The sequence below is a fragment of the Bos grunniens genome, chromosome 6 (assembly GCF_055505025.1).
Source record: "Bos grunniens cultivar Pamir isolate PY7600 chromosome 6, Bosgru_T2T1.0, whole genome shotgun sequence".
Lineage (NCBI taxonomy): Eukaryota > Metazoa > Chordata > Mammalia > Artiodactyla > Bovidae > Bos > Bos grunniens.
In genome coordinates this window covers 54,587,950-55,133,078 of record NC_141170.1, presented here as the reverse complement: position 1 = coordinate 55,133,078, position 545,129 = coordinate 54,587,950, and the positions used below count along the sequence as shown (strand labels likewise).

The 545,129-nt window shown below is 37.7% G+C and overlaps 2 long non-coding RNA genes and 1 other non-coding gene across 10 annotated transcripts; 2 read left to right on the top strand and 1 right to left on the bottom strand.

Moving 5' to 3' along the window:
* Window positions 1-123,785: 123,785 nt before the first annotated feature.
* On the bottom strand, window positions 123,786-127,267 carry LOC147370741 (uncharacterized). The gene is made up of 3 exons (XR_015166160.1): window positions 126,923-127,267; window positions 125,734-125,771; window positions 123,786-124,330 (listed from the first exon to the last, which is right to left on the bottom strand). It is a non-coding gene; the product is annotated as an uncharacterized LOC147370741 (long non-coding RNA).
* Window positions 127,268-156,979: 29,712 nt separating this feature from the next.
* On the top strand, window positions 156,980-510,035 carry LOC147370739 (uncharacterized). Of its 8 annotated transcripts, none has more exons than XR_015166168.1 (4): window positions 157,003-157,585; window positions 160,645-160,721; window positions 245,542-245,609; window positions 246,722-247,122. It is a non-coding gene; the product is annotated as an uncharacterized LOC147370739 (long non-coding RNA). The 8 variants fall into 8 exon arrangements; XR_015166163.1 differs by having other exon boundaries at window positions 157,016-157,585; window positions 245,542-245,625; XR_015166164.1 differs by lacking the exons at window positions 160,645-160,721; window positions 245,542-245,609; window positions 246,722-247,122 and adding exons at window positions 462,333-462,398; window positions 505,632-505,751; window positions 509,868-510,035 and having other exon boundaries at window positions 157,017-157,585.
* TRNAY-GUA (transfer RNA tyrosine (anticodon GUA)) lies at window positions 274,944-275,015 on the top strand. Its single transcript has one exon. It is a non-coding gene; the product is annotated as a tRNA-Tyr (tRNA).
* Window positions 510,036-545,129: the final 35,094 nt, after the last annotated feature.

The following is a 545,129-nucleotide window of genomic DNA, read 5'->3' as shown; positions in this document are numbered from 1 at the left end:
GGTCTACTCACTCAGGATTGAATCTGCTCCCCACCCCACCCCCCCGGCTTTTTGCCCCTAGTTTCTTTAAGTGGAAGCTGAGATCACTGTTTTGCAACCTTTGTTACTTTCTTATATAAACTTGTAGTTCTATGTATTTCCTTTCTTCAAACTGCTTTAATGTCATCCCACAATTTTTTATATCTTTTTTTTTTCATTTTAATTCAGCAGAAAATTCTTTCTAATTTTTTTTGGTTTCTTTTTGGCCTATAGGTTATTTATAAGTATATTCTTATTTGCATATTTTCCAGAAGCTTTCTGTTTTTTTATTTCCATTTTGCTTCCTTTTTGATCAAAGAACATCCCTTGTATGACTTGATTCTTTTTAAATATGTTAAGACTTGTTTGTGGCCCAAAATATGGTATGTATTTATGTGCACTTGAAAAAATATTTTGGCCTAGATTATCTAATTGATAAAGTTAGTTGATGGTATTCAAGTCTCATGTCTTTACTGATTTTATGTTAATTATTTTATAAATTAATGAGATAGTGTTGAAATTAGACAATTATTGTGGTTTTGTGTATTTTTGTTGCCATTTTATCAATATTTGGTTGATGTCTTCTGGTGCTCTCTTATTAGATACATAAACATTTAGGTTTGTTTCCTACTCATGATGAATTAATTATTTTATCATTATGAAAGGATCTTCTTTATCCTTAGTAATATTCTTTGTTCTGCAGTCTTCTTTGATATTGATATCACCATTAGAACATTTTTTATTTGCATTTAAATGGAATAATTTTCTATTACTTTCCTCTTAGTTTATTCATGTTTTTTATGCTTAAAGTTGTTTTTTTTTTGAAAGCAGATTTATTGAGGTATGATTGATATACAAAAATTGCATATGTTTAATGTTGTATAAGTTGATGAATTAGGGCATATGCATACACCTATGAAACCATCATCATAATCCCGGAAATAAACATACCTATCACCTCCAAAAGTTTCCATATGTTCCCCATCCCTGCCTTTAGTTAACATGAGATCGATCCTCTTAACAAAAACTTTGAGTGCACAGTACAGTATTGTTAATGTAATAGGCACCATGTTACATAGAAAATCTCTGGAACTTAACTTCATATACATTGATAGCAAATCCCCATTTTTCCCTGCCTCTTGCCTCTGGCAACCAGCAGTCTATTATCTGCTTCTATGAGTTTGACTATTTTAGATATGTTGGGCTTCCGTGGTGGCTCAGGGGAATCTGCCTGCCAGTGCAGGAGATGTGGGTTCAATCCCTGGGTTGGGAAGATCTCCTGGAGAAGAAATGGCAACCCACTCCAGCATTCTTGCCTGGGAAATCTCATGGACAGAGGAGCCTGGTGGGCTACAGCCTTGGGGGTCACAAAGAGTTAGACAAAACTTAGCGACTAAGCAGCAATTTTAGATGCGTCGTATATGTAGAATCATGCATTATTTGTCCTTCTATGACTGACTTAATCCAAGTTAGCATAATGTGCTCCTGGTTCATCCATGTTGTTTCATATGGCAGCATTTCCTTTATTTTAAGGTTCAGTGTTATTTTGCTGTATGTGTATAGCACGCTTTTTTAATCCATTCATCTGTTGATAAACATTTGGATTGTTTCCATATGTTGGATATTGTGAATAGTGGTTCATTGAACATGGGAGTGCAGGTTTCTCTTGGACATCTCCTTTCAGTTCTTTTGGATATATACCCAGATGAGAGATTCCTGGATCATATAGTAGTTATATTTTAATTTTTTGAGGACTTTTGATACTGTTTTACATAGTGGTTACACCATTTTATATTCATACCAGCAATGTCCGAGGTTTCCAGTTTCTCCACATTCTTACCAATATTTGTTCTCTTTTTTGGGGAATTGAAGGGGATAATAGCCATCCTAACTGGTGCAACCAAATATCCATTGTGGTTTTGTATGCATTTCCCTCTTGATTAGTGGAGAAGGAAATGGCAACCAACTCCAGTATTCTTGCCTGGAGAATTCCACGGACAGAGGAGCCTGGTGGGCTAGTTAGAGTCGATGGAGTCACAAAGAGTCTGACACAATTGAGCAACTGAGCATGCACGCTTGATTAGTGATGATGAGCACCTTTTCATTTTGGTCATTTTTATTTCTTCTTTGGATAAATATCTATTCAAGTCCTTTACCAGTTATTTAATTACATTATTTGTTACTTTGCTATTGAGTTGTAGGTATTCTTAATATATTTTGGATATCAGTCCCTTAACAGGTATATGGTCTGCAGATATTTTCCCCCATTCTGTAGCTTGCTTTTAATGTCAAATTGCTTATTTTTATTTTTTTTGTTGTTGTTGTTTTGCCTTTGCCTGTGCTTGCCTTTGGTGTTACCTTCAAGAAATCATGGCTAAAGCAATGTCAAGAATCTTCTCCTATATGTTTCTTCTAGTAGTTTTGCAGTTTCAGGTCCTTTGTTCAAGTCTTCCATCTATTTTGAATTGATTTTTGGGTCAAATTTCATCATTTTACATGTGGAAATTGGCTTTCTTAGCAACACTTGTTGAAAAGACAGTTCTTTCTCCATTGTGTACTCTTGACTCCCTTGTCAAAGATCAGTTGACTACTTGTGCTTGGGTTTATTTCTGGGCTGTCTATTCTGTTCCATTGGCCTGTATGTCTTTGCCAGTTCCATACTGTTTTAATTATTATGTTTTCACATTATATTTTGAAATTGAGAAGTATGATGCCTCAAGCTTTGTTGTTTTTCCTCCAGATTGCTTTTGCTATTTGGGGTCTTTCTGGCTTAATATGAACTTTAGGATTGTTTTTTCTATATATTATTAAAAATACCATTGAGATTTTGATGGGGATAGCATTAACTCTGTAGATTGTTTTGGGCAGTATAGATGTTTTAACAGGTTTTCAATCCATTAACATGGGGTGTCTTTCCATTTATTTGTGTGTTCTTTAATTTCTTTCATCTGTGTTTGTAGTTTTCAATGTTTATATCTTTCATCTGCTTGGTTAAGTTTATTCTTCAGTATTTTATTCTTTTTTGTACTTTTGTGAATGGGATTGTTTTCTTAATTTCCCTATAAGGATAGGTCTTTGTTAGTGTAGTGAAATGCAACTGATTTTTGTATGTTGATTTTATATCTTGCAACTGCAATTAATTCATTTATTAGTTCCAACAGTTTGTGGAGTCTTTAGACTGCATATAGGATTATCATCAGCAAATAGGGATAATTTACTTTTTGTTGATATTCTCAGTGCATCTTTATTTCTTTTTCTTACCTAATTACTCTCACTGGAACTTCTAATATTATGTTTAGAAGTGGCGAGAGTAGACATCCTTGCTTTGTTTATGATTTTAGAAAAGAAGCTGTCAGTTTTTCACCATTTAATATGATATTAGCTTTGGGTTTTGTTATATATGGTCTTTATTATATTGAGGTAGATTATTTCTGGCTTTCTTGATGACTCAGCAGGTAAATTCTTTCTATACCTTTTTCGTTCAGAATTTTTTATCATGAAAAGGTGTTGAATTTTGTTAAATGTATTTTCTATATCTGTGATGATAATCATATGATTATTGTCCTTTATTCTGTTACTGTAGTGTATTATGCTAATTAATTGGTATATGCTGCACCATCCTTGAATCCCAAGGATAAATCCACTTGGTCATGACATTCTTTTTAATATGCTGTTGAATTCAGTTTACTAGTATTTTGTTGAGGTTTTTCTTGTATGTAGTTCATCAGGAATATTGACCTGGACTTTTTTGTTTTCTCTTATGTTTATTTGCTCTCTAATATTTATTATTTCTTTCTTCTGCTGACTTTGGGCTTGGTTTATTCTTCTTTGTCTAGTTCTTTGAGATGTAAAGTTAGGTTGTTTATTTGAGCTCTTATCTTTTTATGAGAGCATTTATCATTATAAACTTCCTTCTTAAAACTGATTTTTTTTCAACCTTTAAATTTTGTTATGTTGTATTTTCATTCACATTTGCTTCAATATATTTCATAATTTCCCTTTTTATTTCTTGTTTGACCTGATTTTGATCTAGGAGTGTTGTTTAATTTTTACGTATTTGTGAATTTCCTTCTGCTATAACTTCTAGTTTCATTCCATGCAGTCAGAAATGATATTTGATATGATTTTAGTGTTCTTAAATTTGTTAAAATATATTTTGTGACCTAATAAAAATACAGGATATATTGCATCTCAAACACTATAGTTTTCGCCTCCAAAAATTTGATTGGAGTTTTTTGGTTCTATGTTTTTACTTAACACCTTCATTCTTTCCTTTAACATCTTGAACATATAGAATACAGATAACTTTTTAATGTTCTTGTCCACTAAGTCTCTTATTTGTGTTATTTCTGGTTCTCTTTCAATTGATTGATTTTTCTCCTTATTATGGTTCATGTTTTTCTGCTCATTTGCATTTCTGATAATTTTTAATTTATTTTCACATCATGTATTTTACCTTTTCATGTGCTGGATATTATTATTTTCTAAAAATATTTGGGTTTTGTTCTGAGACATGGCTAAGCTACTGAGAGACAGTATGCCCTCTTGGGTCTTGCTTTTAATAAACTTTTTAAAATATTTTTTATTGGAGTAGATTTACAATTTTGTGTTGTTTTTAGGTATATAGCAAAGTGAATCTGTTACACATATACATATATCCACCCTTTTTTAGATTTTTTCCCCATATAGGTCATTACAGATTACTGAGTAGAGTTCCTGTGCTATACAATAGGTTCTTGTTTTTTAGTCATGATATTTAGACAAAATCATGTCCAACTCTTTGTGACCCCATAGATTGCAGTATGCCAGGCTTCCCTGGAGTTCGCTAAAACTCAGGTCCATTGAGTCAGTGATGCCATCCAGCCATCTCATCCTCTGTTGTCTGCTTCTCCTCCTGCCCTCAAAGGTTTAGTAGTTATCTATTTTATATATAGTATTGTGTATATGTCAGTCTCAGTCTCCCAATTTGTCCCACCCCACCCCAGCCCCTGGTGACCATACATTTGTTTTCTGCATCTGAGACTTTACTGCTGGTTTTTAAAATATTCTTTTCCCATGTGGGCCATTATAGTGCATAAGTAGAGTTCCCTGAGGTTTATGGCAAGTTATTGTTAATTGTCTATTTTATGGATAGTAGTGTGTGTATGTCAGTCCCAGCCTCACAGTTATCCCTCCCTCACCGATCCCCTAGATAACCTAAGTTTGTTTTCTGCATCTGTGACTTTATTTCTGTTTTGTAAATAAGTTGATTTTGTACCATTTTTTAGATTCTAGATATGTGATATCATATGATATTTGCCTTTCTTTCTCTGACTTACTTTAATCAATAAGACAATCTCTAGATCCATCCATGTTGCTGCAAATAGCATTATCTCAGTCTATTTATGGCTAAGTAATATTCCACCATGTTTGTGTATATATGTATGCATGTGTATATATATACACACACACATATACCACATTTTCTTTATCTACTCCTCTGTTCCTGTTGATGGACATTTAGGTTTCTTCCATGTCTTGTCTATTGTAAATAGTGCTGCAGTGAACAAAGGAGTGCATGTATTTTTTTGAAATAGGATTTTCTTCAAATACATGCCCAGGAGTGGGATTGCTGGATCATACAGTAGTTCTATATTTAGTTTTTTTTAAGGTACCTCCATACTGTTCTCCGTAATGCTTGCACCACTTCACCTTCCCACCAATAGTGTAGGAGAATTTCCTTTTCTCCATACCCTCTCCAGCATTGTTTGTAGATTTTTTAATGATGGAAATTCTGATGCATGTGAGGTGATACCTCACTGTGGTTTTAATTTACATTTCTCTTATAATTAGTGATGTTGAATATATTTTCATGTGTTTTTTGGCTATCTGTATTCTTCTTTGGAGAAATATCTATTTAGATCTTCTGCACATGTTTTTATTTTTTATATTGAGTTGCATTCAGTTCAGTACAGTCACTCAGTCATGTCCAACTCTTTGTGACCCCATGGACTGCAGCACACCAGGCTTCCCTGTCCAACACCAACTCCTGGATCTTACTCAAACTCATGTCCATAGAATCAGTGATGCCATCCAACCATCTCATCCTCTGTCATCCGCTTCTCCTCTTGCCTTCAATCTTTCCCAGCATCAGGGTCTTTTCCAATGAGTCCGTTTCTTGCATCAGGTGGCCAAAGTATTGGAGTTTCAGTTTCAGCATCAGTCCTTCCAATGAATATTCAGGACTGATTTCCTTTAGGATGGACTGGTTGGATCTCCTTTCAGTCCAAGGGACTCTCAAGAGTCTTGTACAACACCACAGTTCAAAAGCATCAATTCTTCAGCACTCAGCTTTCTTTATAGTCCAACTCTCATATCCATACATGACTACTGGAAAAAACCATAGCTTTGACTAGAAGGACATTTATTGACAAGGTAATGTCTCTGCTTTTTAATATACTATCTAGATTGGTCATAGCTTTTCTTCCAAGGAACAAGTGTCTTTTAATTTCATGGCTGCAGTCACCATCTGCAGTGATTTTGGAGCTCAAACAAAGTCTCTTACTGTTTCCATTGTTTTCCCATCTGTTTGCCATAAAGTGATGGGACCAGATGCCATGATCTCAGTTTTCTGAATGTTGAGCTTTAAGCCAACTTTTTCACTCTCCTCTTTTACTTTCATCAAGAGGCTCTTTAGTTCTTCTTCACTTTCTGCCATAAGGGTGGCATCATCTGCATATCTGAAGTTACTGATATTTCTCCCTGTAATCTTAATTCCAGCTTGTGCTTCATTCTGACATTTTACATGATGCACCCTACATATAAGTTAAAGAAGCAGGGTGACAATATGCAGCCTTGACATACTCCTTTCCTGATTTGGAACCAGTCTGTTGTTGCATGTCAAGTTCTACCTGTTGCTTCCTGACCTTCATACTGATTTCTCAGGAGGCAAGTCAGGTGGTCTGGTATTCCCAACTCTTTAAGAATTTTCCACAGTTTGTTGTGATCCACAAAGTCAAAGGCTTTGGCATAGTCAATAAAGCAGAAGTAGATATTTTTCTGGAATGCTCTTGCTTTTCGATGATCCATCGGATGTTGGCAATTTGATCTCTGGTTCCTCTGCCTTTTCTAAGTCCAGCTTAAACATCTGAAAGTTCATGGTTCGCATACTGTTGAAGCCTTGCTTAGAGAATTTTGAGCATTACTTTGCTAGCGTGTGAGTGAGTGCAACTGTACAGTAGTTTGAGCATTCTTTGCATTGCCTTTCTTTGGGATTGGAATGAAAACTGACCTTTTCCAGTCCTGTGGCTACTGCTGAGGTTTCTAAATTTGCTGGCATATTGAGTGCAGCACTTTCACAGCATCATCTTTTAGGATTTGAAATAGCTCAACTGGAATTCCATCACCTCTACTAGCTTTGCATTAGCCGTTTATATATTTTGGAGATCAATCCCTTGTTGGTTGCTTCATTTGCAAATATTTTCTCAAATTCTGTGGGTTGGGCATGGGTCTTTTCATTTTATTTATGGTGTCCTTTGGTGTGCACAAGTTTTTAAGTTTAGCTAGGTCCCATTTGCTTATTTTTGTTTTTATCCTCATTACACTAAGAGGTGGATCAAAAAAGATCTTGCTGTGATTTATGTCAGAGTGTTCTGCTTTATGCTTTCCTCTATGAGTTTTATGCTCTTTGGCCTTATGTTTAGGTGTTTAATCCATTTTTATTTTTTATAATGTTAGGGAGAATTCTAATTTCATTTTTTTATATAGTCTGAGAAGATAATTGGGGGGTTTAACTTTTTAATTTAGGTGAGGTTTTCAGTCAGTCGTTTGGCTTAAAGAAAGACTAGGAAACTTGAAGATACCTTTGCATAGCAGGCTTTTTGTTTTAAATCAAATTTTAGGTTTGTTTATGATTGCTTGGAATTTGATATACTTGGAGGAGGGGTTAAAGTCACCATGCATAAGACTAACTTTAATTGGAGGTTCCCAGCTGCCAAACACTGAGCAAGAATAAGAGAATACTCTTAGAATAAAAATTAAAGGGCTTGGGCAATTGGTTGAATGAGAAATGCACAATGGTAATCACACTTAAACAGCCTCCTGATACAGAGATATGGTGATTTAATGGTTAAGGGTGAAACAGTGGTCTCTGTGTAAAAGATTAAAATGCTAGTATGGGTGATCATTGATTTAAATGTTTCATTGAAATCAAATTCTCCAACATCTGCCTACTATGGTTTATATAGTATCTTATTTACTTTTATTATAGAAGGTTTCATTCTGCGCCATAAGATTTATCATCTGTCTGCAGCAATCACAGTCAAGTTGCTGTTTCTTGAAATTAAAACAACTTTTGTTTTGAAAACCACAAAAACTAAACTGTATGATTTGAGAAACTTATGTAAGTTCTGAGATTTTCAGATTTCTTTAGATAAGAATCATAAAATTGCAGATGTAAGAATATATAATAAGATTTAGGGAATGTCAATTTTATAACATAGACTAAAGCACTCTTGTCTATAATTTAATAGGGAAAATTGTCCTGGGATCATGAACTATGAAATTATAGCTTCGGAGGCTTCTCAATGACAACTAATACCAAGATTAAATAAGAGCTTTAGAATTAAACATCACAGCGTCATTGTATTGAAGGTTATATCTTTGTAAATAATAGCTATATAACTAAATCAGTATATTATGAATTTTACCACTAGAAGTTAAGGAGAAAAATTTAGGTGTAAGATGAATCAGTGATTTAAGATTGTAGACTAAAGAAATTAGTGGCAATATATTTTTTTTAAGCTGATAAAACTATGTACTATGTAATGAAATGCTTAATCTTCATACAGATTTTCAAATGGAATGTAAAATTTTATCATAATTAAAGTTCTAAATAATCTTCGTGAGGATAGGGACCTTATAAGTCTTGTCCACACGTGAACTCAGGACCCACCCAGCCTGGCACCTGGCACATAGCAAGTGTATAGAGTTCCTTTTATTTCGATTTAAAGTTGGAGCTGCTATTCCTCGCTTAGACACAAGAGGGCATGATTGAACCTGATATAGGAGAGGATGTGCTGATACTCTCGAGAATTGGTTTTGTTTTTTTCCAATTGTTCTCCATGGCATAGCAGGTCACTCTGGTTTTCATGGTGGCTCAGATGGTAAAGAATCTGCCTACAATACAGGAAACCTGGGTTCAATCCCTGGGTCAAGAAGATACTCTCGAGAAGGGATTGGCAACCCACTCCAGTATTCTTACCTGAGAATTTCGTGGAGAGAGGAGCCAGGTGGGGCTACAATCCATGGGGTCACAAAGAATCAGAAATGACTGAGTGACTAACGCACACACACACACACACGCACACACTGGCTGATCTTCAATAGCATAGCAAGTTTTCATGATCGCTCAGCAGGTAATAATCCACCTGCAATGCAGGAGACACAGAAGACGTGGGTTCAATCCCTGGGATACCCAGGAGGAGGAAATGACAACTGGATCCAAAATTCTTGACTGAAAAATCCCATGGACAGAGAAGCCCGGCAGGCTGCAGTCCGTGGAGTTGCAAAGAGTCCAACACAACTGAGTGACTAAGTATGAGCATGAGCGACATAGAGAAAGGACTATTAAAAAGCTGAACTTCACTGAAATTTAAATTTACTACAATATAAAGCTTAATAGCCACTTTCATTCATGATGTTTGAGATATACCGGAGAACTGAAAAAGCAAAAAGCAAAATAGAATGATGTAAAATTTTAGGAATTTTAAAATACAGCAACATTTCCTCACAAACTTGGCCTATGTCTCAGATCACTGCCATAGAAATCAGGCTTTTATTTGGATAGCATATTCCTTACATTTCATTTTTGCACACTTTTGGAAGTAGTGAACAGAAGCAGATTAGTGTAAGAAAATTAACCTTGATAAAGAAAATGTATTCTTCAGCCAAAAAAGTTATTGCAAAATTCAGACTTAAATTGAAGAAAGTATGGAAAACCATTAGAAAATTCAGGTATGACCTAAATCAAATCCCTTATGATTATACAGTGGAAGTGAAAAATAGATTCAAGGGATTAGATCTGATAGAGTGCCTGAAGAACTATGGACAGAGGTTCTTGACATTGTACAGGAGGCAGGGATCAAGACTATCCCCAAGAAAAAGAAAGGCAAAAAGGCAAAATGGCTGTCTGGGGAGGCCTTACAAATAGCTGAGAAAACAAGAGAAGCAAAAGGCAAAGGAGAAAAGGAAAGATATACCTATTTGAATACAGAGTTCCAAAGAATAGCAAGGAGAGATAAGAAAGCCTTTTTCAGTGATCAGTGCAAAGAAATAGAGGAAAACAATAGAATTGGAAAGACTAGAGATCTCTTTAACAAAATTAGATGTACAAAAGGGAAAGTTTCATGAAAAATGGGCACAATAAAGGGCATAAATGGTATGGACATAACAGAAGCAGAAGATATTAAGAAGAGGTGAAAAGAATACACAGAAGAACTATACAAAAAAGATCTTATGACCCAGATAATCACGATGGTGTGATCACTCACCTAGAGCCAGACATCCTGTAATGAGAAGTCAAGTGGGCCTTAGGAAGCATCACTACGAACAAAGCTAGTGGAAGTGATGGAATTCCAGTTGAGCTATTTCAAATCCTGAAAGATGATGCTGTGAAAGTGCTGCACTCAATATGCCAGCAAATCTGGAAAACTCAGCAGTGGCCACAGGACTGGAAAGGGTCAGTTTTCATTCCAGTCCCAAAGAAAGGCAATGCAAAGAATGCTCAAACTACCACACAGTTGCACTCCTCTCACACGCTGGCAAAGTAATGCTCAAAATTCTCCAAGCCAGTCTTCAGCAATACATGAACCATGAACTTCCAGATGTTCAAGATGGATTTAGAAAAGGCAGAGGAACCAGAGATCAAATTGCCAACATCCATTGGATCATCAAAAAGCAAGAGAGTTCCAGAAAAACATCTATTTCTGCTTTATTGATTACGCTAAAGCCTTTGATTGTGTGGATCACAACAAACTGTGGAAAATTCTTAAAGAGTTGGGAATACCAGACCACCTGACCTGCATCCTGAGAAATCTGTATGCAGGTCAAGAAGCAACAGTTAGAACTGGACATGGAACAACAAACTGGTTCCAAATCAGGAAAGGAGTACGTCAAGGCTGCATATTGTCACTCTGCTTCTTTAACTTATATGCAGGGTGCATCATGCAAAATGCCAGAATGAAGCACAAGCTGGAATCAAGATTGCAGGGAAAAATATCAATAACTTCAGATATGCAGATGACACCAGCCTTATGGCAGAAAGCAAACAAGAACTAAAGAGCCTCTTGAAGAAAGTGAAAGAGGAGAGTGAAAAAGTTGGCTTAAAGCTCAACATTCAGAAAAGAGATCATGGCATCTGGTCCCATCACTTCATGGCAAACAGATGGGAAAACAATGGAAACAGTAAGAGACTTTGTTTGAGCTCCAAAATCACTGCAGATGGTGACTGCAGCCATGAAATTAAAAGACACTTGTTCCTTGAAAGAAAAGCAATGACCAATCTAGATAGCATATTAAAAAGCAGAGACATTACCTTGCCAACAAATTGTCCTTCTAGTCAAAGCTATGGTGTTTCCAGTAGTCATGTATGGATGTGAGAGTTGGGACTGTAAAGAAAGCTGAGCTCTGAAGAATTGATACTTTTGAACTGTGGTGTTGGAGAAGACTCTTGAGAGTCCCTTAGACTGCCAGGAGATCCAACCAGTCCATCCTAAAGGATATCAGTCCTGAATATTCATTGGAAGGACTGATGTTCAAGCTGAAACTCCAATACTTTGGCCACCTGATGGGAAGGACTGACTCATTGGAAAAGACCCTGTTGCTGGGAAAGATTGAAGGTGGGATGAGAAGGGGCTGACAGAGGATGAGATGGTTGGATGGCATCACTGACTTGACGTACATGACTTTGAGTAAGATCCAGGAGTTGGTGTTGGACAGGGAAGCCTGGTGTGCTGCAGTCCATGGGGTTGCAAAGAGTTGGACATGAGTGAGCAACTGAATGGAACTGAATGACAAATAAGGTGTGGAATTTGAATAATAGTCCCCAATATTTTATATGTTGGAAAGACGGAGGGTGTTTTATTGACCAGCCTAGACTTAATAGGTGACTTTGCTGGTTCTATGAAGATCAAGGCGTAGATACTTCTTGAAAGTTGTATATTATAATTGTGTAGCCATTATCTATAATATGGGCTTCCCTTGTGGCTCAGATGGTAAAGTGTCTGCCTACAATGCAGGAGACCTGGGTTCGATCCCTGGGTCGGGAAGTTCCTCTGGAGAAGGAAATGGCAACCCACTCCAGTATTCTTGCCTGGAAAATCCCATGGATGGAGGAGTCTGGTAGGCTACAGTCCATGAGGTTGCAAAGAGTCGGACACAACTGAGCGACTTCACTTTATCAATAATAATTCATCTGTCTTACAGAGGAGGGCTTGCATGCCCTAATTAAAAAATAAAGAGTCTAACAGATAACTTAATGACCCAGAATCACTTGTCTATAACTAATTCCCTATATATTTATCTTCCTTGGCAGAGGTCACTGTTCCACATTTGTGGCTGAAATTGATAGACGTTCCTCAGCTTCTTATTTGATCTCCGGGAAGCATTTAGTGGCATTTGCTTCTCTTCTGTCTTAAAATATTACTGTCTCCTGTTTTCTTGATTACTTTCATGAACTTTCCTTTTCAGCCTGTCAAATGGGCTTCTCTTTCAGAGCTTCCCTTTTTGGCCCTCTTCTCTAATCTCACTCTATCTAGACACTTTTGCTCTATGACTTCGGTTATATTGTCCCAAAAGTATATAATTCTAGCTTAGCTCTCAAACTTGAGTTCTGTGCTTTCCAATGAGAAATTCAAGTGTGTTCAAAGAGATCTAATCATTCCCTACCCTGAACCTATTCTTCTTTCACTGCTTTGTCCATGAATGACAATACCATCTGTGCCGTGATCCAAGCCAGGTGTCTAAGCAGTCATTTTGTGTTCTTTCTTTCTGCTTCCATATCTAATCAGACACTCTGAGAGATACTATTGGTTGTCTGTCCAGCAGCCAATTCCAACCCTCTCTTCACTATCATTATAACCGACCTCCCACTATAGAGGCTGAAAGGGCCAGATTTTCTTCTCTCAGCTTTCCTTGCACTCAAGTCATGGGCATTTTTCCCTATATGATTAATGGGATTATTTGTTAAAAAGCAAAGACATCAGTTTGCCGACAAAGGTCTGTATAGTCAAGGCTATAGTCTTCCCAGTAGTCACGTATGATTGTGAGAGCTGGACTATAAAGAAGGCAGAGTGCTGAAGAATTGATGCTTTTGAACTCTGGTGCTGGAGAAGACTCTTGAGAGTCCCTCGGATTGCAAGGAGATCAAACCAGTCAATCTTAAAGGAACTCAAGCCTGAAAACTCATTGGAAGGACTGATGCTGAAGATGAAGCTCTAATACTTCGGCCACCTATTGTGAAGAGCTGACTCATTGGAAAAGTCCCTGATGCTGGGAAAGATTGAAGGCAGAAGGAGAAAAGGGTGACAGAGAATGAGATGGTTGGATGGTGTCACTGATGCAATGGACCAAACCTCGGCAAACTCCAGAAGATGATTAGAGGCAGGGAAGCCTGGCGTACTGCAGTCTATGGGATCATGAAGAGTCCGACGTGACTTGGTGGGTGACTGAACAACAACAACAAAGGAAAGATCTTCCTCTCTTATTAAAAAGCAAAGAAATGCCTGTACAATGGATTTCTCCCTTTCTTTCCTGTTATAGGCATTGCTGTTTGAGAATCTGATGCACAAGTCTGCAGCTTGAGGCCATGAAAAATAGAAATACTACATGGAGAAGTCAACACAGAGTTCTGACAGGCATGTGGCAACTGTGCCTAACTTTGTTCCTCTTATATAAGAAAGTGACCCCCAATTACTCTCCTACTTACAGTTGAAATTTTCTGACTTAATGTTATAAAGATCTACCTTAAAGGCCAATTGATTTTAACTCCTAAACATCTTTTAAATCTTCCTCCATCTTTCAGTCCCCTTGTTTAACACCTCTGTTGGGTCTTTTCATTTCTTGCATGAATTGCTGCCACAGCAGCCTGGCTGGTTTCTCTTCTTCTATTCTTTGTTTTTCTCCAGTTTAGCTTTCCCTCAAATATCAGAAGGATTTTAATTTCAAACTTGAGATCATATCACACCTCTTCCCTTGTTACAAAATGTCCAGTGGTTCCTCTTAACTACTAGTTCAGGGGTCAGTTTCTAAGCATCAGCTACTATTTCAGCTGCTAGATCAGTTTGTCACATTTCCATAAATGTGGTTGGTAAAGACATCATGAGTTTGAATGGATCTAGACAATTTACTACTCATGGGACATCAGGTAGCATGAGCTTCCCCTTGCTCTCCCCTCTGCTCAGGGGGGTGATATGAAGTGGATCCTGGTGGACGTTGCACACATAATGGGTTTAGGTCACAGCTGAGCTTAGGAAACTGCTTTTATTAGAGAATTGCAAACTGCAAGCCAATCTGACTATTGTTTACTACCAAGGGAGACATTGCCTTAAGTATCTTGATCAGGAAACAAATCTATCCTTCAACCTAGAGAGAGACACTCTCTCTAGCCTCCAGGGATGTTTGTTGTATAAACATACTTGAAAAGATAACCTGAAACAAGGTAGAAATGCAGTGGAGAATTGCTCCGGACAAATAGGAACTAGGTTTGAGAATTAAACAGATCTGGAATTAAATTTATATGTAAATTTATATTAAATTAAATGGTTTCCAGATTTATTTCTCTAGTCCCAGAGTCTTCCCAAAACTCTAGTCTGATAAATTCAACTTCCTACTTAATAATTTCTAATTGACTCTAATGTCTGATAAGAATATCAAATATATGATATCCAAGTCTAAGCTCCTGGTGAAATGAAGTGAAGTCGCTCAGTCGTGTCCGACTCTTTGCGACCCCATGGACTGTAGCCCACCAGGCTCCTCCATCTGTGGGATTCACTGCTTCCTCCCAAAGATTAATGGCAATTTGTCTTTCTGGTTGCTCCAGCCTCAAATCTTTCTCTCATTTTTGACTCCTCTCTTTGTCTTACACCCTGTTCAATCTATCTGCAATCCTGATGACTTTGCTTTCAAACATGTTGAGAATCTGACAACTTACCACTTTTATACTGTTATCACACTCATATGAAGATATGTTCTAACCAGTCTCCCTGCTTCCTTTTCTCAGATTGTTCTCAGTATAGTAGCCGAAGGAATCCTGTTAAAAACATGTCCTTCTAGGATCAAAATTCTTATCTGGAGCAAATGCCGAAGGCCTGACTGTGAACTACAAAGTCCTGTATTATCTGCCCCCTCTAACAGTGTATCCAGATCTCATCTTCTGTCGCTCTTCCCTTTTCCACTCAACTTCAGGCACATCAGCTCCCATCTCAGGACCTTTATACTTGCCATTGATTCTCCTTTAAGTGCCTTCCCCTTAGATATCTGCTTGTCCAACTCCCTCACTGCTGCTGCTGCTGCTAAGTCGCTTCAGTCATGTCCGACTCTGTGCGACCCCATAGACGGCAGCCCACCAGGCTCCCCCATCCCTGGGATTCTCCAGGCAAGAATACTGGAGTGGGTTGCCATTTCCTCCTCCAATGCATGAAAGTGAAAAGTGAAAGTGAAGTCGCTCAGTCATGTCCGACTCTAAGCGACCCCATGGACTGCAGCCTACCAGGCTCCTCCGTCCATGGGATTTTCCAGGCAAGAGTACTGGAGTGGGGTGCCATTGCCTTCTCTAAGCAATGACTCAAACGTTGCCTTCTCTCATGTATTCTCTGCCTACTTGACAAATACACTTGGATGGCTAACAAGCATGTCAAATGTACTACATTGAACATGAGGGCCTCCTTGAACATCTTACTTCAGTCTTCACTCCTATTTCACTTATACATTTCATTTATCACTACCTACCAAACTGTGTGTATGTGTATATGTAAAATACATTTAATTTTTATTTTGTATATTTTCTGTTGCTCTCTCTAGAATTTTATTTTTTTGAAGGTAGATATTTTTATCTCTTATCTTCATTACTGTAGTCTCAGTATCTGAAACATGCCTCACACACAGTAGGTTCTCAAATAATTATTTGTTCAGTGAATGAGCTTTGGCTTTATCCCTTATTTTCCTCAGGCTTTGGAAAAGGTAATCTAAGCTTTATCTTTCTTATCAGTAAAAAGGGAAAAACAATAGCACTCCCTTGTGGAATTATTGTGAAGGTTATATAAAACACTTAGCATGCATAGTGCCTGGCACCCAGGAAGTCAGTTCAGTTCAGTTCAGTCACTCAGTCCTGTCTGACTCTTTGCAACCCCATGAATCACAGAACGCCAGGCCTCCCCGTCCATCACCAACTCCCAGAGTTCACTCAGACTCACATCCATCGAGTCAGTGATGCCATCCAGCCTTTTCATCCTCTGTCGTCTGCTTCTCCTCCTGCCCCCAATCCCTCCCAGCATCAGAGTCTTGTCCAATGAGTCAACTCTTTGCATGAGGTGGCCAAAGTACTGGACTTTCAGCTTTAGCATCATTCCTTCCAAAGAAATCCCAGGGCTGATATCCTTCAGAATGGACTGGTTGGATCTCCTTACAGTCCAAGGGACTCTCAAGACTCTTCTCCAACACCACAGTTCAAAAGCATCAATTCTTCGGCACTCAGCCTTCTTCACAGTCCAACTCTCACATCCATACATGACCACAGGAAAAACCATAGCCTTGACTAGCCGGACCTTTGTTGGCAAAGTAATGTCTTTGCTTTTCAATATGCTATCTAGGTTGGTCATAACTTTCCTTCCAAGGAATGTCTTTTAATTTCATGGCTACAGTCACCATCTGCAGTGATTTTGGAGCCCCCAAAATCCACTGTTTCCCCATCTATTTCCCATGAAGGGATGGGACCAGATGCCATGATCTTCGTTTTCTGAATGTTGAGCTCTAAGCCAACTTTTTCACTCTCCACTTTCACTTTCATGAAGAGGCTTTTGAGTTCCTCTTCACTTTCTGCCAGAAGGGTGGTGTCATCTGCATGTCTGAGGTTATTGATATTTCTCCCGGAAATCTTGATTCCAGCTTGTGTTTCTTCCAGTCCAGCGTTTCTCATGATGTACTCTACATAGAAGTTAAATAAGCAGGGTGACAATATACAGCCTTGACGTACTCCTTTTCCTAATTGGAACCAGTCTGTTGTTCCATGTCCAGTTCTAACTGTTGCTTCTGACCAGCATACAGATTTCTCAAAGGCAGGTCTGGTGCTCTGGTATTCCCATCTCTTTCAGAATTTTCCACAGTTTATTGTGATCCACACAGTCAAAGGCTTTGGCATAGTCAATAAAGCAGAAATAGATGTTTTTCTGGAACTCTCTTGCTTTTTCGATGATCCAGTGGATGTTGGCAATTTGATCTCTGGTTCCTCTGCCTTTTCTAAAACCAGCTTGAACATCTGGAAGTTCATAGTTCACGTATTGATGAAGCCTGGCTTGGAGAATTTTGAGCATTACTTTACTAGCATGTGAGATGAGTGCAATTGTGTGGTAGTTTGAGCATTCTTTGGCATTGCCTTTCTTTGGGATTGGAATGAAAACTGACCTTTTCCAGTCCTGTGGCCACTGCTGAGTTTTCCAAATTTGCTGGCATATTGAGTGCAGCACTTTCACAGCATCATCTTTCAGGATTTTAAATAGCTCAACTGGAATTCCATCACCTCTGCTAGCTTTGTTCGTAGTGATGCTTTCTAAGGCCCACTTGACTTCACACTCCAGGATGTCTGGCTCTAGGTCAGTGATCACACCATCATGATTATCTGGGTTGTGAAGATCTTTTTTGTACAGTTCTTCTGTGTATTCTTGTCACCTCTTCTTAATATCTTCTGCTTCTGTTAGGTCCATACCATTTCTGTCCTTTATCGAGCCCATCTTTGCATGAAATGTTCCCTTGGTATCTCTAATTTTCTTGAAGAGATCTCTTGTCTTTCCCATCCTGTTGTTTTCCTCTATTTCTTTGCATTGATCACTGAGGAACGCTTTCTTATCTCTTCTTGCTATTCTTTGGAACTCTGCATTCAGATGCTTATATCTTTCCTTTTCTCCTTTGCTTTTCGCTTCTCTTCTTTTCACAGCTATTTGTAAGGCCTCCCCAGACAACCATTTTGCTTTTTTGCATTTCTTTTCCATGGGGATGGTCTTGATCCCTGTCTCCTGTACAATGTCACGAACCTCATTCCATAGTTCATCAGGCACTCTATGTATCAGATCTAGGCCCTTAAATCTATTTCTCACTTCCACTGTATAATCATAAGGGATTTGATTTAGGTCATACCTGAATGGTCTAGTGGTTTTCACCCAGTAGGCATTCTGATTCCCTAGGGATGGAGGTACTGTGCCATCCTCATTCCAGTTTGTATTAGCCATGAAACTTCTTAGCATTCTGTCTTACATTCTACATTAATTGTTGAAGTTATTGTCTAATTCTTGTTTCTCTGCCTACCTTGGCATTTGACTTATAGGAGGAACTAAGGGAATAAAGGGTTTCCCAGGTGGTACAATGGTAAAGAATCTACCTGCTAATGCAGGAGACATAGGTTCAATCCCTGGGTTGGGAATATCCCTGGGAGTAGGAAATGACACCTCACTGCAGTATTCTTGCCTGGAGAAAGTTCCATAGACAGAGGAGCCTGGTGGGCTGCAGAACCTGTGTCTCCTGCATCTCTTACATTCCATTCTCAAAGAATAGGACACTACTGAGCACATTCCATGCACACGTAGGTGAAAAAAGTAATTTGGTAGGTTACAGTTTGCTGAACCTCAGAACTAACGTAGAGTGCTGAGGAGGCTGGTAAAATCATAAAGAAAAAACTGAGGTTTAGTGGGATTCATGGCATTGCTAGATCTTAGCTTCTAATGATTTTTTTGTTGTTTAGATAAAAATGAGTCTCACATTTTCTAAATGATACTGAAATGAAAGTGTTTTGAAACAGAAGAAATCCATGTACACACGAACAATATGTGAGTTCTTCAATTCCAATTGTTGTGGACCTTGGCAAGCATTTAAACACATTTTTACCATTTTGATGAAATTGTGCTAGAAGTGTGATATCACCTTTACTCTTCTCATTCTCTTGTGCTTCATGTATATACATAGTATTGGTAGATCAAGCAAACAATGCCTAGTTTTGTTAAGCTGTTTGTTTTTAAAGAAGAGATCAATTCACAATACAGTATTTGTCTTCTCAAAAATAAAATAGCTCATTATTATGTGCTATTTGAGGATTTAAAAATACATTTTGCCTCTAAATTAGTGTCTGAATGACATTAATTAAAATAGCTGTAGAGTCATGGTTTAATATTCAGTAAGTCTTTGGTAATGTCTTACTTAGTAATTATTTTGACAAAGCAATTTATAGAAAGCATCACTATCTCATCAATTTAAAATTATCATCTTACAAATCAAAATAGTTTGGGAGTACTGATAGGTGATTGAAATAAGAAAGATATTTGACAAAGAGAGCAGTTTCTGGGCATCTGGGGAAAGTTGGAACAATTTTTGTTGGTGTATTTATTTTCTATTGCTGTAAACGTTACTACAAATGATAGATTAAAGGAGCACAAATTTATTATCTTACAGTTGTGGGAGTCAGAAGTCTGAAGTGTGTTTCATTGGGTTAAAATTAATGTGTCAGCAGAGCTGCCTTCCTTCCTGGAGGAAGGAGAGTTCATTTTCTTGCCTTTCCAACTTGTAGAGGTTTCCTGGATTCCTTGGCTCACAGCCCCTTTAATCTGCAAAGCCAGCAAGGCCTTTCTCCATATGCCATCTCTCTTGTTCTGATGGTTCTGCTTCCCTCTCCCACATTTAAGGAGCCATAAGGATTAATTACATTGAGCCCAGCTGGATAATCCAGGATAATTTCCTTACTCTAACATCAGCTGATTAGCAACCTTAATTCCATCTGTAACTGTAAGTCCCTCATGCCGCGTAATGTAAGATATTTACAGGTCCTGGGGATCAGGATATGGACATCTGTGAAAGTAAAAGTTGCTCAGTCATGTCTGACTCTTTGCAACCCCATGGAATGTAGTCCACCAGGCTCCTCTGTCCATGGAGTGGATTAATTGGAGAAAATTGTATAAGATAGTACCATAGTTATGGTTGTTTCTTTAGATAAAGAGTTAAGGAGTGAATGCACACTACATATTTTATATGTGCTCACATCTCAGTTTGCCTTTTAAGAAGTTTTGATCATTTTAGAAAGTTCTGATCATGCTTTGTTCCAAATTGAACCCATCACTGGAAATTACCTTCTCTAACAGTACTTATTTTCCTGCTGATTTGCCACTTTTATTTTCTAGTGAATGATTTTGCACTTTTCAATAATATATGCCAATTGATTGGATATGAACTTTCTAGTACTCAATATCTCTTTATTGTTATCTTCTGGCAGGCAGAGAATGATTTTTTTTACTCATTATACTAAGTTTAGTTTGCAACAGATTTCTACCCACCACCGGGGAAAAGGGGCTGCATTTGAAACAGCAAGAGATGCAAAAATGAGCAAACAGTAGTTTTCACACATTTAAAACATTTACAGAACTTTATCTTCAAATAACATATCTTCAGATAACAAATCTGTAGACCATTATTTGAAGCAGATGAAAACTGTTTTGTTGGCAGAGAGAGAGCTCTAACCTCACTCCTCACTTGCTACTCTTAGCAAATCCATCTTTAAAAAGAGTAAATTCATGTGTCTTCAGGGAAGGTACCAGGAAGTTGAGGATGAAACAAATAAAAACTTTTATTTTGTATTTATTTTTTATTAAAAATGTTTTTCCCAGCTTTATTGAGATATAGTTGACATATAACATTTATAAGTTTAAGGCGTACAGTGTAATGATTAGCTACATGTATATATTGCAAAATGATGCCACAACAAGGTTAGTTAACACATCTATCACCACACATAGTTAAAATTTGTGTGTGTGGTGAGAACTTTTAAAACCTACTGTCAGTAATTTTCAAATACACAGTACAGTATTGTTAACTATAGTCCCCATGCTGTACATTACAGGATTTATTCAACTGGAATTTTATACCCTTTGACCACTTTCACATTTCCCCCCACCCCTCACCCCTGTCCTTGGCAACAAACAAAAATTTTAGTAGAAGACAGAGTGTCCAGGGTAGACAAAGAATGAGGTACAATGTGGAATGGAAGTTCTGGAAATAGAAAAGTCATAATAAGCTGCTGGAATCTGTGGTGCTGGGGTCATGACTTAAAGTTCCAGTAAGGTTTTGGAAGAGCCAAGATAATAAGAACGCTTGTTCCTTGGGAGAAAAACTATGACAAACTTAGCTTATGAAAAAACAAATACATCACTTTACCAACAAAGGTCCATATAGTCAAAGCTATGATTTTTCCAGTAGTCATGTATGGATGTGAGAATTGGACCGTGAAGAAGGCTGAGTGCCCAAGAGTTGATGCCTTCAAACTTTTTTGCTGAAGACTCTTGAGAGTCCCTTGGACAGCAAGGAGATCAATCCAGTCAATCCTAAAGGAATATTCACTGGAAGGACTGATGCTGAAGCTGATGTTCCAAGCCTGATACAAAGAAAAAGACTCTGATGCTGGGAAAGATTGAGGGCAGGAGGACAAGGGGGTGACAGTGGATGAGATGATTGGATGGCATCACTAACTCAATGGACATTAATTTGAGCAAACTCAAGGAAGCCTGGTGTGCTACAGTCCATGAGGTCACAAAAAGACATGACTGAGTCACTGAGCAGCAATAACAAAAATAATAAAGAAGCAGCACAGGCAGAATACAGAGCTGAGTGAGGGCAAAGAAACCAAGGAAGACAGGGTATGATTGTAGATAGCACATTCACCAAGAGAGTAGCACTGGCTGAATTTATGAGAAATTGAGAAATTTGAGTCAAGACATGAAATGAGGAAGGCTGGAGGAAAGCCTTAAATAGCAGAGTGAAGAAATTGAGTTTATTTTACTTGTTCATGGGAAACTTGCACTAAACATTGTAGTCAGGAATTAGCAGCAGGTTGGGTTACAAAAGTGAGCCTCATTTATGAAACCTGTTGATAGTTTCCTTTGAGTTAAGCAAAGAATGCACATTGGTGAGACGTGACGACTACTTTGACTTTCTGTTGAGCAGTACAATGTGTCCTAGCTTGTGACAAAGAAAGCTCTCAGTCATAGCCACTGACTCCAGAGACTTTCTTTCTTGCAACCCACTGTGTTCTTTTCTGTAACAGCACACATGAACTTTTCCTATTCCTAGAAGGGCCTTTAACTTGGTTTAAACACAGAGCTCAAGTGACTATACAACTTACTTATGTTACATCCTTGACAGTGGTTTCATTGTGGTGAATTCCCACAATACGACTGATTTGGCAGGTGTGAGTGGGACTTTGCATGTCTTTAGACCTCAAAGGAAATCGTGGCTTATTTTTCACATGTTCTGTCAGTGTTTGTTATAAATAAGTTCAGTCAATTCCACTGTCATATCATAGAATGTATAGTTTTTGGTAACAACTTTTTATTTTCATTGAGTCTTAAGCTGAGTATTCTGTCACATTCTTTCAGTTGTTATTACTGTGTTATTTGTGTAGATTTCTGGTTCACACCACTGAAAAAAACACTCATGACAACTTTTATTCACTTTCTGTGGAACACCACTGAAGGGCCCTGTTGGCCCCGTTTCTGTATATGGCACCATCATTCCTTCTGTTTCTTAGGCAGCAAAGCAGGGAGTCATCACTGATGTTTTCTTTTCCTCTCTCCAATTCATTGAATTTTTAAAAATACGACAATTATCCACACTGTCTGTCTGAACACCATTTACAGTGTGACTGTAAATGGGAGGGATCTACTTCTCTTCTCCTTGAGTCTGAGCAGGCCTTGTAAAATCTTTGGAGAAATGCCTTGTTACCTACTTTGATTCATAGATGATGTGCTATTTCCAAGCCTAGGCATCAAGCAGCCCAGCAAACTTCTGTTGCCCTCACATATCCTGCCTGTACCTCTGTTCTGCCGCCAGGAGAACAGACCTGGGCTAGCCTGCTGGATGACAGAAGACCTTGTACCAGGAATCAGTGGATTCATCCTGACTGAAGCCCCAGACATGTGGGAGAATCCAGCCAATGTTAGTAGAGCTATCTTACAACTCATTCACCAGTTGGCTGAGGCACATGAGCAAGGTCCTTCCAAGCCTTCCTGGTTCTCGCTAATCCATCAACCTACTCTTGAAATAAAGTCTTGTTATTTGAAGCCACTAAATTTTGGGTGGTTAGTTATGCAGCAAAAGCTAACTGATTCAGGCTCCTGCACTTAACTGTTCTCTGAGTATTATAGCTTCTACCTCCTTAATATAATTCCTTTGAATGTTGGAGTTCCCTGGAGGTCCAGTGGTTCAGACTTGGTGCTTTCAGTACCAAGGGCACAGGTTCCATCCCTGATCAGAGTGCCGAGATCCCAGAAGCCATGCTGCTGCTGCTAAGTCGCTTCAGTCGTGTCCGACTCTGTGCGACCCCAGAGATGGCAGCCCACCAGGCTCCCTCGTCCCTGGGATTCTCCACTGGAGTGGGTTGCCATTTCCTTCTCCAATGCATGAAAGTGAAAAGTGAAAGTGAAGTCGCTCAGTCGTGTCCGACTCTTAGCGACCCCATGGACTGCAGCCAACCAGGCTCCCCCGTCCATGGGATTTTCCAGGCAAGAGTGCTGGAGTGGATTGCCATTGCCTTCTCCAAGAAGCCATGCAGTGCAGCCAAAAGAAAAAAAGAAATCTTCCTGATTTCTTTGCATTTCATTTTTGCCTTCTTTGTTGCCTTCTATCTAAGTTTTAATCCTGCCTCATTTCTACTACCAGAATACTCATTTTATTCTTCTACTTAAAACTCTCTAATGGCCCATCAAAAGTAATAAGGTGCACACTGCTGAAAGCAGTCACCCTGATAGCTAAGAGCCCAATTTATTGTCTCAGACACCCTGGTGATGGTGGTGGTTTAGTTGCTAAGTCGTGTCCAACTCTTGCGACCTCAGGGTCTGTAGCCCACCAGTCTCCTCTGTCCATGGGATTTCCCAGGCAAGAATACTGGAGTGTATTGCCACTTCCTTCTCCAGGGGATCTTCCCGACCCAGGGATCAAACCTACGTCTCCTGTATTGCAAACAGTCTCTGGCATTGCAGGTGGATTATTTACTGCTGAGCCACCAGGGAAGTCTCAAACTCCCTGGCTCCTTTACTTTATTGCTGTGTGACCTGGGGCAAGTTACCAAACCATTCTGTGTTTCAGTTTCCTCATGCTTAAAATGGAATAAAAATGAGACTTTTAAAGTAGAGTCTAGAATAGAACCTGTCACATCATAATTGCACAAATTATATGCACTATGATTTTTACTCTTTAATATGAAAGTGAAAGTCACTCAGTCTTGTCTGACTCTTTGTGACCCCCATGGACTATACAGCCCATGGAATTCTCCAGGCCAGAATACTGGAGTGGGTAGCCTTTCCCTTCTCCAGGGAATCTTCCCAATCCAGGGATTGAACCCAGGTCTCCCAAATTGCAGACAGATTCTTTACCAGCTAAGCCACAAGGGAAGCCCATGAAATAAGACCATTCATGAACTGGCTCTTTTATTCTCCCTCTAAAGTCATGTGTCATTCATTATGACTTCTTCAGAACTCAATCAAAACCCTTGGTTCTTCCAATATGTACCATGTTGTTTAAAGCCTCCATGTTTTTATTCATGTTGCTTCAATGTTTCCAATACCTGGTCCCTGCCTCTCTTTTCTCTGGCCTCTAGTCCCCCTCTCTGACTATATCAACTTCTCTTTCTATGCTTACCTCAAGCAGTGCCCTCATATTGAAGTCTTTTCTAGACTCTGCTGCTGTAATCAATTAGCCATGCCTTGATTCACACTCCATAGTATCCTGCGCATTCCCCTTGCATGGTATGTCTCGGCTTATTTACTTCATACTGTTGGTTCCTTTAAACAGTGCCCTATTTGTGCTTGTTTCTCCATCACCTAGAACAATGCTTGACACATGGTATGAACTTCATAAATGATGATTATACATTTAGGACATTATAAAGTCACAGAGGAAGTAATTGAGAAGAAATGAATCAAGCTCTAATTTTCTGTTTCCAAAATGCTAAAGCCACTGGTGCTCTTGGAGTAACTGCAGATTACTGTAGCCAAGGAGGCTATTGGGGAGGGGTTGAATGTAGGCAAGAGAGTTGCAGTAGGGCACCGGTGGGTTATGCTTGTGGATCTTAAAAAACTTGGAAGGTGGTACTATAACTAGAACCCTGAGAAAAAGTTGAAATCTGGGAATGTGGCATTACTAATAGAGGCATGTGGACATTGCCTACTTTGGTCAGAACAGAAGGATTCCTACCACTTTAGTCTCTATGGAATACAGTTTAAAAATGTAATCTTCAAGTTACATATGCTATGTGCTGACTTCATGTTTCTTATATATTTTTTGTTAATATTTTCTCTTCTTGTAATCTTAATGTTCTTAATGCTAGAAGGAAGGATGGAAAGCTTCTGATCATATATGCTATAGGATATACTGTCAGGAATGTTTGGATGGGATATATTTCATGAAGTTGATGTTTCATGAATTTAGTGACCCAAGTTTATTTCCAGTGATTAAAAAAGCACTCCAGTAGAGTCTGTTTGTAAACCAAACATCATGTAACACAGTGGAGAAAGTTGGAACTGCGTATTACACAGTAACTGCCCACAGCTCTCCCCTCAACAAAGGGAAACCATCATTCTATTTTCCATCTCTGGGTTTCCCAGGTGGCTCTAGTGGTAAATAATCCACTTGCCAGTGCAGGAGATGTAAGAGATGTAGGTTCAATCCCTGGGTGGGGAAGATCTCTTAGAGAAGGTGATGGCAACCCACTCCAGTAGTCTTGCCGGGAGAATGCCATGGACAGAGGAGGCTGGCAGGCTATAGTCCATGGGGTGCAAAGACAGACATCACTGAAGTGACTTTGCACACACACACACGTGCACACTTTCCATCTCTACTGTAAGAACTTCTTGTCAGTGGAATCATATGGTATTTGTGATGCGCTTATTTGGCTTGGCTTAATGTCCTCAGGGTTCATCCATGTTATAGCATAATTACCTTCCTTTTTAAGGCTGAATCATAAATCAGCCTTAAATACATACATGTAAATGTATATAACATGTTCTGCTTCTCCAGTCATCCATCAACAGATGCTTGGGTTGCTTCTAAGATTCAGCTATTGTGAATAATGTTGCTATGAATGTTGGTTTGTAGTCATCTCTTTGAAACTGTGCTTTCAATTCTTGTGGCTAGATACCTGGAAGTGGAATTGCTGGATCATATGGTAATTCTTCTAAAATTTTGGGAAACTGCTGTACTGTTTTATACAGCTGCTGCTGCTGCTGCTAAGTCACTTCAGTTGTGTCCAACTCTGTGTGACCTCATAGACGGCAACCCACCAGGCTGCCCTGTCCCTGGGATTCTCCAGGCAAGAACACTGGAGTGGGTTGACATTTCCTTCTCCAATGCATGAAAGTGAAAAGTGAAAGGGAAGTCGCTCAGTCGTGTCCGACTCTTCAGTGACCCCATGGGCTGCAGCCTACCAGGCTCCTCCATCCATGGGATTTTCCAGGTGAGAGTACTGGAGTGGGGTGCCATCGCCTTCTCTGGTTTTATACAGCAGCTGCAGCTGTACCATTTTACATTTCCCTCAACAGCACAAAATGATTCTCTATATCGTCATGAACACTGTTGAATTTATGTAGTAGTCATCTTAATGGGTATGAAGTGATGTCTCATTGTGATATGTATGGGGTGAAATTTCGTTGTAATTTTGATTTGTATTTACCTAATGTTTAGTGCGGTAGTTTGAGCATTCTTTGGCATTGTCTTTCTTTGGGATTGGAATGAAAACTGACCTTTTCCAGTCCTGTGGCCACTGCTGAGTTTTCCAAATTTGCTGGCATATTGAGTGCAGCACTTTCACAGCATCATCTTTCAGGATTTGAAATAGCTCAACTGGAATTCCATCACCTCCACTAGCTTTGTTCATAGTGATGCTTTCTAGGGCCCACTTGAGTTCACATTCCAGGATGTCTGGCTCTAGGTCAGTGATCACACCATCATGATTATCTGGGTCATGAAGATCTTTTTTGTACAGTTCTTAGAATGCTCAAACTACTGCACAATTGCACTCATCTCACACGCTAGTAAAGTAATGCTCAAAATTCTCCAAGCCAGGCTTCAGTAATATGTGAACCATGAACTTCCTGATGTTCAAGCTGGTTTTAGAAAAGGCAGAGGAACCAGAGATCAAATTGCCAACATCTGCTGGATCATCGAAAAAGCAAGAGAGTTCCAGAAAAACATCTATTTCTGCTTTATTAACTATGCCAAAGCCTTTGACTGTGTGGATCACAATAAACTGTGGAAAATTCTGAAAGAGATGGGAATACTAGACCACCTGATCTGCCTTTTGAGAAATCTGTATGCTGGTCAGGAAGCAACAGTTAGAACTGGACATGGAACAACAGACTAGTTCCAATTAGGAAAAGGAGTACGTCAAGGCTGTATATTGTCACCCTGCTTATTTAACTTCTATGCAGAGTACATCATGAGAAACGCTGGACTGGAAGAAGCACAAGCTGGAATCAAGATTTCCGGGAGAAATATCAATAACCTCAGATATGCAGATGACACCACCCTTCTGGCAGAAAGTAAAGAGGAACTCAAAAGCCTCTTGATGAAAGTGAAAGTGGAGAGTGAAAAAGTTGGCTTAAAGCTCAACATTCAGAAAACAAAGATCATAGCATCCGGTCCCATCCCTTCATGGGAAATAGATGGGGAAACAGTGGAAACCGTGTCAGACTTTATTTTTGGGGGCTCCAAAATCACTGCAGATGGTGACTGCAGCCATGATATTAAAAGATGCTTACTCCTTGAATGGAAAGTTATGACCAACCTAGGTAGCATATTGAAAAGCAGAGACATTACTTTGCCAACAAAGGTCCGTCTAGTCAAGGCTATGGTTTTTCTTGTGGTCATGTATGGATGTGAGAGTTGGACCGTGAAGAAAGCTGAGTGCCAAAGAATTGATGCTTTTGAACTGTGGTGTTGGAGAAGACTCTTGAGAATCCCTTGGACTGCAAGGAGATCCAACCAGTCCATTCTGAAGGAGATCAGCCCTGGGATTTCTTTGGAAGGAATGATGCTAAAGCTGAAACTCCAGTACTTTGGCCACCTGATGTGAAGAGTTGACACAATGCAAAAGACTCTGATGCTGGGAGGGATTGGGGGCAGGAGGAGAAGGGGACAACAGAGGATGAGATGGCTGGATGGCATCACTGACTCGATGGACGTGAGTCTCAGTGAACTCCAGGAATTGGTGATGGACAGGGAGGCCTGGCGTGCTGTAATTCATGGGGTCGCAAAGAGTCGGACACGACTGAGTGACTGAACTTAACTCTACTGAATGGTTAGTGAAGCTGAACATATTTTCATGTGCTTATTAGTCATATATGTATCTTTGGAGAAATATCTACTGGAGTTCTTTGCTTATTTTTGAATTGGGTTGTTTGTTTTTTATTGTGGAGTTTAGGAGTTCTCTGTTTATCCTGGACTTGACCTTTATCAGATATATGATGTAAAAATATCTTCTCTGATTTTCTGAGCTGCCTCTTTACTTTGTTGATGATGTCTTGTGATACACACAGTTAAAAAATTTTCATCGAGTTCAGTTTGTCTCTTTTTTTCTTTGTTTGCCTGTGCCTTTGGTGTCATATCCAGGAAAGTGAAAGTGAAAGTGAAGTCTCTCGGTCATGTCTGACTCTTTGCAACACTGAGGGCTGTAGGCCACCAGGCTCCTCCGTCCATGGGATTTCCCAGGCAAGAATACTGGAGTGGGTTTCCATTTCCTTCTCCAGGGGATCTTCCATGGGATCACCCAGGCAAGAATACTGGAGTGGGTTTCCATTAACATCTTCAGGGGATCTTCCCGACCCAGGGATCGAACCTGGATCTCCCACATTGCAGGCAGATGCTTTAACCTCTGAGCCACCGGGGAAGCCCACCAAATCCAGGAAATCACTGCCAAATCCAATGCTATGAATTTTTTGCCCTGGATTTACTTCTAAGAATTCTGTAGTTTGAAGTCTTAAGTTTAAGTAAGTATTCTGAGTTTTGTTTTGATTTGTGGTTTTAGGTGAAGGTTTTACTTCATTCTCTTGCTTGTGAATATCTAGTTCCTCTTCTACTTGTTGAAGATATCTACTGTCTTTTTCCCCTTGAATAGTCTTGGCTACTCTGGTTGAAAATCATTTGACTGTAGAGGCAAGGGTTTATTTCTGGGATTTCTGTTTTTCACTGGTCTATGCATCTGTCTTTATGCCAGTACCACACTCTTTTGATTATGATAGACTTTTCATAAGTTCTGAAATCAGGAAATGTGAATCCTCCAGCTTTATGTGTCTTACACATTTTTGTGACACCCTTTCCCATGGAAGCACTTAATAGATACTTCAAACACATGTACATTAAAGATGGAACTGCGACTATTATGTAATGTGGGACATGCTGAGAGACTTGCTCTCACCTTGCAAACCTAGAATACTTTTCACAGAACTATTTTCAACAGGAAGATATCAAACATATTTTTCATAATATAAAATTGCCAAATACTGCTTACTGGAAGTTACTATTCTGGTGAAGAATAAATTGATTTATTCTCACAATGTTTTGCCCTCTTTTATATTCATTAAAATTCAGGTGATTGTTATTACAAAAAGAAAATCTTTTTCAGTTTAGTCATGGATTCTGAGCATAAAGTTTTTCCAGTGCTGAAAAATTGATCTGACACAATTTTTTATCCATAGCAAAATAGCATGATCTCTTATTACAGTTTTGACCCAACATTATGGTATGGATTAAAAGTCTAAGGAAGTATTATAGAGGATGTTAACATTGTATTTGGCAATGCCATGATATAAAGATATGAAGACAAAATGATTAGAATCCAGGGAAGTTAATATCATAAGTGATTGTACATTATAAATCATCTTAGTAAAAGAAGTCTAGGCATTGTAGTTTTATTAAACAAAAAATTATGTTTGTTTTAAAATTTATGAGCATATCATTCATCATCTTTTCAATTTTTCTTAAAGTAAGAGTTTCAAAATTTAAGGCATCTGAAAATTCATTGTGTTAGTTAAGGTAAGGCTTATGTGCTGTTATTAATAGAACTAACAAAATAATTCAGTGGCTTAGAAAACAAGTTGCCTTTTTTCTTTGTACTATATAGTCTGTGGTGAGCATTCTAGGTTAGCCTATAGCTATGCTCTGGGCAATCTTTCAGAGTACCAGCTTCCTTCTCTTTTGTTTTTGATGATTCCCTGAGGTATTGTCTTCTCCAGCTTGAGTGAAGCTGGTTTCAGGCACTTCCTTATTCTAGTTTGTGAGAAGAGAACCGGAACACAGGAGCTTAGTGCCAGGTTTTATAGGTCAGGCTGGGAAGGGGTAAGTGTCATTTCTGCTGGTGTTCCTTCGGTGACAGCTCAGTCACTAATTTACATGTGGCTACAAGTTGTTGTTGTTCAGTCACTCAGTTGTTTTCAGTTCTTTGCAACCCCATGGACTGCGGCACTCCAGGCCTCCCTGTCCTTCACCATCTCCCAGAGGTTGCTCGAACTCATGTCCACTGACTTGGTGATACTATCCAACCATCTCATCCTATTATCCCCTTCTCCTCCTTCCTTCAATCTTTCCCATTGGAAATGGTCATTTCCAGTGAGTCGGCTCTTTGCATCAGGAGCCAAAGTATTGGACCTGTAGGACCTTCAGCTCAGTCCTTCCAATAAATATTTAGGGTTGATTTACTTTAAGATAGACTGGTTTGATCTTCTTGCTGTCCAAGGGACTCTGAAGAGATTTTTTCAGCACCACAGTTCAAAGGCATCAATTCTTCGGCACTCAGACTTTTTTTTTCTTGTCCAGCTCTCACATATGTATATGACTAATGGAAAAACCATAGCTTTGACTAGACGGACTTTTGTTGGCAAAGTAATGTCTCTGGTTTTTAATACAGTATCGTGGTTTGTCATTGGTTTCTTCCAAGGAGCAAGCATCTTTTAATTTCATGGCTACAGTTACAATCTGCAGTGATTTTGGAGCCCCCCAAAATAAAGTCTGTCACTGTTTCCACTGTTTCCCCATCTATTTGCCATGAAGTGATGGGACCAGATGCTATGATCTTCATTTTTGAATGTTGAGTTTTAAGCCAGTTTGTTCACTCTCCTCTATCATCTTCATCAAGGGACTCTTTAATTCCTCTTCATTTTCTGCCATACGGGTGGTGTCATCTGCAGATCCAAGATTTTTGATATTTCTCCCCACAATCTTGATTCCAGCTCATACTTCATCCAGTCTGGCATTTCTTATGATGTACTCTGCATATAAGTTAAATAAATGGGTGAAAATATACATCCTTGACATACTCCTTTCCTAATTTTGAACCAGTCCGTTGTTCCATGTCTGGTTCTAACTGTTGCTTCATGACCTGCATACAGGTTTCTCAGGAGGCAGATAAGGTGGTCTAGTATTCCCATCTCTTTAAGAATTTTCCACAGTTTATTGTGATCTACATAGTCAAAGGCTTTAGCATAGTCTTTGAAGCAGAAGTAGATGTTTTTCTGGAATTCTCTAGCTTTTTCTATGATCCAACAGATGTCGGCAATTTCATTTCTGGTTCTTCTGCCTTTTCTAAATCCAGCTTACACATCTGGAAGTTCTTGGTTTATGTACTGTTGAAATCTAGCTTGAAATATTTTAAGCATTACTTTGCTAGCATGTGAAATGAGTGCAATTGTGTGGTAGTTGGATATATTCAGATGGATATATCTTTCCTTTTCTCCTTTGTCTTTTGCTTCTCTTCTTTTCTCAGCTATTTGTAAGGCTTCCTCAAATAGCTGGGAACTGGGAAATAAGGTCCTAGGTAGGCAGTCATGTCAGCTCTAGCTCTCTTACTATGTACAAAAGGGAAAATCAACTTTGGATAACAGGCAGTGTCCTCCTCAGTCACTGAGACCAAAGCTTTCAGTTTCCTAATGGGAGAAAGGAGACTGGAAAGCCATTGTCACTTACCGCCTATGTGATCTTGGCCTTAAAGCCTTTACCACTCATTTGACCTTGAATACTTCACCTTTACCACTTACCATTATGCGAACTTGAGCACATAATTTCTGCTACTCATCACCCAACTGACCTTTAACAATTAAGCTCTGTCATTTATGTCCTATGGACTTTGGACACATAGTCTCTACCACTTACCATTTATGTGACTTGGACTTGTGACCTCTATGATCTAACACCTTTGTGACCATCTTCTTGTAATTTCTACCACTTTAGCACCTATGTGACCATGGCCTATAACCTTGATAAGCATCTTTTTCTCATCTTTACTTCATAGGATTGTGTTAGACAAGGTAATTAATATAAAGACATTAGAAAAATGATGAATACGTAGTGTTCGATAAATATATGCTACTGTTTGCTGCCATTACCACCACTGCTAACTCGTTACTACTATTTTGTATTATCTAGTTAACAGAAAGCTAATAAACATGATAATTCATTTTATACTGATCACATGGAAGAATGTTTTGGGACCTCTAGGTTATTAATGTGGATTTTGGTTATTGCGAAGCATAGAAATGCTTCTGAGTTAAAACGTTATAGTCAGTATAATGATACCTTTACAAGCATTTAATGTATACTCTTATGGTATATAGTATAGTCTCAGATGAAATGGGAGAGTAACACATTTGCATATTATGGTTTTATTTGGTAGTCATAAGATCCAGTGACTCATTTATTGGATATGGGCCTTGTAGGGGAAATTAAAACATCAAAAGTGGGATAATTTATTCAAATATAATAGAGTTAAATCAACTGTCAGTGTATTTTATTCATCCTTTCATTATGCTAACCTCCCAGGGAAACTAAGTGATCCTGATGATTATTAGCTCAAGGCATAAACCATTTAGTTGGAAACAGAAGTCCAAGAACTAAAAACTCAAATAGCAGTTTACCAGATTTTCCAAAATGAAATTCAGTTAATTTGTAAATAGGTCCTTAAATGCAAATGATTTATCCCTTTCCAAATGGAGTCAAATAACTTGGACAGTTGAAAAGTCCTTATGAACTAAAGAGAGAAAACAAATTAATGTCAAAGTCACAGTGCATTTTCCTGTATTTTACAGACGTCACAGAAAAAATGTCAAACATTCAGCTTCAAATGACACCATAGCTTTCTTTGTCCTTTCTTTATATTACCTATAGTTTCCTTAGAGAGTGTGCTGATACCTCAGTTACCCATACTTGTTGGTTGCATGTACGATGTGATTTTCAGAGAGACTGCTTGTAAATGTGCAAGTTTTGATGTATATTTTAAATCCGAGCAATAATTCAAAGAAATTATCATAGAATGCAGAAGATTTTTGATATTTGTAAATTATGCACACACACACAAATTTAATGAATTTATACTCTGTTGAAAATGGACCTGAGAACAAATGAAGTGTTATTGCTGGGGATGGAAATAATCAGAAAACACAAGGTGACTTCTTAGAAAATAGGAGCTTGGACTATATTAAGACTAAGCAGCCAGATCAATGGTGGCTTGGCAGATGTCAAGAACAAACCCACCACATGTTTTATATAGAAATGTGAAAATAAGAATGCTGAAGTCATTTCAGTAAGTACTCCTGGAAGATTTAAGCTTTATAGCTTTATTAGTGGAGACATTTAGAGCTGTTTTGCAAAATCAATAGAGGTGTGAAAAGAGACTGAATTTTTACATTTAGTTATGATATATTATGAAGTAAATTAAGTAATATGAAGTAATATTAAGCATTATAATATTTAAGAATTTGAGGAATCTTCATGGCCTCAGCTTATGTTCTCTGAGATGGCAATATTTATTTTGTCAAATAATAATTATTTCACTCACAACTGACCTCTTATTCACTAAACACATACTATCAATCTGTAAGCCTAGACATTGGATTCTGTTCTATGTGGATTTTGCTGAAGTAGTACTAGCATGAAAATGTAGTTTAAGGTCAGTTATTTAAAAAAAAATTCTACCTTATGTTTATGTTTATGGCTTTAAATCAGTTTTCAAGTTAATTTTCAGAATATAGTGAAACTGAAAAAAGTCATTATAATTGAATTGAACAACAGTACTTAATAGTCCACAGTAACTTTCCACTTTTCATGAGGGATAGTTCGTGGAAATGCAGGAGAGAATCATGCAGTTTCTTTAATTTTATTTTAGTAAAGGTATGTTTCCTTGACACTAATATTGTACTGTTAGTCAAAACGTTGTCCTGAGCAGCATCTTATTTTATTTCTTCAGTTTGCAGATAATAAAAAGTTTTGCCACTGGGGGGCACTATTTATCAATATTTTGAAAAACCAATTTCCTTGATGATAAAGTGATGTCACTGGATAACTAGTGTGCAGCTTACAGTTTAAAGAAACATTGCTGCAGGAAAAGTCTAAATTTAGATGGAGTTTCCTAGGGACTAAAATAGCATCTTTCATAAATTAAGTGATTCCACAGAGCCAATGATTTCTCTAGAGATTTTATTCAGAGATAACTAAATAGTAATTACGTTCAAAATAGCTATGTATGTATTTTAGGAGACTTAAAAATGCTTTATCAATTTGAGGCAGTTATGGGCTGTATGCTTTCACAGTCCCCAGGGAATGATAGAGGAAACACAGAGCAGGGAAATGGATGGAGTGTGCCCAAGGAATCAGGCAGGAGAGCTAGGTTCTTCTCTGGCTCCATTATTGTCTGGCCAAGGCCCTCATTCAGACTTTATGCCCAGCCTTTTCCCCCTTTGTAAAATGAAGATGGAAGGTGCTCCGTGATTTCAATACTCTCTCCTAGTCCTGTCTTTCTAAGAGTCCTTGTCAATATCTGTCAGGTTTTAAAGTTTTCAGATAAAAAGGAATGAACCTATTTTTACTCTTTCATCTCCATGGTAGAGAAATATCAAGACAACAAAACAAAAGTGCTATTTTTTTGTATATTGTGACAGCAGAATGAAGTGACTATCACTAGAAGATTTCCTTTTTCAGTGATATAAAGGGGAAACTGACACCCTGGAAAGTCTATAACATTTTAGCTCAGGTTAATGTGCTTTTCATCAGTTTTGCTTAAAGAATTATTATTTTTATGAATGCCTTTTTTTTTCAATTATTTATTTGCTGCTGACTGATCCAAAAGAGTAAAGATTCCTGTCCCAAGAGTGGCGGAATTCTTTTTCTTTCCCAACTTGCAGCTGAGAAAGCTGTACTCTCACTGAACGCTGTATCCTCCATTTTTAGGCTTGCAGCTGTTTCAATCTCCAGGACTAGCTCAGTGTCAGATGTCCCCTGATCCTGTGCCTCTCATCTATCAATGATAAAAAGTAACTAGTCTTACAGCACATTCTTAAAAAGAATTCTACACATTAAATTTTCTTTATTATAACAATCCTGCAAAATAAAGAAAGTTCTGTTACCTACCCCATTTTGGATTTCTGGAAATTAAGATCCAGAAGGAGTAAGTGATTTATCCAAGTGATTTGTACAGTTGAATCCAGATTTTCAATCTCCAAATGTTTTCTTTCTGAAGACCCGGGTTCTCTTTTATACTGAGGTCAGTTCACAGAATTCTGCTCTGGCATATTTTCCTGTGTTTGAAGCTCTGGACTAGTAGATTGTCTTACTATGCCATCTACTGTGGACTGAATTGTGCCTCCACAAAATTCTTACGTTGAAATGTTACCCCCCAGTAACTCATAATGAAACTGTATTTAGACAGGGGCTTTAATGAGATGGGCTTCCTGGGTGGCGCTAGTGGTAAAGAACGCACCAGCCAATGCAGGAGACATAAGCAATGTGGGTTCATTCCCTGGGTCAGAAAAATCCCCTGGAGAAGTAAATGGCAGACTTCTCCAGTATCCCAGCCTGGAAAATCCCATGGACAGAGGAACCTAGTGGGTTACAGTCCATGGGGTCCAAAAGAGACAGTCATGACTGAAGTGGCTTAGCACACATGCACTCCTCTCCTTTAAAGGGATGATTAAGTTAAATGAGGCCATTAGTTTGGACTCTAACCCAATTTGACTGGTGTGTTTATAGGAAGAGAAATTTGGACACATGTAGAGATACCAGGGAAGTTCGTGCACGGAGGAAATACTGTGTTAAGACAAAGCAAAGAAGTTGACCATTTACAAACCAAGAAGAGAGGCCTAGGAAGAAAACAAACCTACTGACACCTTGATCTTTGACTTCTAGCCTCCATAACCATAAGAAGGTTAAGTTCTGTTGTTAAAGGTACCCAGTCTTCTGTGCTGTTATGTTTTTGGAGCCTTATCTGAATAAGACACTGTCCATTCATTCACTCATCCTTTTGAATATTATGACCTAGTAGCTTACATGCCAAGCACTGTGTTGCTCTCTGGGATACAGAGATAAAAGATATAGTCCATGTCTTCAAAGCCCTCATAATCTAGTGTAATGTGTACTTATAGGAGTGATCTGGAAGGAGGCGGAAGCAAACAGTTAATACTATAAAGTATTGCTGACAGAGACATCAAAGAGAATCATGGAAATTCAGAGGATACTTTGTCTCAGCCTGAGTTAAAGTGGGATAGACACAGAAGCAGGGAGCCCAGAGAAGGTATCTTGAAGAACAGTGAAAGTTAAATATCCCTTCCCCCTACAAGCCATTTCATAGGATCTAGTCATGGTCCTGAACTCCACGGGGCTGAGGGCCAGTTATCTGCTAAGATATTCTTGATTTCAAATATATGCATAGGTTTTCAGGATTGTTTGGCTCTGGATTTTCTTTTCTGCTACTCTGTCAACAAACCCAGTATAGGTCGGATACCTACCATTTGCTTGAAGTACCTACACCTTCCTTTCTGTCAAAATCTCTTTGGAAGCCATGTCTCAGCACATGTAACTGGTTCTTACTGTATCTTGTGAAAACTTGTAGTTCTGTGTTCTAGATATGTGACAGTTTCTCCTGTCCAGCAGAAGTTAACCAGGTCATTGTAGACTTTGTTCTAAGATCTAACAGTATCTGTATAGAATAATGCAGAAATTTTATATGTATATACATGCATTGTGGTTGAAGCCAGACTATAGGCTTCCTACCAAATAGCTATTTATGGAGTCATCATCTTTCTGTCTTTATAAAATTAGAGATAAATGTGACATCATTAGTGTGACTACCACTGGTGAATAATGAGAAAATATTGTCTATTGTGATATAAGTTTACAGTGTTTATAGTAATGTAAGGCTTGAGAGAGGATTTTATCATGGAACTTGTGGCTATTCATATGGAAAAAATTTTGATATTCATATGGAAAAAATTGAATATAACCCCTTCTTTACACCATATGCAAAATTAATTCTAGGTATCTTTTAGATTTAAGTTTGCATGGTAAAATAACAAAACTTTTAGCTCACTTGGAAGAATTCTGAGCATCTTTGAGACTAGACTTCACAATGTTATCCTATTTGTCTGCTTTCGTGACCATGCATTGAGTAATGGTGACAAGGTGTCCTGCAGAGATGCCTGAACACGTTAAGAGGAACGGAGGTTCTTTTCAGAAAGAGAAGAAAAGAGCTAGAGTTTCAGACTTCATCACAAGCTTCTGCTTAGTTACATCCACTGAATTTATTGACATGGCTGCCAAGTTCCAACAAAAGGCTAGTGACAGTATCTTAGGCATAGCTAGTATGACTATGGGCATTGAGAGTGATGGCATTTCTCTGGTCAGGCAGGAGGCCGAGGAAATGAGCCATATCACCACACATGATGCCCACCAGCAACACCTGCTTCGTGCTCAGGGAGTTCAGGGGAGTCACTTCCTTACAGACTTGGGTATTTTATCCTGCAGGGAGGTTGGCTCAATGAGGGCCTGGGAATCTATAGAGGAGGGACAGCAAATTCTTAGGGAGGTAGGAAGGAGACAGGTCATCCACACCGTCTTTGAAGGCCCTGATCGGAGCACATTCACTGTAGTCCTCCACAGCACCTGGTATGGGACCTGATAGCCATGCTGGCCAAGATATGGGACAAGACATTTATGATGTTGGACAGTCCATTGTTGATCTGGGGGAACAAATAAATCCTAGAAACAAGAATATACCCTGGGAAAGACTGAAGACAGGGAGCTTGAGAAAGCAAAAGCCTATCTCAGCTGGCTGTAAAGTGTCTGGTAAAGGTAACTGGAAGGAAATGTGGTTTGACCTCATTGCTGCAGGACCCCCGCCTGAAAAGACAGACCAGCAACACAATGCTGTGTTGTTGGCCTGTTGAATGCCTTAAAATGTGAACAGTAGTTCAGATCTGCCCCATTTACCCCTACTTCTCCACATGCTCCTTCAGAGGTGTCAGGGCACTGTTTTATTTGGGATGAATGACTGCCATGTACTGGTTATAGGATGCAGGCTGTAATTGCCTCCAGTGAGAGCTATTAGGAATGACTGGTCCCCATGTTGAGCTCACTCTTCAGTGTCCCCCAGAAACAAACAAAAGGCTCTAGTTGATAATGGAGCCAAATGTACTCTAATCCATATAATCCTCGGAACTTTCCAGGCCCGCCTCAGTGGTTCAGTTCAGTTCAGTTCAGCCTGTCAGTCGTGTCTGACTCTTTGTGACCCCATGGACTGCAGCACGCCAGGCCTCCTTGTCCATCATCAATTCTCGGAGTTTACTCAAACTCGTGTCCATTGAGTTGGTGATGCCATCCAACCATCTCATCCTCTGTCATCCCCATCTCATTCCCTGCCTTCAATCTTTCCCAACATCAGGGTCTTCTCAAATGAGTCAGCTCTTCGCATCAAGTGGCCAAAGATTTGGGAGTTTCAGCTTCAACGTCAATCCTTCCAATGAACACTCAGGACTGCTTTCCGTTAGGATGGACTGGTTGGATCTTGCAGTCCAGGGGACTCTCAAGAGTCTTCTCCATCACCACAGTTCAAAAGCATCAATTCTTTGGTGCTCAGCTTTCTTTATAGTCCAACTTTCACCTCCATACATAACTACTGGAAAAACCATAGCCTTGACTAGATGGACCTTTGTTGGCAAAGTAGTATCTCTGCTTTTTAATATGCTGTCTAGATTGGTCATAACTTTCCTGCCAAGGAGTAGGCATCTTTTAAGTTCATAGCAGCAGTCACCACCTGCAGTGATTTTGGAGCCCCCCACCCCCACCCCAAATAAAGTCTGCCACTGTTTTGACTGTTCCTCCATCTATTTGCCATGAAGTGATGGAACCAGATGCAATGATCCTATTTTTTTGAATGTTGAGCTTTAAGCCAACTTTTTCACTCTCCTCTTTCACTTTCATCAAGAGGTTCTTTACTTCTTCCTCACTTTTTGCCATAAGGGTGGTATCACCTGCATATCTGAGGTTATTGATATTTCTCCCGGGCAATCTTGATTCTAGTTGTGCTCCTTCCAGCCCAGCGTTTCTCATGATGTACTCTGCATATAGGTTAAATAAGCAGGGTGACAATATACAGCCTTGACGTACTCCTTTTCATATTTGGAAATAGTCTGTTGTTCCATGTCCAGTTCTAACTGTTGCTTCCTGACCTGAATACAGATTTCTCAAGAGGCAGCTCAGGTGGTCTGGTATTCCCATCTCTTTCAGAATTTTCCACAGTTTATTTTGATCCACACAGTCAAAGACTTTGGCATAGTCAATAAAACATAAATAGATGTTTTTTTGGAACTCTTGCTTTTTCAATGATCCAGAGGATGTTGGCAATTTGATCTCTGGTTCCTCTGCCTTTTCTAAAATCAGCTTGAACATCTGGAGGTTCATGGTTCACATACTGTTGAAGCCTGGTTTGGAGAATTTTGAGCATTACTTTGCTAGCATGTGAGATGAGTGCAATTGTGTGGTAGTCTGAGCATTCTTTGGCATTGCCTTTCTCAGGGATTGGAATGAAAACTGACCTTTTCCAGTCCTGTGGCCACTGCTGAGTTTTCCAGATTTTTGGCATATTGAGCACAGCACTTTCACAATATCATCTTTCAGAATTTGAAATAGCTCAACTGGAATTCCATCACCTCCACTAGCTTTGTTCATAGTGATGCTTTCTAAGGCCTACTTGACTTCACATTCCAGGATGTCTGGCTCTAGGTGAGTGATCACACCATCATGATTATCTGGGTCATGAAGATCTTTTTTGTACAGTTCTTCTGTGTATTCTTGCCACCTCTTCTTAGTATCTTCTGCTTCTGTTACTTCCATACCATTTCTGTCCTTTATTGTGCCTATCTTTGCATGACGTATTCCCTTGGTATCTCTAATTTTCTTGAAGAGATCTCTAGTCTTTTCCATTCTATTGTTTTCCTCTATTTCTTTGCATTGATCACTGAGGAAGGCTTTCTTATCTCTCCTTGCTAGTCTTTGGAACTCTTCATTCAAATGGGTAGATCTTCGTTTTCTCCTTTGCTTTTCACTTCCCTTCTTTTCACCGCTATTTGTAAGGCCTCCTCAGACAGCCATTTTGCTTTTTTGTATTTCTTTTTCTTGGGGATGGTCTAGATCCCTGTCTCCTGTACTATGTCACGAACCTCATTCCATAGTTCATCAGGCACTCTATCAGATCTAGTCTCTTAAATCTATTTCGCACTTCCACTGTATAATCATAATGATTTGATTTAGGTCATACCTGAATGGTCTAGTGGTTTTCCCTACTTCAATTTAAGTCTGAATTTGGCAATAAGACGTTCATGATCTGAGCCACAGTCATTTCCCAGCTATTTAGATAGATAGATAGTGAAGTCGCACAGTCATGTCTGACTCTTTTCAACCCCAAGGACTGTAGCCCAGCAGGCTCCTCTGTCCATGGGATTCTCCAGGCAAGAATACCCTTGGGTTGCCATTTCCTTCTCCAGGAGATCTTCCTGACCCAGGGTTTGAACCCGGGTCTCCGGCATTGTAGGCAGACGCTTTACCGTCTGAGCCACTAGGGAAGTCCCTGCTATTTACCTGGGGCCAAAGTATGGTGGAGGTAATGAAGATAACAGTGACCTCCCTCAAAAGATCCCATGCATGTACTACTATAGTCCATGCCCCCAACCCTGCACCAGGCCACTACTGACCCACACCTACACTGGAGACTCCCAGACACCCACAGGCAAGTCTCTTGTGGGGTCACTGTTCCTTTCTCCTTGGTCGTAGTGCAGAAGGTGCTGTTGTGCCCTCTGAGAGTCTATTTCCCAGTCCTGTGTAAGTTCTGGCAGATCTATAGTGAGGTTAATGGTGACCTTCTCCAGGAGGACTTATGCCATACCGACACCCAGAGCCCCTGTCCCTGCAGCAGACCACTGCCAACACGTACCTCCACAGGAGGTGCTCAAACACAGTTCTGTCTCAGTTTCTGTGGGGCCCTAGGTTCTGGTGCGCACAAGGTTTATTTGAGCCATCTGAGCATCTCTTTGGGAATGGGGTTTGATTCTAAACATGAATTCGCCCCTTCTACCATCTGCTGGTGCTTCTCCTTTGCCCTTGGGTATGGGATATCTCCTCACAGCTGCTCCAGTTCCTACTGTGTTACTGGGGTATCTCCTCATGGCCTCAGCTCCTGACCTTGGACATGGGGTATGGAAGACAAATGGTTAGGGTCAGTAAGGTCTCTTTGATATTGCAAGCTGGGTGTTTCCCCCCATGAGAATATAAGGTTTTTATCACTCCAGTATCAGGTAACATAGTAGGCACTGACATTCCTCAATGTCAAACTCTGCCAACCTCTATTGGTAAATTCTACCTCTGGATTAAAGTAATCAAACCAGTGCTGAGGGAAACACCAACTGGGAACCAGTAGGTCTACCACACCAAGGAAGAGTGTTAACTGTCAAACAATATAAATTTCCTGGAGGGGATAAGGTAATAGAAGATATCCTGTAACTGCACTGAACAGGTATTGTACACCCTGACCATATGTATGATGAACAATTTTAAAGACAACAGCATAAAGATGAATGTGTTTGTGTGTGAAAGTCAGTCATGTCCGACTCTTTGCAACCTCATGGACTGTAGCCTGCCAGGCTCCTCTGTCCATGAAATATTCTAGGCTAGAGTACTGGAGTGGGTAGCCATTCCCTTCTCCAGGGGATCTTCCCAACCAAGGGATCAAACACAGGTCTCCCACGTTGCAGGTGGATTCTTTACCATCTGAGCCACCAGGGAAGCCCATAAAGATGAATAGGGAAAGGGAAAGACAGAGTGACTGGTGGAGATGATGGGTTAGGTGGTGTTGTTTTGTTGATGGTTGTCAAAAAGTTGATATTTGATCAATATCTGAAGGTAACTAAGGAATGAGCCATGTAGATACCAGGAAAAAGAGTATTCTAAGAAGAATGTAGCAAGTGCAAGTGGCCTGAGATGGAATTTACTTGGTGTGTTAAAGCAACAGAGTCCAGTAAACCTGGAGGAGAGTGAGAACCAATAGTGGTGGCCATAAGGCCCATGAGTTGTCATGGATTATAGGTAAGAGAGTTGGAATTTACTCTAAACTTTTAAGTCAAAGGAAGATTTTATTATATGCAGAAAAATATTTAAGATAGATTTTTGCTAAACTATCTGAAATTCCTAAAATTGATTAACGGTTTGAGTTCTAATTCTGCTGGGCTTTATAGTCAAAAGTGGAGAGAATTAAACTTTTATGTAGGAAACAAATATAGATAAACAATATTCTGGGGAGAAATGTGTTTCCCAGAAGTCAATGATAATAGCATTCTAAATTGATGAATAATAATAATATAACTCTATTCCAGTTGTTCTCAACTGTGTGTGGAAGCATTTGAGCACTTTTAATTACTTCAAGGAGTTAGGGTAAACTTGAAAATTATTTCTTAATATTGCTTCTTATAATAAGCATTGTATATTTAAGCACTACTAAACATGGTCAAAATAAATGTATTTTCCATTCTGAACTTATACGACCAGGCTTAGTTTGAATCTTTGCTCTTTCACATACTTACTCTTTCACCTTGAGCAAATGCCCATAGCATCTTTGAGTCTCTGTTTTTTTATTCCAAAAATGGGCATCAGTCAGTTCAGTTCAGTCGCTCAGTCATGTCCGACTCTTTTCGACCCCATGAATCGCAGCATGCCAGGCCTCCCTGTCCATCACCAACTCCTGGAGTTCACTCAAACCCACATCCATAGAGTCAGTGATGCCATCCAGCCATCTCATCCTCTGTCGTCCTCTTCTCTTCCTGCCCCCAATCCCTCCCAGCATCAGAGTCTTGTCCAATGAGTCAGCTCTTCACATGAGGTGGCCAAAGTACTGGAGTTTCAGCTTTAACATCATTCCTTCCAAAGAAATTTCAGGGATGATCTACTTCAGAATGGACTGGTTGGATCTACTTGCAGTCCAAGGGACTCTCAAGAGTCTTCAACACCACAGTTCAAAAGCATCAATTCTTCGGTGCTCAGCTTTCTTCACAGTCCAACTCTCACATCCATACATGACCACTGGAAAAATCATAGCCTTGACTAGACTGACCTTTGTTGGCAAAGTAATGTCTCTGCTTTTGAATATGCTATCTAGGTTGGTCTTACCTTTCCTTCCAAGGAGTAAGCATCTTTTAATTTCATGGCTGCAGTCACCATCTGCAGCGATTTTGGAGCCCCAAAAATGGGCATAATAGTCTCTAATTTGTAGTTGATTTCTGATAAGCAATTACCCCAGTTTTTATCATATAGTAAGCATTTAAATGGTGACCGCAGCCATGAAATCAAAAGACTCCTACTCCTTGGAAGGAAAGTTATGACCAACCTCGATAGCATATTCAAAAGCAGAGACATTACTTTGCCAACAAAGGTCTGTCTAGTCAAGGCTATGGTTTTTCCTGTGGTCATGTATGGATGTGAGAGTTGGACTGTGAAGAAGGCTGAGCGCCGAAGAATTGATGCTTTTGAACTGTGGTGTTGGAGAAGACTCTTGAGAATCCTTTGGACTGCAAGAAGATCCAACCAGTCCATTCTGAAGGATATCAGCCCTGGGATTTCTTTGGAAGGAATGATGCTAAAGCTGAAACTCCAGTACTTTGGCCACCTCATGCGAAGAGTTGACTCATTGGACAAGACTCTGATGCTGGGAGGGATTGGGGGCAGGAGGAGAGGGGGACGACAGAGGATGAGATGGCTGGATGGCATCACTGACTCGATGGACGTGAGTCTGAGTGAACTCTGGGAGTTGGTGATGGACAGGGAGGCCTGGCATGCTGCGATTCATGGGGTCATGAAGAGTCGGACACGACTGAGCAACTGAACTGAACTGAGCATTTAAAAATAGTTGTAGTTATAATAACTATATTGGTTTTGTCTCTCCTAGTTTTGTTACATATTATAACTAAATAGGTTACAATATTTGTATTATGTTCACTAAAGCATACTTATTAATGTTTATTGATACTCTTTTCAATTTTAATAAATCATGAAGATCTGAAAATAATATGTACAAGAAAAAAACAAAGAAATCCTATAAATGCAAATAATTTATAAAAGAATATTCTTTTATACAAATCAATTAACATGAAATTTTAATTTCAGAATAACCAGCCTTTGCTTAGTATTATGAGGACGTTTTGTTGTTGTTCAAAGAATGTTTGACAGTGCCTATTTTTTCTTGACTCACCTGGCATTTGTAAATAATGTATGTTCAGTGAATGCTTGACAAAGAGATTGCATGTGTGTGTGTGTGTGTGTGTGTGCATGTGCAAGAGAGAAAGAGATTTTTTTTAATGAAGTACCAGTGGACTGGTGTGCGTTGCAGATAGGGTGGTAAACCAGTGCAGCCACTATGGGAAACAAAATGGCTGTTCCTCAAAAGAACTGTTACATGATTCAGCGATTCCACTTCTATGTATATACCCCCAAAATTGAAAGCAGGAACCAAAACAGATATATTTAGAGCAATGTTCATAGCAAGCATTCACAATAGCCAAAAAGTGAAAACAACCCAGATATCCATCATCAAATGAATGGATAAAGCAAATGTTGTATATATATACAATACAATATGATTTGGCCTAAAAAGAAATGGAATTCTGATACATGCTACAACATGGACAAACCTGGGAAACACTATGCAATTTGAAATTAGCCAGATTTTTAAAACCATTGTATTATTCTACTTATATAAAGTGCATAGCATAGGCAAATTCAGAGCAGAAAGTCTAACAAGGCTACCAGAGGCTGGGGGAAGGTGAAAATGGGAAGTCTCTGTTTCATGGGTACAAAACAAAGTTACGAAAATGGATAGTGGTGATGGTTGTAAAACATTGTGAATATACTGAATCCCAGGGAATTGTATGCTTGAAATACTTAAAATGGTAAATTTTTTGTTTATATATTTTACCTCAGTTAAAAAGAAAAAAATAGTTTAGAATTTTAAAGCATAAAGTGTCTTCAAAATAAATTGACTTTTAAATGCCCAGGTAAACACAGTTATTGATTTTAGTAATTCATGTTGGATTATGCATTCAATTATTGAAAATGTATGACATGTTAGGGTTGTTTTCCCAGCTTGTTTCCTAGAACGTTATGTACCAGCCATGCAGTTAGGGGAGAGGGGTACCAGGTGTTCATATTTTTACACTCTCCAGAGTTGTTTTACCTTATTATGGTAATATGGTTCTTCTAGTCACAGGCATTGCTTCAGAGATGGGTAGTTGCCCAGGCATCAGTTCAGTTCAGTCGCTCAGTCGTGTCCAACTCTTTGCGACCCCATGAATTGCAGCACGCCAGGCCTCCCTGTCCATCACCAACTCCCAGAGTTCACTTAAACCCACGTCCATAGAGTGAGTGATGCCATCCAGCCATCTCATCCTCCGTCGTCCCCTTCTCCTCCTGCCCCCAATCCCTCCCAGCATCAGAGTCTTTTCCAATGAGTCAACTCTTTGCACGAGGTGGCCAAAGTACTGGAGTTTCAGCTTTAGCATCATTCCTTCCAAAGAAATCTCAGGGCTGATCTCCTTCAGAATGGACTGGTTGGATCTCCTTGCAGTCCAAGGGACTCTCAAGAGTCTTCTCCAATACCACAGATCAAAAGCATCAATTCTTCAGCACTCAGCCTTCTTCACAGTCCAACTCTCACATCCATACATGACCACAGGAAAAACCATAGCCTTGACCAGACGGACCTTGGTTGGCAAAGTAATGTCTCTGCTTTTGAATATGCTATCGAGGTTGATTTTAACTTTCCTTCCAAGGAGTAAGCATCTTTTAATTTCATGGCATAATAAGAGTTACAGTATTAATATCTACAAAAGGAGCATATCTGTAAACTAACTACTACAACTACCAAAGACTTCCTTTCTCCAAGAAGTGGAGAGTTGACTGTGTCACGGACACTTTTTTACTTTTTAAAAAATTAAAGCATAATTGGCTTAAAATATTTTAGGTCTATAGCAAAATGATTCATTTATACATATATACATAAACATATGTGTATATGTGTATTTTTCTGATTATTTTCCTTTATGGATTATTGTAAGATATCACCGGATACTGAATATAGTTCCCTGTGCTGTACAGTAAGTTCTTGTTTATTTTATTATCTATTTTATTTTAATTTTATAATCCCAAATTCCTAATTTATGCCTTGTCCCTCCCCATTTTGGTAACCATATGTTTGTTTTCTGTCTATGAGTCTATTTCTGTTTTGTAAATAAATTCACTTGTACTATTATTTTAGATTCCACATATAATGGTATTATATGATACTTGTCTTTCTCTGTTTGACGTTCTTCCCTCAGTATGATAATCTCTAGGTTCATCCATGTTGCTGCAAATAGCATTATTTCATTCTTTTATATGGCTGAATAATATTCTATTGTGTATATATGTGTGTGTATAATATTTTCTTAAAATATATCACAACTTTATAATAACTGCAGTTATATAATTTTCTCTGGCTATTAAATACTACTGTCTTAAAAATTCTTATTGGGGTGCTGTTTCAAGATGATGTTACCCCATATTTTCCAGATATGAATAAACAATTTAACATAAAATCTGTCTAATTTTATTGGTGCACTTAATAAGTTGTTCAAGTTTGTCCAACAAAGATAAAGGTCTTTTTATTAATGATTCATAAAATTGTTTGAACTTTAAATTTTCTCTTTTAATAGATGGATGTGCACTCATCTGTTAGAATTTCAGTTTTTAAATTTTAGGTACTGTATAATTACTTTTGTAGGTTATTTTTTGTGTGTGTGTTTGTTTTCTTACTGAAGTATAGTTGATTTATAATGTTGTATAAGTTTCAGGTATACAGAAAAATGTTTTACCTTATTATGGTAATATGGTTCTTCTAGTCACAGGCATTGCTTCAGAGATGGGTAGTTGCCCAGGCATCAGTTCAGTTCAGTCGCTCAGTCGTGTCCAACTCTTTGCGACCCCATGAATTGCAGCACGCCAGGCCTCCCTGTCCATCACCAACTCCCAGAGTTCACTTAAACCCACGTCCATAGAGTGAGTGATGCCATCCAGCCATCTCATCCTCCGTCGTCCCCTTCTCCTCCTGCCCCCAATCCCTCCCAGCATCAGAGTCTTTTCCAATGAGTCAACTCTTTGCACGAGGTGGCCAAAGTACTGGAGTTTCAGCTTTAGCATCATTCCTTCCAAAGAAATCTCAGGGCTGATCTCCTTCAGAATGGACTGGTTGGATCTCCTTGCAGTCCAAGGGACTCTCAAGAGTCTTCTCCAATACCACAGATCAAAAGCATCAATTCTTCAGCACTCAGCCTTCTTCACAGTCCAACTCTCACATCCATACATGACCACAGGAAAAACCATAGCCTTGACCAGACGGACCTTGGTTGGCAAAGTAATGTCTCTGCTTTTGAATATGCTATCGAGGTTGATTTTAACTTTCCTTCCAAGGAGTAAGCATCTTTTAATTTCATGGCATAATAAGAGTTACAGTATTAATATCTACAAAAGGAGCATATCTGTAAACTAACTACTACAACTACCAAAGACTTCCTTTCTCCAAGAAGTGGAGAGTTGACTGTGTCACGGACACTTTTTTACTTTTTAAAAAATTAAAGCATAATTGGCTTAAAATATTTTAGGTCTATAGCAAAATGATTCATTTATACATATATACATAAACATATGTGTATATGTGTATTTTTCTGATTATTTTCCTTTATGGATTATTGTAAGATATCACCGGATACTGAATATAGTTCCCTGTGCTGTACAGTAAGTTCTTGTTTATTTTATTATCTATTTTATTTTAATTTTATAATCCCAAATTCCTAATTTATGCCTTGTCCCTCCCCATTTTGGTAACCATATGTTTGTTTTCTGTCTATGAGTCTATTTCTGTTTTGTAAATAAATTCACTTGTACTATTATTTTAGATTCCACATATAATGGTATTATATGATACTTGTCTTTCTCTGTTTGACGTTCTTCCCTCAGTATGATAATCTCTAGGTTCATCCATGTTGCTGCAAATAGCATTATTTCATTCTTTTATATGGCTGAATAATATTCTATTGTGTATATATGTGTGTGTATAATATTTTCTTAAAATATATCACAACTTTATAATAACTGCAGTTATATAATTTTCTCTGGCTATTAAATACTACTGTCTTAAAAATTCTTATTGGGGTGCTGTTTCAAGATGATGTTACCCCATATTTTCCAGATATGAATAAACAATTTAACATAAAATCTGTCTAATTTTATTGGTGCACTTAATAAGTTGTTCAAGTTTGTCCAACAAAGATAAAGGTCTTTTTATTAATGATTCATAAAATTGTTTGAACTTTAAATTTTCTCTTTTAATAGATGGATGTGCACTCATCTGTTAGAATTTCAGTTTTTAAATTTTAGGTACTGTATAATTACTTTTGTAGGTTATTTTTTGTGTGTGTGTTTGTTTTCTTACTGAAGTATAGTTGATTTATAATGTTGTATAAGTTTCAGGTATACAGAAAAATGTTTTACCTTATTATGGTAATATGGTTCTTCTAGTCACAGGCATTGCTTCAGAGATGGGTAGTTGCCCAGGCATCAGTTCAGTTCAGTCGCTCAGTCGTGTCCAACTCTTTGCGACCCCATGAATTGCAGCACGCCAGGCCTCCCTGTCCATCACCAACTCCCAGAGTTCACTTAAACCCACGTCCATAGAGTGAGTGATGCCATCCAGCCATCTCATCCTCCGTCGTCCCCTTCTCCTCCTGCCCCCAATCCCTCCCAGCATCAGAGTCTTTTCCAATGAGTCAACTCTTTGCACGAGGTGGCCAAAGTACTGGAGTTTCAGCTTTAGCATCATTCCTTCCAAAGAAATCTCAGGGCTGATCTCCTTCAGAATGGACTGGTTGGATCTCCTTGCAGTCCAAGGGACTCTCAAGAGTCTTCTCCAATACCACAGATCAAAAGCATCAATTCTTCAGCACTCAGCCTTCTTCACAGTCCAACTCTCACATCCATACATGACCACAGGAAAAACCATAGCCTTGACCAGACGGACCTTGGTTGGCAAAGTAATGTCTCTGCTTTTGAATATGCTATCGAGGTTGATTTTAACTTTCCTTCCAAGGAGTAAGCATCTTTTAATTTCATGGCATAATAAGAGTTACAGTATTAATATCTACAAAAGGAGCATATCTGTAAACTAACTACTACAACTACCAAAGACTTCCTTTCTCCAAGAAGTGGAGAGTTGACTGTGTCACGGACACTTTTTTACTTTTTAAAAAATTAAAGCATAATTGGCTTAAAATATTTTAGGTCTATAGCAAAATGATTCATTTATACATATATACATAAACATATGTGTATATGTGTATTTTTCTGATTATTTTCCTTTATGGATTATTGTAAGATATCACCGGATACTGAATATAGTTCCCTGTGCTGTACAGTAAGTTCTTGTTTATTTTATTATCTATTTTATTTTAATTTTATAATCCCAAATTCCTAATTTATGCCTTGTCCCTCCCCATTTTGGTAACCATATGTTTGTTTTCTGTCTATGAGTCTATTTCTGTTTTGTAAATAAATTCACTTGTACTATTATTTTAGATTCCACATATAATGGTATTATATGATACTTGTCTTTCTCTGTTTGACGTTCTTCCCTCAGTATGATAATCTCTAGGTTCATCCATGTTGCTGCAAATAGCATTATTTCATTCTTTTATATGGCTGAATAATATTCTATTGTGTATATATGTGTGTGTATAATATTTTCTTAAAATATATCACAACTTTATAATAACTGCAGTTATATAATTTTCTCTGGCTATTAAATACTACTGTCTTAAAAATTCTTATTGGGGTGCTGTTTCAAGATGATGTTACCCCATATTTTCCAGATATGAATAAACAATTTAACATAAAATCTGTCTAATTTTATTGGTGCACTTAATAAGTTGTTCAAGTTTGTCCAACAAAGATAAAGGTCTTTTTATTAATGATTCATAAAATTGTTTGAACTTTAAATTTTCTCTTTTAATAGATGGATGTGCACTCATCTGTTAGAATTTCAGTTTTTAAATTTTAGGTACTGTATAATTACTTTTGTAGGTTATTTTTTGTGTGTGTGTTTGTTTTCTTACTGAAGTATAGTTGATTTATAATGTTGTATAAGTTTCAGGTATACAGAAAAATGATTTAAATATATACATTTTTTTTTCAGGTTCTTTACCCTTATAGGTTAATTCAAAATACTTAGTATAGTTTCCTGTGCTACAGAGTAGTTGGTTCTTTTTTATTATCTATTTTATATATCGTAGTGTGTATATGTTAATCCCAAACTCCTAATTTATCCCTACCCTTCCTTTTATATTTGGTAGCCATAAGTTTGTTTTCTATGTCTGTGAGTCTATTTCTGTTTTGTATATGAGTTCAGTTGTGTCACTTTTTAAGATTCCACATCTGAGTGATATCATATATTTGTCTTTCTCTGGCTTCACTTAGTATAGTATACTTCACTTAGTATAGTATACTTCACTTAGTATAGTAATCTCTAGGTCCATCAGTGTTTCTGCAAATGGCATTATTTCATTCTTTTTTATGGGTGAGTAATATTCCACTGTGTGTGTGTATGTGTGTGCTTGTATGTATCTATATATATCTATATCTTATATATATATCCAAGTCATGGCTTTTGTAAATAATGCTGCTATGAATGTTGTGGTGCATGTATCTTTTTGATTATGGTTTTCTCTATATATATTCCCAGGAGTGGGATTGCTGGATTGTATGGTAGCTCTATATTTAATTTTTTTAAAAACCTCCTTATATTCTCTGAAATGGCTGTACCAATTTACATTCCCAATGGCATCGGGTGGTTCCCTTTTCTCTATACCCTCTCCATCATTTATTATTGGTAGACTTTTTGATGATGGCTCTTCTGATCAATGTGAAGGTGATAACCTCACAGTAGTTTTAATTTGCATTTTTCTACCACATATTCTTTATTCATTCATTTGATAGGCATTTGGGTTGCTTCCCGTCATGGCAATTGTAAGTATTGCTGCTGTGAACATTGGGATGGATGCATCTTTTTAAATTAGTTTTTCCATAGATATTTTTATGACCTAGCATCACAGAACAGAACCAGCCATTACTAAACACTATGTTCCAAGTAAATTCACTGGCATGGTATGAAAAATTAGAGGCTCACCTATCTTCTCAAAAGGTGTCAGATACTTTAGTATTTTTTTGGAGTATAAAAATAACTTGAGAGCTACTAGAAAAACCACTGGCGAACAGAAGGAGAAGCATGAGAAGCTATAAAACATTACCTGTGTTTTCATTTTCTTTGTTTAATATGCTAAATGCAAAATAGTGCTGGGTGTATACCTAGGTTCATTTAACCTAAACTCTGAATTTTGCCCAAGAACAATCAGAACAATGTCCACCTTCCCCCGCAGCACTCTTTACACACAGCAAGAGAATCTTCTAAAGCAAATGGAGACAAATTGTTCTCAGCCTGGAACTAAATCACCTTTGGTGGAGGTGGAAAAGGCCTCTGACTACAAAGAATACAATAGCTGAAGTTATTTTGGTTCTGTTTCTCTGCTCAGAAAGTGAAGGTTTGTATCCTTTCTCCTCCCTTCCTGTCTTTCCCCATTATGTTTCAAAAGAGGAACAGCAAATTCAAGATAAAGATAAAATAAAATAAAGATGATGGGGACAATTGAATCAGATATAAAGAGACAGTGTTTAAATTCTAGTTTTTATGTTTTAGTTTTCCAAGTTTATATAAAGTTCAGTTTAATTTAGCTTTTGTAAAGGTACAGTATAGGCTTTCATATACAAGGAGAGGTATTAAATGGAGTTTAGGAGGTGAAATTACTTTCTATAAATACATAGAAAGGAGATTATATTGTAAGTGCAAGAATCTTAATATTCTGTATCTGAAGATTTCAATCACTTGACCACTATCAGTCTAAATGTCTAATTATGGGGAATAAATTGCCAAAATTGTTATGTATTTTTCTAAATAGTGCTTTGGTAAGTCAGGGAAGGCATTCAAGGGGACACAAATGGTTGGAGGTTTTAAAATAATAAACACATAGAAGTAACTGGAAGCAAAATCTAGCCAAAATGTTGAGCAGATGTGGAAACGACCATTTGATAAGGATTTTGTGCTTTTTGTTTTACATCATGTACATGACTTCAAATTTCCTGTAGACAAGGAAAATCCAGGATTCTATGTTTAGAAACTTAATGGCATGTCTAGAGGAATTATTTCTCTAGAATTAGAGAGAAAAGGGAGATGTGTGGGCAATGAGGAGAAAAGTTTCATTTCCTTCAGAAAATGATCTAAATTTCTTAATGAAAAAACTCCTTGAAGCACTCCAGCAAAGGTGTGGGGTGTGTGTGGGAGGGGTCATGGTAGGAGACTTAATGCTTCACTGAGGATCTTCCAGTCCAAGCGATCCGGGGTGACTAAAAGCTCTGTGTACAAGACTTAGTCTACCTTGCTTGTAACTCCTTTTCCACCATTTTTTTTTTCATTTGACTGTATTTGTTATGTAAATAAAATGATAATAAGAGCAACAATTCTGAAAGAAATGTATTCACTCAAAAATCTATCTCTTAAATCATTTTTATTTGGCTTTTATTGTTTGTTTTTTCCTGTTCCTTCACAATATTTTTTGTTCATATGCACCTATGTCATTTAAAAGTAGTTGTAATCACTTCAAAGATACTGTTTTGAATTCACCACAGCATTTCACCCTAGAATCTGTTTAAAAGAATTATTTCATCTTCTTGTTAGCTTTAAAATCATCTCATTAATGGCCATGACTGCCTCGGTGTGCTAGTGCTAAGTTGCTTCAGTTGTGTCCAACTTTGTGCCAGGCTCATCTGTCCAGGGGATTCTCCAGGCAAAAATACTGGAGTGGGTTGCCATTTCCTCCTCCAGGGGATATCTGACAACTAAGTTTTATCAGTCTTTTGTAGCCACAAATAATATTAAGAACAATTAATAAAAATTCATTTTTTAGAGAGTAAATATTTTTGTAAAAATATATCAAAAGCCAGAGGTACAGGGTGGGACATTAGAGCTAAGACCAACACTTCTGAGAAAGGGCAGAAGTATGTAAAAGAGACATAGAGGAGAAATTATCGAGGCTCCTTGTGAAACAATGGAAAATGAGTGTGCAAAGGAGCCAATAATACTGATATGGTCAGCACAATTTAGCTTTTTTGCCCATTTATTATTTCTTATTTTAAACTTTTTCTATTTTTTTCTTATTTTCTTATTCTTTCATTTTCTTATTTTTTCTTTATAAAGATTTAAAGAGGAAGCATAATCCTGATAATAATTGTTCTTGATAAATTGTGCCAAATTATTTCTCAAAGAGTTTCTCATTGATTTTGCCATTAACATAAGAGTAATCAATTCTTCCAAATGTTATTAGCAGCTTCCATATATTACACAGCATTTAAATGAACTCAACAGAGTTTTTCATGGTGAGAACAGAGTGAGAAAAAAGGATTGCCTGAATTGTTTTGGAGGTAAAGAGAGTGGATATATCCGAGTATAATTATGCTTGCTAGTTTTATTGTATCCTTCATTACCGAACTATTGTGTTATTGGTTAAAAAAATCTCTTCTCTAGGAACCTCTTCCTGTCCATTCATGGTTGTAATGAAAGTTGCCATATTATTGCTACACAATTTTATTATTTTCCATTATCATCATTGGTTGGGCCAGAGATGAGACCGTGACCCATTTGGGCTATTGAGTCTTTCCTGGAGAATATAGGTGGACATTGGAATCAACTTATCCTTGGTTCCAAGACTGTAATATGGGAGGCCCATGGGCTGTTGGTTGTTTGTTTCATCATATGGATTGTGAAGGAGGAGAAGCTTGTGTAGGGGAATATCCTATAAGAGGAATATCTAGAGAAAGAAGCAGACACTGGTTGGAGAAATAAGCTGATGGCACTGGGTCTCATTCCAATTCTTTCATGCTGTTTAAATCTTGAATTCTGCCTTCTTATTTACTCTTTAGGCCTTCTGGATAGACACACAATACTCTTGTGCACTTTTCTACCTGTGGTGACCTGCTGTGGAATCTTACCTTAGAATTTCATGCTTCTCAGAGATGAACTTTGCTCTTGGTTAAGCCTCCATTAACTATCAGTTAATTCTATTATCCCTATATTTTTGAAAAAATAATTATCTTATAAACCAGTAAGTTGCAAATATAGGTTAATAGTTTAATACATGTTCCCAAATCTGGTAAATCAGAACTTTCCAGAAAGATACTATAGTTTTTTATTTCTTTGTTATGCCAGTAATTTCAGAGAACTTAGGGAGAATCACTCAGCAAAACTTGAGACACTGGAATAGTCTGATTGGCCTCTCTCTATTTTCTGACTTTCCTCTCTGCCTGCCTCTCTCTGTCTCTGGACTGACTACTTCTCTTTTCTGTGCTGCATATTTCTGCTTTTCCTCAGCTGCTGTATGTGGTCCATTTCAGATGCGGGGAGAGGGGAATCTATACAAAAGCTGACAAGTGATTTCCATATTTGGTCAGAACTAAACAATATAACTCCAGTTGGACTTCATGATCACTTGGTAAAAAGTGAAGTCCCATGACCTCCTGCTAATACCAGTCTTCACTCGTCATCTACTTACAGCTTGCTACATCTGGACACAGTCACGTGATATGTTTATTTCACTTTTAGATCTACTGCTAACCAACAAAGTCTCTCAATATTCCCTGTTCCACTGGATGAGGGAAATGTTTCCCCGACCCCTGGCCATGAGTCACGTACAAACAGACTGGCTAACATGGCATCAGGTGCTCACTCCTGATCCAGTTCCAATGACAGAAAGTGTGGATTTGCAAAGAGTGAGCTGTGGTCACATAGGCATAACAGAAATCCTCTTAGCAGAGGGACTGGGCAGACATGATATTAAATGATTCAGTTTCTTAAGTGAAATCTCAATTGATCTTTAAAAAAATTTTTTTTTTAAATTTTTGGTTTTTTAGCTTCACTGCACAGCTTGTGGGATTTTAGTTCCCAGATCAAGGATTGAATCTAGCCCCATGGCAGTGAAAACTGAGTCCTAACCACTGGACTGCCAGGGAATTCCCTGAAATCTCAATTCTCAGTTGATCTTAACCACAGAATGAGCTAAGAAGAGATAACTTTTTTTTTAATTTAAAAGATGACTTAATTCCTTTGTTTCTTCCTTCCTTGTTTTATACAAATGTTCACACACACACACACACACATGCAAGGACACACACATATGCACAATAGTTAGCTAATGATCCTAATTTTTCAGAATTAACCATGTAGTAACTCCAGTTGTGGTCTCGGGTGTTTACTCAGCTCTTTGGCGTCATTATTAGTCTTAATTTTCTTTCTTTTTTTGTCTTCCCCTTCTCCATCAGGAAATAATATAGGATAGAAGAATAGAAAGAGCACTTAGAGATCAGCAACTTAGATTCCCTGACAATAACCAACTAGATAAATGTCTTTGAGAACCCATCTAGGCTTATATAACTCCCTATCTCTCTCTCTCTCTCTATATATATATATATGTGTGTGTGTGTGTGTATACATATATATATATACACACATATATACATATATATTTACAAATGTATATTTATAAATGCATTTTATGTATAAATATACATAAATATTTATAAATACATAATAATATAGTAGTTTATAAATATATTTAACATATGCAAAAGGAAAATGACTCTACTCAACACATGTATTTATAAAATTGTCAATTTCCCAAATATAAATTACTATGGGTCCAAAGTTTTAAGTAGCAATACCAAAATGAATAAATTATCATCTATAAAATTTACAATGTCTAGAAATTTTGGAAGGATGTCTGGACCCAAAGGAGAATAACATTTCTTTTTACTGAGATGAAGAAGCTATTTCTTCCATGAGTCCTCATCGAGAGGGCACCATATAAAAGTAATAAACAATATTTTTAATTATCTCCTGAAAACAATTACAGGAGTTTCTGTCATGATTAAGAGAATGGTCTCTGAAAATTTGGCTCAAGTTTTCATATCACCATTTTCAAACTGAGTGACCTTGAGCAAATTACTCACTCTCTCTGTGGCTCTGCTTCCTCATTGTTAAAACAGGGAAAATAATCATTAACTCAAATGTGTTGTGAGGATTAAATGAAATCTCATACGTGTGACTCTTAAAGTAGTGACTGACACATAGTCAACACTTATAATAAACTATCAGTATTTCTGAAATACAGTTCATTATATTTTTAAATCTCAAAATAGATAATAGTCTAACACCAAATTGCATTTCTGTCACAATAAGGTTTTGAACAAGCCAAAAGTTTCAGAGTTCTGTGACAATCAGACTCAATCCAGGGAGATGTTTTAAAATAGACAAATAAATGGACCACCTGTTCTTCAGACAAGCATCTGTAAATAGTTTTGTTCAACTTAGTTTTTTTTTTAACTTAGTTTTTGATAGCTATTGATCAGCAGTGATTGTGTGATTATACTCTTTGACAGGTATGTGGAGTGCAGCTTGTTTGAGTTGTTGATTAAGTGCAAAACTCATGTTTTGAAAGGGCTACAAGATTTAAAGTTGAGAAGCTCGATAAAAGCATGTCTTAATAGAAACCCTCTATCTCTCCAGGGAGATGGGCAGAGGTTACCTGTGGAAAATAGCAACATTCTAGTTAAAATATAACTTGGGATTTGACCCAGCATCTAGATGGAGGTGTGATTGAGGCTCACACATTTTAATCAGAAAGCAGAGGTACAATGATTTCACCTGAAAATGTTTTGAAAGCAGATATAAACAAATGCTCACCTCAGCTGTAAATAAAAACTCAGTGACATCCTCATTTAATGTTTAACCTTGAGCAATATCCCTTTCTTGTATGTGCATCAAATGTATGCCAAAGTAACTGAATGAATTTAACATACTGCATAAGTTTATTGATTAAGAGCCACTTAAGAGTTATAGGACATGAACTCAAAATAACCATTTTGTTTATAGAATGTGTCATGGTACAGTTTATATTTGAAATTGCTCTGGTGGCTAACTGTAGCCTCGGGTGTTGGAAGGCAGTTGTGAAATCAGGAAGGTGTATTAGGATACTAAAGCAGGAAAATAGGTGAGATGTTTATGGCTCATGATGAGTCAGTTCGGAGATATGTGAAAGCTCCTGCTAGGGAGCCCATGAGTTTCATCCCCAATCCCGATGTTCATATCCTCAGTTTCAGAAGACTCCTTCAAGGAATATGAGAAATAAAAGTTAAAATATCATAAAATGATCTTTTAAACATTTGAGGTGCTTTTTAAAGCAAGCCATACACAGCTTTGAATGGGGCAATGTACTTTTTAAAGCAAACCATACACAGCTTGCCAGGGATTTGAACTGGTATCAGAAATTAGAGTTTTCAGTAGTAGGAATTAAGTGACAGTCCCTTTGCAGAAGACATAGATAAGGATGACCAAAATACCCTTCTTTTTTTTTTTTTTTTTTGCCACTTCTTTTCTCTGAATTCTGGAGACTTTAAAGTTCACAAAACTATCAAAGTGAACATATAGTTATACGGAACCTCCAAGTCTCTTACTGAAAAGTGATATCAGAGAAAAATTCTATCAGGGTTCTTATTTTTGGCTGTTTAACTAGCCATGTTTCAGAAAACAAGATCATAACCTTTGAAGCCTGCATTCCAGGGAATCTACTACACTAAGATTAGAAAACCTGTAAAGCAATATATTTATATTGCCCACCTGGCAATATTAAGAAGTATAACCAATATAGAGCACTTTTTAAAGGAAGATAAAGTCATATTGCCAAAATATTAGTATTAAATTCAGGACTTTATTGAGAACTTGGAAGAATCTGAAACTTTATCCTGTTTGGAAGCTAACATATCAGCCTGCTACAGTTTTATGTATACTGGTTTGTTGTTCAGTCTCTAAGTCATGTCTGACTCTCTGCGACCCCATGGACCACAGCACACAAAGCTTCCCTGTCATCCACTATCTCCAAGAGTTTGCTCAAATTCATATCCATTGAGTCGGTGATGCTACCCAACCTCATCCTCCGCCACCTTCTTCTCCTTCTGCCTTCAATCTTTCCCAGCATTAGGGTCTTTTCCAATGAATCAGCTCTTTGGATCAGGTGGCCAAAGTATTTGAGCTTCAGCTTTAGCATCAGCCCTTCCTATGTATATTCAGGGTTGACCTCCCTTAGGATTGACTGCTTTGATCTCCTTGCAGTTCAAGGGACTCTTTAGTCTTCTCTAGCACCACAATATGAAAGCATAAATTCTTCAGCTCTCAGCCTTCTTTATGGTCCAACTCTCATATACTTACATGACTACTGAAAAACCCATAACTTTGACTATATGGACCTTTGTGGCAAAGTGATTTCCTTGCTTTGTAATACACTGTCTTGTCGTAGCTTTTCTTCCAGGAAGCAAGTGTATTCTAATTTCATGATTGAACTCACCACCTAGTGATTTTGGAGCGCAAGAAAAGAATATCTGTTACTGCTTTCACATTTCCCCCTTCTATTTGCTAAGAAGTGATGGGACTGGATGTCATGATCTTAGTTTTTTGAATGTTGTGCTTAAGCCAGCTTTTTCACTCTCCTGTTTTACCCTCATCAAGAGGCTCTTTAGTTCCTTTTTGCTTTCTGTCATTAGAGTGGTATCATCTGCATGTCTGAGGTTGTTGATATTTCCCCTGGCAAGCTTGATTCCAGCTTGTGAATCACCCAGCCTGGAATTTTGCATGATGTACTCTGCATGTAAGTTAAATAAACAGGGTGACAATATACAGCCTTGATGTACTCCTTTCCCAATTTTGAACCAGTTCATTGTTCCATGTAAGGTTCTAACTCTTCTTGACCCACATATAGGCTTCTTAGGAAACAGGTAAGGTGATCTGGTATTCCCATCTCTTTAAGGATTTTCCATGCCATGTTGTGATTCTCATAGCCAATGAATTAGAAGTAGATGTATTTTTGGAATTTCCTTGCTTTCTCTTTGAGTCAATGACTCTTGGCAATTTGATCTCTTGTTCCTCTGACTTTTCTAAATCCAGCTTGAACATCTGGAATTTCTCAGTACACATACTGCTGAAGCCTAGATTGAAGGATTTTAAGCATAATATTACTAGCATGGGAAATTTGTGCAGTTGTCTGACAGTTTGAACATTCTTTGGCATTGCCCTTCTTTGGGACTAGAATGAAAACTGACCTTTTCCAGTCCTGTGGCCACTGAGTTTTCCAAATTTGTTGATATATTGCATGCAGCACTTTAACAGCATCATCTTTTAGGATTTTGAATAGCTCAGCTGGAATTTCATCATCACCACTAGCTTTGTTTGCATAATGCTTCCTAAGGCCCACTTGACTTCATACATCAGGATGTCTGGCTCTAGGTGAGTGATCACACTCTCATGGTTATCCCAGTCATTAAGACCTTTTTTTGTAGTTCCTCTGGGTAGTCTTGCCACATCTTCTTAATCTCTTCTGCTTCGTTAGGGCCATACCATTTCTGTCCTTTATCATGCCCATCCGGCATGAAATGTTCCCTTCATATCTCCAATTTTCTTGAGATTTCTAGTCTTTCTGTGTACTTTTTTCCTCTATATCTTTGCACTGTTCACTTAAGAAGGCCTTCTTCTCTTCTTGCTGTTCTCTGGAACTCTGCATTCAGTTGGGTATATCTCACCCCTTTTCCCTTGCTTTTTGCTTCTTCTTTCCTCAGCTATTTGTAATGCCTCCTGAGACAGCCACTTTGCCTTCTTGCATTTCTTTTCCTTTGGGATGGTTTTGGTAACTGCCTCCTGTACAATGTTATAAATCTCCATCCATATTTCTTCAGGCACTTTATCTACCAGACCTAATAGTTTGAATTTGTTTGTCATGTCCACTGTAGAGTCACAAGTGATTTGACTTAAGTCATGCCTGAATGGCCTAGTGGTTTTACCTACTTTCTTCAATTTAAGCCTGCATTTTGCAGTAAGGAGTTCATAATCTGAGTCACACTCAGCTCCAGTTCTTTCTTTCTTTTTTTTTTCCCTGACTGTATATAGCTTTTCCATTTTCAACTACAAAGATTATAATCAATCTGATTTCAGTATTGACCATTTGATGATGTCCATGTGTAGAGTCATCTCCCATGTTATTGAAAAAGGGTATTTGCTAAGACCAGTGCATTGTCTTGGCAAAATTCTGTTAGCCTTTGCCCTGCTTCATTTTGTACTCCAATGCCAAAGTTGCCTGTTATTCCAGGTGTCTCTTGACTTCCTACTTTTACATTCCAATCTCCTATGATGAAAAGGCCATCTTTTTTTTTTTTTTTCAATGTTAGTTCTAGAAGGTCTTGTAAGTCTTTATAGATCCGTTCGACTTCAGCTTCTCTGACATTAGTTTTCTGGGCATAGACTTGAATTACTGTTATGTTGAATGATTTGCCCTGGAAACGAACTGAGATCATTCTGTAATTTTTGAGATTGCACCCAAGTATTGCATTTCAGACTCTTGTTGACTAGGAGGGCTACTCCATTCTTGCCCACAGTAGTAGATATAATGGTCATCTGAATTAAACTTACCCATTCCTATCCATTTTAGTTCACTGATTTCTAAGATGTTGATGTTCACTCTAGCCATCTCCTGCTTGACCATGTCCAATTTACCTTGATTTATGGGCCTAACATTACAGGTTCTTATGCAATATTGTTCTTAGCATCATCAGACTTTACTTTTACCACCAGACACATCCAGAACTGAGTGTCGTTTCCACTTTGGCCCAGCAGCTTCTTTCTGTCTGGAGCTATTAGTAATTGCCCTCCACTCTTCCCCAGTAGTATGTTAGATACCACCTGACTTGGGGAACTTATCTTTCAATTTCATATCTTTTGCCTTTTTGTACTGTTCCTGGGTTCTTATGGCAAGAATACTGGAGTGGTTTGCCATTCCCTTCCCCAGTGAACCACGTTTTGTTAGCTTGCTATCTGCCTGCTACATTTTCATGGATATTGGTAGGAGACATGAAAGTCTTGAGTCAGAGACAAAGGATTTTATTAACTGTAGGCAGGGCATACAGCATGAGTCTTAATTTGTAATGACCCCTTACCGCACCTTCCCCACCCCACCAAGTTCCACAGGAGCAATTTTGAAGTGAGCCCTGGTGGATGCTTTTCAGTTGGCACATTTGCACCACAGCTGAGGAAACTTGAGCTTAGTGAACCTCAATCTTTTGTAATATGGATTCAAGCAAACCTGCCCAATCCGTGCTCTGAAGGGAGATATTATCTTTATTATACTGGATATTTAATTCTGCCATCTGCTTCAGAGACCGTATATCTATCTCCTATAGCTCTTTGCTATCCAAAACATACTTCAAAAGATAGCTCAGACAGTTTTTGTATGTCTGCTCATAAGACATACACAAAAATGACAGACAGATGGAAAATTTTGTCCCAAGAATGGTTATGAAAAAAGCCACAAATAAATATTAAAATGCAGTTTTAAGTATAAATTTAGATGTATAGTTCATTTGCATGATGCATTGTAAATGATACAAGATACATTTATCTTCATTGTAAAAAAAATTATAGCTGTGTCTGTCAGACTTTTATCTCATTTAAGCACCTAGTTTGAGAAGCTATTCTGTATATGATTCAGTTCAGTTCAGTCGCTCAGTTGTGTCCGACTCTTTGCAACCCCATGAATCGCAGCACGCCAGGCCTCCCTGTCCATCACCAACTCCCAGTATTCACCCAGACTCACGTCCATCGAGTCAGTGATGCCATCCAGCCATCTCATCCTCTGTCGTCCCCTTTTCCTCCTGCCCCCAATCCCTCCCAGCATCACAGTCTTTTCCAATGAGTCAACTTTTCCCATGAGGTGGCCAAAGTCGTGGACTTTCAGCTTTAGCATCATTCCTTCCAAAGAAATCCCAGGGCTGATCTCCTTCAGAATGGACTGGTTGGATCTCCTTGCAGTCCAAGGGACTCTCAAGAGTCTTCTCCAACACCACAGTTCAGAAGCATCAATTCTTCAGTGTTCAGCCTTCTTCACAGGTCAACTCTCACATCCATACATGACCACAGGAAAAACCATAGCCTTGACTAGCCGGACCTTTGTTGGCAACATAATGTCTCTGCTTTTCAATATGCTATCTAGGTTGGTCATAACTTTCCTTCCAAAGAGTAAGCTTCTTTTAATTTCATGGCTGCAGTCACCATCTGCAGTGATTTTGGAGCCCCCCAAAATAAAGTCTGACACTGTTTCCACTGTGTCCCCATCCATTTCCCATAAAGTGATGGGACCAGATGCCATGATCTTCATTTTCTGAATGTTGAGCTTTAAGCCAACTTTTTCACTGTCCACTTTCACTTTCATCAAGAGGCCTTTGAGTTCCTCTTCACTTTCTGCCATAATGGTGGTGTCATCTGCATATCTGAGGTTATTGATATTTCTCCTGGCAATCTTGATTCCAGCTTGTGCTTCTTCCAGTCCAGCGTTTCTCATGATGTACTCTGCATAGAAGTTAAATAAGCAGGGTGACAATATACAGCCTTGACGTACTCCTTTTCCTAATTGGAACCAGTCTGTTGTTCCATGTCCAGTTCTAACTGCTGCTTCCTGACCTGCATACAGATTTCTCAAGAGGCAGATCAGATGGTCTGGTATTCCCATCTCTTTCAGAATTTTCCACAGTTTATTGTGATCCACACTGTCAAAGGCTTTGGCATGGTCAATAAAGCAGAAATAGATGTTTTTCTGGAACTCTCTTGCTTTTTCGATGATCCAGCAGATGTTGGCAATTTGATCTCTGGTTCCTCTGCCTTTTCTAAAACCAGCTTGATTATCTGGAAGTTCACAGTTCACGTATTTCTGAAGCCTGGCTTGGAGAATTTTGAGCATTACTTTACTAGCATGTGAGATGAGTGCAATTGTGCGGTAGTCTGAGCAGTCTTTGGCATTGCCTTTCTTTGGGATTGGAATGAAAACTGACCTTTTCCAGTCCTGTGGCCACTGCTGAGTTTTCCAGATTTGCTGGCATATTGAGTGCAACACTTTCACAGAATCATCTTTCAGGATTTGAAATAGCTCACCTGGAATCCATCACCTCCACTAGCTTTGTTCGCAATGATGCTTTCAAAGGCCCACTTGACTTCACATTCCAGGATGTCTGGCTCTAGGTCAGTGATCACATCATCATGATTATCTGGGTTGTGAAGATCTTTTTTGTACAGTTCTTCCGTGTATTCTTGCCATCTCTTCTTAATATCTTCTGCTTCTGTTAGGTCCATACCATTTCTGTCCTTTATCGAGCCCATCTTTGCATGAAATGTTCCCTTGGTATCTCTAATTTTCTTGAAGAGATCTCTAGTCTTTCCCATTCTGTTGTTTTCCTCTATTTCTTTGCATTGATCACTGAGGAAGGCTTTCTTATCTCTTCTTGCTATTCTTTAGAACTCTGCATTCAGATGCTTATATCTTTCCTTTTCTCCTTGCTTTTCGCTTCTCTTCTTTTCACAGCTATTTGTAAGGCCTCCCCAGACAGCCATTTTGCTTTTTTGCATTTCTTTTCCATGGGAATGGTCTTGATCCCTGTCTTCTGTACAATTCACGAACCTCAGTCCATAGTTCATCAGGCACTCTTATCTATCAGATCTAGGCCCTTAAATCTATTTCTTACTTCCACTGTATAATCATAAGGGATTTGATTTAGGTCATACCTGAATGGTCTAGTGGTTTTCCCTACTTTCTTCAATTTAAGTCTGAATTTGACAATAAGGAGTTAATGATCTGAGCCACAGTCAGCTCCCGGTCTTGTTTTTGTTGACTGTATAGAGCTTCTCCATCTTTGGCTGCAAAGAATATAATCAATCTGATTTCGGTGTTGACCATCTGGTGATGTCCATGTGTAGAGTCTTCTCTTGTGTTATTGGAAGAGGGTGTTTGCTATGACCAGTGCATTTTCTTGGCAAAACCCTATTAGCCTTTGCCCTGCTTCATTCCGTATTCCAAGGCCAAATTTGCCTGTTACTCTAGGTGTTTCTTGACTTCCTACTTTTGCATTTCAGTCCCCTATAATGAAAAGGACATCTTTTTTGGCTGTTAGTTCCAAAAGGTCTCGTCAGTCTTCATAGACCCGTTCAACTTCAGCTTCTTCAGTTTAATTGGGCTCTTCCATTTTGATACCAAGAACAGATAAGTGTTCTTTTGGGGGCCTTCAAAGCAGTAGACAAAGTTCAACCAGACTTCTTTCTGACAGTTCTATTTTGTCCCCTCCACCTGCTTCTGTTCTCCTCTACTTGGCTTTTCATTACATGGTATACAGCTAGTTTAAAGGTCCTGTAGCCTGTAGGGAACAGAAAGGGTGTGTTTTGTTTTGTTTTGTTTTTGCCATGCTGTTCTATGAGGTCTTATTGCCACATGGGGGATTTTAGTTTCTTGGCCAGGAATCGAACCTGCATCCCCCTCCATTGGAAGTGTGGATTCTTAACTACTAGACCACCAGAGAAGTCCTAGAACTTGGTGTTTTTTAAATTCCCTCTGCATATGATATTGAGAAAAATTATGACCATATTGGAAATTATATGCAGAACCCAAAACAGCATATTCTAAAAAGTAGCAATTTCCCTGAATTATATCCCTTATGTTGTCTTGCTGTTCTTTCTCCCAACTGTTTAAAACTGTATTAAATGAATTGTAATTATACTTTCCTCTTATTTCATTTTCCTATCCATTGACCTGACCATTAAGCTCAAACCACACATTTTAGATTTTTTGGTATATAATAACTCACATTAAAATTAAATTTCTTTAAATAAATGGAACATAAATAAAATGTTAATTACTATATTTTTAAAAGCTAAAAATACATGTTACATGACAATGGAAATCATTAAAAAGAAACTGCTATCAAATTAGGGTTGGATGAGGCAAATGTAAATTTTTAGAAAACAAAGGGATGGGAAACACTTAAAAAGTTGTTGTATGTAATACAACTTACAACTGACTCTAAGTTGTCTTCTAGTTTTAAAGAAACCTGTAGCTGGAAACCATAGGGCTTTTATTTTTTATGTGGTTTATTCATAAAGAAGGCATCAAATTGCAATTTGCAGGCTTCTATATAAAGATGAGGTTTTGGTCATATATCGAAAGATTGGTGAAAGCTGTCTGTCAGTCTGTTCCTCTATCTGTCTCCTCTTCTGAATTCTCCATTTTAACCAGCATATTCAACTAAGTGACAAATCATGGTGATAGAAGTTATAGGGGTTCCTTCTCCCCTGATGGCTATGGTGGCATGGGCACACTTCTGCTCCTCCAGTGGCTTTTGCATTTGAATATTCTGATCCAGTTTGTGCTAATGTAAAACATAATCTTTTGAGGGCAATTTCTTTCTACCTGTATTACTCAGGAAAGAAAGAGACTTCTTACACGAAACTAGTCAAAACTATGTATGTAGCTTTGTGTTTTGTTTTGTTTTGTTCTTTGCTTTTTTCACTTAAAATTGAACTATGAGCATTCACTCATATCAAAATGTGATTTTTGGATTGCATGGCATTGTGTCCAATACAGTGGATACTGTATATTTAAATTTACTTAACTATATTTAAATTTGCTTAAGTACTGAAATTTTGGCCATTTAGGTTGCTACAAATTTTAAATTTTAACAGTTTACAACTGTCAGATATCTTCTGTGATTACTCTTGTGCTTATGGGCCAATTATTCCTTTGGATAAATTATAGAGTTTGAATTGCCCATCAAATGGTATGAAAAATTCAAAGGTTCTTGATAAATATAGCCAAAGTCCTCTAAAGAGCTTGTTCTAATTTAAATTTCTTCTAGGCAGCTTATTGCATCCTATTGAACAATAAATATTAACATTTTATAATCTTTGTCAAATTGTTAGGCCAAAATGGTGTTATTCTATTTTATGTTACATTTGGATATAAGAGGAACATTCCCCAACATGTTTATTGATCATTTGTCATTATTCTCCTGTGAATTGCATGAATTCTACATTTTTCAAGAATATATGATTGTAATTTATCATGTTTACTGCAAATATTTTCCATACTTTATGCTTTTTAATTTTATCATGTTTGAAAATGCACAACACTCTAACAAAGCTAGAAATATAGAAATTTCAATGTTACTATTTAAGCACCAGACTTTTTTAAAAAATCAGGAAAGATTTAAATTATTAAAGGGCTTGCTTGTAATTCAGCTCAGTTCAGTTCGGTTCAGTCGCGCAGTCATGTCCAACTCTTTGCTTGTTATTAACTAAATCAAGCAATCCTTAAATTACTTGATTGAACTTTATGAGTTTTAAGGACCATCATAAAAAGTTGAAGAAAATGATGACTGATTATGACTTTGTTGTAGGAAGATACTACTTTTATAATATGGAATATGATTACTCTCTTGAAAAAGAAAATCAGAGTAGTAAGTTTATTTTTCTTTGTCATTTAGCCATCCAAGCAGAGAAGGCAGTGGCACCCCACTCCAGTACTCTTGCCTGGAGAATCCCATGGATGGAGGAGCCTGGTGGGCTGCAGTCCATGGGGTCGCTAAGAGTCAAACACGACTGAGCGACTTCACTTTCACTTTTCCCTTTCATGCATTGGAGAAGGCAATGGCAACCCACTCCAGTGTTCTTGCCTGGAGAATCCCAGGGAAGGGGGAGCCTGTTGGGCTGCCGTCTATGGGGTTGCACAGAGTCGGACACGACTGAAGCGACTTAGCAGCAGCAGCAGCAGCCATCCAAGAAAACTTCAAACATCCACAGTGCAGTTATATTATTGACATTGGGTTGTTATGTTTTTTAGTTGTCTGTGTGATTTTATGAAAGATAAGGTCTCTTTAAGTCTGGGCATACTGCAGACAATTCTCCAAATAAAAGTAAAAGAAAGCAAACAAGCAAAAAAGGCCTGTTACATTTCATAAAAGAAGCATGATACATATTTTCCAACTAGATGTACACACTGCTGTATTTAAAATGGATAACCAGCAAGGACCTAAGGTATAGCACAAGGAACTCTGCTCAATATTATATAACAACCTAAATGGCAAACAAATTTGAAAAAAGGTTAAATACATGTATATGTATAACTAAATCGCTTTGCTGTACACCTGAAACTATCAAGCATTGTTAATCAGCCATATTCCAATATAAAATACAAAGTTTTAAAAAAAAGTAAATCTCAGCAGAAATGTAATCACTTTCATCACAAGAAAAAGAAGTGAGGCATAAATAGATATATGGCCTGTGTTGCACAGAGTAAATCATACATATTACATTATGCAATCAAGGTTTGGGATGTTTTGGAAGCACCAGCCATGCAAATTTACCTGGTTAAAAAAAAAAGAGGAATCTAGGAAAGGAACTTTGAAAAATCACTGTGAGTTACTGAAATTTTAATATAGTAGAAAGATTTTGGGGGAAGATTTTTTTTTTTTATTGACATGGAGGTACAGAAACTTTTCTAACACTCTGTGGAAGGTTTGCTTTGCTTCTTATGGGGTCTGGGCCCATCCTCTGCTGCCACACTGCCCTTGTGCAGATGTTTTCTATGCAAATGCATGAGCTTTCACTTAAGGCAGGTTTACTGTCATCTCTTATCTCATGTCCTTGTGTCTTGCTCTGCCTTTACTCCTTTTCCTGTAGTTTGGAATGAAACAGCTGCCACAAACTTGTTTGAAACCTGCTTTAAGGTTTCAGAGCTTCTGAGGCCAGTACAGAACATACGAGTGAAAAAAGAGGGGCAGCTACTTGTTTCCAATGGAAGTTCACTCATTTGAATTTGAAATAGCAAAGTCAGATTCAGGCAAGGAGGAAAGAAAAAAGCTATCTGACAAGTAAAGAATTGGCATTCAGAAAATCCATCATTGGATGAACTGGATTTGTAACACTTTTAAAAAATTGAGGTAGAATTGACATAAGGTGAAATTCCCAGATCTTAAATAGACAGATTGATAAGTTTTGATAAATATTAACACACAGCAGAATCCTTAACATAAAATTGGATAAAGAAGAATTTATGGATTTGAGTGGGGATGATGAGAACTTGCCATTAGCATTGTTCCTAGAAGTATAGAAAAAGTGGTGGTCTGTGCTAAATGAAGTTGAAATGCTGAAATTGCCATGCAAATGTGGAGAAAGAGACTAAAGGCTCAGAGGAGTAAGAATAGTGGAATGGATATACCATGTGTGGCCAAAAAACCTTCCAGATGATTATGTTCCATAGGCAAGCTCAGAAGACATGCCATTCCCTAAGGCCATGAGGAATGTCCTGGTGAGTGCATTAGCTTCCCTAAAAATGTTCACTGGTAACTCCCCTGTAGCCAGGACTTGGTGTAGGTTAAGACTTTAACAACTAAGCTCCCTCAGGACCGTGGTGAGAGGATTCTGAAACAATGAAAGGTAGATGGTGGTGCTTAACCATTAGAAGTTAGAGTATCAGTTATTGTAGTCACTACAGTGACAGCCTAGAGAGCTTGACACAAAGAATTGGGAAAAGGTTACTTGAATACAGCATCACAAAGGGAAAAACATGTGGGCATCCAGTAAGAGTACTGGTAAAACATATATAAAGAAAATGAGAATGGACAAGCAGGAGGCTGAGACAGTCACCTAACACAAATTCTCTATTTTCAGACCAGGAATCCACTGAAGAAGGCATCAAGCCTCTAGGGGGAAGTATGCTGAAACACAATTCAAATACTTACTATACTTACTCTTCTAGTCCTTCAATATTACCTATGGTCATCTACTCACACAGTGACACACAAGGTAAAGGCATACGCAGGCACTTGAGAACTCTCGGATATTATAGGGTCTCAGTTGACCTTGATACTCTGTCACCATGGCCCCCTGTTAGAGACATGTAAGACCAGGTGAAAAATGAAATGCTGACCAAGGTCCAGCTTATGATGGGACCAAACTCACCTCATGGTCACTCCCTGGATATATATTGGAATTGACATATGTGGCAGTTGACATCGTCATATACTGGGTCTATGGTATGTGAGTTAATAGCCAAATGAAATGCCCCCTCCCCAGCCACAATAGTAAATCAAAAACAATAGAATATCATAGGAGATGGAGTATGGATGGAGGAGGTTAGAAGTTCTATTTAGGACTAAAAAATGAAGGGGTGGCAATACTCCTGTTAATCAGTTTGTCTGCATGCTAAGTTGCTTCAGTCATGTCTGACTCTTTTTGACACTATGGACTGTAGCCCTCCAGGCTCCTCTGTCCAAACAATAATACTGCAGTAGGTTGCCATGCTCTACTCCAGGGGATCTTCCTGACCCAGGGATCGAACCCATGTCTCTTATGTCTCCTGCATTGGCAGGTGAGTTTTAGCCACTGCAGAAACTAGATGAATACTGTGCATCACTAAAAGTTCAAGTAAATTGTGGTTTCCATATGTATGACACACTACTGCCCACTTAGTGCTGCAGAAAATTCATTCTGGATTTCTAGAAATGAGAAGTCTTATTTAATAAAAAAATTTACAAATAAAGGTATGGTCCTGATTGTGTTAATGACTTGTTTTGATGGTTGACAAATTCCTTTTGTATGCTCAAAAAGATGCCATTCACCTCGTTCCTACTTTCTAAAACACCTTACACTACTTTCTTGGCAGGTATTTAGAACACGTGCACATAAACCATATGTGAAAAATGGAATAGTGTGCTCTGTATTAATTTTCTAGGCAGCAATTAATTGAGGTTGTATTTGTTCTCATAAAACTGTTGAACTACTGCTCAGGGTTGGCTCAGTTTGATGGAACTGATTGATTTCCTGGCAATATTTTCCGTTTTTCTACCCCATGGTGATAGCACCTGAGTCAGAAATATGCTCAGCCTTGCTTTCGTTCTTGACATTTAGTAGTTGTGACCATGTTAATTACTATGCTGTCGAATTGCGCAATGGGGACACTCTAGTACTGAGAGTGATTACAGCCTTGCCTTCTTCAGGAAGACTTTATTGGAAACTATGTGCAATTTGTAATTAAAGTTCTAGTCATCCTTGATAAATGTATCTTTTTCTAAGTATAAAAGTCTATTGCACTTTCATCTTGGTTAAATATTTTGCAAGTTAGGTGTATCTGGGGATAGGATCCTAAGAATCTCATGTTCTATGGTTTGTGACAGGAATTAAAAATAACAACATTGAAACTGTTCCTTATCCTTATAAAACCTTTAAATACATGAAATAAAATGCATTCAATATAAAAATAATTTGTATCTTTGTATTTAAAATATATTTTGTTCAAGACTACACAAAACAAAGGGCTTCACCAGTGACTCAGATGGTAAAGAGTATGCCTGCAATACAGGAGACCCGGGTTCAATCCCTGGGTCAGGAAGATCCCTTGGAGAAGGAAATGGCAACCCACTCCAGTATTCTTGCCTGGAGAATTCCGTGGATGGAGGAGCCTGGCGGGCTACAGTCCATGATGTCACAAAGAGTCTGACATGACAAAACAAAATTATACAGTTAAGTGGATTATTATAAAATGCAAAATGAACCACCAGGAAATCATGTCCATCATCAGTGACTAAACCCTGCATCACCATCACTGCCCCCAAAGTAAGGCCTCTTTGACTTTCATGACATAGACTTTCTTTTCTTTGTATTTTTTTTTTCATTGAAGCACAAATCTGTAAACATTATATTATAGTTTTACCTGTTGTGGAACTTCATGTAAATCAAACCATACAATAAATCTTTAATTTTTTATGACTTTTCTTGCTCAGTGTTCTGTTTGTGAGACTCACCTCTGCTTGTTGATATATTTAGATTTAGTTAGTTCATTTTTATTGATGTACTCAATAGTACTCAAGTACTATTGCTTGAGTACTCCACAATTTGCTATCCACTCTATGTTGATAGATATTTGGGCTTTTCCCAGTGTGAGGTGTTTGTAAACAGTATGTATATTTGTTGATGTCTTTTGCTGCATATGTGTACACATTTTTTAAGTATATACTTTGCAGTGGAATTCTTATTATAGTGTGTACATGTATACAAGTTAGCACCTGACTCCAAACTGTTTTCAGAGTGGTTGTCCCATTTTATTGTCTCATCAGCAATGTATGGCAGTTCCCGTTGGTTTGCACTCTTGCTAACATGTGGCTGTAAACCTTAATTTTAGCCATTTGTGTGTTTTTAATATCTCTTTGTGATTTTAATTTGCATTTTCCTGATTCTTCTAAGAGAACATATTTTCATATATTTATTAGTGACTAATATGTCTTTGTGAGGCACCTTTTGCACTCTTATTTTCTCTTTGGATTAACTAGCTTTCCCTTTCTGATTTATTGTAAGAGTTCTTTGGTATTCAGATGTGTGTTTGTGCGTGTGTCACATCTTCTGTACATTGGTTTGCCTTTCAGTCTCTTGATGGTATCTTTTGAGGAATATGAGTTCTTAATTTTTATGTAGTTCAATTTTTAAATCTTTTTCTTTATGTTTACTACTTTTTGTGTTCTATTTAAAAAACTTTTTCTTACAGTAAGGTAAGGAAGATATTCTTTTATATTATTGGTATATTCTGAAAATTTATAATTCCTTTATGTTTGTATCTACATAGCCCTAAGTTTTCATATTTATATATGATGTGAGATAAAGGTATATTTTACTTTTTTTCTCAAATTGTATCCAGTTGTTTTAAGGTTGTTTATTGAAAAGTCTGCCTTTCCCACATTGTTCTACTTGGCTATCATTATTTTGAATTAAATGTTCATATGTGTATGAATTCCTTACTGGGCTCTTTTAAAATCATTAAAGTTATCTGTTTGTATGTGTGTGTGTGAAAGTCACTCAGTCATGTCCGACTCTTTGCAACCCCATGGACTGTAGCCTGCCAGGATCCTCTGTCCATGGAATTCTTCAGGCCAGAATACTGGAGTCGGGAGCCTTTTCATTCTCCAGGGATTTTCCTGACCCAGGGATTCGAACTGGGTCTCCTGCATTGCAGGTGGATTCTTTACCAACTGAACTATGATATCCTGACATTAATATCACACTTTTAATTAAATGTTGTTTTAAAGTAAGTGTTCACATCATGTATTAAAGCAAATCTTTCCCCATTTTGAATAGTATCTTGACCTTTCTAAATTTATTGCAGCAAATTTAAATTTTAGAATAATTTATAAAGTTACACTCACAAATACCTACTCCATTGTAATTGTATTGATTCTGTGGAAGTTTGAGGAGAGTTGAAATTCTCATAATATCAGGTCTTCCCATAAATAAGCATGCTAATCCCTACATTTATCTAGGTCTTCTTTAATTTTTCTCAATAATGTTTTATTGTTTTATATGTAGAGGTCTTACACACCTACCATTAGATTTGCTACATTTTATGATTTTGATGTTCTGTGTTGTGCTCATTAACATTTTTATTTTCTAATTAATTGTTGTAGGAATCTATGAAATTACAGTAGATCATTCCATGTTGAATTTATAATCATTAACTTTTCTAAAAATAAAAATGTTTATGTGTGGATTGTTTTATATTTTCTCTGTATACTGTCACATTATAGAATAGTATGGACTAATGGTTAAGGTGATAAATTCTAAAAGTTGACTGAGTTCCGATTCCAGCTCTGCCACTTTGTGGGCAGGTCTTTGGTAAGCTATTTAAACTTTTCCAGTTTTGTTATCTTATCTGTTAAAAATGTTATAATGATAGAATCTAGTTCATGAGGATTTTGTGAGGTTTATTTAGGTGCTGACCTGGGAGATCTTCCTGAGGAAGCTGCTGCTGCTGCTAAGTTGCATCAGTCATGTCCGACTCTGTGCGACCCCATAGACAGCAACCCACCAGGCTCCCCCGTCCCTGGGATTCTCCAGGCAAGAACACTGGAGTGGGTTGCCATTTCCTTCTTCAATGCATGAAAGTGAAAAGTGAAAGTGAGGTCGCTTAGTAGTGCCCGACTCTTAGGGACCCCATGGACTGTAGCCCACCAGGCTCCTCCATCCATGGGATTTTCCAGGCAAGAGTACTGGAGTGGGGTGCCATTGCCTTCTCCGCCTGAGGAAGCTAGTTAGTAATAATTAGGAGACTAGGAATGGAAACTAAGAATTTATCTGTAAATATTTAAATAAAAAAATTTAGAGTAGTTTTCAATTTATAAAAAAATTGCAGAAGTAATACATAAAGTTCCCATATACCACACATCTCGTTTTCTCTGTTACTTGTATCTTAATGTTAATATGTATTTCTGTGCCAGGATTCCATGTAAGATACACATAATATTTTGTTGTTATGTCTCTTTAGGCTTCTCTAGACTGTGACAGCTTCTCAGATTCTTTTTGCTTTTGATGACCTTGACAGTTTTGAAGGTACTGGTCAGGTATTTTGTAGGATGTCCCTCGATTAGAGTTAGGCTGATCTTTTCCCCATGCTTAGACTAGAATTATGCATTTTGGGGAGGAAAACCACAGAGGTAAAATATCACTCTCATCATATCATATCTAGGGTGAAAATGTTGGTTGCTAAGTCATGCCTGACACTTTGCGACCCCATGGACTGTGGCCCGCCAGGCTCCTCTGTCCATGGAATTCTCCAGACAAGAATATTTGCTATAGTTAGTGTTAACTTTGTCTAGATACTGTTTGTCAGGTTTCTTCACTACTAAGTTACTTTTCTTCCTCTTTTCATACTGTGTTTGTTGAAAGGAAGTCACAATTGCTGTCTATACTCCGGGAGTGGGGAGTTATACTCCACCCTCATGAAGACACGGGATCTACATAAATTATTTGAAATTCTTCCACATGGAAGATTTGTCTTTTCTTCCCCATTTATTTATTCAATCATTTCTTTATATATATATATGAACTCAGAAGTATTTATTTTATATTTTGGGCTATCAGATCAGATCAGATCAGTCGCTCAGTCCTGTCTGACTCCTTGCGACCCCATGAATCGCAGCATGCCAGGCCTCCCTGTCCATCACCAACTCCCAGAGTTCACTCAGACTCACGTCCATCGAGTCAGTGATGCCATCCAGCCATCTCATCCTCTGTCATCCCCTTCTCCTCCTGCCCCCAATCCCTCCCAGCATCAGGGTCTTTTCCAATGAATCAACTCTTCGCATAAGGTGGCCAAAGTACTGGAGTTTCAGCTTTAGCATCATTCCTTCCAAAGAAATCCCAGGGCTGATCTCCTTCAGAATGGACTGGTTGGATCTCCTTGCAGTCCAAGGGACTCTCTAGAGTCTTCTCCAACACCACAGTTCAAAAGCATCAATTCTTTGGCGCTCAGCCTTCTTCACAGTCCAACTCTCACATCCATACATGACCACAGGAAAAACCATAGCCTTGACTAGACGAATCCAATACTATTTTATTTATTTTGTTCAAATTGTTCTAGCTTTGGCCATTGGGAGGTCCTTTAATCCAGTCTTGTGTCTCTTTGATTGATATACCATCAGTGAAGGTTTCCTTTTTCTTTTTGAAACTTTTAATGTGAAAATTTTTAAATGCCTCTAGTAGAGAATAAGAACAACAATAAAACAATAAGCCCTGAAGGAATTCTAAAGGGGTGAGGCTTTATTTTCTGCAGAAAGGTAAAGTGAGGGAACATTTAATTGCCTTATAATAGATGATGTACTATATCTTAATTGTTAGAATTAGTGCCACTAATCACAATTCAAAGGGAAATGGACAAGAGCTTAGGAATTTTTTTTGAATATGTAGTTGTGAGAGTTTAGAATTTGCCTAGGCAATCTTCCTCTGTTACACTAAAAAAAAAAAAAAGTTTTAAGGTAACTGTAGGAGGAACTAATTTTTAGCGCATACTTACACAATGTTTCTGGCATTTCAATTGTGTTATATCATTCGCACAATAGCCATCATCCTAGATTTTTTCTGCTCAAAAGCTGGGAATAAACTCAACAGTCTGTTGTCCTCATACTACACTGAGATTCTATGAATCATCAAAAGCCAACTGAAGAATTTCAGGAAGCAAGAAACATTAGTTATTGTTATAGAAAGAAGTCAAGTCATATCCAAATTCTATAGTAATGACTTTCTTGCTACTTTGCTACTCCTGTTTGTAAATTTCTAATAATAAACAGTGAATTACAAAGAATATGGTATAGAACACAGCTTGTTCCAAGTATATCGATTGTGAAGTGTCCTTTTCTGTCTAGTTACCAGGAGCACACCTCTAACTTCTGTAGTCTAACCCACTGCTGCTGATAAACATGATTCACCAGTGAAAAGAGTGGTTCTGTGGACCTTTGACCCATGTGATGCATGATGCTCGGTGACTCTGACTGGGGTCAACCTGTTCTTTCTGCTATGCTTCTGACCTTAGATTATCACCTGTATTTGGTTCAAGTAATGAGATTCTCAGGTAGAATCATACAGTTATTTTCCCCTAGAATTTAAGATATCTCATGGACTAGTTATATTATTATCAGTCAAGGCAGGGAACCTCGGTTTCCAAGTCTCCTTTCTGTCCTGACAATAATGCCAGTCTCTCGCTTCTGACTTGGATCTCAGAATAACAGAGGTTCTGGAGCTCCTGAAATATTTTCAAACCCCCCCAAACATGCATATTTTCCCTAGGAAAGGTTTTTTTGACCCACATTTAGAGACGTGTGTACCCACCTGCATTTTAATGAGTGTTTTTAACACAATTTCTATAATGTTGGTATATTCATTTCCTATGACAGCCTTCATAAATTACCACTTGATTTGACGACTTAAAACAGCAGACATTTATCCTCTCAGTCTGGAGTCTGAAAGTCTGAAATCATGGTGTTGGTGGCGCTGTGCTTCAGGGAAGAATCCTCTCTTGCCTCTGTCTAGTGTCTGGCGGCTCCTGGGGTCTCTGGCACTCTTTGGTTTATAGCTGTGCTCCTCCTGTCTTTGCCTCTGTCTTTGCATGGCCTTCTTCTCTGTGTGTCTCTTCATGTATCTCTGTGTTTTCTCTTCTTGTAAGGTCCTCAATCCAACGTGACCTCATTTTATACCTTAACTGCGAAGAGTTTATTTCCAAATAAGCATACATTCCAAAGTTCTGGGAAGACATGAATTTTTGAGTACGCTATTCAACCTTTTGTGCTTGATTTTTTCTTTTCTTAGTGGAAAGCAAATTAGGAGAACAGTCAGGAGTTGGTTAAAGAAACTTATGAGAGTGTACATGGAAAACAATGAGAAATGCTGCTGACAACCTAACGGTGAGGGAAAGGTTGAAACTGTAAAGTACACTGAGGATATTGTGTGTGCATTACATCCGAGTCCCACGATGTATGTACATAAAGAATATGTTTATGTGGAGCATTGTCCCATTACTAGTTCTTAGAGAACACTTTATAAATACTAACTTAACTTTCCTTAATGAAACACTTTACTTTTCTGTAAAGCAAAATATTCCTAACAAAGTTTTGATTTTCTGTTAATCTCATTTACTCATCTAAAATATACCTCCTTAGGAAAAAAATATGATGCATATATTATTTCCAACATCAACTAGCATGATTTATCAATAACATCAAGTATTTATGAAACATATCCTAATTAATTAGAGGATTCTATATTGTGATAGTTAAGAGGGCAAGCTCTGGTAACAAACTGTCTGGATTTAAAGAGTGGCTTTACAGTATTAGCTGTGCTGTAGTTTCTTCATCTGTAAAATGACAAATATAATAGTACCTATTTTATAAAGTTGTTCTCAGGTGTAAAATATATAGATATATACCAGTGCCTGTATAGGTATGTGTGTGTATATATAAATACATATATATATGTGTGTGTATGTATTTTATAATAAATACATATTATACAAGTAATTATATGCTTGCTACTCAAAGTTCTAAGTGTTTTGTTGAATCGTGTCATATAATATTCACAACTAACCCTTGAGTTAGTATCATTTTTATATCTCTGTTCTGTAAATGAGAGAAAATGGTATTATCTCCCAAAGAGGTAAATAATTCACCGAAACTCTCACAGTAGAGTAGTTAAAATACTAATCTCAGCAGTCTAGTTTGAAAGCCCATGCCATTAATTATTACAGAATATTGCCTTACTATTTAATAGATAATTTTAAAAAAATTTCTAGGTAATTAAAGATCATTCATGATTTAGTAATTCTTTGCTCTGATTCCTAATAGTTTGACTTGTTCATACAACTGTCAAATTTGTGTTGTTCCTTAATATAGGTTGGGCTTCCCTTGTGGCTCAGCTGGTAAAAAATCCACCTGCAATGCAGGAGACCTGCATTTGATCCCTGGATTGGGAAGATCCCCTGGAGAAGGCAAAGGCTACCCATTCCAGTATTCTGGCCTGGAGAATTCCATGGACAGAGGATCCTGGCAGGCTACAGTCCATGGGGTCACAAAGAGTTGGACACAACTGAATGACTTTCACTTTCACTTTCACTTTGATATAGGTCACTGTATTAGTTATCTTGTTGTTTAGTCTAAGTCATGTCTGACTCTTTACTGCTGAGCCACCAGGGAAGCCTCATTCTATTGCTGCCTAACAAATTACCCCAAATCCCAGTGGCTTAAAAGAACAATAATTGTTGACTATTGCTGACCATTTACATGAATCAGGAATTTGGAACAATTTGGCTCAGCAGGTTCTGGTTTAGGCCCTCTTATTAGATAGCAGTCAGATGTGAACTGGGGTGAAGGTCGTCTGAAACCTGGACTAGACCTGGAGGGTCTGTTTCCATGGTGGTTCAGTCTGGTGGCTGGCAAGTCAGTACTCACTGTTGAAGGGAGAAGGGCTCAGTCCCTCTTCATGTTGGGCTCTGCACAGGGCTACTCGAGTGTCCTCAGCATGGAGCTGGATTATTCCAGAGTAAATAATCAAAGAGGCCAGTGAAAAAGTTCCAATGACTTTTATGGCCATGGCTTGGAAGTCAAAAGTCTTCTTTAGTTTTGCTGTATTCTTCTGATCTCAGAGATCACCTCTGATCAACATGGAGTGACTGTACAAAGGCATGAGGTTTAAGGGGGGCCCTTTTGGAGGCTGGATACCACAGTCACTTATGCGTAGCATGTTTCCTCCTCCAGCCTCTCTGTTTTAGTAAGTCTCCTCCTTTCCTCTGGGACAATGGCTGTTCTGGATTCCATAGTAACCTGCCTCCCCTTAGGTTTACCAAAGTGAGAAGGCAGCTTACCCAAGAATTACCAGCTATCACTTCCAGCTATTTTATTCTTGCATGGGAATACATGGTTTCAAAAGATCATCTGTGTAAGTCATCTAGTGAATCCATGGGAAGATTGTTTAGAAATTTCTATTGCTTCCCTGATTTCTGCTCCTTTCACAGCCTGGGTGTTCAGTTCTTTGAAAACTTTATTCTTAGGTAAATCAGGGTTGATGTTTTAGAGGGATGGTATGGAGAGGGAGGTGGGAGGGGGGTTCAGGATGGGGAACACGTGTACACCTGTGGCAGATGCATGTTGATGTATGGCAAAACCAATACAATATTGTAAAGTAAAAATAAATAAAAGAAAAAAAAAGAAATTTCTAATTGATATAGCTACTTTCAACAAGTATCCACCCCCAAGAAAAAAGTACATAGTGTGTGTTATGCAGATAACCCAATCAGGAAGCTTTTGTTGTTGTAGTTTCTTGGTCTCCCAGACAAGTAGATCTTGTTCCTCTGGAGACCTGCACTAGAAGCACCTTCTACCTCTCTTGTCAGGTCCTGCCATCACAGACTCAATACTGAAAGACTTCATTCCTTCCAAATCTGGGCTTATTGTTCATAGGAGTCCTGTTCATAGAGAATTTGTTACTTTAAATCACATTTTAAACTTGATTTAGTCCTGTCGGTATAAAAGTCGAAATATGCCTCAATCTTATATACTATTAATATTTCATTAAGTATCCCCCCAAAACCAAAGTGTTTGGTAAATGTATGACTGTTTCATATGCTGAAAGATTCCTACATACTAATATGTACAAGAATTTTCCTTTGTAAAAAAGAATTTCTTTCATGTATATAGATTTCAAATGATTCAGTCTCCTCGATTTCATTATTATAAACAATGAACACTAGCTTCTAAAATACACTTTCTTAGCTGGAAGTATACCTTATTAGTTTAGTCTTCAAAGCTAATCGAAATAGACATTGTGTTCTAATATCTTTACAACCTGAAAAAAAAAACAAGCTTAGGGTAAGAAGGGATACAATTATGTGTGGGAAGGTAAAAATAAGGATAATAGTTTCTGGCACATTGTTAACTAAAAGGTGGGTGTTCAAGAAACCATCAGCTGAGATGCAAGGATATGAATATTCACATAAGGTGAATAATATTACCATAAGGTGAATATCACATAATATTCACATAAGGTGCTTCCTAAATACTTTCCCACTACATTAATGTGTTGAGGTCTTCCCTGAAATGATTAATTGATATCTAAACCTGATATTCCATGTAAATGAGTCACATGTAACACGATGAATCAGGGACTAACAAGACAAAGGCTATTGGACCATATTTGATTTGGATATGGGATTTTAGTATATTCTAAGTAGACAAAACACTGAAGATGTCTCCTGTCATTTGCTCATGTTCTGAGTTTGGCTGTGGGTATTGAAAGTTGCCTGAAACACCCTTGCACACACAGATCCACATGTGAACATTTGAATACCAGCTTTCTTTTGCATCCAGCTAGGTTCTTGGCTGTTTCATGTGTGTGATGAGTGTGTTCAGACTGTTGTAGATTCAGTATATGTGCGGATTTGTGTAAATATCTGTGGCCATACATACATGTGCATACTTGTTGACATGTTTTATTGTCTGTATGAGCCTTACATCTATTTTTGTGTATCTTCTTACATGTCCTTCTTAACTTTGTTTTCTATTTCAGTCCATGCTCACTAGTTATTACTTCCTCATGCCTCTAGTATTTTATTTCTTTTTCCCACCTCTTCACTCTAATACAAGAGTTTATGGAACCGTTTTCAATTACATAATCCCTTCGTAGATTAACTATTTGAGATTTGAGTCCCTTTGTTCTCCTTCCTTTCTTCCTGAATCCTTCCTGTTTATTTTACAGAAATCTCTTTGCTATTGTTGGTTGATAATATCCAAGACACATTTTCCCTATTTGGGAGAGGAGGGGAGCAAAGAGAAATTACTGATAGTTCATGGAAGGCAAATATACATCAAAGAGATATATGTTTTTGTTTAGTTGCTAAGTCATACCTGACTTTTTGTGACCCAGTGGGCTATAGCACATGACACTCCTCTCTCCTCCACTGTCTCCCAGAGTTTGCTCAAATTCATGTCCATTGAGTCCATGATGCTATCTAAACATCTCATCCTCTGCTACCCCTTCTCCATGTGCCCTCCATTTTTCCTAGCATCAGAGTCTTTTCCACTGGGTTGGCATTCCTCATTAGGTGGCCAAGGTATTGGGACTTTAGGTTCAGCATCAGTCCTTCCAATGAATATTCAGGGTTGATTTCCTTTAGGATTGACTGGTTTGACCTCCTTGCCATCCAAGGGACTCTCACGTGTCTTTTCCAGCACCACAACTCAAAAGCATCAATTCTTTGGCACTCAGCCTTTTTTATGTCCAACTCTCACATCCATACATGACTACTGGAAAAACCATAGTTTGATTATATGGACCTTTGTTGGCAAAGTGACGTCTCTGCTTTTTAATATGCTGTCTAGTTTTGCCATAGCTTTCCTTCCAAGTAGCAAGCATCTTTAACTTCATGACTGCAGTCATTATTCACAGTGAATTTGAGGCCAAGAAAAGAAAATCTGTCACTGTTTCCACATTTTCACCTTGTATTTGCCAAGAAGTGAGGGGACTGGATGCTGTGATCTTTATTTTTTTAATGTTAAGTTTCAAACCAGCTTTTTCACTCTCATCTTTTACCTCATCAAGAGGCTCTTTAGTTTCTCTTCAATTTCTTCCATTAGAGCGATATCATCTACATATTTGAGGTTGTTGATATTTCTCCCAGCAGTCTTGATTGCAGCTTGCGAGTCACTCAGCCCTGCATTTCACATCATATACTCTTGTTGAACCTCTTTCCCAATTTTGAACCAGTCTGTTATTCCATGTCTGGTTCTAGACCTGCATATAGATTTCTCAGGAGGCAGGTAAGTTGGTCTGGTATTCCCATCTAAGAATTTTCCATTTTGTTTTGATCCACAAAATCAGAGGCTTTAGCGTGGTCAATGAAGCAGAAGTAGATGTTTTCCTGAAACTCCTTTGCCTTCTCCATGATCCATTGAATATTGGCAATTTGATCCCTAATTCCTCTACCTCTTCAGAACCCAGATTGTACATCTGGAAGTTCTCAGTTCACGTACTGCTGAAGCGTAGCTTGAAGGATTTTGAAAGTAACTTTGCTAACATGTGAAATGAACAAAATTGTATGGTAATTTGAACATTCTTTGACATCATCCTTCTTTGTGATTGTAATGAAAGCTGACCTTTTCCAGTCCTGTGGCCACTGCTTCAGTCAGTTCAGTTCAGTTCAGTTGCTCAGTCATGTCCTACTCTTTGTGACCCTGTGGAGACTGAAGAATGCCAGGCCTCCCTGTCCATCACCAACTCCCAGAGTCCACTCAAACTCATGTCCACTGAGTCAGTGATGCCATCCAACCTTCTCATCCTCTGTCATCCCCTTCTCCTCCTACCTTCAATCTTTTCCAGCATCAGGGTCTTTTCAAATGAGTCAGCTCTTTGCAGTGGCCAAAGTATTGAAGTTTCAGCTTCAACATCAGTCCTTCCAATGAATATTCAGGACTGATTTCCTTTAGGTTGGATTGGTTACTTTTCCAAATTTGCTGGCATACTGAGTGCAGCACTTTAACAGCAGCATCTTTTAGGAGGCCCTGCAAGGCATGGCTCATGATGTTATTGAGTTATGCAAGCCCCTTCACCACCACAAGTCTGTGGTGGGGCAAAGAGATAAATGGGGGTGCATCTTTTGGCATAGTGATTTTAAAAGTTACATAGAAGCAATATATTCCTTTTTTTTCACCCAGCATTTATTGATTTTCTTCTGTGTTCAAGGTAATATTATGGACAATATTTACCAATGATAATGGTATTCAGTTCTTCAAATTTTTCTGATAGTTGTACTAAAAGAAAAATATTCCAATAAGAGATTTATTTGTTCAGTAGGAAGATATCTCTTAAAAGATCATTCTAGTGGAAAGAGCAGTGGACTTGGAGACTGTATCTGCACAGAAACCACAGCCCTCCAGATACTGACTTCTCTACACTGTAGCCAGAATCTTTATTTTAGGATGCAAATCTGATTCTATTATATCTCCTTATTCTTTAATGGCTTCTTATTTTTCTGAGCATAATGTCAGTCTTTAGTGTGGTGTACAGATCCTGCAGAGTCTGGTTCCACCTACCTCGAAACTCATCTGCCAGTCTTTCAACACCACCCCCCACCCCACCCGTCCCGGCCCCATGCTGTTTGCTCCAGCCATTGCTGCTGTTTAGTTACTAACTCTTTGCCATCCCATGGACTGTTAGCCTGCTAGGCTCTTCTGTTGATGGGATTTCACACAAGAATATTGGAGTGGTTTGCCATTTCCTTCTCTAGGGGATCTTCCCAATCCAGGGATTGAACCTACATCTTCTGCTTGGCAGGCAGATTCTTTAATACCAGTGAGTCACCTGGGAACCTCCAACTACTGCAGCAGTAGTTTATTTAGTAGACAGCACTCATCTCTCAGAACCATTGCCCAAGCTATTTTTTCTGTTAGACACCTCTCCTTTCTTGTCCTTTTAAACTTCCACTTATCCCACTTAAAGCAGATTAAGTGGAGTAATGGAACATATTCATGAGACCATGTTGCTTTCCTTTGGATCACTTATCTGTATTCTTAATTGTATATTTATTTGTGTGATTAATGTTGGCCACTCCAGCTTGGCTATTTGTATTTGTGACAGTTGCAACCCTTGTGCCTATCAGGTTCTGACACAGGAATTTTTTTGAAAAGTTGAATAATTGGGGGAAATTATTTGAAAGATATGAAACAAAGTTTCACCAATTATAGGATAAGGATAATAGTTAAGAATAGAAAGGGCATGTTAATGGAGAGAATGCATAAAAGATTTTCAGGATATAATTAGATAAAGACTAGGATAATATAATAACAGCCAAGAGGAATTGCTATTCTAACTAATTTGGACTGTAGAGAAGTGGTGATGTGGGTGTGAAGGTAAGTTTAAGAGAAACATTGTCTTCTTGCAGAAAGAAAACAGAACTTCTATGTCTATATTCCTCCATCTCTCTATCTCTGTCTGTATCTCTATGCTGCTGCTGCTGCTAAGTCGCTTCAGTCGTGTCCGACTCTGTGCAGTCCCATAGACGGCAGCCCACCAGGCTCCCCTGTCCCTGGGATTCTCCAGGCAAGAACACTGGAGGGGATTGCCATTTCCTTCTCCAATGCATGAAAGTGAAAAGTGAAAGTGAAGTCGCTCAGTCGTGTCCGACTCTTTGCAACCCCATGGACTGCAGCGTACCAGGCTCCTCTATCCATGGGATTTTCCAGGCAAGAGTACTGGACTGGGGTGCCATTGCCTTCTCCATCTCTATATCTAAAGATAATTTAAAAGGAAGTTTTCAAAATATAAGTTTCTTTCTTCCTCTGTCCTCACTTCTAGCTGCAATCTGCAGTTGTAACCAACTTAAAGAATTTTTGTTTTCAGCTTGTCTGTGGTTATTGCTGGCTCTATAACTATATGTTATTTCTGTTTCTCCAATTACCAACTTTTGATAGTATCTATTGAATTTAGACCATCATACTAACTCCCACTTTTCCCCTTTCTGCTCCCCAGTTATTGTTTATATTACTCTAGTATTAGATTTATGACCTGAAATAATATTCCTCAACAAAATTTCCTTCATTCGTGTAATTTCTGAGCACATATTGGCCTCACTTTATAGAAGATTAAAAAATAGTACACTTACACTTTTCTTTAATTGTCCTTGCCCTTTCCATTTCTGAATTCTGTCAAGTGAAAGTGAAAGTCTCCCAGTTGTGTCTGACTCTTTGTGACCCCGTGGACTATATAACCTGCCAGGCTCCTCTGTCCATGGAATTCTCCAGGCCAGAATAGTGGAATGGGTAGCTGTTTCCTTCTCCAGGGGATCTTCCCAACCGAGGGACTGAACCCAGGTCTCCTGCATTGCAGGTGGATTCTTTACGATCTGAGCCACCAGAAAGCTGAAGAGTACTGGAGTGCCTAGCTTATCCCTTTTCCAGAGGATTTTCTTGACCCAGGAATTGAGCTGGGGTCTTCTGCACTGCAGGAAGATTCTTTACCAACTGAGCTACCAGGGAAGCCCAAATTCTGTCAACAGTTATTTGATTTTTGCCAACTTATATTCTATTTCATTTTTAAAATTTTTATGTTATTGCCTGTGTTTTGTGTGTGTTTTCACTAATGGTTCATTAAAAAATTGAATACAAATCAACCTCATAAAACAGTAACATTATGTAAATGTGATGAGTATTATGCATAAACAATATTAAAAACAAATAAATTCTATTTCAGTCAAAGTACTATAATGGGACCCATTGAAAAGCAGATGTAATCCTATATAATTGAAACTGCCACACAAAAGACAATATTCCAAGTTCTTAGCACTCAAAATCATATTATATTTTAGTGTTCAATATATAGCCTATGAGGTTCTTATTCAGCTTTTTGTTCTCTGAAGAGTTTCTAATTGTGTTTCTTATTACAGGCAGCAAAACATCCCCGTAAGTTCAATCACATTGATAAAATCTTTCAAGATCTTAATACAGATTATTGCATGGAATCTATCTTCTTAAGGAAATTTTTTACAGAATCCTCTTCCTGTTTTCATTTGAACTGATTACATAGAGATTGTGTTGTGTGTGTGTGTGTTCATTTGCTAAATTGGGTCTGACTCTTTGCGACCCCATGGACTACAGTAAGCCAGGCTTCACTATCCTTTACTATCTCTCAGAGTTTGCTCAAATTCATGTCCATTGAGTTGGTGATGTTATCTAACCATCTCATATTGTGCCACCTCTTTCTCCTTTTGCCTTCAGTCTTTCCCAGTATCAGGGTCTTTTCCAATGAGTCAGGTCTTTGCATCAGGTGGCCAAAGTATTGGAGCTTCAGCTTCAGTGCAAATCTTCATCTCTGTTTATGTTATACTTTTCCTCTGTTAAAAATTTAAATGTCAGTTATATTTCTAACATATAATATTTTTTCTTTATCTACTTGAATATATCCAATATTGCTAATCTTCCATCTCTCTATTTATCTATGTATCCATTTCTATTACAAAGGCACCATATCATTTCCAGGGTGTTATGCATGATGAAGATGGAGTTATAAGAACATGAAATTGGGTTACAGCTATAGGGTCTAGGAAAATGGAGAATATGAATTTGGACTTCTTGCCTTATTGAACCGACTTTCTCTAAGTAGGAGGTAAACCCAGAATGTTTCTCCAACATAGACATGGAAAACCAAGATTTGTTTTTGAAGAATTCTGAAGTTACTGGCCAACTTGTGAATTCTGTCCAAGATTTAAGTCAGTGATTTCCCTGCCAATGGTGCAGTGCCCTTGAGCATAGTTACTGGCAGAATTTTCCTTGCTAGGTATGTGCCACACAGGGTGGAAGAGCCATTGGTATAAATGTCATTGCAAACGTGGTTTCAGCTCTACAGACACTACAGTTGACCCCCCTCCAAGAAAAACTACAGATTTGTTTTTGTGGTTTCAGTTACCAATGGTCAACTGTGATCTGAAAATATTATATGGAAAATTCCAGAAATAACAATTTGTAAGTGTGCCATTCTTGGTAGTGTGATGAAATCTCATGCTGTCCTGCACCATCCTACCTGGGATGTGAATTATCCCTTTTTCCCATATATCCTGCCTGTTGGCATCAGTTACTTACCCATCTTGGTTATCAAATTGTCTGTCATGACATTGCAGTGCTTGTGTTCAAATAACCCTTATTTTGCTTAGTAATATCCCCAAAGCAGGAGAGTACTGATGCTGGTACTCTCCTACTCTCCATACTGAAATTCAAGTATGCCAAAAATAAGGTGTAGGGTGCTTCCTTTAAGTGAAAACGTTCTTGAATTAATGAGGAAAGAAAAAATTCCTATGCTGAGTTTGCTATGATGTACAGTAAGAATGAATCTTCTACTTGTTAAATTGTGAAGAAAGAGAAAGAAATTTTTGCTGGTTTTGCTGTTGTAACTCAAACCCTCAAACTACAAAAGTTATAGCCACAGTGCCTGTCAGAAAGAGAGAGAGAGAGAGAAAGATTCACGTAACTTTTATTAAAGTGGACTTGGTCCTTGAACAACACTGGGGTTGGGCACCAAACCCCTTGCACTTGAAAATCTGCATATAACTTTACAGTCAGCCCTCCATATCTGTGGTTCTGCATCTGAGGATTCAGCCAACCTTGGAATATTAGTACCGTGGTGCGTATCACTGAAAAAGCTCCATGTCTAAGTGGCCCCGCACAGTACAAACTGTTGTTGTTCAAGGGACCACTGCATAGTGTTATAAGTATTGTATTATTATTGTTTTTCATCTCTTACTGTGCCCAATTTATAATTTAAACTTTATCCTAAGTATGTATGCCTAGGGGAAATACAGTATATATAGGTGTACTAAGTCACTTCAGTCATGTTTGACTCTTTGGAACCCCATGGACTGTAGCCCACCAGGCTCCTCTATCCATGGGATCCTCCAGGCTAGAATGCTGTAGTGGGTTGCCATTTCCTTCTCCAAGAATATATAGGGCTTGGTATAACAAGCCTTGTTACTTGGCTCCATGATTTGTTCCAGGCAGTAGAGTGCCCAGCAGTAATTTCCTGTCTAGGCACAATAGGTTGCTATTGTGGTGGAGATGAAAATATACATGTAGCTATGGGTTAGGAGATGAAGCTAGCTGGAATAGTCACAGTGTCCTGGTTACCATACCAACCAGCTAAGGTTTGAGGTAAGTTATTCATTCAGAATATTTTTGGAAGTTTGTTTTATCCTCCAGATGATTTCTTTTAATTTAGAGTGTGTTACTGTGTTTGCTCACATTGGGATTTCTTTTTCCATATAAAGAGGTCCCTGAATCATCTCTATTGATACTTAGTTCTTTGCTTGTGTTTACTGAATGGTGATTAGATTGATCAGCATACATAGCTAGTATACGGTTTTCTTTTCACTTAATTTAAATAGGTTCAGGAAGAAAATGGGGGAGTTGTTGTTGTTGTTCAGTCGCTCAGTTGTGTCCGACTCTTTGTGCCCTCATGACCTACAGCATACCAGGCCTCCCTGTCCTTCACTATCTCCCTGAGTTTGTTCAAACTTATGCCCACTGAGTCAATGACATCATCCAAATATCTCTTCCTGTGTTGCCCCCTTCTCCTCCTGCCCTCAATCTTTCCCAGCATCAGAGTCTTTTGCAATGAACAGGCTCTTCACATCAGATAGCCAAAGTATTGGAACTTCAGCTTCAGCATTAGTTCCTCCAATGAATATCCAGGGTTGATTTCCTTTAGGATTGACTGGTTTGATCTTCTTGCTATCCATGAGTTTCTCAAGAGTCTTCTTCAGTACCACAGTTTAAAAGCATCAGTTCTTCAGCACTCAGCTTTATTATGGTCTAACCTCACATCTGTACATGACTACTGGGAAAACCATAGGTTTGACAATATGAACCTTTGTCAGCAAAGTGATGTCTCTGCTTTTTAATATGCTGTCTAGGTTTGTCATAACTTTTCTTCCAAAGAGCAAATATCTTTTAATTTCATGGCTACAGTCACTGTCCTTAGTGATTTTGGAGCCCAAGAAAATAAAGTCTGTCACTGTTTCCATGGTTTCCCCATCTATTTGCCATGAAGTGATTGAGCCAGATGACATGATCTTAGTTTTTTGAATGTTGAGTTTTAAGCCAGCTTTTTCACTCTCCTTTTCACCTTCATCAAGAGGTTCTTTGGTTTCTCTTCACATTCTGCTGTTAGGAAGGTGTCATCTGCATATCTGAGGTTATTGATATTTCTCCCAATAATCTTGATTCCAGCTTGTGCTTCATCCAGCCCAAGCTTTTGCATGATGTACTCTGCATATAAATAAGCAAGGTGACAATCTACAACCTTGATGTACTCCTTTCTCAATTTTGAAATAGTTCATTGTTCCATGTTTGGTTCTAACTGTTGCTTCTTGACCTGCACACAAATTTCTCAGGAGGCTGGTGAGGTGGATTGATAGTCCCTTCTCTTTAAGAATTGTCCACAGTTTGTTGTGATCCACACAGTCAAAGGCTTTAGCATAGTCAGTGAAGCAGAAGTTTTTCTGCAATTCCCTTGCTTTTTCCATAATCCAGTGGATGTTGGCAATTTGATCTCTGGTTCCTCTGCCTTTTCTAAATCCAGCTTATATATCTGGAAGTTCTTGGATCATGTACTGTTGAAGCCTTGCTTAAAGGATTTTGAGCATTACCTTGCTAGCATGTGAAATGAATGCAATTGTGTGGTAGTTTGAACATTCTTTGGTATTGCCCTTCTTTAGACAATACACCAAATGACATAGAATATCTTAAATATATAGCCTTAATTAGAAAAGTAGCTAAATATAAATAAAAGTGCCTACTATTTCTGAGTAACACTGTTGTCACTATCATTATGACTGACCCCAAATTCCTTCTCTATAAACATTTGAGTTCACTATATGTTGATAAACTCTAATAGAAAGAAGGATATATTGGTTTAAATATTGGTTGAGATTAGGTAGAATCTCCGTCATAGGAAGATTTACAGCATAGTGGATCTAATTGTCTTTCAGTAAGTTTAGAAAATGTATCAACTTGTCACACCTATCATCAACTTAGCACCAAGAGCAAATATTAAATAATGAAGATGGTTTATTAACAAAAATCCTAGGGCTAATCATTTTAATTTCATTTACAAAAATTTTTGGACCTACTTAGGACAGAAAAGCAGCAAAGTAAATGTGAACCATTTTATGGCAATTCTTTCCCTTTTGCCACAAGAGATATGCTGCATTTGTAGCCCTTTAAGTGCTGGCTTTAAAATAATGTGTTACCATATTTTATTTTCTCCTTCATATGCTCAGAGATAAAATTGCAGTATCAAAGCAGTAAATACTACACAAGATATTGATGGAAACAGTAGCATAATAGAAAATATAACTCACTTTTTCTATTTATATGGGAATATTGGAAAACAAATCAAACAAAAGGGGAGGTCTGTGAGAAGGGATACATTCTTAAATATTGCCAATTAAATTTTCTCTTTTAGTTCCTCTTTTAAAAGACTATATTTTCTTTGTATTTCTTCACTCATCTCTATCAAGATGACTCCTGTGGACTCTGGAACTAGTCCTTAGAGGTCACAAAAGGCGATTGTCCAGTCACTGTTCCTCATTTTGTTCAATATGCAAATAGCTCCCATGATTTTGTTCTCTCTTAACTTCTCTTCAGTGCTTTCCAGAATTCTTTTGAGGCACACATCATTATCAAAGAACAGTACAAAAAAAAAAAAAAAAAGATTTCAGTTGTTCTTGCTAGAGGATTTAATTACATATCTATTTTATACTGTAGCCTGTTAATGTCTTTTTTTCTCAGTTGTTAAATTGATATTTTATATTTTTGTCTTCCAACCTGATTTAAAGTTAAAGAATATGCTTTGTGTAATTTATCTTAAACATTTTCTTTCCATTTGATATTGATAGGTAAATATAACTGATTTTGATAAGTTATCTATTTTGTTATTGTAGAATTCTCAAAGTGAAAGTGAATATCACTCAGTCGTGTCCTACTCTTTGCAATCCCATGGACTGTACACAGTCCATTCAATTCTCCCGGCAAGAATACTGGAGTGGGTAGCTTATCCCTTCTCCAGCAGATCTTCCCAACCCGGGAATCGAACTGGGGTCTCCTGCATTGCAGGTGGATTCTTTACCAGCTGAGCAATTAGGGTAGAATTCTGGGCCTTCATTAAATTTCCAGAAGTTCAAATCATCTTTGCCTAAATACACACTGTTGTTGTTTAGTTGCTAAGTTGTGTCTGGCTCTTTTGCTACCCCATAGGCTGTAGCCCTTCAGACTCCTCTTTCTATGGGATTTCCCAGGCAAGAATACTGGAGTGGCTTGCCATTTCCTCCTACAAGGGATCTTCCTGACTCAGGGATCGAGTCTGTGTCTTCTACTTGGCAAGCTGATTCTTTGCCACTGAGCCACCAGGAAAGCTTAGATGTATAGTCATTGCTTAAATGACTCCAAATAATCAGATATTGAGAAATTATGTGACTCTTGGTGCTACTCGTGGTATATATGATAAAAATGTTTATTTTTTTTTATGTTTGTTCATGGTTATAAACTATGGAATGACTCAGTAACATTGCAAACACTGCTGTATCTTCTTACATGTACACTTCATGATAGAAAATGATTGTCAGAATTCATATGCCAAGGACACCGTAGTTCTGTCTCAGAGAACAACTTACTCACTTGTGATGTGGGCGCTGGTAGGAAGGAGACAGAGCCTCATTCTTGGAAGCTAGAACTATTGCTTTTCCAGAGTCCAGTCCAACGTCCATCAGATATTTTGATTCACGAAAGAAATCCAAAATAGACATGTGGATTTCTCTATAAGTAAGTAAGTGAGTAAGTGAAGTCACTCAGTCATGTCCGACTCTGCGGCCCCATGGACTGTAGCCTACCGGGCTCCTCCATCCATGGGATTTTCCAGGCAAGAGTACTGGAAGTTGCCAATACTTCTCCAGGATTTCTCTATAGACCTATGCCAAATACTCCAGGTGGGAGAAGAGGAGTATTTCTATTTACTAGGAGTGGAATGTTTTACTTAAAGTAATTAAAATGTATTCAAAAAGTAATTATAATGCATTCAAAGTGCATTCAAAATGTTTTTTTTTTTTATGGATGCATTAAATATCTAGTATGAGAATCCATCTGTCTGTCTCACTTTTTCTGCTTGTTCTTAAGAAGGTGAGTTGATATTTCTATAAAAGCAGTAACTTCTTTGAAGCTCTCCTTAATACTAAAAACCAATCCTCATTTCCTGAAAACTTTGGACATTTAAATGTTCAGCTCTATGTCTTGTCTCTCTGTACTCTATTGTTGTGGCTAAAATCAATATAGTCACTTCATTTTTTACTAATAACCCCAAAGTCGGCTTAGTGTTGTCTTGTTTTGTGAATTTGTGTAACTGGATTCTACTGAAATTTTTATTGCTCTCATAATTGGCTATGGTGATTGGTATATCTGCTCATTTCAGGGCCACTCTTAGTTTGTTCTATCCCTGCCAGAGTTTGCTATATGTAGCAGTAAATCAAAGATTGTATATATAAAACTTCTTGTAACAAGTTCATTGATTAAAATCTATTGAGAAAAAAATGATTCTCAGGAGCAGCAAGTGTTTCATAACACAACATATCATCAGTTTTTCACATATTAAGATCTCTGAAATTGGTTTTCATGTTATAGTCAAGGCAGATTTGATTAAAAATGGTTTCTTCTTATGTCCTTAAGCACTCTATCAAATGTGCAGAGACTGAATTGGGCTAGATATTTTAGGAAATGAATTATATGAAGAGTGTTCATTTCTGAAATGAAGCATCACATCTCTATGGGAATACCACAGATGTTGTGGAAATCCCAAGATCAGTCATACTCTAATCAGTAGGATATAAATCAGACCCTGGGTTATAACAATGTCTATTTTTTAAGATCCTACCAGGCAGAGATAATTGGAATGGAATTGACAAAATTAAAATAAAACACACAAAATCACACCTGGCACAGTATTACAATGCACTGACAGATGTTTAGAAAAGTAGAAACTCTCATTCAAATGGGAAAAATTCAAAGTAGAGTGTTCTGAACAAAAATAAATAAATAATAAAGAAAGGGAAATAATAACCAAAACAATCTAACTTTTCGACCCATATAAACCCTTAATACAGGAAGAGATCTAACCATTCTGTTAAACTGACATACAAACCCATTTTATGTTGAAACCACTCGATCAAAAATCTTAGTTTAAAAGGCCACTAAAAAGATACTATTCAAGCCCTCTGGCTCTTTTCAGTGGGTGACCTTCCAGTCTGCTGTTGGTTGCACAGTTACTGAAGCCAGTGAGCACAGATTCTTTGCATTCTGCCAGCTTTTGAAGTGGATAAGCTCCACCGAGGAACTCTCAGTACACAGTGTCCTTCAGTGTCAGCATCAACAATGACCACAGCTGATGACGTTTCCCCATAAACTGTGCTCTACACATCATTCCAGACAGAGCCATTTTTGAAAAGAGAAATACATCTTTGACTTGACAGGCCTGATAAATCAAATCTAGGTTTCAAAGCCAAGAGTAGATCCAGTGAAACCCAAGAGCTGATATTAGAGAAGCTATCTAGTAAAATTAAACTTATTTTTAAATGTCAAAGTTATGCTTGGAAGTCCCATTTGATTGGACAGTTATCTTATTTTAATTAATTTGTGTACTCAAATTATAAGGGTAATAACAGAAAATTGAAACAGTTCATAGTCATTGAGATTAGATGTCCTTTTTTATTACTTGAGATCAAACTAGATAAATGATTCTGAAGTTGAAGGTAGAAAATACTTAGAAGTGTCTCTTGCTGAATTCTCATATCTGTTGAACAACATCAGTGATTAATACATGCAAAAGACTGTGGTGACATGGAAATGCACTGGCCAGATCTCCCTCAAGGTGGGACTTGTTCTCAGTCATCAGACAGTCTCCAGCTGTTAGCCCCCTCAGTGTTTGCCTCAAATGGGGAGTGGTGCCCCCCTCAAGGATCAGACTGTTTGAGGTGGTCCACGGTGGGTTCTAAAGGCCTGGCCATCTTATTCACCAAGGGATGGGAGGTCTGTGCTTCCGAGCTCTGCAGGGGGTTAGCTGAGGCTTTTCCAGGGACTGTGTTGCTATTCAACTGCTCTCTCTGCTCCGTCCTGCATCCTTTCCCTCCACATACTGTCACAGTCATCCTGCACACCAAGTTCCTCCTCTGTATCTGCTTCTGGAAAACCAGCCTGCGACAAAGAGCATACAGAAATGATCTGCAAGTGATAATGTCAAGCCCTAGCTTTTCTCTGAATACATCACAACAAATAGTTCAGCCTGCAGAGAGCTCTGGTGGAGTAAACAATGGCAAGCATGATATCTATCTATCCCCCTGCTTGCTTCCAGGATCCACTTTCTCACTACGCTGTCGGAAAGGATTGTGTGTTTTTTCCTTCTTTACCAGTTACTTATGAAATGATGATTATTGCAGATTTTCTTTATTTTGTGTACTATTTTAAAAACCTGGATAAAAAGAAATTTACCTTTTTAGGGGAGACAACTCCAGAGGAGAGAAATGTAATGTTACAGAGTGACTCCTGGGCTGATTTGCTTTTAACAGCTATTTAACAGTTCAGTACTCTCAGATCCACGTACTTATTTCCACTGAATTAAGCAATCCTAAAATCACGCACCAGAAAAGTAAGAGAGTCCCATTTATTTAAACAAAAATGGAAGCATGAGGGTACTATTACTCCAACCCTGTATCTCCTGCTCTTGGCTTTAAGGGAGGTGATTCTCACTATGGGAAGCTTCTCCATCAGGGCACATGCTGGTGGCAATGAATGGCATGTGACTTGTTTGCATAGGGCCCTGCTTTGTTCACACTCTTTTGAGGAAGGTTAAAAGAGGGTTGGAGAAGGAAATGGCACCCCACTCCAGTACTCTTGCCTGGAGAATCCCATGGATGGAGGAGCCTGGTGGGCTACAGTCCATGGAGTTGCAAAGAGTCGGACATGACTGAGCGACTTCCCTTCCCTTTAAGAGGGTTGAAGGTGTGTCTCAAGGCATTATCCAAATGTGCATCATAGCAACCTAATCTCTGATACAGACTTTTTCAACTAAAAGCATTTTCCCTTTCCCTTGTGTTTCCATCCCCCAACACCTGTCTATGAAATACAAAACTTCTTGTAAATAGCTCCTCTTCTCCAAGGCTAATTATCAGAAATGGAAATCAAGACTCATCTCTGATAGCTTCAATTACCTGTAAGTCCCAATCAGAGGGACTGGAAATCTAATTTGTTCAGTGCCTTCAGTTTTTTAGTTATATAAAGCATCAATTACTAGGAATATAATACATTCCTCCTGCCAGATATATTTGAATGAGAAAATATATTTATTACTGAACCCTGAATACATCAATAGAATTTCTCTATTTTCCTTGGGAAAAAAAAAAAAAAAACACCACAAAGAAGTTACTATAGTTGCTCTACTATTTTCTCCTAAACCTGAAGAATATCTATATAGTCATAAAAGGAAATTTAATGGAGTAGCCAGTGAGACACACCTTCCTACCCTACATCATACACAGCTTCTCAACTATCCATCTGTGCTTTCCAAAAAGCATTAGAAAGAGACCACTGAGATGAACAGCCATGAAATTCTAAGGAGAAAGTTGACTTTGATTTTGATGAAAGCAAATAACCCATACTTGAACCAGAGCAAGAGTAGTCCTCAGTTCAGTTCAGTTCAGTTCAGTCGCTTAGTCATGTCCAACTCTTTGTGACCCCATGGACTACACCACACCAGGCCTCCCTGTCCATCACCAACTCCTGGACTTTACCCAAACTGAAGTCCATTGAGTTGGTGATGCCATCCAACCATCTCATCCTCTGGCATCTCCTTCTTTTCCCACCTTCAATCTTTCCCAGCATCAGGGTCTTTTCCAATGAGTCAGCTCTTCACATCAAGTGGCCAAAGTATTGGAGTTTCAGCTTCAGCATCAGTCCTTCCAATGAATATTCAGGACTGATTTCCTTTAGGATGGACTGTTTGGATCTCCTTGCAGTCCCAGGGACTCTCAAGAGTCTTCTCCAACACCACAGTTCAAAAGCACCAGTTCTTCGGTGCTCAGCTTTCTTTATAGTCCAACTCTCAAATCTGTACATGACTACTGAAAAAACCATAGCCTTGACTAGATGGACCTTTGTTGGCAAAGTAATGTCTGTGCTTTTTAACATGCTGCCTAGGTTGGTCATAACTTTCCTTCCAAGGAGTAAGTGTCTTTTAATTTCATGGCTGCAGTCACCATCTGCAGTGATCTCCAGTAGCATATTGGGCACCTACCAACCTGGGGAGTTCATCTTTCAGTTTCCTATCTTTTTGCCTTTTCATACTGTTCATAGGGTTCTCAAGGCAAGAATATTGAAGTGGTTTGCCATTCCCTTCTCCAATGAACCACATTTTGTCAGAACTCTCCACCATGACCATCCGTCTTGGGTGGCCCTACGTGGTATGGCTCATAGTTTCATTGAGTTAGACAGGGCTGTGGTCCATGTGATCAGATTGGTTAGTTTTCTGTGATTGTGGTTTTCAGTCTGTCTGCCCTCTGATGGAGAAGGATAAGAGGCTTATGGAAGCTTCCTGATGGGAGAGACTGACTGAGGGGGAAACTGGGTCTTGTTCTGATGGGCAAGGCCATGCTCAGTAAATCATTAATTCAATTTTCTGTTGATGGGTGGAGCTGTGTTCCCTCCCTGCTATTTACCTGGCACCAAACTATGGTGGAGGTAATGAAGATAATGGTGAACTCCTTCAAAAGATCCCATGCATGTACTGCTATAGTCCATGCCCCCAACCCTGCAGCAGGCCACCACCAACCCACACCTCCGCTGGAGACTCCTGGACACACAGGCGAGTCTGTATCAGTGCACAAGGTTCTGTTTGTGCTCTCTAAGAGTCTATTTCCCAGTCCTGTGTAAGTTCTGGAAGCTCTATGGTGGGGTTAATGGTGGCCTCTTCCAAGAGGGCTTATGCCATACCCAAGTCTGCTGCACCCGGAGCCCCTGCCCCTGTGGCAGTCCACTGCTGACCCGTACCTCCACAGAAGACACTCAAACACAGTTCTGTCTCAGTCTCTGTGGGGTCCCTGGGCCCTGGTGTGCACAAGGTTTGTTTGAGCCCTCTTAGCATCTCTGGTGGGAATGGAGTTTGATTTTAAACATGAATTCGCCCCTCCTACCATCTTGCTAAGGCTTCTCCTTTGCCCATGGGTGTGGGGTATCTCCCCACAGCTGCTCCAGCACCTGCTCTCTCTGACCATGGATGTGGGATATCTTCTTAAAGCTGGTCCAGCAAAACACAGCCACCACCCCTGACGTTGGAGTGGGGTTATCTCCTCATGGCCACTCACTGCTCCAGTGCTGCACAGCCGCCCAAAGAGTAGTTCTAGAGAACAAATTTCTCTTGGCCAGCGATTGCTTTTGTAGTCTTTTTGAGATCTCTCTGTTTCAATTTTGCCTGAGAATGAATGATTTTTGCATTCTCTTCTTCACTATTAATCTTTGATGGTCAATCTACTTGTAGGGAGTGTGTGGCAGTTAACTGCTCTTTCTTCTTTGTTCCACTTTTCCTCTGAATCAGTCCTTTTCACTCCTACCATGTTATGGGACAGAGGTATACTGTTTTAGTATATAGAACTTATACTATATACATAAATATATATAGTGTATAGTATTATATATACCTTTAGTATATGAAAATGTTAGTCGCTCAGTCATCTCCTGCTCTTTGTGACCTCATGGACTGTTGCCTGCCAGGCTCCTCTGTCTATGGGGTTCTCCAGGCAAGAATACTGGAGTGGGCTGCAATTTCCTTCTCCAGGGGATCTTCCCAACTCAGGGATGGAATCTGGGTCTCCTAAATTGCAGGCAGATTCTTTACCGTCTGAGCCACCAGGCAAAGGACCTTTAGTATATAGTATTAGTAATTATGTTTTATAGAATAAGAGTTTGACTAGCTGTGTGATGAGAGGAAAGATATCTCATCCCTCTCAAAATTTTGGTCAGAAAAATAAACTATGTATTTGGAAAAGGAGGATTTGAATACCGGGAGGAACTACTTTAAAATTATTGGAAAACTGGAGGAGTAAATGTCAGGGAGACCCATCATTCTAACATTCTCTGTAGTTTCTGTGAATACACATGTTACTCTTGTTATCTGACTCAGGAAATCCAGAAAACCAATCCATGAAGGGCACAGCAGTATTTAATACCAAGATGGGTGATTTAAGGGAGAACATCGGGCGTTTTAGGAAAACTTCCTATGGCAAAGCCCCCATGTCTGACCATGCAGAAGAAGGACATTGGCATATTTCTTTCTAACAAGTACCTCTCTTTGCTGAAATCTAAATAGGAACCACACTAAAAGGTTTCTAGTACACATAGCTTTCAGGGTTCTTTGGTTCCTAAAGCTTTTGTCTCTCAATAAATGCAGTGACTTGTGTATTCCTGCCTGGTGTTAGCTAAGAAAAATAAACTTACTTCATATTACTAATATGATGACCAGATCACAGCCAGTGGGAGTAACCTCAACTAATGACAGTGACTTGTGATGAAATCCCCAAATGCTAGGGATACAAGTGCCTTTGTTCAAAGACATCCTTGGATCAATAAAGGGGATGGTTTCCATGGAACTGCTCATGGTTTGACTACTGTAATTTGAGAGGGAATAGTTTTACTCTAGTTCCTCAAACATAATATTTTAGTAAGATTTTTATGCTCTTTTTTGGAAAAAGTTAAATTTAGTGTCTCTCACCATCTTTAACTCTTTTTTTCTTGAATCTTCTATGATTTATAAGCTATTTGAAGAATAAAAATATGATCTGGAGTTAGAAGTTGATGCCAGATTCTGAATAATCCCTCCAGGCTCTATCTGCATCTCCTTCTCTCTTCCTACTATTTTTTTTTTTTTTCCTTTTTCACTATCAAATCCCACCTAAGTGATTAGCAAGGCCTCCTGCTCTAGGAGGTTCCTGACCACAAGCAGTTGATATTTAAGCAGCTAAAGCTCGATATTTAGGAGCTTAATATTGTTTTTTCTGCTGGACTATCTATGATATTGCTCACTATTTTCATAAATGGGGTTCAGGAGGGTTCCCTGTGCCTGATTTTGTTGGTTTGAGTTTTATTCTGAGAGAGACAGGGAGAAGGGTATCCTGCCTCTTCCTTTAATCTCCTCAGGACTCCAACCCAGTGAATCCAGACAGACTTGTCTCTTTACTTTGAGTTACTAATCTGCTTGAATGTGTGACTTTGGCCCTCTGTGTTCAACCACTAGGATAACAATTAAAAATAAGAATATTATTGGCATGATGAAGTTTAGAGAAATTGCTAAATGGGCACAGCCAGGAAGACTAGGATGGTTAGATGGTGATACAGAGATTGAAGTAATGAATTCTCAAATTGGATTTGGAAGGAAGTATAGCTAATAGGATTTATAGATTTGGAAAAGATGTGTGTTGTGGTCAGATTCTAGTAAAAAATAGAAAATAATATTTCTAAAAGAGGTAAGTGTTTATATCTGAATATTTGAAGAATTACTAGAGCATGGTAAAGCTCCCAATGTCTATTAACAGCAGGGACATGTTTTGTACCCTATGTGTGAAAGGCAACAGAAGAAGGGAGTGGAGAGAGAGAGAGGATGAAACACACAAAGGTGTGGACGAGAGGGCAGAGGCAGAGAGAAAGAGAGGCTAATGAGAGAGTTTAATTACTAGAGAATGTGGCCTTTGATAGTGGAAAGAGACAGGAAAATAAATTCCTCATCTTATTCTCCTCCTACCCTCTGATATCATGTCTGAGACTCATTGATTGAATTCATCCAAAAACCAGAGTTGCAAGAGACGCTGACTGGTTGTGACAGTGCATCAGTGATTCCTGCTACAGAGTCCAGGTGGCAGAAAAGCAGACTACAGATTTGTGTGGGGTACAGAAAAGTACCTGGTAAAAGGAAGGAGTAAATAGATATGAGATTTTTTTAGAATAAAGAAGTGTGAAAGTTATGATATTTTTTAAAATGCTGGTGGAGACAAGGATTTTTAAGCATTCAGTGCTGTAGCAGTTTTGGAGAGTAATATGTTCTAGTCTGCATTCAAGTGAGTGGGTGATGAAATATGGAAGGTATGAGGATCATTAGGTTTGGTCTTGAAGGTAGAGTCAACTATACTAGTTTGCTTGCGATGAAGAGTTTTCTAGGGATTTAGGACTTTCAGTGCTAAAACCAGGAGAGTCCTGGACAAACTGGGACAGTTGCAGGCAAATTGTAACAGTTGGTCAAATTTCTTGAAGGTTAAGTGAATATTGACAGAATTTACATGCAGTGGGAAAATGTTAGCCAAGGTACAGAAATAGTAGTAGGGAATATTTGCAAGAACAATGACATGCATTTTGGTTGGAATCTAGGGTAGATTTAATAGGAAAGGTAAACAAAGTGAAAAGCAGCATCACTAATTTACGCAAGAACAAGAAACTTGAACTTTCTGCTATGTAATCAGTATTCGGGTTTTCTAGGATTGGTGTTGAATCTAGTGGACCAGTTTATGCATGACAGAAACAATATACATGACAGAGATAATCCATATAGCAGTATATAATTTTTTCCTCTCCTTTTGATTGTCTGATTTTTGTCATTCTTGTCGATCATTCAAACTACCTGAAGTCTTTAGATAAAATCTGTTAGTCTATGTTTTTATATTTCTATGGGTATAATTATCTGAGAAGCTTGAGTTTTCAAATCTAGCTTTCATTTCAATCAGATGCTCTAGTAAACAGTCAGAGAAGGCAATGGCAACCCACTCCTGTACTCTTGCCAGGAAGAGCCTATGGACAGAGGAGCCTGGTAGGCTGCAGTCCATGGGGTCCCTAAGAGTTGGACATGACTGAGCGACTTCACTTTCACTTTTCACTTTCATGCATTGGAGAAGGAAATGGCAACCCACTCCAGTGTTCTTGCCTGGAGAATCCCAGGGACGGCGGAGCCTGGTAGGCTGCCATCTATGGGGTTGCACAGAGTCGGACATGACTAAAGCAACTTAGCAGTAGCAGCAGCAGTAATCAGTAGGATTGAAAGAAATAAAATTCAATTTCTCTCCTAATACAGTATTCAAGTTTTAAAATCCCAATTAGGAAATTAGTGCCCGATAATGCCAGATGTTTTCTTAAATTTGGATAAAACATAACAATTGAAAAAATCTGTCATTTGAAACAATCAAAGCAAGTTAAAAATGGAAATGGCTGTTACAGTTAAAATAAGTTTGTTTTCCTATTTTAAATATGATTTAAAATTATAAACTGTGATTTCACATCATCTAAGATGCTTCATTATGAACCACTTATTAAAATGTCTATATCATATTAATATTGATATTGAATAATAGTTTTGTTCTTGAGATTAGTCTGTTAGCTAAAGTGTTTCTTTAAATACTTCCCAGTCACAGCAGAAATAACTAGTTTTGTGAAGGCAGTGTTGAAAGAGGAGATAATTTTGGGAAGTAGATGAGGGTGTTCTGCAGTTATGATGAGAAGTCCATATGACTTTAAAGTCCTTACACATCAGCAAGCATAACTCTGTTAAAATGGCGGCTTATGCCTAGGAATGTAACCAAAGTTGCCTTGCTGAAAGCAACTCTGAGGCTACTTTTCAGACTTAGTTGTCTTTGAAACTCAAAAAAGGAGAAGATGTCATGTCTAATTAAATAAAACATCATCGAATTCCAATGTTACTATGAAATTGATATAATTTGGTTTGTTGGAAAGGTGTACATTAAATAAATTCTATCTGGAATTTTTTTCTAAAATGTAGTCTGGAGGAGAATGCTTGTTAATCATATAATACCTTGTACATCATGAGCTCTTAATCAATGTATTTTTAAAATGCTATCTTTGTCTGTTTGCTGTCTTTATGTTCCACACTTCAGCCAATTCGTCACTGTGGCAGAATTACCTGAGCAACATAATGCAATATTGATCAGTCCTAGATTTAAATTACACAGGATCTATCCTGTTTTCAGAGGTGATTTTAAAACACTTTTTTGATTAAAATAGTATAATAGGTCATTAGGAAATCATCTATGTTTTAAAATACTTGAAAATTTAGTGATAAGTTCAAAAAATGGTGCTATAGTGTTGATTTATCAGTTGTTTCTTATGTTAATATTTTCTTCATGTGTTACTATAGGCACATTAAACTTTAGTGGCTCAGATGGTGAAGAATCTGCCTGCAACGTGGGACACCTGGGTTTGATCCCTGGGTCAGGACTGGAGAAGGAAATGACTACCCACTCCGGTATTCTTGCCTGGAAAACCCCAGGAACAGAGGAGCCTGGCAGGCTACAGTCCATGGGGCCGCATAGAGTCAGACATGACAGAGCAACTTTGACAAACATTATAGAATAGAAGAACTAGAGAATGTTTCTATATTTATTGTTGGGGGTAATTTCCTAGGTTTTTGTGACCACTGTACAATAAAGAACTCTGAGCACTAAATAAGAATCAATGAGCAAGAGCTACAGGGAGTTCTCATTCTGGTGGAATCCTTATAAAACCATTATACCATGTATATTCCTGTCGAAGTATCTAAACCACTTCCAAGTATATATTAATAATTTTTTGTAGGATTAAATGTCCTGTCGACCAAAAAGGGCATACAACTGGACAGTTGTGAGTTAAGTTTTATTTGGACAAAATGAGGACTGCAGCCCAGGAGGCAGCATCTCAGATAGCTTTGAGAGACTGCTCCAAAGCAGCAGTGGTGGAAAGTCAATATAAGGTTTTGTTGAAGGGGGAGTTCAATACCATTAAGCATTCATTTTACAAAAATTTGTTGCTAGTCAGAGGACCTGATGTCAACATGAAGAGATTTAGTGCTTTTCTAGATATGAGGAGATACAAGGATTCAGTTCAGTTCAGTTCAGTCGCTCAGTCGTGTCCGACTCTTTGCAACCCCATGAATCACAGCGTGCCAGGCCTCCCTGTCCATCACCAACTCCCGGAGTTCACTCAGACTCATGTCCATAGAGTCGGTGATGCCATTCAGCCATCTCATCCTCTGTCGTCCCCTTCTCCTCTGGCCCCCAATCCCTCCCAGCATCAGAGTCTTGTCCAATGAGTCAACTCTTTGCATGAGGTGGCCAAAGTACTGGAGTTTCAGCTTTAGCATCATTCCTTCCAAAGAAATCCCAGGGCTGATCTCCTTCAGAATGGACTGGTTGGATCTCCTTGCAGTCCAAGGGATTCTCAAGAGTCTTCTCTAACACCACAGTTCAAAAGCATCAATTCTTTGGCGCTCAGCTTTCTTCACGGTCCAACTCTCACATCCATACATGACCACTGGGAAAACAATAGCTTTGACTAGACGGACTTTGTTGGCAAAGTAATGTCTCTGCTTTTGAATATGCTATCTAGGTTGGTCATAACTTTCCTTCCAAGGAGTAAGTGTCTTTTAATTTCATGGCTGCAGTCACCATCTGCAGTGATTTTGGAGCCCAAAAAATAAAGTCTGACACTGTTTCCACTGTTTCCCCATCTATTTCCCATAAAGTTATGGGACCAGATGCCATGATCTTTGTTTTCTGAATGTTGAGCTTTAAGCCAACGTTTTCACTTTCCTCTTTCACTTTCATCAGGAGGCTTGTTAGTTCCTCTTCACTTTTTGCCATAAAGGTGGTGTCATCTGCATATCTGAGGTTATTGATATTTCTCCCAGCAGTCTTGATTCCTACTTGTGCTTCTTCCAGACCAGTGTTTCTCATAATGTACTCTGCATATAAGTTAAATAAGCAGGGTGACAATATAAAGCCTTGACGTACTCCTTTTCCTATTTGGAACCAATCTGGTGTTCCATGTCCAGTTCTAACTGTTGCTTCCTGACCTGCATACAGGTTTCTCAAGTGGCAGGTCAGGTGGTCTGGTTTTCCCATCTCTTTCAGAATTTTCCACAGTTTATTATGAGAGTTGGACTGTGAAGAAGGCTGAGCACCAAAGAATTGATGCTTTTGAACTGTGGTGTTGGAGAAGATTCTTGAGAGTCCCTTGGACTGCAAGGAGATCCAACCAGTCCATTCTGAAGGAGATCAGCCCTGGGATTTCTTTGGAGGGAATGATGCTGAAGCTGAAACTCCAGTACTTTGGCCACCTCATATGAAGAGTTGACTCATTGGACAAGACTCTGATGCTGGGAGGGATTGGGGGCCAGAGGAGAAGGGGACGACAGAGGATGAGATGGCTGGATGGCATCACTGACTCGATGGACGTGAGTCTGAGTGAACTCCGGGAGTTGGTGATGGACAGTGGGGACTGGCTGCTGCGATTCATGGGGTCGCAAAGAGTCGGACACGACTGAGCGACTGAACTGAACTGAACACAGTCAAAGGCTTTGGAATAGTCAGTAAAGCAGAAATAGATGTTTTTCTGGAACTCTCTTGCTTTTTTGATGATCCAGTGGATGTTGGCAATTTGATCTCTAGTTCATCTGCTTTTTCTAAAACCAGCTTGAACATCTGGAAGTTTACGGTTCACGTATTGCTGAAGCCTGGCTTGGAGAATTTTGAGCATTACTTTACTAGCATGTGAGATGAGTGCAATTGTGCAGTAGTTTGAGCATTCTTTGACATTGCCTTTCTTTGGGATTGGAATGAAAACTGACCTTTTCCAGTCCTGTGGCCACTGCTGAGGTTTCCAAATTTGCTGGCATATTGAGTGCAGCACTTTCACAACATCATCTTTCAGGATTTGAAATAGCTCAACTGGAATTCCATCACCTCCACTAGCTTTGTTCGTAGTGATGCTTTCTAAGGCCCACTCGAATTCACATTCCAGGATGTCTGGCTGTAGGTGAGTAATCATACCATCATTATTATCTTGGTCGTGAAGATCTTTTTTGTACAGTTCTTCTGTATTCTTGCCACCTCTTCTTAATATCTTCTGCTTCTGTTAGGTCCATACCATTTCTGTCCTTTATCGAGCCCATCTTTGCATGAAATGTTCCCTTGGTATCTCTAATTTTCTTGAAGAGATCTCTAGTCTTTCCCATTCTGTTGTTTTCCTCTATTTCTTTGCATTGGTTGCTGAGGAAGGCTTTCTTATCTCTCCTTGCTATTCTTTGGAACTCTGCATTCAGATGCTTATATCTTTCCTTTTCTCCTTAGCTTTTCACTTCTCCTCTTTTCACAGCTATTTGTAAGGCCTCCTCCGACAGCCATTTTGCTTTTTGCATTTCTTTTCCATGGGGATGGTCTTGATCCCTGTCTCCTGTACTATGTCACGAACCTCATTCCATAGTTCATCAGACACTCTATCTATTAGATTTAGTCCCTTAACTCTATTTCTCACTTCCATTGTATAATGATAAGGGATTTGATTTAGGTCATACCTGAATGGTCTAGTGGTTTTCCCTACTTTCTTCAATTTCAGTCTGAATTTGGCAGTAAGGAGTTCATGATCTGAAGCACAGTCAACTCCTGGTCTTGTTTTTGTTCACTGTCTAGAGCTTCTGTATCTTTGGCTGCAAAGAATATAATCAACCTGATTTTGGTGTTGACTTTCTGGTGATGTCCATGTGTAGAGTCTTCTCTTGTGTTGTTGGAAGAGGGTGTTTGCTGTGACCAGTGCATTTTCTTGGCAAAACTCTATTAGCCTTTGCCCTGCTGCATTCTGTATTCCTAGGCCAAATTTGCCTGTTACTCCAGGTGTTTCTTGACTTCCTCATTTAGCATTCCAGTCCCCTATAATGAAAAGGAAATCTTTTTTGGTTGTTAGTTCTAAAAGGTCTTGTAGGTCTTCATAGAACCGTTCAACTTCAGCTTCTTCAGCATTACTGGTTGGGGCATAGACTTGGATTAGTGTGATGTTGAATGGTTTGCCTTGGAAACGAACAGAGATCATTCTGTCGTTTTTGGACTTTTTTGTTGACCATGATGGCTACTCCATTTCTTCTAAGGGATTCCTGCCCGCAGTAGTAGATATAATGGTCGTCTGAGTTAAATTCACCCATTCCAGTACATTTTAGTTCCCTGATTCCTAGAATGTCGACATTCACTCTGGCCATCTCCTGCTTGACCACTTCCAATTTGCCTTGATTCATGGACCTGACATTCCAGGTTCCTATGCAATATTGCTCTTTACAGCATCGGACCTTGCCACTATCACCAGTCACATCCACAACTGGATATTGTTTTTGCTTTGGCTCCATCCCTTCATTCTTTCTGGAGTTATTTATCCACTGATCTCCAGTAGTGTATTGGGCACCTACTCACCTGGGGAGTTCCTCTTTCAGTATCCTATAATTTTGCCTTTTCATACTGTTCATGGGGTTCTCAAGGCAAGAATACTGAAGTGGTTTGCCATTCTCTTCTCCAGTGGACCACATTCTGTCAGATCTCTTCACCGTGATCTGCCCATCTTGGGTGGCCCCACAGGGCATGGCTTAGTTTCATACAAGCATTGGGATCATAAAATCTGTTCCTAAAACATCTATTTAACGATCTGTCCCACCAGATTGCCTGGAGCGCAGAGTGCCTTACTCCACCCTGAACTCCCTCAGGGGGTGTTGAAGGTCAACAGCTTCCACAGTGTAGGGTTTAGTCTCCGCAGAGGCAGATGGAGAATTCCCTTGTTGTTCAGTCGTTGGCAACCATCTTGGCACGTGCCAATTTGTAGTTGACAGTTCTTTAAGTTCTATAGTGCTTTATATTTTTCAGAAGTTTCACACACATAATTTCATATGATCCCAAAACATTCCCCCCTTCTCCCATAGTGCTTAAGAATGCACTGACAAAAGCACACCCAGGCCAACCTGGACTAAGAGAGACTGTACTGAGATCCCAGGATGGAGGAGACAGTTGGGGAAGCTGCTCAGCATGCAAGGAGAACATAATTTCCAAGGCCCGCCTCTAATGTGGCTAAGATGAATATATATATAAAAAAGAGTAACCCAGAGGGTATCTAGGAGCTTATGGCAAATAGAGTCCATCCCCTTGTTCCAGCCCATCTCTGCACTTGAAAGGACTATGCAAGGTCAACGTTTGCTGAGCTGTAGGAGGAAAGTGTTCTGTTATATACTCTGCTCTGGGCATTGATTATATTGCTCCTCCTCCTACTTTGATTATATTGACATTTTCATAACTAAGAGAGATTTACATTTTTTTTCCATAGTAACAAAAATCTGCTCAGAAAAGACTTGCCTTTTTACCTATTATTACAGAGGTACTTCAGCTGGCAACTCTCCCTGTGGCAAGGTCAAGGTGGAAATCAAATTCTTCTTTGCTCGGTTGGAAAATAAAAATCTTTTCCTTTCTTCTTTTTTTTTTGGTTAGAATTTCTCCAACACTAGCAGTTTCACATTGCATCTAATATTACACAAGACATGTCTCTTATTAATAGGTGTGAACCAGTGTTTACTTAGAATTTTCCAACTCCTTGATCCTTTTTATCTCTCACAGAATGTAGCAAATTCTTAAAGTTATAGAATTGAATGAGTTGGAGAGTTGAATCTCACTCCCTAAAATCATCTTTCTGCATTGTTTTGAACATTATACCATAGCTATCAGAAATATTCTTTACTGATTTCTTTCCCTAGGAAATTTAAAGGATTTGTCAAGATTGGCTTCAGATAAAGGAGTTTTTGTTATTTTGCTCAAAAATATTCTGAAGCTTATATATCCAAATGTATGAAAAGTGAAAGTGTTAGTTGCTCAGTCCTGTCTGACCCTTTGCGAACCCATGAACTGTAGCCCAGTTTGCTAGGCTCCTCTGTTCATGGAATTCTCCAGGCAAGAATACTGGAGTGTGTGACCATTCCCCTTCTTCATGGGTCAGGGGACCATGAAGGGGATCTTCCTGACCCATGGATCTAATCCAGGTTTCCTCTATTGCAGGCAGATTCTTCACTGTCTGAGCCACCAGAGAAGCCCATCCAAATGTATAGGGGAGTTAACTGCAAAGAGTGTAGTGGTACTGCACAATTGCACTCACCTCACACACTAGCAAAGTAATGCTCAAAGTTCTCCAAGCAAGTCATAAACAGTATGTGAACCAAGAACTTCCAGATGTTCAAGCTGGATTTAAAAAAGGCAGAGGAACCAGGGATCAAATTGCCAACATTCACTGGATCATGGAAAAAGCAAGAGAGTTCCAGAAAAACATCTACTGCTTTATTGACTACACCAAAGCCTTTGACTGTGTGGATGACAACAAATTGTGGAAAATTCTTAGAGATTGGAATACCAGACCATCTGACCTGCCTCCTGAGAAATATGTATGCAGGTCAAGAAGCAACAGTTACAACTGGACATGGAACAACAGACTGGTTCCAAATTGGGAAAGGAGTACATCAAAGCCTGTATATTGTCACCCTGCTTATTTAACATGCAAATGCTGGGCTGATTAAAGCACAAGCTGGAATCAAGATTGCCGGGAGAAATATCCATAACTCAGATATGCAGATGACACCACCCTTATGGCAGAAAGCGAAGAAGAACTAAAGAACCTCTTGATGAAAGTGATGGAGGAGAGTGAAAAAGTTGGCTTAAAACTCAACACTCAAAACATGAAGATCATGGCATCCGGTCCCATCAGTTCATGGCAAATAAATGGGGAAACAGTAACAGACTTTATTTTCTTGGGTTCCAAAATTCCTGCAATGGTGACTGAAGCCATTAAATTAAAAGACACTTGCTCCTTGGAAGGAAAGCTATGACAAGCCTAGACAGCATGTTAAAAAGCAGAGACATTACTTCGCTAACAAAGGCCATCTAGTTAAAGCTATGGTTTTTCCAGTAGTCATTTATGGATGTAAGAGTTGGACCATAAAGAAAGCTGATTGTTGAAGAATTGATGCTTTTGAACTGTGGTGTTGGAGAAGACTCTTGAGAGTCCCTTGGACTGCAAGGAGATCCAGCCAGTCCATCCTAAAGGAAATTGGTCCTGAATATTCATTGGAAGGACCGATGCTGAAGCTGAAACTTCAGTACTTTGGCCACCTGATTCGAAGATCTGACTCAATGGAAAAGACCTGGATGCTAGGAAAGATTGAGGGCTGGAGGAGAAGGGGACCATAGAGGATGAGGTGGTTGGATGGCATCACCAACTCAATGGACATGGGTTTGTGCAAGCTTTGGAAGTTGGTGATGGACAGGGAAGCCTGGCGTGCTGCAGTCCATGGGATTGAAAAGAGTTGGACACAACTGAGTGACTGAACTAACTAGTAAAAAAATTATGATTGCCTCAAATCATTTGAACTGACAATATATGGAGGAGGAATTAGGTTTATTCTTTTAGCTTCAGATGTCAGAACTAAGGAAAACTTGTGGATATCTTTGAGAAGCAAATCCAATAGAATCAACCACAGACTTAAGTAGACTCTGAATGACCATAGGTTGCAAATGTTACAGATTCTTGCACTGAATGGGAGAGTGGACAATATGTATATTCAGATATTCTCCAACTTAAGAACTCTAAATTCTTTACACATTTCATAATTTAGGGATGATAAAAGCTTTAATCCAGAAACATGGACATTAATCAGATCTTTCTGGAAAATCTCTTTTTATTGAAATAGACTTCAGAGCCCATTTCTTTCTACCATGCTAAAAATGTTGTTATAAAATTTTCTGTCTTGATTTTCATTCTTTTCTTCCTCTATGAAAAAAGTGAAAGTGTTAGTGACTCAGTCGTGTCCCACTCTTTGCGACCCCATGGACTGTAGCCCACCAAGCTCCTCTCTCCATGGATTCTCCAGAAAAGAATACTGGAGTTGGTAGCCATCACCTGCTCCAGGGGATCCTCCAGACCCAGGGATCCAACCTTTGTTTCCTGCATTGCAGGCAGGTTCTTTATTGTCTAAGCCACCAAGGAAGTCTGCTTCTTCCTCTATGCATACCTTTAAACTTCTTTTCATCTTACTTACCTCTCCATCTCTGATGCACATGAATTCATAGTACTCAGCAGGTTTTTGAGCCAACAATTTGGATGATCAGACAGTCTGTATGCTGTCTTTCTTTAGAAAGAATCTTTGGGGAGCAGAGGCTGTGATATAGACCCAGACTAGAATGGAGAGCTTTCAAGATATGCATTAGAATATATCCAAGGTTGGATGGCATCACTGACTCAAAGGCATGAGTTTGAGTAAACTTCAGGAATTGATGATGGACAGGGAAGCCTGGCATGCTGCAGTCCACAGAGTCACAAAGAGTCAAACACGACTGAGCAACTGAACTGAAACCCACCTAAAATCCTGCTCCTCTCACGCACTCCAAGGGAATCCTCTACTTCCCCTCATAGAAGGGATCATGAATGTGAAAGTGAAAGTCGCTCAGTCATGTCTGACTCTTTGTGACCCCATGGTACAGCCTGCCAGGCTTCTCTGTCCATGGAATTCTCTAGGCCAGAAATGAGTGGGTAGCCCAACCCTTCCCAACCAAGGGATCGAACCCATGTCTCCTGCATTGCAGGCGAAATCTTTACTGTCTGGGCCACCTCCTGATTCAAATGCCCTAATTTCTAGCAAAACCATGTGTCCAAAATAATAGTCTCTAGTCTTACACTTGATTCTTCTATAACTTCTAAACGTGCTTGCTTCTATGAGTGTTGTGCATGTGCTCAGGCACTCAGTTGTGGCCGATTCTTTGTGATCCCATGGACTGTAGCCCGCCAGGCTCCTATGTCCATGGAATGTTCCAGGCAAGAATACTGGAGTGGGTTGCCATTTTCTACTCCAAGGGATCTTCCCCATCCAGGGATCAAACCAGCATCTTTTTCATCTCCTGTATTTGCAGGCACATTCTTTACCACTGTGCCACCTGGGAAGCCCCTGTGAGTGTCAGAACTACAAAAAATGGCAGTGCTATTTGGGCTTCCCTGGTGGCTCAGATGGGAAAGTAGTATCCTTTTGTCTTTGTATCCATTTCAATGACTGAAAAAGTCAAACAACAACAACAACAACAAAAAACCCATCAGGAAGTCCATGTTCTACAAAGCTCTTTTCTTGTCAAGACATGTTGTCTTATGTATTGATACTAATAATATTAAATTACAAAGTGCATTTTTTCCATCTTAAACTAGAGAGCTTTCCTCTTGCATTTCTGTAAAAATTATAAGACACTCTTAAAAAGTAGATTTATGTGTGGGTTGAAAATTGCTTAGTTGTTTGGAAGTGCATGTTATTTTCAATACACGAATAGTAGTTTTCAAAAAAATTGCTGAGAATCAATCGCCTCTCCTGTGTCCTCGCTATATGTGACACTTTGAAATATCTACCTAATTAGAGAAATTCTTATCTTCAAGAGACAAACTGACCTGCCCTGTTATCTGCAGGATAATTTTCCCCATCATTGATGTTTTCATTTCCAGTGCATGTTTAAGAGCTAGGGCTCTGAATCAGGAGTGCATGGGTTTGAGTCCAACTCTGCTGTTTACTGAGTCAGTGCTCAGAGGTGACACATTAGGATGATTCTCTGTTCTGATGATAATGTCCATGTTGCCATTATATACTCCGAATATTACCTCTGACCAGCTGTATGACCTTGGGTAAATTACTTAATTCATCTGTGCTTCAGTTTCCTCAGTGGATAAAATTAATCTCTATCTCACTGAAATGTTATGAGGATTAAATACATAAATATCTGTCCCATGTTCACAAAGTTCCTGTCACAGAGTAAATACTTAATATATGCTATGCATCATCTTTTGTTTCCCTCTGGCATCTTCTGATCTGTGTCTCTCTCACTTTTTTTGTGTTCTTCCTGAACTTATGCTCTTATAGGATGTAAATGTGAAGGAAAAAAGGGAAGGGGGAGAAAAATTTAAGGTAAGGATATTTCAGGTTATTTCAACTGTCTGTTTATGAGGTACCAAAGAAGAGCTTATCAAAGGGAGTAGCTGTGGAATGGAAATCAAGAACTAATGATAATAGTTGACGTATATTGAGCATTTATAATGGATGGGGCACTGTGATTTCTTAAATTTATTCTGCCACAGATTTGGTTCTAGGTACACCAATCAACAATTTAAAGACACTAGAATTTGCCGAGGTTAAACAATTTGACGTTCAATCAGTGACAGACTCAAAATTGCAATTTAGATGTTTGAGAATTCCAAGCATATATCTTAACTACTGCATGTCACTTCATCTTGGGGAAAATATGTATCCAGGCATTGGACCTAAAGGACTCAAGGAAGTCTGGTTGATATGGCTGGAGTTATTTGAAACGCTGTCAGAAGATGATATTTTAATTTTTTGGCTTCTTGTTTCAGTAGCCAAAATGAAGACTTTCATCAGAAGCAGCTTCCTTTTTGATCTCTAAAAGCTGTAGGAGTCTTATCACCAACAAAACACCCGACATAATAAAGGTGGATTCATTAGCCTTATCTCTGTAGACAGGCTTGAACACTAGCTACCTAGAGTTGACCCATACTATTTTACCTGGGCACAAGATGATAAATGGCAAAACTGCCCTTTAAAAATAACCTTCCCTCACCCTCCCCATAATTCTTCATCTTTTCTGTTTCCTGGTCACTAGTATCTGAAAAAATTAAATAAAGCCTGCCAGCTTTTCCTCTGAAGGAGACCCAAAGACAGATCCCTTTTATAAATAATCCCCTTCTTTGCACAAAAGAAATGTCACTTCTTAATATAATTTGTACCAACTCTTACTATTTGATGGATTCACACATTAGTTAAATCAGTCATGGAATCCATACACAAGAAGCAAAACATAAACTTGAATTTTGGTTGATCTAATTTTTCTTGATTATAAATATTGAAAAGGGAAATTTTGGGAAATAAATACCTCTAAATATAGATTTTTGTTTTATATGCACCATATAACACACTATACTCAAAGATTTAAGATGAAAACCAAAGACATACTTTCATCATAGACATTATACATGTGTTAGAATACAGATGCTCATGTATATAGTTTTGTTAAATTGTATTATTGAGTTTTGGTTAAATTCAATGATCTGTAACATTACATAAGATGTCAAGATCTTATAAGGGAATTTTCTTTTTCATTATCAACTCCTGTGAACACAGTGCATGTTTTGTCTTTTTCTTATAGATTTGGTAAATTTCACCCCCCCCCCCCAAGCTAAATATAAAAGACTTACTTTTAAGAATGTCCATAGTTCAGTAATATCTGATAAAGAAATAATGTTTTATAACTTTTATTTCATAGATATGTATCAAGGGCTGATTATGTTCACTCTCCTAGTCACTGTAAAGAAAGCAATGAGAAAAACAGTGTTTTTGTCTATGAATGTTACAGTCAAGCAAAGAAAGACAGTAAACAAACAAACAAGTCGTATGTCACAGTAATAAGGGCTATGACAAACAGTGGAGTTGGGCAAGTGTGATGCTCTCAATGTGCTAGTTATATATCAGGGATCTGTGGTTAAGCCTTCCCTGAGAAAATCCTTTGCTTACACATGGATGAACAAGACTCATTATTTAAGACATTGCTCTTCTCAAAAGAAGACATTTCTGAAAGGAGGCAGCAGAAAGGAAACCAACACCTAAATACTGGAGCTTGAACACAAATCTCATGTTTACCTAGATCACTTAGAGGTGTATATATATATATATATATATATATTCATAAGTGGACTTGCTACAGTTTAAAAGAAAATATATAGACTCTGAGATGGGCCTGTGGCATGCAAAACAATACAACAAAATAAGCAAACACAGTCATAACAAAATGTTTTCAGGAAGCATTCAAATATAAGAAGATTTTATTATTAGAATATGGAAGTATTTATATAATATTTTCTGCACCAGTGCCTTATAGTTTAGAGAAACAAGAGGATCTCATGATTACAACAGGCAATTTTGAAAAGTGCATGTTGGAGTAGAATAAATGTCCTTAATTCACATGCATCTGGTTATTAGCAAACAGAAACAAATAGCTGAAGTATGAAAGAATGTATATTAGAGATGACCTAAATTGTCCTTTAGGCATTCTGCCAACACTAACAAGATAAAGAACTTGTCTAGTAGGGCAATCAGCATGGTCCATAGAGCACTTTGGTGCACAGAAAGACAGAAATGAAGCATTAGTACCATGAGGCAAGAAGATCAATTAAGACAAAGTAATTATATTGATATGTTTATGTTTCAGTTTATTCTGAATTGATACCCCTGGTTGCTTTTACAAGCCTGAATGAGTTTAGTATTGATAATTGATAATTGTAAATATCTTTTTTTCAATAATAGCTTTATTGACTTATTCACATACCATAAAATTCACTTTCGTAAATTGTGCTATTTATTGCTTTCTAGTGTACTCACAGAGTTGTGAGACATTTCCAGTTCTCTAATTTTTAAATCATCAACTAAAATCATACATCCAAATGAAAACTCATGCCCGTTAGCAGTGACTCCCCACTCCAACTCATCCTACCCCTACTCCTCCAGCCTGACAGCCAATAGTCTATTCTCTGTCTCTACAAGTTTGCCTGTGCAGTATATTTTATATAATAAGTGGTCTTTTGTAACTGGCTTCTTTCACTTAGCATAATGTTTTCAAAGTTAATCTGGGTTGCACATGTATCAGTATTCCATTACTTTTAATTGCCTAATAATATTACATTGTATAGATAAACCACATTATGTGTATCCAGTCTTCAAATGATGGACATTTGGTTTGCGTTCACATTTTGGTTAATAGGAATAATTCTGCTCTGAACATTCACATACAAATTTTGTATGGGCATATGTTTTCAATTTTCTTGGAGAGATAGATAGACAAATATAGGCACATTAGATATAAATATTGAAATTGCTATGAAGTGAAGTGAAGTGAAGTGAAGTCATTCAGTCGTGTCTGACTCTTTGCGACCCTGTGGACTGTAGCCTGCCAGGCTCCTCTGTCCATGGGATTCTCCAGGCAAGAATACTGGAGTGGGTTGCCATTTCCTTCTCCAGGGGATCTTCCCAACCCAAGTATCGAACTTGGGTCTCCTGCATTGTAGGCAGACACTTTATCCTCTAAGCCCCCAGAACTATAAATTGCTATATTACAAGATAATTGTGTGTTTGAGTAACTGACGAACTTTCCAAATAGCTGAAACAGAATGAATCTCACCAGCAGTGAATGAGGGTACCAATTTCTCCATATCCTTGCCAATACTTGTTTTCATTTGTCTTTCAATCACTCTAGAGAATGTGAAGAAAAATTTGGATTTGATGTGCATTTATCTAAGAACTAATGATATTGAGCTTCTTTTCATTTCCTTATTAGCCATCTGTATGTTTTATTTGGGTACATGACTATTCAAAACCCACTGTCCATATGTTAATTGAGTTGTCTTTTTATTGCTGAGTTTTAAAAAATATTATCTAGATACATGTCCTTATCAGTATATAGTTTGAAAGTATTTCCCCCATTCTGTGAGTTGTCTTTTCAATTTTTGATGGTGCTCTTTGAAAGACATTTTTTTTTTTTTACTTTGATGAAGCCCATTTTATCTATATTTTCTTTAAGTGCTTGTATTTTTGGTCTCATAGCTAAAAAAACAATTGCCAAACCAAAATCATAAAGATTTACTCCTATTTTTCTTCCAAGATTTTTAGTTTTGCTTTTACATTTAATTATATGATTGATTTTTAGTTAATATTTGTATATACTGTGAGATAGAGGTCACATTTATTCTTTTGCATGTGGATATCTCAATATTCTTTCAAAATTCTCGCTTTAGTTTTGACTTTCTACAGTTTGGTTACAATTTAGTGTGTTTCTCTTTGAGTCTGTTCTACTTAGAATTCAGTGAGCTTCTTGGGTATATAGATAAATATTTTTCATCACGTTTAGGAAACTTCAACCATTACGTCTTCAAATATTTCTTCTATCTCCTTTTCTCTCTCCTCTCCTTCTAGAACAACAGTAATGTATATATTGATGTGCCAGATGTTGTCTCAGAGGTCACCAAAACTCTTCTCAATTTTCTTCATTCTCCTTTTTTTCATGTTGATTCTCAGCCTAAATAATCTCAATTGACCTCATATTGGATGATTCTTTCTTATACCTAATGACTTATTTTGATTCCTCTAGAGAAATTTTTACTTCTATTGTTATACTTTTCAGGATTGCTGTTTTGTTCTTTTAAAATTTCTTTCATTATTTGATATCTCTTTTTAATGATATTATGTTCATGCTTTAATTTTTAGACATGATTCCCTTTCTCCTTTTTAAATAAATATTATTGCTGATTTAAAGTCTTTGTCTAGTAAGTCTAACATCTGGGTTACCTCTGGGAAACTTGGCATTTACTGCTTTCATTTTTCCCCCCTGTGTATTGACCATACTTTCCTTTTTTTCTGTGCACCTCTATAAATTTTGTTGAAAACTGGACCTTTTAAGTAGTACAATGTGGGATCTTAGGAAATTTGACTTCCCCTCCTGCCCAGGTTTTTTTTGTTACTGCTCTTTGTTGTTATTGTTGTAGTTGTTGCTACTGCTGTCTCTTTGTTTGTATGGTGACTTCCCTGTACTAATTTTGTCCAGTCTGTATTCTTTGTTGTATGTGGCCACTGAAGTTGCTGCTTAGTTTGCTTAATGGTCTGCTAATGATTGAGAGGGATTTCTTTAAATGCCTCAAATCAACAAGTCTCTCAGTCTTTGCTCTCGGGCTCTGTATTTTAGGTTATGCTTTTAACCTTCCAGTATTTTACAACTCCACCTTAATCTTTACTTCCTGCTTGCACAGAGTTTCAAGGTGAGCTAGAGATATGAGATTTAAGCCAAATCAAATATTTCGTAGGCCTCCACACAGCCTTGTATATGAAGACAGTGTACTGTATCTCTCAGAATTATGTCAAAGCTTTTTAAAGCCTCAAGTTAGTGTGTTAAATCATTTCAGTTGTGTCCGACTCTTTGCGACCCTATGGACTATAGCTTGCCAGGCTCCTCTGTCTGTGGGATTTTCCAGGCAAGAATACTGGAGTGGGTTGCTATTTCCTTCTCCAGGGGATCTTCCTGACCCAAGGATCAAACCCACGTGTCTTATGTCTCCTGCATTGGCAGGTGAGTTTTCACTACTAGTGCCACCTGGGAAGCCCTCTGAAATCAGAGCTGTTGTACTTAGTCACTCAGTCGTGTCTGACTCTTTGCGACCCCATGGACTGTAGTCCACCAAGCTCCTCTGTCCATAGGGATTATCCAAGCAAGAATACTGGAGTGGGTTACCAGGCCCTCTTCAGGGTGTCTTCCCAACCCAGGAATTGGACCCAGGTCTCCCACATTGCAGGTGGATTCTTTACTGTCTGAGCCACCCAGGGGTGCCCAAGAATACTGGAGGGGGCCAGTATTCTTTTAATACTGGCACCAGGGGCACTTTTAAAGCCTCATATGGACATACATGTAATTTCCCAGATTTGTCTTTTGAGATTTTTTTCTGTTTTTCAGTCAATCTCTTGTTATATCTAACTAGTCTCAGAGCTCAGGCAGTTGCCATGTTAAATATTACCACTGACTGTTTTTAACAAACCCTTTTTAGGACAGAATTTTTATAGTAAATGTTTGTTGCTGCTGCTGCTAAGTCGCTTCAGTCATGTCCGACTCTGTGCGACCCCATAGATGGCAGCCCACCAGGCTCCCTCATCCCTGGGCTTCTCCAGGCAAGAACACTGGAGTGGGTTGCTATATTGGGTCAAATAAAGGCAAGCCCTGTGAATGATGTTTTCCCAGGGTGCTGCCAGATAAACCAAATAATACATCTCTGGTAATGGGACTTTGGGAGCTCCAAAATGTCTGCCTTCTCCTGTCTGCCCCCTCCTGGAGGCTGCTAGGCTCCTAGCATTCACAGTTACTGTGGTTGTGAGATTGCTGTTTTCAAGGTCTCTGTGGATCTGGTAGAAAAGAATGTGAATAGAGCAAATTAAAATGCTACAAAGCTCACCATTAACCAAGATTTATTTAGTCATTTTTCTTAATGCTTCCTCAGATTGTTACAAGTCTTTGCTTAATTGCCAAAGAGAATTGTGAAATACTTGATATATATGGAGATTTGTTATAACAATTGGCTCACACAGTTATGAAGGCTAAGGAGTCCCACAGTCTGCCTTCTGCAAGCTGGAGAACCAGGAAACCCAGCATACAGTTCAGTCTGAGTCTGAAGGGCCACTAGTGTAAGTCTTAGAGTCCAAAAACCAGAGAACAGGAGCTCTGATATCTGAGGGCAGGAGAACATGAACATCCCAGCTCAAGAAGATAAGAAGAGAGAGGGAATTCTCCCTTTCTCTGTCTTTTTGTTCAATTCAAGCCCTCAGCAGATTGGATAATTGCCCACTTTGGTGAGAATGAATCTTCTTTACTCAGTCTACTGATTCAAATGCTAATTTCATCTAGAAATACTTTCCTGGGTGCACCCAGAAATAACAGTTTAACAGCTATCTGGATATCTGTTAGCCTAGTCAAGTTGACATGTAATAGTAACCATCATAATAGGTAATTGTTCCGTAAAATGGACAAAATACACTATATCCCTAATGTAGAACTGAAGCAGAGAATTTGCTCCTGGGAATGCCCTGGAGTCATACTCTTTGTACAAGTGGCTAGGTAGGCAAGAAGATGTATGTTCTCTACTTTGTATCTCATAGTATGTCATTATTAGAATTTTTTTCCCCTTCTTAGTTATTTTCTATTGAATTAGAGGGCATGGGCCAACATTGTAAATGACACAAGGTTTGCTCAAAGAAACATATAGATGTAGGACTGATAACACACATTTCTCTCTTGGGCAAAGTGGGGCTATATGCTCGTAGGTTTTGCTCCAGAAGAAAACCTGTTTTCCTTGCTGCTCTCATATTAGAGATTTGAATGAGGGCAGGATCATCCTAATTGGAACATTTTGAGTTAATAACCTGGGGTTCAGTCTTGCTGGCCTGAAAATTTACTTTCTCCGGTTCCTCTCTACATATTAGCATTTGGTGTAACTAGAGGTCTTATTGTTCACAAACTCCCAGGTTGGAGACCTGACTACTGGGCTACCTGAGGAATTGCTGCAATGGTTATCCAGAGAACCAACTATTTTGTTTTGTTTCTTCATTATCTTCCATACTATGTTGAAACTTATCTAAAGTCTTCTCCCCAAATTCATCAGTATTTTGTGTAAATGTAGTCTCCAAATTATTTCTCAAATATTTTATCCCATTAGTGAAGTTACTAATGAAATGAGTGTTGAAATACATGAGTTATATAAAACTGGCTCTTCCTGAATTCCAGAGCTTGAGAGTAAAGCAATTTCTATAGATTCATTTCATCACTCTCATGATGAGGAAGCAACAGAAGATGATCTCTCATCTCTTACAAATCTATGATTCTGTAATGATATACAGTATGGATAAATTTACTAAAGGAAATAACTCAATTTCTATATGTCTACACAGATTACCACTTTTTCATTGAGAATGTCTCTTTTTACTCCAGATTTCACTTTACCTTGTTATCCCTGTTTCTTAGAAACTGTACAGTAGCCAAGCAAGAGATTGGTATATCTTGCTTGGAAGATAATGTGTTAAATTTATCTTGCTATATTTTAAATTCACTGAATCCAAACAACTTTACCATAATTGCATCTCAAACGTTCACAACACTCCTGTCACATAGACTTTTCTCTCTTAATAGTTATAAAATTGGCTAAAAGAAAAGAAACTTTATAATACTTTAGAATACAAAGGTCAAGTCAGATGTCATTTGTGTAGCTATCGCTAGTAAAATAATCATGTACTGTAATTAGCACTGTATTGTGTTAATTCTGCCCATTCTTAGAAACACAGACTTCTTTTTGTTGCTAATGAACAGCTAGAAAATGAACTCATTTTAGATGACAACAGTAAAATGGTCATGTCTACTTTTTTCTTTTCCCATTCAGTTCAGTTCAGTTGCTCAGTCGTGTCTGACTCTTTGGGACCCCATGGACTGCAGCATGCCAGGCCTCCCTGTCCATCACCAACTCCCAGAGTTTACTCAAGTTCATGTCCATTGAGTCAGTGATGCCATCCAGCAATCTCATCCTCTGTTGTCCCCTTCTCCTCCCTCCTTCAGTCTTTCCCAGCATCAGGGTCTTTTCAAATGAGTCAGTAATTTGCATCAGGGGGCCAAAGTTTATTGAGCTTGAGTGAATGACTGAGTAGCATAATATGATATTTATTATTTATCAATAAACTTATAGTAAGATGAACTGGACAGTAGAAGTGTGTCCTAAATAGGAATTAGTTTATACCACGGAAACAATTCTTTTCAGAATGAGTATAAAGTACTGATTTGTTATTGTTTAGTTGCTGAGTCGTGTCCAATTCTCGTGACCCATGAACTGTATATAGCCTTTCAGGCTCCTCTGTCCACAAGATTTCCCAAGCAAGAGTACTGCAGTGGGTTGCCATTTCCTTCTCCAGGGAATCTTCCAGATCCAGGGATCAAACATGCATCTCCTTCATTGGAAGGCAGATTCTTTAGTACTGAGACACCAGGGAAGTCCAGGAAATGCTGATTTCAGTAAAAACTTCTCAAGATATTTTTTCAATCATAATATGCTTTTAAATGTACATAATGAATTGTATTTATTTCAAAGGCTTTACCATTATTTTGACTTAAGAAAAATACAAATCGTTGTAAAACAGATTTCTGAATCTGAGTTTGACTGTATGTGAAATTCTACTTAGAAAGAAGTGGTGTTTGACAGCACCCTTGTAAAGTGGCTTACAGTGGGGCCCTTAGAACTGAAGTTTTCTTTTTATCAGACAAGTAAGAGTAGAAATGTCTTTATACAGGGTTTCTGTTGGGAAATATCTATAAAGTGTTACAAATATATTACATGAAAAATTTTCAAAATAAGCTATAATTCTAAATGGATAACCATAGATTTTTCTGGGCCAAGGTCTCTCAACTTTGGCACTACTGACATTTCATCCCTGTAATTCTTTGTTGTAGGGGGCTGTCATGTGCACTGTAGAATGTTTAGGAGCATCTTTGCCCTCTGCCCATTAGATGGCTGCCCTCTTTTAGTTGTGACAATCAAAAGTGTCTCCAGACAAGATCAAACGTGTCCTAAGGGGGCAAAACCACCCTTACCTCCCCTACTTCATTTAAAGCCACTGTTCTAGACAATGCAACGATGTAACGTGTTTTCTCTGATTCGGATGCTGACGCGTGGTTCTGATAGGAGATCCATTGTGGTAGGAAATACTTGGGATGAGTTGTATGAATTCTTTATATATTTTGGATATTAACTCCTTTTCAGGTATATGATTTGCAAGTATTGTCTCCTGGGGATGACCAACAGTCTCGTGTGTATGGCAAAATGTTCAGGTTCATTGTTATTTCTGTACAGGTACCAAGGAGCTGGGATTGCTCCCTGATAGCTATATGGCATTCTGCAGGCTCTTTGTTCAGGTTTCTGAAGAACACAGTATCGTTTATAGAAAGCTGTATTGTAGTTTTCCCCAATTAAAAGTTTCTGAAAATACCATTAGATTTCTATTATCTACCTCTTGAAAGCTCTATAGACATTGCTAACACTCCCCTTAAAGTCCTTTCAACTTCTCACTTCCTATTTTTTCATTTTTATCATGGGTGGACTGTACTACAAAACACCAAAATCTGTTTTTCATTGCTACCTAGTAAGTTACTCCAAAACTTAATGGTTTGAGAAAATAATACATTTTTAATGTTGCACACAGTAATATTGGTCAGGAATTCAGGAGCTGCTTAGCTGACAGAGTCTCATTTGATATCTGTTGTGAGTTTGCAGTCAAGATAACATCTGGGTCTAAAGTCAACGAAAGCTTTAACTGGAACTAGAGGATCCATTTCCAAGGTGGCTCTCTCACATAGCAGTAAGTAGGACTCTTTAGTCTCTTGCTGGCTGTCAGCAAGAGGCTTTGTATGGCTTCCCACAGGGCCGCTTCAGAATCCTCATGACATGGCAGCGGGCTTCCCACAGAGCAAATGACCCAAGAGGTAGCAAGTTAGAAGGTAGAAAGTGTTTTGTGACTTAATCTTGGAAGTCACACTTGTTGTTTCTGTCATATTCTTTTGATTGCAAAGTCAGCCCTATTCAGTGTAGGAGGGAACCACGCAAGGGAGAAATACCAGGAGGCAGGTGTCACAGGGAACCAAGCATCTTGGTGGCTGACTGCCAAATCTCTTGAGTTCATTTCTGTTGTTTGGTTTTCTTTGGACAATCAGTCACATTTTCTGTCTCTCTGCATGTCAAGTTTCAGTTGTATGGTGGACTTTGTGCTGATGCTCCAAATGACACTATCTTTTGTTGTTGTTGTTTTTAACCTGGAGGTTTACCTTTCCTCTATTAAGCAGGTAGGAGTAAGGGGCTCATTACCTCAATTTAGCTGGGCTGGATCAGTACTGGATTGCAGGCCGGCTGAGATTCTCTCTAATTTTGATTTTCTTTCCTCTGATGTGTCCTGTCTAGGCTTTTTACCAAGAGCCTGGTGAGTCACTGTCTCATTTCTGAAAGATAATACATGTATCATGGAGAAAATTGAGTTGCATATTTAGGATTCATGGAATTTCCAAATTATTACACCAGTGCTTTGATTTTCAAAACCTTTTCCAGTAGCATACCTCTTTATGGGCTAAGCCATCCTCAGCTCGCACCCAGAATTGGCAAATATCCCCAAAGGGATAGGTTTCTGGCAACCCTGCAGAAAAGAATATGACTAGTAACAGATTGCTCACTCACAGAAGCTCTCCCTGTTTAAGTATTCTTATGTTGCAGTTCATTGTTCCTCTTTACTATAGCTCTCTCTAATGCTTTGATATATATATATATATAGTTGCTAAGTTGTGTCTGACTCTTTTGCAACCCCATGGACTGGACAGGCTCCTCCGTCCATGGGGTTTCTCAAGCAAGAATACTGGAGTGGGTTGCCATTTCCTTCACCAGGGGATCTTCCCAACCCAGGGATCGAGTCTGCATCTCCTGTATTGACAGATGGGTTCTTTACCACTGAGCCACCTGGAAAGCTCATATATAGATACATATCACTGAGAGTATGATATCTATAGCATCCAGAGTATAGTCTGCCATAGAACCTATTATTTTTATATCCTTAAATCCTCCTTGGAACTAAAAGTGTCTCCAGTTCATTGTCTGAGAAAAGAAGTGAAAGTGGGCTGTAGCCTTTATAATTCTATAGAACAGTTTCTGGTTTTCAATATGAATAGTCTGAGGAGCAGAGGTTTTGAGCATGTGTGTTGTGCTGGGGTTGTGTACGCATATTTGTTTTGTTCATCGTTTCCCACTTTGGGGAACAAAACCTTAGATTTCTATGCTGATGTTGATTACAACCCTTATCAGGAACTTTAAGGCCTGACATTCTGTAATGGAGCAGGACTCTATGGGGCCTTCCCCCATATCCTCCACTTTATCTTGGTAGCTTATGGTGAACGATGCCACTGGATTTGTGGTCTCCAAAGGAGAAGATTTAACTCCAGGACCAAAGATGGGTCCCAGTCACTCAGGGCTTTGTGTGCAAAATTTCATTTAAAGTAACAGGACAGAGAAAGCTTCTGACATAGACATCAGAAGCGGGTAGAAAGAGTACCTGCCTCACTAGTTTCAGTGGACCCTTATAAACTTCTTAACTGGTTGCTGAGAATAGATTAAAAAAAAAAAAAATACCTCAAGGTTGTAAGAGTTCCACCAGATCCTTTCCCAAGCTATAAATCCTGAGATAACTTTGGCACAAGATTAGTCAGGGAGAACATGTTCGGGGCAAGGTCTCTGGGCAAGATATACTGCTGCTGTGTAACCAGGGGTACAAGTCTGGAGAAAGGGGTCCCCAGGCAAAATTTGTTACAATTATAATCATTAAGGTAGAGCCTAAGAAAAGCATTTCTATGAGTAGACATTGTGCTGTGTGATCATTAGTTCTTGACCTAAAGAAAGGCCAGTTCTTGCACAAGATACATTGTTGCGCAAGGCTTAAGGAAAGCATGTTCACATCCTCAAGGGGCCTTGGACTGCCTGCCTCAGCTTTAACTCTTGCATTCCCTACCTTTTCTTTTAGGAGAATATGGTTGACAGGGAAAGGGGTGGAGAAATCATTCTGTAACTTCTTCCTGATGGTAAGGGGCACAGACCCTAAATTGTTGAGGTAACATATTCTCCTTATCCTCATATTGAGGGTCTCTTATCCAGGGCCTCTGGGTAATAGCTAGAGGAGGCAGTAGAAACTGTAGGAGCATGAATAATCATTTGTAACTTAAATGCCTCAAGCCACTTAGATACAAAGTTCATTATACAGTTTTAGATAAAAGAATCAAACAGCAGGAATAAGATGATTACAATTATTACAGTCAAGATAGTTTTCCACCAAGGAGGGCTTGTAAACCAGGGTTGTATCTGTGACCAGAACAGATATCTGTATCTGGAACATCAGGGGAGTCCATGTAAAGAGTGACCAGAATCTTTGCGTCACCACTACTTTGTACGGGAAGCCATTGTATCCTTTAGAAAGAACAAACTGCTGCTGCTGCTGCTGCTAAGTCGCTTCAGTCATGTCCAACTCTGTGTGACCCCATAGACAGTAGCCCACCAGGCTCCCCCGTCCCTGGGATTCTCCAGGCAAGAACACTGGAATGGGTTGCTATTTCCTTCTCCAATGCATGAAAGTGAAAAGTGAAAGGGAAGTCTCTCAGTCATGTCCGACTCTTAGTGACCCCATGGACTGTAGCCCACCAGACTTCTCCATCCATGGGATTTTCCAGGCAAGCGTACTGGAGTGTGGTGCCATTGCCTTCTTAAAAGACAGAGACCAAAAATCAGTAAATGAATTATTGTAATCAGCAGTTCTAGCAAGAGTTAGAATCAGGTTACATTTGGTAGTAACTTTGATACTGGTCTAGATAAGGTCAGTATTTGGGTTGCCCTGTTTATAGGAATGGAGCCATTCGGTGTGTTCTTAAACATTTTGAATGTAGGTATAACAAATCCAGTTAGAAGGCATTGAAAGAATGACAACTTGAAGCTTAATATATGAAATAAATATTACCATTTCTTTTTAGAAGAATGAGTCTGAACCCCAATGTAGACAGCTGTTTTAGGACTTATAGCTAGGTAGCCAGTTGTCTAAGTTTGTCCAAGTAGGCTTTAGTCTCTTATTGTGGTATTAACATGTAAGCCAAAATAGTTTTCACCATTAGCAATTTTAGTGTTTTTCTAGGTATGAGAAGAAGCAAGAATTTGGGCTTAAGAAAATCTTTACCTGAAAATATCTAACTATCCGAAGGCCTGTTTTGTCCATTTTTCAGAGCACAGAGTGAGTGCCTAATTTCAGATATCCACCCTGAATTCTATTCAGGGGATGTTGAAGGTCAGCAGCTGTAGTGTCCGTGATTTAATCTTTGTAGAGGCAGATGGCAAGTGCCGGTTTCCAGTCACAGGGCCCCTTAATGGTCATGATTTGACCTTGGTTTGGGGGCATTTCATGACCATCCTGTCCCACGGTGCTGGGAAGTCTCATTCCCACGTCTGTCGAAGATTTCACTGATAGGCCACTCAATGTGCTGTTATTGGACAGGCCTTGTGAGTAGCAAGTCTCTGGACCACACCTGTCTCACTAGTCTCTTGGTCCAGGAAAATATTCCCTGTTGTTGCTTCTTCTTATATACAGAGTCATACCATTATAACTATGAATTTCATATGAAACTGTATACCATCATCATATCAGTGGCTCAGTCACACACTTGATAATGTAAGGGACAACACTTCTTGAAACAGAAAACAATATAGTTAACAGTAGTACTAAAATCACAAGTAAGAACTTAAGTCAAGAACTTCCATTAGGTATAGCCCAGTGACATCTCCAGGTCATCTGATTTAATTTGTTAAGTGACTGTAGCCTGTTGTTCATCTCCAGGATCTTTATTCAAAGACTGGTTACTGAGATAAGCTTTAAAAACAAACTCAGAGTGTCCTTTTTAAAAACTTAATTAAACCTCTTAGCAATGTAACATAACCACAAGGAACTATCTCAGAAGTAAGTCTTAGTAAATACAAACCTTAATTAACAAAACTAGAACTTAATATTTGGTGAAACATAATAGATGCCATAGACCTGACATCAGTTGGGTGGATTTTTCTTTTAGAGACACCAGTATACTTTTGAGATTTCTGTATATGTTGGGACACAGTCTTTTTTACCTTAATGGGGCTGTTCAGATCCCAAGTATCTCCAATTTCTGTAGGGATGAGGCAGAGAGAAAAGAAAAATATTTTTAATTTACCCATAGGTGTAAATCACTAAATTGTTTTAAACCATCAGTAACTTGAGGAGAAGAGCTTCTTTATATCTGAAAACAAAGATTAGAGGCCAGTAATATGTCAGACAAAAAGTCTTGAAACTTGTAATCATATTTAGCAGTGTATTTAATCTCATGCAACCAATCCCTTTGTTCTGCCCGACAACCAAGTAATCCAATGAAAGTGATTAGTCTCCAAGAACTCACAAAGTTCTTTGCCAATGTCTGTACCACCTATCCTGCAAAATGGGTGCCCCAATCACTAGAGATTGTAGAAAACAAATTTTAACCATTTTTTCTCCATTGTGAGATATTAACCCTGCAGCCAGGAAAAGCTTTATCTTATCAAATAAAAATGAGGTTTGTCAGGGAGCTGGGGAAAGCCAAGTGGCCATCTTGGATTTCCCATAGCCCAAACTGTTTGGTTTATAGCCATTGTTTATCCATTTTAAATTCCTTGATAAGCAGTTAGTTTTCGTAGAAGCAGAATGAGCTTTGTCTATATGCGCCATAGACACATAGCCACATTCCAAGAAAATTTTGTTCTTTTAACAGGAAGAGAGAGAAAACCAAATTCCAGATTGGTACCAGCTTATATTCACTGTGAATCTATAATTATTCACTGAGTCAAAATAACAATAAAAGATTTCAAAGGCAGTTTAATGTTTTAAGAAACTTGTATCATGCACAAAACTCTCTTCCACTTGCTGCAAACCTTTTTGGACTTTCGGTGTTTATCACTTCATTTGCCCATTTAGAGAACAGCCACCTGTAAGTTTAGACTTACTTTCTTTTTCTTTAATAGAATGTAATTCCATTCCTTATACCTTTTTATTAAAAACACACATCTTACTTTCTGTTAGCAACCATGAACTGTACTTTATATCATCATTTTGTAGATTGGTAAGCATAAATCACCCAAAGCTGTGTCATTTGTAAAAGTATCTTCAAAATGTCTATGTTAATTAGATCAATAAACAAACATCAATACCAGGCATCAATTCAATAGTGAATATTTCTCAGTTCACATCAGCCTGAAATTCAGTTTTAATTTTCTTGAATTTAGAATTGTTTGATTCATAAGCACTTACTTCTCTTTGCTCCTGCTGCTGCTGCTGCTGCGTTGCTTCAGTCATGTCTGACTCTGTGTGACCCCATAGATGGCAGCCCACCAGGGTCCCCGGTCCCTGGGATTCTCCAGGCAAGAGTACTGGAGTGGGTTGCCATTTCCTTCTCCAATGCATGAAAGTGAAAAGTGAAAGTGAAGTCGTTCAGTCGTGTCTGACTCTTCGTGACCCCATGGACTGCAGCCCACCAGGCTCCTCCATCCATGGGATATTCTAGGCCAGAGTACTGGAGTGGGGTGCCATCACCTTCTCTGTACTTCTCTTTAGGCCAATTAAATAGAGTTCATTGACCAGTTAACCTTCAGCAATGTTGTCCAAGGACAGAGACACACATAAATCTGGACAGACAGAAACCTCACAGCTTTCCACTTGAAATTTAAAATATCTCTTTGCCTTTTTTTCCCTTGGCCTGAAGTTCTACCAGTTTGGTCACAGCTGGAGTTCCAGATAGAGTAGGATATGTATTTCAAGGATATGATACACTTAAATTCAGGTTTTTTTCCCAGGTCTGTTTTTGTTTCTCAGGCAGGATCAGAGCTCCAAAATAGTATTTCAACAAGCCAACTTTTTCCTAATTGCACGTGCAAAAAGAACCAGTTTTGTAATTTCAAAAAGATTTCATTTTAACAGGTTTTCTCTAGAGTCTAAAGGATATCATGGCCATTCAGTATCAAAAATGTCATCTTTCCTTTTTGTAGTCATAGTTCCATAGCTAGAATTTTTAAACCAGAGAGTGTTCAAGTTGGCTCTGATGAAAGGGGTAGACTGATTGATAAGATGTTGTCCCAGCAGTGATTGTCTCTCTGGGGAGGTGAGGTCTTCTCTTACAGCAGAGAAAGCCAGTATACAAGGGGTTTTTAGGCTCTGAGGATCAAATTTATGCCAGTTTTTCAAGATACAATTTAAAGGGGGTGGTTCTGGAACTGCTAGCTCCCATCTATAAGAGAGAAAAAAGCAGGGCCCAGTGATGTGGCTTTTTTCTACTGAAGGCATCCCTCCCTGCTCTAGATGGGGGTGGAGACAGGTCTTCCACCTAAGCTTCCTTCCCTGGCCAGAGTTAACCTGTCTGTTACTGACACAGATGTCTCACTATTGTCCCTCCTGATTCTACCACCAAGATGGGGTGGAGATGCACCAGGGGTAGACATGATGGCATCCCAGATTGATGTCCAGTTACATACCATTAAAACCTTGGCTTGAGTTCCCCTTTTTCTCTGGTGCCACCCGGGGTGGAGCAGAGTAGCCTTCTGGATTGTCTCCCAACCTAAGACCTGTAGGGGAAACATTCATATTTTGTATGCCTGTGCACATTCTTGAGCATATTACTGACCACAGTAGAAGCAATAAGTCATAAAGGGGTGATCAGAAATCCCAAGATGTCCCTTCTGAGAGTTGCCACCTGAGTCTATGTGATAACAAAGGAGGTTATGGAGGGCCAGCCTGTGAGGATAAAATCTTTCATGGAGTATCAAGTTCAACCTTTCTATTCTTGTCCAGCAGATTGTACAAAAAGAGTATCTAAGGAGTTGAAACAAGAGCTACTGGAGGGCTTTCTCTGGTCCACTAAGAGCTAGCGCTACCAAGGGAAGAAGCCTGCTGCATTTCCAGTCTGCGCAAATCTGGAATTCCATGATCTGTGTCCTCAGGAATCTCATGCTCACCAGCAATGCCTCCATCCATATAGTCTGGAGGCATAGCCGTGACAAGAACTTGCCTCTGGGTCTCTGGGGATTTCCAGTCTGAGAGATGTCCCTAAAACTAGAGCTCCAGCTAACTCCCTAACGTGTTCTTGCATGCAGTGTCCTGTAAAATTTGGAATGGGGGAGGGTCTTGCTAGAAAAATACAATACCATCATGCATTGCAAGTCCCCTGAAAGTCTACAATCTGGCACACTAGGTTAGTAGTTTTAATTCCCCAAGCAGTTGTGAAATGGTTAGAGAGACCAGGAAAAGCTGACCGGGAAAAGAAGTTTGGTCCATATACTTCAGAGTTAGTAGAGACTTTACAGTAAAAGAGCAAGAGTCCCAGCTCAGAGTATTCTTACCTTGTCTTGAAGATCCCGGATGAGCCCCCAAGATGAAAGTTTATGGTGAATGGTGCCACCAGATTCTGAAGGTGAAGGTTTAACTCCAGGACCAAAGACAGGTCCCAGTCACTCAGGGCTTTGTGTGCAAAATTTTATTTAAAGTGACAGGACAGAGAAAGCTTCTGACATAGACATCAGAAGCGGGTAGAAAGAGTACCCCCCTCACTAGTTTAGGCAGGACCTTATATACTTCTCAACTAGCTGCTGAGAATAGATAAAAAGAATACCTCAAGGTTGTAAGAGTTCCACCAGATCCTTTCCCAAGGCATACAACCCGAGATTACTTTGGCACAAAATTAGCCAGGGGGAGCTGGTTCTGGCAAAGTATCTGAGCAATATATACTGTGGCTGTGTAATCAGGGGCACAGGTCTTGAGAAACAAGTTCCCAGGCAAGATCTGTTACAATTATAATCATTATAATCATTGAGGTAGAGTCTAAGAAAAGCATTTCCATGAGTAAGACCTTGTGCTGTGTGTGATTATTAGTGCCAGACCTAAACAAAGGCCAGTTCTTGGGCTAGATACATTTTTGCACAAGACTTAAAGAAACCATGAGGGAGAATGTTCACCTCCTCCTTAAAGGGCCTTGGACTGCCTGCCTGCCTAAGTAAGCTTTAACTCTTTCATCCTCCTCTCTCAAGTACCTTGTTATTCAGTAGCTCAGTCATGTCTGACACTTTGCGACCCCATGGACTGCAGCAACCCTGTCCTTCACCATCTCCCAGAGCTTGCTCAAACTCATGATCTCTGAAGTATCTAGATAAAAGTATTGGATTTCCTCAGTAATTTTAGAAATGTATTATTGGAAGGACTAATGCTGAAGCTGAAGCTCCAATACTTTGTCCACCTGATGCAAAGAGCTGACTCATTAGAAAAGACCCTGATGCTGGGAAAGATAGAAGGCAGGAGAAGTGGATGAGATGGTTGGATAGCATCATTGACTCAATGGACCTGAGTTTGAGCAAGCTGCGGGAGATGGTGAAGGACAGGGAAGCCTGGTGTGCTGTAGTCCATGGGGTTGCAAAGAGTCAGACAGGACTGAGCAATTGAAAAACAAAATATCTCCTTCCCCCCATCACCCCAAACGGAAGGTGTTAACTACTTGATGGCCGTGAGCACATAGCCCCAGGCCCTTGGAGCCTAAAGACTGATAATGTTAACTCCTATGACACCACCCTATAACCTCACCATCAGTCAATCAGAGAATTGTGCACCGGCTGATCACATACCCTGGGGTCTCCCCCTTTTACTTGGTTTTTAAAAATTTTGCTGAAACCCTTTGGAGACCTTGGAATTTTAGGGGCATGAGCCCTGCAGTGAATGTTTCTTTGCTCCAAACTCCATTTCAGTTTGTTTGGCCTCACTGTGCTTGGGCACAGGAACTTGCATTAACATGTATGCATCTTCTTCAGTCCTTGAAGAATTTCCCTTCATGGAGCTTGTACATCATAAGGAACATATGGCCCTGTGACATGAGATTGATTTGCTCTGCTCCTAGTGTAGTTCTGATGATGGCAAGTGCAAAATTATGATGCCTGATCATAACGAGACCAACTTGACTGGGAATGCAGCAAATGTTGAACAGCTTTTCCGATATGGAGATGCTGGGAGCTATGCAGCATCACAAACAATATATTTTATTATTGTCCTGTCTACATAAGTTTTTAGGACGTATTTATAAACATTTGATTGTCTTACTAAATTTATTCTTCAAAACTAAATTTACTTGCCAGGGCTCAAATTATGATATTAGACTTGGAAATTAGTGGCATATTCTTGTCATAACTTCCAACAATTCCCAGCAGTTATGCTAATTAGAAGTTTCCTGAGGCTCTTGGTTTGACAACTGAGATCAAGCAACTGTGTTTAATTACAGAAAACAGAAACTTACGAATGCAAATGGGTCACGAAGGCCACACCTTAAGAATAGAATGTTGCTCATTAATCACACACATCGAAACACAAGGTGTCCATTCTAAGATATGCAATTGCTATTATTCTTTTGAGAGAATCTCAGAATCAAAAAGCTGGAACAGATTTCAAGTATTATCTAAGAGAATTCTATTGGGTTGTAGCCATTCATTTGTCTGCCATCTCTACACACCTTCTTCAGAATTCTTTCTACTGCTATAGCATCAGGAAAGTACAGGCTATTAGTTTTATCATTAATAAACTTTACTTGATGTGAACTTATTGACAAATCTTTGATGTGTTAGAGTTCAATACACCTTTCTTTTTCAATTTTAATTTTAATTCTGTGTCTCTCAGTTAAGATTTGGTTTCTTGTTGCAGCTCTGTCACTAATCAGTTGAGTGACTGAATAAGCCTATACCTTTCTAAGTTTAATGTAAGTGTGCAAACTAGATTAAAATAAAATTTGAATTTATTCCAGCTGAAATTCTTATTATTTTTTAAATTCTGCAGTCATAGCAACATAACATTGATTCCTTAATGGAATCATTCATTTAATGAACATTTAATGCCTATTATGTGCAAGAGATTGTAGGCCATCTCCAAAGATGGGAAGAGAGAGAAGAAAATTAACATATACTTTTGTATTATCAGGCTGCATGCTTTTCATGGAATATCCCTTGAAAAAAAAATAAAGCTGATTGGCTTTTCTGAAGCCCCATGGGCTTTAGATATTTACAACTTTATTTTTCCAAATAGATTCATCCCTTTGTACAATTCAACTATTTTCTCTGATAAGAATCATTTCAGTTTTTGTTCTATACACAGTTGTCTTAATAACATATCTCATTTGGTGAGTAATCTAGATAATTATATAGCTTTATATTTTAAAATGAGCTTCAGGTATTATAGGGAAAGGAGCCCAGTTGTAAGGAGTGGGCCCAAAGCCTGTTGTCTGCAGAGCTGGGGCATCTGGAGTGCCACAAGCTCCAGTCATTGCCCTTACAGTGCTGGCTCTTCTCTCTGTTCTGTTTCCACAGATGGGCATGCTAGGTGACTCAGCCATGTTTCAGAGCAACAACTTTATAATTTGCCGACTCTTGAAATCTAATTTCAACACATTGCATTCTTAATTTAGGTCTTACTATTACCATTGCATAGGAATATTAACTGCTGTTTATTAAATATATAACTGTATGCCAGATGGTGTTCTAAGTACTTCATAAATATTACTGCATTTATTCTGACAAATCTGTGAGGTGGATTTTATTATCATTCTGGTTTTTCTTATGAAGAATGTTAAGCAGCTTGCCTAAGTTCATACAGTTTGTAGCAGAAAAGAATTTCTATCCCAGTCTGACTAGTTTTGATCTGTTATTAGTCTTTATTTTAACTACCAAGTATCATTTTAACTTTTAAATATGTACCGCTCCCTTGTTTTCTCCATATACATCATGCTTTCTGTCACTGACTAATGTAAAGTCTCTATTTAAACCAGTTTATGAATCTCCATTCCACTTATTTTTTTAAAGTGAAGTGAAGTCGCTCAGTCGTGTCTGACTCTTTGCAACCCCATGGACTATAGCCTGCCAGGCTCCTCCTCCGTCCATGGGATTTTCCAGGCAAGAATACTGGAGTGGGTTGCCATTTCCTTCTCCAGGAGATCTTCCTGACCCAGGGATTGAACCCAGGTCTCCTGCATTGTAGGCAGACGTTTTGCCATCTGAGCCATAAAGATATGTATAATTTTGTACAAGAAATCTAAAAGTTTTAAAAGATATGAAAATACAGATTTCAAAATCAATGTTATTTCATTCCAAATTTTAACTTGGATGTCTCAGTATGTATATATTGGAAATGCTGCCATTTTGCAAAATCGTTTTGAAACTAATTTTCCTGTGGGAACACTTTTTCAGTATGCATTTTCCTGTTTAGGCATAGAAAGAGAAAATGCTCTCATTTATGCACAGATAATTACAGTATTCACATAACCTTTAAAAGTCTTTATTATTATTTTCTTTCCCTTCAAAGTTTCTGTATTTACTGAATTTTATATCAGCCTAAGCACAGGGAATTCTTCCAGCTTGCACTTGAACTAATTTTTGAGAAAAGCAGCATAATTTATACCTTATATTGCATAGTATTTATGAAACTGCATTTATTAAGGCTTTGCAGACAAATGTGTTTAGGACTTGCTGGCATTTTTTTCCCGGCTTGGTTTGATTATTCAGTGCTGATTTATGGCCATCATCCCCCTGCACATCTTTGAATGTTTCTGTACTAGTAACAGGGAAAATCCTATAACTACAACTTTTGCTGTAGAAATATGATTTCTTGGCCTCTCTTTGTTATAACAAGTTTAGGGGTCTGTTACTCTCTTTTTACATAGTGTCTTTTAGAATAATTTGTAGCTTCTTATTTATCTTCTCTCTGTGTACTGTCAATTAACATGCAAAACAGAACAATTTTTCTTCATTACCTAGTTCAGGCCATTCAAAGAGAGACAGTATGGAACAGGGCATAGATATGAGTGATGAAGTCAAAGTCAGTTCAGTTCAGTTCAGTTCAGTCGCTCAGTTGTGTCTGACTCTGCGACACCATGAATCGCAGCACGCCAGGCCTCCCTGTCCATCACCAACTCCTGAAGTTTACCCAAATTCGTGTCCATCAAGTCAGTGATGCCATCCAGCCATCTCATCCTCTGTGGTCCCCTTCTCCTCCTGCCCACAATCCCTCCCAGCATCAGGGTCTTTTCCATTGAGTCAACTCTTCGCATGAGGTGGCCAAAGTATTGGAGTTTCAGCTTCAGCGTCAGTCCTTCCAATGAACAATACTTGGGTTCAAATTCTACTATTTTCACACTGTATGACCTCAGTGTGTGTGCTGTGTGCTTGGTCACTCAGTCAGGTCCGACTCTGCAACTCCATGGACTGTAGTCTGCCAGGCTCTTCTGTCCATGGGGATTCTTCAAGCAAGAATACTGGAGTGGGTAGACTTTCCCTTCTCAGGGGTTCTTCTCAACCCAGGGATCCAACCGAGGTCTCCCACATTGCAGGTGGATTCTTCACCATCTGAGCCACCAGGAAAGCCCCTGGTGGTGTATGACCTTCGGGCATGTTAATTCATATACCTCAGTTTTCTCATCTTAAAATGGGGTTAACACAAATCAACTGATATTAATTAAACACAGTATATGTGAAGCATTACTTTTAAAACTTTTGTGTTCATGAATACATTCAATCCTCACAATAACCCCATGTGGAGGTGTAAATATCACCTCCATTTTACTGGTAAATAAGCTAAGGCACGGGCTTCCCTGGTTGCTCAGCTGGTAGTGTTTTGCATGCAGCTAGAAAAGAGCTCTTGGTTACATACTTGTGTACCTTTAATAACAAATGAAAGGAGTGGGGGCTGTTCTTTTTTCTCTACAGAAGTATTTGATTGGGTTAAAGTTTCTGGAAACTTGATAGAGATCAGTCACCTTCTTTTATATATGAAGAAATAGACACCTTGCTGGGTTATATGACTTGGCTAAGATTTGGATAGTTCAAAGATTAGAACCCAGATCTTCTATCCCAAGCAACCCTGAGTTTTTCTCTCTCCCATAAGTCCAATGTGAAAGCTCTTCACCTTGCTATCAACTTAGTGTTGGAAATTCATTTTTTAGTTAGAAAGAAATAGAGGAAACAATAGAATGGGAAAGATTAGAGATGGCTTCAAGAAAATTAAAGATACCAAGGGAACATTCATGAAAGGATGGGCATGATAAAGGACAGAATTGGTAAAGACCTAACAGAAGCAGAAGAGATTAAGAAGAAGTGGCAAGAATATTCAGAACTATACCAAAAAAAGGTCTTAATGACCCAGATAAACACAATGGTTTGGTCACTCATCTAGAGCCAGACATCCTGGAGTGTGAAGTCAAGTGGGCCTTAGGGAGCATTACTATGAACAAACCTAATGGAGGTGATGGAATTCCAGCTGAGCTATTTCAAATCCTAAAAGATGATGCTGTTAAAATGCTGCACTCAAATATGTCAGCAAATTTAGAAAACTCAGCAGTGGTCACAGGACCAGAAAATGTCAGTTTTCATTCCAATCCCAAAGAAGGACAATGGCAAAGAATGTTCAGACAACGATACGATTACACTTAAGTCATATGCTAGCAAGGATAGGCTGCAAATGTTCAAGCTAGGCTTCAGCAGTACATGAACCAAGAATTTCCATATGTCTAAGCTGGATTTCAGATAGGCAGAGGAGCCAGGGAGCAAATTGCCAACATTCACTGGATTGAGGAGAAAACAAGGGATTCCAGAAAAATACCTACTTTTGTTTCACAGACTGAACTAAACCCTTTGACTGAGTGGATTACAACAAACTGTGGAAAGTTCTTAAAGAGATGCAAGTACCAGACCACCAAACCCATCTTCTGAGAAATCTGTATGCAGGTAAAGAAGCAACAGTTAGAACTGGGCATGGAAAAAATGACTGGTTCAAAATTGAGAAAGAAGTATGATATGGCTGTATATTGTCACCCTGCTTCTTTAACATATATGCAGAGTACATCATGCGAAATGCCAGGCTGGATGAATAAGAAACTGGAATCAGAATTGCAGGGAGAAATATCAACAATATCAGATATTCAGAGGACACCACCCTAATGGCAGAAAGTGAAGAGGAACTAAAGAGCCTCTTGAGGGTGAAAAAGGAGAGTGAAAAAGCTGGCTTGAAACTCAACCTGCCTGACTTCAGGCTCTACTACAAAGCCACAGTCATCAAGACAGTATGGTACTGGCACAAAGACAGAAATATAGATCAATGGAACAAAATAGAAAGCCCAGAGATAAATCCACGCACCTATGGACACCTTATCTTTGACAAAGGAGGCAAGAATATACAATGGATTAAAGACAATCTTTTTAACAAGTGGTGCTGGGAAAACTGGTCAACCACTTGTAAAAGAATGAAACTAGAACACTTTCTAACACCATACACAAAAATAAACTCAAAATGGATTAAAGACCTAAAAGTAAGACCAGAAACTATAAAACTCCTCCTAGAGGAGAACATAGGCAAAACACTCTCCGACATAAATCACAGCAGGATCCTCTATGACCCATCTCCCAGAATATTGGAAATAAAAGCAAAAATAAACAAATGGGACCTAATTAAACTTAAAAGCTTCTGCACAACAAAGGAAACTATAAGCAAGGTGAAAAGACATCCTTCAGAATGGGATAAAATAATAGCAAGTGAAGCAGCTGACAAACAGTTAATCTCAAAAGTATACAAGCAACTTCTACAGCTCAATTCCAGAAAAATAAATGACCCAATCAAAAAATGGGCCAAAGAACTAAATAGACATTTCTCCAAAGAAGACATATAGATGGCTAACAAACACATGAAAAGATGCTCAACATCACTCATTATCAGAGAAATGCAAATCAAAACCACTATGAGGTACCATTTCACACCAGTTAGAATGGCTGCGATCCAAAAGTCTACAAGCAGTAAATGCTGGAGAGGGTGTGGATAAAAAGGAACCCTCTTACACTGTTGGTGGGGATGCAAACTAGTACAGCCACTTTGGAGAACAGTGTGGAGATTCCTTAAAAAACTGGAAATAGAACTGCCTTATGACCCAGCAATCCCACTGCTGGGCATACACACTGAGGAAACCAGAAGGGAAAGAGACACGTGTACCCCAATATTCATTGCAGCACTGTTTATAATAGCCAGGACATGGAAGCAACCTAGATGTCCATCAGCAGATGAATGGATAAGAAAGCAGTGGTACATATACACAATGGAGTATTACTCAGCCATTAAAAAGAATACATTTGAGTCAGTTCTAATGAGGTGGAAGAAACTGGAACCTATTATACAGAGTGAACTAAGCCAGAAAGAAAAACACCGGTACAGTATACTAATGCATATGTATGGAATTTAGGAAGATGGTAACAATAACCTTGTATGCGAGACAGCAAAAGAGACACTGATGTATAGAACAGTCTTTTGGACTCTGTGGGAGAGGGAGAGGGTGGGATGATTTGGGAGAATGACATTGAAACATATATAATATCATATATGAAATGAGTCGCCAGTTCAGGTTTGATGCACGATACTGGATGCTTGGGGCTGGTGCACTGGGACGACCCAGAGGGATGGTATGGGGAGGGAGGAGGGAGGAGGGTTCAGGATGGGGAACACATGTATACCTGTGGCGGATTCATTTTGATATATGGCAAAACCAATACAATATTGTAAAGTGAAAAAATAAAATAAAATATTTATATATATAAAAAGAAACTCAACATTAAAAAAACTAAGATTGTGGCATTGGTTATACCACTTCATATCAGTAGGAGGGGAAAAGGTAGAATCACTGACAGATTTTATTTTCTTGAGCTCAATGACTGCAGCCATGAAATTAAAAGACGGTTGTTCTTTGGAAGAAAAACTAAGACAAACTTAGACAGCGCATTAAAAAGCAGAGACATCACTTTGCCAACAAAAATCTATATAGTCAAAACTATGGTTTTTTCCAGTAGTCATGTATGGATGTGAGAGTTGGACTATAAAGAAGGCTGAGCACCAAAGAATTGATGCCTTCGAATTGTGGGGCTGAAGATGACTCTTGAGAGTCTCTTGGATAACAAGGAGATCAAACCAGTCAGGCCTAAAGGAAATCAACCCTGAATATTCATTGGAAGGACTGATGCTGAAGCTGCAGCTCCAACACTTTGGCTACCTGATATGAAGTGCTGACACATTGGGAAAGATCCTGATGCTGGAAAAAATTGAGGACAGATGGAGAAGGGGGCGACAGAGGATGAGATAATTGGATGGCATCACTGACTCAACGGTTATGAGTTTGAGCAAACTCTGGGAAAGAGTGGAGGTCAGAGGAGCCTGGCATGCTGCAGTCCATGGGGTTGCAAAGAGTTGAACACAATTTAGTGATTGAACAACAATAATTTTATCAAATATTAAAAACATGAATTTATTTTTCTCTGCATATCATAATTGATTAGATATCAAATATGTGGTTGTTGTTTAGTCGCTAAGTCATGTCCAACTATTTTGCAACCCCATGGACTGTAGTCCTCCAAGTTCCTCTGTCCGTAGGATTTTCTAGGCAAGAACATTGCAGTGGGTTGCCATTTACTTCTTCAGGAGATCTTCTCGAACCAGGTCCGAGTGAACCTGAGTCCCGTGCTTGTCTCCTGCACTACAGACAGATTCTCTACCACTAAACCACTGGGGAAACACTCAAATATGTGGGGAAAATAGCATAATATTGGTTGTCAAGTCTTTGTGTATTTGGTGTCTTGCTCTGGAGGAAGACTACCTAGTTTAACATGCCAGCTTTGTCTTCTATCACAAGATGTTGTGCAAATTACTTGTCTTTTCTTCATCACAGTTCCCTCATCCATAAAAAGAGAGTAGTATGCGTGCACTGCAAAAATTCATTGTGATAATTCGATGAGTCCATATGTATTAAGCACTTCGTATTAGTACCTGGCATAGGCTTCCCTGATGGCTTGGTGAGTAAATAATCCACCTGCAATGCCAGAGACACAGGTGATGTGGGTTCAATCCCTGGGTTGGGAAGATACTCTGGAGGAAGAATTGGCAACCCACTCCAGTATTTTTTCCAGAAAAAACCCATGGACAGAGGAGCCTGGTGGGCTATAGTCCACAGGGTTGCAAAGAGTTAGACAAGACTAAGCACACGATTTGACATTTTGATATACTGGGGGAGGTTTGCTATTATTATTGCTTTAAATGAATTACCATTGAGGTTTAAAATGTTTTTTTAACCATTTATATTTATTCTATAATTTTTCATTCATATCCCTTGTTTATTTTTATTGCCATGTTCACCTTTTTTCTTACTGATTTTCAAAATGTGTATCATTTTTGGCATACTGCTTTGAATATCATTAAATGTCATAAGTATGCATAATAATTAATAAGGAAGTACTAACTGGGCATGTAAATATCTGAGACACTGTGCTAGGTGCTGTTCAGAACAGAAAAAAATGAATGATAAGGTCCCTTTCCTCTATGTGACTTTTAACATAGTAGGGTGAAAAGGAAACATCCAAAATAATGCAGTGTGTCATAATAGAGCTTTCTGGATCTGTACTTTTGGTACACTGATGTGGAAGACATTAATTCAGATTTAAATCTTCTCACAAGGTTTTTGGAAGATATAACATTTAAGGTTGAGTTGAATAATGGGCAAAATTTTGAGAAGTATGGATGGCTGGACAAAGACATTCTAGTGAGTTAAAATAATGAGAGAGAAGACCGAGTGGCGAGATATACTTATTTAAAGAACTTATTTAAAATTTTTTTTACTATGAACTTTCCCCTTAGCACTGCTTTTACAGTGTCCCATAGGTTTTGGGTTGTTGTGTTTTCATTTTCATTCGTTTCTATGCATATTTTGATTTCTTCTGTGATTTGTTGGTTATTCAGCAGCGTGTTGTTCAGCCTCCATATGTTGGAATTTTTAATAGTTTTTCTCCTGTAATTGAGATCTAATCTTACTGCATTGTGGTCAGAAAAGATGCTTGGAATGATTTCAATGTTTTTGAATTTACCAAGGCTAGATTTATGGCCCAGGATGTGATCTATCCTGGAGAAGGTTCTGTGTGCGCTTGAGAAAAATGTGAAATTCATTGTTTTGGGGTGAAATGTCCTATAGATATCAATTAGGTCTAATTGGTCTATTGTATCATTTAAAGGGAGCGGGGGATGATTTGGGAGAATGGCGTTGAAACATGTATAATATCATATAAGAAACGAATCGCCAGTCCAGGTTCGATGCAGGACACAGGAAGCTTGGGGCTGGTGCACTTGGATGACCCAGAGGGATGGTATGGGGAGGGAGGTGGGAGGGGGGTTCAGGATTGGGAACACGTGTACACCCGTGGCAGATTCATGTTGATGTATGGCAAAAACAATACAATATTGCAAAGTAATTAGCCTCTAATTAAAATAAATAAATTTAAATTAAAAAAATAAAAATAAAATTTTTTTATCTTTATGTGACATGTTTTCAACAAAGCAAGGTAAATATGATCACTGATACCTTAGAGACTAGAATAATAAGTAAAGATATGAACTATAGTTAACCTAACATTAATTCAGGAACTCAAACTAGTGTGTATATGAGCCATTCAGTACTGCAATTTATATTAAAAGGCTGAACTAAATGCAAAGGACTGACAACACACACAAAAAATGACAATTTCTTTTTGACAGCATTGGATAGAAAGGACAGATTATGGCAGTTCCAAGGCTGTAAAAATATAGAAGGATAACAACCAAAAATTTGTAGCAAATTCACAAGGGCAGATTTGGAAGACACCAGTCAGGATCCTTGATATACTTAGCTGCAGGATTTTTCAGCCTGGCACTCTGACATTTTAAGTCAGATGAATTTTTGCTGTGGGAGTGTCCTATGCATTCTAGGTGTTTGGCAGCATCCCTGACTTCAGTCCACTCTGTGCCAGTGGTACCTCTTCCAGCAGCAGGGTTATGACAAATAAAAATGCCTCTAAACATTGTGAATGTCCCTCTGGGGACAAAAATGTCCCCTGGTTGAGAACCACTGTGGTACAATATAAAATAATTCCTTTACTTCTAATCTCTTTTAACTGTTCATTATATTCTGGAGCAATATGTTCAATTTTTTATAGTTACAAAACCAAAGACACCATTTATTGAACATATGCATGAAACAAGTTTTAAAAATATATGTTTCATACAAAGTGCACCTCAAATGTTAAAGCTTGGATACATACTTTGGCTTGTCCCTACCTGTTTTAAACCAAGTTGAGCTCATTTTCTGAATTTATCTGAATATTAGAAAATCCATATTTATAGCAACTTAATATTCCTGCTATGAAAAATCAAGCAGGTTACTCTAACTTGGGAAACTTATGGATTTCCCAAACCTTATGTTTTGAAATAATTTCAGAGTTAAAGCTGCAAAGATGTACAAAGTAGTTCATATACCTTCAAACCAGAGTTCTCAAATGTTAACATTTCACTGCTTTGTGCTCTCTCACACTCCCTCTCCTCTGTGTGTGTGTGTGTGTATGTATGTATATAATGTGTGCGTGTGCTAAGTCACTAGAGTTGTGTCCGATTCTTTATGACCCTGTGGACTGTAGCTCATCACGCTCCTCTGTCCATGGGATTCTCGAGGCAAGAATACTGGAGTGGGTTGCTATGCCCTCCTCCAGGGGATCTTCCTGACCCAGGGATCGAACTCATGTCTCATTATGCCTCCTGCATTGACAGGCAGGTTCTTTACCACTAGTGTCGCCTGAGAAGCCCATTTATATATATACATTATATATGTATATAATTTTTAAGAACCATTTGAGAATAAGTTAAATATATAATGCCCCTTTAAAACGAAATTCTTCCATGTTTATTTCCAAAAACAAAGGCACTCATTTTTGTAACTGCAATGCAATTATCAAAACCAGGAAATTAATATTGATTCAGTACTAATAGCTAATCTTATTAAAATAATGACAATAGCTTCAATAATATCCCATCTAAGGTCACAGTTTACATTTAGTGGTCATGTCTCTTTAGACTCTTTTAATGTCGAATAGTTCTTCTTGTTTTTTTTCTTTGGTCTGAACTGAATATTTGCTTCCCCTCCAAATCTAAATTCGAATGTTGAAGCTCCTCCTCCTAGTGCAGCTATATTTGGAGGTGGGTGCTCTAAGGAAGTAATTAAAGTTAAATGAAGTCATAAGCGTGAGGCCCTGATTCAGTATAGAATTAGCGTCCTGACAACAGAGAGTTTGACTCTTTTCCTTTTTTTCTCTCTCTCTGTTCCTCTTTTTCTTTCCTCTGTGCACATATGAGGAAAAACTGTGTAAAGATATAGAGAGATGGTGTTAATTTATAACACAGGACACCAACCTCATTAGAAACCAATGCTTCATCATAGACTTTCAGCCTTCAGAACTATGAGAAAATAAATTTCCACTGTTTGAGCCACCCATTCTGCGGTAATTTGTTTTGGCAACCTGAAGCTGACATACAATGACATTTTTGAAGTATACAGACCAGTTACATTGCTTAACACTTAGACCTAATATCCGTAAAATCTCTATCAGCTAAAGGGCTACTTCTATTGTACAGGGAATACATGATTGTAGATTGGTCCAAGATGATGACGAGGGTATGGTAAGATGGTTTGTCTTCAGGGTGTGTTTGATATTAAAGCCAACAAGCTTCTTAAAGCATTGGGTATGAGGCATGAGAAAAAAGGAAGAGACCTAGGTGTAGCAAACACAGCAGAGATTATACCTCCAAATAGGTGCAAAATCTATGACAGCTTAAATATGTTACCACAGAGAAATTTCTATTTTGAAATAATTTTTAGTTCTAGTGGCAAAATCTTTTTATATATTTCTAATGTAAGCTTATTGCACAAAAGATGGTTGGTAGGGTAAATAGCTTCATTCATAGCAAATCTTTATTTCAAGGTAAATTTGACTTTAGGAATAATCCAAAAGCCATATGCAAATAAATTAGATAATCACACTAAGCAATAACATTTTTAGCCATAACTAAGTAATAATTCTAGTGTCTTTGCACTGTTCTTAATATGATTCTGAAAGCAAATCCAAGAGAGAGTTTTCAAAAAAGCTTTTAAGCAATAATAGCATCATTAGCTGGAGAAGGCAATGGCACCTCACTCCAGTACTCTTGCCTGGAAAATCCCATGGATGGAGGAGCCTGGTGGGCTATAGTCCATGGGGTCGTGAAGAGTCAGACACGACTGAGCGACTTCACTTTCACTTTTCACTTTCATGCATTGGAGAAGGAAATGGCACCCCACTCCAGTACTCTTGCCTGGAGAATCCCAGGGATGGCGGAGCCTGGTGGGCTGCCGTCTATGGGGTCGCACAGAGTCGGACACGACTGATGCAACTTAGCAGCAGCAGTAGTATCATTAGCAAAAGTAGCTGTAACTTAAGATTACTTTTCTTTGAAAGAAACAAAATTCAATAGTATCTATAGATAATGTAATAGTTATTTACATTTATAAATATAAATATCTATAAGTTATGTCATTTTCATTATTTTCATGCCTTCTCTCTCCTTGTAGAAAGTAAATTCTTTTTCTTCATTTTCTAGGCATGACTATCTTTAAGGTACCCTGGTGCAGTACTTAGAGAAATGTCTATACCTATACCTATATCTGTATTATCTCTCTCTATATATATATTTGTATCTATCTGTCTATATATTATCTATATTTATATGCATATGCCTAGAAATGGCTTCCCTGGTGGCTCAGCAGCAGAGAATCTGCCTGCAATGCAGGAGACACAGCTTCTATTCCTGGGTCAGGAAGACTCCTTGGAGGAGGAAACAGTAACCCATTACAGTATTCTTGCCTGAAAAATCTCACGGACAGAGGTGCCTGGCAGGCTACAGTCCATGGGCTAGCAAAGAGTTGGACATGACTGAGTGATTGAACACATGCATCAGATCAGATCAGTTGCTCAGTCGTGTTCGACTCTTTGTGACCCCATGAATCGCAGCACTCCAGGCCTCCCTGTCCATCACCAACTCCCGGAGTTCACTCAGACTCACGCCCATCGAGTCAGTGATCATCCAGCCATCTCATCCTCTGTCGTCCCTTCTCCTCTTGCCCCCAGTCCCTCTCAGCATCAGAGTCTTTTCCAATGAGTCAACTCTTTGCATGAGGTGGCCAAAGTACTGGAGTTTCAGCTTTAGCATCATTCCTTCCAAAGAAATCCCAGGGCTGATCTCCTTCAGAATGGACTGGTTGGATCTCCTTGCAGTCCAAGGAACTCTCAAGAGTCTTCTCCAACATCACAGTTCAAAAGCATCAATTCTTCGGCGCTCAGCCTTCTTCACAGTCCAACTCTCACATCCATACATGACCTCAGGAAAAACCATAGCCTTGACTAGACTGACCTTTGTTGGCAAAGTAATGTCTCTGCTTTTGAATATGCTATCTAGGTTGGTCTTGAATGCAATCTCAAAAAAGACGGAATGATCTCTGTTCATTTCCAAGGCAAACCATTCAATATCACAGTAATCCAAGTCTATGCCCCAACCAGTAACGCTGAAGAAGCTGAAGTTGAACGGTTCTATGAAGACCTACAAGACCTTTTAGAACTAACACCCCAAAAAGGTGTCCTTTTCATTATAGGGGACCGGAATGCAAAAGTAGGAAGTCAAGAAACACCTGGAGTAACAGGCAAATTTGGCCTTGGAATACGCAATGAAGCAGGGCAAAGACTAATAGAGTTTTGCCAAGAAAATGCACTGCTCATAACAAACACCCTCTTCCAACAACACGAGAAGACTCTACACATGGACATCACCAGATGGTCAACACCGAAATCAGGTTGATTACATTCTTTGCAGCCAAAGATGGAGAAGCTCTATACAGCCAGCAAAAACAAGACCAGGAGCTGACTGTGGCTCAGACCATGAACTCCTTATTGCCAAATTCAGACTTAAATTGAAGAAAGTAGGGAAAACCACTAGATCATTCAGGTATGACCTAAATCAAATCCCTTATGATTATACAGTGGAAGTGAGAAATAGATTTAAGGGCCTAGATCTGATAGATAGCATGCCTGATGAACTATGGAATGAGGTTTGTGACATTGTACAGGAGACAGGGATCAAGACCATCCCCATGGAAAAGAAATGCAAAAAAGCAAAATGGCTGTCTGGGGAGGCCTTACAAATAGCTGTGAAAAGAAGAGAAGCGAAAAGCAAAGGAGAAAAGGAAAGATACAAACATCTGAATGCAGAGTTCCAAAGAATAGCAAGAAGAGATAAGAAAGCCTTCTTTAGCAATCAATGCAAAGAAATAGAGGAAAACAATAGAATGGGAAAGACTAGAGATCTCTTCAAGAAAATCAGAGATACCAAAGGAACATTTCATGCAAAGATGGGCTCGATAAAGGACAGAAATGGTATGGACTTAACAGAAGCAGAAGATATTAAGAAGAGATGGCAAGAACACACAGAAGAACTGTACAAAAAGATCTTCATGACCCAGATAATCACGATGGTGTGATCCCTGACCTAGAGCCAGACATCCTGGAATGTGAAGTCAAGTGGGCCTTGGAAAGCATCACTACGAACAAAGCTAGTGGAGGTGATAGAATTCCAGTTGAGCTATTCCAAATCCTGAAAGATGATGCTGTGAAAGTGCTGCACTCAATATGCCAGGAAATTTGGAAAACTCAGCAGTGGCCACAGGACTGGAAAAGGTCAGTTTTCCTTCCAATCTCAAAGAAAGGCAATGCCAAAGAATGCTCAAACTACCGCACAATTGCACTCATCTCAAACACTAGTAAAGTAATGCTCAAAATTCTCCAAGCCAGGTTTCAGCAATACGTGAACCGTGAACTTCCTGATGTTCAAGCTGGTTTTAGAAAAGGCAGAGGAACCAGAGATCAAATTGCCAATATCCGCTGGATCATGGAAAAAGCAAGAGAGTTCCAGCAAAACATCTATTTCTGCTTATTGACTATGCCGAAGCCTTTGACTGTGTGGATCACAATAAACTGTGGAAACACATGCATACATGCCTAAATATTTATTACATAAAGAGGCCTTTTTTTTTCATCTGATAATTGTTGTTGCATTGCTTAATAATTTCTCTTAGATTTCCAAATCTGGAAATAGCTCAGAAGTCATCTACTCAAACTCTCTAATTTCATGAAGAAACTGATTTTCTTTTCCCCAAAGACCTTTAACCAACATTAAATTTAGGATAGGAACCCAGGCTTGCTGTCTCCCAGTGGAGTGCTCTTTCTAATCTATTAGAATGAAGGTTACAATGGTAGTCAGAGAAGGAAAATTATTACTAGTATTGTAACTTAGTTTGGAGGTTTGAGATACACTAATTTCTACTGTGTCTTTGTCTGTGTGTGTGCTCAGTTGTGTCCGACTCTTTGTGCCCCCGTGGACTGTAGCCTGCCTGGGAAATCCATGCGATTTCCCAGGCAAGAATACTGGAGTAGGTTGCTGTTTCCTCCTCCATGGGTTCTTCCTGACTCAGGGATCAAACTGTCTCCTGCATCTCCTGATTGGCTGGATCAGGATCTCCTGGGGATTCTTTACCACTGTGCCATGTGGGTAGCCCCAATTTCTACCATAGATATTTTGAAACAAAACAAAACAGGTCAGTATCTCAGTTTCAGAGGTTCCAGAAAATGGTTAGAGTTACAATCCACTGCCCTTAAAACCTGCTAACTCAGAGTCAACAAGACATAGTAGATAGTATTAAAGACAGGTGCATTGCAATAAATTATGAGCTAAAAACGGGCTTTTCTTACTGAAAATAATTACAACTATAATTGGGAGGAACTGGATATTCTTAATCTGTAGATGGGTAGAGAGAATGTGTAGGAAAAAGCGTTTCTTGAATATTGTTTGGCAGTCACTTTTCATGCATTATTATTGAACACAATTTTAAATTTACTGAAATTCTGGTTCCTAGAGAATTTTTAAATAAGAATTCTGAGTTGAATATTATCATTTTAAAGTCATTAATTAATACTTTTACATCACATATTGAAGTATGTTAAATGACTGGGTAAGTTACTTAAAATATAAGCTAAACGTTAATATATTGATTTTTTATTAGAAATAAATTATGATGAGTTAAAGTATTATGTCTTTTACTTTTTGTTAACCACCTGTATTGCTTAATTTTCAACAAATATTTATTAAGTATTTGCTCTGAGCCCATCAGTGGCACATGAACTGTTTCGACCAGGATACATTTGTCTTATCTTGGGCTTCTATCAGTTCAGTTCAGTTCAGTTCGGTCGCTCAGTCGTGTCGGACTCTTTGCGACCCCATGAATCACAGCACGCCAGGCCTCCCTGTCCATCACCAACTCCTGGAGTTCACCCAGACTCACGTCCATCGAGTTGGTGATGCCATCCAGCCATCTCATCCTCTGTCGTCCCCTTCTCCTCCTGCCCCCAATCTCTCCCAGCATCAGATTCTTTTCCAATGAGTCAACTCTTCACATGAGGTGGCCAAAGTACTGGAGCTTCAGCTTTAGCATCATTCCCTCCAAAGAACACCTAGAGCTGATCTCCTTCAGAATGGACTGGTTGGATCTCTTTGCAGTCCAAGGGACTCTCAAGAGTCTTTTCCAACACCACAGTTCAAAAGCATCAATTCTTCAGCACTCAGCTTTCTTCACAGTCCAACTCTCACATCCATACATGACCACTGGAAAAACCATAGCCTTGACCAGACGGACATTTGTTGGCAAAGTATTCTATAGATATTCTTAAACAACAGACTTTTTTTTTTTTTTTCTCATTTTTTCAGTTCTGGAGGCAAGGAAGTCCAAAGCCAACTAGCTGGCCTACTTGGTTCTGGTGATAGGAACCTTTCTGACTTGCACATGGCCGTTTTCTTGCCATGTCCTCACATGGCTGAGAGAGTGAGCAAGCTCTGGCATTCTTTATCTTTTTATAAAGAGACTAATCCCATCAGTGACTCCTCTGTCATGTATTCTTGTAAATCTAATTACATTCTATAAACCCTACCTCTAGTTAAAATCACATTGAGGATTAGAACTTCAACAGATGAATTTTGGGGGGACATAAGCATTCAGGCCGTAACACATATCAATGTGTTTTCTTCCTTGATGGAGATGACAGTCTTCCAGAGAAAAGCATAAATAAAAACTTGTGACCAGTGTTATAAAAGTGGCAGAATAAGGTCTGTAAGAAGGAAGAATGGTAAATTGACTTTAGGTACATATTTTCAGGAAAGCTCATAGGGAAATGTTTGAGATATGATGGCTCCTGTAGAGCCACCTTTGCAGAGGGCAGAGTTGTTCAGGTAGCAGGAACTGAACTTCACTTGCTAAGAAGGGAGAGATTGCCATGTGTTTGCAGAATGAGAAGGAAGATTTTTCTCTAAGGCACAAAGAGATGGCAAGAAACTGGAGCCACAGCCCAGATTGTGTAGGCTGTCTCAGGCTGTGCCAAATGCAATCAGATACTATCAATTTTGAATTTCAGACTTCACTCTGCTTGCTTTGATAGACACTAGAAAGCTTAAACAACAAACATGATCAAAATGTTGGCTGAGGAAAGGCAAGAAATACAGTTTTCTAATTTATCTTGTTTTATTTAAGAACAGGCTTTTCTTGTTTTATTTGAGAAACATGGAAAATATTTTAATCATAGACAAATCTTTTTGGAACACATGTTTGTCAATAAGTCACCTAAAAGGTGACATGATCCTACATGGAGTTTAAGCCCCCAACTTCTAATCTGCTTTCCTTTTTACTACATTGTTATCTTCAGAGTCAAGAAGGGAAAATAAAGAAAAACCTCAAGTGAAAACTGGGCCCATTAAATCATGGACCCTCTGGGCACAGTTTCCTACTTTTTTTGGAAAGGATTTCAATCTAAAATGGAAATTGGAGGATATAAAATGAAAAAATCTCATGTATGTGCCCTCAGGAAAATAAAACTTAAAGACTGAGAGACTGATTTCCCATAAAAACATGATTTACAGAAAATTGATACCATTGGAATTTTCTTAAATTATAGGGAGTTGGTCAAGGGCTGCCTCATATCAGCCATGGGAAATTTTCTTAATGGTTTCCAAAGGCATGAGCAAGAAATGATCCATGTTGGGTTGATCTCACAAAATAAACCAAATTTAGCTTTTGTTTGTATAACTGGACTGGTTTTGTCTGATTGAGGAATCTTTAAGGGCTAGTCTCCAATTTTTTTTTTTTTTTTAACAGATTCTCACTGAATCCCTGTTTACCTTCTCTGCCCATAAATATGGCCCTCTGAACCCTCAGTGGACTCACCTGTAGCAGGCTATATAGTTTGTATGTCCCAAATTGCAGTTCTTGTGCTATTCCTGGATAAAGTCATCTTTTTGACAGCTCCCGAGCTTGCCTTATTTTACCTTTTTATTTAGGTCAACAGTCTGTCATAGACCCTGTTGATGGTATTCTTCTGAGCCTCAGCAAGCTACTCTAGAGTAGTAGGAGGAAGTGCTAGTTTACTTACATTGTTAAGTACTGGTTTAAATCTTTGGTAAATGGCAAGCTGGACTCTGCTCTGAGATACTATCTATTCTTTTGATTTTGGAAATGATCTAAGGAATTTGAAATATTCCATTTCATCATATGCACAAAGCCAAGTTTGTTATCAAATGCAAGCTCATGTGCCCAATGCACAATAAGACCCAACAAATCAAAACATTGGAGTTTGGAGCAGAGAAAGACTTATTGCAGGGCCATGAAAGGAGGAGTGGCTCATGCCCTCAGAAATCCCAAACACCCTAAAGGATTTCAGCAAAACATTTTAAAAGGCAAAGTGAGTTGAGGGGTGGGGTGGGGCATCACAGGTATGTGATTAGCTGGTGCATGATTCTCTGATTGGTTGATATTAAGGCAACAGGGTATTAACATAGGGCTAGGTGCTTATGGTTTTTCCTGTGGTCATGTATGGATGTGAGAGTTGGACTGTGAAGAAGGCTGAGCACGGAAGAATTGATGCTTTTGAACTGTGGTGTTTGAGAATCTCTTGAGAGTCCCTTGGACTGCAAGGAGATCCAACCAGTCCATTCTGAAGGAGATCAGCCCTGGGATTTCTTTGGAGGGAATGATGCTAAAGCTGAAACTCCAGTACTTTGGCCACCTCATGCGAAGAGTTGACTCACTGGAAAAGACTCTGATGCTGGGAGGGATTGGGGGCAGGAGGAGAAGGGGACGACAGAGGATGAGATGGCTGGATGGCATCACCGACTCTATGCACATGAGTCTAAGTGAACTCCAGGAGTTGGTGATGGACAGGGAGGCCTGGCGTGCTGCGATTCAAGGGGTTGCAAAGAGTCGGACACGACTGAGTGACTGAACTGAACTGAAGTGAGGTGCTTATGATCATTAAGTAATTAATTTCTTCCATTTGGTGGTGATTTTTAGCATCTGAAAATCTCAGGAAATAAGCATGAGATACTAATCTTTAGGTACTTTGGAGAGGAGCTACAGAAGAAGATATGGGGGAAGTGTCTGATGGCTTAGATAGTAGACAATTTGCAATGTGGGAGACCCAGGTTCCATCCCTGGGTTGGGAAGATCCCCTGGAAAAAGGAATAACTACCCACTCTTGCCTATAATAACTCAGTACTCTTGCCTAGAGAATTCCATGGACAGAGGAGCTGGGTAGGCTATATATTTCATGGGGTTGCAAAGAGTCAGACATGACTGAGTGACTAACACTTTCTTTCCTAGGAAGGCATGATGGATTCCTGCTTGGTTGCAAGTTGATTATTCTTTTTTAACTCATGACCAATATATGCTTTGAAGTTTCAGTTTAAAGAATTCTGCACAGTTTCAGTTTAAAGTCAAAACAGAGAGACAGCTCAATAAAGTTAATTCTGTCAAGCAAGAAAATTATTTATTCTCTTTCATAATAGAAACCACCAGCAAAAATGTTACCATACTTTTCCTTCTCCTTTGTTAAATATATTTGCCTAATTGAAGAAAGGGATTTTTTTTCCTGAAAAAAATTTAAATGTTTTTAAATTTTTTCCTGAAAATTTAAATGTTCATCATATCTGAATAGAAGATAGGATTGCTTCAAATGCAGTATTCTGCATTGTACAAATGTTTGTACACAAAACATTTCTTCTGAAAGGTTAATAAAGGCATGTTTTGGATCCATAAACATGATAGATGTATATGTTTTCTACAATGAAAACAGTCTATAAAGAATTATATCTTAAGTTAGCTATGTTATAAATTGGATTATGGGAAATTTGCAATGAATTTAAAAAATGCAAACCTAACCATTTAGTTTTATCTTTTCCCTAACTTATCTGGCAAACTGCAGCAATATAAAAGAAATATACTTACATTTAAAAATAACTATATCTGAATTTAATTTATATAATTTGAGATTTAAAATGTTCAAATCTTGGCTCCAATGAATTAATTCTTATTAATTTTTAATCACTTTCCTTTTTCTGCAAAATATGAAAATAATAAGCATTTTAATTCACATTGTATTCCTTAGACACAAAATTCTTTAAACCAATAATGCACAGAGAGACAGATGTTTATTTCTTCTAAGGGCCCAGAAGTGAGACAGCTTGAATATAGTGTTTATAGTCACTGTCTAGTCACTTTCAGTGCTTCCTTCCACAGCATTCTTTCTGCTGTAAATGAAATGGTAAACATATTTGGTCTATGAATATTTATTAAGCAATACTGTGTACCACATGTGGTGCTTGATACTACATATATGACTATGATATAGCACTTGCTTCATGGAGTTTTTAATAAATTCCATTTGGAATAAAAATACTTAGAATTTCAAGACAGTACAGTAACTATCCCTAATTTTTTAAAAAAACCAGGTTTCTTATAATTCTAAATTAACCTGTTGTATACTATATTTCTTCCTTTTTATAGCTTTATTGAAGTATAATGGAAACATAATAAGCTATATATAAATTACATAAATTTGATAAGTTTTGATAAGTGTATATACTTTGAAACTACCACAACAATCATGATAATGAACATATCTTCTGTCCCCAAAAGTCTCCTCTTGGCCTTTTGTGATCACTTCCTCTTGCTAATTCCTTCCCACCCCCACCTGTCCATAGGCATCTACTGATATTTCTGTCACTATATTCTAGTTTATACTTCTCAGAATGTAATTAAGTTCCAGTGTGAGTTTTTTGGGTATGGTTTCTTTTATTGAACATAGTTATTTTGAGACTTCTTCATTTTGTTTTGTAAATCAGTCATTCATTTGGCTTCATTGCTGTGTAGTGTTCCAGTGTATGGATAAGCAATGTGTTCATTCATTCACCTGTGTCTGGACATTTGTGCTGTCTCCAGTTTTGGATGATCACCAACAAAGCTGCATGAACACCAGTATACAGTGCTTATGTTTGTGAGTGCATGCTCAGTCATGTCCTACTCTTTTTCAACCCCATGGACTGTACTCCACCAGGCTCCTCTGTCCATGGGATTCTACAGGCAAGAATACTGGAGTGGGTAGCCAGTCCCTTCTCCAGGGGATCTTCCCAACCCAGGCATCAAATCTGGGTTTCTTGTATTGCAGGCAGATTCTTTACCATCTGAGCCTATGTTTATGTGCACAAATCTTTTTGTGAACATATGACCCGATTTTCTGGGAAATGCCTGCTTGATATGGCTGCTGCTGCTAAGTTGCTTCAGTCGTGTTCGACTCTGGACAACCCCAGAGACGGCAGCCCACCAGGCTCCCCCATCCCTGGGATTCTCCAGGCAAGAACACTGGAGTGGGTTTCCATTTCCTTCTCCAATGCATGAAAGTAAAAAGTGAAAGTGAAGTCGCTCAGTCGTGTCCAACTCTTCGTGACCCCATGGACTGCAGCCTACCAGGCTCCTCCTTCCATGGGATTTTCCAGGCAAGAGTACTGGAGTGGGGTGCCATTGCCTTTTCCGGCTTGATATAGCAGGCATATATAAAAATTTTTTTTAAATTTGCCACATTTTCCTAGATTTGTTGACTATCTGGAGTTTGAGTGGTATCTCACTGAAGTTTTTAAATTTACATATCCTTTATAACTGATGATGTTGGGCATTTTCCATGTGCTTTTTTCCATGTTGCTATTTGTATATCTTAAGCATCTAATTCAAATATTTTGCTTAATTAAAAAAATTTTGTTGTTTTCATGTTATTATGGGTTTTGAAAATTGTTTATATATTATGGATATAAATCCTTTATCAGATACATGATTTATAAATAATTTCTTCTAGTTATTGGCCTTTTTATTTATTCTTCTTGTGTCTTTCAAAAACCAGTATTTATTCATTCTGATGACCAATTTATTATTTTTTCACCATATGAAAAGTCTTTGCCTAACCCATTGTCAAAAACAGTTCTCCTGTGTTTTCTTCTGAGAGTTTTATAGTTCTAATTTTTATTGTTAGGCCTATGATCTGCTTGAGTTAATGTTTGCATATGGTGTAAGCTATAAATTTAAATAATTTATTTTTTTGTTTTGTTTTGTTTTGGCCATGCTGTGGTATGTGGGATATTAGTTCCCCAACCAGTGATCAAAGCTGTGCCCTCTGCATTGGAAGTGCAGAGTTTTAACCACTAGAGTGCCAAGGAATTCCCATGATTCTTCTTTTTAAATATAGACATGTGCCATTTGTTGAGAAGACTATTTTTCTCCAGAAAATTGGCTTTTCATGTCTTTCAAAAGTACGTCTATTCTGGACCCTATATTCTTTGCCTATATTGATATCAATACTGTAGATCTTTTAGTACTTGATACAACCTAGTATAATACGTCAAATTTTTAAAAGGACTTCTTTAATGTTATTTTCTTAGATACGTTTTAAGTTCACAAAAAAGTGAGGGGAAGGTACAGAGTTTCCATATATGCTCTGCACCTGCACATGCACAGCCTCCCACATTATCAACATCTCCCACTAGAGTGGTACATTGTTACAATTGATGAGCCTACATTGACACATCATAATTATGCAAAGTTATAGTTTTACATTAAGCTTCACTTTTGGTGTTATATATTCTCTGGGTTTGAATAAATGTATAATGACATGTATAATGTCATTATGGTATCACACAGGGTATCACTGCCCTACAAATTCTCTTTGTTCAACCTATTTCTCTCTCCTCCATCCTAACCAGTGGTAGCCATTGATCATTTTACTGTGTCCATGGTTTTGTCTTTTCCAGATTGTGATACAACTGGACTCATATAGTATGTATCAGATTGGCTTCTTTCACTTGCTGCTGCTGCTGCTAAGTTGCTTCAGTCGTGTCTGACTGTGTGACCCCATAGACAGCAGCCCCCCACGCTCCCCCATCCCTGGGATTCTCTAGGCAAGAATACTGGAGTGGGTTGCCATTTCCTTCTCCAATGCATGAAAGTGAAAAGTGAAATTGAAGTTGCTCAGTTGTGTCCGACTCTTAGTGACCCCATGGACTGCAGCCCACCAGGCTCCTCTGTCCGTGGGACTTTTCAGGCAAGAGTGAGTGGGGTGCCATTGCCTTCTTTCACTTAGCAATATGCATTTAAGTTTCCTACATGTCTATTTGGGCTTCCCAGGTGGCTCTAGTGGTAAAGCACCTGCCTGCCAATGTAGGAGACATAGAGATGCAGTTTCAATCCTTGGGTGGGGAAGATCCCTTGGAGGAGGGCCTGGCAATCCACTCCGGTATTCTTGCTTGGAGAAGCCCCTGGACAGGGGAGCCTGGCAGGCTACAGTCCACAGGGTCACAAAGAATCAGACACAACTGAAGCAACTTAGCACACATGCACATATCTTTTTATGGTTTAATAGCTCATTTCTTTTTAGTGCTTAAAATATTCCATATTTCTGTATCCACTACACTACTGAAAAACATTTTGGTTGCCTCCAATTGCAAATAAAGCTGCTGTGTGGACATATGGTTTCAACTCCTTTGGGTAAATACCAAGGAGTGCTATAGCTAGATTGTATGTTTAGTTTTGTAAGAAACCCTCAGACTGTTTTCCAAACTGGCTGTAGCATCAGTGTTCCCATGAGCAAGAATGACTGTTCCTGTTGTGCCACATCCCTATCAGCATTTGGTGTTGCCAGTGTTGCAAATTTTGGTGATTCTAGTAAATACGTAGCCGTGTCTTATTTTAATTTGCATTTCCCCAGATGACATATGATGTGGAGCATCTTTTCATGTGATTACTTGTCATCTGTCTTCTTTGGTGAATTGTCTGTTAAGGTCTTTGATCGATGTTTAAATAAAGTTATTTGTTTTCTTGCTGTTGAGTTTTAAGAATTCTTTGTGTATTTTTGATAACAGTCCTTTATCAAATGTGTCTTTGTAAATATTTTCTCCCAGTGTATGACTTGTCTTTCCATTTTCTTGACTTCATCTTTTGCAGAGCGTAAGTTTTTAATTTTTATAAAATTAAGTTTTCGGTGTTTTATTTTATGAATTGTGCCTTTGTTTTTATATCTAAAAAATCATCACCATACTCAAGGTCATCTAGATTTTCTCCTATGTTTTCATCTAGGAGTTTTACAGCTTTTAAGAGTTTTAAAGTATTTTACATTTAGTTCTGTGATCCATTTTGAGTGAAATTTTATGAAGGATTTATGGTCTCTATTTAGATGATGATGATTTTTCTTCTTTTTGCATGTGTATGCCTAATTATTCCAGAACCATTTGTTGAAAAGACCATCTTTGCTCCGTTATATTCCCTTTGCTTCTTTGTCAAAGATCAGTTGACTATATTGATGTGGGTCAATTTCTGGGCTCTCTATTCTGTTTCATTGAACTATTTGTCTATTCTTTTCTTTTCTTCACTGATACTACACATTGTCTTAATTACTGTAGCTTTATGGAGAATCCCAGGGACAGTGGAGCCTGATGGGCTGCCGTCTATGGGGTCGCACAGAGTCGGACATGACTGAAGTGACTTAGCAGCAGCAGCAGCATAGTGAATCTTGAAGTCAGTTAGTATCAGTCCTCCAAATTTGTTTTTAGTTTTTTCATACTACTACTACTACTAAGTCGCTTCAGTCATGTCGGACTCTGTGCGACCCCATGGACTGCAGCCCACCAGGCTTCCCCGTCCATGGGATTCTCCAGGCAAGAACACTGGAGTGGGTTGCCATTTCCTTCTCCAATGCATGAAAGTGGAAAGTGAAAGTGAAGTCGCTCAGTTATGTCCGACTCTTAGCGACCCCATAGATACTCCTTATTAGGATGAGAATCACTTTTTATTCATAGTCTTCTAAGAGGTTTTTCTTTTGGTCTGTTTTTAAGAAGGAATAAATGTTGCATTTTGTCGAGTGTTTTTCATGCATCCGTCGAGATGATCATATAGTTTTCCTTTTTCTTTCATTTTTCAATCAATTACATTGATTGGTTTTCAAATATTAAACCAATCTTACATTATTAGTCATGACGTATACTTTTTATATATTTCAGATTTGAGAAAATTTGTTAATAATTTTTGCATCAATTTTTATGAGTTATTGGACTATAGTTTTTTATTTCCTGAAATGCCTTTGTCGGACATGACTGAAGTGACTTAGTAGTAGTAGTAGTTTTCATATTGCAGTAATGTTGGCTTCATAGAATTAATTACTTTGTGTTCTCTCTTCTATTTTCTGAAAGAGATTGTATGAATTGGAATTCCCTCTTCTTTAAATATTTTCTAAAATGGTGAAGCTTTGTGAAGCTTCACAATGGGGAAGCATGAATTTTCTTTGTGGGATGGTCTGTAATTGTAAATTTAATTTTAAAAATAAATATAAGATTGTCAATATTTACCCATGCACTAACTCCCAGTGTTTTCATTCCTCTGTGTTGATCTAGATTTTTTTCTTATATGATTGTCCTTCAGAACTCCTTTAATATTTCTTGTTACTAGGCATGCTCCAGAGAAGGCAATGGCACCCCACTCCAGTACTTTGCCTGGAAAATCCCATGGATGGAGGAGCTTGGTAGGTTGCAGTCCATGGGGTCGCTAAGAGTTGGACATGACTGAGCAACTTCACATTCACTTTTCACTTTCCTGCATTGGAGAAGGAAATGGCAACCCACTCCAGTGTTCTTGCCTGGAGAATCCCAGGGACAGGGAAGCCTGGTGGCTGCCATCTATGGGGTCACACAGAGTCGGACACAACTGAAGTGACTTAGCAGCAGCAGCAGCCGTAGCAGGCATGCTGGCAATTAACTTTTATGGGCTTTAATGTCTGAAAAAGCCTTTATTTTACCTTTGTTTTAAAATATTGGGGTGGCTAAAAAGTTCCTTCAGAATTTTCATAACATTGTGGAAAAACTTGAACAAACTTTTTGGCTATCATGATAATATAGAATTCTAAGATGGTAAGTTTTTATTCATTAATTTAAAGGTGTTGCTCCTCTGTTTTCTGGCTTACTTGGATTTAAACAAGAAATCTGTTCTTAATCATGTATTATTCCTTTTTTCCCCCTCTATCTTCTTTTAAGATACTATCTTTATCACTGAGTTCAAACAACTTGATTATAATATGCCTTGGTGTAGTCTTTCTCATATCTCTTGTACTTGGGGTTGGTGAAATGTCCTGAAAAGTTGTGGTTCTGTGGTTTTTCTTCAAGTTTGGAAAAGTTTTGGCATTAGTGTCTTCAAATACTTTTTGTTCCCCCCTACCACCCAGCTTTCTTTCAATAACTCCTATAACATGTGTATTTGGTCACTTGAAGTGGTCCCACAGTTCTTTGAATTTTTAGTGAGCTTATGGTTCCAGACTATGAACTTCCTAAGGGTTTCTCAGTTTTTTCCTTCACACTTAGGACAAATGGCTACACCTGAGTATTTCTCTTCCCTCAGGTCAGTTAAGCTCTAATGATATCTAGCAGGTTAGGTTCTTTTGACTGTTTCTCCTGAGGGTGGGCCTAGTTAAGAAGAGAGCTCTCGGGTATTTCAAAATGTTTCCTTTTCTTCTCTCCCTGCCGGAAGCACAAGGGAATTTTGCCTTAGATATTTACTGTGAGAACCTGGTTGAGCTCCTGGAAGACTCAACAAAAGTGAGTAAATGTTTTACACGATTAAAATTACTGGCTATTTTTGTGTTGTGTATTCTTGAGCTTTGTTCTGGGTTAGTCAATTTACTGGAAATAATTCCTGTTGATTCTTGCTTTAAAATGTAGTTAGGTGGGATGTGTTTCATTACACTGCGCCACTTTCGCCAAACCATTAAGACAGACTTTTCTTAGTAGACTACTTGATATTGCTAAATTCTGAGATTTTCCATTTAATTAGTGACTACTGGACATTATTCCTTCTAAGGCCTTTTCTGGGCCTCAGATAGTTTCTACACATGCATGAGCTGATACTTTACCTGGCTAGTCTCTAGGAAGAACCTCCATAAATATCTGAAGCAACTATGTAACTCTCTTGGAGAAGGAAATGCAACCCACTCCAGTATTCTTGCCTGGAGAATTCCATGGACAGAGAAGCCTGGTGGGCTACAGTCCATGGGGTCACTAAGAGTCAGACATGACTGAGTGATAACACACACGCACGCACGTAACTCTCTAGCTATCATGGTCTTTTCTTCCAGCTTTATCTACTCAGTTCAGGCAGTCTGTAGGGCTCTCCATGATTTCCCATTTCCTTGCCACATAGTGTAAACTTTTTTCTTTATCACCTAGTGTATAATATTTTAGAGCTGTTAACTTAAAAATGTTTAGTAAGTTGAAACTGTTGTTTTATATATTCTCTGCCCCACCCTGTGTGGTTTTTTGGTTTTGTTTTCAGTAGTTTAAGAGGGGAAATCTTCCCCCTGTTACTCAATCTCAGTAAGAGGGAAAATACTGTTACTTTTAAATTTTGTTTTTAAGGGTTTTTGATTGGATGGTTATGATTTGTGTGTATGCAGATTTTGTAACTCACTGGCAATATGGATTATACAAATTTAAGGTAGGATAATTTAAGAATTTGAATTAACTCTCTTTGTGCTTAAATTTTACATGACACAAACAAATTCTCCCCAAAAGAACCAAGAAACGTTAGGAATTGTTTATTTTCACAACTTGACAGGCTAAATGGATTGAGTTATGTTCATGCAGTTGACACATTTTGGCAGCATCTTTTGTTGACATATGTTGGGTTTGAATTTTGCAAAAGTATTCAGTTATCTTCTTGTTTACATAAGTTAATCCCTTGAAAGGGAGGCATTATGTTTACCATATACTTGCTTGTTTTCTCTGCCTTCTGCTCGCCATTTCTCACTCTTACTCTGATCTGCTCCTTCTTCTGCAGGAAACCTGGCAGCACACTCTTTAGGACCTTTCAGGGTCTGTCAAACTCTTGTTCTCTTTCTTCTGCCTCTTCTCTGAGTTTCCTGGGTTCTTTGCATTTAATGTGTTGAGAGGGAGGTCAGGCTCCTGGTAAGACTTCGTCTGGAAATCTTAGGGAATGATTTTCACTTAAGTTCCTAGTCACATAGTCCATCCAGCTTTACCAGCAATAAAGTCTCATATTTTAACGTTTAAGTCTAATGGTGAGAGAGATATGATTGCTCATCGACCTCACAAGCACCATAGGTGTCTTCAAATCATATACTTACCTCCTAAGGGTAAGAAAGAAACTTCTTGAGGTAACCAGGGCCATCCTGACCACCCCTCCCCCCAGCCATGTAACAACTAAAAGGTGAGCAGCTGGCATAGCAGAATGCTGCCAAGACTCGATTCTGGCATCCACTGATTGTCAGACGCATGGCAAGTTGGCTGTTGAGAAATATTGACTATTACCCTTGCCTAATGCAGTAAAAAAGGGAAACTTTAAAAATAGAACATACTATAAAATGTAATAGGCAAAATAAAAACAATTTTTGTTTAATAAAATTGATATATTAAAATCTTTAAACATTTTAATATGAAAACTTCATTAAATGAATTATTTTTCTTTATTGGTTCCTATGAAAACAATATGAGATTTAATCTAAAAGATGGGGGAAAAAGCTATTTACTCATAACCTGACTTTTTGACAAAAAGTTTGAAGTGGCTTACAGAAATATAATAGAAAAATAAAATGTAAATTTGCATAGCTGCTAAGTGGAATGAAGCTCAAAGTCTGGATTTATAGACTTACTGGACCATACAGTAAGATGGGCAATAAATTTTGCTATGAGACCCAGGAGCCAAAGTTCAAGGAAATCCAACAGAAGAAATAAGAAAACGTTAAGGATTTTTATTTCTCTGGATGAATGATGCCTTTTTTTTAGCTTAAATAAAATCAGTAAATGAAGTCTACATGATTTACTACATGTAATTTAAATTTTTTATTTTATCAAAGATAATAAAATATGAACTGACATTCAAGAAATAATGTACTCAAGAAAATATTTCTAGAAAATATATTAATGTGTGATTCTTCTTTTTGATTTGCAAAAGGTGTTTAAGAACTCAGAAGGATTATTCTTGGTAGGGTTTTACATCTTTCCTTTCAAATATTTCAAATGTTTGACAGAACAGACTTACAAAGCTACTTTATTTTGCCAGTTCCAATTGCCATTCTGAAGCTTTGTCCTAGAATGTTTGAATGCTTTGTCCTACAAAGGTTCTACTTTGTACAGAAATGTGGGAATCACAGGTTATTTGTTTGACATCTCATTGCTCAGATAATCCCTGTTCCCCCTCTTGCAGTTGATTTAAGCCAATGAGCCTTTTCCAGAAGGACTTTGAAACAATCCAGGTGGTTCTGATCATTCAGACCACTCTCAAAAGGAGAAAATGTGTTGGGGGCTATTAGTGATATCACTTTCCATCAGAAATATTATTAAGCAGAAAAATGTCATTTTCGGAGTGGGAGAAGAGTAAAGCAGATCAGTAGCAGTTGCGGGAGAGTGAAGGAGATGATGGTGATTTTTTTTCTGGGGGTTTTCAACTATTGGCTCTATGCTTTTATTGGCCTCTGATGAAGTTCTGTCCTCTGCTTCCCTGAGAAACGTTTGTCTTTATAATAAGTCTCTCTCTGCTTAACTTAGCTACTAAACAGTATCCATGAAAACATGGGTCCATAGTAACTTTTGATGTGCCCCCTTATCTTATATTATGCCTGAGAGATTGCAACAACTTCCAGGTTCCCAGCCTTGACTTCTGTGTGTCCCTCAAGAGTTTGCCTGTGAGACCATGTCATCCACCCAGCACCTCACTCAGGTGTGTAAGTCTTAGTCCAAATGACCCTCCTTCCCTCATCTCCATGTTACTTTTAGATCTCCTGACTTCCATGGTTATCCATACTTCCATCTGACCGCTACACAATGAAGTGAATTAATTTTGAGAATCCTAATAGATAGCTTTAGAAACTTTTTTACAAATATTTTTATAGGACAGTATGACTTAAAATTCAGACTTCAGCATCCATTATTTTATTGCATCTGTATGCCATTTTGCTGTATTTGAATTCTGACAATACTAGATTTTATACTAGTGGCAGAGGATGAGATGGTTGGATAGCATGCCCGACTCAATGGACATGAACTTGTGCAAACTCCAGGAGATGGTGAGGGACAGGGGGACCAGGTATGCTGTAGTCCATGGGGTCACAAAGAGTTGGACACAGCTTAGCTACTGAACAACAGCTATACCAGATTGTTATAGTTCACTAATTTAAAATTAATCATAATATGAAAATACATTAGTTAAAAGTCCCTTTATATAGTAAGAATTACAATTTATTCTTATAGAGTTACAGCGTGTACTGGGCTCGTTAGAACATAAAGTGAGAAATGAGCATTTTGAAGAATGATTAATTTGTAATCCCTTAAAAAGATCATGCATAGAAATAATGCTTTGCTTTTATAATATGAATTTGTGTTTATATATAGTACTAGGGTTTATAAGGAAAAATTCAGCCATTCTGCATGATACAGTAATGTGTTATCTTGTTGGAAGTGTCCTGTGCACATTGTTTTAGAGATTTAATGATCATGAGGAATTTTCTTATTAAGGCTTACATCACTAGTGGAATGAAAATGCAATTTGTCTTTAATCTTGAGTCCTTCAAGAGTACCTTGTTCAACAATTTGATTTCTATTACTGTAGTTAAGATGATTAAGAACCTTTCAAATGCTGCATATAATTGAAAAGTTTTTGGTGTCTTAATTTTTTAGGCAAACATAAATTAATGTAACATCATTACTATTTGTTACAATCATTATAAAACCTAGTACTCAAAAAGGATCAATGAAAAAATAAGTACTTTTGTCATTAACATGCATTAACATTCTTTGTCCTTAAGATAAATCTACTGTGACTACCCCTTCCTACCTACTGCTCCTTGGAAACACTAGTGCAGTAAATTGATGAGACCACCCCTGTACTCCATAAGCATCTGTCCTGTAGGGCATTTGGGCACTTTGAAAAACCAAACAATATTCTGTCATGAAACTTAACACTTTGGACTTATTAAAAGCCAAAGGTATCTTGGCAAAATGACACCACATTAAGGAAAAAAAAAAAAAAACTTCTTGTGGAGCTGGAATAATGTCTGATTGCTTTCAGCTGTTTGTTCTCTAATCCAAAGCCAGAGAGCAGCTTACTCCCTCAGGGTAAAACAACTCCACAGCAGCTATTTACACCAAAACGATTAACTGAGCTTAATTGGGCATAACATTTAATAAAAAAAAAAAAAAAATGAGCTTCCTTTGGGAAAAACAATTTTTTATGTGTCTGCAACTGCACAGCATAAAATTGCTATGATTTGTGTATGTCTGTGTTTTAGAAACAACTTTATAAAAGACTCTAGAAACCAATATAACTTCTACATGGTGTTTGTCAATTTGTTGACTGTTAGAAAAATGGTGTCAATTTCTCCTTGTAGACTTTTATGTGAGACTTCATCTTCTCCTGACCAATGATTTCTCAAATTCCACAGAAATTGAATAAAAGTGATTTTTTATTTGAAAAGTCTTCCTCTTTGAAGTATCTCATGTAAACTTTTCTACAGAGACATTTATTTCATGATTTATTTTCTGTGATACATGAGGATCGTTCCTTTCCCAAATCTGCAAAATGATTAAAAAGTAAATTAAAATAAGATGCTGTTACAGATTGTGACACAATTTACTATTTCTGTTTCTGAATATTGTCCATTCAACTTTAAAATATAACATTCTAACCCAGGGTTATGATATTCATCTTTTTTGACATAGATGAACATGTTGTTACCTCTGTTAAACAGAAATTTCAATTTATGCATTTATATAGTATTATACTTTAATGATACAATTGAAATACTTTGGAATTTTTAAATGCCCTAAAGAAACTATAAATTCTGAGGGAAAAATGAAACTTAAAAAGATAAAATTAGTATTTTTTAGTGTCAGTGATAATGTGCATACATGGGAAGATATGAAAAATATGCTTATTTGTAATTATTTATTGGTTTTAAAACTCAGTTTAAATAGACTGGAGAGAAGAAGGCTTTATTCTGATTCCCATTTTGTGATAAATTTAATAGCTCATAAAATTTTGGAGATGCTATTTCAGACATATTGGCATAAATATTTGTAAGATTCTGCCTTAAAGAACTAAAACATTTCTCAGAAGAAATATATTTCAGTCATAGATAAGAGCATTCTAAAAAAATCTATTTTAAAATAAATATAAAATATAGAGTATTTGGTGCTCTGCTGCTTTGTATTCAAGTATAAATCTGAGTGCCCTGAAATTATTGAGACTTTCCAACTTTAGCAGTTAGAAATCTCCCACTTGGGCGAAGTATTCTTTTAACCACAGTCAACACTAAAGCATGAGCTCTGTAAGAAAGCATATATATGCATATATAAAATAAAATAGATTTCCATTACTTTATCTTTAAATATATGAGTTTCCGTGGTAGCTCAGATGGTAGAGTCTGCCTGCAGTGTGGGAGACCAGGATTCAATCCCTGGGTTGGGAAGATTCCCTGGAGAAGGAAATGGCAACCCACTCCAGTATTGCCTGGAAAATCTCATGGATGGAGGAGCCTGGCAGGCTACAGTCCATGGGGTTGCAAAGAGTTGGAAAGGACCGAGTGAACATGTCCAAATCTTTAAATATGTTTAGATTTAGTGAGGTCCAATGACATGGCCATGATCAAATTCATAAAAGCCAGGAAATATTTGTAAACAGTTAAAAAATAATTACTTTTCCATGGGTTCTTTTGCTTCTTCTGACTTTGTATTGAAATGTGATTATCATAACTATCTGTGGGGTGACTGCCTGGGTTCAAATTCCAACTTCTTACACATTATGTGACCTTGAGAAAACTAATCACTCTGTTTCAGACTTTTCACTCATGAAATAGGGATCCAACAGTATTTAATTCCGAGGATTTTTGTGAAGGTTAAATAATTAAAAACCTTTTTGAGCAAGGCCTAGAATATAAATAGTACATTCAGTTGGGTAAGCCCTGTATATACGAATAATGTTCTTTTACCTTTCCTGTGATGACAGAGCTCCGTTAAAGGCTTCATTTGTGCTTCTGTTATTTTTTTGCACAAATATTCAAAAAAGTTTTACTTTTAATAGCTAGAATATGGTATCAATCCAGATGTTCTTCAGTGGAAGAATGGAGAACAATCTATGACATATTCATATTATGGAATACTATTCAACAATAAAAAGGAACAAACTGATAAAGAAACTTGGGTGACTTAAGGAATATTCTAGGTGAAATAAAGCAACCCCAAAAGTTAAATTCTGTATTCCATTTATATAACATTTTGAGATGAAAACTGTTAGGGGTTAGGAATCAGGGCTGAAGTTAGGGAGTGTGATAGGGAGGTAGATATGGTTATAAAAAGTCAACTCAAGGGATTCTTGTAGTGATGGAACTGTTTCAGTTCTTGACTATGGGTGGGAGATACAGGAACATACAATTGTGATAGTATTGTATAGAACTACACACTGCCCCCTACCCAATGCACATACATATTAACATGTACAAGTGAGTGCAGGTAAAACTAGGGAAATCAGAATAAATTGTGTGGATTGTATCCATTCAATATTTTTATATTTTGAAAAATGTTGTTATAGTTCAGGGAAATACATGGGGAAAGTAAACATAGGATTTGTATATTTTTATAACTAAATGTGAACTGTATTACAACTGCATTTGACTATCCATAAGAATTTCAATTAGTAAAATAGTAGGGAGCCTGTTTGATGTTTGAAAATATCAATAATCCATGTGTAGGAGATAGAAAATTTTAAATTTAAAGCATACTATTATATAAAATATATTTACATTTAGAAGTGTGTGTGTGTGTGTGTGTATGTATAATAGAATTTGAATAAGATTGTATAATCCAAAAAACACCTGAGAGATCATCTCATCTAGTAACCAGTCCAGGGTAAAGGTTTTGTTACTTAGGAGAGACGAAAGAAGAAATATAAGGACAATGGTGAACAAAAGTTTTTGAAACTGTCTTGTCTTGAAACTGTTCTTCATTCTGAGATTATATCCTTCTTTTTTTGATATCATAATTTTCTTTCTTGTACAAAATATGTTATAGTATCTTTTTGTAATATCTTTCATTGACAAAATAAAAGGTTGATAAATACAAAGAAAAAAAGCCACTGAATGGGTATGAAGACTCTCCCCCACAAAAAAAGAGGATAGGAAAAGCAAGTGAAAATAACACCAGAAGAAAATCAATATGCACCATTGATCACATGCACAGAGTTTCTCTGTAGAAGGAGTTCTCCTGTTTTCAGACTGACTTGTGCTCTGGAATGTTGTATTGCATGTTTATTGATTCTCTTAACAGGAACTTTCTGATATTCATTAAGAGTTATTCCATGATTTTAAAGTTTCCTATATTCTTTATACTCAAATGTTTTCTTCCCTTGCAAATTTCCATAGTCTATTTAGGATTGAACTCTAGCTAAAAGATGAAACTGTGTTCATAAATATGTAGGATTTATCTTTTGCTCAAGTCTTTTTGAATAAGGATAATGTGCTGGGAAGTTTTGCGCATTCATTATTTTTACATCATTTCTCAACATTACTGCTTTTCAAATGTTGTTTGAACCTAAATTATTATGTACAATTTTAATACACCAGGCATGCTTATGAAGAAAGCTGACTGAAATATTCAGCACTGCTTTCCACAAACTCATTCTTCACCCAGACTCTCTCATGAGGAAGAACTTTCCCTGCGGGTGAATGCCAATGCCACTGCCACTGAAGGTTGCTCTTGGTTTCCCGGTGTTTTTTCATCTGAAACTTATAACTCTGAACCAATTCACAGTATCATGACCAGGACTCTTCCCTTGTTTCCTTCATCTTTTCAAATGATATGATGAGTCATCATTAAAATTGAACTATTTGAGGTTGATTCTTCTGAGTACATTTACAAAATCTCTACACCGCCTATCAGGCTAGAGTTCCTCATCCAATGCCTTTATTCTTCCCAGAGTAGAGCCTGAGGACTCAAGGCAGCTGGGGGATCTCAAACCAGAAAATGCTGCAGAGAAGTCAGTCTTGTGATGGCAGATACAGACACATACACACTAGTTTGTGTCCAGCCTCCATTCATGCATAACAGCTTACATTTTGCATGGAAATATTAGTAGTTCAAGTATTATCAAAATTAACAGAGCTCAGTTTTTCTCTTGGTATAGTGTCATGAATTTAGTACAAATATGCATTTAGAATACAGTAGATGTTTTAGAAGTAACTTTTACACTCAAAATAGATGCATTATCAATGATGATGGATAGCCAGGAATAAATATTTAGATGGATGTTTATAGTATCAAAATTCTCAAATTGGGTAGCTTCATTTAGGAAAAATGATTTCCAAATGAGTATATTGAGAGAATTTATACTCTGGTAATTTCATAACAAACAGATATTCTGTCTATGAACTTTTATGCCAAAGTGACTTGGTTTGTTCCCCTGTATAGTATAAACTTTCTCATGAAGTTAATCCCAAAATGATTTCATTGACATTTTGCAGGTGAAGAAGTAGTTAGTTTTATACTTAAGTAAACTTTAAATATTTTTGTAAAGGTTCTATATATTGTGAGTTACTATACTCGTCCATTAAGTTGACATCTGATTTAGTAGAATGAATATCATGGTTATTCTTCTTCATTACCAGAGGCCATATTTTTTATCCATGTATTTCTTGGTCTCTTTTTTGCTTGCATGCGTTTGTCCATGATCATGCATGTGTAGTTGAATAATTAGAGGTTATTGCTCTTGTAAGGAGAGATACTATGCCATGGGGTACTGAGTATCATCTCAGTAACAGGTTGTTAGAATTTATTGTAGAATTTGGGCTCATGGTCCATAGTTTAGGGAAGAGTTTAAAGAAGCTAGACTTTGCTTTGTATTAGATGCTATCATGAAGTATGGGTAGTTCCATGATTCAATATTTTAAGAGATCCTATCTAGAAGGAGGGAATAAAAGAGCAAGATTAAAGCTACAATTCATAAAGAAGCAGCAGTTGCTCATGAGCCAGGGTAGGGGGGTATTGGGTTATTTTTGTGGTTTAGACAATGTTCACATTTAGACATGTTTAGAGGTTGATCTTTTTATCTTGGTCCATCACAACCACAGGGGGCCTTGTCTGTTGATCTGTAAAATTATTTATGTTCATAAAAGAACACCAAGACCTAGCTGTACCAGGTAACTTTCTAGCAACATCAAGGTCCAGCTAATAGTATTGATATTAGGCCAGCATCTAGTGTTTAAGGCAGCTTTTCTTTTTCTTGAATCTATTTCCTGTATCTCTCTTCCATTTCTAAAAGATAGGATGCCTACTTTTAAGACAATATTGTTGTCATTTGCTTAGTTATTGTTTTTGCCATGCCATGAGGAGGACGTCAAAAGAAATAATGAAGCTATTTTGCACTTGCTGCTTAAATGGCAGAGTCCTCTGCTCAGTGGTTCTCTGCTGCTGCTACTGTTACTGCTGCTAAGTCGCTTCAGTAGCGTCCGACTCTGTGTGACCCCATAGATGGCAGCCCACCAGGCTCCTCTGTCCCTGGGATTCTCCAGGCAAGAACATTGGAGTGGGTTGCCATTTCCTTCTCCAATGCATGAAAGTGAAAAGTGAAAGTGAAGTCGCTCAGTCGTGTCCGACTCTTAGCGACCTCATGGACTGCAGCCTACCAGGCCCCTCCGTCCATGGGATTTTCCAGGCAAGAGTACTGGAGTGGGGTGCCATTGCCTTCTCCAATGGTTCTCTGATCAGATCAGAGATCAGTCGCTCAGTCATGTCCGACTCTTTGTTGGTACTAATTCTTTCTCATCGTGATACAAGGTTCATCACTTTTCAGGCCTTCTTTTGTCATCCTGCAGGATGAGAGGATTTGTATATGATTAAAATTCAATGAAGAGATGCAATATCAAATACTATATCTCTGAAATAGTTACTTGGAGTGTGCATTACCTTGAATTGCCATGATGGTTATGGGTAAGTTACGGTCAACTTAGCTAGGCTATGGTACTCAGTTGTTTGGTCAAACTAGACACTAGTCCAGATGTTGCTGTCAGGTTATTTGGTACAGTATATAATTAGTAAACTTTAAGGAGAATACCCTTGATAATCTGAGTGGGCCTCATCCAATCACTTGAAGGTCCTAAGAGCAAAGATAGTTTTCCCAAAAAATAAATGAATAGACTGTAAAATAAAACCCCTGCCTGAACTCTTCTAAACTGCTGGCCTCCCCTAAAGATTGCAGACTTGCAGGATTCCTACAGTTAAAATAAATCTTTTTAATATATGTTTACACATATCCTATTGGTTCTATTTCTCTGGAGAACCCTGGCTAATACAACTGCTATTTATCATTTTGTAATTATAGTTTTTATATAGTTACATACATAATAGGAATATTGAGTGCAGGGAGTTTTATATTCTTCATGCCCTATGAATACTTATTGAATGAATCAATGAAAATTTGGTGATACTGTCCCCATAACTTACAATGCTATTTATTTCCTTAGTCTTCACTGATGGTTAAAGGACCTGAGGGTCAGCTTAGTTTTTCTAAATCAACCCAAAGTCATTTATATGTTAATTTAAAATTCAAACTTTATCTGTATTTTGAGTAAGATGATATTGGAGCTAGGTTAAAAATGACTGAGTTTGCTCCGAAAACTGAAATTGAAATATTTGAAAATGCAGGCAGGCTTCTTATTGTATGCCCTAATCTGCCCTATTTATTAACACAGGCTATGGAGGAGACTACTTCTAATTTATATTCTGGCCAGGACCAGAAACTTAGAGTGGTATTTAGATGTTGCACAGTAGATATTTTGAACTGGCCACTGCCTTAAAATGGGTTCTAGTTATCACTATATTGACTAGATTCTTATTTATTTATTTTCATCTTCCCAAGTTCAATCTTTTTGACTATTTCATGCATTCAATCTTAATTTAAAAGTGATAGTTGTTTGAGGGCAAGTAATCTAAAATTTTAAGTTCAGAATATGAGATGGCAGAAATGTAGTTTGATTGTGTTTAATTTTATTAATATTGGCATATGTAATTGCTATGTGGCAATATGTATTAATATGTGGCATATGTAGACAAATCATGATATACACTTCCCTTATACCTTTTTTTTAAAAAAACTCTCAACATCTATGGTAGAGCATTCACTGTATCTTTTGCCCATATATCTTACTGTCTTAGTAAAATTTCCTTATGTCATAACAACTATTTTCTTCAGAATTTTAAAACAAAAGTAAATTGAAAGCTGAGTTTTTAGGATTCTGGTCTTTAAGGATAAATGGAATTCTTATATTTTCTATTATAATGACTCCTGGATTTTCCAGATTCTATCATTTCTGAACCACATCCACTTTACTTCCTGTATCTACTCCTTAAATTTTAACAAGGTAAAAGTTGCACCTCTCCATGGTCAAAATGGATTCTCTCCCTATGACCAGACAGCATTGTGCCTGATCTGCGCTCTCTGCCTAAGCCACCTTTTGTCTGGCTTCTGTTATCTCACCTAATCACTTCATAAAACGACACTGGTTTTACGTACATACACATCCCTAGGCTGGGTTCAGTGTCCTCACTCTGTGGTTCTATGGCGTTTGGTCCTTCCATTGTCTTAGCTGTCAGTACACTGCACAGCTGCAGTGCACACCTATCTCCTCCCCATTCTGCAAGCTCCAAGTCCCAGTATTCAGCAAGTCACCACTGGCTAGGAAAGAGCTTAAGACATTGTAGACAGTAAGGCTGAGCGCCGAAGAATTGATGCTTTTGAACTGTGGTGTTGGAGAAGACTCTTGACAGTCCCTTGGACTGCAAGGAGATCCAACCAGTCCATTCTGAAGGAGATCAGTCTTGGGATTTCTTTGGAAGGAATGATGCTAAAGCTGAAACTCCAGTACTTTGGCCACCTCATGCGAAGAGTTGACTCATTGGAAAAGACTCTGCTGCTGGGAGGGATTGGGGGCAGGAGGAGAAGGGGACGACAGAGGATGAGATGGCTGGATGGCATCACTGACTCGATGGACGTGAGTCTGAGTGAACTCCAGGAGTTGGTGATGGACAGGGAGGCCTGGCGTGCTGTGATTCATGGGGTCGAAAAGAGTCGGACACGGATGAGTGGCTGAACTGAACTAAACTGAAGTAGAGATTTGACAAACATTTTTCATTCAGGGTGAAGAAAAAGAAGACAAGAATGTTTAATGACCAAAAGGTAGTGAAATTATAGTTGCGGTTCTGCAAAGCTTAATGAGATATTTGACCAATTCTGATTCTTCCTATGCTTTGTCAAGCCTCACTTCTGGTTATAACCTCAATGGATTTCCTATTTTGACAAAAATAGAATTTTAACACTCTATACGGTACATTTTATTAAGAAAACTGTAAAAATGAAGAGTCTATGTCATTTTTATACTATGAAATGTGGCACTGAAGTTCATGTGTTTGCTTTCATTGCAAAATATCTGCTCTGGTGTTCGAGTGAAAATAAAATATTTAAAGGTATAAACCAAATATAAAATTGTATACATATATGTATATTTTGTAATTATATATGTATGTTTGTGTATTAGGTATTTATAGGTATATACAAAATGGTACATCTTTCACAGGGACATTAGGGAATTGAATATAAAGTATTGAGTAGTGCCTGGAACATAAATTGAGTAGTGCCTGGAACATAAAAACACTACATATAAATTTTGTTAATATTGTGATTATGAATGATTTATAAATATTTTTGGATAGAGAAATATTTTTTTCTTTTCATTGCTAGAGAAAATAAGAGATAAAATATTCTTTGCTCAAAGCTATTAGGGTGTTGTAAAAGTCATTTGGTCAGTGTCCATCTCTTTGGGACTCCATAGACTATATAGTCCATGGAATTCTCCAGGCCAGAATACTGGAGTGAGTAGCCTTTCCCTTCTCCAGGGGCTCTTCCCAACCCAGGAATCAAACCCAGGTCTCCTGCATTGTGAGCGGATTCTTTACCAACTGAGCTCTCAGGGAAACCTAGAATGTCGTAACAATCTGTGTTTTCTGAGTCAGTAGACTGCAAGTGGCATCTGTGTCAAGTCAAGCTGAAAAGATCATGTATCAGTGCTTCAGTCATTACCCTTCCATCCTTTCTTTGTCCAGACAGAGAAAAGCGCTCTCTGGGGTCACACTCAAACAGGCGTCTTACCTCCAGTGCCAATCTTTTCTCATTCCTTTTAAGTTTCAGAATCACTGCCCTTCATCTCCTGGAATTTGAAAGCTTTTTGAGATTTTCATCTAAAATTAGTTTTCTAGAAAACTCACTCCAGTTTCATTTCTCTTGCTTTCCCTCTCAAACTTTTGGAATTGCAAAAATTGCTTCCACAGGTGTCTCTATCCACATTCTACACCTCATTTCTATATAAAAAAATCAGCATGCTTTTTATACTATCGTTAATTTAGTAGGGTGTTTGCTCAAAAGACTAAAGAGAATGAGTGAAAGTGAAGTCACTAGTCATATCCGAATTTTTGCGACCGCATGGACTGTAGCCTACCAGGCTTCTCCGTCCATGGGATTTTCCAGGCAAGAGTACTGGAGTGGGTTGCCGTATCCTTCTCCAGGGGATCTTTGCAACCAGGGATCGAACCTGGGTCTCCCACATTGTGGGCAGATGCTTTACACTCTGAGCCACCGGGGAAGATTCCTCTTAGTTCAAGGGAAATGTGTTTGAATTCTTGATATTTTTATTTTATAAACTTAAAAGTGTATTTTGCAAGATTTGATCTTCCTTCCTCTTACTCTTCATGGGAAAAAATTTTTATTCAGGGTCTCTCCTTTCTATATTTTATTACTCTTTCTATTTCTAGTTTTTACACTTGTAAAACACAGTTGGACTTAACCTACTGTTAATTATAAAATTGTACATTGATTTGCATTTTTTAAAACACTTTTGTACATTCATCCTTACATAGACCATAAGAGATCATCAGTTTAGATCAGTTGCTCAGTCGTGTCCGAGTCTTTGTGACTCCATAGACCGCAGCACGGCAGGCCTCCCTGTTCACCACCAACTCCCTGAGTTTACCCAAACTCGTGTCCATTGAGTCAGTGATGCCATCCAACCATCTCATCCTCGGTCTTGACTTCTCCTCATGCCTTTAATCTTTCCCGGCATCAGGGTCTTTTCCAGTGAGTCAGCTCTTTGTATCAAGTGGCCAAAGTATTGGAGTTTCAGCTTCAACATCAGTCCTTCCAATGAACATTCAGGACTAATCTCCTTTAGGATGGACTGGTTGGATCTCCTTGCAGTCCAAGGGACTCTCAAGAGTCTTCTCCAACACCATAGTTCAAAAGCATCAATTCTTTGCACTCAGCTTTCTTTATAGTCCAACTCTCACATCCATACATGACCACTGGAAAAACCATAGCCTTGACTGGATGGACCTTTGTTGAGAAAGTAATGTCTGCTTTTTAGTATGCTGTCTAGGTTGGTCAAAACTTTCCTTCCAAGCAGTTAAGAGTCTTTTAATTTCATGGCAGCAATCACCATCTGCAGTGATTTTGGAGCCAAAAAAGAATAAAATCTGTCGATTTTCCACTGTTTCCCCACCTATTTGCCATGAAGTGATGGGACCAGATGCCATGATCTTAGTTTTCTGAATGTTGAGCTTTAAGCCAACTTTTTCACTCTCCTCTTTCACTTTCATCAAGAGGCTTTTTAGTTCCTCTTCACTTTCTGCCATATGGGTGGTGTCATCAGTATATCTGAGGTTATTGATATTTCTCCTGGCAATCTTGATTCCAGCTTATGCTTCATCCAGCCCAGCATTTCTCATGATATACTCTGCATAGAAGTTAAATAAGCAGGGTGACAATATACAGCCTTGATGTACTCCTTTTCCTATTGGGAACCAGTCTGTTGTTCCATTTCTAGTTCTAACTGTTACTTCCTGACCTGCATACTAGTTTTCAGGAGGCGGGTCATGTGGTCTGGTATTCCCATCTCTTTAAGAATTTTCCAGTTTATTATGATGCACACAATCAAAGGCTTTGTCATAGTCAATAAAGCAGAAATAGATGTTGTTCTGGAACCCTCTTGCTTTTTCAATGATCCAGTGGATGTTGGCAATTTTATCTCTGGTTCCCTTGCCTTTTCTAAATCCAGCTTGAACATCTGGAAGTTCAGGGTTCATGTGTTGGTGAAGTCTAGCTTGGAGAATTTTGAGCATTACTTTACTAGCATGTGAGATGAGTACAATTGTGTGCTAGTTTGAGCATTCTTTGGCATTGCCTTTCTTTGGGATTGGAAGGAAAACTGACCTTTTCCAGTCCTGTGGCCACTGCTGAGGTTTCCAAATTTGCCGGCCTATTGAATGCAGCACTTTCACAGCATCATCTTTCAGGATTTGAAATAGCTCAACTGGCATTCCATCACCTCCACTAGCTTTGTTCGTGGTGATGCTTCCTAAGGCCCACTTGACTTCACATTCCAGGATGTGTGGCTCTAGGTGAGTGATCACACCATCGTGGTTATCTGCATCATGAAGATCTTTTTTGTATAGTTCTTCTATGTATTCTTGCCACCTCTTCTTAATATCTTTTGCTTCTGTTAGGTCCATACCATTTCTGTCTTTTATTAAGCCCATCTTTGCATGAAAATATTCCCTTGGTATCTCTAATTTTCTTGTAGAGATCTCCAGTCTTTCCCATTCTCTTGTTTTCCTCTATTTCTTTGCACTGATCACTGAGGAAGGCTATTCTTTGGAATATTCAAATGGGTATATCTTTCCTTTTCTCCTTTGCTTTTGGCTTCTCTTCTTTAAACAGCTATTTGTAAGGCCTCCTCAGACAGCCATTTTGCTTTTTTGCAATTTTTTTCTTGGGGTTGGTCTTGATCCCTGTCTCCTGTACAGTGTCACGAACCTCCATTCCTAGTTCATCAGGCTTTCTGTCTATCAGATCTCATCCCTTAAATCTATTTCTCACTTCCAGTGTATAATCATAAGGGATTTGATTTAGGTCATACCTGAATGGTCTAGTGCTTTTCCCTACTTTCTTCAATTTACATCTGAATTTGGCAATAAGGAGTTCATGATCTGAGCCACAGTCAGCTCCCAGACTTGTTTTTGCTGACTGTATAGAACTTCTCCATCTTTGGCTGCAAAGAATATAATCAATCTGATTTCGGTATTTATCATCTGGTGATGTTCATGTATAGAGTCTTCTCTTGTGTTGTTGGAAGAGGGTGTTTGCTATGACCAGTGTGTTCTCTTGGCAAAACTCTATTAGCCTTTGCCCTGCTCAGTTGGTACTCCAAGGCCAAATTTGCCTGTTACTCCAGGTGTTTCTTGACTTCCTACTTTTGCATTCCAGTCCTCTATAATGAGAAGGACATCTTTTTTGGGTGTTAGTTCTAAAAGGTCTTGTAGGTCTTCATAGAACCGTTCAATTTCAGCTTCTTCAGCATTACTGGTTGGGGCATAGACTTGGATTACTGTGATACTGAATGGTTTGCTTTGGAAACAAACAGAGATCATTCTGTCATTTTTGAGATTGCATCCAAGTACTGCATTTCAGATTCTTTTGTTGACCATGATGGCTACTCCATTTCTTCTGAAGGATTCCTGCCAGCAGTAGTAGATATAATGGTCATCTGAGTTAAATTCACCCATTCCAGTCCATTTTAGTTCACTGATTCCTAGAATGTCAACATTCACTCTTGCCATCTCTTGTTTGACCACTTCCAATTTGCCTTGATTCCTGTCCATTCTGAAGGAGATCAGCCCTGGGATTTCTTTGGAAGGAATGATGCTAAAGTTGAAACTCCAGTACTTTGGCCACCTCATGCGAAGAGTTGACTCATTGGAAAAGACTCTGATGCTGGGAGGGATTGGGGGCAGGAGGAGAAGGGGACAACAGATGATGAGATGGCTGGATGGCATCACTGACTCGATGGATGTGAGTCTGAGTGAACTCCGGGAGTTGGTGATGGACAGAGAGGCCTGGCGTGCTGTGATTCATGGGGTCGCAAAGAGTCGGACATGACTGAGTGACTGGACTGAACTGGACTGATTCATCCAATTTTTTCATTCTGGAATCCAGCCAGGAAACTGTGCAGAAAAGATATTCCTTCAGGATGTGTATGGTTGGAGGTGACCATGGTCCTTTTGTCCACTGACTTGTTTGGTTGCTCTGTCCCCACCCACACCATCTTCTCCTGTGCAGAAGAATCAGTTTATCCTCGCTGGTCCCCCAGGATTAACATTCTAGATGATGATTTTTCTTATTTTCTTCCAGAATCTACTCAGAGAAACAGAATTCTATTATAAAATTGGTTGTTTTAGATTTCTTCAGAAAACAAATTTTAGGAAAAGAACTGTGTCATTTTTGAGATCAGCTACTGATGAGCAGCACAAAATTTTCTTTGAGACATTTATTCAAAGTGATATATTCAAAGTCAAAGTATTTTTAGGATAAATTGTGTTGTGTTAGTTTTAAATATATAAACAACACATTAATTGCATTGCCTTTGTTAATAATTAAAATTTTTCAGATAAATCTAAGTCTCCCTCAACATGGCTGCAATATTGGCCCTCTGCATCCTTCAGAACTAACTAGAGAACTAAGAAATTACTTCTCATGTGTCTCCCCTAGTGTCTTTTCCTCATATTTGAATTGCATTTAAATATACACATGTGTATGTGTGTGCACTCAGTCGCTCGTTCATGTCCAACTCTGCAGCCCCATGGACTGTAGCCTGCCAGGCTCCTCTGTCCATGGAACTTTCCAGACAAGAAAACTGGAGTGCACTGCCATTTCCTACACCAGGGTTATCTTCCCAGCCTAGGGATCAAACCTATGTCTCTTGCATCTCCTGTATTGGCAGGCAGATTCTTTACCACTGCGCAACATGGGAAGCCTCTGCATAATTATACATAACTGTAGGAAATGCAAAGGATTGTTTTTCTTGTTTTTTAACCTTTTATTTTATGTTGGAGTATAGCCAATTAACAATGTTGTGAATTAGTTTCCTGTGGACAGCAAAGGGACTCAGCCATATGTACACATGGATCTGTTCTCCACTAAACTCCCCTTTCATCCGGGCTGCCACGTAACATTGAACAGAGTTCCCTGTGCTGTATAGTAGGTACTTGTTGGTTATCCATTTTAAATATAATGGTGTTTACATGTCCATCCCAAACTCTCTTACTATCCCTTCTTCTCATCCTTCCCCTTCGCCCCTGACAGTCATAGTTCATTCTCTAGGTCTGTGAGTCTGTTCCTGTTTTGTAAATAAGCTTGTTTGTGTTATTTCTTTTTATATTCCCCATATAAGGGATGTCATATGATATTTCTTGTCTTTCCGACTGACTTCACTCAGCATGACAATCTCTAGGTCCATCCGTGTTGCTGCAAATGGCATTATTTCATCCTTTTTAACGTCTGAGAAATATTCCATTGTATATATGTACCACATCTTCTTTAAATGTTTTTTTAACACTTTTTAAAATTCCTTGCCTTTCATATACTTAATAATATAGCTTAAAGGTCTCTTTATGCTATAACATAAAGAATAACCTCATTCTTATCTATTATACTGTATTCTAAATAGAGTATCCTCTTCTCTACTAATTGACATTCAGGTTATTCCTAATTTTTACTGTTACAAATAAAACCACACTAAACATCCTTGACTATGCCTTCTGAAATTGAAATGCCAGTGTTTTCCCAGAATGTATATGGAAAATTAAAAATGGAAGATTATAGGGTACACATAGTCTCACTTATAACAGATATTGCTAAATTTCCCCATGAAGTTACTATCACAGATAATATTCAATTAGCAATGCTCATTTTCCACAGTCTTTGTAACATATGGTATAAAATTTAAATTTTTGTAAGTTTTAAAAGTGAAAAATGATTTCAGGTTAACTCTTACTACTTTTCCCAGAGTGAGGTAGTCATAATAAAAATCCTCTTTAAAATAATTTTATGTGATGCATTAAGTAAATTTCAAACTGATATAAAGTATTTTTTTTTTTAATTTCCATTTTAACTGTATCACACAGTCAGATGGCCTTATTCAGGGACTGTTTTAAGACATTCTCTTTAGGGCACTACTCTCTCCCCTCCCTGCAGTAGGACTGTTAATTGGTTTTTGAATCTGATTACTGATACAAATCGATCAACAGTAAAAGCACTGAGCAATTTATTTCATTTTCACAGTCCACTGCCAAGAAAAACAGCTGATAAGTTCCCATGAAACTAAAAGATTGTCCAAGCTACTAAAAAGCAAGCCAAAAAAGAGAAATACCTAAGCAGACATATTTGACACCTTGTTAAAGAAGCCATTCCTTAGAGTCAGGTTTGGGATGATGGGCAGAGTCTGAGCAGATTCAGCCTCTCACTGCCCCTTGTGTTGTATAATACAGAGCTATCTGCTTTTACTCTGGATAAAAGCTAGAGGTGAGCTTTAGGGCCTGTCAATGCCTAGGCTTGAACAATCAAATCAAGTTATTTTTAGCACCAGGGATACAAGCACAGTGCTGTGATAATGATAAGGAGACTCAGTAGCCCAGAGAGTCAGGCTTTTGAGCAGGAATAAAAAGAGAAAACCCATCTCAATAAAGAGTGTCAGGTAAAAATGTCCTGAACTCTTCATTATCCACAGCAGCCAGTGCAGAGAAGTAGTGGACTCTGAAGTGTGTTCAATGGACAGAAATTCTCATTGTGTGTTGTATGTATCCCAGATAAAAGAAAGACGCATTTTATAAAGGAAGGTGCTTTTCATTTAATGAATGAATGATGTGGCAGCATGGTTTCATGATTAAAATTGTAAAAGTGTTAGTTGCTCAGTCATTCAGATTCTCTGCAACTCCATGGACTGTAGCTCAAAAGGCTCTTCTGTCCATAAATTTCTCTAGGCAAGAATACTGGAATGGATAGCCATTCCCTTCGCCAGGGAATCTTCCTGACTCAGGGATCAAACCTGGATCTCTTCTATTGCAGGTGAATTCTTTCTGGGAACCATCCAGAAATTGACTCCAAAATAGTATATAAGCATATATATGTCATGTATCCTATCCATATGGTTTTGCATAAGAATTAGTCTCTTTAATGTTTTGATTTATTCATGTGTAAATGGAGTTACTAATATGTCACTGACAACCTCATAGGGCTATGAGAGTCAGAGAGTGATGACATGTAAATGTCATGTTGGGAAACCTCTATAGTTATGGATTCTTTCATTTATTAATCTATTCAGCAAATAGTCATTAAGTATATAGTATGTTCCAGGAATGCACACACACATATATTTTAATATAGATGATCAATTTGGATAAATGGTGGAAAGGAATGTGGGCCCTTCACTATTATGTTGGCCTGTGGCAAGGATCCTTATTCTAAAGGATAAACTCAGGCTAATGGAAGAGAATATTTAAAACAAGTGCAGACAGACGAATTTAAGTTATTTGAGCTACTGGGCCTGAGAGTTTAAGGGGACAGAGGCAGAGCAGCAATTCTGTGGCAAAAAGAGCATGTAAAATACCTTAGGCAAATAATTATTAACTGGGAAACTCCTTGAGCTTTTCTTATTTATTTTTGTGGTAAATTCCAACTCATGTAAAATAAGACATGTTTATAGTAAAATTTAGCATATCTGTTCTAAAAGTTTTCATTTTAGAAAAAAATAGCCAGGTGGCACACTGATAAAGAATCTACCTACCAAGGCAGGAGATGTCAAAGATGTGGGTTCAATCCTTAAGTTGGGAAAATTCCCTGGAGGAGGAAATGGCAACCCACTCCAGTATTCTTTCTGGAGAATTCCATGGATAGAGGAGCCTGGTGAGTTACAGTCCATGGGGTTGCAAAGAGTTGGACACGACTGAGCACACACAACCAACATAAATATCTACAATATCTACAAGTAGAAAAGCTGGCTTAAAACTCAACATTCAAAAAGCTAAGATCATGGCATCCAGTCCCATCACTTTATGGCAGATAGAAAGGGAAAAAGTCACAGTGACAAATTTATTTTCTTGAGCTTCAAAATCACTGTGGACAGTGACTGCAGCCATGAAATTAAGATGTTCCTTGGAAGAAAAGCTATGATGAACCGAACTGAGACAGCATATTAAAAAAGCAGAGATGTCACTTTGCTGACAAAGTCCATCTAGTCAAAGGTATGTTTTTTTCCAGTAGTCAAGTAGAGATGTGAAAATTTGGACCATAAAGAAGGCTGAGTACCGAAGTATTGATGCTTTCAAATTGTAGTGCTGGAGAATTCTGTGAGTCCCTTCGACAACAAGGAGATCACAGTGGTCAATCCTATAGCAAATCCACTCTGAGTATTCATTGGAAGGGCCGATGTTGAAGCCTGAATGCCTTGGCCACATGATGCAAAGAGCTGACTCATTGGAAAAGACCCTGATGTTGGAAAGATTGAAGGCAAAAGAAGAGAGTGGCAGAGGATGGTCAGATAGCATCACTGACTCAGTGGACATGAATTTGAGCAAACTCTAGGAGATAGGGAAGGACAGAGAAGCCTGGCGTGATTCAGTACGTGGGGTCACAAAGAGTTGGAGATGACTTAGCGACTGAACAACATCTGCTATATTTCTCCTGTTAACAAGTATTAAAGTTATTTTAATATCTGCAAAATGTTCAATAGAGTTTATCTAAATCCAAAGCTCACTTAAACATTTATCTAGTCCTGAATATTTAAGTAGTTTCAAGTTCTTATTGGAAAAGACCCTGATGCTGGGAAAGATTGAAGGCAGGAGGAGAAGGGTATGACAGAGGATAAGATGGTTGGATGGCATCGCCAACTAGATGGACATGAGTCTGAGCAAGCTGTGGGAGTTGGTGATGGACAGGGAAGCCTGGTGCACTGTAGTCCATGGGGTCACAAAGAGTTGGACATGACTGACTGAACTGAACTGACTGAAGTTATTAATAATGTAAATCATGCTGTCATACATCGCCATTACTGTATATTTATGTTTGTGTTTATATTCAATTTGTCATTGACAATCAATTCCAAGAAATTTAATTGCTAGATTAGAAATAACAAGAATTCTTGATAAATATCACCAAGTTGCCTCCAGAAATAATGTACAAATTTATATGTATACCAGTAATGTTTTTGTTTTCACATATTTAACAATAGGAGGTAATTGTCTATTTTAAAATTCTTTGCCATTATGATAGTCTTCCAAATATATCCTCTCCTTGAATTGCAATTTATTGGATTAAATGACTGAATTTTAATTAACTTTTTGACTTACAAAAGCTGTGCATAATGTAGAAAACTTTTAATTTGGAACTAATTCTACACTAGTGAAAGCACCACACAAATCTATGTCATGAACATATACACATGTGTAAAAATTTCTTCCCACTTTAAATTTATAAATTTTAAAAATAAGAAGTGTTAACATCAGATTTACATTCCTAGCAAATTGTTAAGTATGCAATATATTGTTAACTATAGGCAATATGCTATAAATTCTAGGATTTCATCTTCTCTAAACAAAACTTTATACTCCTTGTTTAGTATCTCCCCATCTACTCCAATTCCCAGCCCTTGTAAACCCCAATTCTACTCTCTGCTTTGATGAATTTCATTATTTTAGATTCCTTGTAAAAGTGGTATTTGTCCTCTTGTGTCTGACATATTCCATTTAGCATAATATCCTCCAGGGTCATCCACGTTGTAACAAATGACAGAATTTCGTTTTTCATGCAAGAATATTCCAATTTATTTACCCATTGATGGACATTTAGATTATTTCAACATCTTGGCCATTGTGAATAGTGCTGTAATGAACATGGAGGTCTTAATATGTTTTTGAAACTGATTTCTGTTATTTTGGGTAAGTATTAATACTTAGTGGGATTGTGGGATATGGTTACATTTTTATTGTTTTAAGGACAGCAGGCTTCCTCAGTGGCTCAGCAGTAAAGAATTTGCCTCCAATTCAGGAGATGCAAGAGATTCAGATTCCATCCCTGGGTGGAGAAGATTCCCTGGAGGAGAGTAACCCAGTCCAGTATTCTTGCCTGGAGAATCCATGGACAGAGGAGCCTGGTGGGCTACAGTCCATAGACTCAGACAGAGTCAGACATGACTTAAGTGACTTAACATGTGCACACTGTACTCTCTTCCAGTTTGCAGTCCCACCAACAGTTTCTACCCATTCTTTCCAAAATTTGTTGTTAATTTAGTAGCCATCCTAACAGGCACTCCAGGAGTTGGTGATGGACAGGGAGGCCTGGCGTGCTGCATTCATGGGGTTGCAAAGAGTCGGACATGACTGAGCGACTGAACTGAACTGAACTGAACTGAACAGGTACAAGATAATAAAATGGCTCACTGTGACTTTGATTTGCATTGCCTAATGATTTTGGACATTGAACACATTTTCACATGTTTGATATTTGTCATCTTTGGAGAAATGTCTATTCAGTTCCTTTGCTCATTTTTGAATTAATGTTTGCTATTGAATTGTAGGTGTTCTTTATGTATTTTGGGCGTTATTCCTTTGTCAGATACACAGTTTATTAATATTTTCTCCCATTCTATAGGTTATCTTTTCATTTTGTTGATTGTTTTGTTTGCTGTGCAGAAGCTTTTTAATCTGACACAATCACACTTGTATTTTTGCTTTTGTTATCTGTGTTTCGATGTTATATTCTATAAATCACTGTCAATGCCAGTGTTCAGCTTTTTCTTCTAGGAATTTTAGGCCTTAAATTTAAAGCCCAATTTCTGGTTTTACATTTAAGTCGTTAATTCGAGTTTATTATTATTAGTAGTAGTATGATGTGAGATATCCACTTTTCCCATCATCACTGATTTAAGAGAGTCTCTTTCCCCATTGTGTATGCTTGGCACCATTGTGAAAAATGAGTTTGCTGAATATGCCTAGGTTTATTTCTGGGCTCTCTGTTAAGTTCCATTTGGTCTATATGTCTGTTTTTACTCTAGCACTATACGATTTTGATTACTGTAGCTTTATGCTACATGATAAAATTAAGAAGTGTGATTCTTCTAGCTTTGTTCTTCTATCTCAAGGTTTTTATTGTACTTTGGCCATGCAGGGTTTCTTGTGATTCTATATGAAGTTTAGGATTTTTATTTCTCTTTCTGTTAAGAATACCATTGCAATTTTAATGGGAATAACAGTGACTCTTTTGATCATTTTGGTAAACAGGGACATTTTAAAAATATTAATTTTCCCAACATTCAGAAAACGAAGATCATGGCATCTGGTCCCATCACTTCATGGGAAATAGATGGGGAAACAGTGGAAACAGTGTCAGACTTTATTCTTCTGGGCTCCAAAATCACTGCAGATGGTGACTGCAGCCATGAAATTAAAAGACGCTTACTCCTTGGAAGGAAAGTTATGTCCAACCTAGATAGTATATTCAAAACCAGAGACATTACTTTGCCAATAAAGGTCCATCTAGTCAAGGCTATGGTTTTTCCTGTGGTCATGTATGGATGTGAGAGTTGGACTGTGAAGAAGGCTGAGCGCTGAAGAATTGATGCTTTTTAACTGTGGTGTTGGAGAAGATGCGAGGAGATCCAACCAGTCCATTCTAAAGGAGATCAGCCCTGGGATTTCTTTGGAAGGAATGATGCTAAAGCTGAAACTCCAGTAGTTTGGCCACCTCATGCGAAGAGTTGACTCATTGGAAAAGACTCTGATGCTGGGAGGGATTGGGGGCAGGAGGAGAAGGGACGACAGAGGATGAGATGGCTGGATGGCATCACTGACTCGATGGACTTGAGTCTGAGTGAACTCCGGGAGTTGGTGATGGACAGGGAGGGCTGGCATGCTGTGATTCATGGGGTCGCAAAGAGTCGGACATGACTGAGTGACTGGACTGAACTGAACTGAACTGACTGAATTTTTCCAATCCATGAACATTTATTTGTGAAGAGAGGCTGATTTTCCCCATATTTATTGTGCTTGTATATGTTCTTTTGTGATGTTACTTTTCTACTTTTCTTTCTGCTATTCATAATGTTACTATTTATGAGTCCTATACAGATGGAAGTTTTTAATGTTTTCTTGTGCTGCATTGGCAGAAAAAAGTATTATTTATTGATTTGTGGTATTAAAAATTGGGAAAGAAGGGGATATTTGATAAATGGTGATGATAAATTATTTTGGAAAAAGTTCAGGGAGAAGAGGTTTGGAGCGAGTGTTAAACCATTACTTGTACATTCATAAACGTTCACTTCAGGTGGATTGAAGAGGCAAATGTAAACAATATATTAAATTTAAAAGAAATCATGGAGTAATATCTCTGATTTCAAACTTGTGAAATCCCTTTTAAGCATAAAGACAATGAAATTTGTAAATAAAGTTAAGATTTGGCCATAAAAATATCAATAAATAAAACCTATAATATAGATTTAATATCCTTAAAAAAGATTACCAAGAGGGAATGACTGACTTTACATGTAAATACATGCTAATAGTGGGTGGAATTAAACAACATAAAAATACTAACTTTTTAATGGAGTCCACACTTTAATCTTATGTTTTAAACTGCAGAACCATTTTTGTAGTAAGATATAATGCAAATAAAATTGGAATTTCATATATAAGAATATATATGAATCAGTTTAAATCCTTACTGCAATCCTTTTCAAGTAAATGTGTTTGTATTTTGGTGGTATTTTATTAAAGAATGATGCTGCTTTCCTAATTGGCATGGGTTTACTTCCAGAGAGTCCTTCTATTCAGCCTCTCTTGAGCTGAAGCCCAAGCAGCAGTACCTACTATGGAGTCCACACTAATGTCGTCCATGTCGTCTGATGACTCGTGACCAGAGCACCAGTCTCTTTCTTAGGCTCAGGGCTGCTGGTCCTAACTGCACATTAGAGCACCACATCTGGATGTCAGACTGTAAAGTAATATGTGCCAAACAGAGTGATCAATCTCCCTCTCCTCCTTAGTTATCCCCTCTCTCGGTTAGTGATATCATTGATCACCTAGATACCTGTTCTTGTGTCATTCTGCACTCCTTCTTGTTTGTCATTGTGCAGATCTAATTATTTCTCAATCATTTGTGATTTCACTTTAGAAATACTGCTAATTTTCTTCTTCATTTCTTAATAGTATTTGTTTAGTTCAGGTTCTTCTTATTGATCACCTAACTCTTCCAATAACTTGCTAATTTGTCTTTTTATCTCTTTCCCTCATTCTAAAATCTAGTTAGATGCTAAAAAATTGTCTGTAAAGCAACGCTCCATGTATATTCTGGAACATTTTACAACTATGAAGGCAGTTTTAAGAAAATATACTCTTTATGCATCTCATTCAAACCTCCATATCCTATCACACACATTTTTTTTTTTTTTAATCTTGGAAATTGCAAGTGTTTCCCTAAGTGGAAGTAGCTTTTCCAAGTAACATATAGAAATGTAATAAAGGAATGACTGGGTGCTTGCCAGTGATTGTGGGTGAAGGACAAGAAGAAGGAAACATGAAAGGAGAATTAATATTCTTCACTCCTTTCTTCTACCTCCTGTTCAGCTTGCTCTCATCTCCTTTCTCTTTTTCTTGATCTTAACTCTTTAGATCAAGGAACATGACTGACTTTACTCAGTACACTGGCAAGGGATATAAACATAAACTCACTGAAATTTAACCAAATATGGATCAAGCATCAGAATGAACCACTAAAACCAAGTAAGTCTTTTACTTATAAATTGTCTTATCTTTAGATTTGCCATAATCAAGTACTACACAGATACAACTTCCCTTAAATAAGATTTTCTTTCTCTCCCCAAAGTAAGGAACCTTTGTATTTTTCATAAAACTGAGATCACAGTGATTTTTGATGTTGATTGTTGAGTAATATGGATTCATCATTGTAGTGAAATGTTGGGACAAATGCCTAATTAAAGCTAATGAAATTATTTATCCATTGAAGGGAACAAAATGTTTAGCAATTCCTCTTTGACATCGGTGTACCCATCGTGATTCTGAGTGAGGTTATCAGGAGAACAAAGACGGAGTATATATTTAAATATAATCATTCTATCAAATAATATATTTTCTTAATTATAAAGTCTTTGATTTACAAATAAAATTCTTCATAAACTAAACAACCAATTTGTCATATACTAGGTATAATTAAAATGAAATTTTCAATAATCTTTATACTGGACATTTTTCTTGATAATTTTATTACCAAAGAAATTTTTAACTATCTCACATGGAATTTTTTGAGATCCAAAATCTAGACTTTCATAAGTACATATCTATTTGATTTTAAAAAAGTGAAAATTTCCTTTAGAATAAGACTTAGAAATAATAGAGATTGATCTTATTGAAGTATTTTTGCTTAGTGTGTTTCTAAAATATTTTTTTTGGACAGCTACCCTGTGAACACTGAAGAACTTGTGGCACTAACTCTAAAGTATTTAAAGGAAGGAGGTTCCCCCTGTCTATAATAATTGACCTTTGGTGTGGTCTTAGAAGAACAAGGCTGAACTGTCCTTTACTTTTGTTCTTTGAGTCTCATGTGCTTATCATGATCATGACAGAGTTTAATTTCCTCTAAGTCTATAATAAAACAAAAAAGCAAAGAGAAGCCAAAAACCAGAAGGAAAAAGGGCAATCTTTCATGTCCTTCTTAATACATACAGAATTATGGGGGTTCATTTAGAAGCCTGATGGGAAATTCAATATAAGAAGGCATTTGAATAGAAAAAGTATTACAGTACTAAGAATAACTACTATTTATTGAGAACCAGCACCATGCTAACTGTACAGACAACATCTCAATTAATCCTCACCAAAAAAAAAGTGTTTATCTGGCACCTACTGAAACAAATGAACCAAACATTCAAATGACTTATTTAACAAGACTCAAGGCACTTATTGAGTACGGCTATGTGGGTGCCAGGCCTGGTAAAATAGTCTGCTGTGGTTCTCTGGTTCTTGAGGAATAATTTATCACAAAGAAAAACAAAGTTGTAAGTAGAATTTAGGTGAATAGGTTTCAGCATAAGCAAGAAACAAAGCAGATCTTCATGTTGATGTATGGCAAAACCAATACAGTACTGTAAAGTAATTAACCTCCAATTAAAATAAATAAATTTATATTAAAAAAAAAAACAAAGCAGATCTGGAAAAATCTGAAATGGGTACCACATCTGACTCACCCCTTCTCTCGTCCCAGTAGAATCCTCTAGGGTGACTCCATCCTCCACCTACCCTCTTCACAGTATCTTCATCAAACATGTTTGATCCATGTCCTATCCTATTACAGCACTGTTATCTACCATTTGCTGTGACAGTGAATTAATCAGATAAACTAACCCTTACTTTTGTGTGAATAAGAAACAAAAGCTTATAAGATATTCCTCCAGGTAACAGGTAACTTTCTCACTGAACTCCTTGCAAAAAGCGTCAAAGTATTTCTAGGAATTGAGAAAGGATGATAGGAGAACAATTTGGGGGCAGAGTAAAAAAGACATTTCATCTCCTTTAGGATACTCATTCATAAGTTGCTCATTTGATATATTTTCCCCTTAATTCAACAAGTGTAGCATCTTTCATATGCAAGGCTAGTTTTAGGCACTGGGGGTACAGTGGTGAATGAGGCAGCATAGGTCTGTTACATATTTCTAGGGTCTGTAAAAAGATACAGACTCAATGTTTAAGACGTTTGCAGACTTAGAAGCCATAGCTACGATAGTTTGCTAATGCTTTTGCTTTATTTATAGAATTGGTCCTATATAGGATAAACACTGAACTCTACTTGCCCTTTAAGAAAGCATGCTAAAGGCTTGAATGAGATCACCTGAATGTGCTTTAGGACACTGTCTTCTCTGATCACCCTGTTAGGAGTATGAATCTAAAGCTCAGTTTACCAACTCAAATATGTACATGGGCCCAACAGTCAAAAAAGAAAAAAGTCAGTGTCAATGATTTCAGAAAATCAGTGTCAAATTAAGACAGATGGGTTGATGGGGACTGTGTTCATTTGAAAAAATATGTATGTTTACTTGTTTGCTTACTCAGTTGTGTTCAACTCTTTGCAGCCCCATGAACTGTAGCCCACCAGGCTCATCTGTCCATGGGGATTCTCTAGGCAAGAATACTGGAGTGGGTTGCCATGCCCTCCTCCAGGGGATCTTCCCAAGCCAGAGATCAAATCCAGGTCTCCTGCATTGCAGGTGGATTCTTTACCATCTGAGCTACCAGGGAAGCCCAAGAATACTGGACTGGGTAGCTTGTCCCTTCTCCAGGGGATCTTCCCAACCTAGGAATTGAACCAGGGTCTCCTGCACTGCAGGCAGATTCTTTACCAGCTGAGATACCAGGGAAATGATGTTCAAAAACAAAGCTTAGAAACACAGTGCCAGCCATCTAAAGCACAGCCCAAGATCCCAGAATTAGATCTCTGTGTCACTACATTTTTATCTGTGATTGGTAGGATTGCCTATAATACTCAAAGGTGAAAGAACAAATCAGTGAGTTAAGGTTATATTTATGGTTCCATGGGCTAACTAAAATTAGCTTAAGAAATGTTACATTATTCCATTTAAATAGTTATTTCATGCCCATAATGTCTTGGACTCTGTTCTCCGAGCTTGGGATACATTTGTGGCAAGCTAGATGAAAATACTTGTATTTGCAGGGTTTGCATTCTAGCAAGGTATAGAAGTAAACAGCAAATGATTTAAAAATGTGCTCTGGCAAAAGAGAAAATGGAGACACATTAATGGAAAATAAAATACTTGTTGTGGTTGCAGTTTTTCATAGGAGACTGAGGAGAACATATTTAAAAGGGGGATGTGAACCAGTTCTTCAAAGTCATGATGGAGTTGCCATGTGAATGGTCAATAAATACATTTCAAGCTGAGGGAAGAGCCACCTGGGAAGATAATTTGTGATTTTTGTGAGGCCTTCAAGTGACATCTAAGGGGGCCAGTGGTAGGGGTGAAGAGAATGAGGGATACAGTACAATGCTAAGGGCTTTATAAACCACTTTAAAGACTTGCTTTTCTCTGAGTAAAAATGGAAATTGTTACATGTCTTTTTTTTTTTTCCCCAAAAGAAATTAGTAAATTATGTTTGAAGGATTACTGCAGCTATAGTGTTGATAAACTCTATGAAGACAAAGGTAGAAACATGAAGACAACTTTAGAGGCTATTTAATAACCCAAGCAAAAAATAATAGTTTATAAAATATTCTTCCTTCCTTAGTAACATGAAACCATGTTAATGGAGTAAAATAAAACTGTCTTTTTTTTTTTTTTTTAACTCTGCCATGCCCACTAAGCTTTCAGTTTCTTAGTTCCCTGGCCAGTGATTTAACCAAGATACAGCATTGAAGATGCCAAATCCTAACCCCTGGACTGCCAGGGAATTCACACTAACATATAACATTTTCGCTGACCTCCTTTGATGATACTGTGTAAGATATTTCTAGGAACAGAAATGACTCATGTGGTGGTGGTGGTGGTGGTTGTTCAGTCGCTAAGTCATGTCCAACTCTTTTGCAACCCTATGGACTGTAGCCTGCCAGGCTCCTTTGTCCATGGGATTTCCCAGGCAAGAACACTAGAGTGGGTTGCCATTTCCTTCTCCAGAGGTTCTTCCCAACCCAGGGATCAAATCCACGTCTCCATTGCAGGTGGATTCTTCTTACCACTGAGCCACCAGAGAAGCCCAATGGTAATTGCAGCTGCGGTTTGTATTAATAATTACTGAGAAATTTGACAAAACTACTTGGGTGGTAAATGACAGCAATGGCTGATGGTGAACCATGTATCTCAGAGGGTACAATGAAAGTTTTAGAAATTGACTAGGAATAGGAGAAAGATACACAATCTTTTTGATCTCCCTAAAGAAAGCTGAGCACAGAAGAATTGGTGCTTTTGAACTGTGGTGTTGGAGAAGACTCTTGAGAGTCCCTGGGACTGCAAGAAGATCCAACCAGTCCATTCTAAAGGAGATCAGTCCTGGGTGTTCATTGGAAGGACTGATGCTAAAGCTGAAATTCCAATACTTTGGCTACCTCATGTGAAGAGTTGACTCATTGGAAAAGACTCTGATGCTGGGAGGGATTGGGGGCAGGAGGAGAAGGGGACAACAGAGGATGAGATGGCTGGATGGCATCACCAGCTCGATGGACCTGAGTTTGAGTGAACTCCAGGAGATGGTGATGGACAGGGAGGCCTGGCATGCTGCGATTCATGGGCTTGCAAAGAGTCGGATACGACTGAGCGACTGAACTGAACTGAAAGAATCCAAATAGAGCATTTCTTAAAGTGTATGAGACACCACTGATTTGCAGTCCAGAATAACAGGCATACTTAGGAACCATTGCAGGCTCACTTTGACTCATGGTAATGGTGGTAACCCTAATTGTTTTATGAAGATTAGAGTATGAGAGATGAAGTATATTCTGGAACCTGGGTCTTCTTTAAGTGACTGTCATGAATAAGGTTACAGGGCCTAATGAGATATGTTGAATTCAAGGCAGATAATAGCTAAGTTGGAGTGTAGAGAAGGAAGCCACACTTTTCGACTGAAATCTGAATCGTTACAGGATGGCAAGCTGCTCATATGCCTGAGGTGTAGTGAAGCCAAACAATGCCAAAACACTGGAGTTTGGAGCAGAGAAAGTTTTATTGCAGGGCCATGCAAGGAGAAAGTGGCTTGGAGGTCAGAGGCGGTCACAGGGTATATGAAGGGTTTCAGCAAGCATTTTTAAAGGCAAGGTGAGGGAAGGGGTCATAGGGTATATGATCAGCTCCTGCACAATTCTGATGGGTTGATGTTGAGATAACAGAGCAGTTCACATTATCAACCCTTAGGCTCCAGTAGGTCCAGGGTCTACTTTGCTCATGATCATCAAGTAGTTAATTTCTTCACTACTAAATGTAGTGATTTTTAGCATCTGAAAAACTCAGGAAGTGTGCTTGAGTTACTTACTGGGTAACTTGAGTTACATATCTGGGTACTTAAAAGAGGAACTACAGCAGAGGATATAGGGGAAGGGTCTGTCTGGGAAGGCCCCATAGGATCCTGCTGGATTAGAGAAAGACAAACGGAAGGAATTTTATTTCCAAACATCAAGGCCAGTGTACCCTAGATTGTAATGAGCAAAGGAGGTTGGATGAGTAAAGTAGGCAATGGCTGGATGAAGTGTCTGTTAGGCTAAGCCTGTTTATTAATGTTACGAATTATCATCTAAGCTAAGGATGTTTTGAGAGAAAGAAACGGTGTTTCTATTATTGACTATGCTGGCAGGAATACAAACCTATCCTGTCTCAGGGCACACTGGGATGTAAGGTCATATACATTCTGAAGCAGGTAAATTACTCTAAATTGCTGTAGTCTTATTTGTATTATCCACCTGATGGCAGCATAGGACAACATAGGATAGTGTCCTGTTTATCTGACCTGAGAGTGACATTTTCAGGAAGGCTGTGTGTGTGTGTGTGTGTGTGTGTGTGTGTGTGTGTGTGTGTATGTTTCCAAAACTCACTGCAATTTGTTAATTGTATTTATGGAATCCATCCATGCATTTTTGTTTTGTAGGAACATTTATAGAGATTGTAAATATATATATATATGTATCTACCCTAATGGCTAATCAGCCTTTTCTTCAAAATAGATATAAACATTTCATACTTCCTTAAAAGGAAAGCCTTTTTGCTTTATAACAAGATAATGAACAAGGTGTATACATTTAAAAATCAATTATGTACTAGGAGTATACTCTTCCTTCGGTTGTTGCTGAGACAGCCTGACATAGCAAATTTAGGCCAGTTTGAGAGTCACGGCTTCTAAATCAAAATATGTTTAAGCCCCATCTTACAAATTAAATGCCAAAATTTCCTTAGATGATAGTGTCTAGACTCTCTTACTGATTGTGAGATGAGCTAGCTTGGGAATCAGAGCTACCCAGCGCCTTTAGATGGGAAGTGAGGTTAGGTCAATTGTTGTCACCAAGAAGTCCAGCAACAGACAGGCAGGCAGGTGGCATTCTTGGCAGGTTAGTGCAACACGGCAGGAGACACATTTGGCAGCAAGTAACATATTAAGCTCCAGGAAATTTGTTTACGTCTGGGAACCTTGATGGTAGACAAGGGTCTTAATCCCATGAACAGGGATTTAGTCCTTGGATCAGGGAAAAGAACAGCTATTTTTAATCACATCTCCCAAACTACTTTGCCGAAGGGTGAGAGTTATTGGAATACTGACCAATTCCTTCTAATTATCTCTGGGAGAGGCTCAGGATGGCCTCTGTAGGGTTGGAAATGGATTCTGAACAGATGGATGGAGGCTAGGACCAGACAAATACTGACAGACCATTACACTACAGCACTAATAACTTCTGCTTAAATAGCCGTGGGCTTTACTCTGGCACATTAACCTCCAAAACCACTAGGACTCCCCTTGGAAGTGCAACAATAATTAGGATTCATTCTCTTGTCAGGTACTATGCATTGTAAGGACCCAAACACTAGATGGAATCTTTAGGAGTTCAACTAGGGCACAAAACTGACACCAGGGAATTGACTAGGGGGCTTGGAAAATGAAATTTCTGAAGGTCTGGAGCCGAGCAGACCTGGAGTCACCAAACCTACTTTTTATTTATTTAAATTTATCTCCATATTATTCAGCTAGGAAAAAACTTAAATGTTTTTCTGTTAATACATCTGATCTTATCACATACGCAGAAATCTGCAAAAATCTGGCAAAATGTTGAATATAAAAGCGCCTTTAATTATATTTAGCCTTATTACTGGAGTTTTCTTTGGCTTGCTTTTTCTCTTGGCATTGTGTAGGTAGGCATGAAAATACTTACAGTTGTGTTAAATGTGTTATTAATAGCAAATCTTCCCTTAATTCTTAGCTAGAAACAACCCATTCCCTTTCCAGGAGTTCAGTAGTTAATTTTATCTTTCATTTGCTGCCTAAGACTTTTGTCATTATGATGATTGTAATTATTATTAGCTATAAAAATAATCAGCATGCTTAAAAATGCAAAGGAGTTTTGGGGAGGAAGAGATATAAAAATAGCATGGCTCTAAGTAACTGTAGTATGATACAAAATTCAATTTTTCTCTTGCAGACTTAGATATGTCTGTGACGTTTCCTTTATTTTTGCTCTCAGGTAAAAAGCAGTACTGGTTGTACAAATTCATCTTTAATGTGATTTTTAAAAAATATCGAGTTTTTCAGTGTTGACTTAGGCTTGACCTGTGATGAGAGACTGTTATAAATTATACAGAAGTTTTAGAAAATGTTCATTCCAGTTACATAATATGCCCATTTATTAAAATCATAGAGGGCTTTCTTCTAGGAAGATCAAAGTAGTGTTCAGAGAACTCTAGTAAAATGAATGCTGTCTCCTTTCATGCCATCAAGAGTCTGACTAAATAAGAGAAAGGATACAAGACACAGTGAGTGCTGAAAGGGAAGAGAAATGTAGAAACACACAGAATAAGAGAAGGAGTGAAAGAAGTATCTTTTAAAAGGCACTACAGAGCATCTTTTAGCTTTCTCTGTGTATTTGAAAGGCTGTAGTTCCATGTGATAGAGACAGAGGTAATTGCACATTAAGTTATTGAATCATGACTTTACAGTTAAAAGCTGTTTACTTTTTAAGCAGCAATTCTAATAGAGACAAGAGAGGTGCACAGCAATGACTTTTACTATTGAGAAAAATAGCAACCAAAAAGTCAAGAAGGAGTGGTCAATTTGCTTTAGTGCTTCACCTCAAGGCCAATGAATCTTTATGATAACAATGGTAATGATTGATCTGTCCCTCCAAAGAAAACTGAAAGCTACCTTCCTATAAAATAAGCTGAATTGAATGAATCAAAATTGGGAATTCTATGGCCTTTTTTTGTGTTGGCTTCTTCTTGGGCAGGTTTTAAAATCCACAAATTACTAGCTGTTTTCTGTGAGCTGCTTTCTCTGGAATTTTAAAACGTTGATAATGTGAGTGTTTGTGAAAATTTTATTTGCTTAACAGCTGGCACCAGAATTAACATGAGAGGACACATTTTTGTTTAGAACAGTGGTTTCCCACTGGTTACCCACAGGGCTTAAGCAGCCTACAGACATAATGACCCGAATGATAGACATCAAAATAAGCCAGTATTTTAAATTGTACATCAATTTTGGAATCCAGATTTCTTAAAAAGCTGGATCAGTGTGCTCACATATCACTTTTTTTTTGTTTTTTAACTTTACAATATTGTATTAGTTTTGCCATATATCAACCACTTTTGTAGTTTAACTATTACAGCTGCTCCCCGCCCAGACTAGACTAGACTGGGCATGCCCTTTTCAGTTTGCTATGGTCACAATCTGTTCCTGTTAGCTTCCCAACACTGAAGTAATATGTCAGTTGCCATATTTCATTGGATTTGCATTTCTTTTTTATTGACATCCAGTTTATTTTAGTCATTCATATTATCCTCTCTCCTTGGTAAGCATATGTATTTTTACCCTCTTCTATTTTAGCAAAATGCCTTTATAGAGGATAATGTCTTGGGGCCTGGAGCCAAAGAAAATACAATTCAGTTGAGAGAGAAAACAGAATTTGATTTTTGTTTCTAAGACAGAAAAGGATAGGTAGGAAAAGGAAGGGAAAAAAGAGAGGGGAGAAGAGATAATTCTAAAAGAGTTTGTAGCGCTAAGAGTACAATATTGGGTAGGGTGGCCTAGGAAACTTCCCTGGTATTAGAAATCATGGGTGATTTCAACAGGAGGGTTGTCTAATCAACAACTTCTCATTTATGTTAGTTTATATGGGATGGCTGGATAGTCCATTAACAGAGAACCTTCTGTTAAACCACAAAGCTAGAAACCAAGCAAAGTAGTGGGAAGCCTTTTGTAGAGGGTTTAGAATGGAGTTCAGGGAGATACAGATTTCAAGAAAGTAGAAGATCCCTTTCGACAAGTTTATACATTAAGATTTCCCAAAGACCTTTGTGTAATGTATAGTTTGAGAGTCCTGAGAAGAGGAAGTAGTAAAGAACTAGATTGACTAAAAAGTATCTTAATAATGAGTCATGTTATATTAACATTGCTTTAGTGCTTGAGAGTGGATTAGGGAAATATGGCAGATACAATGTATTGGGTTGGCTGAAAGTTTGTTCAAACGTTACAGAAAAACCAAAATGAACTTTTTGACCAAGCCAATATATGGGTATCAGCTTTTGACAAAGATTCATGAAATCAAATAATAGCCTGGGAGGCTCAAGAGGGAGGTGATATGTGTATAATCATGACTGATTTGTGTTGTTGTACAGCAGAAATCAACAGAACATTGTAAAGCAATTTCCTGCCAATTAAAAGATAAATAAAAAATTTAAAAATATGCTGGAAGTTATGTTTGCTGTGCTTCGTTGTACAGTCCGACTCTTTGTGACCCCAGGGACTGTAGTTTGCAAGGCACCTCTGTCTATGGGGATTCTCCAGGCAAGACTACTGGGGTGTGCTGCTATGCCCTCCTCCAGGGGATCTTCCCAACCCAGGGATTGAACCCAGGTCTCCCACATTGCAGTAGGATTCTTTACCATCTGAGCCACCAGGGAAGCAGTAACTAATTATTCAGATTGTTAGAGTTCCTTTCAGCTTATGTTTGTTCATTGAATATTGAGTCAGTTGTACCCAAAGGTTGTTAGTTATAAAATTGTGAGATTTCCCAAGCAACAAGAATCGGTTGAGTTGAAACTATTTATTTGAAAAAAATTCTTGTCAAATTTTTAGATGACTTCAGGCTGTATATCAAATGGAAATTTTTTTAGGATGACAGACTGATTCAGATGTCTCTATAGGCTTAAATACAGCTAAACATAAGAGTTTCTCTGGTAAGATAAAATTCCATAATGTCCTGAACTTGCTCGTGTGGCTTCATGGCAACATAGATGAAAACAAAAAATGCTTACATATCTTGTAGAAAGACAATCTCACCATGAATTAATAGTTTTATATGATTACCTGAATGGCTGTGTTAGTCTAAGAATATATCAAAAGAAACAGCATATATAACAGGTATGAAAAATTGATTTCATCTATCATGTCAACTCTGATTAGTGACAGGTCCTGCCTAGAATGCAGTATTGAGGGGGAATCTGAGGCTGTATCCAAGCTGATGGCAGGAGAGCATTGCCATCAACTAGTGACACCTGTCAAGGCCACCTCATGGGGAGGTGGTACTTTTATACACTTACTGTCCTAGATGAGAGTGAGGGAGATGGTGGGATAAGCCTTATTTTGTTCTTCAGTGGTTATACACCATTTGAAACCTTTATTTATTGCAACAGTTTCTACTCTTAAAACTAATTTGAATTTTTACAATGTATGTGTGTGTCAAATTGTCACATTGTACAGCCTAAATGTGCACAACTTTTATTTGTCAATTATACCTCAGTGAAAGTGAAAGTCAGTCGTGTCCTACAATTTGTGACCCCTTGGATTGTACAGCCCATGGAATTCTCCAGGCCAGAATACTGGAGTGGATAGCTGTTCCCTTCTACAGGGGATCTTCCCAACCCAGGGTTTGAACCAAGGTCTCCCACACTGCAGGCATATTCTTTACCGGCTGAGTCACTAGGAAAGCCCAATACCTCAGTAGGGAAAAAATAGTTTGAATTCTTTGTCATTCTTAGATGTGGTTGAGTAGAAGAGAGAAATGAGACATCGGAACTGGATGCAGTGCTTTTCCTTTTAAAATATCCTTTTTTGTTTTTTTTTTTTTTGGATGAGTATCAGTTACATTTGGTACTTTTTAAAATCAGTTTCCTGGTTACATACTGCCTCTCCCTTTTTGATATGTTTTTGTATTCTGTAATCTTTTGACCTCAGACCTTCTTGTATTTTTTTTCTTGTATCAAGAGAGAAATTTCTCTATCCTTGTTTTCAAAGCAGTGGGTCTCAGTCCAGGGTGATTTTGATTTGCAGAGGATGTTATTTTTAGTTATCTCAACTGAGGAGTTGCTACTGGCATCTAAGGGCCAGAGGCCAGGGATGATTTTAAATATCCTGAAATGCACAGGGGCCTCAACCACAAAGAATTGTCTAGTCCCAAATAATTGTACCAAGCTTGATGAAGCTTGCCCTAACGGACTGATCCTGCTTTCTCAGTGAAGAACAGGCTGACCAGAAAAATCACCATTTCTCTTCCCTTTGGGTTCTATCTAGTTCAAAAGCTGAGATGCTGCTAAGTTGCTTCAGTCATGTCCGACTCTGTGCGACCCCATGGACTGCAGCCCACCAGGCTCCTCCATCCATGGGATTTTCCAGGCAAGAACACTGGAGTGGGTTGCCATTTCCTTCTCCAATGGATGAAGTGAAAAGTGAAAGTGAAGTTGCTCAGTCATGTCCGACTCTTCGCGACCCCATGGACTGCAGCCCACCAGGCTCCTCCATCCATGGGATTTTCCAGGCAAGAGTACTGGAGTGGGCTGCCATGATGAACTGGCATAAATTGTTCTTACTATAATCTACTATCCTTTTAACATGACAGACTTTCAACTGTTTAAACAGCGATATTAAAGACCGTAAAATGTAAAAGATACAGTGTGAACCAGACTATCTTAGTTCAAATCCTAATCCCCCCGCTCATAGTTATAACCTTAGTTTCCATTTTTGTAAAGCAACAGCAACAATAATAAAGGAATGTGAAGTGAAAGTCTCTCAGTTGTGTCCAACTCTTTGTGACCCCATGGACTACACAGTTCATGGAATTCTCCAGGCCAGAATACTAGAGTGGGTAGCCTTTCCCTTCTCCAGGGCATTTTCCCAACCCAGGGATCAAACCCAGGTCTCTCACATTGCAGGTGGATTCTTTACCATCTGAGCCACAGGGGAAGCATAATAGTAATAACAATACTTAACACATATGAAATTTTTAATGAGTGAATTAATTTATTATTTGGCTGCGTTGGTATCATCATTACATCATGCATGAAATTTTGTGGTGGTACTCAGGCTGTCTAGTTGTGGCATATGGGCTTCAGAGTACGAAGGCTTATTTGCCCTGTGACATGTGGGATCTCAGTTCCCTGAGCAGGGATCGAGCCCGTGTCCCTTATATAGCAAGGCAGATTCCCAGCCACTGACCACCAGGGAAGTCCCAACACACAGGGTTTTAAGAATTAAATGAGTGTTTATGTAGCCAAAATGGCTATGTTAATCTTAGACTGCATCAAGAGCAGCATGGCATCTTTCAGTTCAGTTCAGTTCAGTTGCTCAGTTGTGTCTGACCCTTTATGACCCCATGAATCACAGCACACCAGACCTCCCTGTCCATCACCAACTCCTGGACTTCACTCAAACTCATGTCCATTGAGTCAGTGATGCCATCCAGCTATCTCATCCTCTGTTTTCCCCTTCTCCTCCTGCCCCCAATCCCTCCCAGATTGAAAAATTAGGGTCTTTTCCAATGAGTTAACACTTTGCCTGAGGTGGCTAAAGTATTGGAATTTCAGCTTTAGCATCAGTCCTTCCAATGAACACCCAGGACTGATCTCCTTTAGGATGGCATCTTTAACAAAGATGAAAAGTAGACTTGATTTAGAGCAGTAGGTGATATGTAAGTATTCTTCATCCTGAGGATCTTTTTTTTCTAGATTGTAAATTCTACTTATTTTAATTCTTTAAGAAAACAGTTTGTGGCCACTATCATGAGATCACTAATTTCAAGTCACCCTCTAGGTTTTCAGTGTCTTTCTGAGATAGAAAAAATCAAGATTCTGCCTTGGTTCTAAAGTTAATCTGTGAGAGCTATTTACTTGCTAAGCTTATCAAATAGACTTCTTCTTCTTCTTTTTTTTTTTTTAAATAGGGAGAAGAAACTTAAAGGCTTTTCTCTTATTTTAAGTGAATGTGCAGAGTTTCCTGTAATTAAATTAACATGTAAGTTGTTAGGTCAAAGTCAGTATGTTAATATTCACAAGGTTAGTAAATAAAATTAACTTCCTATGATAGGATTTGTAACTTGAAACTTTTCTGTAACAAATTTTAATAAATGTAGTCTCTTACTGTATAAATTAATAGTCTCAAGGATAGATCAATACTTTTTAGATGACATCACAGATTTTTGCCCTTTTTAAAAGTTAGTGTTATTAGAAGCTTAACTTTGCATTGACAATATCCATAAGGTAGACAGATTTTTTAATAAATATTATCATATGTGAGAGAGAATAAAGATAGTGAGTATTTACCTATTAACCTAAAGTAAAGCTAATGGTTAAATACATGCTCTGTGCTTTCAAAATCACTTGTGTCAATGGTTTTACTATTTTTCAGTAAAATTTTTCTCTTTAAGAATTGAGACTTGTGGCCTCTTGTTTGAATTCATTTTTAGTCAAGATTGAATAAAAGTTAAGGCTTGTAATAATTTATAAATTATTACACAAATATAGGGCCAGACCAACATATTACACTATTGAATTAAAACCAGCATATATAAGTTTTTGACATAAATATAACTTTTAAGCCACCCTTTTTGTCTTATATTTTTACAGTTAGCTATAGAAAATGCTCCTTTACTAATACTATTTGGGTATGTTTTTCATCATAACTAAAATTTTCTTTGCAATAGTTGAAGCATTGTGCAGAGTAAATGGTAAAGATGTAGACTCTGGAGCAAGACAGCCTGAATTCTGTCTTACCTTCAAGCAAGTTTCTTGACACCTCTTTGCCTCTGTTTTCTGATACATATAGTTTGTGTATGTGTGTATATATATATATATATATATATATATATAAATATATATAATATATAATGATAATAATAGCTTTTTATTTTTGAATTTTATTGGAGTATAGTTGCTTTGCAATGTTGTATTAATATCTGCTGTACAGCAAAGTGAATCAGCTATTGTTTACATATATCCCCTCATTTTGGAATTTCTTACCCATGCAGGTCATCACAGAGCACTGAGTAGAGTTCCCTGTGCTATACAGTAAGTTTCATTAGTTATCTACTTTATACAAAGTATCAGCAGTATATATATGTCAATCCCAATCTCCCAATTCATCCCATCCCACCACTTTCCCCTTTGGCATCCGTATGTTTGTTCTCTATGTCTGTGAATTGTTATTGTTATTGGTCAGTTGCTCAGTTGTGTCCGACCCTGTGACCCTCATGGACTGCAGCATACCAGCTGTCCCTTTCCTTAGCTGTCTCCTGGAGCTTGCTCAAACTCATGTCCACCGTGTTGGTGATGCCGTCCAACTATCTCATCCTCTGTTGTCCCTTTCTGCCTTCAATCTTTCCCAGCATCAGAGTCTTTTCTAATCAATCAGCTCTTTGCATCAGATAGACAAAGTATTAGTGAATTTTTACAAGGATTTTTGTAATGATTCAAAGCATTCATATGCTTAAAAGCACTCGCTAAGTCATAATACTGGATAAGTCACTGATAAGTCTTTAGTTCAGTTCAATTCAGTCTCTCAGTTGTGTTCGACTCTTTGCGACCCCATGAACCGCAGTACGCCAGGCCTCCCTGTCCATCACCAACTCTGGGAGTTTACCCAAACTCATGTCCTATAAGTCTTAATTATCCACAGTTTCAGAAAAATATATTTCCTGTAAGCTGAAAACAAAATCTATATAGCAATTTGATGAAAGATCAACGCCCTCTTTCAAATCAATGGTCACTAGCATTTTTCAAAAAGGAAAGAAAAATAAATTTTGTAAAACACTTTCCTGAATTTATGTCTCAAAACACTAAACAAAAATTCATTTATGAGTTAATGATTGGAAACTATGAACTATTGATTATTATCAAACATTCAGGATTAAGGAGAACAGTAATACTGATGTGGTAAAAAGAATAACTTTTTAAGTCTCACTACACCATTCTCCTGACCTTGAGATACATGAAATCATTGTAGTAAAATGTTTAATTTTAACTCAGAACTATGGCTGCATGGCCAGAAATTACTACTAATCTTTTAAGATCACCTGATTATGGTGAAATTGAGGTCTCTCAGGGGGGCATGACCTATAAATTTGTACTTATTCTAGCTTCGTATTTCTGTGTAAGCTGAATACTAAAATAATTATTTTTCTTATTCATCCTATATCAAAATGAGACATTTCTAGGATCAGAGTAATAATGCACATTATTAATTTACTAATAAAGATTTTACTTCTAGGCACTGTGTACTTATAGTTGTTGTTCATAAGTAATCCTTGAATTGAATTTTAACAAAGTCTTATGACTTTCAAGAACTTTCAAATGAAATGGGTATGCATTCCTGTATATGTTTCATATCTGTTTTACATGTAAGGGATATCCTTTAGGTATCCTCTGAATGAAGAGGCTTGTGTTGAGTTCCCTCAAAGCAGAACCTGAGGAGATAGAATTTTGTGCCTGAGTTTTACTGAAGCTGTGCTTTCTAGGGAATGTCTACAAGGAAAGAAGTTAAGTGTGATAGGGAAGTGGAAGAGAAGACATTTACTCATGTAAAGTGAAACCTTGGCTTTATCCAAGGGATGTTTCTGAAGTAGTAAAAAGCCCGTACAGAGTTATCTCCTCCTAAAGCAAAATAGCCACCCATTTGTAACTAACTCGTATCACTCAGACATTGACTGTAAGTCACCTTGGGAATGGCACTGAGGCATATTCCCCATGCTGAAGCTGCTCTGGGGGAAATCTCTAGAGAAGTGAGTGGTTCTATTCTATTAGCATCCAACAATCACATCAGCTAGGACATGGATACACCACCCAGTAAAGCAACTACTCTAAAGAAACTACATTATTCCTGTAGTATTTTCAAACCAGCTAGCCTTCTGAAACATTCAAGCAGCACATACTAAAATTGACCTAATTTTTTTAAAAAGGTAGCATAAGGAAATGTTTTTAACATGGTTATTTTTTTTCTAGAGCATTTTATTTTATAATTCTGTTGATGTAGAAGGAAATTAATTATGGAGGAGAAGGTACACTTTGTGGAGATACTGTTCTCAAGAAAATGCAGAAGAATGAGAAGAATATAATGATGACATTAAAACTTTGTAATAGAACTACTGAAGTGAATTGATATTTTCCTTTGAATTTTTAAGTTCTTAAAATGGCTTTAAAATCAGTCATATTTGAGGAGCTTAAAAAGATTCCCAGAAACAAAATAAATCTTATCTGTAACAGGGCATATTTTGGGTTTACTAAAGCTGAAGTCTAAAGATTTATAAACTAATTTATTTGGCAATCATTGCAGCTGAATCACAACTCTTTTTGCAAAATATTTCCTTTTTACTCTGCCAGTTTGAATCATCTATCTTGAGAATCTAAATGTATCACTACAGTGATGGAAGAGAGAAAGTGAAAAGTTTTGTTGAAGTGGGAAAATTTGTTTTCAGTTAGTACTTGTGCTATAAATCTTCTAGATCTAGGTTTTAAGTGTAGAAATATAAATGATGGTTGGGCTGTTACCACTTTTGAATACATTACAGAACAAACACTTTCCTTGGGAGCTGATGTTATTGGAAAGTCAATTTTACATAAAAAATAATATTAATAAATGCCTTTCAATCTTCTTATACTTGAAAGTCTTCAAAATGCACACACATACATAGAATGTATGTATGTATATTTCAATTTGATCTTTATTGAGATCCTGGTAGAGTGAACACATTGCTTTCATAAATATCTTAGAAATGAGGAATATTTATATGGAAGTAAAGTGACAGACCTTGGTTTCCCCTGTAATTGCTGATTCTCAATGCACTGGACTGTGTTGGTCAAACCACACAGTAGATTTATATCCTGTCCTCCTGCCTCTTACATCCTATCTCTGCACTACTTAATTCTATCTCCACACTGATTTCAAATTATCATCTTAAAACAATCTGAAAGCCTTTTATCTTCTTAAAACACAATCTGAAAGCCTTTGATGCTTCCCCATTACCCATGGAATGGAGTCTAAACTCAGCAGAGTAGCTGACATCCTTGGAATTGGGCTTTAATTTTCCTCCTTATCTTCACACTACCCACTCCAGTATTCTTGGGTTTCCCCTGTGGCTCAACTGGTAAAGAATTCACCTGCAATGAGGGAGACCTGGGTTTGATCCCTGGCTTGGGAAGATCCCCTGGAGAAGGGAATGGCTATCTAATCCAGTATTCTGGCCTGAAGAATTCCATGGACTATATAGTCCATGGGGTTGCAAAGAGTCGGACACAACTGAGAGACTTTCACTTCACTTCACATCTTCACACTATGACAACCTGTACTAGTATAATGGGCTTTCCAGGGGCTCAATGGTAAAGAATATGCCTGCCAATGCAGGAGCTTCAGGAGATGTGGATTTGATCCCTGGGTCTGGAAGATCTCTTGCTATTTCCACTCCAAGATCTCCTGGAGTAGGAAATAGCAACACATTCTTGCCAGGGAGTCCCATGGACAGAGGAGTCTGGTGGTCTACAGTCCATGGGGTCGCAGAGTCAGATATGACTGAGCATGTACCTACTAGTATAAAGTCAAAATCATCTTTGATACTTTTATCAGATTAAAATGTGCCTATTTCTATTAAGCTATGTTACATCTTCTGACATACTGCTGTTTGAGCTCATTTTCTAGGATATCATTCAGTTCCTATCTGTGGCTAATAGGATTTGATATATGCATAGGACTCAACACAGGCCAATATGTTATTTTGACAGAAAACAGTTCCATGCTTAAAGGCAATTCAGGAGGCTTTCATTTTGAGTTACAAGCAAGTTGAGTGGATGGAACCCAGTAATGGGGCAAAAAAAGAAAAATAGCACATCCCAGAAAGAATAATATTAGTAAATTCTTCTGTAGCGCTTACTATATGCCTGGCAAAGTCTACGCACTCTGTGTGTTATATGCCTGGCACTATCTACGCACTTTGTGTGTGTTGACATCATTTAATCCTCACAACTCTACTTCCCTATTTTAAGATGTAGAAACTAAAGCATAAAGAAAGCAAATGATTTACTTCAGGTGACACAATTATGGAATGCTGCTGCTGCTGCTGCTAGGTCGCTTCAGTTGTGTCCGACTCTGTGCCTCCCCATATGGAATAGATAAGCTGAAAAAGAACTCAGTCTGATTACACTGGTACCCAAGATGTGGTTAGACAGCCTCTGTTCCAGTTTGTAGTTCTAATTCCCGTCAGACCCAGAAGTATTTTGTTTCTTATCTTCAGATTTTTGTGAGGGTTTATGGTACATGATACAATCTTTTTTAGTTGAGCTGATTTAAGTATACTTCCATTTGTTTCATTCAAAACAGCCTTAGTGAGACTTGCCCATTTCCATTTTTGAAAAAATTCTAATGTAATCTATCAATATAATTGAAATGCATTATCCAAAATTTTTGTCTGATGAATTATATTAGTACTTCATGAATTAGCTCAAATCCTTCTGCTCATTTGTAGCTTTTCTGAATGCATTTTCACCCCCCCACCCCAAATGATGATTGTTTTTCTTCCTTCTTTTGCTTAGTGCTCATCCTACGCTATATTTAAGGACTTGAGACATTCTACTTTTGATATTTTAAGTTATATACCTATTTTCCAAAACATTAGTTTGAGATATATGAAATTATGAACTCGCAATTAGTTTTAACTTACTAAAATGGCATTTTCATGTGATTCAATTTAATATGTTGGAAAGAAACTGACCAGTAGTGATCATTGTATGTTGGGTCTCTGATAGATGATAAGGTCTCAGTAAATTTGATGGCATTAATTACTTCTTTGTATATAATAAAATATTAGTAATTTGACAAAATTCTCCCCAAATATTCTCCTGAGGATAATATGTTTAATGAATAAATCTATCATTTTCTCATTTTCTACTTCTGACATTATTTGCATCCATTTCCAAGAAAATCTGAGTAGTTATTCAGTATTCTTGTGTGTGAATAACCACAATTGGAATCTAATTTCACTGCATAAAATTATAACAAATTTTGCATTTAAAATACAGTCAAGTATTTTTGAGTTGTTATTTTTTAGTAATATCCAGGCAAGTGAGTCAGAATATTACAAATAAACAACCTCCCAATCGCACCAGGCTCCTCTGTCCATGGAATTTTCTAGGCAAGAATATTGGCGTGGGTTGCTGTTTCCTACTCCAGGGGATCTTCCTGACCTAGGGATTGAACTACATATTGTGATCTCCTGCATTTTCAGGTAGATTTTTTTTACCACTGTGCCACCTGGGAAGCCATTGTCAGAAGGGACCACATATAAATGTAGTTCTTTTGGAAAGTCAGGAGAATGAGTCTATGTCAGGCAGTTATCATGGGAAATTTCACTAAGAATTGGCTATGAGTGACTTCCCTGGTGGCTCAGATGGTAAAGTGTCTGTCTACAATGCAGGAGACCCAGGTTCAATTCCTGGGTGGGGAAGATTCCCTGGAGAAGGAAATGGCAACCCACTCCAGTACTCTTGCCTAGAAAATCCCATGGACGGAGGAGCCTGGTGTCCATGGGGTCGCAAAAAGTCAGACATGATTGAGAGACTTCACTTAACTTCATGAAGTAGTTAGAACAGGAAAGAATATGGGCTGTTGCAGAATATAATCAGTTCAGTTCAGTTCAGTCACTTAGTCATGTCCGACTCTTAGCAACCCCATGGACTGCAACATGCCAGGCTTCCCTGTCCATCACCAACTCTTAGAGCTTGCTCAAACTCATGTCCATCGAATCGGTGATGCCATCCAACCATCTCATCCTCTGTCATCCCCTTCTCCTCCCACCTTCAATCTTTCCCAGCATCAGGGTCTTTTCAAATGAGTCAGTTCTTCACATCAGGTGGCCAAAGTATTGGAGTTTCAGCTTCAGCATCAGTCCTTCCAATAAATATTCAGGACTGATCTCCTTCAGAATGGACTGGTTGGATTTCCTTGCAGTCCAAGGGACTCTCAAGAGTCTTCTCCAACACCACAGTTTAAAAGCATCAATTCTTCGGCACTCAGCTTTCTTTATAGTCCAACTCTCACATCCATACATGACTACTGGAAAAAGCATAGCTTTGGCTGGATGGACCTTTGTCAGCAAAGTAATATCTGTGCTTTTTAGTCTGCTGTCCAGGTTGATCATAGCTTTTCTTCAAAGGAGCAAGCATCTTTTAATTTCATGGCAGCAGTCATCATCTGCAGTGATTTTGGAGCCCAACAAAATAAAGTATCTCACTGTTTCCATTGTTTACCCATCTATTTGCCATGAAGTGATGGGACCGGATGCCATGAACTTCATTTTCTGAATGATGAGTTTTAAGCCAGCTTTTTCACTCTCCTCTTTCACTTTCATCAAGAGGCTCTTTAGTTCATCTTCACTTTCTGCCCTAAGGTTGGTGTCATCCGTGTATCTGAGGTTATTGACGTTTCTCCCAACAAACTTGATTCCAGCTTGTGTTTCATCCAGTTTGGCAATTCACATGAAATACTCTGCATATAAGTTAAATAAGCTGCGTGGCAAAATGTAGCCTTGATGTACTCCTTTTCTGATTTGGAACCAGTCTGTTTTTCCATGTCTGGTTCTAAAGTATTGCTTCTTGACCTGCATACAGATTTCTCAGGAGGCAGGTCAGGTGGTCTGGTATTCCATCTCTTGAATTTTCCACTGTTTGTTGTGATCTACACAGTCAAAGGCTTTGGCGTAGTCAATAAAGCAGAAGTAAATGTTTTTCTCAAACTCTTGCTTTTTTGATGATCCAGCAGATATTGGCAATTTGATCTCTGGTTCCTCTGCCTTTTCTAAAACCACCTTGAACATCTGGAAGTTCACTGTTCATGTTCTATTGAAGCCTGGCTTGGAGAATTTTGACCATTACTTTGCTAGTGTGTGAGATGAGTGCAATTGTGTGGTAGTAATCCCAGGGACGGGGGAGCCTGGTGGGCTGTCATCTCTGGAGTCGCACAGAGTTGGACACAACTGAAGCAACTTAGCAGCAGCAGCATGAGCATTCTTTGGCATTGCCTTTCTTTGAGATTGGAATGAAAATTGACTTTTCCAGTCCTGTGGCCACTGCTGAGTTTTCTAAATTTGCTTGGCATATTGAGTGCAGCACTTCCACAAGATCATCTTTTAGGATTTGAAATAGCTCAACTGAAAATTCATCACCTCCACTTGCTTTGTTCATGGTGATGCTTCCTAGGGTCCACTTGACTTTGCATTCCAGGATGTCTGGGTCTAGGTGAGTAATCACACCATCATGGTTATCCGGGTCATTGAAGACCTTTTTTGTACAGTTCTTCTGTGTATTCTTGCCACCTCTTCTTAATATCTTCTGCTTCTGTTAGGTCCATACCATTTCTGTCCTTCATTGTGCCCATCTTTGCATGAAATTTTCCCTAGAATGTAATAGGCCCAGTGAATACAGAGTCTATGAAAGCTTGGGTGAACTGCTTATAGAAGGAACCTTGTTGGTAGAGTATATAGAGTGTATGAGATGAGTTGGAGGAAGTGACCAAAGTAGTCACTGGAACATTTTAAGTAGGGTATAAGCATTGCCAGATTTGTGCTTTCTAAAAGTTAAGTAGAATCAGGAATTACAAGGGAATGTAGAAACTGCTGAGTTAAAGAGGTGACCACTCTGGCTGTATTGCAAAAGGTGATGAAAAAGTGATATGGAGACCAGATAGGAGATGACTGCTGTGGTCTGAGCAAGGATGGCAAGGACCTTGAATAAGGATGGTGCTGTTGAAATCAGTAGGCGAGTGGATTCAAATAATATAGAAAAATAGAATTGATAGAAATTGGAGATCAATTATAGTCATAAATGGAGTTAATCCCATTTATATCTCCTGTAAGTTGATATTTAAGTAATTTATTTAGAGTAGACTTGGATTATTTGAGCTCAACTTAATTGTGAGTGAAGCTTCTAACAAATCCTCTGTAAACTGAATATTTTATTCAAAATATATAGACATAGCCCAGAATAAATTGTTGCTTCTCCAGAGGCACTATTTTGAATGAAGTTTCATACAAAATAAATATTTTATGATGATGAACAAAGCATACTTCAAATTAAAACATGCAATAATATTAATTAAACAGAAGTTGTAAATTGATGTTGGCATACATCTTAACCTTCATTCATTTTTATGAAACTGCATTATTAATGTCCCTTCTAAAAAGAAAAAGATTAAATAGCTTTTGTCATTAAAATATATGTGCTTATCCTCCTTTTGTCGGATAAAGGTGATTATGAAACTGTTACGAGAAACAAGCTAAAAATGATAGAGGTTTGTTTTGTCAGCCTCATTTTATTTATGGTATTATTTCTTATTTTGTGATAATTGGAGAAACGTGTTTGATAATATATGCTTATTGTAGTGCTGTATAGTAAGTTTCCTGTTATAAAATGTGTATTATAAATCATTGGGGGAAAAGGGATACTTTTTAACGAATAAAGTCATAAATCTCACACAAATGCAAACTTTGTCACATTCACTAGTTAATGAGAAAATTAGTAAGTTCAAAGGACAATTTAAAGAACACGCACATATGCCAACAATCGAGAATGTTGAATGCGTTTACAAACATGCATATTGTATGATGTTGCTTATATGTGGACTCTAAAAAAAATATACAAATGCACTTATTTGCAAAACAGAAACAAACTTACAGACTTGAGAGAATAAATTTGTGATTATGGAGTGGGATGGGGGGGAAGGGTGAAGGGTGTGAGTTGGGGAGTTTGGGATTGACATGTACACACTAATATATTTTGAATGGTCCAATAAGGGCCTACAGCATAGCACAGAGAACTCTGGGAAATATTATGTAACAACCTAAATGGGAAAATAATTTGAAAAGAGAATATATATATATGTGTGTATGTATCAATTATATATATATATATATATATAAATAACCGAATCACTTTGCTGTACACATGAAACTAAAACAGCATTGTAAATCAACTATGTGCCAATATAAAATAAAACAAAACCAAAAGAAAGATGCAAAGCAGATCCATATATATATAGGGAAATAATCTATTACAATCCACTAAAAATTTCATTTGTATTACTATCTGCTTTCTATATCTTCACAGAGTTTTAAAATAGCTCAAAGATGATAAAAGGCACGTTTCACCCATTTCAAAGTCTTTTACCATTTTTCTTGACATAGGAAAAGATCACAATAGACATGAAAATCTGAGAAACATACTGTCAGAGAGACTGCCTCCCCATGGAGGTTCCCAGAGGTTTCTACAAATCTCCCTTTCCTTGCTTAAAGGTTTGTGGTATATCATTAAAGTTTTGAGTGGGAGAATAAACATGTATTCCTTTGTTAATTTTGTCAGAAACTATATTGAGAATTTAGTCTGTGCCAACTGCTTAGTGCCTGCTTATTGGTACTCTAATAGCATAGAAATAATATTGTGCCTGCCTTCATGGAACTTACATTCTAAAAGGGAATACAAAAAGTATCCAAGCAATCAGAGTACTGTGATAGGACCAGGGTGATAGATTAGTGAGGTACTTTAGAGGAAATCAACCTAGACAACCATCTGAAAAGTGACTGGGAATTATGCTGGTTAATAAGATAAAGGCAATAAGCATTTCAGAAACATGATGTGTGATGGATGGGCTGGGGTATAAGTGAGAACCATGATATAGGAGAGCTTACAGAACTTTAGCGTCTCATAGCTCACTTAATGCCTCCAAATCACATTGCCAGTTTGGCATATATGTATCACAAGGCTAGAAGGAAAATTTCAAAGGTCACTTGCCATTTTTCTCTTTCTGAATTTAAAAAACTTTTAAGTTATCATTATTTCTATACTTCATCTTGAAATGATGAGACAATGTAGGGACATAATCCAAACATTTAGATTTTCAGTTCAGTTCATTCACTTAGTCGTGTCCAACTCTTTGCAACCCCATGGACTGCAGCATGCCAGGCTTCCCTGTCTATCACCAACTCCAGAGCTTGCTCAAACTCATGTCCATAGACTTGGTGATGCCATCCAACTATCTCATCCTCTGTCGTCCCCTTCTCCTCCTGCCTTCAATCTTTCCCAGCATCAGGGTCTTTTCTAATGAGTCAGCTCTTTGCATCACGTGGCCAAAGTATTGGAGTTTCAGCTTCAGCATCAGTCCTCCCAATGAATTTTCTTTTTTTTTTTAATTTAATTTAATTTAATTTTTTTTAATTTTATTTTATTTTTAAACTTTACATAATTGTATTAGTTTTGCCAAATATCAAAATGAATCCACCACAGGTATACATGTGTTCCCCATCCTGAACCCTCCTCCCTCCTCCCTCCCCATACCATCCCTCTGGGTCGTCCCAGTGCACTAGCCCCAAGCATCCAGTATCGTGCATCGAACCTGGACTGGCATCTCGTTTCATACATGATATTTTACATGTTTCAATGCTATTCTCCCAAATCTTCCCACCCTCTCCCTCTCCCTCAGAGTCCATAAGACTGTTCTATACATCAGTGTCTCTTTTGCTGTCTCGTACACAGGGTTATTGTTACCATCTTTCTAAATTCCATATATATGCGTTAGTATACTGTATTTCTGTTTTTCCTTCTGGCTTACTTCACTCTGTATAATAGGCTCCAGTTTCATCCACCTCATTAGAACTGATTCAAATGTATTCTTTTAAATGGCTGAGTAGTACTCCATTGTGTATATGTACCACTGCTTTCTTATCCATTCATCTGCTGATGGACATCTAGGTTGCTTCCATGTCCTGGCTATTATAAACAGTGCTGCGATGAACATTGGGGTACACGTGTCTCTTTCCCTTCTGGTTTCCTCAGTGTGTATGCCCAGCAGTGGGATTGCTGGATCATAAGGCAGTTCTATTTCCAGTTTTTAAAGGAATCTCCACACTGTTCTCCATAGTGGCTGTACTAGTTTGCATTCCCACCAACAGTGTAAGAGGGTTCCCTTTTCTCCACACTCTCTCCAGCATTTATTATTTGTAGACTTTTGGGTCGCAGCCATTCTGACTGGTGTGAGATGGTACCTCATAGTGGTTTTGATTTGCATTTCTCTGATAATGAGTGATGTTGAGCATCTTTTCATGTGTTTGTTAGCCATCTGTATGTCTTCTTTGGAGAAATGTCTATTTAGTTCTTTGGCCCATTTTTTGATTGGGTCATTTATTTTTCTGGAGTTGAGCTGTAGGAGTTGCTTGTATATTTTTGAGATGAGTTGTTTGTCAGTTGCTTCATTTGCTATTATTTTCTCCCATTCTGAAGGCTGTCTTTTCACCTTGCTAATAGTTTCCTTTGATGTGCAGAAGCTTTTAAGGTTAATTAGGTCCCATTTGTTTATTTTTGCTTTTATTTCCAATATTCTTGGAGGTGGGTCATAGAGGATCCTGCTGTGATGTATGTCAGAGAGTGTTTTGCCTATGTTCTCCTCTAGGAGTTTTATAGTTTCTGGTCTTACGTTTAGATCTTTAATCCATTTTGAGTTTATTTTTGGGTATGGTGTTAGAAAGTGGTCTAGTTTCATTCTTTTACAAGTGGTTGACCAGTTTTCCCAGCACCACTTGTTAAAGAGATTGTCTTTAATCCATTGTATATTCTTGCCTCCTTTGTCAAAGATAAGGTGTCCATATGTGCGTGGATTTATCTCTGGGCTTTCTATTTTGTTCCATTGATCTATATTTCTGTCTTTGTGCCAGTACCATACTGTCTTGATAACTGCGGCTTTGTAGTAGAGCCTGAAGTCAGGTAGGTTGATTCTTCCATTTCCATTCTTCTTTCTCAGGATCGCTTTGGCTATTCGAGGTTTTTTGTATTTCCAGACAAATTGTGAAATTATTTGTTCTAGCTCTGTGAAGAATACCGTTGGTAGCTTGATAGGGATTGCATTGAATCTATAAATTGCTTTGGGTAGTATACTCATTTTCACTATATTGATTCTTCCAATCCATGAACATGGTATATTCCTCCATCTATTAGTGTCCTCTTTGATTTCTTTCACCAGTGTTTTATAGTTTTCTATATATAGGTCTTTAGTTTCTTTAGGTAGATATATTCCTAAGTATTTTATTCTTTCCATTGCAATGGTGAATGGAATTGTTTCCTTAATTTCTCTTTCTGTTTTCTCATTATTAGTGTATAGGAATGCAAGGGGTTTCTGTGTATTGATTTTATATCCTACAACTTTACTATAGTCATTGATTAGTTCTAGTAATTTTCTGGTGGAGTCTTTAGGGTTTTCTATGTAGAGGATCATGTCACCTGCAAATAGTGAGAGTTTTACTTCTTCTTTTCCAATTTGGATTCCTTTTATTTCTTTTTCTGCTCTGATTGCTGTGGCCAAAACTTCCAAAACTATGTTGAACAGTAATGGTGAAAGTGGGCACCCTTGTCTTGTTCCTGACTTTAGAGGAAATGCTTTCAATTTTTCACCATTGAGGATAATGTTTGCTATGGGTTTGTCATATATAGCTTTTATTATGTTGAGGTATGTCCCTTCTATTCCTGCTTTCTGGAGAGTTTTTATCATAAATGGGTGTTGAATTTTGTCAAAGGCTTTCTCTGCATCTATTGAGATAATCATATGGTTTTTATTTTTCAATTTGTTAATGTGGTGTATTACATTGATTGATTTGCAGATATTGAAGAATCCTTGCATCCCTGGGATAAAGCCCACTTGGTCATGGTGTATGATCTTTTTAATGTGTTGTTGGATTCTGATTGTTAGAATTTTGTTAAGGATTTTTGCATCTATGTTCATCAGTGATATTGGCCTGTAGTTTTCTTTTTTTGTGGGATCTTTGTCAGGTTTTGGTATTAGGGTGATGGTGGCCTCATAGAATGAGTTTGGAAGTTTACCTTCCTCTGCAATTTTCTGGAAGAGTTTGAGCAGGATAGGTGTTAGCTCTTCTCTAAATTTTTGGTAGAATTCAGCTGTGAAGCCGTCTGGACCTGGGCTTTTGTTTGCTGGAAGATTTTTGATTACAGTTTCAATTTCTGTGCTTGTGATAGGTCTGTTAAGATTTTCTATTTCTTCCTGGTCGAGTTTTGGAAAGTTGTACTTTTCTAAGAATTTGTCCATTTCTCCCACGTTGTCCATTTTATTGGCATATAATTGTTGATAGTAGTCTCTTATGATCCTTTGTATTTCTGTGTTGTCTGTTGTGATCTCTCCATTTTCATTTCTAATTTTATTGATTTGATTTTTCTCCCTTTGTTTCTTGATGAGTCTGGCTAATGGTTTGTCAATTTTATTTATCCTTTCAAAGAACCAGCTTTTGGTTTTGTTGATTTTTGCTATGGTCTCTTTTGTTTCTTTCACATTTATTTCTGCTCTAATTTTTAAGATTTCTTTCCTTCTACTAACCCTGGGGTTCTTCATTTCTTCCTTTTCTAGTTGCTTTAGGTGTAGAGTTAGGTTATTTATTTGACTTTTTTCTTGTTTCTTGAGGTGTGCCTGTATTGCTATGAACTTTCCCCTTAGGACTGCTTTTACCGTGTCCCACAGGTTTTGGGTTGTTGTGTTTTCATTTTCATTCGTTTCTATGCAAATTTTGATTTCTTTTTTGATTTCTTCTGTGATTTGTTGGTTATTCAGCAGCGTGTTGTTCAGCCTCCATATGTTGGAATTTTTAATAGTTTTTCTCTTGTAATTGAGATCTAATCTTACTGCATTGTGGTCAGAAAAGATGCTTGGAATGATTTCTATTTTTTTGAATTTACCAAGGCTAGCTTTATGGCCCAGGATGTGATCTATCCTGGAGAAGGTTCCATGTGCGCTTGAGAAAAAGGTGAAATTCATTGTTTTGGGATGAAATGTCCTATAGATATCAATTAGGTCTAACTGGTCTATTGTATCGTTTAAAGTTTGTGTTTCCTTGTTAATTTTCTGTTTAGTTGATCTATCCATAGGTGTGAGTGGGGTATTAAAGTCTCCCACTATTATTGTGTTATTGTTAATTTCTCCTTTCATACTTGTTAGCATTTGTCTTACATATTGTGGTGCTCCCGTGTTGGGTGCATATATATTTATAATTGTTATATCTTCTTCTTGGATTGATCCTTTGATCATTATGTAGTGACCTTCTTTGTCTCTTTTCACAGCCTTTGTTTTAAAGTCTATTTTATCTGATATGAGTATTGCTACTCCTGCTTTCTTTTGGCCCCTATTTGCATGGAAAATCTTTTTCCAGCCCTTCACTTTCAGTCTGTATGTGTCCCCTGTTTTGAGGTGGGTCTCTTGTAGACAACATATGTAGGGTTCTTGTTTTTGTATCCATTCAGCCAGTCTTTGTCTTTTGGTTGGGGCATTCAACCCATTTACGTTTAAGGTAATTACTGATAAGTATGATCCCGTTGCCATTTACTTTATTGTTTTGGGTTTGAATTTATACACCGTTTTTGTGTTTCCTGTCTAGAGAATATCCTTTAGTATTTGTTGGAGAGCTGGTTTGGTGGTGCTGAATTCTCTCAGCTTTTGCTTGTCTGAAAAGCTTTTGATTTCTCCTTCATACTTGAATGAAATCCTTGCTGGGTACAATAATCTAGGCTGTAGGTTATTTTCTTTCATCATTTTAAGTATGTCTTGCCATTCCCTCCTGGCTTGAAGAGTTTCTATTGAAAGATCAGCTGTTATCCTTATGGGAATTCCCTTGTGTGTTATTTGTTGTTTTTCCCTTGCTGCTTTTAATATTTGTTCTTTGTGTTTGATCTTTATTAATTTAATTAATATGTGTCTTGGGGTGTTTCGCCTTGGGTTTATCCTGTTTGGGACTCTCTGGGTTTCTTGGACTTGGGTGATTATTTCCTTCCCCATTTTAGGGAAGTTTTCAACTATTATCTCCTCAAGTATTCTCTCATGGTCTTTCTTTTTGTCTTCTTCTTCTGGAACCCCTATGATTCGAATGTTGTAGCATTTAATATTGTCCTGGAGGTCTCTGAGATTGTCCTCATTTCTTTTAATTAGTTTTTCTTTTATCCTCTCTGATTCATTTATTTCTACCATTCTATCTTCTAATTCACTAATCCTATCTTCTGCCTCTGTTATTCTACTATTTGTTGCCTCCAGAGTGTTTTTAATTTCATTTATTGCATTATTCATTATATATTGACTCTTTTTTATTTCTTCTAGGTCCTTGTTAAACCTTTCTTGCATCTTCTCAATCCTTGTCTCCAGGCTATTTATCTGTGATTCCATTTTAGTTTCAAGATTTTGGATCAATTTCACTATCATTATTCGGAATTCTTTATCAGGTAGATTCCCTATCTCTTCCTCTTTTGTTTGGTTTGGTGGGCATTTATCCTGTTCCTTTATCTGCTCGGTATTCCTCTGTCTCTTCATCTTGTTTAAATTGCTGAGTTTGGGGTGTCCTTTCTGTATTCTGGCAGTTTGTGGAGTTCTCTTTATTGTGGCTTTTCTTCGCTGCGTGTGGGTTTGTACAGGTGGCTTGTCAAGGTTTCCTGGTTAGGGAAGCTTGTGTTGGTGTTCTGGTGGGTGGAGCTGTATTTCTTCTCTCTGGAGTGCAATTAAATGTCCAGTAATAAATTGGAAATTTTAGAACTCTCTCTATAGTTAGTGTTTTGTTGTTGATAAATGGAGCTTGCCAGAAATCTCTGTCATGCATTTCCTGACTCTGTTCCAGCTGGTTAACAATCCTGCAGACTTCTGGGTAGCTCTGGCTTGGAGACTCTGCCTCTAATACCCATGGCTGCTCTCCTTGTTCCAACTTGAAGATCAGTTCTGGTTTAGGGATGCAATACCCCACTGAGATGAGGTTACTATAGTTCTCCAGCATCATATCCCTGTACAGGGTCCTCTGAGCAGGGTCCAGCTTCTGCCATTCCTCCTGAGTGGAGCCCACAGTTACATCCTCAAATGATAAGGATCCCTTGTCTTGAAGGATCCCGGATGAGCCCCCAAGATGAAAGGTTGTTGTTGAATCACGCGAATACACCGGGATTCTTGGCCCCCGGAGGAGAAGAATTCAGTCCGGGGCCAGAGATGAGGCTTGATCACTCAGAGCTTTTGTGTAATAAAGTTTTATTTAAGTATAAAGGAGATAGAGAAAGCTTCTGACATAGGCATCAGAAGGGGCTAATTTTATTTTATTTTTAAACTTTACATAATTGCATTAGTTTTGCCAAATATCAAAATGAATCCGCCACAGGTATACATGTGTTGGTTTCCTTTAGGATTGACTGATTTGATCTCCTTGCAGTACAAGGGCCTTTCAAGAGTCTTCCCCAACACCACAGTTCAAAAGCATCAATTCTTTGGGACTCGGCTTTCTTTATAGTCCAACTCACACACCCATACATGACTACTGGAAAAACCATAGCTTTGATTAGATGGACCTTTGTTGGTAAAGTTTAAATTTTAGGACTAGTTAAATTCATTTTAGTTTTTTCATACTAGCCTGTCTTTATCATTACACAATCTGTTCTCTTCAATTCTTCCACAAATCACTTAATTTTCCCTCTACTCTATGACTAGTAACTCACCCCTCCCACCCTTTTTTTAGAGTAGACAGTGTTTCCTTTTTTTTTTCTGGTCCAGAGACAATTTTTTGCATCCCTCTGTGTTTTTACAAAAGTAGCAGCATAGGAGAATCTTTATTGGCAATAAGAAAATAACCAGTTCAGGTTAATGTTGCAAAAGAATTAAATGTAGAAGCTACAATTTTAGTCATAGAAATAATGTGAAATAATGAAACTATGCTTTTCACAGTAGAGAGCTAGGTACATTTAAATTGACGTGCTATATTTGGATGAAATCTCTTAAGACTGTTTGTTAGTTTGTTTACTGCTTTAGGGTTTTCAAATATTGGACTGGCCCAAAGTTCATTTGGGGTTTTCTGTAGGTTGTTATGGAAAAATCCAAACAACTGACCAAACCAGTATTTTGACGCACTTGGCTCTACATTTATTCAGATGATAGATTAGAAATCAGAAGTTACAGAAGTCAGGTATTGAGAAATTAAATGGATCAACTGTGAGGAAAACTAGGGGGAGAAAAGCCCAGTCTATTACAATATAGTACAGTAAAAAAATTTAGAAATGCCAGCAAATTTGGCATTTTTGAAAACTCAGCAGTGGCCACAGGACTGGAAAAGGTCAGTTTTCATTCCAGTCCCAAAGAAAGGCAGTGCCAAAGATTGCTCAAATTACCGCACAATTGCACTCATCTCACACGCTAGTAAAGTAATGCTTAAAATTCTCCAAGCCAAGCTTCAGCAATATGTGAACCATGAACTTCCAGATGTTCAAGCTGGTTTTAGAAAAGGCAGAGGAACCAGAGATCAAATTGCCAACATCCACTGGATCATCAAAAAAGCAAGAGAGTGCCAGGAAAACATTTATTTCTGCTTTATTGACTATGCCAAAGCCTTTGATTGTGTGGAGCACCATAAACTGTGGAAAATTCTGAAAGAGATGGGAATACCAGACCATCTGATCTGTCTCTTGAGAAACCTATATGCAGGTCAGGAAGCAATGGTTAGAACTGGACATGGAACAACAGACTGGTTACAAATAGGAAAAGGAGTTCGTCAAGGCTGTATGTTGTCACCCTACTTATTTAACTTATATGCAGAGTATATCATGAGAAACGCTGGGCTGGAGGAAGCACAGGCTGGAATCAAGACTGCTGGGAGAAATATCCCAGCAGATATGCAGATGACACCACCCTTATGGCAGAAAGTGAAGAAGAACTAAAGAGCCTCTTGCTGAAAGTGAAAGAGGAGAGTGAAAAAGTTGGCTTAAAGCTCAACGTTCAGAAAACTAAGATCATGGCATCCTGTCCAATCACTTTACGGCAAATAGATGGGGAAACAGTGGAAACAGTGTCAGACTTTTTTGGGGGGGGCTCCAAAATCACTGCAGATGTTGATTGAAGCCATGAAATTAAAAGACGCTTACTCCTTGGAAGGAAAGTTATGACCAACCTAGACAGCATATTGAAAAGCAGAGACATTACTTTGTCAACAAAGATCCATCTAATCAAGGCTATGGGTTTTCCAGTAGTCATGTATGGATGTGAGAGTTGGACTATAAAGTAAGCTGAGCACTAAAGAATTGATGCTTTTGAACTGTGGTGTTGGAGAAGACTCTTGAGAGTCCCTTGGACTGCAAGGAGATCCAACCAGTCCATCCTAAAGGAAATCAGTCCTGAATATTTATTGGAAGGACTGATGCTGAAGCTGAACTCCAATACTTTGGCCACCTGATGTGAAGAGCTGACTTATTTGAAAAGACCCTGATGCTAGGAAGGATTGAAGGCAGGAGGAAAAGGGGACAACAGAGGATGAGCTGGTTGGATGGCATCACCGACTCAATGGACATGGGTTTGGGTGGACTCCGGGAGTTGGTGATGGACAGGGAAGCCTGGCGTGCTGTGGTTCATGGGGTCAGAAAGAGTCAGACACGACTGAGCAACTGAACTGAACTGAACTGAACTGCCTTTCAAATCTATACATGGGATTCCAGTGTTGCATTTGGAAGTAGTCACATTCTCAAGGAATCTCCTTGTTCATTTATTCCATAATATTGATAAGTGCTTGCTATCTGTACTATGTATTGGTCTCTGTACTTAAAGATACAGCAAAGTACAAAGTAGACAAGAATTCTAGCCCTCATGAAAACCCATTCAAGTGGGGGAATAGACAATAAAAGAAAATAAAAATTACCTGTCTATCTTTTTGAAAGTTTGCTTTACATTACTTTGCATTTACAAAGACCTATATTAGTGACTGTTTTCACCCAATGATACAAACCCAAAGAGGATTTTCACTTTTCCAAAAAGTGACAAGCAAAAGTAACACACAGCATTTATTTTTCATTGAGCCCTTATAGTGGCAGCACACACCTAGAGCAGAGAGTAGGGCACCACCAAGTGCCTTCCTGGGAACTACACTCAGCATCAAGCTGCCATAGCTTTGAACCGTATCTACGAGCATCTGTGCTTTATTTCGTGTGATTCTGTGCATCTGTTAGCAAGATGTATCCTAAGTTAATTGCTTCTTCACTTTATGCCAGTTTAGATCAGGAAAGGTTTCATAGGAATGCCCCATTATCACAGAGTGGGAGAAATACGTACATTACATGCTGATTAGATCTGTGGAGGAAAGTATGACAGAGCAAATTATATAGGGAGAGAGTGTGTATCTATGTAAAAAGCATGCCTAGGGAGATCTTCAATTAGCAGATGAGATTAAACAAGACAAGATAGTTATCATGTGGACAAAGCAAGAGGGTGAGCTATGAAACTCTGGAGGAAAAAGTATTCCAAGCTGGGAACAGTAAATGCAAAGCTTCAAGGCATGGTGAACCTGGTGCATTTAAGGACTTGCAAGACCATTTCTTATCTATAGTACTTTAATTTTAAAGTATACATTTTAGCTGTATTGACAACCTCTAAACCAGACATGGCTCAGTGGTAAGGGATCTGCCTGCCAATGCAACAGACACAGGAAACAGTTTTGATCCCTGGGTCAGGAAGATCCCCTGGAGAAGCATCTGCTTTATACCAGGCACTCTTTTCTAGGCTAATGATACGACAATGAAGAAAATAGAAGTCCCTACCTTCATAAAGCATATACTCCAGTAGGTTTTGGTTTTTAAATTCTTTCATTTCAGGTTATCAGTTGAATTCTATAGTGTCTCTCTGACTTGGACAGTAGTAAAGAGATGTTTTTTCTGCTTGGTACCCTCTTTTATTTATTATTTTTTTTTAATTTTATTTTATTTTTAAACTTTACATAATTGTATTAGTTTTGCCAAATATCAAAATGAATCCGCCACAGGCATACATGTATTCCCCATCCTGAACCCTCCTCCCTCCTCCCTCCCCACACCATCCCTCTGGGTCACCCCAGTGCACCAGCCCCAAGCATCCAGTATCGCGCATCGAACTTGGACTGGCAACTCGTTTCTTACATGATATTCTACATGTTTCAATGTCACTCTCCCAAATCTTCCCACCCTCTCCCTCTCCCACAGAGTCCGTAAGACTGTTCTATACATCAGTGTCTCTTTTGCTGTCTCGTACACCAGGTTATTGTTACCATCTTTCTAAATTCCATATATATGCGTTAGTATACTGTATTTCTGTTTTTCCTTCTGGCTTACTTCACTCTGTATAATAGGCTCCAGTTTCATCCACCTCATTAGAACTGATTCAAATGTATTCTTTTTAATGGCTGAGTAGTACTCCATTGTGTATATGTACCACAGCTTTCTTTTCCATTCATCTGCTGATGGACATCTAGGTTGCTTCCATGTCCTGGCTATTATAAACAGTGCTGCGATGAACATTGGGGTACACGTGTCTCTTTCCCTTCTGGTTTCCTCAGTGTGTATGCCCAGCAGTGGGATTGCTGGATCATAAGGCAGTTCTATTTCCAGTTTTTTAAGGAATCTCCACACTGTTCTCCATAGTGGCTGTACTAGTTTGCATTCCCACCAACAGTGTAAGAGGGTTCCCTTTTCTCCACACCCTCTCCAGCACTTATTATTTGTAGACTTTTGGATCGCAGCCATTCTGACTGGTGTGAAATGGTACCTCATAGTGGTTTTGATTTGCATTTCTCTGATAATGAGTGATGTTGAGCATCTTTTCATGTGTTTGTTAGCCATCTGTATGTCTTCTTTGGAGAAATGTCTATTTAGTTCTTTGGCCCATTTTTTGATTGGGTCATTTATTTTTCTGGAGTTGAGCTGTAGGAGTTGCTTGTATATTTTTGAGATGAGTTGTTTGTCAGTTGCTTCATTTGCTATTATTTTCTCCCATTCTGAAGGCTGTCTTTTCACCTTGCTAATAGTTTCCTTTGATGTGCAGAAGCTTTTAAGGTTAATTAGGTCCCATTTGTTTATTTTTGCTTTTATTTCCAATATTCTTGGAGGTGGGTCATAGAGGATCCTGCTGTGATGTATGTCAGAGAGTGTTTTGCCTATGTTCTCCTTAGAGTTGTTACGAAGGTAATTGATGGTATTTTGAATTGACTAAACTTTTTACATTCTATTTGTTTGTGTTATGGCTTTAGCTGTGTCGAAACACATATGTGTCCATACTTACGTGTTCCTGCACTTTCTCAATAAAATACCCATTTATTGACTGATTTTTTTTTTTTTTTAGGGTGTATTACTTCTGAAGAGTCAACTCTCACCTATTATATTGAAAATATCCTTTCAACACTGAGAATTTATAGGCATTGTAAAAACTTAAAAATATAGAGTATGGAGAAGGAAATGTCAACCCTCTCCAGTATTCCTGCCTGGAGAATTCCATGGACAGAGGAGTCTGGTGGGCTGCAGTCCTTGGGGTTACAAAGAGTCTGGACACAACTGAAGTGACTGAGCACATGCACACACACAAATATCACACCTGCTTCTCCGTTTCCTTATCTTCTCTCATCGGGTTCTCCAACTAATTAATTTCTCTCCTTATTGCACACCTATTCCCCCTCCAAACAAAAATCTTATGTTATATTTGTTTTCTTTTTCCCAAACAGCTTAATCATTACTTTACTTTTTTTTGGTTACAGCAATATTCCTCATTTATTAAATATATATTCATGTCTATTCACATGCAAGCACCTCTTTCTCCTCCATTATAAAGATGAATGGAGGAAGAAATAATTCTCAGTACAAAAACTTTATGGTTCTCCAGTAATAATTTTATGGGGTGTTGATTTTTACATATGTACAGCTTCTCTAGATCAGATTGTTTTTAACTAATTTTCCCTTCCTTGAGTTTTATTTTTATATAATTTGTTAAAGTAGAATTTTAAAATTTCTAGCTACTTCTTATAATTAACTTTCCATGAACTGTATATAGTCACCAAATTGCTTCAGTAGATTTCAAAATTGCAAATAACTGTCCAGTATCATGAGCTAAAAGAAGCTCATGTAGATTCTCAAATAAAGGTCTTAGAAATGTAAGCAGTGAAAAGTATTTAGCTATGGCACAGATGTTGTGATCATTATAGGAATTGTCTTAATTAAATTTGTTCTGTAGTGCCAGTTCAAAACTTTGTTTTTCACACAAAAACCCAATTATACAGGCAAAAGATGTTCATGTTTCAATGAGTTGAAAGTCAAAAAGAAAAATGTTACAGAATTAATGCAAACTTTTTACTCAAATGTGTTACTGTACTATAATAGAGAAACTTTCTGTTATTGCCAATATTGAAATGTACAAATGACCACATAAATGGGAGAGATTCTTTATTCTAAAATTAGATAACTTAAAGGTATAGAACACGAATTGTTTTTTAACTAGATGATAATAATATCTCTGGAAAGTCAGTTTATTCTGCAACAGTAAAATATGATTTAAACCAAATGGAAATTAAAATTTAAAATAGTTTTTGAATATATTGACATTTTGTATTTTTCCATCTATTTTTAAGATCTGCTTATGGCGTAAGAGATGCTGTTTTACCATTTGGATTTGTATTTTAGATAACAGAAATTCTGCTCACTCACATTTGAATCACTTAAACTTTCAATTCAAATAGCCTAAGGCTTTTAGAGAAGATCAAATAAATTGAAAAGCAAGTAACAGTTCTATGCTTCAAATTGGAATTAGCACTATGAAAGGTAAAGTAGACAGAAAAATTATAATATTTATTGTAATGTGAAGCAAAAGCCTGAAGATACTGTCAATTATCAGTGATGTCCGTGAACCTTACACAGCATAGTTCTATATACAGGTATGTCCCTAAATGCATGAAAAATTTTAAAGTATTAAGCTCAAATTATTCCCTGGACTGTTTACTAAAAAATGTAGAAATTCCAATTGCTTTGCAGAAGTGAAGTTTATTTTTTAAAATACTATAATTCTGTAATGTTAATCTTTGGCCTTTTCATTTACATGATTTTCATATGAATAGATTTTCCAGCAAAGTAAAAATAAAAAGTAAAGAAAAATAATGGAAATATCTTACACAAAGCAGACTATTTCAGTGTGTGGGGGGAAAAAGCTTCTTTACACAGAAGTAATTCAGTTATGTTTGTAAATCCAGTTTAGCCAGATTGATATTTTGCCTTTTTTATTCTTTTGAGGATTTTAGAATGGAATGATCTAGGTTCAAATCACAAAACTTTTTTGAACCAATTTACTATATATACGTGTGTGTGTGTACACATTTGTGTGTGTGTGTATAGTAAAAGTACACATTGGTGAATCTAACTCTTGAATCTAAGTGATTCAAAGAGAATACTTAAAGATATCTCTATTTCCAGAAATGATATAACACTATCCAATCACCTCTTCCACCACTCCAATTATATTATCTTCTGCTCTGCAGTGGACACAAAACATATCATTCTTTTAAAATATATTTTCTATATTTGAGAATGGATTGATTAGGGGAAAATTAAAATGAAAGCAGTTTACTCTAATCCCCTAATGTTGGTGAGCATAGCCCAATTCTATTCCTATCAAAAGAGGAAATAAGTGTAAGAATAAAAGACTTGGTATTGTTACTGACTCAGCTCTCTTCAGTACCTGTCTATGTGTTGAAAGTGAAACTTCTAAATTTGTAGTAGGTTGTTTCTCACCATGAGTGTTAGGCTAGTCTTCCTGAGCAGAGATGCGTGTTCCAGAGGCAAGTGATGAAATGATTCAAAACCCTGTGGTAAGTGCGGTGGGAGACTGGCATTCTCAGCTGGCTGTTATTCACTAACCCCTGATTTTCCATCCTCTGTTTAAACCACATGCATTCTCCCTTGAATTCTGGAAATGTTCTGTATTGTTGACATTGTTTCCTGTCCTGGCTCTGAAGTCATTAAGAAGAACAAGGTTATCAACTGGCTTGCAGGATTTTAGGAAATATTATTAACCTTCAAATATTTGCTGGTGTGATGAGAGTGTAAATTTGCAATCTTAAACTTACTTCCAAGGGATTGAATCCCTACCAGTTTACACATCAGCCTCTCATTTAGCTCCTTCCAAACACCATAGCAATCTCTTAGCTGATCTTAAGTGACAAAGTTCATCCTGGGTCCCACGTCTTTTTGCATTATGGCTTTCTCAGGGATATGCCCAGTAGTGGCATTGCTGGGTCATACAGTATTTCAAATAAAAAAAAAAAAAAAGAGGCTTCTCTGTTGGTCCAGTGATTAAGACTTTTTCTTCCGATACAGTGGGTCTGAGTTTGATCCTTGGTCAGGGAGCTAAGATCCCATATGTCTCGTGGCCAGAAAAACCAAAACATAAAAAGAAGCAATATTATAACAAATAAAATAAAGACTTAAAAAAACAAAGAGGTTCAGGCATGGCTGTTGTTTAGACATTAACAATGTGCTTAGCTCTGCTGCTTTGGTTGGTATTTACTATATTGCACTTCAGGTTTGTTTGGTTGACTTAGTTTATAAGTACTCTGGTCTTTTACCATTGCTATTGGGGCTTCCCTTGTAGCTCAGCTGGTGAAGAATCCACTTGTAATGTGGGTGACCTGAGCTTGATCCCTGGGTTGGAAAAATACCCTAGAGAAGGAAACAGCTACTCACTCCACGATTTTTGCCTGGAGAATTCCATGGTCAGATAAGCCTGGCAGACTACAGTCCATGGGGTTGCAAAGAGTTGGCCACAACCAAGCGACTTTTACTATTGTCACATTTATAGCTCCCTACCATCCACACATGTAATGAAAAAAAAGAGATTCTTTGACAAAAACTTCTACAAAACTCACTTAAATCCACATTCTTCTCTTTACTTCTGTTTCGAGATATAAGTAGAAAATATTTCCCAGTCTCAGTTACTGTCGGGTATGACCAAGATTATAAGTAGAAGAGATGTGTGCATTTCAAGATCAAGCTAATGTGACTTCACTTTCTTTCCCCTTCACTGGCTAAATGCAAATGATGATGGGACCCTAGGGTATTTCAGACTAGATAGAAGGAGCCTGGATCCCTGAACTACTTAGTGAGAAGAATCTGATGTTGTTTGGAATATCTCTTTGGATTATTTATGTGAGCAAAAAATTAAACTTCCATTGTGATCGTCACTATATATTTTTGAGACTATTTGTCATATCAGTTAGCTTCCTTTACCAGAGAGATCAACTTGGACAATTTTATTAATGGGACATTCTTATTAATACTGAAATAGAAAAGAGTAAAACCACTAAAGTTGTGAATGTGATGTATATTTTATGGCAACTATGAAAAAAATGCCATAGAGGATTTCTGAATTGGTTTAAATGCTAAAGAAATAAACTCCTAGTGCCAGATAGAGTTACTAACAAGTATTTTTTAACTTGGTAAAAGTCTCAGCTTTCCCCAGGCCCTACTTTCTAATCTAATCCTGAGTATTGAACTTCAAGACTATAATTGTCCCTGCAGGTCTATTCTTGACTAGGTGCATCTGTCCCTGAAAGTCTGTTTTTGATTCTAGGACTTTTATGAATAAGGAAGGGGCTTTTCTATTGACTTGGTAGGTTTTAGCCCATCTTGTATGATGCTTCCTTTGTTGCTCTTTAATAATTATTTGCCTTTGGCTTCATAAATATCCTTGCGCTGCTAACTTTACTCTGAGTAATTATTTTTACTAATTGTATTCCATGGCCAATTCTAAGGATGACTCTCATTTTGGTTAAACTGACATTTTTAGCATTTGTGGAGCTCTCACTGAGTGATCTAGAACATAGTTGTTGTCAGTAATGTGTGGTCACTATGATGTTTGTTCACTTTATTTACATAGACTCTTCAAGACCGAGTCAGATAGCTTCTTACTGCTTTAAGGTTAGGACTGCCATTTCCTATCTGAGTGTTGCTGCTATTCTTAGATCTTCTGCAAAGTGCACACAATCAGCATTACCGAGTTTAGCTAATGAGAGACTTTTTAGTTACTTATAAATCCACTTCTTGAATTTCTGTTCCATGTTGAATCATGTTGCCAGTGTCAGAGAGGAGCAGCCAGAAAGAAGCCTAGACTGAAATTTAGGCAACTTGGGTTCAATTCAGACCCACCACTTACCAATTAAGTATATTCCTGATATTTTATCTCTGCTAAAAACTAGGAATAAAAATACTTCTTCCTGCAAGTTGAGAACTAACTTGAATTGCTTCAAGGACTAAATCATGAATCACTTTACAGATGTTTTACAAATAAATAGTAATAAGCATGTGTGTGTGTTGAGTTGCTTTAGTCATGTCTGACTCTTTGCGACCACATGGACTGTAGCCCACCAGATTCCTCTGTCCATGGGATTCTCCAGGCAAGAATACTAGAGTGGGTTACCATTTCCTTCTCCAATAATAATAAATATAGGTATAATGTTCCTGAATTTCCTATAGTATATACTTAGAGTACATGCTATTTTAAACACATGGTAATGATATATAAGAAATTCAGAAAATATACGTGGAAGTTCAGTCTGTCATCTTGTATGCTGTGGAATCTTTTTCTCTTAATCAAATAATTGCTCTGGCCTTTCTTTTTTACGTCTTTTCTAAACAAAGACATAAAATAAAGGAAGGACATCAAGTAGTTGAGGAACGTTGTGATGAATCCTGGGGGCCCAGTGAATTTCAGCAGCAGAAAACCTCTGAGGTCTACTGGCCTCAGACACATCTGTTTGCCTGTTTCATAGCCTCTTGGTGTACAGAATATTGTTTTGGAGGGATAACTTTGTAGTTGAGCAGCAAGGCCTCCTGTCTTGGGTTATGAGCTGAGACATTTTAGATGATTACAACAATCAAGAGAATAGGCAAACACTGTGAACCCAATCCAGCAGGAGCCATGAATAAATTACATACCATGAAAGCTTTTTTGAGAACTGAGTTTTCCAAAACCCTTTCTTCACTTTATGCTCCATTTCTTTTAACTGCTTCTTTTTCTTTTCTCCTGCTTTAGAAATGCTGAGGGTTTTTTCCTATGATGCATTTGATTAAAAAAATAACACATGGGCTCTGTAGCTGAGGCAAAAATGAGATACTCTATTTTCCACAAATGGCAATTGGCTTATGATACCATTCTGTGTTGTAAGATAGCTCACAGGTTTAACATTGTACACCAGTTATCTAACTTGGCTCATAGCATAGTTCCAAACACATAGAAAGCATTTAATATGTAATTTTGAATACATTAATGATATACAGTATTCAGAACTATTGCTTGCTTTTTTTCTACACACCTCCAAAAGTGATACAGGAAATTGTCATGTCATATTTTTTTTTTTTTCAGACTAAAGACCTATGCTTCAGATAACTAGATACTTTTATAAAGATGTTCATTGAAAAATATATCTATTCCCTGAAGGATAGAATAGATTTTATTATAGCAGCTTTAGCATACTTCAAATAATTAATTGAAATTTTATTTACTTATTTGAGGCAGATAAATATTTGCCTAAAACTTAATTTAAATAAAATGAAGGAGATTTATTAAGAAAATTAAAGAGTAGCTATTTTTGTTGTCTAACAGCCTTCTGTTTGCAGAATAGACTTTCAAAGAAAATATTTGTCATTCAGAAAATGGTTATTTTCCATAATTTTTTTGGAAACAATTCCTAAGATTATTTCATTTTCTAAATTTTATCATAGAGATACCTTGGATATCCTTTGTGGAAGATTTTCTTTAATACCATATCTTAACTCTAGACTATTAAAATATTTGATTGAGTAACTTAACACTAGAATTATATTTATCACAGTCTGGAGCTTGGAAAGTTCCAGATCAAGGTGCCAGCTGATTGAGTTCCTGGTGGGGGCCCTTTACCTGGCTTGCAGACAACTACCCTCTTACTATATCTTTGCATGGTGACAGGAAAAGGAGGGAAGGAAATATGGTATCATTTTTTATAAGAGAACTAACCCATCTTGGGGCTCCACCCTCATGACCTCATTTAAGCCTAATTATCTCCCATAGGCCTAGCCTCCTATTATTAATACCATTGCATAGGGTTTTAGGGCTTCAACATATGAATTTGGGAAGATGAAACAAAATTTACTTTGTAGCATATCACCAGGGAACCTGTGATATCACTTTCAGTTTAGTTCAGTTACTCAGTCGTGTCCAACTCTTAGTGACCCCATGGACTGCAGCATGCTAGGCTTCCCTTTCTATCACCAACTCCTGGAGCTTGCTCAAACTCATGTCCATAGAGCTGTTGATATTATCCTACCATCTCATCCTCTTTTGTCCCCTTCTCCTCCTGCCTTCAATCTTTCCTTGCAGGAGGGTCTTTTCTAACGAGTCAGTTCTTCGCATTAGGTGGCCAAAGTACTGGAGCTTCAGCATCAGTCCTTTCTATTGAAGGAGAAATGGCCACATCATGGTTAATGGTAAATGTTCATCTACAACAAAGCAAGTTTATAAGAGCTTCTAAAAGTTGTTCCATGAGAAATTTAATCAAGGTTATCTAGTGATTTACATAAAGAATCAGGCAGACTTTTCAAATTTTATATTGTAAAGCCAACACAAAATAATATTAGTGTAACTATCAGTAATGGTCCTTGAATTAAGTAAATGAAGCAGAAAATTAATAACATTGCTTCCCTTACTATGGTTACTTTTATAACTTTCTATTTATGGCTAATGATGCTGGTTTTCCATTTAAGGCATTGATCTAACAATTCCTTTTGAAAGCTCAACTTAATTCTAAGTCATTTGTTTTCAGTTCAGTTCAGTCACTCAGTTATGTCCGATTCTTTGTGACCCCATGGACTGCAGCATGCCAGGCTTCCCTGTCCATCACCAACTCCTGGAGCTTGTTTAAACTCATGTCCATCGAGTCAGTGATGCCATCTAGCCATTTCATCCTCTGTCATTCCCTTCTCCTCCTGCCTTCTATCTTTCCCAGCATCAGGGTCTTTTCCAATGAGTTAGTTCTTTGTATCAGGTGGCCAAAGTATTGGAGTTTCAGCTTCAGCATCAGTCCTAATGACTATTCGGGACTGTTTTCCTTTAGGATTGACTGATTTGATCTCCTTGCAGTCAAAAGGGCTCTTAAAAGTCTTCTCCAACACCACAGTTCCAAAGCATCAATTCTTCAGCACTCAGCTTTCTTTATGGTCCAATTCTCACATTCATACATGAATACTGGAAAAGCCATAGTTTTGACTATATTGATCTTTGTTGGCAAAGTAATGTCTCTGCTTTTTAATAAAAATAATGCTTTTTTGTTTCAAAAAGCAAAAAGTCATTTTTTAAAAAACATATTAAATACATTTTTAATCATGACAAAATCCTTATGTTGGTATATGACAAAATAAAGTAGAGGAATACTAGATTATCATAAAATGTTTCTTTTAAAAACACCCCTCCCAATTTCTTTTTTTTTTCTTTTGCCTTTTTGCAAACCTCAGCAATGCTTAGGATGATAGCTCTTATTTACTCAAGATTTCATTTGTTGCACTATGAGATCATTTCACCTTTTTTCCCATCATGGTTACCACTGCCCCCTCTTATAGACATGCAACCATGTTACCTACTATTGGAATTATGGAAAAATATATAAAGTCAATTTTACAGCCCAGTTGGGTTGGTAAAGCATATCTGCATGAGAGGATAATTATTATGAATTGTGCCTTACCCAGTTGCAAAATACCAGGAAAATGATAATCTTAGTGCCTACATGCAATATGTACATTTGATTGTCTTTAACAGTTAGGGCAGAAAGTGAAGAGGAACTAAAAAGCCTCTTGATGAAGGTGAAAGTGGAGAGTGAAAAAGTTGGCTTAAAGCTCAACATTCAGAGAACGAAGATCATGGCATCTGGTCCCATCACTTCATGGGAAATAGATGGGGAAACAGTGGAAACAGTGTCAGACTTTATTTTTGAGGGCTCCAAAATCACTGCAGATGGTGATTGCAGCCATGAAATTAAAAGACGCTTACTCCTTGGAAGGAAAGTTATGACCAACCTAGATAGCATATTCAAAAGCAGAGATATTACTTTGCCAACAAAGGTTTGTCTAGTCAAGGCTATAGTTTTTCCAGTGGTCATGTATGGATGTGAGAGTTGGACTGTGAAGAAAGCTGAGTGCTGAAGAATTGATGCTTTTGAACTGTGGTGTTGGAGAAGACTCTTGAGAGTCCCTTGGACTGCAAGGAGATCCAACCAGTCCATTCTGAAGCAGATCAGCCCTGGGATTTCTTTGGAAGGAATGATGCTAAAGCTGAAACTCCAGTACTTTGGCCACCTCATGCGAAGAGTTGACTCATTGGAAAAGACTCTGATGCTGGGAGGGATTGGGGGCAGGAGGACAAGGGGACGACAGAGGATGAGATGGCTGGATGGCATCACTGACTCGATGGACGTGAGTCTGGGTGAACTCTGGGAGTTGGTGATGGACAGGGAGGCCTGGCGTGCTGCGATTTATGGGGTCGCAAAGAGTCGGACACGACTGAGCAACTGATCTGATCTGATCTGATAAGAGTTGCCTAAAACTTATGAAAGGATAATCACCAAATCATAAAATCTTCTACATATGTTTACTTTGACCTGAAATTCTAACCTTTAAAATAATTTATAAAAAGCATCATTTTATGTAAATTAAAGATTTACAAGAAATGGTGCATGTGTGTTAAGTCACTTTGGTTGTGTCCAAATCTTTATAAGAAATAGTGGCTAGTTTCATACAGGTCTAAGAGGGAAAGATGATGGTCCAGATACAGAAAGTAAGAGAGACTGAATGTTGCGGGAGGAAGTGGCAGACTTGAAGGAGAAAAGCACACTTTGCCTTTTTTTTTTTTTTTTGCTTTTTAATAATTCAGCGGCACCCCTTTCTTCCAAATTGTCTGTTACCCTGGAAGCATTTTAAAGTTTCTTTTCAAGAAATTTATCTTAATGTTACTTAAAAAAGGATGTCACAGGCATCTTTGAGAGAAGTCTTCGTCAGATTAAATATAGGGTGTCAAGTTGTTTCAATATTCAGGTCGATAATGAAAGGGTTTTGATATTGTGTACTATCCGAAAATAATCTTAAGGCATTGATTTCCATAGTAATACATTGGTTTTTATTAATGAATTAGATATCAATTCTTGATGGTATTATACTGGCTTAAAAAAGAAACTTTTTATCCTGGGGTAAATATTGCTGAATATTTTTTTCTTATGCCTCATTTTCAAGCAAGTTTATTTTAAAAATGTATGGGTTTTAAGAAAAATACCTTTGCTTAATGATGATCTCCTGCTATGTAACCACTACTCTCAATAACAAATAGTTCTACCTCAGTGTGATCAAAAGCCACATTTAACTTGGCACAACCGGAGATAAGAAACCAAAGAAAAGAGGCACTCTCCTATGACAGAGTAAGGGAAAAATGGTGTATTTCAAAATATCAGTCACTAAAGTAAATGTGCTATAATTATAGACTTTGGAGCACACACACACGTACAGATGCACATATGCACACACGCATCATACTTAATTCACCACATTCCCAAGAAGGAATTGAAATCAGAAAATAAGTCTAGCTCAGTGTAAAGAAAATAGCTCAGTGTTGTCATTTGCACTCTACTTCAGAGCAGTCTGTTCTTTTGTGATGGGTTCTGCTATTACTTTGAGAATTTGCTTTGCCTTGTGTGGAAGGATACAAAATATGGGTGTTCCAGGATGATCTCACCTTAGGCACAGTTCCCTTGAGAGCTCTTCAAAGAGCGATCAGATGATTAATCTGATTTTGTTTCCCTGGGAACACTAATTAGCAAGGGAGGACCAGCACACTTTTGTTTTACCTTCTTGGCATCATTGTTTTTCACACCAGAGATGATATAAGTGGCTTCCTTCCATGAAAGGCTACAGAGCAGACATTCTTTTCTCAGAGATACATCTCAGTGAAAGAGATAGGAATTTGAATTTTTCCTTTTTGATTGATGAAAAATAATGTTTATTTGCTACTGAGCTGTTCAATTTTGTGGGTGACTAAAAGTAGTAGATATAATTAGCTTTATCCTTAGAATAGTGGCCTTTATGCTTAACAATGAAATCTATGACAATGATTATGAAAAATTAGGGCTTTTTAAGGGTCTGAAAGTTTATTGTTGAAAATAGCTTGGATATTGACCAGGGTATGTTTGGTCAGTTTTTATGTTGAATAATGGTCATTAGACACACCAGGCCATTTTCTCTCTATTCTCCTTCTAACACAGACCCATGGAAATGAATAGATGTATGTATATATATTCAGAAGAGACAGGGCATGCCCTTCCTGACATACAACCATGCCTCCTTTCCATCCACAAACATGTATTTCACATTCAGTGTCTTTTTTTCCCTGAGTACAGCCTTGCTATATCCTCCCCTCACTCATACTTAGCTCTAGTTCTCCCATGGCTATGTCTCCTGGCTCTCCCACTTGTCCCCTTGAGAACATTAAATTCAGCAACACATAACTGCAGACATGTCTTCTTCAGCACTCCTGAGCTGGCCTTTCAATTTGATTCAGGATGTTTGAAGAATCCCATGTCATTATTTGGCAGTTGATGAGGATTATTCTCCAGTTCCTTTGTATTCCCAGACACCTCTGTGTTTGCATTATTTTATTTAAAGGAGAAGGTCATGGAAGTTCGGTTAGTTCAAGTTCACAGTATTTAATTGGGAAGCACTGAGGTGGAGGCCTAAGTGAGAGATCGCATCATCTGATTTGCCTCACTTCTACTTCATGTGAGCTAAACTGGCTAAGTGGGTTGAAGAAATCAGAAGAGGTCTTTCTCTTTTTCTTCCATCCTCTTTGCAGGTAAATAAGCAATTAAGTGGGCTCAGGCACTGATTAGTATGTAGTAATGAAAATGTCATGAAGGTAATGATAATGATCATTATTATGATATGTAATATTTGAGTACTCTCTATCATCCGTTGTTTTAAGCATTTTACATGAATACAGCCATTGAAACTTTAGTATGAAATGGATATGATTATTATTCCTATCTCACAGATAATAAATATGAGGCACAGAGAAGTTTAGTGACTTGTTCCATAAGTTGACATTGCCAAAATTGAACCTAGCAATCTTCCTTCTTTATTTCTGACTCCCCCTGCCCACCCCCATCAACTGCTAGGGATGTACCAAGATCTCAAGATTTGAATTTGAGAAAGGAGGGGATGTGAAAGAAAATAGAAGTCTCCCTAAGACTCCAAGACTAAAACATGTGTTTGGACTCAGCTTTTGACAGAATGCTACAATAAGGGTATTGGGTGGTATTAGATTCTCTTATTGCTGCTCTTCCTTAAACCCAATGCTTTCAGGAAGTGTATGGGTAGAACTTAGAGGTGCAGTGGTTTAATTGACAAAAGCAATAATTGGCCACTTCTTCCTTGAATTTCAGGTGATTTCACCCAATTTCCATCATTATTTCTACCTTAAATAATATTAGTCTCAACTTTTGTTGTTGTAGTTCAGTCACTTATTCAAGTCTGACTCTTTGTGGCCCTATGGACTACAGCATGCCAGGCTTCCATCCTTCACTATCTTCTGGAGTTTACCCAAGTTCATGTCCACTGAATCAGTCATGTCATCCAAGCATCTCATCTCATGTTGCCCCCTTCTCTGCCTGCCCTCGATCTTTTTCGGTATCAGAGTCTTTTCCAATGAGTTGGCTGTTCACATTAGGTGGCCAATGTATTCCAATGAGTATTCAGAATTGATTCCCTTTAAAACCAACTGGTTTGATTTCCTTTTAAATAGACCTTTATATGGTTTCCATTTATTAAGGCCAATACAAGCAAAGTTTATCTTATTTTCCACAACCTTTAAATATTTGAAAAGTCAGTGTGGTGGAGTAACAGAAGCAGAGTGACAGTTTGACCCATACTTTCCCAGCTAATGACCCTACAAAATAGTAGAAAGGGCAGAAAAGTCATCCTGCTAATGTCCATGTCCCATTCAATCTGAGCCTGAGATATGCTCATTTCAGGGCAGATAATGAGGATGATGCAATAAAACATTTTTTCACGGAGGAATATTTCAGAAGATAATTTTATTTTAAAAGAATTAGATACATTTGGCCATATACCACCTTTTTATTTTTCAGAATTGAGTCTGTTCAGATGATGACATTTATTTATCAGATGTGTGTTTATTGGCCAGCTATAAAGATCTTACTTAAATAATCTGGGGAGCAGAGAGAAGTGTGGGAAGGTAAGAAAGAAAAAGGGAGAAATCAACCAGAAGGTATAGAAACTGGTGGAGATATTTTACCTCAGGAGTTCTTAAGATTTAGGGACTCAAATCAGTATTTCCTGGATATTCTTAGAAGAAAAATGCATTTTTTTTCTTTTTCTGTTGAATGTATGATTTGGATTTGAAACCTTAACTTTGGATAGAGTTGAATGTTAGTTTGTTGTCAGTGCTCCAGAGTATGCAGCTACAGTGCTGCCCAGGAGAAGTAGCACTGAAAGTACCTGGGGAAAAGCAGGCCCTACTGAAGTAGGTATGAAGCATCTTCACATAGCTTTGGAGACAATTAGGGCTTCAGTAACTGGCTTCCCCGGTGGCTCAGCGGCAAAGAATCTGCCTGCAATGCAGGAGCCATGGGTTTGGTCCCTGGGTCAGGAATATCCCCTAGAGAAGGAAAGGTCAACCCACTTCAGTATTCTTGCCTGAGAAATCCCTTGGACATAGCAGCCTGGCAGGCTACAGTCCACTGGGTCACAAAAGAATCAGACATGACTTAGCAACTAAACAACAACAGTATTAAAAAGGGCCAGAGTAGAAGAAATAATTCCTGGATGCCCTGTGGTTGCTAATTGACATGGTCATGATATCCAGGAAACAGCCTGCAGGATGACTGGAGTGATTTTTGGCAGAGAATGTCTTGCTTAAAACAGGAAATCCTGCAATAGCAGGTGGGCAGTGATGAAGCAGAGCTAGAAAATATATTTTTCTAGATTTGACACTTTTTCAAACCCTAATCTTTCTTGACTTCATAGCAAAGGGTTGCACATGTCTGGAGATCATTTCTAAATTTTCAATAATTTATACAAACCTCCACTGCTGCTGTTGCTGCTGCTAAGTCGCTTCAGTCGTGTCCGACTCTGTGCGACCCCATAGACAGCAGCCCACCAGGCTCCCCCGTCCCTGGGATTCTCCAGGCAAGAACACTGGAGTGGGTTGCCATTTCTTTCTCCAATGCATGAAAGTGAAAAGTGAAAGTGAAGTCGCTCAGTCGTGTCCAACTCTTCGCGACCTCGTGCATGGACTGCAGCCTACCAGGCTCCTCCGTCCATGGGATTTTCCAGGCAAGAGTACTGGAGTGGGGTGCCATTGCCTTCTCTGACAAACCTCCATTTACTAGTTAGTAAATAAGAGAAATATTAGTAACAAATATTGCATATTTAATTGCAGCATCATTTATGAGCATACAATGTATACAGTACTATGCAAAGTAGATGTGTTGGGCATTTAAAAGAACCAACACTTTTAAGGGGAAAAGGGCAGGCAAACCTGCAAGTTTTACATAACGTGCAGCAATTTATTGTTGAGAAAAATAAATAAGATATATATTCCTAGAAAAGGAAAAAGTAAAATCGGTTTGAGCTTTGTTATAAAAGATGGCATTAGGAACAGAGTGAGTGATAAAGAGTTTAAAAGATAAGTACAATTTGGATCAGAAGGAAAAAAAGCAATAGCCCAGGTGAATTAAGCTTCACATACTTCAGAAGGTAAGCTCCACAAAGGCCTTTTTTTTTTTTTCCAGCATTGTATGCTCAGAACCGATGAAAGTGCCCGACACACAACAGATATTTAACAAATGTTCACTAAATGAATGAATGCTGAATTGTTAAAACAGTTAAAAACTATTGTATTCCTTTTGTGATGACATTTGAGATGATACAATTAAAAAGAAATTTTTCTCCTTGGACTTAAACTTGGCAGTGAATATAGCTAAGGTTGACCAGTTTCTGTCTCTTATCAATTAAACGTTTCATGGGTTTTTTCCTCAAAGTGTAGTCATTAATGAGCAGCTGCCCAGGGCAATGATAATGATGATGATAATACATTGCCCTTACACCATCTCCCTTATCCATGGAAATCTAAGTACTTTACCAACAGTAATTATCATAGCTCTTAAGGGAGGTAGGAAAGTATAATTAGCATCATTTACAGATGAAAATGGAAATAGAGATATATTAAGCAACCAGCTTAGAGGGATATATTAATAGTAAGTCAGCCATTTATTGTTTTAAAAATGTCAGCCTTCAAATCTTATTAAGGCTTGAGAATAGTGGATGACTAATATCTGTTAATTGTTCAAACCATAAGTTTGTGTCTCTTTTAGGGAGGTTAATAAAAAGACAGAAAAGAAGATAAATCTTTAATTTTATCCATCAGTGCACTCCTTGATATCTAATTTGAATTCTTGTCCAAACTGATGGGTGCTCATAGGTTAAGGAAAGTGTACATCTCTTGAAAGTCTTCTACATAAGTTTCTTTGGCTCATAAATTTAGAAGTGCACTATTATTTAATTCTCAAGTCAAAATGACTGTGCTATCACATGTTTTGTGCCTTTTCTCAAAGCTCTTCTGCTTTTTTTCTCCATTCTTATAAAAAATGACCCCACCCCAGACACTAAGATCCATATTGATTTTGTAAAGTAGATCTAAACACCAGTTGAGTTATATTGATTCACCATCAAGATAAGCTTATTTTGTGTTTGATTTGGTCTTGTATTCTAAGCATAGTGATGAAAACTCTCCATTGAAGGGTGTGTGTGTCTATGTTGTGGGAACACCAAGCATTTGTTTCTCTCTTCCTTTATTAATAGTATTACCAGGGTAAGTTAATAAGTTAATTTGTATTACCAGGATATTTCTGACACAGGTGGCAGAAAACTATTGCCAAATGCATATAAGCAAAAATATTTATTGGCTCAATTAGTTCAGTGGTAGACCTGGCTTGAAGTTTGGTCTCCTTGAGCTCAAATAATGTCACCAAGATCTAGTTGCTTTTTTTCTCATGCTCGACTTTCAGTGTATTGGCTTAACATATGGTGGCAAGATGAAAGCAATTTCCATTACAAACTTTTAGGTTCAAGTTCAGTGTGTGCCCCGCCTGCTAATTCTCTTCAGGCATGTCAGACTCTTTGCCACCCTACTGAACTTTAGCCCACCAGGATCCTCTGTCCATGGGGTTCTTCAGGCAAGAATGCTGGAGTGGATTGCCATGCCCTCCAACAGGGGATCTTCCCAAATAAGGGATCAAACCCACATCTCTTATGTCTCCTGCATTGGCAGGCAGGTTCTTTACCACTAGCACCACCTGGGAACCTTCAGATTCAGTGGAGGAGAGTATTGCCAGCATCCTCAAAGCCTCAGAAGAGTTTCCAATGTACCATGCTGGCTCTGATTGTGTGACCTGTTCATCCTTATCAACTCTTCTTGTCCAAGGCATGCTATCCAGTGGATTAAGTTGGAAAAAATTAGAGCCCACCCTTAATGAAAGGTTGGAGTCAATCTTCACTCAAACTATACCTCTGGTTGTAAATTACAATATTTGTTGTTGTTGTTCAGTAGCTACATCACTTCCGACTCTTTGCGACTCCATGAGCTGCAGCACGCCAGGGTTCCCTGCCCTTCACTATCAATTTACTTCACTCCTAACTTTTATAGAATTTATCGTTTACCCAGTACAACTATATGTTGACATATAGCTGTCAATTGCAGTACGCTACCACCCCTCCATCCCCAGAGAGTCGATCTAATGTTTATCTTTCCATCTACAGTGATTTGCATTGGTCACTCGTTGGACCAGTTAAATTAGTGTTTATTCCTGGATCTGATCTTATATAAGGTGCAGATACTCAGAGATAAGCTAAGGTGAAGGTTTGAGAAATGTATTCATGGATATGTCAGCTTAGTTTAGGCACTCAGATGACTAAAACTTCCCCTGTTTCTGCAGCCTCTCCACTGATTCTGTGATTTATCCTGGTATTCCTGCAACATCTTTGTTGTTTAATTTAAGTGAATTCTAGTTATGTTTCTATTACTATTAATAACAGTAAAGAGTCTTTGGTAACACTCTTTTATTCTTGAGACTTAGTTTCTTCCTAATTCCAAAAAGTGGGCCTTTATCTTGCTTCTCTATTTCTGAGTACTGCTTTGAAAAATTGTCTAGTTGAAACTATCTTTTGTATATTTTCACTGTGACATATTTTCAGAGCTACAAAAAAAAATTTGCACAGATGGTTTTTTTATATCCCAGTCACCTTATCTTAACAGTTTATTATGTTTACCTCATCCTTTCAATTCTCTATGTATACATGATTTGTGTAAATTCAGACTAAGCTGCATACTGGATGCCCCTTCACTCCTAAATCTTCAAAGTGTTCTTCCTAGAAAACAGATGTATCATTATCTTGTTTAATAGCCATGAATCAGGAAATTTCTGTGTACCAATAATAAAGTATCTAACCTTTAGTTTTTATTCAGGTTTTGCTAGTACAACTATGATCTTTATGGCAAAAAAAAAAAAAAAAATCCTAGATCATACTTTCAGTAGTCATATTCTTTAGTCTCTTTTAATCTCATACAATTCTTTCGTATTCCTTTTTTCCTCAATACTGGCATTTTTGAAGTTACAAACCAGTCATTTTGTGCTATGACAAGTGATGTGGATTTATATCAGTGCTAATGGAAACCTTCATCACTTGGTTAAGGTTGCATCTTCTAGTTTCTTCACAATAAAGTTTGTCAATTTTTTCTTAATAATTAATATATATGTTGTGGGAGGTACTTTGACTAGCATTTTTTCACTCCTTATACTTTCACCCATTTTTGCTTCCCAGGTCTATATGTAAATGATATCCCTTCTCTACTTCCCCAGTGTCCTCTGAGTGATCATCTACTTTCTCTCACTTTGCAGTCCCTGCCACCGCCCACTCATGTGTACAATCAATGTCCTGTTTCTGGCATCCATTCTACTTTATTTTTTTTTTTTAAACTTTACAATATTGTATTAGTTTTCTGGCATCCATTCTATAATTAGAATCTTGCTATATGCAATTAGAATGTGGCATGATCTTAGGCTTCCTTACCATCATCTTAAGCAGCTTGTCACTCATCTGCAATATTTACCATTTAACAAAACTAACCTATATTAATGCCCACTTATCTCTAGCTTTTATCTTCCAAATAGTTGATTCATCCTAACAAATTGGGTGATCTTACATTTGTAGCTAGAACCTCCCCCAATGTTTTTGCTTTTAGTTTTAGGTCTTCCAAGTCTCCTAGTTATCCTAAACTAGCTAACCCTCAATATCTTTTTCTGATAATAGAGAAACAAACGTCACTCTCCAGCTACTCAATAGCTGTATTTAATAAAATGAAAATTGTTGTAGGGCAATTCTACTATCTTACAGTAACGATGATACCATTTCCAGTAGGCAACCTTTGTATCATTCTTAAAATTGAATTTTACTATAAACTTGTGAAATCTAATATATGGTTACATGCCCAGAAGAATGAGTGATATTCAGTCTAAAATCTTCATGAAGAAAATTGACCAACTGAAGCAAAGGGGCTGAGGGAAAAAAAGTATGTTTAGAATACACTTTCAAGTTTTGTGTTATATTCTAGGACAGAATACTGAGATGGTGGAGGAGGAGCAGAAACACCCTCCTGTACTACTAATCCAAGAAGACAAATAGAGCATAGAAATCAGAGAATGCTTTCTATCACTATCATAGCAAGGAAATAAAAAACAAGATACTTGAGATCACTTCTGTAACAATTTAGTAGCATGTCTTAGGCATTGTGAGTTCATTGACAATAATTATTTTATTCTTTTATTTCTTTGTGATAAATAGCAATAAAACTGTTTGTAACTAGTATGACCCTCTGTAGAGGAACAAAATAGAGAAAGCTAAAGCACAGGTTTCCTATTCTAAAGAGTGAGATTGATGTCAGGAGCAAAGAATAGTTTTTGTCCTGAATGCCTGAGAAAAGGCAGAAAAAGACATTTTAGAGAGATGTTCTGGTCTGAGAAGCAGTCATAGGTTTATCCACAAATGGTCCACAAGGGCTTTTAGATACTAGACACTAAGATGATTTAAAACCCAAAGGATTCTGGCTTTTTTCATGTTTGTGTTTCAGCCACAACATTATCAGAGACTATAAATTCTGTGTTGGAGAAGGCAATGGCACCCCACTCCAGTATTCTTGCCTGGAAAATCCCATGGAGGAGCCTGATAGGCTGCAGTCCATGGGGTCTCGAAGAGTCGGACATGACTGAGCAACTTGACTTTCACTTTTCACTTTCATGCATTGGAGAAAGAAATGGCAACCCACTCCAGTGTTCTTGCCTGGAGAATCCCAGGGACAGCGGAGCCTGGTGGGCTGCCGTCCATGTGGTCGCACAGAGTCGGACATGACTGAAGCGACTTAGCAGCAGCAGCAGCATAAATTCTGTGTACTTGCTTTTTGGTATGTATTTTTCATATTAGTTCTCCCAGCATCAGTGGTGTTTTTATTTCTATAGGGTTATTATTACAAAAGTGAGGAGTTCTGGATACAACTTTTCTGTCTATAAGTTCCCTGAGGATAAGTGCCTGTGTTGTTTACTACAGTATTCTGGGCATAGTGCTAGTTACATGGCTTATTTCAGGTCAGTTCAATCGCTCAGTAGTGTCTGACTCTTTGCGACCTCATGGACTGCAGCACTCCAGGCTTCCTTGTCCATCACCAACTCCCAGAGCCTGCTCAAACTCATGTCCATCACGTCGGTGATGCCATCCAACCATCTCATCCTGTGTCATCCCCTTTTCCTCCTGCCCTCAATATTTCTCAGCATCAGGGTCTTTTCAAATGAGTCTGTTTTTCACATCAGGTGGCCAAAATATTGGAGTTTCATGGCTTATGGAGCCAGTAAATATATGGTCACTCAATAAAAGACTTGCTGACACACAGTTTGCTGGCTGCAGATTATAGCACTTTGCCTTTGTTTTATTTTCTCCTCCAGTAAGGAGCTCAACAAATCCTAGTTTTGACTTTGTGAAAAGACATTCAAGAGCTCAAAGAACTTGACATACTCATTTTTACAAATTGTTGGAAGAACTCGTTTAGGAAAGTTATTAAACCAAGTCAGACAGGATTTGTTTATCCTAAACTCTAGAATCCAGCTACATATTAAATAAATAATAATGATAACTGGAGCATATTAGGGTGGGCTGTAAAGTAATAGAATTTGGAGGCTGATTTCTTGCCTTTATTTCTAATGCTCCCTTTCTTATAAGGGTATAGAGGAAAATCATGCCAAATACCAGAGAGAATGGGTGATAATTGGATGTATTCTCTTTCCTACTAGTAATGGATTCTCCTCCCAAACTTCATAGAGAGAAACTTTATCTCAATTTATATTTTTAATTAAATGCAAATTGTAGCCTTAACTGTTAGAGTTGCCACATTATCAATATTAATAACACCTAACCTGGAGAAAAATGTGAAGAGTCTTCATGATTGACTCTTCCTTGGCTGACTAGGGTTCATAAACAGACCCTGAGGGTTACATGAGCTCTGTCTAGACTCACCTCGAGGATTTGATCTCAGTGCCCCCATTTGAGATATCTCAATCACAGATTTATAAACCTATTGTTGTATTTTAATCCTTCTCAAATTTTAATTAAGTTATGGTTTTAATGCAAAGTAATTATGCTTACTGACAGACCTATGATTGATGCAAAGCACAAAGCAATTAGCTGAATAGAAACAAAAAATATAGCTAATATCATTGACATAATGGTCCTGGGCAGAATCAACATTATTTTTGAAATGTGAACCCTTCTGCGAAGATCATTGACATAGTTGTCATAGAAACTGCTGTCTTGTCATTACTGCTGTCTCCAGACATCTGTTCTAGGTTCAAACACTCATTGACATATGCATTCATTTGGTTAGATGGGGTGTCTTATCTTAAGCACCTTTATCATCTATGAATATGTTGACTCCTTTTAAATAATGAAAAACCAATAATAAATTAGTAACTGTAGATGTATCAGCACTTAGAGTTTTGGTTGACAATGGCTAATAACATCACTGAGACTTAATTATGGCTAGTATTATATGAATTTTATAGTCAGTTTTGAATTATATACAATAATATAAGCCCTGGTATTTAAGAAATACAAATAGTTTTTTAAATCTAAATGCAAGAATTTTTGAAACTGAGTTTATACAGATATGTTTGAGTTATTCTATTTGTTGGAAAAAAAGTCACAACACTTCACATAAGGAAATTACGCCATGAATACCTAGTTACAGAGAACTGGTAAAGATATTTAATTTCCCCCTAATTTATTTGCCTACATTTCCTGTTTCAGTCATTGTTAGGAAAAGACAGCATTAGCCTTCACCTTAACATATTGAGCAGAATAATTCTTAATTTTGCATCACTGTATGTAGCATTTATAATAGGAAATTTAGCATCCATGTCCTCCAAATGCTAAATGCTAGTGTTAATAGCAGCTCTTGGCCCTGGTCATAGTAGCAACCAAATATGAATCCACACATTTCCAGATGTCCCCGTGTACAGTATGGGGTTGAGTAGAAGAAGTAATACCACTCATGAATGGAAACCACTGTAAATGTCTTTGCAAAGACGTCTTTTCTTGTTATGTCATTTTCTCAGCAGATTCTTACCTTGTTACATTTAAATTTATCTGGTGTGCTGCTGCTGCTGCTGTTCAGTCGCATCAGTCGTGTCCAACTCTGTGCGACCCCATAGATAGCAGCCCACCAGGCTCTGCCGTCCCTGGGATTCTCCAGGCAAGAACACTGGAGTGGGTTGCCATTTCCTTCTCCAATGCATGAAAGGGAAAAGTGAAAGTGAAGTCGCTCAGTCGTGTCCGACCCTCAGCGAACCCATGGACTGCAGCCTTCCAGGCCCCTCCATCCATGGGATTTTCCAGGCAAGAGTACTGGAGTGGGGTGTCATTGCCTTCTCCGTATCTGGTGTGAGTTTCATACTAATTGAAGTCTGGAAGGTTGAAATTGCTTCAAGCTGTCAACAATACTACAAGAATGTCAGGAAAAAAACAAAAAAGCAAAATTTAAAAGATCTGGTACCCTAAAAAGAAACTGAAAGGGAAAAATGTACCAAGTTACTAAACATTTAATTGTTTAGAATAGAATAGTTAAGGGTTTGCCTTTCCCTCTGCTGAAAGTTGCAGTACTGAAGTGTGTTATTTGTTAGAAATAAATATAAGATAAATTGATGACAGGACTGAAAGTCTGTTGTGTGAGAGGGGTTCACAGCAAATGTAGAAAAGATAAGCCAACGGACAAGAAGGAACTATCTTAAGATTTTATACTAAAGGAACTTGGACAAGTAGGTCTTTTGGAAATGATACCTGGTGACAGAGTGTCTCGTGTTTTTCTTGTAAGTTGAAAATTCATGCATAAAGAGAAATACATTCTTTGAATAGCAGAAAAGTGTTCTTCTTTTATACACTGAAAATCCTGGCATGTTTCATTGATTCACACTTTTCTGCTATTGAATGTAGAATAAAGAATTGCCACTAATCATAATTACTATAAAATATTTGTTGCTACAATTGTTGTGATGGTACACAATAAATAATAAATGGTTAAAATAAACCCAGAGGAAGATAGAAATATAATAGACTTTACAGACAGTCTAGAAAGTTAATGTTGAAAGATATTATTTTAAGAAGTTCCTTAGCTACTTATTTGAAGAAACTGGCTGGAAATTTAAGAGCGATATTTGGAATTGAAGTGATTTGGGAGTCACCAGATTTCTTTGTGATTAAAATGTAACTGTTTATTAGGATGTGCTCAGAAATGATGCTTGAGTGGGCCTGCTAAGTCTCTTCAGTTGTATCTGACTCTTTGCCACCCCATGGACTGTTAGCCCACCAGACTTCTCTGTCCCCTGAATTGTCCAGGCAAGAATTCTGGATTGGGTTGCCATGCCCTCCTCCAGGGGATCTTTCCAACCCAGGGATCAAACCATTGTATCTCCCTATGGTTCTTGTATCACTGAGGGGAGCAGGGGAGTGGAATTCAGAGGCTAGGGGTTGATAGATGTCAGTTGGGAGACTATATCTAGAACTTTTTCTTAGTCACTTATCATCTGTTGCTTCCCAGATGGTGCTAGTGGTAAAGAACCTGCCTGCCAATGCAGGAGACATAAGAGAGGCGGGTTCCATCCCTAGGTCAAGAAGATCCCCTGGAGGCGTGCATGGCAACCCGTTCTGGTATTCTTGCCTGGAGAACCCCCATGGAAAAGGAGCCTGGCAGGCTATAGTCCATTTGGTTGCAGAGTCAGACATGACTGAAGTGACTGAGCATGCACACTCCATCATCAGTTAATAATGGCATGCGAGAGAAAGATATGGAAGAAAGCTGTCTAGGGTAGAGGAAAAAGTGTTGTACTGTGTTAATGAAGATTGACATTTCAGTAGCATAAGTCTGGATAACTACATTTTTTCGTTTCTGTGTTCATTACTTGGGAGGGAATAGCCATAGAAATGATAAATTCTTTGCTTTATGGCAAAATTTTGATGGAAATCAGTTGGTACTAGAAGCATAAGCTAGAAGGACAGGATGTTTTGATCAGAGGGAGATCTTTTAATATTTCAGAAGCAGAAGAGTTGTTGGGTGATAACAGTCCAGAATATAGACACCAGAGTGGATGAGGGAATAGAGAGTGCATGAAATAACTTGAATTATGGAAAGCCAGAAAAGGTTCAATGTTCAGATAACTTTGTCACCTGGTCATTGGTTTACTGAAGATAAATGTTGAATGAAGGGGTAAATGTTGAAAGCAAAAGCATGCCAGGAGCCAAGGTCACTTGTGAGTCAATGAGATCAACAGGAAGCCACATAGATGCAGAGGAAGAATGGTGAGGATGAAACAATGATGGCCCCAAATGAGCACCATGAAGTGAACAACTACCCTGCAGTTCCCGTGCTCCTGGACTCTGAAGAAAGTAGAATATGGGAGCCTGAGAGCTTAGTGTTTGATAAAGAGTTTTGCAAGGGAAATAGTATTGTCTCTGCCAGCAACCTGTCAGGAAAAGAGAAGCCTCTAGTTAATTTAAGGAAGGGATTTACTACAGAAAAAGAGAGACTTACAAAAATGGGGAAGCTCTTCTGTTCATTTAGGAAATTATTACCAAAAAAAAAAAAAACCCTTCCTGAAACCACTGCTAATAATCATAACTATTTTATACATTGTAGTTTATGTCAAACCTAATCTCCAGTTCACCCCACCCTCCCCTTCCCCTCCACGTCCACATGTCTGTATCTCTATTCCTGCCCTGGAACTAAGCTCAAAGACAGAGGATAACAACGATTAACAAGGATGCAGTGAAATTCCCACTCCTGGTGGGAATTTTAAATGGTGTACCAACTTTGGAAAACAGTCTGACAATCTCAGTGAAATTCCCACTCCTGATGGGAATTTTAAATGGTATACCCACTTTGGAAAACAGTCTGAGAATCTCTCAAAAGATTAAACACATTTACTGTATGACATAGCAATTCTACTTTAGGCATATACCCAAAGAAATGAACATATATAGCCACACAAACACTTGTACACAAATGTTTACAGAAGTACTCATTACTTTGCCAACAAAGGTCCACCTAGTCAAGGCTATGGTTTTTCCAGTGGTCATGTATGGATGTGAGAGTTGGACTGTGAAGAAAGCTGAATGCAGAAGAATTGATGCTTTTGAACTGTGGTGTTGGAGAAGACTCTTGAGAGTCCCTTGAACTACAAAGAGATCCAACCAGTCTATCCTAAAGGAGATTAGTCCTGGGTGTTCATTGGAGGGACTGATGTTGAAGCTGAAACTCCAATACTTTGGCCACCTGATGCAGAGAGCTGACTCACTTGAAAAGACCCTGATGCTGGGAAAGATTGAGGGCAGGAGGAGAAGGGGACAACAGAGGATGAAGTGGTTGGATGGCATCACCGACACAGTGGACATGGGTTTGGGTGGATTCTGGGAGTTGGTAATGAACAGGGAGGCCTGGTGTGCTGCGGTTCATGGGGTCACAAAGAGTTGGACACGACTGAGCGACTGAACTGAACTGAACTGATGCATAGTAGCCAAAAAAGTAGTAACCACCCACATGTACATGAATGGATAAATAAAATATTCCACACAATGGAATATATTCAGCAATAAGAATACATGAAATGCTGATACATTATGAAACACAGATGAACCTTCAAGTTGCTAAGTCAAAGCAGCCAGTCACAAAAGGTCACATACAGTTTCATTTTTATGAAAAGGCCAGAATAGGCAAACCTATAGAGATATAAATAGATTAGTGATTGCCTAGGACTATGGAGGAGAAGGCAATGGCAACCCACTCCAGTACTCTTGCCTGGAAAATCCCATGGACAGAGGGGCCTGGTAGGCTGTAGTCCATGGGGTCGCTAGGAGTCGGACACAATTGAGTGACTTCACTTTCACTTTTCACTTTTATGCATTGGAGAAGGAAATGGCAACCCACTCCAGTGTTCTTGCCTGGAGAATCCCAGGGGGAGCCTGGTGGGCTGCCGTCTATGGGGTCGCACAGAGTAGGACACGACTGAAGCGATTTAGCAGCAGCAGCGGGACTATGGAAGATTAGTGATATGCGCTGAGGGATAAGGGATATCAGCTTACGGATATGGGCTTTCTTTTTAGGGTGATGAAAAGGTTCTATAATTGATTGTGGTGGTGGCTGCACAACCCTGTGAATATACTAAAATCCTGTGAGTATACTTGATGGTACGTAAGTTATATTTCAGTAAAGTTTTTTTTTTTTAATAAGTGTAAAAAAGAATCCTAGCTAGCCAAAAGTGGGAGATTAAGAGGAGGAAGCATCAACTCCGTTGGATATTTGGCTCCAGACTCAGCTGAATGCCAGTCTACTAGTGCTCTTCATCTAGCTTCCAAGTCTTATAGAAATGACTCTCGTTAGTGGACTCTAAACCAGAACCCTGCTGGCCTGCGAGCCTGGAAATAATTTCCCCAAACTCTGTCCCTTATGATACATGATAATGTGCTGCTTAGCAGATGGGAATAGTAATACTGAGTGTGAACAGATAATATCAAGGAGAAGTATGTTCAAGTAAGATGAATTAAAGCGAGGTAGAAAAGACATTAGGAATAGGTTAAACATAGAGACTTATTTGTTACTGTGAAACAAGAACTAAAAAGTTCAGAGGAAATTTTTGCAAGAGAGAACAACAGTGGGAAATTGCATCGGGACCAAGGAAGCACAGAGTAGTGTGACTGTGAAACTTGGTGGGACCAGAAAAAGACTCGAGGGAATCATTTTTTGATGTTAATTAAATATCACAATGAAGTAAGGTATGGTAACGGAAGGAAACTGATTTCAAGTTTCTTCGAAAAGAGAAGGTTTCATTATTTTTTTCTAATGAAAAGAAAAACTTAAGTCATTTGGATGAAACTGGTAACTTAAGTTGCTTATATAGCCATAGAAATTCTAACCTAACAGGCAAACAATGAATGAGTGACTTTCTAGGATCCTAATCATGTGTTATAAATGGTGGCAACTTCTGATAAATGGCAACCTACTTCTAACGTAAATGAAAGTTGATTTTAAAGTCTTTTATTTTTTTTACTTCAGAATTCTTCAAAACATTAATACACATGTGAATATCAAAAATAGGGTATGATGTGAAGAATTAGACTGTATTATTGTCCCAATTACTTAAAAGTCCTTTGAGAGGATCCTGATTCTTCGCCATTGGCCTGGTTTTGGTGGGGGGAGAAAAGAACAAAAGTGAACATGTGCAATTTATGAATAAATATCTGACGTATCTTGTGTTTCCACCATGACTTTTTCCTCTATCATCAGCCAGCGTGTCCCAGATAGGAACTGTTCATTAAGCCTAAGTCTCTGGATGAAGACATGGTTACAACTGACCGGTAATGAGCTGACATGAAGAAAATCTGCTTCCATTTTTGTAAACTATAGAGATTTTGACGTTTTCTGCAACTGTGCTGATACTTCTTTGAACAGTATATAATACATTCTATTTTCCAAATATGTATAACTATGACATTTAAAAAAAATCTCAGTTTGAGGGAGGTGTGGGGGAAATACTGGTTCAAGGCATTAATTTTGTCTTCTCTTGAAATATATATATATTTAAGAAAGAATTTGGTTCCTTGAATGGTTAATTTTTAAGATGCAGAAAATGAAATTATCTTGATTCACATTGCTAAATAACTCTAGGAATTTAAGAAGATACAAGCTATTATTAAACCATAATAACTTAACAGATTTTAAAATGTTGTTCTGATTGTTTTGTAACTTTGTTTTACGTGTGTGTGTGTGTGTGTGTGTGTGTGTGTGTGTGTGTATGATATTCAAGTGCTTGTTTGGTAGATTTTTTTGTGGTTGTTGTCTTTTGTGTGACAAAATAGTACCTGGAGAAAACAGAAGATCAAACCTCTTGTTGTAGGCCCTTTCAATGATTGAGCTGTTTTCACAGAGTAAGCCTTGATCACCCTTAAGTGTTAAATGTTAATATCTTCACATTTTTTTTCTACTCTGTTAAATCAAAGTGAAGAAGTTTCTGTCCTGTTTGTCTTCTATCCCATTAGATTTGGCTTGGAGGCCAGAAACCTGTGGTGAGTCACAGCCCAGTTTTCTAGAAACCCGTGAACACTTGCTTTTGAAAGCCCTTGCCTCTTTGGAGCCGAACTCTGTGCTTTCCATCTTGTCTCTCTCCAAGGAGATCAGCTGCCCAAGCTATTGATTCTTCTCCTCACCTTGTCTTTGAGAATTGGTTCTCATCCATCCTCATTCTATCCTACTGCTCCCTCCCCCTCCTCCCAAATTTTACTTTTTCAGTCATTGACACCTGTCCAGCTCATCTTGCACTAACCCACTGGAACACTTCATCAGCCTGTCCAGTTTTTCTGTTTTAATGACACTGTGACTTTTATTATCTCTAGTGATTGAGATCCTGTGCTTCACCCCAAGCTTCTGAGTTATAACAACTGTTGTGAGTCAATGTGATATACATGGCTTTAGACAGTTTGAATGTGTCTTTAATTAATATATTCACAAGACCCAAGGCAGTTAAAATCTCAGATTAATCAAGTTATTATGAATTTATGAGACATAGTATCAATATAAAAACTATGTTGGTTGAAAGGTTAATTCTTGGTTCATGGGAAAGCAAAACAATGATACATATTTAATAGAGCTATACATAAACTTGATTACAGTTGTTTCACTCAGGTAAAACGATGAGTTCAAGATTATGTAACATGTTATTTAACCCTTGTCCAGTTAATGTAAAACTTTCCTCCACTAAAATAAGATAGCAAGCAGGAGACACACTTGCTGCCATGCCATTTGCTGCTGCTGCTGCTGCTAAGTCGCTTCAGTCATGTCTGACTCTGTGCGACCCCATAGACGGCAGCCCACCAGGCTCCCCTGTCCCTGGGATTCTCCAGGCAAGAACACTGGAGTGGGTTTCCATTTCCTTCTCCAATGCATAAAAGTGAAAAGTGAAAGGGAAGTCGCTCAGTTGTGTCCGATGCTCAGTGACCCCATGGACTGCAGCCTTCCAGGCTCCTCTGTCCATGGGATTTTCCAGGCAAGAGTACTGGAGTGGTGTGCCATTGTCCTCTCCGGTCATGCCTTTTAGAGCAAAGGAAATGTTAAGAATTCAGAGTAGCATTGTGTTAAACAGTGATACTTTCAAAAAAGTTAGCACAATTAGTGTTACTAAAAATTTGCAACATCAGTAACAAACCATTAGAGAGTGTGGCTTGAGCAATGAAAATAGAAAATGTGTTATTTGAATAGATGTTGCAGCTTAAACACATTTAGAGAGGTATATCCATTCACCTATGTGTATATTTATCTTCAAATGACCAGGCTGACCTTGGTTGAGCATGGCGCAAATCCTTTTTAATAGACACTCAAATTCAAAATAGCTTTGACTGTGTCCTCACTATTGCTTACTTTCCAGTAGACTGAGTCTACTGAAATAAGCAAACCAAAAATTCCAAGATTCATAAAGTTCTTGACAGATTTCAAAATTTTATTTGAATATAATACAATATGGAATCCACATATAACATCATTTAGTAGCAGGTGTTAAATATTTTAAGAAGAAAGATATATTACATAAAATGAAGCAATACTTTTTCAAAAAAGATAACTAATTTATCTTTTTTATTGTACATGACACCTTTCTAGTTATTTTATCTGTAGCTTTTATATGCCAGATATTTTTGATTTTGTGTTTTCCAGGGAAAATTCTATTCAGTACTTTAATTTATAAAACACACCACAAACATTTCATTACATGAGAAATGGCTTATTTTAACCATTGGTCAAATTTACATATCTCATCAAGGAGGCTAGGATTTAGGACATAAGTGATCCAAACTTCTATTTATTATTTTGTTGATGCCAAGAAATACTAAGAGATTTAAGAATGTTATATTCACTTTTATTTTCCAAATGAAAAGCAATCAAATGAATATATGCTTAAACTCATATCATTTGGCCTTTGTAAAAGGCCAAAGGCCACAGGTAGAGGAATCCCAATGTCATTGATAAAGGGACCTAAATGTTAAGGCTGCTACATGTTACTTTTAAATTAATAGTGACAGGACTGTCATTATTAATCCTTGTTTTGTTAATCTTATGCTTTTCTTTAGCTAGAAGCATTTAGAAGTATTTCAGCTATTGCTGCTAAGTCACTTCAGTCGTGTCTGACTCTGTGTGACCCCATAGACGGCAGCCCACCAGGCCCCTCCGTCCCTGGGATTCTCCAGGCAAGAACACTGAAGTGGGTTGCCATTTCCTTCTCCAATGCATGAAAGTGAAAAGTGAAAGGGAAGTTGCTCAGTCGTGTCCGACTCTTAGTGACCCCATGGACTGCAGCCTACCAGGCTCCTCCGTCCATGGGATTTTCCAGGCAAGAGTATTGGAGTGGAGTGCCATCACCTTCTCCAAGAAGTATTTCTACTTCTATAAAATATAGTATATTAGTTTATCATTTGCTTTCCAGAATTAAAATTCTGCTGCTTTACTCTGATGGCTCAGATGGTAAAGAATCTGCCTGCCATGTAGACCTGGCTTCAGTCAGTCCCTGGGTTCGGAAGATCAGCTGGAGAAGGGAATGGCTACCCACTCCAGTATTCTTGCCTGGAGAATTCCACGGAGAGAAGAGCCTGGTGGGCTACAGTCCATGGGGTTGGGAAGAGTATGATACACCTGAGCAGACTAACAATCAAAATTCTGATTTTGAATATCATGGTACTTTTTACAGGTCAAAATTAAAGCAGGTTTCTGGTGTCCACTGACATTTTTATTCTTATTTTTCATAAACCTATTGAATATAAAAAATTTTTCACAGTCCATGTTTCCATGTATCTGCTGCATGTCTTCAACACAGTAGTTATTCTAGATGTAGAATAGCTCAGTAGTAGTTATGCCATTTGCAGGGTAATGCTTTAGTTATTTCTGATTACCACAGACTATGAATGAATGTCATGTAGACTATGTATTTTGGAGGGTATGAAGCAATCCTGATACATTACCAACATTTGGCAAAACTGCATCATTCACAAAGCCATATTCAAATTGATAATTATGTTCCCTAGCCCACATGGCATTAAGATTATTGCAATGGAAGAGAGATACTGAAATTAATTAGCCTGAGAGAAAAGGTGGGATGTTTTTAAGCATCGAAGGAAGTTAATAGAAAAGTACTGGAGGACTTTTGAGTAGAGGTTAATCAACAGAATGTGTTCAGCCCAATGAATTATTCCTGATTTTGCAAAAAATTGTTTTCTTTAATTAGGCCTTCTATGTTTGCTACTTAACATCCTTGAAGTTTGGCTTTTACCCCCCACAGAAACTAGGAGACAAGGGTACTATCTCCTTTGATATTTCATCAGGCTCAGAACATGTTATTTTAGCTAAGTCTCATATATACTTGTTGGAAGCAACCATGACTCTTTATGAATTATGGGAAATTTACAAGACTGAGAACTTTGCCCAGGATTTTTAAAATTTAATTAATTCTTGGCTATGCTGGGTCTTTGTCACTGCACCAGGCTTTTCCCTAGTTACAGTGAACAGGGGCTACTTTCTAGTTATACTCATTATAGTGTCTTCTTTTGTTGCTGTTTTGGAGCGTGGACTCGAGGGCACACGGGCTTCAGTAGCTGTGGCACATGGGGTCAGTAATTGGTGTGCATGGGCTTAGTTGCCACGAAGTATGTGGAATCTTCCTGAACCAGGGATGGATCCTGTGTCCCCTGCATTGGCAGGCAGATTCTTAACGCCTGGATCATCAGGGAAGTCTGGCCAGGATTTCTGAGATTTTATTGGCATAAGACATTGTCAGTCTGTGAGAGAACCAGATTTGTTCCAACAGACAGTCTGATTTAGAGACACCCACATTCATAAGGGTTATAAAACTGCAATATTTTAATAACTTTCTGAGTTCCTCTGGGTTTATGGCAGTGTGCATAACAATAACAAAATGGGAAGAGAGCATTTTTCAGATGCTCTCTTGTGTGCTTCATTTTATGCTTTGCTATTTCAAGGTACACTTCACCACCACCAATACATTTGATGTTAAGCATTGACAACAAAAAGTACCCTAAATTTTAGAATTTGGAAGAGCTGGTTTCTTACAGAGACTCCAGGAAAACCAGTGGAATGCTCAAACAATTAGCCAACTGTAAGGACAAAGTGAACAAAGCCATTATGCAAATTTTGAGTCTTTCACAATTGGTTGACTTTAAAGCTTTTGGCCTGGAATGGTAGAGAATATGTTTTCTTCCTTGAAAAGCAACTTTTAATAAATCAAGTTTGTAAGATTATTAGCGCTTTTTGTTATCAATACTAATTATCATTACCATTAATTCGGGTATTTTCACTTATCCATTAACTTTTCTGCAATTAGTATCAGTTTCCAAATTTGCTTGTTTATACCTGTTCCCCAAATCCCCATTCCTCACAACCAGCATACAGGGCCCCAGATGGCTCATTTTGTCACGTTCCCACACCTGACACCAGCTATGTGCTTCTCTATCCATTAGCAATAAGTTTCTGCTTATTTCCTTACCCCTGACATGAAGGAGGAATGTCCTCTTCAAAGCATATCTTAGTTTCTCACTTAACTCATGTTTCCCTTGGCTTTTAGTAATCAGGAAGCAATCTTACACAATGTAAAGGAAACATGGAAAATTGGAGAAAAGGCAAATATTAAAAACACAACAGAACACACAGGAGGAAGGAGCAAGGAGAGTGTTGCTTCCAGTGTTATTATTTCTGTGTATCACAAACATAGCACTTTCTAGTATTTGAGAGCTGTTTTCTCACCTGAGATGTGTAAAGAACAAAAGGAAAGAAATGAAGAAATACAGAAGTTAAAATACCTACAGCACCTGCATAGTATTTCCCCTGAAATAGAACCAAGTGGGAATGCGAGAAATTCTATAGTTTTAGGTTATTCAATATAATACTTCCTACCAGTAACAGCGATACATTCTATTACTTACATTGTTTTTATTCAATATTCAAAAAGTATTTCTTAAGCACTTAATTTTTTTCTGATATTATACAGCAAAAGATTCCTGAATATACAATTATTTAGAAATTCCTGCCCTCAAGTGATTTAAAAGTAGAAAGAAAAGTGGTTAGAGAGTAGGTAAATATATTACAGAGAGATGAGAACCTTAATAAGGCTCAGTAAGGGAGATGTGAGAACAGTTAATAGGAATGATGAACCAATTCCTGGGGCAATCCACAAAGACTCCCTTGGGCAGACATTTCTAGTCACATGCTTCTACAAGCATACGTGGGTTTCTCTGTAAAATGTTACTAGAAATGAAAATTTAAGAGTATTCATATATTTAATTTTGAATATTTTCTCTCAGTTGCTCTTTAAAGGGCTTGTGCTCATTTATGCTACCACTAAATGTTTTATAGCCTCCCTAGTGTTGGGATTCAGCATGTACCACGCCAAATATGCTACAGTGGGATACTGATTATTTTAAATTAAAGTTATTTAAGAAATGGCAATGTAAGAAGGGCATTCTGACTTGCTATTTGGGGACAAAACAAAATCACTTCCTAGACTTTACTCACAACTGGCATGCTCTACCAGAATCTGTTACTCATCTCTCTCTTAAAAGCTTATGAATCAGCTTATGAATCCCCCAACTAGGGGGATCATATGACAGTTTCCTGCTTCTTTGATAAAAAATTATGTCTTGGCTTTGACTCTGAAATTAAGACTGACCTTCCCTGGTGGCTCAAGAGGTAAAGAGTCTGCCTGCAATGCAGGAGACACAGAAGACATGGGTTTGATCCCTGGGTCAGAAAGATCCCTTAGAGAAGGAAATGGTAGCCTGGCAAATTCCATGGATGGGAGGAGCCTGGTGAGTTACAGTCCATAGGGCCACAAAGAATAGGACACTATTTGGCATGAATTCATTCATTCATTCACCTAGTTCTTCTAAGTAACTTAAGAAAACAAAGTCTCATAATGTTTCTATAAGTTTCTACATAATCATAATTGTCATAATCCTTATAGATTTTCTATGTCAGTACCCTCATGGTTCTTGTATCCTGCTTTCTTTTTTTATGATCACAGTGAGTTTTACCTGTGTGTTTCTCAATAAAGGCTATACCATAATTCTTCCCCTCCACCCCGCCCCCACCCCAATCCAAAAAAGGGCATTCTGAAACTCTTTCTGCCTCCCAGAAAGCAGGAAATCTCCCACCTTGAGGATAAATTCCCTGCATCTGGAGCTGGAAGGGCATCCTTAGTGCCAGAGATAGGAATTCATGCTGAGAAGCCTGTATAAATAAATCCTGTTTCTTCTTTAATTCATTATCCCAAGCCTAAACTCTGTTTAGATTCTATACTAATCAAACACCCAAAACCTAGGTTTTTGGTTCTGTCAATTCCTCACAAATTTATTGCTTTCCTAAAAAGTATAAAAGCTATCTGCTTTGGCCACATCTTAGGTCCTATTTCTATGAGACCTCTGTGCATATAAATTAAAATGTCCTTTTCTCCTGTTAATCTATCTTGTATCAATTGAATTATTAGTCTATCCACAAGAACTCGATAGAGGCAAAGGGGACTATTTCTTCATCCTCAACACTAACTTTGTGTACAATCAAGAATTTGAGCTCTAATAGTCTGTTTATGTATTTTCACATCTTTATTTTGTACAAAGTAGGTACCTCTTTACAGAGTTATGAACCATCCTTTTTTTTTTTCTTCTGTAAACTCTTTACGTATTTTGCCTCTTCAAAAAGTAAATTGCTTTAGAAAAATATTTTAAAATCCATTAGAAGTGCTTATTATATATTTAGAAAGCAATTTTTCAATCTTATATAATATAAAAATTTCCCACTGATTTCTCTTGTGACTTAATACCAGTTTGTTCTACACAGAAGTATTTTATTTTCATGTAGTCTAATTTTCCACGTTAAAGGATCATTTCTCTATTCCAGGCATTCTTATTAGATTTATATTTTATATTGCAGGGGAGTAAAATTAAAAAAAAATCCTTTGGCATGAGGATTAATTTAGGCTAATTACTTTTAAGAAACAAAAGACTGAAGTCTTCCTTTGTACCTTCTCCTTAGCTACTTAAAGAAGTCAGATAAAGGACCTGTTCTGAAGTTGAGCTATCGTCAGATATCAGCAAAGAATATGGGCCAGATGTGGTGGGGAACACTTGGCAGGGCCTAGAGATGGAGAGTCTGCTGTTTGTCTCTGTGTGGCCCAGCAAACATTTATTAACAAATATTTTATTTTCTATCTCATGTGAATTGCTTTCCTCCTCTTTCAAGTCCCTAACCTTAATGCCGAACATTCTCAACTGTCTTTGGTGAAGATGGTATTTGAGATGAGTTTCATCCATTTTAGGAAGTTACTCAGTTTTCCTGAGTCCATGGTGTATATACAGGAGGTATGGATGAGATGGCTGGATGGCATCACCGACTTGATGGATGTGAGTTTGAGTGAACTCCGGGAGTTGGTGATGGACAGGGAGGCCTGGCATGCTGTGATTCATGGGGTCGCAAAGAGTCGGACACGACTGAGCGACTGAACTGACTGAACTGATACATGTTATTGGGGCTTCTCTGGTGGCTCAGATGGTAAAAGAATCTGCTTGCGATGGAGGAGACCCGGGTTTGATCCCTGGGTTGTGGAGAATCTCTGATGAAAGGAATTGCTACCCACTCCAGTACTCTTGCCTGGAGAATCCCATGGCCAGAGGAGTCTCACGGGCTGCAGTCCATGGAGTTTCGGAGTCAGACATGACTGAGCAACTAAGCGCATGGTGATAGAGGAGCACATATCAGTTCAGTTCAGGTCAGTCGCTCAGTCGTGTCCAACTCTTTGTGACCCCATGGACTGCAGCACACCAGGCCTCCATGTCCATCACCACCTCCCGGAATCTATTCAAACACATGTCCATTGAGTCGGTGATGCCATCCAACCATCTCATCCTCTGTTGTCCCCTTCTCCTCCTGCCTTCAATCTTTCCTAGCATCAGGGTCTTTTCCAATGAGTCAGTTCTTGGCATCAAGTGGCCGAAATATTGGAGTTTCAGCTTCAGTATCAGTCCTTCCAGTGAATATTCAGGACTGATTTCCTTTAAGATTGACTGGTTGGATCTCCTTGCAGTCCAAGTGCCTCTCAAGAGTCTTCTCCAACACCACAGTTCAAAAGCAGCAATTCTTTGGCGCTCAGCTTTCTTTATAGTCCAAGTCTCACATCCATACATGACTACTGGAAAAACCATAGCCTTAACTAGATGGACCTTTGTTGGCAAAGTAATGTCTTCGCTTTTTAATATGCTGTCTAGGTTGATCATGACTTTTCTTCCAAGGACCTTTTCTCCTGTTAATCTGTCTCATGTCAGTTTAATTCTTAGACCAGCCAGAAGAACTTAGAAAGGGGAAAGAAAATTGCCTTCTCCTTGACATATTAAGAAATTACATTATGCACACTCTTCTGTGATGAGCTCCCCTTCTCAACCCAATTAATAAAATGTACAATTCAAAATACTTACAACCTTAGCCTAATTTTTCTAAAACTGACATATATTTCTCTTATATAGTGCTACAATAATTAATATAGGTGGGCCCTAATTATACATGTCACCTCCTTATTCACTTTTTGACAAATATTGCTGATTATATTAATGAATTCCTAGGCTTCCCAGGTGGCTCAATGGTAAAGAATCCACCTGCAAAAGCAGAGACTTGGGTTTGATCCCTGGGTCAGGGAGATCCCCTGGAGAAGGAAATGGCAACCCACTCCAGTCTTCTTGCCTGGAGGATCAGAGGAGCCTGGCGAGTTACAGTCCACTGGGGTCACAAAGAATCGGATGCGACTGATCACACACAAAATTGAACTGTGTGTCTCCCTAGTTTAAGTACAACCTATTGATTTTAATATGGTCATATTTTCAGATTTTAATACATTTTAATATTTTTGCTTATTTATGTTTTCTTAGTGAGATTAGTCTGATTATTTTTAGAGAGCAAATTTGTAAAGTTGGGGTCAGTGTAAGGCTGATTTCAATAAACTTATACTCTGGCTACTCTTTATGTTTTGGACCAATTTAGAGAGAATTAATATTTCTTCTCAACGATTCAAGGGAATTATGTTACTATCCGGTCTGAAGCTTGCTTAAAGGGCAGCTACTTTATATTCTCAAAATTACTATATTCTCTAGAACTTGAGAATTTCTATTTGATATCAGATAAACCTTAGAAGCAGAGGATATTAAAAAGATGTGGCAAGAATACAAAGAAAAACTGTACAAAAAAGATCTTCATGACCCAGATAATCACAATGGTGTGATCACTGATCTAGAGCCAGACATCCTGGAATGTGAAGTCAAGTGGGCCTTGGAAAGCATCACTACGAACAAAGCTAGTGGAGGTGGGCCAGTTGAGCTATTTCAAATCCTGAAAGATGATGCTGTGAAAGTGCTGCACTCAACATGCCAGCAAATTGGAAAACTCAGCAGTGGCCACAGGACTGGAAAAGGTCAGTTTTCATTCCAATCCCAAAGAAAGGCAATGCCAACAAATGCTCAAACTACCGCACAACTGTACTCATCTCAAACACTAGTAAAGTAATGCTCAAAATTCTCCAAGCCAGGCTTCAGCAATATGTGAACCATGAACTTCCAGTTGTTCAAGCTGGTTTTAGAAAAGTCAGAGGAACCAGAGACCAAATTGCCAACATCCTCTGTATCATGGAAAAAGCAAGAGAGTTCCAGAAAAACATCTATTTCTGCTTTATTGACTATGCAAAAGCCTTTGACTGGTGTGGGTCACAATAAACTGTGGAAAATTCTGAAAGGGATGGGAATACCAGACCACCTGACCTGCCTTTTGAAAAATTTGTATGCAGGTCAGGAAGCAACAGTTAGAACTGGACATGGAACAACAGACTGGTTCCAAGTAGGAAAAGGAGTATGTCAAGGCTGTATATTGTCACCCGGCTTGTTTAACTTCTATGCAGAGACATCATGAGAAACGCTGGGCTGGAAGAAGCACAAGCTGGAATCAAGATTGCCGGGAGAAATAGCAATAACCTCAGATATGCAGATGACACCACCCTTATGGCAGAAAGTGAAGAGGAACTAAAAAGCCTCTTGATGAAGGTGAAAGAGGAGAGTGAAAAAGTTGGCTTAAAGCTCAACATTCAGAAAACGAAGATCATGGCATCTGGTCCCATTACTTCATGGGAAATAGATGGGGAAACAGTGGAAACAGTGACAGACTTTATTTTTTGGGGGGCTCCAAAATCACTGCAGATGGTGACTCAGCCATGAAATTAAAAGACACTTACTCCTTGGAAGAAAAGTTAACCAACCTAGATAGCATATTGAAAAGCAGAGACATTACCTTGCCAACAAAGGCCCATCTAGTCAAGGCTATAGTTTTTCCAGTGGTCATGTATGGATGTGAGAGTTGGACTGTGAAGAAAGCTGAGCACTGAAGAATTGATGCTTTTGAACTGTGGTGTTGGAGAAGACTCTTGAGAGTCCCTTGGACTGCAAGGAGATCCAACCAGTCCATTCTGAAGGAGATCAGCCCTGGGATTTCTTTGGAAGGAATGATGATAAAGCTGAAACTCCAGGACTTTGGCCACCTGATCAGAAGAGCTGACTCACTGGAAAAGACCCTGATGCTGGGAGGGATTGGGGGCAGGAGGAGAAGGGGACGACAGAGGATGAGATGGCTGGATGGCATCACTGACTCGATGGACGTGAGTCTGGGTGAACTCCGGGAGTTGGTGATGGACAGGGAGGCCTGTTGTGCGGCGATTCATGGGGTCGCAAAGAGTTGGACACGACTGAGCAACTGAACTGCACTGAACTGTACTGAAACCTTAGTAGTTTATATTACTCAGAAAATAGTAATTTCATATGTATTCAAAATTATTTCATAATGTTGGTTAAGATAATAAGATTTTCAAATTGATTTTTATCTTTGATTTTTCTCTACTTATTTAATTTTGGGATTTTAACTATTTCTTCAATGACTTGTATTTCTAATATTTACTTATTCTATTTTACTTTAATTGGACTTATTTTTATTGATTTTTCTAATAAAATCAGTCCTTGTTTTTTTAAAAAGACTTTAAAATTATTAATTTCTCTTTTGTGTTTTACCAGTTCTTTCAGGCTACTTCTTTTGATTTATTTGGTCCTATCTTTTCTCAAGTTTTGAATTGGCTACGTAACTCATTTATCTTTATTTTTTGTAAATTAGCTCTTTAAATTCATTATTCTTTGATAACAGCTTCAGTTCTATGGCTTTAATAAAGATTTTTTTTTTTTTTAAAGAATGTCATTCTTTGTGAAGTTTTGACAATGCTTTGAGCAATAATTTAGGATATTTTTGAATGGTTCATGAGTATGCTTTTGTACTTGGCATTTATTGAAGTTTATGATTTATGAATTATGATGCTTTTTTTGGGCATAAAGGTCTATGGCACATTTTTTGTGGTCTATATTCTTAAAATTATAAATTGGCCTTAAAAAGTATTTGCTGCTATTAAACATGAATTAAGTCTTATTTGGACTATAGTGGAGTCACAAAAGAGTTGGACATGACTTAGCGACTAAGCAACAACAACAGAAAGCTTACTTCTATGGGTTTTCTTCTTAGGTCTATGGAAACTGTCTCATGACACTTGCCTTTTATTACTCGATTTAGCTTCCTATAAGCTGAAAGACCCACTGGCTCAGAAAGAAGTCTTGTGGGGTTTTTTCTCTTTTTTTTCCTTAACGGTCTCTCCCTTGATACACCCTTCTTTCCAGATGACAAAAGTTGCCAGCTGCAGAACTTCTTGTAACTTAGAATTTTCTTTTTTCTAACATGCGGATAACCTGCTGGTAAACAGGGGTATAATTGCCAATTTACAAATTCAGTGCAGCCTTTCTGCCTTCAGTTCAGTTCAGTCACTCAGTCGTGTCTGACTCTTTGAGACCCCATGGACTGCAGCACGCCAGGCTTCCCTGTCCATCCTGCCATGCCATGGTATTAAACCTATTATAGGGAGTATGATACTGTGGCTTATAAGAAATCTGTTTGGTCTTAGTGACTGTTTCTGGTACCAATCTCCTAAATTGACGAAGGGAACAAATGTGTCTTTTGTTATGTTAATAAGACTACTTTTGGATCTCACTTAAGGATAGAGGTTTCTTCCCTTGGAACTAACCACATGATTAGAGGTTTGGAACTTTTTCTTCTATGCCCTGACCTCTAGGGAGGGAGAGTGCCTGGGAATTGGAAAAATGACCATGGTCAATGAGTTAACCAATCATACCTGTATAATGAAACCTCCACAAAAATAGGGTTCAGAGAGTTTTGAGTTTGGTGAACACATTGGGAGGCTGGGAGAGTGGTGTGTTTGCAGAGAGCATGGAAGCTCTGGGCCCTCTCCCCATACATTGCCCTAGGCATCTTTTCTATCTAGCTGTTCCTGAGTATTATCCTTTTATAAATAAACCAGTGATCTAGTTAGAAAAATGTTTCTTTGAGTTGTGTGTGCCACTCTAGCAATTTAATCAAACCAAAGGAGGGCTTGTGGAAAACTCTCATTTATAGCCAGAACTGACTTGTGAGTTTTATCTGAAGTCTGAGGAAGTGCTTGTTGGAACTTCCAAATAGTAACCAGTTAGTCAGAAGCAAATGTAGCAACCTTGGCTTTTAACTAAAGTCTACAGTAGGGGCTGGATAGGAGACTTATGGGACTGAACCCTTAAATGGTGGAATCTAATGCTACTTTTGAGTGGAGAGTACTAGAAGTGCTAGCATTGAGTTTAGGACACCCAGCTTGTGTCCAGAGCATTATTTATTATTGTTGTTGTGGACCTCCCTCTCAACACATACACATGTTGGAATTGTGTCCAGGAATTCAGAATTCCATAGACAGATCCTGCTTTTTATTCATGAGGTCCTTTTTGTAATATTGTAGGAAGAGAGAAAATGACCATCCACTGATGTGGAATGACAGTTTCTTTGGGACATTCTGAGATATAAAGCTAGATAATTATAAAGAGCCCTCATGCTTTCCCCATTGTCCATCTCTAAGAGATTTGGTTTCTACATCTAATATTTTATGTCCCTTAAAAAAATTTAATTTTATCATTGACCTGTTCATCTTCTTTAATTAACTCTAAGTTCCAAATAAACCAGGTAGCACCTTACCGAGTGGCCTCACTCACTGTAGAAAAATCTTTCCGCTGAAAACTTTGTTTAGAGGAATGTAAGAGTATAGACTTTGTAAGTTTAAATTTTATGAACTTTATTATCTTTGGCAGTTATTCATAATATTTGATTTTACTATTTACCGTTTCATTGAGTTTTTTTTTTTTTTAAAGTGGGCATTTAGAAGTATTGCCAAATTCAGACTGAAATTGAAGAAAGTGGAGAAAACCATTAGACCATTCAGGTATGACATAAATCAAATGCCTTATGACTATACAGTGGAAGCTAGAAGTAGATTTAAGGGACTAGATCTGATAGACAGAATGCCTGATGAACTAAGGATGGAGGTTCATGACATTGTACAGGAGAAAGGAATCAAGAACATCCTCAAGAAAAGGAAATGCAAAGAAGCAAAATGGCTGTCTGAGGAGGCCTTACAAACAGCTGTGAAAAGAAGGGAAGCAAAAAGCAAAGGAGAAAAGGAAAGATATACCCATTTGAATGCAGAGTTGCAAAGACTAGCAAGGATAGATAAGAAAGGCTTTCTCAGTGATCAATGCGAAGAAATAGAGGAAAACAATAGAATGAGAAAGACTAGAGATCTCATCAAGAAAATTAGAGATACCAAGGGAACATTTCATGCAAAGATGAACTCAATAAAGGACAGAAATGGTATTGACCTAACAGAAGCAGAAGATATTAAGAAGAGGTGAAAAGAATACACAGAAGAACTGCACGAAAAAGATCTTCATGACCCAGATATTCATGATGGTGCGATCACTTACCTAGAGCCAGACATCCTGGTATGTGAAGTCAAGTGAACTTTAGGAAGCATCATTACGAACAAAGCTAGTGGAGGTGATGGAATTCCACTTGAGCTATTTCAAATCCTGAAAGATGATGCTGTGAAAGTGCTACCCTCAATATGCCAGCAAATTTGGAAAAGTCAGCACTGACCACAGGACTGGAAAAGGTCAGTTTTCATTCCAATCCCAAAGAAAGGTAATGCCAAAGAATGCTCAAACTACCACACAATTGCACTCATCTCACATGCTAGCAAAGTAATGCTTAAAATATTCCAAGCCAGGCTTCAGCAATATGTGAACCATGAACTTCCAGATGTTCAAGCTGGTTTTAGAAAAGGCAGAGGAACCAGAGATCAAATTGCCAACATCCACTGGATAATCAAAAAAGCAAGAGAGTTCCAGAAAAACATCTATTTCTGTTTTATTGACTATGCCAAAGCCTTTGACTATGTGGATAACAATTAACTGTGGAAAATTCTGAAAGAGATGGGAATATCAGATCACCTGACCTGCCTCTTGAAAAACCTGTATGCAGATCGGGAAACAACAGTTAGAACTGGACATGGAACAACACACTGATTCCAAATAGGAATAGGAGTATGTCAAGGCTGTATATTGTCACCCTGCTTATTTAACTTATATGCAGAGTTTATTGTGAGAAATGCTGGGCTGGAAGAAGCACAAGCTGGAATCAAGATTGCTGGGAGAAATATCAATAACCTCAGATATGCAGATGACACCACCCTTATGGCAGAAAGTGAAGAGGAACTAAAAAGCCTCTTGATGAAAATGAAAGAGGAGAGTGAAAAAGTTGGCTTAAAGCTCAACATTCAGAAAACGAAGATCATGGCATCTGGTCCCATCACTTCATGGGAAATAGATGGGGAAACAGTGGAAACAGTGGCTGACTTTATTTTTCTGGGCTACAAAATCACTGCCAGTGGTGATAGCAACCATGAAATCAAAAGATGCTTACTTCTTGGAAGGAAAGTTATGACCAACCTAGACAGCATATTAAAAAGCCAGATACATTACTTTGCCAACAAAGGTCCGTGTAGTCAAGGCTATGGTTTTTCCAGTAGTCGTGTATGGGTGTGAGAGTTGGATTGTAAAGAAAGCTGAGCACCGAAGAATTGATGGTTTTGAACTGTGGTGTTGGAGAAGACTCTTGAGAGTCCCTTAGATGGCAAGGATATCCAACCAGTCTATTCTGAAGGAGATCAGCCCTGGGTGTCATTGGAAGGACTAATATTGAAGCTGAAACTCCAATACTTTGGCCACCTTATGCAAAGAGCTGAATTATTTGAAAAGACCCTGATTCTGGGAAAGATTGAGGGCAGGAGGATAAAGGGACAACAGAGGATGAGCTGGTTGGATGGCATCACCGACTCGATGGACATGGGTTTGGGTAGACTTCGGGAGTTGGCGATGGACAGGGAGGCCTGGCTTGCTGCAGTTCATGGGGTCACAAAGAGTTGGACACAACTGAGCGACTGAACTGAACTTAGGCAGAAAATAAATTGCTGGAGTCTCATGTAATTTATTATATAGCTACCCCAGATTTTCATTTTAAAGTTCTCTTTGGTCATTAATTATTGAGGGTAAGGGACGAGAAAAAGGAAATTTCCAAGAGTGGTCTGAAGGACTTTAATAACAGGAGATATGGACTACTATATACAATAAAGATGATAAAAATCATTTGATACATGTAAAGTAAGTAGAACTGGGAGAATTTCATGATTATTTTCATGCTAGGATTGAGGGAAAAAGCAGAATCAAGCACGAAAATCAGTTTGGTGTTGAGACACTGGTTTAATTTTTTTGCCATCTCCTGGATTATGGAAATAAGAAAAGAAAGTATGTTGTAAGAGATAATGGGTTTATTGTTAAAAAGGATAGTTTCAAAGTGTGAACAATAGGGTGGTGATTTTTCACTCCCAAGCAGCATCTGTCAATGGCAACTATGTTTGTCACAAGAGGAGCTTAGCGCTAGTGGCGTCTAATGAATACAGGACAGGAGTGCTGTTGAAAATCCTGTAAGGAACAGGATATTCCCTTAACAAGAAATTATATTGACCATAACTCAATAATATTGGTCTTGAGAAACTGTGTTCTAAGTTGAAATGTCCAGCAGGCAGACATTTTGATATTCAGGTCTGGAGTTTAATGGAGAGCCCAGTATCAGAGCCACAGGTTTGGAAGGGGCCTCTAATTGACCTCTGAGTGAATCCCTTTTTATTCTTTCCTGATATAGACTTCATTCCTTAGTTTTCTTTCTTTAGCTCAGCCTTTGTGATTTAGTTCCAACCAGTGGAATTTGAGGGAGAAGGGAAGGATGGAGACAGAATGAGGGAGAAAGAGAGAGAGAGAGAGAGTATGAAAGCATGAAAGCCAGTCTTTTCTAACCCAGTCTGGGAACCGGTGTGCTGTCATTCCGCGTCTACTATGTGGAAGGCCAAGCTTGGTGTGCTGTGGGTAGAGAGTAGTTAGGAATGTAAGTTACAGAATGTAAGTTACAGCATGGAGAGATCATTGTGGGTCACCTGAGATATATAAAGATTGGCTAGCTCTATAGCTGTATATCCTTTTGTCTTTCATTAAGAATCAGTAGCAGTTCTTGCATGGGAGAGTTTGGTTTGGAAAAGAATGAAAGGATAGTGAAAAACTGACACAAATTGTCATGAATAGTAAACACTTTAAGTATTTGCTGTAATCTGAGCTGTGTCCCTCCAAAATTCTTATGTTGAATTCTAACCCCCAATGTGACTCAATTTAGAGATAGGGCCTTTATGGAACTAATTAAGGTTAAATGAAGTCATAAAGATTGGGCCCTGATAAAATAGGTGCCTATAAAAAGATACCAATAGGGTTTGTTCTCTTTCTCTTGTGTGTGGACATAGCAAGAATTTGGTCAAGCCATCTACAGTCAAGCAGAGAGCTCTGAGCAGACTCCAACCAAGTTGGCACACTGATTTCAGAATTCCAGCCTTAAGGACTGTGGGAAAATAAGTTTCTGTTGTTTAAACCCAACAATCTAATATTTTGTTATGACAGCCCAACTGATTAATACAGTATCTTATTTGTGTAAGGTTAATCCAATGCTATACCAGAGTAACAAAGAGATATATCCTGAAAAGAGTAATTGTCATACAGAAAAAAACTATCTCATAAGTGTTAAAGTAACCAGAATAGGCCCAAGATGGAGTTGCTCATGCTGAGCCCCATGACAACAAATCAAAGCCAAGTTTCTGTGCTTAGCAATCCCAAGAAAGGAAGGTCTAGGTCAACTTATCAGGGTTTACCTGTTCAGCACAGGTTACTTAACCCAACACCAAGACTTCCCTTTGCTTCCTATAAAGTTACCCAGCTTTAACCAGTCAGCAAAGGCCCAGTGTAATTTATTTGTTCCTGCTCATTTTGATCTATAAAGCTCTCTCACCTTGTCTGGTTCTGGGGAGCTCTTCTCCATGTGTTAGACTGGAGGCTGCTTGACTGATGAATCACTGAATAAAAGGCTACTAGGTCAATAAATTGTGGGAAATCTTTTAACATAGGGAAGTCTATACAAGGAATGGTCCATGGCGAGACTGTTGAGAACTTTTAGACTGGAATCTAGAGTGAAGGGTAGAACCTAGGAATGGAACCTGAGTCACATCTACATTGCCTGAAGAGAAGGTACTGGAATTTAAGAAACGACAGCTTCAAATAGAAAGCAGCAAGAAAAGGTAGAGGAACGAGCCTCATAGTTAGACATGGGCTTTGCTTTCTGAAAGATAATGATTTGAATCTCATCTTCATCAGTGACCATATCTCTGAGTGAGTTAATTTTACCTGGTTTTTAGTTTTCTCAACCCTAAAATTAGGATATCAAAATATACTTCATAAGGTTATTTTTAAGATATAAACTGTGCATGTAAAATGCCCATTAGTATGAATATAAAGATGTACTCAATACATATTTGATTGTGTCAAATAATTTGAGTATATGGCTTGAAGAATTAAACTGAATATTATAGGTTCCTCTAGTTTCTTTAATACCTTTTACAGTAATGACTTATGTTGGCTAATCACAGCATATAGATTTTTATACCTTTCTGTTTTTAATGGGGAAGCCAAAAATATGATATAACTATCAACACATTAAATTTTGAAAATTTTAAATATTGAGAGTTTTTATTGTAGTCAAGTTTAATAAATATTGATCATTTTTCAAGTCCAAATGTGTGTAGCATGATAGAAAATAATATCTGGATATCATAAATAATTTTACACAAAGAGGCATTAAATTTTCATCACTCTTTTAGTAGGCATTGAGTTTTGTGCTCCCCTAGTTTATTCATAAAGAAACAGAAGCTTATCTGCACATCAAAGGAAACTATTAGCAAGGTGAAAAGACAGCCTTCAGAATGGGAGAAAATAATAGCAAATGAAGCAACCGACAAACAGCTAATCTCAAAAATATACAAGCAACTCCTACAGCTCAACTCCAGAAAAATAAATGACCCAATCAAAAAATGGGCCAAAGATCTAAATAGACATTTCTCCAAAGAAGACATACAGATGGCTAACAAACACATGAAAAGATGCTCAACATCACTCATTATCAGAGAAATGCAAATCAAAACCACTATGAGGTACCATTTCACACCAGTCAGAATGGCTGCGACCCAAAAGTCTACAAGCAATAAATGCTGGAGAGGGTGTGGAGAAAAGGGAACCCTCTTACACTGTTGGTGGGAATGCAAACTAGTACAGCCACTATGGAGAACAGTGTGGAGATTCCTTAAAAAACTGGAAATAGAACTGCCTTATGATCCAGCAATCCCACTGCTGGGCATACACACTGAGGAAACCAGAAGGGAAAGAGACACGTGTACCCCAATGTTCATTGCAGCACTGTTTATAATAGCCAGGACATGGAAGCAACCTAGATGTCCATCAGTAGATGAATGGATAAGAAAGCAGTGGTACATATACACAATGGAGTATTACTCAGCCATTAAAAAGAATACATTTGAATCAATTCTAATGAGGTGGATGAAACTGGAGCCTATTATACAGAGTGAAGTAAGCCAGAAGGAAAAACACCAATACAGTATACTAACGCATATATATTGAATTTAGAAAGATGGTAACAATAACCCCGTGTACGAGACAGCAAAAGAGACACTGATGTATAGAACAGTCTTATGGACTCTGTGGGAGAGGGAGAGGGTGGGAAGATTTGGGAGAATGGCATTGAAACATGTAAAATATCATGTATGAAACGAGATGCCAGTCCAGGTTCGATGCACGATACTGGATGCTTGGGGCTGGTGCACTGGGACGACCCAGAGGGATGGTATGGGGAGGGAAGAGGGAGGAGGGTTCAGGATGGGGAACACATGTATACCTGTGGCGGATTCTTTTTGATATTTGGCAAAACTAATACAATTATGTAAAGTTTAAAAATAAAATAAAATTAATTAAAAAAAAAAAAAGAAAATGGTACTTAAAAAAAAAAAAAAAAGAAACAGAAGCTTAAAATGATTGTCAAAGATTATAATCAGTTACTGGCAGAGCGAGAATTCAAGTGTAAGACTTCTGCCCATATGAAAAATAAAGGCATAATATCTACTGTATAAGACTACTGTTAGCATTAAACTAGACAGTCAACCGACAGAATGGGGAAGCACCAAGCAAAGTGCCTACCACACATTAAGTAGTAAAATGAATCATCCTTCCGACCTGCTTTTAGCCCCCACATATCAAGCGTGTTCTAATTCTGGCACGTTAGGATTCAGAATCTGCTTTATAAAGAAGTTAGCAAAAGCCTGAATTAAATCCGGTTAAACAAAAGAGATTGCAGGTTTTAGATATCAAATAACCTATTGCATGTAACAAGATCAAACTAGACATTGCATGATAAATTTCCCTACCCCAGTTGTTCTAAAAGATTTTTATCATTGACTTGGACAGAAAGTGTAATCGTTAAGTTTGCAACTGACAGATATTCAAAGCAGAGGTTAGAAGGAAAATAACGTGTAAAAGAAATTTGAACTTCAAAGTGACACAATTTGTAGAGTAAATCAAGGCAGAGTGAATTGTTTGAAATATCTATACAGCATATATTTATTGTCTACTATGTGAAATGTGTGGTCAGCAGTGAAAAAGCAATACAAAACACAGCACAGACAATGTCCTTGTTCTTCTGGAGTTTACATTCTAGTCCTAAGAGAAAGACCATCAATATATGTTTCATCAGATGACTGTGAATGATTTTGGGAAAAAAGTAAGAGTAAGGGAGATGTGGAGACCTGGGGATTTGTTTTAAATAGGATGTTCAAGGAAAGCCTCATTACCAGGTACTGTTACTCAATCATTTATTAATTCATTTCATAATATTTATTTGGAGTATTGCTTAAATAGGCACTGGACATCCTGTCATGATTCAGTAAGTAATATGGCCAAGTCAGGTTTTCAAGAAATAATTCAGTTTGGCAATGATTCTAAACATTTGTGGCAACAGATTTGCCTTTGAAAATCTTTTGAATGCTATGAACACTCTTCCAAGAAATTTATTTGTGTATACAAAATATTGTCTGTTTTCAGGATTCCTTGAAACTAAAACTCAGAGTTTAGAAGCCCTTATCTGGGGTTGAAATTATAATCCAGAAAAAAGCCAGCAACATGTAACCACTTCTTAATTTCAAGTGAAAGTTTAATCACATATTTAGGATGGCCAAAATTATTGAATGTAATTATAGTACTCTGAACTTAAGAAAAAACCATGAGGACAGTTAAATGTTTGAAAATAGAAAACATCTAGGAGGTTTCCTTATATTGGAAGAAAAGTTGGAAAAATCCTTTGCCGTGTACTAAGTTAATTCATTCATGTCTGACTCTTTGTGACCCTATGGACTGTAGCCTACTGGGCTCCTTTGTCTATTGAATTTCCCAGGCAAGAAAACTGGAGTGGGTTGCCATGCCCTCCTCCAAGGGATCTTCCCAACCCAGGGATCTTCCCAACCCAGGGATCAAACCTGTGTCACTTATGTCTCCTGCATTGGCAGGCAGGCATTTTACCAATAGTGCCACCTGGGAAACCCCTGGAAGAGTCCTGCTATTCTTGAAATGAACAAATGATTATTTTGTACTGGCTTTGCTTCCTATGTAATATATCATAATTTTATGTGGTTATAGTATGGAATAATAAATGTAGATATTAAAAACTCTATTTGTAAAGGTGACTTTTTTTTCTACTTCCCTCTCTTTCCCACCCCCATTTTGTTTCAGTCCTTCATTTATATTTACTGTGTTGGCTTCAGATTATCAGCAAATTAAGTCTAATGTTAGCATCTAGTATATTGTTCTCACAAGGTCATAGACCTTCAAATCTAGATGTGATATTACATGATCACTTTGTCTAATTTCATAGCTGAAGAAGTTGAGACAAAAGACAAAGTGACTTAACTGAGTTCACAGTATATTATAAAGTAACGCCATATTTAACTATGTTGATAAAAGCCAGACACTGAGAAAGCTAGACACTAATGCTATGTTCACTTTAAAATGTGGAAACTGAGCCAGAGAAGGGATAGTATTCGCCCAGGATCGCAGGATTAGGAAATAGCTGAATTGGGATTTAAGACTGGCTTCCTGCTTCCCAGACCTCCCATGGTTACATATCACTCAAGTCTCTGGCTCTAAATCCTCTGAAGTTCTCCTAACCCTTCACTCCTCCATCCTACACTCACCAACCTCCTGTTCTTTTATCACTCTAAACCTTGGTTCCCTAAATACTGCAGTCAGGGACAGGTGGGAGATTGTTGTGAAAAGAAAAAGCAGCAACATTCTTGTTTAGCCTCTTTATATTATTTTTCTTACAGATTGGGGTATTTTTCTCAATTATGCAGAGTCATTCATTCTGCCAAAAAATTCTTTTAAGGCTGTTAAAGCTGTAGTCAATTTTCTCAGTTTGATGTTCCAAAGGAACCTGCTGTGTCTTTTTCATTCTGTGCAAAAATAGGCATGGCAGGATCCACCAGCTGCTAAAGTCACTGAGTAGCTTAAAAACTTTCTATTTGTTTTCTCCATTGTTATGTTTTCACAGTTTCAGAATTTGAACAGCATTTAATTTCTCTCTGCTTAAATTTTCTTTTAGAGAAAGAACGCACTGGTATTTGTATATGTTGGAGGAATACTTTCAAAGACAGAAATTATTCTTCAAGTATTTATGTCAACTGAATACTAAATAATACTGCAACCTACTTGAAAAACAAAACCAAAGCCCCAAACCAACCAAAAAACAAACAAACAAAAATCTTGCAAACCAAGGACTAGAGGAAGCCTCAGAAGAATATGGCAATTATACTGAAATGTAAAGATGCTTTGCTATATTTTCTCTGGAGAGAGTTCTGACAGTGTGTACCAAATACCGTAAATTTATTCACATCTTTTGTCTCAACAATTGCACATCTTAAAATACATATAAAAAAATGTATGATGTAGCCACTGTTTTGGTAAAAGGAAACAGAACCTAAATGTTTAGCAATAGGACATTACCACTGACTGAATTGACACAATCACACAATAAAATATGATAGAGCCATTATAGTGATATTTATATATCTTTATTAATATGGAAAGTCATTCATAATTTGTGTTCAAGCCATAAAAAATTTATGGATTAGTATGCACGTTGATGTTTTCATAAATAAGTGACTAGAAAAAAGTACCTCCAAATAGTCTAATTTTGTAAGAATGTCCTGACTACTTTTCTTGCCAACTTTTTATGTCTTTGAGCCTAATTTATTGACTTCTTGCCCACAGTAATTCCTATGGGATGGAGGAGTTAAAAGGGAATTAGAATATGATCCATCCCTGCTTTAAAGATGCTTACCAATTACCAGTGATACAGATATTAAACAAACAAACCAAGAAATAGAAATATGCAGACTGCTAGGAAGTCTGCATAAACAGTGGGTTTAATTTTCACAAAGGACTTTCAGAGAGAAGACATTTACCTCCTTGGAATAAGAAAGAAAATAAGACTGTCTACTTTTGTAAACTTGAATTTATTAGGAATCACCTTATGTATTGATTGGATTTGTACCAATTTTTGAAAGGTAAACTTAATCCATTTTTTACTCTTCCAAAGTGATTTTCTTCTTTTGACCTCAGGAAATGGCAACCCACTCCAGTATTTTTGCCTGGGAAATCACATGGACAGAGGAGCCTGGCGGGCTACAGTCCATGGGGTTGCAAAGAGTTGGACACAACTGAGTGACTAAGCACATCACAGTACTATTCATTAGCTAACTCACTAGGTACCCAGCAAATAGCATATTTTTATGTGCCTATCAACCTTTATTCTCAACATGAAAGAATGTCCCACATTCTTTCAAAGAAAAGAGCCATATCTCTGACTCCTTACAGTTTATTATGGAATCTAATAAGTAACAGAGACTAAATAAATGGCCTGTCAAACAGAAAGCCACCATTCAAGGTTAGTTGCAACAGATATGGCATTCTATACAAAGACAATGTAAATATACATTATATATTTCGGAAAAAATAATCCTCCATACTCCTTTAGTTTTACGCTAAAAGAACTCCCAATGAAGATAATGTTTATACACATACTATTCAATACACCCAAGAGATGAAAGTCCCCACGAAGACTGCTAGGGAGGATAAAATGTATCTTTGTAATCAGACACATCTGCATTGGAATTCTAGCTCCTAAAGTTCTAGCTATGTGACCTTAGCATGAATAACAATCAACATGGAGAAAGCAGTAGCAGATCTAAAATGTTATTAGTGCTACTGGGGGGGTTTCATGAGATAATCTTGCTAAGCACCTTAACTCCTTTATTTTTTCATTTTCATTGTAAATTTATTTTTAAATCAAGGAATATTTGACTTACAGTATCATATTAGTTTCCATTGTACAACAAAGTAACTTGAAATATTTATCAATTATATTTCATTAATAATTATCAATATTATTTATATTCACTGTTATGTCCTATATATACTTATAGTGTAAGATTTACAAATAGCTGTGCATAAAAAATCATCACTTACCCATGTCTTGCGTCTCCTGTCTTCCCTCTCACCACTAGTAACCACTAGTTTCTTCTCTGTATCTGTGAGTCTGTTTCTTTCTTGTTATATCCAGTAGTTCATTTTATTTTTCAGATACAAGTGATAGCATACAGTATTTGTCTTTGTCTGGCTTATTTCACTAAGCATAGTACATTCCAGGTCATCATGGTGCAAATGACAAAATGTCCTTTTTGATAGCCAAATAATATTCCCTTGCTTATATATAGCACATCTTCTTTATTCATTCATCTATTGATGAACACCTAGGTTGCTTCCACATATTGGCTATTGTGAATAATGCTGTTATGAATATTGGAGAGCATATATCTTTTTAAATTAGTGTTTTCATTTTCTTTGGATATATACCCAGGAGTGGAATCCTGGATCATACGGTGAGTCTATTTTTATTTTGGGGGGAATCTCCTTACGGTTTTCCACAGTGACTGTACCAATTTACCTTTCCACCAACAATGTACAACTGTATCCTTTCTTCCACAACCTTGCAAATAACATTTAACATTTGTTATTTGTGTGTGTTTAATCATAGCCACTCTGACAGATATGAGGGTGCTTTGTTTGGGAGCCCTAGCAAACTGATACAAATCTGTACTCAAATAACAGAAGACACTTTAAAATGTCTATATCATATCATAGCCTACTCCTGGTTCTCTAATGCACAAACCTTAAAGTCTTTTAATGGATTCCCATCACACTTAGAGTAAAATCCCAAGACCCATAATACGGCAAGTGAGAACACTATGAGACTCAGATATTTCTTTTAACTCTTTTTTCTATCTTCTAGATCATTCAGATCCTGCTTTATTGGTCTTCTTTCTCTTCCTCAAACACACCAAATTAATCCCTACCTTAAAAATCATTTTATTTGTTTTTCCAACAGCCTGAATGACCTTCCAGTTATTTGCAAGTTCATTCTCATATCATTCTGGTTTCTTTAAATGTTATTATCACCTAAGAGAGGCTTTTGCTAACCACACTACCTAAAATGGTACCCTCATATCATTCTCTTTTTATCTGACTTTATTTCCTTTCCTACTACTTACTGCTGATGGATATAATTTACAGATATTCTCTTTACACGTCACCTCCTTCCACTAAAATATAAAACCCATGGGAAGAGGAACACTATTTTGTCACTGTTATAATCTCAGTGCCTAAAAATCACTTTGCAAAAGGTACGTACTTGAGATATTTTATAGTATTAAATGGTATTCCTTTAATAACATGAAAAGAGTTGCTGTATTTCATTTAATGAACATATAAAAGAAAGATGAGTTAATGTGTATTCTCTTGTGGTAAAACATAAGACATTTATGATAAAACATAAAACTTTCTCTTGTGAGCAAACAATAAAAATTACCCAAATCTAATCAACAGATTATGTTGGTTTTGTCACACCCACCTTGTCATATATAATTGATATTTAAGAAATCATTGGATCATCAATTACAGTTATTGGGGCTGTAACAAAATTTTATAACTTATTTGGTTCAACCTTCTTATTTACAGTCTTATATGAGAATAAAACTCAGTTCTGATCTTCGCCTGTCATTTAATAAACCAATGACCTGAGACAAATCTTTTAATACTACTGAACCTAACTGCTTCATTGAAAACTATGAATAATAATATTGGTCCTGCCTGTCACACAGGGTTATAGTAAGTTTTCACTTTAATAGTGCAGTTATTTTCTTATCTAAAAAGCATTCTGAAATAATGAGTGGCAGTGTGGCCTTAGTGACACTCCAGTCAAAATTGAGAATAAATACTGTTTCTGTTCTTAGCATTTCTATTGCTGTGACACAGTCCTCAAACTAGACACAGAATTTAATCCAAAGGAGTAGCATAATTAGAAATTATTGTACCATTTGATCTAAGGATATTTTATCTGATGTGATAAAATATTTAGTGACACTCATCAGATAATTGGCAGGAGATGTATTATGCATTGCTCTTCAAGGACTTAAGAGAATAGTCCATAGGACTTGCAAATTTAATCAGAAGGCAGGCACTGAGAAAGTCTAGCTAAGTTAAAGTCTACTGACCTCCCTAGGGAAGAGCAGTTGGAGGATACCCTGTGGAGAGCTGGGATGTTGTGTTACAAGGTGGACCACGGAGTGCAAGAATTACCTGGAGTGGGGACAAGAAGAGAATGACAAAACTTACTTTGACTTATTAAGAATTACAACTGTTCTGTACTGTCTATTGCCTCTTGAGAAATCATGATTTTATAGGGAATCTATGTAACTATTAAAGTCTAACAGTGGTGATATTCAACTGGAACAAAAGCAGTTTCCAAGATTATATTTTGAGATCACTTATTTGTACCTTTTCTTTCAGTTAGATATATTTAAATGTAAAATATCTTTTTAACACAATTTAAAGTTCTGAAGCAAAATGTAAAATTCAGGCATATGTATAAAATTTTAAACATATTCTTATTTAATAATAACTATAATTCAGATATTATAAATAAAAGAAAAGACTATAACTAATCTTTAGAACAGAGTTATAAATATGTATATAGTGATGAAAGCATTATAATATTTTTCTCTTTTGTGCATTTAAATCCACATTCAAGCTTTAGCTCATATATATATATATACACACACACACACACACATTTGAATGCTTGGTGTGGTATACCATTTATTAAGAATTTATAAAGGATGCAAATAATACTTAAGAAAAGAAATTGCCATTCATTTAACAATCATGGGCTTTGGTTTTGAAAAGACTTAAATTATATAACAGAATTCTGGTGATGAAGAACAGATTAGTTGCTGCCAAGAGTCTAGTTACAAGAACACGATTGAAGAAAGATGTAAGTTCCCAGAAGGTCCATTATATTAGGACCAACTAAGATTAAGAATCTTTATTTTGAAAAGAAGAAAATGGAAAGAAAATGCAATGAAAAGGGACAAAATGTATGAAAGGCAAGATATGGTGTACATGTATATGGTGACCATATTTCTGTTTCATAAAACAAGGGCATATCCTGTGAAACTCAAAAGGAAAATATTTAGGATGCATAAAAACATCTATTTTCTCACAGAATAGACTTCCCTTGTGGCTCAGTGGTAAAGAATCTGCCTGCCAATAGAGGAGACGAGGGTTTGATCCCCGGGTCAGGAAGATCCCCTGGAGAAGGAAATGGCAACCCAATCCAGTGTTGTTGCCTGGGAAGTTCCATGGATAGAGGAGCCTGGCAGGCTATAGTCCATAGGGTATCAAAAGAGCTGGTCATGACGTAGTGACCAAATAACAACCACAACAATTCTCATAGGGTACTAGGGCTAAAGTGTGCTTTACCATGAGAGATATGGTAAGAACAAATTGATAAAGTCACTATGGAGAACAGTATGGAGGATTCTTTAAAAACTAGGAATAAAACTACCATATGACCCAGGGCTTCCCTGGTGGCTCAGAGGTTAAAGCATCTGCCTGTAATGCAGGAGACCTGGGTTCGATCCCTGGGTTGGGAAGATCCTCTGGAGAAGGAAACAGCAACCCACTCCAGTATTCTTGCCTGGAAAATCCCATAGACAGAGGAGCCTGGTGGGCTACACTCCACGGGGTAGCAAAGAGTCGGACACGACTGAGCGACTTCACTTCACATGACCCAGAAAACCCACTACTGGGCATATACACTGAGGAAACCATAATGGAAAAACATGCATGTACCTCAGTGTTGATTGTAGCACTATTTACAGTAGCTAGAACATGGAAGCTACTTAGATGTCTATTGATAGATGAATGGGAAAAGAAATAGTACATATACACAATCAAATATTCAGTTCAGTTCAATTCAGTTGCTCAGTCGTGTCCGACTCTTTGCGACCCCATGAACTGCAGCATGCCAGGCCTCCCTGTCCATCACCAACTCCCGGAGTCCACCCAGACCCATGTCCATCGAGTCAGTGATGCCATCCAGCCATCTCATCCTCTGTCATCCCCTTCTCCTTCTGCCCCCAATCCCTCCCAGCATTAGGGTCTTTTCCAATGAGTCAACTCTTCACATGAGGTGGCCAAAGTACTGGAGTTTCAGCTTTAGCATCGGTCCTTCCAATGAACACCCAGAACTGACCTGGTTGGTATGTTACCATAGTAAAGTAGATAGCCAGTGGGAATTTGCTATATGAAGCAGGGAACCCAAAGCAGGTGCTCTGTGATAAACTAGAGAGGAGGAGTCAGGAGGGGGGTGGGAGGGAGGTTTAAGGGGGGAGGGGAAACATATGCATACCTATGACTGATTCATGTTGATATATGGCAAAAGCCATCAGAGTATTGTAAAATAATTATCTTCCAATTAAAATAAAATTTAAAAAATTGATTCACAAATGCTTAGGTAAATGATAATTTTTTGCCTGATGAATCATAAGCTAATATGATTCTTATATATCTATTTTAAAAAGCATTACATGATGCATTTGATACAGTTGATTTCAAATAGCAAGAGTTACTTAATGTATTTGGGCAAATAAATGGCTCACTTGACACATTTTTTGTATGGCCTGCATTGAGTGTCCCGTATCATTTCAGGAGTCTAAAATTCAGACTCAAATCCTTGTGCTCAAGTAGTTTATATTCTAGGTGATAGAGAAAACAGCAAACAAAGTTAATAAGTAAAATATTTAGTGTATTGGATGGTGGGAAGTTCTGTAGTAAAAAAATAAAGCAAGGAAGATGGATAGAATAGTTGGAGATGTTAATTTAAAACAGTATCTAGGAAAAGTTGCACATCTTGGAGAGGAATTTTTCAGGCATTTCAGAAAAAATAAAGGTCAGTATAACTGAAGTGATGGAGAGATGTAAGGCATAGTCATTTATGAAGAAAGTAGAAAAATCATAAATCATAAATCAACTAGATCATTCCAAGGGGCTGCTGCTGCTGCTGCTAAGTTGCTTCAGTTGTGTCTGACTCTGTGCCACCCCATAGACAGCAGCCCACCAGGCTCCCCCGTCCCTGGGATTCTCCAGGCAAGAACACTGGAGTGGGTTGCCAGTTCCTTCTCCAAAGCATGAAAGTGAAAAGTGAAAGTGAAGTCACTCAGTCGTGTCCGACTCTTAGCGACCCCATGGACTGTAGCCTACCAGGCTCTTCCGTCCATGGGATTTCCCAGGCAAGAGTACTGGAGTGGGGTGCCATTGCCTTCTCCAAGGGGCAGTACTTCTCAAATTTTAATTTGCATGTAAATCATGTACTGCTGCTGCTACTGCTGCTAAGTCGCTTCAGTCGTGTCCGACTCTATGCGACCCCATACACGGCAGCCTGCCAGGCTCCCCATCCCTGGGATTCTCCAGGGAAGAACACTGGAGTGGGTTGCCATTTCCTTCTCCAATGCATGAAAGTGAAAAGTGAAAGTGAAGTCTCTCTGTCGTGTCCGACTCTTAGTGACCCCATGGACTGCAGCCTACCAGGCTCCTCCGTCCAAGTCACATTAAAATGAAGACTCTGATTTAGGAAGTCTAGAGTTTACATTTTGTACAAGTTCCCAGGTGACGCTGATACTGGTGGTCTGTAGATCACACTTTGAATAGCAAAAAAATTGTAACTTGTGTGCCATTGTAAGGATTTTGCGTTTACTTTGATTGTTGTGGATTGAACTATGTCCTTCTCACCAAAACAAATACATATGTTCAAATGCTACTTTTCAGTGCCTGTGAATATGAGCTTATTTGAAAATAGGATCTTTGCAAATATAATCAATGTAAGCTAAGGTGCTTATAGATTTGTGTGGGGTGGGATGCATTACTACAATACCTAGTGTTCTTATAAGAAGAGGGAAGTTTGGACAAAGCAGGGAAGACCATGTAAAGATGGAGGCAGACACAGGAGTGATGCAACTTCAAGTCAAGGAACACTTAGGATTGCTGGCAACCACCAGAACCTAGGAAGAAACAAGGAATAATTCTCCCCTAGAGCGTTCAAAGAGAGGATAGCCCTGCTGATACCTTAATTTAAGACTTGTAACCTCTCCAACTGTGAGAGAATAACTTTCTGCCACCCAGTTTGTGGTAATTTGTTACAGAAGCCCGAGGAATCTAATACACTGAGTGAGATGGAAAATGAAACCAGGGGAGGGTTTTAAGAAGACTGCCTCAATCTGACATGTTTAAAAGGAATCCCTCTGGCTGCAGAAATGAGAAAACACTGAAGGGAGGGGGGCAGTACAAAAGCTGGGAGACCAGTTTGGAGGCTATAGCAGTAAATCCAACTGAATAGTGGAGTGATGAAGGTGATTTCAATCGGGGCATGGTGATGGTGGGGAGACATGGGCATAATCCCAGTCTCTTTGGAAGCTAGTGTCAACAAGATTTGTTTATACAGTGTGAATTATAAAAAGAATCAGGGGAGTTAAAGATGAAATCAAGTGTGTTTTAAATGAGATGGTGAAGATGATGAGAAGAAAAGTGGGTAGAATAATAGGAGAAATTTAGAGCTTTGTTTTGGGTATATTAAGTGTGAGATGTCTGTTGTGCTTCCCACTAAAGACAGTAAGTGGAGCTTCCTTGGAAGCTCAGTTGGTAAAGAATCTGCCTGCAATGCGAGAGACCTGGGTTTGATCCCTGGGCTGGGAAGATCCCCTGGAGGAGGGCACGGCAACTCACTGAAATATTCTTGCCTGGAGAATCCCTTGGACAGAGGGGTCTCTGGTGGGCTACAGTCCGTGGAGTCACAAAGAGTTGGACATGACTGAGTGACTAAGCACAGCACAGAGATATTAAGTAAACAATTTGGTATGTGTCTTGTGCCCAGAACAGAGGTTTCAGTTGAAGATATAACTAATATGAGTTAAAAGGGAAATCACCATGTTTGGGAAAGATGCACCTATGTTTTGAGATCAATGTCAGGAGAGTTATGTGTGTCTAAAACATGATCTTTAGTGCTTTAAAGCTTCCAACATAAACCATTTTATAAGCACATTATTCCTGCTATCTATGAATTTGCCTCAGCATGAAAAAAAGCATGATTTTTAAAGCTTGTTGTTGAATCATGCGAAAACACCGGGATTCTTGGCCCCCGGAGGAAAAGAATTCAATCCGGGGCCAGAGATGAGGCTTGATTGCTCAGAGCTTTTGTGTAATAAAGTTTTATTTAAGTGTAAAGGAGATAGAGAAAGCTTCTGACATAGGCATCTGAAGCGGGCAGAAAGAGTACCTGCTTGCTAGTGTTAGCAATGAAGTTATATAATCCAAAGAATGTCTGGAGGTTGTAAATACCTCATCAGACCTACTCCCATAATTTACATTTTAAGATAACAGTGTCCTCAGGCAAGATACATCCTTGTAAAGACCAGGTCTACTCCCATAATTAACATTTTAAGATAACAGAAGGTTTAATCCAAAGACTGTCCTTAGGCAGGATACATTATTGTTATATAATTCTAAGGAATGTAGAGAAGGAAAAAAAGTTTGTCCTTTCTTCCTCCTTGAGAATTCCAGACCCCTCTCTCCTTGGGGACCCCTAGACTCCTTATCAACCTGCCTAGGAACTGACTCTCTCAATCCTGGGAGGGACTGGGGGCAGGAGGAGAAGGGGACGACAGAGGATGAGATGGCTGGATGGCATCACTGACTCAATGGACGTGAGTCTGAGTGAACTCCGGGAGTTGGTGATGGACAGGGAGGCCTGGCGTGCTGCGATTCATGGGGTCACAAAGAGTCGGACACGACTGAGTGACTGATCTGATCTGATCTGATCTCTCCTTGGGGACCCCTAGACTCCTTATCAACCTGCCTAGGAACTGACTCTCTCAATTTCATTAGGGTTTGTGTAATATATAGAAATATCACACCAGTCTAAGAATGAAGAACTTTCAGTATTTAGTACTTCTGATAAAAATCATTCAAATATGGACAATTTATTCCCCAGGCTCCTGAAGAAGCAGAAGTCATGTTGTATGCATGACTTAGCAACAACTATTTAGTTTGATGATGTATATTTTTTTTGTTTTTATCTTGGATATTTTCACCTCAAAGTGTGTTACCATCAGAAATAATTTACAGATGCAGTGATACAATAATTCTTTTCATCTTTTCATGGTGATGAAATCCTGTCCATTTATGGGGACAGGAGGTGGGGTATGGTCTAGCTCTACTTGTGACTAGGAAGATATGTTTGTTTACAGTGATAGGAAATCCATTGTTACTGCAAAGAGACCCAATGTCTCTTAAAAAGTGAAGTTGTCGTTTTGACCTTCATCTGTCTGGATATTTCTCTCTCTTACTTGGTTCAAAATTCTGACAGGAAAAAGAAGCATGTTTATTCATGCCTCAAGGCCCATTATGAGCACAGGAGGGAGAAAACCCACCAATACTGAAATGACTGTAGATAAATCCCAAAGACAAAACTATAGCTACAGACCTGGTTTTCTTGTCTATTGCTAACAACAACAACAAAAATAACATAATCTGACTGCATTTCATTAAGCAATGTTAAGCAACAGAAATCCTGCTAGTGCATTTTTTGAGGCTTTGGGAAAGCCTATTCCAGGTAGTGAGTTTCTAATTTGTCCTTCTGAAGACTGAACTTGAGGTGGAAGATGACTAGTTATATGTCATCTTAAGATTTTTTTGACAATTTTATTAAAGTTATGCTATTTCTCGTTATTGCTGTTTATAGTTTGCAGTATTGCTAACATGGTATTACCATTGGAGTTACCTGTGATCATCAAGGTAATAGGTAGAATTCTTGCATTATAAAATATGTATTAAATAAATTAGCTGGTACATATAGCTTTTATGATTTCACAAAACTAATATGAAAACTGGAATATGCGTTAAATTCAACAATTGCAGAGTGTCATCCATAGAGTGTTTATTGAGTCAGGGCATACTAGTAAGATTTACTCATTTTATAAAGAATTGTATGTCGTAAACCTCCAAGTGGGATTGGTTTGACACAGTGAATTTATGCTGTACCTATTTTAAAATTTCACTTACTGACATACTCAGCTGATGCCAGTTAACTTATAAATAACACAACAGCTCTATTTCTTAAAGCTCCTAAAATTAATTCAATTGTAATATCTTTTTATTCATTTTTAAAATTTTTGCTAAAGGTTCCCTCTGAAGCTGTACTTTGTTCAACTAAGATTCTATATCTCATCCTATGCCAGTTACCAAGATTCTCTGTACTTAATAATTTCTGTACAGAGATTTAAATCAACATAGTTCTTCTTTTCTAATTCAGAGCATCTCAAAAGTGGTCTACTATTGATATACACTGATCAATAGCATCAGTATCACCTGGATTTTGTTCATAGCGTAAATATTGTGAATATTTATAGGTCTTATTATCAGGTCTTATCATTCAGTTCAGTCAGTCGCTCAGTTGGATCTGACTCTTTGCAACCCCATGGACTGAGGCACACCAGGCTTCCCTGTCTATCACCAACTCCCAGAGTTTACTCAAACTCATGTACATTGAGTCAGTGATGCCATCCAATCATCTCATCCTCTGTCGTCCCCTTCTTCTCCCACCTTCAATCTTTCCCAGCATCAAGGTCTTTTCAAATGAGTGAGTTCTTCATATCAGGTGGCCAAAGTATTGGAGTTTCAGCTTCAGCATCAGTCCTTCCAATGAATATTCAGGACTGACTTCCTTTAGGATAGACTGGTTGGATCTCCTCACAGTCCAAGGGACTCTCAAGAGTCTTCTCCAGCACTGCAATTCAAAAACATCAGTTCTTTGGTTCTCAGCTTTCTTTATAGTCCAACTCTCATGTTCATGCATGACTACTGGAAAAACCATAGCTTAGACTAGACAGACCTTTGTTGGCAAAGTAATGTCTCTGCTTTTTAATATTCTGTCTAGGTTGGTCATAACTTTTCTTCCAAGGAGCATGTATCCTTTAATTTCATGGCTGCAGTCACCATCTGCAGTGATTTTGGAGCACCCCAAAATAACGTCTCTCACTGTTTCCACTGTTTCCCCATCTATTTGCCATTAAGTGATTGGACAGGATGTCAATCTTAGTTTTCTGAATCTTGAGTTTTAAGCCAACTTTTTCACTCTCCTCTTTCACTTTTATCAAGAGGCTCTTTAGTTCTTCTTTGCTTTCTGCCATAAGTGTGGTGTCATCTGTATATCTGAGGTTATTGATATTTCTCCCTGTAATCTTGATTCCAGCTTGTGCTTCATCCAGTCCAGCATTTCTCATGATGTACCCTGCATATAAGTTAAATAAGCAGCATGACAATATGCAGCCTTGAGGTACTCCTTTTCCTATTTGGAACCAGTCTATTGTTCCACGTCCAGTTCTAATTGTTGCTTCCTGTCCTGCATACAGATTTCTCAAGAGGCAGGTCAGGTGGTCTGGTATTCCCATCTCTTTCAGAATTTTCCACAGTTTGTTGTGATCCACACAGTCAAAGGCTTTGGTGTAGTCAATAAAACAGAAATAGATGTTTTCCTGGAACTCATTTGCTTTTTCAATGATCCAGCAGATGTTGGCAATTTGATCTCTGGTTCCTCTGCCTTTTCTAAATCCAGCTTGAACATCTGGAAGTTCTCTGTTCATGTACTGTTGAAGCCTGGCTTGGAGAATTTTGAGCATTACTTTGCTAGCATGTGAGATGAGTGCAATTGTGCGGTAGTTTGAGCATTCTTTGGCATTACCTTTCTTTGAGATTGGAATGAAAACTGACCTTTTCCAGTCCTGTGGCCACTGCTGAGTTTTCCAAATTTGCTGGCATATTGAGTGCAGCACTTTCACAGCATCATCTTCCAGGATTTGAAATAGCTCAACTGGAATTCCATCACCTCCACTAGCTTTGCTCGTAGTGATGCTTCCTAAGGCCCACTTGACTTCGCATTCCTGGATGTCTGATCTAGGTGAGTGACCACAGCATCGTGATTATCTGGATCATGAAGATCTTCTTTGTATAGTTCTTCTGTGTATTCTTGCCACCTCTTCTTAATATCTTCTACTTCTGTTAAGGCCCGTACCATTTCTACCCTTGGTAGCTCTAATTTTCTTGAAGAGATTTCTAGTTTTTCCCATTCTATTGTTTTCCTCTATCTGCGCATTGATCACTGAGGAAGGCTTTCTTATCTCTTCTTTATATTTGAATGCAGAGTTCCAAAAAATGCAAGGTCTTATCATAGACCTTCTTTATTTTATATGAGGCCCAGTAAATCCATGTTTTCACAAACCTTCCATGTGATTCTGATGTCTAATACAATTTGAGATCTATCATTGTAATTAGTTAACTAATCAAAAAAATGGTGTAGGTTTGAATTATTCAGCCTATTTCCTAATTTTCCTGATTTTCTTAGGCGAATGTATTGAGAAGCAGGTCTGTCTTTGGTTTCATTAAATAGATTCAGTTACTGAAGATTACAAACAACTTTCTTGTGTGAAGTTACTATTACACAACTTTCTTGTGTGAAGTTATTATCAATATCACGTTCAAATGTGTCCTTTGGAACAGTGTGGAGATTCCTTAAAAAACTGGAAATAGAACTGCCTTATGATCCAGCAATCCCACTGCTGGGCATACACACCGAGGAAACCAGAAGGGAAAGAGACACGTGTACCCCAATGTTCATTGCAGCATTGTTTATAATAGCCAGGACATGGAAGCAACCTAGATGCCCATCAGCAGATGAATGGGTAAGAAAGCAGTGGTACATATACACAATGGAGTATTACTCAGCCATTAAAAAGAATACATTTGAATCAGTTCTAATGAGGTGGATGAAACTGGAACCTATTATACAGAGTGAAGTAAGTCAGAAAGAAAAACACCAATACAGTATACTAACGCATAAATATGGAATTTAGAAAGAAGGTAACAATAACCCTGTGTACGAGACAGCAAAAGAGACACTAATGTATAGATCAGTCTTATGGACTCTGTGGGAGAGGGAGAGGGAGAGGGTGGGGAGATTTGGGAGAATGGCATTGAAACATGTATAATATCATGTATGAAACGAGTTGCCAGTCCAGGTTTGATGCACGATACTGGATGCTTGGGGCTAGTGCACTGGGATGACCCAAAGGGAGGGTATGGGGAGGGAGGAGGGAGGAGGGTTCAGGATGGGGGAGCACGGGTATACCTGTGGCGGATTCATTTTGATGTTTGGCAAAACTAATACAATATTGTAAAGTTTAAAAATAAAATTAAACTTAAAAAATTAAAAAAAAAAATGTGTCCTTTGAAGGTAAACTTGAACTATTCTCAAACATACTAAGAAGTGATCCAGTACATAAGGAACTGAAATATGATAATGATTAGGGAGATTTTCTTTGCCTTTTACTTAAAATTATATATGTATTTGAAAAGATATGAAAAAACAGAAAACAAATGGTTTAAACATTCAATTTGTTTTTATATTAAATAAGAGCTATGGCCAAAATGATAACAATGATAAACTAGATTCTAAGTCTAATGGAACTTGTTCCCTTTTCTTTTCTGCATTTGCATTATGGCCATGACCCTTAGCAGCTCTATCAATAATAGAAATAATGAGCTCTTCTGCTGAACTTCACCCTTTAGTCATGTAGTCATGAGAGATCACCAAGTCTCTCATAAAGGCTCTGTAAAATTGGTAGGTATCACTGACTTTGATTCTTCATGGTGTTTGTTGCTCTCTGATTGTACATGTGATGCTTGAAGAATTACAGTCACTTCTTCAGAGGGTCATTTATTTTAAAGCCCATAGTTTAAAAGAAGACTTTTTCCACTGAAGACTGAGGCAGGAGAAGGATTGAAAGGTAATTTCTATTTTGAATGCATTTAAGACCCTTACAAGTGAGGAAGCTCACCCTTGCCATGAGCTGCAAAGCTGGATCTGCTGACCAGCACCATCTGCCCCTCCCCTGTGCCTCGAGCTTGCAGTCACGCTTTCACTGTCTGGTGAAAATCTCCTTCGGGGGCGTCTGGCTCCTACTGCTCCTACTCAATTATGGCCTCCTGTGCCATATGATCTCTCCACGACCCCCTGGAATAATCAAAACCTTTTAATCTCACCTCACACTGTGCAGAGCTGAGAGTCATATGGAAGTAGTAATTGGGAAGAATGATTCAGGCATTTCCAAAATTCGCAGAGTTTTCATTGTCATTTTAGGGACCCTTGTTCTTTGTTTTGGAATACTTTTTAAAGTTACTATTCTGTCTAATGAGCTGTGACAAGTTTTCTGTTTTTAAGCTCTTTTTCTTTGTTCAGTAAGACAATTTTGTGGGGTTTTCTCAATGTTTACAATGTTGTGCTAATTTCTGCTGTACAGCAATATGACTCCACTATGTACATATATACATTCTTTTCCAATATTCTTTCCATTATGTTTTATCCCAGGGAATTGGATGGGACCTTGTTTATCCATTCTAAATGTGAAAGTTTGTGTGTATTAATGTCAAACTCCCAGTCCATCTGTCTCCCTCCCCGCCCTCTCTTGGCAACCACAAGTCTATTAGTCTCTGTTTTATACTTGTGCCATATTTTAGATTCTACATAAAAGTGATACCATACGCTATTTGTCTTCCACTTTTTGACTTACTTCACTTAGTATGATAATCTATACTGCATTCATGTTGCTGCAAATGGCCTTCTCTTTTCTTATGGCTGAGTAGTATTCCATAATGTATCTGTACAGCATCTTCTTTATCTATTCATCTTTTGATGGACATACAGGTTGTTTCCATATCTTGGCTATTATGAATAGTGTTGCTGTGAACAGAGGGGTTCATATATCTTTTATAATTGCAGTTTTGTCTCAGTATATTCCCAGAAGTGGGATTGCTAGATTATATAGTACTTCTATTACTTTTAGTTTCTGAGGAAGCTGCATACTGTGTTCCACAGCGGCTGCAACAATTTATGTTCCTACCAACAACGTAGAAGGGTTCCCTTTTCTCCACATCTCTTTGGTGTGAGCCTCAAGGTAGGCTTTGTTTCTGATTCTTTTTGTCGTTGTTTTACCACAGGTGATAGTGAACATAACATTTGATGCGCAAGAAAAATATGTTAAAAGATGTTGGTAATCTTGATCTTAATGTACCCATAAATAAAGCAAAAGTTAGAGATGTTGCACAGTTTGGCATTGCCTGTGATGTTACAGGCAGCATGAGAACAGATTATCATACACTAAGAACCTGCTCGAATTGAAAGTCTTTTGAAGATGCCCCACTTCAGTTTTCTTGAATTCTCCAAGTAAAGATATGGAGGTTCAGAGAGGTTATGCAAAGTCAGTTGGTAGCAAGTTTTTTGCATCCTGTGTGAACTTTGAGTCAATGGTAAAGTAATTATACCTTGAAAATGATTATGTAACATCATTAGGCAATTAAGTGTTATTCATTAAAGCTATGTTAATAAATTTTACATAACACCTATGCATGGCTTTACTTAGCACAGTTTCTTTCTTAAACAAGCCTTTTTTGTACAAGTAGAATCATATTTTTGGTTTGGCTTTAAAGTCAAAGCTGATTTGGGCAGTGACTTACAAATAATATGAGAAGCGAGTATGTGTGTGTGACTGTGTACTCTGGCTAATCTTTTAGAAAATGCTGAGACATAATTTGTAACATTACAAAATATGCAATGCTATGGACTACATAGGAAATAGTATTTTGTGTATCAGAGTCATGTGTCCAAGAGGGTGGACAAAGAAGGTTATCATTGCAAAGCTACTGCCCAGCAGGATGGCTTTTGCAGGGATATGTATGACACAATTTTTTTTTTCTTTCTCTGTGAACAAAGAGCTTGTCACCTCCTCAGCACATTCATTCTCCCCTGCATGGGGCTGTGAGGTCCATGCTGATTTTCAAACCTCAATGTGCAAAAATCTCTTTAGAAATACCTTTCATTACAATCATTGTTGAAAGAAACTTGTAAGTTGAATTTAATGGTGAGTCACAGTCATTGTAAAAGCTTACTATGTCTTTTATGTAAAAGAGATGCTTTGTCTTTGAAAAAAGCTATATGTTTAAATCATGTTGGTTGTATCTTTGTCTTTCTCTTGTTAATTATCACATGCTCAATGGTCATTTTCTGTTAATATTTTCCATGGAGAATTCATTTTCAGCAGCTTTCTAAATCCAAAGTGAGGATTTTAAATACATTTATTCACGTAGATTTCTTCAGTTTTCTTTGAGGTTCAAATACGTACAGATACTGTCATTTCCCTTGTATGTGTGAGGCCTTGTAGGTGTTTAATAAAGTTTGAGCTAATTTGAATATTGCCATTAAAAGTTTCAACTGGTTAAGGTTTTCTTTTCTTCCTTTATTATCCCCCTCTCCTTTTTTTTTTTTGGCAAGACTACTTCATAGATGGCATTGTAGAGTTCCTTCAGGGAGCACATAGGCCAAATTGTTATCTTTTAGTGATGTTAGCACCTACAGGTGATTATTCCCTTGATTCATTAATTTGGCAGGCACTGCAAAGTCATGGTATTCTAATTATATCATCCCTTCTTCATTTATTAGTTGGCTGACTTTTATAAACAGAAACTTGTCCTCATCAATTTTTGATACCCTTAGGTACAATTTCTAGGGGAAAGACAGGATAAATGCTTTTATTTTCTAGGTTTCACAATAATGATTTGGTTCCCTGGCATCTTTTAAATTTGATCAGTGAGTTTTATTTTGTTTTAAATATGAACTGAGGGAATTAAACATATTTAATGTGTCTTAATTCATTGCATTTATTATCTTATTGGTACTCAAGTGGTTCTATTTGGCCTAATGGAGCCTACTACATGATCCTAGTAGTCTTTGATAGCTTCCTTAATTTCTGCTATAACAAAATATGCCAGATTGATTTTGTACATATCTCAGTCCAGATCAGGAAATCTGCCATTTATCCAAGGAAATATGATTTCTTTTAGTGAGACATTGTACTCAATGATGAAAATCTGGACAGCAGTTTTGTTCATTGCTACTGACTGGTTATTGTCTGTAGGCATTTTTAATATATACACACATAATTTCTGTATGTGTATATATACATATATGTGTATATATAAAATCATAAATTTATACTCATATTTCCAACTCAGATTTAGGTCAATAGGATTTTTAAAAAAATTTAACCTTTTACTTGAAACCATATCTTCTTTCTCCTAAGAGAAAGAAAATCCCTCTGTTTTCAGTGTCACCAACATGATTTCTCATTTGGTTTTTGTCCCACCCTATACCACAAAAGTTGGCTTAAAGCTCAACATTCAGAAAACGAAGATCATGGCATCCGGTCCCACCACTTCATGGGAAATAGATGGGGAACCAGTGGAAACAGTGTCAGACTTTATTTTTCTAGGCTCCAAAATCACTACAGATGGTGACTGCAGCCATGAAATTAAAAGATGCTTACTCCTTGGAAGGAAAGTTATGACCAACCTAGATAGCATATTCAAAGCAGAGACATTACTTTGCCAACAAAGGCCCATCTAGTCAAGGCTATGGTTTTTCCTGTGGTCATGTATGGATGTGAGAGTTGGACTTTGAAGAAGGCTGAGCGCCGAAGAGTTGATGCTTTTGAACTGTGGTGTTGGAGAAGACTCTTGAGAGTCCCTTGGTTGCAAGGAGATCCAAACAGTCCATTCTGAAGGAGATCAGCCCTGGGATTTCTTTGGAAGGAATGATGCTAAAGCTGAAACTCCAGTACTTTGGCCACCTCATGCAAAGAGTTGACTCATTGGAAAAGACTCTGATGCTGGGAGGGATTGGGGCCAGAAGGAAAAGGGGAAGACAGAGGATGTTATGGCTGGATGGCATCACTGACTCGATGGACATGAGTCTGAGTGAACTCCAGGAGTTGGTGATGGACAGGGAGGCCTGTCGTGCTGCGATTCATAGGGTCGCAAAGAGTCAGACACGACTGAGCAACTGATCTGATCTGATCTGATCTGATACCACAACAGTCTTAGTCTTATATAATATCCTACTCACAGAGTGATGGGGTAAAAATAAATCCTTGAATAGACTAGGCTATCACTTAGCCTCTATATCTAACTATCAAATTCCTAGAGAATCTTACGAAAGAGAGATATGTTAAATAGTATTTAATAATATAACCAGTAAAATCCACAATGCAGGAAACCCCATGGGACAAATGACCTGAATTTTCCACCACAAAAACGAAAATATAAGGAAAAATAAGATGAAAATATAGATTCAAAGGGAAGAGACATTTTAGTAGTCCTAACAAATGACCTTATTTGGATCCCAATTAAAACAATTACATGAGCTTTGCTTGGATAAATCTGTTGACTTTGATAAGTACTATGATCCTCTATAAGATCCTAATAATGAGAATAGCTTACTCAACACTAATTAATGGCATATTTAGTCACAATAGAGAATCAAAGAATATATAGTGGGGAAAAGGGTATTCTCAAATAGAGAAATATGGAGATATATCAAACTCTTATCAGATACTTTCTAGTCTATTTCAACTCTATATTTTTGTTTATCAACTCTTTATATATTAATACAAGACAGAGAATATAAACATTAGATTGATCTTCAGATTAGATGAATACTTTGAGACCCCTTAAAAGTCATGATAACAATGGGCAGATAAAACTGTATTTACTTGGAGTTTGAAAATCAAGTGAAAATTTGCTAGACCAGTATTTTGAGCATACAAGACAAAACATCATCTGTGTTTTGAAGTGTTAAAAGGAGTAGATGTATCTATTATGGTTTCAGGTCAATAAGGTTTACAATTCATAGGTGAAGATGTAAAGGGGCATTCTTCATATATTGGAAATGATATGATAATGGTTAAAATCAATCAATATTTTGCAGTAGCAACTTTTTAAAAATTCTAGAGTGAAGCAAAATGTGATTTATTTACCCCAAAGAGTTTATAAAGACTTAAAATAATTGAAAGCATTGACAAAATGAACTAGTAGATCTAACAGATAAAGCAGACACTAAACACTACTCTTACTTTAGTTTCTAAGTTGGATGTAACAGACACTAATTAGTTGATAATTACTGTGTACTACTATTACAAAATGGGCTTCCCTGGTAGCTTAGCTGGTAAAGAATCCTCTTGCAATGCAGGAGACCGGTGTTCAATCCCTGGGTTGGGAAGATCCCCTGGAGGGGAGGCCTGCAACCCACTCCAGGATTCTTGCCTGGAGAATCCCCATGGACAGAGGAGCCTTGTGGGCTACAGTCCATGGGGTTGCAAAGAATCAGATATGATTGAGCAACTTAACACATAACACACTATCACAATATGAAACCCTCTGAGCAATGTTGAAGTTTCTTGCCAACTGAAAACTATCAGTGATTTCTTTTACCAAGTAAATCTCTTTGAGATGACTATAATAAGTATGTTAGCCACTTCTATGGTCAGTCATAGGATTGAAAGGTGATGACAAAGGGCTGCATGCATTCTTTATGAAGATTAACAAATAGCATATGTATTACATGTTCTTATTTCCTCTTTCTCACCAAAGATAAAAGCCATATTTACAATCTCTGAGGTTATTGTCAAGTTTGGATATTTTATAATAGTAATAGATTTTCTTTTTGAATTTGAAGTGTCGTGCATGTATGCCAACTCCTTTTACCATAAGTGTAACGAGATGGATCTGCCTGTTGTAAAACAGTGCAAGTCCTGGAACATTGCTACAACATTTTAAAGAATCTAAAATATATTTTCAAATACATAGAAAGGAATCATATACATAAATAAAATGCAAACAATTTAGTAACAAATTTGACAAAGAAATTTTTAGAACATTTTGGGAAATAATGAGAAATTATAGGCTTCTGATTAGGGTGGGAATAAAAGATGTCTTTATTAACAATAAAAGATAACAAAAACAAGACCAGGAGCTGACTGTGGCTCAGATCATGAATTCCTTATTGCCAAATTCAGACTGAAATTGAAGAAATTAGGGAGAACCACTAGACCATTCAGGTATGACCTAAATCAAACCCCTTATGATTACACAGTGGAAGTGAGAAATAGATTTAAGGGACTAGATCTGATAGACAGAGTGCCTGATGAACTATGGAATGAGGTTCGTGGCATTGTACAGGAGACAGGGATCAAGACCATCCCCATAGAAAGAAATGCAAAAAAGCAAAATGGCTGTCTGGGGAGGCCTTACAAATAGCTGTGAAAAGAAGAGAAGTGAAAAGCAAAGGAGAAAAGGAAAGATATAAGCATCTGAATGCAGAGTTCCAAAGAATAGCAAGAAGAGATAAGAAAGCCTCCTTCAGAGATCAATGCAAAGAAACAGAGGAAAACAACAGAATGGGAAAGACTAGAGATCTCTTCAAGAAAATTAGAGATACCAAGGGACCGTTTCATGCAAAGATGGGCTCTATAAAGAACAGAAATGGTATGGACCTAACAGAAGCAGAAAATATTAAGAAGAGGTGGCAAAAAAAATCTTTATGACCCAGATAATCACGATGGTGTGATCACTGACCTAGAGCCAGACATCCTGGAATGTGAAGTCAAATGGGCCTTAGAAAGCATCTCTACGAACAAAGCTAGTGGAGGTGATGGAATTCTAGTTGAGCTATTTCAAATCCTGAAAGATGATGCTGTAAAAGTGCTGCACTCAATAGGCCAGCAAATTTGGAGAACTCAGCAGTGGCCACAGGACTGGAAAAGGTCAGTTTTTATTCCAATCTCAAAGAAAGGCAATGCCAAAGATTGCTCAAACTATCGCACAATTGCACTCATCTCACACGCTAGTAAAGTAATGCTCAAAATACTCCAAGCCAGGCTTCAGCAATATGTGAACCGTGAACTTCCAGTTGTTCAAACTGGTTTTAGAAAAGGCAGAGGAACCAGAGACCAAATTGCCAACATCCGCTGTATCATGGAAAAAGCAAGAGAGTTCCAGAAAAACATCTGTTTCTGTTTTATTGACTATGCCAAAGCCTTTGACTGTGTGGATCACAATAAACTGTGGAAAATTCTGAAAGAGATGGGAATACCAGACCACCTGACCTGCCTCTTGAAAAATTTGTATGCAGGTCAGGAAGCAACAGTTAGAACTGGACATGGAACAACGGACTGGTTCCAAATAGGAAAAGGAGTATGTCAAGGCTGTATATTGTCACCCTGCTTATTTAACTTCTATGCAAAGTACATCATGAGAAATGCTGGGCTGGAAGAAGCACAAGCTGGAATCAAGATTGCTGGGAGAAATATCAATAACCTCAGATGTACAGATGACACCACCCTTATGGCAGAAAGTGAAGAGGAACTAAAAAGCCTCTTGATGAAGGTGAAAGAGGAGAGTGAAAAAGTTGGCTTAAAACTCAAGATTCAGAAAACGAAGATCATAGCATCTGGTCCCATCACTTCATGGGAAATAGATGGGGAAACAGTAGAAACGGTGTCAGACTTTATTTTTTGGGGCTCCAAAGTCACTGTAGATGGTAACTGCAGCCATGAAATTAAAGGACGTTTACTCCTTGGAAGGAACATTATGACCAACCTAGATAGCATATTCAAAAGCAGAGACATTACTTTGCCAACAAAGGTCCGTCTAGTCAAGGCTATGGTTTTTCCTGTGGTCATGTATGGATGTGAGAGTTGGACTGTGAAGAAGGCTGAGCACCAAAGAATTGATGCTTTTGCACTGTGGTGTTGGAGAAGACTCTTGGGAGTCCCTTGGACTGCAAGGAGAACCAACCAGTCCATTCTGAAGGAGATCAGCCCTGGAATTTCTTTGGAAGGAATGATGCTAAAGCTGAAACTCCAGTACTTTGGCCACCTCATGCAAAGAGTTGACTCATTGGAAAAGACTCTGATGCTGGGAGGGACTGGGGGCAGGAGAAGAAGGGGATGACAGGGGATGAGATGGCTGGATGGCATCACTGACTTGATGGACGTGAGTCTGAGTGAACTCCGGGAGTTGGTGATGGACAGGGAGGCCTGGCGTGCTGTGATTCATGGGGTCACAAAGAGTCAGACACGACTGAGCAACTGAACTGAACTGAAAAGATGTCTTGCGGAAAAGGCAATGGCTCCCCACTGCAGTACTCTTGCCTGGAAAATCCTATGGACGGAGGAGCCTGGAAGGCTGCAGTCCATGGGGTCGCTGAGGGTCGGACACGACTAAGCATCTTCACTTTCACTTTTCACTTTCCTCCATTGGAGAAGGAAATGGCATCCCACTCCAATGGTCTTGCCTGGAGAATCCCAGGGATGGGGGAGCCTGGTGGGCTGCCGTCTATGGGGTTGCACAGAGTTGGACACAACTGAAGTGACTTAACAGCAGCAGCAAAAGATGTCTTGTGTATTTACATTTATTCAGTAAATAATTTCAAGGCAACCAAGTAAAAATAAGTCAAAAATAGAAAAGAATATAAAATCAAGGGGTGTCACTGTGAGATCAGAAACAAATTGTGAACAATTCTCATATGATACCAAAGGCAGAATTCAATAACAGGAGAGATGTTTTCAATAGCAGTAATGATAGGTTCTTTTATTATTTTCTCATGCACTTAAACATAAGGAATGAAATATACAAATGAGAAAAAAAATTAGGAAAATGTAAATGCATTTCCAGGTTGACTATGTTAGTCATTGCATAAAAAAAATTTGAAATACTGAGAAATAGTGTATGTCATATATTAAAACATAATTTTTCTCAAATGTTTCTACCATCTAAAAATTTTTAAAAGTACCAATTACAAGTCATAAAACTTAGCCATTTAAAATTATTAATAATGAAACAAATTTGATTCAACCATGGTGTTCTTGCTAAAGCAAATTATAACAAAACTATTGATTTATAAAGAGATAATAAAGAATGTTCAACAGTTTAGGATAAAAAGTATTGGTAGATAATTAATGCAATCAATAGTTTATTTTCTGTTTGTGTGTGTGAGATACCCATGTTAATTGTCAATTCTTAAAAATTGTGATGTGCAATAATTTCTTTATTTATATCCATGCCTAACCTTGTGTTCAAAATTTACTATTTATCTTCAAAAGATCATTCTTTAAATTTTATAAGCTTTTGGCATCATAAAACCATCACTTGGTTGTAACTTCAATGCTAACAATTATAGGAAAGTTGCTGCTCACAATTTTGCTTGCTCTAATTGTGAATTAACTTTATACAAACAAAGCATGCAAACTAAGCGCTGGCTATGGAATAGAAGTCAGTGCAGAATATAATCCCTGAGGTAACAAAGACATATAAACTGAACTACAGAAACTTTGTGGTTCTTTACCTAAAAGCACTTTCTGGACAACAGCACAAAGAATCAGAGCCCAGTGTATGCCACTGTCACTCAACAAGGGATGATTAAAGGTGATCTGCTCTGTGCTAAATCACTTTAGTTATGTCTGACTCTTTGCAACCATATGGACTGCAGCCCACCAAGTTCCTCTGTCCATGGGATTCTCCAGGCAAGAAGACTGGACTGGGTTGCCATGACCTCCTCCAGGGAATCTTCCCCACCCCAGCATCAAACCTGTGTTTCTTATATCTCCTGCATGGCAGGCAAATTCTTTACCACTAGTGCCACCTGGGAAAGATTAGAGATCTCTTCAAGAAAATTAGAGATACCAAGGGAAAATTTTCATGAAAAGATGGGCTCAATAAAGGACAGAAATGGTAGGGACCTAACAGAAGCAGAAGATACTAAGAAGAGGTGGCAAGAATACACAGAAGAAGTGTACCAAAAAATCTTCATGACCCAGACAATCACAATGGTGTGATCACTCACCAAGAGCCAGACATCCTGGAACGTGAAGTGAAGTGGACCTTAGGAAGCATCACTACGAACAAAGCTAGTGGAGGTGATGGAATTCCAGTTGATCTATTTCAAATCCTAAAGGATAATGCTGTGAATGTGCTGAACTCAGTATGCCAGCAAATTTGGAAAACTCAGCAGTGGTTACAGGACTGGAAAAGGACAGTTTTCATTCCAATCCCAAAGAAAGGCAATGAATGCCAAAGAATGCTCAAACTACTGCACAATTGCACTCATCTCACACTCTAGTAAAATAATGCTCAAAATTCTCCAAGTAAGGCTTACACAAAATGTGAACCTTGAACTTCCAGATGTTCAAGCTGGTTTTAGAAAAGGCAGAGGAACCAGAGATCAAATTGCCAACATCCACTGGATCATCAAAAAAGCAAGAGAGTTCCAGAAAAACATCTATTTCTGCTTTATTGACTACACCAAAGCCTTCGACTGTGTGGATCACAATAAACTGTGGAAAATTCTGAAAGAGATGGGAATACCAGACCACCTGACCTGCCTTTTGAGAAATCTGTATACAGATCAGGAAGCATCAGTTAGAACTGGACATGGAACAACGGACTGGTTCCAGATAGGAAAAGGAGTATGTCAAGGCTGTATATCATCACCCTGCTTATTTAACTTATATGCAAAGTACATCATGAGAAATGCTGGGCTGTATGAAGCATAAGCTGGAATCAAGATTGCCGGGAGAAATCTCAATAACCTCAGATATGCAGATGATACCACCCTTATGGCAGAAAGCGAAAAAGAATAAGAGCCTCTTGATGAAAGTGAAAGAGAAAAGTGAAAAAGTTGGCGTAAAACTCAACATTCAGAAAACGAAGATCATGGCATCTGGTCCCATCACTTCATGGGAAATAGATGGGGAAACAGTGGAAACAGTGTCAGACTTTATTTTTTGGGGCTCCAAAGTCACTGCAGATGGTGATTGCTGCCATGAAATTAAAAGACGCTTACTCCTTAAAAGGAAAGTTATGACCAGCTTAGACAGCATATTAAAAAAAGAGACATTACTTTGCCAACAAAGGTCTGTCTAGTCAAGGCTATGGTTTTTCCAGTAGTCATGTATGGATGCGAGAGTTGGACTGTGAAGAAAGCTGAGTGCCGAAGAATTGATGCTTTTGAACTGTGGTGTTGGAGAAGACTCTTGAGAGTCCCTTGGACTGCAAGGAGATCCAACCAGTCCATCCTAAAGGAAATCAGTCTTGAGTGTTCATTGAAAGGGCTGATGTTGAAGCTGAAACTCTAATACTTTGGCCACCTGATGTGAAGAACTGACTCATTGGAAAAGACCCTGATGCCAGCAAAGATTGAAGGTGGGAGGAGAAGGGGATGACAGAGGAGAGATGGTTGGATGGCATCACCAACTTTATGGACATGTGTTTGAGTAAACTCCAGGAGTTGGTGATGGACAGGAAGGCCTGGCGTGCTGCAGCCCATGGGATGGATTGCAAAGAGTGGGACAGGACTGAGCGACTGAACTGTACTGAACTGATCACCACCTGGGAAGCCCAGAGGGGACAGTAGTTCACTAAACTCTCAGAGCGTTCAAATTGAGACAGCAGAAAAGCCATGCCTGAAAAGCAAGAGTAATCTAGCTTTAGAATTTGGACTTCTTTAGATTCACTCTACACTACTAACTTTAAAATAGTTAACCAACAGAGACCTACTGTAAAAAATTTTTTTAATTAAAAAATATAAGGAAAAATACCTTTTAAAAACCCTAAAAGAACAGGTTGAACTGCTATTAAATTAACTTTCTGCCCAGTAAGATACAGCACAATTCACAACCATTGTGTAATAACTGTAATGTCAACATCCAATTAAAAATGAAGAGGCAGAAAAATATGAACCTTTAAAAGGAATACAGTAACACAGATTTAAAAAATAAATAAATGATAGAAATAGCAGACTAAGTCTTTAAAACAATAATTATAAATATGTTTAAGGATTTGTGAAAAAGACAAAACTGTTTAGGGAAAAGATGGAGAATATTAATAGAGAAGTATAAATGGTAGGGAAAACCCAAATGAAATTCCAGAAATGAGAATTAAGATATCTGAAAATAATCTGTGCCTAGGATTTAAAAAAACTGGTGTTGCAGAACAAAAGATGATGAACTTGTGGACAAGTAAGTAGAGACCCTGCCAACTAAAGTGATAGGCCAAAGAACAACGTACTGTCAGAGACATGTGAAAAATATCAAACAGTCAAATATTATATGCAATTAAAAACTCAAAAGAAGAGGTAGGAGACAATTTGTTAGGAAAGTTTATTGAAAAAATGACAGAAAAATTTCAAATTTGATGAAAAAGAACCCCCAGATCCAAGAAGCTCTGTGAACCTGTAGGAGAATAAAAAGAGAAAAATAAGTACACAGGCATATTGTACACAAAGAGCTTCAAATCAAAGAGAAAGAAAAAAATCTTACAAGTAGCAGAGGAAAAATAAACATATAACCTTGACAGGAATGCAAGTAAAAATAAAAGCTGAACTTTTGTTAAGAACAATATAATCCAGATGACAATGGAAGTACAACATTAAATCAAAGAAGGAAATAAAAAGGAACTGCCATCCTAGAATTTGATGTTTGGCTAAAATTCTTCAGAAATTATGAAATAATGACATTTCAGGGAAACAAAAATGAGTGTGTCTGCAGCAGGCAACTACCTAAGTACCTCCTAAGTAAAGGAAGTACTTCAAGTCACTATATGAATATTGAGGTCTATATAAAGGAAAATACAACATCAGAAATTATAAATATGTAATAAAATAAGGTATTTTTCTTTTTAAAAACTTTTACAAAATGTTTTTGATAATTTAAGGTAAATTAGCAATATTTTACTGGGAAGCTCATAACACAAGTAGATATAAAATGAATTATTAAATTAGCACAAAATATAAAAGTGATAAATGAAATTATACTATTGTAAGGTTATTAAACTGTATGTAAAATGGTATACTATTAATTCATGATAGGCATCCTTGACATCTTTAAGCCTCACGAGGCCCCAAAGCCCTAGCCTTGAGGTCACCTACACCCAGCAGAAAAGGCTGCCATCTGGTTGGTTTCACCATCAGTAGGACCACCTGCACCTAACAAATCTTCAATCCAAGAAGTTTCACTTTACTACTGCTGCTGCTACTGCTAAGTTGCTTCAATCGCGTCCGACTCTGTGCGACCCCATAGACGGCAGCCCACTAGGCTCCCCCGTCCCTGGGATTCTCCAGGCAAGAACACTGGAGAGGGTTGCCATGTCCTTCTCCAATGCATGAAAGTGAAAAGTGAAAGTGAAGTCGCTCAGTCGTGGCCGACTCTTAGCGACCCCATGGACTGCAGCCTACCAGGCTCCTCCATCACCCCACAAAATTATTCAAATAAGCCAATCATATTCTCTTGCAGGAGGCAGGTGTCGTCCACACCTGTCACTACAAAGCCATGGTCCGTGCTGGTATACTCTGTTCCTGAGTACAATCCCTTGGAGTGCTGCACTGGGACTCCATTGGACTCCTTTGGGGTGCTGCATAGGGAGACACTGCAGTGTTCACCTCCCCTGAAGCTGTGGGTAAATGTAGCAAAAATTTTCTTGCCAATCTTATATGTTGGTAATTTAGATTTCATGTGTTTGGCTATCTTATACTTTTTAGGCCAGGGGATCCCTCCTATGCTATGGTAAAAAAAAATTTTTTTTTGAATATTTGATATCAGAGAAGACAGGAAAGGAAAAAGAACATATTGTACAGACTGAAAGAAAACTGCAAAATGTAATTAAATGGGTTCAAATCAATGACAGCAAATATAATTGATTAAATTCTTATTTTAAAGATGTACAATATTGGATTTGATTAAAAGCAAGAAAGAATAAAGCAAGAAACAATTATAAACTTCTTATTTGGAATATATTTTAATAAAATGTAAATGATAGGTTAAAAAGTTAAAAGAATAAAAAATAGGTAAGCATAAATATTCTGTTCAGTTCAGTTGCTCAGTCGTGTCCGACTCTTTGTGACCCTATGAATTGTAGCACGCCAGGCCTCCCTGTTCATCCCCATCTCCTGGAGTTCACTCAGACTCACGTCCATCGAGTCAGTGATGCCATCCAGCCATCTCATCCTCTGTCGTCCCCTTCTCCTCCTGCCCCCAATCCCTCCCAGCATCAGAGTCTTTTCCAATGAGTCAACTCTTCACATGAAGTGGCCAAGGTACTGGAGTTTCAGCTTTAGCATCATTCCTTCCAAAGAAATCCCAGGGCTGATCTCCTTCAGAATGGACTGGTTGGTTCTCCTTGCAGTCCAAGGGACTCTCAAGAGTCTTCTCCAACACCACAGTTCAAAAGCATCAATTCTTCGGCGCTCAGCCTTCTTCACAGTCCAACTCTCACATCCATACATGACCACAGGAAAAACCATAGCCTTGACTAGACAGACCTTTGTTGGCAAAGTAATGTCTCTGCTTTTGAATATGCTATCTAGGTTGGTCATAACGTTCCTTCCAAGGAGTAAGCGTCTTTTAATTTCATGGCTGCAGTCACCATCTGCAGTGACTTTGGAGCCCCCAAAATAAAGTCTGACACTGTTTCCACTGTTTCCCCATCTATTTCCCATGAAGTGATGGGACTGGATACCATGATCTTCGTTTTCTGAATGTTGAACTTTAAGCCAACTTTTTCACTCTCCACTTTCACTTTCATCAAGAGGCTTTTTAGTTCCTCTTCACTTTCTGCCATAAGGGTGGTGTCATCTGCATATCTGAGGTTATTGATATTTCTCCCAGCAATCTTGATTCCAGCCTGTGCTTCTTCCAGTCCAGTGTTTCTCATGATGTACTCTGCAGTTAAATAAGCAGGGTGACAATATACAGCCTTGACGTACTCCTTTTCCTATTTGGAACCAGTCTGTTGTCCCATGTCCAGTTCTAACTATTGCTTCCTGACCTGCATACAGAAACATTAACCATCATAAAACTAGAGAGACCGTGTAAATAATATTAAAATACACTTTAAGAGAAATTATCAGAGATACAGAGAAATATTATGAAAGAATCAATGCATCAAAGAGACTTAATCTTAAATATGTATACCTTTAATAATATGCCTTTAAAATAATGGAGCAAAAAATGCATAATTTGATGAGTGAAAGACAAACCTGAGGTTTTTATGAAGATTTATGAGTCATTTATGAAGATTTTAATAGTCTTTAGTATTTGAAAGATAAAAATATAGCTGAAAAAAAAACAGTAAATATATAGATCTAAATAATGCTAGCAACCAATTTAATTGATATTCATAAAACAGTCCATTCTAGAACTGCAGAATTCATTTTTTTTCAAGTGTACATGAGACATTCACCATGATGGAGCCTATGCAGTGTCATAAAATGCCTCAAATTTCAAAAGATTGTAGTATTAAAGAATATATTCCATGACCACAATTGAATTAAATTAAAAATAACCAAAAGCTACCTAGAAAATCTTCAACTAATTATAAATAAAATACTTCTAAATAACCAATGGGTCAAGCATATCACAAGTGAAAGTGAGAATATTTTGGACTAAATGATAATTAAAACCTGTCAAAATTTGTGAGATATATATTAAAAAGGGCTTATGAGGAAATTTGTATCTCTAAATGTATTATAAATCAACAAAAATTTTAAATCTAAGTTTTAGAAACTTAGTTTCTACATTATGTTAGAGAAAGAACAAATTAAAAAGTAATTTAGTAAAATGAAGAAAGCAATACAAAAGTAGATATCAATGAACTAAAAAACAAACTACAGGAAAAATCAATGGAATCATAAATGATTTTAAAAACATCAATAAAATTTGTCACTCGTGACCAAAATAATCAAGAAGAAAAGAAATAGTGACCAAAAGATAAGTATTAGAAGTGAAAAGGCAACAAAACTATAGCCCCAAATTTTTAAAATATTCTATATTATAAAAAAGTTATGCCAATAAATGTAACAATTTTGATGAAATGAGCAGACACAAAATTGACACAAGAATAAATAAAAGTTAGAAATGATTAGAGTTAATCATATATGATTAAAAACTTCCCCTCAAGAAAACTTCAGGCCCAAATGAATTTCCTGGTGAATTCTATTAAACGTATAAGAAATAAAAGACAAAAGAAAACCCTTAAACTTACATCACATCGGACATGACTAAGCAACTTCACTTTCACCTTTCACTTTCATGCATTGGAGCAGGAAATGGCAACCACTCCAGTGTTCTTGCCTGGAGAATCCCAGGGATGGGGGAGCCTGGTGGGCTTCTGTCTATGGGGTTGCACAGAGTCGGACACGACTGACGCGACTTAGCAGCAGCAGCAAATTATAGAACTAAGTGTAATAGCTCTAATTATAAAGCCTCTAGGAAAAAACTTGGAAAATATCTTCCTGACCTTGAGATATACAAATGTTTTTTAGGAATCAAAATAACAAATAATAAAAAAAATTATAAATTATATTTCATCAAAATGTGAACTGACAAAAAATATTTGTAATGTCTATGTAAGACAAGGTGATTTGTATTCAAAATATATAAACCATGCCTAAAAACAACCTCATATAAAAAAGAGCCAAAGACTTCAAAAGGCATTTCAGGAAGGAAGATGTATATGGAGCAAATAAGCCTAAGTGCTCACTAATACTAGTGATTTGGGAAATTCAAATTAAAACCACATGAGATACTACACTGATGGTTGAAATAAAAAAAGACTGTCAGCATTCAGAACTGATAAGAATGAAAAAGATGCAGGAATTTCATATGCTGTTGGCAGGAGTGTGAAATGGTGGAACAGTTTTGAGAAGAGTTTTGGCATTTTCTTATAAACTCAAACAGACACATCTGCTATCAACCAGAAATTCCATACTTGGTATCTACACAAGAAAACTCCAGCCATATCTCCACCAAAGGAAATAACAATAATATTCATAGCATTTTTATTGAAAATAGACAAAAACTGGATGTAACCTAAAATGCTTTTCAATCAGAAAACTATATAAACTAAATGAAGTACATATTTATGGAATGCAATGAAATAGTACTTAAATGTACAGTGACATTGATACAAATTAAAAGCAGTCAGCTAGATATAAAAATGCATGAATTATATAATTCTACTCATGAAATTTTATGACAGGTAAATCTGGTGTGAGGAATTAGAATAGTAGTTTATGCAAATAAAGTAAAGATTGGGGAGGGCAAGTGATGAGTTGATGGGCACACTTTTTCTCTTGGTATCTACATGAGGTATATGGATGTGTACGCTTGTAAAATGCATCAAGATTTTACACTTAAGATTTGTGCATTTCACTGATGTAAATTACACCTCATTAAAAAGTGTCACTCATTTTATAGGTAATTAATTTTCTGATTTTCAAAAAAAATTAATAATTCTGAAATTAAAATCTCCACAGTCTCTGAAGATGAACTGGTTTTAGTGCAATTTAATTCTGTTGGCATTGTATTTTTCCCCCCAAGTTTTGGCCACTCTATGCAGCATGTGGGATCTTATTACTAGTTCCTCAACCAAGGATCAAACCCATGCCCCCTTCATTGGAAGTGCAGAGTCTTAACCACTGGATCACCAGAGAAGTCCCATTGGCATTGTCTTAAGTGCATCTTGGGAAAAGTTTATGATCTTGAGAGTATATGTGGTTTTTGCTCCATAATGTTGTCTGATTTGAAATATTTAAAACATGTTTATTTAGTTGTCCATTAGGATAATGCAATATTCCACTTTGAGGAATGATTTTATACTGCTCTGGACCCAGCAATTATCACACTTCTAAACAAATAAGCTCTGTTGGCTTAATCCCTAATTCTTACACAGTGCTACACTAGAAATGATTATATGGTGAATAGGCATAATACTCTTTCCGTTGCTTAATAGCACTTGGGCTTCATGCATTTGGAGACGCCTTACTGATGTCAAATGTATTTTTAGTTTTCCCAAGCAGCTGTTGCTTGGAGGACTGGCAAAGGAAGCTATTCTGACAATTTGGCTGAACTCGTGGAGATTACAGCCTTGCCCAGATGGTGAGTCTCAGCTGTTGTGTGAAACAGGTAAAGGCACCATTTAAAATGCTTCTGGCAGTTTTCCTGAGCCTTGACAACAGGTGTTCTAGATTTCCCTTTTCTAAAATGTTCTCCAAAATTGCAAATTAAATGGCGTTGTTTGTTTTGAAAACAAATGAACCTTTTCCCCCCAGAGTGATAAAACAGTTGTGATTACTTTAATTACATTGTCAGAACCCCACCTCTAAATTTTATATGGTTGAGGTAAGGTGATATTTGGTTTATTTTTTCACTAAGATGTGGCTATGCAAGGAACGTGGAAGATGCAGTTCATTATTATGATAGAACTATCAAAAGTAATAGACCCTTGGCTTGCTATACAATGGCAAGAGAGGGACATTTGTGGACTGTAAGTGCTTTGGTTAGGCTCAGAGGGGTTTTTGTGTATGTGTGTTGACATCACAGTCAAGCACTGAGCTTTGTCAATTTTGCACAATTGGATTTTATTTGTCATTTTAATCACCAAAATTACAGCCCTTTTCCAGTTATCTGGGTCATTAAAGTGATAGAATTAGATTGATTACTCTTGATCCAATTGCTCACTAGGAAATTGATCCTCAAAGAGACAATCCAGGCTACTCTGACAACAAACCATGATAATGGGATGCTAAACGGCTGTAGATTGAAAGTTCTTCCCAAGAGGCTAGAGTTTTGCTCAGAAAATAGTCATGGGATTTTCTAAATGCCTCATAGAAATTAACAAAGTAAGAATTTGCCACTTTTATGGAATCATTGCTTACTGCAACAAACTAGCTAAGTATTTGAATAAAAATGTGAAAGATCCACTCTCAGTTTTTATTTTTTTTAATTTTCTTCTTTATTAGACTCACTATTTTGTGGAGTTTAAATAAAACTTCAAGAAAATATTTCTTGTGCTACCAGGGGATTCTTACTTCCAACTTCAAGGAAGCCAGGGTGAAAAAGGCAATTAGTAAAATATAATCCAACAGATGGAGTGACTTTAAAAGAGCCTATTGGGAGAAGTATTTTCCAGGTTTAGAAGATGTACTTACCACTAATAAATCATTATTTCTTGTTTATTTCTCTCAAATTGTCATTTTTCCCATGCTCTCATATACCATTTCATTGCTGGCTTGCTTGTACATCCTCTTTTTTTTTTTTCTTTTGCTTTTGAAATTTTTTATTTTTATTTATTTTTTTTACTTTACAGTATTGTATTGGTTTTGCCATACAGTGACATGAATCCGCCATGGGTGTACATATGTTCCCCATCCCATCTGTCTGGGTCATTCCAGTGCAACAGCCCTGAGCACCCTGTATCATGCATCGAATCTGGACTGGCAATTTGTTTCACATATGACAATTTACATGTTTCAATGCCATTCTCCCATATCATCCCACCCTCGCCCTCTCCTACAGAGTCCAAAAGACTGTTCTATACATCTGCGTCTCTTTTGCTGTCTTGCATACAAGGGATATTGTTACCCTAAGTTCCATATATATGTGTTAGTATACTGTATTGGTGTTTTTTTTCTGGCTTACTTCACTCTGTATAATAGGCTCCAGTTTCATCCACCTCATTAGAACTGATTCAAATGCATTCTTTTTAATGGCTGAGTAATATTCCATTGTGTATATATACCACAGCTTTCTTATCCATTCATCTGCTGATGGACATCTAGGTTGCTTCCATGTCCTGGCTATTATAAACAGTGCTGCAATGAACACTGGGGTACACGTGTCTCTTTCATTTCTGGTTTCCTCAGTGTGTATGCCCAGCAGTGGGATTGCTGGGTCATAAGGCAGATCTATTTCCAGTTTTTTAAGGAATCTCCACACTGTTCTCCATAGTGGCTGTACTAGTTTGCATTCCCACCAACAGTGTAAGAGGGTTCCCTTTTCTCCACACCCTCTCCAGCATTTATTGCTTGTAGACTTCTGGATCACAGCCATTCTGACTGGCGTGAAATGATACCTCATTGATGGTTTTGATTTGCATTTCTCTGATAATGAGTGATGTTGAGCATCTTTTCATGTGTTTGTTAGCCATCTGTATGTCTTCTTTGGAGAAATGTCTGTTTAGTTCTTAGGCCCATTTTTTGATTGGGTCGTTTATTTTGTACATCCTCTAAATTTCCAGGTATAAATGCTGTTTTTCTTTCTGAAAGAATCCATCTGCACTAATTGTCTGTGCTGTTCGCCCTGCATGTGGATACAGATGCTTCACTGCTGTGCTTTAAAGGGACAGATAGACAGCATCCTACTGGTGTTGAACCACGTGCATCTTGTGTCACTCGTTCATGACTTCGGCAGAGCCTTATTGAGCCTTCCTATAATCTATGAGTTAGTCATATAGAAAACTCTCTTAATTAAGTGGCCATTATTATTATTTTTTCTTCTAATCAGGAAGCAGAAGACCTTCTCTAGGAGTGCTTAGTTCCAGCTCAGACCAGGGCTTCATTTCAGGCTGTAGATTGCAGCCAGTTGTAGTTCATTTTAGTTATCCATGCTGGAAGACTACGTGCTTCTTTTGGAATTGAAGAGGTTCTGACAGATGCCATGCCGTGTCTCCATCTGAGTACTGAAGCAGATATATATATATATATATATATATATATATATATATATATAGACATAAAGTAAATATGGATCAAAATATGACTTTTTTAGCAGACAAAATAGATACTGTGTTATAGCTTATAACTGCAACTCAGTGGGATGTAGCCAGATTTACCTACTCAGTTCAAGGGCAGTAGCAATCTCTATAAAACTTGTTCTATGGAGAACCCAGCAGAGTTGTGCTTCTCATGAGGATATTGAGTTGCTCCATGTCGCTCAGTGACAGTTTGATAAAGGGACTGGGATTGAGGCCAGGCAGGTTAGAGCAACTTCCACTGAAGTAAACTTGAAAAATAGAGAAGGAACACTTTTTCTTCTAACAGAATTTAGACAACAACTTTCCCTCTTAATCTCAGTAGGGGAAGAGGAACTTCCACTGACTTCATGTACATTTTCCTTCCTAGACACTAGTCTTTTCTTCTTCAGCTTTCATTTAGAGTTAAACATTAATTCCATAAATCCACTCTCCAGAAGTGGCATATAAACCAAGAGCTGGGACTGTGAGTGAGAATTAGAGATATCTGGGTAGATGAAGCAGAAAGTGTAGGGGGTTCCTTAGAAGAAGACCAGTGTGGTTAGAATTAGGCATGTAAAGTTGGGCAGGGGGCCATCTCATCATATAAGTTGAATTAAGACCTGGGTTTTTCTATTTAGAATATGAAGCTCTTTGTGTGTGTGTGTGTGTGTGTGTGTGTGTATGTATGTGTGTGTGAGTTGCTCAGTCATGTCTGACTCTGTGACCCCAGGGACTGTAGATCACCAGCTCCTCTGTCCGTGGGGAGCTCATAAACAGGAAAATGTCAAATCTAAGGATAAATTTGCTGTGTTGTAAATGGTTTAAAGAAAGGACAGTAGGCGTAAAGTCTACTGTAGCGATCTTGATGAGCAGTGGATAGCTTGGAATAGGGTGGTATCAGTGGAGAAGTGATGGATTAGGGATAGATTTTAAAAGTAGAACAGAAGACAATGGATTGAATACAGGGTACCAGTGAAAAAGAGGAATAAAAAATATACCCCAGGTTTTTGGTTAGAAAAACGTGTAGATGACAGAGTTATTTCCTGAGGTAAGAAAGACTTAAACCGTATTCTATTGTTCTTATCTTTTTTTTCTTTCTTTTTCTCCCTTTGTCTCTCTCTCTCTCTCTCACTTTCTCCTCCCTCCCCCTTTCTTTCCCCAGAAAACCTAGAACTCTCACTCTCTCTCTTTTTTCAGTTTCATTTTCAAATATCAATATTCAAATGGAGATTGGATTGCAGTTTGATGTATAATCCTGGAACTCAAGGAAGTTAGGGTAGGATATGTAAATTGGAGAATCATCAGTATGCTAATGATATTTAAATACAAGTGATTAAACTAGATTTCAAGGGTATATAGGGTCTAGGATATCCTGTAAAAGAGAACACAGGCCAGAAGCCTAATTATTTTAGTATTTAGCCACTTGCCCTAGTGTTGGTCTAACATATTTGAAATCCTCTGTCCCACTCTCTTTTATTTATTTAATATCTGCATCTCTTACTGTATTTGCTCAGTTACCATGGAAAAAGAAACACTTATGGTAGAAAAAGGAAGGTTCTACTGATACATTTGAATCAAGGTGTATTAGAAACTTCATTGCTCATAATGGTTGAATTACATTTAATTATATAGATAATTTCCCAATCTTTGGTGATCTTTTATATTTATTATATTAAAAAGTATTCTGTCCAAAAGTTGAAAAGAATTCAAGCAAAGTAAGTAATTGTTAATACTATCTGCAGGATAATTTTCCCAACCAGTTCCCTGGAGAGCTTAGCAATTATTCTTCCTGTTTATTGAGTCAGCCAAATAATAGAATCATAACCATATCCTAAGGGGATTTCTGCAAGTTGAATCCACTATAAAATCCTGGATAGGGAAATGAATATTCACCAGCTTTAGTAAGGATTAGCTATATTTCCTTCTCTTTGGGGTAAAAGTTAAGCTTCAATTTAAATGACAATTTGCCAGTTTGCATTTTCAGAAGATTCTAAAATAGAAAAAAAATCAAACAAAACCAAACTCTACTAATAGTTTGTGGTGGGGTGGGGGTGGTGGTGTGGGGGGGAGGTGGGGGTGCCACCTTTCAAAAAAGGGACATATTTAGTTGTTTTTTTGCCATCTGTATTTGTTTTCCTGAAAAGTTCATTTAAATTTTTAATACTGTCCAGAAATGTGATTTTCAGTTTAAGAAGAGACCTTTGGTTATTGTGAAAATAGTAGGAGGCATTATTCCTGGACACTGTGCTGTAGGGCACATCACTAGCTGGCTTGTCTGTGGGCCTGAAACCAGCACAAGTAAAATCTGTCTTATGATACAGTATTCAACTTCTTTAAAACTCAATATCTCCACCTGTGAAATGTATACGGTCATTTTTAAAATGCCTTTGTTCATGCTGTTTAGCATTTTAACAAGTATTAATTTGTGAGGGCTGTTACTCCTAAATCTAATACAGGAAGTGAACAGATACAGTATATTCCTGGTTACTAGTGCCAGGTATGTGCTTGATGATCTATCAGATGCTTCCCACATAATTTTTCAGTGAATAACCCTAAGAACACTGTGTCTTAAGTATTATTATTCTCATTTTAAATTTGAGAAAACTGAAACTCAAATAATTTAAGTAGCTTACTATTTTGCTAAATAATTTGTAGAGTTATATAACTTCCAGTTCTATACTAGATTTCTATTAGAGTCCCAAAGAACAAAGATTATTTTTGATGCTGGTGTTTTTAAACAACTATTAAAGATTTTATTTTACTTTTTATTTTGTTAAGAACACTAAATGTGAGATGAGCCATCTTAACAAATTTCTAATTCCACAATCAGTATTGTTAGCTATAGACAGTGTTGTACAACAGATCTCTAGAATTTATTTTGCATAACTGAATCTTTTTTTCTGTAGACTTTCAGAACTACACAGCTATATTTTCATACCCTCTGTAATATATTTAATATTGATAGCGACTATTTTCTCTCAAATGTCTCTTTCATTGGCTACAGTGTTTCATTAAATATGTAGGATTCCTAAAAGGTCCCAAAAGTACACAAATATGTTCCTTTAAGTGGTTAATCAGTTCAGCTCAGTTCAGTTGCTCAGTCATGTCCGACTCTTTGCGACCCCATGGACTGCAACACACCAGGCTTCCCTGTCCATCACCAACTCCTGGAACTTACTCAAACTCATGTCCATTGAGTCGGTGATGCCATCCAACCCTCTCATCCTCTGTCATTCCCTTCTCCTCCTGACTTCCATCTTTCCCAGCATCAGGGTCTTTTCCAATGAGTCAGCTCTTCACATCAGGTGGCCAAAGTATTGGAGTTTCAGCTTCAGCATCAGTCCTTCCAATGAGTATTCAGGACTGCTTTAGGATGGACTGGTTGGATCTCCTTGCAGTCCAAGGGACTCTCAAGAGTCTTCTCCAACACCACAGTTCAAAAGCATCAATTCTTCGGCACTCAGCTTTCTTTATAGTCCAACTCTTACATCCATACATGACTACTGGAAAAACCATAGCTTTGACTAACTAGATGGACATTTGTCAGCAAAGTAAGGTCTCTGCTTTTTAACACGCTCACTAGGTTGGTCATAGCTTTCCTTCCAAGGAGCAAGCGTCTTTAAATTTCATGGCTGCAGTCACCACCTGCAGTGATTTTGGAGACCAAAAAAATAAAGTCTGTCACTGTTTCCATTGTTTCCCCATCTATTTGCCATAAAGTGATGAGACCTTATGCCATGATCTTAGTTTTTTGAATGTTGAGTTTTAAGTCAACTTTTTCACTCTCCTCTTTCACTTTCATCAAGAGGCTCATATTAAGTGGTTAATATGAGGCTATTATGCTCTGTGTGTCTGATTCTAGGAAAACAGAACTGTATGTGCATGAAACTATATTTTCATGAGATAAGACAAATCATAAGTCACAGACATAAATCTAATGAGTGAAAAAATTCAAATTCAGTGAATTAGAACATTTTAAATAAAAAATGCTTTTGAGAAATACCCTGAGTTTTCCATGAAGTAGCGTATACACAATTTTGAATGTACTAACCTGTAATTTGAATAGATATGGAATGATATCACAATATACAGTATTTGATTCCAAACTGTTTCTTGTTTGGAATAACTCTTTGCATTATCCTTTCTATTGGGTTCATCTCCATCTTAGATTTTGTTTTCTTCTTTGGATTCTTTCCTGAATAATCTTTTCATTTTTTCCTCTAGAATTTTTATGAAAACCCCATCACCCACTTCCAGGTGACTTGAAAGATGTGATTCACTTTTCTTTCATTGGTGGGAGAAAAATGTTAGTCTTCTATTCTTGTGTCCTTGAGTTTATATCAATTTTTATAGACTCTTTTAAAAATATAAATTCTTCATTTTAGATTAGTTTTAGATACACAGAAGAGTTGGGAAGATACTACAGAGTTTCCTTATGCCCAACACCCAGTTTCCTTTATCATTAACACCTAACATTGATATGATATGTTTGTGACAGTTACTAAAGCAATATTGATATATCATTATTATATCAATATTGAAGTCCATACTTTATTCAACTATGAAGACCACACTTAAGGACTAGAGAATTATGTTTCACTTTCTTGAGCCATAGTATTCTCATAAACTTCATAAATTATTTAGAATTTTTCTGCATTGGAGATTTGTCTCTTCTGTCTCATTTATAAATTTTTTCAGACATTTATTTATGTTAAGTAGCCTCACTAATTTTTTTGTATACTTTGGATTATAATCAATTATCATTTTATGTATTTCTCTTGCTTAAATTTTTCCAGCTTTGGCCACATGGAGCTCTTTCAGGTGGTTCCTATGTCTCTGACATCTTTAAAATACCACCATAATGTTAGCGTGGTGGGGTAAGTGTGTGTGTATGTTTAAGAACCTCCTTATTTTCTGGCACCACAAAATATTCCAGATTTATCTTGTATAATTTCTGCTCTAGTCCTGATAGTTATTTTCTTCAGGAATTCTGATTTATTATAGATCACAGGCTCCTTTTGATTCCTTTTGGCACTAGATTCTCAGTGGTTATAATCACAACTGAAGAATAATTCAATTCATATGTCTCTCATGACAAGTAAATGTATTTATATGTTTTGAAAGTTAAATGCATGTATATTTTGACCTTGTTATATCTCAGAGACTGCCATAAAGTTAGTATTAGTTAATAGTTTAGCAAATTAAGTAATAGGCCCTGACTGCTTAATAGTTTCAACAAAATTTTGGTCATTTTGAAGAAATTTATTGGAAAGAATAAATCATAGTTAGCTGATATATAAAAACTCAGAGATGTTTAAAGTTCATATTGAAAAGAATACTTATAGATGTTTGGGCTAGTTATAAAGATTCAAATCAACCTAAGTATGAATATTTAAGAGTATACACATACTATTAAGTAATACTGATTTAAACTATATGTGTCCATTATAAAAAAGGAAAAAATTTAATCTTTTATAGTTTATCTTCTATTTCACATTTTGTTAGCATTTTTGATTAATATACTTAAATAGTATTGATAGAAAAGTATGGATATGTCTTGTTGCCACATTTGTATGGTCAGCCTACAGTGTTTAAGAATATTAGTAATATATACAATTTGTATTGTGTTTTATGAATTATGTTTCACAGTACTTATTGATTTATGCCTCCATTTCTTAAAATAATGTGAAATTAAAGAAGAGAAGTTTTTAAAAAATTCTCTTTGAACTCTAAAGGAGATCTCAAGGCAAAGGAGAAAAGGAAAGATATACACATTTGAATGCAGAGTTCCAAAGAATAGCAAGGAGAGATAAAAAGGCCTTCCTCAGTGATCAACGTAAAGAAATAGAGGAAAACAATAGAATGAGAAAGACTAGCCAGAAAGAAAAACACCAATACAGTATACTAACACATATATATGGAATTTAGAAAGATGGTAACAATAACCCTGTGTACGAGACAGCAAAAGAGACACTGATGTATAGAATAGACTTATGGACTCTGTGGGAGAGGGAGAGGGAGAAGGTGGGAAGATTTGGGAGAATGGCATTGAAACATGTAAAATATCATGTATGAAATGAGTTGCCAGTCCAGGTTCAATGCACGATACTGGATGCTTGGGGCTAGTGCACTGGGACGACCCAGAGGGATGGTATGGGGAGGGAGGAGGGAGGAGGGTTCAGGATGGGGAACACATGTATACCTGTGGCGGATTCATTTTGATGTTTGGCAAAACTAATACAATTTTGTAAAGTTTAAAAATAAAATAAAATTGTAGTTGGAAAAAAAAATGAGAAAGACTAGAGATCTCTTCAAGAAAATTAGAGATACCAAGGGAACATTTCATGCAAAGGTGAGCTCAATAAAGGACAGAAATGGTAAGGACCTAACAGAAGCAGAAGATATTAAGAAGAGGTGGCAAGAATACACAGACTGCTAACTGCTGCTGCTAAGTCGCTTCAGTTGTGTCCGACTCTGTGCGACCCCATAGATGGCAGCCCACCAGGGTCCCCCGTCCCTGGGATTCTCCAGGCAAGAACACTGGAGTGGGTTGCCATTTCCTTCTCCAATGCATGAAAGTGAAAAGTGAAAATGAAGTTGCTCAGTCATATCCGACTCTTAGCGACCCCATCGACTGCAGCCTACCAGGCTCCTCCATCCACGGGATTTTCCATGCAAGAGTACTGGAGTGGGGTGCCATTGCCTTCTCCAAAAAACACACAGAAGAACTATATAAAAAAGATCTTCATGACCCAGATAACCATGATGGTGTGATTACTCACCTATAGCCAGACATCCTGGAATGTGAAGTCAAGTGGATCTTAGGAAGCATTACTATGAACAGAGCTAGTGGAGGTGATGGAATTCCAGTTGAGCTATTTCAAATCCTAAGAGATGATGCTTCCCTGTTGGCTCAGAGGTTAAAGTGTCTACCTGCAATGTGGCAGACCCAGGTTTGATCCCTGGGTGGGGAAGATCCCCTGGAGAAGGAAATGGCAACCCACTCCAGTACTCTTGCCTGGAGAATCCCATGGACAGAGGAGAATGGCAGGCTACAGTCCATGGGGTAGTCCATACAGTCGCAAAGAGTCAGACATGACTGAGCGACTTCATTCACTCACTCACTCAAGAGATGGTGCTGTGAAAGTGCTGCACTCAATATGCCAGCAAATTTGGAAACCTCAGCAGTGGCCACAGGACTGGAGAAGGTCAGTTTTCATGCCAATCCCAAAGAAAGGCAATGCCAAAAGAATATTCAAACTACCGCACAATTGCACTCATCTCACATGCTACCAAAATAATGCTCAAAATTCTCCAAGCCAGGCTTCAACAGTACATGAACAGTGAACTTCTATATTTTCAACCTGGGATTTAGACAAGGCAGAGGAACCAGGGATCAAATTGCCAACATCCGTTGGATCATCCAAAAAGCAAGAGTTCCAGAAAAACATTTACTTCTGCTTTGTTGACTACATCAAAGTCTGTGACTGTGTGGATCACAATAAACTGTAGAAGATTCTTAAAGAAATGGGAATACCAGACCACCTGACCTGCCTCTTGAGAAATCTGTATGCGTTTCAGGCAGCAACAGTTATAAGTAGACATGGAACAAAGACTGGTTTCAAATCAGGAAAGGAGTATGTCAAGGCTGTATATTGTCACCCTGCTTATTTAACTCATATGAAGAGTACATCATGAGAAACACTGGGCTGGATGAACCACAAGCTGGAATCGAGATTGCCAGGAGAAATAACAGTAACCTCAGATATGCAGATGAGACCACCCTTATGGCAGAAAGTGAAGAAGAACTAAAGAGCCTCTTGATGAAAGTGAAAGAGGAGAATGAAAAAGTTGGCTTAAAACTCAATATCCGGTCCAATCATTTCACGGCAAATAGATGGAGAAACAATGGAAACAGTGAGAGGCTTTATTTGTTTGGGCTCCAAAATCACTGCATATGGTGACTGCAGCCATGAAATTAAAATATGCTTACTCTTTGGAAGGAAAGCTATGACCAACCTAGACAGCATATTAAAAAGCAGAGACATTAGTTTGCCAACAAAGGTCCATCTAGTCAAAGCTATGTAGTTTCAGTAGTTATGTATGGTTGTAAGAGTTGGACTATAAAGAAAGCTGATTGCCGAAGAATTTATGCTTTTGCATTGTGGTGTTGGAGAAGACTCTTGACAGTCCTTTGGACTGCAAGGAGATCCAACCAGTCCATCCTAAAGAAATCAGTCCTGAATATTCATTGGAAGGACTGATGCTGAAGCTGAAACTCCAATATTTTGGCCACCTGATGGGAAGAACTGACTCACTAGAAAAGACCCTGGTGTGGGAAAGATGGAAGTCAGGAGGAGAAGGGAATGACAGAGGATGAGAGGGTTGGATGGCATCACCGACTTAGTGGACATGAGTTTGAGTAAGCTCCAGGAGTTGGTGATGGACAGGGAAGCCTGGCGTGTTGCAGTCTAGGGGGTCACAAAGAGTCAGACACAAATGAGCAACTGAACTGAAACTTGGAAATTATATAGAAATGATAAGGCAGACTTTGGCTCAGATGAAGTGATTTTTCCACTGCAGAATATTTCTTTTTTCCTTCTGCAGGAATAGAAATGCAAAATCCATACTAAAAGCATCAGAACTAAGCAATAGGTATATTTTGGTTTAAGCTGTGTCATAAATCGAAGAAAATTTTGTGTTAGCTTGAATAACCCATCTAAAGAAATGTTCTGATTATATGAGATAGAACAGTTATGTTGATAGTATTTATACACCTGCTGCTGCTGCTGCTAAGTTGCTTCAGTCATGTCCGACTCTGTGCAACCCCATAGACGGCAGCCTACCACGCTCCCCTGTCCCTGGCATTCTTCAGGCAAGAACACTGGAGTGGATTGCTATTTCCTTCTCCAATGCATGAAAATGAAAAGTGAAAGTGAAGTTACTCAGTCGTGTCCGACTCTTTGCGACCCCATGGACTGCAGCCTACCAGGCTCCTCCGTCCATGGGATTTTCCAGGCAAGAGTACTGCAGTGGGGTGCCATCGCCTTCTCTGTTATACACATACTCCTCCCAATGATTTTTTCACTGAGGGGTAATTAACATATAACATTCATGTTTCTAAAATGTAAAATATAGTGCTTTCCAGTATGTTCACAAAGATGTTAAATCGCCTTCACTATCTTATTCCAGAACCTTTCATAAACCCCAAAAGAAACTCATACCCTTCAGCTGTTTTTCCACGTTTTACCCTCTTCGTATTTCATGGCAACCTATGACCTATCCTCTGTCTCCATGGATTTACCTATTCTGGGCATTTAATATAAATAAAATCATACAACATGTGTCCATTTGCATCTGATATCTTTCACTTAACATAATGTTTTGAAGTTCACTCATTCTTTTTATGGCTGAATAATAGTTCATGGTGTGGACATGCCACTTTAGTCTATCTGTTCATCAATTGACTGACATTAGTTTTTTCTCACTTTGGCTGTTGTGAAAATATTGATAAGAATACCCATGAACAAAATTTCTGTAAACATTTGCTTTCAATTCACTTGGACATACACCTAGCTGTAGAATTGCTGTTTAGTGTGATAACTCTGTGTAATTCCTTGAGGAACTATCAAACTGCTTTTTAAAGCAGCTACACTGTGTTAAAATTTGGTCAGCTACACTTGAGGGTTCCAATTTCTCCACATCCTCATCAACACTTAAACTTTTATATGTATATTTTTTTTACCATATAGTCATACTAGTGGATTTAAGTTATGATTGCATTTTCTGTAGTTTTGATAATAGGGCTTCCCTCCTAGCTCATTTGGTAAAGAATCTGCCTGCAATGCAGGAGACCTGGGTTCGATTCCTGGGTCGGGAAGATGCCCTGGAGAAGGAAATGGCAATCCACTCCAGTATCCTTGCCTGGAAAATCCCATGGATGGAGGAGCCTGGCGGGCTACAGTCCACAGGCTTGCAAGAGTTGGACACAACTTAGCAACTAAACCATCAAACCACCAATGACTAATTAGGACTTCCCTGGTGGGTCAGATGGTAAAATGCTTGCCTACAGTGTGGGAGACCCGGGTTCCATCCCTGGGTTGGGAAGATCGCCTGGAGAAGGAAATGGCAGCCCACTCCTGTACTCTTGCCTGGAAAATCCCATGGATAGAGGAGCCTGGTAGGCTACAGTCCACAACTGAGTTGGACACAACTGAGCGATTTCACTTTCACTTTCAATGGCTAATTATGTTGAGCATCTTTTCATGTGCTTATTGACCATTTGTATGTATTCTTTGGAGATATGTCTGTTAAATACTTTTCATTTTTTGTGTTATCTTTTTATTGTTAAGTAATATTTGTATATTCTGGATTTTAGGCCACTCTAAAATATAAGACTTACTAATACTTTCCCGTTGTGTAGATTGTCTTTTTCATTTCTTGTCTTCTTACCTTTTGATCTAATGTTGCTTTATAACATTATGTAAGTTTCATGAATATACTGTATTTCAGTGTCCGTATACACTATAGTATGCTCACCATCAAAAGATTAGTTTCCATCCAGCAGCATAAGATTGACCCCACTATACCCGTTTCACCATCCCCCCAACCTTCTCGTGACTACTGACTGCTCTGTTCTCTGTATCTACATGTTTGTTTTTGTTTGATTTATTTTGTTTGTTTTTTATAATCCACATATGAGTGAAGTAATAGAGTATCTGTCTTTGTTTCACATAGCATAATGCACTCAAGTTTCAGCAATGTCATAGTGGCAATATTCCATCTATTTTTGTGGTGACCAGTATTCCAATTATAAATATATATTGCATCTTTATTCATTCATCCCTCAATGGGCACTTAAGTTGTTTCCATAGCTTGGCTATTCTGAATGATGCTGCAGTGAACTTAGAGGTACATATGACTTTTTCAGTCATTGTTTTTGTAATCTTCAGATAAATACACAGGGGTGGAATAGCTGGAACATGTGATAGCTCTTAATTTTTTGAGAAGTCTTCATTCTGTTTTCCATAATGATGATGATGATGGTTAGTCTTTCAGTCATGTCTGACTCTGAGATCCCATGGACTATAACATGCCAGACTCCTCTTCTATGGAATTATCCAGGTGAGAATACTGGAGTGGGTAACCATTCCCTTCTCCAGGAGATCTTACTGACCCGGGGATCAAACCTGCATCTTCTGGGTCTTCTGCATTGCAGGCAGATTCTTCACTGTCTGAGCCACCAGGGAAGCCTGGTTTCTGTAATACCATTTTACATTTCTAACAACAGTATATAGGGGTTTCCTTTTCTCCACATCTTCATCAGCACCTATTGTTTCTTACCTTTTTGATAATAGCTATTCTAACAGATGGGAGGTTAGAATGTGGCTTTAATTTGCATTTCCTTGTGGATTAGTGATGTTGACCATCTTTATGTCTTGTAGGCCATCTGTATGTCTTTGGAAAAATGTCTATTCAGCTCGTCTGCTAATTTTTTAATCAGGTTGTTTTTGTTGTTGAGTTGTATGAGTTCTTTATGTAATTTGAATATTAACTACTTATGAAATATATGATTTGCAAATATATTTTCCCATCTGATAGGTTGTCTTTTCATTTTGTTGATGGTTTCCTTTACTGTGCAGAGCTCTTTAGTTTGATGTAGTTCCAATTGTTTGTTTGTGCTTCTGTTTCCTTGTCTGAGGAGACATATACAGAAAAATATTGCTAAGACCAATATCAAAGAGTGCACTGTCTATGTTTTCTACTTGGAGTTTTATGCTTTCAGGTCTTACATTCAAATCTTTAATTAATTTTGAGTTGATTTTTGTGAATTGCTGTCAAATAGTGGTTCTAATTTCATAGTGGCTTCTGTATCTGTGAAAAATGTCCCTGGGATCTTGATAGGAATTGCATTGAATTTTTATATTGTTTTAGACAGTATGAATATTTTAATAATGTTAATTCTTTCAGTAAATGTACATGGAGAATCTTTTTGTTTCTTTGTGTCTTTGTTAATTTATATCAATAATGTCTTATAGCTTTCATTTTACATCTTTTACCTCTTTGGTTAATTTCATTCCAAGGTATTCTTTTTGTTATTACAAATGGGATTGTTTTCATAAATTCTCTTTCTGCTATTTGCTGTTAAGCATATACAAGTGCAACAATTTTTTGTACATTGATTTTGTACCCTGTAATTTTACTTTTCCAATATGAATGCCATTTATTGCCTTGTCTATTCTTTTTTTTTTAATTGAATCAGTATTTTATTTATTTATTTTAAATTTTATTTTATTTTTTAACTTTACAATATTGTATTGGTTTTGCCATATATCAACATGAATCCACCACAGGTATACACGTGTTCCCCATCCTGAACCCTCCTCCCTCCCCATACCATCCCTCTGGGTCGTCCCAGTGCACCAGCCCCAAGCATCCAGTATCATGCATCGAACCTGGACTGGCAACTCATTTCATATATGATATTATACATGTTTCAATGCCATTCTCCCAAATCTTCCCACCCTCTCCCTCTCCCACAGAGTCCAAAAGACTGTTCTATACATCTGTGTCTCTTTTGCTGTCTCGTATACAGGGTTATTGTTACCATCTTTCTAAATTCCATATATATGCGTTAGTATACTGTATTGGTGTTTTTATTTCTGGCTTACTTCACTCTGTATAATAGGCTCCAGTTTCATCCACCTCATTAGAACTGATTCAAATGTATTCTTTGTAATGGCTGGGTAATTGTGTATATGTACCACAGCTTTCTTATCCATTCATCTGCTGATGGACATCTAGGTTGCTTCCATGTCCTGGCTATTATATACAGTGCTGTGATGAACATTGGGGTACAAATGTCTCTTTCAATTCTGGTTTCAATTCTGGTTTCCTCAGTGCCTTGTCTTTCCTAATTGCTCTGGATAAAACTTCCAATATCATGTTGAATACAGTTGATGAGGATGGGTATCAGTGATTTGTTCTGTCCTGATCTCAGAGGAAAAACTTTCAGCTTTTCACCATTGAATGTGACAATAGGTGTAGGTTTATTGAGACATCTAGCCTTTATTATGTAGTGGTACATTCCTTCTATACCCATTTAATTTATAATTCTTTATCAAAAATAGGTGTTGAATCTTTTCAAATGCTTTTAATACATCTATTGAGATATAATTTTATCCATCATTTTGTTACAGAGTATAATGTTGATTGATTTGTAGATGTTGCTGCTGTTGCTGCTGCTGCTGCTAAGTTGCTTCAGTCGTGTCCGACTCTGTGAGACCCCAGAAATGGCAGCCCACCAGGCTCCCCTGTCCCTGGGATTCTCCAGGCAAGAACACTGGAGTGGGTTGCCATTTCCTTCTCCAATGCATGAAAGTGAAAAGTGAAAGTGAAGTCGCTCAGTTGTGTCCTAGTCTTCGCGACCCCATGGACTGCAGCCTACCAGGCTCCTCGGTCCATGGGATTATCCAGGCAAGAGTACTGGAGTGTAGATGTTGAACTATCCTTAAATCCTTGGAATAAATCCTAGTTGATCAGAAAGGATGATCCTTTTAATGTATTGTTGTATTTAGTTTGCTAGTTTTTTGTTGAGAATTTCCTCATCTACAATCATCAGAGATACTGACTTTTAATTTGTGTGTGTGTGTATGTGTGCTGTCCTTTGTCTAGTTTTGGAATCATGGTAATATTAAACTTTTAAATGAGTTAGTATCACCTCCTCTTCAATATTTGGAAGAGTTTGAGAAGAATAGATAGTAAATCTATTTTAAATGTTTGGTAGTAATTACCAATGGAGCTATTTTTGGGTGGTTTTTAAAATTACTGTTTTAATCCCATTACTTTCATTGTTGTTCAGTCTCTAAGTTGTGTCTTACTCTGCGAATATATGGACTACAGCACACTGGGCCTCCCTGTCCTTCACCAGCTTCCGAAGTTTGCTGAAACTCATGTCCTACTAGTCATCAGTATTCAGATACTTTACTTCTTCATCATTCAGTTTTGGAAGGTTGTATGATTCAAAGAATTCATCCATTTCTTCTAGATTTTACAATATGTTAGTGTATAGCTATTTATAATATTCTTTTATAATCTATTGTATTTTTGTGTTATTTCTCCTATTTTTTTCCTGGTTCTGTTTATCAGTGCATTCTCTCTCTTACTGAATTTAGCTAAAGGTTTGTTAATTTTATATTTTCAAAAAATTAGCTCTTAGTTTATTGAATTTTTATTGTGCTTTTATTCTCTATTTACATTTCTTCTGATCTATTATTTCCTTCCTTCTACTCACTTTGGGATTCACTTGTTCTTTTCCTAATTCCTTTAGATGTGAGTTTAGATTGTTTATTTGAGCTTTTTAAATTTCTTTAAGTAGGCATATATTGCTATAGGCTTTACTATAAACTTTACTCTTTGTACTACCTTGCTGCATCTCAAAAATGTTAAATTTTTGTTTTGTTTTGTTTTCAGGTTTTTTTTTTCATTCTTTGATTTCTTTATTGATCCACTAGATGTTCAGTATCATGTTATTCAGTCTCCACATATTTGTGATTGTTTTCCAGCTTCTTATTGGTTTCAAATTTATCACCATTTTGATCAGAAAAGATGCTTGATAGTATTTCACTTACCTTCGATTTATTGAGACTCACTTTATGTCTTAACATACATTCTATCCGGAGAATGTTTCAGGTACACTAGAGATGAATCTGTATTTTGCTGCATGGATGGACTGTTCTGTATAAATCAAGCCCATCTAGTCTAATATTTCATTTAAATCTTCTGTTTCCTTGTTGACTGCCTGCCTGATTTATCACTGATATAAGTGTGTGTTTAAGGTCCTACTTTTACTGTGGTGCTGTCAATTTCTCCTTTTAGGTATACTGATCATAGCTTTAACATATTTCAGTGCTTCTGTTAGGTGTGTAGATATTAATAATGATTATGTCTTTTTTGATTAATTGTCCCTTTTATAATGTCCATCTTTGACTCTTGTTACCGTTTTTGGCTTGAAGTCTGTTTGTATGAGTATGGCCATACCTGCTTACCTGTAGCTGCCATCTGCTTGGAGTATCATCTTTTAGCCTTTCATCCAGAGCCCATGTTTGTCTTTAGAGCTGAGGTGAGTATCCAAGAAACAGGATAATGTAGAGTCTTGGTTTTTAATCCATCCAGTCCTTCTGTGTCTTTTGAATGGTGAATTCAACACATTTATATTTTAGATGATTATTGATAGACGAGGAGTTAGTACTGCCATTTTGTCTTTTGTTTCCTGGTTATTCACTATCTCCATCTTCCCCTTGTGTTTCTGTCTTCGTTTTTTTTTTTTTTAAATGGTCTTTTTTTCTCACATTCTTTTTTTTATATTTCATGCTCTGCTGTAGCTTTATGTTTTGTGGTTACCATGAAGTTTAGTAAAATGTCTCATGGACATAGCAGTCCTTTTTCTGCTGATAGCACCCTATCTTTGTAGGCCTGTATGGGTTCACTTTTTCTCTTCTCCCTTTGCTTTTTGTTGTCTCCGATTACCCTTTTGTATGTTGTGAGTTTGGTACCATATTGAAGTAGCTATAGTAATTTTATACTGCACTCTCCTCTATAACTTTTATGATTTAATCAAGTGTACAAAAACCTACTGAAAGAGAGTTAAAATTTTCTTATCTGATTCTACTTATCACCTTACTCAAAGTTTTGTTTACTTTGCCTTATTTTCTGATAGAAGAGCTTTCATCATTTGTTAGGCAGGTCTAATGTTGATGAACTCCCTCAGCTTTTGCTTGTTTGAGAAAGCTTTTATTTCTTCTTCGTATCTGAAGGATAACTTTACTGGATAGAGTATTCTTGGCTGACAGTTTTTAATCTTTCAGTATTTTAAGTATGATATTCCTTTTTTTCTTGGCCTGTAGAATTTCTGCTGAAAAATCTGCTGATAGCCTAATAGGGGTTCCATTGTAGGTTACCACTTTTTTCCTCTCTGGCTGACTTTAAAATTCTTTCTTTTTCAGTGACTTTTTACAGTTTGATATAATGTGTCTTAGAGAAGGTCTTTTTATGTTGCAGTAACTAGGTATTCTAGTTTCATGGGTTTGTATATCTATAAAGAAAGTTGAGTGCTGAAGAATTTCAGCACTGGTGTTGTAGAAGACTCTTGAGGGTCCCTTGGAGTGCAAGGAGATCCAACCAGTCCATCCTAAAGGAAATCAGTCCTGAACATTCATTGGAAGGACTGATGCTGAAGCTGAAACTCCAATACTTTGGCCACCTGATGCAAAGAACTGACTCACTGGAAAAGACCCTGATGCTGGGAAAGATGGAAGGCAGGAGAAGAAGGGGATGACAGAGGATGAGGTGGTTGGATGGTATCACTGACTCGATAGACATGAGTTTGAGTAGGCTCCGGATGATGAACAGGGAAGCCTTGCATGCTGCAGTCCATGGGGTCACAAAGAGTCGGACACGACTGAGTGATTGAACTGAACTGAACTGATTTGGGAAGTTCTCAGCCATTATTTCTCTAAACAAACTTTCTGTTTCCTTATGCCTCTCTTCTTCTTCTCGGGTGCTCATTATCATAATATCCTAATGTTGCCCTTCTTATAAGGTCAAATAGTAAAATTTCTTTCTCTCTCTTTTTTTTTTTTTTTTTAGATCTTAATTCTTCTATTTCTGAAACATTTGTAGATTTCTATCTTCAAGCTCAATAATTCTCTCTTCCAAATGGTCTGCACTATTTCCAGTGCTTTCTAATGCATTCTGCAGCTATTTATAGAGGTATTCATCTTCAGAATTTGTTAGATATATTTTAGAGTTTCAATCTCTTTGCTAAAGTAGCCCTGTTCTGAGTCCTGTTGAGTTTCTTCACGACAGCTATTTTGTATTCTCTGTCAATTAGATATCAGTATTCTGTGATTTTAAGTTTTGTCTTTGTAAAATCATCTTCTTTCTATAATACAGTGTTACTATGGTTCTTCATGGTGCTTGATGAGTTGTTCCTCTAACTTGGCATTTGAAGCAGGAATATCTTTGTGCTTGATTCTAAGGATTCAACAGATTAGAAATTAGAGGTTTCCTTTTGTTTTCCAGTAGGTGGTGGTACAGCACAATTTTGGTTTTCTCTTACCTGAGCGGCCTCTGGTTCTATATGAGAATTAGCACTTTCCACCCTCTACCACCTCTGTCAGAGGTGGTGCCTGATGCCTTTGAATTTTTTGTTTGTTTTATCCAGAGTTTTTGGTACCTTGCTGCTGTTGGTGCCCCTGGTGCTGCCTCCTGGGGCACTGGGGTGGCGGATGCTTCTGTCACATCCAGGTCTCCTGAGTTGTGCGATACACTGCCACAGAGGGAGGGGGTGGGTTGAGGGGAGCTGGGGTTGTGGAGCCTCTGCTGTGTCCCCGAATGTTGGGTTTGTAGGCATCATCACTGTGGGTACGGGTGCAGGATAAGAGTCAGGGGCATTTCTGCAGTGGGGAATGGGTTTGCAGGTCCCAATGCCATTGCTGCCCATTTCTCTGTGGCCATGGATGCTTCTGTGGCCCAGAGGCAAGAATCACGTGTGCCGCTTCCTCTATGCCACTTGCAGGTTTAGCCATCTTGACTGTTGCTCCAGGGTCACAGGTACCATCTTTACTGTTCCCCCTATTTTACCTCCTCTGTGTGTTCCAATCTACACACATTTAGATGTAAAATTATTTGGTATCATGATGAGTTGGTCAGAGGTAGCTTTGTTGAATTATGGGTGTTTCACTGAATGTAGATTACAGGGAAGACAAAGGGAACATCTGGTTCCACCATGATGCTGACACCTTTTTATAATACTTATATTAACAGTATCTTTTGAAGCACATATTAACAAATTTCAGTGATGTCTAATTTCTATATAGTTTCTTTTGTTGGTTATACTTAATTGTCGTATCTGAGAAACCATTGCCCAGGGTTTAAATATGTTACATAATTTTAATTAAGAGTTTTATAATTTTAAATCTTTCATGTACATTTTTGGCAGTTTCCTAGAATCATTTTTTGAAAAGACTATTCTTTCCTCATTGAGTTGTTTTTACATCCTTGTCAAAATAAATTACTAATCACTATTTGGATTTGTTTATGGAATCTCAATTTTATTCCATTGATTTCTAGATCTATCCTTAAGTAACAGAGTTGTGATTACTGTATGCTGTAGAACTGTGAAATAGAGAAATGTGATTTTAATGAATTTGTTCTTTTTGAGCTTGTTTTAACTATTATGGGCTTCTTAAATAATCTATGAATTACAGGATCATTTTTGTCTATATTTTCAATAGAAAGGCAGCTGGTATTTTATAGCGATTGCATTTCATCTATATATAAATTTTAGGATAATTGCTTTATTAACATCAAATCTTACAATCCACGAACACTGGATGTCTCTTCATATACTTAAATCTTCAATGTATTTCAATGATATTGTTAGGGGTCGCAAAGAGCCAGGTGCAACTGAGTGACTAAACACAGCATTTGCATATTCTTGTTAGATTTAACAGGAAATATTTTTGATGCTACTTTTAAATAAAAGTGTGCTTTAAATTTTACTTTCACATTGTTTATTGCTAATGTATATTCTTATCTTTTTTTCCTGAACTTATGTTTTAATCATAATCATTTTACTATGGATTCTTTAGAATGTCTATATATAGAATATGATATCATCAGCAAATATTTTCGTATCTCTAATCTGGATGTCTTTTGTTTTTCTTGTATAATTGTTCCTGGTAGAACCTTCAATACGGTATTGAGTAGAAGTGGTGAAAAGAGATACCTTTGTCTTTTCCTTTGTCTTAGGAGAAAACTTTTAATTTTTTTAAAACGATTAATTATGGTATAATCATATTCAGTTCAGTTCAGTCACTCAGTCATGTCTGACTCTTTGCAACCCCATGAACTGCAGCACGCCCGGCCTCCCTGTCCATCACCAACTCCCGTAGTCCACCGAAACCCATGTGCCTTTTGTTGGTGATGCCATCCAACCATCTCATCCTCTGTCGTCCCCTTCTCCTCCTACCCTCAATCTTTCCCAGCATCAGAGTCTTTTCAAATGAGTCAGCTCTCTGCATCAGGTGGCCAAAGTATTGGAGTTTCAGCTTCAACATCAGTCCCTCCAATGAATACGTATTATGGTGGCTCAAATGGTAAAGAATATGCCCTGCAATGCAGCAGAGCCAGGTTCAATCCCTTGGTTAGGAAGATCTTCTGGTGAAAGGAATAGCAACCTACTCCAGTACTCTTGCTCAGGAAATCCCATGGACAGAGGACTCTGACAGGCTATGGTCCATAGGGTTGCAGAGTCAGACACAACTGAAGAGACTTAGCATGTGAACATGAAATATTTCTCCATTTATTTAGTTTTTCATTGATTTTGTTTATCAGAGTTTTGTAGTTTTTCTCATATAGGTCTTGTGCATATTTTATTAGATTTATACCTAAGTATTACATTTTTGAGGGATGCTAATGTAAATGATACTGGGTATTTTTAAATTTCTTTTTTTTTTAATTTCAAATTCTACTTCATTGTTGATCTATACAAAAATGATTAACTACTGTATGTTAAGCTTTTATCCTGCTTGTATAATTGTTTATTTTTTTATTTTTTATTTATTTTTATTTTTTTTGTATAATTGTTTATTATCTCCAGGTTTTTTGTCAATTCTTTGGGGTAGTCTACATAGACCATGTTATCTGCAAATGAAGATGGTATTGCCTCCTTTCTAACTTGGAGAACTTTTATTTTCTTGCCTACTGCATTAGTAAATACTTCCAACAAAATGTTAAAAAGGAATAGTATGAGGGGACTTCCTTTCCTAGTACCTGATCCTATTGGGAAAGCTTCTTCTGGGTTTTCACCATTTAGGATGATGTAAGCTGTAGGTTTCTTGTATCAGGTTAAGGACATTCTCCTCTATTCCTTTTCCTGAGAGATTTTTATTATAATGAGTATGAGATTTTTGTCAAGTGCTATTTCTGCATTTATTGTTATGATCATTTTATTTTTATTTTTTAAGTCTCTTGATGTGGTCTATGCTAAGCTGCTTTAGTCATGTGGGACTCTTTTGCAACCACATGGACTGTATGTAGCCCACCAGGCTTCTCTGTCTATGGGATTTCCCAGGCAAGAATACTGGAGTGGGTTGCCATGCCCTCCTCCAGGGGATCTTCTTGACCCAGGGATTGAAGCTGCATCTTGATTATATTAATTTTCAAATGTTTAACCGGCTTTTAAACCCGGGATAAATCCCACCTGGTTTTGGTGTGTAATTCTTTTTATACATTTTTGGATATGTTTACATTTAAGAATCTATATTTGCAGCCTGGCTGATTACTATCTTATATCCATGAGCACAATGTCATTTTTAAGACTATAAAATGGAAGCCAAACCCATCATTCCTTCAATTTTATTTTTTTTTTTCCTTTAATTTCTTGCTTCTGTAATTCATTCACTGTTCAACGTACTGTCTTATCTTCTTATTTGGTTTCTTTTCCCTACATATAGAAACACCTGTTGGTCAGGCCTACCTCTATTGTTCTTTTTGTTCCTGTAGATCACAGTCTGCAGAGAGATACACAAGCCTATCCTTAGGCTGAGCATCAATGAAACAGCTCTATTCCAAACTCTGTGGAATGTGAAGGGTTTTAAAAAATTATATCTACACTCAAAATTAACAAAATTATTCAGTGTAAACTTTTTGGATAATATAAAAGGATTATTACATTCTAGAAGGAGCATTGGAGGAATTGGGAGGACAGGTAAGTAGCATATATATGTTAAAGCTTTCTGAATTAAAGCATTATTGGATCATAAGAATACTGAAAAAGAAAAAAAAATCATTTAAAGTGGATACATGTAGAATTTCTTTCTTAAATTGGAGGATTCATATGTATACATAAGGAATATAATCCACACATGAACAATAAACAAATTCCATGTATATATATATGGTAGCTCCCTGGTAGCTCAGCTGCTAAAGAATCTTCCTTCATTGCAGGAGACCCTAGTTCAGTTCCTGGGCAAGGAAGATTCCCTGGAGAAGGGATAGGCTTCCCATTACAGTATTCATGCACTTCTCCTGTGGCTCAAAGAATCCACCTGCAATGTGGAAGACATGGGTTCAGTCTCTGGGTTGGGAAGATCCCCTGGAGGAGGACATGGTAACTTACTCCAGTATTCTTGCCTGGAGAATCCCCATGGACAGAGGAGCCTGGCAGGCTACATTCCATGGGGTCACAAAGAGTCAGAAATGACTGAGTGACTAAGCACAGAATAGCATATATGTAAGCATATGTATTGGAGAAGGCGATGGCACCCCACTCCAGTGCTCTTGCCTGGAGAATCCCATGGACGGAGGAGCCTGGTAGGCTGCAGTCCATGAGGTCGCTAAGAGTCAGATATGACTGAACGACTTCACTTTCACTTTTCACTTTCATGCATTGGAGAAGAAAATGGCAACCCACTCCAGTGTTCTTGCCTGGAGAATCCCAGGGACTGGGGAGCCTGGTGGGCTGCCGTCTATGGGGTTGCACAGAGTCAGACACAACTGAAGTGACTTAGCAGCAGCAGCAGCAGCAAGCATATGTATATGTATATATATATGCACACACACACATATATGTATATGTATATTCCCAGGAAAATAGGTATCAAGTATTGGTTGACTTCATCTTCTTTTTCTAATTCTGGAAAGAGATTTCCACTTTGAGCATAGTGTTCAGTGAATTCATAATTGAACAGTTGACCTCCTGGGTTTATGTTCTTGAACATGTCTCAGCATAGGCTGGAATATTAAGTGCCTGCATTAATGCTCTTCATTTTTTCTTTAATCTGATTTAAATGCATTCTGTTTTTATTAGAATAAAAATGTGTCACTACTTACTGAGTATGTCATTCTGAAACTGCAGCCTGGGTGATACTCATTTTCAGCTGAAAACAATCCAGCTCTTTTGGGCACAGAGAGGCAGCTTGTCCTCTTGTAACCATGGAGACCTATGCTGGGTTTAGGACTTCAACTTGTGTGCTCCATATCAAAAGAAAATAGCTTTGAGAAGATCACAGAAGTCACCCTTTGGCCTGTAGGAAGAGCAGTATTAGACAATGCACACAAGAAATTACAGATTCACATACTTTAGATTTAGTTCTGATATGCAGTGCTGTAGATCAGCTCTATTCAAGATTAGTACAAAACACAAAGCAAACAAATAGAACAGTTATAGCAATTTTTTCAAGGAAGTACATTTAAAAAGTGAGTTGATTTCTTTCCTAATATAAAGTCACTATCTGCAAACCAATAAACTCTTCAAACCAGTTTCATTTAAAAAATACTTTAAAATAAAGTCCTTTTCATGTGTTACAAGTCACTGTATGATTTTACTCCTGCTATCATTTCTCCTTCCCTTTGTCTTTTTACCTCTCATCTGCTCTTGCCTCTGCATGCAGGGCTTTTTACCTGGCTGTTTACATGGCTCATCTCCCCTCTACAATCATCAGTCTTTGTCTTAAATATATATACACCTGACCTCTCAATTCCTACCATACTCCTTCTAGAATGTAAGCCTCTAGTGGAAAATACTGTATCTGTTTTACTGACTACGTTATCTTCAGCACTTCCAACAGTGCCTGTCATATGATAGATGTTCATAAATATTTGTTGATTAACTGGATGAAAGAATTTAATATCATGATTGAACTTTGATTGTAATTACAATACTGTACAATCAGGTTAAAGAAAAATTCACCAATTTTCCAAGAGTTTTCATACATTATATTGTTAAGACAACAAAAAGTGATGGTAAAAATAATTTTGAAATAGTTAATGACTCTGATCTGTATTAATATAATTGGGCTACAAAAGCTAGCCATCCAAAATAATTCATTAGACAGGTAACAGAATAAACTTGGCTTAATTATGCCAGATCTTTTAAAGTTACTATGAAAATATGACAGATTCCAGTGTTTTAAAATATCTGCAACAGAGACCATAATTTAAGCTTGTGGATATTTCAACCTAATCCAATTCCTCCTCTTTTTCAACTTTAGCTTTCTGAAAATTTTATTATTTATCTTATAGACAGACATTCATTCAGATAGCCAGTCTTACAACTTTGACATCTCTAATTTTCTTGTCTTTACTTAGGCCCTGTTCTCTAATAAATGGGTCATCAAATCCTCTATGTCTCAGTTTGTGGCAGAAATTGCTATTTACATAACCTGATATACATTAAAAATCCCAATTTCAGTTTCTGCCTGCATTAACTGGACTATATTTCCCAGATTTCCCTTTAGCTAAGGTTGGTCACATAGCCAAGTTCCCAACTGAGGAGATGTCATTGGAAATTTTGGGTGCCTTCCATGAAGGTTGCTTAAAGGAAGCTAACTCAGAGAAGAGGACATCCTTTTTTTGAACTTCTACTTTGTTATCCAGGCCCGAAATGAAGATGTTATGATGGAGATACAGTCATCATCTTGGGAAAACTTAAGATAGGAGGCATAAAAGAATGGTAGCATGGAAAGTTAGGGTCCTTTGAAGGCTCCTTAAAGTTTCTGTATTAATTCTTGGGGGTTCCTAATATTCATCTTTTAAATAAGAGACAGATGAACTTGTATGCAGGTCAGGAAGCAACAGTTAGAACTGGACATGGAACAACAGACTGGTTCCAAATAGGAAAAGGAGTATGTCAAGGCTGTATATTGTCACCCTGCTTATTTAACTTCTATGCAGAGTACATCATGAAAAATGCTGGGCTGGAAGAAGCACAAGCTGGAATCAAGATTGCCGGAAGAAATATCAATAACCTCAGATATGCAGATGACACCACCCTTATGGCAGAAAGTGAATAGGAACTCAAAAGCCTCTTGATGAAGGTGAAAGAGGAGAGTGAAAAAGTTGGCTTAAAGCTCAACATTCAGAAAACGAAGATCATGGCATCTCGTCCCATCACTTTATGGGAAATAGATGGGGAAACAGTGTCAGACTTTTATTTTTTGGGGCCCCAAAATCACTGCAGATGATGACTGCAGCCATGAAATTAAAAGACACTTACTCCTTCGAAGGAAAGTTATGAGCAACCCAGATAGCATATTAAAAAGCAGAGACATTACTTTGCCAACAAATGTCCGTCTAGTCCAGGCTATGGTTTTTCCAGTGGTCATGTATGGATGTGAGAGTTGGACTATAAAGAAAGCTGAGTGCCGAAGAATTGATGCTTTTGAACTGTGGTGTTGGAGAAGACTCTTGAGAGTCCCTTGGACTGCAAGGAGATCCAACCAATCCATCCTAAAAGAGATCAGTCCTGGGTGTTCTTTGGAAGGACTGATGCTGAAGCTGAAACTCCAATACTTTGGCTACCTCGTGTGAAGAGCTGACTCATTGGAAAAGACTCTGTTGCTGGGAGGGATCGGAGGCAGGAGGAACAGTGGATGACAGAGGATGAGATGGCTGGATGGCATCACTGACTCAATGGACACGAGTTTGGGTAAACTCTGGGAGTTGGTGATGGACAGGGAGGCCTGGCATGCCGTGATTCATGGGGTCACAGAGTCAGACATGACTGAGTGACTGAACTGAACTGATAGACTCTCATACATGAATGATCAAGAAATAATGATTGAATGGATGGATAGATGGATCAATAGATGGATACTGGCAATGAAGTTCCTCACTTCACTTTGCACACTGAATCCAGCACTGGAAAATCTATTATTTTGGGGGCTTTTAATTCTTTTCTCAGTAATTGCCTTGAGTCTATTTTACTGTGATTCCTAAATAATTTTCTGAGATAAAGAGCAACTGAATGTTTATGAAGTTTACTTTTCTTCTCTCTGTGGAAAACGCCATTACACTGAAAAGAATGTACTAATACATGCTGTCTGTCTCTGTTGAAAGAAAAAAGATGAAGTGTCAAGAAGAAAGGTGAAATTGAGACATGTGCATGATTTTCCAAAGAGTATTATGGATTCTCAGTACTTTTGATTTGTTACCTGGAAGAAAAAAGTTGTTTTAGTTATCTTTCCTTGAATAAGAAATAGGGCATTTCTTCATCTTATCAAATCCTTTATTTTCCCACTTGCATAGTTATATCCATATGATTTACCCATAACTCAATATTTATAGCAACTTGTACCTACATGACACATTAGAGACAGTCAGAGGAATCCAGACTCATCTAGTCTTCAGAATAACCTGGTGAAGTAAAGAAGGAAGAAATTTATATCCACATTTATGAAAGAAAACTGGAGTTCTGTGAGATTGTGATTTATCTCAAGTCACATATATGCAAGTGACAAATGACTCAAGTGTTTTGATTTCTAGAGTCTTTGCATTTCTACTTTCTTATTCACATCTGCTGTGGAGCTATTCTTTCTTTTTTCTTGATAATTTTCAAAAGAAATGATTACATAACCAATTAGTCTAAATTAATCAGATTTGTGCATATCAAATGTATCTGCTTATACATACAATAATAATCAAATAACATGTCCTGTTTTTTTATTTTTTCTTTTCTCATTCTTTCCTAACCCTGCCTTTTCTCACCTTTTCTATCTCCTACTGTCTATATTCCTGGTTCCACGTACCATGGATCTGTCACATGGACCACAGCAAAAGCTACCATGTATATCTCCATTTCTGTCCTTGCCCCACTTGGGTTCATTCTCTAGGCAGCAAGGACCATTATAAATAAGTCATTATAAGGTAGATTATTTAAAATATTTCTCTGTAAAGAGTGATCATTTTAAATAAGTCAGGTCATGCCATTCCTTTGGTTAAAGTCCTCCCAAGATTTGGGGTTGCCAGAGTAAATACAGAACATTCAGTTAATTTTGATTTTTCAGATAAAGAATACATAATTTAGAAATAAGTATGTCCCAAGTATTGCATGTAGCATACTTGTAATAAAATTATTCAGATAATTTTTTAGTATATGTATTCCACATAACATGTTTATGCTAAAATATATGTTTATTGTTTATCTGAAATTGATATTTAAATGGTGTCTTTTTATTTGCTTGATCTGGCCATTCCACATGGGTTCCCACTCTCTGAGAATAGAAGCAGACTCCTTACTATAGTCTACAAGCTTCTATGTGGAAGGCCTCCCTAACCGCTCTGCCTTTGTCTCTTATTACTCCCACCTCCTCATTGATTTTTTTTTCCTAAGAGGTCAGACACTTCTGCTGTAAAGCCTTTGTTCTGACTGCTCCTCCTGCCTGGAAGGACCCATCCTACTCTAATTAATACTGCAAACCATCCCTGCAGAGCATTCCTGATTCACTTGTTCTGTTCTACGTGCTCATCTCCTTCTAGTATCTATGCTTCTTGGATTTATTGTTTATATTGTCTCCCTTTCCTCACTTGAAAGAAGATTTACAGATGCAGAAATCTGTGTTTATCATTGTGCTCCAACCACCTAATAGGTGCCTGGCACATAGAAGGCATTCAATTAATATTTATTGAATGAATTACTAATAAAATTAAGGGAGGCAAGAAATGCAAATCAAAAATGGATAGTATTCCTTTTTGCAACAGAATGTAGGTAATTATCGATCAAAACTGAAAACTGAAATGTATTCTGTTTACAGCCTTTCACAAACTTATTGGTGAGAAGATACATTCTTATGTAAGATAAATACAGACCAATTTTTTTTTTCCATTAAATGTGATAAATGCCCATCTGGAGACTGCTATTGCCTAAGTGCATCATTCTTTTGTTACATGTTGTTTTCTGTTGGCTTTTTAGAACTGAAGTGTTTCTGTATGGCTTTATTGATGTTAGTAAAATAAAAAAAATGTTCAAATGAAGAAAAGAGAACAGTGAACTTGTTTGACATTTCCACTGTAATCTCCTGTTTAGAAGGGTCAACATTATTTTTCTGGGCAAGCATAGCAGAACAATCTGTACTAAATGTTGCAGCTTTCAGGAAGCCCACTCTGTGCTCAAATATATTTGTACCCAGTAAAATATTATCTCAGTCATGTCCTAGATTTTAGGTCTCAGTTCTAAAGATTAGACAAATTTCTTATGAAACCTTGCAAACAAAATTAAAGTTTTCATGGTGGTGATGAGGCAGAGAAGGAAAGAAAGAATATGTAACTGGTCTGGTTTTTTGTAAAATGAGAATGGGTTGTTGTATCCCTTAGTACACATAGATGGCACATTTACTAAAATGTCGGACTTCCCTGGTGGCTCAGATGGTAAAGCGTCTGTCTACAATGCGGAAGACACGGGTTCGATCCCTGGGTTGGGAAGATCCCTTGGAGAAGAAAATGGCAATCCACTCCAGTACTATTGCCTGGAAAATCCCATGGACAAAGGAGCCTGGTACGCTACAGTACATGGGGTCGCAAAGAGTCGGGCACGACTGAGCGACTTCACGTTCACGTTCACATTACTAAACTGTCAGTTCAGTTGAGTTCAGTGGCTCAGTTATGTCTGACTCTTTGAGATCCCATGAATCGCAGCATGCCAGGCCTCCTTGTCCATCACCAACTCTCGGAGTTCACCCAAACTCATGTCCATTGAGTCGGTGATGCCATCTAGCCATCTCATCCTCTGTCGCTCTCATGTCATCCCGCCCCCAATCCCTCCCAGCATCAGAGTCTTCTCCAATAAGTCAACTCTTCACATGAGGTGGCCAAAGTATTGGAGTTTCAGCTTCAGCATCAGTCCTTCCAATGAACACCCAGGACCGATCTCCTTTAGAATCGATTGGTTGGATCTCCTTGCAGTCCAAGGGACTCTCAAGAGTCTTCTCCAACACCACAGTTCAAAAGCATCAATTCTTCAGCACTCAGCTTTCTTCACAGTCCAACTCTCACATCCATACATGACCACTGGAAAAACCATAGCCTTGACTAGATGGACCTTTGTTGGCAAAGTAATGTCTCTGCTCTTTAATATGCTATCTAGGTTGTTTATAACTTTCCTTCGAAGGAGTAAGTGTCTTTTAATTTCATGGCTGCAGTCAACATCTGCAGTGATTTTGGAGCCCCAAAAAATAAAGTCTGACACTATTTCCCCATCTATTTCCCATGAAGTGATGGGACCAGATGCCATGATCTTTGTTTTCTGGATGTTGAGCTTTAAGCCAACTTTTTCACTCTCCACTTTCACCTTCATCAAGAGGCGTTTTAGTTCCTCTTCACTTTCTGCCATAAGGGTGGTGTCATCTGCATATCTGAGGTTATTGATATTTCTCCCAGCAATCTTGATTCCAGCTTGTGCTTCTTCCAGCCCAGCATTTCTCGTGATGTATTCTGCATACAAGATAAATAAGCAGGGTGACAGTACACAGCCTTGGCGTACTCTTTTTTCCTATTTGGAACAAGTCTTTTGTTTCATGTCCAGTTCTAACTGTTGCTTCCTGACCTGCATATGGGTTTCTCAAGTATGAAAAGGCAAAATGATAGGATACTGAAAGAGGAACTCCCCAGGTCAGTAAGTGCCCAATATGCTACTGGGGCTCAGTGGAGAAATATCTCCAGAAAGAATGAAGGGATGGAGCCAAAGCAAAAACAATACCCAGTTGTGGATGTGACTGGTGATAGAACCAAGGTTCCATGTTGTAAAGAGCAATATTGCATAGGAACCTGGAATGTCAGGTCCATGAATCAAGGCAAATTGGAAGTAGTCAAACAGGAGATGGCAGAGTGAATGTCAACATTCTAGGAATCAGCAAACTAAAATGGACTGGTATGGGTGAATTTAACTCAGATGACCATTATATCTACTACTGTAGGCAGGAATCCCTTAGAAGAAATGGAGTAGCCATCATGGTCAACAAGAGAGTCCAAAATGCAGTACTTGGATGCAATCTCAAAAATGATAGAATGATCACTGTTCGTTTCCAAGGCAAACCACTCAATATCAAAGTAATCCAAGTCTATGCCCCAACCAGTAACGCTCAAGAAGCTGAAGTTGAACGGTTCTATGAAGACCTACAAGACCTTCTAGAATTAACACCCCAAAAAGATGTCCTTTTCATTATAGGGGACTGGAATGCAAAAGTAGAAAGTCAAGAGACATCTGGGGTAACAGGCAAATTTGGCCTTGGAATACGGAATGAAGCAGGGCAAAAACTAATAGAGTTTTGCCAAGAGAATGCACTGGTCATAGAAAACACCCTCTTCAAACAACACAAGAGAAGACTCTCCACATGGACATCCCCAGATGGTTAACACCAAAATCAGATCGATAATATTCTTTGCAGCCAAAGATGGAGAAGATCTATACAGTCAACAAAAACAAGACCAGGATCTGACTGTGGCTCAGATCATGAACTCCTTATTGCCAAATTCAAACTTAAATTTAAGAAAGTAGGGAAAACCACTAGACCATTCAGGTATGACCTAAATCAATTTCCTTATGATTATACAGTGGAAGTGAGAAATAGATTTAAGGGACTAGATCTAATTGATAGACTGCCTGACGAACTATGGACAGAGGTTAGTTACATTGTACAGGAGACAGGAATCAAGACCATCTCCAAGAAAAAGAAATGCAAGAAAAACAAAATGGCTGTCTGGGGAGGGCTTACAAATAGCTGTGAAAAGAAGAGAAGCCAAAAGCAAAGGAGAAAAGGAAAGATATAAACATCTGAATGCAGAGTTCCAAAGAATAGCAAGGATAGGTAAGAAAGCCTTCCTCAGTGATCACTGCAAAGAAATAGAGGAAAACAACAGAGTGGGAAAGACTAGAGATCTCTTCAAGAAAATTAGATATACCAACGGAACATTTCATGCAAAGATGGGCTCGATAAAGGACAGAGATGGTATGGACCTAACAGAAGCAGAAGATATTAAGAAGAGGTGGCAAGAATACACAGAAGAACTATAGAAAAGATCTTCATGACCCAGATAATCATGATGGTGTGATCACTCACCTAGAGCCAGACATCCTGGAATGTGAAGTCAAGTGGGCCTTAGAAAGCATTACTACGAGCAAAGCTAGTGGAGGTGATGGAATTCCAGTTGAGCTATTTCAAATCCTAAAAGATAATGATGCTGTGAAAGTGCTGCCCTCAATATGACAGCAAATTTGGAAAACTCAGCAGTGGCCACAAGACTGGAAAAGGTCAGTTTTCATTCCAATCCCAAAGAAAGGCAATGCCAAAGAATGCTCAAACTACCGCACAATTGCACTCATCTCACACGCTAGTAAAGTAATGCTCAAAATTCTCCAAGCCAGGCTTCAGCAATATGTGAACCATGAACTTCCAGATATTCAAGCTGGTTTTAGAAAAGGCAGAGGATCCAGAGATCAAATTGCTAACATCCACTGGATCATGGAAAAAGCAAGAGAGTTCCAGAAAAACATCTATTTATGCTTTATTGACTGAAAGGTCCTGCTGCTGCTAAGTTGCTTCAGTCATGTCCAACTCTGTGCGACCCCAGAGATGGCAGTCACCAGGCTCCCCTGTCCCTGGGATTCTCCAGGCAAGAACACTGGAGTGGGTTGCCATTTCCTTCTCCAATGCATGAAAGTGAAAAGTGAAAGTGAAGTCGCTCAGTTGTGTCCGACTCCTAGCGACCCCATGGACTGCAGCCTACCAGGCTCCTCCGTCCATGGGATTTTCCAGGCAAGAGTACTGGAGTGGGGTGCCATTGCTTTCTGCAGACTGAAAGGTCAGACAATTATTATTATGAGATATTCAAAAATAACTGCTGTGCATCCTATGCCAGTTCATTCTTGCAATTATCAAATACAAACATATAGGCTATAACTAATATTAATGCTTTATTTTAACAAATATGCAAAATAGGTGGATGAAACAAGGTTGGTTGAGAAAAAGGAAGAAAGTGTGTAAGTGGAAACATGAGTGTTTTATCTCCATTGTTTTTTAAACTCATGACATATGTACTTTACTTTCATAGATTTTTTCATATTATTTCATAGTAAATAATAATTAATATAAATGAGAGCTATGGGAAAATGCAAAAGTTGGTGTGGTACATGGCCTTTTGAGCTCAAAGACTTGTGTGGCATGAGACAATGACAAATTTCAACAGGAATAATCCTATACTTTCTGCTCTTCCTGAACAAAGCAATGACAGACCACCTTTAGAGATGATGGGAAAGAAAAATGACTTTTGAACATGACAAACCTAATAAATCCTTTTCTTTTTCAAAAGGGATGCAAGTCATATTTTCTAGATCTGTAAGGTTCAAGTTGTAGTGATTTTAATTTAGAACTTTTATTAAAAGACATATAATTATTCCCAATGGTCAGATTTAGATTAATATAATGTCATACTAATCTCCAAAATCACTGCAGATGGTGACTGCAGCCATGAAATTAAAAGACACTTGCTTCTTGGAAGAAAAGTTATGAGCAACCTAGACAGCATATTAAAAAGCAGAGGCATTACTTTGCCAACAAAGGTCTGTCTAGTCAAAGCTATGGTTTTTCCAGTAGTCATGTATGAATGTGAGAGTTGAACTATAAAGACAGCTGAGCACTGAAGAATTGATGCTGTTGAACTGTGGTGTTGGAGAAGACTCTTGAGAGTGCCTTGGGCTGCAAGGAGATTCAACCAGTCCATTCTAAAGGAAATCAGTCCTGAATATTCATTGTAAGGACTGATGCTGAAGCTGAAACTTTACTACTTTGGCCACCTGATGCAAAGAACTGAGTCACTGGAAAAGACCCTGATGCTGGGAAAGATTGAAGGTGGGAGAAGAGGATGGCAGAGAATGAGAGGGTTGGATGGCATCACCGACTCAATGGACATGAGTCTGAGTAAACTCCAGGAGTTGGTGATGGACAGGGAGGCCTGGTATGCTGTAGTCCAAGGGATTGCAAAGAGTCACACATGAATGAGTGACTGAAGTAACTAACTAATACGAATCTTAAATAATATAAAAGCTTGGTGATGGTATATACCTATATCTCTGGACGTATCTTTTCTTTTTTTCCCCCCTCTCTGTGAAAACATCTGTTTGTTCTTTTATTCAGCACAAAATAAATTTCATAGTTTGGTATTGTCATGAAATTGGGGTAGCAGCATACAGCAATAATTTAACAGTAATATTTTGTTATGTATAAAGCACTTTTACTTGGGAAAAATCATAACCGTCAGTTACATCACTCAAAAAATGAGGGCCTTGAACTAACTTCTAAGTTGATTTTTATTTTTCTTGCAAGTCTACTTCTTTATATTACAGCATTTTAAAAATTGTCATTACAATGCAAAATACAGCCAATAGTAGAGATTAGATTTTCAAATGATTCAGATCTGAGAAAAACTTTTTGAATATCTGATATACTGATGTTATTAAAGAAAATAAAGTACAGAACACTTGAACACTATGTTGTAAATGCATCTCACATAAGAAAAATTAGAATATAATGTAAATTAAAGGAAGACTACATTGTTTTGTGTAAATGAGAAAAGATGTAGAAAATGGAAACATATAATGTTTTTAATAAAAAAGATAATTGCCTATTTAGCAACAGTGACAGGAATTTTCAATGCTTATCTCTACTCACAGACACACACACACACTAAGACTTCAGCAGGCATGAAGAGGAGCATATATAGATACAAACTGGAGACTGAATGCTTAATGTACTTAATGTATCCATGTAAAATGGATAATTTAATCCATCTGATAATTCCAAAATATAATGTCTTCTTTATGTTCTCAAAATAATTTTATTCATCCAAAATATTTTGAGCTCTGTCTGTTTTTGTAATAGGTTTTATCTGGAATGGCATTTTGGAATTATGAGAAGACTATGCTATTATAATTAAATGAAGTTTCTTTAGTTTCTGTGTCGCCACCTGTTGACTCATTGATCTTGGAAAACTATTTTGGGATTATAAACCTCTGTTTTTAGTTGTGTTTATGTCTGAGTATGCTAAGATTTCTTTTTAATTGAAGTATAGTTGATTTACAACACTGCATTAGTTTCAGATATACAGCATAGTGATTCAGTATGCTTGCAGTGTGTAATCCATTATAGGTTATTAGAAGATAATAGAGATCATTTCCTGTTCTATACAGTATATCCTTATTATTTACCTATTTTTGTTTATAGTAGTTAATATCTGTTCATCCAGTACCACTAATTTGTCACTCACCCTTTCCCTTTTCCCTTGGCAGCCGTAGTTTTTTTTTTTTTTTTTTTAATATATCTGTGAGTCTATTTCTGTTCTGCATATACATTTGTATTATGTTTTAGATTCTGCATATAAGTGACATCATATGGTATTTGTCTTCTTCTGTCTGACTTATTTTACTCAGTATAATATTCTCTAGGTCCATCCACATTGCTGTAAATGGAAGTATTTCATTCTTTTTTGGAGAAGGAAATGGCAACCCACTCCAGTGTTCTTGCCTGGAGAATCCCATGGACAGAGGAGCTTGGTAGGCTACAGTCCATGGGGTCGCTAAGAGTCAGACACTACTGAGTGACTTCACTTTCATTCTTCACTTTCATGCACTGGAAAAGGAAATGACAACCCATTCCACTGTTCTTGCCTGGAGAATCCCAGGGACGGGGGAGCCCGATGGGCTGCCGTCTTTGGGGTAGCATAGAGTTGGATATGACTGAAGCGACTTAGCAGCAGCAGCAGTATTCTTTTTTATGGCTGTGTAATATTGCATTGTCTTGATATATACCACATCATCTTAATCCAGTTTTCTGTTGATGAACATTTAAATTGCTTACGTGTCTTGCAATTATAAATTGTGCTGCTATGAACATTAGTGTGTATGTGTCTTGTCGAATGAATGTTTTCGTTTAGATTTTGAAATAGGCCTTATATCTATAGCATACCTTACTGGTTTATTTTCCTTTTTTTTTTTATTTTTTTATTTTTTTTTTTAACTAACTCCCTGCCCCGCCTAACCCAGCCCAGCACTCCTGGTTTATTTTCCACTTGGTGTACTAGCAGAAGAGCCATTGGCTGGTGCCAAATCTTGAAACCTTTCCTGAGAAATCAATTGAGAATTGCTTATCCTATATCTAGGATATGTTTATAATGGTGCCCTTAAGGAATCTGTAACCCACTTTGTAGCAAAATGAATAAGCACAAAATAAGAAGAAAACAGTTAAGGGTTAAATTGGTAACACTGACTCAAATTGTGAGAAAAATTCATAGAAAAAGAGAGACAAGATGATTAGCTACCAGCATCAAAGGAATCTTTATAGGTATGGAGGATTTTAGTTGTCTTGAAGAAGGTGAAGTAATCTTAAAGAATGAGGAAGTTTTAATAGAATGTAATTAAAAGGGATATTCAGGTGAATATCACAGCATTTTCAAAGATTAGGACAGAAATAGGATTGAGTCTTGAGATAATGGTCTAGGAGTAAAAAGAAACTGATTTTTGCAGAAAGAAGATAAATGAAGAAAACTTCGGTTTTTCTGTTTGCCTTTAGAAATCTCAGATGACTGCAAGCAGAAATCCGCAGGAAGAAAGGCTGATAAATATGTGAATTAAGATGTAATATTATTAGTAATTATAGTCTGTTATCTATTTTGAGACCCAAACCCCACATGGGGCTAGTAAAAGAAAAGAGGCTCTGTTCAGCTCATAACTTGCATGGTAGTAGTGGTTAGAGGTGTTGGGATAGGCTGTGGTCTCAGAATAAATGTAAACAAACACTCCTGCCACATGACCTGTAGACAGATCACGTGTGGTCACACTTATGGGATACTTTTGAATGTGATTCTGAAAGCTTTTATTGAGCATTGGCAAACATACGTTTCATAGGGATATTTATATGGCCATTCTTTGTATGTCTTTATAAATGCGGCCCATATTTGTAACGCCTTTTGTATGTGCTACCATAGAAATGAAATTATTGACCTTAACATCATCTTTGAAAATGTTAAATTGAGAATTTTAACTTACATTTTATGAATTGGCATATATATTATTGCAAGAGATTTGGATTTCAGCACAGTTCAAACTTCTTTCTAGTGTATATTTTTTTTTCTAAGTCCATTTTGTTTAAAAGCACATTTTAAATGTGTTTTTTTTTTTATTTAGTAAAAGTTGTCTAATTGAAAAAATATTCATTGTTGGAAAAATGCTTCATTTAAAGATTTCTACTTTATCAAAGCATGGAGATTTTCTTGGGCATAGTTTCTAAAACAAAGGTAAAGAAAAGTCCACATTGGTGGTTATACAAATTTCCTGTTAGACTTGTTGAAAATCAAGTGAAGTCATATCAAAGACTGAAATCCATAAAACAGCTTAAACTGATATAGATATTTTAGACTGAATGGATAATCTTTGCCTGTTGTTGTTGTTCAGTCAGTAAGTCATGTCCAACTCTTAGCAAACCCACGGACTGCAGCACAACAGGCTCCTCTGTCCTTCACTGTCTCCCGGAGTTGCTCAAACTCATGTCCATTGAATCAGTGATGACATCCAACCATCTCATCCTCCACTTCCCCCTTCTCTTTTTGCTTTCAATCTTTCCCAACATCAGGGTCTTTTCCAATGAGTTGGCTCTTTGCATCAGATGGCCAAAGTATTGGAGCTTTAGTTTCAGCAACAGACCTTCCCAATGAATATTCAGGATTGATTTCCTTTAGGACTGACTGGTTTGATCTCTTTGTAGTCCAAGAGACTTTCAAGAGTCGTCTCCAACACCACAATCTCAGCCCTTAGCCTTCTTTATGGTCCAACTATCACATCCGTACATGACTACTGGAAAAACCATAGCTTTGACTACAGTAGGCAAAGTGATGTCTTTGCTTTTTAATATGCTGTCTGGGTTTGTTATAGCTTTCCTTCTAAGGAGTAAGTGTCTTTTAGTTTCATGGCTGCAGTCACCATCTGCAGTGATTTTGGAGCCCAGGGTAATAAAATCTGTCACTTCTTCTATCACTGGAAGAAGTGATAGAGCAGTAGGACTTGATAAATATACATTTGAACATAATCCATTGGAGAAGGATGCATATTAGTGACCTGGTTTGGCAGGCGCTTTTTTTTTTTTAGCTCTTTTTAAAAATTTTATTTATGTTTAATTGGAGAATAAGTGCTTTACAATATTGTGTTGATTCTGACATATATCAACATGAATCAGCTGTAGATATACATATATCCCCTCCCTCTTGAACTTTCCTCCCACCCCATCCAACTCCCTCTAGGTTGTCACAGAAAACAGGATATGAGCTCACTGCGTCACACAGCAAATTTCCACTGCCTATCTTATTTTGCATATGGAAATGTAACTGTTTTAATGCTGCTCTCTCAATTTGACTCCCCCACTCCTTCCCCTGTGTCCACAAGTCTGTTCTCTATGTCTGTGTCTTCATCGCTGCCCTGAAGATAAGTTCATCAGTACCAGTTTTCTAGAACCACTGTTGTTGTTGTTCAGTCACCCAGTAGTGTCAGACCCTTTGCAACCCCATGGACTACAGCACACCAGGCCTCCCTGTCCCTCAACATCTCTCGAAGTTTGCCCAAGTTCGTGTCCATTGCATTGGTGATGCCATCCAGCCATCTCACCCTCTGATGCCCTCTTCTCCTTCTGCCCTCAACTTTTCCCAGCATCAGGGACTTTTCCAGTGAGTCAGCTGTTCACATCAGATGACCAAAATACTGAGCTTCAGCTTTAGCATCAGTCCTTCCAATGAGTATTCAGGGTTGATTTTCCTTAAGATTGATTGGCTTAGTCTTCTTGCTGTCCAAGGAAGTTTCAGAAGTCTTCTCGAGCACCATATATATAGGTTAGATTGCATCTATATACGTTAGTATATTATATTTGTCTTTCTCTGTCTGACTTCACTCTGTATAATAGACTATGTTCATTGACCTCATTAGAACTGAGTGAGATGTGTTCCTTTTAATGTCTGACTAATATTCTGTTCTGTGTATGTACCCAACTTCTTTATCCACTCACCTGTTGATGGACATCTAGGTTACTACTATGTCCAAGCTTAGGTAAATGGTGCTATGATGAACACAGGGACACATGTGTCTTTTTCAGTTTTGGTTTCCTCAGGATATATGCTCAGTAGTGGGATTGTTGAGTCATATGATAATCATATTTCTAGTTTTTTAAGGAACCTCCATACTGTTCTCCATAGTGGCTGTATCAATTTGCATACCCACCCACCAATAGTGTAAGAGAGTTCCCTTTTTTCCACGCTCTCTCCAATTTATTGTTTGTAGATTTTTTGATGATGGCCATTCTGACTGATGTGAGATGATACCTTATTGTAGTTTTTATTTGCATTTCTCTAATAATTAATGATGTTGAGCATCTTTTCATGTGTTTATTAGCCATCTGTCTGTCTTTGAAGAAATGTCTGTTCAGGTCTTCTGTTGACTTTTTGATTGGGTTGTTTAGTTTTCTGGTATTGAACTGAATGAGCTGCTTGTATATTATGTAGATTAATCTTTTGTCAGTTGTTTTGTTTGCTATCATATTCTCCCATTCTGAGGGTTGTCTTTTCACCCTCAGTTTCCTTCACTGTTTCTTTCACTTTACAAAAGCTTTTACATTTAATTAGATCCCATTTGTTTATTTTTGTTTTTATTTCCATTACTCTGGGAGGTGGGTCATAGAGGATGTAAGAACCATATAAGATCTTCCATAGGTTCTTACATCCTCTATGACCCACCTCCCAGAGTAATGGAAATAAAAACAAATGATACCTGTGTGTATTAGTTGCTCAGTTGTGTATGACTCTTTGCAACTCCATCGGTCTGTAGCCTGCCAGGCTCCTCTGTCCATGGAATTCTTCAGGCAATAATTCTGGAGTGGATTGTCATTTCCTCCTCCAGGGAATCTTCCCACACAGGGATTGAACTCAGGTTTCCTGCATTGCAGGCAAATTCTTTACCATGTGAGTCACCAGGGAAGCCCTATGGAAGATTATTTATGACTTGTTACAAAACAGATTTTTAAAATTATTTCCCAATAAAAAATAATTGAAATTGGGCTTCCCAGGTGATGCTAGTGGTAAAGAACCTGCCTGCCAATGCAGAAGACAAGAGACATGGGTTTGTTTCCTGGGTCGAGAAGATCCCCTGGAGGAGGAAATTGCAATCCACTCCAGTATTCTTGCCTGGAGAATCCCATTGGATACAGGAGACTGGCAGGCTACAGTCCATAGGGGCACAGAGTCAGTCATGACTGAAGCGACTTAGAGTGCATGCACAGATAGCTGAAGCATTCATGAAAGGTTAGGCCAGAAAGGAACACACTGAGACTTGGGTTGTCTATGAGCATCACAACTACGTAAGAAGGACTCTCAGAAAAGCATGACATATTAAACAGATACATGTACTTAAGTAGAGCAAAAATAAACTGCAGATACAAACTTCAGCTTCCTGAAAATTTGAGCCCAGGGCCTGTTTTGCACTCTGGCTATTTTTGTGGCTGATGAAGTCAGTGGATTGTAATGAGACAGATAAAATTCTGTCTTGAGTGCGAGCACCTATTCAATAAATGTCTAGTCCAGACAGATGAGGTGCAAAGTCGAGATGTGCCAGGTCACCAACTTCCACAGGGTCTGATGGATGTTGCCATGTGAACAGCACTCTGTCAGAATATACTTGGCTGAGGACGGTGACTGTTTCCTGTGAATAAGACACAAAGCCTGGCGATACATTTTGGAGCTAACCCCAAATGAAACTACTGAAGAGAACGTGCGCTGCTAAATGTTTTGTTAATGGGTGTCAACGTGGATTTGACGAATTTGAGGGCATTTCAGTGCACACCTGCAGCAGATGGCTTGTGCTTCTCAGCTGCTCTTATGATTTAGCTACAAGTATTTTAAATCCCAGCTGTCAGCCCATAAGCACTGACCGTGAATGTTAAGATTCACAAGCAGTATTGCCAGTGGCAAGAACACACTTACTGGGGTCATCCTATTGTGGGAAATATGACTCAGCTGACCTTTTCCTCTGTTACTTAAAGAAGCCAGAAGAAACTGTAAAAAAAAAAAAAAAAAAAGGCTACTTTATCCATTTCATGATGCTGCCGGTAGCATGTATAGATCTCTCCTGCTGAGAGAATAATTTTTTTGAAATAAATCAATAGAACACTTTGGCGCAACCACTAAAGTAATACTCATTTTAATCCTTTATGTTGGCATAGGGCTTTGTCAGTTACAGTGTATCTTTACGTTCATCATTTCATTAGTAAAATATCCATAAGAAGTAATTATAGCAAAAGCATTATTATTTCCATTTAAGAACTGAAAAACCTGAGGCTCCACAAGGTATAAGGTAATGTTTGTGCATGTGGAATTTGGGGTCCAAAATGGCATCTTAGGAAAAAAAAATAGGAGGAATCAAACTGGGAAAAGTCCCTTTGGATATAGAGCACAGCCTTCAAGAAATTTCTCTCATATAGATGTCTGGTGTTTATTTTCTTTAGCTTGAGGCCTCTGCCCTCCTAATACAGTGCTATGAAAAATAGCTTAAAGGAGATCTATAGAGTGAGGATGAGAGTGCCTCTCCCAGCACACAAACAAGTTGGTCATCCTATTTGAGGCTGAATTGCCATCAATATCCACTCTTGTCTTGTTTCTTAAGTAATAGAATCCTTAATTTTAAGCTGGCACATGGCTATCCTGAAAAGAACATAATTCTCATCTTTATTGCACTAAATATTGGCAAAGGTGATGTGAGCAACTTCTCAAAAGAGTCCTTAATGGAAATATATTAGTCAGTAAACAGAAGTCATACTATTTTTTCCAGACCTTGAATAAATTAGTATAGATCATTAGGAGTTTACCTAATAATTGGAAAAGCAGGAAAATAAAAAAATCAGGGAAATTACTAGGGATTTTATTAGCTCAAAGTAACACATTGGCTAGATCTTAGGTTTGCTGGAGATATTGCCCAAATTATGAAGACTCTCTGGAAGGTTCCCGTCAATTATCTCCATCGGCAGTTGCAAAGTGAGTTGTTCACTGGGCTCACAGGGAATTTGCTGTAAGTCTCACATGTGGCAACCTATCTGGTTGTAATTTCCTCCAAAGATTATGATCTTTCAGTTTTTCAGCCTCTGAATCTGAAGTGAGTGCCTCACATTAGAAAATTCTAACCTTGAACCACTGGGTAAAGAATGTTAGGAAACTCAATTACTGACTTCTCTTTCATCTGGCAGAAAAAGGAATGAGCTTGTGATGATATTGATTTGTTAATGGACAGCCCACCTCTTTGTCCAGCACATCCTCCATAAATGGCATTTAACTCACACTTAACTTCTGAATAAAGACAACAACAGCACACTCTGCTTACCACTCTGTTTATATAAATGAACCTATGCAAAGTCTCATGTGTCAATTATTCATCTCAAGAGAGCATGTTCATTGCTTTTTTGGCTCACTCACTTTCCCTTTGGTGATACTATAACATACTGAATTATAATTTAGCTATTCTTAATATATCTACTATTCAACAGAAAGAGAATATGAAAAGAAAAAATCCAATCAGTTTATACACACACACACACACCCATACACACACATATATGTACATGTTAAAGGCTGTCATGGTCAGAAGTAAATTTTTAATGGTTACTATTATCATATATATAGTTATATGGCTGTAGATTACATTTAGAACTTCTTTCTTTGACTTCTGTTTCTTTTGCTATTAGGTATTACATCAGCTGGTCTTGGTTCTTTATTGGACAGGTCTAAACATTATTGAAAAACTTGTAGCATTTGTTATTCTGTATACATTGCAGATCAGTGCAGAAATAACTCTAGAAAGAATGAAGAGATGGAGCCAAAGCAACAACAACACCCAGTTGTGGATGTGACTGGTGATAGAAGTAAAGTCTGATGCTGTAAAGAGCAATATTGCATAGGAACCTGGAATGTTAGGTCTATGAATCAAGCCAAATTGGAAGTGGTCAAACAGGAGATGGCAAGAGTGAACATTGACATTTTAGAAATCAGTGAACTAAAATGGATTGGAATGGGTGAATTTAACTCAGATGACCATTATATCTACTACTGTGGCAAGAATCCCTTAGAAGAAATGGAGTAGTCATCATAGTCAACGAAAGAATCCAAAATGCAGTACTTGGATGTAATCTCAAAAACAACAGAATGATCTCTGTTTGTTTCCAAGGCAAACCATTCAATAGCACAATAATCCAAGTAAATGAATATTCAGGACTGATTTCCTTTGGGATTGACTGGTTTGATCTCCTTTAAGTCCAAGGAATTCTCAAGAGTCTTCTCCAACACCGTAGTTCAAAAGCCTCAATTCTTTGGCATTCAGCTTTCTTTATGGTCCTACTCTCTACAGAGTTACATTGTAATGAGATGTTGATACTGAAAGGAGTGTTATGACCATATGTTTTGCTTTGTGGCATTCAGACTAGAGGATGAGATGGTTAGCCTCACTACCTCAATGGACTCTGGTATTTAAGCAAACCCTGGGAAATATGAGAATCCCTTGGACTGCAAGATCAAACCAAACTTAAAGGAAATCAGTGCTGTATTCATTGGAAGGAGTGATGCTGAAGCTGAAACTCCAATACTTTGGCCACCTGATGCGAAGTTCTGACTCATTGGAAAAGACCCTGATGCTGGGAAAGAGTGAAGGCAGGAGGAGAAGGGGACAACAGAGATGGTTTGATGGCATCACCGACTTGATGGACATGAGTTTGATCAAGCGCAGGGAGTTGGTGATGGGCAAGAAGGTGCTGCAGTCCATGGGATCACAAAGAGTCAGACATGACTGAGTGACTGACCTGAACTGGGAGATTGTGAAAGGCAAAGGAGCCTCGCATCCTGCAGTCCATTGGGTCACAGAGTCAGATGTGACTTAGTGACTGAACAAGGATTCAAATAGACTGGGTGGCCTACTGGGAAGACAGACGGATGATCTATTTATTGGGGTTTCTTTGATCTAGCAAACCCTATTATTTGAATGGCCATCCATGATACTCTCTCAGCGTTATAGAGAAACAAATATTAGCATTAGCCATCAAAAGACTTCTTTATCCTGAGATTCTGTATCTGTCTTCAGGTGCAGAGAACATCATTGCAAAGTATCTGCAAGTCAGTTTGAAAAATTTTGAAAACTTTTATTTGGTGGGATATCCAAAGTGAGGGACAGAGGTCAAGGGACTTTATTCTGAAAGTTCATTATCTGTAATTGTTTTGAACTAACTCAAACTTATCATAGAGAAGATGGAGAAAGATTGCTTTGTGATTTTCACTTTAAAATCAATCATCTTTAAACTTAAAGTTTTTAAGCAACTATTTATTGAACTCCTTCTATAAGTCAGTCAGTTTGCTGCAAGAATTGAGATACAATACAAAAAGACATGATCTTTTTTCTTGATGCAAGACATAAACAGATACATACAAGACTATATAATTATATATTTTGACAAAGGCACAATCAATGTAACTTGCAAGAGAAGCTTAACCGATTTTAGAATTGGGGTTTTGGGAATTTTGGGGAAGATTTCTTTGTATTAGTGAAGTTTTTAAAAAGATTAGTTGTAATAAACAAGGCATGGCTGTATGCTGGAAAGGTAGACTGTAGATATGTTATAGGAAGAGCAACTAAAATAGGTAACTGGATTTTAGTTTCAGTTATCCAGATGAAAAATACTATACAACTAATACAAGAGTAAGGACAGGAAGGATGAGAAAAAGGAGAGGCATTAGAAAGGTGTAAATGAGGGAATTCTCTGTCAGTCCAATGATTAAGACTGACTTTCAATGTAGGGGGTGCAGGTTTGATTCCTGGGTGGGGAGCTAAGATCCCTCAGTCTTCAAGGCCAAAAACCCAAACATAATACAGAAGCAATACTGTAACAAATGCAATAAAGATTTTAAAAGTGGCCAACTTAAAAACAAAAACAAAAACAAACTTAAAGAGACATATAAATGAGATAGACCCATAAGAACTGGTGACTGATTAGATAGGAGGGCTGAGAAAGGAGGGGGAGTAAAGGATGACTTCCAGATATTTCCTTTGGCCATATATAAATATATGGGCATATATCTAGATTTCCAGTGTATATGCTATGGAGAAAGGGGAGAGAAGAGAACTTGCAGAAATCAGCACAAAGAATATTTATGTACAAGCTTGCTCATTGAAGCATCAAGATTTTTATAGCAGTATTGCAAAATATAGCTATCAATATATGCAGAAATAGGGATCTATACTAAATAAAGATAAATATATGCTACACTGAAGAGCAAGGTGACATAATTTAGGATGGATGTGGCTTAGAAGTATATGTGTGTATGTGTGTGTGTGTGTATGTATGTGTGTGTATATATATATGCTCATAATTAAACATATTTACTTCATAGTCTACTATACAAATGTATGTGTATATGTATATATAATGGATATTTGCACACATATGCAAATGGGTCTGTATTTAGAGAGAGGAAGTCAGTATTGATCTCCATTTTTTAAATTCCTTGAATTGTTTTCCCGAATTTATAGATAATGAAATTTCACTTAAAGCTCTAGCTTTTCTTTAAAAAATGGAAGATCTAGAAATTCTCTTCCTGAATCCAAACATTAAAGTATTTCTACATTCCTGTATGGCAGCAGTTAGGTACACTTGCATGGCTAATGTGTTTCAAGCATTGGTTCATTTGTCCTTTCTAGATGTCTTATGAATTCTGTAGTTGGTTACAGAGGATAATTCACTAATTTTAAATTTTTGCACAACTTGTCTGGTTTCTGTAAATATTTCATTTCGAAAATTCTACTTTACACAGTTTATTATATAAAAGAACATTTCAGGTCAGAGGATCTATTTCTTTGGCCATCATCTTCAGAGATGTAACTACAGGGAGCCATAACAATTGACTAGTTCAATTACTTTAAAAACTTTTCAATTTAGAGAAAAGTCAGCAAAATTTATAATCTAAACCCAGGGAAATATTTGAATGGATAAGCTGTTTCTGTCAAAGCATTAAGCCTAATAACTCTATATGGATGTAGACTATATTTTTATAGAAACAGGGAAGATTTCCCTCTTGTCAATTCGTGCACATCACTGAGTGATTTATGCTTGAAGCATGCCACATACAGGAGACCATTATCTCAATTTTACGATGGGTGACATTCTTGCCACCTATTCCATTTTCAATTTCTTAGAGAAAGTAATGTCTGAGCTCTTGTTCAGATGCACCACAGATTTTAAAAACATCAATAGCCCTCAGGAAACGTTTTTTTTAAAAAAAGGACAGCAATATAATAGTAACTATAAAATGCTCTGCTTATAACCAACATTGATCTCAAACCTATTTTCCTTATGTAATAAATTCTTATGTGCCCACACTGGAAATCTGTGATTTAATCATCTACAGCCATATAAAATGCTCTTGAATAATTATCCTTGTAGCTACATAGTTTTTAGGTTGGTAGTTCTGTTTCTAACAAGAGACCATGCATTCCACAGATGAGTTTGCATGAAGATATGCACTGCAAAATAAGATACGCTTCTCCTATCACTGTGGAGGTAGTTTACATGCATGAGGCAGGCACTGATCTGGGACTCAAAGGTACACACTTGGCCTTCCTATGCCATTAAGTCAACACTGATGATTTCTCACAACTTTCAGAATAAAAAATGAAAATTCCAGTCAATCTTTACCTTTTTGCAGTATTGAATTTCTCACATTATCAAGCTTTCATCCTTAAGGATTGCAGTTTATGAAAGTGTTATTTTGTCTTTTTGTCTAAACCATAGGTTAAATAATATCTTTAACAGACAATAGTGTATATTCTAATGATTCATGGTTTAAATTTTTCTCAAAGTATTACATTCTAATTTTACAATATTTGGTATGTTGTTTTCTCACCAACTGACACATAAAAATATTTAATTTATATAGTTAACTTTCTCCCTACAATCTTCTTAGTTGCTACAGGAACTTAAAAAAAGATACAACAATCTTTTTTGCATCTTTCAATAAAATGACAGAGCCTGAATTTTTTTTCCGAGAATTTTTTTTTTTTTTGGTATTTAAGTACCAGCTGATTTATAATACAATATTAGTTTCAGATAGTTGATTCAGCATTTTTGCAGATTATACACCATTATAGTTTATTATGAGATAGTGGCTATAATTCCCTGTGCTATACAGTATATCCTTGTCACTTATTTATTTTATACCTAGTAGTTTGTATTTGTTAATCTTATACCCCTAATATGTCCCTTCTCCCTTCCCTCTCCCCTTTGGTGACCACAAGTTTGCTTTCTGTATATTTGAGTATGTCTCTCTTTTGCATAGAGATTCATTTGTATATTTTTAAAGGTATAGGCCAGTGTTTATTAGGAAAAGAGGCAAGAAGGGCATCTCATGTAGAAGGAGCAGCATGCACAGAGGACCAGGTGTAGGAATGAACATGGTAGATATAGGGAATGGCAATTATGTGAGCTAAAAAGCAGTAAGGTTTAGAGGCAGTTGAGTAGCAGAATGTAGGGCTAGAAACTGACACAGGATATTTATCACCAAACATTATTAGCCAAAGAAAAATCCAGAAGTTTCCGTAGTACATAAAAAAGGAACCTATAACCTAAGCCATCTTTTGAAATCATCTAGTCCCAAGGCATGCTATTTCTATAAGATTCAAGTCCTTGTCCACTGAGTCCCTATCAGATAATTCCTTTAAGCAAGAGTCACCATTTAGGACAATAGTATTATAAATGCTTTCTTAGGTGCTATGTGGTCCTGGCAGGGGTTTGGTGTTGGGTCTTTGTTCCTCACTGTATGTAATGCTGATAATGAACAAAAGAGCTAATTTTTTTGGAGGCTTTTAGAGTTTGTTTCACTATATTTTCACTAGGAAAATAAAGTTTTCAAATTACCTGGCTCTATCATCTTTGTTCTATTTTCTACAAACCTCTGCAGTGCAGTGGCTTTAATGGGAAGGTCTTAGACTTTAATTTCTATACTGTAAGGCTTCCCTGGCAGCTCAGGCAGTAAAGAATCTGCCTGTGATGTAGGAGACTATGGCAACCCACTCCAGTATTCTTGTCTGGAAAATCCCATGGACAGAGGCCTGGTGAGCTACCGTCCATGCAGTCACAAAGAGTTGGACATGACTAAACACTAATACTTTCAGATTAACAGATACAAACTACTATGTGTAAAATAAATAAGTGACAAAGATACTGTATAGCACAGGTATTATTTTAACTGTACTCTAGAAGGAATATCACAGAAAAGGCAATGGCACCCCACTCCAGTACTCTTGCCTGGAAAATCCTATGGATGGAGGAGCCTGGAAGGCTGCAGTCCATGGGGTTGCTGAGGGTCAGACACAACTGAGCAGCTTCACTGTAACTTTTCACTTTCATGCTTAGAAAAGGAAATGGCAACCCACTCCAGTGTTCTTGCCTGGAGGATCCCAGGGACGACGGAGCCTGGTGGGCTGCCGTCTGTGGGGTCGCACAGAGTCGGACACGACTGAAGCGACTTAGCAGCAGCAGCAGCAGCAGCAGCAGAAGGAATATCAACAAAATACCTTGAGAGCATTTATTTCTGCTGGAGTAGAAGATCACTTCCATCATTAAACTGGGGAGAACAGATAATTTAGAAAGATTTGGGGATATATTGCATTTGAGCTATTATGGATGAATAAGATTTGAAAAGGATTTGAGAGAGAAGATACATGAAGGATAGGACATAGTAAATATACAGTCGCTATCCTTTCAGTTGGAAAGAATGTAAACTTTTTCTTGTTGGATAATTTCTTGCTAATTATTTTGTGAATGTTCAATCTGAAAGAGTAAAACAGTTCTCCTAACAGTTGTTAGTTTATTTGGGACATCAAATCGCTATTTTGTCAGAACCAGTGTCTTTAGCTGTGTGTTTCTAAATGAAAGTTCTGCATGTTAATGCCAACTGTGACACGAATAGTAGGATTGGCATTAGAGACCCTGCGAAGTGAGAACACCATGCATGATTAACCTATGGAGTGTAAACATTGGGAAATCATCTAGTAACTTCGTGAGACTATGTTGCCTTGTAGTTTCATTTTCACCAGCAATGATATTGTTATGGAATAATGAGAGAACTTGAAGTGTAACAAGATAGGTAAAAACGAATTGCTGTACCAATTTTATAACTTCCAGTCATTTAGTAATTTATAGTTTTCTTGTTAACCCTTGAACAAATTTTGGAGATAGGATTTTATTTATTTACATATTTTTACTATTGTTGGCATATCATTTATAAGCATGTCACAGGTGATATAACTGATCATTTAATTTTAGATCCAATCATTATGTTCTATGGACTTCCCTGGTGGCTCAGACAGTAAAGAATACAATGCAGAATACCTGGGTTCAATCCCTGGCTTAGGAAGATTCACTTGGCAAAGGGAATGACTACCCATTCCAGTATTCTTGCCTGGAGAATTCCATGGAAGAGGAGACTGGTGGGCTACAGTCCATGGGGTTGCAAAGAGTCAGACACAACTGAGCAGATAACACTTTACTGTTTTCTATACTTTTAGCTGGGAAGAGAGGGATTAATATTTAGTGGATCCCTTCCATATACCAGAAAGCTCATGTTTGTTTGTTTTTAATATATATTTTATTGAAATAACATTGGTTTATAACATTATAAGCCAGTGAACTTTCAGATATTCAAGCTGGATTTAGAGAAGGCAGAGGAGCCAGAGATCAAATTGCCCACATCCGTTGGATCATTGGAAAAGCAAGAGAGTTCCAGAAAAACATCTACTTCTGATTTATTGACTATGCCAAAGCCTTTGAATGTGTGGATCACAACAAACTATGGAAAATTCTTCAAGAAATAGGAATACCAGATCACTTTACCTGCCTCCTGGGAAACCTGTATGTAGGTCAAGAAGCAACAGTGAGAATTGGACATGGAACAACAGACTGGTTCCAAATCGGGAATGGAGTATGTCAAGGCTGTATGTTGTCATCCTGATTATTTAACTTATATGCAGAGTACATCAAATGAAATGCTGGGCTGGAGGAACCACAAGCTGGAATCAGGATTGCTGGGAGAAATATCAATAACCTCAGATATGCAGATGGCACCACCCTTATGACAGAAAGTGAAGAAGAACTAAAGAGCCTCTTGATGAAAGTGAAAGAGGAGAGTGAAAAGTTGGCTTAAAGCTCAACATTTAGAAAACTAAGATCATGGTATCAGGCCTATCACTTCATGGCAAATGGATAGGGTAACAGTGGAAACAATGAGAGACTACTTTCTTGGGATCCAAAATCACTGCAGCCATGAAATTAAACATGCTTGCTCCTTGGAAGAAAAGCTATAACCAATCTAGACAGCATATTAAAAGCAGAGACATTACTTTGTCAACAAATGTCTGTCTAGTCAAGGCTATGGTTTTTCCAGTAGTCATGTATAGAAAATGTAGTTGAGACATTGGACTACATGTCTCAACTACATGTGAGAGTTGGACTACAAAGCTGAGTGCTGAAGAATTGATGCTTTTGAACTGTGGTGCTGGAGAAGACTCTTGAGAGTCCCTGGGACTGCAAGGAGATCAAACCGGTCCATCCTAAAGGAAATCAGTCCTGAATACTCATTGGAAGTACTGATGCTGAAGCTGAAACTCCAATACTTTGGCCACCTGATGTGAAGAAATGACTCATTTGAAAAGACCTTGATACTCAGAAAGATTGCGGATGAGAGGAGAAGTGGACGACAGAGGATGAGACGGTTGGATGGTATCACCGACTCAATTAACATGAATTTGAGTAAGCTCTGGGAGTTGCTGATGGACAGGGAGGCCTGGCGTGCTGCATTCCATGGGGTTGCTAAGAGTCAGACATGACTGAGCGACTGAACTGACTGATAACATACACAAGTTTCATTTACAAAATGTTGTATTTTTACTTTTGTATACACTACAGCATTCTCACCACCAAAAATTTGTTTCTGTTAACCACCATACAGTTGATTCCCTTTACCCATTTCACTTTTCCCACTGCCACCCTTCCCCTGTAATAACTCCTACTCTGTTCTCGGTATCTACGTGTTTATTTTTATTTGGTTTGGTTTGCTCATTTATTTTGTTGTTGTTTTTTGTATTGCACGTATGTGTGAAATCAAATAGCATTTGTCTTTACCTGTGTTTTCTCATCCAACCTGCCTGGTGAATCCGTGAGATTATTCCTATTATCTGGAGAAGGGAATGGCAAACCAATTCAGTATTCTTGGCTTGAGAACACCATGAACAATATGAAAAGGCTATTCTTCATATTTTACAAATGAGGAGTCTGAAATGAGTCAAGTTGAGTGGATATGTATAGATTTATATTTGTCTGCTTTTTTCCCTAGTATCTTTATTTTTGATGGCTGCACCTTGCCCTCCCTTGTACCAAATGGTATTTTTAAATACTCAGCCCACTTTCTTCATCTCAAAAGAAACAGTCTTAAGATCTGTGCAACTTGAAGACAATGGTTAATCTTCTTGTGGGCTCATGATTGTAGCAAGGCCAATAAATATTCTTTCTCAGGGATTAAACCACCAATGGCTTCCCTGGTGGCTCAGATGGTAAAGAATCTGCCTACAATGTGGGAGACCTAGGTTCGATCCCTGGGTTGGGAAGGTCACCTGGAGGAGGGCGTGCAACCCACCCCAGTAATCTTGCTTGGAGAATCCCCATAAGTAGAGGATACTGGCAAGCTGCAGTCCATGGGGTTGCAAAGTGACTAAGCAGGAGCAGGAGGAATGTAACCACCAAGGAAGAGGGGGTGATCTTGACTTTACAAAATGTATAACCCTGGCATCCTTTGTATCTCTTATTTTTGCTTCCATAGGAAGATATCTTAGATAAGTCTAAAGCCAATAGACAGTATGGCAGAACTGAGAGATGGGAACAAAGAACCTGATTAAGGAGTTTAATTTGAAGTTTACAAAATCTGGCCATAAAACTTAGTGGAGAGGAATCAGATATACATGTAAATAAGTGTAATAATTACTGTGTTAACAGTCTTTCTTAGAGCACTTGTATTCTCATCACTAAAATTTGTTTCGTTTCTCTATCAGTACAAGGTCTAATTTCTTAGACCAAGCAATTTAGGGCAAATCTATGATAGTTATCGACCCCACAAAAATAACTTCAGCTATTAAAAGTAAATCCTTGAAACATATTGAGCAGGGGAGTAATCAAATTTATTTGAAATGTAGAATTTAAGGAGATAATTCTGTTGTACAGTTATGGGTGGTTTTAAAGGATAGGAAGGACATGATTGATTTTTGCTATATTCACTGAGTTTGCACTGTGTAAGTTGTGAATGTTTCTCTGAACTTGCCAAAGAAACATGGAACGCTGGTATAGAATTGACCCTGGGGGTAAAACCTCTACTGGTCTTGATATGTTGTGGCCTGGAGCTTGGCTGTTTCCTGCTATTCTCAGTTGTGTTTGAGTCTTTGAGGGGCATTATTTCTTGCTAAACATATATGCTTTGTGCAGCAGTCATATAACTAGTGACCATTCTAATGGTTTTTATTTCCTGGAAATAGTGCACTCAGAGGCCAGATTATACCTAATGACACTGAATCTCCCTTGTGTAAAGAAGTAGACTAAAAATTGTGTTTCCCTCCCCGCTGTTGTGAAGGGAAGAATGTGTTCTCAGAAGGCTCTTTTGAGACATAGCTGTATAGATATTGGTGGTTCTTATACTAGCAAATTACTGAGGATCTCCTAAGCACCCAGAACTTGGTTGAGAATATATGTTGTTAATCTTCACAGCTATTTTCAAGGTTTAAATAATGAGGAAAATGAAGCCCCAAGAATTTCTAAGTGATAGAAACATATATGAAAATATAATAGAATGATGCATGTGAAAATATCTAATGTAAATAGTGGAATAGGTAAGATGTTCAGTTTCAGCTCTCCCATTCCTCTTTCTTTCTTCCATGGTCTGAATGTCTGTGTCTCTCTAGCTCCCCAAATTCACATGTTGAAACCTAATGCCCAGTGTTACTGTATTTGGAGATGGGACCATTAAGAAGTGATCTGATCTTGCGGGGGAACCCTCACTGGTGGGATTTAGTGCTCTCGTAAAAGAGGCCTTACGGAAAGCTCCCTTGCCTCTCTGACATGTGAGGTTACAGTGAGAAGACAGCCAGCGATGCAGAAGCTGAAACTTACCCCAGCCTAAATGTGTCAGCACCTTGATCTTGGATTTCCCAGCCCCTAGAACTGTGAAAAGTAAATTTCTGTTGTTTGTTATAGCAGCCTGACCATCCTTTCCTCTTTTCCTTGCTTGCCTTGATGAATATTGAAAGCATTTTCCATGTAGGCTTCTCTTTGTTAATTACAATAACCTGATCTGGCGATTTGTGAAATTTTCAAGTCCTTTTCAATCCTACATTGAAACCTTTTCCTAATAGTTGGTGAATTTTACAGCCACAGATGCAGTGAATGCTATGTACTGACCTTGTTTACATAGACAGGAAATTCCCAGGTATTGTAGCTTCAGTGGATTGTGTATTCACGTCAGAATTAGCTAAACTCTAAAAATAGATTATGCTCTGTACGTGAGATTCTTCCCTAGTGCTTTTCAACCTCTGTTTCTCAGAAATAGTTGATGCAGCTCAGAGGCAGAAAAGAACAGTGAGAATAACTCCACAATTCACAGTGGGAGGAAATGATATTAAATTCAGAATGAGTTCTGACATGTATATCGTCACTAAGTGCTACAGGTCCTAGTAACATTTTTAGATATAACCTTGCTGAAAAGTTATGTATTTCAAGCTTCATGTACGTGACCATGGTTTGTATATTTATAGCTTCATGATTCAGGATCTGTCTTGAAACTCTATTTTACATATATATATATATATACATGATGGTTTCTAATACCTTTGGGAAGTCATCTTTTAAAATACCCTACATTTCATTATATAACCTTGCTCTCCTTTAGTTATTTTTCATCTTTTAACTAGGACATGCTTATATTTAAGATCAAAAATTAAAAAAAAAATTACAAATCTGAATTTGTCTTTGTTTCCACAAAATATGTCTAGATTTTGCTTGCTACATCCGTAATGTAAAGCAATGGTAACATGCCACTGAACTGGAGGCCTCAGATGGATTTGCTGATAACAGATAGATTTTATCAACCAGCTGATGGGAGCAGTAAGAACTCAATTAATGGTTCTCATTTCCATATTTATACTTTACCATCACACAATACGTGTCATACTATAATTACCCGTTTGTGCGTCTGCCTCGTTCCTCTGTGAACACCTAGAGGAAAGCAGTCCTGCCGTATTCAGTGTTTGTTGCCCTCAGTGCCTCTTGTGATGCTGAACACATACTCTCCCAAACCTCACGGCAGAGAAGAGTAAATGTGTGACCTGGCGGAGAAGGGGCTGGAGATGTAGTTTGTAGAGCTCTGTTACGACCTCAGTGCTCCTGTGAAGTCTTTGATTTTAGAAAGTCCTTTGGGCTTGGATTCCTTTCATTTGAAAAACTGATTCGGGCTTGGGTACCTTGGATGCATAAGTTGCTTACTTGAATGACGAAAAGAGAGTTGCTTTAAATTATGTGATGTTGATGTTGAATAAACTTTACATGCCAGAACATATGCTGTGTTTACCCTGAAATATGTGAGGATAGATAGATAATTAAAATGTGTTTGAATTTAATTGTATTTAGCAGTCCACTTTCAGAAAGTCAAGAATATGGACAATTCAAGTGGAAACAAGGTAGAGTTTTAAATCCACTGCCTCCTTCCCAGTATTTGGTGTTCTTTTTTTGCTCTTGTTCCCTCATCTCCATGTCTTTATTACTAGCTTCCCTTACAGGAGAATGATGTTAGAAACAAAGATCTGTGCTTTTTGCTACTGGGGTGGAACTCTCAGCTGGCAGAACACAGAAATGTATGTGTGTGTAACTAGCCCATGAATAGGAACATATCTAAATATTTCTACTTGCAATGATATGTAATAAGCTAAACATGAGTTCTTACTGATGTCTTTGATTCTAATACATTACTACTTGAATCATCCTAGCTTTCCCTCCTTGCCTATGTAATATATGTTTATAGAAACATGGGTGTAAATTTGTTTCTAAACTGATGATGATACTGCTGGTGCTGCGGCTAAGTCACTTCAGTTGTGTCTGACTCTGTGCGACCCCATAGACGGCCTCCCACCAGGCTCCCCCGTCCCTGGGATTCTCCAGGCAGGAACACTGGAGTGGGTTGCCATTTCCTTCTCCAATGCAGAAAAGAGAAAAGTGAAAAGTGAAAGCGAAGTTACTCAGTCGTGTCCGACTCTGTGCGACCCCAGAGATGGCAGCCCGCCAGGCTCCCCCATTCCTGGGATTCTCCAGGCAAGAACACTGGAATGGGTTGCCATTTCCTTCTCCAATGCATGAAAATGAAAAGTGAAAGTGAAGTCGCTCAGTTGTGTCCGACTCCTAGTGACCCCGTGGACTGCAGCCTATCAGGCTCCTCCATCCATGGGATTTTCCAGGCAAGAGTACTGGAGTGGGGTACCATTGCCTTCTCCAGATGATGATACAGATAACATTTATTGATGACTTACCAAATTTTAAGAAGCAGTGGCAAGAATACACAGAAAAAACTATACAAAAAATATCTTCACAACCCAGATAATCACGATGGTGTGATCACTCACCTAGAGCCAGACATCCTGGAATGTGAAGTCCAGTGGGCCTTAGAAAGCATCACTATGAACAAAGCTAGTGGAGGTGATGGCATTCCAGTTGAGCTATTTCAAATCCTGAAAGATGACGTGGTGAAAATACTGCACTTAATATATCAGCAAATCTGGAAAACTCAGCAGTGGCCACAGGGCTGGAAAAGGTCACTTTTCATTCCAATCCCAAAGAAAGGTAATAACAAAGAATGCTCAAACTACTGCACAATTACTAGTAAAGTAATGCTCAAAATTCTCCAAGCCAGGCTTCAACAATACATGAACCGTAAACGTCCATATGTTCAAGCTGGTTTTAGAAAAGGCAGAGGAACCAGATATCAAATTGCCAACATCCGCTGGATCATAGAAAAAGCAAGAGAGTTCCAGAAAAACATCTATTTCTGCTTTATTGACTATGCCAAAGCTTTTGACTGTGTAGATCACAATAAACTGTGGAAAATCCTGAAAGAGATGGGAATACCAGACCACCTGACCTGCCTCTTGAGAAACCTGTATGCAGGTCAGGAAGCAACAGTTAGAACTGGACATGGAGGAACAGACTGGTTCCAAATAGGAAAAGGAGTACGTCAAGGCTGTATATTGTCACCCTGCTTATTTAACTTATATGCAGAGTATATCACGAAAAATGCTGGACTGGAGGAAGCACAAGCTGGAATCAAGATTGCCAGGAGAAATATCAATAACCTCAGATATGCAGATGACACCACCCTTATGGCAGAAAGTGAAGAAGAACTAAAGAGCCTCTTGATGAAAGTGAAAGTGGAGAGTGAAAAAGTTGGCTTAAAGCTCAACATGCAGAAAACAAAGATCATGGCATCTGGTCCCATCACTTCATGGCAATTAGATGGGGAAACAGTGGAAACAGTGGCTGACTATCTTTCTGGGCTCCCAAATCACTGCACATGGTGATTGCAGCCATGAAATTAAAAGACATTCCTTGGAAGGAAAGTTATGACCAACCTAGACAGCATATTAAAAAGCAGAGACAGTACTTTGCCAACAAAGGTCCTGGTTTTTCCAGTAGTTATGTATGGGTGTGAGAGTTGGACTATAAAGAAAGCTGAGCGTGGAAGAATTGATGCTTTTGAACTGTGGTGTTGGAGAAGACTCTTGAGAGTCCCTTGGACTGCAAGGAGATCCAACCAGTCTATCCTAAAGGAGACCAGTCCTAGGTATTCATTGGAGGACTGATGTTGAAGATGAAACTCCAATACTTTGGCCACCTGATGTGAAGAGCTGACTGATTTGAACAGACCCTGATGCTGGGAAAGATTGAAGGCAGGAGGTGACGACTGAGGATTAGATGGTTGTATGGCATCACCAACTTGATGGGCATGAGTTTGAGTAAACTCCAGGAGTTGGTGATGGACAGAGAGGCCTGGCATGCTGCCAGGGGACTAGGAAATATGTGAGTATATGCAGAAGTTTTGGATGGATTATAGACTGAATTTTGCCTCTTCTACCCATGTTCATTTGTTGAAGCTCTAACCTGTAACGGGGCTATTTTGGACTAGGGCCTTTAGGGAGGTAATTATGGTTAAATGTGATCATAAGGATGGGGCACTAATTCCGAAGGGTCTGGTGGCCATCTGAAAGTAAGGAAGTGAGCTCTAATCAGAAATCAAATTTGCCAGCACTTTGATCATGGGCTTGTACCCTCCAGAACTGTGAGAAAATGAACGTCTATTGTCTAGGACACTGGTCTGTGTTACTTTGTGATGGCAGCACAATCTGACTAATACAGACAACAACACTGTCCCTGTCATAGTTATATGATATATACTTCAAAGACTTTTAAGTTGAAGATGTAAAAGCAATTAATTTAATTAGCAAAAGAGTTGATGTTCTATAAGTTTCAGTCATTTTATTTACCTTGTATAAGTTAAGCACCTCCAAAATTGTTGCTCTTTATTACTTTTGCTGCTTAATTGGTTTTGATCAGCATTCCAGAACATACATTTTCCACTGAAGGGTGTTTTAGTCAGGGTTATAGTGAAAAACAGAACCATCAGTCCAATTGACATGTAAGATTGACCATCATAAAGGGGAAAAATGAAATGTTTAAGAAGAAAAGGATTAATGAATTTCGTAATTGCCAACAAAGGTTCGTCTAGTCAAGGCTATGGTTTTTCCTGTGGTCATGTATGGATGTGAGAGTTGGACTGTAAAGAAAGCTGAGCGCTGAAGAATTGATGCTTTTAAACTGTGGTGTTGGAGAAGACTCTTGAGAGTCCCTTGGACTGCAAGGAGATCCAACCAGTCCATTCCGAAGGAAATCAGCCCTGGGATTTCTTTGAAAGGAATGATGCTAAAGCTGAAACTCCAGTACTTTGGCCACCTTATGCAAAGAGTTGACTCACTGGAAGACTCTGATGCTGGGAGGGATTGGGGGCAGGAGGAGAAGGGGACGACAGAGGATGAGATGGCTGGATGGCATCACTGACTTGATGGAGGTGAGTCTGAGTGAACTCTGGGAGTTGGTGATGGACAGGGAGGCCTGGCATGCTGTGATTCATGGGGTCGCAAAGAGTCGGACATGACTGAGCGACTGATCTGATCTGATCCCAAAAGTATATAAAAATTATATTGATTCTCAACCTCTAATACTGGACATTGTTTGACTTTTTAATTATTGTCAGTCAAATGGGTAAAGGATAGTTTAGCATACACTTGGTATAAGTGACAAGTTTGAGTGTATCATCATATCCTAGTGTCTCTCTTTGGAGACATGACTCTTCAAATCTTTCATTAATTTGCTATTGAGATGTTTGTCCTTTTCTTTTTGTTTATGGCATCATATCACCCTTATCAATCCTTTGTGTATTATATTTTCTGTAAAATTTCCATTTTTAAAATTTAGCTTCTTACTTTCACTAAGATATCTTTTGATGAGCAAGCATTCTTATTTATTATAAAAATTTAAACCATATACAAAAGTAGAGAGAACAGTGTATTGAACCTGATATGTCTATCACCAAATTTCAAATAATAATCAATACATAATCAAATTTATCCCATCCATAACAATTTACCCAAAATATGTTTTGAAATAAATACCATATCATATGATTTCAACTGTAAATATTACAGTGTACATTTTAAAACTTAAGGTTTCTTTTAAAAAATCATAACCACAATGCCATTATTATAGTTACAGAATTAATAATAGTTAATATATTTAAATATTTGTATTCATATTTTCCAGTAATCTTATTTTTGACAGTCTGTTTGAAATATTAATATATCTGTAAAAAGTTCACACATTTTAACTGGTTGAAACTTCTAGGAATGTCTTTTAATCTATAGTTTCCTACAGATTTTTCCCTGCAGTTATTTTTGTTGAAGACTTGATAGTTTTGTAGTCTTTAATAGTGCTAAATTTAATGTTTATCTCTTTGGAGTATCGTTAAACAAATTCCTCTTTCTTTTACATTTCTGCATATTAGTTGTTGGATATAGAATCTTAATCAGACAGAGGTTTTATTTTTTTAAAGCCTATAGTGTATTTCCATCAAAATATACATAAATCCTGTTTCCTTTTTTTGATGTCATTAGCTATTGATGTTTTCTGTCTATTATATTTTATTTCATTATATATGTACTTGTATATAGGTAAGACAGACAAGGTGGTATAATGTTATCTCTCTTAGTCCAATTTGGCCCAGAGTAAAAACCTTGTTTGTATTTTGTTTTACTCATAATGTTTTAGATATTTCCTCTTGACATATTTTTTAAATGACTTAAATTCAATTTATTTCCCATACGAATTACCAATACTATTTCCTCCAATAATTATGTAATTTTTCCTTTCCCAATGACACAAATATTATAACTTGATAAAATAATTGTATAAAGTGGTCATCTTTTAGCTTCCCAGGTAGCTCAGCTGGTAAAGAATCTGCCTGCATTACAGGAGACCCCGGTTTGATTCCTGGGTCAGGAAGTTCCCCTGGAGAAGGGATAAGTCTACCCACTGCAGTATTCCTGAGCTTCCCTGGTGGCTCAGACAGTAAAGAATCCACCTGTAATGTGGGAGACCTGGGTTCAATCCCTGGTTTGGGAAGATTCCCTGGAGGAGGGCAAGGCAACTCACTCCAGTATTCTTGCCTGGGGAATCCCCATGGACAGAGGAGCCTGGTGGACTACAGTCCATGGGGTTGCAAAGAGTTGAATGTTTCTAGCCTCTAGGACTTTAGAATTCCAGTGCTAAAAGTATATCCACAAAAAACTAACAAATATATGTGCCAACAGACATATATGTAGGTATTTATAGAAGCATTCTTCTTAATTTCCAAAAATATCAAATGCCTATTGTAGATTGGATATGTTCATCATAAATTGGATACATGCATAATAAATTTCCATCATGAATATTAATTAAAAAATAGTGAAAATGAATGAACTTTGGGTGTGTGCAATAGCATGATCAAATCTTGGTACTGTAATGTTGAATGTTTTAAATTTAAATCTTAGACAACTACATGCACAAGCTTAATGTTCTTTGAAAAAATTCAAAAATAAATGAAACCACATATACACACGTGCACACACCTGAATGCACAATTATTAAAACTCAGATTAGCAGTTACTTCTGGTTGTAAACAGAACAGGAACAACTGTAAACAAAATAGGAAAAAGCACATGAGGTGTATGGGTACATGTAAATTATTTTTAAATTATTGGATTTAGTACAAACCTCATTGGCATTCATTAGATTCTTAAAAAATACATAAATACATATAGAAATAAATTGAATAAAAGGGACCAGATTTGTTTCAATGATTATAGTGTATCATGAACCAAGAATTGTGAGTAACCTCATTCTGTGTTCTTGTGTCCCCTTACAAAATTATTACTCAAATAATAATTTATGGCTAAGTGTTATATGAAACAAATATTACTTATAACAAGTAAAACTTATATGTGATTTGATATTTTATGAAGAGGGATATTACATTCTAGTAGAAATAACCCTGGGTTTGGATTAAAAGAGAGAATTCCATTACTTATTAGTCACAAGTGAAATGATAGATAACATGCTTTGTGCCCTCTAATCTTAATATATATAACATTAATTACTGTTAGACTAGAAGTAATTAGTAATTGTGATAACGGCACAAATGTATAAGCTTGCATGTGGATTAAATAAATCAAGATTAACAATTGTACTGCCTGTGTAAGCTATTCAACAACATATAAATGTATTACACTGACGTAATTAAAAACCAATAATGAAATCCCTAACTACTCTTTAGTTGTAGTTGTATTTTTAAAACCTGGTTCCTTTTGCCAGTAAAAGTGATGATAGGATGAGCATATTCACTCTAAATTAAAAAAATAGAATTTTCCATATATTATCTCACTCTGTCTTTCCCATAAAACCAAATACCAGGTAGGATCATAATCTCTTTTTGATAAGTGAGTAAATTGAGATGTTAACATCTGCTGGATCATTGAAAAAGCAAGAGAGTTCAAGAGAAACATCTATTTCTGCTTTATTGAGTATGCCAAAGCCTTTGACTGTGTGGATCACAATAAACTGTGGAAAATTCTGAAAGAGATTGGAATACAAGACCACCTGATCTGCCTCTTGAGAAACCTGTATGCAGGTCAGGAAGCAACAGTTAGAACTAGACATGGAACAACAGACTGGTTCCAAATAAGAAACGGAGTACGCCAAGGCTGTATATTGTCACCCTGGTCATTTAACTTCTATGCAGAGTACATCATGAGAAACGCTGGACTGGAAGAAGCACAAGCTGGAATCAAGATTGCCAGGAGAAATATCAATAACCTCAGATACGCAGATGACACCATCCTTATGGAAGAAAGTGAAGAACTAAAGAGCCTCTTGAGAAAGTAAGAGGCGAGTGAAAAGGTTGGCTTAAAGCTCAACATTCAGAAAACGAAGATCATGGCATCTGGTCCCATCACTTCATGGGAAATAGATGGGGAAACAGTGGAAACAGTGTCAGACTTTATTTTCTGGGGCTCCAAAATCACTGTAGATGGTGATTTGCAGCCATGAAATTAAAAGATGATTACTCCTTGGAAGAAAAGTTATGACCAACCTAGATAGCATATTGAAAAGCAGAGACATTACTTTGCCAACAAAGGTCCATCAAGGCTATGGTTTTTCCTGTGGTCATGTATGGATGTGAGAGTTGGACTGTGAAGAAAGCTGAGAGCCAAAGAATTAATGCTTTTGAACTGTGGTGTTGGAGAAGACTCTGGAGAGTCCCTTGGACTGCAAGGACATCCAACCAGTCCATTCTGAAGGAGATCAGCCCTGGGATTTCTTTGGAAGGAATGATGCTAAAGCTGAAACTCTAGTACTTTGGCCACCTCATGCGAAGACTTGACTCATTGGAAAAGACTCTGATGCTGAGAGGGATTGGGGGCAGGCGGAGAAGGGGAGGACAGAGGATGAGATGGCTGGGTGGCATCACTGACTCGATGGACGTGAGTCTGGGTGAACTCTGGGAGTTGGTGATGGACAGGGAGGCCTGGCATGCTGCGATTCATGGGGTCACAAAAAGTCGGACAGGACTGAGTGACTGAACTGAACTGAACTGAGATTAACATTCCTTGCCCAAGATGCAGAGCTAATCAGTCGGTGATCTCGGATTTGAACCAAAGGTGAGTTAGGAGAATTGAAAATGAGGTGTGGGGAAGAACTCTGGCTGTGAAGGGTTGGCAATAAAATTTATTCTGATGGACCCTTTAGTCAAAAGGAACTAACTGATGATCAAAAAACCTGCTGCTGCTGCTGCTGCTAAGTTGCTTCAGTCGTGTCTGACTCTGTGCGACGCCATAGACGGCAGCCCACCAGGCTCCTCTGTTCCTGGGATTCTCCAGGCAAGAATACTGGAATGGGTTGCCGTTGCCTTCTCTAGATCAGAAAACCAGGCTTGAACAATTATAGAAACAATATTCACATTGTGTTGGGAATTATTGTACATTCTGTTATAGCATTTTGCACATCAGCTAGTATAACATCCGGTGCTCCTCCTACCTGCTTTCTGAAGATTTTAGCATATGTAACAGAGGTTAAGAAATCACTCTGAAGCCAAGTTATGTTGAAGCCTGGTCTACTGACGAGTAGCTGGCAAATCTTGGATAGTTACCGGTTTCTCTGTTTCAGAATTTATTCATGTGTAATATAGAACTAACGATACCATCTCCCTCAAGAACTGATATGACTTGATAGTTCTAACAACAACATACTAGTATGTAAAAATATTTAAAATTTAATAATATAAAATGTTGGGCATATATGATACAGCTAATATACAGTAAGTTTTAACATTTATTAAATTTTGATAAAATTAGAGATACTTCCAATGAGCAAATTAAAAAAAAATTTTTTTTGAAGAGATGAAAAGGAGGTTAGAGTTCTCCTGTGTTTTTGTTTGTTTGCAACTCTATGATCAAGGGTGCAAGCATGTGTGCTAAGTTGCTTCAGTTGTGTCTGACTCTGTGTCACCCTATGGACTGGAGCCCGCCAGGCTCCTCTCCATGGGATTCTCCAGGCAAGAAAACTGGATTGGCTTGCCATTCCCTCTTCCAGGGAGTCTTCCTGATCCAGGGACTGAACCTGCTTCTCTTAAATTTCCTGCACTGGAAGGCAGGTTCTTTACCACTTACGCCACCTGGAAAGCCCTCTCTAGAAGGAGGAACAGAAAGTATATGTCTTTGAAGAAACAAGAACTCACAGTTCCCTTTTCTTATACAGTCTCAAGCAGGTTATTAATTTCAAATGTTTATTCAAGTACTAGAACATTTCCCCGCATGGTTTGAGAGAGAGATTTGTTTACTTAATGCAGCAAAGCATTGAGGGTAAGGATGTGTGACAATTTATTCTCATTTGCTCATTGCTTCATGGGCATCTTCAGTCAGTTACCTTGATCCTAGTTTCTGCAGGAATGCTCACATCAGGGGACCATCCAACGTTGTATGGCTCTGCATGGGTTTGTGGCATTACTTGGCTAGACAGTTAAAACAGAGTCGTGTTGACTTGCTGCTTGGGTGGATGCATCTTATTACTTAAACGGTTCATTTACACCAGCCACTGATGGATCACTTCTTGCCCCTGAGCCCTCTCAAGCTGTGTTTTACTTCTGTAACATGCCCCTTTCCCCACAATCTCTCGATGTCTTCTTTTTTTTCCCTAGCATTTCTTATAAAATCTCATTTTCTCCATGAAACTTATCTAGGTTTAGAGAAACAAAAGGGGCATGTTACATTCCTACACAAATGTGCATAATTGTATGAGTATGCATTCCATTATTTAAGTGTATTACTGAATATTCTTCATCTCTTGGAATACAGGGATGATGTTTCTCTGTGTCAGGCTGTATTGTTTTACTTTCAGCATTGAGATAAATGAGAAAGAGTGATTATCTTTTTCCTTAGTTGGTCACATTTTATCTCCTTACTGAGAAATATGTTCAGGATTGTATCAGAAGATGTCATTGAAGACCTTATGCCCAGATTTTCAGAAGATTCTTGTTGCCTTAAGCAGTTCCAGAAGTAGCAGCACTGATTTTACTAGGCTCAGGTCTTTGTTTCCCTTTTGTACCACTTTCTAGACATTCATGAATTCCCAGGATGTCATCTTCAAGTTACAAAATGCCTGATTTTTATTTTATCAAGAGTCACATTGGCCACTGTTGTCAGGTGTCCTTTTGATACCGGTGAATACTGTGAATAGTGCCTGACCTAGTGATAGAGTTGAATTCCATGAATTCTCATGAATCCCTGCCTTTTATTATACAGAGAAATAAGCAAAGGGTTATAAGTATCATGGAATATTATAAGAAACTTTCTAGCAAAGCAATGTTTATGCTTTCAGTTGTCTGTTAGTATTTCCTTATCAAGATACAATACGAATGAAAAACATTTTATATTATAAATTAAAAACAAAACTTTGGTTTCTTGTCTCGGTCTTTCATTTAGCCAGCCTTGAGCAAATAATATAACCTCTAGGGATTATCTTTCTATTCTTAAAAATGGGAAGAATAAGCTCTGTTTGCCATTGTTTACTGTGGAAACCAGTTATTTAACTGGGCTTGTGAAGCACTCTTTTTACCAAAAAGGAGATAATAAGGATATAATCTGAAATAATGTAAACTTTATTCAAAGATAATGTTACTGCTAATTTCCTTCTATGTAGTCTGCTCTTTTTAAGGGTGATCTATGCATGGTAATAATATAATTCTACTAATATATTTTTTACCTACAAATGATATTTGGCAAGAAGTCAAAGATTTTATGTACCACAGAGAATGTTTATTGCGATTAAGTAAACCAGCTGTGGACTTCTGATCAGTACTTCAATGTTTAGATGTTTTAGCTTTTATTTTGGCTACAGTCTGCCAGTCAAGTCTCTTCATATAAGGAAGGAAAATGAACAACTAGTAAGACATTTGATGTGTCATTCTGATGAACTTTAGAATGCTTAATATCATCTTGTTTGATTTCATGTTTCATAAAAGCTTCTCAGTTGCAGGATCAATTACTCTCAATTTCCACATCAATCAGTCCAGATGGTTCTCATTATTTGCTAAGGATAGCTGCAAATTGAAATTCTTGAACCCATGATGCATATTGTGTTAATCCTTGATATGGAAGGGTCCCTCTTCAGAATAATAAGTGGAACTGAAAAAGGTATATTTTATATCCACAAGCCAAATATTATTTAAAGATTGAAAGAAACCCTTTATTGTTACACACAGATAAACATTAAAAAACACAGTCTTCAGAAAAATCATTTCACTTAGGTATTCATTGCAGAAATATGAACATCATTTCTTTTCTGATTCTACATTGAATTTTGATTGGAAGGAAAAAAACCCTCAGGATTGTTTTGTATTTCAGAATAAGCTATAACTTGTTTTGTAAATGCTATTTATTGTTAGACTAAAAATGAGAGTTATATTTCTTTGTATTTGAGACAATTCATTTATTGTCAGTTTTTCCTGAACTTAACTCATAGCTGGAATGTATTCCAAGTTAGTTTAAAATATAATATAAAACAGGTACAAAATAATAATTTTACTTACTCATTTAGTTAAGAAGGTATGTTTTAATGATATACTTTTCCATTTTGTTACATTTTCATATTCTTTAATAATTTTCTCTATTGAAAGCAATTATGAAGATTATTATTGAAATTTATTTTGCATCAGCAATATAACAATATGGTACATTTGGGAAAGAAATCTGTTTATTCTTAAAGTTAGTAATACATTCATGGGGGAAAAGGTAAAGTTTTCTTGAATGTTCAAACAGTAATGGAAATTCAAAAGAGACAAATAATAATAATTGAAGGGTCATAATAATAGGACGGGGGAGCCTGGCGGGTTGCCGTCTATGGGATCACACAGAGTCGGACACGACTGAAGTGACTTAGCAGCAGCAGCAGCAGCAATAATAACCGAAGGGTCAAATAATTAAGAGGATATGACAGTTGTAAAGAGGTGTGCTTCCTAGCATTGGAGTACCTAATATTTAAAGAAAATGGTAAAATAAATGAAGGGAAATATTCACCAGACTCCTCTGTCCATGAAATTCTCCAGATAAAACCACTGGAACTAGACTGGGTAACCATTTCCTTCTCCAGGGGATCTTCCCAACACAGGTATAAAATCTTGGTCTCCTGCTTTGCAGGAGATTCTTTACTGTCTGAGCCACCAGGGAAGCCTCAAGAATACTGGAGTGGGTAGCCATTCCCTTCTCTAGGGGAAAATACATGGAGATATAGCTATCAATGCATTGCTTCCCTCAATCCGCCTGCAATGCAGAAGACTCTAGTTCAACTCCTGGATTGGGAAGATCCCCTGGAGAAGGGATACGCTATCCATGTCGGTATTCTGGCCTAGAGAATTTCATGGACTGTACAGTCCACAGGGTCGCAAAGAGTCCGACATGACTGAATGACTTTCACATATAAAAATAGAACAGTGGTAAAGGAAGTCAATATCCCATTTTCAACAGTGGATATATTATCCAGACATGAAATTAATAAAAATGTAGATTGGAATAACAACATAGAACAATGAATTTAATAGACATACATAGAACATTCCATCCAATAGCACCAGGTTTCTAGGAACACCCTCCAATTCCATCCATTTTGTTGCAGATGGCAAAATGTTATTCTTTTTTAATGGATGGATAGTATTCCATTGTGTGTGTGTGTGTGTATCTTACCTTCTTTATCCATTCATCTGTTGATGGCTACTTAGGTTGCTTTCATGTTGTAGCTATTGTAAATAAAGTTGCTATGAATATTGGGTGCATGTATCTTTTTGAATTATTTTCTTCATCTGTTTTTTTTTCCTTTTGATAGATACCCATGAATGGATTCCTGGGTTATATGGTAGTTTTACTTATAGCTTTTTGAGGAACCTTCATACTGTATTCCACAGTGGCTGCACCAATTTCACTCCCAGCAACAGTGTAGGAGGGCTCTCTTTTCTCCACATCCATGCCAACATTTGTTATTTGTGTTCTTTTTGATGATAGCCATTCTGAGAGATCTGAAGTGATATCTAGTTATGGTTTTAATTCGTATTTCTCTCATGATTAATGATGTTGAACATCTTTTTAAGTGTCTGTTAGCAATTTGTTTGTCTTCTTTGGAAAAATGTCTCTTCAGATCTTGTACCATTTTGTAATTGTTTTTTTTTTTTTTTTGATGTTGGTTATTGGAGCTGTTTATGTATTTTCAGTATTAACCTATTAGCAGTTGTATCATTTGCAAATATTTTCTCCCATTTATTATGTTGTGTTTTCATTTATTGATGGTTTCCTTTGCTGCACAAAAGCTTTTAAGTTCAGTTAGATCTCCTCTGTTTAGTTTCGCTTTTGTTTCCTTTGCTTTAGAAGACATGTACCCCACCCAATGTTGCTACAGTTTACATCAAAGAGTGTTCTGCCTACGTTTTCTTCAGGAGTTTCATGATTTGAGGTCTTATGTTTAGGTCTTTATCCCATTTTGAGTTTATTTTTGTATATTATAATAAGAAATGTTCTATTTATATTCTTTTACATGTAGTTGTCTAGTTTTTCCAGCATCACTTACTGAAGAGACTGTCCTTTCTCCATTCATGGCTCCTTTGTCATAAATTCATTGACTGTAAGTGCATGAGCTTATTTCTAGGCTCTCATTCTGTTTAACTGCTCTGTATGTCTGTTTTTGTTCCAGTCCCATACTGTTTTCATTACTGTGGGTTTGTATTGTAATGTGAAGTCAGGGAGCATGATTCATCCAGCTCTATTCTTTCTCAAAATTGTTTTAATTATCTGGGGTCTTTCATGATTCCATACAAAATTTAAAATTATCTGATCTAATTCTGTGGAAACTGTCCTTACTATTTTGGTAGGGAGGAAACTGTCCTTACTATTTTGGTAGGAATTACATTGAATCTGTAGATTGCTTGCATTTTAACAATGCTAATTCTACAGTAAAGTTGCAGGATATAAAATCAACACACAGAAATCCCTTGCATTCCTATACACTAATAATGAGAAAACAGAAAGAGAAATTAAGGAAACAATTCCATTCACCATTGCAACGGAAAGAATAAAATACTTAGGAATATATCTACCTAAAGAAACTAAAGACCTATATATAGAAAACTATAAAACACTGGTGAAAGAAATCAAAGAGGACACTAATAGATGGAGAAATATACCATGTTCATGGATTGGAAGAATCAATATAGCGAAAATGAATACACTACCCAAAGCAATTTATAGATTCAATGCAATCCTTATCAAGCTACCAACGGTATTCTTCACAGAGCTAGAACAAATAATTTCACAATTTGTATGGAAATACAAAAAACCTCGAATAGCCAAAGCGATCTTGAGAAAGAAAAATGGAACTGGAGGAATCAACCTACCTGACTTCAGGCTCTACTACAAAGCCACAGTTATCAAGACAGTATGGTACTGGCACAAAGACAGAAATATTGATCAATGGAATAAAATAGAAAGCCCAGAGATAAATCCACACACATATAGACACCTTATCTTTGACAAAGGAGGCAAGAATATACAATGGATTAAAGACAATCTCTTTAACAAGTGGTGCTGGGAAATCTGGTCAACCACTTGTAAAAGAATGAAACTGGACCACTTTCTAACACCATACACAAAAATAAACTCAAAATGGATTAAAGATCTAAACGTAAGACCAGAAACTATAAAACTCCTAGAGGAGAACATAGGCAAAACACTCTCCGACATACATCACAGCAGGATCCTCTATGACCCACCTCCAAGAATATTGGAAATAAAAGCAAAAATAAACAAATGGGACCTAATTAACCTTAAAAGCTTCTGCACATCAAAGGAAACTATTAGCAAGGTGAAAAGACAGCCTTCAGAATGGGAGAAAATAATAGCAAATGAAGCAACTGACAAACAACTAATCTCAAAAATATACAAGCAACTCCTACAGCTCAACTCCAGAAAAATAAACGACCCAATCAAAAAATGGGCCAAAGAACTAAATAGACATTTCTCCAAAAAAGACATACAGATGGCTAACAAACACATGAAAAGATGCTCAACATCACTCATTATCAGAGAAATGCAAATCCAAACCACTATGAGGTACCATTTCACACCAGTCAGAATGGCTGCGATCCAAAAGTCTACAAATAATAAATGCTGGAGAGGGTGTGGAGAAAAGGGAACCCTCCTACACTGTTGGTGGGAATGCAAACTAGTACAGCCACTATGGAGAACAGTGTGGAGATTCCTTAAAAAACTGGAAATAGAACTGCCTTATGATCCAGCAACCCCACTGCTAGGCATACACACTGAGGAAACCAGAAGGGAAAGAGACACGTGTACCCCAATGTTCATCGCAGCACTGTTTATAATAGCCAAGACATGGAAGCAACCTAGATGTCCATCAGCAGATGAATGGATAAGAAAGCAGTGGTACATATACACAATGGAGTATTACTCAGCCATTAAAAAGAATACATTTGAATCAGTTCTAATGAGGTGGATGAAACTGGAGCCTATTATACAGAGTGAAGTAAGCCAGAAGGAAAAACATAAATACAGTATACTAACGCATATGTATGGAATTTAGAAAGATGGTAACAATAACCCGGTGTACGAGACAGCAAAAGAGACACTGATGTATAGAACAGTCTTATGGACTCTGTGGGAGAGGGAGAGGGTGGGAAGATTTGGGAGAATGGCAATGAAACATGTAAAATATCATGTAGGAAACGAGTTGCCAGTCCAGGTTCGATGCATGATGCTGGATGCTTGGGGCTGGTGCACTGGGACGGCCCAGAGGGATGGTATGGGGAGGGAGGAGGGAGGAGGGTTCAGGATGGGGAACACATGTATACCTGTGGCGGATTCATTTTGATATTTGGCAAAACTAATACAATTATGTAAAGTTTAAAAATAAAATAAAATTGGAAGAATAAAAAAAAATAAAATAAAATAAAATTAAAAAAAAAAAAAACAATGCTAATTCTTCCAATTCAAGAACATGGTGTATCTTCACATCTATCTATATCTTCTTAAATTTCTTTCATTAGTGTCTTTTAATTTTTTGAGTACAAGTCTTTTACTGCCATAGGTAGGTTTATTTCTAGGTATTTTATTATTTTTTGATATGATTATAAATGAGATTGTTTCCTTAATTTTTCTGATGGTTCATCGTGAATGTATAGAACTGCAACAGATTTCTGTGTATTAATTCTGTATCCATCAACCATACCTAATTAATTGAGTGCTAATAGCTTTTTGATGATATCTTTAGGATTTTCTTTGTATGGTATCATATCACCTGCCAACAGCAACAGTTTACCTTTTTCCTTACCAATTTGGATTCTTTTTATTTCTTTTGCTTGTCTGATTGCTGAGGATAGGACTTTTGTTCTTTAATACTATGTTGAATAAAAGTAGGACTGGGCATTTTGAAAAAAGTTGGCTTAAAACTCAACATTCAGAAAACTAAGATCATGGCATCTGGTCCCATCAATTCATGGAAAATAGATGGGGAAATGGTGGAAACAGTGACAGACTTTATTTTGGGGGGCTCCAAAGTCACTGCAGATGTTGACTACAGCCATGAAATTAAGATGCTTGCTTTTTGGAAGAAAAGTTATGACCAACCTAGACAGCATATTAAAAAGCAGATACTTTACTTTGCCAACAAAGGTCCGTCTAGTCAAAGCTATGGTTTTTCCAGTAGTCATGTATGGATGGGAGAGTTGGACTATAAACAAGGCTGAGTGTCAAAGAATTGATTCTTTTGAACTGTGGTGCTGGAGAAGAAGACCCTTGAGAGTCCCTTGGACCTCAATGAGATCCAACCAGTCCATCCTACAGGAAATCAGTCCTGAATGTTCATTGGAAGGACTGATGCTGAAGCTGAAACTCCAACACTTTGGCCACCTGATGCAAAGAACTGACTCATTTGAAAAGACCTTGATGCTCAGAAAGATCGAGGGTGGAAGGAAAAGGGGATGACAGAGGATGAGATTGTTGGATGGCATCACCGACTCAATGGACGTGAGTTTGAGTAAACTCCAGGAATTGGTGATGGACAGGGAGGCCTATGCTGCAGTCCATGCGGCCGCAAGAGTCAGACATGACTGAGCAACTGAACTGACTGGGCATTTTGATAAGAGCCGAGGATCCAAAATTGAATGTGAACTTAACCTGAGGGAGACACAGTAAACAAGATAACAAATGGAAAATAATAAAAAGATTATGAAGAAAATAATAAAAGAAGATTATGATGTTGAAGCTCCAATACTTTGACCACCTGATGCATACAGTTGACTCACTGGAAGACTTGATGCTGGGGAAGATTGACAGTAGAAGAAGGTGAGGGCGATGGAGGAGGGTATGTTTGGATGGCATCACTGATTCAATGGACATGCACTTGGGCACACACTGGGAGATGATGAGGGACAGGGAAGCCTGGAATGTTGCATTCCATGGGGCCGAGAAGAGTCATACACCAGTTGGCAACTGAACAACGACATGAGGGTAATAAACAGAAGCTATAGCTGGTAATGGGAGAAACTATTTTCATTAATTAATTAAGATGTTTTAGGGAGTTTTTCAGCTGAAATTTCAAAGAGTAAATAATTGAACTATACAAAGGACCAGGAAGAGATTATTCTAAAAGGAGAGAATAATAATCAGACAAGCCAAGAGGTAGAGAAAGGGTTGGTATATCCAAAGATTTACAAAGTGATTAAGAAAGTTTGGGGTATGATAAATGTTATGGGCTAAATTTGTCTCCCCAAAATTCAGATGTTTTAAACCATAATCCCCAGTTGGATTCTATTAGGATGTGAGGCCTTTGAGAAGTAACTAGATGATGAAGGTGGAGCCTCATGAATAAGATTAGTGCCATTGGGAAGAGACAGAAGAGAGGTATCTTCCTCTCTGCTTTCTGCCATGTGAGGGCATGATCAGAAGTCAACACAAGATGATCACCTGCAAGAGCAGAAGCAGATTCTTACCAAAACTCAACAATACCGGCACCCTGATTTCAGAATTACCAGCATCTTGACGCAATGAAAATTAACTTCTATTATTTAATCAACTCGGTCTAGAGTAATTTGTTATAGCAATTTGGACTGTCTAACACAGTAAGAAACAAAGAAGTTGTATGAATTGTGCTTGGAGTGAGGTAGACAGGAAAATATAAAACCTGGATCTATGTCATCATAAAGGAGTTTGTTTTTTTTTTTGTATTAGCAACAGAAAGGTAATCGAGGAATCAAAGCAGAGTGTGAGGAATGAAGAGTCAGATCTTGTATACTTTTTTCAAATTACTGCTATAACTACTGTGATGTAGATCACTGAAGAAGGAGCTGAGATGTAGGAGAGCAAATAGGTAGATTCAGATGTGTTGTCATGTTTTGGAGGAGAGATAGGGTGGCTTTGGTGGAGTTAACAGTATAGAAAGAAAGAAATGGAAATTTGGGGATATGAATAATGATGGAAAAAGGAGAATATAGATTGACCTCAGGTTTGGGGCAAGACTTTCACAGGCATGCTGTGGTGCCATTTATTGAAATAAAAAACTATTCAAGATATTACATTTCAATTTCAGACATACTAAGGTTGAGATTTATTTTAGATATCCAGGAGATTTCAAGTGGGAGATTGGATGTATAGATAAAGTACTAAATTTGCAATGATCTTTCTTTAAGTGATCTTAGATGAGTATTAGATGAATGAGTTGAGGTACAGTGAAAGATTCCATTAAATTTATAGCTATATGATTTCATATTATGGTCTTTCCTCTTTGTTATCTATGTGACTAGAGTGAGTGACAAAAATCTCTCTGAGGTTGTTTTCTTATCTGTGCAGCAGTGATAAGAATAATACCTGCTTGATATGCATAATGTGAAAATTAAGTAAAATTACTCATATGAAGTAGCTTTAATGTTAAAGGTTATAAAATTAAATTTTGTGGGAATCTAAATAAATATGGATTGTCTCCCAATTAGTTTTCCCATTTTTGAATAGTCATAGGAAGATATCCTATATCCACTTATCTATTCTATAATATCTTAATGTGAAAGCATCTCATTTCTCCCCCACACAATTTTAAATATAAGAACCTAAGAATGAATACCTTGCTCACAACATAGAGCCAGGTAAAACTATCACCCACAGATCTGAATTATAACACTGTGTTACACTGATTTAAAGATTTAGCCATTTATAAACACCTTTAACCTATTCCCATTCTGCTGCTGCTGCTAAGTTGCTTCAGTCATGTCCGACTCTGTGCGACCCCAGAGATGGCAACCCACCAGGCTCCCCGTCCCTGGGATTCTCCAGGCAAGAACACTGGAGCGGGTTGCCATTTCCTTCTCCAATGCATGAAAGTGAAAAGTGAAAGTGAAGTCGCTCAGTCGTGTCTGACTCCTAGCGACCCCATGGACTGCAGCCTTCCAGGCTCCTCCGTCCATGGGATTTTCCAGGCAAGAGTACTGGAGTGGGGTACCATTGCCTTCTCTGATTCCCATTCTATATATAAATATATATTCTAGGAAGCAGAATTTTCATAGTTGTTTGCTGTAGTGCTTTTGTGAAAAACAGAATATATATTCACTGTCACAGAAAATCACAATTTAGAACTTCTCTTGCTCCTTGATAATTTTGTTTTATTTAAGGTATTACTGAAAAACAAAACAAAAACTTAAAGGTGAAAGAAAAATAAGCTCTTTGATAAATTAAGAAATAATTTATATTAGTCAACATTACCTGAAAGAAAAAAAAAGGGTTCAACAGAAATAACAGTTCATAATAAAATTCAGCGAAGAGACAGGTACTTGAAAACAGACTCTGTAAGAATGGATATTTTCTTTTCTTCTGAATCTGAGAGATTTGCTGTCTTTGTAAACCACTAGAGCCTCTTTGATTTTGACTCATTTTGTAACTCACAATTTCAGCTTAGTAGTACATGAGACGTTACGCATTTTTGTGCAGAAAGCAGAAGATATTTTCTATTATAGAAAACTAATGTCTTTGAAGGGATGCCAGAACTTCAATTAGGTGTAGTGTTTTCAGTAAGACAGACCACCTCTCTGTGATCCAAAGGATTTTAAATTTATTTGGATTAAATCATGCCACAGCCTAGCATTCTCTAAGGTTTATTAAAGATGATAATTCTTTTCCATAACATCAGACAGCATATCTTCTATAAAATGGTGTAAGATTTTCTGCTAAATATGGGGCATTTTTGGTCACACATATTTGAAAGCAAACTTCCAAGGAGACTATTCATTTTCTTTGCATAAAACAATCTTTTAGGCCTGTATGTTGAAATCACTCTTCAGAAGTCAAAGGATTACTTGCATTAGGTATTCCTTTCCCTTGCCCAGAAGTCCAAGGGTTAAGTAGAAGTTTGTATAAGCAGTTGTGCACCTCTTTCCAGAAAATGAGAGGAAACAATTTTTTAGTATTTTTGTTGTTGCTTAGTTGCTTGGTCATGTCCAACTCTTCTACAAGCCCATGAACTGCAGCCTGCCAAGCTCCTCTGTCCATGGGATTTTAGTATTACTTAAAATTAAATGTTTTAGTCCTATAATTAAGATTGAATATGCTAATTACTTGTCACTGACTAACATCCCTTCTGAACTCCTGAGTTTCTCAGTAATCTGTGAAGATCCTGAAACATTTTTGCATTTTCAGAACTAGAGGTCTGAGTGATTTGGGTATTAATACACCATAACCTATCATTAGGCAGAGTCATCTGTCCAGTAGCATCTCTTATGACTTTTCTCCATTTTTGTGAAGAAGAAGGATGAGAAAATCTCCAGGTTGCTTTGAGGATGGACTCAAACCAGTGATCGGTCATGATCAACGTTACTGTCCTAACTACCTTGGTGTAAGAAATCTTTTTGTGCACTTTACTGTCTATTGAAAGATAAGAGAAAAGTGAAAGATTGTCTTTCAGACAAATTAGGGCATTTGAAATGCCAAGTCATTGCCCTTGGCATCCTGAAATGCCTCTCAAAATTAAAAGGTTTATGAATAATGCTTTATGTAATTGGTTGGAATAAGAGGTAGGTTATTCACTTACCTTGATGTAATTCAGATGTATCCCATGGACATGATTATACAGATACTTATTTGGGTTTTTCTCAATCAGTCATGGTTTGCCTCAGGTGTGCTTCTACCCCAGCCCACTCTGTGCAACTGCTTGCTGTCATCTTCTGAAGTGTGAAGTGTTAGTCCCTCAGTCATTTCCGACTCTGTGACCCCATGGGCTGTAAACCCACTAGGACCCTCTGTCCATGGAATTCTCCAGGCAAGAATATTGGAGTGGGAAGCCATTTCCTTCTCCAGGGGATCTTCCCGATCCAGGGATCAATGTGGGCAGATTCTTAACCACCTGAGCCACCAAGGAAGCCCTGTCACCTAACTCCCCTTTTTTCTGCCAGTGTTGCTTTAATGGCTTCATTTAACTTATTCCTCTGCATACTGCTTTGCCTTTTGGCTCACTGCCTGTTTTCTTCTTGCCTTAGAAACCTTGGCTAAATAACTAGTACATTAACCTCATTAGGCCTTAAGATTCTCTCACAGATATCCCTTGGACATCCAATATTTCTGAGCACCCACTTTCTTTACTGCTCTTTTCTTATTCTTCCTCACTGCTATCACAATTAAAGGTGGAGAGTCTAGACATTTTCTCTGTGTTAAAATAAATGACCTAAAATTTGCCATAAATCTACAAGTGTTTTCATTAATAGTGACTGTTGACTAATCTAGAAAATGATGGTAAACCATACAGGTGTGTATGCATGTGTGTATGTACTTTTTATAGGTATCTTGTCATCTGTATAGAGAGATTGATTAAATATTTAAATAAACATCATTTTTATAAAAAAGAGTGTGAGAGTTAAAACCCTAGTGCACAAAGTAGAACTACATATTCATGACTTGGGCTCTTTCCTACACAATTCCTTAAAGAATTGCTTAATTGCTAATTGTTTCTGCCTTCTCTGCCAAAAAGACTAATATTTGGATTTACAATGAAAAGGAAAAATCTTGCTAAGGGAAAATGGAATTTCTTTAGGAAGTAACTATAGAGCATCCTATAGGGAGAGTGAATCAGATTAAAACATTCACTGTAGGAATTTCCTTGTTAGAGAATATCCAGCCTGACCTTGAGGGAAAGTGTATCTCTTTTGCTGCTTTGTTTCTTGTCTCTAAGACTATGCCAGTTGCCACCTTAGTAAAACTATTACCCATTCCAAGAACTTGCCTCTCACAGGTGAAGCCATCTATTGTGGTTGATCTTCATGACTCAATTACATTGCATTTGGATTCTTCTTCAGAGAATAACAACTCTCTGTTTTATACACACACACACACACACACACACACACACACACACACACACACATATATATATATATTCTGTTCATAAGTGCCTAGATTCAAAAGAGGTCTCCATTTGGGGCAACTATAATCTCTCCTCTGTGTCTGCTCAGTAGACTTTGCAGACATAGTCATTGCCTGATTTTCTTTTGGATCAGAGCCTTATCTCTGGCACTTTTGGTTCAGCTCTTAAATTTTTATTTCCATCCCTGCAATGCCTCTCAAATCAATTTTGAAATCTAGGATGGGTAGAGACCATGAGATTTTTAGTACACAGTTCTTGTGCTCAGTTTATTTCCTAGGAATCTGATTAGTTTACAAATGCATTTGTAAAATTGTTGTCAGTTATTTCTGACAAAATGTGAAGAACAAGAAATGTAACTGTTCAGACTGTTACATCAAAGACCCCTAATGAACTAAGCCTCCTCATACTTATAGCTTTGTACAGTCCTCTTCCACAGTGACTTTCTAGAAAGTTAATAAGTGATACCTAATTAGGACCAAATTGAAATGGCACTCCTGCTGTGTAAGAAACTTTTCCTGCTAGAGAGGACAAGTGGAGAGAAAAAAAAACTTCCCAGATGATAGCATCAGTGAACTACCAGACATTTAAGAGATCACTTTGGACCATTTAGGCAAGACTTAGAATCCCATATTACCAATCCCAACCCAAATTACCAAACTGTGAGATTTTGTTTGAGGAAACTGTTTTACAGTTGTTTTTTATATAGCAATGTGTATTGAAATGATAACAAAAAATGAGACATAAGATATTGTTTCAAAAAATGAGCAGATAAATATTTTAGAAAAATGTAGATTATCTTGATGATATCACAAAGATTTACTGGAACTATTAGGACACATTATTTGGGTATTGATTAGAAAAAGTAGTGATTATTGGAGACCAACATACAGTTACTTATGCCATGGGCTTCACACTATCTTACTTACTTTGTTTTGATTAAAAACAAGATGTTGCTGTCAACAGTATATCTGAGGTATTTTGCAAGGACTCTCAGATGATTTTCATGTATCAAATGGAGATATATAGATTGGGGTCAACAGAAAAGGTACATTGCTCTCAAGTTGAATAATGTACTTAAATGCGTTCACTAGCAAGTGGGAGACAACTTGATTTAATGTTTACTCTAGTGTGTGATGTCAGGTTCTTCCTATAACTCTTTCTTTTTAAAGTCAATATAGATGACACCGAATGTTGCAAATATCAAATGTAAGGATGATGAAATAGGAGAACGGTAAATATGTATGAGTGTTACAACCTTAAAATATTGCTACAGATTGAAATAATGACCCAATATACCATGGTAAAATCTAATGGATTGGAGATATGCATGATCTTGCATTTCTTTATGAAATGTTACTTAATACTTAAAATAGTTACACATATTTTAAAAAGTGTATCAGTTTTTGTCAGTAGTGGAATATATATCAATATGTGTTTATTGTAGATCTCAACAAGCTATTTTGAACTAGGGATGCTGTGATGGCTGATTTTATATGTATCCTTGACTGAACTTCCCTGGTGGCTCAGAGGTTAAAGCATCTGCCTTCAATGTGGGAGATCTGGGTTCGATCCCTGGGTCGGGAAGATCCCCTGGAGAAGGATCCCCTGGAGAAGGAAATGGCAACCCACTCCAGTACTTTTGCCTGGAGAATCCCATGGACAGAGGAGCCTGGTAGGCTACAGTCCATGGGGTTGCAAAGAGTCGGGCATGACTTCACTTTCACTTTCACTTTGACTGGGCCAAAAATGGCCAGACACGTTGTTTAAACTTATTTCTGGGTGTGTCTGCGAAGGTGTTTCTGAAAGTGATTTGCATTTAAATTGGTGGATGGGGTAAAGCAGATTGCCTTACCAATAGGGCTAAGGTATTGTCCAATCCTTGGAAGATCTGAATAGAGCAAAAAGGCAGAGAAACACTGAATTCTCTCTCTCTTTTCCTGACTTCTTGATGTGAAATATCAGTCTTCTACTCTTGGTCTTACTGGGACTTACACTATCAGCAATCTTGGTTCTCAGAACTTTAGACTTGGACTGAAATGCACACACTCCTGGCTGTCCTGGGTCTCCATCTCACAGACAGCAGAGGCAATTAAGCCCTCTGTAGTAGTGAGAGGCAATTTCTTATAATAAATCTAAAACCCTCATCCTAGAAATCATATATCTACATACACATATGTATATTACATACATATATGATTATATGTAATTGATTATATAATTATGATTGATTGTGCTGTGTGTGGTCTCAGTTGCTCAGTTGTGTCCAACTCTTTGCAACTCCTTGGACTGTAGTCTGCTAGGCTCGTCTGTCCCTGGAATTTTCCAGACAAGAATATTGGAGTGAGTTGCCATTTCCTACTCCAGGGGATATTCCCAACCCAGGGATTGAACCCACATCTCTTGAGTTCCCTGCATTGGCAGGGGGATTGTTTACCACTGTACCACCCAGGGTTCTTCAGAGAAATGGAATGAATGGGAGATATTTTTACCTAACATATTATGTTAATTATGTATAATCACACAGACATGGTATAAAAGTTTAGAAAGAGATTTACATTTCTGTTCTCCTCTGCATATGTCAGGTAAAATCTAGAATTATAGTGTTAAATCTTATTTTATGAAAGGATATATTAAATTATTGTTATACAGGTTCATGATAATTTAAAATGAACACTTCAAAATTCTTGAGATGCTCCTTAGTAGTGGTTATAGGGTTTACAAAAATATATGCCATAAATGTTTGCCATCTTTTGGAATCATTTTCTATTTTCAATAGACAAAATCATTATTTGCATTTAAATCTATAAAAAGGAAATGATATATAATTTTTTAAAAGATAATTTGGGGTTCAGCAAAGAAATTTACTTAAGATTATTGTTGCATCTGTTAAGAACTAGCGTGTTGAGTTTGCTTTAGGGATCATTTTGTAAAAAATATTCCTTCTGCTCCAAGATTAAAAAGAAATAGTTACAGGCATAACATAAGAAATGACATTCTTACCTTCATAACTGTCTCTAGGTATGTTTCATTATTTTGAGAAGTTCTAATTTCCCTGTACTGGAAGAGATTCATGAATCAGAAAGGATGTGGACTCTTTGAATGTTCAAAATACCTTCAAACCTTTAATATTATCAGCTTGTGATGGTAATTATCATCTCACAAGAGTATAATTAGCTTCTTTTAAGAGACATAGTAGAGTCCTTCTGAGTCATCCCAAGACAGAAATTACCCCAATTGCCTGGAGAAATGTTTAGCAATCCACACAGAATTACTCTCAATGAATGGCATATGCCTTATACAGAATGTTGGCCAGAACCATGAAAATTCAGAAATGTGGTGTTTTCTCTGAAACCCTGAAAAGACAGCCTCTGTCCAAAGCCCACAAAAGCATGTTGTCTGTTCTATTTTCACTTATTTGTAGTTCTTTCATTTTAATTCTCAGATCTGTTTATGTCATGTAGAGACCCAGGTCCCTTGTTTTGAGGTATTATTTATTTTTTAAATTAATTTTTATTGAGGTATAGTTGCTTTACAATGTTGTGTCAGTTTTCACTGTACAGCAAAATGAATCAACCATACATAAGCATACATTCCCTTCCTTTTGGACTTTCTTTCCATTTAGTCACCACCGTGCATTAGGTAGAGTGCCCGGTGCTATACAGTATGTCTTCATTGGTTATCTATTCTATACATAGTACCAGATGGACCTAGATAGTGTCATGTAAAGTGAAGTAGGTCAGAAAGTGAAAAACTAATATCATGTATTAGCACATATGTATGGAATCTATAAAATGGTGTTCAGTTCAGTTCAGTCGCTCAGTCGTGTCCGTATAGACGATCCTATTTGCAAAGCAGAAATAGACACATAGATATAGAGAACAAATGTTTGGATACCAAGGAGGGAAGGGGGATGTAGGAATTTGGAGATTGGAATTGACACATATACACTATAGATAGGCTTCCCTGATGACTCAGTGTTAAAAAACCCACTTGCCAATTCAGGAGATGGGGTTTGGTCCCTGGGTTGGGAAGATCCCCTACAGAAGGAAATGGCAACCCTCTCCAGTATTCTAGCCTGGGAAATCCCATGGACGGAATGACTGGGCTACAGTCCATGGGACTGCGAAAGAGTTGAACATGACTTAACGATGGAACAATATAAAATAGATTACTAACGATACCCAGATCTCTTTGATCATACCAAAAGCTCCATGGTCAAATCCCTTTGCTGTATTTTGTAATAATGACCCAAGGAAATTACTTTGAAATACCATCTCATTTAGAATAAATTACACATACCCATTGCCTATATCACATTTTGAATAGTACTATTTTCAGTTTTTACCTGGCCACACAACAGAACATGGCAATTTAACAATTCAGACAAACTATTTTGCATAAGCACTTACACTTAAATTGATTAAATAACTCCTTAAATTTTTAAATTTTAAGGAATGCTCTCAGTCATGTTTTATTTTCATTTATACTCACATGGGCAAGTAGATGTGCCACCTCATCCTCACAAGTATCAAGATTCCAATATACATTTAACTGTTTCTAAAAAGAATGTCCATTTAATTATATCCTAATAATTTCCCCAAGTTTTTATTTGTCATCATTTAAGATAGAACCAAGACATTTTTCAATTAGGATGAAAATGTCTGTTTTTTACCAATTGCTAAAACATATAATGGTTGATAGAGATTTTTATTTCCCACCTAACAATACAGTGAGTTCACAGTGGCAAGGCATTTTATAAATATAACTAAAAATGAAAAATATTGAGTTCAACATCAAAGTATCAAAATAAAAACTAAAGATAATCTATCAATTCAGATATTTTCTTTAAGAATATTAAAATGTCCATAAAGTCTTCACAGAGAATTACCTGAGTCTAAGAATAAAGACTCTTTCCCAAGGTGAAACCATTTTTGGCTTAGCAAGATTTTGCATGCCTGATGTTGCTTCATTTATGTCCAACTCTTTGTGACCCCATGGACTGTAGCCTACCAGGCTCCTCTGTCCATGGGATCCTCCAGGCAGGAATACTGGAGTGGGTTGCTATGACTTCCTCCAAGGGATCTTCCCGACCCAGGGACTGAACTGGAGTCTCTTATGTCTCCTGCATTGGCAGGCAGGTTCTTTACCACTAGCAGTAGCTGGTAGTATTTACTTGTTTCAGAGTTTTGTTAGAATCAGGGAGACAGTGAAAACTATTGTCCAAGGGAGACATGGGAATGGTTGTTGACTCTGCTCTCAACCCAAGTGAAATTGCTATGCTTTGAGTAGAGAGAAGTTTAGACTTCTCTCTTAACTTCTAACTAAGCTTGTTAATCTTATTTACTGTTTATTTGGTTGATAAATATTAAGTATATGGTATATTATTTAATAATTATTTGGTATACCTCTCAAATTCCAAGGGTTTACAGGGAAAATACTAAGGTTGAAGGAGGAAACATACAGAACAGGCTCCATCTTGAAAGCAGGACTCCATCTTGGACTGGACTGTGGACTTTGAGCTATATGCCCAGTATCTATGGAAATAACATACCAACTGGAAAACCAGGCCCCTGGAAGGAAGAACCCCAGGGCTCGTACCTAGACTCTCCATCACCTAAAAGAATACCCTAACTATCTGTGTAGCAGAATAGAATCATACATTCTATTATGCTTATTGGGTTATGACCACAGGCCTATTGATAATTGTCCACTGTTAACTACCTAGGCTTAAGGCATATGAAACATGGGTAACTTTGTATCTTTCCTTTTCTTTTTTCAGACTAGTTTCAGGGAATTTGGGGAGGTGGGTTTGGGCAGGTACACTTACGGTATATAAGGTTTTCATAAAAACTGGTCAGGGTCTTTGGCTAAGAGGAGACTCTGCCTTCGGCCCGCCGGTGTAATATACTGTACTCCACTCTCTGCATTGAACTTCTGAGTGAGTTTGTTTTCCAGAACACATGGCTACAACAAGGTAATAGTTGGTAGTATGAAGATGATATTAGGTGAGGAGAAAGAATCCCAAGATATGATATAGAGTCCAGTAAGACATACCTGGGGCTCTTTTAAACAGTAGGAAAAAAGTTAATGGCATATTTGTACTGCCCCAGACTGTACTGATTTGATGTACAGTAGAATTGGTATTGGTATCTACTAACTGAAAAAGATTTTAAAGTCTGAGACCTATCTTCATTACAATCCCAAAGAAAGGCAATGCCAAAGAATGCTCACACTACTGCACAATTTCATTCATCTTACACACTAGTAAAGTAATGCTCAAAATTCTCCAAACCAGGCTTCAGCAGTAGGTGAACCATGAAATTCCAGATATTCAAGCTGGTTTTAGAAAAGACAGAGGAACCAGAGATCAAATTGCCAACATCCACTGGCTCATTGAAAAAGCAAGAGAGTTCCAGCCTTTGACTGTGTGGATCACAATAAACTGTGGAAAATTCTGAAAGAAATGGGAATACCAGATCACCTGACCTGCCTCTTGAGAAATCTGTATGCAGATCAGGAAGCAATAGTTAGAACTGGACATGAAACAACAGACTGGTTCCAAATAGGAAAAGGAGTACGTCAAGGCTGTATATTGTCACCTTGCTTATTTAACTTCTATGCAGAGTACATCATGAGAAACGCTGGTCTGGGAGAAGCACAAGCTGGAATCAAGATTGCCAGGAGAAATATCAATAACCTCAGATATGCAGATGACACCACCCTTATGGCAGAAAGTGAAGAGGAACTAAAGAGCCTCTTGATGAAAGTAAAAGAGGAGAGTAAAAAAGTTGGCTTAAAGCTCAACATTCAGAAAACGAAGATCATGGCATCTGGTCCCATCACTTCATGGGAAATAGATGGAGAAACAGTGTCAGACTTTATTTTTGGGGGCTGCAAAATCACTGCAGATGGTGACTACAGCCATGAAATTAAAAGATGCATACTCTTTGGAAGGAAAGTTATGACCAACCTAGACAGCATTTTAAAAAGCAGAGACATTACTTAGTCAACAAAGGTCCATCTAGTCAAGGGTATGGTTTTTCCTATGGTCATGTATAGATGTGAGAGTTGGACTATAAAGAAAGCTGAGCGCCGAAGAATTGATGCTTTTGAACTGTGGTGTTGGAGAAGACTCTTGAGAGTCCCTTGGACTGCAAGGAGATCCAACAAGTGTATCCTAAAGGAGACCAGTCCTGAATATTCATTGGAAGGACTGATGTTGAAGCCGAAACTCCAATATTTCAGCCACCTGATGTGAAAAGCTGACTCATTTGAAAAGATCCTGATGCTTGGTGATTGAGGGCAGGAGGAGAAGGGGACAACAGATGATGAGATGGTTGGGTAGCATCACTGACTCAGTGAACATGAATTTGTGTAAACTCTGGCAGTTCGTGATGGACTGGCATGGTGTGCTGCACTTCATGGAGTTGCAAAGAGTCAGACATGACTGAACGACTGAATGAACTGAACCTTTTCTTCACTCCCAATCTCCCTATTGAAAAAGATGACATTTATTTTGCCCCATTACCACTGGAATCCCCGCATTAAAAAGAAAAAAAATCCTTTAGATTCAGATGTTGAAAGGATCTGATAAATGTTATCACAGAAGATATGAGGGATTAATTGGTATTTCTGATCATTGCTGAATGTTTTGCACAGCATAACACACTGCCATCAGGACTGCTGCTCCTGCTGCTGCTGCTGCTGAGTCGCTTCAGTCATGTCCGACTCTGTGCGATCCCATAGACGGGCTCACCCCAGATTCCCCCGTCCCTGGGATTCTCCAGGCAGGAACACTGGAGTGGGTTGCCATTTCCTTCTCCAGTGCATGAAACTGAAAAGTGAAAGTGAAGTTGCTCAGTCGTGTCCGACTCTTAGCGACCTCATGGACTGCAGCCTATCACGCTCCTCTGTCCATGGGTACCTGTCATTTAAAGTAGAAATTCTCAAGATGAGGCTGAGGGGAACAAGGACTACTCCAGTTCTAGGAAGATAGATGCCCCAGGTAGGAAATCATTACACTTAACCTGTTTTAGCTAAATAAACTATGATTAACAGGGAATACATATTTTATTTTTTAAGCAGCTTTTCCTGGAAAAGCAAGGTGGGTGAGAAGTAAAAATGATTCTCACTCATTAGGTAGCATATTCATCAATATTATGCTACAATTTTAAGAAACAAACTCCAGTGGGTATAATGTCTCAAAAAATAACTCATTCAAAGTCCACAACGGGTGTTCCTTATGATAGGTGTTTTTTCCTCCTAGTGATGTTCCAGGGATCCAGTCTTCCATCTTGTGCTTCTACCATAATCTTGTGGATCATTGCGTCCATCTGCATCAATCTAGGGGGAAAAAATGGAAAAGCACAGACAGTTTTACATGGGGTGGCATTTTATGCAGAAGACCTGGAAATAATGCTCATCATTGCTAGTCACATTCTATTGGCTAGAGCATAAAATCCTACCTGCCACTCTCCAAGTGCAGAAGAAAAAAAAAAAAAAAAAGACTGGGAAATACCGTTGACTAAGTTGTCCAGGAAAATGATGAAATAATGTTGGTGAGCTGCTATGGCAGTTGCTGCCACAGCATGAACTTTGTATCTCAGCTACCAGTGAGGGGAGGTGTGGTGCTTGTGGTAAAGAATCTAGCTGCTAAAGCAGGAGATGCAAGAGATGTTTGATCCCTGAGTGAGGAAGATCCCCTGGAGGAAGGCACAGCAACCCACTTCAGTATTCTTGCCTGGAGAATCACATGGACAGAGTAGCCTGGTGGGCCACAGTCCATGGGGACACAAAGAGATAGATACAACTGAGCACACACACACATACATACATGAATAAATATTGGTCTCTAAATTTATTGTACAGAATCCTCATTTTCAAAAATCATGTATTTCAGTTTATAGTCAAATACACATTGCTGTTCTTGCTTACCAACAACTTTACATTTGAAATTTTACTGGTTCTCTCTAATCGCTCATGACTCTCAGCTCTCAACTTGGTAACTCTGGCTATCACACAACCTGGGAGATATTTAATATATAATAGAGGGAATTCTCCAAGCCAGGCTTCAATACTTCAATACTCCAAGTTCATGGAACCAAGAACTTCCAGATGTTCAAGCTGGATTTAGAAAAGGCAGAAGAACCAGAGATCAAATTGCCAACATCTGTTGGATCATTGAGAAAGCAAGAGAGTTCCAGAAAAACATCTGCTTTAATGACTATGCCAAAGCCTTTGACTATGTGGATCACAACAAACTGTGGAAAATTCTTAAAGAGATGGAAATACCAGACCACCTGACCTGCCTCCTGAGAAATCTATATGCAGGACAAGAAGCAACAGTTAGAAATGGACATGAAACAACAGACTGGTTCCAAACTCGGACAGGAGTACATCAAGGCTGCATATTGTCACGCTGCTTATTTAACTTATATGCAGGGTACATCGTGAGAAATGCTGGACTGGATGAAGCACAAGCTGGAATCAAGATTGCTGGGAGAAATATCAATAACCTCAGATATGCAGATGACACCACTCTTATGGCAGAAAGAGAAGAACTAAAGAACTTTAATTCTGAAAGTGAAAGTGAAAGAGGAGAGTGAAAAAGTTGGCTTAAAACTCAACATTCAGCAAACAAAGATCATGGCATCCAGTACCATTACTTCATGACAAATAGATGGGGAAACAATGGAAACATTGAGAGACTATTTTGGGGGGAGGGGCTCCAAAATCACTGCAAATGGTAGCTGCAACCATGAAATTAAAAGACGCTTGCTCCTTGGAAGAAAAGCTATGACCAACCTAGACAGCATACTAAAAAGCAGAGATATTTCTTTGCCAACAAAGGTCCATTTAGTCAAAGCTATGGTTTTTACCAGTAGTCATGTATGGATGTGAGAATTGGACTATAAAGAAAGCTGAGTGCCAAAGAATTGATGCTTTTGAACTGTGGTGTTAGAAAAGAGTCTTGAGAGTCCCTTGGACTGCAAGGAGATCCAACCAGTCCATCTTAAAGGAAATCAGTCCTGAATATTCTTTGGAAGGACTCATGCTGAAGCTGAAATGCCAATACTTAGGCCACCTGATGCGAAGAACTGACTCACTGGAAAAGACCCTCATGCTGGGAATGATTGAAGGCAGGAGGAGAAGAGGGTGACAGTGTATGAGATGGATGGATGACATCACCAACGTGATGGACATGAGTTTGCGTGAGCTCCTGAAGTTGGTGATGGACAGGGAAGCCTGATGTTCCACAGTCCATGGGGTTGCAAGAGTCGGACATGAGTTAGTGACTGAACTGACCTGAACTGAGAGGGCATAAGTTAGAGGAGTTGACAAATGAGGTTGAATAGTAGAGTATGGAGAGAAGATAGTGTAAACTCCAGAAACAAATTCCTTTTTTTGCTCGTCTTTTTAGAGTAATTGATTCTTTACATATATGGAATCTAGAAAGATGGTACTGTTGAACCTATTTACAGGACAACGGTGCAGATGCAGACATAGATAACAGACTTATGGACGTGGTGGCGGGGAGGAGAGGGTGGGATGAATGGAGTGAGTAGCTTGGAAACATATACACTACCATATGTAAAACAGATAGCCAGTGGGAATTTGCTGTGTGACTCAGAAAGCTCAAACTGGGGCTCTCTGACAACCTAGAGGGTTGGAGTTGGGTGGAAGTGGGAGGGAGGTTTAAGAGGGAAGGAACAAATGTATGCCTATGGCTCATTCATGTTGATGTATGGCAGAAACCAACACAATACAATATTGTAAAGCAATTATCATTCAATTAAAAATGAATAAATTAAAAAAATTAAAAAATAAGTAATTGGTTCTTGATGTGAGATAAGAAGGAATCAATCCTAAAGATATTTGATTCTCTTCTTTGAAGCCTTTCCCTAAATAACCTTTTCTTTTGTGCCAAATCTTACTTTCTACCTCTTTGCTTTCGGTCTAGTCCTGGCATGTTTTTTTTTTTTTGGCTTTTAACTGACCATGTACCATTCTGCCTTTTTTGAAATTTATTGGAGATGTTTTAAGCTTACATTGGGAAATGCAGAAAGTACTAGTAGAATGAGAATTTTTTTTTATGGTTTATTCATGCAAACTGAGTTACCTAGGGCAATCCCAAACAAGCTGTGGAAAGGGTGAGAAGGAGGCAGAAACAATATTTGCATGCAGCACACTTGAAGTTGCAAGTTTGAAATCATTTAGGCTTTCTCCTGGAGCAGCAGATTTTTTTCCGTAGGAAGTTCTTATCTACTGCAGAGGAAAGATTGGGTTATATAAGTTATATAATCGTTAACAAACTGTCAACTATAGATGTTCTGATTCTGCAATGTAATCAAATCTCATACCTCATATGGACTAGGGAAGATTGAACCCAGGAGATTTCATAAAAAAGAAACATCTGAGTATTTCCCAGGCTTCATGCCCTATGTTATAGTTTCTACATTAAAAAATGTGAGATTTTGATAATTATGCATAATGTAAATGAAAGACTACTTGTCCACACAGTAAGTTCAAGGAAAGATTTTTGAAATTGATGCCTTAGAGAAAATTAGAAGTTAGAAACGTCAGAACCCTAAGGGGCTTTAAGATAATCCTATTACTTTAGTTATAGAGAATGAAAGGTCTAAATATGTTGAGTGACTTGCTCAAGTTTACAAATGAAGTCACATATATTGAGGTTTGGCAAGTCTCTCTCTCATTACAATATTCTTTAATATTAAAAAATATACAGAAACAGAAAATTATTTTAAAGCCAACATTCATTTTTGGAGCCTGAAACAAGTGACAATTTTTTCAGTAGTCACAAAAACGTATCAACAGAAAGATGTAGTAGGGTTTAGCTTTGTTTTTGCTAATCATATAAGAAAAAGCAAGCAGTATATTTAAGTAATTGAATGTTGAGCTAGAATTATTCATTGTAGATTTGCACAGAAGCATATAAAATAGAACTTAATGGACTGGGAACATTAACTAAAAATTATTTGAATGAGAAAAATAAAATTAGTAGGTCAGTCATAAAAAAACATAAAGACAAAACAAACAAAAAAAAGCAAGACAGCAGAGAATTTTCGCATCTCATTATTCATAGGAATACTGTTACTATGGCATTATAAACAGGAGGATATGGAAAGATGAACATCTTCTGAAAGCACCTAGAAGCATTTTTCTCCTGTGAATGTATAATAGCATGCATATGTGAGAAAAAAATTCTTTGGATTTTGGCAATGTTCTAACAATAATTAGCTTCAGTGGGAATGTTTGTAGGTACATATTTACATAAACTAAAATGAGAATAAGACAAATGAGGTGAATGGCTGTTATCTTTGAATCAGATAAAATAGGATCATGGAAAGAGGGGAAAGCTTTCAGATTTGTACACTCAAAAGTCTTGGTCAATGGTGCTACATTGACTAAAATAATAGAATTATAAGGTAAATTGACTTGTTTGTTCATCAGGACATTATTACATAATATTAATCATATAGAAGAAAAAAAGACCCAAAGATTACTTGTCATAGTGTGAACTTTATTTCATAGAACACCGAGGAAGGCATAAAATGATTACCACTATAACATATGTATTAAACCAACATTAGTGTGTTCAGCTATTTCCCTTTTTCTATTCAAGTAATATCAATCTTGTGTGTCTAGATATGAATAGTTTAATAGGAATAAAATTCCGTATCTTCAAGTTCTGTAAAACTCATAAGGTTAACTTGATAATAGGCTATCGGTGTGCTCTCAAAACCGTTGCTTCACTTTACAGACTGAAGGCCTAGTTTGCCTTTCTGTATCTTACTATGGTGCATTATGGAAATGTAAGAATTCTGTGGGAATCAAACAGGTAGACAGTTGAATGTACCAGTTTTAGGTACCTTCTTTTAATCAATGCTTTTTTGTTCCATACAATTTAAGGGTAAAGAACTATATTAGAAAATACATTTAAAGCTTTGTGAGGATGTTCTTAGATATTTAATAGAGTGGGACAGTTCAACTGACTGTAATTTTCCTTAAATGGCATGTTCTCTTCCATCTTATGACTACTGTCAAGTAATTTAATTTCATCTGAGAGAAAGGTCCAGTAAAGGAAAGCAGAGGGGCATTAGAAAGTTTGAGAACTTTCACACTTTTCTAATGTGGTTCATTAATTCATCATACAACAAACTCATAGCAACACTCTATGCCTTACCTAGCTATGTATTTATCTAAGAATTGAATAATAAATGATATAAATGCTATGGGGTCATACTTTAAGATCTGCACTTGAACTGAAGAATGATATTGGATTTTTTTTTAACAGACTGTAAGTCTGATTAGGTTAATTTACTAAACAATGAAGATGGAGTTTGCCACTTAAGTTATGTATTATACATTTTGTGCAAATTGAATGACCTAAATTTGTAACTCCAAGACTTTGATATTAACATACTTAAGGTGCACAAAGAGATTAAATATATTTCATTTCACTTTGTAAGACAATGGTGGTTTAGGCTTAGTTGCTAAATCATGTCTGATTCTTGTGACCCCATGGACTGTAACCTGCCAGGCTCCTCTGTCCATGGGATTTTCCAGGCAAGAATAGTGGAGGGGATTGCCATTTCCTTCTCCAGGGGATCTTCCCAACCCAGGGATTGAACCTGTGTCTCCTGCATTGAAAATGGGTTCTTTACTGCTGAGCCACCAGGGAAGCCCATTAAGACACTGGTAGAGATGCATTAAAATTAATATTTTATTTTTCCTAATTCTTTCTTATTGACTTTAATAAAGTACTTCTAACTTAAAAAAACATGTATAAATAACGTATGTTTGAAAAGTCTTGGTAAAATTGTATTTATATACGTATTAGTTTTCTGTTGCTGTATAAGAAACTATCACAAAGTTAATGGCTTAAAACATGCTCATTTATTACTTCACAGTGTCTGTAAGTTGGAAATGTTGGCTTGGTCCAGTTGGGGTCTCTGGTCAGAATTGAGAAAGTTGCAAGCAAAGTGTTCACGGGGCTCCAAAGTCATCTGAGATTCATTTAAAGTCCTTTTCCAAACTCACTAGGTGTTGGAATTAAGAATTTCCTGGCAGTTGTGTCACTGAGGTATGCATTTTCTCATTACCTGTAGCTTAGAACCACTTTCAGCTCCTAAAGGTCACTCTCTGGTCCTTCACATGTGGGGCTTTGCCGGGGTCCAGCCCCGGTGGATCCAGGGAATTCGAAGCGGGGACAGAGTCGGCGAACTGGATACAATAGCTTTAATTAAATATTAATTAGAGACATAAACAGTAATAGAATAAGGATAGCTCAGTAGGAAAATTCAGTGGAGAAAAGAGGCTGAATAACTTGGTTTACGTGGAAAGTGAATAAAATTCCAATGCAAGGAATTTACGTCACCTACGTAGGCCGCAGGCATCCTCCTGTTCTCCCGAAGGAGAGGAGACACTAAGGCCTCCCCGGTCAGATCTTAGAAGCCCAGGCACAATTAGTAGGCTTGACGAGCCTCCACGCTTCAGATGGGAATTCAGCTGGAAGGTGAGAGAAAGAATGACATGGGGAGACCAAGTTTTGGTGAACAAGGCCCGCACTTTATTTTCCAAAGTAGTTTTTATACCTTAAGTTGTGCATAGAGGATAATGGGGGAAGGGGTAGAGTCAGCAGTAAGCCAGGCTTTCTTCCTGCAAACTTATCATATGCAAAAGTTTAGGTGATTTACATCATCTTCTGGCCTGGAGGCCTGTCAACATTTTAAGATCCTTTTTTCATAAAACTTATTTTTCTCTAAAGGTGATTATTCTAAAGTCAGGCACCACCCTCCAAAAGCATTAGATAAAGTTGCATTCCTATAGGGCAAAGGTGTGGTGGGCTATAACAAGAAAAAGAATTAACTCAAGGGTCCAAGGTTACAAACATTAAAGCTACTATTTACATTCCTATACACCAATTGGAGAAGGCAATGGCACCCCACTCCAGTACTCTTGCCTGGAAAATCCCATGGACAGAGGAGCCTGGTAGGCTGCAGTCCATGGGGTTGCTAAGAGTCGGACACGACTGAGCGACTTCACTTTCACTTTTCACTTTCATTGGAGAAGGAGATGGCAACCCGCTCCAATGTTCTTGCCTGGAGAATCCCAGGGATGGGGGAGCCTGGTGGGCTGTCATCTCTGGGGTCACACAGAGTCGGACATGACTGAAGCAACTTAACAGCACACCAATTGTATTAATCAATACACTCCCAGGGATGCAGTAGGTAAGGGATATGGAAACTTAGCAGCAAACATTGGCCCACAAGTGAAAAACCCTTCACCAATACAATTTCTAATCAATCTTTTAACTGCTCGAAGAAATCTGTATTTAAACAGTTTAGAACATCTCATGCCTCTCACGGTTGGGAGGCTATGAACAATCACATGTGGCTGGAAGAACCTATTCAGGCAGGCTAGAGGACTTCCAAAGGAGTTTGTAGGTTGAAACACTCTTGTCATGCCCAGGAACTTTATTAACTGGAGCTGTAAGTTAACTCTTTTTCGGAGAGAGGTGGTGGGGGACAGCCCCCCGTAAAGTCAGAGGTGTAGGTGAGAGCACAAAGCAGTAAAGTAGGCAGACTCTGGTTTTGGGGGTAGGTGCTTGAGAATTTCCAGGGGGACTCCTGAGGCTCGATCCCGTCTTTGCGTATGCCGAGCCTCCTTCCTCATGACCTTTGCCCTGTGCGGAGTTCCTCACACTGGCTCCCGGCAGGGCTTGTGTCTCAAAACATGGCAGTTCACTTCTTGAAGACCAGCAGGAGACTGTCTTTCCATGATGGGCTCTATCCTTCTTCAAAGCTTCTCCTGATGAAACCATACTCACCAGGGATAATCTTCATTTTTATTAACTCAAAGTCAATGAATTGGAGATCTTTTCATCTGTAGTATCCTTCACCTTCTATCTTATAATAGAATGGGAAAGACTGGAGATGTCTTCAAGAAAATTAGAGATACCAAGGGAACATTTCATGCAAAGATGGGCTCGATAAAGAACAGAAATGGTATTGACCTAACAGAAGTAGAGGCATTAAGAAGAGGTGGCAAGAATACACAGAAGAACTGTACAAAAAAGATCTTCATGACCAGTTAATCACAATGATGTGATCACTCACCTAGAGCCAGACATCCTGGAATGAGAAGTCAGGTGGGCCTTAGGAAGCATCACTACAAACAAAGCTAGTGAAGGTGATGGAATTTCAGTTGAGCTATTTCAAATCCTAAAAGATGATGCTGTGAAAGTGCTGCACTCAACATGCCAGAAAATTTGGAAAACTCAGCAGTGGCCACAGGAGTGGAAAAGGTCAGTTTTCCTTCCAATCCCAAAGAAAGGCAATGCCAAAGAATTCTCAAACTATGGCACAATTGCACTCATTTCACATGTCAGCAAAGTAATGCTCAAAATTCTCCAAGCCAGGCCTCAGCAATACGTGAACTGTGAATTTCCAGATGTTCAAGCTGGTTTTAGAAAAGGCAGAAGAACCAGAGATCAAATTGCCAACATCTGCTGGATCATGGAAAAAGCAAGAGAGTTCCAGAAAAACAGGTATTTCTGCTTTATTGACTATGCCAAAGCCTTTGACTGTGTGGATCACAATAAGTTGTGGAAAATTCTGAGAGATGGGAATACCAGACCTCCTGAACTGCCTCTTGAGAAACCTGTATGCAGGTCAGGAAGCAACAGTTAGAACTGGACATGGAACAACAGACTGGTTCCAAATAGGAAAAGGAGTATGTCAAGGCTGTATATTGTCACCCTGCTTATTTAACTTATATGCAGAGTACATCATGAGAAACACTGGACTGGATGAAGCACAAACTGAAATCAAGATTGCCGGGAGAAATATCAATAACCTCAGATATGCAGATGACACCACTCTTATGGCAGAAAGTGAAGAAGAACTAAGAGCCTCTTGATGAAAGTGGAAGTGGAGAGTGAAAAAATTGGCTTAAAGCTCAACATTCAGAAAACAAAGATCATGGCATCTGGTCCCATTACTTCATGGCAAATAGATGGGGAAAAAGTGGCTGACTTAATTATTTTGGGCTCCAAAATCACTGCAGATGGTGACTGCAGCCATGAAATTTAAAGATGCTTACTCCTTGGGAGGAAAGTTATGACCAACCTAGACAACTTATTAAAAAGCCGAGACATCACTTTTCCAACAAAGGTCCTTCTAGTCAAGGCTATGTTTTTTCCAGTAGTCATGTATGGATGTGAGAGTTGGACTACAAATACAGCTGAACACCAATGAATTTATGCTTTTGAACTGTGGTGTTAGAGAAGATTCTTGAGAGTCCCTTGGACTGCAAGGAGATCCAATCAGTCCATCCTAAAGGCGATCAGTCCTGGGTGTTCATTGGAAGGACTGATGTTGAAGCTGAAACTCCAATACTTTGGCCACCTGATGCAAAGATCTGACTCTTTTGAAAAAACCCTGATGCTGGGAAAGATTGAGGGAATGAGGAGAAAGGGATGACAGAGGCTGAGATGGTTGGATGGCATCACTGACTCAGTGGGCATGAGTTTGGGTAAACTCTGGGAGTTGGTGATGGACAGGGAGTCCTGGCATGCTGCTGTCCATGGGGTCACAAAGAGTAGGACATGATTGAATGACTGAACTGAAATGAACTGATCCTTAATCTTTGCCATTTAATGTCATCTAATAATTGGAATGAAATCTATCATACCACATCTCACCCAAGCTCAAGAGGAAGGGAATATACAGTGTGTATGCACCAGGATGTGGGAATCTAGGGGTCATCTTAAAAATCTATCAACCCCATTATTCTTCCTGGAAATTGAGAAAGAAAAAATAATCTCTAATGGTTTTTAAAATTATACTGTCAGTCAGATGTCTCTAGCTATTTTTCCTCTGTCTAAATCTTTACTATCTGTATTAAGAAAATTAAAAGAGTTGTTTTGGCAAAACTAATACAATATTGTAAAGTTTAAAAATAAAATAAAATTAAAAAAAAAGAATACTAGAAAAAAAATAAATAAAAGAGTTGGATAAATTTTTTGAGGTAGTGCTAGTTCTCTCTGTGGTTGCTCACAAGCATGAATTTTAAATGAATCAATTTGCCTAGAGGGTAGATCTATTGGACTGATGCTATTTATTCTGGGCATCAGAGAATAAAAATCCATTATTAAAGATGTTTCATTTGAAATTCATAATTTGTAGAACAATATTTAATTGGTTTATGATATCCTTTCCAACGTTTTTTTCTAATGAAATTTCCTGAAATACAGATTCTAGAAAACTGAAAACCATAGTCCTTAGGTTTCTTGGCAGGTTAGGATTCCAGAGTGACTTGAAAATACTTGTTTGCACTTGGAGATGAAAAAAGTAAGGCTAAAGCTGGACATTTCCTGTTTTTCTGAGGATTCTGCTGGTAAGCAGTATGGTGGAGACACTTATCTTATTTACTAATACATTTGTTTATTGATTAGTACAATTAACAAAGGTACTAGTGTCCAGCCAATAGCATCACAGGCATCAAAACGTCTGAGTGGAACCTCCACTTTGATCAAGAGCATTATAGCATGGTTCTCAAACTGATGGCAGCAGGAGTAGCTTCTCAGTCATGGAAGGAGCTTTCTAACTCTGGTGTTGGTGTGTGGATGGAGAGAACCTGCTCTAGAACTAGACTTTCCATTCAGTGAGTGGTTGCCTGGTCATAGATGTGGCTCTTTTGGGGCTCGTTCTCTGTTGTGACTTTCCTGAAAGCACAATCTTGATTCTGTTTTTTCAACACTCTCAGTGATTCAGTAAAGGATCTCTTTTGGCTTCACCCAGCTAGAATGTATTTTCTCTTTTACCTAACACTGCCCAGTACAGATAGAACTTCTTTATTTTTTCCAATCCTTTCTATTTCTGGAGAGAGAGGCACACTGCCCTACAGAACAGTCGTTTTAGTTGCTTTCTTACACCTATTGGGCCCTTTGAATGTGAATGGGGGCAATTCTACTCCTCTCTGATGCTTTTTTTCTTTCAATGTGAGAGATCTGAAAATGACTCCTTACAGTGTGGCCCTAATTATATTTGTACCCAAGGGCGTTTGTTCTCAACTCCAACTGGTAGAAAGCCAGAGGATAGTTTGTTTCTAAAGTTCAATAACTCTTAAAAATAATTTTTAAAAATCTCACAGATAGTTCATAGAACTTGCATTATTGCCAGTTATGGATTCAGTGGGAGTTTTCAAATTCAATGACCATTTTTATAGTTAAAATATATAAGTTAAATTGTCTACTTGCCCATGGGTATTTTCCCTGAAGGCAAATAATTTCTTCTCTTCTTTCCCTAGCTGCTACTTTAAAAGTTTCATTCCATAGAACTCCCAAGATTGCTTTTAAAAGACTAGATTATCATAGTGTTCAAGAAATAAAGTTGAATCGTGGTTTCTTTTTATTTTGACAGTGATGACATCCTGTTCTGCAGCCAAAGCCTATCCTGGAGAAAATGAACTCAGTGTAGCAGAAGACACATTTTGGTTTAATACAACAAGGACTTCTTGGCAGAAACTCTGTTTTGGCATAGTGCCTATCTTCATGTCATGTCATGCACACAGCTTGGTTTAGTCCTCAGAGATTATCCAGTGTTTGAATTTTGATGAAGTGAGGGATGATGGGCTGAATTTTGTAACTTTTACCTTAAAATGTATTTTATTCATCCATATCTTATATCTGCCAGCAAAGCCCTTTTGTGTAATCCTTGGTGTAATATCTGTATCTGCCACTACACTCTATGAGGTTTGGACTTTTTTGCATCCATTTTATCTGCCACTGTTTCTCTAGCTCAACACACTAAATGAATGACTGAAGAGATGTTTAAAAAATTCTCTCCTAATTGTATCTAAGTGTGGCATGGTAGAGCATAAATGCTGTGGAAATTTTAGTACCTTATATGGAGACTTCTCTGTCAATCTAGCAATTAAGACTTCATCTTCTATTGCAGGGGGTGTGGGTTCAATATCTGGTCGGGGAGCTAAGATTCCCACATGCCTCATGGCCAAAAAGTCAAACATAAAAAAAAGAAGCAATATTGAAACAAATTCAATAAATACTTTATACATGGTCCTCATGAAAAAAAAAATTTAAGTACCTTATATGAAATTAAAGTCATTTAAATTCAACTATTTTATTTATGTATCAAGTGAAGAGTTAACACTTGCCATTTGTTAGCCATAATTCTTTGTAAAATTAAATATTTTCTTATTTTATCCTCAAACATCCCTTTGGTTAGGACAGTGCCATTATTAATCTACAACACAGTAGGAAATTGAAGCAAGTAAAAGTTTGCCCAAATCTCTCACGAAGAAAGGGGCTGAGTCAGGATTCAGACCCAGGTTCCTAACAAGCACAGGGGCCAACTTCTCAACTTTGACTATCTCTGATTGGAAGGCTTGGGAGATCAGTGGTAAAACCAAATTGAAAAAATTGTGACATTACATTTTATTAATTTGTAGTAAATGATTTTGGTTTATGGCACATTTCAGAAACTATTATAAACAAATATGTCAATAAGAACCTATCTGAGAATTTAGCAACAATAATAACCACTTATCAAATTCTGAAAATTCCTTTGAGTTTTCGGCCAGAGGCAAGCACAAAAGAAGTTTAAAAAATTCAGATGGGAGAATGTATATGCAGGTTATTTCATTTTTACACCTGTTTCCTTTCCCTATTTGATTCAACTCCTACTTTCTTATTCAGATTCTCTCACTTCTGAAAATTGAGGTGGGAGGACTCTTGATGGGGACTGTAATGACAATACCATAAAGCAGTAATTACAGACTCTGGAGGTTTTTTTTTTCCCCCAAATGCTTGTACCAGGGAAGTATCCTAAAGTATTAACACTGATTTCATTGGCCCAGAATTACAGGTTTAGGCACATACCATGTTTTTCATTATGTAATAGTGTCTATCACAATCTTTTAAATAGTGTGGCAAATTATTCAGCACCTTTAAACGCTGAGGAAAAGCTGCCTGATTTGCTAGAGCATGAATGTGATAGAAATGACAAAGCCCATTACACAATAAGACATGATTACTCTCAGATCATTAAACTCAGTGTCTGAAAGCTTAGCGTGGATATAAAACTGACCTTTTATTTTGTTACTGATAATAGAACTTACTGCTGTCTCCCACCCTCATCTTCATAGCAACACAGAAAATACCAGTAATGTATCTTATGCACAGAGAGATGACTTTTCTACAAACCTCCTTGAATGCACTTGTCTATACTTGTCCTCTTTCAACATTAATCAAGACATACTGTAGTGTTCCCTTTAGTTGTCCCTATTCTTCATTAGTCTGTGAGGTCCTTGAGAGTACAGACTCTGCCATAGTCTCCCAAAGGAGATAGAATGCCACTTGATACAGTGTAACTATTTGACAACACTGGTTGATGAAGCAGAGGGTCATGCTGTTTATTTGCTGTGTCAGTTTTCTATTGCAGTGATAGCAAACAATTATTTTAAAATTCTGTGGGTCAGAACTTGAACTTGGATCTCAGTGGACTAAAATGCAGAGGTCAACCTGAATTCCTTCTGGGCAACTAGGGGAGTCCATTTTTCTCTTTTTCCTAACTTCTAAAGGGCACCCATATTCCTTGGCTCGTGGCCTCTTCCTCTGATTCCAAGGTCAAGTGTATAGCATCTTTGGCCAATGTTTTATAGTGATCCCCCTCTGGTTTCTTCTGTTACTTCATTGTTCCACTTTTAAGGATTCCTATAATTACTTTGGACCCACCTGCATATCCAGGATAATCTCTCTATCCTAAGACCAGCTGATTAATAATTTTAATTTCATCTGCAACCTTAATGTAACTTTGCCATGTAATATAACATATTCCAGGGATTAGGATGTAAGTATCTCTGGAGAGCAGGGGTGTTATTCTACCTACCACACTTCTAGATTCTACTCTAAAGTCAGCTACACACTTGCTAGTAAAAGTGGAATGGAAGGTGTGGAATGTGGCTTCTGCCATGTCCACTCTCACCTCCAACCTTCAGAATGTGTCTTTCTGTACTGTAGAAGCTGGGCTGCTAGAACTCTTATGCCAAGTTCCTATGCAGCTAGTTTTCCAGGTGTGATTATGGTTTGAGCCTCGAATGCACTGCAGGGAAATTTGAATTCCATAATGAAGGATGTAAGGAAAGAAGAAAAAATAAGTAAGACACCCATTTCTATGGTGTGTGATGTGCCAGAGGAAATCATAGGTCTGCAGTCATTGCTTCCATGATTTGGTAGCTTTCTATAGTCAGAATTGGAGAAGGAAATGGCAACCCACTCCAGTATTCTTGCCTGGAGAATCCCAGGGACGGGGGAGCCTGGTGGGCTGCCATCTACGGGGTCACACAGAGTCGGACACGACTGAAGCGACCTAGCAGCAGCAGCAGCAGCATAGTCCGAATGGCATTTACTGAACTATGGCAGGGTGGTGTTTTATGATTTGGTAGCTATAGTTTTATGATTTGGTAGCTATAGTTTTCCTGGGCAGGGGCAGAATGCTTCTGAGGGCTTGATGGTTTCCTGGGAAGCTCCATCAGCACCTGCAGCCCATTTTAAGTAATGTGCTCTATGGGGAGACTGTATTCCATCAGTCCTAAATGCATTTTTCCACTTTAACTGTCAGTATGTTTATCATTCTTAGTAGTACATGAAATAATGGCATGTCTTATAATCAATGGTCTTAGTTATGTGAAGTATTGTACGTTTCTTCTGGGGAAACCATTTAGCATGGTTTATGCAACTCAGTCCTATCTAATGCAGGTGTGTGTACTAAGTCACTTCAGTCATGTCTAACTCTTTGCAGCCCTGTGGACTGCAGCCCACCAGGCTCCTCTGTTTATGGGATTCTCCAGGCAAGAATTTTGGAGCAGGTTGCCATTTCCTCTTCCAGGGGATCTTCCCAACTCAGGGATCGAATGTGCTTCTCTTAAGTCTCCTGCATTGGCAGGTGGGTTCTTTACCACTAGTGCCATCTGGGAAGCCCTTGGGTCAACAGTTTATAACATAATGAAAATGAGTATCTGACCTTTAAAATTCAACTCTAAGACATAGAAAAACATAATTTTTAAAATTTCTCTTGTAATCATTGTGTGTTAACCACCAAGAACAAAACGGACTTTGATTTAGAAAAGCAATATACCATCAAATTATTTGCTATGTAAAATGTAGAGGTTGCCTTTAACAAGGCAGATTTATCATAATTTACTTTAAGACATTAAGTCATATAGACCTAGATGCCATGTGGAGTAAATAATTCCCATTATTAAACTTTAGCAAATCAATATTTTTAAAATTTGCAATTTATTACATGCCAGAAATTTTGTTAGGTTCTCCAAATCTCATTGCCTTTTCTCAATACCCTTGTATACGAAACATCAAGACAAATTTTAGGGAAGCAGATATAAGGTTGGAAAAATAATTTATCTTTTGCCTCAGCTTTTAATGTTAATTTATATATTCAACTAGCAAAGAAAAGTATTCTGATTCAGAATATGAAATACAATGTCAGAAGAGACTCATTATAAAACATTCAAATTTGTGCTAACAATAAAGGTGCAATTGTAATTTTACTTGTGTGCTCTTAAAAGTCAAACATCAAAAACAACTTGACATACCACTTGGTTGATGTTTAACAATTCAGGCCTGAATTCCACTTTGATAGAAAGATTTCTGAAATGTCTTCTATGCCTCCTTGCTTCCCATTTTAAACTGTATCAAAGTTTTCTTGTGATACATTCTTATGGTATGGTTGACCAGGTACAAATCTAAGTGGGGTAGAATGGATATGTTGGGACATATACAATCATGTTGGCTCTGAAGATTTTCTTGGAAAATATATATTCCAATGCTAGCATACTTATTTTCATGTATCTCTCTTCTAATGAAGGTTGAGTTTAAAATGTGCAGATTCATGACTTCCTAAGAGCTCAAAAGTTATATTTCTGTAAAAAATATTTGTGCATGAAAGGTTGAAGCAGAAAGTGATCACTGAGTAGAAAATTATCTTGTTATTACTTCTCAGTGTCCTTTGACTCATCTGGACAAATTTCAACACTATTATTTCTGTATCACTAACACCAATCAGAGTTCATTTTGGGTTTTTTGCCTGATATCCTATTTATTTAATGTGAATATTCTTCATTATTTCAAAAATTCATGACAATGAATTTCTGAACATCTCAGTGAAAATGGACATATTCGTTACCTTCATTGGATAATTTATGCTTATCTGATACCAGACTACAATTTTTGCTAAGTTGTTCTTTAGCAAGCAACAGAAATACAGGTAAATTTATAATTGTTTTTATCCTAAAAAAAATATTGAATGTTCTCTAATGGATCTTTTGTGTGATAACATTTCACATTTAGAAGCTGAATACCATAGTTCATAGGTTGAATAAAATAACACTGTGTTAATAACACAGTCAAATCACCCTGAAAATTCAGGAATATACTGAAGAGTGTTTTTCTAAGTTTCTGCTTGCTTCTTTACAGTTTCTCAGTATTCCATACTCAACAGAGACATTTTTGTCCATTTTTATTAGCCTATTGGTGGGCCAGTTATTGAATTATAAGAGCATGTTATTTTAAAAAGCTTTCTTTGCGATTAAAATGTAATTTGCAAAGTAATAGTAGATGGGCCAAAGAACTAAATAGACATTTCTCCAAAGAAGACATACAGATGGCTAACAAACACATGAAAAGACGCTCAACATCACTCATTATCAGAGAAATGCAAATCAAAACCACTATGAGGTACCATTTCACACCAGTCAGAATGGCTGCAATCCAAATGTCTACAAGCAATAAATGCTGGAGAGGGTATGGAGAAAAGGGAACCCTCTTACACTGTTGGTGGGAATGCAAACTAGTACAGCCACTATGGAGATTCCTTAAAAAACTGGAAATAGAACTGCCTTATGATCCAGCAATCCCACTGCTGGGCATACACACCGAGGAAACCAGAAGGGAAAGAGACATGTGTACCCCAATGTTCATCGCAGCACTGTTTATCATAGCCAGGACATGGAAGCAACCTAGATGTCCATCAGCAGATGAATGGATAAGAAAGCAGTGGTACATATACACAATGGAGTATTACTCAGCCATTAAAAAAGAATACATTTGAATCAGTTCTAATGAGGTGGATGAAACTGGAGCCTATTATACAGAGTGAAGTAAGCCAGAAAGAAAAACACCAGTACAGTATGCTAACGCATATATATGGAATTTAGAAAGATGGTAACAATAACCCTGTATATGAGACAGCAAAAGAGACACAGATGTATAGAACAGTCTTTTGGACTCTGTAGGAGAGGGAGAGGGTGAGATGATTTGGGAGAATGGCATTGAAACATGTATAATATCATGTATGAAACGAGTTGCCAGTCCAGGTTTGATGCACGATACTGGATGCTTGGGGCTGGTGCACTAGGATGACCCAGAGGGATGGTATGGGGAGGGAGGAGGGAGGAGGTTTCAGGATGGGGAACACATGTATACCTGTGGCGGATTCATTTTGATATATGGCAAAACCAATACAATATTGTAAAGTTAAAAAATAAAATAAAAAAATATAATTTGCTTGATAAATTCAAAATCAAAACAATCAAGTGTTATTCTGAACACAAATTAGAATAAATTTTGCATAGACTTGAGATCATATGTGATCTGGTAGTCTCTCATTACCACATCCATTAGACATTTTTGACCCTGAATCAGTTTCATAGATTCTACCATATTCTGAATCAAAGTAAACATCACTGGAAATTTTGTAAAAGGTGCCTCTTAAAGTCTTTTGCTAATCATTAACTTTTTCGATTTGAAAGCACAGAATATTGGCATGTAGATGATGAAGTAATTCACACAAAAAAGAAGTATTCAAACCCTGAAGACCTAGTTATTTGCAATGAGATACAAATATTGTACAGGACTATTTTCATTTGTTTTTCATATTTTCAGTTCAGTTCAGTTCAGTCGCTCAGTCGTGTCCAACTTTTCGCGACCCCATGAATCGCAGCATGTCAGACCTCCCTGTCCATCACCAACTCCCAGAGTTCACTCAGACTCACGTCCATCGAGTCCGAGATGCCATCCAGCCATCTCATCCTCTGTCATCCCCTTCTCCTCCTACCCCCAATCCCTCCCAGCAGCAGAGTCTCTTCCAATGAGTCAACACTTCACATGAGGTGGCCAAAGTACTGGAGTTTCAGCTTTAGCATCATTCCTTCCAAAGAACACCCAGGGCTGATCTCCTTCAGAATGGACTGGTTGGATCTCCTTGCAGTGCAAGGGACTCTCAAGAGTCTTCTCCAACACCATAGTTCAAAAGCATCAATTCTTTGGCGCTCAGCCTTCTTCACAGTCCAACTCTCACATCCATACATGACCACAGGAAAAACCATAGCCTTGACTAGACGGACCTTTGTTGGCAAAGTAATGTCTCTGCTTTTGAATATGCTATCTAGGTTGGTCATAACTTTCCTTCCAAGGAGTAAGCCTCTTTTAATTTCATGGCTGCAGTCACCATCTGCAGTGATTTTGGAACCCCTCAAAAATAAAGTCTGACACTGTTTCTACTGTTTCCCCAGTTTATTTCCCATGAAGTGATGGGACCAGATGCCATGATCTTCATTTTCTGAATGTTGAGCTTTAAGCCAACTTTTTCTCTCTCCACTTTCACTTTCATCAAGAGGCTTTATTTTAATAGCAATATAAAATAGACAATAAGTTCTCTAAATTATTAATATAAATTAGCAGAGGTTCATACATTTTCTGCTCTTTTTTATTTTTAGGAAAAGTATTAGTTTATAGTCTCAGTGGATGTTAGGCCTTATTTATCCTTGATAAGCTTATTTCTTAGACTTCCCCAAGGTATATAAAACACAAAAAGGTAATACCAGTTTTTAATTATATTTCTACCATTGAAGTATTTCAATTCATTACTTTAAAGTTTCATCTGGCTGGATTTCTGTGAATCAGTTCCTCTAGAGACTGATCATTTAAAACTATTTTTTTTCTCTTTAAATGGCAATCAGTTTATGTACAACATAAGCAAATTGAAAGCCAACAATAATCTTATTTTAGCAGAACATAAAAATTTGTCATTTGATTCTGTCTTAATCTTAAAGCTGCTTGGCAGGTGTGGAGGTATACATTTTCATTAATTTATTCATTCCTTCAACAAAAGTGTACAAGGGACTACTGTTAAGTGCTGAGGACACAAACACATGAACTCAGATCAGTTCAGTAGCTCAGTCATATCCGATTCTCTGCAACCCCATGGAGAGCAGCACACCAGGCTTCCCTGTCCATTACCAACTTCCAGAGCTTGTGCAAACTCATGTCCATCGAGTTGGTGATGCTATCCAACCATCTCATCCTCTGTCATCCCCTTCTCCTCCTGCCTTCAATCTTTCCCAGCATCAGGATCTTTTCCAATGAGTCAGTTCTTCACATCAGGTGGCCTAAGTATTAGAGTTTCAGCTTCAGCATCAGTCCTTCCAATGAATATTCAGGACTGATCTCCTTTAGGATGGACTGGTTGGATCTCCTTGCAGTCCAAGGAACTCTCAAGAGTCTTCTCCAACACCACAGTTCAAAAGCATCAATTCTTTGTTGTTCAGCTTTCTTTATAGTCTACCTCTCACATCCATACATGATTACTGGAAAAACCATAGCTTTGACTAGACGGAGCTTTGTTGGCAAAGAAATGTCCCTGCTTTTTAATATGCTGTCTAGGTTGGTCATAGCTTTTCTTCCAAGGAACAGGCATCTTTTAATTTCATGGCTGTAGTCACCATCTGCAGCGATTTTGAAGCCCAAGAAAATAAATTCTGTCACTGTTTCCATTGTTGCCCCATTATTTGCCATGAAGTGATGGGACTGTGGCCATTGAGATAGTCAATTCCTAGGCCAGTTGATAAGAATTCCAGGGTCCCTGAGGTGGAGAAAGGGGTCTGGAATTCTCAAGGAGGAGGAAAAAACAAACATTTTTTTTTCTACATTCCTTAGTAAGGATTATATAGCAATAATGTATCCTGCTTGAGAAGATCTTTACAATCTTGAGATATTCTTTTGATTTATTTTAATAACCAATTAAAAAAGTATATAATTCCCTTGCTAAGACTAGCGATGGGGGCACTCTCCATCCCCCTTCTGATGTCTAAGTCAGAAGCTTTTTCTGTTCCTTTTCATACTTTAATAAAACTCTGCTACACAAAAGCTCTTGAGTGATCAAGCCTGGTCCATGGTCCCAAAGCTAAATCTTCTTCTGAGATCATGAATCCAACATTGTTCACTGTAAGATATTAGCATGATCTTAGTATTTTGACTGTGGAGTTTCAACATTCAGATCAATGTTGAACTCCGATCAGTCTTGCCCTAAAATGGTTCAATGTCTACTGGGAAGAGAAAAAAAAAAAACATTATTCATAGGTTATTACAGCTTTTAAGCAGTCCATTTACACTAGAGTAGATGCTTTTGAAATTAGCACTTGCAAGGACCTATGGAGTTTCCCTCGTGGCTCAGAGAGTAAAGAATCTGTCCACAATGTGGGAGACCTGGGTTCTACCCATGGGTCAGGAAAATCTGTGGAGAAAGGAAAATCCCCTGAGTGACCAACACTTTCACTTTCACAAGCACTTACATATGTGCATGCTAAGTCACTTCAGTTGTGTCTGACTCTTTGTGACTCCATGGACTCCAAGCTCCTCTGTCCATGACTTTTCCCAGGCAAGAATACTGGAGTGGATTGCCATTCCTTTCTCCAGGGGATCTTCCTAACCCAGGAACTGAACCCCAGTCTCCTGCATTGCAGGTGAATTCTTTGCCATCTGAACCACCAGGGAAGCCCTTAGTTCAGTTCAGTTCAGTTCAGTTCAGTCGCTCATTCGTGTCCGATTCTTTGCGACCCCATGAATCGCAGCATGCCAGGCCTCCCTGTCTATTACCAACTCCTGGAGTTCACTTAGACCCACGTCCATCGAGTCCGTGATGCCATCCAGCCATCTCATCCTCTGTCATCCCCTTCTCCTCCTGCCCTCAATCCCTCCCAGCATCAGAGTCTTTTCCAGTGAGTCAACTCTTTGCATGAGGTGGCCAAAGTACTGGAGTTTCAGCTTTAGCATCATTCCTCCCAAAGAAATCCCAGGGCTGATCTCCTTCAGAATGGACTGGTGGGATCTCCTTGTAGTCCAAGGGACTCTCAAGAGTCTTCTCCAACACCACAGTTCAAAAGCATCAATTCTTTGGTGCTCAGCCTTCTTCACAGTCCAACTCTTACACCCACACATGGCCACACCCTGTTAAAACATTACTGTTCATGAAGACCAGTTTACTAATTTTGCTTATCCTGGGTATTGTGTACTAGATTACACTTTAATCAGGTAAGATTTTTCAATTTCATAAACTTATCTATTATGATGGGAGAAAATGGAGGAAAGATATATATTTTAAGTTGGAACTTTACATACCCTACAAGCAAAATTAGTTGAAATGACTGAACCAACAGCATAGATAAAGTATTTTTCTGTACAGTTAAATATAAATAAATAGATTTATACTTAATTGATTTAGCAACTATTTTAGTGTTTTCATGTGAATTCCTCAATTTTCATATTTAAGTAACTTGTATAAACAGTATAGTTGAAAAGGTTATGTATTATTTGACTGAGTCTTAATTTCCTTTTTCTCTGGTTCTAGGAATCCTCTTAACTATCAAATATATTTATTTGTAATATGATGGGCTGATGTGGGATGCTACTTTCTACTTTCAAAGCTTATATTTTTAAGTCTCTGCTTATGTACTTGCCTAGAAATTCTTAAAATCAGAAATAATTTTCTAATCATGAATTCTCTCATGAGAAATTCCATTATATATAACTTGATTTATGTATGTATTTTGAGAAATGTAATATTGTGTGTTAGAATATAGTAAAGTATGTAAATAAGAAAAGTTAAATCTGAAACTAAGAAGTAGTGGCAATAAAAATGGGAATTAAATAAATTAGACAGATGTGCCATGGTTGCTGAAAAGAGGCAGAGGTAACTGAAAGGAAACCTGAGACTTAGGTTGAGTTGTTGTCTCGTCTTGCTAAAGGGAAACCAATAAGTGCTTCAAGTGAACTACTTATTCTGTGCTGGGATCAAAAATTTCTATTGGTGCAGTTAAATTCTCTGAACTTGTAGACATTAAGAATTACCTAATCATATCTGCTGAGTAGTTTAAACAAAGGATGCTCAGCATTTTCCTATATTTCTTGCATTTGGGTTTTTTATGGCCCAGAAGTTGGATCAAGGAGGGTAGTTTCCAGCAATCCCAAGTAATAAGATTTGCAATTCTTAAAAAAAAAAAACATTCATTGTGACCACCACATAACAGGCAAGCATATCACAATATATCTGAAGTGAAGTGAAGTGAAGTAAAAGTTGCTCAGTTGTGTCTGACTCTTTGTGACCCCATGGACTAGACAGTCCATGGAATTCTCTAGGCCTGAATACTGGAGTGGGTAGCCTTTCCCTTCTCCAGGGGATCTTCCCAACCCAGGGATTGAACCCAGGTCTCCCACATTGCAGGAGGATTCTTTACCAGCTGAGCCACAAGGGAAGCCCACAATATATCTAAGATGTTCCCAAATATCCAATTTTAGATTCATTCATTATATTTAATTACATTTATAAATTTAAAATTTGAAAGAATGTTAATTATAAAAAGAAGGCTAAACATTGTTATAAAGATTAAATTATCTTTTTCTGGCAAAGGTTTTGCTAGAAGAATGTCAAAAACATAGCAAAATTTAAAATCTACATATTTATTGGTTTAAGATGACATGCATGACACACAACATACTTTCAGGTTCAGGTTAGAGATTTAACATTCGGTTGCTTATCGCCAATATTGTTTTTGATTGAATCTATAGCTCCCTAATATTTAATTCATTACTGGAATTCAGTCCTATTATCACTGATATAAAAAACATCATATTAGATGGCAGTGTAATTAATGGTGTAGAATCAGTACATAACAAAATGGTCCTGTGTTGCCACAAAAATATTTTCAAACTCAACTCAAATTCTTGGCAATTGCATACTCAAAATCATAACTTTAACAACATTGATTTATATGACACTGCTTATAGCAAAATCACACCATTGTGATTATCAGGGTCGTGAAGATCTTTTTTGTACAGTTCTTCTGTGTATTCTTGCCATCTCTTCTTAATATCTTCTGCTTCTGTTAGGTCCATACCATTTCTGTCCTTTATTGAGCCCATCTTTGCATGAAATGTTCCTTTGGTATCTCTGATTTTCTTGAAGAGATCTCTAGTCTTTCCCATTCTGTTGCTTTCCTCTATTTCTTTGCATTGATCTCTGAAGAAGGCTTTCTTATCTCTTCTTGCTATTCTTTGGAACTCTGCATTCAGATGTTTATATCTTTCCTTTTCTCCTTTGCTTTTCGCTTCTCTTCTTTTCACAGCTATTTGTAAGGCCTCCTCAGACAACCATTTTGCTTTTTTGCATTTCTTTTCCATGGTGATGGTCTTGATCCCTGTCTCCTGTACAATGTCATGAACCTCATTCCATAGCTCATCAGGCACTCTATCTATCAGATCTGGCCCTTAAATCTATTTCTCACTTATGCTGTATAATCATAAGGGATTTGATTTAGGTCATACCTGAATGGTCTAGTGGTTTTCCCTACTTTCTTCAATTTAAGTCTGAATTTTGCAGTAAGGAGTTAATGGTCTGAGCCATAGTCAGCTCCTGGTCTTGATTTTGCTGACTGTATAGAGCTTCTCCTTCTGGCTGCAAAGAATATAATCAATCTGATTTCTGTGTTGACCATCTGGTGATGTCCGTGTATAGAGTCTTCTCTTGTGTTGTTGGAAGAGGGTGTTTGTTATGACCAGTGCATTTTCTTGGCAAAACTCTATTAGTCTTTGCTCCGCTTCATTGTAGAGCCAGACATCCTGGAATGTGAAGTCAAGTGGGCCTTAGAAACCATAACTACGAACAAAGCTAGTGGAGGTGATGGAATTCCAGTTGAGCTATTCCAAATCCTGAAAGATGATGCTGTGAAAGTGCTGCACACAATATGCCAGCAAATTTGGAAAACTCAGCAGTGGCCACCAGACTGGAAAAGGTCAGTTTTCATTCCAGTCTCAAAGAAAGGCAATGCCAAAGAATGCTCAAACTACCACGCAATTGCACTTATCTCACACGCTAGTAAAGTAATGCTCAAAATTCTCCAAGCCAGGCTTCAGCAATATGTGAACCATAAATTTCCAGATGTTCAAGCTGGTTTTAGAAGAGGCAGAGGAACCAGAGATCAATTGCCAACATCCGCTGGATCATGGAGAAAGCAAGAGAGTTCTAGAAAAACATCTATTTCTGCTTTATTGACTATGCCAAAGCTTTTGACTATGTGGATCACAATCAACTGTGGAAAATGCTGAAAGAGATGGGAATACCAGACCATCTGATCTGCCTCTTGAGAAATCTGTATGCAGGTCAGGAAGCAACAGTTAGAACAGGACATGGAACAACAGACTGGTTCCAAATAGAAAAAGGAGTACGTCAAGGCTGTATATTGTCACCTTGGCTATTTAACTTATATGCAGAGTACATCATGAGAAACGCTGGGCTGGAAGAAGCACAAGCTGGAATCAAGATTGCCGGGAGAAATATCAATAACCTCAGATATGCAGATGACACCACCCTTATGGCAGAAAGTGAAGAGGAACTAAAAAGCCTCTTGATGAAAGTGAAAGTGGAGAGTGAAAAAGTTGGCTTAAAGCTCAACATTCAGAAAACGAAGATCATGGCATCTCGTCCCATCACTTCATGGGAAATAGATGAGGAAATAGTGGAAACAGTGTCAGACTTTATTTTTGAGGGGCTCCAAAATCACTACAGATGGTGACTGCAGCCATGAAATTAAAAGATGCTTACTCCTTGCAAGGAAAGTTATGACCAACCTAGATAGCATATTCAAAAGCAGAGATACTACTTTACCAACAAAGGTTCATCTAGTCAAGGCTATGGTTTTTCCTGTGGTCATGTATGGATGTGAGAGTTGGACTGTGTAGAAGAAGGCTGAGTGCCGAAGAATTGATGCTTTTGAACTGTGGTGTTGGAGAAGACTCTTGAGAGTCCCTTGGACTGCAAGGAGATCCAACCAGTCCATTCTGAAGGAGATCAGCCCTGGGATATCTTTGGAAGGAATGATGCTAAAGCTGAAACTCCAGTACTTTGGCCACCTCATGTGAAGTGTTGACTCATTGGAAGAGACTCTGCTGCTGGGAGGGATTGGGGGCAGGAGGAGAAGGGGATGACAGAGGATGAGATGGCTGGATGGCATCTCGGACTCGATGGACGTGAGTCTGAGTGAACTCCAGGAGTTGGTGATGGACAGGGAGGCCTGGTGTGCTGCAATTCAAGGGGTCGCAAAGAGTCGGACACGACTGAGCTACTGATCTGATCTGATAGCAAAATCAGCATTGTTTCTTTCTTTATCTGAGTAAACATTAGGCCTGTTTATACTGTTCTAAATTCTGTGTTTTTTTATTTGTATATTATTTTTCATGTTACACTGACTATTCCTTTCTTGTTTCCCTTATTGATTCCACAAGTCATATATATTCTCCTTTTGCATTATTACACTGAATTTCTAGTGAGTCATTATACATCTTGGCAAGTTTATGTTTTTACTTTCCCAGTTTTTACCAAGAAAGCTAAAATCAATGAAAATTACTTGGATTTATGTATGCTCAACTGTTAAACATTGAGAAGTGAGTGTGAAGTTCTTTAGTATAATGGGTTGAATCTATTTCAATGTTATTTTTCTAATTATGGTATACATGCTTGATGTATAGAGTTATGTTTCACTGTTTTCAAAGCTTTGGTGAATATCTTAGAGCAGGTTCATTATGTCATTCATGTTCATAACACAAAGACCCTCACCTTAAGTATCTAAGCTCCAACTTCAGCATCAAGGAATATATGTTTGCCTGGGTCAATTAAAGAGTGGGGGTTGAAATGGGAATTTTGGATGGGACTAAACAACATTTTGGGGCACATATAGGTGTCCATGCTGCAGATAAAATACAGTATATGAACTTTATATGAAATGAGATATTGGCTGCCATACATGCCCCGATATGTATATGGTGTTCCTTTGAAAGAGGACAGGATTAGCTGTAGAGGCTGATTCTATTCACATTCCACTACGGATACTATAGTTACTACTTTTGGGAATGAAGGTTACCTGGTCTCTGATGCTGATCTCTCCAGAGTCAGCTCTATGAATCAGGGTCCTAACAATATATTATCTGGTTTTGTTCCACTTGATAGATTTCTCCTCTTTTCAACTGGTTGAATTTTATTTTATTATAGGTTTAAAAAACTTAGTTTATTGTCCATTCTCATTAACTTGAGCTTTATGATTAACTTCATGTTTTGAGTTCATTTAGTTTTTAGCTTAATTTGAAACTCTAGATTACTTTATTGTTCAAATAATTTAGCCTGAATAAAGTCCCTTCAAGTTTATGTTTTTTCATAAGAGTTTCAATAAATTACTCTGAAAAATAAAATTTAAAGTAGGTATTTTTGCTTTATTTATATATTTATTTATTCAGTGTCAACATTAACTGAGAGGTGACCATGTCTTCAGGCCTTCATTTTCCAATCTTTAGGCCTTGCTCAGAATATTATAGTCAATCTCTTTGTATTGATGAGTGATACAAATCTCCTTCTAATTTCAGCAAATAATTTGCTTCCTGCTGTTGCTGCTAAGTCGCTTCAGTCGTGTCCGACTCTATGCGACCCCATAGACGGCAGCCCACCAGACTCCCCCGTCCCTGGGAGTCTCAAGGCAAGAATACTGGAGTGGGTTGCCATTTCCTTCTCCAATGCATGAAAGTGAAAAGGGAAAGTGAAGTCGTTCAGTCGTGTCCAACTCTTAGTGACCCCATGGACTGCAGCCTACCAGGCTCCTCCATCCATGGGATTTTCCTGGCAAGAGTGCTAGAGTAGGGTGCCATTGCATTCTCTGAATTTGCTTCCTAAAGTTAGTAATATTCCATCAATATTTATTTATCTTTATATTAATATTATTAATTGATTTTTAATATTCCACAGTTCAGATTTCATTCATTGAGTTTGGAGTGCGGATCAATAATATGAATTTTTTTCAAATCTTCAAATGGTCTTCAGACTATAGTTTTGGAAACCACTTATTATAATAGATTGAGACAAGATATAAATTACCAAGGTTATGTTAAAAGTTTTTCAAGCTAGGTTTCAGTACATGAACCAAGAATTCCACATGTAAAGGTGGGTTTAGAAAAGGCAGAAGAATCAGAAATCAAATTGCCAACATTCACTGGACCATAAAGAAAGCAAGGGAATTCCAGAAAAACATCTACTTTTGCTTCATTGACTTTGCTAAAGCCTTTGACTGTGTGGATCATAGCAAACTGTGGAAAATTCTTAGAAATTTGAGTACTAGACCACCTTACCTGTCTCCAGAGAAACCTGTATGTGAGTCAAGAAGCAACAGTTAAAACCTTACATGGAACAACTGACTGGCTCAAAATTAGGAAAGAAGTACCACGAGGCTATATATTGTCACCCAACTTATTTAACTTATATGCAGAGTACATCATGCGAAATGCTGGGCTGGATGAATAACAAGCTGTAATCAAGATTACTGAGAGAAATATCAGCAACCTCAGATATGCAGATGATGCCACTCTAATAGCAGAAAGTGAAAAGGAACTAAGGAGCTTCTTGATGAGGTTGAAAGAGCAAGGTGAAAAAGCTAGCTTGAAACTCAACATTCAAAAAACTTAAATCATGGCATCTGGTACCATCATTTCATGGCAAATGGACAAATTATGGAAGAAGTGACAGATTTTATTTTCTTGGACTCCAAAATCACTGCAGACAATGACTGCAGTCATGAAATTGACAGACACTTGCTCCTTGGAAGAAAATCTATGACAAACTTAGCATATTAAAAAGCAGAGACATCACTTTGCCAACAAGAGGTCCCTATAGTCAAAGCTATGGTTTTTCCAGTAGTCATGTATGGATGTGAGAGTTGACTGTAATGAAGACTGAGTGTCAAAAAACTGATGCTTTTGAACCGTGGTGCTGAAGAAAATTCTTGAGAGTCCCTTGAATTTCAAGGAGATCAAGGCAGTGAATCCTAAAGGAAATCAACCCTGAATACCCATTGGAATGGCTGAGTACTTTGAACACCTGATGTGAAGAGCCAACTCACTGGAAAAGACCCTGATACTGGAAAAGACTGAAGTCAAGAAAAAAGGGTGGCAGACGATGAGACAGTTAGATAGCATCGCTGACTCAATGGACATGAATTTGAGCAAACTCCAGGAGATGTGGTTGGTTGTTGGGCAGAGGAGCCTAATGTGCTACAGTCCATGTGGTTACAAAGAGTCGGCCCCAACTTAGCAACTGAACAACAACACTATCTACCATAATACAATCCTCCAGGAAGAGAAGGGCAGGTTCCCAAGCTGATTCAAAAATGGCTTCAGAGAGCTGAAAAAGTGAGTCTGCTTAGGGTGTTTTGGGCTGTTAAGTAGAAGGACTAGAGAAAGGATCTTAACTTTCAATTGGCATCAAAGGATCTCCTGTGTTTAATGCATTGCAGCCAGATTCTTTACCACTGAGACACCGGGACACTAGTACATTGATGTTTGACTTGGCCATATGATTTCTTTTAACAGTCAATGGAATATGTGAAAGGCTGATACATATCCATTCTGAATCTTGGCCTTAAGAAGTGGCATGATGTATTTCCATCCATCTCTGTGGAAGCTTGCAACCTCTGTCTGAAAAAAATCTTGCCTTCAGTATTCTCCAATCTAAAAGGTTTAATATTTGAAGCTGGTGTGGACCAAAACTGCAGTTCAGTGCCAAGTTGGACACAAACTTAATCAGTCAAACTCCAGTAGCCTCTTAAAGCTGCAATTTAAAACATAGCCTTTTCTAGAAACTCACATATTAATATTGTAAGTATAAGAATGATATTTATTGTTTTATGCCACTGAGTTTTGAGGTCATTTATTGTGGTCATTTATATAGGTAAATAAAACATACATGTACTAAAAACAAACCCCTTAAGTTTGTGGCATGCTTATTTGCCCTTTTCTTATCTTTACCAGTTTATTTCTACCTACTCTCTGGCTATAGTACATTTTGGATTCCCTGTGTTTTCTAGGAATGTTAACATCTGGCTTAAATATTTCCTCCCAACTCTATTCTCAAAATCATCTTGTTCTTACAATAGTGATAGATTTTCCCCTTTCACTCTAATGTTCACTTGCTGCTACTACCTATAACAGTATCAATTATCAAGAATTTCCCAGGAAATGGGTAGAAACTAAATTTTACTGCTTTGATTTTTTTATTTGAAGAGATTGACAGCATATTAGGAAACTTGGTCAATAGCAAAAGTAAACTTTGTAATGCTCCTAGACTCACTTGTACGTAATTTGTGTTCAGTTACATTTGTTGAATTAATGGATGAAAGGCTCAGCCAATATTTCCACCAGATTAAAACAAGTTTTATTTATTAAAAGCATTAGAATTGTCAATAAGTCTGAATGATATTTCAGAAGTAAAAAGAAAAACACAGATATTAATTCTGGGTGGTAGATCATTTAGGATAAAGCTAAAAAAGACCAAACTATTTTAAATATTACACCTTATGTGAAGAGTTGACTCATTGGAAAAGACTCTGATGCTGGGAGGGATTGGGGACAGGAGGAGAAGGGACAACAGAGGATGAGATGGCTGGATGGCATCACCAACTCAATGGACGTGAGTCTGAGTGAACTCCGGGAGTGGTGATGGACAGGGAGGCCTGGCGTGCTGCGATTCATGGGGTCGCAATGAATCGGACACGACTGAGCGACTGAACTGAACTGAATTAATAATGAACAGAGATTATTAATACACGTGATAACAGAGTCTCTGTCTTGAAGCTGTGTATGATTTATGAAAGTAAGATACAATGAGTAAGGCAATTATTCCCTTCAATAAGGGAAATTATTTTTCTAGGTATTTTAAATATAAACTTTGAAATTAAGACTACTAACATAGCCATGGGTGGGTTAAGTCTTTTCAGTAGAAAAGCATTTTATAGTAAAGTCAGATCAGCAAGGCTATGTGTGATTACAAATAACTCTAAAACCCAAGTGTCTTAACACAATAAAATTTTATTTTCTAGCTTATAAGATATATTGCAGATGCTGATGATTCTGCAGAGCAATTGTCCTTGCTACAGCAATCCAATTATTCAGGGTAAAGAGATTCCATATCCTGTAGCTTCTCAATATGTGAAGAACTGAACACTGACTCTTAAATTCTCTGACTCAGAAATAGCACACATCATGTCTGCTTGTATTTCCTTACCTGAAGATAGACTTAAGTCCATTCCTATCCTCAAGGGGGTCAAGAAGCACAATATTCTCTTTCTTAAAAGAAAACCACTTGTCAGTGGAGTGTAGGAAAACTTGCCATGTTCACCTAAATTTAGCTAGCTTGTAAGTAGAACAACAGGGTTTTCAACCCAGGTCTATCTCTAAACACTGTGCTCTTCATCACTGGGATATGTTCATTCCTTAACATAAATTAATTAGTAAACTTACAGGAATTAAGAACAAGAATAATTTGAGAAAAGGGGAAACTAGTAAAGTAATGCTCAAAATTATCCAAGCCAGGCTTCAGCAATATGTGAACCGTGAACTTCCTGATGTTCCAGCTGGTTTTAGAAAAGGCAGAGGAACCAGAGATCAAATTGCCAACATCCGCTGGATAGTGGAAAAAGCAAGAGAGTTCCAGAAAAACATCTATTTCTGCTTTATTGACTATGCCAAAGCCTTTGACTGTGTGGATCACAATAAAGTGTGGAAAATTCTGAAAGAGATGGGAACACCAGACCACCTGACCTGCCTCTTGAGAAACCTATATGCAGGTCAGGAAGCAACAGTTAGAACTGGACACTGAACAACAGACTGGTTCCAAATAGGAAAAGGAGTACGTCAAGGCTGTATATTGTCGCCCTGCTTATTTAACTTATATGCAGAGTACATCATGAGAAATGCTGGGCTGGAAGAAGCACAAGCTGGAATCAAGATTGCTGGGAGAAATATTAATAACCTCAGATATGCAGATGACACCACCCATATGGCAGAAAGTGAAGAGGAACTAGAAAGCCTCTTGATGAAAGTGAAAGTGGAGAGTGAAAAAGTTGGTTTAAAGCTCAACATTCAGAAAACAAAGATCATGGCATCTGGTCCCATCACTTCATGGGAAATAGATGGGGAAATCATGGAAACAGTGTCAGACTTTATTTTTCTGGGCTCCCAAATCACTGCACATGGTGACTGCAGCCATGATATTAAAAGACGCTTACTCCTTGGAAGGAAAATTATGACCAACCTAGACAGCATATTCAAAAGCAGAGACATTACTTTGCCAACAAAGGTTCGTCTAGTCAAGGCTATGGCTTTTCCTGTGGTCATGTATGGATGTGAGAGTTGGACTGTGAAGAAGGCTGAGCGCCGAGGAATTGATGCTTTTGAACTGTGGTGTTGGAAAAGACTCTTGAGAGTCCCTTGGACTGCAAGGAGATCCAACCAGTCCATTCTAAAAGAGATCTGTCCTGGGTGTTCATTGGAAGGACTGATGCTAAAGCTGAAACTCCAGTATTTTGGCCACCTCATGCGAAGAGTTGACTCATTGGAAAAGACTCTGCTGCTGGGAGGGATTGAGGGCAGCAGGAGAAGGGGACGACAGAGGATGAAATGGCTGGATGGCATCACCGACTTGATGGACATGAGTCTGAGTAAACTCCGGGAGTTGGTGATGGACAAGGAGGCCTGGCGTGCTGCAATTCATGGGGTCGCAAAGAGCTGGACATTACTGAGTGACTGAACTGAACTGAACTGAAGAAAGTTTCATGAAGACTGAATTTTAAAGTATTTGTAGAATAACCTGAGATTCTGGAGGCTTAGGTGTGTTGTAGTTGCTACTTAAATTTCTCTTATAGCTTTTGTGGCACCTGATGAGAAAAAGAAAACCTAGGGAAATTTTAGAGAAAAGTATATACTGAAATAACTACTGCTCTGGGTAAGCTTTGATTGACAAGACTTGACTACCTAGGCAATGAGCATTTTTAGAGTGTGACAACATACTCATTCTATGATCTTCAAAATTCATTCTGCATCTCAGACAAGAACCTGTGAATATTGGATTCAAATAAACAGTCTATTTGGATGCTTGCCATCCTGTCAAATTGAAAAGGGAATCTCCTGAGATGTCTATCAACAGAAGAGGACTTTTCTGTTAGGATAAAAAAGTTAATTAATGATTGACTGACCTGCTGAAAGGCAAGTTGAGATATACTGCACACTTCAGCTCCAAGTCACTTGAGAATTCTCATTTCACTTTGCTATAAAATTCATTAGTATTCTAACTGCTTATTTTATTGTCACTATAGTGATGACTGGAGTTACACGTTTATTCTTACTGAGCAATGAGGTTTAATGATATTTTCATTTTGCAAGTTAAAAAGCTTTATATTTTCTCATGGCAAATCATGACCAAGTATATCTGTTACATAGCTAAAGGTCAAATGAAGCAATGAATCTAGAGTCTAATTAAATTTATTTTATATTATTTGTCAAAATGAATAATCACCTACAAATCCAAAATGATATCAGCTTTATTATTTCCCTGGAATCTGTGTTAAAATTTATTTCTCTTTTGAGCTGAGTTGTTCAAAATATCAAAAATTTAATACCTGTTGGAAAGCTACCCATAATTATAACTATTTAAATTTTACAGTCATGTGAGTAAGATTGGAGCACAAATAGTTGTCAAATCACTTGATAATAGGGTTGAAACTAATTCTAAAAGTCTATTGTTCTTATGATTTCATATGACAATGAATAAAATAACCAAGAAATGTTTAGAAATAAATCTGAGATATATATTTTCTTGTACATTTTCACAGTCACAAGGATGAAAATACAATTGAGAAGTAACTTTTCTCTTACTGTGTGGGAAATGTTAACACTTTAAGAAACAAATTACTGTTACAACAACATAAAATAGGGCACCTAAATGAAAAATGCAAAGAAATAGAGGAAAACAATAGAATGGGAAAGCCTAGAGATCTCTTCAAGACAATTAGAGATACCAAGGAATCATTTCATGTAAAGATGGGCACAATAAAGGACAGGAATGGTATGGACCTAACAAAAGCAGAAGATATTAAGAAGAGGTGGCAAGAATACACAGAAGAACTATACAAAAAAGATCTTCATGACCCAGATAATCACGATGGTGTGATCACTCATCTAGATCCAGACATCCTGGAGTGCAAAGTCACATGGGCCTTAGGAAGCATCACTACAAACAAAGCTAGTAGAGGTGATGGAATTCCAGCTGAGCTATTTCAAATCCTAAAAGATGATGCTATGAAGGTGCTGCACTCAACATAACAACAAATTTAGAAAACTCAGCAGTTTTCTAAACTCAGTGGCTACAGGACTGGAAAAGGTCAGTTTTCCTTCCAATCCCAAAGAATGACAATGCCAAAGATTGTTCAAACTACTGCAAAATGGCACTCATTTCACATGATAACAAGGCTGTGCTCAAAATCCTCCATGGTAGTCTTCAACAATATGTGAACTGAGAACTTCAGATGTTGATGTACAAGCTAGATTTAGAAAAGACAGAGGAACCAGAGATCAAATTGCCAAGAACCGTTGGATCATAGAAAAAGCTAGAAAATTCCTGAAAAACATCAACTCTGCTTCACTGCACTAAAGCCTTTGACTGTGGATCACAACAAACTGGAAAATTCTTAAAAAGATGGGATTACCAGACCACCTTACCTGCCTCCTGAGAAATCTGTATGCTGGTCAAGAAGCAACAGTTGTACTGGGCATGGAACAACAGACTGGTTCCAAATTGGAAAAGCAGTATGTACTGTTAAGTACCCTGCTTACTTAACTTATATGCAGAGTACATCATGCAAAATCCCAGGCTGGATAAAACATAAGCTGGAATCAAGATTGCTGAGCAAAATATCAGTAACTTCAAATATGCAGATGACACCACCCTTATGGCAGAAAGTGAAGAGGAACTGAAGAGCCTCTTGATGAAAGTGAAAGAGGAGAGTGAAAAAGCTGGCTTAAAACTCAACATTTAAAAAACTGAGATCATGACATTCGGTCCCATCACTTCATGGAAAATAGATGGGGAAACAATGGAAACAGTGACAGACTTTATTTTCTTGGGCTCAGAATCACTGCAGACAATGACTGCAGCCATGAAAGTAAAAAAAAAAAAAAAAAAAAAGTTTGCTCCTTATACAGTATAATAAAGCAGAGACGTTAGATCTGCTTTAGACATTAATGATGAAGGTTCATCTAGTCCAGTGGTCATGTGTGGATGTGAGAGTTTGATGGTAAAGAAGGTTGAGCACTGAAGAATTGATGCTTTTGAACTGTGGTATTGGAGAAGACTCTTGAGCATCCTCTGGACTGCAGGGAGAACAAACCAGTCAATCTTAAAGGAAATCAACCCTGAATATTTATTGGAAGGACTGATTCTGAAGGTGAAGCTGCAATACTTTGGCCACCTGATGCAAAGAGCCAACTCATTAGAAAAGACCCTGATTCTAGGAAAGGTTGAAGGCAGGAGGAGAAGGAAATGACAGAGGATGAGAAGATTGGATGGCATCACTAATTCAATGAACAGGAGTTTGACCAGTCTCCAGGAGATTATGATGGGCAGGGAAGCCTGGTGTGCTGCAGTCCATGGGGTCTCAAAGAGTTGGAAATGACTGAGCAATGAACAACAATGATGAAAATACAGGAAAAGACCATATGAGAGGAAACTCATCCTCAGTGTCAGTAGATACATTACCTAGTAATTTACCAAAACTCATATGAGGAAGCATTAAGCAAAGCTTGAAGCCTTTTATAAAAGTCATCCACCTGCCAGGCTATAGTTTCTGGGATTAGTCATACAGATTAACTTTTCAATTAACAAGCCTTTTAATATTAGATTTATTTTTCATAAGAAAATATAGATACTTTGGTTTCCTAAAATTCATGAAAGTCTCAAATCAAGGCAAATACTTTGGCTTATTAATACCACATGCAAACAAAGGAAATATAAGAATGCAGCTGAATTTGAAAATCCTGATTAGCTTTGAAGGTTACTACCAGTAGCTTAGATTTACACACTGATTTCAAAAGACATTTGTCTGTTTGCTTATAATAGAAGTTCAATTCCGGATTGTATGCTCTGGTCAAAAACTCTAATTTACTCTCAATGAATGCTCCTTATTTGGAAAAAAACAAACAAACAAAAAAAATAGACTGAGAGAAGAAAGGGAAAATGCATTAGTATAGAAGTATCTGTATTGTGTAAGCACATACATAGTTTATATTTTAAATTTTAAAATGCATGCTAATGAGTCATCAAAGCTCATTCTGCTTTCACCTAAATCTTTCAATAGAGCCTTTTTATAGAATCTAAAAAATAAGATGTATGATAATCGTTCGTGAGGAAGCATTTGACTTCTTTTTGAAACCTACTTGATTATAGATTCAAATCATTGAATCTATATTTGGTTCCTTTTATGGAACCCAGAAAAATGTCAGTTGGAAAACACTGATTCTCAGAAAAATAATAATAGAGCCTTTAATATTTAGCAACGATTTCACCTTACACGTGTTTATGCATTTGCCTCATATCTTCTTTTATGATCTTAGGAAATGATCTATTAGAGAAAAGGTATAGGACAAGATACGTTAATCATGCAATCTCTATAACATGGATGGTAGAGTGTAAAGTAACAGGGATTTATTATGTATGGCTAAGAAGAAAATTTGTTGCCCTGGTTCTGATACATTCTGCTTCTTGATGTTGGTTTAGTGACACTCTGTTTTAAGCCTCAATTAAATGATATATATATATATATATATATATATATGTATACAACATTTCCTGAGACTTTCAATTGTTTTGCAAAGACCAAGTGAAAGTGTTCATCTCTCAGGTGTGTCTGATTCTTCATGATCCTGTGGACTGTAGCCCACCATGGGCTGTCCATGGAATCCTCCAGGCAAGAATACTGGAGTGGGTAGTGAATTCTCCAGGGGATCTTCTCGATGCAGGGATTGAACCCAGGTCTCCTGTACTGCAAGCAGATTCTTCACTGTCTGAGCCACCAGGGAAGCCCTTTGCAAAGAAGAAAGTACATGATATATGAGGAAATACTTTCAAATTTGAAAATCGCAATACACATTGTTATTCAATAGAATAGCTCCACTGGAATCCCACAAATTTAAATCTTGTTAGCACTATTGTCACTTGAATTCGATGTTGAATTCTTTTACTTTATTTTATAATCAACTCTTCATTTTGAACAGGGCTTCTTTCATCTCCTCACCTCTCTTTTTAAGCAGCTTTCAGTCCTACTTTATTTCTCTTCCTGAAGGCATCCTTGGGAAACATAATCAAACAGTGAGAAATTTACAGTAAATTTTTTCATCTTCTCTGTTGCCTGCAGATAAGACTTTCCTCCCATTTATTCTCTCTCTCTTTTTTTGATTTTGCTTCATGATCCTTTCTTAAGTAAATATATAGAGAAGAAACTTTACCTACAACTACCGCACAATTGCACTCATCTCACACACTAGTAAAGTAATGCTCAAAATTCTCCAAGCCAGGCTTCAGGAATATGTGAACTGTGAACTTCCAGATGTTCAAGCTGGTTTTAGAAAAGGCAGAGGAACCAGAGATCAAATTGCCAACATCCGCTGGATCATGGGAAAAGCAAGAGAGTTCTAGAAAAACATCTACTTCTGCTTTATTGACTATGTCAAAGCCTTTGACTGTGTGGATACAACAAACTGTGGAAAATTCTGAAAGAGATGGGCATACCAGACCACCTGACCTGCCTCTTGAGAAACCTGCATGCAGGTCAGGAAGCAACAGTTAGAACTAGACATGGAACAACAGACTGGTTCCAAATAGGAAAAGGAGTATGTCAAGGCTGTATATTGTCACCCTGCTTATTTAACTTATATGCAGAGTACATCATGAGAAACGCTGGGCTGGAGGAAGCACAAGCTGGAATCAAGATTGCTGGGAGAAATATCAATATTTCTCAGATATGCAGATGACACCACTCTTATGGCAGAAAGTGAAGAGGAACTAAAGAGTCTCTTGATGAAAGTGAAAGTGGAGAGTGAAAAAGTTGGCTTAAAACTCAACATTCAGGAAACTAACATCATAGTATCTGGTCCCATCACTTCATGGCAGTTAGATGGGGAAACAGTGGAAACAATGGCTGACTTTATTTTTGGGGGGCTCCAAAATCACTGCAGATGGTGACTGCAGCCATGAAATTAAAAGATGCATACTCATTGGAAGGAAAGTTATGACCAACTTAGACAGCATATTAAAAAGCAGAGACATTACTTTGCCAACAAAGGTCCTTCTAGTCAAGGCTTGGTTTTTCCAGTAGTCATGTATGGATGTGAGAGTTGGACTATAAAGAAAGCTGAGTGCCAAAGAATTGATGCTTTTGAACTATGGTGTTGGAGAAGACTCTTGAGAGTCCCTTGGACTGCAAGGAGGTCCAACCAGAAAGGAGATCAGTCTAGAATATTCATTGGAAGAACTGATGTTGAAGCTGAAACTCCAATCCTTTGGCCACCTGATGCAAAAGCTGACTCATTTGAAAAGACCCTGATGCTGGGAAAGATTGAGGGCAGGAGGAGAAGGGGACGACAGAGGATGAGATGGTTGGATGGCATCACTGACATGATGGACCTGAGTTTGGGTAAATTCCGGGAGTTGGTGATGGACAGGGAGGCCTGGCGTGCTGTGCTCCATGGGGTTGCAAAGAGTCGGACACGACTGAGTGACTGAAGTTACCTGAACCACAGTGTCATCTGTCACCACTGCCATTTTAACATTGTTTCTTCTACTACTGACACTACTCCTGGTTACACATGCACTGATCTCAGCACTTATATTGACTCATGGGATTAACATGACAAGCGTATATGAAGTTTCTTTAAATAGCCCAAATTTACAGTCGATAAAACTATAGCCCATACAAATTACCTATTTCAAAGTGGCTACACACTCACCAACACAAGTGAAATGGGCATTTGGAGAACAAGTGAGGAGTAAGAAATGAATGAACTCAAGACAGAGTCTGTCATCCAGTCTGTGCATACTGGGAAAGTGCTCCAATGAAATTAACGTTTCTCTGTTTTCTTCCAGCAGAAACTAACAAGTGGGTATCATAAGCCTGTAACACATGGGGTCCCAAAATAATCAGCAGGTGATCCTAACTGCATTGAGTACAGTGGAGTGGAAATTACTGTGAAAGGCATATGGATTGTTCAATAAATAAAAGAGACCTTTAGGTAAATCGGAAGGGCAGCATAATGCGACTTTTCTCAGTCACTGCCCAAACATATTGGGCTGACCAAAAAGTTCATTTGGGTTTTTCATACACGGTCATGGAAAAGCCTGAATGAACTTTTGGCCAATTTAATATTTTAAAATTCTATCTTTGGTGATTCATGAGTTTGCTTTACTTCTCAGTTCTGCCCCCTAGCTCTATAACTTTAGACATTAATTAATTCTCTGATTCTTCATTTTCTCATCTGTAAAATGGGGATAATAATAGTATCCACTTATTTAGGGTTATTATGAGAATTGAATTTGACAATCCATATAGCAATAATTTATCAAGTGAGTGAAGTGAAGTCACTTAGTCGTGTCCGACTCTTTGCGACCCCATGGACTGTAGCCTACCAGGCTCCTCCATCCATGAGATTTTCCAGGCAAGGGTACTGGGGTGGGTTGCCATTTCCTTCTCCAGGGCATCTTCCCAACCCAGGTGTTGAACCCAGGTCTACCCACATTGTGGGCAGACGCTTTACTGTCTGAGCCACTTGGGAAGCCAATTTATCAAGCCTGACCCATAATAACTTTTACACATAAATGTTATAATTACAATATTTGTAATGATCAAAGTTCTGTAAATGTTCAGTTTGTTTCAGGATTTTTCCCCTAGTCCAAAAGATTCAAGGGTTTAAAAGCCAAAATCACTGTCAAGTTAAGGTTTTAAGATACTCAAGTGAAGAGAAGCTCAGTTCTTTCCCCAAATACCATTCCTATAAACTCAGAGAAAACCAGCTGAGAACATGGGTCTTGTGGCTCCCCTTAATATCACGGACTAGGGCTGAGATGGATTTTTTACCATCTGAAGTCTTTCTTTAGATGAAATTCTTTCTACATTTGAGTCTTTTTGTGTGTGCTCAAGTGAATAGTAACAATTTATAAATGTCCTGTGGTGGTAATATGCCACAAATTCTCTTTTCTGCAACAAGATTCAGCCAATTAACTAGTTTTAGGTAAGAAATCCGAGGACAATCTACTCAGCAGGAGCAGTACCTTCCACCTTTATAGTTAATGCATTCCTCTCTCACCCCCCATAACTTTTGAACTAAACTTTTTTACTGATCAACTGGATTCAGAAGTTTAATTTTTAAAATAAAAACCCAAGTGATATATGTATATCTTTTTTCAGAAACAATGATTTTCCCTTGCTTAAAACACTCTAAGAGACTTTCCCTTGCACAATTTGAAATCCACTGATGTGTGTCTCAATACTAAAAATGAGCCTGTAATAGTCATTGTCTTACTTTACCTCCTCAGGCTAAATGATGTCATGCTGTGCTAAGTCAGCAGCAGAAAACAAATAACACTTCAACAGGAAAATCAGCAAGGAATTCCAAAGTAGAATTCCTTTGACACTTATCTGGAAATAGCCACGATTTCCATTACCGTATATTAGAAAAGTCCCAAAGTAAATGGTCTTAAGAATGAATAAAATTGAGTTATAATATTCTGTAGGGAAAAAAGTATAAATTTGAAACTGAAATTATCTTCACCTTAAAAAGACTTTCATGGCTTTGATACTTTTTGAAACATAATAATAAATGAAAATGATCATCACTCATTTTTTTTTCTTACATACACCCATTTATTTAACTTATACAATGACTGTGTCCCAAGAATATTACATGCATTATACTAATAGAAAAAGAGACAGAGTTAACAAGTGGGAGAAATACTGGAATTCATTTTTTTGTGACACAAAACTAAGAGTTCAAGAATCATTACATATTTCTGTTTCTCCACCATTAAACAGATTTTCCATGCACATCAATATTGTTCAGTGTATATATGGTGCATATGTGAAAAAAGACATCAAGAAACAAACTGCTCTCTGGTCCATTACATAGAGGTTTGTCCTGAAACTACAGTGTTTATATCTCCAGTGAAGCTCTAACAATTAATCGTGAACCAGCTGCAGGTCACCCAGTCTTGCAAAAAATATCAGTCATATGTTCAGGTAGCACTTTTCAACACTTGATTTTGAACACTCTTGAATGACTTCTCAAATCTGGATGAAGCCATTTAGACTTTGCTTTTGTGTAACATGCTCTAGGTTCATCCACCTCACTAGAACTGACTCACTTTTTTATGGCTGAGTAATATTCTACTGTATATATGTATCACATCTTTTTTATCCATTCTTCTGTCAATGGACATCAAGGGTGCTCCCCTGTCCTGGCTGTTATAAATAGTGCTACTATGAACATTGGAGTAGATATGTCTTTTTCAGTTATGGTTTTCTCAGGGTATATGCCCAGTAGTGGGGTTGCTGAGTCATATGGTAGATTTATTCCTAGTTTTTAAAGCAATCTGCATACTGCTCTCCATAATGGCTGTATCAATTTACATTCCACCAACAGTGTAGAAGGGTTCCCTTTTTTCCATATCCTCTCCAGCATGTACTATTTGTAGATTTTTTTTTGTATATGAATGCTTATAGCAGCTTTATTATTATTATTTTAATTTTATTTTATTTTTAAACTTTACATAATTATATTAGTTTTGCCAAATATCAAAATAAATCCGCCACAGGTATACATGTGTGATGATGGCCATTCTGACTAGAGTGAGACGATATCTCATTTTTGATTTGCATTTCTCTAATAATTAGCAATGTTGAACATCTTTATTTGCCATCTTTTTATCTTCTTTGGAGAAATGTCTGTTTAGGTCTTCTGCCCATCTTTGGATTGGGCTGTTTGTTTACCTAATATTGAGCTGTATGAGCTGCTTATATATTCTGGAGATTAATCTTTTGTCAGTTTCATTTGTGATTATTTTTTCCCATTCTGATGGTTGTCTTTTATTCTTGTTTATTGTTTCCTTTGCATCAGTCTCTACAAAGAAAATTTATACACATTATTGCACTTGTTTTGCCCCTAATGTTTTGCATTTGCAATCCATTTTAGTTTCCTTAATTTGAAGTTTGGACTCACTCAAAATTCTCATCATATTTTCAAATTACATACTGGTAGCCCTGGATGTCTCAAAAGCATATGTTAGTTTAAATTTCTGCATGTTTCTTAAGTATTAACTTAATTCTAAGAACATCATGCATGCCCCATGCTGTCTTTCATTCTGTCTGCAATCAATATGTTCTAAATTTTGAAGTAAGGTTCTCCTGTGTTTGCATTAGACCTCCCAAACTATCTTAGCCACTGCTTAGTTACTTGTGAAGAAATGCTTCATTTTTCATATTAGGCCTTTCCTGGGCTTCCCTGGTGGCTCAGACAGTAAAGAATCTGCCTGCAATGTGGGAGACCTGGGTTCAATCCCTGGGTTAGGAAGATCCCTGGAGGAGGGCATGGCAACTCACTCCAGTATTCTTGCCTGCAGAATCCCCATGGACAGAGGAGCCTGGCGGGCTACAGTCCATGGGGTTCTCAAAGAGTGGGACATGACTGAGGGACTAAGCACAAGACTTACCTGAATCTTGACTTAACTCAACTGTATAGTTTTAACACTTGTCTGATTGCTCTAGTCCAGCTGTGCCATTTCCAAAGCTAACCTGAAAGATAAAGATTAGAACTAATAACTTTTAAGTGCTCTCATTACAAAAATAATTAATTCTATATGTCCTTAGTATAATCATTCTTTATTTTATAATTTTTAAATTCGATTTCTTTATTTTAGGCCTAATTTTAGAAGATTCAATTTTTTAATTTGCCCATCTAATTGTTAAATGTGGATTTATCTACTTATTCTAGGTTATTTTCTCCTCTAAATAAATCTGTACACTACCTTTTCACAATTTCTATACCCTTGATGTCTCAATCAGTGAGATTTTTGCCATGCAAGATAATAGTTTTTTCTACCAAATTCTTAAAAATAGATATATGTTCCTATAGGAGCAGTTTCAAGGAAATTGTAATTCAGGTGATCTGCAGGAGGTTTTTTGAGCCACTGCAGAACTCACTTGTAACAGAATGAAAATCGAGTGGTAGCAGTTAGGGGCAGGAAAGGCTTCTTGGATATTCGTCCTGTGCAGCTCTCTCACCAGAGAGTGATAGAGCTGCCTTGGAATGTACATATCTTACTGTGTCCGTCCGGGTTCTCCAAAACCAGACCAATCAAGAAAGAGAGAGAGAGAGACTGAGACTGAATGATTTTGAAACAAAGAGACAGAGAAGGAAGAGATTGAAAAAAAAATTGGGTCAAATGATTATGAGTAGACTGGTAGACTGGAAACTTGGGTGGGAGATGATGCTACAGTCTTCAGACAGAATTCTCTCTTTTCTGTGAGGCCTCAGGTTTTGCTCTTAAGGTCTTAATTTGAAACCCACCCACATTATGAGGTCAATTTCCTTTACTTAAAGTCAATTGATGGTACATGCTCATCACATCCACAAGATACTTTTAGAGCAACATCTGGATTAGTGTTTAAATTAATTACTGAGTACTATAGCTGAGCCAACTGACACATAAAATTAGCCATCATATTCACCTCCCCTTTTTTTCACTTGACAAGTTTTTATGCACAATGATCTCAAATTCAAATTTTATTGTCTTTTAGTATTTAATCATGGGTCATTAAATTATTGTCCTTTTAAGTATCATCTTTGACTTTCAAAGAAATGTCAACAGAATAAATTACATCAGGCAACTTAAGCTCTGCAGTTGTTACTTCTATAATAAATGAGAGAATAATATGATGAATATATATAAATGTAAAAACTGAGATACTAAATCATGTCTTGTTAACACCATAGTGTTTTATTTGAAGAAATAAATGAGAGACATATTTAAACAACTTCAAGGTGGTATGCAAATTTAAGTAGTTTCACAAGATCTCTAGACCATTTTTTATCTGTTTTGCTTTGTTTTCTTCTTGATCAGTCATTTTCTGGAGGCAGAACCTGGACAGTGGGCTTTCTGCCACTTTACCTAAAGCCTTCCAAATTCCACACAAGGTGTCCAAACATTCCATTTGAAAGAGAGAAGTTTCAGTAAACCAAGATGCTGTTTCAGCTATTAAAAAAGTAAGGTCCAGAGACTTAATGTTCAGCTAGATTTGGCTTCCTCAGCCAATTTAATGCAGTACAGAGAATAGAAAACAGAACTTTATACTCCATCCTCAATTAAATTGGAACTATATGACTTCTAAAACTGTTAAATATGATGAAGGGTTTTCAAAGTCAGTGACATAATACAGTGGTAAAAGGAAGTTGTACAAATAAGGTGCCCCATTTGCAGAACTCAGAAAATGTCATGGGTACTGTTTTCCATGTAAGCCATATATATATACAGATACACAGGACTTTCATAAGTCATGTTTAATGTGTTTTAAAAAATATCTTTCCTTATTTTTTTTTTACTTTACTTAGACAGTTTTTTTTTAAGACAAATTTTAGATTCATAGCAAAATTGGGAAAATACCAAGATTTCCCATATACCCTCCACCCACCACATGCACAGCCTCTCATATTATCCACATCCTTCTCCAGAGTCATATCAGTTCAGTTCAGTCACTCAGTCATGCCTGACTCTTTGCAACTCCATGGACCGCAGCATGCCAGGCTTCCCTGGCCATCACCAACTCCTGGAGCTTGCTCAAACTCATGTCCATAAGGTCGGTGATGCCATCCAACCATCTCATCCTCTGTCATCCCCTTCTCCTGCCTTCAATCTTTCCCCGCATCAGGGTCTTTTCCAGTGAGTCAGTTCTTAACATCAGGTGGCCAAAGTACTGGAGCTTCAGCTTTAGCATCAGTCCTTCCAATGAATATTCAGGACTGATTTCCTTTAGTATTGACTGGTTTGATCTCCTTGCAGTCCAAGAGACTCAAGAGTTTTCTCCAACACCACGGTTAAAAGTATCAATTCTTTGGCACTCAGCTTTCTTTATACTTCAATTCTCACATCCATACATGACCACTGGAAAAACCATAGCCTTGACTAGACGGACCTTTGTTGGCAAAGTAATATCTCTGCTTTTCAATATGCTGTCTAGGTTGGTCATAACTTTCCTTCCAAGGAGTAAGCATCTTTTAATTTCATGGCTGCAGTCACCATCTGCAGTGATTTTAGAGCCCCCCCCAAAATAAAGTCTGACACTGTTTCCACTGTTTTCCCATCTATTTCCCATGAAGTGATGGGACCAGATGCCATGATCTTCGTTTTCTGAATGTTGAGCTTTAAACCAACTTTTTCACTCTCCACTTGCACTTTCATCAAGAGGCTTTTTAGTTCCTCTTCACTTTCTGCCATAAGGGTGGTGTCATCTGCATATCTGAGGTTGTTGATATTTCTCCCGGCAATCTTGATTCCAGCTTGTGCTTCTTCCAGCCCAGCATTTCTCATGATGTACTCTGCATATAAGTTAAATAAGCAGGGTGACAATATACAGCCTTGACGAACTCCTTTTCCTATTTGGAACCAGTCTGTTGTTCCATGTCTTGTTCTAACTGTTGCTTCCTGACCTGCATGCAGGTTTCTCAAGAGGCAGGTCAGGTGCTCTGGTACACCCATCTCTTTCAGAATTTTCCACAGTTTATTGTGATCCACACAGTCAAAGGCTTTGGCATAGTCAATAAAGCAGAAATACCTGTTTTTCTGGAACTCTCTTGCTTTTTCGATAATCCAGCTTATGTTGGCAATTTGATCTCTGGTTCCTCTGCCTTTTCTAAAACCAGCTTGAACATCTGGAAATTCATGGTTCACGTATTACTGAAGCCTGGCTTGGAGAATTTTAAGCATTACTTTACTAGCATGTGAGATGAGTGTAATTGTGCGGTAGTTTGAGCATTCTTTGGCATTGCCTTTCTTTGAGATTGGAATGAAAACTGACCTTTTCCAGTCCTGTGGCCACTGCTGAGTTTTCCAAATTTGCTGGCATATTGAGTGCAGCACTTTCATAGCATCATTGTCCAGGATTTGAAATAGTTCCACTGGAATTCCATCACCTCCACTAGCTTTGTTCGTAGTGATGGTTTCTAAGGCCCACTTGACTTCACATTCCAGGATGTCTGGCTCTAGGTGAGTGATCACACCATCATGACTATCTGGGACATGAAGATTTTTTTTGTACAGTTCTTCTGTGTATTCCTGCCACCTCTTCTTAATATCTTCTGCTTCTGTTAGGTCCATACCATCTCTGTCCTTTATCGAGCCCATCTTTGCATGAAATGTTCCGTTGGTATATCTAATTTTCTTGAAGAGATCTCTAGTCTTTCCCACTCTGTTGTTTTCCTCTATTTCTTTGCATGGTCGCTGAGGAAGGCTTTCTTATCTCTTCTTGCTATTCTTTGGAACTCTGCATTCAGATGCTTATATCTTTCCCTTTCTCCTTTGCTTTCTGCTTCTCTTCTTTTCACAGCTATTTGTAAGGCCTCCTCAGACAGCCATTTTGCTTTTTTGCATTTCTTTTCCATGGAGATGGTCTTGATCCCTGTCTCCTGTACAATGTCACGAACCTCCGTCCAGAGTTCATCAGGCACTCTATCTATCAGATCTAGTCCCTTAAATATATTTGTCACATCCACTGTATAATCATAAGGAAATTGATTTAGGTCATACCTCAATGGTCTAGTGGTTTTCCCTGCTTTCTTCAATTTAAGTCTGAATTTGGTATTAAGGAGTTCATGATCTGAGCCACAGTCAGCTCCTGGTCTTGTTTTTGTTGACTGTATGGAGCTTCTCCATCTTTGGCTGCAAAGAATATAATCAATATGATTTCAGTGTTGGCCATCTGGTGATGTCCATGTGTAGACTCTTCTCTCGTGTTGTTGGAAGAGGGTGTTTGCTATGACTAGGGCATTTTCTTGGCAAAACTCTATTAGTCTTTGCCCTGCTTCATTCCATATTTCGAGGCCAAATTTGCCTGTTACTCCAGGTGTTTCTTGACTTCCTACTTATTACTCAGCTATTAAAAAGAATGCATTTGAATCAGTTCTAATGTGGTGGATGAAACTGGAGCCTATTATACAGAATGAAGTACATCAGAAAGAAAAACACCAATACCGTATATTAACACATATATATGGAATTTAGAAAAATGGTAACAATGACCCTGTATGCGAGATAGCAAAAGAGACATAGATGTAAAGAACAGACTTTTGGACTCTGTGGGAGAAGGTGAGGGTGGGGTGATTTGAGAGAATAGCATTGGAACATGTAAATTACCATATGTGAAATAGATCACCAGTCCAGGTGTGATGCATGAGATAGGGCACTCAGGGCCGGTGCACTGGGATGACCCTCAGGGATGGGATGGGGAGGGAGGTGGGAAGGGGTTTCAGGATAGGGACACATGTACACCCATGGCTGATTCATGTCAATGTATGGCAAAAACCACTACAATATTGTAAAGTAATTAGCTTCCAGTTAAAGTAAATACGTTACATTTTTTTTTTTTCAAAAAGAGTATGCTTAGTCTTGTAAGAAAGGCAAACTGCCTTGCAGGACTTTTTTTTTTAACTGAAGAAACGTAAAACAAAAAACAAAAAACTGCCTTGCAAAGTAGGTGTACCATTTTGCATTCCTACCAGCAATTTATGAGAGTTCCTGTTTTTCCTTATCTGTATCAGCATTTGTTATCAGTATTCCAGAGTTTGGCCTTTATAGTAGGTGAGTAGTAGCAACTCAGTGTTGTTTTAATTTGCATTTCCCTGATGGCATTTGGTCTGGAGCATTTTTTCATCTACTTATTTGCCACCTCTATATCTTCTTTAGTGAGCTCTCTGCTAAGATCTTTAGGCCATTTTTTGATAGTTCTTTGTATATTTTGAATAACAATCCTTCTCAGGTGTGTGTTTACAAATAGTTTTTCCCATTTTGTGGCTTGTTTTTTCATTCTCTTGTTATTGCCTTTTCAGAGCAGAAGTTTTCCATTTTAATGAAGTTCAGCTTATTAATTATTTCATTCCTTGCTTGTAACTTTGTTGCTGTATCTAAAAATTTATCCTTCAAGTCATCTAGGTTTTCTCCTAGTTATCTTAGAGTTTCATAGTTTTGTGTTTTTACATTTGGCTCTATGATCCATTTTGTGTTAACTTTGTGAAGCATGTAAATTCTGTGTCTGGATTTACACTCTTGCGTACGGATGGTCAGTTGTTCTGGTACCATTTGTAGAACTACCTTTGTTCCATTGTGTTGCCTTTACTCATTTGTCAGAGATCAGTTAACTATATTTATGAGTGTCTGTTTCTGGGCTTTCTATTCTGTGTCATTGACCTGCTTTGTCCATACTTCCACCCATACCATTCTGTCTTGATTACTGAAGCTCTATAGTTAGACTTGAAGTCAGGTAGTATCCGTCTTCAACTTCATTTTTCTCCTTTAATTTCTGTCATCTCTTCTGTGTATTTTGTCTCTCCATATAAACTTTAGAATTCATGTATCAATATCCACAAAAGGGGCTTCCCAGGTGGCTCAGTAGTAAAGAATCCAATGCAGGAGACACGGGTTCAATCTTTGGGTGGGGAAAAGCCCCTGGAGGAGAAAATGGTGACTCACTCCAATATTCCTGCCTGAAAAATCCAACGGACAGAGAACCTGGCAGGTCACAGTCCAAGGGGTCACAAAGAGTTGGACACAACTGAGCATGCATGTGATCGATTGATTGATCCACAGAATAACTTACTGGGATTTTTAATTTGGTTTGCATTATTCCATAGATCAATTTGGAAAGAACTGATACCTTAACAGTACGGAATCTTTATCCATGAACATGAAATACCTCTCCATTTATTCTTTGATTTTTTTTCATCAGAGTTTTGTAGTTTTCCTCCTGTAAGTATTGTACATAGTTTGTTTGATTTATACTTAAGTACTGTATTTAATTTCTGGGTTGCTAATGTAAATGGCTGCTGCTGCTAAGTCACTTCAGTCGTGTCCGACTCTGTGTGACCCCATAGACGGCAGCCCACCAGGCTCCCCCGTCCCTGGGATTCTCCAGGCAAGAACACTGGAGTGGGTTGCCATTTCCTTCTCCAATGCGTGAATATGAAAAGTGAAAGTGAAGTTGCTCAGTCGTGTCTGACTCTTAGCTACCCCATGGACTGCAGCCTACCAGGCTCCTCCGTCCATGGATTTTCCAGGCAAGACTACTGGAGTGGGGTGCCATGTAAATGGCATTGTGCTTTAAATATCAGATTCCTCTTGTTCATTGCTAGTATATGAGAAAGTTATTCATTTTGTTTATTAACCCTGATATAATTACTTATTGGTTACAAAAAATTTCTTAATAGTTCTTTGGCATTTTCTTAGATAGATGATCATGACATTCGCAAACAATGATAATGTTTATTTCCTGCTTTCCATTTTTTATCCCTTTATTTCCTTTTTGTATTGAATTAACATAAACTTCCAGTATGATATTAAAAAGGACTTGATCATCATGGGAAAGCTTCCATTTTCTCACTGTCAAGTATGATGTTAGCTGTAAGGTTTTTGCAGATATTCTTTATCAGGTAGAGGAAATTCTTCTTTGTTCTCAATTTTAAGAGTTTTTCTTTTTTTTAAATCATGAATGGGTGTTGGATTTTTTAAAAATGTTTTTTTCTGCATTTATTGATTTCATTTATGTTTTATTTTTTTAGCTTATTAATATGATGGATTGCATTAATTCATTTTTGGACGTTGAAGCAGCCTTATATACCTAGAGTAAATCATACACAGTAGTCATAGTTCTTTATACATTTGTTAGATTCATTTGTTATTATTTTTTGAGAGTTTTTGCACCTATATTCATACTGGAGATATTGTATTGTAGTTTCTTTTTTTTTTCTGTAATAACTTTGCTTGGTTTTAATATTAGGGTAAGGCTGTCCTATAGAGTAAGTGAGAAAGTATTCTCTGCTTCTGTCTTCTGAAAGAGATTGTAGGGAATTAATATAATTTCTTCTTTAAATGTTCAATTGAATTCACCAGTGAACCCATCTGAGCCTGGTGCTTTCTGCTTTGGAAGGTTATTAATTATTGATTCAATTTCTATAACATATATAGGCCTATTCAGATGGCCTAGTTCCTTTTATGTGAGTTTTGGTAAATTGTGTCTTTCAACTGATCTATTTCATCTAGGTTATCAAATTTGTGGCCAGAAAGTTATGCATAGTACTTTGAAATTATCATTTTGATTTCCATGAAACTTATAATGATATTACCTATTTTATTTTTTATATGAATAATTCATGTCTACTCTCTCATATTTTTATTAGTTAGCCTGGCTAGAGGCTTATCCGTTTTATTGATTTTTTTCAAAGAACCAGCTTTTGGCTCCACTGATTTTCTCCAATGATTTCCTGTATTCAGAGTCACTGATTTCCCTTTTAATTCTTATTGTTCTTTGCTTCCACTTGCTTTTATTTTAGTTTATTCCTCCTCTTCAAGTTTCCTAATGCAGCAAGTGTAGATTATTGATTTTAAACCCTTTATCTTTTTTAGTATATACATCCAATGTTATGGGCTTTCCTCATAGCTCAGTTGGTAAAAAATCCACCTGCAATGCAGGAAACCCTGGTTCAATTCCTGGGTTGGGAAGATCCCCCAGAGAAGGGATAGGCTACCCACTCCAGTATTCTTGGGCTTCCCTTATGGCTAGGCTGGTAAAGATTCTGCCTGCAATGCAAGAGACCTGGGTTTGATCCCTGGGTTAGAAGATCCCCTGGAGAAGGGAAAGGCTTCCCCCTCCAGTATTCTTGGGCTTCTTTGTGGCTTAGCTGCTAAAGAATCTGCCCACAATGAGGGAGACCTAGGTTTGATCTCTGGGTCGAAAAGATCCCCTGGAGAAGGGAAAGGCTTCCCAACTCCAAAATTCTGGCCTGGAGAATTCCATGGACTGTATATTCCATGGGGTTGCAAAGAATTGGAAATGACTGAGTGACTTTCACTTTCACTTTTCCAAAGTTATAAATTTCCCTCTAAGTACTGCTTTTACTGCATCTGACACATTTTGATAATTTGTATTTTCATTTTCAATTAGCTCAAAATATCTGAAATTTCTTTCAAGATTTCTTGTTTTACCCATGTGTTATTTAGAAGTGTTTTATTTAATCTCCACTTATATTTTGATTTTCCAGTTATCTTTCTCTTGTTGATTTTCAGTTGCATTCCATTGTGTTCTGAGAGCAGACACTGCATTATTTCTATTTTTTAAAATTTTATTTAGGTGTGTTTTATGACCCAGACTGTGGTATCTTGATGAATATTCCATATAAGATTGAGAAGAATGTGTATTCTGCTGTTGGTGGATAAAGTAGTCTGTGCTGTGTTATGCTTAGTGCTTAGTTGTGTCTGACTGTTTGTGACCCCATGGACTGTAGCCTGCCAGGCTCCTCTGTCCATGGGGATTCTCCAGGCAAGAATACTTGAATGGGTTGTTACGCCCTCCTCCAGAGGATCTTCCCAACCCAGGGATCGAACAGAGGTCTCCTACATTGCAGGTGGATTCTTTACCATCTGAACCACCAGGGAAGTAGTCTACAGGTATCAATTATATTCAGTTGATTGGTGTCAAGTGCAGCTATATCCTCACCTGTTTTCTGCAAGATTTGTCCCTTTCTGAGAAAGGGTTGTTGAAGTCTCCAGCTATGATAATGGATTAATCTGTTTTTCTTTGCAAGTCTTTTTGTCTCCTCATTTGACACACTATTGTTAAGGCATTGGATTCTTTTGTTGTTACTTCTAAGAGAAACAATTATTAGAGAACCAAATGATAAATATGACAGTTTTGCATTAAACACCATATTAGTGAAGTCGGAGTTGCTTAGTATTGTGATGTTATCAGCTTGCAGTAATTGTACCCATTTTCATGTGGTAAGTATGGCTTAAAACACAACACCTTGAAATTTATACAATGTTTATGCCAGCTTGGGCTCTCATCCACATGTTAAAGAACTAAACTTTTAAAACAAGTCTAACAAAAAAGTACCATCACACAAGGTCTATAGAGGTACTACAAATAAAAGAAGGAAAAGAGTACACAAACACACATACACACACACACCCCAAGTAGATTAATAACACCATCATTAAAAAAATGTTCCTACAGATCAGATAAAACTAACCAACTACCTCACCAAGAATAAAAATATAAAGAAAGCTTAAAGTAAATTGTTTCTAAAATGATAAGATAGATGAAGAAAATATTTCCATAGATACGACAAAATGATAAATACCTATGGAAACAGAAGCGACCAGGAAGATCCATTGGAGAAGGAATAGGCTACCCACTCCAGTGTTCTTGGGCTTCCCTGTGGGTTCAGGTGGTAAAGAATCTACCTGCAATGCGGGAGACCCAGGTTTGATATCTGGGTTGGGAAGATGCCCTGGAGAAGGGAAAGGCTACCCACTCCAGTATTCTGGCCTGGAGAATTCCATGGACTGTACATGGGTCACAAAGAGCTGGACATGACTGAGGGACTTTCACTTCACTCCAGGTCTCTGATCAACCAGCCAGTCTATTTATCACCAGAATTTGGTGTCTGTAAGTCATTCAACTCTTTTTTACAGGCATAACACAGAGCTTTCTCTATTGGGAGAATTTCAACACTGTGTCTGGGGTGGGGGAGTGAGGTACTCAGTGGTGCTCTAATATGGCAACAGTTTATTTTTAACTAGTACAATCATATTCATTAATGAGAATTAGTTCCACAACATTTCCTTGTCTACCAATTGGTTATCAGATACAGCTCTTCAGACTATAGGTATGAATTGAGAGAAAGGCTTTTTGCATCTGAACTGTTAGAGCCCAATCCAGGATGCAGGACTTCACATATAGAATGTGTTGCTTTTTTGCCTACCTGACTTTTGTAATTCACTGGATCTAATGGTGGCTGGACCATGACGGGCAAGTCATGTTGCCATCTCTTTTTCATTGTAGTTTCTCAGTGCTAGAGTGCAGTACCAGGCCAAGGGCATTTTTCCAAATAGTACAGAGTGCTACCATGCTCCCAAATCTTAGAGATATGTACTACAACTATCATGGTAAGGCTTACAAAAAACTTCAGCCATGATTCTGAACCAACTCAGATGCATAAAAGTAACATTTTATTTGCTAGTTGTTGTGTCAAAAGTTATAGGACAGCTCACCAGACTGTGAACCTGCCACAGTGCTCTCTCACTTTGTATCCTATTTGAAATGGGCAGCCTTCTGTAGCATCCGGTAAATAGGTTAGTGGATTATTCCTAAGTCCCTAAATTCTCTAAGATCTTCAACTCTTTCCTACAGTGGTAGGAGTTATGGGACAGGGAGTGGGTGTGGGGAGCAACAACTTGTCTTATTTGTTAAGGCTGTACCAGCATGACCAAGGCAGTGGCACCCCACTCCAGTACCCTTGCCTGGAAAATCCCATGGGCGGAGGAGCCTGGTAGGCTGCAGTCCATGGGGTCGCTAAGAGTCGGACACGACTGAGCGACTTCACTTTCACTTTTCACTTTCATGCATTGGAGAAGGAAATGGCAACCCACTCCAGTGTTCTTGCCTGGAGAATCCCAGGGATGGGGGAGTCTGGTGGGCTGCTGTCTATGGGGTCACACAGAGTCGGACATGACTGAAGTGACTTAGCAGCAGCAGCAGCAGCATGACTAAGACCACTGGACTCCTAAAAACTTCACCAATGCCTTGTGTGTTTGAATCATTCGGAGTTTATTTCCCTGGCACATTCACATCTGGCCCCATAGGAAAAAAGGTGAATGATAGAAACTGCTAAAGAATACAAATAGCTCTTACATGAGAGTGAAAGTCACTCAGTCGTGTCTGACTCTTTGCGACCCCATGGACTATGCAGTCCATGGAATTCTCCAGGCCAGAATACTGAAGTGGGTACCCACTGGAGTGGGTAGGTGTTCCCTTCTCCAGGGGATCTTCCCAGCCCATGGATCGAGTGTAGACCCCAGGTCTCCCACATTGCAGGCAGATTCTTTACCAGCTGAGCCACAAGGGAAGCCCAAATGGCTCTTAAACATGGAAAGATTTTCAGCCTCACTTGTAACAAGACAAATGCAAAACAATATTATACTTTGATACAATGTTTATCTTTCAGATTATTAAAGAACAAAAAGTCTGTATTAGAAAAAATGAGAAAGAGATTCATATACATATTTCTGAATTGTAAATGAGAAAAATATCTATGGAGATTTATCAGTCACTCTCAAAATATGAAATGTATATGCAATTTTTTCTAGAAATGTATTTCCTTAGAATTATCCTACAGATAATGTTACATTCGAGAAAAATTACACATGTAAAAAATTAAGTATTGCTTTGTATATAATCAACAAATTGACAAATGATTTAACAATGGGCTAGTTAAATAATGCTATTCAAAGGATAAATATTTAGAAAGAATGATATAGATCTTTAGCTACTGATAAGAAATGATCCAAAATATATTTTAAATGAAAAAATCAAATTAGTGAACATTGTATGTTGCTTGGTATCATTTTTGTTTACCTCTATTTTTGAAGAATCTATGAGAAAATGCTCAAGAAATTATTTTAAAAGTGGCTTTCTTATGGGTGGGAAGTTGATTGTTTCTATGATAAGGATATAGAAACAACTAATTTTTGTATTCTTATTTATTGCTTTTGAATTTTTTATTATAAGCATACATTATTCTTTTTAAAAATGAAAATAAATTATACCTGATTCAAATTAAATTTTCACTCATATCTAATTCAAAACCTTACTCCTCCCTCTGGTTCACATCTGAGCAGTGGCTTAAGGACTTACAGTAGCAAAGAGTAAAAGTAATATCTGTTTATTCATTTTCTCTTAATCTCTTCCACTTGCCACTAGTTCCTTCAAAACTGAGGCAGGGGGATAAAGGATTAAATAAAAGAATTAAATATCTTATGAGTTTTTTGAGAAATAGGGAAATCCATATGCTGTTGATGGAGTTTAAATTTGTTAAAATATTGAGAAATAAATCTGGCCATATCATATCTGGTGAATTTTGAGGAAATCTGGTAGAGTCAGTTCTTTTTGGCATTTGGACATCATTGACCTGCTGTTTGTAGGCATTAAAGCTCTGGCTCTCTCACTACTCAAGATGGACAACTGCTTATATCCTTTCGGATGCCTTCTATACTCCTTAGAATAGCATTAGGTGCTGTAAAAAATAAACTCTGGAATATAAATGATATAGTAAGAAGGCTGAGTGTTGAAGAATTGATGCTTTTGAACTGTGGTGTTGGAGAAGACTCTTGAGAGTCCCTTGGACTGCAAGGAGATCCAACCAGTCCATTCTGAAGGAGATCAGCCCTGGGATTTCTTTGGAAGGACTGATGCTAAAGCTGAAACTCCAGTACTTTGGCCACCTCATGTGAAGAGTTGACTCATTGGAAAAGACTCTGTTGCTGGGAGGGATTGGGGGCAGGAGGAGAAGGGGACGACAGAGGATGAAATGGCTGGATGGCATCACGGACTCGATGGACGTGAGTCTGAGCGAACTCCAGGAGTTGGTGATGGACAGGGAGGCCTGGCATGCTGCGATTCATGGGGTCGCAAAGAGTCAGACATGACTGAGTGACTGAACTGAACTGAACTGAATCTTATTTCTTCCTCATCTAATAATCTAATGAAAATATTCTTAGGACAATTTAGGAATGAGTGTGAAGGCTTTTGGTTAGCATTCATTTAAAGTCAACCTGTCAAAGTTTCCGGCCTCTTCACCATGTAACTTTATAAGATTTCTTAGGAGTTGCTGTTGAGCCAGTGGAGAAGAGGAAAACAGGAAAACTTGCAGTATGGGAGAGTTTTATGAATCAGGCCTGAAAGTGGAATGTGCCACCACAATCTATTTCATGGACCTGGACTCACTCAAATAGGCAGACATTACTGCAAAGGAAGTTGAGAAATGTCCCAGACTGGTCAACAGATTTTCACTGACAGGCCCACAGCACTGAAAAATCATGCATAATATTTTTGGTCAGCTACTTGTTTCTGTCATATATCCTTCAGCAGTTCACATGCCAGTTGCATTCCATAGCCTCTTATCGCTAAAGGATAGTGTTGCTTTTCTCTTGCAATGCTCTACTCTTAGGCAAAGCATATTAGATATAACACAAGCTTGGCTACCTTTTCTACTTGGCCCAAGAGAATCTTAAAATCACTTCCAAATGGAAAAGAGTCAGTAGCATTTATGTGTGTGTGTATATATACATATATTCACTTTTTGTATTTTTTTTTTTTGGCTGCAACACATAGCTAGCAGGATCTTAGTTCCTGACTGGGTATTGAATATGCACCCTCTGCAGTGAAAGCACAGAGTCCTAATCAATAGCCTGTCAGCCTTACATACATTCCCTGTATGTAAGTTCTTATGAAAGTTCAAAGGGAGAGAAAGCAGGACTGAGCCAAAAAGCTTTCAAATACAAATGTTGATCTGACATCTGGGAAAGGAAAGACCAGAGGAGATAGAACTGGTAGGGAAAAGATCAGACAGCCGTACAAATCTGCAAAAGTTTTAGTGCCATGAAGAACATTAGAGCAGAGGTTGCCAGTTGAAAGAATCTACATTATGTCAAAATGGCCAGACTCTATTAATATAACATGTTTAGTTATTGGTTGTTGAGACTGGACAAAAAAGGACATGGATTCATCCTTTGAAAGCATGAGGTAAACTCTGAAGGCATTAATAGTTGGAGGTTTTCAGCTAAAAGCACTCATTGAATAAGGAGTTCCTTTTTGAAAGGAAGTTTGAGTTAAAACCTCCATGACTACTTCAGTTATAGACATTAGATTTCCATTATTTCAGGTCCTTTCAATTTCTGTGAATAGTTTTGTTGGATTAGTCCTCAGTTAACTTGGAAAGACTGATTCTTTCCAACTCCTGTCTCATCTCCATACCTCCTCATTAAGTGCTTAGGGACAGAAGAGGATATACCATAGTACTTCCACCAAGGAATGATGCACGTCTGATCTCCCAGATGCCAACCAAAAGCCAGTCTTGTACGGATGACTGTGGATAGCAGTCTCAGGTAAATTATGTTAACTATTGATATTTTCTGCAAATGTGAAACTTTTCATGTCTTTCACCTTGTCCTGTTCTCATATTCTGTCTTCCTGAAATCATAAACAATGGTCTAGTAGTGTAAGCTCTTATGTATATACCCTAGCTCCCCTTCCTGTTATCTATTTATCTGACATTGAGGGAACAAATCATGATTAAATCCAAGTGTTTATTTTTTTTTTCAATTGTGTATGATAACAAAAATACACAAAGCTCACATTAAATTTATAACCGATGCACTTGTATTTGTTGTCCAGGAATTCTATAAAAATTCCTTAGTTTGTTGTTTCTCAAGCTGTGGTCATTGAATCCATAGGATCAGCACTGTCTGGGAACTTATTTGAAATGTCATTGCAGGTCTAACTGCAGACGTGTAATTACAGGTCAATTCTGCAGTTAGATGTGTAATTACAGGTCTATCAATTTCATAATACCCCATGGAATTCTGGGGTATCCATGCTCTAACAAGATCTTTGGGTGACTTCAATGCATGTTAAAGTGTTAGATACAGTGCTTGACTCTTCATCCTCACAACTTTTTAGACATTGACTTCACACATTCTCTTCTTCAACTCATATTGCTAGCAACACTGCTCCCATATTTTTTTCTCAGTCAGTATCCTTGCTTTTTATTTTACTGAAAAAATAGAATTGTAAAGAACTTCCCTATGCTGCCTTTTCCCCACACTTCTAACCTGTGCCCATGTTTTATCTGCCTTTGCTTTTTTTTCTATGATTCATTTGTGCACTGGATTTTATCCTCCTTCCCTAAGTTTATAATTGCTTTACTTTCTCTTATCAGCATCTATTCTATTTCCAAAGAATCATTTCCATTAGCATTCAACTATGCTATAACTATGCTGTAACAACAATTAATAGTACATTGACCTCTAGCAGTCTATTTCAGTGATCCAATTTACAGTAAAGCAGCTAACAAGAGAATATATAGTTCATATCTCAAATTTGTTTCCTCTCATTCTCTCTAACCTACTTTAATTAGGCTTTCTCTGTACCATTTTATAAGACAGATCTTGTTAAGGACACCAGTGTTTTCCACCTTGCTAAATATAGTGAATATATCAATTTTTAGTCCTCATTGTCATCACCAACATTTTACAAGTTGACTCAGGCCTCTTTCTATTCTCTTTCTATTATCGAAATTATCTGCCATATTTCCATATGAGTCACTCTCTTGGAATCTTCATATCTCTGCTCACATATAACATTATTAATATAGTATAATGTTAACAACAAATACTATGACAGAATATTATCTATAAAACATGGTTTTGAGAACTTCAGGTACTAATACTATCCCAGTTTTTAAGTTGAAGGACTGAGGCACAGGCAGGTATATTAATTTTTTCCAAAGTCACACCGTCAGTAAGAATGGAGCCGCACCACAATTCAAACCCAAGCAAGGTTGTATGACCCTAAGCCCTAAACCACACTGGCTGTTCAGGTTTCCCAGACTAACTATACTAATTAGCTAACAGCACCTCTTGTCCTCTCTGTCCTCCTCAGTTCTGTGTTCTTGCATAGCCTTTATTTTCATCCATGGTAGAGTATGTCAAGTGTTACTGTATTTCCTAATCTCTCTTTCAGCTAGGTGGAACTTATTTCTGTCCAGTGGCGCATAGTCATAAATGATGTGAGTCACTTAAAAGCCTGGCGTGAGATAACCTCCAGATGCTCTGAGATGGATTTGCTGTGAACCTAATGAAGCTTAATACTCAGGGATCTTGCTCGATTTCAGTATCTTTTGAGACTCACAGAGGGCCTTAGAAATGTACCTACATGTTCTTGTAAAAGCTGTTTTATGATATTTTCAACCCTTTAAGAAACTAGTCTCTTTATACTCTGATTCCATCTGTCACATTTCATCTTTTGTTGTATAAAGTTAGAAAGATAGCAGGTATTTGGGGATACGTAAAGGGGAAAGTTGAATTAATATTATATGTGGATGGGCTTTGGGAAGATGTATGCATATGTTTTGCTTTTCTTCCCATCTGTATTTAATTTATGCAGATATATAAATGGCTTTCATGAGTTCTTCAATCACCCACTGTGCTGATTCATCCAGAATCATAATACAGAAATGAGAGGACAGAGGTCTTATCTTGATATGACTGTGTCCCATGGCACTTAGCATCAGACTTATGTAGATGGAGAAAAAACTGGATTTGAAATGCAGGGTTTTAGAGGTAGGATATGGAAAATTATTCAAGTTATGTGATATTGAAATTAGATGAATGCTATTCACTTTTCATTGAAATCTAATGAAATGAAAATATTCTCTTGTCAAGATTATGAAAAGCAAGTGACTCTTAAACATGAAAAGGAAAATCAGGAAAATGAAAAAATACATATTAAACCTGTCACACAATATGTTGAACTAAACCACTAAGATTTTGAGATTTGTTAGAGCATTTACTATTACTTATTGCAATAAAATATAACACCCAACACGTTTTATATTTTCATTGTGCTCATATGAGCTACATGGTGGTAGAGTCTTTGCTATTTGTTTACTGCTTGATCTCTGGCAATTAAAATGGAACATGACATACAGTAATCTTCCAGCACATATTTTTGAATATATAAATATATCATAGTGTAATTGCAGAATGTAAAAAATAGAGTATTATAGAAGTTTCCTGGGAGGAAAAATTATAGACTTTTGTTAATGAACAAGACTCAGATCAACCAACTTCTCATTAGACAGACAGAGTACTACAAAATAAAAGAATAACACTAATTTCTATCAATGGATAACAGATTACAGTGGATTTAGTGGCTTAGAACAGCACACATTTTTATCTCAACATTTCTGAGGGCCTGGAGGATAGTGTGCTGGGTGCTTTGCTGAAAGTTCACAAGACTGCTGTCAAACATTTGGGGGCTTGGTCTCATCCAAAGCTTGGGGTTTTCTTCTCACTGTTGTTGCCAGATTAATTCCTTTTAGTCATAGGACTGAGACACTCAGCTGCTAGGTGGACCTCTTGAGGACTTGCAGCTTGCTTCTTCAAGGACAAATGAGAGTATCTCACTGCTTCCAATCTTTATCTTCAAAGAATCTCTTGGATATCTTGTAAAGGCCTTACCCTATAAGGTCAAGGTTAACCAGGATATTCTCATGTGATTAATTCAAAGTTTACTAATCAGGGGCCTTAATTACATCTGTAAAATACCTTTTTCTTTGTCACATCACCATGGGAATAAAATCCAGTTACATTTACAAGTCGCATTCATACTCAAGTGGAAGGAATTATACAAGGTAAACTATACTAAGGACTAGGAATCTGGGAGACCATCTCAGAATCTTGTCAATAAAAATGCTTTCAAAGTAGATTCTTTCTAACCTAAAATTCTACACTCAGACAAAATATCAGATATTTTAGACATGTAAACACTTAGGATTTCTCTGTGTAGCAAATAATTAACTTAGTAGACCTGATATTGCTCTTTAGAAGGGTTTAGTTGTGGAGTTGTCTTTGGCTTATTTTTGGGCACTTGGCTTTTGGAATGTTCCCTATGTTAATCATCAATAAAATTGTTTTATATGTCTTGGCACTGAACATTGCTGTACCAAGATGACTAGATTATTTAAGCAAAAATGTGATTTGTGGTAAATGCCTCTTTTCCTTCTGGGAGTCTGTAATTTTTGTAATTATAACTCAGAGAATGGCCAGTCCCCATTAAAAGTCCTGTACTGTGAGTCTCAAGTGGGTTTCCTTGGACAACAACATTTTACAAATGATACTGCATTCCATTGCTGGAGAAAAAAGCAGTTTTTGCTGCCACAACACTCACTCACATGAGAGGGAAAGCTTATAAGTCTGTTCCTGCTATCTTTCAAACTCTGCCTCATGGGGCTTTTTCTGTTACTGATTCTTGGTATCTGCGCTGTTGTTTATTTGCTAAGTCACGTCCAACTCTTTGTGACCCTGTGGACTATAGCCCACCAGGCTCCTCTGTCCGTGGGATTTCTCAGGCAAAAATACTGGAGTGGGTTGCCATTTACTTTTCCAGGGGATCTTCCCAACCCAGGGATTGAACCTGTGTCTCTTGCTTGTTAGGCAGATTCTTTACCACTGCGCCACCTGTAAAGATTTGTTTGTATCCCTCCAGTGTAATTTATCAGAGCCTCTGAATTCTGTATGTCCTTCTAATGAGTTACCAAACATGAAATTTTTGCAGGATCCCCAAATCCCCTGGAGCATCTTTATTATAAAAGAAATCCACCAGAAAAATTAAGGTGTAATTCACCTTAATTACAAGAAAGTGTAAGAAAGATGAAAGTGTATTTAAGAAGCAGTACAGTGTATTCAGGTCAGTAAATCCAAGGCAGGGAATAATAGCTGTGAATCAGCCTGGAGAATAGCCAGTCCTGACAGCAGAAAAAGAGTATAGAAAAATCACAAGTAAATATATACTATAATTGAGATTGTAAAAAAATGAGAATATAAGAAAATCCAGCATTATAACAAAAAGGAAACAATGAACAAACTCAGAAAACAAAAATTGTACAAAAATGATTGTCCAAGATGATGGCAAAATGTGTCATGAATTTTGAATAATCGTTAAATAATGAAAATTATTATGCATTTTACCTAAAATGGGAGAGTATTTTAGCTCATGTAGTTCTAGGCTAATTACTTTGAAAACAGAGAGACAAACATCCTTTATTATCACATATTACCAAGTCTAATATTGGAGAGACTTTGTAAGCCATTAATAATGTAAATATTTTTTAGTCACTTTCATTTTAATTGCTTTTGACTTAATTGGCCAAATATATAAATTTTGGTAGTAATTAAGAAATCAAAAATAAATATTAAACTTCACTGTGTAAAAATAAAATGTCAATAGCAATATTTAGGATATGCAATGTGGAGAAAGAATAGGAGTATTAGCACCACCAACTGTCATTTTAGATGGTCAAATGATACTGTAAACATTTATGGAAAAAGAAAAAAGACTTTATATTTAGAGTTTAATGTAAATAATAGAAGGATTGTTGCTGAAGCTCCAATACTTTAGCCACTTGATGCGAAGAGCTGATTCATTGGAAAAGACCCTGATGCTGGGGAAGACTGAAGGCAAAAGGAGAAGGGGCTGCAGAAGGTAAGATGGTTAGATAGCCTCATTGACTCAATGGACACGAATCTGAGCAAACTCTAGCAGATAGTGGAGAACAGAGGAGCCTGGTGTGCTACAGTCCATGATGTTGCAGAGACTCAGACAAAACTTAGCAACTGAACAACAAGTAAATAATAGAACTAAATAATAATAGTACATATAACAAACAAGGATTGGGAGGGGGTATATAGACCCTGTATATAGACCCTGTCAGAGAATGAATGAATAGTGTCTAAAGTTGAAAATCCATAAATGTAAGCTATGTATATATATATTTAACACATTTTATTAATAATATATTAGAAGAGTACCAGAAAACTGGTACTTTTGGTATATTTGAAAAGTAACGTTTTCCAAAAATTCTTTGGTATTTCATGTGCTAACATGTACATTCATTGATTTACATTGAACTTTTAAAGGAGAAGAATATTAATGGGAATTTGTTACCAAGATTCCAATATGAAAGTAACAGTTTTATTAAAGTAGTGAGAGAATATGAGTTTTTCACTTCTAATTTTAAGTTTTTTAATACTATAACATTGTTTTTAACCTTAAAACATAATTTTATATTAAACATGTCCAAAATCTATTAGACTCTTTATGTTACTAGGAGGATGGAGATTTTAGTTTTCCTACTCTATTCTTAGAACATAGAACAATGATTGGCATATGATAGATGTTCCACAAACATTTGTTGAGTGAAAGCAATTTGAATTCAACAAATAGTTTTTAATTATCTCCTACATGAAAGGCAATATTTTAGGTTCAGCAACACCAACTCTAATCACTCTCTTTTCTTTGTATAAATCTCATTTTGATTCCACTTTAATAATTTTTTAAATACTTTAATTTCATCCCTATTGCTCTATGACCTTTTGCTTCATATGCTTTGCATCCATGGAAACCTAAAATACTTTAATATCATACTTGACCTTCCAAGGGAACTGCCATTTGAGATAAACACCAGAGAAAGAGTAGGAATTGCATCATAAAACTATCAGATATTGAGGCAACAGCATTTATGACAACTTAGTATGTTAGAAGGATAGGAAGAATTTTGATACCATTAAAACATAGTGTTTGAAGAGTAAATGCAGTCAGAGTGTTTCTAATCATGGGGAAAAAAATAAAAGAACAAAGTAAGCTATTTAAGAACAACTGCATTTCAAAACTATCTATACAGCTGCAGCCAGGAATTGATATGAAGTAGCACTAAAGAACTATTCCTAGGATATTTGGAATAGGAAGATAGTACATATATTTTATATATATTATATGTATAGTCAAATTAGTAAAATTATTAGAACTTGGTGACTGAATAGTTATATGGAGGGAGTTTTGAGGATGATTTGGGCAAATTTCTTACAGAGAATTTGAAGGGAAACAGATTTTAATGTTTTTGATGAGAGCAAAATCACTGAGGATGGTGATTGCAGCCATGAAATTAAAAGACACTTACTCCTTGAAAGGAAAGTTATGACCAACCTACATAGCATATTAAAAACCAGAGACATCACTTTGCCAACAAAGGTCTGTCTAGTCAAGTCTATGGTTTTTCCAGTGGTCATGTATGGATGTGAGAGTTGGACTGTGAAGAAAGCTGAGCACCAAAGAATTGATGCTTTTGAACTGTGGTGTTGGAGAAGACTCTTGAGAGTCCCTTGGAATGCAAGGAGATCCAACCAGTCCATCCTAAAGGAGATCAGTCCTGGGTGTTCATTGGAAGGACTCATGCTGAAGCTGAAACTCCAATACTTTGGCCACCTCATGCAAAGAGTTGACTCATTGGAAAAGGCTCTGATGCTGGGAGGGATTGGTGGCAAGAGGAGAAGGGGACGACAGAGGATGAGATGGCTTGATGGCATCACCGACTCGATGGACATGAGTTTGGGTGGACTCTGGGAGTTGGTGATGGACAGGGAGGCCTGGCGTGCTGAGATTCATGGGATCACAAAGAGTCGGACATGACTGAGCAACTGAACTGAACTGAGTGATGATGTTATACGTGTTTTCTTGTGATTATGCTGAAATATGTGAATTGGTGAGTCAGTTCAGTACATTTAAGATGCTTGAGTGAAATTCAAGTGCAGATGTCCAACTACTTAATTGTAAGTTAGAAATTGGGCATTCATCTCAGAAGAAGGGACTAATGATAAAGTTTCACAATCAATAGCATAAAGAATTGATAAACTTGAGAATTAATAAATACGTACATGTACTGCTACATTTTTATTTAGAATTGTTTTACATTATTTTATCCTACCTATGCTTTATACGTAACATAAATAATCAGATGTAGTATTTTTTAAACAGGTGTTATTCAGTAGGCTCAATACTGGATACTTTACATGTATTGCTCGTTTAATATTTACAGAAACTGCTGCTGCTGCTGCTAAGTCACGTCAGTCGTGTCCAACTCTGTGCGACCCCACAGACAGCAGCCCACCAGGCTCCTCCGTCCCTGGGATTCTCCAGACAAGAACACTGGAGTGGGTTGCCATTTCGTTCTCCAATGCATGAACTGAGTGAGGGCCTGAAATCCTTCTGTTGATGGTGGAACTCAAGGTTACAAAATATCTTCCTTGTGTTCAGTAGATAGCTAGACCTCCTGAAAGAGCTGAATCTGGGGCGAAGTTTGCCTTATTTTTGTGTCCACATTTACCCATCAGCAATACTGCCTCCTGTCTATTTCAGGTCAGTTCTCTATTTTTCAGGAAGAAATTGCTTCACTAAAACTGTTATTTCACAACTTGCTACCCACTCTCTTGTCTGTTGTTGGTGATTAGAGATATTACTTGACTAAAAATGAACAATGTGGGAAAAATACAGTGGATCCTTTTGGGGCTTTTTAGTTGCTTTTTAAAACCTTCTTAGCATCACAGTTTTATCTAAAAGTTACATCTCTGTACAAATTTTACACTGACATATTACCTTATTATTATACAAAAGGAGGTGCCTGACATGATGGAGCATAGAGCCACCCTTGAGATCTTATTTTTGAGTTACTGTTCTGTAATCATTCATATTAATAAATAGGTTTGCAGAAATATGGTTGAGGTTCTTAAAGGACATTTATCCCTATGTCATAGTATGTAAGTCCTGTTTAAAACAGATAATGTGCACATACAGGCACACACACAATAAAAACATCTAGGATAATACAACATTCAATTACACAATATCCAGCCTTTCAACTAGTGGACCTTTATAAACCAGGACACAAACCAAATTCATAATTAAAAGGGATTTTGTTCTTTGGATGGTATCCTTCATTTTGAATGCAAATGCAAGTCTGTAGCATCACACTTGTGACACTGGTAATTATCACTGACAAAGATTCTCTGCTGCCCCCAATCCAGTCAATGCTTATTTCCTCAGCACCTTCCTTTCTCACTAATGACTGTGAAGCAATAATATCCCTTTCTGTAACTACTCAGTTAATAAGTGCTGAGGGATATTTTAAGTTAACAGGAAGTCAGAGATTGCGCAACATTCAGGAAAGCTTTGTTATAATAATGTAATGTAATGTGTATGCTCAGTCATGTCTGACTTGGTGACCTCATGGACTGTATCCCACAGGGCTCCTCTGTCCACAGGATTCTCCTGGCAAGAATACTGGAGTGGGTTGCCATTTCCTTCTCTAGGAGATCTTCCCAAACCAGAGATCGAAACAGTGTCTCTTGCACCTTCTGCATAGGCAGGCAGATTATTTAACCACTGGGTATAATATCCTCAGTCAATTATGTGTGCCTTCCCATCTCTAATTTGAGTTTCCTAGATGCAGTCTCTAGGAATTAGTCTCTAATTTGACTTTCCTAGATGCAGTTTTTCAGGAAGTTGTTTGACCCTTGATGATTGCAGCAAGGACAAAAGTGCAGTTAGTGAAATGCAGTCTGAAAAGCATGTTGTATTGGGAACCTATATTTATGTCTTTTGTTATAAATAATATTTCAGTGAAAATAATAAATCTTTTCTTCAGTAAGTGACAGATGGTTTAGATTGGCAAATTTCCTCTCAGCAAATCCATAAGAGAAACAAACTCTCATGTTTCAGAAGGGTAACAACAGGTCAAATACAAAGATTTGGATCTAATCCTTCAGCAGCTGGACTATGGGTGAATATCCTTGCTCTAAAGCTATCTTTTAGAAAATTCTCTTTGAGAGACTGTGTTGTGAATCTTATTTCAAAGAGATTTGATTAATTTCTCATATGCTTTGCAAAATTGCTTTTGGGTACCAACCTTCTCTGTATATTAAATATGCAAGCATGTGTATTGTTAATTTCTCTATGTAAGTTGATGATAGACAACCACAAACCCAGGGGGTTAAATGTTCTTCCATTTTCATTCTTTTTACTTAGTTTATTTTTCAAAGTGAGAAGATTTCAGAAACATAAATGAGAACTTCAATCTTGATGTATAAAGTTTGCTATTTATTTTCTCCGATCAAAATTAATGTAAACTACCAGAAATCAAATTGCCTCAATCTGCTGTATCATCGAAAAAGTAAGAGAATTCCAGGAAAACATCTATTTCTGCTTTATTGACTATTCCAAAGCCTTTGACTATGTGGATCACAATAAACTGTGGAAAATTCTGAAAGAGATGGGAATACAAGACCACCTGACCTGCCTCTTGAAAAACCTGTATGCAGGTCAGAAGGCAACAGTTAGAACTGGACATGGAACAATAGACTGGTTCCAAATAGGAAAAGGAGTATGTCAAGGCTGTATATTGTCACCCTGCTTATTTAACTTATATGCAGCGTACATCATGAAAAACACTGGGCTGGATGAAGCACAAGCTGGAATCAAGATTGCCAGGAGACATATCAATAATCTCAGATATGCAGATGACACCACCCTTATGGCAGAAAGTGAAAAAGAACTAAAGGGCCTCTCCTCTTGATGAAAGTGAAAGTGGAGATTGAAAAAGTTGGCTTAAAGCTCAACATTCAGAAAACTAAGATCATGGCATCTGGTCTCATCACTTCATGGCAAATAGACAGGGAAACAGTGGCTGACTTTATTTTTCTGGGCTCCAAAATCACTGTAGATGGTGATTGCAGCCATGAAATTAAAACATGCTTACTTCTTGGAAGGAAAGTTATGACCAACCTAAACAGCATATTAAAAAGCAGAGACATCACTTTGCCAACAAAGGTCCATCTAGTCAAGGCTATGGTTTTTCCTGTGGTCATGTATGGATGTGAGAGTTGGACTGTGAAGAAGGCTGAGCGCCGAAGAATTGATGCTTTTGAACTGTGGTGTTGGAGAAGACTCTTGAGAGTCCCTTGGACTGCAAGGAGATCCAACCAGTCCATCCTAAAGGAGATCAGTCCTGGGTGTTCATTGGAAGGACTGATGCTGAAGCTGAAACTCCAATACTTTGGCCACCTGATGCAAAGGGCTGACTCATTTGAAAAGACCCTGATGCTGGGAAAGATTGAGGGCAGGAGGAGAAGGGGATGACATAAGATGAGATGGTTGGATGGCATCACTGACTCAGTGGACATGGGTTGGGGTGGACTCTAGGAGTTGGTGATGGACAGGGAGGCCTGGCGTGCTGCAGTTCGTGGGCTCACAAAGAGTCAGACATGACTGAGTGACTGAACTGAACTGAAATAGTTAATGGACAAACTAAAATTCTTCTTTAAGAGCTCATTTGGAACCATCTTCTGACTGTCATCCCATGTTTCCATTTGGCTCAGAATTATGGAAAATCCTGCAACTATGACTTATACTATTAATACGTATAGCCTTATATTTCTCATGTAAAAAAATTCAGAAGAGGTTATCCAGAGCCATTCCATGACTTAATACAGCATTGCCAACCAACTTGGTATCCTTTATCTTCCCAATTTACTAACTTGAACATGTGATTTTGGCTGTTATGATCATAGAATTATTGATGTACATTGGAGAGCATGTCTCAATTAAATTAAGAAAAAGGGGGAGTATCAAAGGAAGACTGGTCCTCTGGAGGGTTTCATGTGGCAGATAATAGCTGCAACGGTCTTGGATTCTATGCATTTTTGTATTACTGCTTTGTTAGTAGAGGAAGACAAGGGAAATTAATTTGAGCATAGCTTTTGAGAAGTCCACCCAATGTGTTCCATGGTTTATTAAGTAAAATGCTATCAGGTGGTGCTAATTGTAAAGAACCCACCTGCCAATGCAGGAGATGCAAGAGATGTAGATTCAATCCCTGGATAGGGAAGATCCCCTGGAGGAGGGCATGGCAACCCACTCCAGTATTCTTGCCTGGAGAATCCCATGGACAGAGGAGCCTGATGGGTTATGGTTGGTAGGGTTGCAAAGAATCAGACACAGACACAACTGAAGCAACTTAGCACTCATCCTTTTAATTAAAAGGGAATGAGTCACTTTCATAACACAATATAGCACTAGAGTAAAATGAAACTTATAGATGTGAAAAAATTGTTTTTGTCTCATTCCTAGTTACAGTAGCAAACCATATATTTGCTTGTATTTGCCTGTTCTTTATTTTGAAACCTCATGTCTTTTATAGAATCATAATAACTAAAATTTTAACTTCTCCAAATAAAAGATCACCACTTATTCATTTTTGTATTTCTTCCAGAATATAACATTGCTCAGAGTACTAATAGATATCCAGTAACATTGATCAATTAAAATAATGAATATTTTAACCACTTTTAAAATATACAGAATAATTACTCAAGGTGGTTTGGAGAAGTTTTATTTACTATAGTTATTAAATAAGTTATAATTTGGCTAATAATTTTAGACACTTCAGAAATATACGAATAATATTTATGTTCACACTAAAATAATATGTTTGAAACTAGATTTTCAGAGATATTTTCCCTTGTCACTTCACCCCATTTTTTCTGGCCACTCAGAATAGACCTAATAGGCATTAGCTGTTAATGGCCTTCATAGATAGCCTGGGATTACTTTCTGCTCTTTCCATATCATTATTGTGCAACTTGCCCAAATTTTAATTCCAGTTCTAGGACATGGAGGGATAGGCTATACTGATTAAAATATTAGGGATAATTTTTTACACTAAAATCCTAAAGGGGAGTCAATAAAAAGATTTAAGGAAATGAAAGGAAATGATGAATGAGGATTGGATGGTTTTAGATGCTCACATATCCCCTACATTGTTTATATTGATAGGACTAGATATGCTCTTAGAAAATGCACATCCCTACATTTAAACTTGTAAGAAAGATCTTTTGTAGAAACAAACAACTGCCAAATTATTGGTTCTATCTTCTTTTACTGATGAATGGATGGTAAGATGCTAGGATATTAAAACACAGATAAGTGATTTAGATTTAGGATTTGGGAATAGAATACTTAGAGTACACTTTTCAATTTAGCTTTTGCCTTAGGCTATTCATATTAAATTTGACAAGGCAAAAATGATCTGAAAAGGAAGATATTGGAAGACACGACTAGAGTTCACTGTGGTATCTGATTTTATTCTGTTTGGGGGAACATGTTCTTTAGAGATGACCATGGCCATATAGTTTGTAGTGGCCAGTGAAGCATGAACCTGAAATGACATATATATTTTCCAAGTGGAGGTATTTAAGAGTCATGAATGAGTACCTGTGCACACCTCCTCTGCCACGGCAATAGTGAAAGCACATGCTAATATGTAATGCCATAAAATCAAAGCAACCTGGAATGATGAGTCAAAATATAGAAGGCAGCTTCTCTAGGGAGTCATCTAGACAGTAGATTGCATGATTAAAAAAGAAACTTCAAAGTTTCTGTACATGTCAATCTGAAACAAACAGCATTGCTTATCAATCAAGCTCCAATATAAAATAAAAATTTTAAAGTTTCTGATATTTTGGTGATGTTACTACAATGTCATGAAGCCTACTTTGGCTGAACTTCTAGACTCTCAAAAATTTGAGAAATGAAAAGTGATTTTACTTTTTTGAAATCCAACAGAGTAAATTTTGCGTTTTATTCTACAGTGGAGGTCAAAGTAGAGTTTCTTCCTCCAAAATGAGGCACCAAGAAGTTACTTTCTTTCTCAGACATTTCAAGACAATGTAAAAGTAATCAAAATGTTTCAGAAGGACATCATCATAGTCTATATTAGGCACTTTGCATATTTACATATCTGTAATCCTCATAATATTATTATTATTTTTTTTTATTTTATTTTTAAACTTTACTATATTGTATTGGTTTTGCCAAATATTGAAATGAGTCCACCACAGGTATACATTTGTTCCCCATCCTGAACCCTCCTCCCTCCCCATACCATCCCTCTGGGTCATCCCAGTGTGCCAGCCCCAAGGATCCAGTATTGTGCATCGAACCTGGACTGGCGACTCGTTTCATACATGATATTATACATGTTAAAATACTTATTTTACTCATAAAATCTGTGGTGCGGGATAAAAATTTAAGCTCAGTATGCGGAAGGAAATGGAACTTGTAAGTTAACTTCAAAAGTAGGAAAATTCCTCCCTTCTTCCGACTACAGGTAAAACTGGAATCCCTTCCTGGAATATCTTCTCAATAAAGGATGAAGGAATAGGGATGGTGAGAAATACTGGAACTTTGCTGGCAGACTCACTACCAAAAAGGAGAGGAGAGGAACCTAGTTGAACGTGACCAGTTTATTGTTACCAAATTTTCTGAAGTTATTTCAGCTTCCCTGACATTAAGAGGATAAGGGGCAGAGAGACTGGGAGGGTACCAGCAACCCTACTTGTAAATAAACAGGATGGAGAAGAAGATTTTCTCTTGCTGTCCTGCAAGACTCCATCTGGTCCCTACCTTCAGTGCCAGTTACATATTGCATTCCTGTAGTTAGTCTTGAAGGCATATGAACATGCTATTTCCTTTTAATTAAACACACATCTCTCATTCATCATTCAAATTTCAACTCTATAGCTATTTCCCCAGTTAAACCTTCTCTGCCTCCATAACTAGACGTTTTCTTTATTAAGAGCTATTTTATTGCATCGTTTATCTCTTATGTACTTAACCACATTTGTGATTTTATATTTATTGTATAATTTTATTAATGCCTATCTCCCTAATGAGATTATAAATGAAATAATATTATGCCTGTCTTGTCCATCATTTATTCTTTGTGTTTTGCATGATGGAGCTGCTTTTCTTTCTCTTCCTGTCTTTCCTTCTATTTCCCTCTCTTCTTCCTGCTTGTCCTCCATCTTCTCCTCCTCTATACCCTTCTATTTTCTTTGATCTCTCTCTCTTCATATATGTGTGTGTGTGTGTATACATATATACAAACAACTATATTTCTACATACATGTGAATATACATCAAATATACACATAGTATATAGTGCATATGTATTATTTATAAATACAAAATTGTATAGATGTATATATAATGTATATTAAGCTAAGCATATAAAATATTTTAAATATATTAAAGATATACATTCACAATGTATGAATGTATACAGGTGAGAAATACTTATAAGGGAGGTGAAGTATCTTAAGTAATTTGTATAAAATAACTGGTAAATAAAATCAGTTTTAAGTAAAACAAAGAATGTCAAATTATGGAGTGTAATAAAGATGTGAAATTAAACAGTTTGAAAGTAAATTATAAGTGAATATTCGTTTGCCAGTGCACTGATTTTGCCTATAAGTGAGAGCACTTTGATGAACCAGAAGTGAAATTTCATGATGGGGACTCAGATTGATTTCATTATATAGTAACTCATTATTGATATTTGCATGTAGAGTCCATAATAAAGTGTAAGTTAAGTGGCTACAACAAAGAAACACAGAATATAATGAATAAAAGCATACATTTAATGTAGGTAGGATATCTCCACTCCACAGATTCATCTAGGAATTGTCATAATCGTTTCTTAAATCTTTTTCATTCAGCCCCCCTTTAATTTTAGTATGTGGTCAAAGCTGAGTTATTCTCAGGACATTCAGACCCTGAGTAAGGAGGTAAGAGTTTAAGTCCAAGAAAACAGATTTAATTTTAATTTACCCAGAATTACCCATTGTCTGTCTGTTAACTATCACTAGTTCCAGAGAGGCTGGGTAATGTTCTGTCTGGTAGAGAGATAGTTAAAACTCTTTTGCTAAGGGAGAAATCTGTATTTTGCCATACAGTTCATGTAGGAAAATTCTGACTGCAAGAACAAGAGCATTATTTTGAATATTGATTCTCTTACCTTTTTTAAAAAATGTTTTTTTTTGATGTGGAGCATTTAAAAAAATATTTATTGTGGGGGCTGTGCTGGGTCTTCATTGCTGCACGTGGACTTTCTCTAGTTGCAGCGAGCAGGGGCTGCTCCTCTTTGTAGTCTGGGGGCTTCTCACTGTGGTGAGTTTTCTTGTGGGGAAGCATGGGCTCTAGGTGCTCAGGCTTCAGTAGTTGCGGCAGATGGGCTCAGCAGTTGTGCCTCAGGGGCTTGAAGTGTGGACTTCAGTGTTTGTGGCACAAGGGTATAGTTGCTGCACTGCACTGGGATCTTCCCAGACCAGGGGTGGAACCTGTGTACCCTGCACTGGCAGGCAGATTCTGAGCCACTAGACCACCAGGGAAGCCCTGGTTCTCTTATCTTTTTAATTTTTTCAGAAAGTTACTTGGTTGCAAGATTTCTTTTTATGTCTTACTTCTTTCTTAAGTAACTCAATTTTGTTTCAGAAGCATAAATAAATTTGCAATTTCATATTGCAGTTTAATGGAGAAGACAGATTTATTATAGGAACAGATTCTGTTTATATAAATTTGTGTTAATTCTGTTTCATTAAAGAAGGATATTTGAAAAAGAAAACAAGCGAACATTTCAAAAATCTTAGATAAATTAGAAGTGAATGTTGATTTCCTTAATATGCCTAAGATCGCAGGTTTTCAAATTCTGTTGAGCAGTTACATAATTTTGAAGAGAAGACTGAGGAATGACTGACTATGTGCATTTTGGGGGCAAGGGAGTGTTGCTGTTTTGAAGGAAAGAGAAGACTGAGTTCTAAACTTCTTCCTGGGATTTTAACTATTGCAAGTAGAACTGCTAGGAACATTGGTTGATATATGTTCACATATATCTTTCATATATATTTATGTTGAGAATATATGTGGAAATAGAATTGCTATATCATAATCATACGTTTAACTTTCATAGAAACTGCAAACAAAGTTTTCTATAGTTTTTCTACAAATTATCCACTGAAACTATCTGGGCCTGGAGATATTTCTGATTCAATTTCTTTAATATTTATAGAACTACTCAGTTAATCCATTACATGTTGAAGAAAGTTTGGTAATTTGTAATTTTAAGGAATTGGGCCATTTTCTCTAACTTTTCTAACTTATATTTGTAGAATTGTTGGTTGTTGTAATTTATCCACTCAGTTGTGTCTGACTCTTTTGTGACTCCATAGCCTGTAACCCGCCAGACTCCTCTGTCCATGGGATTTCCCAGACAAGAATACCAGAGTGTGTTGCCATTTAGTATTCCTTTACTTTTTGTTTAATAGGCACCGGATTATAGTTATGTCAGTATTATTACTCTTTGATCTTGATAATTTTCTTTGCTCTGAAGTCTACTTTTTCTGATAGTAATATAGTTTTTGTGTTTTTTAAAATTCACTTTTGTATGGTATACCTTTTAATCATTTTATGTCAACACATTTTATTGTATTTGAAGTCAAGTTCTTGTACATAGAGTTGGGCACGGGGTACCTTTTGCACACCACATTCATTTTGAATATAGTTCTTTCAAGTAAATGTGGGAGGATATAAAACCAATTCTACCAGTTTAGCCCACAGCATCATAGAGAAGCAACAGTCTGAAAGCATAGCATGTGCTTCTTCTAAGAAGTGAGAGTCATTAAGAGGTATTTTCTAATTTAGTGTAAAAATGAAACAGCTCTTAAGAATACAACTGATAATACATCTTTAATAAAATCTTAAATGTAAACAGAGGCATATGGTGAACTTCAAAAATTTTGGAATTTAGTAATTAGTGAATTTCACAACAGTAAGGTAAATTTCATTTGACTCATTGGAAAAGACCCTGATGTTGGGAAATGTTGAAGGCAAAAGGAGAAAAGGGTGACAGAGGATGGACAAGAATTTGAGCAACCTCCAGGAGATAGTGAAGGACAGGGCAACCTGGACTGCTGAAGTCCATGGGTTCACAAAGAGTTAGACATGCCTTAGTGACCGAACAACAAAACAAGGTAAAATTCAGGGATAACATGGGACATAGAAGAGAAACAATTTTATGACAGAAAAAAATTCAAAGGAAACAAAAATCATTTCCCTTAGGATCATCTTAATGTTATCGCTAACTCGTGTCCAACTCTTTTGCAACTCCATCGTCTGTAGTCCACCAGGGTCCTCTGTTCATGGGGTATCCCAGACAAGAATACTAGAGTAGGTTGCCATGTCCTTTTCCAGGGGATCTTCCCAACCCAGGAATCCAATCAGCTTCTTTTGAAGAAGTTTTCAGACAGAAATCTTTAGACAATTTCTATCTATATTTATATGACTACCTTTACATTGTTTAGTCTTCATTACAAAAGATTACATTAATCATGCTTCTTAGGGCACACAGTTACTACTGATTCATGCAAGGGCTCTGTTTATGTATATGTGTGTATGCATGCATCTATGCACCTGTGTATCTTGTATCTATCTTTCCTTTCCCTTATCCAATTCTGATTGGAATTTTCATTCTGTTAACATCACATTTTGATAAAAGTGAATTTATAAAGTTTATTTTATCAATATTTCTATTATGCTTAGAAATGTTTACTTATAAATTATGTTAATACTGTTACACTAAACTCTTAATATGGTTTACTATACACTATTTTAGGTGAGGTTCTAATACTTTGTTCTTATTGTAAATTTCTCTGTTAAACAATTCATCTGGGAACTCTCATGTTACTGATAAGAATAGGTACATCCCAGATAATAATTCTAGCCAATATTCCTTTGACTAAAAATAGTATAATAAACTCTCCATTACCTATGGTTCTTACAATTTAGTTATGAACAGAAAAGTAGATTCTTAGGACCAACACAACATAACAATAACTACATATTACACACTGTGCTAAGTGATTTACATGGATTTTCTCACAGAATTATTGCAAAAGTCCCATGCATTACTTGTTATTACCCTTTTTTTTTTTTTTTTTTTTACAGAGAAAGCAAATCTAAAGAGGAATTCCATACTCTGAATTTTTAACCAGCACTTCAGATGAGTCTTTGGTAGGTGGTTAGGAATTACTTGAGATAAGTTATATCATACAGCTTAATGCTAGGGTTATTAATATACAGATGTGATATATATTTGCATATTTTATACTAGATTTTTAAAATTCTTGTTTTTAGGTTCATTTATAAATAAATGTTGCTGCACAAAATATATGTATTTGTATAATGATAAGAGGGATGCATTCCTTTAATAAAGAAATGTACATATGATAAATCCAACAGAGGAAAATATTTCTTTATCTTTGAACTATGTTGTATATTCAAAAAACTGGTAGTTATTTTTGATAAGGGATTCTCTGTTTTTAGATATAATATTTAATCATAATTTGAATAGTTTAAAAACTCAGCATTGTCCTTGTTTGGACAATACTCCAAGCATTTTGATACTTATTTAGGGTTGAATTGCCAAATTATAATGATAGCAGGGTAATCTTCTTAGAATTGTTAAATTGCTTATAAATAGGCAATGTTCACAAACTAATTTCTAAAACAGTTTTTTATTTAATTTTGGGAAGGATTCATTTTTTCATTTTAAAGTTGTAAGCTTTCAAATTTCATATAATTTTCCAAGAACAAACAAATCACTTGCATATTATTTGCACTGGGACCATGGTTTCCTTCATCACTTTTCTTTTGGAAAGACAGAGTGTCCCTGTGGAGTTTGCCTTGATTCATCTTACTACTTTTTCAGTGAATGATTTTTCCTAAGATTTTCTTGAGTTACTAGAAGTACAGGACTGCTGACCATATTTGGGTGTCAGATAATAATTTTAGATCAGATATAAAGACAAACTACTTCTGTTCTGTGAAGTTAATTGGAATAGAGGACATCTGTTGCATATTTTGGGTGAGGGTTATATTTAGAATTGTCAACCTTGCTGTTCCTTCCTTTTCTTGATTAAAAGTTAAAGAGGAATAAAACCAATAGTATATATAAACACACACAAAAATATTTGCCATTTAGCCTTAAAAATACCTAGAGGATCAAATAAGTCTACTGATAGAATTAAGATGAATAAAACAAATGCCTTAAACATCCATAGGAGACATTTAGGAGTTCTGATGTGAAGAGGAAGTTCTGATTTAGAAGAGGAATGTTGAGGTTTAGGTTTACCACCTGAGCTTCTGATTGGAGACTCATGAGCAATGAACTCACAATTTATTGCACACCAATCCTTTAGACAATAGTATTTAGGCAAAAGTACTCCCAATACTTGACGTTGAAAATGAATATGGGAAATTGAATAATGTTTTTTTGTGGTTTCTTTGCATGAGTGGAAACCCCATCACAACCTGCATCTTTTTTTTTTTTTTGAACTTTTATATTTTTTTTTAAACTTTACAATATTGTATTTGTTTTGCCAAATATTGAAATAAATCTGCCACAGGTATACATGTGTTCCCCATCCTGAACCCTCCTCCCTCCTCCCTCCACATACCATCTCTCTGGGTTGTCACAGTGCACCAGCCCCAAGCATCCAGTATCGTGCATCGAACCTGGACTGGTGACTCGTTCCATATATGATATTATACGTATTTCAATGCCATTCTCCCAAATCATCCCACCCTCTCCCTCTCCCACAGAGTCCAAAAGACTGTTCTATACATCAGTGTCTCTTTTGCTGTCTCGTATACAGGGTTATTGTTACCATCTTTCTTTTTCCATATATATGCATTAGTATACTGTATTGGTGTTTTTCTTTCTGGCTTACTTCACTCTGTATAATAGGCTCCAGTTTCATCCGTCTCATTAGAACTGATTCAAATGTATTCTTTTTAATGGCTGAGTAATACTCCATTGTGTATATGTATCACTGCTTTCTTATCCATTCATCTGTTGATGGACATCTAGGTTGCTTCCATGTCCTGGCTATTATAAACAGTGCTGCGATGAACATTGGGGTACATGTATCTCTTTCAATTCTGGTTTCCTCAATGTGTATACCCAGCAGTGGGATTGCTGGATCATAAGGCAGTTCTATTTCCAGTTTTTTAAGGAATCTCCACACTGTTCTCCATAGTGGCTGTACTAGTTTGCATTCCCACCAACAGTGTAAGAGGGTTCCCTTTTCTCCACACCCTCTCCAGCATTTATTGCTTGTAGACTTTTGAATCGCAGCCATTCTGACTGGCGTGAAATGGTACCTCATAGTGGTTTTGATTTGCATTTCTCTGATAATGAGTGATGTTGAGCATCTTTTCATGTGTTTGTTTGCCATCTGTATGTCTTCTTTGGAGAAATGTCTATTTAGTTCTTTGGCCCATTTTTTGATTGGGTCATTTATTTTTCTGGAATTGAGCTGTAGAAGTTGCTTATATATTTTCGAGATTAGTTATTTGTCAGTTGCTTCATTTGCTATTATTTTCTCCCATTCTGAAGGCTGTCTTTTCACCTTGCTTATAGTTTCCTTTGTTGTGCAGAAGCTTTTAAATTTAATTAGGTCCCATTTGTTTATTTTTGCTTTTATTTCCAATATTCTTGGAGGTGGGTCATAGAGGATCCTGCTGTGATGTATGTTGGAGAGTTGCCTATGTTCTCCTCCAGGAGTTTTATAGTTTCTGGTCTTACGTTTAGATCTTTAATCCATTTTGAGTTTAGTTTTGTGTATGGTGTTAGAAAGTGTTCTAGTTTCATTCTTTTGCAAGTGGTTGACCAGTTTTCCCAGCACCACTTGTTAAAGAGATTGTCTTTAATCCATTGTATATTCTTGCCTCCTTTGTCAAAGATAAGGTGTCCATAGGTGCGTGGTTTTATCTCTGGGCTTTCTATTTTGTTCCATTGATCTATATTTCTGTCTTTGTGCCAGTACCATACTGTCTTGATGACTATGGCTTTGTAGTAGAGCCTGAAGTCAGGTAGGTTGATTCCTCCAGTTCCATTCTTCTTTCTCAAGATCGCTTTGGCTATTCGAGGTTTTTTGTATTTCCGTACAAATTGTGAAATTATTTGTTCTAGCTCTGTGAAGAATATCGTTGGTAGCTTGATAGGGATTGCATTGAATCTATAAATTGCTTTGGGTAGTATACTCATTTTCACTATATGGATTCTTCCAATCCATGAACATGGTATATTTCTCCATCTATTAGTGTCCTCTTTGATTTCTTTCACCAGTGTTTTATAGTTTTCTGTATATAGGTCTTTAGTTTCTTTAGGTAGATATATTCCTAAGTATTTCATTCTTTTCGTTGAAATAGTGAATGGAATTGTTTCCTTAATTTCTCTTTCTGTTTTCTCATTATTAGTGTATAGGAATGCAAGGGATTTCTGTGTGTTGATTTTATATCCTGCAACTTTACTATAATCATTAATTAGTTCTGGTAATTTTCTGGTGGAGTCTTTAGGGTTTTCTATGTAGAGGATCATGTCATCTGCAAACAGTGAGAGTTTTACTTCTTCTTTTCCAATTTGGATTCCTTTTATTTCTTTTTCTGCTCTGATTGCTGTGGCCAAAACTTCCAAAACTGTGTTGAATAGTAATGGTGAAAGTGAGTACCCTTGTCTTGTTCCTGACTTTAGAGGAAATGCTTTCAATTTTTCACCATTGAGGATAATGTTTGCTATGGGTTTGTCATATATAGCTTTTATTATGTTGAGGTATGTTCCTTCTATTCTTGCTTTCTGGAGAGTTTTTATCATAAATGGATGTTGAATTTTGTCAAAGGCTTTCTCTGCATCTATTGAGATAATCATATGGTTTTTATTTTTCAATTTGTTAATGTGGTGTATTACATTGATTGACTTGTGGATATTGAAGAATCCTTGCATCCCTGGGATAAAGCCCAATTGGTCATGGTGTATTATCTTTTTAATGTGTTGTTGGATTCCGATTGCTAAAATTTTGTTAAGGATTTTTGCATCTATGTTCATCAGTGATATTGGCCTGTAGTTTTCTTTGTTTATGGGATCTTTGTCAGGTTTTGGTATTAGGGTGATGGTGGCCTCATAGAATGAATTCAGAAGTTTACCTTCCTCTGCAATTTTCTGGAAGAGTTTGAGCAGGATAGGTGTTAGCTTTTCTCTAAATTTTTGGTAGAATTCAGCTGTGAAGCTGTCTGGACCGGGGCTTTTGTTTGCTGGAAGATTCTTGATTACAGTTTCAATTTCTGTGCTTGTGATGGGTCTGTTAAGATTTTCTATTTCTTCCTGGTCCAGTTTTGGAAAGTTGTACTTTTCTAAGAGTTTGTCCATTTCTTCCACGTTGTCCATTTTATTGGCATATAATTGTTGATAGTAGTTTCTTATGATCCTTTGTATTTCTGTGTTGTCTGTTGTGATCTCTCCATTTTCATTTCTAATTTTATTGATTTGATTTTTCTCCCTTTGTTTCTTGATGAGTCTGGGTAATGGTTTGTCAATTTTATTTATCCTTTCAAAGAACCAGCTTTTGGCTTTGTTGATTTTTGCTATGGTCTCTTTTGTTTCTTTTGCATTTATTTCTGCCCTAATTTTTAAGATTTCTTTCCTTCTACTAACCCTGGGGTTCTTCATTTCTTCCTTTTCTAGTTGCTTTAGGTGTAGAGTTAGGTTATTTATTTGACTTTTTTCTTGTTTCTTGAGGTGTGCCTGTATTGCTATGAACTTTCCCCTTAGGACTGCTTTTACCGTGTCCCACAGGTTTTGGGTTGTTGTGTTTTCATTTTCATTCGTTTCTATGCAAATTTTGATTTCTTTTTTGATTTCTTCTGTGATTTGTTGGTTATTCAGCAGCGTGTTGTTCAGCCTCCATATGTTGGAATTATTAGTAGTTTTTCTCCTGTAACTGAGATCTAATCTTACTGCATTGTGGTCAGAAAAGATGCTTGGAATGATTTCAATTTTTTTGAATTTACCAAGGCTAGATTTATGGCCCAGGATGTGATCTATCCTGGAGAAGGTTCCATGTGCGCTTGAGAAAAAGGTGAAATTCATTGTTTTGGGATGAAATGTCCTATAGATATCAATTAGGTCTAACTGGTCTATTGTATCGTTTAAAGTTTGTGTTTCCTTGTTAATTTTCTGTTTAGTTGATCTATCCATAGGTGTGAGTGGGGTATTAAAGTCTCCCACTATTATTGTGTTATTGTTAATTTCTCCTTTCATATTTGTTAGCATTTGTCTTACGTATTGTGGTGCTCCCGTGTTGGGTGCATATATATTTATAATTGTTATATCCTTCTTGGATTGATCCTTTGATCATTATGTAGTGACCGTCTTTGTCTCTTTTCACAGCCTTTGTTTTAAAGTCTATTTTATCTGATATGAGTATTCCTACTCCTGCTTTCTTTTGGCCCCTATTTGCATGGAAAATCTTTTTCCAGCCCTTCACTTTCAGTCTGTATGAGGTTTTGAGGTGGGTCTCTTGTAGACAGCATATGTAGGGGGTCTTGTTTTTGTATCCATTCAGCCAGTCTTTGTCTTTTGGTTGGGGCATTCAACCCATTTATGTTTAAGGTAATTATTGATAAGTATGATCCCGTTGCCATTTACTTTATTGTTTTGGGTTTGAATTTATACACCCTTTTTGTGTTTCCTGTCTAGAGAATATCCTTTAGTATTTGTTGGAGAGCTGGTTTGGTGGTGCTGAATTCTCTCAGCTTTTGCTTGTCTAAGAAGCTTTTGATTTCTCCTTCATATTTGAATGAGATCCTTGCTGGGTACAATAATCTGGGCTGTAGGTTATTTTCTTTCATCACCTTAAGTATGTCTTGCCATTCCCTCCTGGCTTGAAGAGTTTCTATTGAAAGATCAGCTGTTATCCTTATGGGAATTCCCTTGTGTGTTATTTGTTGTTTTTCCCTTGCTGCTTTTAATATTTGTTCTTTGTGTTTGATCTTTGTTAATTTGATTAATATGTGTCTTGGCATGTTTCGCCTTGGGTTTATCCTGTTTTGGACTCTCTGGGTTTCTTGGACTTGAGTGATTATTTCCTTCCCCATTTTGGGGAAGTTTTCAACTATTATCTCCTCAAGTATTTTCTCATGGTCTTTCTTTTTGTCTTCTTCTTCTGGGACCCCTATGATTTGAATGTTGTAGCGTTTAATATTGTCCTGGAGGTCTCTGAGATTGTCCTCATTTCTTTTAATTCGTTTTTCTTTTATCCTCTCTGATTCATTTATTTCTACCATTCTATCTTCTAATTCACTAATCCTATCTTCTGCCTCTGTTATTCTACTATTTGTTGCCTCCAGAGTGTTTTTGATTTCATTTATTGCATTATTCATTATATATTGACTCTCTTTTATTTCTTCTAGGTCCTTGTTAAACATTTCTTGCATCTTCTCAATCCTTGTCTCCAGGCTATTTATCTATGATTCCATTTTAATTTCAAGATTTTGGATCAATTTCACTATCATTATTTGGAATTCTTTATCAGGTAGATTCCCTATCTCTTCCTCTTTTGTTTGGTTTGGTGGGCATTTATCCTGTTCCTTTACCTGCTGGGTATTCCTCTGTCTCTTCATCTTGTTTAAATTGCTGAGTTTGGGGTGTCCTTTCTGTATTCTGGCAGTTTGTGGAGTTCTCTTTATTGTGGCATTTCCTTGCTGTGTGTGGGTTTGTACAGGTGGCTTGTCAAGGTTTCTTGGTTAGGGAAGCTTGTGTCGGAGTTCTGGTGGGTGTAGCTGGATTTCTTCTCTCTGGAGTGCAATGAAGTGTCCAGTAATGAGTTATGAGATGTCTATGGTTTTGGAGTGACTTTGGGCAGCCTGTATCTTGGAGCTCAGGGCTGTGTTCCTTTGTTGCTGGAGAATTTGCTTGGTATGTCTTGCCCTGGAACTTGTTGGCTCTTGTGTGGTGCTTGGTTTCAGTGTATGTATGGAGGCGTTTGATGACCTCCTGTCAATTAATGATCCCTGGAGTCAGGACTTCCCTGGAGTCAGGGTTTGGACTTAAGCCTCCTGCTTCCAGTTATCGGTCTTATTTTTACAGTAGTTTCAAAACTTCTCCTTCTATACAGCACCATTGATAAAACATCTCCTTTTGAAGACTTGGGTTGCTTTTCTGGGTGCCTGATGTCCTCTGCTGGCATTCAGAAGTTTTTTTGTGGAATTTACTCAGCGTTTAAATGTTCTTTTGATAAATCTGTGGGGGAGAAAGTGTTCTCCCCGTCCTACTCCTCTGCCATCTTAGCTCCTCCCCCACAACCTGCATCTTTTCCTCACAAATCTTTAATATTTTCTCCTATACATCCATTCCAATTTAGTAAGCACTGAATAAAAATAAGAACACTCTATTGTCGGACTGTCCTTGTCCAGCCCCTCTCAGGTTTAAACATTGAGTACCTTTAAATAGTAGCCTTATTTCTGTCTAGTCCTTGATCGGGTTCTGAACAAAGCAGGAGGGTTTTTTTCCTACATTCATATTAATCCCTGTAGAGTGCACATTTTGAATAAAATTATACCTTTCTTCCCACTGAGATAAACTGTCCTATTGTCTGTTGTGTTTTCTCATTTCATTCATCTGGAGTTCTGGTAGACATTAAAGATCAAATTTAGTTAAGAAAGCAAATTTCATGATGGTAGCATATTTTAACCTTTTTTTCACTGCTATACTCCAGCATATACAGCAATGCTTCATTCATCAGTTCAGTTCATTTCAGTTCAGTCACTCAGTTCTGTCCGACTCTATGCAACCCCATGAATCGCAGCATGCCAGGCCTCCCTGTCCATTACCAACTCCTGGAGTTCACTCAGACTCATGTCCATCGAGTTGGTGATGCCACCCAGCCATCTCATCCTCTCATCCCCTTCTCCTCCTGCCCCCAATCCCTCCCAGCATCAGAGTCTTTTCCAATGAGTCAACTCTTCTCATGAGGTGACCAAAGTACTGGAGTTTCAGCTTTAGCATCATTCCTTCCAAAGAAATCCCAGGGCTAATCTCCTTCAGAATGGACTGGATGCTTTATTCATAGTGAACAACAATAAATGTTTATTCAGTGAATCAATCCAATGAATACCAATATTATTTCTCTGTGCCTTTACATTTTTGAACTGAAATCTGATATTCTGTTTATTAACTCAGGTCAGTGCTGACACTTAGGGATCTAGATCTCATTTCTATCTCCCCTAAATTCTTTCTGAAATTCCAGATACAATAAATAGCACAAAAATTTCTATCTAATACAAAATGGTGCTATGAGTTTGCAAATTGTCGTCACATTTTAACCTCCAAAGTAGATACCTAGGAGCATTAACTAACTAGGATTAAATACAAATTTACCTTGTTCCTTTGCTATATATAAATTGCGGTAACATAAAATAGTGGAAAGATCCTTGGTTTTGTAATAACCCACATCAGGATTCCAATACTGTCTCTGACATTGTAATTGTGCAGTGTCCACAGGCAAGTTTCCTCATTCAATTCAATTAAAAATAATTGTGTGCTCCAATTCATCAGGTAGTGTACTATAACCCAGGGTTACGAAGATACATTCTTTATCCTTCAAGAGTTCCATATGTATTAGGAGAAACAGCCACATAAACAGATAATAAAAAAAAGGAGTTTTAAAATGCAATAATAATGATTTAACTGAGAATTATAAGAGGTCAAAAGAGGAGAATATTTAGCCTTAGGAAAGTCCTCATTGAAATTATATCCCATGTGATATTGCCAGCAATATATAGAACAAATCTAAATGTTCCTTGCTGCTTCCAAAGATAATAATCTAGTGTACCATAAACCATCATGACATCATCTTTGCAAATAAAGGAGGTGCAAATTTGCTGTTAAAGTATCACCATAGCAATCATGTTAACCTTAAAAATATAATTTTCCTGTTTAAAATTCTCCAATAGTTTTCCACCATACTTAAAAGTATTATTCCTTATTGTGGCTCACATGGACTTGGCAGAAAATGCCTACCTGCTCACTAAAACTGCTTCCTTCTTATGGGCATATATGGGAATACAGCTAGACACCAAATTTATATTTCCTTTTAGTGATTTGTCGGACTATGAATATATTCTAAGTGATGGACTTTGAGCACAATATGAACTTAGAAGTCATATGTTAAAGATAATATTATTTCTGGATACCTTAAAGTCTTTATGGAGCAGTGACACCCCTACCCTACTCCTACCATGGGCCTGTTGAGAAAACTGGGGTTAATTTACAGATATTTAAGGTTTACCTATGAAATCTGTTAACATTAGCTTAACTAAGACCAGGACTCTATTTTGTATCTTCCCTGCCAATCTCTCTGCCTCATCTACCACCACTATACCTGGCCAGTCTTTTCAGTCTCATTGGCCTCCTTCTGATACCTTAAACATCCCCAATTCATTACTATTTCAGGACTCTACACTTTCTTCTCTATTTGGAATTCTATTTCTCAAGATATACTAATAGCTTACTGATCACTTCCATAAGTCTCTGACCAGAGTCACCTGTATAGGATGTCTCCTTGACTACCTCCACTTTTAAAACAGCCACTCCTTCCATCATGCTTTATCCCTTTTCCTTCCTTTTTCTCCATAGTATAATCTCTTCATATGGTTTTATATATTTGGTATTTCTTCATTGTGTAATTCCAATTAGTAAGAGTATATTATATTTATTGGCATTTTCTCTTCCTTACCAGAATATGTGTAGTTCCACAAGGCAGCGACACTTTCTTTTATCCCTAGAATAGTGCTTGTACATGGTAGGAAATTAGTAAATATCAATTCAAAGGGTATTGAATGAATATTGGTGTTTAGATATCTAACTGGAAGATCCAGGGCATAGTTTAGGAAACAGATGTCTAAGGTGAGTTTGTTGCCAAGAAATGAAGATAGTCCAACAAGATGAGACTTTCTACATTCATTTATTCAAAAATAGTTTATTGAATATCAGATAAATTCTGGGTATAGTAATATGTTAGCTTACATTTTAGTGGGAAAAGACAAAGGGTAAAATCAAATTTAAGATGTAACAAGTGGCTTTCCCACATTACAAAAAAATCATTGCTCAGTCATGTCCAATTCTTTGTGAACCCATGGACTGTAGGCCATCAAGTTTCCTTGGTCCAAGGCATTCTCCAGGCAAGCATACTGGAGTGGGTTGCCATTCCTTTCTCTAGGGGATCTTCCAGACCTAGGGATCAAACCCAGGTCTCTTGCATTGCAGACAGATTCTTTACCATCTGAGCTACCAGGGAAGCCCTTTCCCACATTGACAGTAGATTATTCTATGGAAAAGAGAGCTTTGCACCTTTTCATTTTAAGTAGGGATAGCATCCCGAGGGACAATCCAGTGTTAAAGCTAGACATAGGCTGGTAAAGGTGGAATTTATTAACCTGAAAGATGGAAGAGTTTTAGAAATCAGGTCTTCAATTCTGGATCAGAATTCTTTCCAACTAGTCCACACTGATGCTCAGAGTGGGTTTTTTTTTTTTTGTAACTATATAGAGTCAGCAACCAGGGCTTTCTTTACATGATGAAACACAATGGAACCTCCACACCTTTCTAGGGCAAGAGTCATCATGTCTGTTTATATGATGTCCAAAAGACCACAGTCCTAAGATGTCAAACATAGCCTACAGGGAAAATTTGTATTCAGGAAGGCACCTCTAGGCAAGAAGGAAACCTGCTATTTTGGGCAACAGGTGAAATCAGAATAAAAGACCTGAAATGATTATGAGTTTGTATTCTCCAAATGAGATATAGCTGATGCCTAGTCTGGACATACCTGATCTGTTGTTCTGCCTCTCTGTCATTATTTTATAGGTTTGCCTTTTAAACAGTGGTAATAGACTGCTATTTGAATCCCTGAATCCCTGAACTATAATATAAACATTTTAAAAAATGGACATTCCCAAGCAAAGCACATTGCACATAACAAATCAAAATGATTTATTGAAATGAATTATATTTGTTATTCACCCAATATTCTTCAAAATTCCTCAGTTCAAAATTTTCACCCCTTCCATACTAAAGTGAAAAAGTAAAAGAAAATCTCTAACACTTTAGATATTTTATTTTTTATTTTTCACAGATAACTTATATGTTTATATAAAATTCTTTTTTTTTTTTTTTTTTGGTGATTCTGACTGCTAATCTTCATGCTAAATTTAGCAAAAAGTTGTCCTGCTATGCATATCTGAGTTGCAGGTACAGGGTTTCATTGCTTAAGTAAATATAAGGAGATTGGTGAGATCCATGGATTATTGGAAATATATTCACCTTTATGTTGGATTTAAAATATGATGTAATGGCCTTTGATTAAGAATGAAGATTTAGAAAGTCTAAGGTCAGAAGGAATTTAAACTCTTTCAAGCAAAATAATGTTACAGGAATCTAGTTCCATGAATAGCAAATACCTATTTTCATTTGTATTTTTAAGTTTTTTATTTTGATAGCATCATCGCCAAAATTGTGGATGATGCCAGCTGTATTCCCCATTACTGCTGCTGCTGCTAAGTCCCTTCAGTCGTGTCCAACTCTGTGCGACCCCATAGACGGCAGCCCATCAGGCTCCACCGTCCCTGGGATTCTCCAGGCAAGAACACTGGAGCAGGTTGCCATTGCCTTCTCCAATGCATGAAAGTGAAAAGTGAAAGGGAAGTCGCTCAGTCGTGTCCAACTCTTCACAACCCCATGGACTGCAGCCCACCAGGCTCCTCCGTCCATGGGATTTTCTAGGCAAGAGTGCTGGAGTGGGGTGCCATTGCCTTCTCCATCCCCATTCTAATTCCTGTTATTTATGAAGGGATTAAAGAAAATAGTGGAGGCACCTGGATTTGATGAGGACATGTTAAGAAACTTCAAAATGCTTATCACTGTCAAATTTGGATTCCAGCCAGAGTTTGATATTTGGTTTGGAATATATTTTAAGTGAGGCAAACTCTTTCATGAGTAAAAAATCCAGAAATAGCAAAATTAAAACCACCAGCTCAGTAGAACAGTACTTACGGTTTCTTGTGTATATAAGAATAGCTTATGAACTGGGAGCTGTTAAACCAACAGTGAAATGACATGCAGAGATATATTGTTGTAAGACAACTTATATAGTGAAAATGCAGAAGCTGATTATTCTTAAAAATGGTTATAGCATTAAGAGTTTTTCTAGTGATAGGGGATTGGTTAAAGAGCGACTTCCCTTTCACTTTTCACCTTCCTGCATTGGAGAAGGAAATGGCAACCCACTCCAGTGTTCTTGCCTGGAGAATCCCAGGGATGGGGGAGCCTGGTGGGCTGCCATCTGTGGGGTCGCACAGAGTCAGACACGACTGAAGCTACTTAGCAGCAGCAGTAGCTGCCTTATGCCAATTTTGGGGAACAGCTTAAGTTTCATTTATGGTTTTCAGAGGCATTTACAAGAAGTGGCCCAAATTGTTTTACTTATTTTGCAGAGTAAGATAAACTGAATTTTGCTAACGAGGCTTAAATGGTTTTGTCTGTTCAGGGAATTCTCAGGTTTAATCTCCTTTTTGCAATTTATTTTAACACATGTAATCTTTTTAAAACATAGCAGCACCATTTCATAAGCAACTTGAAACTAAGAACTTAAATCACCTTTGAGGTTTTCATTTTCCATTGTCTAGATTAAGAAAGTCATGTGGAGAGAGATTTGGACTTAATTTGTAAGACATTTGGGATATATAAAGATTTTTAAATGTTATTATATTTATTTGAGCGATGGTAGTATACTATTATATTTTACCTTTAGATTGATGTCAGTTTTAATGTAGAGAATATATTAGAAGAGGGATAAGACCAGAGACAGAGAAACTTGATAGGAGAAGGTTATGTGAGAAATGTTAAGGACTTTTACTAGGGTAGCGGTATTAAGAAGGATATAAAGAAAAATAGCATGTTTAAATAGATGTAAAGATGGTAGGCAGACACTAATTTTGACTGGATGTGGGATGTAACCATGAGAACTACTCAAAGGACCGAATGTTATACATTGTTAGTTGACACTTAATGGAGTACCTAGGGTATAGAAAGTTTTAGAATGTTTTAGAAGTGTTATTAAACTAGTAATCTATATTAATACTTGTAATAGTGGTGATGATGAATAGAGGTTCATTTTCATGAAGTGCATACTAAAGATAATATTGTAGACTTAAACAATATTCATAACTTCAAAACTGAGTTATGTTTTATTCAATGGGAATTTTTAGACTTCAAGCCCAGGAAGCAGCTTCTCAAGTAACCCTGAGGGAACTGCTCCAAGGTGGTTAGGAGGGGACCTTGGTTATATAGAAGTTTTGCAACAAAGGGCAGGTAGTTGAATCATGGAAAGATGATTGTTAGTTAAAGAAAACTAGATATTCCAAGTGAAAGAATTTATTGCTCTTCTGTGTATGGGAAGATGCAAAAGTCTTGGTTCACTGAAAGCCTTCCTTTGATATGGACCTCAGCTCTGTGGGGCCAGTATTGCTTTCAAATCCTGAGTTCCCTTTGGACACACCATAGGGAGTGGCTGTAGTTTGATGGCTGCTAGATGGCAGGTATTCTTTCCTTCCTGAATTCGCTCAGGGCTCACCAGCTCACTGTCAGTGGTAGCTGCAATCACTGATGACTACAATCCTTTGTTTACTGATAAGGCAGAAAATAATTCAATTTCTCAGTATCGAGGATGTAGGTATTAAAATATGTTGAATCAGTATATCAACAAAGCCAAGGTGGGAAGAATTTCAATAAGAAAGATGTAGAAAATGTCAGTAGCCATAAAGGATTTATTAAGAATATATGTTGCAAATTATCCATTGCAACTGATAGCAAGGTTATCAGAGACCATGATGAGAAGAGTTGCTATGGAGGCCTGGGGACAGAAGCCAGGAGCAGTTACCTGAAGCATGTCTTAGGACCTAAACAATTACTTTTGTTCCACTGTTGTCATTGGAGGCACTCCTGTGGCTACCAACCCTTAATACCCTTATAGGACAGCTGCCTAAGCACCAGCTAAGAATTTGTGATAATTTTCACAGGAGTCTAAGGTCTTGGGCTAATAATTCAGCTCACTTAATTGATTCTGTGCTTGGTATTCCCAATTGGATCAGAGAGATAGCACTGGAAGTCTGCATCTCTCAACCCTTTAATCAACAATCTGTATTTGACACACTCTTTTGATATCTCCTGTAGTGTGTGACTAATTACTGCTTGGTGCCTCCAGGCACTGAGAGACCCACCAGGGACTCCCTCTGTATATTTTAGCACAAACAGAAATTTGCACATATTAGCTTGCACAATCAGTTTTAGAAGCTTAACAGCTTTAGGCATTTCCATCTCAAGCATAAAGGCTGCATCTTGTGACAGTTTTAAATGGTGCATAAGGATGTTGAATGATAGGTGTGAACCATTTCCAAAAAGCCAGAGCTGTAAACAGAAGGGCAGAGAGAGGGTGGTAACTAGAAGGACACACAAGAATAAGATAATTCTCTTTTCAACACAAGTAAGACTTGAGTACACTTTTAATGTTTTTGACACATTAATTAGAAACTTGACTACATTTTCAATATCAGGGAATTATAAATAACACATTAACTTGAAATGATCTTGTCATTTAGCTTTTCTCTTTGCTTTATTTGTATAACAAAAGAAGATTTACAGAAAGGACTTTTATGCTACTTTTATTTCTTTATTTCTAAAATTCTGACTTAACAGGTCAGCTTTTATGCAGAACAGAATCCATATAATTTTGCCAATTTAAGAAATTAACAATTATAACATTTGTATGTTTGATAATGTAAATAAGACTGTTCCCTTAACATATATAGAATGCATTAAATAAAGCTGTTATTTTCCCCTCCCCAGCCGATTTCTCTCGAGATAAAAATTAGGGCAAGAGTTATGACTCAAGAGTTATGATTACTAAATTATTGCTGGCTTTTTAATTAATGACAGTGTTCCTAGGTTCATGTACTTGTGGGAATGATTAGAAAAATTGTAAACAATAGCTTTTTAATATGTTATTAATTGACTTCAAGTTTTTGAAGGTTTCACAAAGATATTTACGAAACTAGTTTGGAGGTGCTTAGGACAGAAATGTCAGTTAATAATCTGAAAGTATTTAAAAACGTTATCAGAATGTTGACTTAAAAATTAGTCACAACCTGTAAGCAGACTGAAAGCAGAGAGTGTTTTGTTTGGTGTTTTATTTGAAATAGAACTTCAAGCCTGGGAGAAACCATATCAAGTAGCCCCAAAAGACTGCTCCAAGGAAGTGGGAAAGGAGTAGGGATATATAGAAGTTCATAACAAAAAGGGCAGACCAATCTGAACATCAAAGATTATGGTTAGGTATTAAGTAATTTAGCTTTCTTCCCTGCATGGGAAGATGTTAAGAGTCTGGGATTATTGAAGTCATTCCTTTCACATGCATTTCAGCTATCTGGGGCCAGCATCCTGCATTTTTACTGAAGTATTCTCTTTCTTGAATTCCTTTTGTTTTTCCCATTTGTTTAGTTAAGTAGATAGAACTTAAGAGTAGTTGTTGCCTTTTACTTGATATATTTTCCACATAGGACGTAACTGCACATAGTTCCTGGTAGATAAAGGCAAAGTCTTGCTACACCACAGGCCTTTTATAATCAAGCTCACATATGTTCAGGAACAATTAAGACTATCTCTAAATATGTTTCCATTTAAAAGATTACATAATTAGTTTGTGAAAATTCCTACATACTCTGTATCAGCTGAGATACATCTTTATTCTGGAAAACTTAAGTGTCCAAGGTGTCCCTGAAGGATGGTATTTCAGTCTTCTAGGCCAGTTTCTCAGCAAGCCTGTTTTCTCACATGATTATGTGTAACACATGCGCCTGTACTTACACATGCACACACTATTGATTTGTCTGTCTCTCCTGGTCAAGAAAGATAAAAAGAACAGACTCTTCATTACTACATTAAAATACAGAGAGAGAACACTGCCAGTATACATAAAACACTGCAGAGGCCAACTTTGGTATAAATTGATTTTTATTATTTATATTAATGTCTACGAGACATTTTATTTTCCTCACTGTAGAAAAGATTCAGATCTTTGACACTAATATTACATTTCATAAGGTTATATTTTGCTAGTAATGAATTAGATTCAGCATTAAAATCTTTTTATTCAATTTAAAGTACTTTGTGTATTATAATTCAATTGAGTTAATATATATAGTGTTCCTTTTTCAACTCTTATAAGCATTTTTCAGACATTTAGAATACAATGTCCTATGCAGACTAAGGAACTGATTAACACTGCAGATTTCACATTACAATGCTCACTGTAAGGTAATTAAAATAATTTTATTTACCTGCAGACTGACAACATGTAAAGAATTAAGGCAAATAAGGAAGTGCCATCTCTTTACTTCTAAAGCTAACTCAAGCCCATAGATGCTTCTAGCCCATAGATGCTTCTAGCAAGGTTGGTGTCAACCTTGGGTGACTTAAGTCACATATTTAAAGGCTCAGTTACATAATGAAGAGTGAATAAGACTACCCAAAACAAAGCTACTTACGCTTAGAACAAAAACAACACTGTGGATCTAAAAGGTTTTAAAATCCATAAACTGATGTAATTAAATGAGCCTATTTGTTGTAAACTTAGGTTCAGGATATCCTTGCCCATTTTTTTAAGGAACAATATAAAGAAATGTATCCAGATTTTCTATATAGTTTTGTTCTGCTTGGCTCATCGATTTAATTTCTTGCCTAATAAAAAATAAGCATTATAGCTCTGATACTTACTCTCAAAATGCCTCAAGGGAGGGTATATATGTATTAAAGATATCTATTAAACATTATATAGTATCCTAATGCAAAAATGTTAAATGAACTAAAGGGGTATAACAATGTGAAAAACAAATCAGTATACTTTACTTCTATTTCATCAAGCATTTCAGTATTCCTTACATTTCACCTCTGCATTTTAATTCAAACAATATTATTTTATATCTGTTATACTCCAGATATTTCATGATTCACAATGAAGGAAGACCTGCCCCATCCCAGGTCAGTGACTGGTAGGATGGAAATTTACTTGTATATCATAATGATGGGATAAATTCTGTCACATTATTGTCATAGTGTTGTGTGTGCTAAGTTGCTTCAGTCGTGTCTGACTCTTTGGGACTCTATGGACTGAAGCCCACCAGGCTCCTCTGTCTATGGGATTCTCTAAGCAAGAATACTAGAGTGGGTTGCCTATTTTCTTCCATGCAAATAAAAATCAATATGTATACTGACAGGTGGTTAAAGTATTAGTTTAAAAGTTATGAGGAAAACTGACATTGTAGTTATATTCAGAGGCAACATGGAATATAATGATAAACACATGGCTTGGATTTTGTAAAGCTGTACAATTGTAAGGTTGGACAAAATTTTCAAGCTCACAGGCTAGTGAGGAGAACATAAAATAGCCACAGTACAATGTGGTAATGCTATATCCAATCCCACACAAGTAAACAAAGCTCTCAAGGGTGTGAAGAGAGATGTAAGATCAATGTTTTGCTAGTTATTGTTGCTGAAAACCTGGATCTTATTCACTGGTGCCAAATAGAAATGTGGAGACAGAGCTTTGGAGTAGAACAGAGCAACTTTATTACTTTGCAAGGCAAAGGGGCCATGCCAGCCTAAGGTCCTCAAAACTGTGCTCCCCAAAACCCAGAATATAGCAAGTGGTTTTACAGTGTCAGGGTGGAAATAAGCCTGTAGATAGGGCTGAAGTAGTCTTGCATTCTTCTTTCCTTCTGGAGACACTGAGATTTTTAGGGCTGGTGTCCAGTGGTTCCAGATCAGGTTCTGGTATCCTCCAGGGTATGGTTCCATGACCTTCTTTCTGTAATGAAAGATGCCCACAAAGGAAAGGAGGGTTGGGGAATGTTGTCTTGCAGAAGTAAACATCAGGTGCAATGTACAACTTTAACCAGAGGGCAATCACTATCAGAGTGCAATTAAGTAAGAAAGAGAAGGGGGAAAAAATCTATAGGAGACCAGCTGGATGGGTGGAAAGAATAAGAGCTAACATAATAGGGGTGTCTCAACCAGTTTCTGATACAGCGTTATCTCCACCTAATAGGTCTGTCAGAGACTCAAATGAAGGATGTAAAAATAAGTGCATTACATTCAGATTCACATATCTTCTGCCATCAATATTTCCCAAACGAGGCTATCATTTTCCCAGGAATGAAAGTTCAAAATTTGGAGCCTTCTTTGTCTGCCTACTTCTTTATCTATATATACAGCCTTGTACAATCTTAATTTGTTTGTATTAATGCTTATTAATGTATGCTATTTTTAATGTATACAAACACAACTATAGTTCGTGTTCTCTTGAACAAGTATTCATAGAGTAGTGTGTGTTAGTCGCTTAGTCATGTCAACTCTTTATGACCCCATGGACTCACTGTAGCCTGCCAGGCTCCTCTGTCCATGGGATTCTCTGGGCAAGAAAACTGGAGTGGGAAGCCATTCCCTTCTCTAGGGGATCTTCCTGACCCAGGCATTGAACCGATGTCTCCTGCAGATTCCTAAATTAGTTCATGGAACTTATGCCAGTCCTTTCTTCAGTAAGTTGTATATTTACTTCTAGTTCCTTTACTATTAATAGAGGAAATAAAACAATATGATTGCTTTAGTTTGCTTTACATATTAGAACCCATGGGGCCTGCTTCTTTGTCTTTTTAACTGTGGCATAATAACTCACAGTAAATGTGTACTATAGTTTATACAGGCATTTCTTTATTGGCTATTATTTTTTTAACTGTTCCATAACACAATAAAACAATTATCATCTTTGTACATGCCTTCTAGTGTACATTATCACATTTCCCTAGGGTAAGTATCAAGTTTATTTTCTTGGGCTCCAAAATCACTGTGGACAGTGACTACAGTCATAAAATTGAAAGACAGCTGTTCCTTAGAAGAAAAGCTATCACAAACTTAGTGTATTAAAAAGCAGAGACATCACTTTGCTGACAGAAGTCCATACATTCAAAGTTATAGTTTTTCCAGTAGTCATGTGAGAGCTGGACCATAACGAAGGCTGAGCTCTGAAGAATTGATCCTTCCAAACTGTGGTGCTGGAGAAGATTCTCAAAAGTCCCCTGGACAGCGAAATCAAACCAGTCAATCCTAATGAATATTCATTGGAAGGACTGATGCTAAAGCTCCAATACTTTGGCTACCTGATGCAAAGAGCTTCCACTTTGGAAAAGACCTTGATGCTGGGAAAGACTGAAGGCAGGAGAATAAGAGGGCAGAAGAGAACAGATGGTTGGATGCCATCACTGACTCAATGAATGTGAGTTTTAGCAAACTCCGGGAGATGGTAAAGGACAACGAAGCCTGGTGTGCTGTAGTCCATGGGGTCACAAAGAGTCAGACACGACTTAGCAACTGAACAACAACAACAAAGTACTGAGGCTTGGCTTGGCTTTTTAAAAACAGTAGGTAGTGTGAAGCTGCTCTTCAGACAAACAATTCCAGTTTTAAAATCTTCAGTTCAGTTCAGTCGCTCAGTCATGTCCAACTCTTTGCAACCCCATGAATCGCAGCACGCCAGGCCTCCCTGTCCATCACCAACTCCCAGAGTTCACTCAGACTCACATCCATCGAGTTGGTGATGCCATCCAGCCATCTCATCCTCTGTCGTCCCCTTCTCCTCTTGCCTGCAATCCCTCCCAGCATCAGAGTCTTTTCCAATGAGTCAATCCTTTGCATGAGGTGGCCAAAGTACTGGAGTTTCAGCTTCAGCATCATTCCCTCCAAAGAAAACCCAGGGCTGATCTCCTTCAGAATGGACTGGTTGGATCTCCTTGCAGTCCAAGGGACTCTCAAGGGCCTTCTCCAACACCACAGTTCAAAAACATCAATTCGTTGGTGCTCAGCCTTCTTCACAGTCCACCTCTCACATCCATACATGACCACAGAAAAAACCATAGCCTTGACTAGATGGACCTTTGTTGGCAAAGAAATGTTTCTGCTTTTGAATATGCTATCTAGGTTGGTCATAACTTTCCTTCCAAGGAGTAAATGTCTTTTAATTTCATGGCTGCAGTCACCATCTGCAGTGATTTTGGAGCCCCCCAAAATAAACTCTGACACTGTTTCCACTGTTTCCCCATCTATTTCCCATGAAGTGATGGGACTGGAGCCATGATCTTCATTTTCTGAATGCTGAGCTTTAAGCCAACTTTTTCACTCTTCTCTTTCACTTTCATTAAGAGGCTTTTTAGTTCCTCTTCACTTTCTGCCATAAGGGTGGTGTCATCTGCATATCTGAGGTGATTGATATTTCTCCCAGCAATCTTGATTCCAGCTTGTGTTTCTTCCAGTCCAGGGTTTCTCCTGATGTATTCTGCATATAAGTTAAATAACATTCCCTAATACATGATAATGCCAAAATTTTGATTTTTTTCAATCCAATGCATAAAAATTAGTCCCAGTTAGAATAAAAGCAACATGTATTATCCAACTAGGAATCTTTAAAAGGAGAAAGAAGGTGCTATTAACAATTTTCCTGGGGTAATAAGCCTAAACAAGGGTGGTTAGGACCAAACTAGTACATACTGTTACCACAGTTAGAACTAAATTTCCAAAATCCCAATCTTATTATTTCAATAACTGTTTAATTCTTTTTCTTTGTAAACAGTATGTATAAAGTCCAGATGTTTCATCTAAAATATATAACTTTTCATGATGTGAATTTACCACCTTTGAATTCTAATCGCCTACTTCATTCTGCTGTTTACTATGAATGACTTAGTCACTGTCGTTCCCAGGTTCTTCTGGCTTGGTTGGGCTCCTGCTGTGTGTCTTCTCTTCCCTGTCTCTTCCCTGTCCCATATCTTCCTGTCATTTCCAGTGTCAGTGCCCTACATTTCCTCAAAGGTCCAGCTTAATTCTACATCCTTTAAGGAGCTTTTGAAGACTTTCCTATTCAGAATTACTTGCTTATAATGTTGTGCTCTATCTGCTACTACTCTTGCATTTTTATGTCTTCCTCTTCTGCTCTGGGGACAATATACATAGTGATTAAGATAATAGATGCTGGACTGGAATCCTAGGTCTGTAATTTGCATGTTGGGCAAGTTACTTAATGATGCTGTCACAGAATCCTCGTGGTAAAATAGGGATAATACTTCCTAACACCTAAGACCTTCGTAGTGGTTAAATAAGTAATACATGTAAAGTACTTAGAAATAAGCACCTTACTGTACACTTGTAAATACTAAGATTTCTCTTAACTATTGGTTTTCCCTGGAAGTAGGCTATAGCTTTTCTAAAATTCTCTTTAGCTTAGACAAACAAAGGTGCATCTATACCTACTATACCTGAATTATCTCATGGGGCCCCAGAATATGGAGTTGAAAGCTTAACTGGGGAATAGGCTTGGCTCAGGCTGATATATCTGCTACCAAATACTGTGCCCTTAATCTCTGCTTCTTTCCCTCCTCTCTTAAGTGCAAATAATAAAAACACGTACCTTGTAAGTTTGCAGTGATAATTAAAATAAGTTTCTAGCATAGTACATGGCAGTGCTGGTTAAATAAATAATAACTATAGACAATGTACTTTGAACACAGTGACTCTAGGCCCTGAGGTAAAAGATCTCTTTGTTTACTATCATCAACAAACCAACAAATATATAGGATGTTTAATTATCTACATTAACTAGAATGTAAACTCATCTAAAGGATTCACTGAAATCATTTGTAATGTTATGAAGCAAAATGTAGTGATTTAATAGAAGTTCTTCACATGTTTTCCTCAAAATTAAGTATAATGAGGAAGGAGTTTCCCTCTCAATCATATGAATATTACCAAATATTCACATTCAAAGGAAAGCCTAAATCTGAGTGGCACCCCAGAAGGCTTCTTGAAGTAACTTAAGATTCCCACAGTATTACAAGAGATTTAAGTAAATTGTGCCCCCATTTACTTTTCTGATGTCATATATTTGTGGTATGTGTAGCATTTCTTCAACTTTATATGCATAAAAAAGAATGGAATTATGTTTTTCACCCCAAACAGCCTTTCATCATAATGAGAAACAAGTTGCATATCACACTGTCATTAAGTGACAACAATGTTTCTTCATAATCAGGGATAAAATTTGACAATTAGCATAATATCAAAGTTAAGTATTTTTTATGTTTTAAAATGCAACAGCATGATTTTATAATTACCTTCTACTATGGCGATTCATGGGGTCGCAAAGAGTCGGGCACGACTGAGTAACTGAACTGAACTGATGGAGAGTAAAGTTGGTTTTGGTGAATGATTTTCTAAATATTTTTATTTTATATTGGGATTTAGTTGATTAACAATATTGTTAGTTTCAAGTATATAGCAAAGTGATTCAGTTATACATATACATGCTTCTATTATTTTTCAAATTCTCTTCGAATTTAGGTTATTACAAGTATTGAGCAGAGTTCTGTGTGCTATCCAGTAGGTCTTTGTTGGTTATCTATTTTAAATATAGCACTGTGTACACATCAACCCAAACCTCCTAATCTTAAGTATCATTCAGTTCAACCATTCAGTCTTCTCCGACTCTTTAGAACCCCATGGACTGCAGCACACCAGTTTTCCCTGTCCATCACCAACTCCTGTGCTAGCTCAAACTCATGTCTATTGAGGAGGTGATTCCATCCAACCATCTTATCCTCTGTTGTCCCCTTTCTTCTCCTGCCTTCAGAATTTCCCAGCATCAGGGTCTTTTCCAATGAGTCAGTGCTTCGCATCAGGTGGTGGAAGTATTGGAGCTTCAGCTTCAGCATCAGTACTTCAAATGAATATTCAGGACTGCTTTCCTTTAGGATTGACTGGTAGGATCTCCTCACAGTCCAAGGGACTCTTAAGAGTCTCCTGCAACAACACACTTCAAAAGCATCATTGTTCAGTGCTCAGCTTTCTTTATAGTCCAACTCTCACATCCATACATGACTACTGGAAAAATCACAGATTTTACTAGATGGAGCTTTGTTGGCAAAATAATGTCTCTGCTTTTTAATATGCTGACTATATTGGTCATAGTTTTTCTTTCAAGTAGTAAGTATCTTTTAATTTCATATTTCACAACACATGGAGATTAAACAACAGGTTTCTAAATAACCAGTAAGTTACTGAAGAATCAGGGCAAATTGGAAGTGGTCAAATAGGAGATGGCAAGAGTGAACATCTACATTTTAGGAATCTTTGAACTAAAATGGACTGGAATGGATGAATTTAACTCAGATGGCCATTATATCTACTACTGTGGGCAAGAATCCCTTTGAAGAAATGGAGTGTGGCCATCATAATCAACCAAAGAGTCCAAAATGTAGTACTTGGATACAATCTCAAAAATGACAGAATGATTTCTGTTCACTTCCAAGGTAAACCATTCAATATCACAGTAATCCAAGTCTATGCCCTAAGCAGTAAAGCTGAACAAGCTGAAGTCGAATGGTTCTATGAAGACCAACAAAACCTTCTAGATGTAACACCCAAAAAAGATGTCCTCTTCATTACAGGGGACTGGAATGCAAAAGTAGGAAGTCAAGAGCTACCTGGAATAACAGGCAAATTTGGCCCTGAAGTGAAAAATGAAGCAGTCAGGGCTAACAAAGTTCTGCCAAGAGAATGCATTTGTCATAGCAAACACCCTCTTCCAACAACACAAGAAAAGACTCTACACATGGACATCACCAGATGATCAATACCAATATCAGACTGATCATATTCTTTGGAGCCAAAGATGGAGAAGCTCTATACAGTCAGCTAAAACAAGACTGGGTCCTGACTCAGAACTCCTTATTGCCAAATTCAGACTTACATTGAAGAAAGTAGGGAAAACCTCTAGACCATTCAGGTATGTCCTAAATCAAATCCCTTATGATTATCCAGTGGAAATGAAAAATAGATTCAAGGGATTAGATTTGATAGACAGAGTGCCTGAAGAACTCTAGACAGAGGTTAGGAACAATGTGCGAGGGGCAGGGATCAAGAAAAAGAAATGCAAAAAGGCAAAATGGTTGTCTGACAAGGCCTTAAAAATAGCTGTGAAAAGAAGAGAAGCGAAAAGCAAAGGGGAAAAGGAAAGATATATCCATTTGAATGCAGAGTTCCTAAGAATAGCAAGGAGAGATAAGAAAGCCTTCCTCAGTGAGTAATGCGAACAAATAGAGGAAAACAATAGAATGGGAAAGTCTAGAGATTTCTTCAAACAATGAGAGATACCAAGTGAACATTTCATGCAAAGATGAGCACAATAAAGGACAGAAATGTTATGGACCTAAGAGAAGCAGAATATATTAAGAAGAGGTGACAAGAATATACAGAAGAACTATACAAAAAAGATCTTCATGACCCAGATAACCACAATGGTATTATCACTCAGCTAAAGCCAGACATCCTAGAATGCAAAGTCAAGTGGGCCATAGGAAGCATCACTACAAACAAAGGTAGTGGAGGTGATGGAATTCCAGTTAAGCTATTTCAAATCCTAAAAGATGATGCTGTGAAAGTGCTGCACTCAATATGCCAGCAAATCTGGAAATCTCAGCAGTGGCCACAGGAAAGGAAAAGATCAGTTTTCATTCAATCTGAAAGAAAGACAATGGCAAAGACTGTTCAAACTACCACACAATTGCACTCATCTCACATGCTAGCAAAGTAATGGTCAAAATTGTCCAAGCCAGGGTTCAATAGCATATGAACTTTGAACTTCCAGACATTCAAGCTGGATTTAGAAAGGCAGAGGAACCAGAGGTCAAATTATCAACATCTGTTAGATCATTGAAAAAAGCAAGAGAGTTCCAGAAAAACATCTAATTTTGTTTTATTGACTACGCCAAAGCCTTTGACTGTGTGGATCACAACAAACTGCACAAAACTCTTAAAGAGATGGGAATACCAGACCACCTTACCCGCTCCCTGAGAAATCTGTATGCAGGTCAAGAATCAGCAGTTAGAACTGGACATGGAACAACACACCGGTTCCATATTGGGAATGCAGTATGTCAAGGCTGTGTTTTGTCACCCTGCTTATTTAACTTATATGCAGAGTACATCATGCAAAATGCTGGGCTGGATGAAGCACAAGCTGGAATCAAGACTGCTGGGAGAAATATCAATAACCTCAAATATGCAGATGTCACCACCCATTTGGCAGAAAATGAAGAACAAAAGAGCCTCTTGATGAAAGTGAAAGAGGAGAGTTAAAAAGTTGGCTTAAAACTCAATATTCAGAAAACTAAGATCATGGTACCCGGTCTCATCACTTCATGTCACATAAATGGGGAAACAATGGAAACAGTGAGAGGCTTTATTTTTTGTGGGGCTCCAAAATCAGTGCAGATGGTGACTGCAGCCACAGAATTAAAAGACACTTGCTCCTTGAATGAAATGCTATGACCAACCTAGACAGCATATTAAAAAGCAGAGACATTACTTTACCAACAAAGGTGCGTCTAGTCAAAGCTATGGTTTTTCCAGTAGTCATGTATGGACGTGAGAGTTGGACTATAAAGAAAGCTGAGTACTGAATAATTGATGCTTTTGAACTGTGGTGTTGGAGTAGACTCTTGAGAGTCCCTTGGACTGCAAGAAGATCCAACCAGTCCATCCTAAAGGAATATTCTTTGGAATATATTCATTGGAAGGACTGATGCTGAAGCTAAAACTCCAATACTTTGGCCACCTGATGCAAAGAACTGACTCATTTGAAAAGACCCTGATGCTGGGCAAGATTGAAGGCAGGGGGTGAAGGGGACAACAGAGGATGAGATGATTGGATGGCATCACTGACGTGATGGACGTGACTTTGAGTCGGCTTCAGGAGTTAGTGATAGATAGAGAAACCTGGAGTGCTGCAGTCCATGGGGTCACAAAGAGTCGGACATGACTGAGCAACTGAATTGAACTGTACTGCTGAATAAATAAAAAGGAAATAAAAAAAGTCTAGAAAAAAATGACAATGAAAATATAACAACTCAAAACCTATGGGTTGCAGCAAAAGCAGTTCTAAGAGGGAAGTTTATAGCAATACAGTCCTACCTCAACAAAATAACATTGATAGACAACCTAACTTTACACCTATAATGACTGGAAAAAGAAGAACAAAAAACTCTCAAAATTAGTAGAAGGAAATTTGAAATCATAAAGATCAGAGTAGAAATAATTGAAAAAGACATGAAAGAAACAGTAGTAAAGATAAAGAAAACTGAAAGCTGGTTCTTTGATAAACAAAATTGGCAAATGTTTAAACAGACTCATCAAGAAAAAAAAGAGAGAAGACTCAAATCAACAAAATTAGAAATGAAAAAGGAAAGGTTACAACAGAAAATGCAGAAATACAAAGGGTTTTAACACATTATTATGAACAACTATATGGCAATAAAATGGATAACCTGGAAGAAATGGACAGATCCATTCAAGAAGAAATAGAAATAATGAACAACCAAATCACAAGAACTGAAATCGAAGCTGTGATCAAAAATCTCACAAATCAAAGGCCCAGGACCAGATGGCTTTTTGGAGAATTGCATCAAACATTTAGAGAAGAGCTAATGCCTATCCTTCTAAAACTCTTCCAAAAATTGCAGAGGAAGGAACACTTCCAAACTGATTGTACGAGGCCACCATCACCCTAATACTGAAACTAGACAAAGACAACACAAAAAAAGAAAGCCATAGGCCAATATCACTGATGAACATAGATGCAAAAATCCTTACAAAATTCAGCAACACATCAAAAAACTTATTACCATGATGAAGTTGGGTTTATTCCAGGGATGAAAGGATTCTTCAATAGACACAAATCAATCAATGTGACACACAATATTAACAAATTGAAACATAAATCTCAATAGATAAAAAAAAGCCTATGACAAAATTCAGCACCCAAAAATGATTAAACATGTTCAAAAAATGGGCATAGGAGGAACATATCTCAACATCAGTTCAGTTCAGTCGCTCAGTTGTGTCCAACTCTTTGCGACCCCATGAATCACAGAATGCCAGGCACCCCTGTTCAACACCAACTCCCAGAGTTTACCCAAACTCATGTCCATCGAGTTGGTGATGTCATCCAGCCATCTCATTCTCTGTCGTCCCCTGCTCCTCCTGCCCCCAATTCCTCCCAGCATCAGGGTCTTTTCCAATGAGTCAACTCTTCACACAAGGTGGCCAAAGTATTGGAGTTTCAGCTTCAGCATCAGTCCTTCCAATGAACAACCAGGACTGATCTCCTTTAGGATGGACTGGTTGGATCTCCTTGCAGTCCAAGGGACTCTCAAGAGTCTTCTCCAACACCATAGTTCAAAAGCATCAATTCTTCGGCGCTCAGTTTTTTTCACAGTCCAACTCTCACATTCATACATGGTCACTGGAAAAACCATAGCCTTGACTAGATGGACCTTTGTTGGCAAAGTGATGTCTCTGCTTTTGAATATGCTATCTAAGTTGGCCATAACTTTCCTTCCAAGGAGTAAGCGTCTTTTAATTTCATGGCTGCAGTCACCATCTGTAGTGATTTTGGAGCCCAGAAAAATAAAGTCTGACACTGTTTCCACTGTTTCCCCATCTATTTCCCATGAAGTGGTGGGACGGGATGCCATGATCTTCGTTTTCTGAATATTGAGCTTTAAGCCAACTTTTTCACTCTCCACTTTCACTTTCATCAAGAGGCTTTTTGTTCCTCTTCATTTTCTGCCATAAGGGTGGTGTCATCTGCATATCTGAGGTTATTGCGATTTCTCCCGGCAATCTTGAGTCCAGCTTGTGCTTCTTCTAGCCCAGCGTTTCTCATGATGTACTCTGCATATGAGTTAAATAAGCAGGGTGGCAATATGCAGCCTTGATGTACTCCTTTTTCTATTTGGAACCAGTCTGTTGTTCCATGTCCAGTTCTAACTGTTGCTTCCTGACCTGCATATAGATTTCTCAAGAGGCAGCTCAGGTGTTCTGGTAGTCCCATCTCTTTCAGAATTTTCCACAGTTAATTGTGATCCACACAGTCAAAGGCTTTGGCATAGTCAATAAAGCAGAAATAGATGTTTTTCTGGAACTCTCTTGCTTTTTCCATGATCCAGTGGATATTGGCAATTTGATCTCTGGTTCCTCTGCCTTTACTAAAACTAGCTTGACCATCTGGATTTTCATGGTTCACGTATTGCTGAAGCCTGGCTTGGAGAATTTTGAGCATTACTTTATTAGCGTGTGAGATGAGTGCAATTGTGCAGTGAAATTGAAAGTGAAGTTGCTTTTTACCTCCTCATGGACTGTAGCCTACCAGGCTCCTCTGTCCATGGGATTTTCCAGGCAATAGTACTGGAGTGGACTGCCATTTCCTTCTCCAGGGGATCTTCCCTACCCAGGGATCAAACCCGGGTCTCCCACATTGTAGACAGATGCTTAACTGTCTGAACCGCCAGGGAAACCCTAATTGTGCAGTAGTTTGAGCATTCTTTGGCATTGCCTTTCTTTGGGATTGGAATGAAAACTGACCTTTTCCAGTCCTGTGGCCACTGCTGAGTTTTCCAAATTTGCTGGCATACTGAGTGCAGCACTTTCACAGCATCATCTTTCAGGATTTGAAATAGCTCAACTGGAATGCCATCACCTCCACTACCTTTGTTCATAGTGATGCTTTTGAAGGCCCACTTGACTTCACATTTCAGGGTGTCTGGCTCTAGGTGAGTGATCACACCATTGTGATTATCTGGGTCTTGAAGTCCTTTTTTGTACAGTTCTTCTGTGTATTCTTGCCACCTCTTCTTAATATCTTCTGCTTCTGTTAGGTCCATACCATTTCTGTCCTTTATTGAGCCCATCTTTGCATGAAATGTTCCCTTGCTATCTCTTGATAGCAAGATATTTTCTTGAAGAGATCGCTAGTCTTTCCCATCCTGTTGTTTCCCTCTATTTGTTTGCATTGATCACTGAGGAAGTCTTTCTTATCTCTTCTTGCTATTCTTTGGAACTCTGCATTCAGATGCTTATATCTTTCCTTTTCTCCTTTGCTTTTCACTTCTCTTCTTTTCACAGGTATTTGTAAGGCCTCCTCAGACAGCCATTTTGCATTTCTTTTCCATGGTGATGGTCTTGATCCCTGTCTCCTGTACAATGTCACGAACCTAGGTCCATAGTTCATCAGGCACTCTGTCTATCAGATCTAGTGCCTTAAATCTATTTCCCACTTCCACTGTATAATCATAAGGGATTAAAGACCATATATGATAAGTCTACAGCAGACATTATTCTCAATGATGAAAAACTGAAAGCATTCCCTGTAGGTCAGCAACAAGACAAGAGTGTCCACTTTCACCGCTATTATTCAACATAGTTGTGGAAATCCTGGCTACAGCAATCAGAGAAGAAAAAGAAAAAAGGAGTCCAGATAAGAAAAGAAGTAAAGCTCTCACTGTTTTCATATGACTTGATACTGTACATAGAAAATATTAATGATATTATCAGAAAATTACTAGAGCTAATCAGTGAATTAGATTGACTACTTTTCTGTGAGTATGGTTTCAGTGTGTCTGCCCTCTGATGCCCTCTTGCAACACCTACCGTCTTACTTGGGTTTATCTTACCTTGTGTGTGGGGTATCTCTTCATGGCTGCTCTAGTAAAACGCAGCCTCTGCTCCTTACCTTGGACGAGTGGTATCTCCTCACCGCCGCACTTCCTGACTTTCAACGTGGGATAGCTCCTCTAGGCCCTTCTGTGCCCATGCAGCCACCAGTCCTTGGACGTGGGGTTGGTCCTCCCCACATTGAAACCATAGTCACAGAAAACTAGTCAATCTAATCACACTAGGACCACAGCCTTGTCTAACTCAATGAAACTAAGCCATGCCCATGGGGCATCCCAAGATGGGCGGGTCATGGTGGAGAGATCTGACATAATGTGGTCCACTGGAGAAGGGAATGGCAAACCACTTCAGTATTTTTGCCTTGAGAACCCCATGAACAGTATGAAAAGGTAAAATGATAGGATACTGAAAGAGGAACTCCCCAGGTCAGTAGGGGCCCAATATGCTACTGGAGATCAGTGGAGAAATAACTCCAGAAAGAATGAAGGGATGGAGCCAAAGCAAAAACAATACCCAGCTGTGGATGTGACTGATGATAGAAGCAAGGTCCAATGCTGTAAAGAGCAATATTGCATAGGAACCTGGAATGTTAGGTCCATGAATCAAGGCAAATTGGATGTGGTCAAACAAGAGATGGCAAGAGTGAATGTTGACATTCTAGGAACCAGCAAACTAAAATGGACAGGAATGGGTGAATTTAACTCAGATGATCATTAGATCTACTACTGTGGGCAGGAATCCCTTAGAAGAAATGGAGTAGCCATCATGGTCAACAAAACAGTCCAAAATGCAGTACTTGGATGCAATCTAAAAAATGAAAGAATGATCTCTGTACGTTTCCAAGGCAAACCATTCAATATCACAGTAATCCAAGTCTATGCCCCAACCAGTAATGCTGAAGAAGCTGATGTTGAATGGTTCTATGAAGACCTACAAGACCTTTTAGAACTAACACCCAAAAACGATGTCCTTTTCATTATAGCGGACTGGAATGCAAAAGTAGGAAGTCAAGAAACACCTGGAGGAACAGGCAAATTTGGCCTTGGAATATGGAATGAAGCAGGGCAAAGACTAATAGAGTTTTGCCAAGAAAATGCACTGGTCATAGCAAACACCCTCTTCCAACAACACGAGAGAAGACTCTACACATGGACATCACCAGATGGCCAACACCGAAATCAGATTGATTATATTCTTAGCAGCCAAAGATGGAGAAGCTCTATACAGTCAACAAAAACAAGACCAGGAACTGACTGTGGCTCAGATCATGAACTCCTTATTGCCAAAATCAGACTTAAATTGAAGAAAGTAGGGAAAACCACTAGACCATTCAGGTATGACCTAAATCAAATCTCTTATGATTATACAGTGGAAGTGAGAAATAGATTTAAGGGACTAGATCTGATAGACAGAGTGCCTGATGAACTATGGAATGAGGTTCGTGACATAGTACAGGAGACAGGGATCAAGACCGTCCCCATGGAAAAGAAATGCAAAAAAGCAAAATGGCTGTTTGGGGAGGCCTTACAAATAGCTGTGAAAAGAAGAGAAGCGAAAAGCAAAGGAGAAAAGAAAGATATAAGCATCTGAAAGCAGAGTTCCAAAGAATAGCAAGAAGAGATAAGAAAGCCTTCTTCAGCAAACAATGCAAAGAAATAGAGGAAAACAACAGAATGGGAAAGACTAGCGATCTCTTCAAGAAAATTAGAGATAGCAAGGGAACATTTCATGCAAAGATTGGCTCAATAAAAGACAGAAATGGTGTGGACCTAACAGAAGCAGAAGATATTAAGAAGAGGTGGCAAGAATACAAAGAAGAACTGTATAAAAAAGATCTTCAAGACCCAGATAATCACAGTGGTGTGATCACTGACTAGAGCCAGACATCCTGGAATGTGAAGTCAAGTGGGCCTTTAGGGAGCATCACAATGCACAAAGCTAGTGGAGGTGATGGAATTCCAGTTGAGCTATTTCAAATCCTGAAAGATGAGGCTGTGAAAGTGCTGCACTCAATATGCCAGCAAATCTGGAAAACTCAGCAGTGGCCACAGGACTGGAAAAGGTCAGTTTTCATTCCAATCCCAAATAAAGGCAATGCCAAAGAATGCTCAAACTACCACACAATTGCAATCATCTCACATGGTAGTAAAGTAATGCTCAAAATTCTCCAAGCCAGGCTTCAGCAATATGTGAACCGTGAACTTCCAGATGTTCAAGCTGGTTTTAGAAAAGGCAGAGGAACCAGAGATCAAATTGCCAACATCTGCTGGATCATGGAAAAAGCAAGAGAGTTCCAGAAAAACATCTATTTCTGCTTTATTGACTATGCCAAAGCCTTTGACTGTGTGGATCACAATAAACTGTGGAAAATTCTGAAAGAGATGGGAATACCAGACCACCTGACCTGCTTCTTGAGAAATCTGTATGCAGGTCAGGAAGCAACAGTTAGAACTGAACATAGAACAACAGACTGGTTCCAAATAGGTAAAGGAGTATGTCAAGGCTGTATATCATCACCCTGCTTATTTAACTTATATGCAGAGTATATCATGAGAAATGCTGGACTGGAAGAAGAACAAGCTGGAATCAAGATTGCCAGGAGAAATATCAATAACCTCAGATATGCAGATGACACAACCCTTATGGCAGAAAGTGAAGAGGAGCTAAAAAGCCTCTTGATGAAAGTGAAAGAGGAGAGTGAAAAGTTGGCTTAAAGCTCAACATTCAGAAAACGAAGATCATGGCATCCGGTCCCATCACTTCATGGGAAACACATAGGGAAACAGTGGAAACAGTGTCAGACTTTATTTTTCTGTGCTCCAAAATCACTGCAGATGGTGACTGCAGCCATGAAATTAAAAGACGATTCCTCCTTGGAAGAAAAGTTATAGCCAACCTAAATAGCATATTGAAAAGCAGAGACATTATTTTGCCAACAAAGGTCCATGTAGTCAAGGCTATGGTTTTTCCAATGGTCATGTATGGATGTGAGAGTTGGACTGTGAAGAAAGCTGTGCACTGAAGAATTGATGGTTTTGAACTGTGGTGTTGGAGAAGACTCTTGAGAGGCCCTTGGACTGCAAGGAGATCCAACCAGTCCATTCTGAAGGAGATTAGCCCTGGGATTTCTTTGGAAGGAATAATGTTAAAGCTGAAACTGCAGTACTTTGGCCACCTCATGTGAAGAGTTGACTCATTGGATAAGACTCTGATTGGGGGCAGGAGGAGACGCGGACGACAGAGGATGAGATGGCTGGATAGCATCACTGACTTAATGGACATGAGTCTGAGTGTACTCCGGGAGTTGGTGATGGACACCGAGGCCTGGCGTGCTGCACTTCATGGGATCGCAAAAGTACGACACGACTGAGCGACTGATCTGAACTATTTTTTTAGACATAATGTGATTGTATACTTAAAAGACTACAGTATAGTAGTAATATAAAAATAACATTTATTTGCACTGGGAAACCAAAATTTATGTGATTATCTGTATTGCAATATTCACATTTTTAAGGTTGCTTAGAACCAAACCTAAAATGTCTTTAAATTATGCCTCTAATATCATTCGGGAGTACTCATCCATATGTCATTATGTAATCATTCTATTTATCCTTGCAAAACTTTGTCATTTTGAAATTAGCTTTGTGTAATATTAATGCAGCTATTTAATCTCTCTTTTGATTAGCATTAGAGTGTTACATTTTTCTCTTCCCTTTTACTTTTCATCTGAGTTTTTATATTTAAAATGAGTTTTTTGTGGGCAACATATATTTGGGTCTTTTATAAAATCCACTCTGAATCAGTTCTAATGAGGTGGATGAAACTGGAGCCTATTATACAGAGTGAAGTAAGCCAGAAGGAAAAACATAAATACAGTATACTAACGCATATGTATGGAATTTAGAAAGATGGTAACAATAACCTGGTGTACGAGACAGCAAAAGAGACACTGATGTATAGAACAGTCTTATGGACTCTGTGGGAGAGGGAGAGGGTGGGAAGATTTGGGAGAATGGCAATGAAACATGTAAAATATCATGTAGGAAACGAGTTGCCAGTCCAGGTTCGATGCATGATGCTGGATGCTTGGGGCTGGTGCACTGGGACGGCCCAGAGGGATGGTATGGGGAGGGAGGAGGGAGGAGGGTTCGGGATGGGGAACCCATGTATACCTGTGGCGGATTCATTTTGATATTTGGCAAAACTAATACAATTATGTAAAGTTTAAAAATAAAATAAAATTAGAGAAAAAAAAAATCCACTCTGACAATACGAATTAGATCAATCACATTTAAAGTGATTGATATTTAATGGATTAATTAAATATTAATCTATACCAAGTTTTTAAATTATTTTCTATTTATCATAGTACTTTTTTTCTTTTCCCTGCCAATCTTTTTCTTTATCATCTGGTTTTAACTGAACATCATTTATGATTCTCCTTTAACTCTTCTCTTAGAATATCAATTATCAATCTTTTAAAAATGTGATGTTTTCTCTCGAGTTTTTAATATATATTTTGACACTGTATCACTTAATATGCCATTAGAAATTATATAAGTATTCCTAATTCCTTTCTCCCATCCTTTATTCCATTTTAGCATTCATTTATATTATACAAATGTTAGAGTAAGTCAATATAATATTATTATTAAACAGTTACCTAATACTCTATTAATAAGAAAACCAAAATAATTTATTTAACCTTTATTAGAATACACAGAAGAACTGTACAAAAAAGATATTCATGACCCAGATAATCATGATGGTGTGATCACTCACCTAGAGCCAGACATTCTGGAATGTGAAGTCAAGTGGGCCTTAGAAAGCATCAGTACGAACAAAGCTAGTGGAGGTGATGGAATTCCAGTTGAGCTATTTCAAATCCTGAAAGATGAGGCTGTGAAAGTGCTGCACTCAATATGCCAGCAAATTTGGAAAACTCAGCAGTGGCCACAGGACTGGAAAAGGTCAGTTTTCATTCCAATCCCAAAGAAAGACAATGCCAAAGAATGCTCAAACTACCACACAATTGCACTCATCTCACATGCGAGTAAAGTAATGCTCAAAATTCTCCAAGCCAGGCTTCAGCAATACATGAACCATAAACTTCCAGATGTCCAAGCTGGTTTTCGAAAAGCAGAGGAACCAGAGATCAAACTGCCAACATGCTCTGGATCATGGAAAAAGCAAGAGAGTTCCAGAAAAACATCTATTTCTGCTTTATTGATTATGCCAAAGCCTTTGACTGTGTGAATCACAATTAACTGTGAAAAATTCTGAAAGAGATGGGAATACCAGACCACCTGACTTGCCTCTTGAGAAATCTGTATGCAGGTCAGGAAGCAACAGTTAGAACTGGACATGGAACAATAGACTGGTTCCAAATAGGAAAAGGAGTACATCAAGGCTGTATATCATCACCCTGCTTATTTAACTTATCTGCAGAGTACATCATGAGAAATACTGGACTGGAAGACCACAAGCTGGAATCAAGATTGCTGGGAGAAATATCAATAACCTCAGATATGCAGATGACACAACCCTTATGGCAGAAAGTGAAGAGGAACTAAAGAGCCTCTTGATGAAAGTGACAGAGGAGAGTGAAAAGTTGGCTTAAAGCTCAACATTCAGAAAACAAAGATTATGGCATCCGGTCGCATCACTTCATGGGAAACACATAGGGAAACAGTGGAAACAGTGTCAGACTTTATTTTTCTGTGCTCCAAAATCACTGCAGATGGTGACTGCAGCCATGAAATTAAAAGACACTTACTCCTTGGAAGGAAAGTTATGACCAACCTAGATAGCGTATTCAAAAGCAGAGATATTACTTTGCCAACAAAGGTTCGTCTAGTCAAGGCTGTGGTTTTTTCTGTGGTCATGTATGGATGTAAGAGTTGGACTGTGAAGAAGGCTGAGTGTCAAAGAATTGATGCTTTTGCACTGTGGTGTTGGAGAAGACTCTTGAGAGTCCCTTGAACTGCAAGGAGATCCAACCAGTCCATTCTGAAGGAGATCAGCCCTGGGATTTCTTTGGAAGGAATGATGCTAAAGCTGAAACTCCAGTACTTTGGCCACCACATGCGAAGAGCTGACTCATTGGAAAAGACTCTGCTGCTGGGAGGGATTGGGGGCAGGAGGAGAAGGGGACGACAGAGGATGAGATGGCTGGATGGCATCACTGACTCGATGGACGTGAGTCTGAGTGAACTCCGGGAGTTGGTGATGGACAGGGAGGCCTGGCGTGCTGCAATCATGGGCTCAAAAAGAGTCAGACACGACTGAGCGACTCAACTGAACTGAATTCTGTTTCCAGCACTCTTCCTTTCTTTATGTATATCTCAGTTTCTGACATATCATTTTCCTTCTGCTCTAAAACCTTCTTTCAATGTTTGATTTAGGACTGGTTTACAAATGATAAATATCGTCAGTTTTTTTTTGAGGGTCTATATTTCTCCTTTACATTAAAAAATTATATTTATTTATTTACTATGTTGTGTTAGTTTCAGGTATATAGCAAATTGATTCAGTTATAAACATATATCCATTCTTCTCCAGATTCTTTTCATATAGATTATTATAGGATATTAACTACAGTTCCCTGTATTATACAGTAAGTCTTTATTGTCTATTGTATATATAGTAGTGTATATATTTTAATCCCAAACTGCTAATTTATCCTTCCCCATTTTCTGTTTCTAAAACCTGTGAGTCTGTTTTGTTCTTAAGTTCATTTGAATCATTTTGTAGATTCCATATATAAGCAATATATATTTGTCTTTCTCTGACTTCACTTAGTACAATAATTTCTAGGTCTATCAATGTTACTGCTTTTTAGAAAAACATTAATAAACAAATGGGACCTGATTAAACCTAAAAGCTTTTGTCCAACAAAGGAAACCATAAACAAAATGAAAAGACAACCCACAAATTGGAGAAAACAGCTCGCATAAAAAAAGTAAAGCAGCTCAATATTAAAGAAAAAAACAAAAACAAACCCTCCCAACAACCCAATCAAAAAATGGGTGGAAGATTTAAATAGACACTTCTCCAAGGAAGACAAATATATGGCCAAAAAGCACATGGAAAGATATTCCGCATCACTGTTACAGAAATGCAAATCAAAACTACAATGAAGTATCATGTTATGGCTCAGAATGGCCATCCATGAAACGTCTACAAGCAATAAATGCTGGAGAATATATGGAGAAAAGGGAACCCTCCCACTCTGTTGGTGATACTGTAAATTGGAACAATCACTTTGGAGAACAGTATGGGGGTTCCTTAAGAAACTAAAACTAGAACTATCATACGATCCAGCAGTCCCACTCCTGAGCATATAGCTGGCGAAAACTATAAATTGAAAAGATACATGTACTCCATGTTCATTGCAGCATTATTTACAAATAGCCACGACATGGAAGCAGGCTGTCCATCAACAGAGGAATAGAAAAAGAAGATGTGGTACATATATACAATGGAATATTACTCAGTCATAAACACGAATGAAATAATGCCATTTGCAGCAACATGGATGGACATAAGATTACCTCTTTTATTTTTAAAAGTTATTTTAAAAAATTACTTTTAATTGGAGGATACTTGCTTTACAATATGTGTTGTTTTCTGCCATACATCAATATGAATAGGTTAAGGTATGAGGGCAGGTACATATGTATACCTCCTTTATTTTTAGGGGATATTTTCAGAGAAGATAAGATTCAAGACAGAACTGCACACTGTTTATTTCCATTCTTCTGTAGGAAAAGTGATCCCCATCACAGTTTCTTTCAAGAATTCTCTTTCTTTAGCTTTCTTCAGGTTGAAAATAACATGTCCAGATGTAGAATTTTTTTGTGTATATAGCCTCCAGGACCTGCCATTTGGTCTCTGTCGTTAATTTTAGAAAATTCACTGTAACTCAAAAGGAAACAAACAAATCCATTTTATAGGTGGTTTTTGTTCAGTTGTGTCTGACACTTTGTGACCCCACGGTCTGCAGCACACCAGGCTTCCCTGTCCTTCACCATCTAGAGCTTGCTCAATCTCTTGTCCATTGAACTGGTCGTGCCACCCTACCATTTCAGCCTTTGTCGTTCCTCTCCTACAACCTTCAATCTTTCCCAGAATCAGAGTCTTTTCTAATGAGTCAGCCCTTTGCATCATGTGGCCAAGTACTAGAGCTTCAGCACCAGTCCTTGTAATGAATATTCAGAACTGATTTTCTTTAGGGTTGACTGGTTTGAATTTCTTGCTGTCCAAGGGACTCTCAAGAGTCATCTTCACCACCAAAGCTCAAAAGCATCAGTTCTTCAGTGTTCAGCTTTCTTTATTGTCCAGCTCTCACATCCATACAAGACTTCTGGAAAAACTACACCTTTGACTATATGGAACTTTGTCAGCAAAGTAATGTCTCTGCTTTTTAATATGTTGTCTAGGTTTGTCATAGCTTTCCTTCAAGGAAAGCATCTTTTAATTTCATGACTCCTGTCACCATCTGCAGTGATTTTAGAGCTCAAGAAAATATTCTGTCACTGTTTCCATTGTTACAAGTTGCCACGATCTTTGAATTTTTTTTTTTTTTGATCTTTGATTTTTGAATGTTGAGTTTTAAGCCAGCTTTTTCAATCTCCTCCTTCAACTTCTTCAAGAGGTTCTTTAGTTCTTCTTTGCTTTCTGCCATAAGGGTGGTGTCATCTGCATATCTGAGGTTATTGATATTTCTCCTGACAGTCTTGATTCCAGCTTGTGCTTCATCCAGTCTGGCATTTCACATGATGCACTTTGCATATAAGTTAAATAAGCAATGTGACAATATACAGCCTTGACGTACACCTTTCCCAATTTGGAACCAGTCTGTTATTCCACTTCTGGTTCTAATTGTTGCATCTACAGGTTTCCCAGAAGGCAGGTAAGGTGGTCTGGTAATCCCATCTCTTGAAGAATTTTCCAGTTTGTCGTGATTCACACAGTCAATGGATTCAGCATAGTCAACGGAACAGAAGTAGATGTTTTTCTGAAATTTTCTTGCTTTTTCTATTATCCAACAGATGTTGGCAATTTCACCTCTGATCCCTATGCCTTTTCTAAATCCAGCTTGAAAATTTTTAAGTCCTTGGTTCACATACTGTTGAAGCCTGGCTTGGAGAATTTTGAGCATTTACTTTGATAGCATGTGAAATGAGTGCAACTGCGTGGTAGTTTGAACATTCTTTGACATGGCCCTTCTTTGGGACTGGAATGAAAACTGACCTTTTCCAGTCCTGTGGCCACTGCTGAGTTTTCCAAATTTGCTGGCATATTGAGTGCAGCACTTTCACAGCATCATCTTTTAGGATTTGAAATAGCTCAGCTGAAATTCCATGACCTCCACTAGCTTTGTTTGTAGTGATGCTTCCTAAGGCCCACTTGACTTCACATTCCAGGATGTCTGGCTCTAGGTGAGTGATGACACCATCATGGTTATCTGAGTCATGAAGATCTTTTCTGTATACTTCTTCTGTGTATCCTTGGCACCTCTTCTTAATATCTTTTGCTTCTGTTAGGTCCATACAATTTCTTTCCTTTATTGTGACCATCTCTGTGTGAAATGTTTATTGGTATCTAATTTTCTTGAAGAGATCTCCAGTCTTTCCCATTCTATTGTTTTCCTCTGTTTCTTTACATTGTTCACTTACTAAGCCTTTCTTATCTCTCTTTGCTCTTTTCTTGCAACTTTGCATTCAGATGGGCATATCTTTCCTTTTCTACTTTGTCTTTTGCTTCTCTTATTTTCTCAGCTATTTGTAAGGCCTCTTCTGACAACCATTTTGCCTTTTTGCATTTCCTTACTTTGGGGATGGTTCTGATCACTGCTGCTGTACACTGTCAAGAACCTCCATCCAAATTTATTCAGGCACTCAATCAGATCTAAACCTTTGAGTCTATTTTTTGTCACTTTCACCATACAATATAAGGGATTTGATTTAGGTCATACCTAAATGTTCTAATGGTTTTGCCTACTTTCTTCAAGTCTGAAATTGACAATAAGGAGTTCATGATCTGAGCCACCATAAGCTCCTGGTCTTTTTATTTTTATTTTTTTTTCTGACTGTTCAGAGCTTCTCCATTTCAGCTACAAAGAATATAATCAATCTGATTTTGGTATTGACCATTTGGTGATGTCCATGTGTTAAGTCATCTCTCATGTTGTTGGAAGAGGGTGTGTGCTATGATCAGTATATTCTCTTGGCCAAACTCTGTTAGCCTTTCCCTGATTCATTTTATACTCCAAGTCCAAACTTGCCCTTATTCCAGGTCCCTCTTGACTTTCTACTTCTGCATTTCAGTTCCCTATGATGAAAAGGATATCATTTTTTGGTGTTAATTCTAGAAGGTCTTATAGGTCTTCACAAAACCATTCAACTTCAGCTTCTTTGGCTTTAGTGGTTGGGGCATAGACTTGGATTACTCTTTTGTTGGATGGTTTGCCTTGGAAATGAATGGAGATCATTGTCGTTATTGAGATTGCACCCAAGTACTGCCTTTCAGACTCTTGTTGACCATGAGGGCTACTCCATTTCTTCTAAGGGACTCTTGCCCATAATAGTAGATACAATGGTCATCTGAATTTATTTTGCCCACTCCAGTCCATTTTATTTCGCTGATCCCTAAAATGTTGATATTCACTCTTGCCATCTCTTGTTTGACCACTTTCAATTTACCTTGATTCATAGACCTAACATTCCATATTCCTATGTAATATTTTTCTTTACAGCATTGGACTTTACTTTCACCACCAGGCACATTCACAACTGTGTGTTGTTTCCACTTTGGCTCAGCCTCTTCATTCCTTCTGGAGCTATTTCTCCACTCTCCTCTGGGAGCATATTGGACACCTACCAACCTGGGGAGTTCATCTTTCAGTGTCATATTTTTTGCCTTTTCATACTGTTCATAGGGTTCTCAAGGCAAGAATGCTGAAGTGGTTTGTCATTCCCTTCTCCAGTGGACCACGTTTTGTCAGAACTCTCCACTATGACCTGTCCCATCTTGGGTGGCCCTACATGGCATGGCTCATAGTTTCATTGAGTTAGACAAGGTTGTGATCCATGTGATCAGTGTGGTTAGTTTTCTGTGATTCTGGTTTTCATTCTGTTTGCCCTCTGAAGGATGAGGATAAGAGGCTTGTCTATAAGGTGGCGGAGTAGAAAGACGTGTGTTCATCTTCTGCTCTGAGTGTCTGGGAGTCTCCAATGGAGGTGTGGATCAACAGTGGCCTACCACAGGGTCAGAGGCACTGACTACAACAGTCCTTGGAGCCGTGATGTGCTGGCATAAGTCCTTTTGAAGGAGGTCACCATTACTCTCGTTCAAACAAGCTGAAATCCACACAGAGACGAGGTTGAGGCTCATGTCCCCGTGACCCGAATGGCAGGGATGCTTTTTCTTTCTGGAAAGAGAGCAGAGGATACTTTCACAGGCCAATTAAGTAGGAAGATGGCTCTTCAACTCTTGCCTGAAGCCAATTCACCCTGACTGCTGGGCCCTCACAGGTGGAGACTTCAAAAATATATATATTAAAAATATATATATATATATTTGCTCTTTGTCTCTTATCTTTACATATTCTAATTATACCTATGTGCATCTATTTACATTGTCCCACAGTCCTTTGATGGTTCTATATATATATATATATATATTTTTTTTTTTTTTTCCGTTTTTCACTCTCCTTTCATTTTGTGTAGTTTCTATTGACGTATCTTAAAGCTCACTGATTCTTTCCTCAGCTGTGTCTAACTGGTGTACCAAAGGCATTTTTCATTTCTGTAATGTTTATGATTTCTATAGTTTTCTTTTAAATTATTTCTTAGAGTTTCTTTCTCTTTGCTTACATTATCCACCTGTTCCTTCATAGTTTCTATTTTTCCTATAGTCTTTAATATTTTAATCATAAATCTTTCACATTTCCTATGTAGTTATTTTTATTTGCAAAACCTGCACCATATCTGAATCTTTCTGTTGTTTGTTTTGTCACTTCAGGCTATGTTTCTCTTGTCTTTAACATGCCATGTAATTTTTTTTGTTGTTTAAATTTGTATACAGTGTATTGGATAACAGGAACTGAGACAAAGATTTTAATGTAGCTGTATGTTACTTTGGCTAGGAGTTGGGCCTGCTTAATTTCTGATACTTCTGTATGTGTTAGACTTTAAATTCTACTAGTTTCCTTAATTTTTCCTCTTCTCTTGTTTTCAAGCTTTCCTAAGAACTTTTCTGTGTACTGAAGCTCTTTCAATGGTTCTACACAGTTTTTAATCCTGGGGCCCTCTTAGTATGGTGGTAAAGCTGAGGGAAGAGTAACTATTATAAAATTTTACAATTAAATATCTGTCTTTTAATGAGACGTGCTCTGGATTGTGACATTCACATGTGTCTCTTAGTTTTCCCCATCCAGCATTTTAGGTGAGATAGTTTTTTTTTTCTTCTTTTTTTTATATATGTTATTTTATTTTTTAACTTTACAATATTATATTGGTTTTGCCATATATCAACATAAATCTGCCACAGGTATACATGTGTTCCCCATCCTGAACCCTCCTCCCTCCTCCCTCCCCGTACCAGTTTTGTTATATGTGTGTGTGTTGAGAATAGACCTTTGTGTAGGCTCTGGGTATACTTCACAATAGCTACATTTGCCCTCACTCTTCAGATCTATGAGTAATATTTCTTGACACTTGACTGTAAGAAGTGGGCAGGATTCCTGAAGTTAGTGTCCATGAAAATTTTGGTGATCTCATCCCCTCAAGGTGGTGGAAATCAGGAATTTTTAACTCTCAGGCTAACCCACACTTAGCTTCAATCAATTTGACAAAATTACCGTTCTGTGTTACTTAAAGTTTATAGCTCCAAAACCTTCTGCTTCAGGTAAGCAGTTCTTGGAGGTAACTCTCTGGATTCATCCAAATATCCAGATTTTGGAGTGATAAATGTATCCTGCAGACATGTTTTTCTGATGAGTTTAAGACTAGTCATTGCCTTCCAATTTATTAAGCTCTTTTCTTGTTTCAAGAATGGGAATGACAACTTCAAATTCTTTATATGTTACAGCTAAAATAGGTTGATTGGTATATTTTAATGTGAAAATATTTATATTGTTAAGAATTTTAGTGCCTTGAATTCCTCTATGTGATCCTAATTTACTTGTTTACATGTGGGTATTTTGCACATAATAAATTTTGATTGAATAGAATATATCTAATAATTCAATATGTAATTGAGAGAATTTTATATTTAAAATTTTATTTTTAAAGTGTTTTGGTAGTGTAGAAATTTCTTTGTGAATTGTTCATAATAACATATCATTCATCTCTGAAAATTTTAATACTATGTGTTCAGATCAGATCAGGTCAGATCAGTCGCTGATTTTTATAAATAAGTAAATAATCTGGGATGATCACCACAGAAGCATTAATCACAAATTCATAATAAACAACATATTCGTATACACTAGTGATGAGAGGTAAAATGCTATTGAGTGATAACCAATGTGATAGCAGAATTAGTTCAAAGATTAAAAAGCTCATATATTTCCTCTAAGATGGGTATTATTTAAATTCCAAATAATAATATGGAATATATTAAAATATTATGTTCTTATTAATATAATCAAGTGCTTTCATTAAAGAGCTTTGCAAAATAGTTGTGTACTATCTCATAAACAGAATTGGGTCTTATTATTCTTTCCATTTAAAAAGAACTAAAGGATGGACAAGATCAAGACAGCAGAGGAGTAGGACATGGAGCTCATCTCCTCCCAAAAATACATCAAAAATAGAGCTACAGGTTGTACAAGGCAGAGCCAAGATGGCAGAAAGGTAAGACATGCAGTTCATGTCTCCCCACAACTAGGTTACTTACCAGACACTGGTGGGGGACATCTGATAACCAGGCAGATGGCAGAAATTCCAGCAACCAGGTAGGATGTCAGGGGAGCAAGGAGAAGAGGGAAAGTGGAAGCCAGACAGGACCAGCACACATGACAGGCAGCTGAGGGAGGGGAGTGGTTCTCACACCCAGAGAGGTACATTTGTCTCTGGGGGATCTGCATAGGGAAGGAGGCACCCTCATGGGTTGGAGGGCCACCCTTGGAGTTCATTTCCCCTTATACACTTGGCCCAGGGAGCTATCTAAGTCTCCCCTGTCCTCCAGGACCCCTCTGCCTGAGTTGGTACAAGGGCCATGGAAGGGAAGGGGAGGAGGAAAATCTAGGCCAGCTGGGGGGACCTTTACTGGGTTGGAGGGTCAGAGGAAGCGCCTGCAGTTCTCTGGCCCACTCAGCCCCAAGCAGCCTCCAGAGGCCCCAGGCCTAGTCCTTCACATTTTCCAGGGCCCTCTCCACCTGTGGAGGTCCTGTGGACATAACAGAGGCTCCCTCTGGGGTTAGAAGATCAGGGTAACCTGCCTGGTCTTCCCCGTCCACATGGCCCGGGGCACCTCCTGGGGCCCCAGGCTTGATCCTCCACATCCTGAGGCCAGAGGCACTTCAGATCCCCCTCCCAGGGTCTTTTCCTGGCATAGGTTCTGAATCTACATCCCACTCCCCCATAGCCAAGGTTTTTTCTGTTTTATTTTTTTCTTGTCCTTTTGTTATTGGAGTTAGGTTTTACCCTCCAGTGGTTGTTTCATATATATTCTGATATTTTTTCCTAATATACCTGTTAGCTTTTACAATTTATTTTTTATTATGTTATTGTGCTGTCTACCCCCCTCTTTTTCTTTTATTTTTTTTTTTCTGTACCTGGTGGCTTCCAGGGTCTGTTTATGGGATGGAGATTGGGCCTGAGCTTCTGTGGTGGGAACTCCTTGGACTTGTTGGTCCAAGTCTGAACTGCTGGACTAACGGAGAATGTCAGGCCCCAGGGAATATTAATCAGAGTGAGGTATCCCAGAAGTCCACATCTCAATACCAAGACCTGGCTCTGCCCAGCTTACTGCAAACTCCACTGCTGGAAACCTCAGTCAAAACAACTAATAAGACAGGAACACAGTCCCACCCATCAAGAAATGAGACAACAATAAATACGTTACAGATGAATGAGCAAGGCAAACACATACAAGACCAAATAAAAAGGGAATAGGCAACCTATCTGAAAAAGAGTTGAGTATAAAAAATGTACTATCATTCTTGACAGAATGATAGTGAAAGATGTTCCAAAATTGTGACAATAGAATGTAGAAAATGCAAGAAACATTTAACAAGGATCAGGAAGAACTAAAGAAAAAACAACACAATAACTAAAATTAAAAATACTCTAGAAGAAATCAATAGCAGAATAATTGAGGCAGAAGAATGGTGAGCTAATAAGTGAGCTGGAAGATAGAATGATGGAAATAACTGCTGAGGGACAGAATAAAGATAAAAGAATGACAAGATTGACTACAGTCTCAGAACCCTCTGAGACAATATTAAACACACTAACATTTGATTTATAGGATCACAGAAGAAGGAGCAGAGAAGGCAATGGCACCCCACTCCAGTACTCTTGCCTGGGAAATCCCATGGACGGAGGAGCCTGGTAGGCTGCAATCCATGGGGTCGCTGAGAGTTGGACATGACTCAGTGACTTCACTTTCACTTTTGACTTTCATGCATTGAAGAAGAAGATGGCAACGCACTCCAGTGTTCCTGCCTGGAGAATCCCAGGGACAGCGGAGCCTGGTGGGCTGCCATCTGTGGGGTCATGCGGAGTCAGACACAACTGAAGCGACTTAGCAGCAGCAGCAGAAGGAGAGAAGGGGTCTGAGAAGATTATTTGATGGCATTAAAGTGGAAAACTTCCCTAACATGGGAAAGGAAATACCCACCCAAGTACAGGAATCACAGAGAGTCCCAGACAGGATAAAACCTAGGAAAAACACACCAGAACACATATTAACCAAAGTAACAAAAATTAAATACAAAGAAAAATATTAAAAGCAGCAACGAAAAAGCAAAAAATAGTATACAAGGGAATCCCCTATGGCTGTCAGCTAATTTTTTGGCAAAAACTCTGCAGGTCAGAAGGGAGTAGCAGGATATATTTAAAGTGATGGGAGGGAAAAATCTTTAACCAAGATTACTCGAGCCAGCAATGATCTCATTCAGATTTGATGGAGAAATCAAAAGCTTTACAGTAAAGAAAAAGCTAAGAGAGCTCAGCACCACAAAAGCAACTGTACAACAAATGCTAAAGGAACTTCTCTAGCCAAGAATCACAAAAGAAGGAAAAGGTCCACAAAAATGAACTCAACGAGATGCCAGTCCAGGTTCAATGCACGATACTGGATGCTTGGGGCTAGTGCACTGGGATGACCCAGAGGGATGGTATGGGGAGGGAGGAGGGAGGAGGGTTCAGGATGGGGAGCACATGTATACCTGTGATGGATTCATTTTGATATTTGGCAAAACTAATACAATTATGTAAAGTTTAAAAATAAAATAAAATTAAAAAAAAAGAATAAAAAAAAGTAGTATAAAAAAAATGAACTCAAAACAATTATGAAAATGGCAATAGGAACATAAACATTGATAATTTTCAGATAATGTGTCTGAAAGTAAAAATGGAATTAATGGAATAACTGAGGCAGAAGAATGGGTAAGTAAGCTGGAAGACAGATTGATGGAAATAAATGCTGAGGAGCAGAATAAAGATAAAATAATGAAAAGATCTCAGACCTCTGAGACAATATTAAACACATCACCAACAAACACTGGGGAGGATGTAGAGAAAAGGGAACCCTCTTGCACAGCTGGTGGAAATGTAAATTGATACAGCCACTATGGAGAACAGTATGGAGGTTCCTTGAAAAACTAAACATAGAAGTACCATATGACCCAGAAATCCCACTACTGGGCATATTCCCCAAGAAAACCATAACTCAGCAAGACACATATACCCCAATGTTCACTGCAGCACTATTTATAATAGGATATGGAAGCAACCTAGATGTCTATCAACAGAGGAATGGATAAAGAAGATGTGGTATATATATACAATGGAATATTACTCAGTGATAAAAAGAAAAAAAATTCAGTCAGTTGCAGTGATGTGGATGAACCTAAACCGTGTCATACAAAGCAATGTTAGAGAAAAACCAATATAATATATAAATGCATATATACAGAATCTAGAAAAATGGTACTGGTGAACCTACTTGCAGGGCAAGAAAAGAGATGCAGACGTAGAGAACGTACCTGTGGTCACAACTGGGGGAAGAAATTGGGGGACAAGTAGAGAGAGAATAGCATTGACATATATATATATACTATCACGTGTAAAATAGATAGCTGTTGGGAAGCTGCTTACAGCACAGGGAGCTCCGTTTGGTGCTCTGTGATGACGTAGAGGAGTGGAATGGGAGAGTGGGAAGGAGGCACAAGAGGGATGGGATGGGATACACACAGCTGATTTGCTTTGTTGTACAGCAGAAACTAACACAGTATTGTAAAACAATTATACTCCAAGAAAAAAAAAAATTACTCCCTGAGACAGCTTCAGATCACCTCCAACCAAGTGATCGATCCACAAATATAAAGACTTAATGTATATTATTCTATTTATGTTTTAAGGTTGGGGAAGGGGAGAAGGAGTCTTTAGTTATCTTCTATTGCACCCTCCAAAACTTGATGTAATAAACTATATGGGCAAAGAATCTGAGAAAAAAATGGATCTATATATAACCAAATTACTTTGCTGCACACTTGAAACTGATACAACTTTATAAATCAACTACATGCAAATATAAAATAAAAATTTAAAAAAAACCCACAGAGGAAACACCTTGAAACAAATACATAATACAGTAATCTAGGAATTTTTTTTTTTAATCATGATACCTACATTTCACAACCATTAACTTAAATAATTCTTTGGAAGTATGGATTCTGTCACTTGGTTTTTAAAAATTGCTTATTTTGTTTTCTAACCAGCTCTGTTCATTCTGAATCACAGGGATGACTGATCATTTTCATTATAGAAGAATATAAAGGTGAAACAAGGAAGATGCAAATTGTTCTATCAAAGGCTGTTTAGTTCACTATTGATGTTTTATGCTATACTGTTTAAATGGTTTTATTAAACAAATGAAGGAAATGAAACAAATTTTCCAAAGTACATAAAGTAAAATTTATGTATTTTTTCTTATTTGAATTAGGATAAAAATTCTAACAATTTCCCAAAGTTTCATTAAAATGTTTTCCTTTATTGGTGTAGAATCTAAAGTTTATATAGGATAAGTTAATGCTACCTAACAGAAATTTAATATTTATGTAGATAAACCCATTGGTTTATCAACATTGCACACCACAATTTTAGCATTAGCCATCTATAGAATATATTACAAATCTTTTCTTTTTACCCATTCTTGAAGCTTCCATACCATTGATATATTGCAATGATCTCTGAAACTATGATTGCATGTCTTATAGCTTTGGTTAACCTACCAAAAATTTACTGACAAGCCTCTGCCAAAGCAAATTTCTGTCACATTTTTTCTTTCCATTCTTTTTCTAATACCTAGTTTAGAATGGACGTTAATAGCATTTTCAATTTTTTTAAAAAAATTAAATGCCTGAAAGTCCTCATCAGGACAGAAATTAGTTTTAGGACTAATAATGCTTTTGATACAAAGTGCTTTCTCCAAAAGGAATTTAATAATATTTGGAGTTTTTGAATGAGTTGCTTTAGGACTTAGGAATTATTTTTGCCAAGATTCTAGGCTTGTAAACAGAATTGAAGAAAAAAAGATCTTAAACAGTTCAAAAATTGTGTTTAGATTAACAAACCAAGGTTATTTTCAGATGACTATATTTTGGGTTTTATCATGCTGAGTTTTTATTTTTTTGTTAGCACATTAGATGAATATATCTATAGATCTAAAGTGGTATAATACTGAATATATCTATAAGGAAGAAATCCTTTTTTTTTTTTTTTTTTTTTCTTTTAAGTGCTTTTCTGAGACTGTTCAGAGAGTTTGGGACTTTTGGAGGCATGAGCCACCCTGTCTCCTTGCCTACAAAAAAACCTTCCTCTGCTTCCAAAAAAAAAAAAAAAAAAAATCCCTTAGTATTGAATAACTTTTGATATTCTATATGGCTGCTTTTCAACATACAAAAGGTGAGGAAAAATAAATCTCTGGGCTAAAAATTTCCTTTAGAGCCTTAACTATAATCAGAGTGAAATTGCCACCTAGAGTTCAAGACCTAGGGGGATAATTTTCTACCTGTAGAATATTTCCATTCCTTTCAAATTACCAGTAGTACTGTTGACATGCACAAGCATTAGTAAGAGGATGTATGCACTGGAGGGAGATGAGTGGAGTAGAAAATAAATACTCTACTTCTCCTCTAATGTTAATAGTTTTAAATCTATCTCTTTTCTCCTTGCAATCATCTTTTCTGAATTCTGTCCCATCTTATACCATTTCCAAGTACTTTTTCATGGAAATAAATATGCACATAAAATAGAAGAAAATAAAGTATGTTGAATGAAACATAAAAGACAGTAAAACAGTAGGCCATCATTTAAGCAATTATGTTCAATGAATATATTAGAGCTTAGACTACCCAATTTTAAAACAATATAAAATAGTGCTTTCTTTATATAGAATACATTCAGTGTTGTGTTTGTTTCCAAATAAATTGAAAAAGGAGATAGTTACAAATAGTACATTTTTACAAGCTATATTTAATAGAAGACAATGCTAATTAAGAAAAAACATATGATCATTTAGGCCATGGTAGCTAGTTACCTGGTCAAATACTCATCTTATTGCTGTGAAGGTATTTTGTAGACATTATTTACATTTAAAATTACTGACTTTAAGTAAATCTTTAAAGGCTGCAGCTTATTCAATCAGCTGAAAGACCTCAAGAGCAAGACCTAACGTTTCCTGAAGAAAAAGCAATTGTGCCCCAAGTCTGTAATAAAAGTTCTGCCTGAGGTTCTAGCCTGCTGACCTGCCCTACAGATTAAAGTCTTGCTAGCCCCCATAACAGTATGAGCCAGTTAATTAAATTTGCACTGGTCATAGCAAACACCCTCTTCCAACAACACTAGAGACAACTCTACACATGGACATCACCAGATGGTCAATACCAAAATCAGATTGACTATATTCTTTGCAGACAAAGATGGAGAAGCTCTATACAATCAGCAAAAAACAAGACTGGGAGATGACTGTGGCTCTGATCATGAGCTCCTTATTGCAAAATTCAGATTTAAAGTAGGGAAAACCACTAGACCATTCAGGAATGACTTAAATCACTTATCATTATACAGTGGAAGTGACACATAGATTAAAGGGATTAGATTTGACAGACAAAGTGCCTGAAGAACTATGAGTAGAGGTTCATAACACTATACAGGAGGTGGTGACCAAACCCATCTGCAAGAAAGAGAAATGCAACAATGCAAAATGGTTGCCTAAGGAGACTTACAATTAGTTGAGAAGAGAAGTGAAAAGCAAAGGAGAAAGGGAAAGATATACTCATCTGAATGTAGAGTTTCAAAGAATAGCAAGCCTTCTTAAATGAACAATGCAAAGAAATAGAGGAAAAGAATAGAATGGGAAAGACTAGAGATCTCCAAGAAAATAAGAGAATTGCAGAGGAAGGAAAACTCTCAAACTTATCCTACGAGGCTACCAACACCCTGATACCAAAGGCAGACAAAGCTGCCATAAAATAGAAAAGAAAAGAAAGAAAGAAAGAAGGAAAGTGAAATCACTCAGTCATGTCCAACTCTTTGCGGCTCCATGGCCTGTAGCCTACCAGGCTCCTCCATAGGATTGCCTCAAAAATGGGATTTTTGAGGCAAGAGTACTAGAGTGCATTGCCATTTCCTCTCCAGGGAATCTTCCTGACCCAGGAATCGAACCTGGGTCTCCTGCATTGTAGGCAGATGCTTGACTGTCTGAGCCGCCAGGGAAGTCTTTAACCAGAAAACTACATGCCAATATCACTGATGAACATAGATGCAAAAATCCTCAACAGAATTCTAAAACAGATCCCAACAACATATTAAAAATATCATATGTCATGATCAAGTAGGCTTTATTCCAGGGATGCAGGAATTCAATATTCACAAATCAATGTGATACAAAATATTAACAAATTGAAAGATTAAAAAAACATATGATTGTTTCAATAGATACAGAGAAAGCCTTTGACAACATTCAACACCCGTTTATGATAAAAACTCTCCAGAAAGTAGGCAAAGAAGGAATATACCTCAAGATAATAAAAGCCATATACAACAAATCCACAGTCAACATAATCCTCAATGGCAAAAAACTGAGAGCACTTCCTCTAAAATCAGAACAAGATTTGGGTGCCCACTTTCACCACTACTATTCAACATAGTTTTGAAAGTCCTAGCCACAGGAATCAGAGAAGAAAAATAAAAGGAATCCAGATTAGAAAAGAAGAAGTAAAACTCTGTTTTCAGAGGATGTGATCCTCTACATAGAAAACCCTAAAGATGCCACCAGAAACCTACTAGAACTAATCAATGATTATAGTAAAGTTCCAGGATATAAAGTGAATACACATAAATCCCTTGCATTCCTATACACTAACAATGAAAAATCAGAAAGAGAAATTAAGGAAACAATCCCATTCACCATTGCAATGAAAACAATAAAATACTTAGGAATAAATTTATCTAAAGATATAAAACACCTGTATACATAAAATTATAAAAGACTACAAAAAAATCAAAGATGACAAATAGATGGAGAAATATACCATGTTCACGGATTGGAAAAATCAATATAGCGAAAATAAGTATACTATCCGAAGCAATCTATAGATTCAATGCATTCCCTATCAAACTACCAATGGTATTCTTCACAGAACTAAAACAAAATAATTTCACAATTTGTATGGAAACATAAAAGACCCCAAATAGCCAAAGCAATTTTGATAAATAATGGAACTGGAGGAATTAACCTTCCTGTCTTCAGTCTATATTACAAAGCTACAGTCATCAAAACACTATGGTACTGGCACAAAGACAGAAATATAGATCAATGGAACAAAATAGAAAGTATGGAGATAAATCCACACACCTATGGGCACCTTATATTTGACAGGAGGCAAAAAATATACAATGGAGCAAAAACAGCCTCTTCAACAAGTGGTGCTGGGAAAACTGTCAACTATGTGTAAAAGAATGAAACTAGAACACTTCCTAACACCATACACAAAAATAAACTCAAAATGGATTAAAAGCCTAAATGTAAGACCAGAAACTATAAAAGTCTTAGAGGAAAACATAGGTAGAACACTCTCTGACACAAATCACAGCAAGATCCTCTGTAACTCACCTCCTAGAGTAATGCAAATAAAAACCAAAGTAAAGAAACGGGACTTATTAAACTTTAAAGCTTTTGCACAATGAAGGAAACTGTAAGTAAGGTGAAAAGACAGTCTTCAGAATGGGAGAAACTAATAGCAAATCAAACAACTGACAAAGAATTAGTCTCCAAAATATACAAGTAGCTCATGCAGCTCAATACCAGATAAGTGAACAACCCTATCAAAAAGTGGGCAGAAGACCTAAACAGACATTTCTCCAAAGAAGACATATGGATGGCTAATAAACACATGAAAAGATGCTCAACATCACTCATTATCAGAAAAATGCAAATCAAAACCACAATGAGGTATCATCTCACACTGGTCAGAATGGCCATCATCAGAATCTACAAACAATAAATGCTGGAGAGGGTGTGGAGAAAATGGAACCCTCTTAAACTGTTGATGGGAATGCAAACTGGTACAGACACTATAGTGAAGAGTGTAGAGATTCCTTAAAAACTGAGAAAAGAACTGCCATATGACTCAGAAATCCCACTGCTGGGCATATACTGCAAGGAAACCAGAATTGAGAGAGACACATGTACCCCAATATTCACTGAAGCACTATTTACAATAGTTAGGGCATGGAAGCAACCTAGAATGTCCATTGACAGATGAATGGATAAGAAATTGTGTATATACACACAATGGAATATTACTCAGCCATAAAAAGGAACACATTTGATTCAGTTCTAATGTGGTAGATGAACTTAGAGCCTAGTATACAGAGTGAAGTAAGAAAGAGAAAGACATATACTGTACATTAATGCATATATATGGACTCTAGGAGAAGGCAATGGCACCCCACTCCAGTACTCTTGCCTGGAAAATCCCATGGATGGAGGAGCCTGGTAGGCTGCAGTCTATGGGGTCGCTAAGAGTCAGACATGACTGTGCGTCTTCACTTTCACTTTTCACTTTCATGCATTGGAGAAGGAAATGGCAACCCACTCCAGTGTTCTTGCCCAGAGAAAACCAGGGACGGGGGAGCCTGGTGGGCTGCTCTCTATGGGGTCGCACAGAGTCGGACATGACTCAAGTGACTTAGCAGCAGCAGCAGAAGAAGAATAATACCAAGGATCCTACCTACGGGGCAGCAAAGGAGACACAGATGTTAAGAACAGACTTTTGGACTCAGTGGGAGTAGGAGTGGGTGGGATAATTTGAGAGAATAGCAATGAAACATATATATTACCATATGTAATATAGATGACCAGTGAGAGACTGATGCATGAAGCAGGGCACCCAAAGCTGGTGCTCTGTGGCAACCTAGAGGGATAGGGTGGGAGGGAGGTGGGAGAGGGGTTCAGGATGGAGTGACACATGAACACCTATGGCTGATTCATGTTGATATATAGGAAAAACCATCATAATATTGTAATTATCCTCCAATAAAAATAAATAAAATTAAAAAAATACGAGTGACACTAAGGGAACATTTAATGCAATGATGAGCACAATAAAGGACATAAATGGTAAGGACCTGACATAAGCATAAGAAATTAAGAAATGTCAAGAATACACAGAAGAAATACACAAAAAAAGATCTTAATGACCCAGATAAATATGATGGTGTGGTCCCTCATCTAGAACCAGACATCCCAAAGTGTGATGTCTAGTGGGCCTTAGGAAGCATAACTATGAACAAAGCTAGTAGAGGTGATGGAATTCCAGCTATTTCAAACCCTAAAGATGATGCTATAAAAGCACTGCGCTCAGTATGCCAGCAAATTTGGAAAACTCAGCAGTGGCCACAGGACTGGTAAAGGTCAGTTTTCATTCCCATCACAAAGGAGGGCAATGCCAAAGAATGTTCAAACTACTGCAAAATTGTGTTCATTTCACATGCTAGCAAGGTAATGCTCAAAATCCTTCAAGCTAGGCTTCAACAATATGTGAACCAGATGTTCAAGCTGAATATAGAAATGGCAGAGGAACCAGAGATTACATTGCCAACATCTGTTGTATCATAGAAAAACAAGAGAATTTCAGAAAAAATCTACCACTGCTTCACTTATTACAGTAAACCCTTTGTGGATCAAAGAGATGGGAATACTAGAACACCTTACCTGACTCCTAAGGAACCTGTATGTAGGTCAAGAGACAATAGTTAGAACTGGACATGGAACAGTGGACTGGTTCAAAGTTGAGAAATGAGTACGTCAAAGCTGTATATTGTCACCGTGCTTATTGAACTTATATCCAGAGTACATCATGCAAAATCCCAGGCTGGATGAAGCACAAGCTGGACTCAAGATTGCCAGGAGAATTATCAATACAGTCAGACATGCAGATGACACCACCCTAATGGCAGAAAGTGAAGAAGAACTAAAGAGCCTCTTGATGAAAGTGAAAGAGGAGAGTGAAAAAGCTGGCTTAGAACTCAACATTCAGAAAACTAAGATCATAGCATCCGGTCCCATCACTTCATGGCAAATAGACGGAGGAACAATGGAAACAATGACAGGCTTTATTTTCTTGGGCTCCAAAATCACTGCAGATGGTGACTGCAGACCTGAAATTTAAAGATGCTTGCTCCATGGTAGAAAAGCTATGACGAACCTAGACAGAGTATTAAAAAGGAGAGGCATCATTTTGTTGACAAATGTCTTTATAATCAAAGCTATGGTTTTTCCAGTAGTCATGTACGAATGTGTGAGTGGGACTGTAAAGAAGGCTGAGTGTCAAACAATTGATGCTTTTGAACTGTGGTGTTGGAGAAGACTCTTGAGAGTCTCTTGGACAGCAAGGAGATCAAACCAGTTAATCATAAAGAAAATCAACCCTAAATATTCACTGGAAGGAATGATGCTGAAGCTGAAGCTCCAATACTTTGGCTACCTGATACAAAGACCCAACTGACTGGAAAAGAACCTGATGCTGGGAAACACTGAGAGCAGGAGAAGGGGGCAGCAGAGGATGAGATGGTTAGATGGCATCACTGACTCAATGGACATGAGTTTCAGCAGACTCAGGGAAATGGTGTCAGACAAGGAAGCCTGATGTGCAGCAGTCCATGGGTTATGCAAAGAGTCAGACATGACTGAGTGACTGAATAACAGGAAATTAATTAAAATTTCTCCATCTTTCTTGAAATAACCCTTAGTATATGTTAATCCGACCAGCATAGAAAGAATCAGAAATTATGGGAATAAAGAGGCTTATCAAAGATGCTTTTAATTTACTGTTTGGGTGATGTTTTTAGCCAGTAAACCCAGCATTTATTGCAGAGGAAGGCTTTGTATACTGGTATAGTTAATTCTACCTAAAGTTCACTTTTAAAACCCAAATTGGTAATAGATATTAGTATTTTCTTGTAATTTGTCATATATTTTTAAATTATGACTAATGTTATGCCTACTTTCAAAATTATACATCTATATTTTATCTAGGGAAAGCAATTTAGCTTGTCCATTTTTGACACCTGTGTTAAAGTCAAGTCCATGACATTATTCGTGATAGCAAGAAAAGTAGAAATAACCTAAATGTAAATGATGAATGGATGAACAAAGTATGGTATGTCCACACTATGAAATACTAGTTAGCAATACAAAGAAATGAGGTACTCATTTATGCTATAACATGGATATACCTGAAAATGTTTTGTGAAATGAAAGAAGCCAGTCATAAAGGGCAACATATTGAATAATTTCACTTCTATAAAATGTCCAGTATATGTAAATCCACGGAGACAGAAAATCAGTGAATTGCTGTCAGGAGAAAGAGAAGGAAATGGGGAGTGATTATTAATGATTATGGGGTTTCTTTCTGGAGAGATTACAGTCTTAACTAGATAGTGATTATATTGGCACTATTTTGTGAATGTCCTAAAAATGAACTGTACATTTTAAAAGGCTGAATTTTATATTATGTGAATTATATCTCAGTGAGGCTACTATTCACATAGTAATACAAACATTTTTCGAAGCATGGAAATTCCTGATTTCAAATTATATTACAAAGGTCGAGTAATAAAAAAGTGTGGTACTGGTACAGAGACAAATAGACCAATAGAACAAGATAGACCAAGAATAAACTCTGTCATATATGGTCAGGAAAAGGGTGCCAAGACCACACTAGGAGGGAAGGATAATCTCTTTACCAGTGTTTTGAAAACTGAACATCCAGAAGCAAAAGAATAAAATTGGAGTTTTTACAATATTACAAAAATTAACTCAAGATGATTAAAGACCTAAATATAAGACTTAAAACTATAAAAGTACTAGAATATAGGGAAAAAGCTTGATGACACTGGATTGACATTATGTCTTAGATATGTCACCAAAAACAGTCCATAAACAAAACAAATTGAATTGCATTAAAATTACAAACTTCTTCATATCAAAGGAAACAACCAACAAAGTTTAGAAATTCAACATATAGAATAGGAGGAAACATTTGAAAATCATGTTTGATAAGGGGTTAAATATATAGAATAATGAACTCCTACAACTCAACAACAAAGCAACCTGATTAATAAATGAATAAATGTACACAGGGCTTGAATAGACATTATCCAAAGAAGATGTGCAACAATCAAAACTCTTGTGCACTACTGGTGGGAACACACAATGCTGCAGCCTCTATGGAAAACAATACGCATGGTTTTTGAAAAAAATTAAAAATAGAATTGCCAGATGATCCAGAAATTCCACTTCTGGATATGTACCCAAAATAACAGTCAGTAGAATCTCAAAGAGATATTTGTACACCCATGTTCGTTGCAGCATTATTCACAATAGCCAAGAAGGGAAAGCAAGCTAAATATCCACTGTTGGGTGAAAAAAACAAAAAACTGTCATGTAGACAATCGGTGAAATATTACCGGCCTTGCAAGAGAAGGAAACTGTTGTATATTACAACATAGATGAACCTTGAGAATGGTTTGCTAAGTGATAAAAGCCAGTCACAAAAAGACAAATACTGTATAATTCCATTTATATGAGATATCTTAAGTATGTCAATCCATAGAAATAGAAAGTTGAATGGTATTTTCCAGGGACTAAAGGAAGAGAAACTGGGGAGTTGTTCAATGGGTAAAGAGCTTCAGTTTTGTAAGATGGAAATGTTCTAGGGGTCTTGGTTGTACCATAATGTGAATATAGTTAACACTGCCAAACTGTGAGAAAGATAAACCAAAACCATATAATTATAAAAAAGTATGAAGTATAGAAAAAATAAAATTCATAAGCAAAGTCATCTACAATTGTACTGCCCCCAAACTGACACTGATTCAACTCTGACATAACACATATGGTTTCTGAACAGGAGGGAATCTCCCTTTTTTCCATCTAGGGAAACAGGCTCAGAGAAGGGAAGTGCTTGAACTTCCCAGGTGGTGCTGGTGGTAAAGAACCTGTCTGCCAATGCAGGAGACATAGGAGATACAGGTTTAATCCCTGGGTTGGGAAGATCCCCTTAAAGAAGGGAATGGCAACCCACTCCAATATTCTTGCCTGGGAAATCAACAGAGGAGCATGGACAGAGAAGCTTAGTGGGTTTCAGTCCATGGGCTCACAAAGAATTGGACACAACTGAGCAACTAACACTTAACTAACATCACACAGATTTGATAACAGAGTCAGGACTAGAGTACATATAATTTGAGTTTCAGATAAAACCAATAATATTTTTACAATGTGTTGTTTTTTATAATATGAAGTTTGAAAATACAGAAAATTCTGAGGAGTAATAAAAAAAATCAAAACAAAAGGGAGATTTGACAAAAGTGCCTGAATGGGGTGGGTTTAACCAAGTTTTTTTTTTTTTAAATATATTTTAAAGGCAATGGCACCCCACTCCAGTACTCTTGCCTGGAAAATCCCATGGATGGAGAAGCCTGGTAGGCTGCAATCCATGGGGTCGTTAAGAGTCGGATACGACTGAGCGACTTCACTTTCACTTTTCACTTTCATGCACTGGAGAAGGAAATGGCAGCCCACTCCAGTGTTCTTGCCTGGAGAATCCCAGGGATGGCAGAGCCTGGTGGGCTGCTGTCTATGGGGTCACACAGAGTCGGACACGACTGAAGTGACTTAGCAGCAGTATTCCCACACAACTGTAAGAATGACATATTTTTTTCTTTGTTCCAAATTTATAAATGAGGAAACAAAGCCACAAAAAGATTAAATAACTAGCACTAAGCCCTCTGGGTGTTGTTGTTGTTGTTCAGTTGCCAAGTTGTGTCTGACTCTTTGCAAACCCATGGACTGCAGCATGCCAGGCTTCTGTCCTTCACCATCTCCCAGAGCTTGCTCAAACTCATGTCCACTGAGTTGGTGATGCCATCCAACCATCTCATCCTCTGTTATCCCCTTCTCCTCCTGCCTTCAATCTTTCCCAGCATCAGAGTCTTTTCATAATAAATCAGCTCTTTGAATCAGGTGGCCAGTGTATTGGAGCTTCAGTGTCAGTCCTTCCAATGAATATTCAGATTTGATTTCCTTTAGGATTGACTGATTTGATCTCTTTGCTGTCTACAAGACTCTCAGGAGTCTTCTCTAGCACCACAGTTCAAAAGCATCAATTCTTTGGTATTCAGTCTTCTTTATGGTCCAACTCTCACATCCATACTTGAGTACTGGAGAAACTATAGTTTTGACTATATGGACCTTTGTTGACAAAGCAATGTCTCTCCTTTTTATTTATTTACTTTTGATATATATATATATATATATATTTTTTTTATTTATTTTAATTGGAGGCTAATCACTTTACAATCTTGCGGTGGTATTTGCCATACATTCACATGAATCAGCCATGGATGTACATGTATTCCCAATCCTGAACCTCCCTCCCACCTCCCTCCCCATCCCATCCCTCAGGGTCATCCCAGTGCACCAGCCCTGAGCACCCTGTCTCATGCATCAAACTTGGACTGGCGATCTATTTCACATATGAAAATATACGTTTCAGTGCTATTCTCTCGAATCACCCCACCCTCGCTTTCTCCCACAGAGTCCAAAAGTCTGTTCTTTACATCTGTGTCTCTTTTGCTGTCTTGCCCAAGTTTTAAATGTTGATTTACAAAAATGGATTCCAGGGCTTGTGAAACCACACATTTATACAGTCTTGGTGGCCACTAAGAGGAATGAAATGACCAAATAAACACATTGCAAAGGCTAATCCTATGTCATCAGAAGGGATCTGTGTAAACGAGAGTCTTTGAAGCTTAATTTTCATTATCTCAACTAGAAATTTGCTCTGCACATTTTAGTAGCCCAGGTCTGCAATATCACTTTAGGAAATGGTAACCAAATTACTTGGAGATCTGGTCTTTATAAAGATTTTTATGTCAAAGGCAAAGTATTAATGACATAAGAATTCTTTTTATATGAATATATAACATTAAAATAAATCACTTACATGAATTAAGGGGGTCCAGTCAATGAAGACAGCATATACTAAATGAAATGAAAAGCAAGGAGCTTCCTGGTGATTAAGACTCTGCACTTCCACTGCAGGGCACGTGGGCTCCATCCCTGATTGGGAAAGTTCTGCATGCAATGAGGTTCAGCTAAAAAAAAGAAAAAAATTAAAAGGTAAAATCAAGCTGTGTCTATATAATAAAAAATACAGACAAACACACATTTCTAAATATTCCAATGAAATCAGTAAAGTATGTTATGTATTTAGGTTGGTAGTTTTAGGTACTATATTCTGTTCAGTAATTTTACTACTCCACATTAAGTAATCTGTTCCCTATAAGCTTTGGCTTCTCCATTTGTAAAGTTATCATAATGTCAACTTCAGGGGTAATTACCACAGATATGTGCTTATAAGTTTTTTAAAGGGGATACTATACATATAAAATTGCTGGGACACACAGAAACTACTTAAAAATATTTAGGCCATGTGTTGAATAACTGTTAGTGATATCCTATACTTTTAACAAGGATTTAAATTCGATAATTTTAAAATATCTACATCCAGTTCAGTTCACTCACTCAGTTGTGTCCGACTCTTTGCGACCCCATGAATTGCAGCACACCAGGCCTCCCTGTCCATCACCATCTCCCGGAGTTCACTCTAATTCACGTCCATCAAGTCGGTGATGCCATCCAGCCATCTCATCCTCTGTCGTCCCCTTCTCCTCTTGCCCCCAATCCCTCCCAGCATCACAGTCTTTTTCCAATGAGTCAACTCTTTGCATGAGGTGGCCAAAGTACTGGAGTTTCAGCTTTAGCATCATTCCTTCCAAAGAAATCCCAGGGCTGATCTCCTTCAGAATGGACTGGTTGGATCTCCTTGCAGTCCAAGGGACTCTCAAGAGTCTTCTCCAACACCATAGTTCAAAAGCATCAATTCTGCAGTGCTCAGCTTTCTTCACAGTCCAACTCTCACATCCATACATGACCACTTGAAAAACCATAGCCTTGACTAGACGGACCTTTGTTGGCAAAGTAATGTCTCTGCTTTTTAATATGCTGCCTAGATTGGTCATAACTTTTCTTTCAAAGAGTAAGTGTCCTTTAATTTCATGGCCATGGTCACCATCTCCAGTGATTTTGGAGCCCCCCAAAATAAAGCCTGTCACTGTTTCCCCATCTATTTGTCATGAAATGATGGGATCAGATGCCATGATCTTCGTTTCTGAATGTTGAGGTTTAAGCCAACATTTTCACTCTTCTCTTTCACTTTCATCGAGAGGCTCTTTAGTTCCTCTTCACTTTTTGCCGTAAGGGTGGTGTCATCTGCATATCTGAGGTTACTGATATTTCTCCCGGCAATCCTGATTCCAGCTTGTGCTTCTTCCAGCCCAGTGTTTCTCATGATGTACTCTGCATATAAGTTAAATAAGCAAAGTGACAATATACAGCCTTGACGTACTCCTTTTCCTATTTGGAACTAGTCTGTTGTTCCATGTCCAGTTCTAACTGTTGCTTCCTGACCTGCATATAGGTTTCTCAAGAGGCAGGTCAGGTGGTCTGGTATTCCCATCTCTTTCAGAATTTTCCACAGTTTATTGTGATCCACACAGTCAAAGTTATAACGAAAATGAAATCAGACCCATTCTAATGATTTAAGAATATGACCAAATTTATTTTAGCTGATATAATCTTGATATTGTTATTTTCTTTTTTTAAAGTCAAATCTAAAAGATACACAAAAGCTTAATTCAATATGGCTTCATTTCAGAGGACAGGAAAAGAAAAGTATCTGTTACGGAAAACATTGGCTTTTTAAAATTGTATTTTGTATGTTGAACTGTTTATGATAGTTTTAGGGCTCTTTGGAAGTTTACTATTTACCACAAATCTACTGCTTATATAATGATGAATACTGTAATGAAATCATTCAGGATTGAATCCTTGAGTCAGCCTTGAAGGAGACTGTTGACAAAAATGCTAAGTGAAATCATCTCTTATTTCTTATCTAATATAGCATAACTTCTTTAGAAAAAAAATCTTTTTAAACATATACCAATATTATTTAACTTTCTGGTCCATAATAAATACTTGCTATGAGTCTAGCTATCTGAATTTTGTCTCCATCTCCCTAAATACATAAATGACACATTACTGGCATCATTTGACAGATTAATTGATGACTTTTACTGTATGCCACTTTTTGGATACTCAGCATTCTGTTGAATATTCAGTGCCATTTCTCGGAATTTAGAAAAATACACTTTCTCTGAAGTTCCTTAGCTTCTTTTACTCAGTCTCTTTTATGATCATATGACTTTCTCTTTAAAACACATGCTCTTCTGAGCAGAATCCTCGGTTTTTATAGTCACTCTAAAATGTGATTACATGTAATTATAGTACTGACATATATTCTACACTCTAGATCCATAGAGAGACGGACACAGAAAGGGAGAAACAGAGTGATTTTAGTATGTACCTAGCATTTTGCAGGTCTTTGCAAGCATTAATATATTTAACCCTTACAAGAACTCTGTAAGAATCATAATTGTATGACTATCAGAAAAGAACTAAAGTTTATTCAAGTTGTGCACAGTCATACACATGCATAATAGTAAGGTAGATAGCAGAAGTATGAACATAATTATTTTTGATGCTAGGTCATGAGAATTTAATTAAGATATTCTACTGCCTCAGAATGCCTCACCTAGCTTTAACCTATATGAAAAATTTTTGTTTACCACATAATCTGAAATCTATAAATGTATTTCCAGTTACTATTTATTGCTTACTATAGACATCTAATTAGTTATCAAGACCTAAAAATAAAAATACAAATGTTAATACAGAGACTGTTGAAAGAACTGTAAATATATTAACTTATTTAATCATCCCAAAATCCAATGTAGTGGGTAATATTTTCATTAATATCATATCATAAATCATCTTTTCCGGACTCTTAGTTGTACTGCTATTTACATACTCAATGATTTTCACATCTCTAGCTCTCAGCTTTCTCCATGTTTCTGGATTCAATTTCATTGCTACCTACATGACACCTCCAACTGTACCTTAATTTTCATTTCTGGGTCCCTATTTCATTGAATGTTGCTATAATTTGCCAACAGTTTAACACCACAAACTTAAGTAAGTGTTAGTAACTTTTTTGTGTCCAACTCTTTGTGACCCCATGGATGGAAGCCCCCCAGGCTCCTCTGCCCACGGGATTCTCCAGGCAAGAATACTGGAGTGGATTGCCATTCCCTTCTCCAGGAGATGTTCCCAACCTAGGGATAGAAACTGGGTCTTCCCGCATTACAGACAGATTCTTTGCCACCTAAGCCACCAGGAAAGCTAAATTTCCCTCTCTGTATCATATCCCCAACTCAATATCCTTCTAGTCTTGTATGCTTTTTACTCCACTTCACAAACCATTCCACTTCTTTTCCTCCCTACTACTATCAACAGTTTCCTAGAGACATGTCAACTCTTTCTTCCACTCTATAGTTCTACACATACATTTTTTCAATTTGCTCTCTACCCAAAAGGTGGAATAAATACTTTAAAACATAAAGAGGTAAATTTACTCTGCTGTTCATGTTTCAATTGTTTTAAACTACACTTAGAGGAAAATCCAAACTCCTTAATCTGACTTTCAAATCTAAAATCACTTGACCTTTGCTTAGAAGTACAATTTCTACTATTCTTTTTATACTTTTTTCTTATCAGATCAGATCAGTTGGTCAGTCATGTCCAAGTCTTTGTGACCCCATGAATCGCAGCACGCCAGGCCTCCCTGTCCATCACCAAATCCCGGAGTTCACTCAGACTCACGTCTATCCAGTCAGTGATGCCATCCATCCATCTCATACTCTGTCATCCCCTTCTCCTCTTGCCCCCAATCCCTCCCAGCATCAGCGTCTTTTCCAATGAGTCAACTCTTTGCATGAGGTGGCCAAAGTACTGGAGTTTCAGCTTTAGCATCATTCCTTCCAAAGAAATCCCAGGGCTGTGCTCCTTCAGAATGGACTGGTTGGATCTCCTTGCAGTCTAAGGGACTCTCAAGAGTCTTCTCCAACATCACAGTTCAAAAGCATCAATTCTTCGGTGCTCAGCCTTCTTCACAGTCAAACTCTCGCATCGATACATGACCACAGGAAAAACCATAGCCTTGACTAGATGGACCTTTGTTGGCAAAGTGATGTCTCTGCTTTTGAATATGCTATCTAAGTTGGCCATAACTTTCCTTCCAAGGAGTAAGCGTCTTTTAATTTCATGGCTGCAGTCACCATCTGTAGTGATTTTGGAGCCCAGAAAAATAAAGTCTGACACTGTTTCCACTGTTTCCCCATCTATTTCCCATGAAGTGGTGGGACGGGATGCCATGATCTTCGTTTTCTGAATATTGAGCTTTAAGCCAACTTTTTCACTCTCCACTTTCACTTTCATCAGAGGCTTTTTAGTTCCTCTTAACTTTCTGCCATAAGGGTGGTGTCATCTGCATATCTGAGGTTATTGAGATTTCTCCTGGCAATCTTGATTCCAGCTTGTGTTTCTTCCAGTCCAGCGTTTCTCATGATGTACTCTGCATATAAGTTAAATAAACAGGGTGACAATATTCAGCCTTGACGAACTCCTTTTCCTATTTGGAACCAGTCTGTTGTTCCATGTCCAGTTCTAACTGTTGCTTCCTGACCTGCATACAAATTTCTCAAGAGGCAGGTCAGGTGTTCTGGTATTCCCATCTCTTTCAGAATTGTCCACAGTTTATTGTGATCCACACAGTCAAAGGCTTTGGCATAGTCAGTAAAGCAGAATTAGATGCTTTTCTGGAACTCTCTTGCTTTTTCCATGATCCAGCATATGTTGGCAATTTGATCTTTGGTTCCTCTGCCTTTTCTAAAACCAGCTTGAACATCAGGAAGTTCATGGTTCACGTATTGGTGAAGCCTGGCTTGGAGAATTTTGAGAATTATTTTACTAGCGTGTGAGATGAGTGCAATTGTGCGGTAGTTTGAGCATTCTTTGGCATTGCCTTTCTTTGGGGTTGGAATGAAAACTGACCTTTTTTCTTATATTATTCTTTTTATCCACTCTGACTTTATTTTCTGTTCCTGAAACATGCTGTAGTAGTGTTAGTTGCTCAGTTGTCCAACTCTTTGCAACCCCATGGACTGCAGCCTACAAGGCTCCTGTGTCCATGGGATTATCCAGGCAAGAATACTGCAGTGGGTTGCCATTCTGTTCTCTACAGGAACTTCCCGACCAAGGCAATGAACCTGGGCATACTGCATTGCAGGCAGATTCTTTACCATCCGAGCTACAGGGAAGCTGAAACATGCTGTTCAGTTCAGTTCAGTCACTCAGTCATGTACAACACTTTGCAACCCAATGGACTGCTGCATACCAGGTTTCCCTGTCAATCTCCAATTCCTGGAGCCTACTCAAACTTATTTCCATTAGGTTGGTGATGACATCAAACCATCTCATCCTCTGTTATCCCCTTCTCCTCAGGCTTAAATCTTTCCCAGCATCAGGGTCTTTTCTAATGAGTCAGTTCTTTGCATCAGGTGGCCAAAGCTTGAGCATCAGTTCTTCCAATGAATAGTCAGGACTGATTTCCTTTAGGATGGACAGATTCAACTTCCTAAGAGACTCTCAAGGGTCTTCTCCAACACCACAGTTCAAAAGCATCAATTATTCAGTGCTCAGCTTTCTTTAGAGTCCAACTTTCATATCCATACATGACTACTAGAAAAACCATAGCTTTGACTAGATGCACCTTTATTGACAAAGTAATGTCTGTGCTTTTTAAGATGCTGTTTGGTTGGTCATAACTTTTCTTCCAAGGAACAAGCTTCTTTTACTTTCATGGCTGCAATCACCATCTGCAGTGATTTTAGATCGCCCCAAAATAAAGTCTGTCACTGTCTCCATTGTTTCCCCATTTATGTGCCATGAAGGAATGGGACCAGATTCCATGATCTTAGTTTCTGAATGTTGAGTTTTAGACCAACTTTTTCACTCCCTTCTTTCACATTCATCAAGAGGCTCTTTAGTTCCTTTTTGCTTTCTGCCATAAGGGTGGTGTCATCTGCATACCCGAGGTTTTTGATATTTCTCCTGGTAATCTTGATTTCAGCTTGTACTTCATCCAGCCCAGCATTTCACATGATCTACTCGGCATAAAAGTTAAATAAGCAGGGTGACAGTATACAGCCTTGACATAATCCTTTCCCAATTTGGAACCAGTCTGTTGTTCCATGTCCAGTTCTAACTGTTCCTTCTTGACCTGCATACAGATGATTTCTCAGGAGGAAGGTCAGGTGGTCTGGTATTCCCATCTCTTTAAGAATTTTTCAGTTTGTTGTGATCCACACAGTCAGAGGCTTTGATATAGCCAATAAAGCAGAAGTAGATGTTTTTCTGGACTCTCTTGCTTTTTTTTGAATGATCCAACGGTTGTTGGCAATTTGATCTCTGGTTCCTCTGCCTTTTCTAAATCCACTTTGAACATCTGGAAGTTCACAGTTCACAAACTGTTGAAGCCTGACTTGGAGAATTTTGAGCATTATTCTGTTGGTGTGTGACATGAGTGCAACTGTGTGTTAGTTTGAGCATTCTTTGGCATTCCCTTTCTTTGGGATTGGAATGAAAACTGACCTTTTCCAGTTCTGTGGCCACTGCTGAGTTTTCAGAATTTGCTGGCATATTGAGTGTAGCACTTTCACAGTACCATCTTTTAGGATTTGAAATAGCGCAATTGGAATTCCATCACCTTCACTAGCTTTGTTCATAGTGATGTTTTCTAAGACCCACTTGACTTCGCAATCCAGGATGTCTGGCTCTAGGTGAATGATTGCACCATCGTGATTATCTGGGTCGTGAAGATCTTTTTTGTATAGTTCTTCTGTGTACTCTTGGCACCTCTTCTTAATATCTTTTGCTTCTGTATGTCCATCCCATTTCTGTCCTTTATTGAGCCCATCTTTGCATGAAATGCTCCCTTGGTATACCTAATTTTCATGAAGAGCTCTCTTGTCTTTCTCATTCTATTGTTTTCCTCTGTTTCTTTGCATTGATTGCTGAGGAAGGCTTTCTTATCTCTTCTTGGTATTCTTTGGATCTCTGCATTCAGATGGGTATATCTTTCCTTTTCTCATTTCCCTTTCACTTCTCTTCTTTTCTCAGCTATTTGTATGGCTTCCTCAGACAACCATTTTGCCCTTTTGCATTTCTTTTTCTTGGGGATGGTCTTGATCACTGCCTCCTGAACAATGTTATTAAACTCCATCCATATGTCTTTAGGTACTCTGTCTATCAGATCTAGTCCCTTGAATCTATTTGTCACTACTACTGTATAATCCTAAGGGATTTGATTTAGGTCATACCTGAAAGGTCAAGAGGTTTTTCCTACTTTCTTCAATTTCAGTCTGAATTTTGCAATAAGGAGTTCATGATCTGAGCCACAGTCAGCTCCCAGTCTTGTTGTTGCTGACTGTATAGAGATTCTACATCTTTGGCTGCAAAGAATATAATCAATCTAATTTCAGTATTGATGATCTGGTGATGTCCCTGTGTAGTCTTCTCTTGTGTTGTTGGAAGAGGATGTTTGCTATGACCAGTATGTTCTCTTGGCAAAATGCTATTAGCCTTTGCCCTCCTTCATTCTGTACTCCAAGGCCAAATTTACCTGTTACTCCAGATATTTCTTTACTTCCTACTTTGCATTCCAGTCCCCTACAATGACAAGGACATCTTTTTTGAGTGTTAGTTCTAGAAGATCTTGTATGTCTTCATAGAACCCTTCAATGTCAGCTTCTTCAGCATTACTGGTCGAGGCATAGACTTGGATTACTGTGATATTGAATGGTTTGCCTTGGAAACAAACAGAGATCATTCTGTCATTTTTGTGATTGCATCCAAGTACTGCATTTCAGGCTCTTTTGTTGGCTATGTTGGCTAGTCCATTTCTTCTAAGTGATTCTTGCTCACAGTAGTGGATGTAATGGACATCTGAGTTAAATTCACCCATTCCAGTCCATTTTAGTTTGCTGATTCCTAAAATGAAAACCACAGTCACAAAAAACTAACCAATCTGATCACATGGACCACAGCCTTGTCTAACTCAAAGAAACTATGAGCCATGCTGTGTAGGGCCACCCAAGACCAAGGCTCATGGTGAAGAATTATCACAAAATATGTTCCACTGGAGAAGGGAATGGCAAACCACTTCATTATTCTTTCCTTGAGAACCCCATGAAAAGTATGGAAAGGCAAAAAGACAGAACACTGAAAGACAAATTCCCCAGGTCGGTGAGTGAAGTCGCTCAGTCGTGTTCAACTCTTTGCAACCCCATGGACTTTAGCCTACCAGGCCCCTCTGTCCTTGGGATTTTCCAGGCAATAATACCGGAGTGGATTGCCATTTCCTTCTCCAGGGGATCTTCCCAACCTAGGGACTGAACCCGTGTCTCCCACATTGTAGACAGACGCTTTACCATCTTACCAGGTCGGTAGGTGCCCAATATACTACTGGAGATCAATGGAGACATAGCTCTGGAAACAATGAGTACATGGAGCCAAAGCAAAAACAACACCCAGTTGTGGATGTGACTGGTGATTGAAGTAAAGTCCAATGCTGTAAAGAGCAATATTGCATTGGAACCTGGAATTTTAGGCCCATGAATCAAGACAAACTAGAAATGCTCTAACAGGAGATGGCAAGAGTGAACATCAACATTTTAAGAATCAGCAAACTAAAACAGACTGGTTTGGGTAAATTTAACTCAGATGAAACATCCCAAACTTCACTTATATACTGCAGTCTCTCTGGATCTTTGAAAGACTGGTCCTAGGATCCCAGCAAATGCCAAGAGTTTGGATGCTCAAGTCCCTTTATAATATGATATAGTATCTTCATATAACCCTGCACACATCCTCCCATATCCTGTAATTAATCCAATCCATTGTGAAACTACCTTCAATAGTTTTAAATATAATGGTAAATCTATGGACACAGTTGTCAGAATATGATAAATTCAAGTTTTGCTTTTGGAACTTTCTGAATTCTTTTTTTCTGAGTGTCTTTGATCCTCTGTTGGTTGAATGCATGAATGCAGAGCTTGCAGATATGGAGAGACAGGTGTATAGAGCTTATTTGTTCTTCTTCTTACTGTAATTATACTATTTCCCCCCACCCCATGTATGTTGCTTGGCTGGCTCCTTGTCTTATATATTTCAACTAAAATATCATTCCACATAGAAACCTTCCATGACATGATCTTTCTGCATCACTAATATGATTTTTTGAGCACTGCTTAAAATTCTGCATTATCTCTCCATTGATTTCAGAATAATCCCCAGATTAGCACAGCAAGATACTTCATAAAGTAATCAGTGTTGAAACTTTCTTTTTGCATCTCCTGTAATTCTCTGAAATACTCTAATTTATTTCAACCATCCTCAAAAACTGTAGTTCACTGAATACTTTCTGATGTTTCAACTGTCATATAAACAACTTGCATATAAACAACTCAGAAAGAGCTTTTGTTTTCACTACACTTTGTTTTATAGACTTGCTTGCCTACAGTTGCTATGAATTCCTTAAGAAAGGAGCTTTACATGAAATGGATATAAAGTTTCAGTTATTCAAGACGATTAGGTTCTAGAAATCTGTATAACATTGGGCCTATAGTTAATAATATTTATTTTATACTTAAAATTTTGTTAAAAGGATAGATCTCATGATGTGTTCTTACTGCAGTAAAAACCAAGAAGCTTTGTTTATTCTATGTTTGGTAAAATATGTGGTACAATATATGAGATTAGCAATATTTTAAAAACAAATTAATAATACTTCTTGTCAATATAGCTAAATACTGGGCTCCCCTACTGGCTCAAGGGTGAAGAATCTGTCTGCCAGTGAGGGACACATGGTTCAATCTCTGAGTTTGGAAGATCCCCTGGAGCAGAAAATAGCAACCCACTCTAGTATTCTTGCTTTGGAAATCCCATGGACAAAGGAGCCTGGCAGGCTACAGTTCATGGGGTCACAAAAGAGCTAGACATGACTTAGCAACTTCAAATTGTAAGGTCACCTGTGGTATAGCTTGGTTATAGTCCTCCTAACTTATCTCCTATATTTATCAAGGTTTACTTACATATTTCTTTTACTCCTGAATTACAACTACATGAAAATACACAAAAAGGCAGGTTGGCAAAATCTGTCATTACTCAAAGAATAAAATGATGATGTTAGAATGTGTAGAAATTATTTAGAAACACTGCTTAAGAATAATCTGGACCAGTGTTAAACCCTTTTTGAGATATCTCCCTCCACTCTGTAAATTGTATTTTTGCTCATTTGATCATCTATTTTGATAAAATTTTCTTAAATTTTTAGAAAGATAAAATCTACCATGACTGAATTATAAAGAAAGAGGAAGTCTCAACAAACCACATCAAAAAGACTGAAGCAGTAATCAAACACCTCCCAACCAAAAAAAGACCAGAAGTAAAGTGGAAGCCATAATGCTTTCTGATTTCAAACTATATCTCAAAGTTACAGTAACTAAAACAGTATGGTACTGGCATAAACACAAACACATAGACTAATGGAACAGAATAGAAAGCCTAGAAATATATATGTATGTATGGGTGTGTATGTGTGTGTGTGTGTGTGTGTGGAACTGATAGGAAAATGTAGAAGGTAAAAATTTCTCAAACAATGCTTCAATCTTTACCCTTGTCAAATTTAAATAACCTTGGGAGATCATTTAACTTTTTTCTTAACCAAGAATAAAATTTTGTGTCTTGCCTAATTTGCTTACTATTATTAAAAACGACAACAACAAAACCCTCTTATTAGTCAATAACAAAAAAGGTAAAAAGGTAAAAAGAGAAAAACACTAAAAATGGGTTATCTACTTTAATAGAAATCTTAAATTGCAAGTAAGCATATGAAAATGTGTTCAAAAGTATTACTCCTAAGGGAATGCAAGTAAAATCTATGGTAAGATACGGCAATCTACCTATTAGAACCACTAAGTTTTAAGGAGTGACAACACCAAATATTAGCAAAGATATAAAGTACTTCGAATGCTCAAACACTGTTAGTGAAGGAGCTAAATAATATAATCTTTTACTTAAATTGTTTGGCAGCTTCTTTTACTATTAACATATGTGTCCACCGAGTCAGCAATTCTATTCCGAGGTAGAATTTGCCAAAGCGAAAAGAAACACTTACATGTGTATAAAGTTTTCACAAGAATGATCAACAGCAAGACTATCAATAATGATCAAAGTATTGGAAGAGTGCAAATGTCCATCAACAAAAAAATACACTAATTGTGAATTTCATAAAATAGAAAATTGTTTGTCTGGTAAATACAAGAACATAAATGGATTGAAAAAACATTATTTTCAAGGATAGAAATCAGACACCAAAGAGGGCACAATATATGATTACATTTAAATAAAAGTAAGCAAAATAACAAAGTAATAGGAATCATAGCAATGGTTTCCAATGGAGGTGTGCATACTAACTGAAAGGGGATAAGAGGAGACTTCCTTAAGTGAAGTGAAAGTTGCTCAGTCATGTCGGACTCTTTGCAAGAATTCTCCAGGTCAGATTACTGGAGTGGGTAGCCTTTCCCTTCTCCATGGAATCTTCCCAACCCAGGGACCAAACCCAGGTCTGCACATTGTAAGTGGATTCTGTACCAGCTGAGCCACAAGGGAAGCCCCTTTCTTAAGTATGGAAGGTATTACATAGTTTGGTTAAAGTATTATTTTATGTGGCAGAGTACATTTTATCAACATCCATTGAGTTGTGCCCTTTATATAAGTTCAGTCGCTCAGTCATGTTCTACTATTTGTGATCCATGAACCACAGCACTCCAGGCCTCCCTGTCCATCACAAAGTCCCAGAGTCTACCCAAACCCATGTCCATCGAGTTGGTGATGCCATCCAACCATCTCAGCCTCTGTCGTCCCCTTCTCCTCCTGATCTCAATCTTCCCCAGCATCAGGGTCTTTTCAAATAAGTCAGCTCTTCACATCAGGTGGCCAAAGTATTGAGTTTCAGCTTCAACATCAGTCTTTCCAATGAACACCCAGGACTGATCTCCTTTAGAATGAACTGGTTGGATCTCCTTGCAGTCCAAGGGACTCTCAAGAGTCTTCTCCAACACCACAGTTCAAAAGCATCAATTCTTCAGCGCTCAGCCTTCTTTATAGTCCAACTCTCACATCCATACGTGACCACTGGAAAAACCATAGCCTTGACTAGAAGGACCTTTCTTGGCAAAATAATGTCTCTGCTTTTTAATACACTGTCTAGGTTTGTCATAACTTTCCTTCCAAGGAGCAAGTGTCTTTTAATTTCATGACTGCAGTGACCATCTGCAGTGATTTTGTAGCCCAAAAAAAATAAAGTCAGCGACTGTTTCCATTCTTTCCCCATCTATTTCCCATGAAGTGATGGGACCAGATGCCATGATCTTAGTTTTCTGAATGTTGACCTTTAAGCCAACTTTTTTACTCTCCTCTTTCACTTTCATCAAGAGGCTCTTTAGTTCCTCTTCACTTTCTGCCATAAGGGTGGTGTCATCGGCATATCTGAGGTTACTGATATTTCTCCCGGCAATCTTGATTCCAGCTGTGCTTCTTCCAGCCCAGCGTTTCTCATGATGTACTCTGCATATAAGTTAAATAAGCAGGGTGACAATATACAGCCATGACAAACTCCTTTTCCTATTGGAACCAGTCTGTTGTTCCATGTCCAGTTCTAACTGTTGCTTCCTGACCTGCATACAGGTTTCTCAAGAGTCAGGTCAGGTGGTCTGGTATTCCCATTTCTTTAAGAATTTTCCACAGTTTATTGTGATCCACACAGTCAAAGGCTTTGGCATAGTCAATAAAGCAGAAGCAGATTTTTTTTTTCTGGAACTCTCTTCCTTTTTTGATGATCCAGCAGATGTTGGCAATTTGATCTCTGGTTCCTCTGCCTTTTCTAAAAACAGCTTGAACATCTTGAAGTTCATGGTTCACGTATTGCTGAAGCCTGGCTTGGAGAATTTTAAGAATTACTTTACTAGCATGTGAGATGAGTGCAATTGTGCAGTAGTTTGAGCATTATTTAGCATTGTCTTTCTTTGGGATTGGAATGAAAACTGACATTTCCAGTCCTGTGGTCCCTGCTGAGTTTTCCAAATTTGCTGGCATATTGACTTGGCATATTTCACAGCATCATCTTTCAGAATTTGAAATAGCTCAACTGGTATTCCATCACCTCCACTAGCTTTGTTTGTAGTGATGCTTATTAAGGCCCACTTGACTTCACATTCCAGGATGTCTGGCTCTAGGTGAGCTATCACACCATCATGATTATCTGGGTCATGAAGACCTTTTTTGTACAGTTCTTCTGTGTATTCTTGCCACCTTTTCTTAATATCTTCTGCTTCTACAGAAATGTCCCTACCATTTCTGTCCTTTATTGAGCCCATCTTTGCATGAAATGTTCCCCTGGTATCTCTGATTTTCTTGAAGAGATTTCTAGTCTTTCATTGTTTTCCTCTATTTCTTTGCATCGATCCCTGAGGAAGGCTTTATTATCTCTCCTTGTTATCCTTTGGAACTCTGAATTCAAATAGGTATATCTTTCCTTTTCTCCTTTGCCTCTCTTCCCTTCTTTTCACAGCTATTTGTAAGGCCTCCTCAGACAGCCATTTTGCTTTTTTGCATTTCTTTTCTTGGGGATGGTCTTGATTTCTGTCTCCTGTACAATGTCACAAACCTCCACCCATAGTTCATCAGGCACTCTGTCTGTCAGATTTAGTCCCTTAAATCTACTGTCACTTCTACTGTATAGTCATAAGGGATTTGATTTAGGTCATACCTGAATGGTCTAGTGGTTTTCTCCACCTTCTTCACTTCAGTCTGAATTTGGCAATAAGGAGTTCATGATTCGAGCCACAGTCAGCTCCCAGTCTTGTTTGTGCTGACTGTATAGAGCTTCTCCATCTTTGGCTGCAAAGAATGTAAACAATCTAATTTTGGTGTCGACCATCTGGTGATGTCCATGTGTAGAGTCTTCTCTTGTGTTGTTGAAAGGGGATGTTTGCTATGACCAGTGCGTTCTCTTGGCAGATCTCTATTAGCCTTTGCCCTGCTTCATTCTGTACTCCAAGGCCAAATTTGCCTGTTAATCCAGGTGTTTCTTGACTTCCTACTTTTGCATTCCAGTCCCCTAAAATGAAAAGGACATTTTTTTGGGTGTTAGTTCTAGAAGGTCTTGTGGGTCTTCATAGAACTGTTTAACTTCAGCTTCTTCAGCATTACTGGTTGGGGCATAGGTTTGGATTACCGTCATACTGAATGGTTTGCCTTGGAAATGAACAGAGATCATTCTGTCGTTTTTGAGATTGCATCCAAGTACTGCATTTCAGACTCTTTTGTTGACCGTGATGACTACTGCATTTCTTCTAAGGGATTCCTGCACACAGTAGTATATACAATGGTCTTCTGAGTTAAATTAACCCATTCCAGTCCATCTTAGTTTACTGATTCCTAGAATGTCAATGTTCACTCTTGTCATCTCGTGTTTGACCACTTCCAATTTGCCTTGATTCATGGACCTAACATTCCAGGTTCCTATGCAATATTGCTCTTTATAGCATCGAACCGTGCTTCCATCACCAGTCCCATTCACAACCGGGTGTTGTTTTTGCTTTGGCTCCATCCCTTCATTGTTTTTGGAATTATTGCTCCAATGATCTCCAGTAGCATATTGGGCACCTACCGACCTGGGGAGTTCATCTTTCAGTGTCTTATCTTTTTGCCTTTCATACTGTTCATGGACTTCCCTGGAGGCTCAGATAGTTAGGCGTCTGTCAACAATGTGGGAGACCTGGGTTCAATCCTTGGGTAGGGAAGATCCCCTGGAGAAGGAAATGGCAATCCACTCCAGTATTATTGCCTGGAAATTCCCATGGACAGAGCAGCCTAGTAGGCTACAGTCCATGGGGTCGCAAAGAATTAGACACGACTGAGCAACTTCACTTTCACTTTTCATACTGTTTATGGGGTTCTCAAGGCAAGAATACTGAAGTGGTCTGCCATTCCCTTCTCCAGTGGACCACACTCTGTAAGACCTCTCCACCATGACTTGGCCGTCTTGGGTGGCCCTACACAGCATGGCTCAGTTTCTTCTTTTTTTTCTTTTATTTTTTAACTTTACAATATTGTATTGGTTTTGCCATATATCAACATGAATCCGGCACAGGTATACACTTGTTCCTCATCCTGAACCCTCCTCCCTCCCCATACCATCCCTCTGGGTCGACCCAGTGCACCAGCCCCAAGCATCCACTATCGTGCATCGAACCTGGACTGGCGACTCATTTCACATATGATATTATACATATTTCAATGCCATTCTCTCAAGTCATCCCACCCTCTCCCTCTCCCACAGAGTCCAAAAGACTGTTCTATACATCAGTGTCTCTTTTGCTGTCTCGTATACAGGGTTATTGTTACCATCTTTCTAAATTCCATATATATGCCTTAGTATACTGTATTGGTGTTTTTCTTTCTGGCTTACTTCACTCTGTATAATAGGCTCCAGTTTCATCCACCTCATTAGAACTGATTCAAATGTATTCTTTTTAATGGCTGAGTAATACTCCATTGTGTATATGTATCACTGCTTTCTTATCCATTCATCTGCTGATGGACATCTAGGTTGCTTCCATGTCCTGGCTATTATAAACAGTGCTGTGATGAACATTGGGGTGCACGTGTCTCTTTCCCTTCTGGTTTCCTCAGTGTGTATGCCCAGCAGGGGGATTGCTGGGTCATAAGGCAGTTCTATTTCCAGTTTTTTAAGGAATCTCCACACTGTTCTTCATAGTGGCTGTACTAGTTTGCATCCCCACCAACAGTGTACGAGGGTTCCCTTTTCTCCACACCCTCTCCAGCATTTATTGCTTGTAGACTTTAGGATTGCAGCCATTCTGACTGGCGTGAAATGGTACCTCATAGTGGTTTTGATTTGCATTTCTCTGATAATGAGTGATGTTGAGCATCTTTTCATGTGTTTGTTAGCCATCTGTATATCTTTTTTTGGAGAAATGTCTATTTAGTTTCTTGGCCCATTTTTTGATTGGGTCATTTATTTTTCTGGAATTGAGCTGTAGGAGTTGCTTGTATATTTTTGAGATTAGTTGTTTGTCAGTTGCTTCATTTGCTATTATTTTCTCCCATTCTGAAGGCTGTCTTTTCACCTTGCTTATAGTTTCCTTTGTTGTGCATAAGCTTTTAAGTTTAATTAGGTCCCATTTGTTTACTTTTGCTTCTATTTCCAATATCCTGGGAGGTGGGTCATAGAGGATCCTGCTGTGATGTATGTCGGAGAGTGTTTTGCCTATGTTCTCCTCTAGGAGTTTTATAGTTTCTGGTCTTACGTTTAGACCTTTAATCCATTTTGAGTTTAGTTTTGTGTATGGTGTTAGAAAGTGTTCTAGTTTCATTCTTTTACAAGTGGTTGACCAGTTTTCCCAGCACTACTTGTTAAAGGGATTGTCTTTAATCCATTGTATATTCTTGCCTCCTTTGTCAAAGATAAGGTGTCCATAGGTGAGTGGATTTATCTCTGGGCTTTCTATTTTGTTCCATTGATCTATATTTCTGTCTTTGTGCCAGTACCATACTGTCTTGATGACTGTGGCTTTGTAGTAGAGCCTGAAGTCAGGCAGGTTGATTCCTCCAGTTCCATTCTTCTTTCTCAAGATTGCTTTGGCTATTCGAGGATTTTTGTATTTCCATACAAATTGTGAAATTATTTGTTCTAGCTCTGTGAAGAATACTGTTGGTAGCTTGATAGGGATTGCACTGAATCTATAAATTGCTTTGGGTAGTATACTCATTTTCACTATATTGATTCTTCCAATCCATGAACATGGTATATTTCTCTGTCTGTTAGTGTCCTCTTTGATTAGTTTCATTGAGTTAGACAAGGCTGTGGTTGTGCCCTTAAGATTTGTTTATGCTTATTGTATGAAATTTACCACCTCCCACCCTCTAAAACTCAATCAGTTATAATGGTTTGGCCAAAAAGTTATTTTGGGTTTTTCCATAGGATGATGTAGAAAACTCACACAAACTTTTTGGTCAATCAAATATTTGTCTTTAAAGTTCATCTATTTTGAACAGCATAGAGTTGATATTCTGAAGAAGGACAAAGGCAGAAGACTCCCCAAGTTTAAGTGACAGAGCTGAGAATCTGGGAAAACCAAGGGGGCTAGAATTTATAAGGCTGAGTTCTAGAAATGAGAGCTGCACAGAGTTAGAACTCCAAAGACCTTCAACAGGTGGCCCTTTAGTATTCATCAGAGTATTGATAAGTTTGTAAGAAAACCACCCAAGATGTGATCAACTTGTGAGGAAACCACCCAAGATGTGAGAGGATTAGAGGGAACAGTACCTGATATTCCCTGGAATAGTACTTAGACTAGTTCCTGTTCCCAAGAACCAGGCTAAAAAATTACATAACTCAAGAACTTTGGCTAGAGTATTCAAAACTGTCTTGCCATTATAGTGGGGAATAATTAGTCTTAAATCAAATGCTATTCTGGTTTTACCTAACAAATCTTAAAACCAAGACCTAAAATGTCAAACTTTATTCAAGTTACTTTAATGTGTTTCAGAACAAAGAAGATAAATGAGAATAAAAAATATCCAGGACCCTAAAATTCTGAATTTATAATGGCTAGCATTCAATTAAACTATAAAACATGTAAAGAAATAATAAAATATGACCTATAAAAAAGAAAAAATACAACCAATCCAAACTGATCCATTACTGACACATATGAAACATACAGATATGCAATCCACAATATCAGAAGTTGAAAGAACTAATGTATTAATATTATTTTGCTAGGGCCATAATAACAAAATGCCACAAATGTGGCACAAATTAATGGCACAAATGTGTGGCTTAATGAACAGCAATCTGTTTTCCCACAATTGTGGAGACCAGAAGTCTAAGATGAAGGTGTTAGCAGGATGTTTCCTGGTGAGAACTCTTTTGCTGGCTTATTGAAGGTGGCCTTATCATAATGTCTTGACATAATCTTTCCTCTGTTGTTCAGTCACTCAGTTGTGTCTGACTCTGTGACCTTATGAACTATTGCATGCCAGGCTTCCCTGTCTTTTAGTATCTTCTGGAGTTTGCTCAAACTCAGGTCCGTTGAGTTGATGATGACTGTTCCTCTATTCACATGCATTTCCAGTGTCTCTTGCTTTTCTTAAAAGTACACAAGTCAGATTGTCTCCTAAGGGCTCATTTTAACTTATTTTTAAAGCGCTGTCTTCAAATGCAGTCACTTTCTAAGTACTAGGGGTTAAGGCTTAAATATATGTTTTAGAAGTGAAGAAAACAACAGTTTAGTCCATAACAAGTATATTACATAACATGTTCATTTAAAAATGTTTCATAAAGACATATAAGAAACATGTTGCATATGTATCTGCAAGTATGTATGCATGTGTATATATACATATATACATGTATATTAAGTTTCTCAAATTGAACATATGCCTGAGATGAAAAATTATATGGGCAGATTAAAGACAGATTTTATATCAGGATGAATAAATTTTATGAAAAAAGTAGCGTGTGGGGCTGGTGCACTGGGATGACCCAGAGGGATGGTATGGGGAGGGAGGTGGGAGGGGGGTTCAGGATTGGGAACACGTGTACACCCGTGGCAGATGCATGTTGATGTATGGCAAAACCAATACAATATTGTAAAGTATAAAAATAATAAAAAAAAAAAAGAAAGAAAAAAAAAGAAAGATATAAACAGAAAATGAAATGAAGTCGCTCAGTCGTGTTTGACTTTTTGCGACCCCATGGCCTGTAGCCCATCAGGTTCCTCTGTCCATGGGATTTTCCAAGCAATAGTACTGGAGTGGGTTGCCATTTCCTTCTCCAGGGGATCTTCCCAACCCAGGGATCGAACCCAGGTGTCCCACATTGCAGGCCCACGCTTTACCGTCTGAGCCACCAGGGAAGTCCATATAAACAGAAATAAGTCACAAAAACAGTTCAGTTCTTATTGTTTCTCTTTGTTAATTTGGATGAAAAAAAAACAAATGTGAAATAAAAAGTTCAAGTTCATTATATAGAAGGCATTAAGGGCCAGCCTTTGGTTTTCTGGAATATAGTATTCTATGACAGCCTTGTAAATTTATCTCTTAAGGCTATGAAGAACTTTTATCATAAGAACTGCGATCTGACTAACAGCTTTAAACAGAAAATCCCAAGTACTGTTTTGGAACAAGCAACACCCTAAACTGGGCCCAACTAATGTTGAATTCCAGTTCTAGCATTAAATTGCTGGAAAATGTAGTCATCACTTAGTATCTCTGAAGCCTAAATTTTTATTGCTAATAAGGTAATCATACCTAGCTCATAAGCTTGTGAGATGGATTAATAAAACAACATATTTTACAGATGCACTCCAGTGCCTGGTTTAATTTATTAACAATCATTTCTCATTAATAATTGGGGTAAAATGACCAGGAAAACAAGTTCTTAACCAGATAGCTTTTTTTTTGGTGGGGGGCGGGGGGGAGAAAAGGTATGACAAACCTAAACAGCGTACTAAAAAGTAGAGACATTACTTTGCCAACAAAGATCTCTCTAGTCAAAGCTATGGTTTTTCCAGTAGTCATGTATGGATATGAAAGCTGGACCATAAAGAAGACTGAGTGCTGAAGAAATAATGCTTTCGAACTGTGGTGCTGAAGAAGACTCTTAAGAGGTCCTTGGACTGCAAGGAGATCCAACCAGTCCATCCTAAAGGAAATCAGTCCTGAATATTCATTGGAAGGACTGATGCTGAAGCTGAAGCTCCAATACTTTGGCTACTTGATGTGAAAAGCTGACTAATTGAAAAAGATCCTGATGCTGGGAGAGATAGAAGGCAGGAAGAGAAGGGGACGACAGAGGATGAGATGGTTGGATGGCATCACCGATTCAATGGACATCAGTTTGAGAAGGCTCTGGGAGATGGCAGAGGACAGGGAAGCCTGGTGTGTAGCAGTCTATGGGGTCACAAAGAATTGGACATGACTGAGTGACTGAACAACCACCAGATAACATAAAAATTAAGAGACACATAGCAATTTCCAAGTATTGAAAATGGAGAATGCAATTTGGAATAATACATATATTGCTACAAAATATCAAACACACAAAATAAGCTTGAAATTTGGAGAAAAAATATAACTTGCATTACATGTATAGTCACGCAGTTTTTTTAGTATCTTCCAAAGATCTTTATGAGTAAAACAGGCTAAGGAGAAACAAGAAATAAAGTGTAATTAAGAATTAAGATCATCAATGTAAGAATTCAGACTGTGAACTATTATTTTATTGGAAATATCTCCAAAAATAGAGAAATAGTCAGACACATATATACATGCAGTAATAAACACAAGTGAGTTGCTGAAGCTAATAGAGAGCAGATCTCCATATAATGGAAGATATATTACGTGATCTTAAACTCTAAAAGAGGAGATCTCCACTTAACTTGTAGAATTAAATAAACAGCTAATTTGTATATCACATATTAAAACTGAAAGCTTAACCCCAGAAACGGAGGGGCAGACAGAATTCAAGGCCTCAGCAGGTCTTAACACAGGCTAGAAAGAGAGGCAGTGTTGAATTGCAAGAATCAGGAATCAAAGTAAAAAATAAGATGCTGACAGGCCTAGAACTGAGGAAACTTAATTGTGGAAGGCTAAAGTTGGCCTGTGTTGGCAGAGATAACGTAACTCCTCTGAACAAATTTAGAAATAAAGAATCTAACAAATCGGGCCTGGGAGGAGTGTGGTGTTTCCTTTAGTGTTGGAATGAGTGAAAATGATGAAAATGACAAAACTAATTGCTTGGTCAGGATTGTTGCCAAGGGTGAATATACCATGGAAGGTTTCACTTCTTTGTTTTACCATGGTAAATCAGAATAATAAACTTTCCCTATAATGAACAATTTAAGCGGTCTGTAAAATACGATGCTATTTAAAATCTTCTCATTTGGCTACAATTCAATAGTTGGAGTCAGCCTTCAAACTGAATAAAAACATTCCTATTTGGGTTACAGAAGGGAGAACAGTGACTCCTACGCATAGGAAGCAAGAGACAGATTTTCAAAGACAATGGGGAGATAAACTGAGACAAGCTCATGTACAGAAACATGGGCTGTGGTGCCCTGAGGGTGTGGTAGAAGGAAGGGTGGGTTGAGATGAAGATGCCAAGGATCGGCGAGGACACAGATATGTCATTTCTAACAACAAAGACAACATGTGTGAATATATGGATAGATGTGATGTAGATGCACTCAGCCTTCTACTCATAAGAAAGAATAAAGAGGAGATCACAGCAGCATGGAGCTTCCTGGGTAGCTCAGCTGCTAAAGAATCTTCCTGCAATGCAGGAGACCCTGGTTTGATTCCTGGGTCTGGAAGATCCCCTGGAGAAGGGATAGGCTACTCACTCCAGTATTCCTGGGCTCCCTGATGGCTTAGACAGTAAAGAATCTGCTTGCAATGCAGGAGACCTGGGTTTGATCCCTGGGTTCAGAAGATCTCCCGGAGGAGGGCATGGCAACCCACTCCAGTATTCTTGCCTGGAGAATCCCCATGGACAGAGGAACCTGGCGGGCTATAGTCCATAAGGTCACACAGAGTTGGACATGACTGAGCAACTAAGCACAGCACAGCATCATGACTGTAATTGCGATGTACATGGATCCCATGATTTTCAGCAAAACTGTTTTTTCTTTTTTTAAGACAGAAAATGATGAAATGCTAATGTCTGGATGGTGGCCATGAAGAAGGTCTATACAGATCATCTCCTGGCACAGTGCTGTGTGTGGTGTGAGTTTCATTTTGAGATGTTTTTAGGGATCCTGGCCAGTTGAAGTGAGAGGAAGTATCCAGGAAGATTAAGGCTGATCACAAATTCAGCGTCACAACCATACAAGTGGCAGGGTTTAGTAGGGAGAGGAATAAGGCAGGAGTGGGGATGATGTGGTTAAGAACTGACAGAAATTGTCTTAGGGATTGGGTAGTCTCACAAGAAACACATAAGATATGGCAGGGACTTCCCTGGTGGTCCAGTGGCTAAGACTCTGTGCTCTCAATGCAAGGGGCCTGGGTTTGATCCCTGATGAGAGAACTAGAATCCACATGTTGCAACTCAAATAAGAGTTCACATGCCACAACTAAAGATCCCATATACCACAACTGGAAACTAAGTCCCAGCACAACTAGCTATCTGAATGAAAAAACAAGTGAATAATTGAATAAATAAATGTTTAAAAAAGAAAAGTATGGCAGCCTCCTGATAACTGTTCTTTGTTGCTTCATCTTCTTGGAATAATTCCTTCAACCCTGCAGTATTTTCACATATTCAGAAGTTTTCATTTGCTTCTTACTTCCTTCCATCTGATTGTAAAATTAGCAAATTTCAACATACAAAATACAGTTTTTGAGGGATATACTTTAGCATGTAAATCTACTTGGATTTTTGGAATCATCGCCAAATAACTATCTCTTATTCATTCTTTGTGAGTGGCTGTGCTGGAAGAATGTGATTTAAAAACGATGTTCTCTATCTGATGTAAAGCATACATCTTCCTTTACATTTTGAAGAAAATCAGTGTCATCACCAGAGTTTACAGTTATACCTTTATGAGCTATTTATTGCCACCATGTTCTGTTGCTTATGGTAGGTTACTTGGTAAATTTAAGTGACATAATATTTACTGTAGTTTACTTTAAGAATGTCATTTTCAAAAATCCCTAGTTATCTTTTTAGTACAGTGTAAATGTACAAAGAAAACTCAATAAGTACTATTGAATCTATCCTTGTGATATAGGAATTTCCCAACTATCCCCATTCTCTCTACTTTTTCTCTTGTTTGAACATATTTATATATGCACAGACATTCATTTTACTAAGGATAAAAATCCTTAAAATCACCAAAGACAAGGTAGATTGCTTGTTCTATGTGGACACATCCTATATGCATTTAATCCTGGAAATATGCTTTAATTGTGTAAAAAAAAAAAAAAAAAAAGGCTCCCAGACTTCAAGCTGAATGTTTCTTTTAAATCAGAAACTGACATATGAAATGATGAAGTATGGGCTTGGGAATTCTCTTTATTTTTTTACTTCTTCAGAAAAATGCCTCAGGATTTTTCTATTGCTGTTGCCACTTTCAACTTGGATAACCACTGGGGAAGAGTTGAAAAGAGATCTCATCTAAGTCAATGCTCATCTTTTTCATTATTTAACTCCATTGTCAGCTATTTCTTCCCTTCAGGAGATTATTTTCCCAAATTGTTCTTCTGACTTATAGTTAAAAGACCAATGTTTCTACAGTTACAAGTTAAACAGGAACTTCATAAAT